Raw genomic sequence first — 576,716 nt, forward strand, 5'->3', positions numbered from 1 at the left:
TATGTTCTACACTTCGGCAATATAACGATGTATCTTATCATGTCAATAAAGTTTTTTAATTGAAATTTTAAAAAAAAAATTGAAATTGAATTGAGATTGTGTGAGAGAGAGAGAGAGAGAGAATCACGTGACATACCCCACGTGACAGGGAGGCAGCGGCTCGAGGATGAACGGCCGTTGAGTCACGTGAGAGCGGTCACACTGATCGGCCTCGTGACTGAACGGCTGTCATCCGAATTCTGATCGCCCGCGTGACCGAACTGCCCGTTATCGGGGCCACGTGACCGTTCTCACATGACCGCGCCGCGGGCGGGCGCGCGCTGAGTGCCGTCCCGCGCTCATTGACAGCCGGCGGCGATGAAGCAGCATGAGCCGGCGGCGATGCCGGCGCTCCCGCTCCTTTGCTTTCACCTCCTGCTTTCCGCCGCCCGCGGCTCCCAGCCCCACATCGTTTTCATTTTGGCCGATGATTACGGCTGGAACGACGTCGGCTACCACGGCTCGGTGATCCAGACCCCGGTGCTGGACAAGTTATCCGCCCAGGGGGTCCGTCTGGAGAACTACTATGTGCAGCCCCTGTGCACACCGTCCCGCAGCCAACTCCTGACCGGCAGGTACCAGGTAGGGCCAGTGTTCACAGTCATGGAGTCACACTGCGTGGAAACTTCCCCCCCCCCCCCCCCCCAACATGCCCACCCCCCCCCCCCCCCCCCCAACATGCCCCATCTACAATAGTCCCACCTGCCGGCGTTTGGCCCATAATCCCTCTAAACCTGTCCTATCCATGTACCTAGGCACAAGACAAGATGCAGGAGTAACTCAGCGGAACGGGCAGCATCTCTGGAGTTACTCCAGCTTAGTGCTTAGTATAAATGTAAATTGTTCCTAGTGTGTCAGTAGGATATTGTTAATGTGCGTGGATCGCTGGTCAGTGCGGAGACAGTTGGCCGCTTGTTTCCGCATTCTCTCTCAAAACTAAACAGTCTACTCTGCCGTTCAATCATGGCTGATCTATCTTTCCCTCTTAACCCCATTCTCCTGCCTTCTCCCCATAACCCCTGACACCCGTACTAATCGAGAAACTATCTATCTCTTCTTTAAATATATCCACTGACTTGGCTTCTGTGGTAATGAATGCCACAGATTTGTAACCCTGAAGTGCAGGGAATAGAGGGATATGGATCATGTACAGTTACAATCAGTTTCACTTGGCATCATGTTCAGCACAAACAATGTGGGCTGAAAGGCCTGTTCATGTGCTGTTATGTTCTATGTCAGGGAATGATGACCCAATTTGGTCTCAATTGTCTTGAAAAGGCTGAGGACTTTAACATTATGAAGGTTTTGATACAGTGGATACATACTTCTGTTTCTGGAGATCATTTGAATATAATGTATTATTAGAATATAATAGAAACATAGAAAATAGGTGCAGGAGTAGGCCATTTGGCCCTTCGAGCCTGCACCGCCATTCAATATGATCATGGCTGATCATCCAACTCAGTATCCCGTATCTGCCTTCTCTCCATACCCCCCTGATCCCTTTAGCCACAAGGGCCACATCTAACTCCCTCTTAAATATAGCCAATGAACTGGCCTCAACTACCTTCTGTGGCAGAGAATTCCACAGATTCACCACTCTCTGTGTGAAAAAAAATGTATGTATTAATATAATTGTATATTAATGATTTGGACGAGGGGTTTGAAGGCTTTGTGGCCAAGTTTGCGGATAGTACGAAAATAGGTGGAAGGGCAGGTAGTGTAGAGAAAGCAGGGACTCGGCAGAAGGACTCTGACAGGTTGGGAGAGTGGAGTGGCAGATGGAATATAGTGTGGCAAAGTGTGGAGTCGTGCATTTTGTTAGTAGGAATAAAGGCGTAGACTATTTTCTAAATGGGGAGAGAATACAGAAATCGGAGGTGCAAAGGGTCTTGGGAGTGCTGGTGCAGGATTCCCAAAAGGTTAATCTGCAAATCAAAAATGGTAGTAAAGAAAGCAAACTCAATGTTAGCATTTATTTCAAGAGGGCTTGTGTACAAAAACAGGGATGTAATGCTGAGGCTCTATCAGGCGCTGGTAAGGCTGCATGTGGAATATTATGAGCAATTTTGGGCACCATATCTGAGGAGGGATGTGCTGGCTCAGAAGAGTGTCCAGAGGAGGTTTACAAGAATGATCCCAGGAATGTCTAAGTTATCCTATGATGAGCGTTTGTCGGCACTAGGCCAGTACTCGCTGTAGTTAAGAAGAATGAAGGGGGACCTCATTGAAACATACAGAATAGTGAAAGGCTTGCATGGATGTGGAGAGGATGTTTCCACTAGTGGGAGAGTCAAGGACTAAAGGTCATAGCCTCAGAATTAAAGGACGTTCTTTTAGGAAGGCGATGAGGAGAAATTTATTTAGTCAAAATCTGTGGAATTCTTTACCATAGAAGGCTGTGGAGGCAGTCAATGGATATGTTTAAGGCAGAGATAGATATGTTTAAGGCAGAGATAGATAGATTTTTGATTAGTACAGCTGTCTGAGTTATGGGGAGAAGACAGGAGAATGGGGTTAGGAGGGAGAGATAGATGATTGAATGGCGGAGTAGAATTGATGGGCCGAATGGTCTAATTCTACATCACTTATGACCTTATGACCTTTTAAGATGGTCACCAAACAAAAAATCCTGAGATACCTCTTTATCCAAAGAAACATTGACTATCTCATCGGCAGATTCGATCAACCTGAATTGGTAGCAACAACTCCTCCTCAGAGACCTCCTTGAGACCGCACCTGGAGTACTGTGCAGTTTTGGTCTCCAAATTTGAGGAAGGATGTTCTTGTTATTGAGGGCGTGCAGTGTAGGTTTACTAGGTTAATTCCCGGAATGGCGGGACTGTCAGATATGTTGAAAGATTGGAGCGACTAGGCTTGTATACACTGGAATTTAGAAGGATGAGAGGGGATCTTATCGAAACATATAAGATTATTAAGGGGTTGGACACGTTAGAGGCAGGAAACATGTTCCCAATGTTAGGGGAGTCCAGAACCAGGGGCCACAGTTTAAGAATAAGGGGTAGGCCATTTAGAACGGAGATGAGGAAAAACTTTTTCAGTCAGAGAGTTGTAAATCTGCGGAATTCTCTGCCTCAGAAGGCAGTGGAAGCCAATTCTCTGAATGTATTCAAGAGAGAGCTAGATAGAGCTCTTAAGGATAGCGGAATCTGGGGATATGGGGAGAAGGCAGGAACGGGGTACTGATTGAGAATGATCAGCCATCAGAGGAGAGATAGATAGTTGAATGGTACTTTACCAACTCTTGATCTTCGTCAACAAAATCAAGGAACTGATGTCAGAAAGGGGAAGTTGGGAATGTACGTGCCAGTGTTCGTTGGTGGGTCGGTGGTGAAGAGAGATAGCAGCCTCAAATTAATGGGCTTTAGTATCTTGGCTGACCTGTCCTGGGCCCAATACATGGATGGAATCATAAAGAAGGTGGACCTCTACTTTCTTGGACATGTTAAAGAGATTTGACATGTCACCAAATACTCTTTAAAAATAAACGTGCAAATGGATTGTCGAATGTATCCTATTCAATGCATCATGTCCTTGTATAGCACTTCCAACCCAAGAGGCTGCAGAAAGTGGTGGATTCCGTCCGGTCCATCACAGGTAAAGCTCTTGCCACCATTAAAAATATCAACATGAGTCGCTTCCTCAAGGATGTGGCATCTTTCATCAAGGGTCCCCACCATCCACACAAGGCCATCTTCTTGCTGCTACCATCTCAGAAACCTCCACCAGGTCACATTCCACCTCGTTCAGGAACAGCTACTTTCCTACAACCTTCAGATTCTTTCACTGACCTGCACAACTCTAGTCCTACCTCAGTGGCAGAACACTGTGGACTATATCTTGCACTAACAAGGACTTGTTTTTTTCTAATTGTTTTGCACTGATGTCTTTTTATTGGACAGTTTTTATGCCCTGTTGAGGAATCTCATGTTTAAATTTATATGCCGATTGAATGGTTCTCAGAATTCCATCATTGTGCTGCTGGTAAATCCTGGTTTCAGTGCCGTGAGATACCTGTCACCTATGTGGAAACATTGGTATTGTTGCCTTTTCTAATTTAATTTAATTTTATATGTATATACTGTGTACTGTATGTGTATTCTAATGGACCATGAGTCTGCTTAATAAATTTTAATAATATAATTATTTTTACTATTTTGCAGAATGTATGTAATTTATGCTTTTTGTGTGTTGTCTGGGTCTAATGGCCTGAGAAGCTGCTGCAAGCAAGATTGTAATTGTACCTGTACCTATCTGTACTTGTTCACATGACAATAACCTTGACTTGAGATCATTATGTATTTAAGGCCCTGCTATTAATCTGCGGGGAGAGAAAAATGCAACCTGCATACACATTAGGGTAAAGTTCAAATGTTGAAAGCAAGAACATTAAAAAAAATAATGGGTTCATAAGTTCATAAATTAGAGGAGCAGAATTAGGCCGTTCAGTCCATCAAGTCTCCACCATTCAATCATGGCTGATCTATCTCTCCCTCTCAACTCCATTCTCCTGCCTTCTCCCCATAACCCTTGACATCGTACTAATCAAGAATCTGTCAATCTCCGCCTCAAAGATATCCATTGATGTGGCCTTCACAGCCGTCTGTGGCAATGAATTTCGCCGATACACCACCCTCTGGCAAAATAAATTCTTCCTCATCTTTCTAAAGGTACATCCTTACTCTGAGACTATGGCCTCTGGTCCTAGAGTCCCACTAGTGGAAACATCCTCTCCGCATCCACTTTTTCCAGGCTTATACAGGTAGCCTGGAGGTAGAAGGCAATTGAATGTTGATGACATAAAGTTGTGGTGTAGGATTTCGTTATTTTGAAATACTTTTTGTGTAGCAGTTTGAGCGATATTTTGCAGAAGTTAATGCAATGAATTTCAGATTTTGGGAACTGATCGGTTAAAGGAACATTGAGTTGGGGGAGGTAATTCTCAAAGTTGGAGTGAAGGACTGAGAATTCTGTAGCATGACATGGCAAAGCAAGCTAGAGAATGAAAGACAAGGCTTCAGCCTACAAACCGCTTACAATGGCTGGTTTCCTTTATCATCGTTACTTTTTTGCATATCTTTCATTCATTGTTCTTTATCTCTCCACATCACCGTCTATATCTCTCGTTTCCTTTATCCCTAACCAGTCTGAAGAAGGGTCTTGACCCGAAACATCACCCATTCCTTCTCTCCAGAGCTGCTGCCTTTCCGATTGAGTTACTCCAGCTTTTTGTGTCTGTCTTCGGTTTAAGCCAGCATCTGCAGTTCCTTCTTACACAAACATATTTTAACGTTGGGCTGACAAATTTTACATGTTGAGTGATTAAAGGACTGGAAGCTGCTGGGGGATGGTACAGTAGCGCAGCAGTAGAGTGTCTTACTGTGCCAGAAACCTGATAAACCTGATAAACCTGTGCCTGATAAACGGATGCTGTCTTTACAGAGATTGTGACTGCCAGGGTTTTCTCCGGGTGCTCTGGTTTCCTCCCACACTCCAAAGGACTACAGTTTAATTGGGTTAATTAACTTCGCTTAAATTGTCCCTGGTGTGTGTTGGATTGTGTTAGTTTGTAGGGATCACTGGTCAGCGCTGACTCGGTGAGCTTAAGGGCCAGTTTCTGTGTATCTCTAAAGCAAAAAACTAAAACTAAATTGTGGGTGACTGGGTCTTTAGAATGTAGACTTGCAACGAGGTGCAGTTTGTAGGGAGGAAGCAATTTATTAATTTGAAAATACAACATGGAATCATGCCGTTCGCCCATCGTGTCCATGCTGACTGTCGATCACTGTTCACACTAATTCTATGTTAGCCCATTTACTCATCCTCTCCCTACACACTAGAGTCAATTAACCTGCAAACCCGCACATCTTTAGGGTGCAAGAATGAGCGATGGGCTGCACGGCCTGAAGAGAGGAATGGCCAAGCTGGACTCTGCTCGTCTCTCGAAAACCGGAGATGTGGATGGCGGGAGCCGGTGGTGATGGACGTAACAGCCAGGGGAAGTCAGAGAATGAACTGGGGTCTTACCTTCTGCACCCTCAAGGTTGATTGCGGGGATGTGCCCCTGGGGCACAAAGCCTGAAAGTGGCCGGGTGAGGAGAAGAACGACGGTTCACTGGACCAAGCAGGCGGAAGCAGCGGCAGGCGGCCCTGCAGCAGCCTGGGGCTCGCCTAAATTGGGTGCCGCTCCAGAAGACCGAGTGTGCAGACTGCTTGGACTGAAAATGGCACCCAACCTAGTGACTTTTGCATGCGGTCTCAGTGAACTATTTCTGTGCTCTTTGTACTAATCGGGGATTGGGCTTGGAAATACTTTACTACTTCTCATGATTTTATAAACCTCTAAAGTCGCCTTCAGCCTCCTATGCTTCAGAAAAAGAGACCCTGACTATCCAGCCTCTGGCTATAATTCAAGCCCTCCAGACCTGGGAACATCCTCGTTAATCTCTTTTGGACCTTTAATTTAGATTTGGGTTTATTATTGTCACATGTACCAAGGTATAGTGAGAACCTTTGTTTTGCATACTTTCTAAACAGATTAGATAATACTATATATAAATACAATCAAGTTAAATTCGAGTACAATTGGTAGAGAAAAGTGCAAGATACAGAGTGCAGAATATAGTTCTCAGCATTGAAGCGCAGCAGTTCAATAGATAAAGTCCAATGTCCGTCATGAGTTAGAGGTGAATTAAACAGTATCCTAAATTATTTAAGGACTGTTCAGAATTTTGATAACAGAGTTTGATAAATTTGAAGTGAAAATTGTGCTGGATAAAAATATTGTCTTCAGTCTTGAGTGAGACAGGCTAACTGTCCAGAGGGCTTCACATCAGTTTCAGTTTAGTTTATTGTCACGCGTACCGAGGTACAGAGAAAAGCTTTTGTTGTGTGCCAACCTGTCAGCAGAAAGATAATACATGATTACAATTGATCAATTTACAGTGTATAGATACATAGAAAACATAGAAACATAGAAAATAGGTGCAGGAGGAGGCCATTTGGCCCTTCCAGTCAGCATCGCCATTTATTGTGATCATAGCTGATCATCCACAATCAGTAACTCGATAAGGGAATAATGTTTAGTGCAAGTTAAAGCCAGCAAAGTCCGATCAAGGATAATCCGAGGGTCATCAAAGAGGTAGATACTAGTTCAGCACTGCTCCCTGGCTATGGTAGGATGATTCAGTTGTCTGTTAACAGCCGGGAGAAACTGTCCCTGAATCTGGTAGTATGCGTTTTCACACTTCTGTACCTTTTACCTGATGGGAGAGGAGAGCGGCCAGGGTGCGACTCATCCTTGATTATGCTGCTGGCCATTCAGAGGCAATGTGAGGTATAAATGGAGTCAATAGAAGGGAGGTTTTGGTTTGTGTGATGGCCTGGGTTGCGTCCACAATTTGCTGCAATTTCCTGTGGTCTTTGAATGGAGCTGTTCCCAAATCAAACTGTGATGCATCCTGATAAAATGGTTTCTATGGTGCATCTAGTGAGAGTTGTAGGGGACTTGCTAAACTTCCTAAGCCTTTTAAGGAAGTAGAGGAGCTGGTGTGCTTTCTTGGTTGTTGTTTCAATATGGATAGTCCAGGAGAAGTTGTTGGTGAAATCGACTCCTAGGAATTTGAGGTTTTCAACCATCTCTACTTCTGCACCGTCAATGCAAACTGGGGTATGTGTACCGCTTCGCTTCCTGAAGTCGATCACTATTTCCTTTGTCTATAACATAACATAACATAACGTAACATAACAACACTTTATTGTCACTCAGCACAACACCGAGCGAAATTTCAGCAGTCACACAAAACACAGCAAAAAAGAAAAGAACACAGGACACCCGACCCCAACACAAACATCCATCACAGTGACTCCAAACACCCCCTCACTGTGATGGAGGCAACAAAACTTCCCCTCTCTTCCCCCCGCACCCACGGACAGGCAGCTCGACCCCTACCGAGGCAAACGACACGCACAGCCCCCGCAAGGGGATGGAAGGCCCCCCGGCCGAGCCGCCCCGGGCACCGAAACGTCCCACGGCCACACCGGGCGATGTTAAGTCCAGCGGCCGAGCCGCACCGGGCACTGAAACGTCCCGCGGCCGAGCCGCGCTGGCGATGTTGAGTCCAGCGGCCAAGCCGCACCGGGCACTGAAACGTCCCGCGGCCGAGCCGCACCGGGCACTGAAACGTCCCGCGGCCGCACCGGGCGATGTTAAGGCCCGCAGCCGAGCCGCGCCGGGCGATGGAAGGCCCCGCGGGTGAGCTGCGCCCCGGGGAAGAGACCCAACAAAAGAAAGGTTTCCCCCCGCCCCACCCCACACCCCCACCACACATACACAGCCAAAAACAGAAACAAAAACCATCCCAACACCGACACAAACAAAAAAAAAAGAAAAAAAGACAACAGACTGCCAGAGAGCCGCAGCCGTTAGGCGCAGCCAACTCCTCCCCCTCTCATTCTCTTTAATATCTCTATAATATCATTCGCTATAACATAGTAAAGCCAAATGCTGCAGTAAATCTGCATGTCAGGCAGCATTGCAGGAGAATATGGTAAGTGACGTTTCAGGTTTGGACTCTTCTCCAGTCTGAAGAAGGGTCTTGACCTGAAAAGTCACCTTTCCTTGTTCTCCGGGGATGCTGCCTGACCTGCTGAGAACTCCAGCATTTTGTGACATAGAGTCTGAGGTTGATACAGTGTGGAAATAGGCCATTCGGCCCAACTCGCCCACACCGGCCAACAATGTTCCAGCTATCCTAGTCCCACTTGCTTGCGCTTGGTCCATATCCCTCCAAACCTATCCTATCCATGTACCTTTCCAACTGTTTCTTAAACGATGGGTAGTCCCAGCCTCAACTGCCTCCTCTGGCAGCTTGTTCCATACACCCACCACTCTCTGTGTGAAAAAGTTACCCTTCGGATTCCTATTAAATCTTTTCCCCTTCACCTTAAACCTATGTCCTCTGGTCCTCAATTCCCCTACTCTGGGTAAAAGACACTGTGCATCTACAGGTAGTATAAGAAAATAACTGCAGATGCTGGTACAAATCGAAGGTATTTATTCACAAAATGTTGGAGTAACTCAGCAGATCAGGCAGCATCTCAGGAGAGAGGGAATGGGTGACGTTTCGGGTCGAGACCCTTCTTCAGACTGCATCTTCAGCCGCACCAGCGATGAAAAGCCCCGCAGCCGAGCTGCACCGGGATGTTAAGCCCCGTAGCCGAGCTGCACCGGGCACTGTTGAGTCCAGCGGCCAAGCCGCAGCGGGATGTAAAGTCCAGCGGCCGAGCCGCACCGGGGTGTAAAGTCCAGCGGCCGAGCCGCAGCGGGTGATGTTAGGCCCCGCAGCCGAGCCGCAGCCCGCGCCGTGAGGAAGAGAAAAGCCCCCCCCCCTCCCACACCCACCCCCACCACCCCCTCCCACACATACACAACCAAAAAAATATACAAAAACCATCCCAACACCGACACTCAACAAAAAAAAGACGGACAGACTGCTAGTCAGCCGCTGCCGTTAGGCGCCGCCACGTGCAGCTCGACTGCGGGGCTTTTCATCGCTGGACTGCGGACTTAACAGTGCCCGGTGCGGCTCGACCACGGGACTTAGCTGCGCAAGGCTTGGTCGCGGGCCTTTCATCGCCCGGTTCGGCCGCGGGACGTTTCAGCGCCCGGTGCGGGGACTGTGCGGGTTGGTCGGGGACGAGCTGTCTGTCCGTGGGCGTGGGGAAGAGAGGGGAAGTTTTGTTGCCTCCATCACAGTGAGGGGGTGTTTGGAGTCACTGTGATGGACGTTTGTGTTGGGGTTATGTGTCTTGTGTTCTTTTTTTTTTTCTGTGACTGCTATGTAGTTTCGTTCGGTACTTCGGTACCGAACGACAAATAAAGCTCTGTTATACTGTTATACTGTTATACTGTTATACAGGATCTATTCCTCTCATGATTATGTATACCTCTATAAGATCTCCCCTCATTCTCCTGCGCTCCATGGAATAGAGCCCCAGCCTAAACCTCTCCCTATAGCTCACACCCTCTAGTCATGGCAACATCCTTGTAAATCTTTTCTGAACCCTTTCAAGGTTGACAATATCTTTCATATAACATGGTGCCCAGAACCGAACACAATATTTTAAATGCGGTCTCACCAACGTCTTATACAACTACAACATGACCTCCCAACTTCTATACTCAATACTCTGACTGATGAAGGCCAAAGTGGCAAAAACCTTTTTGATCACCTTCTCTACCTGCGACTCGACCTTCAAGGAACCATGCACTTGTACTCCTAGATCCCTCTGCTCTACAACACTACCCAGAGACCTACCATTTACTGTGTAGGTCCTGCCCTTGTTTGACATCCAAAAATGCAACACCTCACACTTTTCTGAATTAAATTCCATCAACCATTCCTCCGCCCATCTGGCCAATCGATCCAGATCCTGCTGCAATCGTTCACAACCATCTTCACTATCTGCAAAACCACTAACTTTTGTATCATCAGCAAACTTGCTAATCTTGCCCTGTATGTTCTCATCCAAATCGTTGATGTAGATGACAAACAGTGACGGGCCCAGCACCGAACCCTGTGGCACACCACTCGTAAACCAGCATCTGCAGTCCCTTGGTTCTACTTCTCTATTATATTTCTGCACTATCAAACCCCATTTCTCTTTATCACATGACCAAGAAAATCCCTGTGCTACATTAATAGCACGTGGTGGTGTAATTAATTCCAGATGAGATCTAACTTTTCTTTCTGTAACAATGGCAGGATTAACAAAAAAATGCTCTCCACTAGATGGTGCTGCTACTCCACAGTTCAACAGTGCATCAGATATATTTTTGTGCGGTTTTGAGGTTGGCTGTAGCATGAAGTAAAGACCACATAAAATCTATTGTACTTCAAGTAGGCACCACGTTCTCAACTTACAGCCATAGTTCCAGGAGCTCAGACACCATGACCGAGGAACCAAATGGTGCAAACATTATTGATTTTGGATTTAGCGTGGCACAGTGGCGCAGCTGGTAGAGCTGCTCTCTCACAGCACTAGAGCCATGGGTTCAATCCTGACTTCTGCAGCCCGTATGGAGTTTGTATGTTTTCCCTATTACTTCGTTGGTTTCCTCCACATCCCAGAGACATGCAGGTTTGTAGGTTAATTGAACTCTATAAAAATGGCCCCTAATGTGTAAGGAATGACGGATAACATAGAACTAGTGTGAACGAGTGATCGATGGTTTGGACTTAGTGGGCTGAAGAGCCTGTTTCTATGCTGTAAGTTTTGGTTTATTGTTTCTATGTGTACCGAGGTACAGTGGAAAGCTTTGTTTTGCATGCTATCTAAACATAGTATTTTGAATTTAAACTAGATTGGAGTTGATGACAAATGAAAAGACAACAATGGTACCTATGTGGCAGTTGATGCCATTGCCTCACTGCTCCAGGGCTGCTCACGCTGCTCCTGGCCTCAGTGCTGTCCATGTGGAGAATGCATATAATTTCCTTGGTTTTCTTTGGGTGCTCTGGTTTCTTCCCACAACCATAAGTCATGCTGGCAGATTAATTGGTGACTAGAAATGACCCTGTCGTGAAGGTAGGTGACAAAAGAATCAGAGGAGTTGCTGGGGATGTGAGAGAGAGTAAGAGAGGGAATGGAGTTTGTGGGAATGAGAGAGAGAGAATAAGAGGAAGAAGAAAGGGTACAATAAAATTCTTCGTTCATGGGAAGTTCGCAGAGTAATCCGTATACATACCGTAATGATAAATACACCGTTAAGGATAGCAGAATGGTGCAATACTTTCATGCATTTGGAAGAATATTGCCAAGATATTAAGGTGCAATAATGGAATGGGATAAAGTTAAGAGTAAGAGTACATGGCTGCACCTGCAGGGTATGAAAAGCGGTTGGTGCAGGAGTCTGACATAACTGGGGAAACTTTGTACACTGTGGATGACTTGATTGTATTCGTGTAGTCCTTTTGACTGAATAACATGCAAACAAAAAGCTTTTCACTCTATCGTGGTACATGTAACAATAATAAACCAGACTGGAAAGGGTACCGAGAAGATTTAAGAGGATGTTGCCAGGACTTGAGGGTCTGAGCTGTAGGGAGAGGTTGAGCAGGCTGGGTTGCTATTCCTTGGAGCACAGGAAGATGAGGGGAGATCTTATAGAGCTGTATAAAGTCATGAGAAGAATAGATCAGTTAGATGCACAGTCTCTTGCCCAGAGTTGGGGAATCGAGGATCAGAAGACATAGGGTTAAGGTGAAGGGGGAAAGATTCAATAGGAATCTAAGGGGTAACTTTTTCACACAAAGGGGGGTGGGTGTTTGGAGCAAGCTGCCAGATGAGGTTGTTGAGGCAGGTATTGTTCAAATGTTTAAGAAACAGTTAGACAGGTACATGGATAAGACAGGTTTGGAGGGATATGAGCCAAACATTGGCAGGTGGGACTTGTGTAGCTGGGACATGATGGTCGTTGTGGGCAAGTTGGGTTGAAGGGCCTGTTTCCACCCTGTAGGCTGTTCATAAGTCTGGGTGTCTTGGCTTTCAAGCTCCTGCATCATCTTCCAGAAGAAAGGAGAGAAAAAGTGAATGGCCAGGGTGGCAGGCATCCTTGATGATACTTCCACTCCCAGATGCCAATCGAGTGACGATGCACTCGCTTACTTGGGTCAACAACCAACTCTTTCATCTTGCTGATGTTAAGGGCTGGGAGCACCCGGAAGCAACCCATGCTGTCACAGGGAGAACGTGCAAACTCTGCACAGACAGCACCCAGGGTCAGAATTTAACCCACTTCTCTGATGTAGTTAGGCAGCAGCGCTACCAGTTGCCATCCTGACACCATGACACGCGCAGGAGGTCATTCCATTGCGAATCTGTCTGCTCTTGGTCCCATTCTTGATCATGAGCACCTTAAAAGAAATTAATAATTTGATGCCTAGTTGCCAGTTATTTTTTTAAGTCTCAACCAATTCAAATTTCATAAAATGATTTTCTTTTGATAAGGTAAAAAGAGGTGGTGCAGTGGTAGAGTTGCTGCCTTACCGTGCCAGGGAACCGGGTTCGATCCTAACTACGGTTGGTGTCTGTACAGAGTTGTTCTCCCCGTGACCTCTGTGAGTTTTCTCCAGGTGCTCCGGTTTCCTTCTATGCTCCAAAGACGTACAGGTTTGTTGGATAATTGGCTTGGTAAAATTGTAAATTGTCCCTGGTGTGTGTAGGATAGTGTTAGTGTGTGGGGGATTGCTAGTTGGCGTAGACACAGTGGGTCGAAGGACATGTTTCCGCGCTGTTTTTCTAAACTCAACCAAGGTAAAAAGATGTTGAAGGAAAAAAAATGTAAACATAGTCTCAATTTCAAACCAGGAGAATATAATTGCTCCTATCAAAGCAAAGATAAGGATTGTTGTTAGATGCAGGCTGCCAACTGTAGAAAGCAGCATACTTTTGAAATCGACAAAAGATAGGGGGACATACTTGTAAGTTCCATGGGGGCAAGTGTGTTTGTCACGTTACTAGGCTTTTTTTATTCCAAATTCTATGGTAGAAAGAGTTTTTTAAATGATTGGGAAACAAAAGCAACATTGGGCTTTTGGGAGAATAAAATCTCAACCATGCTTATTTCCCGCAAGATCAAAAAAAGTCCTGGCTGGTGTAGGGCACGATACACTTGCTGAACTCGAACCAGGTAAACATTGCTGCTGGATTGTAATGAAGAGGCTTTATAAGGCCCTGGTGAGGCCATATTTGCAATATTGTGTGCACTTTTGGGCCCCACATCTAAGAAGGATGTGTTGGTGTTGGAAAGGCTCCAGGGTAGGTTTACGATGGTATGATGGGGTTAACAATTGAGAGGGAAGTGCCCTGTGAGAAAAGTACGAGTCTTTGGCTGCGAGTCTTTGGTGAGGAGAATACACTTGTTTTTAAGCCTGATTTGTTTTTTGACACTAAAGTAATGGCGGACAAGTTGGTGCAGTGTGTTTCCTGCAGGATGTGGGAAGGTAGGGACTCAGCTGGAGCTTCTGGGAGCTACAGCTGCAAGAACTGTGTCCAGGTACAGCTCCTGAATGGGCCATCCGGGAATGCGAGAGTTTCCTGGACAGGACCTACTGTGAGGCTGTCACGCCAAGGGTCCAGGTCGAGCGAAGGTGGGAGACTGTTTCAAAGGGGAGTGAACGTGGACTACAGGAGACCCCGGTGGCTGTGCCTATGGCAAACACTCTCTTGGGAGCTGTCGGGGCAGAAGACGCTTCCAGTCCGAGCAGCGGACAGGTCGGTGGCTCTAATCCAGGCAAGGAGACCCGACCGGGGAGACCGAAGTCGGGAAGGGCCATAGTAGTGGGTGACTCCATTATCCGAGGTACGGACAGTAGATTCTGTGGCCGCAGGCGGGACTTGAGGATGGTCTGTTGCCTCCCTGGTGCCAGGGTTCAAGACATCACGGATCAGCTTCAGAACATCCTAGCGAGGGAAGCCGATCAACCGGAGTTGTGCACTTGGGCACGAACGACATTGGGAGGAAGAGGAAGGAGGTGCTGCAACGTGAGTTTAGAGAGTTGGGAAGAAGACTGAGAAGTAGGACGTCGAGGGTGGTTATCTCTGGACTGCTACCTGTACCTCGTGCTGGTGAGGGCAGGAACAGAGAGATCAGGGATATGAATCTATGGCTGTGGGATTGGTGCAGTGATTTAGATTTCTAGACCACTGGGATCTCTTCTGGGGTAGGGGTGACCTGTACAAAAGGGATGGGTTACACCTTAATAGCAGGGAGACCAACATTCTGGCAGGCAGGTTTGCTAGTGTTACACGTGTGGCTTTAAACTAAGTAGTGGGGGGGGGTTGACAAATTGGGAATATGAAGATGGAGTTAAAGGGGAAGCGAATACAGGAGAAATTGCAAAGGACTCTAGAATAAGTGGGAAGGAAAGTTCTAGATGGGATAAGAGAGTAAGGTCAGGGCCAATGGTGACTGGTGTGAGAGGGGAGGTGAATACCGAAGTGAGTGTTGTATTTAAATGCGCGAAGTATAAAAAATAAAGTGGATGAGCTTGAGGCTCAGTTAGACATTGGCAAGTATGACGTTGTGGGAATTACAGAAACATGGCTACAAGAGGACCAGGGCTGGGAACGGAATATTCAGGGGTATACGACCTATCGAAAAGACAGACAGGTAGGCAGAGGGGGTGCTCTGTTGGTAAGGAATGATATTCACTCCCTTGCAAGGGGTGACATAGAATCGGGAGATATAGAATCAGTATGGATATAAATGAGAAATTGTAAGGGTAAAAAGACCCTAATGGGAGTTATCTACAGGCCCCCAAATAGTAGCCTCGACATAGGGTGCAAGTTGAATCAAGAGCTAATATTGGCATGTCGAAAATGTAATGCTACAGTGGTTATGGGAGATTTCAACATGCAGGTAGACTGGGAAAATCAAGTTGGTACTGGACCCCCGGAAAGGGAGTTTGTGGAGTGCCTCTGAGATGGATTCTTAGAACAGCTTGTACTGGAGCCTACCAGGGAGAAGGCAATTCTGGATTTCGTGTTGTGCTATGAACCTGATTTGATAAGGGAACTCAAGGTAAAAGAGCCATTAGGAGGCAGTGATCATAATATGATAATGCTTTCAAGAGAGAGCTAGATAGAGCTCTTAAGGATAGCGGAGTCAGGGGGTATGGGGAGATGGCAGGAACGGGGTACTGATTGAGAATGATCAGCCATGATCATAATGAATGGTGGTGCTGGCTCGACGAGCCGAATGGCCTACTCCTGCACCTATTGTCAATTGACTCTCGATCTTATCAGAAATCTCTTGCGGTGTGTTCTACAGTATTTTACCCTGCTGAGCACAGTTGAACTCTAGGTATTTGACACAGTAAACTGAGTAAATAGTTAAAATTAGGAAAAGATAGCTGCAGGGATGATATTGCCAGGAAGTAAACTACTGCTTGTAATTCTGGTCTACTTATCGGAGCGATTTATCAAGGGGCACTGTTGGATCATCCTTATCTGTCTCATGGAGCCTCTTGTATTGTTTACAGCAATTCCTTTGTGTGGTGATAGTTGACACATTTTTGCGCTTCTTCTGGGTTATGTCTAGCGAGTTTATGTTTTTACACAGGCTTTTAATAATTTAAGGGAAGTGCAAGAGGTCTGGATGGTCAAAGGATGGTCAGCCATATTGAAGTGAAAGGAGGCCTGTGGGAATGCTATACTTGTTAAGGTGACCCATGAGCAATGTTTGAAAGTGTGATGGGTCCATCACTTAATTACTGTGTGCTGCTTCCAAAGAAGTATTAAAACATTTGCAGCAGCTTCATAGAACAGAAAGAAACCAGTTTGCACCGTAGAAGGCACTCAATTGCAACCTTTCCCAACTCTTCAGAGGTTTTCAGGTTTCAGAACAGTCAATTTCAACCAGCCAGAAACTGTACCTAATTCACTACACCTTTAACACCATTTATTTACTATGCTAGCAGCACTGTTTGTTTTGTTTCCTTCACCCCTACCAGCTAATGCAGTCTCCTGTGGATTGCATGAGAGGTTACTGAAAGTACGATGTACAGAAATGCTCTCTAGGAACGCACAACATTGTAGGGTCAATACCTTCGTACTGCAAGATATGTTAGATAACAAATAAAGTAAATTGCCAGGGCACTGACTCCTTTTGTTTAATGTAGAAAAAAATCACCAAAAGGAAATAGTCTTGTGGTAGATAGGCAGGCAAAAATATTTAAATGGAATGTAAGCATCAACACTATTTGCAAAAAGGTAATATGCCAATGCTGATGCTGGTTTATGCCAAAGAAAGGCACGAAATGGAGTAACTCAATGGGTCAGGCAACATCCCTGGAGAACATGGTTAGGAGACGTTTTGCGTCTGAACCCGTCTTCAGACTCAACAAGGAAAAAATTCCTTCTAAAAAGAACTTGGTTAAAAATTAATTGTGAAAATACTGTCATTTTTAATTTCATTTGGGTGTGCCTTGTACATTTTGAGTAGCTCATTTCTGAGGCAGTTGAATAGTCTCAAAACACATTAATGCAGGCTCTTTAATGTAGATAGACCAGAATATTTGACAATAGCAGTGGGAGAGATGTTGAAGAACACTAACGATGCAGAACATTTATTCGTCGTTATGGGGAGGAGGGGGTGGTGGTGGTGGTGATGTGTGTGGGGAGAGAAACTGGCTGGGATGTAGTATTAAATCAGAGATTTTTCGACAAGCTAGAACTGTGTGCCAAATGGCACCTCTGTGCTTAGGATCACAAGTAATCTAAGTTACATTGCTTTTCTTATCTTTGGTTGTACATTTGCCCAAAACTTCAATTATTATTCTCAATTATTATCCTTCCTTTGTCCCGCCCGCCTGACATCAGTCTGAAGAAGGGTCTTGACCTGAAACGTCACCCATTCCTTCTCTCCTGAGATGCTGCCTGACCTGCTGAGTTACTCCAGCATTTTGTGAATAAATACCTCAGATTTAAGGTGTTCCATCATAGTCATACAGCGCAGAAACTAGCCCATCGGCCCAACTCGTCCATGCCTACCAAGATAGTCCGTCTGCACTGATCCCATCTGTAATGATTCCCCCTGCCTGCGTTTGGCCCATATCCCTCTCAACTTTTCCATTCCATGTAAAATTTTCCTATCCCTGCTGTTTAAATGTATGATCGAGACTATAAAACCCTTAGGCATGATATATCCATGCTGACCAAAATGTCCCATCTGAGCTACTCATTTGCCTGCATTTGGCACATATCCCTCTGAACCTGTGTAACTGTCCAAGTGTCTTTTAAATGTTGTTATTGTACCTGCCTCACCTACAATCTCTAGCAGCTCATTCCTTATCTCCATCACCATCTGTGTGGAAAAAGTTGCTCCTCGGGTTCCTATTAAATCTTTCCCCTCCCACCTTAAACCTGTGTCCTCTGGTTCTTGATTCCCCTACTCTGGATGAATCGATGAAATACGGAGCAGGAACCCCCGTGGATGCAGATCACAAGCCAACAAAAGTGTTAATAATGGTTCATTACTGTCATTTGTTGCGTAGCAACTGTTTCCGCATAAAGCCACCGACTGCTTGGTTATTTTTGGTTTCTTTTCAGATTCACACAGGTTTCCAGCATGAGATCATCTGGCCCTGTCAACCACACTGTCTCCCGCTGGATGAAAAGCTGCTGCCTCAGCTGCTCAAGGAGGCTGGTTACAGCACTCACATGGTGGGCAAATGGCACCTAGGCATGTACAAGAAAGAATGCCTCCCGACACGAAGAGGATTTGATTCCTACTTTGGTAACTACCTTCTTTTGGTTCATTGCCATTATAATTGAAGACAAATTCTTCCTTAAGTTTAATTTAGAGATATAACGTGGAAACAGCTCCATCGGCCCACCGACCAGTCATCAGCGTTACACTAGTTCTATCCGACACACCAGGGACAATTTACACAAGTCAATTAACCTTTGCAATGTGGGGGGAATCCAGAGCACCCGGAGAAAACCAACGCGGTCACAGGGAGAACGTAGAAACTGTACAGACAGGGTAGTCGGGATCCAACCCGGGTCTTTGGCGTTGTGAGGCAGCAAATCTACCATTGCTGCACTGCTGCATTCATTATTGTATGTGTGAAATTGGTTCAGTTTTATATCGTTGCAAATGCAGCCTTTGCAATGATATGACTTTCAAGAAGTGCCAAAAAACATAGAACAGTACAGCACAAGAAAAGGCCTTTCAGCCCACAATGTGCTGAGCATGATGTCCTCCGCTGCCTGCATGTGATCCAGATCCCTCCACCACGTAGGGCAGCACAGTGGCGCAGCAGTAGATTTGTTACCTTGCAGTGCCAGAGACCCGGGTTCAATCCTGACCTTGGGTTTTCTCTAGGTGCTCCGGTTTCCTCCCACATCCCAAAGGTGTGCAGGTTTGCAAGTTAATTAACCTCTGCAATTGCGTCTAGTGCGTAGGAAGCTAAATTGGGATAACATGGAACTAGTGTGAACGGGTGATCAAAGGTCGGCGTGGGCTCGGTGTTGAAAAAAGCCTGTATACATGCTATATCTCTACATATATCCATATGCTTATCCAAAAGCCTCTTAAATGCCACTATTTTGCTTGTATTATATTCCTCAAAGGCCCCATCTGATGTCATTATTTTCTAAACTTTGTGTACATTTTCCTGACAATTGTATTGGAAATGGTGTACTGCGACACCACTTAGAGTCATCGTCTGACAGTACAGAAACAGGCCCTTTGGCCCAGCTTGCCCATGCCAACCAAGAGAACCAATCTACACAAGTCCCACCTGCCCGCATTTGGCCCATATCCCTCTCTACCTTTCCTATCCATGAACCTGTCCAAATGTCTTTTAAATGTTATAGTTTCTGCCTCTACCTCCTCTGGTAGCATGTTCCATATACCCACCACCCTCTGTGCGGAAAAAGATTGCCTCTCGGGTTCCCATATCCCCTCTCACCTTAAACCTATGTCCTAAATTGTTTTTGCACATTGCACAAAATTAATGGAGTCTATGGACAATGTAGAAAGCCCATGTTAGAGATCTCATTCTCAAAATTTATCAGGAATCTTGCTTTAGTTTTTCTCAAAGAAACAGGCATTTCTGACTTGGCTAACAAGTCTCTACCCATTTACCTTTGAATAGCAGGTTCAGTGTGCTGTTGTGAGTGTTTAAACATTTTGTTTATCCAAGTCCCCTCATGCAGGTCTGAAGTAGGGTCTCAACCAAAATCATCCCCTATTCCTTTTCTCCGGAGGTGCTGCCGGACCCGCTGAGTTACTCCAGCATTTTGTGTCTATCTTCGATGCTACCCAGCATCTGTAGTTCCTACCTATACATGGAGAATCTACAGTGCCCTCCATAATGTTTGGGACAAAGACCCATCATTTATTTATTTGTCTCTGTACTCCACAATTTGAGATTTGTAATAGAAAAAATCACATGTTGTTAAAGTGCACATTGTCCGATTTTATTAAAGGTCATTTTTTATACATTTTGGATTCACCATGTAGAAATTACAGCTGTGTTTATACATAGTCCCCCATTTCAAGGCACCATAACGTTTGGGACACGTGGCTTCACAGGCGTTTGTAATTGCTCAGGTGTGTTTAATTGCCTCCTTAATGCAGGTTTCAGTGAGCTCTCAGCACCTAGTCTTTCCTCCAGTCTTTCCATCACCTTTGGAAACTTTTATTGCTGTTTATCAACATGAGGACCGAATTGTGCCAATGAAAGTCAAAGAAGTCATTATGAGACTGAGAAACAAGAATAAAACTGTTAGAGACATCAGCCAAACCTTAGGCATACAAAAATCAATTGTTTGGAACATCATTAAGAAGAAAGAGAGCACTGGTGAACTTACTAATCGCAAAGGGACTGGCAGGCCAAGGAAGACCTCCAAAGCTGTTGACAGAAGAATTCTCTCTATAATAAAGAAACATCTCTAAACATCTGTCCGACAGCTCAGAAACACTCTTCAGTAGTCAGGTGTGGATTTGTCAATGCCCACTGTCCGCAGAAGACTTCATGAACTGAAATACAGAGGTGACACTGCAAGATGCAAACAACTGATTAGCCACAAAAATAGGATGGCCAGGTTACAGTTTGCCAAGAAGTACTTAAAAGAGCAACTACAGTTCTGGAAAAAGGTCTTGTGGACAGATGAGATGAAGATTAACTTTTTTTCTGAGTGATGGCAAGAGCAAGGTATGGAGGAGAGAAGGAACTGCCCAAGATCCAAAGCATACTACCTGTGAAACACGGTGATGGGGGTGTGATGGCCTGGGCATGTATGGCTGCTGAAGGTACTGGCTCACTTATCTTCATTGATGACACGACTGCTGATGGTAGTAGCATAATGAATTCTGAAGTGTATAGACACATCCTATCTGCTCAAGTTCAAACAAATGCCTCAAAACCCATTGGCTGGCAGTTCATTCTACAGCAAGACAATGATCCCAAACATACTGCTAAAGCAACAAAGGAGTTTTTCAAAGCTAAAAAATGGTCAATTCTTAAGTGGCCAAGTCAATCACCCGATCTGAACCCAATTGAGCATGCCTTTTGTATGCTGAAGTGAAAACCGAAGGGGATTAGCCCCCAAAACAAGCGTAAGCTAAAGATGGCTGCAATACAGGCCTGGCAGAGAAGACACCCAGCATCTGGTGATGTCCTTGAATCGCAGACTTCAAGCAGTCATTGCATGCAAAGGATATACAACAAAATACTAAACATGACTACTTTCATTTACATGACATTGCTGTGTCCCAAACATTATAGTGCCCTGAAATGGGGGGACTATGTATAAATACTGCTGTAGTTTCTACATGGTGAAATCAAAATGTAAAAAAATGGCCTTTATTAAAATCTGGCAATGTGCACTTTAACCACATGTGATATTTTTCTATTACAAATCACAAATTGTGGAGCAAATAAATAAATGATGGGTCTTTGTCCCAAACATAACGGAGGGTACTGTACATGTAACATTTGGTGTAACTAAGGCAATGGTTCGGTTGCACTCAGTCTTGCTATCATCAGTTACCCACATTCATGAATTATTTAGTAGACAGTGGACAATTTGTGAATGTTATCTTTCCACACTCGTTCTTCTATCCCCCACCCCTTTCCCTCACTATCACCTCAACTTTCTGCCTTTCACCTTGCGTGTCATGGAAGTCCCTGTAGCTGAGATTAGCGGACATGACGCACAGCAGGGATTGCGGCTAATGTTTTTCCTCTTGTACTGTGGTTTATGCTACTTATTCTTTAAACCGTTGAACATTGCTGGAGGCAGCAATTTCTCTTTCTTTGTGGGCATATTGAACACTAGAAATGGGTGGTGTGTTCAGTGGACCATACAGTGCAGAATGAGGTCTTTCAGCCAGGTGAGCTTTGAAAGGGTTACCCATTTCACTGCCCCTTTCTTCTCCATAACTCAGCTATGAAACCTCTAATGATTTAATTAACTTGGATACCACCAACCCTCCACCTGGCTCTTTGCAGATTTTTACTTTTCCTAAATTTTTTGCCTGGCTAGTTACTGCAAAAACTCTAGTGTCTTTTAGAGATACAACGCGGAAACAGGCCCTTCGGACCACCAACCAATGATCTCCGTGCACGAGCACTATCCTCTCTACTAGAGACAATTTACAATTTTTACCAAAGCCAGTTAACATACAAACCTGTACATCTTTGGAGTGTGAGAGGAGACCGAAGCATCCAGAGAAAACTCACGGGGAGAACGTACGAACTCCGTTCAGACAGCACCAGTAGTCAGGATTGAAACCAGGATTCTGGCGCTGTAAGTCAGCAACTCTACCGTTGCGCCACTGTGCCACATTCGTAATCTTTCATTCTATCGATGTAAAGTCTGTTTATTTTTTAAGGAACTGTTAAACATGGTGTGTTTTAGATTTAGAGATACAGCGCGGAAACAGGCCCTTCGGCCCACCGAGTCCGTGCTGCCCAGTGATCCCCGCACATTAACACTATCCTACACACATTAGGGATAATTTTTACATTTACCCAATCAATTAACCTACATACCTGTACGTCTTTGGAGTGTGGGAGGAAACCGAAGATCTCGGAGAAAACCCACGCAGGTCACGGGGAGAACGTACAAACTCCGTACAGACGGCGCCCGTAGCCCGTAGTGTTATCTTTTTTGGATAGACATTTTGAGCAATGAAATATCAACAGAGACCCACACCACTGTGATCACGCTCTTATTTCACTCCAACCATCGGGAAGAAGGTGTAGGAGTCCCAAAACTGACCACTAGATTCATAAAGAGTTTCTTCCCAACAACCACTTGAACACGGCACAGCATTTTCCTCAACTGTGAACTTCTAAGGACCTTTTTTTGTTGCACTAGTATTGTGGTTATTAATTTATTTCATTTTGTTATATATTATCTACATGAACTGTGTTTAGAGGCCTGCTGCAAGTACGAATTTCATTGTCCTGTAGTTGGTGCATATGACAATTAAACACTCTCGACACAGGAATCTGATGTGCTGTTGTTTTCTTTATTACTTCTTTAACATTTCAGGTTACCTGTTGGGCAGTGAGAATTATTATACACACGAGCGGTGTTATCACATTAAACCATTAAACATTACTCGCTGTGCACTGGACTTGCGAGATGGTGAGGAAGTTGCCACTGGGTTCACCGGAATATATTCGGGCCATTTGTTTGCACAGAGAGCCATCGACCTTCTATCCAAGCATAACCCAGTTCAGGTAGGTATACAACATAGAAAACTAAATAAGCCTTTTTTGTTTGAAGCATAGATACAAAACACTGAAGTAACTCAGCGGGTTAGGCTGCATTTCTGGAGAATAGGAATAGGTGGCGTTTCGGGTCGAGGCCCTTCATTAGGCCCTAACATCAAACCCAGACCCTGACATCAAAACTTCATCAGCTGTCTTGCCAAAGCATAGGTAGACACAAATGCTGGAGTAACTCAGCGGGACAGGCAGCATCTCTGGAGAGAAGGAATGGGTGACGTTTCGGGTCGAGACCCTTCAGACTGATGTCAGGGGAGTGGGTGGGACAAAGATAGAATGTAGTCGGAGACAGTAAGACTGGTGGGAGAACTGGGAAGGGGGAGGGGATGGAGAGAGAGGGAAAGCAAGGGCTATTTGAAGTTAGAGGAGTCAATGTTCATACTGCTGGGTGTAAGCTACCCAAGCGAAATATGAGGTGCTGTTCCTCCAATTTGCGCTGGGCCTCACTCTGACAATGGAGGAGGCCCAGGACAAAAAGATCAGAATGGGAGGGGGAGTTAAAGTGCTGCGCAACTGGGAGATCAGGTAGGTTAAAGCGGACTGAGCGGAGGTGTTCAGCGAAACGATCGCAGAGCCTGTGCTTGGTCTCACTGATGCACAGAAGTTGGCACCTGGAACAGCGGATACAGTAGATGAGGTTGGAGGAGGTGCAAATGAACCTCTGCCTCACCTGAAAAGACTTGGGGTCCTTGGATGGAGTCGAGGGGAGAGGTAAAGGGACAGGTGATGCATCTTCTGCGGTTGCAGGGGAAACTACCTGGGGAAGGGGTGGTTTGGGTGGGAAGGGCCGAACTGACCAGGGAGTTGCAAAGGGAATGGTCTCTGCAGAAACCAGAAAGGGCTTGAGATGGGAAGATGTGCCCAGTAGTGGGATCCCGTTGGAGGATTATATGCTCTATGCGACGGCTGATGGGGTGGAAGGTGAGGACAAGGGGGACTGTCCTTGTTACGAATGGGGGAGGGGAAGCATGAGCGGGGCTGCGGGATATCGAGGAGACCCTAGTGAGAGCCTCATCTATAATGGAGGAGGGGAACCCCTGTTTCCTAAAGAAAGGACATCTCTGATGATCTAGTATGGAAAACCTCATCGTGGGCGCAGATGTGGCGAAGACAGAGGAATTGGGAGTAGGGGATAAAGTCTTTACAGGAAGTAGGGTGGGAAGAAGTGTAGTCTAGATAGCTATGGGAGTCAGTAGGTTTCTAATAGATGTCTGTCAATAGTCTATCTCCTGTGATGGAGACAGTGAGATCCAGAAACGGTAGGGAGATGTTGGAGATGGACCAAGTGAATTTGAGTGCAGGATGGAAATTAGTTGTGAAGTTGATGAAGTCAGTGTAGCGGAGATAGAGTTCGGGGTTAGGGCCAGTGTTTGATGTACCCTACAAAGCAGCAGCCATAGCTGGGGCCCATGTGAGTGCCCATAGCTACACCTTGGATTTGGAGGAAGTGGAAGGTGTCGAAGGAGATTTTTTAGAGGCGGTTGATGTCCCGCCGGCAGTTGGAAATGAAAAGGTCTAAAGAAGGTAGAGGAGTCCAAGAGGAGGGGGGCTGGTGGAGATGGGAGAAGGGGTCATCACTGGGTGGTGAGGACGACTTCCCCTAGAAAAAGGCACAGAGGTGGAGGCAACCGAAGAAGAGCTCTACATTGAGGCGGACCCGAAACTTGTTGAGGTGGGGGTGGAAGGGAACAAAGGTGAGGCCTCTGCTGAGGACAGACCGTTCCGTATCAGAAAGGGGGAGGTCAGAGGGGATATTGCCAAAGCTCATGTAGTTTTATGGTAGTCAGAAATGGTTTAGGTTTATTATTGTCACGTACAAAAGTACAGTGCAAAACTTTTGTTTCATGCTCTCCAAACAGACCAGATAATACTATACATAAATACCTGCCAAAACATATGTAGTTTTATTTTAGTGAAAAATGGTTTAGGTTTATTACTATCATCTGTACTGTACATGTACAGGGAAAAGCTTTGTTTTGCATGCTACCCAAACAGATCAGATAAATATAATCAAGCCAAGCGCAAGTACAAAAGGTAGAGCAAAGAGAGATTCAGGTTGCAGAACCTAACACTGTAGTACAGTTAGAAATGCCGATGGAGAAACTAAGAACTGCAGATGCTGGTTTACAAAAAAGACACAGAATGCTGGAGTAACTCAGTGGGCCAGGCAGCATCTCTGGAGAATGATAGGCAAAGCTTTGGGTCGCTTCTTCAGATTGAAATGTTGGCTATCATGTTTTCCAGAGATGCTGCCTGACCTGTTGTGATACTCCAGCATTTTGTATACTTTGGAAATGCTGATAGATGTTCAAGTTCAAAAGAAATTTTAAAAAATAGGGTGATTGTATTGGATGATAGTTGATCATTATCTGGGACCAGCACGCAAGGAGTTGCCATGCTAAAACACGAGTCAGACTTTCAAGTGTATTGCGTTTTCAGTTTTGTCAAATACTCATTTCCAAAGCAAGTGAAGAAAGTGGTAATCAAAGAAAATGATATGCCCAGTGACCAAAGGCTGCCATAAAGCAATTTGACAGGGGGAAGCTCTGTTACAAAAATGGAGAAGGAACGGAAATAAGTGTGGCAGGCTAGATATAAGATGATGACGGTGCAGAAAGGAATGATCCTGGTGATTAGTCCGAAGAAGGGTCTCTACCTGAAACGTCACCCATTCATTCTCTCCAGAGATGCTGCCTGTCCCACTGATTTACTCCAGCATTTTGTGTCTATCTAATGATCCTGATGAGTTGATATTGAAGTTGGGGAAACTGAATGGAACAATGAAACAGATGACTTCAGAGGTAAGCTCAACGACAACCATCAGCTGTTTGTTTTGTTTTTCTGTGGTTTTAAAAAAAAATTGTGGATTCAAAGCTGCAACATGGAAACTGGCCCTTCGGCCCACCATGTCCATGCTGACCATCGATCACCCGGTCACACTAGTTCTATGTTATACCACTTTCACATCCACTCCCAACACACTAGGGGTGATTACAGAGGCCAATTAACCTACAAACCTGCACATCTTTGGGATGTGAGAGGAAATCTGAGCACCTGGCAGAAACCCGGTGGAGCACAGGGAGAACGTGCAAACTCCAAGCAGAGACCACCCAAAGTCAGAATTGAACCCATGGTGTCTGGTGGAACAGCTCTACCATCTGCGCCACTGTGCTGCCTTCTAGATAAACCATGACACAGACAAATGTGATCTCTACAAACTCTGAAATTGTAATGGGTTCATGAGCCAAATTTCTGCAATAGGTGAACATGTACATTGTTCATTTGGGTGCATCTGTATAATATGTGCCCATTGCTGCTGTTAAAGTAATACTGAGCTAGAATGTTTTTTAATTAAAAGTGCCAAAATGACCTGATTTAATAGCCCAAGAAAGAAGCCAATTATCTGCACACTGTATACTAATTTGCATTTCTTTAAGGAACATTATTGGAAGCTAAAAAGCTGACTAATTATATTTATTATATTCTATATAATATTTTATTTCTAATATTATATATTATATGTAATATATATTATATTTATTCCTTAATGTTAAGGAATGAAAAGAAATAGTCAATTAAATTCAGTTTGCATGAAAGTATAGGTTACTTGTGGCCAATTGTCTGCTAAAGCATGTGTATTTCATGGTCTTTTGCCATCATTTTTTTAATATGTCACGGTACACTTGCAAACGATACTTGGAATTTAAAAAAATTGCCAATGTATTCATTTATCATGTGTAGGAAAGAACTGCAGATGCTGGTTTAAATTGAAGATAGACACAAAATGTTGGAGTAACTCGGCGGAACAGGCAGCACTTCTGGAGAGAAGGAATGGGTGATCATGTTTCCACGATGCTAATCCTGATGATTGAATTTGCTCGGTATTGTATTGGTCTGGGCTATGTCCACAACTCTCTGCAATTTCTTGAGATCTTTGATGGAGCTGTTTCTAAACCAGGCTGTAATGCATCCTGAAATCCAGACAGTCAAAAATAAAACAAGCTTGATAAAAGATAAAGGGTATAACATTTAGTATAAGATATAATATTGACGTCTGATTAAAGATAGTTCAAAGGTCCCCAATGAGGTAAATGGGAGGTTGGGATCATACTCAAGCTGATGAGAGGACTGGTCTGTGGCCTGATAACAGCTAGGAAGAAACTGTCCCTGAATATTGATTTCTCTATCTTCAAGTAACCCTTGCTTTCCCTCTCTCTCCACCCCCTTTCCCCAGTTCTCCAACCACTGTTCCCCTGATTGTTCCCCTGATTTTATCTCTATTTGCTTTGTTGTCACCTTCTCTTGGCTAACAATGATCTATTCTGCACTTGCCTTGAGCCCCATCTCTTTGGATGTCTCGTTTTCACACCTTACCCTTCCTTATTTCTGTGTCTCCCTCTCCCCTGACTCTCAGTCTGAAGAAGGGTCCCGACCCAAAACATCGCCGATTCCTTCCATCCAGAGATGCTGCCTGTCCTGCTGAGTTACTCCAGCATTTTGTGTTTCTCCTGAATCTGGAGTTATGTGTTTTCAAACTTTTGTACCTCTTTCCAGATGGGAGAGGGGAAAAGAGGTAGTGACAGGAGTGAGACTGGTCCTTGATTATGCTGGTGGTCTTGCCGAGGCAATGTGAAGTATAGATGGAGTCGGTGGAAGGGAGGTTGGTTTGCCTGGGCGACGTTGACAACTCTCTGCAATTTCTCGTGGTATTAGATGGAGCTGTTCCCAAACAGGTTGTGATGCATCCTGATAACCAGACATTCAAAAATAAAACAAGGTTTCCAATGTGTGCCCTCTTTGCAGCCTCTGTTTCTCTACTTGGCTCTTCAGTCAGTTCACGAGCCCCTTCAGGTGCCCGAGGAATACATGGAGCCATACAATTTTATCCATGATGTGCATCGGCGCCACTATGCGGGAATGGTGTCAGTGATGGATGAGGCTGTCGGGAACATCACTGATGCCCTACAAAGATATGGATTCTGGAACAATACTGTCCTGATCTTCTCCACAGGTAGGCCAAGAGATGAGGGTAACTCTGTATTATTTTCTGCGGAAGGCAGAAAGAGGTGGGAATGGGAAGATATGATTGGTGGTGGGATAACTTCAATAGTAGTGATGGAATGGAAGCCTTGTTTTATTTTTATGGTGGCACAGCAGTAGAGTTGCTGCCTTACAGCGGCAGAGACCCAGGCTCAACCCTGACTACGGGTGCTGTCTATATGGAGTTTGGATGTTCTCCCCGTGACCGTCTGGGTTTTCTCCAGGTGCTCCGGTTTCTTCCCAAACTCCAAAGACGTACAGGTTTGTAAGTTAATTTGGCTTCGGTAAAAATTGTGAATTGTCCCAGTGTGTAGGATAGTGTACGGGGATTGTTCAACGCCGCTGACTCAGTGAGCCGAAGCGACTGTTTCTGCGCTGTAACTCTAAACTCTAGTGGAAATGTTGGAAAATGATGTGTTGGATGCCTTGGCTGGTGGGGTGAAAGGTGAGGAGCAGGAAAACTCTATCCTTGTTCCATCTGGCGAGAAGTGGATTGAGAGCAGAACTCTAGGATGCAGAGGAGTCATGAGTGAGGGATCCATCTGTGACAGTAAGCATACCAGATATCGATGAAAAAAACACATTTGCTAAAGAAAGAGGACATCATAGATGTCTTGGAATGGAAAGCCTTATCTTGCGTCAAGATGCGGCAGAGACAGAGAAATTGAGAGTAGGGATAGTGTCTTTGCAGGATGCATGGTGGGAGGAGGTGTAGTCTAGATAACTGGGAGTCCATGAGTTCAACCAGTTACATCAGTTGGTAGTCTGTCTATGATGGAGAAATAAAGATCAAGTAATAGGTGAGAAGTGTTGGAGATAGTCTAATTCGAGAGAAGGGTGGAAGTCACTGGTAAAGATAATGAAATTAATGAGTTCTGTACAGGTGCAGAAGCATCCTCGATGCAGTCATCGATTAGCAGAGAAAGAGTTAGGGGGACGATGTCAGTGTACGTTTGGAGCAAAGAATGCTTGACATATCCACCAAAATGGCAGGCACTTTTAACTTAACATGGCTGCACTTTTAACTTGAAGAAAGTGAGAGTAGCCAAAAGAGAAGTTATTAAGGGTGAGGATAAGTTCCAGCAGACTGAGTAGAGGGATGATCCGAACAGACCCTTGGCAATGTTAATGCCAATGAACTTGTATGATTCAATGATACTTTATTGTCACATGTATCTAGGTACAGTCAAATGCTTTGTTTTGCAAACAACCCGGTAAAATCATACATCAGACCTCACCTCGGCAGTACACATGAGTTGCCACGTTTCTGGCGCCGACAAAGATTCATAAAATTAATCAGTTTTACCTTATTATCGGAGTCCTGCTGCTGCACGTGCCCCTCCTCCCCCCTCTGGGTCCCCCTTTGTTCTGGGCGGCCCTGTTCGCTCTCGGCAGCCCACTTGCTCTCAGCAGTGCTCTCGACCCTCTCAACCATTTTGTAAATGCAGCAGCCATCACTCCAGCCGTTGAGTTCTGTGGCTTGTGTGCATGAGGAAGGCCTATAGCTTCTGCACGTAACTGCAGCACCATGTACGGTCTCAGTGGTTTGTAATCTATTATGTAATCCTGGCTGCAGATAATTATCACAACAATGGTATACAGTGCTCTTAAATGGCCGGTGTAAACCACTCAAATAATTGCTATTTTCCTAACTCTGCATAATAAGTGCACAGTTGAAAGTTAATTGAAAAGAGTAAAAGCGATGGAACATTATTTTTTTTCACGGCGGTGAGCCGTTATGAAATTCACAATTGCATCTACAATTGGCAAAAAGAAAATGTTCTGGGCTGTGAGGAAATATTGGGAAATGGATCAGTGTCACATCTTTCAAGGAACTGATGCTGGTGCAGTGATCTTATTAACTACCTTCTCTGCTGTGTAAATCTATGATCAAGAGTATAAAATCTTCTCATGTAACGTCCATGCCGACCAAAATGTCCCATCTAAGTTAGTCTCATTTGGCCCATGTCCCTCTGAACCCATGTACCTGCCCAAGTGCTTTTTTAAATGGGCTGAATGACCTAATTCTGCTCCTAGAACTTATAATAATAATAAATGTTATTATTGTACTTCCCTCAACTACCTCCTCTGGCAGCTTGTCCCATATACCCACAACCTCTTAATGAAAATTGCCCTTCAGATTTCTATTAGATTTTTCCCCTCCCACCTTAAACCTATGTCCTCTGGTTCTTGATTCCTCTACTCCGGGTAAAAGACTGTACATTCACCCTATCAATTCCCCATATGATTTTATACACTTCAAGAAAATCATTTCTTAGCCTCCGAACATTAAAGTCCTGGCCTGCCCATCTCTCAGAATGCCCTTGAGTCCTGGCAACTTCCTCGTAAATCTTTTCTGCATCCTTTTCAGTTCAATAACATCCTTCCTATATAGCAGGGTGATCAAAACTGAACACAATACTCCGAATGAGGTCTCATCAATTTCTTGTACAACTGTAATATAATGTGGGAATCATGTACTCTTGTGAGCATGTCGCGTCTCCTGGCTTTAGGGATGATTACTCTCTCTCCCCTAAATATGAGACCATCTCCAACACTCAGCTCGTCCCTCACATGGAAATAGGAGATGAGCTCTGGGTCAACATCCTTCTTGTTCTCTGGCCAGCCTTGTTTGATCACCTCTTGCAGTTTCTGCATAGTCTCATCTGTTTTTGTTGCATCCCTTATGCCATTTAGCGGAGGCTGTGCTATTGGGATGTGCCTTGCCAGGTTTACAGTCTCCAGTTCTCTCATGGTCTTGTCAGTCTTGCCAGTCTGAATATATGCTCTGCTCAGCGTGTCTGCAAGCTGCATCTCCTTCCCTGGTCTGTATCTTATTGTCACATCATAGGTCTGCATCCTCACCAGCATCCTCTGCAATCTCTTTGGTGCCCGATGAAGTGGTTTTGTGGCGATTATCTCCAGTGGCTTATGGTCTGACTGCACATTCACTGGCCTTCCATATGTGTACACATGGAACCTCTCTAGACCAAACATCACTGCCAGCAATTCTTTTTCTATTTGTGCATATCTGGTCTCTGCATCCGTCAGGGCCCTACTGGCATAGGCAACTGGATGGCCCTCCTGCACCAGCGCCACACCAAGTCCAGTTTCTGACGCGTCGGCCTGTACTGTCAGCTCCTTGGATGAATCATAGTATCTGAGTACTGGCTCGGCAGTTACTAGATTCTTTATGTCCATCACCGCCCTGTCATGCACCTGTGCCCACCACCAAACGACATCCTTCTGTGTCAGCTTGCGTAGCGGTTCACATAGGTCGCTTAATCCAGGAAGAAATTTGCTCAAGTAGTTAACAAAGCCAATAAATCGCCGAACTCCTTGGACATCCTTTGGGTTAGGCATCTGTAGCACGGCTTCTACCTTCCCTGGATCTGGTTTCAGTTCTGCAGCAGAGACTCTATGTCCTATGAAAGTGACTTCCTTCACCTTCAGCTTTGCCTTCTCTATGTTCAGCTTCAGGTGACGGTCACGACATCTCTCCATCAGAGCTTTAACCTTCCTGTCATGGTCTCTTTCTACTTCCTCTGCCGTTTTTCCTTTCCCAAACACTAGGATGCCGTCAGCAACAGACCTCACTCCTTCCAGGCCCTCCAGCACTTGGTTCTGTCGTCGCTGGAACTCCTCAGGGGCCGTGGACAGACTAAACGGCATGCGTCTCCACCTATATCTACCATATGGTGTGTTAAATGTCATAAGCTGAGAACTCTCATCATCCAGTTCCACATGCCAAAACCCATTCTTGGCATCAAACGTGCTAAAGACCTTGGCATCATTCAGGTCGGTGAGGACATCTTCGATCGTCGTCATTGGGTAATTACTTCTTTTAAGCCCCTTGTTCAGATCCCTCGGGTCTAAACACACTCAACTTCCCATTGGGCTTTTCTACACACACAAGGCTGGATACCCATGGTGTATGGGTCTCTACTGGGGCAATTATTTCCGCTTCTGTCAGTCTGCCTAACTCCTCTTTCAGCTTACTCCGTAAGGCTACAGGGATTCTTCATGGTGGATGGATCACCGGCGTTATGCTGTCAGCTACCAGCAGATGGTACTTGCCCTCAAATTTACCTGTTCCTTCAAACACATCAGCATACCCGCTATCAATCTTTCCTTGTTCAGAGGGATTTCACTGCCATTCAGTGTCATTATGTTCTCTTTACACACTGAGATGAGCCCCATCTGCTGGGCTGCCCTGCTTCCCAGGATTGGAATGCAGTCTTCCTCCAGGACTACAAACTCTACTTTGTATTTCCTTCCATTCTTTGGGTTCGCCAGTCTCACCTTGCTTTTCCCAAGAGGCACCACTGTCGTATTGTTGTACATGGACAATACTTGCTTAGTTTCATCCACATCCTTTGCATACATCTTGGGAATGATGTTACATGTGCCTCCACTGCCCACCTGGAATTTTACTTCCTTCCCTTTCAGCATCATGGTCGCAAAGATTTTCTTTGGGAATTGAGTCTCCTCAACCCTGTGCACACTTTCTGCTTTTCCTGCTTCTGGTTGCAGTTCCATTGTGTGAATTTCATCAACCTCCTGACTGTCATCACACTCATCACTGGAACTCTCCACTTCCACCACTGCATGCACAGGTTTTTTCCCTTTCTTTTCTTTCTTCTGCTGCCCCTGCGTTTCCGTGCACTGTGAGGCAAAATGATCTTTCTGATGGCATTTGAAACACTCCCTGCCATATGCTGGACATTTCTCCTTCTTTCTCTCATGTTTGTATCCACAATATTTGCACTGTATGGTTGGCTGGTATCGTTTCCCCTCATGCCTTACTGCACAGACATCTTGTCGCTGGTCCCCTACCAGGACATCATCTCTGGCCTTGGCCAGCACCGAAGCCTGGCATGCCTTCACACACTTTTCTAAGTCATGTGAGGTTTCTCGGAGAAGTCTTTCCCGCAGCATGTCATCCCTTATGCCGCATATTATTCTATCACGTATCAGTGAATCCTTCAACTCTCTGAAACCGCAATGAGCAACCAAGAGCTTCAGTTCTATTAAAAAAGAATCAAAAGTCTCCCCTCTCTCTTGGCTCCTCATAAAGAATCTATACCAGTCGATGGTCTCGTTCCTCACGGGTTGACAATGCTTTTCAAAAGCATCGAGAGCCTGCGCTAGCGTAACCACTTGTACGTTGCCCTCCGACGTCCATGTCTCTAGCGTTTGGTAGAGCTCTCTCCCTTGCGGTCCAACTAGGTACATTAGCAGTTTCCTTATTGTCTTGTCCTTCTTCCCTTCCATGCTCAAATCAACATAGAGCTCAAACTCTTCCCTCCATTGTCTCCACTCCATTAGCAGGTCCCCTGCCTCAAAATTCATTTGCCTAGGGGGCTTCAGCTGCTCCATTTTCCTGATAAATCCGCCCCTCTATCAATGGAAACAATGTAGGCCGCACAGTCGTCTCTCAGCAGTAATTACTCACAAATGTCGTCTGCTATCGTCCTTTCGATTAATCCTGAAGCAGGCCCCGATCTGAAGGTTCTTCAAATTATGACATTTGGGTAATAACTTTGCAGAGGGTGTATGAGTGTATGACTTCCTTATTGTCAGTGAGGAAGAGAAAATCAGATGTGTAGGAAAATCACAAGGTATAATAATAATAAAATGACAGAAGTAGAACTTTTCAACTTTCACAAAATCAACTGGGATTACCTTGGCCTGTAGGCTTAGAGGGGGTGGAATTTTGATATTGTGTCCAGGAGACCTATTTTGAGCCAATACATAGTTGTTGGTGTTTATAAGTTGTTGGAGTAGAATTGGGCCACTCGGCCCATCAAGTCTACTCCGCCATTCAATCATGGCTGATCTATCTTTCTGTCTCAACCCCATTCTCCTGCTTTCTCTCCATCGCCCCTGACACCCTTACTAATCATACTTATCATTGATAGTGTAGATGGCTTTTCAGTCTACAGAGCCATATTGATCTGTCGGTAAAGTGGGCAGAGCAAAAGCAGACGGAATTTACACTGATAAAGTTGATCGTCTAATTTCAAAAGACTACAAGGGAAGGACATAAACCAGTGAATGGTCGAGGTCCAGGTAGTATTTACCAAAAAGAGGGTCCATGGTATAAATCCCAAGGATCCCTGAAGATGACAGCATGGATAGATAAGATAGTAATACTTGCCATCACGAGCCAGGGAATAGAATGTCAAAGTGATGGTGATAAGATGATTTAGTTGCCTGATAACAGCTGGGAAGAAACTGTCCCTGAACCTGGAGGTGTGCGTTTCCACACTTCTGTACCTCGTGCCTAATGGGAGAGGGGAGAAGAGGGAGTGACTGGGGTGAGACTCAATCTTGATTATGCTGGTAGCCTTGTTGAAGTAGCGCCAGTGTGTAGACGGAGTCAATGGACGGGCAGTTGGTTTGCGTGATTTAAGAATCATCTGAGGTGAGCATCTGAATTACCAAAGCATGGGAGGTGACAGGCTGAGCTCGGAAAATAGGATCAACATGGATGGCTGGCTGGCATGGACATAATTCTTTAAATGTTGATTCTTCTGATCCATCTGCTTGAGGTTCTTCTGTAGATAGACAAAATGCTGGAGTAACTCAGCGGGTCAGGCATCGTATCTGGAAGAAAAAAAAAGGATGGGTGACGTTTCGGGTGGGGACACTTCTTCAAACTGAAAGTAGAGGGGAGGGAACTGGAGGTAAGAAAAGGCCAGAGTCATACAGGACTGGAAACAGATGACCAAGGAGGGGTGGAGCCCGCAATAGCCTATTGTTGGCTGGGGAAGTGATGATAATGAAAGGATACAAGGATGCGAACAGTGGAACTAGTAGGCCGACTAGGGTGGGGGAGGAGGGAGGGATGGGAAGGGGTCTGTTTTCTGTGCCTGTTTGACAAAACTAAGAACCAAAGGGTTAATAATTGTGTGAGTGAAGTGAGGTAATTTGATCAGCTGAATTGCCCTAGGCTCATTCTGATTCATTCCCCACGATGTTTCCGTTTAAAGAAGCTTAAAAAGGCAAGAATAGACACATGTTAAATTAATAACTACCTATGTACAAACTGTTTGGCTGTTTTATTGTTCACAAATGTAATGCCTCAATGGATTAAAAACGTAATGAAATAAATTCCATACACAACTTGCATACCACACAGTAATGACACTAGTCGGTAAATATGATTGGTGATCTAACAAAAGCCCTTTAAACTGCATAAAAGCATGGCAATCTCCTGAGGCTTCACCTTTTATGTAGCATCAATTGTCCAGTCTCCTTCACCTTTCTTTTGCCTAGCTTGGTGCATGTAATGTTATTTTAAATTGAGCAAAAAAAAAAGTGCTGGAGGAATTCAGCGGGTCAGGCAGCATGGGACATGGAACAGACAGCACAGCAGCAGGCCCTTCAGCTCACAATGTCCATGCCGAACATGATGTCAAGTTAAACTAATCTCCTCTGCCTGCATGTGATCCGTTCCCTGTGTATCCGTGTGCTTGTCTAAAAGCTTCATTAAACCTACTATCTTACCTGCTTCTACCACAACCCCAAGTGGCCCTCTCCAGGCACCCACCCCTCTGTTTAAAAAAAATCTTACGCCACACATCTCCTTTCAACTGTCCTTCTCACCTTCAAGTTGTGTCCTCTAGTAACTCTAGTGACATATTCACCTGCGGAAAAAGGTTGTGACTGTCTACCTCTCATAATTTTATATACTTCTGTCAGGTCTCCCCACAGCGTCCAAATAAGGAGGGAGTGGACAGGCAGCAATTTGGATCAGGAGCCTTGAGTATATTTCAGATTATTTTAAATTATTTTTCTGCCATAATGCTCGATAATATAATCCCATAATAAAGTTACTTATGAAAACCGTTCTCCTTTCAGCCTTGTCTTTTTTTTTCCACGCAATTTCTTCTCAAAGATTATAAACATAGCACAAAAAGTAAGGAAATTTGTGTTTGGTAGATTATTTCTTTGTTGTAACAATGCTTCTTGGCAATAAATCTTATACCGTTGGAAAGCCTGTTTATTTCCCTTTTAAATGGTGCCACATTTGTAAGGAACATGCATTTGTGGGATGAGCAGCAGAGTTGAGTATGTGGGTTGCGCCCATGAAAAATCTGCCAAATCTTCTCTGCCAATGCCAAACAGCTTATTCTGCCATTGACTCTTGTTCGGTGTTGTTTGGTGGATTGGATGATTGAAGTCTGAAGAAACAAGACATATTGGCAATTTAACTATTTATTCATTTAATAAACAGGAGCCTCAGTAGCGTGTGGAAGAACCATACACAGCCACAACAGCCTGGCACCTCCTCCTCATGCTGGTCAACAGCCTGGTCACACACTGTTGTGGGATGGCATCCCATTCTTCAACCAGCATTTGTCGCAAGTCAGCCAACGTGGTTGTGTTGGTCACTCTGGCACGAACAGCACGCCCAAGCTGATCCCACAAGTGTTCAATGGGGTTGAGGTCAGGACTGCTGGCAGGCCATTCCATCCTCTCCACTCCCAAATTCTGGAGGTAGTCTCTGAGAAACCTTGCTCTGTGGGGCGAGCATTGTCATCTTGGAGGATAGAGTTCGGTCCCAGACTGTGGAGATATGGGATTGCCACTGGTTGCAGAATCTCATCTCGATATCTCTCTGCATTGAGATTGCCTCCAATGATGACAAGCCTTGTTTTTCCAGTGAGGAAGATGCCGCCCCACACCATCACACTGCCTCCACCAAAAGATGTTACTCTATCGGTGCAGCAATCAGCATAGCGTTCTCCACGTCTTCTCCACACTTTGACCCTATGATCCAACTGCCGTAGGCAGAATCTGGACTCATCACTGAACATAACGTTCCTCCACATGTTCAGGTTCCAGTGCACGTGTTGCCGACACCAGCGCAAACGGGCCTGACGGTGAAGGGCAGTCATGGCAGGCCTCCTGGCAGCCCTATGAGACCGGAGATCGGCTGCGTGCAGTCTGTTCCGAATTGTCTGGGCAGAGAGCCGTCGGCCATATCGTCCTGCAAACCTTGACTCCAAATCTGTAGAAGACAGCCTACGGTTCCTAAGTGCTGACAGGGTGCGGAAACGGTCTTCTTCGGGTGTCGTCTTCTTGGGATGCCCACTTCGCGGCCTGTCTCTGACATCCCCCGTTATATGAAACTTGGCCTTCACTTTGGAGATGGTACTAGGGCTCACTCCAAATAATGCCGCAACTTGGTTTTGCGGAACACCAGCTTGAAGTTGCCCTATCGCACGGGCCCTATCCAGATCAGTCAAACGTGGCAAGCCGATTCTTGGAGCAGGCACCTACTGACCACTGTAGCAGGGCCCATGCTCACAGATGCTGCCAATCAGGTGCCAATCAGGCACCTGATTGTCAGCACCTGGGGGTACCAGAAGCTCAAAACAAGAGTCAATAGCAACAGCAGAATAAGCTGTTTGGCATTGGCAGAGAAGATTTGGCAAATTTTTCATGGGTGCAACCCATATACTCAGCTCTGCTGCTCATCCCACAAATGCATGTTCCTTACAAATGTGGCACCATTTAAAAGGGAAATAAACAGGCTTTCCAACGGTATAAGATTTATTGCCAAGAAGCATTGTTACAACAAATAAATAATCTACCAAACACAAATGTCCTTACTTTTTGTGCTATGTTTATGTCTGACACCTGGGTACTCTGTTCCTCAGTGACACTAGCTGTGACTCTGTCATTTCAGATACATTGCAACTTTTGCTAGTTAGACAGTCTATTGGTCATTTAGCAGTATGTGAAGGGCACAGAACCTGCAACTGTTTTTGTTAGCTGATGGATAAAGGGTAGTGTAGAGTGTTATTATGTTTGGAGGTCTGTGTGCAGTGGTGTTGGAAACTGTTGCTTGTGTTACAGATAAACAACATCTACATAAATGCAGATGGGTTGGTTAGTAAGTTTGCAGAAGACACAAATTATTGGAATTTTAGAGAATGAGATTGTCAAAGGATACAGTGGGATATAGACCATAGCATTATAGAGGCATACAGCATGGAAACGGGCCCGTCAGCCCAAATCATCTATGGCAACCGAGATGCCCCATCTACACTAGTCCTATTTGCCTGTATTTGGCCCATACCCCTCTAAATCTTTTCCATCCATGAATCTGTCCAACAGTCTTGCAAATGCCTTTATAGTACCTGTCTTAGATACCTCTCCTGGCAAACTATGTTACTTTCACTATCCTGAGAAGAAAAAAGTGTGCATTGACCCTACCTATTCCCATCATGATTTCATATACTTCGATAAGATCACCCTTTAGCCCCTTGCACTTGATGAAAGAAGTCTCAACCTGTCCAACCTTGAGTCCTGGCAATGCCCTCAAATCATCTTTGCAATCCTTCCAATTTAACGGCATCTTTCCTATATTAGGGTGACCAAAGCTGAACACAATACCAAGTGTGGCCTCACCAGCTTATTGTTCAAATGTAACATAATATCCCCATTTTTATACACTATTCCCTGACTGATGAAAGCTGATTTTTCAAAAGTCATCTTCACCATGAACGTCCTGGCCTAGTTTGACTTCTCAAAATGCAACACCTCACTTTTCTGAACTAAACTCCATTCGTCATTCCTTGGTCTACCTGCCCAGCTGATCAAATTCCTGCTGCAATTCTTGATAACCATCTTTACTGTCCAGGAAACCATCTATTTTAGTGTCATCTGCAAACTTACTAACCATAGATAGACACAAAAAGCTGGAGTAACTCAGCGGGTCAAACAGCAGGAGGAAAGGAATAGGTGATGTTCTGGAGGAAAGGAATAGGTGATGTTTTGGGCTGAAGAAGGATTTCGACCCAAAACATCACCTTTTCCCTTTCTCCAGAGGTGCTGTCTGACCTGCGAGTTACTCCAGCTTTTTGTGTCTATCTTTTTGTGTCTATCTTTGGTTTAAGCTGGCTTCAGCAGTTGCTTCCTAAGTTATGAACTATGCCTTGTATATTCTCTTCCAAGTTCATTATATACGCTAAAATAAAGCAATGGACCCAGCACTGGTCCCTGATGCACATCATTATTCTCAGTCCTCCAGTCTGAAAAACAACTTACTTCTTCCTAGCATCAAGTCAATTATGTATCTCTATATGTGTAAGAAGGAACTGCAGATGCTGGTTTAAACCGAAGATAGACACAAAAAGCTAGAGTAATTCAGTGGGACAGGCAACATCTCTGGAGAGAAGGAATGGGTGACGTTTTGGGTCAAGACCCTTCAGTCTGAAGAAACGTCACCCATTCCTTCTCTCCAGAGATGCTGCCTGTCCCATTGAGTTACTCCAGTTCTTTGTATCTACCTTATATCTCAATGGTTAGCTCTCCTGTATCCCTGATACTCCAGGGATACACTTGATTCCAGTTGCCTATACTTGATCCATGCCTCCTTTTTTCATGCCTGCCATACAGATATGGGCAGAGAAATAGCAGATGGATTTTCATTCATGCATGTATGAGGTGTTGCATTTTGAAAGTGTGCAGTTAATGGTAATACCCTTATTAATATTGATGTAAAGATGGATTTTCAGCCCAAGTCCATAGCTGCCTGAAAGTGGCAACACTAGTAGCTTGCGTGGTAAAGAAGGCATAAGGTTTGATTGCTTTCATTGGTAGGGGCATTGAGTATAAGAGTCAGGAAGTCATATTGCAGCTTTATAAAACTTTGGTTAGACCTCCTTTAGAGTACAGATGCTCCTCAACTTACGATGCTTCGACTTACGATATTTCAACTTTACGATGGTGCAAACGCTGGGCAATGGCATCTCGCCACAGCTCGCTTCTGGTCACGTGATCAGGTGTATTCAATGCAGTTTCGACTTACGATATTTTGGGTTTACGATGAGTTTATCGGAATGTAACCCCATCGTAAGTTGAGGAGCAACTGTATTGTGTACAGTTCTGATTGTCCCATTCCAGGAAGGATGTGGGAGCTTTAGAGAAGGCACAGAAGTAGTTTACCAGAATGCTCCTTGGATCAGAGGATATTAGCTTTAGGGAAAGTTTGGACAAATTTGGATTGTTTTCTTCAGAATGCCAAACGTTGAGGGGAGACCTCCTTGGTCTACATAGACCAAGTACATGAAATAATGGTCAGAAACCTTTTTTTCCCCAGGGTGGAAATGTCGAAGACTAGGAGGGAGAGAGAAAACGGGAAATTATAGACCAGTTAGTCTGACATCAGTGGTGGGGAAGATGCTGGAGTCAATTATAAAAGACGAAAATGCGGAGCATTTGGATAGCAGTAACAGGATCGTTCCGAGTCAGCATGGATTTTCGAAGGGGAAATCATGCTTGACTAAACTTCTGGAATTTTTTGAGGATGTAACTAGGAAAATTGACAGGGGAGAGCCGGTGGATGTAGTGTACCTTGACTTTCAGAAAGCCTTCGACAAGGTCCCACGTAGGAGATTAGTGGGCAAAATTAGAGCACATGGTATTGGGGGTAGGTACTGACTTGGATAGAAAATTGGTTGGCAGACAGAAAGCAAAGAGTGGGGATAAATGGGTCCCTTTCAGAATGGCAGGCAGTGACTAGTGGGGTACCGCAAGGCTCGGTGTTGGGACCGCAGCTATTTACAATATACCTTAGTGACTTGGATGAGGGATTAAAAGTACCATTAGCAAATTTGCAGATGATACAAAGCTGGGTGGCAGTGTGAACTGTGAGGAAGATGCTATGAGGTTGCAGGGTGACTTGGACAGGTTGTGTGAGTAGGCGGATGCATGGCAGATGCAGTTTAATGTGGATAAGTGTGGGTTTATCCACTTTGGTGGTAAGAATAGGAAGGCAGATTATTATCTGAATGGTGTCAAGTTGGGAAAAGGGGACGTACAACGAGATCTGGGTGTCCTAATGCATCAGTCACTGAAAGGAAGCATACAGGTACAGCAGGCAGTGAAGATAGCCAATGGAATATTGGCCTTCATAACAAGAGGAGTTGAGTATTGGAGCAAAGAGGTCCTTCTGCAGTTGTACAAGACCCTAGTGAAATCGCACCTGGAGTACTGTGTGCAGTTTTGATCTCCAAATTTGAGGAAGGATATTCTTGCTATTGAGGGCATGCAGCGTTAATTCACTAGGTTAATTCACGGAATGGCGGGACTGTCATATGTTGAAAGACTGGAGCGACTAGGCTTGTATACACTGGAATTTAGAAGGATGAGAGGGGATCTTATCGAAACATATAAGATTATTAAGGAGTTAGAGGCAGGAAACATGTTCCCAATATTGGGGGAGCCCAGAACAAGGGGCCACAGTTTACGAATAAGGGGTAGGCCATTTAGAACGGAGATGAGGAAAAACTTTTTCAGTCAGAGAGTTGTAAATCTGTGAAATTCTCTGCCTCAGAAGGCAGTGGAGGCCAATTCTCTGAATGCATTCAAGAGAGAGCTAGATAGAGCTCTTAAGGGTAGTGGAGTCAGGGGGTATGGGGAGAAGGCAGGAACAGGGTACTGATTGAGAATGATCAGCCATGATCACATTGAATGGTGGTGCTGGCTCTAAGGGCCGAATGGCCTACTCCTGCACCTATTGTCTATTGTCTATAAAGCATATCTTGAGGGACACAGGGGGAAAGCTTAAGGAAGATGTGCAGGCAGGTTTAATTCCCGCAGAGTGATTGGTGCCTGGAACACACTGCCAGGGATGCTGGTGGAAGCAGATACAATAGTGGAGTTTAAGAGGCATTTAGATGGCACACACAGGGAATAGAGATTAAGATCAAGTGCGGGCAGAGGAGATTAATTTGGCATTGTGTTCGGCATGGACCCTGTTAGCTGAAGGACCCGTTCCTGTGCTGTACTGTTTAATGCTCTATGTAAATACAAAGTGGGATGACAATAGACTTCTAAAATACAGCAGTAGAATTTTTTTTCCAACAATCTTCCTGTTTAAGGAATCCTGAACTTTTAATCCCCTGTTTATATAGTTAGCATTCCCACATTGGCAGGAGTCCTAGACAGCAGAGGGTTTTTATTGGGTAAACACTTTGTTATTCTAGAGACCAGAAGCTGTCTGCCATTCTGTCTGTGCAGTCTTCCTGTACTCTGTGCTGTTTTTCTGCAGAAGCTATTGTTCGTATGTCCTTTCTTAAAACCTTTCCCATCTGCATCCTGATCTGAAAGTTGCTTGTTGGCTTTTTTTGTGTGTGCGTACTTTTCACTCAAGGGTTGCCTTGTCCGGTGTCTATGTTGTACCTCTTTCACTGCATAGCTACAGACGTGCACTTGGTAGACACCAAGTTTGAGTTAGATGGACAACGTTTAGCTGATGAACACTCAAGAAGTTTCACTGCACTGTGACACAGATGTGTTAAGCAGGTTCTTGCATAGCACAGGGCAGTGGGTCACAATCCTGAGTACAGTACAAGAACAGAAGGTTAAATCCACCAGAATACAAAAATAGACACAAAATGCTGGAGTAACTCAGCGGGTCAGGCAGCATCTCTGGAGAACACAGAACATTTTGGGTTAGGACCCACCATCGGTCTGAAGAAGGGCCCCGATCCAAAGTGTCACCTATTCCCGTTTTCCAGAGATGCTGCCTGACCTGCTGGATTATTCCAGCACTGTGTCTTTTTTTTGTAAGCCAGCACATGCAGTTCCTCGTTTCCACCGGAATCCAGCTTGTTTTATTGAACCTTCTCCATGTCCTCGCCATCCTTGCTGATGTATGGTGCCTAAGATTGAAAACAACACCCCAGCTGAGTCTTGACCAAACCTTGATAATGTTTTAATCCAATTTCCTTGCTTTTATGCTCTCTTCCTCCATTAATAATATCAAGGATTCAATTAAAAAAAAAAAATAACCTTGTAATCTTGCAGTGCTATTATCAAACACACACACACACACACACACACACACACACACACACACACACACACACACACCTGGTGTAGTGACTCGGTCATTGCTTCTCCTCAATCTACCTACTAATACGTATTAATTCACATTTTTATTTTATTGATAAAATGCTACCCAATTAATCAATTAATGCACTGAATATAAATTGATACATTTCACAAATAAATGCCTGATTTCTAACCATTTCTTTGGCTTAGCAAATGTCTCTATCAAGTTTTTATTAATCAACAGTGATTGTTTGTTGACGGTAACTACATTTTATAGACCATAGACAATAGGTGCAGGAGGAGGCCATTCGGCCCTTCGAGCCAGCACTGCCATTCACCGTGATCATGGCTGATGATCCACAATCAGTTCCCGTTCCTATCTTCTCCCCATATCCCTTGACTCCAGTATCATTAAGAGCTCTCTCTAACTCTCTCTTGAAAGCATCCAGGGAATTGGCCTCCCTTCTGAGGCAGAGAGTTCCACAGCTTCACAACTCTGAGTGAAAAAGTTTTTCCTCATTTTCTACTTTCAACTTTCTGCATTCATTATTTAAAATCTTAGCTATATCAAATGATTTTTTTTCTAAATGGTGGGGGGGGGGGGTGAAATGTGATATCAGATGCGTGAGAGAGATGGTTTGCAGGGCAATATGTGGGAATGGAACTGATGAGATTGCTCTGAGAGTCAGCACACTATGGGCTGAATGGCCACATGTCATGAAAAGAGATAATGCTAAGCGATTTTTATTTACCGTTTACATTTCATTTAATAGTTGCAGATAACTTCATGTACGCCAACAATGTCCAGCTCTTTCTTACTAGCAGGCATAACTTTAAGGTGAGAGAGACAAAGTTTAAAGGAAATGTGTGAGTAAGTATTTTTATACAGTAGTAGGTGCCTGGAACACACTGCCAGGGGTGGTGGTGGATGCAGATACCAGAGTGATATCTAAGAGGCTTTTAGATAGGCATGTGGATATGCAGGGAATAGAGGGATATGGATCATATGCAGTGAGGTAAGATCAGTTTAACTTAACATCATGTTTGGCACAGATATTGTAGGCCGATGGGACTGTTCCTGAGCTGTACTGTCTTTGTTCTAGGACATTTCAGAGTTGGCCACATTGCTAAGTATTTAGAATCAAAGTCAGTAGATTTCCTACCATGTGGACACTGTTGATTCAGATGGGGTTTTATGATTGTCCTGTAGTTTTGTGGTCACCATTACTAACCACAGATTTAGTTTGGTTTAGTTTAGAGATCCAGTGCGGCCCACCGAGTCCGCGCCGACCAGCGATCCTGTACATTAATACTATCCTGCACACACTCGGGACAATTTTTGATTTTACCAAGCTAGTTAACCTTTAAACCTGTAGGTCTTTGGAGTGTGGGAGGAGACCAGAGATCCCAGGGAAAACCCAGGTCACTGGGAGAATGTACAAGCTCTGTACAGACAGCAGCCATAGTCGGGATCGAACCCAGGACTCTGGCGCTCTAAGGCAGCAACTCTACTGCTGTGCTAACATGCCACCCGTACCTTGAAAGGTTTAATCATACAGATTATTCACCTTAATTTCTTTCCAGAGATGCTGCCTGTCCCGTTGAGTTACTCCAGCATTTAGTGTCTACTTTTGGTATAAACCAGCATCTGCAGTTCCTTCCAACACATTCACTCCTCTCGGGTAGTGAACTAATGCATTGCAGCATGGCTTCATCTTGCCACTGAAGTTTTCAAGGTGGAAAGTAACAACGGAAAGTATCACCGCACCAAACCCCAAAGATCTTTATCATCCTGTGCGTAAATGGCCAGAATTACACTTCAGTAAGGGTAGTTAATATCTTGAGGCTTTTTATCCAGTTCGTTATTCCTGTGCAGTAATTTTTAATTCATAAAATGGAACTTGCTTGCGTTAATCATTGTGAAATAATTTGCTGATAACTAATAACAGACCTGGTATGAATGGTGATGAAACTTGTGCTTATAGTACAAGGACTGTTCAGTAGTTAGCACACCTGAATTATGAAGCACCGTCTAGACTTTTGCCATGGAATCTAAAAGAAGTCCTTTAGCCCTGAAGAAATGAATCAAAAATATTTTTCTTCATGTTGATCTCATTTTCTTTTTGAACCTCGCCCTAGAAAATTAGTTCAAACAAAGTACCTAAAATGCCTTGATGAGTCATTTCTTCTTGTTTGCAGCATTCAAAGTATTGGGATAAATATATTTGTGAAATAGAATTGGTACTGTAGCAACATTTAAAAGGTATATAGACAGGTACATGCATAGGAAAGATTTAGAGGGATATATATGGGTCAAATCCAGGCAGGTAGGACTATTATAGCTAGGGCATCTTGGTCAGCATGGGCAAGTTCGGCTGGAAGGCATGTTTCCTTGTTGTATGACACTCTCTAATTGAATATTGGATGATTTATATGGTTTGGTCACAAGAAAATCTATTCAATAGAGAATCATAGTCATACAGCGTGGAAACAGGCCCTTCGCCCCAACTTTTGCCCATGTTGACCAACATGCACCATCTATACTGGTCCCACCTGCCTGCATTTTGCACATATCCCTCCGATCCTGTCCTAAGCATGTACCTGTTGAAATTTTTCTTAAGCATTGCAATAAAACCTGCCTCCTCTGGCATCTCATTCCTTTGCGTAAAAAAAAAAGTTAACCATCAGGTTCCTATCGATCTTTCCCGTTACCCATCAGGTTCCTATCAATCTTTCTCTCCTTAAACCCATGTCCCAGACTTCTCGATTCTCCTACTCTGGGCAAAAGACTGTATGTTTACCTGATCTATTCCACTCAGGTTTCCTCTCAATGTTTAACCATCAGCCCTTATTTCATTTTAGAATTAAGTTTCATTTTTTTAATTATAAGTAAGAAGAGGTGAATATCAATGTATTCACGGTAGCGCAGCGGTAGAGTTGCTGCTTTACAGCGAATGCAGCGCCGGAGACTCAGGTTCGATCCTGACTACGGGTGCTGCACTGTAAGGAGTTTGTACGTTCTCCCCGTGACCTGCGTGGGTTTTCTCCGAGATCTTCGGTTTCCTCCCACACTCCAAAGACGTACAGGTATGTAGGTTAATTGGCTGGGTAAATGTAAAAATTGTCCCTAGTGGGTGTAGGATAGTGTTAATGTACGGGGATCACTGGGCGGCACGGACTTGGAGGGCCGAAAAGGCCTGTTTCCGGCTGTATATATATGATGATATGATATGATATTGCTCCCATTACTTTTGACACCAATGTTAGCAAAATACAATCTTAACAATTTTAATGATACACTGCTGGCATAGTACCCATTAAATACCAGGAAATGTCCTGAGCATGCTACAAAGGTGTTTGACTGTACAAATAAGAATTTTCTGTATGCACGTGTAAGAGAGAGCTGGATAGAGCTCTTAAGGATAGCGGGGTAAGGGGAGAAGGCAGGAACTGGATACTGATTGAGAATGATCAGCCATGATCACATTGAATGGCGGTGCTGGCTCGAAGGGCCAAATGGCCTCCTCCTGCACCAATTGTCTATTGTCTATTGTAACTTCTGGTGCCATAGAATGGTATTCAGCAAACTCTACATTGTTAATCTGTGCACATACTTCAGAGAAGATGCAAGGAACTGTGGATGTTGGAAGCTTGAGTAAAACACAAAGTGCTGGAGTAACTCAACAGGTCGGGCAGCAGACGTGAAAGCAATGAAGAGCTGACGTCAGACTGAAGAGTTCCCAACCCAAAACATTGCATATCAATTCCTTCCACAGATAATGCGTGATGCACTGAGTTACTCCAGCACTTTGTAAGAAGTAAAATGCGTTGAGTTACTCCAGCACTTTGAAAATGTTGCCAGGACTTGAGGGCCTGAGCTATAAGAAGAGGTTGGACAGGCGAGGACTCTATTCCTTGGAATGCAGGAGGCTGAGGGGTGATCTTAGAGGTGTATAAAATCATGAGAGGAATTGATCAGGTGAATGCGCAGTGTCTTTTACCCAAAGGTAATCAAAAAACAGAGGACATTAGTTTAAGGTGAGGGTGGAAATATTTAATAGGAACCTGAGGGGCAACTTTTTCCATACAAAGGGTGGTGGTATATGGAACGTGCTACCCGAGGAGGTATTTGAGGCAGGTACTATAACAACATTTAAAAGACATTTGGACAGGTGCATGAATAAGAAAGGTTCAGAGGAATATTAGTATAAGAAAATAACTGCAGATGCTGGTACAAATCGATTTATTCACAAAATGCTGGAGTAACTCAGCAGGTCAGGCAGCATCTCGGGAGAGAAGGAATGGGTGACGTTTCGTTGAGGAATATTAGTTATGTGTTGGCAGGTGGGACCAGGATAGATGGGGCATCTTGGTCAGCATGGGCAAGTTGGGCAGAAGGGCCTGTTTCCTTGCTCTACAACTGTATGGCTCTGCCCCAACTGGAAAGGTCACCTCTCTATTCCCTCCACAGATGCTGCGTGACCCACTGAGTTACTCCAGCACTTTGCGTTTTGCTCAAGTCAGTTAGATCAGTGTTCCTGTTTTTGTACACCAAGGGCTTTTGCATGGGTTGCAAAATGCTCCTGGGATTTAGTTTGGCCAGCACTGATATAATTTTATGGTTACTGGCCCATTGCTAAGCTTTATGATACAACAATTATAGCCGCATCATTTTACTAACTGGCAAGTCATGATAGATCGGGGGCCTGGGGGTTTCTCTGTGGTTTCTGTGCAATTGCAGATTGTAATGCCGCTTCTACAAAAGCTGCACTGTACTTGTTCAAACTCTCTGCACCGCACTGTCTGCATCTGTTGCCAGCAGCGAGTTGGTGGCTAAACACAAATGCTTGTGTGGTGAGAGGATGGCAATGTCTTCAAAGATCCTGCAACAAAAGTCGAATATCACAAGACATCCAAGCCCCCTGCACCCATTCATACTGCTTCAATTTATAACATTTAGATTCATAGTCTTGCAGTGTGCAAACAGGCCCTTCGGCCCATTTGCCCACACGGCCCAGCATGTAAATACACTAAATGGCTCGATTGTAATCATGTAGTGTCTTTCTGCTGACTGGATAGCAAGCAAGAAAAGCTTTTCACTGTACCTCGGTTCACGTGACAATAAACAAAACTGAATTGAAGTCCCATCTACACTAATCTTGCCTGCCTGCATGAAAGCATGATATTACGTGTTTCCTTTTAGTTTCTGACTAATGGGACGGTTTTATTTTGGAAGTAAATTTGATTGGAAGATACAGTATGGAAACAATGCCCTTCAGCCCACCATCGATCATATGTTCGAACATGTTCGATGTTATCCCACTTTAGCATCTGCTCCCTGCACACTAGTTGAAATTTTTACAGAGGCCGTTAAACCTACAAACCCACACGGCTTTGGGATGTGGGAGAGAACCCATACAGTCACAGGGAGAACGTCAAACAGACAGACTCGAAGTCAGAATAAAATCGGTCTCTGTTCTTCAGGCATTTAAATATGAATATTTTATAAACCTCATGTTCCTTAAGTCCTACAAATCTTGGGTCTCCGTGTTCCTCCAACTTGGAAGTAAGAATAGAAAGGCAGATTATTATCTGAATGGTGTCAAGTTAGGAGGAGGGGGAGTTCAACGAGATCTGGGTGTCCTAGTGCATCAATCAATGAAAGGAAGCATGCAGGTACAGCAGGCAGTGAAGAAAGCCAATGGAATGTTGGCCTTCATAACAAGAGGAGTTGAGTATAGGAGCAAAGAGGTCCTTCTACAGTTGTACTGGGCCCTGGTGAGACCGCACCTGAAGTACTGTGTGCAGTTTTGGTCTCCAAATTTGAGGAAGGATATTCTTGCTATGGAGGGCGTGCAGCGTAGGTTCACTAGGTTAATTCCCGGAATGGCGGGACTGTCGTATGTTGAAAGGCTGGAGTGATTGGGCTTGTATACACTGGAATTTAGAAGGATGAGGAGGGATCTTATTGAAACATATAAGATAATTAGGGAATTGGACACATTAGAGGCAGGAAACATGTTCCCAATGTTGGGGGAGTCCAGAACAAGGGGGCCCAGTTTAAGAATAAGGGGTAGGCCATTTAGAACGGAGATGAAGAAGAACTTTTTCAGTCAGAGAGTGGTGAAGGTGTGGAATTCTCTGCCTCAGAAGGCAGTGGAGGCCAGTTCGTTGGATGCTTTCAAGAGAGAGCTGGATAGAGCTCTTAAGGATAGCGGAGTGAGGGGGTATGGGGAGAAGGCAGGAACGGGGTACTGATTGAGAGTGATCAGCCATGATCGCATTGAATGGCGGTGCTGGCTCGAAGGGCTGAATGGCCTACTCCTGCACCTATTGTCTATTGTCGAACCAGCATATGCTGCTCGTTAATATATTCATTATTGGCCAGTGTAGCCTAGGCCACATGATCAAGAATGCTTCTTTAAAACTCCCCACATTTTGTTTTCTCTTCACCCGTCAAAATCGTTCCAAATTTTCCTCTTTGTTCATCTATCCTAAATAACTACATGTGCAGTTTCATTAATTTTTTGTTAAACATTGGACACTTTACTGAAAGATTGTGAATAAAGCAGGGAAACAGGCCCTTCAGCCCAACCTGTGAATAAATAAACTGCAGTTTTTAGTTTTCTGTAAATTTGTATTGAAATAAAAACATTTTCTTAGATTGACAGACATCAGGCTTTTCTGCCTGAAAGAGATCCATTGTCTCCTTGCAGCCATTGGGTTAAGAGTGTTAATTTTTAAGGGAATTATAAGGAAGAATTGTAGTGTGAGAGATCATGAGGGGAAATAGATAGGGTGAATGCATTGTGTCTTTTACCCACACTAGGGGAATCAGGACATAGGTTTAAGGTGAGAGGGGAAAATTTTGAGTTTAGTTTTTGAGTTTGACTTGAGTTTAAGTTTAGTTTAATTTAATAGGAACCTGAGGGGCAATTTTTTGTACATTGGGTTGTGGGTATATGCAAAGTGATGCCAGATGAGGTAGTTGGGGCAAGCACTAGAACAACATTTAAAAGATATTTGGACTGGTACATGGATAGAAAAGGTTTAAGAGGATATGGGCCAATTATGGGTGGGACAAGTGTGGATGGGACATCTTGTTTGGGGGGTGCAAATTGGGCTGAAGGGCCTGTTTCCTTGCTGTATGACTAATAGTTTCAGTTAGTTTTAGTAAACTGAACTAAACTATTAGAGTCATGTCATACAGCAAAGAAATAGGCCCTTCGGCCCAACTTGCCACGCATAATCATAATATTGCAGAATTTTGTAAAGATTGAAAGTAACGTAGTTCAATCTAAAAAATAAACAAGGAAGGATGGGTTATCCACAGTGAATCGGGAAATAGCATAAATGGATAAGATAGAAAAACAAGGATTTTGAGAATTATTTAAGATTTATGGCAAATATCTATTTCTTTTAAGATATAAAACTAAGCATGACAAGTGGTCCAGCTGGACCTGAAGAGACATTAAAGATAATATTGAATCCAAGGAAAAGACTTGTAATGTTTGCAACGAGTAGTTAGGCTGAGGATATGGAAAATTTCAAATTTCACGACAAGAATAATCTAGTGAGAAAGTGAAAACAGACGGCAAATTACTGTAACAGACCGAATATTGACTTCTCCAATTTTGAGTAATCTCCCCCCCCCCCCACCTCTCTGCTGTGTTGCCACCTTAGTGTGTACACATTTCTCCCACCACCATGTCCCTCACTTTCCACTCCTCTCCCCCTCCCCTCCTCCCGATGCCTCTTCCACCTAAATCCCTCCCTCTGGTTTTACTGACATACTTTTTTTGTCCCCCTTTCACCTCTAGCCTTCGTCACTCACTCCACCCATCTGCCAATCAACCTCCTCCTCACCTGTATCCACCTATCACTCGCCAGGCTTTGACCTGCTCCACCTCTTTCCCAGCATTCCTCTTCCCTACTACAATCAGTCTGAGGAACGGTCCTGATCCGAAACGTCAACTGTCCATTCCTTCCACAGATACTGCTCACCCGCTGAGTTACTCCATCCCTTTGTGTTTTGCTCAAGATTCCAATCTCTGCAGTTGCTTGTCTCTGAACGATTCTACAAGTTTGAACAAACCTTAACAACAGATAGAGTGGACAGGAATTGTAGTGAAATTAAACAAATATTTTGTGCTCGAGGGCATGAGCTGTAGGGAGAGGTTGAGCAGTACTCTATTCCTTGGAGTGCAGGAGGATGAGGGGTGATCTTATAGAGGTGTACAAAATCATGAGAGGAATATATCGGGTAGACTGACGCACAGAGTCTCCTGCCCAGTGTAGGGGAATCAAAAGCCAGAGGACATAGATTTAAGGTGAGGGGGAAAAAGTTTTAACAGGAACCTGAGGGGTAACTTTGACACACAAAGAGTGGTGTGTGTGTGTATGGAACAAGCTGCCGGAGGAGGTCGTTGAGATAGGTACTATCGCAACGTTTATGAAACATTTAGACAGGTACATGGATAGGTTTAGAGGGATATGGCCCAAACATAGGCAGGTGGGACTAGTGTAGATGGGGCATGTTGGTCAAGTTACTTCTGCATTTTGTCTCTATCTAATTTTCTGAGTGAGTTTAGTTTTTGTTGCATGCTAACCAGTCACCGGAAAGACAATGTATGATTACAATCGAGCATCCCCACATTCCCAGTTCCGATGAAGGGCTTTTGACCTGAAGTATTAACACGTACCACAGGTGCTACCTGACTTACTGGGTGTTTCCATCATCTTCTGTTGATATTTTAAGGGATTTGACTGGGTAGGTGTAGGGATCATGCTTCCTTGGCTGCAGTTAGCCAGGGGTCAACTATTTAGGACCAAGATGAGGAAGAAGGTAGACACAAAATGCCGGAAGAATTCAGCGGGTCAGCCAGCATCTCTGGAGAGAAGGAATGGGTGATGTTTTGGGGCGAGACCCTTCTTCAGACTGAGGCCTTTCACTATTTGGTAAGTTTCAATGAGGACACCCCCCCCTAGATAATGTTCAATATCTTTAGTATTTCTCCCTGCTCATGAACAACAATGGTGCTCTTTCTGTGCTTACCTCCATCCCTCCCATACAAGAGGAACAAAACGCTTTTTAAATCATGGCCACACACTTGAACAATGAAATACTGCCTTCAAGGTCTCCGAGTCTTACATCTCTACCGGCTCTGCACTTGCCCTCTGTCTGCAATCAAGCATAATGTCCAAACGTTTCTCAAAAGAAATCCTGGAATAAAGGATATTAATACCACACATTTGTCCAACTCAGCTGCCAATCTAAACACAATCTTTTGAAAGGATCCCTTGGGATGTCAATCATGGAAGACTGTGAATTGATGGAGCGACTAGACTCATTAATCCTTCTGAGCACTCTGAGAAGTTTGTGGTTACAGGGCCATTCACCTCTCAGTTTAGTGGTGTGAGACTGTCACTTAGGCCAGAATGGAACCAAAGCCCTGCACTTAACAGGTAGTTCCATGTTAATCCTCTCTTTCCCCCAAAAGAAACCAAGTTCAATCACATTAATGCATCTGACAAATCAGACCATAAACATACTTTGACAAATCGACTCGCCGTGTTAGATAAATACTTCACTCTAACACATAGGCTGTGACCAGCGAGCAAGAAAAATCTTTTTATGGCCAAAATTGCTTCAATTTTCACTCAATTCTCATGGTGCTGACTGTAACTCAATATATTGTAACGGTGCTAGTAAGCCCAGACCTGCAATTACTCTGGCTTGGCAATTTTATGATCTGCAGTAGGTTGTAACAGAAGGTTTTGAAACCAGAGAAGGGGCACAGCATGGGAAAGCTACAGAATCTCACAAAAGGAATATAATTAGCAATTGTTTTGTTCTGCAAAATGAAGCAAGTCCTAGTTCTCGTCGCTCGGCTAAGTGTCAAATGGTATTTAGCCACACGGGCGGGCAGTTCTCTGTTTGTCTCGAGCTTCTGCTGTCAGCCAAAACCACGGGGGACACACTAGCATTGCGATTAAGTTACCGTGCCAGGCTGCTCTAGGGGCCGAGGATGATTAGCTTCCACTGAGGAGTGGAAGGTGCCTATGTGCCATTTCTATTAATGTGGGATAGCCTTTGCACACATAGTATAAGAAAATAACTGCAGATGCTGGTACAAATCGAAGGTATTTATTCACAAAATGCTGGAGTAACTCAGCAGGTCAGGCAGCATCTCGGGAGAGAAGGAATGGGCGACGTTTCGGGTCGAGACCCTTCTTCAGACTGAACCGACCCTTCTTCAGAACTGTTACCACACAGGTCTGATGGAACAAAGTACTAATCCAGTGGCAAGGAGGTCCAAATCAGTTAGACATCCGTGCACGCACATGCATGCTTGCAAATTTCACTCACCCGCCCCATGCCACTCCCTCTCCCCACCCCACTTACTCACCCTGCCCAGTCCTATCAACAACTAGAGAGCAGTCCTCATCTACCTCATTGGAGATCCTCAGACTATCTTTAATTGGACTTACTGAAGTTTATCTCGCAATAAACATTATTCACTTTATCCTGTATCTGTACACTGTGGATGACTTGACTGTAATCATGTCTGGTCTTTCTGCTAATTAGTTAGCGCGCAACAAATGCTTTCCAATGTACCTCGGTACGCTTGCCAATAAACCAAATTAAGTCTTTTCTTTCACTTTTTAGACAATGGTGGGCAGACCTTATGGGGTGGAAACAACTGGCCCCTGCGAGGAAGGAAGTGGACGCTGTGGGAGGGTGGTGTCCGAGGTGTGAGCTTTGTCACCAGCCCACTGCTCAAGCAAAAGGGCAGAGTTAATCGAGAACTCATTCACATCTCCGACTGGCTCCCTACTTTGGTGCATTTGGCCGAAGGATCCACTAAAGACACCAAACCACTGGATGGCTTTGACGTGTGGAAGACTATCAGGTACTGTGCATCTAGTATCACTGCAAAGAAACTGTTCGGTTGAAACATTTTGCACCATTTTGAAGTAATATAATAATAATAATATAATAATTCCTTTATTTGTCCCACACCGGGGAAATTTACAGTAGCAAAGTGGATAGCAAGAGATCATTCATTATAAATAAAAGTAAAGACAAGGATAAATTGTCATCAATTTACTGTGTATTCCTTAACTGTTGCTGTTGACTGGTCTGCTGGGAGCAGTGCTGGTTGTGCAGTCTCACAGCAGCGGGAACAATCTCCTATATCTCTACTTCACACACTTGGGGTGAAGGAGTCTGTCACTGAAGGAGCTACTCAGTGCAGTGACAGTGTCCTGCATGGGGTGGGAGTCGTTGTCCAGCAGCGATGTTAACTTTGCCATCATCCTCCTCTCTCCCACGGCCTGCACTGAGTCGAGGGGGCAACCCAGGACAGAGCTGGCCTTCCTGACCAGCTTGTCAAGTTTCTTCCCCTCTGCCGCTGAGATGCTGCTGCTCCAGCAGACCACTCCATAGAAAATGGCTGATGCAACCACAGTGTTGTAGAAGGTCCTTAGGAGTGTCCCCTGCATTCCAAAAGACCTGAGTCTGCTCTGGCTCTTTTTGTATAGCACATTGGTGTTTTCGGTCCAGTCCAATTTATTGTTGAGGTAGACACCCAGGTACTTATAAGAGTCCACCCTCCCGATGTCCATTCCCTGGATGTTCACCGGTGTCGAGGGGACTTGGCTGCGCCTGCGGGAATCCACCACCCTCTCCCTGGTTTTCCCAGCGTTGATCCGGAGGCGGTTCCGCTGGCACCAGTTCACAAACTCCTTGACCAGTTCTCTTTTCGCCCTGTCATCGTCGCCTGTGATGAGACCGACGATGGCAGAGTCGTCAGAGAAGTTGTGTAGATAGCAGTTTGCAGAGCTGTGCCTGAAGTCCGCAGTGCACAGGGTGAACAAGAATGGAGCTAGCACTGTAAGTAAGATTGTAGAAGCACATTCTGCACCTTGCTGGGTCAGGCAGCAGCTCTGGAGAACATGGATAGGTGACGTTCCCTATCTATGTTCTCCAGAGATGCTGTATGACCCGCCAAGGTATTCCAGCACTTTGTGTCCATCTTTGTAAGCCAGAATCTGCAGTTCCTTGTTTCTACATTCTGCACTTTGCTATTGTGCATTGAAGTACAGGTATAGCACCCTTGATAGTAGGTTTCCAGTTAAGGGGATCCTTTAGAATTGAAACCTTTCTTCTGACTCTCCTGGTTTACTCAAAGTGTTGGGATGGTATTGAGAGCCTTGACATGTATTAGCAGCACAAGAGATCTTATATAAGTGGTTGAAGGTGTGCAGCACCTCACAAATTACTGACTCTTGAGACTTTACTTTAGACTTTAGAGATACATCATGGAAACAGACCCTTCGGCTCACCAAGTCCGCGCAGACCAGCGGTCACAACACTATCCTACATTCGAGGCACAATTTACAATTTTTATCGAAGCCAATTCATCTACAAACCTGTATGTCTTTGGAGTGTGGGAGGAAACCGGAACAACCGGAGGAAACCCATGCGGTCACGAAGAGTACGTACAAATTCCATACAGACAACAGTCCAGATAGAACCCAGGTCTCTGGTGCTGTAAGGCAGCAACTCTACCGCAGCCTCACTGTCACCCATCTACCCTGCGTCAACCAGAAAATTGTTGCTGACTTTATTCTAATCTGAGCCTTTTAGGTTGAGAAATTGTCAAAAAACACTTCCGATCTAGTTTATTCAGCAAATGCCGGCCTTGGATGTGTAGAGGGATTTTAAATGTGGGTTGAAGTTGACAGGCTTCATTTTAGATACTTAGTGATGTAATCTAGAGTGATGCTGCAGTGCTGAGATGCTAACATCTGTCTTTCAGATGTGGACCACCTACAGTGTAGCAACTCACCAGGGTTCTCCAACAGCATCTCCCAAACCTACGACCTGTATAGTAAAATGGTCTAGGACATCACCCAAAGATTTCTTGTCTAAGGTCAGTAATAGGTATGTTCGCTGAATATTTGTGACGCCTCAGACAATGAAGTAGTCCACATCCATATTCAGCAATATCTGGACAATATCCAGAATTGGAGTGAAATGTGGCAAGTAACATTTGCACCACCCAAGTGCCAGACAATGATTATAACCATAGAGGAAATCCAGCTATCACCTCCTAATATTCAAAGACATTACCATCATGGGATCCCAGGGGAAGGTTCCCATTGACTAGAAATTGAGCTGGATCAGCCATTAGTGAGACCACACCTGGGACATTCTGGTCAAGGATGTGATTAAGCTGAACAGAGTCTGGTAGACAAGGACACCCAGGTCTCGTTGCAGTTCCCTTTTACCTAATCTGACACCATTGAGATAATAATGTGCCTCCTTGTTTTTGCCGCCAAAGTGGATAACCTCACATTTATCTACATTTAACTGCATCCGCCATGCATCTGCCCACTCACTCAACCTGTCCAAGTCACCCTGCAATCTAACATCCTCTTCGCAGTTCACACTGCTACCCAGCTTTGTGTCATCTGCAAACTTGCTAATGTTACTTCTAATTCCATCATCCAAATCATTAATATATATTGTAAATAGTTGCGGCCCCAGCACCGAGCCTTGCGGCACTCCACTCGCCACTGCCTGCCATTCCGATAAAGACCTGTTTATTCCTACTCTTTGCATTTTCATGTATGGAGAGAGAGGGACAAAATACATTTTGCTTGACATTTAGCCCTAGGGAAATACTAGAGTATTATTAAGGATATGACAATAGTGCACTTGGGAACATAATTAATTGGACAACGTCAGGTGAATTTTATGAAAGAAAGATTGTGTTTGACAAATCATAGTCTCTGGAGAATGCATTTGGTGTTGGATAAGGGAAAGCAGTCAATGTATTATATTTGCGTTTCCAAAGACCTTCAATGAGATTATTCTACATGGTTAGGACAAGTGAAATTGAGGGCAATAATTTGCAAGGCTTGAGGATTGATAGAAAGGCAACACCAAGGCGAAGAACAATAGGATCATTTTCAGGTCGCCATGGTAAAACTAGCAGATGGTGCAAGAAAAACTGCTTGTGCTCCTCCAACCTATGTTCATGGCTTGGATTCAGAGATGGTTTGAAGTGTATGTGATTATAAAGCTAGGAGTGAAACTATGAAGCAGGTTTCAAAAGGGAGTGGTTTCAGAGTTTGACAATAGACAATAGGTGCAGGAGTAGGCCATTCGGCCCTTTGAGCCAGCACCACCATTTAATGTAATCATGGCTGATCATTCTCAATCAGTACCCTGTTCCTGCCTTCTCCCCATATCCCTTGACTCCGCTATCTTTAAGTGCTTTATCTAGCTCTCAGTTTGGGCAAGAAGACAGCAAAGGAAGTCTGACATTTTCCATTTAAAACCAATAGAGAGTTGATTTTATAAAGAAGGGCAGGGAACTGGTAAATATTGCAATTCAAAAGGACTTTAATTTAGAGATACAGTGTGGAAAAAGGCCTTCAGCCGAACAAGTCCCCATCAATCACCCGTACGCTAGTTCTATACTATACTACTTCCACATCCTACCTACTAGGGGCAATTTACAGAAGCCAATAAACCTACACACCTTTGGAGTGTGGTAGGAAACCGGAGCACCCGTGGAAAACCCATGCGGTTACAGGAAGAACGTACAAACTCCGTACAAACATCACCCATAGTGAAGATCGGACCTGATCTCTGGCGCTGGAAGACAGCAACTCTACCATTGCGCCACCATGCCATCGCCTTCAGACGTTGCAGGGTGGATGGGAAGAGAAAGCTGGAGAGAGGAGAAGCAGGACAATGCGTGGCTGGTTACAGATGGACACTGGGGGTGGGGGGGGGGATTTTGGTAGGCAGATGGTTGGAACAAAGGCCAGTGATAAAAGCAGATGGTGTGAGCCGGACTAATTGAAGAGCTGCAAAGGACCTTTCACCGTCCGGCACAGCCTGAAATAGGCCGCGGGATTTTCTCCGCCGGCGGGGGCTTCAATGTCGGGAACTCCGACCGCCCCGACGTGGCAACTCCAACAGCCTGACCGCGGGAAAAGACGGCAGGGAAGAGAAAAATACATTCTGTCCTTCCATCACAGTGAGGAGGGACTGGAGGAGACTCACTGTGATGGATGTTTCTTTTGTTTGGTGTTAGTTTATGATTGTATGTGTTATTGCATTTTTATTGATTATTCTTATTGGTCTTATTGTTGAACTGCGGGTAATTTTTCATTTCACTACACATTTATGTGTATGTGACAAATAAATGACTATTGATATTGATTGATTGAATTGTGAAGACAGAGGAAGTAATGTGAGGAGGGGAAGGGGAGGTGAGGGGAGGAGTGAGTGAGGGGGAGGAGGGGGGGGGGAGATAGATGTGAATCCAGGTGGAGCACAGTGGAGGGGAGGGAGGAGTAAAGAGTGGTGGGGGGGTTTCGAGGTTACCAAAAAGTGGAGAATTTAGTGTTCTTACCGTTGGGTTGTGAGCTACCCATAAAGTCCAATAAAGCTGCATCATGATGTTCTGACTCTTATACTCGATATACCAAAGAAAACAAGCATACCATTGCCCTTTTTACCACTCTATCTACCCGTGTTGTGACTTTCAGGGAGCTATGGACATGCAGCTTCACAAATAGTAAGGGTTGTCTAGATCTTTAATCTCGCTTTACAAATTAAACTGCAAAATAGAGATAGGAAGCAGGAAATGTGAGACCTTCCAATTCCTGTGCTTTGGGAAACCTCCCATTGTGCTATAATTAAAATTATGGATTGGGTGAAATCTTGAGAGGAAGACCATATCTGGTCACTTGGTGCACCAAGCACAGTATAAAAAGAACAGAACAAAAAAAAAACACGATACATATCCTTCACAATATTCCACTAGCGCCTTTGTCAAGCTCAGCATTTCCCAATGTAATTTTTTCACCAAAATGAAGTATTTTTAAAAGTAGACATTAATTTGATTTAGGAGCCATTTTATACAAATTTTGCAGAGCAAGTTTTAGTTTTAGAGACACCTCATGGAAACAGGCTCTTCGGCCCATTGAGTCCACCCCAACCATCGACCATGCGTTCACACTAGTTACATGTCCCATTTTTGCATCCATTCCCTACACACGAAGGGCAATTTTACAGGGGCCAATTAATCTTCAAACCGGCTTGTCACAGGGAGAACGCAGACAGCAGCCAAGGTCAGGATCGAACTTGGATCTATGGCGCTGTGATGCAGCAGCTCTACCAGCTGCGCCACACTTATATTTAACAAACACTTGTGTGATAATAGTCAGATGACCCACAGCCTCAGTTGAAATGCTATCTCCAAAAATATAGCACTTCCTGCATTAAATACTTGATTAGCTATTTAAAAAAGTCATTGTCAATGATTTGCACAAAACAGAAAGGGTGGTGGGTGTATGGAACGAGCTGCCGGAGGAGATAGTTGAGGCAGGTACTATCACAATGTTTAAGAAACATTTAGACACGTGCAAGGATAAGACAGATTTATAGGGATATGGGCCAAATGCAGGCAGGTTGGACTAGTGTAGATGGGGCACGTTGGTAGGTGTGGGCACGTTGGGCCGAAGGGACTTTCCGTTCTGTATGACTCGATTAGTCTATGACAACGCTCCACTCAGACATCTGTCTGGCTGAGAGTAGTCAATGGCAGAACATGCTCCGAATTCACCTCAAGAAATTAAACCTCCGTTCATTTAAGCTCCAAGGACTAATTGGCGCACCTGCCTGATGTGAATTAGAAATACACATGGACAGGACAAGTTTAGAGGGATATGGGCCAAATGCAGACAGGTGAGACTAGTGTATATGGGACATTTTGGCTGGTGTGGGCACGTTGGGCCTGTTTCCAATCTGTAAGACTCTATGAAGTAAAGGAGAATTTAAATTTTCTTAGAAAGTCAATAACCACATGCTTTTACACAGTCAGCAAATTGATTTTGAAAGAATTCTGCACTTCAAACCCCAAAACCAATATTACATAGACACTTTTTAATTACTTCTGCGAACAATAAGGAAATAACTTTCACTACAAATTAACTGATGGAAAAATCGAAGCAAGCATACATATTAATCTCAGCATGAAACAAATGCAGCATTGTTCACCAAGTAAGTCATTTGTAATTTGCAACACAACAGTCAACACGCCAGTAACCAGGCTCATTCACACATTCCAAAGACGGCGTGAAACTCAGCTGTTCGGATAACGTGGGAGGGAAGGCCTTAAAAATTCGAACTTGCATGTTATCACGCTTCAATTTAGATTCTAATTTTGCAAAGGGAAGCACTTAATTGATGGATCGCAAGTTGCAAGTGTGAACATTCACTCATGTATGATGGGACAACAGCGAAACTAGTACGACGATAAGGTGGGGGAGGACGGAGAGCGAGGAAATGCAAGGGTTACTTGAAGTTAGAGAAATCAATATTCGTACCGCTGGGTTATAAGCTGCCCAAGCAAAATATGAGGTGCTATTCCTCCAATTTACATTTGGCATCACTCTCACAACGAAAAGCAAAAACAGTTACACTGTTTGTATAACTCATTATCACCTACCCTCACGGCCAACAATTGACCATTGTGGGATTCATCTTTCCTTGTTCATCGTTGCTTTTTGCATATCTTTCATTTATTTGAAATGAAATAAATGGCCTCCTCCTGCACCTATTGTCTATTGCCTATTTGATCTGTGTACCTTCTATATCTCTCATTTCACTGTCCCCTTGACTCTCAGACTGAAGAAGGGTCTCGACCCGAAATGTCACCTATTTTCTCCTGAGATGCTGCCTGACCCGCTGAGTTATTCCAGCTTTGTGTGTCTATCTTTGGTGTAAACCAGCATTTACAGTTCCTTCCTATCCATCTATCACTTGCCAGCATTGACCTGCCCGACCTCTCTTCCAGCGTTGACTCCCCCACCCTACTACAATCAGTTTGAGGAAGGACCTGAAACATCGCCAGTCCATTCCCTCCACAAAACATAACTTTCTGTTTTGCTTAAGACTTCAGCATCTACAGATCCATGTGTCTCCATGACAAGGCTGGTCTTCTACCATAACAGTGTTCCCCTTCACTATCCCTATATCCACGAATTGCCCTATTATTCAGTAATCTATCGGTATCAGCTTTGTATGAGGTGTTCACAACCCCCAGGGTCAAGAATTCCAAAGATTCACCAACCATCAAGTGATACAATTTCTCTTCACCTTGGTCCAAAATGGTTTACCGTGTAATTTTGAAACTATGGCCCCAGGTTGCAGATTCCTCCTCGGGCCTAAAATCTTCCCAGCCTATCCAGCCCTGAAAGAATTTTGCAAGTTTGAATGAGATCTTCTCTTGTTCTAAATTCTCGCGAACACAGGTCTCGTCCACTGAATCACTCCTTTCACGGTAAACCTGTCAATGATAGTGATACAGCACGGAAGCAAGCCCTTCGGCCCAACTTGCCCATGCTGACCAAGATGCTTCATCGGAACTAATCCCACCTTCCCGCATTTGGTCCATATCCCTCTAAAGCTTGAAGAAGGGTCTCGACCCGAAACGTCACCCATTCCTTCTCTCCCGAGATGCTGCCTGACCTGCTGAGTTACTCCAGCACTTTTTGAATAAATCCCTCTAAAGCTTTCCTATCCATGTACCTGTCCAAATGTCTTTTAAATGTTGTTACAGTAAACCTGGGACTGTTTTAGTGATAAATAGAGTATTGAGTACCAGTTGAAATTAGTTTATTAGTTTAGAGGAACAGCGCAGAAACATGCCCTTCAGACCACTGAGTCCCATACACTAGCACTATCCGACACACTAGGGACAATTTACAATCTTTACCAAAGCCAAGTAAACTACAAACCTTGGTTATTCCAAAAGCAGATGTTCCAGATGATCACAATCTGAATTAAAACAAAAATGCTGCATATACTCAGCCAGTCAAGCATCATCTTTGGCACGAGAAATGGTTAATATTTATTTGATGACCTGATGAAAGGTCATCGAACTGAAGAGTTTATTCTGTTGGCAGTCCATTATTTCCATTTCCTATTTTGTCTGATAATTTTTTCTCTACCTCACCACAGTTGAGAAAGAGTATAATTTTCTTCTTACTCCCAAAGCTCCTAAAATGCAGTAACATAATATCAACTGTGTGTGGTGAACAGGTAGTAACAGGCCTCACTGTTGTAGTTACCAAGCGAGACTATAAAATCTTGCACTTCATTAAGGATTGACTTGACTCTTGAAATGTGACTTGAGCTGTCCAGTGTCTGCACCAAGCACTATTGTGAAATCATTGAAAAGTACACCATAGGAACAGACCCTATGGTTCACAATGTCCATGCAGACATGATGCCAAGGTCTACTAATCTCCGCTGCCTGCACGTGATCCATATCCCTCCATTACCTTCAGATACAAGTGTTATTGCAATGCGCTGATTTTATGTAAATCTTTTATATTTTTCAATCAGGACACTTTTTTTCCAATCTTTGCTAGAAACACCTTCAGTGATTTCTAAATGATTATTATGTTTAGCCTTTTAATATTTGTTGAACTGAATCAATTGAATCTAGACTCCTTTTTCTCTTTTTCCAACCTGCTAATATTTCACAGTATCAGCAGTAAATGTAATCATATCTGTCCCAGGAAATTACCCCGTGTGTATGTGGTAGACGAGGAGAACCAAGGAGAATTGATGGGCATGTTATAGGGAACTAGACCAAGTGGACCCATTGGGCCCAAACCCTCTCCTGCATTGGTGCAGCACTCCCCCTCCCGTCCTCCACCTCCCCTTCCCCACCCCCCACTCCATCCCCCTCAACCCCCCTTATCCTTCCTCCTCCCCCCTCCCTTCCCCCCCCTCTCTCCATCCACCTCCCTCCCTCCCCCCTCCCTCCCTCGGAGATCGATTTAAACATTAAAATGCGAATAACTTTCAAAATATAACACCGATTTCAATGAAACTTCTTCCATTAGCACCAAAGAGATGACGGTGAGTAAGGTGGGCCTAAAATTGTTGAGTTATTGTGTACCGTTTTGACTGTAGTTCAGGAACAAACAAACAAACGAGAGTTTTAGTATATAGATAGCTTAGACTTCAGACTTTATAGATACAACGTGGAAACAGACTCTTCGTCCCACTGAGTCTGCGCCAACCAGCGTTATCCCCGTACACTAGCACTATCCTACACACTGGGGACAACTTGCAATTTACAGAAGTCAATTAATCTACAAATCAGGACGTCTTTGGAATGTGGGAGGAAACTGGAGAAACTATGGAGAAAACCCACGTGATCATGGGGAGAATGTAGAAACTCCATACAGAGAGTAGTCAGGATCAAACCCGGGTCTCTGGCGTTGTAAGGCAGCAACTCTACCGCTGCGCCACCGTGCCCACCCCAAATGCCGCTGATGGCTGAATAGCTGCGAACCGTGGTGCAGCTGGTAGAGCTGCTGCCTCATAGCGCCAGAGTCCTGGGTTCAATCCTGACCACAGGTGCTGTATGTGTGGAGTTTATATGCTCTCCCCTGTGATTGCTTGGGTTTCCTCCGGGTCCTCCGGTTTAATCCCACCTCCTAAATACATACGGGATTGTCGGTTAATTGGCCTGTGTAAATTGCACCTAGTGTGTAGGGAGTGGATGCGAAAGTGGGATAACTTAGAACTACTGTGATTTTGGTGGTCAATGAATACATAGTTTCCATGCTCTATCTTTCAAACAATCAATCATTCATTAAGACAGCAATAGCAATCAATCCATGAGATTAGAATATAGCTACCAGTCTCCTTTACCAGAGAATTGTGGTAGAAAGTAAAGACAGTGATTAACTTGGAAAGAACAGTGTTAGAGTACTGGCTGGTACTGTTTTCTAAAGAATTGACCTCCTTGTACAAGTCTGGTCAGGGGTCAGTTACCACATTTGTTTAAAATTTGAATTCAACATTAATGGAGTGAAATTCTCAGAAAAAATATTCCACCACCCACCCTGCCGCAACCACTTTGCTTACTTTAAATTGTGAATAAACAGTTGGAAAAGCTATTGCATTTTGAAGTATATGTCTTTGCGATATTAAGTTGTGCAGTGGGTTTTAAAAGTAAACTTCAATCCTCTTTCTTCAGTGAAGGACATTCCTCGCCCAGAAATGAACTGCTTCACAACATCGATCCGCTGTTTGTTGATAATTCTCCATGTAAGTGTGATTTTCTAAGATATTTGCTCGGTAATGTGATGAATGAGCCTGGCAGTTGTCAGCTTCCTTCGCCACAGGAGATCTTCACCCTACCCCAACCCTCTCCCTTCCTCCCTTTTCCCCCCTCGCTTCCCAATGCCCCACACGGATGCACACCCATTTTCTCCTACTATCCCGCCTCCTACCCCCTGCCCCACCCCTTCCACCTGTACCCCTTTCTCTGGCTGCACATTTTACTCCTCTTCTCTCCTTTATCTGACACACTTTTGTCTTCTTTTCAACACTGGCCTTTGTCCACTCTTCTGCCAATCAAAATCCATCCTCACCTATAACTTGCCAGGCTTTGTCCCACCTCTTTTCCAGCTTTCTCTCATGCCATCTCCCACTGCAATTAATTTGAAGAAGGGTCCAGAGATGCTGCCTGACTCCAACACCTTGAGATTTTGTGTCATCCTTCAATGGAGTTTACCTTCCTGTTGTTGGTGTTCATGCTGAATCCACCCAACTGCAAATAATGGGGCAGCCATTACAAAATATAAGAACATGAGAAACATAAACCAAAGTAGGCCATTTGTTCTCCTATTCCTGCTCTTTGAGTTTAGTTTATTGTCTCGTGTAACAAGGTTACAGTGAAAAGCTTTTGTTACTTGCTAACCAGTCAGCGGAAAGACAATATCTGATTATAATTGGGCCATCCACAGTGTACAGAAACATGATCAAGGGAATAACGTGAATAACATTTATTGCAAGATCAAGTCCATTAAAGTCTGATCAAAGATAGCCTGAGGGTCTCCAACGAGGTAGATAGTAGTGTGCAGGAAAGAACTGCAGATGCGGGTTTACACCGAAGATACAACTGTCAAGTCGAGACCCTTCTTCAGACTGAGAATCGGGGAGGGGGAGACTAGAGATATGGTAGGGTAAGGTGTCGGATCAAAGCAGACAATGAAGTGTAGAATGGTACTTTGTTAGCTGAGGGGAAGGTGACAAAGAGACATACAAACAGTCAAATATCAGTAAAATTAATCAGGAGGACAGTGAAACAAGTCGGAAAATTAGGGTGGGGGAGGGACCGAGAGAGAAGTAAATCAAGGGTTACTTGAAGTTAGAGAAATCAATATTCATACCGCAGGGTTGTAAGCTGCCCAAGCGAAATATGAGGTGGTGTTCCTCCAATTTACACTGGGCCTCACTCTGACAGTGGAGGAGACCCAGAACAGAAAGGTGAGTATGGGAATAGAAGGCAACTGGGAGATCGCACAGGCCTAGGTGGACTGAGCACAGGTGTTCAGCGAAACGATCGCAGCGCCTGCCCTTGATCTCGAAGGACGTAGCTCAGGACTGCCCTTTAGTTGTTGGTAGGATGGTTCAGTTGCCTGATAACAGCTGGGATGTAACTATCCCTGAATACGGAGGTATGCGTTTTCACACTTCTGTACCACTTGCCTGATGGGAGAGGGGAGGAGGGAGCGATTCGTCCTTGATTATGCTGGTGGCCTTGTCGAGGCAGAGTGTGATGTCAATGGAAGGGAGGTTGGTTTGTGTTTGTGCTCTATCATTCAATAAGATCATAGCTGGTCTTTTACCTCAGCCCCACTCTCCTGCATGGATCCCACATCCATTAGTTCCATTGATTTCTGTCTTGATCCACTTTGCAATTGAACCTACCTCTTGGCTACTGAATACTGACTGACTTGCTAATTGAAGCAATATTTCTTATTGTCACAGTCTCCACATTTTGAAGCTATGCCTCCTGGTTCCGACGGCCTCGGCCAGGAGAATATTCAGCCACGCCGCCATTCTTTCAACGCTCTTAAGAACTTTTAGTGTTTCATTGAGATGGCCTCTCATTCTTCTAAACTCGAGAGTGTAGCTTGGTTTCATTAATCTCTCCATGTGCGACAGTGTATGCAGGTACTATAGCAACGTTTGAGAGGTACGTGGATAGGACGGGTTCAGAGGGGTATGGGCCAAATGCAGGCAGATGGGACTAGTGTAGATGGGACAAGTTGTTCGGTGTGGGTAAGTTGGGCTGTAGGACCTGTTTCCACGTTGTATGACTCTATGACTCCATGGCTAAGCCTGCCAACCCAGGAATCAATATTCAAGGATTTCACAGTAGGTGAAAAGCATTTTTAAGCCTCTTAAAAAGCATTGTTCAGGATAATCACTTGACCATCTTTCCAATACAGCACTTTCCCAGAACTCCATATGTCACCTGCTCATGGCCCATCCTCAACACTGCATGTCTTTATTTCCCCAACAAATGCTCTCCTGCGCTCTTAGCCCTCCTCAGCTTATGAACCTTTAGAAAGGGGGTGAGAAGGAATTTCTTTAGTCAGAGATGGTGAATCTGTGGAATTCACGGCTCCTTGTAGAGGCCTTGATTCATTTTTTGAAAAGGTCATCAAGTGGATTGATGAAGGCAAGGCAGTGGACGTTATCTATATGGACTTTGGCAAGATCTCTCATGGTAGGCTGGTCTGGGCAAGACTTGCACAATAAATGGTAGAGCCCCGGAGAATGTTGTGGAACAAAGAGATCTAGAAGCACACATGAATGGTTCCCTAAAAGTGGCGAGTCAGGTGGACAGTGTGGTGAAGAAGGCGTTTGGCACACTGCCTGATAACAACTGTCCCTGAATCTTGAGGTAAGCGTAGTATGCAGAACAGTGGATATAATGCTACTCCAGTACCACTTTTAAAGTAAAATATTGTACAATTATTGCAGTAAAGGTGGCCATTTTTGGGTGAGAGCTTTCAGGAGTGTGTACATATGCTTCTTTAAATGGCACAACACCTCTAATCCTCATTTTCTTTGAAACTGAGTAAGTAATAAATTTTCCAAGTGTTTAATCGTGTTCGCGTCAGCACTAGGCAAATAGAATGTGAGACTTTGTCTTGAAGGTGTGGGAGTAAGGAAATCCTGCTGCTATAGAACTCCACTGAAATTACATCTGGAGTGCTGCAGGCAGTTTTAGTCTCCTTATCCAAGTAAAATATACTTGCCATAAAGGCTATTATAATAAAGTTAGTTGGTTCTTGAGAAAGGCAGCTTACGAACGATCGAGTAACATGGGTCCATATCTCTTCAGAAGACTGATCTCATTATAATGACTGAGGTAAGTTAACGCAGACTACAGATCGAACAAAAACCAGAATGCACATTGCTGAGAGAAATAGTCTTTGGGGAGGAAAGTAGATGCACCTGCTTGCTGTCTAGACAGCTTACAGCTGCTGTGGCAAATGGGTTGTTCTCCCAGTTCCCAGGGTAGGCATGAGTTTCCCACATCTCTGACAAGGAAGTCAAGTAAAGTCTTGGCAAATGTTAAAACTAAAAGCATCTGAAAACATTTTTCTTTTGTACCTTTATGTTGGTACTTTTCGTGTACTTGTTTATTTGTTGCATTTCCTGTTATAGTTCCACCTTTTATCTAAAGGTCACAACTTAAGTGTTGGTTGTAACAGGATTGTCACACTTTTTATTAAAAATGCCAAATAATTCAGTTTAAAAAAGATCACTCTGAAATGTTGAGTTCCTTTGTTCCTGCTTTAGATGAGTAACCTTAATAAAAGAAAATTAGGCACAATGTAAGTGAAAGTGATTGACTCTGCTGAACTTAGCTCAGGGCTCTTTTGTTTAAAATAGAACCTTTCTGTCCGATACCAAATGATGGATTTTCTTACTTAATATTTCTTCTCATTCAGTGTGATGGTATCTTCAATAGTATATTTGAAATGGCATCTTAAGCAATCTTCATTCGGTTATGGTCGCATCACTACTCCCACACAAAGTAGAAGATGATTTGGTAATCTTCCATAAATCAGACCCGGAGGCTGCACTGACTTCTGTTACTGGAATTAATTTAAAACAATGTTTTGTATCTAACCATCCTCCATTGACTGGAGAAAGTACCCTGCTTCTTTTAAGAGATGGAACAAAGCTGCTTCGGGAATGACCTTTGTTAGTTGCATTCTTTAGCTTAGTTTAGAGAGACAGCGTGGAAACAGGCCCTTCTGCCCACTGAACACTACACTAACACAATCCTATACATAGGGACAATTTACAATCTTACCAAGCCAATTAACCTACAAACCGGTGCGTCTGGAGTGTGGGAGATGGGAGCACCCGGAGAAAACCTAAGCATGTCAAGGGGAGAATGTACAAACTCCATACAGACAGCACCCATAGTCAGGATTGAACCCGGGTCTCTGGCAGGATTGACCCCGGGTAAGGCAGCAACTCTACCATTGCGCCACTGTAATCAGTTCCATTACAGAACTGATCTGTAAATGGGGACACAAGGAACAGCAAATGCTTGAGTGAATGAGGGGAAACCTAATTGAAACATACAGAATTGTGAAAGGCTTGGATAGAGTAGATGTGGAGAGGAATATTTCCACAAGTGGGAGAGTCTAGGACTAAAGGTCATAGCCTCAGAATGAAAGGACGTCCTTGTAGGAAGGAGATGAAGAAACATTTATTTAATCAGATGGTGGGGAATCTGTGGAATTCTTTACCTCAGAAGACTGTGGAGGCCAAGTCAGTGGATATTTTTAAGGCAGAGATAGATAGATTCTTGATTAGTGCGGGTGTCAGAGGTTATGGGAAGAAGGCAGGAGAATGGGGTTAGGAGAGAGAGATAGATCAGCCATGATTGAAAAGCAGAGTAGACTTGATGGGCCGAATGTCCTAATTCTACTCCTATTCCTTATGACCTAATGATCCTCCCTGTGGCCACATGGGTTTCCCCTAGGTGCTCTGGTTTCCTCCCCATCCCCAAATCGTGTTGTTATTAGTTGGTTAGTGGGATCAAGGAAAGAGCATTCATATCGCATCCCTGTTTCCACCAATCTTTCCACCACCATCCACATAAGCACAAGAAGTGCAAGATGCCTGTATGCAGATACAGAGAAGTGTGTTCAGCTCTGGCTGAACAATTTCTAATCTTGTGATGTGGACTCGATAAGAAGAAAAGTTGGATAGTGTGAATTACTCCCAATGTAGGTTAGTGGTTGGACAATCAGAGAGCTGTTAATGGGCAAGTCAGAGAAGAAGTTACAGGAAAATACAAGAGAATGGGATTCATCAAAGAACCAATTGCATTTTTTAAAAATAAATAAAATATTCAAAATAAATATTTGCATTATAATTTTCACATAGCTTTGAGTCTATCCAGCATGGACTCAAAGCTATGTGAAATATATAATGCAAATATTTAAGCAATGTTGCAGTATTAAAATGGGCAGAAATAATAGGTTTAATATGGAAATGTTATAATGAGTGATAGAGACTGTACAGAGACTAGCTGTACAGACTGGTCTTGTTTTTTCTTATGACAGAAATTGGACACTTACCATTTTATTCTCCAAACTAATGGATTATTTTAAGATGTTTGAAATATTTCCATATCATTTTTTTAAGTTGAGGTTTAATCTGTTTAATCCAAAATTACTGTGGTTGCAGAAATAGTTCCATTTATTTCTGTTGCAGTCCTCCAACACACAAGATTTACAATACATCTTTCCAGATGTTATTAAAAAAAACTTGTAAAATGTGGGGGGGGGGGGGGGGGGGGGGGGGGAATCCAGATCTTGATAGGAAACGGATAAATACAGGAAAGTCAAAATAAATGCCTATGTGTGGGAAGGAACTGCCGGTGCTGGTTTATACAGAAGATAGGCACACAATGCTGGAGTAACTCAGCTGGCCAGGTAGCATCTCTGGAGAAAAGGAATAGGTTACGTTTAGGGTCAGAATTATCTTTCTCTGAAAGGTAATGGGGGGTGGGAGGGGTCAGGTGACTGGAGGTGAAAAAAGTCCAGAACAAATCCATGTACTTAGACTTTACCATATCTCTGGGATGTCCAGAAGTTTTGTTTAGTTTATTGTCATGTGTACCGAGGCACAGTGAAAAGCTTTTGTTGCGTGCTAACCAATCAGCAGAAAGACAATACATTATTACAATCAAGCAATCCACAGTGTTGATGATAAAGGGAATATTGTGAACATTGTTTAGTGCAAGAGTCCAGTATTGTCCGATCAAAGATAGTCCGAGGGTCTCCAATGAGGTTGAGTAGCTCAGGATTTCTCTTGTTGTTCGAAGGTTGGTTCAGTTGCCTGATAACAGGTGAGAAGAAACTATCCCTGAATCTGAAGGTGTGCATTTCCACACTTCTATACCTTTTGTCCGATGGGAGAGGGGAGAAGAGGGAATGGCCGGGATGTGACGCGTCCTTGATTATGCTGCTGGACTTGCCAAGGCAGCGTGAGGTGTAGATTGAGTCAGTGGAAGGTTTGTGTGATGGTCTGGGCTGCATCCACAATTCTCTGCAATTTCATGCGGTGTTGGATGGAGCTGTTCCCAAATCAAGCTGTGATGCATCCTAATAAAATGTTTTCCTTCCTTTCAGTTGGAAAGAAAGAAGTCCTTCCTTTCAGTGAATTACTTTTGAAGAGTGGATTCCGAGTTTGTGACTTTTTATTGAATAAACCAGTGATTAAAATGTAACCTGAGTGGGAAATTCTGCTCTTCGGTTGATTGTTAATAGCGATTGTGTCGCTAAGTTCTAGTTCAATGCTATCATACACTTAAAAGGGTAGAAGTGAATGAAAAATGTACTTCAGGTGCTTTTGGCAATGTTCCACATAGTAGGCTGCTCCGGAAGGTTAGATCACATGGGATCCAAGGAGTGATAGCTGAATGGATAGAAAATTGGCTTCATGAAAGGAAGCAGAGGGTGATGATGGAAGGTTGTTTTCCAGACTGGAGGCCTTTGACTAGTGGAGTGCCTCAGGGTTCTGTGCTGGGCCCATTGCTGACAGTCATCTATATCAATGATTTGGATGAGAATGTACAAAGCATGATTAGCAAGTTTGCAGATGAAACTAAAGTGGGTGGTATTGTAGATAGTGAAGATGGTTGTCAAAAGTTGCAGCAGGATCTTGATCGATTGGCCAGGTGGGCTGAGGAATGGTTGATGGAATTTAATAGAGAAATATGAGGTGTCACATTTTATGAAGTCAAGTCAAGTCAAGTCAATTTTATTTGTATAGCACATTTAAAAACAACCCACGTTGACCAAAGTGCTGCACATCTGATTAGGAAAAAAAAAAAAGAAACATACAGTGGCAGGCAGCCAAACACAACGGCGCGGCCATCTTGAACAAAATGTTTAACTAAAGCAGAATGGTGTCCCGCGGCCGAGCTGCACCGGGCGCTGTGCAGTCCCGCGGCCGAGCCGCGCCGGGCGATGGAAGGCCCCGTGGCCGCACCGGGCGCTGTTCAGTCCCGTGGCCGAGCCGCACCGGGCGATGGAAGGCCCCGAAAAATAAGTGGAGGGAATTGTGTCATGGCCGGTCCTACACAGTGAATAGTAGGGATCTGGGGAGTGTTGTAGAGCAGAGGGATCTAGGTGTATAGGTACACAGTTCTTTGAAAGTGGCATCCCAGATAGATAGCTCTGAAGAAGGATCTCGACACGAAACGTCACCCATTCCTTCTCTCCAGAGATGCAGCCTGTCCTGCTGAGTTACTCCAGCATTTTGTGTCTATCATAGATATATAGAGTGGTCAAAAGGGCATTTGGCTCCTTGGCCTTCATCGGTCAGGGTACTGAGTATAGTTGGGAGGTCATGTTACAGGTGTATAAGACATTGGTGAGGCCACATTTAAAGTATTGTGTTCAGTTTTGGTCACCATGTTTCAGGAAACATGTTGTCAAACTTAGAAGGATGCAGAGATTTACGAGGATGTTACCAGGACTTGAGGGCCTGAGCTACAGGGAGAGGTTGAGTAGGCTAGGACTTTATTTATTGGAGTGCAAGAGGATGAGGGGCGATCGTATAGAGATGTACAAAATCTCAAGAGGAATAAATTGGGTAAAGGCACAGTCTTTTGACAGGGTAGGGGAATCGAGAACCAGAGGACATAGGTTTAATGTGAGGAGGGAAATATTTAATAGGAACCTGAGTGGTAAGTTTTTTGCACAAAGGATAGTGGGTATATGGAACGAGCTGCCGAAGGAGGTAGTTGAGGCAGATACTGTCATAACATTTAAGAGACATGTGGACAGGTACATGGGTAGGATACGTTCAGAGGGTTATGGGCCAAGCGCGAGCAGATGGGACTAATGTAGATGGGACATGTTGGTCGGCGTGGGCAAGTTGGGCCAAAGGGCCACGCTATATAATTCTAGGTAGAATTTGGGAACTTTGTTTCCAAAGTAGGAAATGATTACTTGGATATTCCCTGATAATATTGTTGAACTGCTAAACGTATCCTAATAATAAAGATTGCATTGTTCCCTCGTTATTGAGCTCCTACCTGTCATGTTGGAGATGCCATGTTCTGCAATCCACTGTCCAACCTGGCTAATATTATTTAATAGCCCATCCGTTGAAACACACAAGTGATGGTTAATACATCCAAACTGATTATTCCTGCTAACCCAATGCACACTGCTTTGTTTTTTTGGCATGTAAAACAGGGTTCCAGCTGAGATTACATTTGTCGCCAGGCTGATTTATATCACTATACTTTAAATGGAAAGAATGCTACTGTACTAAATATACGGCATTGCCATTGTATTTCTGAAACTAGTATGGCTTCACATTTTCTTTGTGAAGATCAGGGCAGTTCTTGTGAGGTGTTGAACTGAATTTGCAACTTCCTTTATCTTATGGCAATAACACTTTTGGGTTGGCACGGCGGCTCAGCGGTAGAGCTGCTGCCCTACAGCACCAGGGTTTGATCCTGACTACAGGTGCTGTCTGTATGAAGTTTGTATGTTCTCCCCTTGACAGCGTGGATTTTCCCTGGGTGTTCCAGCACTCCAAAGACGTACAGGTTTGTAGGTTAATTGGCTTCGGTAAAGATTGTAAATTGTCCCTAGTGTGTTCAATAGTGCTGGTGTGCAGGGATCGCTGATTGGCAAGGACTTGGTGGCCGAAGGGCCTGTTTCAGCGCTATATCTGAACTAAACTAAACTAAAAGCCTCCGCTCAGTGCTTCTTAACTTACCTGATCTCTCAGTCGCACAGCACTTCAACTCCCCCTCCCATTCCCAATCTGACCTGAGGAACAGCACATATTTTGCTTGGGTAACTTACACCCCAGCGGTATGAACATTGCCTTCTTTAACTTTAAATAGCCCTTCCTTTCCCTCTCTATCCCCTCCCCTTCCCAGTTCTCCCACCAGTCTTACTGATTCCGACTACATTCTATATTTGTCCCGCTCACTCCCCTGACAACAGTCAGAAGAAGGGTCTCGACCCGAAACATCACCCATTCCTTCTCTCCAGAGATGCTGCCTGACCTGTCCCGCTGAGTTACTCCAGCATTTTGTGTCTGCCTGTAAACTAAATTAAATGTGCGTCCGACTTTAGAGAAGATTCGTTTTGATTATCTATATCGTTTGGGGTTCAGAAATCTTGTCTATTTCAAAAAACTTTTAGTATTTAAAAGCAGCAACAGAATTTTGTAAGTGCTTCTTGCCCTTGGAACACTCGTCCAGTGTTACGGAACCAGATTGTTTTCCTGGAACCATTAAGCTGCAGAGCTAACCATCACATCAAGATCTGGGATATGGACTGGTATCTAGAACATCTAATCATAGGATCAGGTATCTCAAGCCCAATTCATTTTCCAGCAACCCTGGATCACAAAATGATATAACGGAGGTCAAGAGTGTTTTATTTTCATATGTCCCAAACAGACCAATGAAATTCTTAATTAACGCAGCATAATATGTAAACAATATAATAAACAAGATTTTTTTAGCATTAATATATATATATATATATATACACACACACACACACACACACACACACACACACACATATGTCTGTCTATATGTGTGTATATATATGACATTCACATAAAAGCAAACAAACAAAAATAGTGCAAAAAGACAAAGCCCCCCAAGTCTTAGTTTAGAGCTTATTTTCAGGTTGTAGTATTTAATAGCCTGCTGGCTGTAGGGAGGAAGCTGTTCCTGAACCTGGACATTACAGTTTTCAGGCTTCTGTATCTTGTTCCCGATGGCAGGAGTGAAATGAATGTGTGGCCAGGGTGGCGTGGGTCTCTGATCATGCTGGCTGCCTTTTTGAGGCAGCGACTCCTGTATATCCCATCCATGATGATGGAGAGGTCAGAACCCGTGATGGACTGGGTAGTGTTCACTACTTTTGAAATGCAACATGCTCAACTGCTACATACAACTCTTGTAACCTTTTAAATTATATCCAGCATCTACAGTAGGAAAGAGGTTCTGCTGGGCCCAATGAACCTAGCGTATCTTACAGACAATTTTAACCCAGTCCATTCAAGGGAAGGGAGCATGTTGGTTGCATAATTCAGCAGAATATGTTTTATGAATACATGTTATGGACACATGATCTCTGAGCACTTTGGCTATTTGTATCCCTTTTATGGAAATCTTGCCAGGGAAATATTGAATCATATTCCCTTATTGCATTGAACATTTTGACCTATAGAAGCATTATTTTTGTTGGATGCCACCTCCAGAACATTGGATAATAGGATGAAGTGGTGTAACTGGTAGAGCTGCTGCCAGTGACCCGGGTTGGATTCCAACCTTGGCTGCTGTCTGTGTGAAGTTTGCACATTCTGACTATGACCACGAGGGTTTACTCCAGGTGCACCGTTTTCTGCCCACATCCAAAAGACGTACAGATTTGTAGATTAATTGTCATTTAAGTTGTCCCTAATGTGTAGGGACTGGTTGAGAAAATAGGATAATGTAGAACTAGTTCGATGGTTGGAGTGGACTCGGTGGGTCAAAGAGCCTGTTTCCATGCTGTATCTCTAACCTAATCAAACTAACTTGGATTTCCAGAAGTTTCCAGCTTTAAGATCACTTGGCCATTCTGCTGTTGCATCACTCAAAATTGTGTCAACAATGATATCAAGTGGTATTTACAGCTATTGAGTTTCAGTTGGAGTTTGCGAAGCAGTTTTGGAAGTCGTTGGCCCTATTAAAATAATGTTGCTCACTACTTAACATCTCACAGCACGGTGGCGGTAGAGTTGCTGGCTTACAGCACCAGAGACCAGGGTTCGATCCTGACTATGGGTGCTGTCTGTATGGAGTTTGTACCTTCTCCCCGTGACCATGTGGATTTTCCCTGGATGCTCCGGTTTCATCCCACAATCCAATGACTTACAGGTTTTCAGGTTAATTGGCTTTAGTAAAGAATGTAAATTGTCCCTAGTGTGTAGGATTGTGTCCTACACACCAGGACATCATTGGTCGGTGCGGACTCGGTGGGCCGAAGGACCTGTTTCCACGCTGTATCTCTAAACTAAACAAAGCTAAATATGTTAGGTTGGATCAAACCTGCATCCCAGGAGTTAGAAGACACAAGCCCTAATGGCTGAGCACCATGATGCTTCCACTTCCATTCCTGTGGCCACGGGATTAGATGTGCAAGATAGGAGGTTCTTTGAGAGGGAAATGACTGGCGGTTCTTGAAGGAAAGATTGGTTAAAGTGGGCAGGTTATATGGTTTTGGGAGCTTAACAGTTAAACCTGTTTGCATTTGATACACTTCACAACCAGGATCAATGGAAAACCACTGGCAGGTATTGTCCCCTTCCTAAACCACCAGTTATACAGCTGTCCAGGGTAAGATCAGCTAACTTGGCGCAGAGCTGGGCTTTAATTTAGCCCGTGGCTGCCAGTATTCCATGTTGCAAAGAATTTAATTTAAAACAGATTTGTTGAGTTCACATGAATTTTATGGTTGTGGAGTGCTAAATAACTTGAGATGCAAATTTGAGAAAGACGTATAGCATTTTCCAGAATATATTATGTTTGCACAGTGTACACCAGAAAGAAATGTCGAGGATATTGCTTTTATTAATCATTAATCTTCCTTGCATTAATAAGGCAAGTTCTGTTTAGTGATGTACTATGTGATTGAAATCTTCATACTCCTTTTTGTGCAAGCTGCCAAAACACTTATTGTAAGATGACTCTTGCAGCAGCCACAGACTGGATAAAATGTTCCATAATGTAACTTTCCTTATCCCAAGGTAATGACCTCACAGCTTTCAACAACTAATATCTTAAACAGATCGGTTTGAAAATACCTGGGGGAGCACTACTGGTGAAGGAAAGTCCTGGGCTGTCTGAAATGTGTGGAAACAATAAAATGTAGACACGGTCAGCATTTTCTCTCAAGACCCGGTCCAGTTGTATGTGTGTGTTTGTTTCAAACAGTAAAACTTACCACATTGTATAGAAACTCAGTCACGTTTATTTTTCCATTTATCCTTTTCTAGTTATCTTTCTTATAGCACAGTGCCACAGCTTCTGCCTCACGGCACTGGGGACCCGGGTTCGATTCTCACCACTGTCCATGTGGAGTTTGCCCGTTCTCCCTGCGACCACACAGGTTTCCTCCTTTGCTCCAGTTTCTTTCCACATCCCAAGCACATGCAGGTTTGAGGGTTAATTTGCCTCTGTAAAATTGCCCCTGGGGCGTTGGTAGTGGATGTGAATGTAGGAAAAACATGGAACTAGTATGAACATGTTTGGTGGTTGCTGAAGGGCCCGGTTCCATGCTGTATCTTTCAACCAACCCACCACCCACTCACCCTTTCTATGGTTTTGTAGAAATAAAGAACTGCAGATGTTGGTTTCTACCAAAGATTGACACAAAGTGCTGGAATAACTCAGTGAGTCAGTGACAAGAAGAGTCCCAACCTGAAACGTCGCCCATCTTTTTTCTCCAGAGATGATACCTGACCTGTTAAGTTATTCCAACACTTTGTATCTATCTTTCCTGCTTTTCAAATTTCACCTCTTTTGTCTGATTTTTCCCAGAAACTACTTGCATAACTACTTCCAATGTTTTCTCAGGGTTTGCTATTTTTGGCTTGCCGTTATACGACTTGTCTAACTGAATAAATTGGCATCAAACTTCTTTTACTCTTTTCCAGGTTTACTCATGTTTCCCTAAGTTTGGTAGTAAATTTACTAGGTTAATTCCCGGAATGGCGGGACTGTCATATGTTGAAAGACTGGAGTGACTAGGCTTGTATACACTGGAATTTAGAAGGATGAGAGGAGATCTTATCGAAACATATGATTATTAAGGGGTTGGACACATTAGAGGCAGGAAACATGTTCCCAATGTTGTGGGAGCATAGAACAAGGGGCCACAGTTTAAGAATAAGGGATAGGCCATTTAGAACTGAGATGAGGAAAAACTTTTTCAGTCAGAGAGTTGTGAATCTGTGGAATTCTGTGCCTCAGAAGGCAGTGGAGGCCAATTCTCTGAATGCATTCAAGAGAGAGCTAGATAGAGCTCTTAAGGATAGCGGTCAGGGGGTATGGGGAGAAGGCAGGAACGGGGTACTGATTGAGAATGATCAGCCATGATCACATTGAATGGCGGTGCTGGCTCGAAGGGCCGAATGGCCTCCTCCTGCACCTATTGTCTATTGTCTATAAATCTGACCGTATCTATCCTCAGGAATGACCCTCGTGTAGATGGGTGGTAAGGGGATCAAGGGAGAGCCGATGGTCAAATTAAAGAGAATCATAGTCATACAGCATGGAAACAGACCCTTCCACCCAACCTGCCCATGCTAACCAACATGCCCCAGCTATACCAGTCCCACCTGCGTGCTTTTGGCCCATATCCCTCTAAACCTGCCTATCATGTACCTGTCTAAATGGATGGAATGAATTACAGGGAATTGAATGGGATCACTCTGAACCAGCATAAACTGGATGGGTCAAATTGTCATGAAAATATGAAGTACGACCTTTTCCTTTACATAGACACAAAGTGCTGGAATAACTCAAGAGACATCACCTATTCCCTTTCTCCAGAGATGCTGCCTGACCCACAGAGTTACTCCAGCATTTTGTGTCAGTCTTCAGTGTATACCAGCAGCTGCAGTTCCTTCTTACACAAATTTCCTTTACATCATCTTTTGGATCAGTCATTAATCACCATTAATATGAAATTGTCTTTGCTCTTTTCTGAATACTTTCCATCTTTATTTGTTCTTGGCTTGTGATAGACGCTCCCACAACGGCCCCTGAGACATCTTGGTTCTTCAGATCTGGCCGTCTATGGCAATTTTTTATCCAATGATTGACATTTTATTCCCATTTAGCTCCTAGTTCCTAATATTGTTTCAGTTGGATATCCTATCCTGTTCCATGATTTCCTGCATGGACCACAGCAACTGGCATCTTTCTCTCCGACCTCTCATTCCTCAACTGCCAAAGTATATCTAATGCCTGGTGGGGCTACACACCATTTGGAGCTCTTTCTCGGTTTCAGAGATGCTGTCTGTCACCATTATTGTAGACACAGCCCAGACCATCACACAAACCAACTTCCCTTCCATTGACTCCATTTACACTTCACGCTGCCTCGTCAAATGCCACCAGCATAATCAAGGACGCGTCTCACCCTGGCCACTCCCTCTTTTCCCCACTCCCATCAGGCAAGAGATACTAGTATGAACAGATTCATACACACTCCAGATTCATGCACACTTCAGATTCAGGGACAGTTTCTTCCCAACTGTTATTAGGCAACTGAACTATCCTATCAACAACTCTGGTAGATGCAGTCTCTTGCTCAGAGTATGTGAATTGAGGACTAGAGGACATAGGTTTGAGGTGAAGGGGAAAAGATTTAATAGGAATCTGAGGGGTAACTTTTTCACACAAAGGGTATGGAACAAGCAGCCAGAGGAGGTAGTTGAGGCTGGGACTATCCCAACGTTTAAGAAACAGTTAGACAGGTACATGGATATGAAAGGTTTGGTGGGATATGGGCCAAACACAAGCAGGTGGGACTAGTATAGCAGGGGAATGTTGGCCGCTGTGGGCAAGTTGGGCTGAAGGATCTGTTTCCATGCTATATCACTCTATGGCTCTATAACTAGAGAGCGATCCTGGGCTACTATCTACCTCATTGGAGACCCTTGGACTATCTTGAATTGGACTTTACTGAATTTTATCTTGCACTAAACGTTATTCCCTTTATCATATATCCGTTCACTGTGGACAGCTTGATTGTAATCATGTATTGTCTTTCCGCTGACGGTACACGTGACAATAAACGAAACTTCATGTAATGGTATGACTCGCAGCAGGGATACTTTTGACTATCAATTATCCCTCAATTCTGAAAATTGCTACACTCACAAGGAATGAAACAAAATAGAAATGTATGCCGAAAAGTATTATGAAGTCATTTATGATCCAGGCAGTATAACTCTTTGTTGTCTTTGTCATTTATGAATGAGGTGATCTACTGGCCACTTTAATTTTGGGATGTATGTCATTGCGTTATTATCGTAGATTGTGGTCGGTATTGAGCTATCAATCTAAATGTTGGTAACAGAAGTTTCAGCTTCCATTCTATCTGATCTGCGTGACCTGTCTGTTCATAACCTCTTCTCTTGCTCCTGCAGGTCCCGAATCATTCAATGACAATGCAACATCCAGTGTACAACTGAGCAAATGGCAGTATTCTCTCTTTAATGTGTCGATCCATGCAGCGATCCGTTCTGGGGACTGGAAATTATTAACTGGATATCCTGGTATGTACAAAAGACATAAGCTCACATAAGTGAACCATAGGGACATCCAGCACGGAAACAGACACTTCGGCCCAACCTATCCATGCCGACCAAGAGGCCCCATCTAAGCTAGTCCCATTTGCCCACGTTTGGCCCTTATCCCTCGAAACATTTCCTATCCATGTAACAGTCCATGTATTAGAATTTTTACTGTTCTAGTATAGAAGGTGGGAGGTCACGTTGCAATTATGTGAGACGTTGGTGAGGCCGAGTATTGTGTTCAGTTCTGGGCACCAAGTTATAGGAAAGATGTCAAGCTGGAAAGGGTGCAGAGAAGATTTACGAGGATGTTGCCAGGACTCGGGGCCTGAGCTGCAGGGAGAGGTTGAGCAGGCTGGGACTCTATTCCTTGCAGCAGGGGATGATGAGGGGTGATCTTATTAGAGGTGTAAAAAAACATGAGAGCAATAAATTGGGTAGATACACAGAGTATCTTACCCAGAGTAGGGAATCGAGAACCATAGGTTTAAGTTGAGGAGGGAAAGATTTAATAGGAACCTGAGGGATAACTTGTTCACACAAACAGTGGTGGGTGTACGGAGTAGATAGTTGAGACAGGTAGCATCGCAACGTTTAAGAAACATTTGGACAGGTGCATGGATAGGGCAGGTTTAGAGGGATATGGGCCAAATGCAGGCAGGTAGGACTAATGTAGATGGGGTATCACAAAATGCTGGAGTAACACAGCGGGTCAGGCAGCGGGTCAGGCAGCATCTCTGGAGAGACGTTTTGGGTCGAGACCCTTCTTTAGAGTGATGTCAGGGGGGGCGGGACAAGAAAGGATATAGGTGGAGACATGAAGACTGGGAGAACTGGGAAGGGGGAGGGGAAGAGAGGGACAGAGGAACTATCTAAAGTTGGAGAAGTCAATGTTCATGCTGCAGGGCTGTAAGCTGCCCAAGCGAAATGTGAGGTGCTGTTCCTCCAATTTGGGGTAGGCCTCACTATGACACTGGAGGAGGCCCATGACAGAAAGGTCAGACTGGGAGTGGGGTGACCTTTCTGTCAACTCCCCCTCCCACTCTCAGTCTGACCTTTCTGTCATGGGCCTCCTCCAGTGTCATAGTGAGGCCCACCGCAAATTGGAGGAACAGCACCTCATATTTTGGATAGGCTCATGGATATGCAGGAAATGGAGGCATATGGATCACGTGGAGGCAGAGGAGATTAGTTGAACTGGGCATTGTGTTCGGCCTGCACCTTGTGGGTGGACGGGCCTTTTCTTGTGCTGTACTGTTCTTTGTTCTAAAGTGAGTGCTACATATGCATGTATCTGCATCTTCCCCCTTTAAATATGTGCCCTGGTTCAAGTTTAGTTTAGAGATACAGCGTAGAAACAGACCCTTCGGTCTGCCGAGTTCACACCAACCAGTCAACCAACGATCACCCCTACACTAGTTCTATCCTGCATACTTGAGACAATTTACAGAAGCCATTTAACCTACAAGCCTGCACATCTTGGGAATGTGGGATGAAATTGGAGCACCCAGAGAAAATCCACACAGTCATGGTGAATGTACAGACAGCACCCTTGGTCAGGATCAAACCCGGGTCTCTGGTGCTATAACGCAGTAACTCCACCGCTGCGCCACTGTGCTGCCCACAAGCATCAGTTCATTTATACTCGGTATTATTATTGTTATTTACAGTATTTAATATAATCATTAGGCCCTTGAGACCATGAACTGTTGTGCATTTATAAGTAAATGCGTTTTATCTTGAGGCTTTCAGAGTTGAGAAAAAAATCTGCATTTGATTAGTAGAAATTCTGGGTTCAGTATACAATAGACAATAGGTGCAGGAGTAGGCCATTCAGCCCTTCGAGCCAGCACCGCCATTCAATACGATCATGGCTGATCACTCTCAATCAGTACCCCGTTCCTGCCTTCTCCCCATACCCCCTCACTCCGCTATCCTTAAGAGCTCTATCCAGCTCTCTCTTGAAAGCATCCAACGAACTGGCCTCCACTGCCTTCTGAGGCAGAGAATTCCACACCTTCACCACTCTCTGACTGAAAAAGTTCCTCCTCATCTCCGTTCTAAATGGCCTACCCCTTATTCTTAAACTGTGGCCCCTTGTTCTGGACTCCCCCAACATTGGGAACATGTTTCCTGCCTCTAATGTGTCCAATCCCCTAATTATCTTATATGTTTCAATAAGATCCCCCCTCATCCTTCTAAATTCCAGTGTATACAAGCCTAATTGCTCCAGCCTTTCAACATACGACAGTCCCGCCATTCCGGGAATTAACCTAGTGAATCTACGATGCACGCCCTCAATAGCAAGAATATCCTTCCTCAAATTTGGAGACCAAAACTGCACTTAGTACTCCAGGTGCGGTCTCAACAAATACGTTGCAACAAATTAGTTTACGCATCCTTAACATCTGGGTGACAGGTTTTCTTTTATCTGCTGCCCTTGTTTGCATAACGCATATCATCGATGCTTTGAATTGTCTTTTCATCGACAATGATTATTGGTGAATTGTCGTGGAATATATGAAAGTCTTGACAAAACTAATACGAAATGTTCTATTTACAACAGGCTGCAGTTATTGGTTCCCACCTCCAACGTTATCAAAACAATCGCAACCAGCACCACCTGGCCCGCCAAAGAAGAACCTTTGGCTTTTTAATATTGCAAATGATCCGGAGGAGACAGTTGATCTTTCTGACCGTCACCCTGTCATTGTTGAGAAGCTGCTGTCAAGACTTCAGTACTATCAGGATGGTGCAGTGCCAATTGTTTACCCAGATGATGACCCAAGGTGTGATCCTGGCAAAGCTGGAGCCTGGGGACCATGGGCGTAGAAACCAAATCATGCATTCACGCAGCATGGAAACAGGCCCCTTGGCCCAACCTACCGCAGTCATCCAGCACAGAAACAGACCTTTGGCCCAACTCGTCCATACCGCCCTAGATGCCCCAGCTAAGCTAGTGCCATTTGCCCGAAACGTCACCCATTCCTTCTCTCCCGAGATGCTGCCTGACCTGCTGAGTTACTCCAGCATTTTGTGTATATATCTCTCTAAACCTTTCCTACCCATGGACCTGTGCAAGTTTCTTTTCAATGCTGTTATAGTATCTGCCTCAACTACCTCCTCAGGCAGCTCGTTCCATATTCCATCAACTGATGAGGGTGCCAATAAGGTTTTTAACTGAGCACTCTGAAGAAGGGTCCCGACTCAAAACGTCACCTATCCATTTTCTCCAGAGATGCTGTCTCACCCGCTGGGTTACTCCAGTATTTCGTGTCTATTGTTATAACTGATCTAGTTTCATTTGCTCACGTTTGGCCCATATCCCTCTCAATCTCTCCTATCCATATACCTATGTAAATATCTTTTAAACGTTGCCTCTGTACCCACCTCTACAACTTCCTCTGGCAGCTCATTCCATCTATACGCCACACTATGCATGAAGAAATTGCCCTTCAGCTCTCTTTTAAATCTTTTCCTTCTTACCTTAAGTTCTATGCCTTCCAGTTCTGGTTATCTCTACGAGGGAAATGGACTATGACCATTCACTATATCCATGCCCCTCATGATTTTAGATACCTCTCTGCAAGGCCACCTCTCAACGGCATGCGCTCCATGGAAAAACCTCTCAGCCCAACTAGCATCTCATATCTCTCGCCCTCGAGTCCTGGTAACATCCTGGTGAATTTTCTCTCCACCTTGTGCAGCACAATGGCATAAAGGATATAATGATTAATTAATCATTCTCATGTGCCACATAATAGTAGACAGTGGTATTTGTACAGAAATGCTAGATTTCAATATCCTGATCTGAGGGTGACTTTTGATACTTGTCCCAATCCAGCCCTAAAGCTGCAAAGATGGACACAAAGTGCTGGAGTAACTTGGCGGGTCAGGCAGCATCTCTGGAGAACAATGACGTTTCAGGTTGGAACCCTGCTTCAGGCTGTGAAGAAGACTGTAGAAGGGATCGGACCCGAAACGTCACCCATCCTTTTTCTCCAGAGATGCTGTCTGACCCATACTCCAGCACTATGTGTCATTCTTTGGTATAAACCAGCATCACCAGTTCTTTTCTACACATCTTTTTGGTGTGTCTCCTTGTGTACATATTGTTTAGAATGATCATTTGCTGCAATGGTACGATAGCAGTTAGATGAAATCTGAGGTAGAAACAAATGCTGGTTAATACGCAAAAGGATTCAGAGAACGCAAAAGGGGCCACAGTTTAAGAATAAGGGGTAGGCCATTTAGAACGGAGATGAGGAAGAACTTTTTCAATCAGAGAGTGGTGAAGGTGTGGAATTCTCTGCCTCAGAAGGCAGTGGAGGCCAGTTCGTTGGATGCTTTCAAGAGAGAGCTGGATAGAGCTCTTAAGGATAGCGGAGTGAGGGGGTATGGGGAGAAGGTAGGAACGGGGTACTGATTGAGAGTGATCAGCCATGATCGCATTGAATGGCGGTGCTGGCTCGAAGGGCTGAATGGCCTACTCCTGCACCTATTGTCTATTGACACAAAGTGCTAGTCAGGTAGAATCTCTGGAAAACATGGGAAGGTGACATTTCGGGACATGATCCTTGTTCAGACTGAGTCTGGAATAGGGTCCCGTCCCAAAACGTCATCAATCCAGTTACTCCAGAGTTGATGCCTGACATGCAGGAGTTACTCCTGCACTTTGTGTCCTTTTGTAGATGAAATCTGAAATGTTAACTGTTTCTACCTGCCTAGATTTTGCCCGATGTCAGTGTTTGCAGCATTTAAAAATTTTCAATATTGATTTTTGTGCTGTTTCAAATTGCCTTCACTGGGGACTCCGCAGTGCTTAAGTACTCTCTGGTTGTGCCTGTTGTTAGATTGTCCTAAATGCTCATGGTTTTCACAACCAGTGGAAGAATACCAATTAATAATGTTATTGCTGCCTTTGAGCCATAGAGCAGCTGAATTCTAGAGAAGGGGGATGCGGTAGGATACAGTTGAGCATTCAGCTGTGACAGTGGTTGTTTGCGTTGCATTCAAACAGCTGACTCTCATTGTGAGAAGAAATGAAGCATTCTCGTGGATTCAGTGAACAATGGAGTTGTCTAATGCAATTGCCTGACTGACTCGACAACTCAAGAATCCCACAGTTTTTCTCAACTGTAAAACTTGGTTTAGATCCCAACAAAGCAGGGTATAATGTTGTTTTATTTGCTTGGTAAAGCTCTACTTGGTCACTTGTTTAGTTTCAGTTTAGTTTAGAGATGCAGCATGGAAACTGGCCCTTCAGCCCACCGAGTACGCTCCGACCAGCGATCACCCATACACCAGCTTTATCCTACACACTGGCGACCATTTGCACAAGCCAATTAAGTTACAAACCTGCACATTTTTGGAATGTGGGAGGAAACCGGAGCACCCAGAGAAAACCCACGCAGTCACAGGGAGAATGTACACACTTGCCTGACCTGTAGTCAGGATCAAACCTGGGTCTCTGACGCTTTAAGGCAGTAGCACTACCGCTGCGCCACTGTGCCACCCATCGTATAAACATGTTTTTTGTCACACATCATGTCAAAATGAGAATGGCTAGCTTCAAAGCTCTAAGAGTACAGGCTACAAGTGGGTGAAAAGTTCAGAGCTAGAAAAAGATCTTAAGAAAATAGAAAAAATTATTGGAAGCCAAGCTCCTAGATTAAAGAAATTACAGATCTTGAGATAATGGCAGTATTTAAAAAGACTGAAGGATAGAGAAACAAAATATGGGCGCAGGAGGATAATTGTTCTCCATGTACAAGATGCATTCAAACGTACAGGGCCAACAGGGTGATGTAGAATAAATATCGCTCCATTCTCTGCATATCCATGTGCCCATCCTAAAGTCTCGTAAATATCGCTATCGCTACCCCTAACACTTTCCCCACATATCACTATTAAACCTCCCCCCTTCTACCTTATAGCTATGCTCTAGTGTTGGACATTTATATCCTGGAAAAATAGGTTCTGATTGTCTGATTTTAAATACTTCCCCGAATCTCTGGCATTCCAGAGAAAGCAATCCAAGTTTCTCCTTGTAGCTAATCCAGGCATCATTTTCGTAAACTGTAGAAACAAACTGCACATGCTGGTTTACACTGAACATAGACACAAAATGCTGGAGTAACTCAGCGGGACTGGCATCTCTGGAGAGAAGGAATGGATGACATTTTGGGTCGAGACCCTTCTTCAAGCTGAGCCTGAAACTCAGCTTGAAGAAGGGTCTCAACCCGAAACGTCACCCATTCCTTCTATCCAGAGATGCTGCCTGTCCCACTGAGTTACTCCAGCATTTTTTGCTTATCATTCTGGTTAAACTCCTCTGCACCCTTTCCAAAGCCTCCACATCCTTCCTGTAATGGGGCAGCCAGAACTGCACAGAATACTACAAATGCAGACGAACCAACGTCCTAAAAAGCTGCGTCATGACTTCCCGTCTCTTGAACTCAATGGCCTCACCGATGAAGCCAAGCGTACCATATGTATTATGAAATGAAGACCAAAATTACCCACATATGATCCTTAGGAAAGGAATCTAAATTTGCTAAAGCCTTATTCTGGTCTTGTTTCCCAAGCTGACCAAGTCTGGCTCTGGTCCTGCTGTTTTTGGCAAGTTTGAAGTTTTTTGGCAAGTTAATGTTAGAAATTGGTCGTGTTGCAGCACCTCCCAGAACTATTGGCAGCATTGCATGTTACTGCTGTATTGGCCGACACTTTGGGCAAGACCAAAGCTATAGAGTGCAGGTGATGAGTACTACCTCTCAAAGGAAAATTGTTTTCTAATGAACGATGTGTAAGATTGTACATTGGCTCACACCCTTTCACGAAGCACTCTTCTAGTAATAATAACTAAACTTTCGGAGAGTTATGGAGTTGAAAGGAGAAAGGGGTGGTCCCTTTATAGCTATGCTATATCTATGCTTCTGTTTTAGCGTGACTGGCTTCACTTTACACACAATACTGGAGTAACTCAGCGGGTCAGGCAGCATCTCTGGAGAAAAGAAATAGGTGACGTTTCGGACCGAGACCCTTCAGACAGAGTCGGGGAGAGGGAAACAAGAGATATGCAAAGGTACAAAGAACAAATGAATGAAAGGTGTGCAGAAGGACAAATCAAAGCCAGCAACGATGATCAAGGAAAGGTGGAGCCCACAATGGTCTATTGTTAGCTGTGGAGAAGGTGGTAACGAGTGGATACAAACAATGAAACTAAGCAGGACGACAGTGAAACTTGTAGGACGACTAGGGTGGGGGAGGGACGGAGAGAGAATGCTTTCTCCTTTTCTTCAGAGATGCTGCCTGTCCCGCTAAGTTACTCCAGCATTTTGTGTCTATCTTCGGTGTAAACCAGCATCTGCAGTTCATTCCTACACATTGGGTCATTTTATAGCAGGCCCCACCAGGATTTGCACCACAGTCGAGGGGTTGAAGGGAGTAGTGTGGAAAGCCTCAAGTACTGCCCTGCTGATCTTACGTCTGTGGTCTCATGAAGGGTCCCGACCCAAAACGTCACCTATCCATGTTCTCCAGAGATGCTACCTGATCTGCTGAGTTACTCCAGCACTCTGTGTCCAGTTGGTTGGAGATTTGTTTCTAAGCCCTGACTTGGCCAGCATTCTCAACCGAACCATCAAGTTGAAGCTCGACAATGTTAACTCCACCTCGTTTCATCCAGATGCTGAACCTGGATGGTCCATCTTGCAACGTGTAAAGGATGTTTTCCGCTTACTTATTTTTCTAGCAATTGATGGTTTTGTAGTTGTAATAACAAAAAGTTAGCTTTTGTTGAACTAGCAACAACTTTAAGAATATTTTAGTGTGCAATTAAATGAAGAAATTGTCAGGCCTGGATAGCGTGGATGTGGAGAGGATGTTTCCACTGGTGAGGGGAGGGGGTGTCTAGGACCAGAGGCCACAGCCTCAGAATAAAAGGATGTACCTTTACAAAGAAGATGAGGAGGAATTTCTTTAGTCAGAATTCTGTGGAATTCATTGCCACAGAAGGCTGTGGAGGTCAAGTGAATAGTCAGTGGAGCTTGATTGATTCTTGATTAGTAGGGGTGTCAGGGGTTATCGGGAGAAGACTGGGGTTGAGAGGGAAAGATAGGTCAGCCATGATTGAATGGCGGAGGAGACTTGATGGTCCGAAAGGCCTAATTCTGCTCCTACAACTTATGAACTCTACATTGTTTTATCCCGATAGTAAACCTGGATGCTTGATCTTAAAGGATGTCTTACGCTTATTTATTTTCCTAATAAAACTAGCAACAACTTTAAGGAGATTAGCGTGCAATTGAAAGTTAAAATGAAGAAATTGTCAGAGATTCACCATTCCACTTGGCAGCTAAATCTTCAATGTCAGTGAACTTTTGGGAAATGAAGCAGTTTATAACATTTTTTTGTCATAACACCATGTGTTTTGCATGGAGTGCAATTGAGGTGAGTATAAAACCATTATTATGACTTGGCAAGATTGTATAGTTTGGAACTCTCAAAAGCAAAATACAACAGATTGCAAAATATATTCGTTTTCATTTTTCATCGTGTACCTCAATCTTGTCTATGTTCCAGCTGTAGTTTTATACTGTAAAATATTAATGTGAAAAACGTGCTTTTTACTTTGTCAGGGTGTTCTTCAGTGCGATTGGCTGCAAGGCAGGTTTGATGAGATCATTGATGCAGTTGCCAGAGACCTCAAATGGTGCTCAACAACACATGACTTCAGGGAAAAAAAAGTCTCTTAGATCTCCAGAACTGTGTAGACAGCTCTCATTGAGGCTTTCTAAATCCAAACTATCCAGTCACATTTGGGATGCCACATATACAAATCTCTTGACTCGCCATTTTCATTTCCTTCTGTTCAATAGGAACAGTCCTAGATTTAGTTTAGCTTAGTTTAGTTTAGCTTAGTTTTGAGATACAGCGCGTAAACAGGCCCTTCAGCCCACCGAGTCTGCACCGACCAGTGATCCCCGCACACTAACACTATCCTACACACACTCAGGACAATTTACCATTTTTACCAAGCCAATTAGCCTACAAATGTGCAGAGATACATAGTGGAAAGGCCCTTTGACGACCGCGTCCGTGCCGACCAGCGATCGGGAGTCCACTAGAACTATCTACAGACCAGGGACAATTTTACAATTTACAGACGCCAATTAACCTACAAACCTGTATGTCGTTGGAGTGTGGAAGGAAACCAGAGCACCCGGAGAAAACCCACGCATGTCACAGGGAGAGCGTACAAGCTCCAAACAGACAGCACCTGTGGTCAAGATAGAACCCGGGTCTCTGGTGCTGTAAGACAGCAAGTCTATCTGTGGGCGGCAGGGTGGCGCAGCAGTAGAGTTGCTGCCTTACAGCGAATGCAGCGCCGGAGACTCAGGTTCGATCCTGACTACGGGCGCCGTCTGTACGGAGTTTGTACGTTCTCCCCGTGACCTGCGTGGGTTTTCTCCGAGATCTTCAGTTTCCTCCCTCACTCCAAAGACGTACAGGTATGTAGGTTGATTGACTGGGTAAATGTAAAAATTGTCTCTAGTGTGTGTAGGATAGTGTTAATGTGCGGGGATCGCTGGGAGGCGCGGACTCGGTGGGCCGTAGGGCCTGTTTCTGCGCTGTATCTCTAAATCTAAAACTATTGCTGCGCCACCTTGCTGATGATGACAAGATTTTCCGAAGCGTATTTCTAATTCACTTTGGGCAGTTGCACTGAGCTGAAATGAACAGACCTTGTTACACACTCTTGTACTTTTACTTAGGGATGGGGATAACGCAGTATCACGTTGCATAATGTTCTCATTCACCGTGGACAAACGGAACAAGAAATTTTCTGGTGAATACATACGGTTGCAAGTGGGACCTCAGTTCAGGTTGGATGTAATGAATTAGAATTGGCATCTGCTGTGATGTTAGTGCTTTGATTAAAAAAATGCTGTTTATTTTCTGCCAAAGAATAAAAGATCCATGCCTCTTGCAATAAACTATGTATGTTCAATGCTTATTAAATGTATTTTGTGTTAGAACTACTCTCTCTCTCCCTCTCTTTTTCCATTCCAAGGACTTTATTCAACAAATGATATATTATAGTATTACCAAAAGTGCATAAACGCTCAATGGTCACACTACATCAAGCAATCATTATAATACAATGGTGTAATCTTTATTTACAATGCCCTCGATGACCAGAGTTCACGGAAGGCCTCCAGAGTCCCCGTGGACACCGTGTGTTCCCCGTTCAGGGATACACGAGAATGGACATAGGCCTTGAAGAGGGTAGGCAGCCCACTCTGGTGTGACATTGACCGCCACATCTCTCTCTCTCTCTCTTCCTCCCTCCCTCTCTCTCTTTCTCTCCCTACTCTACCTTTTGCGCACCAAGTCGACGCTGACCAGCGATAACCCATTCAAACGATTTCTATCCTACAGACTAGGGACAATTTACAGAAGCCAATCGGCCTACAATATGGAAGAAAACAGGAGGACCCGGAGAAAACCCACAGGGAGAATATGCAAACTTCGTAGACACAGCGCCTGTAGTCAAGATCGAACCCGGGCACTCCTCTAAAGTTTGCCCCTCTCACCATAAATCCCCTCTAGTCTTTGTCATTTCCACCCTAAGAAAAGATCCTGACTGACTATGCTGTCTATGCCTCTCATCAATTTATAATCTTTTATCAGGTCTTTCCTCAACCTCTGATACTACATAGATACATAGAAAATAGGTGCAGGAGAAGGCCATTTGGCCCTTCGAGCCAGCATCGCCATTCAATGTGATCATGGCTGATCATCCACAATCAATACCCAGTTCCTGCCTTTTCCCATATCCCTTGATGCTGCTAACCCTAAGAGCTCTATCTCTCTTTTGAATGCATCGAGTGAATCGGCCTCTACTGCCTTCTGAGGCAGAGAATTCCACAAATTAACAACCCTCTGGCTTCAGAGAAAACATCAAGTTTGCCTGATCTCTCCTTATAGGTCATCACCCCTATTCCAGGGAGAATACTCGGAGACATCTTCTGCACAGTCTCCAAAGCCTCCACATCTTTCCTATAATGGAGTTGACCAGAACTACACTGAATACTCCATATACGGCCTGACCAAAGTAGCGTAAAGCTGCAACATGACTCTTATACTCAATGCCCCAATCAATGAAGGCAAACATATTATGTTGCATTACCACTCTATCTACTTGTGTTACTATTTTCAAGGTACTATGGATTTGAGACCAAGATCCTGCTGTATATCATTGAGGTTGCCTAAGGTTTTGACTTAGAGGCATGTCAAATAAGCACTCTGAAGGAAAGTCTCAACCCGAAACGGCACCTATTCGTTTCCTCCAGAGATGCTGCCTGACCCGCTGAGTTACTCCAGCACTTTGTGTCTACCCTCGGTTTAAACCAGCACCTGCAGTTACTTCCTATACAAAATGCTTTGAACTGCCTTCTACTGGCCACTTTTTGTTTATTTAGTGCCAAACGCATCGTGGGAACAAAGACTCCTCAAAGAAAATAAGTTTCAGGAACCAGTGTGGCTCTCAAAGTTGTCGTAAAGCATGTGACGTTTAGATGTAGGTAATGTACATTATTGAAACATATAAGATAATTAGGGGATTGGACACATTAGAGGCAGGAAACATGTTCCCAATGTTGGGGGAGTCCAGAACAAGGGGCCACAGTTTAAGAATAAGGGGTAGGCCATTTAGAACGGAGATGAGGAGGAACTTTTTCAGTCAGAGAGTGGTGAAGGTGTGGAATTCTCTGCCTCAGAAGGCAGTGGAGGCCAGTTCGTTGGATGCTTTCAAGAGAGAGCTGGATAGAGCTCTTAAGGATAGCGGAGTGAGGGGGTATGGGGAGAAGGCAGGAACGGGGTACTGATTGAGAGTGATCAGCCATGATCGCATTGAATGGCGGTGCTGGCTCGAAGGGCTGAATGGCCTACTCCTGCACCTATTGTCTATTGTGTATTTAACTGCTCTAGTAGAAGAGGTAGAAATCCACCATCATATCTGGTTTGGAATAGGATTCGGGTCTATCAGTGTCTCCTTTCATCTTCTGATCAAATTTGGAATTTACGGAATGTGCTTCATCTGTGTTACGTGGATAATAATAATACTATTGATCTCTAGGAACTTCCACTAATGTCTTTAGGATCTGAGAGGAATTGTATTGCCTTAATGTCATCAGAAACAGAAGCGGGATTAAGCGATTTGCTTCCTGATACCTGTTCCACCAACCGTAAGATCACGTGTGTAGGAAGGAACTGCAGATGCTGGTTTATACAGACAGCCACTAGGAGCTAGAGTAACTGCGGGTCAGGCAGCATCTCTGGAGTAAAAGGATGGGTGACGTTTTGGGTCGAGACTCTTCTTCAAACTCAATGGGTGATGTTTTGGGTCGGGACCCTTTTTCAGACTGAAGGAGAGTCTGAAGGGTTCCAACCCGAAACGTCACCCATCTTTTTACTCCAGTGTTACTGTCTGGCCCGCTGAGTTACCCCAGCACTTTATGTCTATCCATAAGATCATGACCGATGTGTTACATCCATGCCACTTTGCCTTTCCAACTCGTCACCCTTGATTCCTTTGGAGATAAATAAGTTTTTAGATATTGTCTTAAAAGTATTCAGCGATTAAGCTCCCACCGCCCTCGTAGTTTGAGAAGTCCAAAGACTGGCCTGTCCTGATGCAGGGGCTTGTCCCGAAACATCGGCCATCTGTTCATCGCCCTTCCTTCCATGCTCCCGGATGCCATTTTTCATTCATCCCTCCCTCTGATTCCACATTTCAATCCCCACTTTCCATTTTTTATCAGAATACTCCATTTTCACCCTTTTGTCATCACTGCTTATCGACTCCAGCCTTGGTTTCTATCTCTAATTTTAAGTTTGTTATTGTCACATGTAAAGAGGTACAACGAAAAGCTTTGTTTTGCATCAGGCCATAAGTCATTGGAGCAGAATTAGGCCGTTCAGCTTATCGTGTCTACTCCACCATTCAATCATGGTTAATCTATCTTTCCCACTCAACCCCATTCTCCTGCCTTCTCCCCGTAACCTCTGACACCCTTACTGGAATCTGTCAATCTCCGCTTTGAAAATACCTATTGCCTTGGCCTCCACAGCAGTCTGTGGCAATGAATCCCACAGATTCACCACCCTCGGACTAAAGAAATTTCTCCTCATCTCCTTTCTAAAGGTACGTCCTTTTTATTGTAAGGCTGTACCCTCTGGTCTAGACTCACACACGTGGAAACATCTAAAATGCTATCCAATCAGATCAGGTAATAATGTACATACATTCCAGTCAAACTCAAGTACAAGAGCAAAGGGGAAGGTACAGGGGGCAGAATGTAGTTCTCAGCATAGTGGCACACCTGTTCTATGGACAAGGTCCAATGTCCACAATGGGGTAGAGGTGAATCTCCGTTTCTCTCACACCTGACACATCTGCCAATCAACTGCTCCTTACCTGGATCCACCTAGAAGTTACCAGTGGAAACAAGGAACTGCAGATGCGGCTTTACCAAGAAAAGACACAATATGCTGGAGTAACTCAGCAGGTCGGGCAGCACCACTGGAGAACATGGACAGGTGACGTTTCGGGTCGGGACCCTTCTTCAGACTGATTGCTGGGTGGTGAGAAAAGAAAGGTAGAAGTTCCCAGCTCCGGCCTTTCCCTTTCCTTCACCGGTTGGCGCCAGCAATGGATGCCTCGCCAACAGTCTGTCTCTTTTTTGTTGTTTTTTTAGTATGTATTAAATGTATGTTTTTAGTGTTCTTTAGCTTGTTTTATGTGTGGGGTGGGGGAGGGGAGTTGGGGGAAACCTTTTTTAATCTCTTACCTCGACGGGGATGCAATTGTTTTTCTGTGTCGTATCTCCGTCCGCACTGTGGCCTAACATCGAGGAGTTGGCGGCCTTTGCTGGAGACCGACTTCGGGAGCTCCACCGCGGACTTTAACATCACGGAGCTCGCGATCCCTTTGCCAGGGATCGACCTCTGAGCTCTACCACGGGAGCCTGCAGACATTAACATCGTGGCACTCACTGTCTCTGATTAGAAACCGACTTCGGGAACTCCAAGCCGCAGGAGCTTCGACTGTCCTGACGTGGGAGCTTCGATCGCCCGACTGCGGATGGTTCGACTGCCCGACCGCGGGAGAAAAATGAGGGAAGTAGATTAGGCTTTATTGCCTTCCATCATAGTGAGGAATGTGGGGAATCCACTGTGGTGGATGTTTGTGTTAACTTTTATGTGTGTCTTGTTGCTTTTTTAATATGGCTGTCTGGTAATTCGCATATCACTGTACCTTATTTGGTACATGTGACAAATAAAGGTCCTTTGAAACCTCTTTCTACCAGCCATCTTCCCACTACTCCACAAGTCTGAAGAAGAGTCCAGACCTGAAACGTCATCCGTCCAGTTTCCTCCACAGAAGTTGTTTAGACTTTAGAGATACAGCATAGAAACAAAGCCCTCGGTCCACCGAGTCTGCACCGACCAGCGATCACCCCATGCACTAGCACTATCCTACACACCAGGGGGAATTTACAATTTTTAACTGAAGCCAATTAACCTACAAACCTGTGTATCTTTGGAGTGTGGGAGGAAACTGGAGCATCTGGGGAAAACCCACGCGGTCTCAAGGAGAACGTACAAACTCCATACAGACAGCACCGGTAGTCAGGATCGAACCCGGGTCCCTGGCGCTGTAAGGCAGCAACTCTACCGCTGTGCCACCGTGCCTCTACCGCTGTGCCACCGTGCTGCCATTTGACCCGTTGAGTTCCTTCAGCAGTCTGTTTTTTTCACTTCATGGAAGAGTCCCAAACTCAAAATACTTTTTGTCAACTTGTTCCTCCTGATCTAATTACAACTTCAAGACAGCACTTATAATAAAATATATCCATGTTGTCTCTTCCCTGTGCCGTTATTAATTTCAAAGTGCCCCATAGCCACTGCCATAATAATAATTGCCATTTTGCATTTTCAGTACGACTGGTACTGGGTTATTAGTGTGTGGTTCTCTCTTTTCCCTTCTCTCTCCTCCCTTAAATAGTGGGCTTACGCTTGCTACCTTCTAATTAGTGGGATCTATTCTGGAACCTATGGAACTTTGGAAGATAGTAGCCCAGTGCATCTGCAGTCCCCATTGGCACCACTTCAAAACCTTGGGATACAAATTACGTGGTGTTGGGAATTTGCCAACTTTCCATGCTATTAATTTCTCCACTCTTACTCATTTTAGAAACACTCATTTCTTTCAGTTTCTCATTCATGGCACGGTAGAGTTGCTGCTAACAGTGGCGGAGACCCGGGTTTGATCTTGAACCCGGGTGTTGACCGGTACAGATATTGTACATTCCCCCAGTGACAGCGTGGGTTTTCTCCAGGTTTTCCGGTTTCCTCACACACTTCATAGATGTACAGATTTGTAGGTTAATTGGCTTCGGTAAAAACTGTAAATTGTTCATAGTGTGTAGGCTAGTGCTAGTGTATAGACAATAGACAATAGGTGCAGGAGGAGGCCATTCGGCCCTTCGAGCCAGCACCACCATTCAATGTGATCATGGCTGATCATTCTCAATCAGTACCCCATTCCTGCCTTCTCCCCATACCCCCTGACTCCGCTATCCTTAAGAGCTCTATCTCGCTCTCTCTTGAATGCATTCAGAGAATTGGCCTCCACTGCCTTCTGAGGCAGAGAATTCCACAGATTCACAACTCTCTGACTGAAAAAGTTTTTCCTCATCTCAGTTCTAAATGGCCTACCCCTTATTCTTAAACTGTGGCCCCTTGTTCTGGACTCCCCCAACATTGGGAACATGTGTCATGCCTCTAACGTGTCCAACCCCTTAATAATCTTATACGTTTCGATAAGATCTCCTCTCATCCTAAATTCCAGTATATACAAGCCTAGTCGCTCCAGTCTTTCAACATATGACAGTCCCGCCATTCCGGGAATGAACCTAGTAAACCTACGCTGCACGCCCTCAATAGCAGGGGGTGTATGGGGTGATGGCTGGTCAGCACCGACTCGGTCGGCTGAAGAGCCTGTTTCAACACTGTATCTCTAAAGTCTAAAGTCATTCTAGTTCAGTTATCTACTATTTCCAGGCAGGTGTTTTGGCTTTTATTCCATGAAGGCAGACACAAAATATTTGTTACGTTTTTCTGCCATTTTCGTTTCCCCAATACAATCTCTCCTGTCTCGATATGCAAGACCCACATTAACTTTGGCTGAAGTTTTCTATTTTATATATCTATAGTCTTTCATGAGTCAAATAGTGCAGAAGCGGGTCATTTGGCCCAATTCATCCATGCTGATCAGATTTTAAATACTGTGCGAGTCCCATTGCCTATGTTTGCCCCATATCTCTCTAAACCTTTCCAATCCATGTATCTGTCTAAATGTCCTTTAAAAGTCACCTATCCCTACAACGTCAACCACCACCCAGGGCACTCACCACCCTGTAAAAAACACGTCTCCTTTAAACTTTGCCCCTCTCACCTTAAATCTGTACCCGCTACTATTTGATTTTCTCATCCTGGGCAAAAGGTTCTGACTGCCTATCCTATCTATACCTCTCATAATGTCATATACTTCCATTGGGTCCCCCCGCAATCCCTTGTCTGACCTCTCCTTGTGGCTAATACCCCTTAATCTAGGCATCATTCTGGTAAACATCCCCTGTACCCTTTCCAAAGCCTCCAAGTCCTTCCTGCAATGGGGCGACCAGATTATGGTGACATGGTAGAGTGTGCATTTAAAGCAAGTTAGAAGCCATCTCCCGGAGAACGTGCAGTGTATGGCTTGACATGATTCACACGTGGTAGCAGCTGGCGAAAATCTACTTTGAACTGTGATAAAGTGAGATGTGGAAGTGTACGAGTCAGAAGTCAAAATCTGTGTCCTATTAGCGAAACACATGCAATGCTTATGGATAATCCAGATAAGGCACATCATCAGAGCAAACACAGAGAAACTGGAGCAAGGTTTAATTTCTGTTGAAATGGGCAATGTGGAAATGCATGTGGTTGCTTTTGATGAAAAATAAGCCTAAGCCCTAAATGCAGCAGGTTCTCATGTGGATGAATTTGTAGTTCAGGGTACAGTGTTTGGATGTGTCGTGTTGCTTGACATGTTCACTCAGCTTGTGCATTCGCTGCAGTGAACATTGAGATGATAAGTAGAGTGATGACAGAGTGGAAGCTCGTCATTTGTCGTAGCTCAGGGGCGGCACAGTGGAGCAGCTGGTGGAGCTGCTGCCTCACAACGTCAGAATCCACGGTTCAATCCTGACGTCGGGTGCTGTCTGTGCGGAGTTTGTACATTCACCCTGTGACTGTGGGTTTCCTCCTCACGCAACCGTTTCCACCAACATCCCTAAGACGTGCGGGTTTGGAGATTAATTCCTCTGCCAATGCAAAAGTTGCCCCTAGGGTGAGAAAGTGGGATAACATAGAACCAGTGCGAACGGGTGATCAATGGTCGACGTGAACTTGGTGGGCCGAATGGCCTGTTGCCACGCTGAATCACTAAACTAAACTAAACTAAATTGAACTCATAACATTATGAATGTGTTGAGAAGCTCGTACTGATTGAGAATGATCAGCCATGATCACATTGAATGGCAGTGCTGGCTCGAAGGGCCGAATGGCCTCCTCCTGCACCTATTGTCTATTGTCTATTGTCTAAATTTACCAACTCACCTGAGGGTTTGACTTGGTTGGAATGAGGAGTAACCACCCAACCTCTCACTGGAGGCATTGATGATTTAGTTAAGATTATTCAGCGTGGAAACAGGCCCTTCGGCCCACCAGGTCCATGCCGATCATCGCTCACTTGTTCACACTAGTTCTACGTTATCCCACCTGTTTGTCCACTCCCTACACACTTGGGCCAATTAACCTACAAACCCTCACCTCTTTGGGACATGGGGGGAAACCGGAGCAGCCGGAGGAAACCCACGTGGTCAAAGGGAGAACATGCAAACTCCACACAGACAGTACCCGAGGTCAGGATGGATCCCGCCCGGGTCCCTGGCACCGTGAGGTAGAAGCTCGACTAGCTGCGCCACTGGGCCACTGTGCCACCCTTTATTGGATTGTTGTGGGTGTCAAGCTTCTCGACACCAGGCAGGTCGAAAGATGTTGAAAAAAGCTTAGAGGAAAAATAATATTGCTTCCCTGTCCACTAAATCCGTCAAGAATCATACGCCTTCCTCCATCCTCTACACCTCGGCACTCATGATAACAATAAACCAAAACCTAAAACAAATGGTCGGAGAAAGTTTAATTCATTGTTTGGGAGCGAGCTAGAAAATTCCACCTGAAAAGGAAAAGGAAAATAATTTTAACAGAATACAGGAGAACTAGGGAGTTGGTGAGAAAGTGGGATAACATGGAACTGGTGTGAATGGGTGATCGATGATCAGCATGGACTCGGTGGGCCGAAGGGCCTGTTTCCATGCACTATCTGTAAACTAAAATGAAAAACTACCCTAAGGATTATAGTGTTGTGGACTAAAGGTGTGGTGTGGGATGAAGGTTGCCTTTATGTTTAAAGGCGGCACGGTGGCGTAGCGGTAGAGTTGCTGCGACTACAGGCGCCGTCTGTACGGAGTTTGTACGTTCTCCTCGTGACCTGTGTGGGTTTTCTCCGGGATCTTCGGTTTTCTCCCACACTCCAAAGACGTTCAGGTTTGCAGGTTAATTAGCTTGGTATAAATATATTTTTTAATGTCCCTGGTGTGTGCAGGATAGTGTTAATGTGCAGGGATCGCTGGTCGGTGCAGACTCGGTGGGCCGAAAGGCCAGTTTCCACGCTGTATCTCTAAACTAGAGATACATACTAAATGGCCTCCTAAGATTAAAGGGGAGGCCATTTAAAACTGAGGTGAGAATTTGTGGAATTCTCTGCACACAGAAGGCAGTGGAGGCCAATTCACTGGATGAATTTAAAAGAGAGTTAGTTAGAGCTCTAGGGGCTAGTGGAATCAAGGGACATGGGGAGAAGGCAGGCACGGGTTACTGATTGTGGATGATCAGCCATGATCACAATGAATGGCGGTGCTGGCTCGAAGGGCCAAATGGCCTCCTGCACCTATTTTCTATGTAACTAAACTAAACTAGTGCAGACATGATGGGCCAAATGGCCTCCTCCTGCACCTATTTTCTATGTAACTAAACTAAGCTAGCACAGATATGATGGGCCAAATGGCCTCCTCCTGTGTTGTTCATCCATGATCCCAATTCGAAGAACGATGCAAGAAAAATAATCTCTAATAGCTGTTCAAACAGTAAGACAGAAAAATAAATGAACCTTAGTGCCAGCACTAATTACATCCCAATTTGTGCATGAAAAGGTATGCCACACACCACAGCTGAAATATGAACTAATTTATGCAAGAGGACGTGCCTGCTGAACGAGATGTCAGCAGAGAGTAGGGATGGAGCAAGAGGGGATATAGATAGGAGCTGTTTGGGAGGAGAATTATTAAAACCTTTCTCAGAAGTCATTCAATCTTTTCCAGCTATTCGGGTGATAGATTGGTTTTGGCTGAGGTTCAGTGATGGAAATCAAGAGATTACAACATTGTGGCCAAAAGTGGATATTACCAGTGATGCGAAATTAATGTGACAACTTAATGAGATTTATAACTGCAGCGTTCAAGATGATTCCAGCGTAACTGTTTCTAAGACGTATTGGAAGATTAAAGGCGGGTACACTGAAGCAGAATAACTGACTGACCTATAGGGAAACTTTGAGCAGGCTCGGTCTCTATTCCTTGGAGCGCAGGAGGATGAGGGGGTGATCTTATAGAGGTGTATAAGATCAACAGAGGAATAGATCAGGTAGACGCACAGAGTCTCTTGCCCAGATTAGGGGAATCGAGAACCAGAGGACATTGGTTTGTGAGGGGGGGAAAGATTTAATAGGAAACTGATGGGTAACTTTATCACACAAAGGGTGGTCGGTGTATGGAACAAGCTGCCAGAGGAGGTAGTTGAGGCTGAGACTATCGCAACATTTAAGAAACATTTGGACAGGTACATGGATAGGACAGGTTTAGAGTGATATGGGCCAAATGCAGGCAGGTGGGACGAGTGTAGATGGGACATGTTGGCTGGGGTGGGCAAGTTGGGCCATAGGGCCTGTTTCCACGCTGTATCACTCTATGACTCTGTAACTGTTACTTTCGTAAAATGCAAAGTGCTGGAGAAATTAACAGGCCAGGCATCCGTGGAGGGAATGAACCAACAACTTTTCAGGACGGGGCCTTTCTTCAGACTGATGGGGGGGTGGGGGGGGGGGGGGGGGGTGGGTGGGGGGGAGGTGGAGTGGAGAAAACTGGAAAAGAGAGGTGGGGACGGAACAAAGTCTGGCAAATGATAGGTGGATAAAGGTGAATGGGGGTTGAATGGGCGCCATTCCAGAAGACCGAGAGCACAGACTGGGTTTTGGAAACGGCGCCAAAACCTGGCGACTCTTGCATGCGGTCTCCATGGATTATTTCTGTACACTTTGCTAATCGGGGATTTTGCTTATACTTTGGTGAACTGTATGCAAAAAAAAGTAATTTCACTGTAGGTTTGTACATGTGATAATCCTGGGCCTCCTCCATTGTCAGAGTGAGCCCCAGCTCAAATTGGAGGAACGGCACCTCATATTTCGCTTGGGTAGTTTACACCCCAGCGGTACGAACATTGACTTCTCCCACTTCAGGTAGTCCCTGCTTCCCCTCTCTATCCCCTCCCCCTTCCCAGTTCTCCCACTAGTCTTCTTGCCTCCGACTACATCCTATCTTTGTCCTGCCCCCTCCCCTGACATCAGTCTGAAGAAGGGTCTCGACCCGAAACGCCACCCATTCCTTCTCTCCTGAGATGCTGCCTGACTCGTTGAGTTACTCCAGCATTTTGTGTCTACCTTTGATAATAAAGCACAATTGACCATTGACCATTGAGATGGGTGGAATAAGTGACAAAGTAAAACAATAGGTAATTAAGGTATCACAAAATGCTGGAGTAACTCAGCAGGCCAGGCAGCATCTAGGAGAGAGGGAATGTGTGAAGTCTGAAGAAGGGTCTCGACCCGAAATGTTACCCATTCCCTCTCTCCTAGATGCTGCCTGACCTGCTGAGTTACTCCAGCATTTTGTGATACCTTCAATAGGTACTTAATGTTACTTCAAGTGTCAAGAATGTTTAATTGTCATATGTACCACAACAAAATAATGAAATTCTTACTTGTAGCAGTGTAACAGGCCTGTAAGTACATAGATAATATTTGGTAATAAACAATAATTCAAAACATCCATAACCACAATACTGATACAAAGAGCCTGAAGTCCTTATTGTAACAAAAAGACAGTCCATTGTTCGTTTTATTGGGATGCATCACAGGAACAGCTCCATCCAAGACCACAAGAAATTGCAGAGAATTGTGGACACAGCTCAGAACATCACACAAACCAACCTCCCTTCTATTGACTCCATCTACACTTCACGCTGCCTCGGCAAGGCCAGCAGCATAATCAAGGACCAGTCTCTCCCTGGCCACTCCCTCTTCTCTCCTCTCCCATCAGGCAAAAGGTGTAGAAGTGTGAAAATGCACACCTCCAGATTCAGGGACAGTTTCGTTCCAGCTGTTATCAGGCAACTGAACCATCCTACCACAACCAGAGAGCAGTCCTGAACGACTATCTACCTCATTGGAGACCCTTGGACTATCTTTGGTCGGACTTTACCTGCTTTATCTTGCACTAAACATTATTCAAGTTATTCCGTTTACTATGTATCTGTACACTGTGGACGGCTCGATTGTAATCATGTATTGTCTTTCGCTGACTGGTTAGCACGCAACAAAAGCTTTTCACTGTAGCTCGGTACACGTGACAATAAACTAAACTCAACTCAAAGTTCATAGGTTAGTGTTGTGTGGTGTTCAAGAACCTGATGGTTGTTGGGAAGAAGCTACCCCTGATTCTGGTGGTCACGTTCATTCAGACTCTTGAACCTTTAGACTTTAGAGATGTAGCGCAGAAATATGCCCGTTGGCCCACCGATTCCATGGCGACCAGCGATCACCCCATACACAAGCACTATCCTACACACTAGGGACAATTTACAATTGTACCAATGGTAATTCACCTACAAACCTGCACATTTTTGGAGTGTGGGAGGAAACCGAAGCATCCGGAGAAAGCCCATGCAGTCACAGGGAGAACGTACAAACTCCCTATAGAGAGAGCACCCATAGTCAGGATCGAAACCTGGGTTTCCGGCACAGTAAGGCAGCAACTGTAATGACTTAGATGAAGGGATTAAAAGTACCATTAGCAAATTTGCAGATGATACTAAGCTGGGGGGTAGTGTGAACTGTGAGGAAGATGCAATAAGGCTGCAGGGTGACTTGGACAGGTTGTGTGAGTGGGCGGATACAAGGCAGATGCAGTTTAATGTAGATAAGTGTGAGGTTATTCACTTTGGAAGTAAGAATAGAAAGGCAGATTATTATCTGAATGGTGTCAAGTTAGGAAGAGGGGATGTTCAACGAGATCTGGGTGTCCTAGTGCATCAGTCACTGAAAGGAAGCATGCAGGTACAGCAGGCAGTGAAGAAAGCCAATGGAATGTTGGCCTTCATAACAAGAGGAATTAAGTATAGGAGCAAAGAGGTCCTTCTACAGTTGTACCGGGCCCTGGTGAGACCGCACCTGGAGTACTGTGTGCAGTTTTGGTCTCCAAATTTGAGGAAGGATATTCTTGCTATTGAGGGCGTGCAGCGTAGGTTCACTAGGTTAATTCCCGGAATGGCGGGACTGTCGTATGTTGAAAGGCTGGAGCAATTAGGCTTGTATACACTGGAATTTAGAAGGATGAGGGGGGATCTTATTGAAACATATAAGATAATTAGGGGATTGGACACATTAGAGGCAGGAAACATGTTCCCAATGTTGGGGGAGTCCAGAACAAGGGGCCACAGTTTAAGAATAAGGGGTAGGCCATTTAGAACGGAGATGAGGAAGAACTTTTTCAGTCAGAGAGTGGTGAAGGTGTGGAATTCTCTGCCTCAGAAGGCAGTGGAGGCCAGTTCGTTGGATGCTTTCAAGAGAGAGCTGGATAGAGCTCTTAAGGATAGCGGAGTGAGGGGGTATGGGGAGAAGGCAGGAACGGGGTACTGATTGAGAATGATCAGCCATGATCACATTGAATGGCGGTGCTGGCTCGAAGGGCTGAATGGCCTACTCCTGCACCTATTGTCTATTGTCTATTGTAACTCTACCGCTGCTCCACCATGCCACACCTGCGGTCCAAAGGTAGGAGTGAAATGAGAGCGTGGCCAGGGTGGTGTGGGAATCATAGTGGCAGGCCACAAAGGCCAGGAGGTAATAATGAGAACTAGAATTAATGGACTCTGAACTTGAGTTATACATGAATGGCAAAGATTATGGCATTGCCTCCCAAAGGGCAGATCTGTGTAGAAGGCCGCACATGAGAAGCGGTAGGTCCATTGGATGCAATGGAAGGTTGATAAGTCACACTATCAGTTAACTGAAAGGAAGCATGCAGGTACAGCGGGCAGTGAAGAAAGCCAATGGAATGTTGGCCTTCATAACAAGAGGAGTTGAGTATAGGAGCAAAGAGGTCCTTCTGCAGTTGTACAGGGCCCTAGTGAGAATGCACCTAGAGTACTGTGTGCAGTTTTGGTCTCCAAATTTGAGGAAGGATATTCTTGCTATTGAGGGCGTGCAGCGTAGGTTTACTAGGTTAATTCCCGGAATGGCTGGACTATCATATGTTGAAAGACTGGAGCGACTAGGCTTGTATACACTGGAATTTAGAAGGATGAGAGGAGATCTTATCGAAACGTATAAGATTATTAAGGGGTTGGACACGTTAAGAGGCAGGAAACATGTTCCCAATGTTGGGGGAGTCCAGAACAAGGGGCCACAGTTTAAGAATAAGGGGTAGGCCATTTAGAACTGAGATGAGGAAGAACTTTTTCAGTCAGAGAGTTGTGAATCTGTGGAATTCTCTGCCTCAGAAGGCAGTGGAGGCTAATTCTCTGAATGCATTCAAGAGAGAGCTAGATAGAGCTCTTAAGGATAGCGGAGTCAGGGGGTATGGGGAGAAGGCAGGAACGGGATATTGATTGAGAATGATCAGCCATGATCACATTGAATGGCGGTGCTGGCTCAAATGGCTGAATGGCCTCCTCCTACAACTATTGTCTATTGTCTATTGTCTATTAACTAAGTATAGGCATTTAACATGGTTTGTTTTGTTGAGACACCATCAAAAGGAGTTGTCTGCTTGACCACTATACCCATTAGAGTGGTATGTGTACTATACACATAGATCGGCACGGTAGTGCAGCGGTAGAGTTGCTGCCTTACAGCGCCAGAGACCCGGGTACCATCCTGACTATGGGTGCTGTCTGTGTGGAGTTTGTACATTCTCTGGGTTATCTCCGGGTGCTTCGGTTTCCACCCACACTCCAAAGACGTACAGGTTTGTAGATGAATTGCCTTTGGTAAAATTATAAATTGTCCCTAAGTGTGTGTAGGATAGTGTTAGTGTGCGGGAATCGCTGGTCGGCGCGGACTCGGTGGGCCGAATGGCCTATTTCCGCACTGTATCTCTAAACTAAACTACTATAATGGGCTCTGTAATAACAGGGAATGCACTGGAGTCAACGACAGTAAGATCATCAAAGACGCAGAAATATGGTTGAGGGTTTTAGCAAATATCTGGCCTAAGATGGAGAGGGCGTAGTGTTTGACGGAGAAGATGACAAATGGCGGTGAATCATTTAGGAACTCATCCAAAAGTTTAGTAGGAGGCAAAGATTGCAAATAATCTGGTTTACTACTTACGCAGCTTTTCAGGAATAATGAATGCCTTTCAGCTTTTACAAAGACCACAAAATGAGAAGGATTACAAGCAAGCAAGAAAGGGCGGCACAGCTGTTAGACCTGAGGCCTCACAGCGCCAGAGACTCTGTTTCAATCCTGACCTCAGGTGCTGTCTATGTGGAGTTTGCACGTTCTCCCAGCGATTTTGTGGGTCTCTTCCGAGTTCTCAAGATTCCACCCACATCGCAAAGGCGTGCAGCTTTGCAGATTAATTGGCCTCTGGCATGTATACTTTTTCAGTCAGAGAGTGGTGAAGGTGTGGAATTCTCTGCCTCAGAAGGCAGTGGAGGCCAGTTCGTTGGATGCTTTCAAGAGAGAGCTGGATAGAGCTCTTAAGGATAGCGGAGTGAGGGGATATGGGGAGAAGGCAGGAACGGGGTACTGATTGAGAGTGATCAGCCATGATCGTATTGAATGGCGGTGCTGGCTCGAAGGGCTGAATGGCCTACTCCTGCACCTATTGTCTATTGTCTATTGTCTATTGTCTATTGTATAGAATGGATGTGAAAGTGGGATAACAATAGATGAGAGAAGATAGGCACAAAATACTGGAGTAACTCAGCGGGACAGGCAGCATCCCTGGAGGGAAGAAATGGGTGACGTTTAGGATCAAGACCCAACTTCAGACTAGTCAGGGGAAAGGGAAATGAGAGATATAGACAGTGATGCAGAGAGATATAGAACAAATGGATTAAAGAAATGCAAAAAACTATTTGAATAAGTTTTATTGGCCAAGTATGTATACATACAAGGAATTTGCCTTGGTGCTCCGCTCGCAAGTAACAACACGACATACAGTAAACAATTAAGAAAAAAACATAAAACATTAAAAACATGAAGAATAAAACATTATAGTTTAAACGTGTGAATGAAATAAAATACCAGAGCAAAAGGAGGCTACAGTCTTTTGGTTGTTGAGTACAGCTACTGCTCTTGGGAAAAAAGCTGTTTTTATGTCTGGCTGTGGCGGCTTTGACAGTCCAGAGTCGCCTTCCAGAGGGAAGTGCTTCAAAGAGTTTGTGGCCAGGGTGAGAGGGGTCAGAGATGTTCTTGCCCGCTCGCTTCCTGGTCCTTGCAGGGTACAGATCGTCAATGGGGGGAAGGTTGCAACCAACAACCTTCTCAGCTGATCAAACGATCCGTTGCAGCCTCCGGATGTCGTGCTTGGTGGCTGAGCCAAACCAGACCATGCTGGAGAAGGTGAGGACAGACTCTACGATGGTAGTATAGAATTGGACCATCATTGCCTGTGGCAGATCGTGTTTCCTCAGCTGCCGCAGGAAGTACATCCTTTGTTGGGTCTTTTTGACTGTGGATTCGATGATAAAAAGTAACGAAAGTAACGATGATAAAGGAAACGGGCCATTGTTAGTTGTTTGCTAGGTGAGAACGGGAACCTGGTGTGACTTGGGGGGGGGGGGGGGAGGGAGGGAGGGAGAGAGAGGGAGCGCAGGGGCTACTTGAAGTTAGAGAAATCGATATTCATACTACTAGGCTGTAAGCTGCCCAAGTAGAATATGAGATGCTGTTCCTCCATTTGCAATTAGCCTCACTCTGACAATGCCAAGGACAGAAAGGTCCTCATTTGAGGAAGGACATTCTTGCTATTGAGGGAGTGCAGTGTAGGTTCACTAGGTTAATTCCCGGGATGGCCGGACTGACAAATGATGAAAGATTGGAACGACTGGGCTTGTATGCACTGGAATTTAGAAGGATGAGAGGGGTTCATAGAAACATATAAAATTATTAAGGGATTGGGCACGCTAGATGCAGGAAACATGGCGTTGGGGGAGTCAAGAACCAGGGGCCACAGTTTAAGAATAAGGGGTAGGCCATTTAGAACTGAGATGAGGAAAAACGTTTTCACCCGGAGAGTTGAGAATTTGTGGAATTCTCTGCCACAGAAGGCAGTGAAAGCCAATTCACTGGATGCATTCAATAGAAAGTTAGATAGACCTCTTAGGGCTAGCGGAATCAAGGGATATGGGGAGAAGGCAGGAACGGGGTACTGATTGTGGGTGATCAGCCATGATCACATTGAATGGCAGTGCTGGCTCGAAGGGCCAAATGGCCTCCTTGTGCACCTATTGTCTGTCTATGTATCTATGTCAGTGTGGGAATGGGAAGGGGAATTAAAGTGTTTGGCAACTGGGAGATTGGTTAGGTCCAGGAGGACTGAGCGCAGGTGTTCAGTGGAACAATCGCCCAGTCTGCGTTTGGTCTCGCCGATGTATAAGAGTTCACATCTTGAACAACGGATACAATAGATGAGGTTGGAGGAGGTGCAAGTGAACCTCTGCCTAACCTGAAAGGACTGTTGGGGTCCCTGGACAGAATCGAGGGTGGATGTATTGGGTATAACAATAGATGAGAGAACTAGTGTGAAAAAGGACACATGGTGCTGGAGTAACTCAGCGGGACAGGCAGCATCTCTGGAGAACATGGATGGGTGACGTTTTGGGTTGGTATCCTTCTTCGGACTGGGTCTCTAGAAATGTTGCCTGAACTGCTGAGTTACTCCAGCATAGTGCGTCTTTTGTTTTGTAAGCCAGCATCCGCAGTTCATGTGTCTGCATAGAACTAGTGCAAATGGGTGATCGATGATCAGCATGGACTCAGTGGGCCGAAGAGACTGATTGTGTGCTGTATCTCTAAATTGAAAGATTGAAATGAATAGGAAATGAACACTCTGGTTCTGTGGTTAGCTGTGCTGCTGTTTGCATTCTTCCCACAAGATGGCAGTGTACGATGCCCGATAGGAAGTGGTGGCCAAGTTCAACACTGCCCATGCTACACACAAAATGCTGGAGTAACTCAGCAAGTCAGGCAGCATCTCGGGAGAGAAGGAATGGGTGACGTTTCAGGTCGAGACCCTTCCTCAGACTGATGGTACTGCCCACGGTACACACAGGAGGTGAGAATAGAGGTCGGAAAAGCAGGACCTCATGGCACTAGTTGCCAGTTGGATAACTTACGATTGAATGTCATAGTTTCACCTGCCCTCCTGCTACATGCAGAGTCATAGAGTCAAGGAGTCATACAGCACGGAAACAGGGCCTCCGTCCCAACTTTGAGGGTGGCACGGTGGAGCAGAGGTAGAGTTGCTGCCTTACAGCGCCAGAGACCTGGGTTCGATCCTGACTAGGGGTGCTGCCTGCCTGTATGGAGTTTATACGTACTCTCCGTGACCTTCGTGGGTTTTCCCGGGATCTCCAGTTTTCTCCAACACTCCACAGACGTACTGGTTAGTAGGCTAATTGGTTTGGTAAAATTGTAAATTATCCCTAGTGTGTGTCGGATAGCGTTAGTGTGTGGGGATCGCTGGTTGGCGCCGACTCAGTGGGCCGGTGGGCCTGTTTCCGCGCTGTATCTCTATATTAAACTGAAGAAGGGTCTTGACCCGAAACGTCACCCATTTCTTCTCTCCAGAGATGCTGCCTATCCCGCTGAGTTTCTCCAACATTTTGTGTCTGTCTAAACTAAACTAAACTTGCCCATGTTGACCACGATGCCCTATCTACACTAGTCCCACCTACCCGCATTTGGCCCATATCATCATCATCATCATCATCATCATCATATATACAGCCGGAAACAGGCCATTCGGCCCACCAAGTCCGTGCCGCCCAGTGATCCCCGTACATTAACACTATCCTACACCCACTAGGGACAATTTTTTTTTTTTTTTACATTTACCCAGCCAATTAACCTACATACCTGTACGTCTTTGGAGTGTGGGAGGAAACCGAAGATCTCGGAGAAAACCCACGCAGGTCACGGGGAGAACGTACAAACTCCATACAGTGCAGCACCCGTAGTCAGGATCGAACCTGAGTCTCCGCCGCTGCATTCGCTGTAAAGCAGCAACTCTACCGCTGCGCTACCGTGCCCCCCTATAACTTTCCTGTCCATGTATCTGACCAAAACACGGCAATCTCTTAGTATACTGGTAAGACCGGACCAATTTCTTAACCAACACGCTGAAGGAACTCAGCAGGTCGGGCAACGTCTGGAGAGGGAGAGGTCCAAGTTTGCCTCTGCACTCAGGAAAAAGGGAAACATAGAAACATAGAAAATAGGTGCAGGAGTAGGCCATTCGGCCCTTCGAGCCTGCACCGCCATTCAATATGATCATGGCTGATCATCCAATTCAGTATCCCGTACCTGCCTTCTCACCATACCCCCTGATCCCTTTAGCCACAAGGGCCACATCTAACTCCCTCTTAAATATAGCCAATGAACTGGCCTCAACTACCTTCTGTGGCAGAGAATTCCACAGATTCACCACTCTCTGTGTGAAAAAACTTTCTCATCTCGGTCCTAAAAGACTTCCCCCTTATCCTTAAACTGTGACCCCTTGTTCTGGACTTCCCCAACATCGGGAACAATCTTCCTGCATCTAGCCTGTCCAACCCTTTAAGAATTTTGTAAGTTTCTATAAGATCCCCCCTCAATCTTCTAAATTCCAGCGAGTACCAGGAAGGAGGGAGGTTCAGGAACTGCCGATGTAACAACGGCCTTGCGGCCGCACAAAGAGCTTATCTGGTCCTTGATGGTGATGGCTTGTCGGAGCAACCCCTCGATGTTCATGAAGGGAGACTGCACTGTTGGATTTGCTCTCGACGGTACTGTGGGTATACACAACTTCACGTTTCTCCCGAAGATAGATACAAAGTGCTGGAGTAACTCAGTGGGTTACGTTTTGGGCCGGGACCCTTCTTCAGACTGAAAGTAGGGGGAGACTTTCAGTCTGAAGAAGGGTCCCGACCCAAAACGATACACACACTTTTTCTCCAGAGATGCTGCCTGACCTGCTGAGTTACTCCAGTACTTTGTATCTATCTTTGGTATAAACCAGCATCTGCAGTCCCTTCCTACAAAACTATTCACTTTTCTCCACACCATCTTACCCATGAACTCACCTGCAGTGAATAAAAACACACAACTACAAGTTTTTCTGCAGTCAGACCTATTTAGGAATCCTAATATTTAACCACTGCAACAAAAACATGTGCATGACTAAAGTCTAAATATCTATGTATCTAAATATCTATATCTAAAAGCTCAATGACACCATGACTCTCTGTCCTGAGTTCTAACTATCTCCCAGGTTATCACTACAAATCAAAGATATAGGCACGGTGGCGCAGCGGTAGAGTTGCTGCCTTACAGCGAATGCAGTGCCGGAGACTCGGGTTCGATCCTGACTACGGGTGCTGTCTGTACGGAGTTTGTACGTTCTCCCCGTGACCTGCGTGGGTTTTCTCCGAGATCTTCCGTTTCCTCCCACACTCCAAAGACGTACAGGTATTTAGGTTAATTGACTGGGTAAAAGTAAAAATTGTCCCTAGTGTGTGTAGGATAGTGTTAATGTGCGGGGATCGCTGGGCGGCGCGGACTCGGTGGGCCGAAGGACCTGTTTCCGTGCTGTATCTCTAAAATAAAATCAAAAAATATAGAGTAGAGCAAGATAGACCACTCGACCCTAAAAACCGTAGTATGTCATGACACCATTTTAGTAGGCAGAAACTTGCAGAAACACTTAAAAAGAAAAATAACAAAAATCTGTGAATTGATAGATGAGATATAGTCTGCATTCTAATGGTATCATCACACATACGCCCCAAAACACTGATTACACTGCGAGAGGCATAGCGAACAATGGGTTTTGCCTACTAAAATGGCGGACGTTACGCTCCTTTGCATACTACACTTCAGTATAGGCGATTTCAACGGAGTGGGCCATCTTGTTCCTCTAGTATCTTTGCTACAAATGGACTTGCAGATCGACTTCCAATTAAGTCAAGTGTAGGTTTATTATTGTCACGTGTACCGAGGTATAGTTAAAAAGCTTTGTTTTGCATGCTATCCAATGAGATCACATAATACTATAAATAAATCAAGTCAAGCTCAAGAACAATAGGCAGAGCAAAGTGCAAGATACAGAGTGCAGAATATAGTTCTCAGCATTGTCGCGCATCAGTTCCATAGACAAAGTCCGATGTCCGTAAAGGGGTAGAGGTGAATCGGACAGTACCCCTGGCTTATGGAAGGACTATTCAGAAACCTGATAGCAGAGGGGAAGAAGCTGTCTCTGAGTCTGGTGGTGTGTGCTTTCAAGCTTCTGTACCTTCTGCTGGGTGGGAGCAGGGAGAAGAAGGAATGACCGGGACAGGACAAATCTTTGATTATGTTGGTTGTTTTTTGGAGGCTGGGCGAAAGTGCGGATGGAGGCAATAGTGGGTAGTCAGGTCTGCGTGATGGACTGGGCTGTGAGTACAACTAGGTTAGACTAGTAACATGGGAACGCCTCTGTGGGAAATACCAGCCCTGGTTGTTTATTAACACCTGGATAGTGGGAGGTCAGGGGGGGAGGTCAGGGTAGCTATGAAAGAGTCCTTGTATCTTACAGTGCAATGTGAGGAAAAGTCATGCTTTTCTGCAGGAAGGGGAGTTAAAGTTTAACCAGACTAAGTGAACCATAATTCATGTCAGGTCCACTTAATGCATAGCACTTACAACTGGTAGGACAAATCCCGCCAACGTGGTCCTCTTTATATTCCCCTTGAGCTTCTTCCCAACCGAGTTCAATAACAATAGTGTAATGAAAAATACAGAACATTTTGGTCATTTTAGGAGTTCCATCGCCTTGAAAGATGAAAGATGAAAACAGAGCGCAGCGGCACGGCGGCACAGCGGTAGAGTTGCTGCCTTACAGCGCCAGAGACCCGGGTCCTGACCACGGGTGCTGTCTGTACGGAGTTTGTATGTTCTCTCTGTGACCGTGTGGGTTTCCTCCAGGACCTGCAGTTTCGTCCCACATTCCAAAGACGTACAGATTTGTAGGTTAAATTGGCTTTGGTAAGAATTGTAAATTGTCCCAAGTGTGTGTAGGGTAGTGCTAGTGTATGGGGATCGCTGGTCGGCGCGGACTTGGTGGGCCTAAGGGTCTGTTTCCATGCTGGATCGTTAAGCTAAACTAAACGTGGAGGAACCCGGAGGAAACCCAGTGTGTGACAGGTCCTTGATTATGCTGGTGGCCTTGCCGAGGCAGCATGAGGTGTAGATGGAGTCAATGGAAGGGAGGTTGGTTTCTGTGATGATCTGGGCTGCGTCCACAACTCTCTGCAATATCTTGCGGTCTAGGGTAGAGCTGTTCCCAAACTAGGCTGTGATGCACCCTGATAAAATGCTTTCTACAGCCTGTCTGTGGAAGTTGGTGAGGGTTGTTGGGGACGTCTCGACCCAAAATGTCACCCATTCCATCTCTCCAGAGATGCTGCCTGCCCCGCTGAGTTACTCCAGCATTTTGTGTCTGCCTGCCGAACTTCCTAAGACTTCTAAGGAAGCGGAGGCATTGTATTTACTCCATCCATGTGCAATGGGGAGAATAGACTTCAGCAATTAAAATGCACACTAAATAACCAGGTATTATGACTGAAAGTTCTGCTGCACAGTGGCACAGCTGGTAGAGCTGCTGCCTCACAGAGCCAGACGCCCCGGTTTGATCCTGTCCTTGGGTGCTGTCTCTGAGGAGTTTGCACGTTCTCCCTGTAACTGCGTGGGTTTCCTCCGGGTTCCTCCACATCCCAAAGACGTGCAGGTTTGCAGGTTGATTGGCTTCTGTAAATTGCCCCTGGTGTGTACGGAGAGGATGAGAAAGTGGGATAACATAGAACTAGTGCGAGCAAACGCCCAGCGGTATGAACATTGACTTCTCCAACTGTAGATAGTTCCTCTGTCCATCTCTTCCCCCCCCCCCATTGCCCTTCCCAGTTCTCCCTCTAACTTCCTGTCTCCACCTATATCCTTCCTTTGTCCCGCCCCCCTGACATCAGTCTGAAGAAGGGTCTCGACCCGAAACGTCACCCATTCCTTCTGTCCTGAGATGCTGCCTGATCTGCTGAGTTACTCCAGCATTTTGTGAATAAATACCTTCGATTTGTACCAGCATCTGCAGTTATTTTCTTACACCCAATGGTTGGCATGAACTCAGTGGGCCGAAGGGCCTGGATCCATGCTGTATCTTTCCCAATCAATCAATTCAATCTTGCTTGGGGCAGCATCTGCAGTCTCTTGTGTCTATATCTTCTTCGAGTGATCATTGTACAAGCTGTGTAATAAATCGCAAGCATTGTGCTAATAGCAAATCAAAGCAATGCAGACTAAATGATTATGACAGGACCGGTGTTCTATGTGCATTTGCATTGACTGTTCTCTGCAGGCTCCAGAGCCCTGCACAACCCTCCACCCAGAAGCTGTTATATATCTCACTACTCAGACCCATTGTTTGACTCAACTCCCCTTTTGTTCTTGATATGTAGATCTCAGTCATTGTTGAAGGGTTAATTAATAATTTAACTGCAAACATGATTCTAGCAAATTTTAGCAGACAGCCAGATTAGCCACTTGACACACAGGTTTCACAGCCACAGCACTCACACTGAATGTCAATATCGTCAGCAAATTTGGTTGTCGTAAAGTGTACTGCTGCTAAGATCACAGATACATGTCACATAACACTGTGGGCCGCTTCCACTGGGAGCGGGTAGAGCTGCTGCCTTACAGCGCCAGAGACCCTGGTTTGACCCAGACTACGGGTACTATGTGTATGGAGTTTGTACGTTCTCACCGTGACCTGTGTGGGGGTTTTTTTTCCGGGAGCTCTGGTTTCCTCCCACACTCCAAAGACGTACAGATTTGGAGGTAAATTGGCTTTGGTAAAATTGTAAATTGTCCCTAGTGAGTGTGGTCCTAGTGTTAGTGTGCAAGGATTGCTGTTCGGCGTAGACTTGATGGGCCGATGGGCCTGTTTACGCACCCTATCTCTAAACTAAACTAAACTAAAGAAGAAGGAGCTATTCAAAATGGTTTCACAGCTACATACGTAGAGCTAGTTTGGATACCGTGCAAGGTAAAGCCAGTAAAATCCGATGAAGGATAGTCCGAGGGTCATCAAAGAGGAAGATAAGAGGTCAGCACTATTCCCTGGTTGTGGTAGAATGATTCAATTGCCTGATAACAGCTGGGAAGAAACTGTCCCTGAATCTGGTGGTGTGCGTTTTTACACTTCTACACCTTTTGCCTGATGGGTCAGGGGATTTGGCCTTGCGTTTGGTGCATATCCCTCTAAACCTATCCATGTACCTGACTAAATGTTTCTTAAACATTACGATAGTACCTGCCTCAACTTCCTCCTCCGGCAGCTCATTCCACACACCCACCATCCTTTTCATGAAAGAAATACCCCTCAGGTTCCGCCCCCCCTCCTTAAACCCATGTCCTCTCATTCTTCATTCCCCTACTCAGGGCAAGTTCCAAGATACAGATAAAAGCTTTTTTGTCGTGTGCTGCCTAAACAGCGGAAAGCCTGTGCATGATTACAATCAAGCCGTTCACAGTACACAGATGCAGGATAAAGGGAATAATGTTTAGTGCAAGATAATGTCCAGTAAAGTCTGATTAGAGATAATGAGGTAGGTGGTAGCTCAGGACAACTATCTAGTTGTTGATAGGATGGTTTAGTTGCCTGATAACAGCTGGGAAGCAACTGTCCCTGAATCTGGAGATGTGCATTTTCACACATCTGTGCCACTAACCTGATGGGAGAGGGGAGAAGAGGGAGTGTCCAGGGTGTGACTCGTCCTTGTTTATGCTGCTGGCCTTAAGGTCGTAGGAGTAGAATTAGGCCATTCGGTCCAGCAAGTCTATTCCGCCATTCAGTCATGGCTGATCTATCTCTCCCCATTCTAACCCCATTCTCCCGCCACCTCCCCATAACCTCTGACACCCGTACTAAGGTGGCGTGAAGTGCAGATGGAGTCAACGAAAGGGAGGTTGGGTAGTGTAGTGTGATGGTCTGTTTGTGTGCTATCCATTCAAATCAGACAATAGTATCCATGAGCACAATCAAGCCTTGCATAAGTACAATGGGTAGAGCAAAGAAAAAACTACCAGAGCTCAAAATATATATTTTCAACATTGTGGCGTAACAGTTCCAGAGAAAAAGTCCAGAAGCATTTCAAAGACTCTTGAATAGATACATGGATAGGAAAGGTTTAGTGATATGGGCCAAACGCAGGCAAATGGGACTAGCTTAGGTAGGGCACCTTGGTCAACATGGACAGGTTGAGCTGAAGGGTCTGCCTATGGCTCTCTGATTCTAAGAAACCAAGAACCTGATGTTTCACGTTGGGACTGCTCATCATAGCTTTGTGCAACTATTGTTCCTTTGCCTTTAATTTGGAAAGTTTAATTATCCAAATTATATTTAGTGTGTTACAATATATTGGGTTAATGTTCAGAACATAGATCTTATCGAAACGTATAAGATTATTAAGGGGTTGGATACGTTAGAGGCAGGAAACATGTTCCCAATGTTGGGGGAGTCCAGAACAAGAGGCCACAGTTTAAGAATAAGGGGTAGGCCATTTAGAACTGAGATGAGGAAAAACTTTTTCAGTCAGAGAGTTGTGAATCTGTGGAATTCTCTGCCTCAGAAGGCAGTGGAGGCCAATTCTCTGAATGCATCCAAGAGAGAGCTAGATAGAGCTCTTAAGGATAGCGGAGTCAGGGGGTATGGGGAGAAGGCAGGAACGGGGTACTGACTGAGAATGATCAGCCATGATCACATTGAATGGCGGTGATGGCTCGAAGGGCCGAATGGCATCCTCCTGCACCTATCGTCTACTGTCTATTGTTTACACTGTGCTGTATCAAGGCGGTTCCTGAGTTCAAAAGGAAATCACACTACATGTTCTAAAATAAATTCTACTGAGACACTGTCAACTTATCGGCTAACACCATCCACTTATGGACACCCTGGCTGGTCTTTGTGTGAAGACATGAAGACCACACACTGTTCTAGTTTCCTTAGAGCTTTATTTGATAACCCTCAAGAGTCAAGAGTGTTTAATCGTCCCATGTACTGGCAACAAAATTCCTATTTGATGCTGCTTAACAGGCCCGTAAATTCATTGCATAGAGAATGGTGAGTGCCTTGCACATGATGTGAGGGGTAGACACAAAATGCTGGAGTAACTCGGCGGGACAGGCAGCATCTCTGGAGAGAAGGAATGGGTGATGTTTTGGGTCGAGACCCTCCTTCAGGCTGAAGGTTTCTTCAGAATCTGCAGTTCTTTCTTAGGCACTATGTGTGGGGTGGTCGTAGAGGTAGTTATGATGGTGACATTTAAGATGCTTTTAGTTAGGCACATGGATATGCAGGGAGTGGATCATAAGATCATAAAAATAGTAGGCCATTGTGCCAATCGTGCCTACTCCGCCATTCAATCATGGCTGATCTCTGTATCTGTACATTGAATGGCTGGAATTGTAGTCATGTATTGTCTTTCCGCTGACTGGTTAGCACGCAACAAAAGCTTTTCATTGCGCCTTGGTACACGTGACAATAAACTAAACTAAACTATTTTTCCCTTTCAAACTCATTTTTCTGCCTTCTCTCCATTACCTTTGATGTCCTTACTAATCAAGAACCTACCAATCTCCACTTTAAAAGTATCCATTGGCAATGAACTACACGATTCACCACCCTCTGGGTAAAGAAATTCCTCCTCATCCCCATTCTAAAGGTACGTTCTTTTATTCTGAGGCTGTGTTCTCTGGTCCCAGACTCTCCCACTAGTGGAAACATCTTCTTCACATCCATTCTATCCAGGCCTGTCATGTGGTGGCAGATGAGATCAGTTTATTTTAGCATCATGTTCAGCATAGGCATTGTGGGCCGAAGGGCCTGTTCCTGTTCTGTGTTCCCATCTGTGTTCCCTTAAGGATAGCGGAGTCAGGGGGTATGGGGAGAAGGCAGGAACGGGGTACTGATTGAGAATGATCAGCCATGATCACATTGAATGGCGGTGCTGGCTCGAAGGGCTGAATGGCCTCCTCCCCTGCACCTATTGTCTATTGTCTATTGTGTCTCATAAATATAATCAGACTTCAGACATCAGACCAGAGTCCCGTGTTCGATCTCGACTATGGAGGTACGGAGATTGTACGTTCTCTCCGTGACCTGCGTGGGTTTTCTCCGGGTGCTCCGGTTTCCGCCCAGATACCAAAGACCCACAGGCTTGTAGGTTAATAATTGGCTTGGTAAAATGGTAAATTGTCCCTAATGTGTGTGGGATAGTGTTAGTGTGCGGGGATCACTGGTCATTGGTGACTGGGTGGGCAGAAGGGCCTGTTTCTGTGCTGTATCTCTAAGCGGAGTGAGATGTCCGTGGGGGAATGTTGCCGACTGGCCCGCTGCAGACTGCAGGAGTACGTATTGAGGGACGCACTGAAGCTCGGTGCAGCCAACGCCAAGGCCCTGTGGGGGAGGACCACAGTCTAGGGTTCTTCTGCTGCTGGACATGGGGGGGGGGCAGGGTGTGGTGGAGACGCCCCTCAAAATAAGGGAAGGATTTCCACGCCAGTGGGCCACATGAGTGGCAAGGGTAGGGGGTGATTTCATGTAATTTGTGTATTGTATGTATGTATTGAATGTATGTATTGAATGTCGGATGGAGTTTTGGAAGGAACATGTTTTGTTCCCAATGTTGGGGGAGTCCAGAACCAGGGGCCACAGTCTTAGAATAAAGGGGAGGCCATTTAAAACTGAGGTGAGAAGGAACCTTTTCGCCCAGAGAGTTGTGAATTTGTGGAATTCTCTGCCACAGAGGGCAGGCAGTGGAGGCCAAATCACTGGATGAATTTAAGAGGGAGTTCGATAGAGCTCTGGGGGGGGGGGGGGGGGGCTAGTGGAATCAAGGGACATGGGGAGAAGTTGGGCACAGGTTACTGATTGTGGATGATGAGCCATGATCACAATGAATGGGGGTGCTGGCTCGAGGGGCCGAATGGCCTCCTCCTGCAACTTTTTTGCTATGTTTCTATGTATTTCTTGAATAAAGTATTTTTTTGATAATAATTTTTTTTTAAATCTCTAAACTAAACTAAACAGAGATTTCTGTGGTCTTTGACAATTCCACCCAGTGAAAAAAAAGGTTCTGGTCTACCCAACCCAACCAATGCCTCTCACAATTGAAAATGTTTCTATCAGGTCTCCCTCCCCTCAGTCTCTGGCGTTCCAGAGAAAACACAATGTGAAGCGTGGATTGTTGTTCTTACTCCCTAGTCGAGTTTTGTTGTAGGATCAGCTTCACCGGGAACTCCCGGAGGGGGAGGGGGAGACGGAGGGGGTGGGTGGAGAGGCGGAGCAATGACTTCATTGGATTTCAGTTGAGCCCTGCATGTGTGTTTGAGGGGAGAGAGTGTGTAAAGAAAGGAGGTGGGAAAGAGTAGCAAAAAAAACCACCCACCCCTACTCATTGAAGCAGCACTTGGAGCAACGAGACAGGAGAGGAGAGGAGAGGAGAGGAGAGGAGAGGATCTGGGACCAGCTGGAAGAGACCTCCCCGGCGGGGCAAAAGGTAGGGGAGCTTTTGGAACTGGATACCGAGACAGGGAGATTTCTTTGAGCTCGGAAGTGTGGGAAAAGCGGGAGCTGGGACGCTCAGTGTCAGGAATCCGCTGGTCGAGTTTCTGCTGTCAGAGAAGGTTGTGAGGAATAGCAACAGTAATTTCAGCCGTGGGGTTGAAATTCCCGCAGAGAGGAGGGGAGAGGAGAGGAGAGGAGGGGAGAGGAGGGGAGAGGAGGGGAGAGGAGGGGAGAACGTGGAGGTAGCAGATCCTCCATAATCAAAGTGGAAGGCGCTGGGGTGAAAGTTTCCAGCCAGTGTTTTCCCCGGGCAGGGGCTTGGAGCTGGAGCCAGCGATTGTATCCGGGACCAGGAGGGACAATCTGACTTCTGCCCACCGGGAGAATGAATGGGGCAGCTCGGGGAGGGGAGGAGAGTGGAGAGAGGAGAGGAGGGGAGAGGGGAGAGGTGATGGGAGAGGAGAGGAGAGGGGAGAGTAGTGGAGAGAGGAGAGGGGAGGGGAGGAGAGGGAAGTGGAGAGGAGAGGAGAGGAGAGGAGAGGAGAGGAGAGGGGAGAGAGGAGTGGAGAGAGGAGGGGAGTGAAGAGGGGAGAGGAGAGGAGAGAAATGGAGAGGAGATGAGAGAGGAGAGGAGGGGAGAGGAGAGGGGAGAAGTGGAGGAGAGGGGAGAAGTGGAGGAGAGGGGAGAAGAGGCGAATGGAGAGGAGAGGAGAGGAGAGGAGAGGAGAGGAGAGGAGAGGAGAGGAGAGGAGAGGAGAGGAGAGGAGAGGAGAGGAGAGGAGAGGAGAGGGGAAAGGAGAAGAGGGGAGAGGAGAGGAGGGGAGGAGAGAGGAGAGGAGAGGGGAGAGGAGTGGAGGGAGAGTGGAGGAGGAGAGGGGAGAGAGGAGAGGAGAGGGGAGGAGAGGAGTGGAGAGGAGAGGAGATTGGAGAGGAGGGAGGGGAGGGAGGGAGGGGAGTGGGAGCCGAATTCCCTGTCCCCGGGGTTTCTCCCGGGAGCAACGGGGAGGGAGGGAGGTCAGGTCGGGACGGGGTCCGAGCGCTCCTGGGGGGCGAACAATGGGGGGAGGAGAGAGGGAGGGGAGGGGAGGAGAGGAGAGGGGGGCTTTCATTGAATCTGCAGGGGGAGATTTCCACATTCATTGGGAGAGGAGAAAATGTTTCAATCTGCTCTCTTTTTGTTGTGCCACGATCCTCTCTGGGGCGAATCAGTGCAAAGACTGTGAGCGATCGTGGAAGAGGGAGTTATTTTCTGACATCTGGTTGAATGAATATCTGGGTCTCAATGAGTTGTGCACCTTGTCTGGGGGTTGGGGTTAGTTGGGGGTGGTTTTGTTGATTATGGGACAGTACTTATGCCAACACTGCTTTGCCTCTGGGACACTTTTCTTCCAAATAAAAAGGGGGTTGGGTGCTTTGAGAGTGGAGGTTGTCAGCAATTTCTCTTCCCACTATTGATGCCGGGAAGAAGCATCGATTCTGCGTTTGGTTTAGTTTATTGCCATGTGTGTGTGTGTGTGTGTGTGTGTGTGTGTGTGTGTGTGTGCAGGAAGGGACTGCAGACACAAAATGCTGGAGTAACTCAACAGGTCAGGCAGGCATCTCTGGAGAGAAGGAATAGGTGACGTTTCGGGTCGAGACCCTTCTTATAGACAATAGACAATAGGTGCAGGAGGAAGCCATTCGGCCCTTCGAGCCAGCACCACCATTCAATGTGATCATGGCTGATCATTCTCAATCAGTACCCCATTCCTGCCTTCTCCCCATACCCCCTGACTCCACTATCCTTAAGAGCTCTATCTAGCTCTCTCTTGAATGCATTCAGAGAATTGGCCTCCACTGCCCTCTGAGGCTGAGAATTCCACAGATTCACAACTCTCTGACTGAAAAAGTTTTTCCTCATCTCCGTTCTAAATGGCCTACCCCTTATTCTTAAACTGTGGCCCCTGGTTGTGGACTGCCCCAACATTGGGAACATGTTTCCTGCCTCTAACGTGTCCAACCCCTTAATAAGTCTGTAGTCTGTAGGTATCTCCAGAAATGCTGCCTGACCCACTGAGTTACTCCAAGTTCAGTTTATTGTCACGTGTACCGAGGTACAGTGAAAAGCTTTTTGTTGCGTGCTAACCAGTCAGCGGAAAGACAATACATGATTTTAATGAAAGACCGTCCACAGTGTACAGATACAGGATAAAGGGAACAGTGTTTAGTGCAAGGTGGGAATGGTGGGACTGTCATATGTTGAAAGACTGGAGCATCTAGGCTTGTATACACTGGAATTTAGAAGGATGAGAGGAGATCTTATCGAAACGTATAAGATTATTAAGGGGTTGGACACGTTAGAGGCAGGACACATGTTCCCAATGTTGGGGGAGTCCAGAACAAGGGGCCACAGTTTAAGAATAAGGGGTAGGCCATTTAGAACTGAGATGAGGAAAAACTTTTTCAGTCAGAGAGTTGTGAATCTGTGGAATTCACTGCCTCAGAAGGCAGTGGAGGCCAATTCTCTGAATGCATTCAAGAGAGAGCTGGATAGAGCTCTTAAGGATAGCGGAGTCAGGGGGATGGGGAGAAGGCAGGAACGGGGTACTGATTGAGAATGATCAGCCATGATCACATTGAATGGCGGTGCTGGCTCGAAGGACCGAATGGCCTCCTCCTGCACCTATTGTCTATTGTCTAAGGTAAAGTCCGATTAAAGATAGTGCGAGGGTCTCTAATGTGGTAGTTGGTAGGTCAGGGGTCTCGAGTCATGTAGTGTGGAAACAGGTCCTTCAGCCCAACTTGCACACACTGACCAACATGTCCCATCTACACTCGTCCCACCTGCCTGCGTTTGGCCCATATCCCTCTAAATCTATCCCATCCATGTGCCTGTCCAATTGTTTCTTAAACATTGCGATAGTACCTGCCTCAACTACCTCCTCCAGCAGCTCATTCCATACAAGCACCACCCTTTGTGTAAAAAAAGTTACCCATCAGGTTCCTATTAAACCTTTCCCCACCTCACCTTAAACCTGTGTCCCCTGCTGGATGATAGGTTGGGGCAGATGCCTGATAATTGCTGGGAAGAAACTGGAAAAAAAGAAGAATGCCCAAGACCAAATGTGTAGGAAGGAATTGAAGAAGGGTCTCGATCCACTTTTTAAGAAAGGAGGGAGAGAGAAAACGGGAATTTATAGACCAGTTAGTCTGACATCAGTGGTGGGGAAGGTGTTGGAGTCAATTATAAAAGATGAAATTGCCGAGCATTTGGATAGCAGTAACAGCATTGTTCCGAGTCAGCATGGATTTACAAAGGGGAAATCATGCTTGACTAATCTTCTGGAATTTTTTGAGGATGTAACTAGGAAAATTGACAGGGGAGAGCCGGTGGATGTGGTGTACCTCGACTTTCAGAAAGCCTTCGACAATGTCCCACATAGGAGATTAGTGGGCAAAATTAGAGCACATGTTATTGGGAGTAGGGAACTGACATGGGTAGAAAATTGGTTGGCAGACAGAGAGCAAAGAGTGGGGATAAATGGGTCCCTTTCAGAATGGCAGGCAGTGACTATTGGGGTACCGCAAGGCTCGGTGCTGGGATTTACAATATATATTAATGACTTGGATGAAGGGATTTAAAGTACCATTAGCAAATTTGCAGATGATACAAAGCTGGGTGGTAGTGTGAACTGTGAGGAAGATACTATGAGGTTACAGGGTGACTTGGACAGGTTGTGTGAATGGGCGGATGCATGGCAGATGCAGTTTAATGTGGATAAGTGTAAGGTTATTCACTTTGGTGGTAAGAATAGGAAGGCAGATTATTATCTGAATGGTGTCAAGTTTGGAAAAGGGGACGTACAACGAGATCTGGGTGTCCTAGTGCATCAGTCACTGAAAGGAAGCATGCAGGTACAGCAGGCAGTGAAGAAAGCCAATGGAATGTTGGCCTTCGTAACAAGAGGAGTTGAGTATAGGAGCAAAGAGGTCCTTCTACAGTTGTACAGGGCCCTAGTGAGATCACACCGGGAGTACTGTGTGCAGTTTTGGTCTCCAAATTTGAGGAAGGATATTCTTGCTATTGAGGGCGTGCAGCGTAGGTTTACTAGGTTAATTCCCGGAATGGCGGGACTGTCATATCTTGAAAGACTGGAGCGACTAGGCTTGTATACACTGGAATTTAGAAGGATGAGAGGGGATCTTATCGAAACATATAAGATTATTAAGGGGTTGGACACGTTAGAGGCAGGAAACATGTTCCCAATGTTGGGAGAGTCCAGAACCAGGGGCCACAGTTTAAGAATAAGGGGTAGGCCATTTAGAACGGAGATGAGGAAAAACTTTTTCAGTCAGAGAGTTGTAAATCTGTGGAATTCTCTGCCTCAGAAGGCAGTGGAGGCTAATTCTCTGAATGCATTCAAGAGAGAGCTAGATAGAGCTCTTAAGGATAGCGGAGTCAGGGGGTATGGGGAGAAGGCAGGAACGTGGTACCGATTGAGAATGATCAGCCATGATCACATTGAATAGTGGTGTTGGCTCGAAGGGCCGAATGGCCTACTCCTGCACCTATTGTCTATTGTCAAAACGTCACCCATTGCTTCTATCCAGAGACGCTGCCACAGTTACTCCAGCTTTTTGTGTCTATCTGCAGAATACCCAAGGGTCACTTAAAGGGTTAATTTGATTACAGACCATCTGGCAACATCAAAGGGTCTTTGTGTGTGGGGAGGGGAGAAGTTGAAGAATCCAGCTTGATATAAGCTGGATTAAATCAAAGATCTGCCATCTGTTTCTGTTGGACCTGGAGTTCCCTGCAGGTTAATCTTGGATCCATTGATAAGAATTAATACTGTGGCATGGAAGTAACTAGTGATCATCGACCAGTTGCCGAGACCAGGCTGAAACACAACTGCACTGCGCTGGAAAATAAAGGCCATTTCAGAGTGGCATACACAGGCATTTCCCGCATTTTTGAAATTCAATGAAAGCTGCAATAATATCTGTGCCGTACAGTCATTGAATGAAAGTTAGTTGCCCCATTCCACCATAGCTCTTTTTTTCCAGATTCTTTAATATCCAGGTTCATAGAGCTCTCTCTTGAATGCATTCAGAGAATTGGCCTCCATTGCCTTCTGAGGCAGAGAATTCCACAGATTCACATAGAAACATAGAAACATAGAAAATAGGTGCAGGAGTAGGCCATTCGGCCCTTCGAGCCTGCACCGCCATTCAATATGATCATGGCTGATCATCCAACTCAGTATCCCGTACCTGCCTTCTCTCCATACCCCCTGATCCCTTTAGCCACAAGGGCCACATCTAACTCCCTCTTAAATATAGCCAATGAACTGGACTCAACTACCTTCTGTGGCAGAGAATTCCACAGATTCACCACTCTCTGAGTGAAAAAAAACTTTCTTATCTCGGTCTTAAAAGACTTCCCCCTTATCCTTAAACTGTGACCCCTTGTTCTGGACTTCCCCAACATCGGGAACAATCTTCCTGCATCTAGCCTGTCCAACCCCTTAAGAATTTTGTAAGTTTCTATAAGATCCTTCATAAGTGATAGGAGCAAAATTTGGCCATTCGGCCCATCTACGCCATTCAATCATGGCTGGTCTATCTCTTCCCCCCTAACCCCATTCTCCTGCCTTCTCCCCATAACCCCTGGCACAAAAATATCCGTTGATTTGGCCTCCACAGTCTTTTGTGGCAATGAATTCCACAGATTTACCACCATCTGATTAAATAAATTCCTTGTCATCTCCTTTCTAAAGGTACTTCCTTTAATTCTGTGGCTATGGCCTCTTGTCCTAGACTCTCCCACCAGTGGAAACATCTTCTCCACATCCACTCTATCCAAGCCTGCAACTAAGTGATCATAGTCATGTTCAAAGCGCTATGCAGCAGGGGAAAAAAGACCTCTTGGCCCAGCTCATGGATGCTGAGCAAGTTGCTGAACCAAGCTTGTCTTGCCAGTTGCATGGACCATATCCCTCCAAATGAAATCCCTCAGAATAAAAGGACATGCCTTTGCAAAGGAGATGAGGTGGAATTTCTTCAGTCAGAGGGTGGTGAATCTGTGGAATTCATTGCCACAGACGGCTGTGGAGGCCAAGTCAGTGGATATTTTTAAGGTGGAGATTGACAGAATCTTGATTAGTACGGGTGTCAGGGGTTATGGGGCGACGGCAGGAGAATGGGTTTGAGGAGGAGAGAGAGATCAGCCCTGATTGACTGGGGGAGTAGACTTGATTGGCCGAATGGCCTAATTCTGCTCCTAGAACATATGAACAAATTTTTCCTATCCATGTACCTGACCAAGTGTCTTTTAAATGTTGTAATTGTACCCACCCCAGCCCTTCCTCCAGCAGCCTGTTTCAATAGACAATAGACAATAGGTGCAGGAGGAGGCCATTCGGCCCTTCGAGCCAGCACCGCCATTCAATGTGATCATGGCTGATCATTCTCAGTCAGTACCCCGTTCCTTCCTTCTCCCCATACCCCCTGACTCCGCTATCCTTAAGAGCTCTATCTAGCTCTCTCTTGATTGCATTCAGAGAATTGGCCTCCACTGCCTTCTGAGGCAGAGAATTCCACAGATTCACAACTCTCTGACTGAAAAAGTTTTTCCTCATCTCAGTTCTAAATGGCCTACCCCTTATTCTTAAACTGTTTCATGTCCTGAAAGAGAATATTTCCCCTCAGATTGCCCCCTTTTAAATCATTCCCCTCTCACTTTAAACCTATGCTCTCTAATCTTAACATTCCTCTACCCTGGGGAAAATAATTCTCCTTACTTGTGCCCCTCGGAATTTTATATACCTTTTGTAAGGTCACCCTCGGCCTTTGTTTCGTGGAAAAATGACCCAGCCTGTCCAATGTCTCCTTATAACCCAATCTCTCCAGATCCGGTAGGATCCCCATAAATCTTTTTTTGCACCCATTTCAGATTAATTACATCCTTCCTCCAGCAGGCCGACCAGAACTGTCCACAGTACTTCAAACGTTGCCTCACCAACATCTTGTGCAGTTGCAACGCGATGTCCCACCTCCTGTATTCAGCCCCCTGACTGATGAAGGCAAGCATGACGAGACCGTCATACATAGGAGCAGAATTAGGCCATTCGGCCCATCCAGTCTGCTCCTCCATTCGATCGTGGCTGATCTATTTCTCCCTCTCAACCCCAGTATCCTGCATTCTCCCAGTAAACCTTTGATGCCCTGACTGATGAAGAATCTATCAATCTCCATTCTAAAAAAATGCACAATGACTTAGCCTCCATAGCTGTCTGTGGCAATGCCAACTCTGGCTAGATATTCCTCCTCATTTCCCATTCTAAAAGGTATGTCTTTTTGTTCTCTGGTCCTAGACTCTCCCACTAGTGGAAACATCTTCACATCCACTCCTTGGCCTATCATTATTTGCTAGGTTTCAATAAAATCCTCCCTCATCCTTCTAAACTCCATCGAGTACAGGCCCAGAGCCATCACTCATACGTTAACCCAACCATCCTTGGGATCATTCTCTAAATCTTCTCTGGACCCTCTCCAATGTTAGCGCATCCTTCCTCAGAAATGAGGCCTAAAAGTGCCTCACGATATTCCACATGTGGCCTGACTAGCGTCTTATAAAGCCTCGGCAATCCATTCTCATTTTTATACTCTGGTCCTGTTGAAATGAATGGTGACATTGCATTTGTCTTCCTTACTGCCAACTCAATTTAACCTTTTGGCAATCCTACACCAGAACTCCCAGAGTACCAAATATCTTTTTTATCTTCCTCTCCACCTGTGTCACCATCTTCATGGAATGATGTACCTGCACCCCTGATGATCAGTCTGAAGAAGGGCGCCTTCTGTATATGTGTGTGTATGTACATTTACACACACTGCACGTTTTGTTTCTTGTTGATATCATATTGTTTACAGTGCACTATGTTTACATATTCTGTTGTGCTGCTGTAAGTAAGAATTTCATTGTTCTATCTTGGATATATGACAGTAAACGGTCTTCTCTCTTGATCCGAAACGCCACCTGTCCATGTTCTCTACCGATGCTGCCTGACCCGCTGAGTTACTCCAGCACTTTGTGCCTTTTTTCCCCTTCAAACCAGCATCTGCAGTTCCTTGTCTCTACAATTAATTATTTGCATTTGAACAGCGATGTCATCGCTATAATGGCGTGTATTGTGAGCCAGTTGGATATTGCAATGTGGGCAGTGATATTTATTTGGCGTTTCATCACTCTGGAATGCCACGGGCAGAAGTGAATAATGAAGGCCTTTCTCCCATGCCTGAGGGAAGGTTGGTGAAACATGCAGCTGGTGCACCATTCTGCTCACTCCATAAGCTTGTTGGCTTGTGTTTGAAACTGAGCCAAGTGCAAAGTTCTACATGGAATTGGGCCAGCAGTGATGGGAACAAAACGATACTAAGCCCAAATAGGAACAGGTGACGATTCGAGTCGAGACCCTTCTTCTGTCTGAAGAAGGGTCTCGACCCGAAACGTCACCCATTCCTTCTCGCCAGGTGTGCTGCCTGTCCCGCTGAGTTACTCCAGCATTTTGTGTCTATCTTAGATTTAAACCAGCATCTGCAGTTCTTTCCTACCAAATAGGAACAGCTAGTGTTAACAAATCTTTGCCGATACAGGGTTTATGATTTGTTGTTGCTTCCACATTTTGATATATATTGATCGATACATTTATTGAAAAGCTGCCATCCATTAATGTAGCGGTCGAACGTAATGTTACTGAAGTGATTACAGAATCAAAAACAGATTATCGAAGGGAGACAATGTGATCCTACTGGGATGTTTGTGAATATGCGCAAATCTGTTTGTTATTTACTAATGCAGTACACAGTAAAAAAATCGCTATCAATTTAATTTTATAGGTCTGGAGTTTTGAAACACAGTGCCCAACTTTTATAACAGGCTTTGTGTGCGGGTGGCAATTCTGGAATCAGCCTGAGGAGTTCTTCCTATATGTTTTTGATTGATATGTATTGTACTTGTCAAATGAGTGGAGCTTGGCAGCATGAAAAGGGCCCTTCAACCCACCTAATGGTGTCAGGGGTTAAGGGGAGAAGGCATAGATCAGCATGATTCAATGGCAGAATAGACTTGATGGGCCGATTGGGCTAATTCTGCTTCTTTCAGTTATGACTTTATGTCTTATGACCTTGTCCAAGCCGACCAAGTTGGTATACTGGGCTAGTCCCATTTGCCTACATTTGGCCCTTAGCCATCGAAATCCTTCCCAACCAAATGTCTGTCCAAAAGTCCATTTAAAAGTGGTAATTGTATCCTCTTTTCTAACTTCCTCTGGCTGCTCATTTCAGAAACGGACGACCTGCTCAGTGAAAAAGTTGCCTCTCGGGTCCTTACTAAATTTCTCCCCTCTCTTCTTAAGCTTACGCCCTCTAGTTTTGGTTTGCGAAAAAGAATGTAAGCGTTCACTTTATCTGTGACCCCCATCATCTTGTATATATCAATGAGGTCACCTTGGGCCATCACTGTGGCGCAGCGGTAGAGTTGCTGCCTTACAGCGAATGCAGCGCCGGAGACCCGGGTTCGATCCTGACTACGGGTGCTGTCTGTACGGTTTGTACGTTCTCCCTGCGTGGGTTTTCTCTGAGATCTTCGGTTTCCTCCCACACTCCAAAGACGTACAGGTTTGTAGGTTAATTGACTTGGTAAATGTAAAAATTGTCCCTAGTGGGTGTAGGATGGTGTTAATGTGCGGGGATCGCTGATCGGCGCGGAAACGGTGGGCCGAAGGGCCTGTTTCCGTGCTGTATCTCTAAACTAAACTAAACATCCTCAGCATCCTACACATGAAGGAAAATAGTGCCAGGCGATCCAGTCTTTATCTCAAATCTACAAGCCCAGGTAACATCCTGGTTAATCCCTTTTGCTACCTTTCCAACTTAATGACATCCTTTCTATAGCTGTGACCACACCAGGGACTTGAGAGTATAGGTTCAAATTGAACAGGGAAAGATTTGATCGGAACCTGAGGGGCACCTTTTTCACGTAGAGGGTGGTACATATATGGAACGAGCTGCCAGATGAAGGGACAGTGGCACAGCGGTAGAGTTGCTGCCTTACATCGCCAGAGGCCCGGGTTCGATCCTGGCTACGGGTGCTGTTTGTGCGTTCTCCCTGTGACTGGGTGGTTTTTCACCGGATGCTCTGGTTTCCAAAGACGTAGAGGTTTGTAGGTTAATTGGCTGCGTTAAAATTGAGATTTGTCCCTAGTCGGTGCGGACTCGGTGGGCCGAAGGGCCTGTTTCCGCGCTTTATCTCCAAAGTCTAAGGTAAAATAAATGAAGTGATTGGGGCAGGTGCAGTAACAACATGTAAATGACATTTGCACAGGTACACCGAAGGAATAGTTTAGAGGGAAATGGGTGGAATGCGGGCAGATGGAACGAGCTATGATGGGCATTTGGTTGGCACGGACCTGTTGGGCCGAAGGGCTTTTCTCCGTCTGGTTTGACTCCATGACTTGGAGCTACCAGACTTGGAGGGCATCTACAACACACGATGCCTCAGAAAAGCCACCAGCATCCACAAAGACTCTTCACACCCCTGCAACAGTCTGTTCGAACTCCTTCCATCGGGCAAACGATACAAGGCCTTCTACACCCGCACCTCCAGACTCAGGAACAGCTTCATCCCCAGGGCCATAGCTGCTATGAACCGGTCCTGCTGAGCCGGATGGCCACAACGCATAGATCAACTTGCACTTTACCCTGTCTAAAACTGTTACAATTGTTTCGTTTCGTTGGGTTGCTGTTGTCTAAATTACTTAAATTATTGCATCGTATGGGAGGCGCATTCCCAATCTCGTTGTACCCCTGGGTACAATGACAATAAAGATATATTGTATTGTATTGTATTGTATTGTATGACCAAGTCCTTTATTATTCATTGATAGATTGTGTACAATTGCGGGCAGGCCAACATTCATGCCCATGCCAAGGTGTGATGAGCTGGCCACCTTAAACTGCTGCAGTCTTTTTCTGTGAAGGTGCTCCTTACCAAGGCTGTTCCTGGATTTAATCCCGGCGTGAGTAAAGGAATGTGGGTATATTTTTTAGTAAGGGTGGTGTATGACTTCGATAAAAGCCTGTAAGTGGTGGCAGGCTCACAGGATATCCAGCTTCCGACCTGTAATTGTAGCCATTATGCTAATGTGACTGGTGCACCAAGATTTCTTTTAGTCAAAGCTATAGTCAAGGCGCAGTGGCAGAGTTGCTACCTCACAGCGCCAGAGACCCGGGTTTGATCCTGACTACAGGTGCTGTCTGTACAGAGTTTACACGTTCTCCCTGTGACTGCCTGGGTTTTCTCCGGGCGCTCTGGTTTCCTCCCACACTTCAAAGGCGTACAAGTTTGTAAGTTAATTGGCTTTGGTAAGTTGTAAAATAGATTGTCCCTGGTGTGTGTCGGTTAGTGTAAGGACTGACGGCTAGTCGGCGCGGACTCGTTGGGCTGAAGGGCCTGTTTCCGCACTGTGTCTCTAAACTCTAAACTCCAAAAAGCCAGTCCCTAGGAGGTGGATGATCAGGGTAGTCTGGCCACTGGAGAGTTTTGTCCAGGATTCTCAAAGACTTGATCTGTATCAGTTCTTCTTGATTTCAAGAACTGTCACTCTTATCTTGATTGAAATCAGGTCTGGAGGAGAATGAAACTGCGCTGTTTGTGGTACATGTCCATTGTATAGAGCTTTAGAGATACAGCATGGGAACTGGCCCTTTGGTCCACCGAGTCCATACTGGCCATGATCACCCACATGCTAGTTCTATCCTACATACTATGGACAATTTACAGAGGGAGGATCTCTGGCGCTGTAAGGCAGCAGTTCTACTGCTGCGCCACTGTGCTGTCCTTTTGCACACCTCTCACAGCTAGGCAGTGGGGTAGCAACAGAGTTGCTGCCTTACAGCGTCACAGAGACCCAGGTTCGATCCTGAGTACGGGTGCTATCTGTATGGAGTTTGTACGCTCTCCCTGTGACTGCCTGGGTTTCCTCCGGGTGCTTCGGTTTCCACCCACATTCCAAAGGCACGCAGGTTTGTAGATGAATTGGCTTCCGTAAATTGTCCCTAGTGTGTGGGATAGAACTAGTCTAGGGGTGATCGCTAGTTGGCATTGACTCAGTGGACCTGTTACCACGCTGCATCACTAAACTAAACTAAACTAAACTAAACTCTTCCTTCGAAATGAGGTTATTTAGTGTTGACGGAGATACAAGGAGCTGTAGATGCTTGGTTGCAAAAAGAGACACAAAGTGCCGGAGAAACTCAGTAGGTCGGGCTGCATCTCTGGAGAACATGGGGAGAGGTAACGTTCTGGATTGGGTTCCGAAAGTCACTTCTCCATGTTCTCCGCAGGTGCTGCCTGACCCACTCAGTTACTCCAGCACTTGGCGTCCTTTTACTTAGTGTTGATGTTCAATTGGGAATACTAGCAGAGTGGTTAAAATTCTAGACATCTGTAGTATCACTTAAATCCCACCACAGTGGGAAGTTAAATGAATTTAGTTATTTATTTAATAATCAGTATTGTCTTTCCGCTGACTGGATGGCACGCAATAAAAGCTTTTCACTGTAACTCGGTAAACTAAACTGAACTAAATTAAAATGAAAAGATACAGTAGTTTCAGTATCAATGACAGTGAAATCACTTTATTGTAGTAAAAGCCCTAATTCCCTAGTAGAAAACTAACTGTCTTTACCTGTACGAAACGACTTTTAATTCATTCATGTGGTGAGAACGTATCAGTCAAGACCAAAGATAGACACAAAATGCTGGAGTAATTCAGCGGGACAGGCAGCATCTCTAGAGAGAAGGAATGGGTGACGTTTCGGGTCAAGACCCTTCTTCAGACTGAAGAGGGGTCTTGACCCGAAACGTCACCCATTCCTTCTCTCCAGAGATGCTGCCTGTCCCGCTGAGTTACTCCAGCATTTTGCGTCCATCTTCGGTCTAAACCAGCATCTGCAGTTCCTTCCTACACACAGCAGGCAAGACCACTCTTTAATTGCCATCAATTTCTGAGCTATTACTTACTCGGCGTGGAGTCACAAATGGACCAGAACAGGAAGGAATAACAGATTTTCTCTCCACGACGGTGTTAGTAACCAGATGTATTTTTAATGATTTAGTGGTTTCATGGAAACCATTACTGATGTCAGCAATTTATTCTGAATTTGATTTATTATGATGGCCCGGCTGGTAGAGCTGCTGCTTCACAGCACCAGAGACCCGATGTTTGATCCTGACCTCTAGTGCTGTCTGTGTGGAGTTTGCACATTCTCCCAGTGACTCCATGGGTTTCCTTGTACATCCCAAGGACGTGCGGGTTCGAAGCTTAATCGTACTCTGTAAATTGCCCCTAATGTGCACGGACTGTGTACGAAAGTGAGATAACATAGAAGTAATGTGAATGGGTGATCGATGGTCGATGTGGGCCAAAGAACCTGGTTCTATGCTCTATCTCCAAACCAAACTATTAATTAATTGAATTTAAAATTTGAAATGTAGTTGACTTAAACTAATGATCTGGGCGTGGACACAAAATGCTGGAGTAACTCAGCGGGACAGGCAGCATCACTGGAGAGAAGGAATGGGTGGCGTTTCGTGTCGAGACCCTACTTCAGATCTAAACGTCACCCGTTCTCTCCAGAGACGCTGCCTGTCCCGCTGAGTTACTCCGGCATTTTGTGTCTATCTTCGGTATAAACCAGCATCTGCAGATCCTTCCTGCACACTAATTATCTGGACAGACCTGCTCATTAACTTACCCATTAATACCTGACTTGAAACTCTCATAGAGTTCAAAGACCTACCTAAGGTGAGGGAGTGGTAGCTGCGACAAGCCTAATGACAGCTTGACACCGCTGTATTTTCAGAATGATGTTTTCATTACTGACTCACCGACGTGTTAAGGGCCTGTCCCACTTAGGCGATTTTAATGCGACTGCCGGCGACTAGGCTGTCGCTGACAGTTCGCCGGGGTGTCGCGGGCATGATCGTGAGGAGTCTTCCAAAAATCGTAGTGGATCTCGGCGCGTCACTGAGAAATCATCCGGTTTGAAATTTCGGCTTGTCGCCAGGTATCGTTGCTTATTGCGGGCGCTGTCGCATGCTGTCCCCAGGTTTGCTAGGTTCTCTTAGATAGATTTAGAAGCATGTAATATTAAAATAAGTAAAGTCATTTCAAAATACCATAAAATGCTTGTGTTTAAACAATTTATTTACCATCAGGACATTTGACAGGTAGATTGGAGGCGACAGTTTGACGGTCAGGTAAGCGTGGGAATTTTCGCGATGTTTTTGTCCATCAGCCATTACATTTAAAGTAGGCTCCCAACCCAGATATGCAACCCAGAAACCAGATATGCATCTCCCTTATATTTTCAAAAAATGCCCACACACTTTTCACAAAAATCCACTGAACCACTTTTTAAATGATTTTTTTTAATACAGCTATTAGTAAACTGGAAGTAAATCCAGTTTATGCCTTGTTGCCATGAAGCTTGGTTTTCAAGTAACCTGGGCAAAATGTTTTATTTCAAAACTCTCAAGTACTTACCGACCTGTCAGTGATTTCAGCGAAAACCAGGACGCCGGAGAAGCATTGACAGCGTGGGAATTTTCGCGATGTTTCCGAAGACGGTGTAATCTCGACCTGACTCGGCATTGTCGTGGCCATTGTCGTCGGGTAAAAGAACATTTCGGCGATCTGCTACGACTTTGACAGTCGCCGGCAGTCGCCAAAGAAATCGCCTAAGTGGGACAGGCCCTTTAGGTTAATTGGCCTCTGAAAATTGCCTCTAGTGTACAGAGAATAAGAAAGTGAGATGAATGAATGAAGGAATGGATGAATGAATGAATGAATGAATGAATGAATGAATGAATAAATTTATTGGCCAAGTATGTGCATATACAAGGAATGTGCCTTGGTGCTCCGCTCACAAATGACAACACAAACATACAGTTAACAATTAAGAATAAAGCATAAGCACGTCAAAACAATAAGGATACAACATTACGGTCTAAACATGTGGGTGAAAATAAACCAGAGCAAAAAAGAGACTACAGACTTTAGTTATTGAGTAGAACTATTACTCGTGGAAAAAAGCTGTTTTTATGTCTGGCTGTGGCTGCTTTGACAGTCCGGAGGTCGGTTTGTGTGATGGGTCCCCTGTCAGTCCCAATTCCACAAGGGCTATCTCTGAACTCGTACACTCAGTATTTCTCCTAAGAGCGTTGTGCTTTCTAGAGGACTTGCTGACAGTTGAATTATTGTTGTCATTGCTGCTTTTTGGTCGAGCTGTGAACTGCAGGCTTTCTATTTTGACTCCCCTGCAAGAGCAACATGGTTGCCTTCCAGCACAAGGAGTAACAGCAGAAGGTACAGAAGCTTGAAAGCGCGCACCACCAGAGTCAGGAACACCTTCTTCTCCTCTGTTATCAGACTTCTGAACAGTCCTTCTATAGGCTGGGATGCAGTCCGATCTGCTTCTACCCTATTGTGGACATTGGACTTTGTCTATGGAACTGGTGCACTACAATGCTGAGAACTATATTCTGCACTCTATATCTTCCCCTCTGCTCTATCATTGTACTTATGTTTGATTTGTATCGATGTACAGTATTATTGAATCTGATTAGACACCATGCAAAATAAAGCTTAACAATACTAAATCTAGACTTAAACCTGCAAAGACACAACGTGCTGGAGTAACGCAATGTGTCAGGCAGCATCTCTGGAGAACTTGAAGAGGCAACATTTCGTTTCAGGGCCCCCTTATTCAGTCTGAAGAAGAGGGCCCCAATGCAAGATGTCAACTGGCCATGTGCTCCTGACCCACTGAGTTACTCCAGCACTTTGTGTCTTTTTCAGTAAACCAGCACCTGCAGTTCCTCGTGCCTAAAGCTAAAGCTTCCTGGTCTGAAGAACGCATTTTTTTTCTTATTATTATCATGTACTGTAACACAAAGTAGGGCATGTTATTCAATAAATTAAACACGCATTGCACAAAAGGAGAGTGTTTCCAAGTAGATTGTGGTTTGATTTGAGTTGCAGGTGGAGATGAGTTGAGCATGCACAGACAACATTTGTTTCTTTTGATGGCTCGATGTTTATCAGAAGAAACTTTGAAATGCCACGTTAGGACATGCTTTGTGCTTTAGATTTCAATTTGAGATCTTCCCAGCAGCCTTGAGAAAATCTGATGATACATCTTACTTGTACATGCAGTGAGAAACTCCTCATTAGATCTGATTGCTCTTAACATCAATTTCAATCATTTAACATTGAGCTTGATGCTTCAGGAAAAAAAATTGCTTCGATTGGTGTCGTAATGATTAGCTGCACAAGCCTTCAGTGTTGTGCCTACAAAGGGAGGCACGATGGCACAGCGGTAGAGTTAGACAATAGACAATAGGTGCAGGAGTAGGCCATTCAGCCCTTCGAGCCAGCACCGCCATTCAATGCGATCATGGCTGATCACTCTCAATCAGTACCCCGTTCCTGCCTTCTCCCCATACCCCCTCACTCCGCTATCCTTAAGAGCTCTATCCAGCTCTCTCTTGAAAGCATCCAACGAACTGGCCTCCACTGCCTTCTGAGGCAGAGAATTCCACACCTTCACCACTCTCTGACTGAAAAAGTTCTTCCTCATCTCCGTTCTAAATGGCCTACCCCTTATTCTTAAACTGTGGCCCCTTGTTCTGGACTCCCCCAACATTGGGAACATGTTTCCTGCGTCTAATGTGTCCAATCCCCTAATTATCTTATATGTTTCAATAAGATCCCCCCTCATCCTTCTAAATTCCAGTGTATACAAGCCCAATCGCTCCAGCCTTTCAACATACGACAGTCCCGCCATTCCGGGAATTAACCTAGTGAACCTACGCTGCACGCCCTCCATAGCAAGAATATCCTTCCTCAAATTTGGAGACCAAAACTGCACACAGTACTCCAGGTGCGGTCTCACCAGGGCCCGGTACAACTGTAGAAGGACCTCTTTGCTCCTATACTCAACTCCTCTTGTTATGAAGGTCAACATTCCATTGGCTTTCTTCACTGCCTGCTGTACTTGCATGCTTCCTTTCATTGACTGATGCACTAGGACACCCAGATCTCGTTGAACTCCCCCTCCTCCTAACTTGGCACCATTCAGATAATAATCTGCCTTTCTATTCTTACTTCCAAAGTGAATAACCTCACACTTATCTACATTAAACTGCATCTGCCATGTATCCGCCCACTCACACAACCTGTCCAAGTCACCCTGCAGCCTTATTGCATCTTCCTCACAATTCACACTACCCCCCAGCTTAGTATCATCTGCAAATTTGCTAATGGTACTTTTAATCCCTTCGTCTAAGTCATTAATGTATATCGTAAATAGCTGGGGTCCCAGCACCGAACCTTGCGGTACCCCACTGGTCACTGCCTGCCCATTCCGAAAGGGACCCATTTATCCCCACTCTTTGCTTTCTGTCTGTCAACCAATTTTCTATCCATGTCAGTACCCTACCCCCAATACCATGTGCCCTAATTTTGCCCACTAATCTCCTATGTGGGACCTTGTCGAAGGCTTTCTGAAAGTTGCTGCCTTACAGCGCCAGAGACCCGGGTTCAATCCTGACTACGGGTGCTGTCTGTACAGAGTTTGTACGTTTAGTTTTGTTTAGTTTAGAGATACAGACATTTTCTGTTTACATAGACCTAGAAAGCGATTTCATTTGAGGAAGGATGTAAGGAGGGACTGGTAAGACTTTGTATCGACATCAAAATGGTACAACGTAGTGTTCAATATCACTGAGCCATTGAGAGGTTGGCAAAGCATTGGATGGTCAAATGCTTGGGAGGGTTATTTTCCAAGTTGATATGAAGTAGTTTGTTGATAGGGTTAGGTCATTATGTGTAGGAAGGAACTGCAGATGTTGGATTATACCGAAGACAGACACAAAATGCTGGAGTAACTCAGCGGGTCAGGCAGCATCTCCGGAGAAAAGGAATAGGTGACATTTTGGGCCGGAACCAGCTGAAGAAGTGTCTCGACATGAAACGTCACCTATTCCATTTCTCCAGAGATGCTGCCTGGCCCGCTGAGTTACTCCAGTATTTTGTGTCTATCTTAGTTTTATTATTATTGTCATATGCACTGAGGTGCAATATGCTTGCGTGCTGTCTAGTCAAATCGGATTATACTATACATGTATACAATCAAGCCAAATGCAAGTGCAAAAGGACGAGTGAAGAGAAGGGTACCAGAGTGCAGAATATTGTTTCTCAGCATTGCAGCGTAACAGTTCCAGGGAAAAAGTCCAATGCCCGCAATGAGGTAGGCTGGAGGATTGGCACTGTACCCTTGCTTATGGGAGGAGCGTTCGGGATTCTGGTGTGAATTGTTATATTTGCCTCTCTACTCATTTTGGGAATATAACATTTGAGCAAAGTACGGCAAATATTTTACATGCACTTCCAATGCTGAATGGACGACTGACAGGAAGTTTGCTGTATCTATTGGTTTATAGATTGTATAACCACCACGGTACAGGAAATGGTTTTCCATGTTTTCAGCTGATAACTGGACAGGCCAGGATATCAGTGATGGAAAAATACAAACCGATTCAAACGAATTTAACTCTTGAATTCATCCCATTGCTGAATTGTTTAAGTAACTGTTATGAGTAATATGAATCAGCTAGATAATAGACAATAGGTGCAGGAGTAGGCCATTCGGCCCTTCGAGCCATTCAATGTGATCATGGCTGATCATTCTCAATCAGTACCCCGTTCCTGCCTTCTCCCCATACCCCCTGACTCCGCTATCCTTAAGAGCTCTCTCTAGTTCTCTCTTGATAGCTATTTATTCACAAAATGCTGGAGTAACTCAGCAGGTCAGGCAGCATCTCGGGAGAGAAGGAATGGGCGACGTTTCGGGTCAAGACCCTTCTATGCTGCCTGACCTGCTGAGTTACTCCAGCATTTTGTGAATAAATACCTTCGATTTGTACCAGCATCTGCAGTTATTTTCTTATATATATATCTTGATAGCTAGATAGCTAGCTAGCTGATAGAATAGCTAGCTAGCTATTCTATCAGACAAACAATTAAATATGATGCTGAATGGCGTTACATTTAAGGGGTGTCATGGTGGCGCAGCGGTAGAGTTGCTGCCTCACAGCGCCAGTGACCCAGGTTCGCTCCTGACTACGGGTGCTGGCCGTACAAAGTTTATACGTTCTCCCTGTGACCGCATGGGTTTTCTCTGGGTACTCCCGTTTCCTCCCACACTCCAAAGACATGCAGGTTTGTAGGTTAATCGGCTTTAGTAAAATTGTAAATTGTCCCTAGTGCGTGTAGGATGATTGTTAGTGTGCGGGGATCGCTGGTTAGCATGGACTCGTTGGGCCGAAGGGCCTGTTTTTGTGCTGTGTCTCTAAGCTAAACTAAAATATAGCAGAGAAGACCAGTATAGAGTTTAACAAATCGTACAAAGAAAGATTTAAAAGATTTGGACCAAAATCATAAGCTTGGAGCAAGGTCATTTAAGATGTAATCTGGAAACACTTTCACACACAATGCAGGAATTTAGCCTCCCAAAAGTCTGTGGGTTCTGAGAGTCCATTGAAATCGTCAAGGCTGAAGTTAATAAATGTTCATTCGGATAGGGCTGTTGTGGAGGATGCATCACAGGTGGGCTAAAATGGGTTAGAAGGACAGATCAGCCGTGATCAGAATAGAAGGTAGAACAGGCTGAGCCGTTTGGCTGAAGAAGGGTCTTGACCCAAAACGTCATCTGTTCCTTTTCTTCAGAGATGTTACATGTCTCACCTTGGCCACAAAATCTCTGAAGCACTTCCCTCTGGAAGGCATCTCTGGACTGCAAAGCAGCCACAGCCAGACATAAAAACAGCTTTTTTTCCACGCCTTCTACTCAATAACCAAAGTCTGTAGTCTCTTTTTTGCTCTGGTTTATTTTCACCCACATGTTTAGACCGTAATGTTGCATCCTTATTGTTTTGACGTGTTTATGCTTTATTCTTAATTGTTAACTGTATGTTTGTGTTGTCATTTGTGTGCGGAGCACCAAGGCACATTCCTTGTATATGCACATACTTGCCCAATAAACCTATTCATTCATTCATTCATTCATGTCCCACTGAGTTACTCCAGCATTTTGTGTCTGTCTTCAATGAAAGACTTCATTCTTTTTCCTTTGGGTTCCGATGGCAGGTAAAAGCGACACAGAAACTGAGGGAGCACATTGACATCAGTGATATGCAGTGGTGTACCAAGCCAAGTAAATCATCCAGGGGCAAGTACTGATGACTGGTTACACCACTCATTACCCCCTTCAGCCTGAAAATGGAGGAACGGAGGGAAAATGTAGAGGGAAGAACTTGCAGATGCTGTTTTAAACCGAGGATAGGCACAAAATGCTGGAGTAAACGCAGCGGGACAGGCAGCATCTCTGGATAGAAGTTTGAAGAAGGGTCTCGATGCGAAACGTCACCCATTCCTTCTATTCAGATCATGGTTGATCTGTACTTCTAATCCATTTTAGCCCACCTTTGATTCATCCCCCTTCACGGCCTTATCCGAATAAACATTTATTAAGTGTTACGTAAGGATTCAACCCTTTCCCATGAACGTTTTGAGACAGCTGTTATATTTACAGTCATACTCGGCCCTTCAGCCCAACTCGTCAATGCTGGCCAAGTTGCCCCATCTAAGCTAGTCCCATTTGCCAGCTTGTGGCCCGTGTCTGTGTAAACCCTGCCCGTCCAGGCACAATCCAGCAGCGTGACGGGACCATTCCCGGGAAGTGGGGCCACGACCTCCAGCGGGGCCCAGCGCACCCGATGGGGAAGGTGGACCCGCCCAGTAAACCCCGCTCGCCCGCCGTGGACTTTCAAGTTGGGCCGGATAGCGAGGTGGGGGGGGGGTCTACTGGAGGGCGAGGGGGGCGGGGGGGGGGGGGGGTGGAGGGCGAGGGGGGGGCGCAGAGAGCGAGGGGAGGGGGGGGAGAGCGAGGAGGGGTGGAGGGCCCGCAGAAAACAATATGGGATCTGGCGGGGGGGGGGGGGGGGGGGGGGGGGCTGAAGGAGTGACAGGCAGTAACCAGGACTGTTCGGTGAACATTTGCAACTTTATCGGTGCCAGAAACATGGCGACTCTTGCATGCTGCCGAGGTGTGGTCTGCTGTGTAATTTTACCGGGTTGTACACACAACAAAGCGTTTCACTGTACACGCGACCATAAAGTATCATTGAGTGAATGAATCACCTGCCCAAGCATCTGTTGAATGCTGTTATAGCACCAACCTCAACTCTCACCTCTGACACCTCGATACAATAGACAATAGACAATAGACAATAGGTGCAGGAGGAGGCCATTCGACCCTTCGAGCCAGCACCACCATTCAATGTGATCATGGCTGATCATTCTCAATCAGTACCCCGTTCCTGCCTTCTCCCCATACCCCCTGACTCCGCTATCCTTAAGAGCTCTATCTAGCTCTCTCTTGAATGCATTCAGAGAATTGGCCTCCACTGCCCTCTGAGGCAGAGAATTCCACAGATTCACAACTCTCTGACTGAAAAAGTTTTTCCTCATCTCTGTTCTAAATGGCCTACCCCTTATTCTTAAGCTGTGGCCCCTGGTTCTGGACTCCCCCAACATTGGGAACATGTTTCCTGCCTCATCCTTCTAAATTCCAGTGTATACAAGCCTACAATCAAGTGGACAAAAACTGAGCGCAGAAATCCAGGTGTGGCCTCAGCACCTTCGCTGGAACGCCATGTTCCTACAATCTTCTGCTGATGGAGAATGCAATACCCACGTGAAAAGAAGGATATTTGATGGAGAAGCAAAATGGGATCCGAATGGTTGGAGTTTGGAAATATGGAAGTATTGTCGCAATTGGACATGGTATCGTCAGGTGTATTATGTACAATGAACAATGTTTTGCACGTTATCCAGGTAAATCATGCCATGCATGAGCACTCAATGGAGCGCAAAAGGGAAAATAAAGAATGCAGAACATGGCGTCACAGCGAAGGTGCTGAGGCCACACCTGGATTTCTATGCTCAGTTTTTGTCCACTTGATTGATTGTTCAAAAGATACAGCGTGGAAACAGGCCCTTCGACTCACTGAGTCCACGCTGACCATCGGTCACCCGTTCACACTAAATCTATGTTACCCCACTTTTGCATCCACTCCCTGTGCACCAGGGGCAATTTACAGAGGGCCAATTAACCTACAAAACCCACGCGCCTTTGGGAAGTGGGAGGAAACTGAAACACCCGGAGGAAACCCGCGTGGTCAGGTGGGATATCGAGGGGACCCTAGTGAGGGCCTCATCCATAATGGAAGAGGAGAACCCCCGTTCCCTAAAGAATGAGGACATCTCCGATGTCCTGGTATGGAACACCTCACCTTGGGCGCAAGTGCGGCGTAGACGGAGGAATTGGGAGCAGGGGATAGAGTCTTCACAGGAAGCAGGATGGGAAGAAGTGTAGTCTAGATAGTTATGCGAGTCAGTGGGTTTATAATAGATGTCAGATGATAGTTTGTCTCCTGCGATGGAGAACGTGCAAACTCCACATAGTGAGTGCCCGTGGTCAGGATCGAACCCGGGTCTCTGGCGCTGTAAGGCAGCAGCTCTACCAGCTGCTCCTCTGTGCTGCCCTTTACTTATTTAAGAAAGTATATACTGGCAAAATTGAAGGCAATTTAAAAAAAAAAAGTCACAAAGGCTAATTTCTGGAATGATAGACGCAAAATGCTGGAGTAATTCAGTGGGTCAGGCAGCATCTCTAGAGAAGAAGGATGGATGACGTTTCAGGTTGGGACCCTTCTTCAGACTCTGACCCGTGGTGTTGCTCCAGCACTGTGTCCATTTTTGGTGTTAACCGGCATCTGCAGTTTCTTGCTACACGTCATTTCTGTGATGAGATGATTGTGCTATCTATCGCAAGCAGCTAAAGAAATTAGTTCAATATTCTTTGGCTTTTAGAACATGAAAACATACATGATCCTTAGGGGGGGGGTAGATGTTTACAAGGGATATAGTTACAAAATTATGGAGGTCATTAAAAAAAATGTGTGTGAGAATTTCTTCAGATATTCACTGCCCTTTGCAAATTTATTACCCCACATGATAGTGGAGGTTAGATCTTTGAGGGTATTTGAAATGGAGATAACGTTGAAATATCAGCAAAATAAGGGCTATTTTGAGATTTAGGTTTATTATATTGTCACATAGAAACATAGAAACATAGCAAATAGGTGCAGGAGTAGGCCATTCGGCCCTTCGAGCCTGCACCGCCATTCAATATGATCATGGCTGATCATCCAGCTCAGTAACCTGTACCTGCCTTCTCTCCATACCCCCTGATCCCTTTAGCCACAAGGGCCACATCTAACTCCCTCTTAAATATAGCCAATGAACTGGCCTCAACTACCTTCTGTGGCAGAGAATTCCACAGACTCACCACTCTCTGTGTGAAGAAATGTTTTCTCATCTTGGTCCTAAAAGACTTCCCCCTTATCCTTAAGCTGTGACCCCTGGTTCTGGACTTCCCCAACATCGGGAACAATCTTCCCGCATCTAGCCTCTCCAACCCCTTAAGAATTTTATATGTTTCAATAAGATCCCCCCTCAGTCTTCTAAATTCCAGCGAGTATAAGCCCAGTCTATCCAGTCTTTCTTCATATGAAAGTCCTGCCATCCCAGGGATCAATCTAGTGAACCTTCTCTGTACTCCCTCTAAGGCTAGAATGTATTTCCTCAGATTAGGAGACCAAAACTGTACACAATACTCCAGGTGCGGTCTGAGGTACACCTCATATACAGAGAGAGGTACAGTGAAAAGTCTTGATTTACATGCTATCCAAGCAGAGCAGATCCATCAGAAATAAATACATCAAGTCAATTTCAAATACAAAAGACAGAGCAAAAGGAGAAGTTACAGAGTGCAGAATATAGTTCTCGATATTGTAGCTCATTGTAGCGCTTCAGTTCCACAGACAAAGCTCAGTGTCCTCAATGGGGTAGAGGTGAATCGGACTGTACCCTAGCTTGTGGAAGGACCTCTGTATCTTCTGCAGGACAGGTACAGGGAGAAGAAACAATGACTGGGTTGGGGTCAAGTCTTTGATCATGTTGGCTGCTTTCCCGAGGCAGCGTGAAGGCTAGATGGAGTCAATGATGGGAAGTCTGGCCTGTGGGGAACTCATAGAGGAGGCGATGAGGGCTGGAGTAGATCAGCTGTGATCGTATTGAATGGCAAGGCAGGTTTTAATGACCTTGTGGACCTACTCCTGCTCCTATTTTCTTCCGTTCAGTGAAGGGTCAGCACACGATACGATAAAACTTTATTCATCCCCGGAGGGAAATCGGTCTGCCGACAGTCACAATGCACAAGGCACACAAAAACTTGAAATTAAAAGTGAAAACTAAAAGAAACAGGCTAGCGTCTGTTGGCTGGCTGCCGTGTGCACAGCGCCTTCACCGGAACGAATGAACAAACAGACACAGGCTTATCCCCTGGGCAGAGGATTCTAAGCTAGAGTGCCCCCTCCCTCCCCCACACCGGGTCCCCCTTTGTTCTCCCACCGTCCCTCACGAAGGTCCGCCCAGGCTGGGTCCCCATTATCTTCCCCTCCCCTCTCACGCTCATCGACCGCGAGGCCCTATGGCCACTGAGGCCCACGTTGCCATCAAGGCCCCCTGCCGCCACCGCCGAGGCTCCTTCCGCCCAGGCAGGCCTCACCGCCCGGCTTCTCCGCAGTTCCCTGGGAGGCCTGTGGGGTATGATTGGTCGAATATCTTTGTCCCGTGCTATAAATCTTAGCAATTTTTGAACACGTATAGGACCGGTGATTACACATTTAAATACAGTGCTCTTTGAAAAGCGTGCCATTGTTTGCCCTTTCTCCCATTCAGCTATTTTAGCAAAGCTAAGATTAGCGTAGGATTGATCAAAAATTCAATATGATTAAAAAATGTTATTTAACTTCATGGTATAACACAGCCGTAGATCAGATTTTTAATAGACTCAGGACTGTTTTCAAACATATGAGACAAACCAAAGATAGACACAAAGTGCTGGAGCAACTCAGCGGGTCAGGCAGCATTTCTGGAGAAAAGGAACTGGTAACGCAGCGGTAGAGTTGCTGCCTTACAGCGAATGCAGCGCCAAAGATCATGGTTCGATCCCGACTACGGGCGCCGTCTGTACTGAGTTTGTACGTTCCCCCCGTGGCTTGCGTGGGTTTTCTCCGAGAACTTCGGTTTCCTCCCACACTCCGAAGACGTACAGGTTTGTAGGTTAATTGGCTGGGCAAATGTAAAAATTGTCCCTTGTGTGTGCAGGTTCGTGTTAATGTGTGGGGATCACTGGTCGGCGCGGACCCGGCGGGCCGAAGGACCTGTTTCAGCGCTGTATCTCTAAACCAAACGAAAAGGTAATGTTTCGTGTCGGAATCCTTCTTCAGACTGAAACGTGACCTGGTCCTGTTCTCCAGAGATGCTGCCTGACCTGTTGAGTTACTCCAGTACTTTGTGTCTATCTTCAGTATGAACCAGCATCTGCAGTTCCTTCCCACACATGTGAGTTAAATCATTGCATTCTCTGACACACCCTTGCCACAGCACAAGATGCAGCTTGATACACCACCAGCACCACAACCTATTTGCCTCCACCACATCACAGGCCATGCTACCCTATAACGAACGCATATCTGACGAACATGTGCTTATTCTGTCCACAGGGCATGCATTCTATCCACACCACAACCCCTACCCAATAGCACAGAAGCAGATGGGCCCTCATCTATCCTCCAGCTGCAGTAATAGCATTGACTCGGGCGGCACGGTGGCGCAGTGGTAGAGTTGCTGCCTCACGGCACCAGAGACCCAGGTTCAATCCTGACTATGGGTGCTTGTCTGTACAGGGTTTATTCGTTCTGCCCGTAACCTGCGTGGGTTTTCTCCGGCTGCTCCGGTTTTCTCCCATGCTCCAAAGACGTACAGGTTTGTAGGATAATTGGCTTGGTATAATTGTAAATTGTTCCTGGTGTGTGCAGGATAGTGTTAATGTGCAGGGATTTAGATTTTTTTTTAGATTTAGAGATACAGCGCGGAAACAGGCCCTTCGGCCCACCGGGTCCGCGCCACCCAGCGATCCCCGCACATTAACACTATCCTACACCCACTAGGGACAATTTTTACATTTGCCCAGCCAATTAACCTACAAACCTGTACGTCTTTGGAGTGTGGGAGGAAACCGAAGATCTCGGAGAAAACACACACAGGTCACGGGGAGAACGTACAAACTACGTACAGTACAGCACCCGTAGTCAGGATCAAACCTGAGTCTCTGGCGCTGCATTCGCTGTAAGGCAGCAACTCTACCGCTGCGCCACCGTGCCGCCCTTATCTCGAAACTAAACTGTTAGACTCCATTATCTCGATCGCCTGAGTCCCCGGCTGTAAACATATTCTAGTATCTCACGGATCAAAATGTCTCCCTCTAATGTTTGGTCAGGTGGAGTTATTGAATATGGTGAATGCCAGAGAAAATGTCACGTTCTGAAACTCTACGTGAATCAAACTTTAGGTTCGCTGCTTGGTCTGTACCGAATGAACATATCATGAAAGAATGGGTTCACTGGGCTTGCATTCACTGGAATGTCGAAGGATGAGAGGGGATCTTATAGAAACATACAACATTCTTAAAGGATTGGACAGGCTAGATGCAGGAAAAAATGTTCCCCATGTTGGGGGAGTCCAGAACCAGGGGTCACAGTTTAAGAATAACGGGAGGACATTTAGGACTGAGATGAGGAAAAACATTTTCACCCAGAGAGCTGTGAATCTGTGGAATTCTCTGCCACAGAAGGCAGTGGAGGCAAATTCACTGGATGTTTTCAAGAGAGAGTTAGATTTAGCTCTTTGGGATATGGGGAGAAAGCAGGAACGGGATACTGATTTTGGATGATCAGCCATGATCATATTGAATGGTGGTGCTGGCTTGAAGGGCCAAAAGGCCTACTCATGCACCTATTCTATGTTTCTATCGCAGTTGGGACTCTCTATTGTTGAATGTGGTACCGTTTTGGAGCTTGGAGAAACTAGATCTAGAAATGCTTCCAGTGATTCTTGCCCAGTTCGGTTTTGAGTTTCACCTTGAGTTTGATGTCACCCTAGGTTTTAATGTGGCCTCATCAGCTGAATGTTCAATGGTGCCTCATTGTCACCTGTGCCAAATTATTTTTGGATTGATCACTCATGCGCCAGTCGCCATATTTTGGTGCCATTTACAAAAAGTCCAAAGTCCACGCGCTCGATGTACTGGAGCGGTTCTCGATCCAGGCAAGCCCCAGGCTGCTGCAGGGCCTCCTCCGTCACCCTCGACAAGCACGGCCCACGAACCAACATCCCTCTCCTCACCCCACCGCCTCTGTTCTCTGGAGCGCGTGGATTTAGAGTAAGGCAGCTTTGGACTTTGCAACGACGATTGGCACAAAAACATGCATTTGAACATCTGGGCTCTTCCCCGATGACTATGTAGACAATAGGTGCAGGAGTAGGCCATTCGGCCCTTCGAGCCAGCACCACCATCCAATGTGATCATGGCTGATCATTCTCAATCAGTACCCCGTTCCTGCCTTCTCCCCATACCCCCTGACTCCGCTATCCTTAAGAGCTCTATCTAGCTCTCTCTTGACTGCATTCAGAGAATTGGCCTCCACTGCATTCTGAGGCAGGGAATTCCACAGATTCACAACTCTCTGACTGAAAAAGTTTTTCCTCATCTCCGTTCTAAATGGCCTACCCCTTATTCTTAAACTGTGGCCCCTGGTTCTGGACTCCCCCATGTTTCCTGCCTCTAACGTGTCCAACCCCTTAATAATCTTATACGTTTCGATAAGATCCCCTCTCATCCTTTTAGAACATTGAACAGTACAGCACAGGAACAGACCCTCGGGCCCATAGCTGGCTGTGCCAAACATGATGCCAAGACTGTGTAAGGAGGAACTGCAGATGCTGGTTTACACCGAAGATGCTGGAGGAACTCAACGGGTCAGGCAGCATCTCTGGAGAAAAGAAATGGGCGATGATTTGGGTCGAGCCCCTTCATCATGATGCCAAGACTACACCTTATCTACATGCCCAAAAATCCATACCCCTCCATTCCCTATCCCAAAATCGGTTAAGTGCCACTATTGTACCTGACTCATAATAACCATCTCCAGGAGCATGTTCCAGGCACCCACTGTGTCAAAGAACTCAATTAATAATCAGAAACATTGACTGGTATTGGATACCATCCAAACATCATTCAGTAGTGCTGTGGCTCCGCGAGATATAGCTAAGACTTTAATGCATTTTACTTCTGTCGCTTTGATCACCATAGTTTGGTCGTTAGTTTTTAATTATGTTGTACTGTGTCAATTATAAATGGCTCAAAATAGCTCTGAAAATATTTGTGGCTATTATAATTTGCCTCAATCTTTTTCCAACCACAAAATGTGTATAATTAAAATCTTCAACCAGATAACCTTTCCCTTTTCCTTTCAAGGGAATGAAATCATGAAAAAAAAGTATTAGAGTTATTAGTTGGTTGAACTTAAGTTTATTATATGTTATTGATGTGTTGTTTTTGCAGGCTTGGCGTGCTGCTGAAGAGTCAGAATTTAACCATTCCATTGTCAGATATGACAATTAACCACCCTTGACTCGGGAGGTGAAGGTTGCGTGAGGGGCTGCTTTGAACCTCGAAATGGTGGCGTGGCGCAGCGGTAGAGTTGCTGCCTTACAGCGCCAGAGACCAGGGTTCGAGCCTGACTACGGGTGCTGTCTGTGTTAAATGTTAAAAATGTTCTCCACGTTACCTGTGTGGGTTTTATCCGGGTGTTCCGGTTTCCTCCCACATTCCAAAGACGTGCAGGTTTGTAAGTTAATTGGCTTTGGTAAAAATGTAAATTGACCCTAGTGTGTGTAGGATAATGTTAGTGTGCTGGGATCGCTGATCTGTATGGACTTGGTGGACCAAAGGACCTGTTTCTGCACTGAATCTCTAATCTAAACTAAACCCCACACAACCTGATGTTGATGATTGACCTTTGAATTAAACCAGTAAAGGGTTCCGTCCTGAAATGTCATCTATCCATGTTCCCCAGGATGCTGCCTGACCCACTGAATTACTCCAGCACTTTGTGTCCTCTCATAGATTTTAATTATATGAACTGCAATAATGAATATTTCACCCAATACAGTGAAAAGACGTATGATAGAAAAAAATAGGTGCAGGAGTAGGCCATTCGGCCCTTCGAGCCAGCACCACCATTCAATATGATCATGGCTGATCATCTAAAATCAGCACCCCGTTCCTGCTTTCTCCCCATATCCCTTGATTCCCTCAGCCCTAAGAGCTTTATCGAATTCTCTCTTGAAAACATCCAGTGAATTGGCCTCCACTGCCTTCTGTGGCAGAGAATTCCACATTCTCCACGTATGATAGTTGACTTTAAAACAAAGCTGATTCGCATTCCCATTCGAATAGCAGGCAAAAAATGTCATGCAAGTCTATTGTTTGTACACTTAATATTTCACAGGCATCTATCTCCATCCCTCAGGCCATTGTGTTCCAGAGATTGATAAATTATCTCCACTTGTATTTATCCTTTTCATTTCAATCCAAATTCTAATCAGATCGGCTTCTTAAAGTTAGCTGACTGACCCCAGCATACATTGACATTTGTTAATGGCTGGGCAAAGAAATGTCTTCAGATCTCCAGTTTACTGAAACATGCTAGTTTTGCACTCCTGCCCTTTAGTTATTTGCTCCCGGCTCTGGTTAAATAGCCCCCCTTACTTCTACTTAATCTGTAAGGCATTTTAAAAATCCCAGATCGTGCCCCCATCAATTGTCCATTGTCCAGTGAAAACAAGTATTTCTCTGTGAGTCATCCTTCATAATTTGGAACATTAGTCCAGGGGTCATTCCTGTCGCTCTTTTGTGACCATACTCATGCACTTTTGAAGATAGACGTCCAAAGTTGCTGGCAGGAAAGGAAAATCTTCATTCTACATCTCCGATCCACTGGACATCTGTGTTACTAGCATCTGCTTTTTGAAGTGGAGGTCACTGCAATTACGTAGGCAAATACACGCATTTTAAACAATATCATCGTCTGTTAACCTTTTGTTTTCTTCCCCCTGGTGCTGATGAGGTAATTCATATCATATCATATATATACAGCCGGAAACAGGCCTTTTCGGCCCGCCAAGTCCATGCCGCCCAGTGATCCCCGTACATTAATACTATCCTACACCCACTAGGGACAATTTTTACATTTACCCAGCCAATTAACCTACATACCTGTACGTCTTTGGAGTGTGGGAGGAAACCGAAGATCTCGGAGAAAACCCACGCAGGTCACGGGGAGAACGTACAAACTCCTTACAGTGCAGCACCCGTAGTCAGGATCGAACCTGAGTCTCCGGCGCTGCATTCGCTGTAAAGCAGCAACTCTACCGCTGCGCTACCGTGCCGCCCTAATTGGAGTAGAGGAAGACACAGAGTGCTAGAGTAACTCAGTGGGTCAGTCAGCATCTGTGGAGAGCATGGGTAGGTGACGTTTCACAGAGTGCCGGAGTAACTCAGTGGGTCAGGCAGCATCTTTGGAGAACGTGGATAGGTGACGTTTCACAGAGTGCCGGAGTAACTCAACGGGTCAGGCAGTATCTCTGGAGAACGTGGATAGGCAACGTTTCACAGAGTGCTGGAGTAACTCAGCGGGTCAGGCAGCACCTGTGGAGAACATGGATAGGTGACGTTTCACAGAGTGCTGGAGTAACTCAGCGGGTCAGGCAGCATCTCTGGAGAACATGGATAGGTAGTATAAGAAAATAACTGCAGATGCTGGTACAAATCGAAGGTATTTATTCACAAAATGCTGGAGTAACTCAGCAGGTCAGGCAGCATCTCGGGAGAGAAGGATATGGGTGACGTTTCGGGTCGAGACCCTTCTTCAGACTGAAGAAGGGTCTCGACCCGAAACGTCACCCATTCCTTCTCTCCCGAGATGCTGCCTGACCTGCTGAGTTACTCCAGCATTGTGTGAATAAATACCTTCGAACATGGATAGGTGACGTTTCACAGAGTGCTTGGGTAACTCAATGGGTCAGGCAGCATCTGTGGAGAACATGGATAGGTGACGTTTCACAGAGTGCCGGAGTAACTCAGCAGGTCAGGCAGCATCTGTGGAGAGCATGGATAGGTGACGTTTCACAGAGTGCCGGAGTAACTCAGCAGGTCAGGCAGCATCTGTGGAGAGCATGGATAGGTGACGTTTCACAGAGTGCTGGAGTAACTCAGCAGGTCAGGCAGCATCTGTGGAGAGCATGGATAGGTGACGTTTCACAGAGTGCTGGAGTAACTCAGCGGGCCAGGCAGCATCTCTGAAGAACATGGATAGGTGACGTTTCACAGAGTGCTGGAGTAACTCAGCGGGTCAGGCAGCATCTCTGAAGAACATGGATAGGTGACGTTTCACAGAGTGCTGGAGTAACTCAGCGGGTCAGGCAGCATCTCTGAAGAACATGGATAGGTGACGTTTCACAGAGTGCTGGAGTAACTCAGCAGGTCAGGCAGCATCTCCGGACAACATTGACTCTTGGCCTTGTCCATGTCTGGAGAAGGGACCCGACCTGAAACGTCACATCTCCATGTTCTCCAAACATGCTGCCTGACCCGCTGAGTTATTCCAGCATGTTGTGTCTTTTTAGTGAACCAGCATCTGCAGTTTCTCGTGTTTGACTTGCTATATTTCAATTTTTCTTTTGATTTAGACTTACAGCATTAGCAAGTTTTTGATTCTGAATAAATGGACCATGTTTTCCATTGTTCAATACAATTTTGGATAGCTCTCTATACAATGGCTATCTTTAGATTAGAATTTATGATCCACGCGCCTTTGAAAATTGGTTACATTTAACATCCAGATGGTAACTTTTATTAGACACAAATTGCTGGAGTAATTCAGCGGGTCAGGCAGCATCTCTGGAGAAAATGGATAAGGTCATGTTTTCTCTAGATCTGCTGCCTGACCCACTGAGTTACTCCGGCATTTCACGTAGAGAGATATAGGACAAATAAATGAACGAATGAACTTGTTTTCACCTAGCCCACAGCTAACCATGGCCTGGTTCCTTTATCATTGTTACTTTTTTGCATATCTTTCATATCTCTCTACATCAGGGCCGTTCTTACAGCATTATGGGCCCCCGGGCAAAGCAGTGTACTGGGGCCCCCACCGTTACTCTCCCCCACCCCCCTTTCCCTACCAGCCCCCCCCTGTCGTGCCGGCGAAAAGCACTTACCGAAAAGCACCTAGCGATGGACTTAGGGTGGTACATTGTTGCGAAAAGCACTTACAGATCGCTGTGAGAAGCACTTAGTGACCGAAAATGTTGCGAAAAAAGCACTTATTGAACCTACATTTTTAAAGTAGTATTTATTTATTGCAAGTCACTTAACATACACAGATCAGCATGGGGCCCCTATGCTCGTGGGCCCCCGGGCAAGTGCCCATCAGGCCCATGCGTTAAGACGGCCCTGCTCTACATCACCGTCAAAATCTCTCGTTTCCCTTTCCCCTGACTCTCAGTCTGAAGAAGGGTCTCGACCCAAAACATCACCCATTCCTTCTCTCCAGAGATGCTGCCTGTCCCGCTGAGTTACTCCAGCATTTTGTGTCCATCTTTGGAGATGAGTTGAACATGCACTGACAATATTTGCACAGGCAGCACTTTGTGTTATGTAAGCCAGCATTTGCAGTTCGCCGTTGCTAGGTAATTGGAGTAACTGCGTTGCCCAAATTAGTTGAGGTCAACATTGCAAGGAGTTACAATGATCTCATGACTTTGTAATGTTACATTCTAAACTCCATTGTCCTTGCTCTTGTCCTCTGTCTCCTCAAAGATCTGAGGGTGATCCTCTAAAGTAAACGCCAATAGGCGTAAACATGTGTCGGAAGGAACAATAGACAATAGGTGCAGCAGGAGGCCATTCGGCCCTTCGAGCCAGCACCGCCATTCAATGTGATCATGGCTGATCATTCTCAATCAGTACCCCGTTCCTGCCTTCTCCCCATACCCCCTGACTCCGCTATCCTTAAGAGCTCTATCTAGCTCTCTCTTGAATGCATTCAGAGAATTGGCCTCCACTGCCTTCTGAGGCAGAGTATTCCACAGATTCACAACTCTCTGACTGAAAAAGTTTTTCCTCATCTCAGTTCTAAATGGCCTACCCCTTATTCTTAAATTGTGGCCCTTGTTCTGGACTCCCCCAATATTGGGAACATGTTTCCTGCCTCTAACGTGTCCAACCCCTTAATAATCTTATACGTTTCGATAAGATCTCCTCTCATCCTTCTAAATTCCAGTGTATACAAGCCGAGTCGCTCCAGTCTTTCAACATATGATAGTCCCGCCATTCCGGGAATTAACCTAGTAAACCTACGCTGCACGCCCTCAATAGCAAGCAGACGCTGGTTGGTTTACACTGAAGATAGACACAAAATGCTGGAGTAACTCAATGAGTCAGGCAGCATCTCTGGAGAGAAGGATTTTCTTTTCTCCAGAGATGTTGCCTGACCCGGTGAGTTACTCCAGCTTTTTGCGTCTGATAAAAGTGAACATCTGGATATTAAATGTAATGAATTTTCAAAGGGATGTGGATCATAAATCCTTAACTTTAAGTATAAAGATAGCCACGGTATTGAGAGCCATCCAAAATTGTATTGAACCATGGAAAACATAATCCATTTATGCAGAAAGGAAGGCCTGGATAGAGTGGATGTGGAGAGCATGTTTCCAGTACTGGGAGAGTCTAGAACCAGAGGTCATGAGCTCAGAATAAAAGGACGTATCTTTAGAAAGATCCTTGATTAGTATGGGTGTCAGGGGTTATGGGGAGAAGGCAGGAGAATGGGGTTGAGAGGGAAAGATAGATCAGCCATGATTAAATGGCAGAATAGACTTGATGGACCGAATGGCCTAATTCTGCTCCTATCACATGGCCTTTTGACCTTATAAAAGGAGACGAGGAGGAATTTCTTTCATCAGAGGGTGGTGAATCCGTGGAATTCTTTGCCACAGATGGCCGTGGAGGCCATGTCAATGGATATTTTTAAGGCGGAGATTGACAGATTCTTGATTAATACGGGTGTCAGGGGTTATGGGGAGAAGGCAGGAGAATGTGGTTGAGAGGGAAAGATAGATCAGCCATGATTAAATGGCAGAGTAGAATTGATGGGCCGAATGACCTAATTCTGCTCCTACGACGTTTGAACCTATGAGTCAAAAGCTTGCAGATGCTGGAAGTCTAAAGCAAAAAAAATTGAAATACATCAAGTCAGGCGGCATCTGTGGAGAAAGAAAGTGACAACATTTCATGTCGATATTCCTTCCGAGTTATGGTGAGGGGCCTGCATAATATTCCCTGCCTTTTCTGTTTTGGCTTCCACTCAAGTAACAGCTTGTGTGTAGTAAAATAGCCTCAATAGTCTTTAAAGTGATGTTTGTGGCGGAAAAGTGGCGCAACTGATAGAGTCATACAGCACCGAACAGGCCCTTCGGCCCAACTAGTCCATGCCAACCAAGATCCCCTGACTTCACAAGTCTCATTTGTCCACGTTTGGCCCATATCACTCTAAACCTTTCCACTCCATGTACCTGTCCAAATGCCTTTTTAAATGTTGTTATAGTACCCACCCCCACTACCTCCTCTGGCAGCTTGTTCCAAAGACCCACCCTGTGAAAAGATTATCCCTCAGGTTCCTATTAAGTCTTTCCCCACTCATCCTCAACCTACATCCTCTACATTCACCCTAACTATTTCCCTCGTGATTTACACACCTCTATTAGATCACCCCTCAGCCTCCTGTGCTCCAAGGAATAAAGTTCTAGCAAGCCCAATCTCTCCCTATAGCTCAGGCCCTCGAGCCGTGACAACATCCCCGTAAGGATGCAGTCTCACAGCGCAAGAGACCCGGGTTCGATCCTGACCTTGGTGCCGTCTGTGCGGAGTTTGCACGTTCTCCCTGTGAACTCATGGGGTTCCTACGGGTGCTCCGGTTTCCTCCCACATCCCAAAGACGTGCGGGTTTGTAGGTTAATTAATCTCTGTAAAAAAGAAAAATGCTCCTAGTATGCAGAAAGTGGATGATAAGATTGGGATAACATAGAACTAATCCACACAGGTGATTGATGGTCAGTATGGACTCAGTGGGCCGAAGGGTCTATTTCCATGCAGCACCTTTTGATCAATCGATCAAGTCATATAAGCTGATATTAAAGGAGGTGTCCAGAGTCTGGTCAATGACAGAGGTATCAAGAATATTTAAAGAGATTTAAAGAGGAAATCAGCCACGATTGAATGGCGGGATCTACTTGATGGGCCGAATGGCCTAATTCTGCTCCTGGAACTTATGAACATGACATTCCAGTGCTTATGGCTGTAGAAAGAAAGGCAGAATTTGTGGTTGTTCAAGAGGGTTGCAAGGTTAAGGAATGTGCAGAGCTCTAAGGAAAGTTGTCAGGGAATTGGAAAGCAAGTATGAAAAATGCCAATATAAACTGGGACTAATGTGAGATGGAGAAACAAGGAACAACACAAAATGCTGGAGTAACCCAGCAGGCCAGGGTGCTGACTTACACGTTGAGTTTAGTTTAGGTTAGAGATACAGTGCGGAAACAGGCCCTTCGGCCCACTGAGTCCGCACTGACCGGCGATCCCCGCACATCAACACTACCCAACACACACTAGGGACAATTTACATTTACACCAAGGCAATTAACCTACAAACCTGTACGTCTTTGGAGTGTGGGATGAAACCGAAGATCTCGGAGAAAACCCATGCAGTTACGGAGAGAACGTACAAACTCTGTACAGACAGCACCCGTAGTCGGGATCGAACCCGTGTCTCTGGCGCTGCAAGCGCTGTAAGGCAGCAACTCTACTGCTGCGCCACCATGGCCACCCATGCTGGAGTTACTCCAGCACTTTGTGTCCCAGTAGATGCTTTCCTTCTTTGCATGAGGTTGCCGTGACAGATTGAAATTGGCCGTAGACATTGGCAAACCCAGCATGTGGCGGACTGAATAGCATGCTGTCAGGTTGCCAACTGCCCGGGTGCCAGACACATTGACAGCCTGGTAGCCTACGGTATATACAAAGTGCTGGAGTAACTCAGCGAGTCAGGCAACATCTGTGGAGAAAAAGGATGGGTGACATTTCCCGTCGGAACCCTTCTTCAAAACTGTGTAGGAAGAAACTGCAGATGCTGGTTTTACACCAAAGATCGACACAAAATGCTAGAGTCACTCAGCGGGTCAGGCAGCATCTGTGGAGGTAAGGAATGGGCGACGTTTCGGGTCTTCAGACTGAGTAAGGAGACTATTGGGGCAACAGGTTTGGGCCACTGTAGCAAGAATCGGGCTGTTGACATGTGAGAATTGGGAGGCAATGAGACCAATTATCCCAGTGAAGGTCAGGGACGGACACACAATGCTGGAGTATAAGAAAATAACTGCAGATGCTGGTACAAATCGAAGGTATTTATTCACAAAATGTTGGAGTAACTCAGCAGGCCAGGCAGCATCTCAGGAGAGAAGGAATGGGCGACGTTTCGGGTCGAGATCCTTCTTCAGTCTGAAGAAGGGTCTCGACCCGAAACGTCGGCCACAATGCTGGAGTAACTCAGTTAGCATCTCTGGAGAGAAGGAATAGCTGACGTTTTGGGTCGAAACCCTTCCAACTTTTGCCTGCAGCCTTAGGATTGAAACTTGGCCATGAGGGAATCCAAAAAAAAAAAATTTTCATTCTTTCATTTTGTTTTCAATGATGGAATTTGTTTTTTATTTAAAGCTTTAAATTTGTGATTTATAAACTGCACAGCCAAAATAAACTGTTTTGAAAACTCATATCATTTTGACAGAATTATCCATTAATTTGGCTCCGTGACTCATAGAGTTATACAGCGTGGAAACAGGCCCTTCAGCCCAACTTGCCCACACCGGCCAACATGTCCCAGCTACACTAGGCCCACCTGTCTGCATTTGGTCCATATCCCTCCAAACCTGTCCTATCCATGTACCTGTCTAATTGTTTCTTAAACGTTGGGATAGTCCCAGCCTCAACTACCTCCTCTGGCAGCTTGATCCATGCATCCACCACGCTTTGTTTGAAAACGTTACCCCTCAGATTCCTATTAAATCTTTTCCCCTTCAACTTAAACCTATGTCCTCTGGTTCTCAATTCCCTTATTCTGGGCAAGAGCCTCTGTGCGTCTACCCGATCTGTTCCTCTCGTGGATTTATACACAGTGGGGTGTGTATGTATGGGGTACTTAATTGGGGATTGTCTTTATGTATGGCAATAATCTCAGTGCAATAAAATGTATTTCACTGTACCTAGGCAAACGTGACAATGAAAGAACCATAGAATCGTTGAACCATTTATTGTGCTGTCTTAAAATATGAGCCATAAGTCCAAATGTTTGATCAAATCTTTTGATCAGTTTTCAGCCACGGGTGAAAAAAGTTGGCAATCTTCTGGTCTTGAGTAAATTTAGACTGGGCAGCACGTTGGCACAGCGGTAGAGTTGCTGCCTTGCAGCACCAGAGACCCGGGTTCGATCCCGACTACGGGTGCTTTCTGTACATTTTGTACATTCCCCCGTGACCTGCGTGGGTTTTCTCCAGGTGCTCCGGTTTCCTCCCACGCTCCAAAGACGTACAGGTTTGTAGGCTAAATGGCTTGGTATAATTGTAAATTGTAAATTGTGTGTGTGGGATAGACTTAGTGTACACGGATTGCTTTTCGGCGTGGACTTGGTGGGCCGAAGGGCCTGTTTCCACGCTGAATCTCAAAACTGAACTAAACTTTGGAGATACAGCGTGGAAACAGGCCCTTCGGCCCACCGATTCTGCACCCGACCAGTGAGCACCCCTTTGTTGAGTGGGGACAATTTTCACAACTTACTGATGTCGATTAACCTACAAACCTGTATTTCTTTGGAGTGTGGGAGGAAACCGGAGCACCCGGAGGAAACCCACGCAGGTCACAGACCCTTCAACCCACCGAGTCCGTGCCAACCAGCGATCACCCCTGTACACTAGAACTATCCTACACACTAGGGACAATTTATCATTTTTACCGCAGCCAATTAATCTACAAACCTGTACGTCTTTGGAGTGTGGGAGGAAACCGGAGCACCCGGGGAAAACCCAGGCCGTTACAAGGAGAAGGTACAAACTCCATACAGACAGCACCCGTAGTCAGGATCGAACCTGGTTCTCTGGCGCAGTGAAGCAGCAACTCTACCGCTGCGCCACCGTGTTACCCCTAAGAGAATGATTGTCCCTTTTGCAGCCCACAAGGGAATTTGGCAACTGCTGGCTCGAGTCAGTGAGTGAGGAACCTGGCAGCCTGGGCCCGCTCCTTCATTGTTAACTTCGTCCTGGCAACAGTGCTGACAGGAGGCGAGTCTTTGGTTTGCTAATTCGGCTGCCGTCTGACTATTGTGCGAGCCTCAGCCATTTGCTGATATCTCAGTTTTAAAAGAGACCCACCTCCATGCCCTGCATCTGCTGTGGGCAAGATGCTGTGTGGGTCTGGGGGTCTGGGGGGGTGGGTGAAACAAGTTTAAAATTAGGACAAAGACTGACACAAAATGCTGGAGTAACTCAGTGGGACAGGCAGCATCTCCGGAGAGAAGGAATGGGCGACGTTTCGGGTCGAGACCCTTCTTCAAATTGGTGCCGCTGTTTTTGAGAAGTGCGTCTCTTGCATGGTGCTATCCCGCACAGTTATAAAGGTGCAGGGTGTTGTCCAGATGGTGGGAATGTTTACATTGGTGCAGAATATCCTGGAGCTCGCATGCCCGCATTGTGATGGTTGCTGCTGCCAGACACACAGCTGTAATTATTCTTTTCACATGCCAAAGCTAAACGTTTACCCTTAAACCTGGGAGAAACTTGCAAAATGGATGTAGGCAAACGGTGCGGGGAAGGTTGCATTTTAACAAAGAGCAGGGTTTTAATGCGACCCATAAATGCTCATTTGTTCAACATAATCCCAGTGAGTGTTTAGTTTAGTTTAGTTTAGAGATACGGCGCGTAAACAGGCCCTTCGGCCCACCGAGACCGCGCCAACCAGCGATCCCCACACATCAGCACTATCCGACACACTAGGGACAATTTACAATTATACCAAGCCAATGAACCTAGAGTCTTTACATCTTTAGAGTGTAGGAAGAAACTGGAGATCCTGGAGAAAACCCACGCAGGTCACAGGGAGAACGTATAAACTCCGTACTGGCAGCACCCTCAGTTGGGATCGAACCCGGGTCCCTGGCGCTGTGAGGTAGCTACTCTAACCCTGCGCCACCGTGCCACCCAGAGAGTGGTGTTCTCTGGGAGTACTCTTTTTCTTAAAGTTTACCATAATGCTAAGTAGAATATATTTTACACCTTTTTTTTAGTATTCTGACCAAGATAGACAATAGACAATATGTATGGGGTACTTAATTGGGGATTGTCTTTATGTATGGCAATAATCTCAGTGCAATAAAATGTATTTCACTGTACCTAGGCAAACGTGACAAACGTGACAATGAAAGAACCATAGAATCGTTGAACCATTTATTGTGCTGTCTTAAAATATGAGCCATAAGTCCAAATGTTTGATCAAATCTTTTGATCAGTTTTCAGCCACGGGTGAAAAAAGTTGGCAATCTTCTGGTCTTGAGTAAATTTAGACTGGGCAGCACGTTGGCACAGCGGTAGAGTTGCTGCCTTGCAGCACCAGAGACCCGGGTTCGATCCCGACTACGGGTGCTTTCTGTACATTTTGTACATTCCCCCGTGACCTGCGTGGGTTTTCTCCAGGTGCTCCGGTTTCCTCCCACGCTCCAAAGACGTACAGGTTTGTAGGCTAAATGGCTTGGTATAATTGTAAATTGTAAATTGTGTGTGTGGGATAGACTTAGTGTACACGGATTGCTTTTCGGCGTGGACTTGGTGGGCCGAAGGGCCTGTTTCCACGCTGAATCTCAAAACTGAACTAAACTTTGGAGATACAGCGTGGAAACAGGCCCTTCGGCCCACCGATTCTGCACCCGACCAGTGAGCACCCCTTTGTTGAGTGGGGACAATTTTCACAACTTACTGATGTCGATTAACCTACAAACCTGTATTTCTTTGGAGTGTGGGAGGAAACCGGAGCACCCGGAGGAAACCCACGCAGGTCACAGACCCTTCAACCCACCGAGTCCGTGCCAACCAGCGATCACCCCTGTACACTAGAACTATCCTACACACTAGGGACAATTTATCATTTTTACCGCAGCCAATTAATCTACAAACCTGTACGTCTTTGGAGTGTGGGAGGAAACCGGAGCACCCGGGGAAAACCCAGGCCGTTACAAGGAGAAGGTACAAACTCCATACAGACAGCACCCGTAGTCAGGATCGAACCTGGTTCTCTGGCGCAGTGAAGCAGCAACTCTACCGCTGCGCCACCGTGTTACCCCTAAGAGAATGATTGTCCCTTTTGCAGCCCACAAGGGAATTTGGCAACTGCTGGCTCGAGTCAGTGAGTGAGGAACCTGGCAGCCTGGGCCCGCTCCTTCATTGTTAACTTCGTCCTGGCAACAGTGCTGACAGGAGGCGAGTCTTTGGTTTGCTAATTCGGCTGCCGTCTGACTATTGTGCGAGCCTCAGCCATTTGCTGATATCTCAGTTTTAAAAGAGACCCACCTCCATGCCCTGCATCTGCTGTGGGCAAGATGCTGTGTGGGTCTGGGGGTCTGGGGGGGTGGGTGAAACAAGTTTAAAATTAGGACAAAGACTGACACAAAATGCTGGAGTAACTCAGTGGGACAGGCAGCATCTCCGGAGAGAAGGAATGGGCGACGTTTCGGGTCGAGACCCTTCTTCAAATTGGTGCCGCTGTTTTTGAGAAGTGCGTCTCTTGCATGGTGCTATCCCGCACAGTTATAAAGGTGCAGGGTGTTGTCCAGATGGTGGGAATGTTTACATTGGTGCAGAATATCCTGGAGCTCGCATGCCCGCATTGTGATGGTTGCTGCTGCCAGACACACAGCTGTAATTATTCTTTTCACATGCCAAAGCTAAACGTTTACCCTTAAACCTGGGAGAAACTTGCAAAATGGATGTAGGCAAACGGTGCGGGGAAGGTTGCATTTTAACAAAGAGCAGGGTTTTAATGCGACCCATAAATGCTCATTTGTTCAACATAATCCCAGTGAGTGTTTAGTTTAGTTTAGTTTAGAGATACGGCGCGTAAACAGGCCCTTCGGCCCACCGAGACCGCGCCAACCAGCGATCCCCACACATCAGCACTATCCGACACACTAGGGACAATTTACAATTATACCAAGCCAATGAACCTAGAGTCTTTACATCTTTAGAGTGTAGGAAGAAACTGGAGATCCTGGAGAAAACCCACGCAGGTCACAGGGAGAACGTATAAACTCCGTACTGGCAGCACCCTCAGTTGGGATCGAACCCGGGTCCCTGGCGCTGTGAGGTAGCTACTCTAACCCTGCGCCACCGTGCCACCCAGAGAGTGGTGTTCTCTGGGAGTACTCTTTTTCTTAAAGTTTACCATAATGCTAAGTAGAATATATTTTACACCTTTTTTTTAGTATTCTGACCAAGATAGACAATAGACAATAGACAATAGGTGCAGGAGGAGGCCATTCGGCCCTTCGAGCCAGCACCGCCATTCAATGTGATCATGGCTGATCATTCTCAATCAGTACCCCGTTCCTGCCTTCTCCCCATACCCCCTGACTCCGCTATCCTTAAGAGCTCTATCTAGCTCTCTCTTGAATGCATTCAGAGAATTGGCCTCCACTGCCTTCTGAGGCAGAGAATTACCACAGATACAGAATTGCATTTACTTAGCGACTTCCACAGTTAAACCAGGGCAGGACAAACACAGTGAATGGCAGGGCTCTGGGAGTTATTGTTGAACAGAAAGCCTTTTCAAAGCCATTTAGATTGATGGATGGGAAAGATTTAGTGGGATATGGGCCAAATGTTGGCAAATGGAACTTGTTTAATAGGCAATGTGATTGGAATGCACATCTTGGGTCAAAGGGCCATTAACAAGTTCCTTTATGTGGAAATAGTGAAAGGCCTGGATAGAGTGGATGTGGAGAGGATTCTATCGCTAGTGGGAGAGTCTAGGACTAGAGGTCAAAGCCTCAGAATTAAAAGACGTTCCTTTAGAAAGAAGATGAGAATGAATTTCTTTAATCAGAGAGTGGAGAATCTGTGGAATTCTTTGCCACAGAAGGCTGTGGAGGCCAAGTCAGTGGATATATTTAAGGCAGAGATAGATAGATTCTGCAACAGCCTCCTCTATGGTTCACCCTCAAAAATCATCAACAAACTCCAACACATCCAGAACTCCGCTGCCCGTCTACTCACCCACTCCCCGATCCGTGACCATATCACCCCCGTCCTTTACAAGCTCCACTGGCTCCCCATCCCCCAGAGAATCCAGTACAAAATCCTCCTCATGACATACAAAGCCCTCCATAACCTGGCCCCATCCTACCTGACTGACCTCCTCCACAGACACACTCCCACCCGTACCCTCCACTCCGCTGCTGCTAACCTCCTGTCCCCCCCCATCCGGACCAAACTCAGATCCTGGGGGGACAGGGCTTTCTCCATCGCTGCTCCCACCCTCTGCAACTCACTACCCCAAACCGTCAGAGACTCCTCCTCACTCACCACATTCAAAACATCACTGAAGTCTCATCTGTTCAGCACTGCCTTCAACCACTGACCTCTCCTTCTTTTTCCTTTTCTCTTCGTTAACTCATTTATCTACTTATTTTCTTTTATGTCTTAGTAAACCTTGTAAAGCGTCTTTGAGTGTTAGAAAAGCGCTATATAAATGTAATGTATTATTATTATTATTATTATTCTTGTTTTATACAGGTGTCAGAGGTTATGCGGAGAAGGCAGGAGAATGGGGTTAGGAGGGAGAGATAAGTCAGCCATGATTGAATGGCGGAGTAGACTTGATGGGCCGAATGGCCTAATTCTACTCCTATCACTTATGATCTTATGAATTCATGTTCCACCTGGCTACAGTATCTAGAACAATAAGTCAGTTTTGAAATAAGGGTTTAGCTTTTCAGAGTAGTGAGGAGAAGGAAACATCTTAACCCAGAAGCCTTTAAGGAGCTAATGTAGTTTAGTTTAGAGATATAGCATGGAAACAGCCAAGTCTATGCCGGCCATCGATCCCCTTACACAAACACTATCCTACACACACACACACTACGGATAATTTCCAATTTTTACCGAAGCCGATTAACCTACAAACCTGTGCGTCTTTGGAGGGTGGGAGTAAACCGGAGCACCCGGAGAAAACCCACACAGGTCACATGGAGAACGTACAAACTCCACACAGACAGCACCCGTAGTCGGGATTGAACCCGGGTCTCTGGTGCTGCTAGGCAGCAACCCTACCGCTGTGCCTCCCATGCGGCCTAACCCTACCTCTTTTTATAGTGTTCTTGAACTCGGGCATAGGTAGGGTAGACAGAACCTTTACCCCAGGGTGGAAACGTCAAAGACTAAAGGGCACTCCTTAAATGTGAGTGGGGCCAAGGTTAAAGGAGACTAGACCAAGTGGACCCATTGGGCCCAAACCTCTCCTGCATTGGTGCAGGTGGGGCTCGGGGCGGTGCTTCACCCTTTGTCCCTTATTTGGGAGTAAGGAAGTTGGCAACCCTAGTGGAGGCTGATATGATAGTGACGTTTAAGAGGCTATTAGATAGTCACGTGTATATTGCAGAGAATGGAGGGATATGGATCATGTGCAAGCAAACAAGATTAGGATATCTTCATATCATATTCGCCACAAACATTGTAGGCCAAAGGGCCCGTTTCTGTGCTGTACTTTTCTATCAAAAAAGACATAGTTTGGAATAACTCAGCAAGTCAGGCAGTACCTCTGGAGAACATGGATGGGCAACATTTTGGGTCATGGCCTTTCATCAGACTTTTTTGTTTGCATTTCCTCGTGTATACATTTGTACTTTTTTTTATGTTCAATGTTCATGCACGTCATCTTTAGACAGCACTGGTGGGGTAGCTGCTGTGACCCGCGTGGGTTTTCCGCGGGTGCTCCGGTTTCCTCCCACACTCCAAAGACGTACAGGTTTGTAGGTTAATTGGCTTCGGTAAAATTGTAAATTGTCCCTCGTGTGTGTAGGATAGTGTTAATGTGTGGGGATCGCTGGGCGACATGGATTTAGTGGGCCAAAGGGCCTGTTTCCATGCTGTATCTGTACTAAACTAAACTAAACTAAAGTAAACTGCAGGAGAGTGTCCAGATAATTTTTAATGTGTAATGTTCTGGAGCAGAGGTTGAGGAATGGTCTTGGATTTTGTTTCCCTTCAGTGATGGGGATTTGGGTGAGTGTTAGCCGGTTCTTTTTGACGAGGAAGCCAATAGACAATAGACAATAGGTGCAGGAGTAGGCCATTCGGCCCTTCGAGCGAGCACCACCATTCAATGTGATCATTCTCAATCAGTACCCCGTTCCTGCCTTCTCCCCATAACCCCTTGACTCCGCTATCCTTAAGAGCTCTATCTAGCTCTCTCTTGAATGCATTCAGATAATCGGCCCCCACTGCCTTCTGAGGCAGAGAATTCCACAGATTCACAACTCTCTGACTGAAAAAGGGTTTTCCTCATCTCCGTTCTAAATGGCCTACCCCTTATTCTTAAACTGTGGCCCCTGGTTCTGGACTCCCCCAACATTGGGAACATGTTTCCTGCCTCTAACGTGTCCAACCCCTTAATAATCTTATATGTTTCGATAAGATCCCCTCTCATCCTTCTAAATTCCAGTGTATACTAAGCCTTCTCCTAGCTTCTCGTAACTCATGGGACTTAAACGTTCAACTTCCAACTCTGACCGATACTCAGCCGAATGGGCAAAAGGGTTAGAAGGTAGACACAAAGCGCTGGAGTAACTCAGCGGGTCAGGCAGCATCTCTGGAGAGAAGGAATAGGTGACATTTCAGGTCAGAACCCTTCTTCATATTCCTTCCTTGACTTCTTCAGAGAAAAGGGTTAGAAGTCTTAAGTCAAAACATTCACTGCAAACCACAAAATATACCTTGCCCATGGTGTAAAAATAATTTCAAGTAATAATAATAATAATAATAATAATATTCATTTATTGTCATTGCAACGAGTACAACGGAATTAAAAAATAGCCAATCCTGACGGTGCGTACAAACATATATGCAATAAATGCAAAAACAAATAAATACATAAATACAATTAAATACAATTATATTAAGTACAAGATTTTTTAACGGTGTTGCCTAGTGCAAAGGTAGTGTTCAGTTCTCGTATGGCCCTGGGGTAAAAACTGTTCTTAAGTCTGTTTGTTCGGGATTTGATCGACCTGAAACGTCGACCAGAGGGCAGATGAACAAACAGACGGTGGCCGGGGTGGGATGGATCTTTTATTATTTTGCCTGCTCTACTGAGGCAGCGTAGGCTGAACAGGTGCTCCAGGGAGGGCAGTGAGCAGCCGATGATCTTCTGGGCCGTCGTGATGACCCTCTGAAGGGCCTTCCTGTCCTTTTCTGAGCAGCTGGCATACCATGTGGTTATACAGTATGCCAGCACACTCTCGATGGAGCAGCGATAGAAAGACAACATGAGCTTCTCCTGCAGGTTGGTTTTCCTGAGGATCCTCAGGAAGTGGAGTCTCTGCTGTGCCTTCTTTACTGTGGTGATGGTGTTGGTAGACCAGGTAAGATCCTCTGCGATGTGCGTACCCAGGAACCTGAAAGCTGGTACCCTTTCCACACAGACCCCATTGATGTAGAGTGGGTCGTAATCTACACTGGTTTTTCTAAAGTCAATTATAAGTTCCTTTGTTTTGGAGGAGTTCAGGACCAGATTGTTCACTGAACACCATGCTGCCAGCCTTTGGATTTCATCCCTATAGGCTGTCTCATCTCCTTCTGAGATGAGTCCAACCACAGTCGTGTCATCCGCGAACTTGATGATGGTGTTGGTGGGATGGGTGGGGGCGCAGTCGTGAGTGTAGAGGGAGTAAAGGATGGGGCTCAACACACAGCCCTGTGGTGAGCCGGTGCTCAGTGTAATGGTGGAGGAGAGGTGAGGGCCTATTTTGACGGTCTGGGGGCGGTTGGTCAGGAAGTCCTTGATCCATTGGCAGATGGTTTGGGAAAATCCAAGGTCGGAAAGTTTGGTGACCAGTCTGCTCGGGATGACCGTGTTAAAGGCAGAGCTGAAGTCGAGGAAGAGCATCCTCACATAGCTCCCCTGGTGTTCAAGGTGGGTCAGTGCAGTGTGAAGAGCAGTGTCGATGGCATCCCCTGTAGACCTATTTGCTCTGTAGGCAAACTGGTGTGGGTCGAAGGTGGGTGGGAGGCTGGCTTTGATGTGCTGCAGGACCAGTCTCTCGAAGCACTTTGTGATGACCGGTGTGAGTGCTACCGGACGGTAGTCGTTAAGACCGCTGATGACAGACTTTTTCGGCAGTGGGATGATTGTGGCGCACTTCAGGCAGGGAGGGATGGTGGATTTTAAAAGGGACAGGTTGAAGATTTTTGTGAAGACCTCAGATAATTGGTCTGCACATTCCCTCAGCACTCTGCCCGTCACACCATCGGGGCCTGCAGCTTTCCTGGGATTCACTGCTCTGAGCACGCGCTTAACATCATACTCCTGCACAGTGAAGGTGTTGCTGTCAGGTGCTGGAGAGGGTGTTATGTCTGCCACTGTAGCTTTCACCTCGAAACGAGCAAAGAAACAGTTAAGTTCCTCTGCCAGCGAGGCGTCGCCGTCGGCAGTCGTGCGGTTGCTGGTCTTGTAGTTGGTGATGTGCTGGATGCCTTGCCATACCCGCCGTGGGTCATTGTTGGAAAAGTGGTCCTCAATCTTCCTCTTGTAGGACGCTTTGGCATCCTTGATGCCTCTCTTCAGGTTGGTTCTAGCAGCACTGTATAGAGCTCTATCACTAGACCTGAAGGCGGTGTTACGGTCCATGAGGAGAGACCTGACATCCTTTGTCATCCAGGGTTTTTGATTGGGATACAACCGGATGCGTTTGTCGACGGTGACATTGTCAACACAGTTTTGGATGTAGCAAAGTACAGTTGATGTGTACTCCTCCAAGTCCTGATCCTCAAAAATATCCCAGTTGGTCCTTTCGAAGCAATCCTGCAGCTGCGAGGAAGCTCCTTCAGGCCATGTCTTAACAGTCTTTATGGTGACTGGAGCTTTCCTCCTGAGTGGGGTGTATGCTGGAGTTAGGAATATGGACAGGTGATCTGACTGCCCCAGGTGTGGTAGTGGTGCTGACCTGAAACCCTTCTTAATATTTGAGTAAACCTTGTCTAGTGTGTTTTTCCCCCTGGTAGCACATCTTATGTGTTGTTCAAGTTTCGGGAGAACTGACTTTAGGTCTGCATGGTTGAAGTCCCCGGCTATGATGTGGGCTGCTTCTGGATATGTGCTCTGTTGTGAGTTTATTGCACCGAGCAGGTAGCCTAAAGCTGTGCTAGCGTTAGCATTCGGTGGGATGTAGACTGCTGTTACTATAACCCCTGTAAATTCGCGAGGAAGGTAAAAAGGCCTGCATTTAACTGTTAGGGACTCCAGATCAGGAGAACAGTGGCTATCTATGATTTGGATGTTAGTGCACCAGCTGTTGTGCACGTAAATGCATAACCCCCCCCCCTTGCTCTTACCGGAGTCGATGTTTCTGTCCCAACGAAACGCTGTACGCCCGGCTAGCTCAATGGCTCCGTCTGGGATAAGTGGATGAAGCCATGTCTCTGTTACTAAGAGAATGCAACAGTCCTCCACGAGTTTGTTTGCTGATATCTGTAGTTTTAGTTCGTCCATTTTGTTGATGATGGATCTGGCGTTGGTGAGAAACATGCTGGGTAGCGGTGGTTTGTGTGGCTGTCTCTTTAGCTTGGCAAGTATACCGGACCGGCATCCTCGCTTTTGCTTCCTGTTTCTCCTCCGCCTGCGACGCCTGTTCGCGCCGACAACTATCCACGGAGCGCCCGGTGTCCTGGCTATCTATTCCGGTATATTTCGCGGGTGTGGAAATTCGCGCACAAGGTCCCGATTGCACTGGAATCCTATGATCAGAAGATCCTTTCGGTTGTAGGTAGGATTTGCCTGATTTGCCTGGTTTGCATGACTAAAATTGACTAACAGACATAACACAGATAACACACATAAAACGCACCGAAAGGGAGAGCTGTGAGCCGCTGCGTCCGTGCGCGCCGCCATCAGCCATAGTGTACTAACAACCATAATTTCTGGTTGTGAAAAACTTAGATAAACGTTTTCATGCAGCCTCACCCAAGAAGATTTGAGAAGATTCATAAGTCATAAGGTCATAGGAGTGATAGGAGTAGAATTAGGCCATTCGGCCCATCAAGTCTACCACACCATTCAGCCATGGCTGATCTGTCCCTCTCTCCGAACCCCATTCTCCTGGCTTCTCCTCGTAACCTCTGACACCCGTACTAATCAAGAACCGATCTATCTCTGCCTTAAGTGTGTGTGTGTGTGTGCGTGTCACTGTTTTGTTTCAGAATGCTATGGGCAGCGTTGTTGTCACTGCTGTGGAGTGTAGCACTTTCCTAGCTGCAGTTTGCACTCTTCAGGGTATTTCTCCAGCTCTGCTTTGGATCTGTGACAGTGCAGCGTGTGGTGTGCGGTGGGAAACTGTACGCCTGGCACATCACAACCGAGCTGCCGAGAGGTCTGGAGAAGTGAATTATTCAGCATTTTCCAGCCGTCTGTTTCCTGCAATTCCATGAAAAGAGAGTCCGTTAAAGGAAAGCTACAGCTTCTGCAACTGCGCAAATTATTGAGTAGAGTGTGCACCAGATCTTTTTCGCTAACTGTGCATTTCCCTGAAGGTTTAAAGGGGTATGAGCCAAGTGTGGGCAAATGGCCCAAGTGTGGGCAAAACTAGCTTAGATAGGGCATCTTGTCGGCATGGACAAGGTGGATGGAAGGACCTGTATCCCCACTGTCTGACCCTATGACTTGTAGGAGAACCTTGATGCCATGTAAGGTATACATCATAAGGTCATAAGATCATAAGTGATAGGAGTAGAATTAGGCCGTTCGGCCCATCAAGTCTACTGTCACTATTCAATCATGGCTGATCTATCTCTCCCTCCTAACCCCATTCTCCTGCCTTCTCCCCATAACGCCTGACACCCATGCTAATCAAAAATCTATCTATCACTGCCCTAAATATATCCACTATATATGACTTGGCCTCACAGCCTTCTGTGGCAAAGAATTCCTCAGATTCACCACCCTCTGACTAAAGAAATTTCTCCTCATCTCCTTCCTGAAAGAACGTCCTTTAATTCTGAGGCTATGGTCCTAGACTCTCCCACTAGTGGAAATGCTCCCCACATCCACTCGATCCAAACCTTTCACTATTTTGTATGTTTCATTGAGACATGGCATGATTAACAAGTTTGGAGATGACACAAGTTAGTGTTAATGTGCAGGGATCGCAGGCCGACGAGGACACGGTGGGCCGAAGGGCCTGTTTCCGCGCTGTATCTCTAAACTAAACTAAACTGAACATTGGCCTTGTCACTCATCTGTAGAGCTCACAGAACTAAAGTGAGAGTAGTTCAGTTTGGTTTATTGTCACGTGTACAGTGCAAACACCTCCGCTGTCACGATGTGAAAACGGAGAGGATGAGACGGAGTTTCTTCCCACAGGCCATCAGGACTGTCAACTTTTATAACTCCAGAGACTACATTTTTGTCTACACTATAGTAACTTATTAACTTTATTTATATGCTGTAACTGTAATTCTTTTTTGTGCACAATCCGCAGGCATTGCCACTTTCATTTCACTGCACATCGTGTATGTGTATGTGACAAATAAACTTGACTTGACTTGAAAAGCGTTTGTTGTGTGTTATCCAGTCAACAGAAAGACAATGCATGATTACAATCGAGCCATCTACAGTGTATAGATACATGATAAGGGAATAACGTTTAGTGCAAGGTAGAGCCAGCAAAATCCGATCAAGGATAGTCCAAGGGACATCAGAGAGATAGCAAGACACAAAGTGCTGGAGTAACTCCAGAAGCATGTTCCGACCCAAAACGTCATCCATTCACGTTCTCCAGAGATGCTGCCTGACCCACTGAGTTACTCCAGCACTCGACGGGGCAAACTGTCTGTTTCCTCTCTCAATTAATCAATCGATTAATGTTTTTTAAAAGAGTCTTTTCCCACCCTACTTCATTCCAAATGATTGGTATCTCTTTCTGGAGACAGTCTGAAGAAGGATCCTGTTACGATCGATCTATTTACAATGCATAGTTACATGATAGTAGAATAACGTTTAGTGCAAGGTAAAGCCAGTAAGTCCAATCAAGGATAGTCTGAGGGTCATCAAAGAGGTAGATAGTAGTTCAGCACTGCTCTCTGCTTGGGGTGGGATGATTCAGTTGCCTGATGACAGCTGGGAAGAAACTGTCCCTGAATCTGTCCCTGAATCTATGTTGAAAGACTGGAGCGACTAGGCTTGTATACACTGGAATTTAGAAGGATGAGAGGGGATCTTATCGAAACGTATAAGATTATTAAAGGTTTGGACACGTTAGAGGCAGGAAACATGTTCCCAATGTTGGGGGAGTCCAGAACAAGGGGCCACGGTTTAAGAATAAGGGGCAGGCCATTTAGAACGGAGATGAGGAAAAACTTTTTTCAGTCAGAGAGTTGTGAATCTGTGGAATTCTCTGCCTCAGAAGGCAGTGGAGGCCAATTCTCTGAATGCATTCAAGAGAGAGCTAGATAGAGCTCTTAAGGATAGCGGAGTCAGGGGGAATGAGGAGAAGGCAGGAACGGGGTACTGATTGAGAATGATCAGCCATGATCACATTGAATGGCGGTGCTAGCTCGAAGGGCCGAATGGCCTACTCCTGCACCTATCGTCTATTGTCTATTGTCTATCTGGAGGTGTGCATTTTCACACTTCTAAATCTTTTGCCTGATGGGGGAGGGGAGATGAGGGAGTGGCCAGGTTGCGACTTGTTTTTTGTCAGAACATTGTCTGAACAGTACCCTCCGTGGATGCTGCCTGACCAGCTGAGTTCTTCCAGCACCCTGTTGTTTTGCTGGTGCGCCTTTCTCTTATTTAACTCCTGCGTATTGAGCTTTAAACGCATCTGCACTGTTTGCCCATGTGGTAACAAGTTCCACATTTTAATGACTCTTGTGGGAGAAATAAAAGTTTGACTCGAAACTGAGTTAATTACAGAATTTTACATTGAAATGTTGCCTTGTGTTTTTTGACTTCCCTATAATTTTACAGCTGTTCCACTCTCTGAACTAAGGCATGACTTCACTGTTGGCTAAGTGTTGAAACAAAAGCCAGCTCATCACTACAGCAGTGCCAGATTTCTTAACTCTTCTACACGGTAAAGATGTTGGAAAAATTAGTTTACTATTAAAAGGACTGCTAAAAATAAATTACTAATGAGGTGGCGCAGGGATAGATTTGCTGCCTTACAGCGCCGGAGACCCGGGTTCGATCCTGACTATGGGTGCCTGTCTGTAGGGAGTTTGCACGTTCTCCCAGTGACCTACGTGGGTTTTCTCCGGGTGCTCCAGGTTCCTCCCACACTCCAAAGACGTACAGGTTTGTAGATTAAATGGCTTCGGTAAAGGTTGTAAATTGTCCCTAGTGGGTAGGATGGTGCTAGTGTACGGGGATCGCTGGTCGGCGCGGACTCGTTGGGTCGAAGGGCCATGTTTCCGTGCTGTATCACAACGAAACTGAACCAAACTAAACAGGCTACTTAATTTAAAGTGTAGGAAGGAACTGCAGATGCTGGTTTAAACCGAAGATAGACAGAAAAAGCTGGAGTAACTCAGCGGGACAGGCAGCATCTCTGGAGAGAAGGAATGGGCGACGTTTCGTGTCGAGACCCTTCTTCAGACTGGTAGGGATAAGGGAAACGAAAGGTAATTAAAGCATAGGCTGAGTTTTATCTGGCAAGAAGAGGCTGTAATGCTTAGATTACACAGGCTATGTCAGCTTCTGTGCTGTGTGTGTCCTTGCACCTCCCCTCCCCCACTGGCACACGCTCCAGAGCTGGGAAAACTGCCTGCTATGTAGAGATGCCCGCAGAGCTCCAGTGTTGTGTGTGTGTGTGTGTGAGTCCATACATTGCCTTAGCCAAGCTTGTGTGGGGACAGATGGGGACAGACACCAAAAAGATCCCTGTTCAAATCTGAAGCTCTGGTCACTTTATTTAAACACTTTTGGCCATTCATGCATGATAATAAGATTATAATCTGCTCAAATGTTGTCTCCTGTTACACAGCGGTTTTCTGACGCTGGCTGGTGCACCTCATCTATATACTAAAACGCGTTTGTTATCTTGTTTGTGACTGAACTTCAGCCAAAACGGTACACGATAGTGCGACAATTTTAGGCCCACCTTACTCACCATTGTCACTTTAGTGATAATGCAAGTAGTTTTATTGAAATCGGTCTTATATTTTTAAAGTTATTCACATTTTAAAGTTTAAAAGGAGGGGAGGGGGGAGGGGAGGAGGGGGGAAATGGGGAGTGAGGGAGAAGGGGAGGGGGGGGTTGAGGAGAGAGGGGAGGGGGGGAGGACAGGGTGCTGCACCAATGCAGGAGAGGTTTGGGCCCAACGGGGTCCACTTGGTCTAGTTTTTCTTAAAAAATCTAACAATCTTTCTGCCATTAGTTACAACTGGCTCCGATACAAAGCATTAAAAAAAAAATCTGTGGTTCTTGATAAACAGGACTGTTCATTTATAAACACAAAATGCTGGAGTAACTCAGGAGAGTTGTTGGAGTAACTCAGGACAGCATCTCTGGAGAAAAGAAATCGGGGGCTGCACGGTGGCACAGCAGTAGAGTTGCTGCCTTACAGCACTTGCAGCAACAGAGATCCGGGTTCGATCCCGACTACAGGTGCCGTCTGTACGGTGTTAGTAGTCCGCGCTATATCTCCAAACTAAACTAAACTAAATAGGTGACGTTTCGGGTCAAGCCCCTGCTTCAGACTGTGAGTCAGAGGAGAGGGGAATGTCACTTATTCTTTCTCTCCAGAAATGCTGCCTGACCCGCTGGTTTTTTGTGTCTATCTTCTGTGTAAACCAGCACCTGCAGTTCCACCCTACACTGTTACCTTATGACCAGCGATCCCCACACACTAGCACTATCCCACACACCAGGAACAATTTACAATTTTACCGGTGCCAAATTAACCGACAAACCTGTACAAACCTTTTGAGTGTGGGAGACAATAGACAATAGACAATAGAAAATAGGTGCAGGAGAAGGCCATTCGGCCCTTCGAGCCAGCACCGCCATTCAATGTGATCATGGCTGATCATTCTCAATCAGTACCCTGTTCCTGCCTTCTCCCCATATCCCCTGACTCCGCTATCCTTAAGAGCTCTATCTAGCTCTCTCTTGAATGTATTCAGAGAATTGGCCTCCATTGCCCTCTGAGGCAAAGAATTCCACAGATTCACAACTCTCTGACTAAAAAAGTTTTTCCTCATCTCTGTTCTAAATGGCCGACCCCTTATTCTTAAACTGTGGCCCCTGGTTCTGGACTCCCCCAACATTGGGAACATGTTTCCTGCCTCTAACGTGTCCAACCCCTTAATCATTTTATATGTTTCGATAAGATCCCCTCTCATCCTTCTAAATTCCAGTGTATACAAGCCTAGTCGCTCCAGTCTTTCAACATATGACAGTCCCGCCATTCCGGGAATTAACCTAGTAAACCTACGCTGCACGCCCTCAATAGCAAGAATATCCTTCCTCAAATTTGGAGACCAAAACTGCACACAGTACTCCAGTTGCGGTCTCACTAGGGCCCTCACTAGGGCTCACTAGAAGCCGGTGATCCTGGAGAAAACCCACGGAGGTCACAGGGAGAATGTACAAATTCCGTTAGCCCAGCACCCATGGTCTGGATCGAACCCGGGTCTCTGGTGCTGTAAGGCAGCAACTCTACCGCTGCACCACCATTTGATTTGAAAGACAGAGGGACACAAGGAAGAGCAGATGCTGGTTTATAAAAGCTGAAATGTCGCTTTGGAATTTCCTGCTCCTCTTGTGTTTTGATGTTGAATATTGATGTATCCTGACACATTTAATAATCAGCACATCTCTCGTCTCTTCCACCCAGGCCACCGTCTCACGAATGTTTTCACGGACGGTCTCACTGACTTGCAAATTCCGTGTTAGACGCACTAAAGTCTTGAAAGTGAACACCGCGTTCGATTGAGACGAGGAAGGAGGTGAGTGGAGGGTGTAGCATAATCTGTATTACCTGCAGATTCTATCCTTATCGGCCGCTGACAACATGGTTGAGTTTCCCTCCCTGCTTCACTGTGGACCCTCACTCCACTTAACTGGCGATGGGATGCACTGCACCTCCTGCAGGACCACCGTAAGGACAGGTCTGAGTGGAGTAGTGGCGGCACGGTAGCGCAGCGGTAGAGTTGCTGCTTTACAGCGAATGCAGCGCCGGAGACTCAGGTTCAATCCTGACTACGGGTGCTGCACTGTAAGGAGTTTGTACGTTCTCCCCGTGACCTGCGTGGGTTTTCTCCGAGATCTTCGGATTCCTCCCACACTCCAAAGACGTACAGGTATGTAGGTTAATTGGCTGGGTAAAATGTAAAAAATTGTCCCTAGTGGGTGTAGGATAGTGTTAATGTACGGGGATCGCTGGGCGGCACGGACTTGGAGGGCCGAAAAGGCCTGTTTCTGGCTGTATATATATGATATGATATGATATGATTACTCCAGAGGGAAGGCAGGAGAATGGGGTTAGGAGGGAGAGATAGACCAGCCATGATTGAATGGCGAAGTAGACTTGATGGGGCGAATGGCCTAATTCTATCTTTATGATAAAAAGCGAATGGTATGTTAGCATTCAAAGAAAGCGAATGGTATGTTATCATTCATAGGATTTGAGTATAGGAGCAGGGAGGTTTCGCTGCAGTTGTACATGGCCTTGGTGAGACCGCACCTGGAGTATTGTGTACAGTTTTGGTCTCCTAATCTGAGGAAAGACATTCTAGCCTTAGAGGGAGTACAGGGAAGGTTCACCAGATTGATCCCTGGGATGGCAGGACTTTCATATGAAGAAAGACTGGATAGACTAGGCTTATACTCGCTGGAATTTAGAAGACTGAGGGGAGTAACTGAGTCAAAGAATTTTGATGTATTTAATGGACATTATTGTGAAGGGAAATGGAATCAATATTCTGACAGGGGCCTCAATAAAACACAGTCGGAAAAAGGCCCTTGTCGAAGAAAGCAAAAAGCTATTGTGTTTAGTTTAGTTTAGAGAAAGTGCGCGGAAACAGGCCCTTCGACCCACTGAGTCCAAGCTGACCAGCGATCCCCGCACATTAACACTGCCCTGCACACACTAGGGACGATTTACAATTATACCAAGCCAAATCGCCTACAAACCTGTACGTCTTTGGAGTGTGGGAGGAAACCGGAGAAAAGCTACTCAGTCACGAGGAGAATGTACAAACTCCGTACAGACAGCACCCGTAATCAGGATCGAACCCGGGTCTCTGGCGCTGTAAGGCAACAACTCTACCGCTGCACCACATTCATTGGCTTGATTGGCCTGTTCCTGTGCTTTGGCTGCATATTGTTCCATCCATCTTAATACTTGTTGACATTTTTGTGGGCACCCTAATTATATAACTGAGAAAAAGTAACAGTCGTAAGTTCTTATTGCTCTCTGATTTGGCTGGCTGTATTGTCTTGCGACGGTCACGTTGGGTGACAAGGCACAGTCAGTGGAGCTGGAGTTGGTTATGAAGAACATAGTGTCCTCTCAGAACAATAAACCATCACTAAATGAGTTGTTGACGGAGCCCAATAAGCTCCACTGGCACTGACCCTGACACATCCTATCAATTTGAGTGATACAGTGTGGAAACAACCCCTTCAGTCCAACTTGCCCACACCCACCAATATGCCCCATCTACACTAGTCCCCCACCTGCCTGTGTTTGGCCCATATCCTTCTAAACCTATCCTATTCATGCACCTGTCCAAATGTTTTTTAAACATTGTGATAGCTTTTAAAATTCAAAACAGGAGCAATGGCAGCAGATGTTTATGGCTATCTCCCTCTCCCCTGATTCTCAGTCACTCCAAGACCCGAAACATCACCCATTCCTTCTCTCCAGAGAGGCTCCCTGTCCCGCTGAGTTACTCCAGCATTTTGTGTCTATTGTCAGGTTTGTAGGTTAATTGGCTTTGGTAACATTGTAAATGATCTCTCGTGTGCACGATGGCATTAGTGTGTGGGGATCGCGGGTCACTGCGGTCTCGGTGGGCCGAAGGGCCTGTTTCTGTGCTGTATCTCTAAACTACCGTTGACAGCTTCATTTCACCCAACATTTCATTGCCCTTCTTACAAATCTGTAGAATTCATTGAAGTCTTTCTACTTTTAGAAAAATACACAAGTTCGTTCAGGGTATTTTTGTGGCTTAGGAGTGAATCCAAAATCAATAGTTATAAACTACTGAGTGGTCAGGACAATTTCTAGAGGCTGTTTTGGCTCCATCTGTCCAGATATTAAGTCTAATGTAATTCTGCTGACATATTATGATGCTAATGGTTTATAACAAGCAGTGAATCTGCAAAACAATGGGGGTGACTTGGAGCGACAAAGAAAACTCAGAACCTGTTAAATATAATATAACCTATGACCTTGTAGGACCTGGCTTGGGGGGAATGCCGTGAGGGAGGGGGAGGGGATGGGGAGTGGGGGGGAGGAACAAAGGAGGACCCAGCGTGGGATACTTTGTATACTTTGTTGGCGCCCTTTATATGGCGACTATTTGCATACCTTGTGAATGCAAAACAAAGAATTTCACTGTGACTCGTCACATGTGACAATGAAACATTCATTCATTCATTCAATCAAAATATAATATAATAAATGGCTTTGCATTATTCAGCAAACAAATGTCACAAGCTGGAAGACTTTAGCAAAGTAGCAATTTGAGGAAATGCAAGATTCCCAAGTTTCCATTGATCCAACTGATTAGACAATAGACAATAGGTGCAGGAGGAGGCCATTCGGCCCTTCGAGCCAGCACCACCATTCAACGTGATCATGGCTGATCATTCTCAATCAGTACCCCGTTCCTGCCTTCTCCCCATACCCCCTGACTCCGCTATCCTTAAGAGCTCTTTCTAGCTCTCTCTTGAATGCATTCAGAGAATTGGCCTCCACTGCCTTCTGAGGCAGAGAATTCCACAGATTCACAACTCTCTTTGGGGAAATACAACCGCACGACCCTTTTGAACCCGGAACTTGTTTGTAAAAAGGAACATAATTGTTTTACAGACCATCCACATCTCCACCCTTATCCCACTCTTATCAATGTAGACACAAGGAACTGCAGATGCTGGCATTTTGTGTAAAACACAACGTGCTGGATTCAGGCAGCATCTCCGGTGAACATGGACAGACAATGTTTCAGGTCGGGACTCTTTTCTTCAGACCAATTGTAGTAGGGGAGAAAAGCTGGAAAAGACATGTGGGGAGGGGCAGGACAATGCCTGGCAAGTGATAGGTGGATACAGGTGAGGGGGGGGCATAATAAATATGGCATACTGTGTCATAAAATACTTGGTATTTTTAAAGGGGAGATTGATAGGTTCTTGATTAGTAAGGGCGTCAAAGGCTACAAAGAGATGGCAGGAGAATGGGATTGAGAGGGAAAGATAGATCAGCCATGATTGAATGGTGGAGGAGACTCAATGGGCCGAATGGCCTAATTCTGCACCTGTGCCTTACGAACATGAATTATAGAGCCAGATAGCGTGGATAGCCCTTCGGCCCAACTTGCCCACGCCGACCAACATGCCCCATCTACATGGTGGCGCAGCAGTAGAATTGCTGCCTTACAGCGAATGCAGCGCCGGAGACTCAGGTTCGATCTTGACTACGGGTGCTGTCTGTACGGAGTTTGTACGTTCTTCCCGTGACCTGCGTGGGTTTTCTCCGAGATCTTCGGTTTCCTCCCACATTCCAAAGACGTACAGGTATGTGGGTTAATTGGCTGGGTAAATGTAAAAATTGTCCCTAGTGTGTGTAGGATAGTGTTAATGTGCGGGGATCGCTGGGCGGCGCGGACTCGGTGGGCCGAAGGGCCTGTTTCCGCGCTGTATCTCTAAATCTAAAATCTCTCTCTCTACACTAGTCCGACCCGCTTGCGTTTGGCCCATATCCCTCTAAAATCATGGAAAATGTGAATATTGTGGCACATCTGCGTACTCTTTAAATATAAAGTGTCATCAGAAAAGACAAATTCACTGACGGGCTTAAAGGATCAGCATCCCTTCTTTACATAGACCCTACCATCTTCAGCTGCTTCATCAATGTCCTTTCTTCAGTCATCAGGTGAGAAGTAGGGCTGTTTACTGATGACTGAACAGTGTTTAACCCAAAGATACTAGAGGAACAAAATGGACCACTCCCTTGAAATCGCCTATACTGGTGTAGTACGCAAAGGAGCCATTTTAGTAGGCAAACCCTGCCGTTCGCTATGCCTCTCGCAGTGTAATCAGTGTTTTGGGGGGACAGTATGTGTGATGATACCATTAAATGCAGAATATATCTCATCAGCCATGATCACATTGAATGGCGGTGCTGGCTCGAAGGGCCAAATGGCCTCCTCCTGCACCTATTGTCTATTGTCTATTATCTATCAATTCACAGATTTTTGTTATTGTTCTTTTTAAATGTTTCTGCAAGTTTCTGCTTACTAAAATGGCGTCGTTACGTACTACGGTTTTTAGGGTCGAGTGGTCTATCTTGCTCCTCTAGTATCTTTGGTTTAACCCCAGTCACCACACCTCAGATAATGAAGCAATTGACATTCCTGCACAGCAAGACCTGGACAGTAAGCCTGAGCTGATCGGTAGCAAATAATGTTCGTGCCACACAAGTGTAAGGCAACGATGGATACAAAGTGCTGGACTAACTCAGCGGGCCAGGCAGCATCTCCGGAGAACATGGATACTAGTCCTTTCAAATCAGGACACTGCTCCAGAGTGGATTCGTCAGTTTGTGAAGTCTGGGGCAAGGTCCTGACCTGAAATGTCACCTATCCATGTTCTCCAGAGATGCTGCCTGACCCGCTGAGTTACTCCAGCACTTTATGTCCTTTTTTTTGTAAACCAGCATCTGCAGTTCTGCGTTTCTACATTTTGCCAGGTAATGTTTTTAGACGTTAGACTTCAGAGATACAGAGGTGAAACAGGCCCTTTGGCCCACCGAGTCCGTGCTGACCAGCGATCGCCTCATACACCAACAACATCCTACACACCAGGGACAATTTACAATATTTCACCGAGGCCAATCGACCTACAAACCAGTATGTCTTTGGAGTGAGGGAGGAAACCGGCACGCCCGGAGAAAACCCACACGGTCACGTGGAGAACGTACAATCACTGGCTTCGGTAAAAAATATCCGTAGTGTGTGTAGGATAGTGCAAGTGTACGGGGATCGCAGGTCGGCGCGGACTCGGTGGGCCAAAGGAACCTTTCCCGCACTGTGTCTCTAAACTAAATTAAACTAAACAGTCGCAGTTCCATGGGACTTTATCTGAAAGCCATTAGCCGGTGTTATGTGGAGATTCGTAGCAAGCCCTTTTCCTGCCGCAACCAGTGTGGGGATTTTAATACTATAATTAGTCCCGTAAAGGTTTTGCTCGGAACAAAAACATCAGGGGCCAAGGATGTTTTCAGTTATTTACGGACAGAATTTCCCATTGTGACCTTTCTAAAACAAGTACAATAGCCTGTCACTGTAAATATTTTGATATACCAGGTATTGTTCCTGGCCTTCACATTCACAGACTAACACAATGCATTATTGGTGAAAACACTCCACGTTGCTTTATCTAATTCCTCCTTTTTTTTTTTGTCTTTTCCTGGTTCTGCCTTAATCTCCAGAGTTACTTATCACAGGCAAGACAATTTAGTTCACACACATGTCTATGGGTGTTCTTGGTGAATAAACCGGTCACACCCAGTGTGCTACTATGCAGTTCAGTCCACTCCGAGCGAGTTTGAGGAAGAAGGGTCTCGACCCGAAACGTCACCCTTTCCTTCTCTCCAGAGATGCTGCCTGTCCCGCTGAGTTACTCCAGCTTTTTGTGTCTGTCTTCAGTAGTGAGTTTGGGTTTGCCTTACTATCCCTCGAAACTCTCTTTCCTGTTGGGTGCTAGAACGTAGTTGCAGTGTTGACAGGACGCATTGTCCACGTAGCAGTCTTTCATCTGCAAGACTCCAAGTGCCACCCATTCCATTTTCGTTCTACCGTTGAAGACGTGAATTGGACAACTGTGCCGTTTAGTCATAAGTTGTAGGAGCAGAATTAGGCCATTCGGCCCATCATGTCTACTCCGCCATTCAATCATGGCTCATCTATCTTTCCCTCTCAACCCCATTCTCCTGCCTTCTCCCCATAACCCCTCACATCTGAAGACAGGGTCTCGACCCGAAACGTCACCCATTCCTATCTCCAGAGATGCTGCCTGTCCCGCTGAGTTACTCCAGCATTTTGTGTCTACCCCTGACACCTGCACTGATCAAGAATCTGCCAATTTCCACCTTAAAAATGTCCACTGACTTGGCCTTCACAGCCGTTTGTGGCAAGGAATTCCACAGATTCACCACCCTCTGAATAAAGAAATTCCTCCTCATCTCCTTTCTAAAGGTACGTCCTTTTATTCTGAGGCTGTGGCCTCTGGTCCTAGACTCTCCCACTAGTGGAAACATACTCTCCGCATCCACGCTATCCAGCTATTTACTATTGAGGGCATGCAGCGTAGTTTTACTAGGTTAATTCCCGGAATGGCGGAACTGTCATATGTTGAAAGACTGGAGCGACTAGGCTTGTATACACTGGAATTTAGAAGGATAAGAGGAGATCTTATCGAAACGTATAAGATTATTAAGGGGTTGGACACGTTAGAGGCAGGAAACATGTTCCCAATGTTGGGGGAGTCCAGAACAAGGGGCCACAGTTTAAGAATAACGGGTAGGCCATTTAGAACTGAGATGAGAAAAAACTTTTTCAGTCAGAGAGTTGTGAATCTGTGGAATTCTCTGCCTCAGAAGGCAGTGGAGGCCAATTCTCTGAATGCATTCAAGAGAGAGCTAGATAGAGCTCTTAAGGATAGCGGAGTCAGGGGGTATGGGGAGAAGGCAGGAACGGGGTACTGATTGAGAATGATCAGCCATGATCACATTGAATGGCGGTGCTGGCTCGAAGGGCCGAATGGCATCCTCCTGCACCTATTGTCTATTGTCTATCCAGGCCTTTCACTATTCTGTATGTTTCAATGAGGTCCCCCCCTCATCCTTCTAAACTCTAGCGAGTACAGGCCCAGTGCCGTCAAACGTTCACCCACTAATTCCTGGGATCATTCTTCAGCTCAGGAGGTGAAATTTTGCACTTATCTAACTTGTACCTTGTGGTTATCAGTGTTCAGGCATTCTTTGATCTGTCCTGATGGCATGCAGTGTTGGGTTGTTCTGACAGATTGCATTCTTTCTTCATTCAAGCAGCTGGCAAATTATCTTTCAAGACTGATAGCTTCCAGCCGAGCCCACTGCTGACAACTTCCAGGCATTCCACGTGCTTGCTTGCATCTGTGTCAGCAACGTGCAATCGAACCTCAATCCACAGAGACGCTTGGACTTATAACACCCTATAGATTGTATAAAGTTAAGATATAAAGGATTCATTGAGGCATTTCAGGGTGTGAGAAAGCTAATGTTTAGGAAGGTACTGCAGACACTGGCTTACAGCAAAGATAGACACAAAATGTTCAAGTAACTCAGCGGGACAGGCAGCATCTCTGGAGAGAAGGAATGGGTGACGTTTCGGATCGAGACCCTTCTTCAATGTCATGCATTCCTTCTCTCCAGAGATGCTGCCTGTCTTGCTGAGTTACTCCAGCATTTTGTGTCTATCTTCTGTGAGAAAGCTAAATTGGCCAATTAAAATGGTACAATTTCCTGCTGTTATAATGTCACACTTAATGTTGTGGTGTGAACTGCTCCTAGTTCACCAGAAGGAACTAATGTCAGTTGCCTTTCCCAGGCTAAGATCCTCAAAATTGAAGTTGGGCAGACCACAACCAGACCTAGACTCACGAGGTGAACACTGTATTCCATAGAACATAGAACAGTACAGCACAGAAATATTCATAAGCGATATGGGCGGCACGGTAGCGCAGCGGTAGAGTTGCTGCTTTACAGCGAATGCAGCGCCGGAGACTCAGGTTCGATCCTGACTACGGGTGCTGCACTGTAAGGAGTTTGTACGTCCTCCCCGTGACCTGCGTGGGTTTTCTCCGAGATCTTCGGTTTCCTCCCACACTCCAAAGACGTACAGGTATGTAGGTTAATTGACTGGGTAAATGTAAAAAATTGTCCCTAGTGGGTGTAGGATAGTGTTAATGTGCGGGGATCGCTGGGCGGCGCGGACTTGGTGGGCCGAAAAGGCCTGTTTCCGCGCTGTATATATATGATATGATATGATAAGAGCAGAATTAGGCCATTTGGCCCATCGTCTACTCATGTCTGATTTATCTCTTCCTCCTAACCCCATTCTCCTGCCTTCTCCCCGTAACCCCTGACATCCGTACTAATCAAGAATCTATCTATCTCTGCCTTAAAAATATCCCCTGACAGCCTCCTGAGACATGCCTGATCCACAGAGAATTTTCAATATCTTCTATTGATAAATAAAGCTTTGTTTTCTTTCGTTGTAAAAAAAAAGTAAGTCTGGAGAGAGGATTAAGGTGTGGGAAATAAAATTGCACTGCGTTAAGATGTCCAATTTGTACTAAAAACAGGATTTTTGGATTTTTATTTTAGAGATACAGCGCGGAAACAGGCCCTTCGGCCCACCGGGTCTGCGCCGCCCAGCGATCCCTGCACACTAACACTATCCTACACACACTAGGGACAATTTTTACATTTGCCCAGCCAATTAACCTACATACCTGTACGTCTTTGGAGTGTGGGAGGAAACCGAAGATCTCGGAGAAAACCCACGCAGGTCACGGGGAGAACGTACAAACTCCGTACAGACGGCGCTCGTAGTTAGGATCGAACCTGAGTCTCGGGGCTGCATTCATTGTAAGGCAGCAACTCTACCGCTGTGCCACCGTTACGCCTAACTAATTTGGGAACTTGTGAAATGCAAAGAAGGTGGTTTGCTGATTTTTTGTATGACATGCAATATATATATATAAACGTGGCGCAGAGTTGCTGCCTTACAGCGCTTGCAGCGCCGGAAGCCCGGGTTCGATCCCGACTGCGAGTGCCGTCTGTACGGGGTCTGTACGTTCTCCCCGTGATCTGCGTGGGTTTTCTCCGAGATCTTCGTTTTTCTCCCACACTCCAAAGACGTACAGGTACGTAGGTTAATTGGCTTGGTGTGAGTGTAAATTGTCCCTAGTGTGTGTAGGATTGTGTTAATGTGTGGGGATCGCTGGTCAATGCGAACTCGGTGGGCCAAAGGGCCTGTTTCCACGCAGTATCTCTAAAACTAAAACTAAAACTAAGATATGTACACACACATATATATATATATATATATATATATATATATATATATATATGTATAGATATACAATATAGATGTACATTACAAAACACACACACACACACACACACACATATATATATATATATATATATATATATATATATATATATGTATGTGTGTGTGTTTTGTAATATACATCTATTTTGGGTGTGATGTTTAGTGCCAATGTCTGACTTGATTGCTGTCTTCACTCCCCTATGCATTGAAATCTTCAAATTTGCCCGACTCATCACTCAGTCACATTATTGAAAGAATCCTTGTGCTCTCTTCACGAGGGAGATTGTACAAGCTTTACTGGCTGGGGTTATCTTGGAATCTTATTCTGGAGAACAGCTGCATTGCTGAATGTGGATTAGTTTTATTATCGTGCGGCTAGCAGTCATGATTATTGACAGGATCTTTAATCTTTCAGTTTGAGGATGCCATAGATCAAGATAAATGCAGAACTTTTAACATCATCTTCTGTACCATACACCAACAGTGTAAAAGTACTGACAAAAATCAGCGCACAATGGTAAATCATCACTGCACTCCACCAGGAAGCAGACGTATGGAAATAAAACCATCATTTATTGAGCGGTTTGCCCAATAATAAGACATGCACAATCTCGGAGCCAATCTCATTGCCTCTCTGAGAATGGAAAGATGCCTTATTTCTGAGGACTATTTTCTTTCCCTTCAATCTACCAATTGTACTTGAGTTTGGCTTGATTGTATTTAGTTTAGTTTTCAGTTTAGTTTGGAGATACAGCGTGGAAACAGGCCCTTCGGCCCACCAAATCCCTGCACATTAACACTATCATACACACACTTGGGACAATTTACAAGCCAATTAGCCTACAGACCTGTATGCCGTTCGAGGGTGGGAGGAAACTGGAGATCTTGGAGAAAACCCACGCGGTCACGGGGAGAACGTACAAACCCCGTACAGACATCACCCGTAGTCGGGACCAAACTCCGGGTGTTCCGGTTTCCTCCCACTCTCCAAAGACGGACAGGTTTGTAGACTAATTGGCTTTGGTAAAAAAATTTGTAAATTGTCCCTCGTGTGGAGAATAGTGCCAGTGCATGAGGTGATTGTCATCGGTGTGGATTCGTTGGAACGAAGAGCCTGTTTCTGCGTTGTATATCTAAAGTCTAAAGTCTTACCAGGAGGCATAGGCTTGAGGCCAGGGGATACAAGGGGGGGAAGATTTAATAGGAACCTGGGGGGTAACTTTTTCACACAAAGAGTGGTGGACGTATGGAACGAGCTGCCGGAGGAGATAGTTGAGGCAGGGACTATCGCAACGTTTAAGAAACATTTAGACAGGTACATGGATAGTTTAGGTTTAGAGGGATGTGGGCCAAATGCAGGCAGGTGAGACTAGTGTAGATGGGACATGTTGGTCGGCGTGGGCAAGTTGGGCCGAAGGGCCTGTTTCCACGCTGTATGACTCTATGTCTCTTCGACCATGATTATGAATGTATCTCAGCAAGACTATCATGAGCTCTGGGATGAAGTGGCTCTAGTAAACCCAGACTGGACATGGGTGAGTAAATCCAAGTCGGTATCTCAGTCACATGCTGTCTGAGACTGCAGATCGAGACTGTGTGTTAATTAATTGGATTGGATGTGTCCTTTTAGTGAACAGGATGCACCTGGGCTATTTTCTACAATGCTGGCTGGATGCCAAAGTTAAAGCTATACCAGGGTAACTTGGCTTGAGGTGAGTTCTGGAATTCAGGTCTTCCCTATGACAGCTGAGGCTGATTCCTCGGCCTCTGCAACCTTCACAGCTCCCAGCTATTTATTGACACGATAAAGAGGGAATTAGATTGACAGAAGACTGGCTTCAGTGATGGCGGGGGGGGGGGGGGGGGGGGGCTGGTGGTTTAGGAAGGAGCTGAAGTGGATCATCTACTTGGCACCTCTGTTTGAACATAGTTGTGAAAGCTTCAGACTATTCTCCAGCGCTCTTGTGGGCCCCACCGTCATAGAACACAGAGTGGCACAGTGGCGCAGCGGTAGAGTTGCTGCCTCATGGCACCAGAGACCCGTGTTCGATCCCAACTACGGGTGCTGTCTGTGCAGAGTTTGTATCTTGTCCCCCTGACCAGCATTGATTTTCTCCAGGAAGCTCTGGATTCCCACACTCCAAAGACTGACAGGTTTGTGGTCGAATTGGCTTGGTGTAATTGGAAGTTGTCTCTAGAGTTTAGGATAGTGTTAGCGTGCGGGAATCACTGGTTGGCGCGGACCGGTGGGCCAAAGGGCCTGTTTCCACGCTGTATCTCTAAACTACACTGTATCTCTAAACTGAATGACACATGGCAGCAATTGGCCCTTCGGCCCAAAATATCTGTGCTGGACATGATGCCATGGTCGACTCTTATCTGCCTGCACGTGATCCATATCATTCCATTCCCTGCATCTCCATGTGCCAAAGATGTTGATGGCCGGGAGACTTTTTTCGCCTGTTAGCTGTCTATTTTTCCACCCCATTCTCAACGCTTCAAAGAAATTGTTTGATCACAAAAGGAGGCCATTCACCTCATTAGACAAGTCCCTGTTCTTTGAATAAGAAAATAACTGCAGATGCTGGTACAAATCGAAGGTATTTATTCACAAATTGCTGGAGTAACTCAGCAGGTCAGGCAGCATCTCAGGAGAGAAGGAATGGGTGACGTTTCGGGTCGAGACCCTTCTTCAGACCCTGTTCTTTGAATGATCACTTTGGTTTGTCTCAACCCTCTTGCCTTTTCCCCCAATAAAGGAAAAACTTTTTTTTCCCCGATTTAACTAAGTTTACAATTTCTCGATACCTACACCTCACGCTGCTTTGGAAAGCCTGCCAGCATAATCAAGGACGAATCTCATCCCAGACGTTCTCCCCTCTCCCATCGGGCAAGAGGTACAGAAGTGTGAAAACGCTCACTTACAGATTCCCAGCAGTTATCAGGCAACTGAACCATCCTATCAACAACTCCAGGGCAGCCCTGACCTACCATCGACCTCATTGGAAACCCTCGGACTATCTTTAATCTAACTTCACTGGACTTTATCTTGCATTAAACATTATTCCCTTTATTCTGTATTTGTAAACTGTGGACGGCTTGATTTTAATCATGTATAGTCTTTCCGCTGACTGGATTGCACGCAACAAAAAGCTTTTCGCTAGTCCCCAGTACACGTGACAATAATAAATTAAACTAAACAAAACTAGGCAAGTCCCTGTTCTTTGAGTGATGAGTTTTTGCTTGTCTCACACCCTTGCTTTTTTTCCCCCCAAAAATAAAAACTTTTTCTCTTTTCACTGATGTTTTAAATTTCTTGACATTAAATAACATTCCACCATCTGCTCAGAACTGGAGAAAGATATTGTGCTGAGTTTAAACCGTAATTGAAATTGGATGACATTTACCTAGCTTTTAGCTCTATTTGGGAAGCCCAATAACTCCGTGCAGTAATTTTTCTCTCAACCTTATCAACTTGTCTTAATTGCTTCCAGTATTTGTACATGTGAAATCTCAGTTGTCTTCTGTTCAAACGTTTCTAATTCCTTCAAACACAGTGAGTGGCTTCACAAACTGCTCTGGATACTGTTTAATGATTTTGGTGGTGCCTCAAATCCAAAGACGTACACGTTTGTAGCTTAATTGACTGGTGGAATTGTAAAATATTTTTAGCTTAGAGTGCAGAAACGAGTCCACTGGCCCACCGAGACCGCGCCGACCAGCGGTCCCTGTACATTAACACTATCCTACTCACCAGGGACTATTTATATATATTTTTAAACTGAAGCCAATTAACCTACGAACCTATACAGGTACATCTTTGGAGTGTGGGAGGAAACCGGAGCACCCTAAGAAAAGCCGCACAGTCACAGGGAAAATGCATAAACTCCATACAGACAGCACCCGTAGTCAGGATCGAACCTGGGACACTGCTGCTGTAAGACGGCAACTCTACCGCTGCGCCACCGTGCCACTCTAATTGTCCCTAGTGTTTAGGGTACTGGTAGTACACGGGGTGATCGCTGGTCAGAGTGGACTCGGCGGGACGAAGGGCCTGTTTCCGTGCTGTATCTCTAAAGTCTAAATCATAGAAACATAGGAAATAGGTGCAGGAGGAGGCCATTCGGCCCTTCGAGCAAGCACCGCCATTCATTGTGATCATGGCTGATCGTCCCCAATCAATACCCCGTGCCTGCCTTCTCCCCATATCCCTTGATTCTACTAGCCCCTAGAGCTCTATCTAACTCTCTCTTAAATCCATCCAGTGACTTGGCCTCCACTGCCCTCTGTGGCAGAGAATTCCACAAATTCTCAACTCTCTGGGTGAAAAAGTTCCTTCTCACCTCAGTTTTTTAAATGGCCTCCTCTTTATTCTAAGACTGTGTCCCCTGGTTCTGGACTCGCACAACATTGGGAACATTTTTCCTGCATCTAGTTTGTCCGGTCCTTTTATAATTTTATATGTTTCTATAAGATCCCCTCTCATCCTTTTAAACTCCAGTGAATACAATCACTTTCCTTTTACACTTGTACGCTTGGTGGCAAATATTGCCTCACCTTTCTGTGCAAATAATCTGCTGTTCGAATATTGAACTTTGACGGAATTGGGAAAGGAAACGTAATCTACTCTGGCAAAACAAGCTGGATGGGAAAGTGATCTGTGTGAGGAAGACACAGGAATGCAGACAGATTCAGTGGGAGGACAAGCAGGTTGCAGATAATGTAAAGGACGTGGGGAAAAGACAATTATTCACTTTGATAGGAAGAACAGAAAAGCAGGATTTTTAACTATCTATCTAACTATCCTGCTACACTACACAGAGAAAATAAACTTGAAGGAACAGTAGAAAAACGCACAACGTGCTGGAGTAACTCAACGGATCAGGCAGGATCTCAGGAGAACGTGGACCGACGAAGTTTCGGGTCAGGACCTTTCTTCAGACTGATTGGAGTAGGCGGGGAGAAAGCTGGAAAAGAGTTTGAGACAGGACAAAGCCTGGGAAGTGATAGGTGGACAAAACTTGTCAGAAGGAACTGCAGGTGTCAGTTTACACCGAAGATGGACACAAAATGCTGGAGTAACTCAGCGGGTCTATCGAAGTGACATGTAGATGATACAGGTGAGGGGGAGGGGGGGGGGGGAGTGGGATTGATTGACATGGGTGGACACAGACTAGAGATAAAAAATAAACAAGAGGGTGTCGGATGAGGAGTGTAATTTGAAGCCAAAGGATGGGATATAGATGGAGAATAATGGGGAATGGGGGGGGGGGGGGGGTAGTAGGAACACCTTAGTGGGACATAGGGAAGAGAAAGGGGGGGGGGGAATTGCAGAATTCAATGTTCATTCCATTGGGTTGTGAACTATCCCAGCAGATACATTAAGTAAACCATTAAGACCACAGAGCTATGTAGTGACATGTAGTGGTCTCCTAATCTGAGGAAAGACATTCTTGCCATAGAGGGAGTGCAGAGAAGGTTCACCGGATTGATTCCTGGGATGGCAGGACTTTCATATGAAGAAAGACTGGACAGACTCGGCTTGTACTCGCTAGAATTTAGAAGACTGAGGGGGGATCTTATAGAAACGTACAAACTTCTTAAAGGGTTGGACAGGCTAGGTGCAGGAAGATTGTTCCCGATGTTGGGGAAGTCCAGAACAAGGGGTCACAGTTTAAGGATGAGGGGGAAGTCTTTTAGGACCGAGATGAGAACGTTTTTTTTCACACAGAGAGTGGTGAATCTGTGGAATTCTCTGCCACAGAAGGTAGTTGAGGCCTGGTCATTGGTTATATTTAAGAGGGAGTTAGATGTGGCCCTTGTGGCTAAAGGGATCAGGGGGTATGGAGAGAAGGCAGGTACGGGATACTGAATTGGATGATCAGCCATGATCATATTAAATGGCGGTGCAGGCTCAAAGGGCCGAATGGCCTACTCCTGCACCTATTTTCTATGTTTCTATGTTTAATAGATCAGAATCACAGAATTCAGGCACAGTTTCATCCCAGCCTTTATCAGGCAACTGAGTCATCCTATCACAACCAGAGAGCAGCGTGTACAATCTACATCATTGGAGACCCATGGACTGTCTTTGATCAGACCTTATTGGCTTCACCTTGGACTAAACGTTATTCCCTTATCATGCAGCTGTAAACTGTAGATGGCTCGATTGTAATCATGTGTTGTCTTTCTGCTGGCTGCTTAGCACGCGACAAAAGCTTTTCACTGTACCTTGGTACACGTGACAATAAAGTAAACTCAACTGAATTGTAACTTCGTGGAAGGGCATGAGTTGGCCCATCAAGTCTATGCAAGTTCTTTGTTCTCATTCATCCCATCTCTTTGGTCTCTCTCCATGTCCCTGAAAGTTATTCTCATACATATCTTCGCTAACAAGAACACCTTCCATCTATTAAACAGGTCGTGCGTGATATTGTACCCCATTAAGTCTCCACTCACCACCCCTGCTTAGTCCCATGCATGTTGATTGTATCGCATTGTTTTAGCTGAGCAAGCATGGTTCAGGGTGCAGAGAATATGATTTAACTCCCACTGGAGTTAAATGGGACTGCTATGGATAGGGTGAGCAGCTTTAAATACCTGGGGATCCACATCACAGAGGATCTGACATGGACGACACACATTGCCGTACTGGTGAATAAGGCAAGGCAGTGCCTTTACCACCTCAGACAGTTGAGGAAATTCAGAGTCTCTCTGAGGATCCTTCAGTGCTTCTACTCTGGGGCTGTAGAAAGCATCTTGTCCGGGAACATCACAATCTGGTTTGGAAACAGCTCTGCCCAGGACAGGAAGGATCTGCGGAGAGTAGCGCGTTCGGCTGAGCGCACCATGGGAACTACACTCGTCCCCCTGCAGGACCTATACATCAGGAGGTGCAGATCCAGAGCCAGCAACATTATGGGGGACCCCTACCACCCCAGCAACGGACTATTCCAGCTGCTACGGTCAGGCAAACGCCTCCGCTGGCACGCTGTGAAAACGGAGAGGATGAGACGGAGTTTCTTCCCACAGGCCATCAGGACTGTTAACTCTCATATCACCAGGGACTAATTTAATTTACTGTATTAATTTTTTTTTTCTATTCTGTTTTGTAGTTTAGCACAATCCGCAGGCATTGCCACTTTCATTTCACTGCACATCTTGTATGTGTATGGGACAAATAAACCTGACTTGACTTGACTAAGATTTGCAGGATCTAAACCAGTGGATCATAGGACATACGAGCAGAATTAGGCCCTTTGGCTCAGCAAGTCTTCTCCACCATTCGATCATGGGCAATTTATTTTTCCCTCTCAACTTCATTTTCCTGCCCCTTTCTCTCTCAACTCCATTCGTAGTAGGTACAGATATAAAACTAAATGAAGCAGATTGAGAAGAAGGAGCTGCAGAAAGATTTCTACAAGTCGTTCCGATGTGGACCACTGGAGTTGGTGTCTGAAGTGGAAAAGAAGTTTAGAAAGTGGTTTAGATTGCTCAGATTAAAAGTAGTTTATATTGGTTGCAAGTTGAGGGTGCACAGTGGCGCAGAGGTAGAGTTGCTGCTTTACTGCGCTCGGTTTCATTTTGACCTCTGGTGCTGTCTGTGTGGAGTTTGCACGTTCTACCTGTGACCGCGTGGGTTTTCTCCGGGCGCTCCAGTTTCCTCCCACACTCCAAAGACGTGCAGGTTAATTAGCTTCTGTAAATTGCCCCCTCGTTGGGCTGCGGCACCTGTTTCCATGCTGTATGTCTAAGCTGAATTAATAAACGAAACTAAACATGGGGGGGAAATGAGGAGCTGTGGAAAGAAGGGAGACACATGGGGTAGCAAGATGGCGCAGGGGTAGAGTTGCTGCCTTACAACACTTGAGACCCAGGTTCAATCCTTACTACCGCCGTTGTCTGTACGGGGTTTGTACGTTCTCCCCGTGACCGTGTGGGTTTTCCCCAGGTGCTCCGGGCTCCCTCCCACTCTCCAAAGGCACATAGGTTTGTAGGTTAATTGGCTTATGTAAAAAAAAAAATTGTAAATTGTCCCTAGTGTGTAGGATAGAACTAGTGTACGGGGTGAGCACTGGTAGGCGAGGACTCGATGGGCCGAAGGGCACATTCCCACGCTGCATCTCTAAACTCAACTAATAAACGAAACTAAACCTAGGCAGGGGGAAGTGAAGAGATGTGGGAAGAAGGCAGACACATGGGATTTGGCTCTCTGCTTTGTGAAGAGGATTAACACAGCACAGTCTGGCTGGGCCAAGCGAGTGACGTCTTTCTGCATTATGAATTGTGGTCTACTTTGCTTTGCGTGTGCTGACAACTGTTGGGATAGTGCTTGTGCGTGTGTGTGTGTGTGTGTGCGTGTGTGCGTGTGCGCGCACGGTGTCGAGGGAGAGTGCTGTTTGACATTTTGTTGGAGTTTTTAGTGGCTTTTCTCCAGATGCAACCTGGTTTTGTAATCATCTTGGATGAATGAGGATACGGCTATTTAGCGAAACCACAGAGGCATTTCTGGTTGCAGACTTGTAGGCTCCGTTCCTTCTGTAGGGCTCTGTTTCAAAGGTTTATCATCCACCCCGTAACCTAGTCAGTATTTACCGATGAATTGCACAATGTACCTACTGGAAATAGTTGCACTCTTCATTGTCAGCATGTACATGCACTTCTTATGAAGGGTATTTAAGGTGTATTTACATCTTATCACATTGTTTAATTTAGATACACTGCGTGGAAACACGCCCTTCCGTCCCACCGAGTCCGCACCGACCAGTGATCACCCCGTACATGAGCACTGTCCTGCACACACTAGGGACAATTTACAGTTTTACAGAAGCTAATTAAACGACAAACCTGTACGTCTTTGGAGTGCAGGAGGAAACTGGAGCACAGGGAGAAAACCCACGCAGTCATGGGGAGAACGTACAAACTCCGAACAGACAGCGCCCGTAGTCGGGTTTGAACCCAAGTCTCTGGCGTTGTAAGGCAGCAACTCTACCGCTGCACCACTGTGCCACCCTATGTACATGTACTTCTGATAAAGAATATTTAAGATGGATTTACAACTTATCAGTTTTTTTAGTTTAGTTTAGAGATACAACGTGGAAACATGTACTTCGGCCCACCGAGTCCACTCCGATCAGCAATCGCCCATTCACACTAGTTCAATGCTACACACTGGAGACGATTTAACAAAGCCAATTAGATAGAGCTCTTAAGGATAGCGGAGTCAGGGGGCATGGGGAGAAGGCAGGGACGGTGTACTGATTGAGAATGATCAGGCTCGAAGGGCCGAATGCCTTCCTCCTGCACCTATTGTCTATTGTCTAAGGGAGGAAACTGGAGGACACGGAGAAAACCCACGTGGTCACAGGGAGAACGAACAAACTCCACACAGTCAGCGCCCATAGTCAGGATCAAACCCAGGTCTCCACCAGGCTACTGTGCCACCCTCTAATTGCTTTGGTCATTTGTTGATTTCCTTTTTGACGGAAGTGGCAGATGACAGATTAGGGACCAAACGGTAAGGATCAGAGGGCAGAATCTGAGTGGGCACTTTGGTGCAGTGCTGTGGAACTACTACATTGTTAGAGCTGCTATCTTTTAGATGCATTATTCCACTCAAGCTGTGGGCTAATTCTGTCAATGATCGGCTTGAGTAAACAATGATAAGAATACTGCTAATTTTAGTTAATTTTCAGCACCCACAATCATTTCAAGGAGTAGAGAGTGAGAACACTACTTGCAATCAACCGGGGTTCAATTCTGATCTCGGGATGCTGTCTGTGTGGAGTTTGTACGTTCTCCCTGTGACCACGTGGGTTTTCTCCGGGTGCTCCGGTTTCCTCCCACACTCCAAAGAGGTGCAGGTTTGTAGGTTAATTGTTTTCTATTAATTGTCTCTAATATGTAGGATAGAACTAGTATTGGTCATAGAAACATAGACATAGAAAATAGGTGCAGGAGGAGGCCATTCGGCCCTTCGAGCCCACACCGCCATTCATTGTGATCATGGCTGATCATTCTCAATCAATAACCCGTGCCTGCCTTCTCCCCATATCCCTTGATTCCACTAGCCCCTAGAACTCTATCTAAATCTCTCTTAAATCCATCCAGTGATTTGGCCTCCACTGCCCTCTGTGGCAGAGAATTCCACAAATTCACAACTCTCTGGGTGAAAAAGTTCCTTCTCACCTCAGTTTTAAATGGCCACACCCCTTTGTTCTAAGACTGTGGCCCCTGGTTCTGGACTCCCCCAACATTGGGAACATTTTTCCTGCATCTAGCTTGTCCGGTCCTTTTATAATTTAATATGTCTCTACAAGATCCTCTCTCATCCTTCTAAACTCCAGTGAATACAAGCCTAGTCTTTTCAATCTTTCCTCATATGACAGTCCCGCCATCCCAGGGATCAATCTCGTGAACCTACGCTGCACTGCCTCAATTACAAGGATGTCCTTCCTCAAATTAGGAGACCAAAACTGTACACAATACTCCAGATGTGGTCATACCAGGGCCCTACACAACCTCAGAAGAACCTCTTTATTCCTATACTGAAATCCTCTCGTTATGAAGGCCAACATGCCATTAGCTTTCTTCACTGCCTGCTGTACCTGCATGCCAACTTTCAGTGACTGGTGTTGAAGGACACCCAGGTATCGCTGCACTTCCCCCTTACCTAACCTGACACCATTGAGATAATAATCTGCCTCCTTGCTTTTGCCGCCAAAGTGGATAACCTCACTTTGTCGGCGCGGACTCGGTGGGCCGAAGGGCATTTTGGATGCATGAGGGAACAGGTGGGTTTCCTCCGGGTGTTCCGGTTTCCTCCCACATCCCAAGGCATGCAGGTTTGTCGGTTTGCAGTTAATTGGCCTCTGTAAATCACCCCTGGTGTGCAGAGAGTGAGCAGGTGGTCAACTCGGTGGGCCGAAGGATCTGTTTCCACGCTGAATCTCTAAATTTTAAAAAAACACCAGATAACGGAAATACAAGAAACATCCATTTTTGCTGTGGTGGAAGAGACGTCTAAGGGCGGCACAGCAGTAGAGTTGTTACCTTACAGCGCCAGGGACCCAGGTTCAATCCTGGCCTTTGGTGCTGTCTGTATGGATTTTGTACATTCTCTGTGACCGCGTGGGTTTTCCCCGGGTGCTCCGGTTTCCTCCCACGCTCCAAAGAGGGTTTGTGGGCTAATTGACTTTGGTATAATTGTAAATTGTCCCTAGTTTAGTTTAGTTTCGAGATATATCATGGAATCAGGCCCTTCCGCACCGACCAGCGATCCCCGAGCCTTTCAATTAACACTATCCTTCACACACTCAGGACAGTTTTTACATTTTTACATTTACCAAGCCAATTAACCTACATACCTGTGCGTCTTTGGAGTGCGGGAGGAAACCGAAGATCTCGGAGAAAACCCACGCAGGTCACGGGGAGAACGTACAAACTCCTTGCAGGCAGCGCCCGTGGTCGGGATCGAACCCGGGTCTCCGGCGCTGCATTCGCTGTAAGGCGGCAACTCTACCGCTGCGCCACCGTGTAGGATAGTGCTAGCGTACGGGGTGATCGCTGGGTGGGCCGGAGAGGCATTTTTCTGCGCTGTGTCTCTAACCTAAAGTAAACTAGCTGGGGTCGGTGGATGAAGGGAGAGGGATTGAAGGGAACAAGGTGACAGTTTGCTGCTTGGGACAACAGACTGGCGATGTGGATGAATGGGCTGCCTGTGCAGCTTCCAAGTCCTTCTGTGCGGGAAAATAAATGACTATATACTGATTTCCATCTATTATCAGTCCAATCCATCATTTAAACAATTGAATATTTGGACAAAAGCAGTGAGGCGGATTCTTTCCGAGATTCTTGGTGGGGTGGGGGAGGGGGAGTGGCAGGTGGACTGGGGATTGAACGGGTAAGTGGAGTTGAGGCAGAGATCATCTCAGCCCAGCTTTTCTTCAGTAGTATTGTTCGATTCACCTCTACCCCACTGAGGACATTGGGCTTCGTGTTGAGGAACTGATGTGCTTCGATGCTGACAACTGTATTCTGCATGGAGATAGACACAAAGTGCTGGAGTAACTCAGCGGGTCAGGCAGCGTCTCTGGAGAGAAAAATAACTCTGCAGTGATGCTGCCTGACCTGCTGAATCGAACCAGCACATTGTGCCTATCTTCGGTATATGTCAGGATCAGCAGTTCCTTTCTACTCTGCATTCGGCAGTCGAGGGTCGGCACGGTGGCGCAGAGGTAGAGTTGCTGCCTTGCAGTACCAGAGACCTGGGTTCGATCCTGTCCAATGATGTTATCTGTACAGAGTTTGTGCGTTCTCCCCGTGACCATGTGGGCTTTCTCTGTGATCTACTGTGCCCTCCCACACTCCAAGAACGTACAGGTTTGTAGGATAATTGGCTTTGGTAAAGATTATAAATTGTCCCTCGTGGGTGCATGATAGCAGCGCTAGTGTGCGGGGATCGCTGGTCGGTGTGGGTTTGGTGGGCCCAATGGCCTGTTTCCACGCTGTATCTCTAAACTAAACTAAAACTAAGCTGTATCTTCCCCTTTCCTCTATCTATTGTACATGTGTTTGAACTGATTGTACCCGTGTGCAGTATAAGACAATAACTGCAGATGCTGGTACAAATCGAAGGTGTTTATTCACAAAATTCTGGAGTAACTCAGCAGGTCAGGCAGCATCTCGGGAGAGAGGGAATGGGTGACGTTTCAGGTCGAGACCCTTCTTCAGACTGATGTCAGGGGGCGGGACAAAGGAAGGATATAGGTGGAGACAGGAAGATAGAGGGAGATCTGGGAAGAGGGAGGGGAAGAGAGGGACAGAGGAACTATCTAAAGTGGGGGAAGTCGATGTTCATACCACTGGGCGATATCTGATCTGTTGGATAGCATACAAAACAAAGCTTTTCACTGTACCTCGGTACATGCGACAATAATAAGCCTAAACATAAAGCTGTCCAAGGGGCTGCATGCCCTGCTTCTGTAGCCATGCCTTGCACTCTTATGTTAATAAGAGGTGAACAGTGTTAGACTGAACACAAAAGGACGCAAAGTGCTGGAGTAACTTAGCAGGTCAGGCAGAATCTTCACGTGATAGGAGCAGAATTAGGCCATTCGGTCCATTAAGTCTACTCCGTCATTTAATCATGGCTGATCTATCTTTCCCTCTTAACCCCATTCTCCTGCTTTCTCTGAATAACCCCTGACACCAGTACTAATCAAGAATCTCTATTTCTGCTTTAAAAATATCCATTGATGTGGCCTCCACAGCCTTCTGTGGCAAAGATTTCCACAGATTCACAATCCTCTGACTAAAGAAATTCCTCCTCATCTCCTTCCTAAATGAAGCCATGGCCTCTGGTCCTAGACTCTCCCACAAGTGGAAACATCCTCTCCTTCCACATCCACTCTATCCTAGCCTTTCACTGTTCAAGCATCCAGCAACTCTGGAGAACGTGGATAGGAAACATTTTGGGTCAGGGACGTTGTTGTTTTAAATTGTAAACCAGCATCTGTAGTTCCTTGTGTCTCCAATATCTATATACTAAAACTCTCGTTTGTTTGTTTGTTTGGACCTGAACTACAGCCGAAACGGTACACGATAGTGCGCCCCTTTGGTGCTAATGGAAGAAGATTCAATGAGACCGGTGTTACATTTTAAAAGTTATTCACATATAATATTTAAATCTATCTCCGAGGGAGGGAGGGGGTGGAGAGAGGGACGGGGGAAGGAGGGAGGATAAGGGGGATGGTGGGGGGGGGAGGAGATGGGGGGATGGGGAGGAGGTGAGGGGAGAAGGGAGGGGGAGGGGTGTGGGATTGTAGGGCGTGAGGGAGGAGGGGGGATGGGGAGGAGGTGAGGGGAGAAGGGAGGGGGAGGGGTGTGGGAGGGGGGGTGAGGGAGATGGGGGGATGGGGAGGAGGTGAGGGGAGAAGGGAGGGGGAGGGGTGTGGGAGGGTGGGGGAGGGAGATGGGGGGGATGGGGGTGAGGGGAGAAGGGAGGGGAAGGGGTGTGGGAGGAGGGTTGTAGGGGGTGAGGGAGGAGGGGGGATGGGGAGGAGGTGAGGGGAGAAGGGAGGGGGAGGGGAGGGGTGTGGGAGGGGGGTGAGGGAGATGGGGGGGATGGGGAGGAGGTGAGGGGAGAAGGGAGGGGGAGGGGGAGGGGTGTGGGGGGGGGAGGGAGATGGGGGGGATGGGGAGGAGGTGAGGGGAGAAGGGAGGGGGGGAGGCAGGGCCGTCTTAACGCATGGGCCTGATGGGCACTTGCCCGGAGCCCCACGAGCATAGGGGCCCCATTTTATCGACCATTTACATTTTTATTCCTGTGAGTAGTTGTCGTAGGGGCCCCACCCAGTACACTGCTTTGCCCGGGGCCCATAATGCTGTAAAGACGGCCCTGGGGGGAGGGGGAGGGGTGTGGGAGGGGGGGTGAGGGAGACGGGGGGGATGGGGAGGAGGTGAGGGGAGAAGGGAGGGGGAGGGGTGTGGGAGGGAGGAGGGGGGAGGGGAGGGGAGGAGGAGAGGGTGTAGCACCAATACAGGAGAGGTTTGGGCCCAATGGGTCCACTTGGTCCAGTTGGATTATAAATTCAATGTAATCCAGCAAGGGAATAGTTACGTGCTGGTTGGCAATCTCACTGGCAAAGTACAGAGAGCAGCTGTGAAGAATGGTAACTCCCACACTAAAGCGTGAGAATGCCGCAGCGGGGAATCTGTAGGTGTGCACAGTTTGTGTGCATGCTTAGCACCTCAATGGGTCCTTTCAAGAACTGACAGAAGCCGAGGCCACAAAGGAATGCCGAGCTGTTTGGCTTCACCGCTCCAGCCTTGACCCACACCACTGGATTCTCCTCTCTCTAACAATAGGAAGTTTTGTTCTCATCGCACAGCAGAATCGGTCAAGCCGTAGCAACAGAATCGGCTGCGCTGGTGTTATCTGGAGCCTCCCCTTGTCATAGTCCTTGGTGGGACTGATGAAGGAGCCACTGTGGGCGGCACGGTGGCGCAGCGGTCGAGCTGCTGCCTCGCAGCGCTAGTGACCCGGGTTCGATCCGGACCACTGGCGCTGTCTGTGCGGAGTTTGTACGTTTCACCCGTGACCTGCGTGGGTTTTCCCCGGGTGCTCCAGTTTCCTCCCACACTCCAAAGACGTACAGCTTTGTCGATTAATTGACTTCTGCAAATTATAACTTGTCCCTGGCGTGTAGGATTGTGCTAACGTACGGGGATCGCCTGTGAACCGAAGGACCTGTTTCCGCGCTGTATCTCTAAACTAATCTAAACTAAACAAAGCTTCTGTGAGGGTAAAACACTTATTTCTGTAAAGAACTGTACTAAAGGATCAAACGCAGAGTCTCCTGTTTACGTTCAATTTGTTTCCTCTAACACGGGTAAAATTAACACAGCTTTTCCTTTTGTGTCTAGGACAGATGAAAAAGACAAAACTACCTTTGTTTGTAATTTCCGCCTTTGAACCGCACTAATCCCATCCCTTTCCCTGCACTTTTCCAGGTAAACAAATGTGTATCAGGGTTTCTCCAGCGTTTAGGTTAGTTTAGAAATACAGTGCAAAGGAAAATACCCTTCGGCCCACCGAGTCAGTACCGACCGGCGATCTTCCCATAGTGCACCACCCACTAGGGACAATTTGCGGTCTTGACCAAAACCAATTAACCCTCAAACCTGCACGTCTTTGGAGTGTGGGAAGAAACCAGAGATTCAGGAGAAAACCCACGCACAAAGGGAGAACGTGCAAACTCTGTAAAGACAGCACCCGAGCTCAGGATCGAACCCGGATCTTTCACGCTGTAAGGCAGCAACTCTACCGGCACTGTGCGAAGCTGTGATCAATTTGCAGGCAGCAAGCCTCATAGCTCGCCGGTTTGGGTTGGACGGGTGGGAGGGGTGTTGAATGGGTGAGGGCAGTTGCCAGAGATGCCTCTGGAAGGGAATTCCTTGTCGATATAAGATCCGACAGGGACCTGGCAAAGCTCGTTTAAAACCATCGTGTTGAGATCAGACTTGCTGTTTCCTGGTGTATGAAGCTAAGAATGGTTGGGACATACAACAGAAATGCAGCAGATAATCTGCCTCTGGAGAGGGTCCAGAGGAGGTTTACAAGAATGATCCCAGGAATGAGTGGGTTAACATACAATGAGCATTTGACGGCACTGGGCCTGTACTCGCTGGAGTTTAGAAGGATGAGGAGGGGACCACATTGAAATGTACCGAATAGTGAAATGCTTGGATAGATTTTTTAGATTTTTTTTTTTTTTTTTTTTTTAGAGATAAAAATCTAGATTTAAATAATTTAGATTTAGATTTAGAGATACAGCGCGGAAACAGGCCCTTCAGCCCACCGAGTCCGCGCCGCCCAGCGATCCCCGCACATTAACACTACCCTATACACACTAGGGACAATTTTTTTTAACATTTACCCAGTCAATTAACCCACAAACCTGCACGTCTTAGGAGTGTGGGAGGAAACCGAAGATCTCGGAGAAAACCCATGCAGGTCACGGGGAGAACGTACAAACTCCGTACAGACGGCGCCCGTAGTCAGGATCGAACCTGAGTCTCCGGCGCTGCATTCGCTGTAAGGCAGCAACTCTACCGCTGCGCCACCGTGCCGCCCTGGTTGAGAGTGGATGTGGAGAGGATGTTTCCACTAGTGGGACTAGGACTACAGGTCATTGCCTCAGAATTAAAGGACTTTCATTTAGGAAGGAGATGAGCTGGAATTTCTTTAGTCAGAGGGTGGTGAATCGGTGATGAGTAGACTTGATGGGCCAAATTGCCTAATCCTACTCCTATCACTTATGATGTTATGATAATCGGCTCAATAACCTCTCATGGTTGGGATCTGTTTGTTCAACATTATTGGGGGTTTTTTGTTGCCTATTGCAGGGCAGCGTCTGATTTGAGACGCACCTCATCTGTTGCTTGGCGATGAGGCTAGAGAAAGTTCCAGAACAACAATATCTGCTCTGGATGTTTGAATATAAATTCATAAAAGATAGACAGAAAATTCCGGAGTGATTCAGCGGGTCAGGCAGCACCTCTGGAGAAAAGGAATAGGCGACGTTTCAGGTTAAAACCCTTCTTCAGGCTGTTTCCACCCAAAGCATCACCTATACATTCTCTCCAGAGATGCTGCCTGTCCCGCTGAGTTACTCCAGCATTTCTGGCTATCTTCAGTGTAAACCAGCATCTGCATTTCCTTCCTCATATCATCATATCATATCATATATATATCGCCAGAAACAGGCATTTTCAGCCCACCAAGTCCGTGCCGCCCAGCGATCCCCGTACATTAACACTATCCTACACCCACTAGGGACAATTTTTACATTTACCCAGCCAATTAACCTACATACCTGTACGTCTTCCTGTGCATAAATTCGTAAAATCGCTTTTGGAAGAGAATGGGGTCATTAGAGCCGGTCAACATTTCTTTGTCCAGGGCAGGTCAAGTCTTAAAAAAAACATAGAAACAGAGAAACATAGAAAATAGGTGCAGGAGGAGGCTATTCGGCCCTTCGAGCCAGCACCGCCATTCATTGTGATCATGGCTGATCGTCCACAATCAATAACCCATGCCTGCCTTCTCCCCATGTCCCTTGATTCCACTAGCCCCTAGAGCTCTATCAAACTCTCTCTTAAATCCATCCAGTGATTCGGCTTCCACTGCCCTCTGTGGCAGAGAATTCCGCAAATTCACAACTCTCTGGGTGAAAAAGTTTCTTCTTACCTCAGTTTTAAATGGCCTCCCCTTTATTCTAAGACTGTGGCCCCTGGTTCTGGACTCGCCCAACATTGGGAACATTTTTCCTGCATCTAGCTTGTCCAGTCCTTTTATAATTTTATATGTTTCTATAAGATCCCCTCTCGTCCTTCTAAACTCCAGTGGATACAAGCCCAGTCTTTTCAAAAAGTGAAGGCGTTTTTGACGAGGTGACGAAGATGACTGTTGAGGGTAGGGCAGTGTATCTTGAACGCGTGGGCCAGTAAAGTATTTAACAAGTACCCTCATGTTGGGCTAGTCTAGAAGATTGGGAAACGTGTGATCCATGGTAACGTGACAAGACACATTTCACAACCCTCACACTAGTGGCAACTTACAGAAGCCTATTAACCTACAAACCTGCCCGTCTTTGGAATGTGGGGGGAAACCGGAGCACCCGGAGAAAACCCACACAGGTCACGGGGAGAGCGTAAAAAATTCCGTACAAACAGCACCCGTAGTCAGGATTGAACCCGGGTCTCAATAGACAATAGGTGCAGGAGGAGGCCATTCGGCCCTTCGAGCCAGCACCGCCATTCAATGTGATCGTGGCTGATCATTCTCAATCAGTACCCCGTTCCTGCCTTCTCCCCATACCCCCTGACTCCGCTATCCTTAAGAGCTCTATGTAGCTCTCCCTTGAATGCGGTAAGGCAGCAACTCTACTGCTACACAACAGGAAATGGACCACAGGAAGGAAAATGCTTCAAGCTTGTTATCATTCCTCCTTGAAATGAAGATAACTTTAATTAAATTCTTCTCAGTTGAGTGATAAGTTCATAACTTTTTAATTTCTAGGAGCAGAACTTTGGCCATTCGGCCCATCAATTCTACTCCACCATTCAATCATGACTGATCTATCTTTCCCTCCCAACCCCATTCTCCTGCCTTCTCCCCATAACCCCTGACACCCGTGCTAATCAAATGAGATGGAACACAATTGCTACCTGCCCTCGACTGACTGCAGCATTGACTGAAACTAGAATTGGGCAGTTGTTTGGAATTGGGAAATTGTTTTTTTCACACCATTTTGAGTATTTCCTGCCCGGCAGTTATATTAATCCTACCTACAATAGCGTGTGTTGCCTGAGGTTTGTAGGAAGACTGCAAAAGTGTGGTTTCAGTTACCTTGCAGGAACTTCCAGCCTGGGTCTGGGCTGGAAGATTAGTCTTATTAATGAGTGAAAGTGATAATCCACAGCTGTGACATTGAGACCTCAAACACTCAGCGGATGTGGGCCCACGTACATTCCTTCTCCGAAACGCAAGTGTTCAGTTGTTTTGAAACGAATACCTGGCTGGGAGTTTAGAGTGTGTCGCGTGGTCCATTTGACTGTCATGGAACTGGGAATGTTCTTAACAAGGCGTGCAATGCGATAATGACCATTTCCCTTCAAGAGTCACGCTTGCATGTTCTACATCAAACGCTCATTTAGTGATGGACTCGTCTGCATGTTGCTCCCTATGGAGCCTTGTGGTAGAAGCAGGAATCACATTGTGCCGCGCTCAGCGATTTTCAGCGCTCCCAGGACAACCGTGGTCTGCACAATGTGTAGAGAATCTCCTCACCACTCTCCATGGGGACTTTATCTTTTCATTGTTTACATCAACCCTTTATCACACCAACCTCACCGACTGCCTGAACCCAAGGCTTCTAATTAGACACTGTGCAAGTCTTTAACGGCTGATCTTAGAAACATAAAAAATAGGTGCAGGACTAGGCCATTCGGCCCTTCGAGCCAGCAACGCGATTCAATATGATCATGGCTGATCATAGAAACATAGAAAATAGGTGCAGGACTAGGCCATTCGGCCCTTCGAGCCAGCAACGCGATTCAATATGATCATGGCTGATCATCCAGAATCAGTACCCCACACTGCTTTCTCCCCATATCCCTTGATTCCGTTAGCTCTAAGAGCTAAATCTAACTCTTTCTCTTGAAAACATCGAATGAAGTGACCTCCACTGCCTTCTGTGGCAGAGAATTCCACAGATTCATAACTCTCTGGGTGAAAAACTTTTTCCTCATCACAGTCCTAAATGGCCTACTCTTTATTCTTAAACTGTGACCCCTGCTTCTGGACTCCGCCAACATTGGGAATATATTTCCCTAGCCTGTCCAATCCCTTAAGAATTTTATATGTTTCTATACAGTGCGGAAACAGGCCCTTCGGCCCACCAAGTCTGTGCCGACCAGCGATCCCTGCATATTAACGCTGCCCTATACACACTAGGTACAATTTACAATTTTACCGAAGCCAATTAACCTACAAACCTGTACGTCTTTGGAGTGTGGGAGGAAAGGGGAGCACCCAGATCTGATCGAGGAATATAAAATCATGAGGGGAATAGATAGGGTGAATGCACAGTCTTTTCCCAAAGGTAGGGGAATCGAAACAAGAGGATTTAAACAATAGATTGAAGGTGAGAGGGCCAAGATTTAATACAAACCTGATGGGGAACTTTCTCTCTCAGAGGACCAGTGGGTACATGGAATGAGCTTGAGGTACTACAATAGCCTTTAAAAGACACTTGGACAGAAACATGGGTAGGAAAGGTTTAGAAGGATATTGGCCAAATGCAGGCAGATGGGACCTGCTTCGATGTAGCATCTTGGTTAAAAAGTTGGGCCGAAGGGCCTGTTTCCATGTGGTGTGACTCCATGACTCTATAAGACAATAGACAATAGGTGCAGGAGGAGGCCATTCGGCCCTTCGAGCCAGCACCGCCATTCAATGTGATCATGGCTGATCATTCTCAATCGGTACCCCGTTCCTGCCTTCTCCCCATACCCCCTGACTCCGCTATCCTTAAGAGCTCTATCTAGCTCTCTCTCTTGAATGCATTCAGAGAATTGACCTCCACTGCCTTCTGAGGCAGAGAATTCCACAGATTCACAACTCTCTGACTGAAAACGTTTTTCCTCATCTCAGTTCTAAATGGCCTATGCCTTATTCTTAAACTGTGGCCCCTTGTTCTGGACTCCCCCAACATTGGGAACATGTTTCCTGCCTCTAACGTGTCCAACCCCTTAATAATCTTATACGTTTCGATAAGATCTCCTCTCATCCTTCTAAATTCCAGTGTATACAAGCTTAGTCGCTCCAGTCTTTCAACATATGACAGTCCCGCCATTCCGGGAATTAACCTAGCTTAGCAATCCACCAATTCCTTGCCGACTTTTCAACTGATTAGCGATCACCTTGCACACTAACACTATCCTACATGCAGGGGTCAATTTACATTTTTTGCATAGAAACCAATTACCTTATAAACCTGTACGTCTTCGGTGCGTGGAAGGAAACCGGAGCACCCGGAGTAAAACCATACAGTTACAGGAAGAAAGTACAAACTCCATCCAGACAGCACCCGTAGTCAGGATCGAACCTGGTTCTCTGGCGCTGTGAGGCAGCAACTCTACCGCTGCACCACCCCAGGCCCCATAAATGCTTAAGTCCCTGAAATGAAACTTCTGATGGTCTTGGATGGGACAAGTGAGTGAGGGTCGGAGAAGTATCTCTCCCCGATGATGAAGAAATCGGAAGACAGGGAACTGGATATAGTAATGCACGCAGTGTTCGAGGTGCAATCTGAGCATGGTGTAGCAAACTCTGGGAGCTGTGCCAGTTTGGAATGGATCTGGGAAAATGTGAATCTTGCCTAAAGAGTAAGTTCACAACAAAAATAATTGGAAACAGTAGTGTGTTTGAATATGAAAGTGTGCTGGCGTTACCATTTTACCTTCCAATTTCACTCACGTGGAAGTTACTATGCAAATTGTGTTGTCATCGAGATCCTTCGTTGCAAGACCACGACATGACACTTTGGCAAGAATTAGTGCAATGTTGGTGGATATTCATCTCTTCAGTTACCAACTTCAAAGACATGGCCTCAAAGACTGCGGCGCGGTGGCGTGGCAGTAGAGTTGCTGCCTTACAGCGAATGCAGCGCCGGGTTTGATCCCGACTGCGGGTGCCGTCTGTACGGAGTTTGTACGTTCTCCCCGTGACCTGCGTGGGTTTTCTCCGAGATCTTCGGTTTCCTCCCACGCTCCAAAGACGTACAGGTATGTAGGTTAATTGGCTTGGTAAATGTTTTTAAAAAATTGTCCCTAGTGGGTGTGGGATAGTGTTAATGTGCGGGGATCGCTGGTCGGTGCGGACCCGGTGGGCCGAAAGGGCCTGTTTCCGCGCTGTAATCCGAAACTAAACTAAACTAAACTAAACGTTCACCCATTGAAATTCCAACCTAGGGACAGTCTAACAACATCAACTGCGCCATCAGGAGAAGCCATGGACATGAGGACACAAAGTGCTGGAGCAATTCAGCGGGTCGCGATGCAGCAGTATAGGACATTGGCTCGGCCGCATTTGGAGCTTTGCGTGCAGTTCTGGTCGCCCATTACAGGAAAGATGTGGAGGCTTTGGAGAGGGGGCAGAGGATGTTGACCAGAGTACTGCCCGGATTAAAGGGTTTCAGCTACAGGGAACGCTCGGATAGATTTGGGTTGGTTTCTCTGGAATGTTGGAGGTTGACAGGAGACTTGATAGAAGCATAAAACACGACGTGGTAGCTGGCCACAGCCTTTTTCCCCAGGGTGGAACTGTCCAGCACTAGAGGGCACAGTTATAAGGTGAGAGGTGGAAAGTTTAACAGAGATGTGCAGGGCAAGTTTTTTACCCAGATAGTTATAGAAGCCTGGAAAGCATTGCCAGGGGTAGTGGTATAGGCAGATACAATAGTGGCATTTAAGAGGCCTTGGATAGGTGCATAGATGTGCCTGGAATAGAGGGGCATGGATTATGTACAGACAGATGAGATCAGTTTAACTTGCACCAAGTTCAGCACAAACAATTCGGGCTGAAGGGCCTGTTCCTGTAGTATGTTCAATGTCCTGTGTTCTATGTTTTATGTTATCTCTGGAGAACATGGATAGGTGACATTTTGGGTGAGGACCCATGAGGATTTTTGCTTCTGCTTTTCTCAAGGAGATATATGGACATTTGAAACATTATATTTTAAATGATCTGTTTTTGAAATTCAGTTTCAAGGAGGTCAAATGCCTGATTCCCTGGTGATATTAATAAGGCGAGGGGGGAAAGATTTAATAGGGAACAGGGGGCTAACTTTTTAACACAAAGGGTGGTGGGTGTATGGAACGAGCTGCCAGAGGAGGTAGTTGTGGCAGGGACGATGGCAACATTTAAGAAACAATTAGACAGGTACATGGGCAAGACAGGTTCAGAGGGTTATGGGCCAAACGCAGGCAGATGGGACTAGTGTAGAAGTAGGGTTGCCAACTTTCTAACTCCTAAATACGGGACAAGGTGACGTCCCCGCCCTTGCCCCACGTGACCTCACCAGCCAGCGGCCACGTGCTCCCGCTCCACCAATGGCGGCTGCCCGGGCCGGGAGGCAGGTTGCTATGCAACCTCCGTTAGGCAAACACACTCGGCCCCGCTCCCCGAACACACTCCGTTAGCCTGCACTGTCCGGGCCTACAGCGGCCCCCAGGCCTACAGTGTCCGGGCCTACAGCGCCCCCCGGGCCTAATACCGGACAAGGGCGGTCCCATGCAGGACAAACAAATTTAGCCCAAAATACGGGATGTCCCGGCTAATACGGGACAGTTGGCAACCCTATGTAGATGGGACATGTTGGTCGGTGTGGGCAAGTTGTGCCGGAGGGCTTTTTTCCACGCTCTATGACTCTATGACTCTAATACTGCCCAGAGTTGTGAATATTTTCATGGTAAATGCTAAGAGTCAAGAGTGTTCAATTGTCATATGTTCTGAGAGTGGCACAAAAAACAATCTTTCTTGCAGCAGCCGAACAGGCCCATAAAGGCAATACACACAGCTAAATATAATAATTTAAAAAATCAATAAATCAATGACCGTAGAAAATTGCTTCATTAATGGATAAGCGTTGGAACACTCAGAGTATTTAGTAGCAGAAACAATGTACGTGTAGAAATTAATAAGTAAGGTTTTTTAAATTCATGGTTGGCCCTTTTTAATCCAAGGCTCTGTGGTCTATTAGATAAAACAGTTGGATACCACAGCCTAACAGAATTTATGAAGACTACCCTTATTGTATATTCAGTGAAGGATGTTATATTTGACACCCTTACGAGAAGAAAAAATATAATCCGAAACACATTTTTGTACAGAATTATAATGATGTAGTGTGAACTAGGGTAGTGTGAACTAGGGAACATAGGGTTTCTTTATTTAAGAAAGTGGTCTGTTGTATTGGGGTCGATTGGCTGGCTTTGATGGAAGCCAGTGGCACTAGGAAGGCCGGCAGGCACAAACCCCCCCCCCCCCCCCACTAGAAATGGCACCACCAATAACACAAAACAGATGGCTTATTCAAATGTTAGAAATCGCAATTTAGGTCGTCACTTCCATGACATGCTGTCGATCGGTGCTCATTAGTCACCAGGCATCAAAAGAACAGCATGGGGTCATGTGCAGCATGGTTAGTTAAGCGAATGGTCATGGTCAAATTAGAGGAGGCAGTCGGCATTGAACCGGCGTAGTAATCTTGTGTGGCTGGACATCTGCACGGTGGCATTTGCCAGCAGCAGGGCCCCGGGGCAATCATCTCAGCTGAGCGTCATGTGCCGTTGCAGAAACCATCAGAGTGGGGGCGTGCGATTGAAAACTGAAAGGCAAGCCCGTTGCCAATCAAACCGGGGATTGATTGCTGCCTCTGGCACTGCGTAAAGCTTAGGGTTGCCAACTATCTCACTCCCAAATACGGGACAAGGTGGCGTCACCGCCCCGCGCCCCACCTGACCCCGCCCAGCCAGCGGCCACGTGGCCCCGCTCCACCAATGGCAGCCGCCCGGGCCGGGAGGTGGGTTGCCACGCAACCACTGTTAGGCGAACACACTCGGCCCCGCTCTCCGAACGCACTCCGTTAGCCTACATTGTCCCAGCCGACAGCAGCCCGCGTGCCTAATACGGGACAAGGACGGTCCCGTACGGGACAAACCAATTTAGGCCAAAAGACGGATGTCCCGGCTAATACGTGACAGTTGGCAACCGTATTAAAGCTGTAGAGTTTAGAGATACAGCGTGGAAACAGGCCCTTCGGCCCAACCGAGTCCACGCTGACCATCAAACATCGATCACCCGTTCACACACGTTGGCGCAGTGGTAGAGTTGCTGCCTTACAGCGCCAGGGGCTCGTGTTTGATCCCTGCTGGGTGCTGTCTGTACGGAGTTTGTACATTCTCTCTGTGACCAGGTGGGTTTTCTCCGGGAGCGCCGGTTTCCTCCCATACCCCGAAGACGTACAGGTTTGCCAGTTAATTGGCTACGGTGAAAATTGCAAATTGTCCCTAATGTGTGGGATAGTGCTCGTGTATGGAGGGATCGCCGGTCGGCCCGGACTTGGTGGGCCAAAGGGCCTGTTTCTATGCTGTATCTCTAAACTAAACTATGTTATCCCACTCTCACATCCACTCCTCACATCCTTAAGGCAGTATACAAAGGGGCAATTATGCATCAAACCCGCATGCATATGAGTTTTCTTTCTGTTTATCCTTCTGGGTTTCAGAAAGATAAGGCAGAAATTGAGAAGTGGTACTTTGAATCGGAAGGACAAGGCTTAGAATTAGGTTAAAAAATAGCAAGGATAAGTAGACATTTATGGAGGATATTTTGTCATTCTCAATGAAGATGTATTTCATTAATTGATTCTGGAGTTTCAATTCGGTATGTTTTGTAGAAAAAAGACATTCAATGTTGCAGAAATTGTCAAAGTTTGTAAACTTTTTAGAAAACAGCATACATTGACTCAAGAAGATAAAGAGGGAAGTAGATTGATTGATTGTACGATGCAGTGTGGAAACTGGCCCTTCAGCCCACTGAGTCGATGCTGACCATCGATCACCTGTTCACACTAGTTCTATGTTATCCCCCTTTTGCATCCACTCCCTGCACACTAGGGGCAATTTTACAGAGGCCAATTAACCAACAATTCCCGCACATCCTTGGGATGTGGGGGAGAAACTGGAGCACCTGGGGAAAGCCCACACAGTCACAGGGAGAACGTACAAACTCGACACAGATAGCACCTGTGGTTAGGGTCGAACCCGGATCTCTGGCGCTGTGAGGCAGCAGTTCAGCCAGCTTAGAGTAAACGGACAAAAACTGATGGTAGGCATTTCTTTTTTTTTTTCTTTTTTTTTTTTTAAATTTATTTTATTTTTTTTTATTTTTTTTGAAAAGCATATGTACAAATCGAAATTTTTTAAAAAAACACATTTGTTACAAAGTTCTTACATAGCTTCAATTTTTAAATTTTTGAAGAGAGAAAGTAAAAATAAAAATATAAAACTATAAACTTGGGGAGAGAGAGTAAGAGGGTTAAAAAAAAAAAAAGATCTAACAATAAAAATTAACGGGAGTAGATCCGGGAGACAAAAACCACAGCTGTACATCCAACCCCCAACTCAAGTTTCAACTTTTTATTTAAATTTTTTTTATTTTTTTTTATTTTAGTCCTGTGCCAAACCCATTTACTTTTCTAAAAATTCAATAAATGGAGACCATATTTTTAAGAATAACTCAGGTTTGTCGATTAAGGCAAACCTTATTTTTTCCAAATGCAGGGTCTCTGTCATTTCCATAGTCCACATTTTAATTGTGGGGGTTATTGGTTTTTTCCAAAATTTTAGCATTTCTATAATAGGAATAAATACTGAATAAAACATTAGTCCTTTGGAGGGCATGACTGGGGAGTTAATAAGAAGGAAATGAAGGGACGGCAGAGATTTTGAATAACGTTTCTATCCAAAATAAAATAAAAGCACTAATAAAAATTTAGAGGGCAAAAGAAGAGAGGAATTTAAACTGATCATAATCAGTGGGGAAGAAAATATACTTATGTGCTTAAAGATTGGGAGTTCTGCTGAATCTAATGGTGTATAACCTAGGGTCTTAAAAGGTATAATCTTTGAAGTTCATACCCTCTCCAAATGCTGCCTGACCCACTGAGTTCATCCTGCACTTTGAGTTTTGCTCACGATTTCAACTCCTCAGATCGTATATCTTTGAAGATAGTGGATGCATTTAGTAATTTTCCATTGTAGCCTAAATTCTTGAACATCCTAGCAGATTAGAGTCAATATCAGGTGAGAGAGGCAGCAGGAAACTATTGGTCAGTTGGCCTAACCTCTGTCAATGAGAAAACGCTGAAGTCCAAAATAGTAGCAGAACATTCAAAAAGTCTAAATGTAGAAACAAGGAATGTTTGATGCTGGTTCATACCAAAGATAGACTCAGTTGGAGTAACTCAGCAGGCCAGGCAGCATTTTTGGAGGAAAAGGATGGGGTGAGGTTTTGGGTCGGGACCTTTCTTCAGGCTGAAGGGAGTTGGGAAGAACCGAAGGCGAGAGCAGATCAGGACCAGCAGCAAATGTCCTCAGACAGGCAGGTGCCCTGGTGGCCTCATTGTTGGCTTGGGAAGGTGCGATCTCAAGAGGGATACAATATGGTGAACTGGAGAATGGATCGACTGGGCTTGTATTCACGGGCATTTAGAAGGATGAGAGGGGATCTTATAAAAACATATAAAATTCTAGACGCTGGAAAAATGTTCCCCATGTTGGCACAGACTTGGTGGGCCGAAGGGCCTGTTTCCGCACTGTATAGAAACATATAAAATTCTTAAGGGATTGGACAGGCTAGGGAAATATATTCCCAATGTTGGCGGAGTCCAGAAGCAGGGGTCACAGTTTAAGAATAAGGGGTAGGCCATTTAGGACTCAGATGAGGAAAAACGTTTTCACCCAGAGAGTTATGAATCTGTGGAATTCTCTGCCACAGAGGGCAGTGGAGGCAAATTCACTGGATGTTTTCAAGAGAGAGTTAGATTTAGCTCTTAGGGCTAAGGGAATCGAGGGATATGGGGAAAAAAGCCGGAACGGGGTACTGATTTGAGATGATCTGCCATGATCATATTGAATGGTGGTGCTGGCTTGAAGGGCCGAATGGCCTACTCCTGCACCTATTTTCTATGTTTCTATGTTAAACAACTTGGGTGGAGGAAGGGGAGAGGGCAGTGTTAGTAGAATAATTCAGTAGAGTCAGGGTGTTCTACATAAAGGGAATGTTTTTTAATCCAAGTTGCAGTCTTTAGATAATCCTACATGACAAAGATAACCATACATATTTTGTGGCGTAATATATTTGTTTATATTTTGATTAACTAACCAATGGGATGAGTGGGCAAGTTGTAATTAGTAGAGACAAAAGAAACCAGGTGCTGGAATATTGTCTATTTAAGAAACAGTTAGACAGGTGCATGGATAGGACAGGTTTAGAGGGATATGGGCCAAACACAGGCAGGTGGGACTAGTGTAGATGGGACATGTTGGTCGGTGTGGGCAAGTTGGGCAGAAGGGCCTGTTTCCACGCTGTAAATCTCTATGACTCTAACATCACAGTAAAATATCACTCTCAGAAGATAGTCTGAAGAAGGGTCTCGACCCAAAACGGCACCCATTCATTCTCTCCAGAGATTCATGTTCACAAGTTATAGGGGTGGAATTAAGCCATTCAGCCCATCGAGTCCACTCTGCCATTCAATCATGCCTGATCTCTGCCTCCTAATCCCATTTTCCTGCCTTCTCCCCATAACCCTTGACACCTGTTCTTTTTTTTCTCTATCTTTATTAAGCCATCACAACATGGGTACAGATTATGCTGCCATATCCAAGCTCAATTTTTCCAAATGTACATATCAAAACAGAACATTTGAGCAGTGTACAAACAATATGGACAGGCGTGTTTATAAAAACAACATCAGAAAAATAAACAACGGGGAAAAAAAACTCAGCCACTCTGGCACTCAATCATGGCTGATCTCTGCTCCTAAGCTTGAATCTTGAATCTTGAATCTAATCCCACTTTCCTGCCTTCCCCCCATAACACTTGACACCTGTTCTAATCAAGAATTTGTCTATCTCTGCGTTAAAAATATCTAGTGACTTGGCCTCCACAGCACTCTGTGGCAATGAGTTCCACAGATTAACTACCCTTTGACTAAAGAAGTTCCTTCTAACCACTTTTCTAAAGGGGCGCCCTTTAATTTTGAGGCCATGACCTCTGGTCTTAGACTCTCCCACCAGTGGAAACGTCCTTTCCACATCCACTCTAATGAGGTCCCCCCTCAACATTCAATGAGGTCCCCCCTCAACCTTCTAAACTCCAGCGAGTGGAGGCCTAGTGCTGTCAAGTGCTCATCATATCGAGATTCTTCCTGTCCCGCTGAGTTACTCCAGCATTTGGTGTCCATCTTCGGTGTAAACCAGCATCTGCAGTTACGATACGATACGATAGAACTTTATTTATCCCAGGAGGGAAATTGATCTGCCAATAGTAGTAAAAACACAAAAGTACATGAAACATGAAATTAAAGTGACAAGTAGAAAGGATTGGGGATGTGCAAAGATGGGGGGGGGGGGGGGGGGGTCTGTCTCAGTCTACCCCATGACAGAAGGGGGAAGAGTTGTACATTTTGATAGCCACAGGGAAGAAGGATCTCCTGTGGCGTTCTATAGACGATAGACAATAGACAATAGGTGCAGGAGTAGGCCATTCAGCCCTTCGAGCCAGCACCGCCATTCAATGCGATCATGGCTGATCACTCTCAATCAGTACCCCGTTCCCGCCTTCTCCCCATACCCCCTCACTCCGCTATCCGTTCTGTCCTGCATCCTGGAGTTCCTTCCTACACATTACTCTCGGAAGGCTGATTACAGTGTGGGTAGCCCAAGATATTCTCACTGTTACTATTTCCAACTTCAGCAATGACTGTACAGTATTTAGAGATATTGACTTTTCTGATATCGGGTACATCCGCATTTTAAAGAGACTTCCTACATTTTTCCGAATGTCATTTAAAAAGGGAAACAAAATGCTGGGTTCTAAGTGTGGCTATCTTGACAGCCCTCGCTAGTTTGGAACAGTTCTGACTTCGACAGAACAAGTAATCTATTGTTTGCTCTGTTGGCAAGGAACTCTGTGGATAAAGAAAGCTATTCAGCACATCCAAGATCATTTGACCAGAAAGACCCGAAGACATCTGTCATGGAATTATCTCATTAGTTTCAAATAATACATGGTTTTTCCATCCATTACTTTATCTGAAAATGTATTTAGCTTTGGTTCAGTTTATTATTGTCACGTGAGATACAATGGAAAAACTTGTGTAAAGAATTTCTGCCTGCAAGCTCTGGATTCAAGGCCTTTTGTGCTTCTCAAAATTCTACGTGAATTTCTTTGCTTGGTACTTAAAATCTTTAAATCCTTGAAAGACTGTTCCCCAAATTCTTCTTCAAGACGGAAATGTACCACGTTCCTCCGGTTTTCACGAACTCCTTCACCAATGCTGGAGATGAGGGAAACTTTCCCGGTTTACTAAATTCTTTCAGGTGAAGAAATCTGGCATTCCTAGGACTCTGTGGAGGAAAGAACTGCAGGTGCTGGTTTACACCGAAGATAAATGTCAAAATGCTGGAGTAACTCAGCGGGACAGGCAGCGTCTCTGGAGAGAAGGAATGGGCACGAAACGCTGGAGTAACTCAGCGGGACAGGCAGCGTCTCTGGAGAGAAGGAATGGGCACGAAACGCTGGAGTAACTCAGCCTCGATCTGAAGAAGGGTCTCGACCGGAAACGTCACCTGTTCCTTCTCTCCAGTGATGCTGCCTGACCCGCTGAGTTACTCTGGCATTTTGTGTCTATCCTTGAACTGTGCATGATGCCAGAACGCAGACCATCAACATGACCGACTCTTTACTGTATTTGGGCCAACCATCTTCAGGTGCATCATCAATGTACTTGAGGAATTGTAAGGCCAGAAGACATGACCATCACTGAAACCTCTAAACCAAACTAATTTCTCTGTATATCTCTAAACCAAACTAATTTATCCTTGTCTTTACTTTTATTTATAATGAATGATCTCTTGCCATCCACTTTGCTGCTGTAACACTGTAAATTTCCCCGGTGTGGGACGGATAAAGGAATATATTATTATTATTATTACTAAACCATTTGACCTTGTGCAGGCTGATGGGATGAGTTCAGATTGACATCAAGGTTGCAGCAGACAGTGAATCGATGAGCCTGTTCCTGATCTGTGTGGTTCTGTTCTGTTTTATGTAATACAAGCCAGACTGAAGAGAGAGTGGTAAAAAAATCGGACAATCAGGAAATTTATTTATAATCTGAGGTTGACCGAATGTGCTGAACAGAGAATGAAATACCTTTGAAGTGCAATGACTGTTTATGTGAAAGGAAACAAGGGAATCAATGTGTGGAGATTCTTGTGTAGGCAGGAACTGCAGATAGACAATATGTGCTGGAGTAGGCCATTCGGCCCTTCGAGCCAGTACCGCCATTCAATGTGATCATGGCTGATCATTCACAATCAGTACCCCGTTCCTGCCTTCTCCCCATACCCCCTGACTCCGCTATCTTTAATAGCTCTATCTAGCTCTCTCTTGAAAGCATCCAGAGAATTGGCCTCCACTGCCTTCTGAGGCAGAGAATTCCACAGATTTACAACTCTGACTGAAAAAGTTTTTCCTCATCTCCGTTCTAGTATAGCCTACCCTTTATTCTTAAACTGTGGCCCCTGGTTCCGGATTCCCCCAACATTGGGAACATGTTTCCCGCCTCTAACGTGTCCAATCCCTTAATAATCTTATATGCTTCAATAAGATCCCCTCTCATCCTTCTAAATTCCAGTGTATACAAGCCCAGTCTAGTTTAAACCGAAAATATACATAAAAAGCTGGAGTAACTCAGCGGGTCAGACAGCATCTCTGAAGAAAAAGACCATCGCCTATTCCTTTTCTCCAGAGATGCTGCCTGACCCGCTGAGTTACTCCAGTTTTTTGTGTCTATTTCCGTGTAGAAATCCTTCTTCCCAGCTGTTATCAGGCCACTGAACCATCCTATCATCAACCGGAGACCATCTAACTCATTGGAGACTCTCGGACTATCTTTCACCTGACTTTACTGGAATTATCTTGCACTAAACTTTATTCCTTTTAAACTGTATCTGTACACATGTGGACAGCTGGATTGTAATCATGTATAGTCTTTCTGTGACTGGTTAGCACGCAACGAAAAAGTTTTTCACTGTACCTCGGTACACGTGACAATAAATTAAACTATACTAAACTAAAGTGGACACCAGGTTCCCATAAATGGCGGCATGACGGTGATCTACTCAATCGCGCATGTTGGTTGAGAATCGAATATTGGCCAGAATATTGGACGTAAACTGCTCAGCCCATTTTATGTAATAGCAAGACCATGCTTCTGTTTCAATTAAGAGTCACAATTGTAGCACTTACTGAACAGGGATGTTAGCCTAGAGGAGTTGGAAGCACCAGCATGCTTTTCTGAACCTGCATGTTGGAGGAAGAGAAGAACTGAGGGACAAAGCATTTTTGAACCTTCGCTTAAAAGAGTCAGTTTATGGTTATTTTTCTAATGCAACCCTCTATTGAGAAAATAACAGTTCACATATTTAAAAATAGAACAAAAACCAGTTCCTAAGTTATCGGAGCAGAATTTAAGCCATTCGGCCCATCAAGTCTAGTCCGTCATTCAATCATGCCATGTACGTTCTGATCCAAATCACTGATTTGGATCAGAACGTACGTCATAAGGTCATAAGATCATAAGTGATAGAAGTAGAATTAGGCCATTTGGCCCATCAAGTCTACTGCTGCTATTCAATCATGGCTGATCTATCTCTCCCTCTCAACCCCATTCTCCTGCCTTCTCCCCATAATCCCTGACGCCCGTACTAATCAAGAATCTGCCAAATTCCAGTGTGAAGCTGGATAGAAACATAGAAACATAGAAAATAGGTGCAGGAGTAGGCCATTCGGCCCTTCGAGCCTGCACCGCCATTCAATATGATCATGGCTGATCATCCAGCTCAGTAGCCTGTACCTGCCTTCTCTCCATACCCCCTGATCCCTTTAGCAAAAAGGGCCACATCTAACTCCCTCTTAAATATAGCCAATGAACTGGCCTCAACTACCTTCTGTGGCAGAGAATTCCACAGACTCACCACTCTCTGTGTGAAGAAATGTTTTCTCATCTCGGTCCTAAAAGACTTCCCCCTTATCCTTAAGCTGTGACCCCTGGTTCTGGACTCCCCCAACATCGGGAACAATCTTCCCACATCTAGCCTCTCCAACCCCTTAAGAATTTTATATGTTTCTATAAGATCCCCCCTCAGTCTTCTAAATTCCAGCCCAGTCTATCCAGTCTTTCCTCATATGCAAGTCCCGCCATCCCAGGGATTAATCTGGTGAACCTTCTCTGTACTCCCTCTAAGGCAAGAACGTCTTTCCTCAGGTTAGGAGACCAAAACTGATGAGTTAGACAGTATAGTCTACTCTACTGTTTTCAAGAGAGAGATTTAGCTCTTAGGGCTAAAGGAATCAAGGGATAGTAATGAATGAATGAATGAGTTTATTGACATATACAAGGAATGTGCCTTGGTGCTCCGCTCACAATGACAACACAAACATACAGTTAACAATTAAGAATAAAGCATAAACACATCAAAACAATAAGGATACACCATTACGGTCTAAACATGTGGGTGAAAATAAACCAGAGCAAAAAAGAGACTACAGACTTTGGTTATTGAGTAGAACTATCACTTGTGGAAAAAAGCTGTTTTTATGTCTGGCTGTGGCTGCTTTGACAGTCCGGAGTCGCCTTCCAGAGGGAAGTGCTTTGGAGAGTTTGTGGCCAGGGTGAGAGGGGTCAGAGATGATCTTGCCCGCTCACTTCCTGGCCCTTGCAGTGTACAGTTCGTCAATGGGGGGAAGGTTGCAGCCAACAACCTTCTCAGCTGTGCGAACGATCCGTTGCAGCCTCCGGATGTCGTGCTTGGTGGCTGAGCCAAACCAGACCATGATGGAGAAGGTGAGGACGGACTCAATGAGAGCAGTATAGAATTGGACCATCATTGCCTGTGGCAGATTGTGTTTCCTCAGTTGCCGCAGGAAGTACATCCTCTGTTGGGCCTTTTTGACTGTGGAGGCGATGGTGGCCCCCCATTTAAGGTCCCTGGAGATGATGGTTCCAAGGAACTTAAATGGCTGCACAGATGTGACTATGGTGTTGTTGATGGTGAGTGGGGGGAGGGGAGGGGGATCTCTTCTAAAGTCTGTAGGCAGATTCCTCCCCATCCTGGATCAGTCCAATCAGGGTAGTGTCATCCGCAAACTTTAGGAGCTTGACAGAGGAGTCTGTGGAGGTGAGTCGTTGGTGTAGAGAGAGTAAAGGAGAGGGGAGAGTACGCAGCCTTGCGGTGCTCCTATGCTGAGGGTCTACGGGTCCGAGATGTGCTTTCCCAGCCTCACATGCTGCTTCCTGTCCGTCAGGAAGTTGACGATCCACTGACAGAGGGGTTCAGGCACAGTCAGCTGGGAGAGTTTGTAGTGTAGTAGCTCTGGCACAATGGTGTTAAAAGCAGAGCTAAAGTCCACAAACAGAATCCTGGCATAGGTCCCCTTGTGGTCTAGGTGCTGGAGGATGAAGTGCAGGCCTAGGTTGACTGCGTCATCCACCAATCTATTGGCCCGGTATGCAAACTGCAGGGGGTCCAGCAGGGGGTTTGTGATGTTTTTCAGCTGGGCCAGCACAAATCTTTCAAAGGTCTTCATGACTACAGAGGTCAGTGCGACAGGCCTGTAGTCATTAAGGCCAGTGATCCTTGTCTTTTTGGATATGGGGGAAAAAGCATAAACGGAGTACTGATTTTGGATGATCAGCCATGATCATATTGAATGGCGTTGCTGGCTCGAAGGGTCGAATGGCCTACTCCTGCACCTATTTTTCTGTTTTTATGTTTCTAGTGTTTAGTCAGAGGGTGGTGAATCTGTGGAATGCATTGCACCAGAAGGCTGTGGAAGCCAAGTCGATGAATTAGCAGAATTAGGCCATTCGCCCCATCAAGTCTACTCCGCCATTCAATCATGGCTGATCTATCTCTCCCTCCTAAACCCATTCTCCTGCCTTCTCCCCATAACCTCTGACACCTTTACTAATCAAGAATCCATCCATCTCTGCCTTAAATATATCAATTGACTTGGCCCCCACAGCCTTCTGTGGCAAATAATTCCACAGATTCACCACCCTCTGACTAAAGAAATTCTTTCTCATCTCCTTCCTAAAGGAATGCCCTTTAAATCCTGAGGCTATGTCCTCTAGTCCTAGACTCTCCCGCTAGTGGAAACATCTTCTCCACATCCACTCTCAACCAGGCCTTTCACTATTCGGTACGTCTCAATGAGGTCCCCCACCTCATTCTTCTGAACTCCAGCGAGTACAGGCCCAGTGCCGTCAAACGCTCATCATCAGTTAATGTTTTGACGCCATTTACAAGAGAAACAGCCTGAAGAAACAGCCGGGCCCACCTGCTGTAAGTACTGGAGTGCCCCTGATCCAGTTAAACCCAGGTAGGCCCCAGGCTGCTGCAGGCCCATGACCCAACGCCGCTCTCCTCGCCCGAATGCCGCCTCTATGTCCCTGGGTGCAGGTGCTGGTTACAATACCCCAGTCCCTCTCCCACCAGCCCACTCCTCACGTCCGTCGTCACCAGCAGCTCCCTCCTCCTCAACGGTCTTCAGGGATTCCGAGCTTCCCCTCGTAGACAGCGGCCTACTGGTGTTGCAACAATCTTTTCTCTCTGTGGGGGCAGCACGGTGGTGCAGCGGTAGATTTGCTGCCTTATAGCGCCGGAGACCCGGGTTCGATCCCGACTACAGGTGCTGTCCGTACGGAGTTTGTACGTTCTCCCCGGGACCGCGTGGGTTTACTCCGAGATCTTCGGTTTCCTCCCACGCTCCAAAGACGTACAGGTTTGTAGGTTAATTGGCTAGGTATAAATGTAAATTGTCCCGAGTTAGTGTAGGATAGTGTCAATGTGCAGGGATCGGCTGGTCAGTGCGGACTCGGTGGACCAAAGGGCCTGTAATCTGCGCAGTATCGCTAAACTAAACTAAAAACTATTACATAAGATAAAAGACACAAAAGGCTGGAGTAACTCAGCAGGACAGGCAGCATCTCTGGAGAGAAGAAATGGGTGACGTTTCGGGTCGAGACCCTTGTTCAGATTGGTTTGGGATAAGGGAAACGAGAGATATAGACGGTGATGTGGAGAGATAAAGAACAATGAATGAAAGATAAGCAAAAAAGTTACGATGATAAAGGAAACTGGCCATTTGTCGGGTGAAAATGAGAAACGACTTGGGTGGGAGAGAGATAGAGAGAGAGAGAATGCCGGGGCTACCTGAAGCGAGTGAAGTCAATATTCATACCACGGGCCGTAAGTTATTGCAACAAGCCTAAACTTGATAAACCGTTTTGTGCAGGACGCCATGGTGATATTATCCACAATTACCGCTGAGAATGTTATTTTATGTTGAAAGGTCAGTTCACATCAGCTACTTATAGTCCGTGACTTCCGTTCTTTTGTCCAGGTGGTGTAAACTACACCTGTCGTTTTGTATCACCATAAACCAGCAGTTAGTTGCAGCTGATCCTCAATGTTTCCTTGAAGAAAGTCGGGAGTTCAGCAAGGCCAGCAGCATAATCACGGACGAGTCTCACCCTGGCCACTCCCTCTTCCCCCCCTCTCCCATCGGCCTAAAAGTATGGAAGTCTAGATTCAGGGACAATTTCTTCCCAGCTGTTATCAGGCAACTGAATCATCCTACCACAACCAGAGAGCAGTGCTGAACTGTGTAGGAAGGAACTGCAGATGTTGGTTTAAACCGAAGATAGACACAAAGAAGCTGGAGTAACTCAGCGGGACAGGCAGCATCTCTGGAGAGAAGGAATGGGTGACGTTTCGGGTCAAGACCCTTCTTCAGTGCTGAACTACTATCTACCTTATTGCATTGGTGACCCTCGGACTATCTTTGATTGGATTAACTTCTCTGTATTAACTTTATTTATATGCTGTAACTAATTCTTTTTTGTGCACAATCCGCAGGCATTGCTACTTTCATTTCACTGCACATCGTGTATGCGCATGTGACAAATAAACTTGACTTGACTTGACTTTGCTGTCTTTACCTTGCACTAAACATTATTCCCTTATCATGTATCTGCACACTGTAAGCGACTCGATTGTGATCATGTAGTGTCTTTCCACTGACTGGTTAGCATGCAACGAAAGCTTTCCACTGTACCTCGGTACACGTGACAATAAACTAAACTCAACTGACGTGGGACAATTTTAATGTTTTGGTCCTCTTGCCTCCATCTCCCCACCGCTGCCAGTGAACCGGCTGAAACTCTATTTGCCATCGTTCCCCTTCCTTTTCTGCCACATCCACATTTCCTGCAGAGGGTTTCCACACAAATGATACAATCACTTGGCCACCCTTTCCTAGACAAACAGCCAATTATTTTCATCACCCCGAAAGGAGGCTCTCAAGACGGATTTGACAAATCCGTTCAAGTGCTGAAACATAATACAGCGTGCAAATTAAATGAGTTAACTGCATGACCTGCAAACTTCAGCTTGAAGCTGCCAGGGTTGTTTTGAAAGTTTTTTGAATTTGGGTATCTTTGGAAGGTCAGATTGAGTAAAGCACAAAGTGCTGGAGAAACTGGGGTGGCACAACGACTCAGCAGTGCTGAACTACTATCTACCTCATTGTTGACCCTCGGACTATCTTTAATTGGACTTTACTGGCTTGATCTTGCACTAAATATTATTCCCTTATCATGTATCTTTAGATTTAGATATATTTTTTTTAGATTTAGAGATACAGCGCGGAAACAGGCCCTTCGGCCCACCGGGTCCGCGCCGCCCAGCGATCCCCGCACATTAACACTATCCTACACACACTAGGGACAATTTTTACATTTACCCAGTCAATTAACCTGCATACATGTACGTCTTTGGAGTGTGGGAGGAAACTGAAGATCTCGGAGAAAACCCACGCAGGTCACGGGGAGAACGTACAAACTCCGTACAGACGGCGCCCGTAGTCAGGATCGAACCCGAGTCTCCGGCGCTGCATTCGCTGTAAGGCAGCAACTCTACCGCTGCGCCACCGTGCCGCCCACTGTGAATGGCTCGATTGTAATCATGTATTGTCTTTCTGCTGACTGGTTAGAAAGCAGCAAATGCTTTTCACTGTAGCTGACACGTGACAATAAACGTAACTGAACTAGAGCTGCTGCCTCACAGCGCCAGAGACATGGGTTCGATCTTAACCACAAGTGCTGTCTGTGCAGAGTTTACACGTTTTCTTTGCGACCTTGTGGGTTTTCATCAGGTGCTCCGGTTTCCTCCCACATCCAAGTCTGTAGGTTTAATTGGCCTTTGTAGTTTGCGCCCCCTAGTGTGTGGGGAGTAGATAAGTAAATGGGATAACATAGAACTTGTGTGAATGGCTGATCGATGGTCAGCGTGAACTCAGAGGGCTGAAGGGCCTGCTTCCTCACTGAATCTCTAAATCAAACTGAACTCAGCGGGTCAGGCAGCATCGGAGAAGGGAATGGACAGGAATATTCTGCATCCTGTTCTTCCACTTTGCTCTACCTATTGTACGGATTTAACTTGACATGATTGTCTGTATGTATAATGTTACCTGATCTGAGAGGATCGTAAGCAAACAGAAAGCTTTTCACTGTATCTGGTATATGTGACAATAATAAACTTAAACCTTAACCTAAGTCGACATTACGGGTCGGGACCTTTTTTACAGAATGATTGTAGGAATAGGTGACGATTTGGGCCGAGACCCTTCTTCAGGGTCAATCTGAAGAACTTCAGACAGTCTGAAGAAAAGTCTTGACCCGAAACGTCACCCATTCCTTTTCTCCAGAGATGCTGCCTGACCCGCAGAGTTACTCCAGGTCTTTATAAGAAAATAACTGCAGATGCTGGTACAATATATCGATTTATTCACAAAATGCTGGAGTAACTCAGCAGGTCAGGCAGCATCTCAGGAGAGAAGGAATGGGTGACGTTTCGGGTCGAGACCCTTCTTCAGTCTGAAGGGTCTCGACCCGAAACGTCACCCATTCCTTCTCTCCCGAGATGCTGCCTGACCTGCTGAGTTACTCCAGCATTTTGTGAATAAACCGATATACTCCAGGTCTTTGGTGTCTATCTCCGGTTTAAACCGGCATCTGCAGTTCCTTCCTATTCACAGGGTCAGTATGGGAATGGAGAGGGGTGTTAAAATAGTAAGCAACCGGGATTTCCAGCAGGCCTCGACGGACCGAACGCAAGCGTTTGGTGAAACGGTCACCTCGTCTACGCTCGGTCTCGCCGATGTAAAGGAGGCCGCATCGGGAGCACGGGATGCGGTCGATGAGGTTCGCGGAGATGCATGTGAACCCGTGTCTCAGCTGGGAGGAGTGCTGTGGTCCCTGGATGGAGAGGAAGGAGCAGGTGTAGGGAACAGGTGCTGCATCTCCTGTGGTTGCAGGGGAAAGTACCTGGGCAGGGTGCGGCGTTTGTTTGGAAACAGATGAATGAGGCCAGGAGTTGCAGAGACTAGTCTGTGATTGCTTGGTTTCGGTCCTATTTGAGATTTTAAAATGAAGCATGAGCACCAAATTAAGTTGATCAGATCACCTTTTTTTTTACTCGTTTGCCACCAAAGTATTTATGCAGAATCCAGACTCGTGTTATAAATGTCATCCCAGGGAACAAAACTCCAATGCCTCGCTCAACACCTGCGCTCGGTCCGCATTGACCAAACTGATCTCCCGGAGGCCGAGCACTTCAACTCCACCTCCCATTCCCAGTCTGACCTTTCTGTCATGGGCCTCCTCCAGTGCCATAGTGAGGCCCACCGGAAATTGGAGGAACAGCACCTCATATTTCGCCTGGGCACTTTGCAGCCCAGTGGTATGAACATCGACTTCTCCAACTTTAGATAGTTCCTCTGTCCCTCTCTTCCCCTCCCCCTTCCCAGTTCTCCCTCTATCTTCCTGTCTCCACCTATATCCTTCCTTTGTCCCGCCCCCCTGACATCAGTCTGAAGAAGGGTCTCGACCCGAAACGTCACCCATTCCTTCTCTCCCGAGATGCTGCCTGACCTGCTGAGTTACTCCAGGATTTTGTGAATAAATACCTTCGATTTGTACCAGCATCTGCAGTTATTTTCTTATAAAACTCCAATGGAGAGCTGCAACGATCATTCTCTCTCTAACTTCCATTTCCCGTACCAATATAATCCATACCAGACATACTTAAACATTCCACTGCTATTAAAAATTAACACTTCCAATAAGCACCACTGCCAAGAGGATTTACGAGGATGTTGCCGGGGCCAGAGGGGCTGAGCTGCAGGGGGAGGTTGGGCAGGCGAGGACTTTCTTCCTTAGAGCGCAGGAGGCTGAGGGGCGATCTTATAGTGATGTATAAATTCGTGGGAGGAATAGATAGGGTGAATGCACAGATTCTTTTACCCAGAGTAGGGGAATCACAAACTAGAGGGCAGAGGTTTAAGGCAAGAGTGGAAATGTTTAGTAGGAACCTGAGGGGCAACTTTTTCACACAGAGGGTGGTGAGTGTATGGAACGAGTTGCCAGAGGAAATGGTTGCGGCAGGTACTAGAACAGCATTTAAAAGACATTTGGGCAGGTACATGGGCAGGAAAGGTATATGGGCCAAATGCAGGCAAAAGGAATTAGTTTAGTTGGGGCATCTTGGTCAGCATGGATGAGTTGGGCCAAAGGGCCTGTTTCTGACTCTTAAAATTACGAAATTAAAAAATCAGATTGAACCATAACCAATAAAATGTTTAAATTGAATGACAATTTAAATGCAATATAATTTAACTGAAATAGTATTTCCTTCTTGCAGCTATTGCTCTCTCTTAAAATCCACCTAGTCCCTGGATGTGTCAGGCAGGCACCTGATTTCAATGCGTAGGAAGGAACTGCAGATGCTGGCTTAAATCAAAGATAGCCACAAAATGCTGGAGTAACTCAGCGGGACAGGCATTCCTTCTCTCCAGAGTTCCACCAGCATTTTGTGTCTCACTGATTTCAATGGTTCAATTGAAGACAGACACAAAATGCTGGAAGCTGGAGTAACTCAGTGGGTCAGGCAGCATCTCAGGAGGGAAGGAATGGGTGACGGTTCGGGTCGAGACCCTTCTTCGGACTGATGTGAGGGGAGGGTGGCGGGACAAAGATGACGGAGTCAGGGGGCATGGGGAGAAGGCAGGAACGGGGTAATGATTGAGAATGATCAGCCATGATCACATTGAATGGTGGTGCTGGCTCGAAGGGCCGAATGGCCTACTCCTGCACCTATTGTCTATTGTCTATTGATTGTCACATGTATCTGGGTACAGTGAATTTATTTTTGTAGTTCAGTCAAAATCTTACTATACATGAGCACGATCATATTTAAGTACAAGAGTGTAAGCATAGTAGATTACACTGAGTTAGTGCACAATTCCTATTGTGGCTGCTGGAAAATGGTGGAGGATGTGCCTTAATGCTGGCCTTATGAACATACCAGGACTCGAGTACAATGGGCTTCACGGTGCCATCTTCCCCTCACCAACTCAAAAGCAGTCCTGACCTCCCATCTGCTTCATCGGAGACCCTCGGTCTAACTTTAATCAGTCTTTACTGGCCTTTATCTTGCACTAAACGTTATACCTCTTTATCCTGTCTATGTACACTGTGGACGGCTCGATTGTAATCATGTATTGTCTTTCCGCTGACTGGTTGGCACGCAACAAAAGCTTTTCACTGTACCTCGGTACACGTGACAATAATAAACTAAACTAGACTAGACTTGTGCAGAAACGTTTGTATTTTTGATGACTTAATATAAAACATGACTCCGGATTTCGACAAAACTCAGGGAGTCCAAATATGTTTTTTTAAATCAGTGTTTAGTTTAGATTAGAGATACAGGCCCTTTAGCCTACTGAGTCCGCACTGACCAGTGATCACTAACATTATCCTACACACTAGAGACAATTTACAATTTTATAAAGCCAATTAATCTACAAACCTGCTTGTCTTTGGAAAGAGGGAGCACCCGGAGAAAACCCACGAGGTCACAGGGAGAACGTACAAACTGTGTACAGACAGCACCCGTGGTCAGGATGGAACCCAGACCTCTGGCGCTGTAAGGCAGTAACTCTACCACTGTGCTACCGTGCTCCCCCCCCCCCCCCCCCCCCCCCCCAGTGAATGGTTAATAATATCCAGGCTGTAGACTGACATTTGAAGCATTTAGAACAAGGCATTGAAAGAGAGGGAAACATGATGCTTCCAAGATGGCGCCCAACCCAGGCGACTATTTGCGATGCTTGCTAGCAGCCACAGAGGCAGATCTACAATCACATATTACAATCACTCCACACTTTGAAATCTCTACTCCTGCAGCAACATTTCATACTTTAACCCTGATATTCCCTTATCCTGTATCTGCACACTGTGAATGACTCGATTGTAATCATGTATTGTCTTTCCGCTGGCTGGTTGGCACGCAACAAAAGCTTTTCACTGTACCTCGGTACGCGTGACAATAAACTGAATTGAACTGAACAGAACATTGAGAATTTAACATGCGATGAAAGAGCTGCATCAGTGGTTGGCTGGTCTGAGTTCTGATATTAAATAGGTTGCTAAAAGGTGGCCAGGTGGAGGTGATATCTATTTTGGTTTAAACAGGAAAGAGTGATACCTGTTTGTTCGTTCAGTGTGGTTGTGTGTAAGGTTTTCTCATTAGCTGATACATTCACATTGGAAACTGTTGTGCTATTAAAAACAAAATCAACTCTCCGGATGTTCAATCTAATGACTCACAGAAAGGTTCCCCTTCATTGTAAAGAAACTTAACATCTCAAGGGACCACAGGCGCAGAGTTGAGTTGAGTTTGAGTTTATTGTCTTGTGAAAAGCTATTTCTTCACAGACAGCACCTGTGGTTAGGATCGAACCCAGGTCTCCGGCGCTGTGAGGCAGCAACCCTAGCTTGGTTTTGTTTATTGCCACGTGTAACGAGGTACAGTGAAAAGCTTTTTGTTGCGTGCTATCCAGTCAGTGGAAAACCAACACATGATTACAATCGAGCCATTCGCAATGTACAGATACATGATAAAGGAATAACGTGAATTACGTTCAGTGCAAGATAAAGTCTGATCAAAGATAGTCCAAGGGTCTCCAATGACTGACAGACTGGCGTGTTTACTGCCTACATAATGCACTGCACCAACTTACCAAGGATACTTCAACATCTCCTAAACCCCATGATAGCTATTGTCTACAAAAGGTAATGGTAGCATGTACCTAAGAACATCATAGACAATAGACAATAGGTGCAGGAGGAGGCCATTCGGCCCTTCAAGCCAGCACCGCCATTCAATGTGATCATGGTTGATCATTCTCAATCAGTACCCCGTTCCTGCCTTCTCCCCATACCCCCTGACTCTGCTATCCTTAAGAGCTCTATCCAGCTCTCTCTTGAATGCATTCAGAGAATTGGCCTCCACTGCCTTCTGAGACAGAGAATTCCACAGATTCACAACTCTCTGACTGAAAAAGTTTTTCCTCATCTCCGTTCTAAATGGCCTACCCCTTATTCTTAAGCCCCTTGTGGCCCCTTGTTCTGGACTCCCCCAACATTGGGAACATGTTTCCTGTCTCTAACGTGTCCAACCCCTTAATAATCTTATTCGTTTCGATAAGATCTCCTCTCATCCTTCTAAATTCCAGTGTATACAAGCCATCCTCCCAACAAGTCCCATCGGGCGGAACGATGGCACAGGGGTAGAGTTGCTGCGTTACATCCCTTGCAGTGTCGGAGACCCGGGTTCCATCACGACTATGGGTACCGTGAAGGGAGTTTGCACATTCTCCACGTGACAGCATGGGTTTTTCCTCAGAGATCTTCGGTTCCTTCCCACACTCCAAAGACGTGCAGATTTGTAGGTTAATTGGCTTAGTATGAGCGTAAATTGCCCCTAGTGTGTGTAGGATAGTGTTAATGTGTGGACTCGGTGGGCCGAAGGGCCAGTTTCCGCGCTGTAACTCTAAACTAAATTATCATCCTTCACCTCTCCTCCGTTCTCACTGGGGTCTCAACTGGGGATGTAATGCTGAGGCTCTATAAGACACTGGTCAGACCACATTTGGGGTATTGTGAGCAGTTTTTGGGCCCCATTTCTGAGGAAGGATGTGCTGGTGTTGGACAGGGTCCAGAGAAGGTTTACGAGAATGATCCCAGGAATGAGTGGGTTAACATATGATGAGCGTTTGTCGGCACTGGGCCTGTACTTCCTGGAGTTTCGAAGGATGAGGGGGGACCTCACTGAAACTTACCGAATAATGAAAGGTCTGGATAGAGTGGATGTGGAGAGGATGTTTCCACTAGTGGGAGACTCTAGGACCAGAGGCCACAGCATCAGGATAAAAAGACGTACCTTTAGAAAAGAGATGAGGAGAAATTTCTTTAGTTAGAGAGTGGTGAATGGAATGATATTGTGTGGAAACAGGCCCTTTGGCCCAACTTGCCCACACCGGCCAACATGTCCCAGCTACACTAGTCCCACCTGCCTGCGCTTGGTCCATATCCCTCCAAACCTGTCCTCTCCATGTACCTGTCTAACTGTTTCTTAAACGATGGAATAGTCCCAGCCTCAACTACCTCCTCTGGCAGCTTGTTCCAAACACCCACCACCCTCTGCGTGAAAAAGTTACCCCTCAGATTTCTATTAAATCTTTCCCCTTCACCATGAACCTGTGGCCTCTGGTCCTCGATTCCCCTACTCTGGGCAAGAGACTCTGTGCATCTACCCGATCTATTCCTCTCATGAATTTGTGGACTTCATTGTCACAGCCGGCTGTGGAGGCCAAGTCAATAGACAATAGATAATAGACAATAGGTGCAGGAGGAGGCCATTTGGCCCTTCGAGCCAGCACCGCCATTCAATGTGATCATGGCTGATCATTCTCAATCAGTACCCCGTTCCTGCCTTCTCCCCATAACCCCTGACTCCGCTATCCATAAGAGCTATATCTAGCTCTCTCTTGAATGCATTCAGAGAATAGGCCTCCACTGCCTTCTGAGGCAGAGAATTCCACAGATTCACAACTCTCTGACTGAAAAAGTTTTTCCTCATCTCCGTTCTAAATGGCCTACCCCTTATTCTACACAACTGTGGCCTAAATGGATTGTTTTAAGGTGGAGATTGACTGATACTTGATTAGTACAAATGTCAGAGGTTATGGGGAGAATGGGGTTGAGAGGGAAAGATAGATCAACCATGACTGAATGGCGGAGTAGACTTGATGGGCTGAATGGCCTGATTCTGCTCCTGGAACTTATGAACTTATGAATCCTGGAACTTTGTGCCCTGTTGTGGGTATTTTCATCGCAACGATTACAGTAATTCATAGGTCAATCTGTGGGTGTGCCTGCATTTGTATATAATGTGCCACTATTGTGAGGGTTACACAGAGGCACTTCATCAGACTGATCTATCTGATCACTATCTGATGAAGGGTCTTGACCTGAAACGTCACCTATTCCTTTTCTCCAGAGATGCTACCTGACCCGCTGAGTTACTCCAGCATTTAGTGTCCATCACTGGAGTCCCCCAACGGGCCAGGCAGCATCTCTGGAGAACAGATCATGCCAAGGTTTCAGGTCGGGACACTTCTTAAGACTCGTTTCATGAAAATGGATGCCCAGTACTCGTCTAGTACCTCTGCCTCCACAACAAAATGTCCTATTTTGATTCGTAATTGCCTACACCCTTCTCGTGACTATCCTTCACTAAGACCTTTTTTGGCTTCTCTTTCATGTTTGTAGGAAAATATAGGCCAGTTAACCAGCACCTGTCATTTTGGAAAATGCTGGGTTCCATTATTAAGGAAGGAATGGTGGGACATTTGGAAAATTATAATCTAATTAAACAAAGTCAAAAGACACGATGAAAGGGAGATTGTTTCTGACAAATTTATTAGAGTTTTTCGAGGATGGACAACAGGGAAACAATAAATGGATTTGGATTTTCAATAGATAGTCATTTGGGTGCAAAGTTAGAGATCACACCATAAAGTGGCATTGGAGGCAACGTGTTAGCATTGGAGCAGCGGTAGAGCACAGTGGCGCAGCGGTAGAGTTGCTGCCTTACAGCGAATGCAGCGCCGGAGACTCAGGTTCGATCCTGACTACGGGCGCCGTCTGTACGGAGTTTGTACGTTCTCCCCGTGACCTGCGTGGGTTTTCTCCGAGATCTGTCAGAGAGTTGTGAATCTGTGGAATTCTCTGTCTCAGCAGGCAGTGGAGGACAATTCTCTGAATGCATTCAAGAGAGAGCTGGATAGAGCTCTTAAGGATAGCGGAGTCAGGGGGTATGGGGAGAAGGCAGGAATGGGGTACTGATTGAGAATGATCAGCCATGATCACATTGAATGGCAGTGCTGGCTCGAAGGGCCGAATGGCCTCCTCCTGCACCTATTGTCTATTGTCTATCTTCGGTTTCCTCCCACACTCCAAAGACGTACAGGTATGTAGGTTAAGTGGCTGGGTTAATTAAATGTAAAAATTGGCCCTAGTGTATGTAGGATAGTGTTAATGTGCGGGGATCGTTGGGCGGCGCGGACCCGGTGGGCCGAAGGGCCTGTTTCCACGCTGTATCTCTAAAATCTAAAAAAAAAGCATGTATGAAGGATTGGTTAAATCACATAAGACAAAGTTAGGAGAAATGGAGCATTTATAAGACTTAACTCAAGATGCCACAAGATGAGTTTCATTCCTTTCTATCTATAGTAATGACAAGGATGAAGGGACTGAGCGTTCTGGCTAATAATGTCAAGGAAGGTAGGGAGGCAAGTTTAAATTAGTTTATTATTGTGGTCAAGTGTACCGAGGTACTCCAGCATATCAAAGGACAACAGAAGGTAGCAAAAAGGGCAATACAGGCTGAAAAGATGAGGTACGAAGCGAAGCTGGCCAAGAATATAAAGAAGGACAGTAAAAGCTTCTTTAGGTATGTTGAGAAAAAGATTAGTAAAGACAAATGTGGGTCCCTTGAAGGCAGAAACGGGTGAAATTATTATGGGTAACAAGGAAATGGCAGAAGAGTTCAACAGGTACTTCGGATCTGACTTCACTAAGGAAGACACAAACAATCTCCCAGATGTACTAGTGGACAGATGATCTAGGGAGACAGAGGAACTGAAAGAAATTTGTATTAGGCGATAAATAGTATTGGGTAGACAGATGGGACTGAAGGCTGATAAGTCCCCAGGGCCTGATGGTCTGCATCCCAGAGTATTGAAGGAGGTGGCTGAAGAAATCGTGGACACATTGGTGATCATTTTCCAATGTTCAATAGATTCCGGATCAGTTCCTGTGGATTGGAGGGTAGCTAATGTTATCCCACTTTTCAAGAAAGGAGCGAGAGAGAAAACGGGGAATTATAGACCAGTTAGCCTGACATCGGTAGTGGGGAAGATGCTGGAGTCAATTATTAAAGAGGTAATAACGGCACATTTGGATAGCAGTAAAAGGATTGGTCCAAGTCAGCATGGATTTATGAAGGGGAAATCATGCTTGAGTAATCTTCTGGAATTTTTTGAGGATGTGACAAGTAAACTGGATGAAAGAGAGCCAGTGGATGTAGCGTATCTAGACTTTTAGAAAGCCTTTAATAAGGTACCACACGAGAAGTTGGTGAGAAAAATTAGAGCACATGGTATTGGGGGGTAGTGTATTGACATGGATAGAGAATTGGTTGGCAGACAGGAAGCAAAGAGTAGAAATAAACGTGTCCTTTTCAGAATGGCAGGCAGTGGCGAGTGGAGTGCCGCAAGGCTCGGTGCTGGGGCCGCAACTGTTACAATATATATTAATGATTTGGATGATGGAATTGGAAGTAACACTAGCAAGTTTGCAGATGACACAAAGCTGGGTGGCAGTGTGAACTGCGAAGAGGATGTTAGGAGGCTGCAGGATGACTTGGACAAGTTGAGTGAGTGGGCAGATGCATGGCAGATGCAGTATAATGTAGATAAATGTGAGGTTATCCACTTTGGCGGCAAAAATGAGGAAGCAGATTATTATCTCAATGGTGTCAGATTAGGTAAAGGGGAAGTCCAACGAGACCTTGGTGTTCTTGTATACCAGTCACTCAAAGTAAGCATGCAGGTACAGCAGGCAGTGAAGAAAGCTAATGGCATGTTGGCCTTCATAACGAGAGAAATTGAGTACAGGAGCAAAGAAGTCTTTCTATAGTTGTATAGGACCCTAGTGAGACCACAACTGGAGTATTGTGTGCAGTTTTGGTCTCCTAATTTGAGGAAGGACGTCTTTGCTATTGAGGTAGTGCAGCGTAGGTTCACGAGGTTAATCCCTGGGATGGAGGGACTGTCATATGAGGAAAGATTGGAAAGACTAGGCTTGTATTCACTGGAGTTTAGAAGGATAAGAGGGGATCTTTTTGAGGCGTATAAAATCATATAAGGACTAGACAAGCTAGATGCAGAAAAAATGTTCCCAATGTTGGGGGAAGTCCAGAACCAGGGAGGACAGTCTAAGAATAAAGGGAAGGCCATTTAAAACTGAGGTGAGAAGAAACTTTTTCACCCAGAGAGTTGTGAATTTGTGGAATTCTCTGCCACAGAAGGCAGTGGAGGCAAAATCACTGGATGAATTTAAAAGAGAGTTAGATAGAGCTCTAGGGGCTAGTGGAATCAAGGGATATGGGGAGAAGGCAGGCACGGGTTACTGATTGTAGATGATCAGCCATGATCACAATGAATGGTGGTGCTGGCTTGAAGGGCCAAATGGCCTCCTCCTGCACCTATTTTCTATGAGGTACTGTCAAAACCTTTTTTGTTGCGTGCTATCCAGTCTGGGAAAAGACTATACATGATTACAATCAAGCCGTCCACAGTGTACAGATACAGAGAGATATGAAAACCTTGCACAGGGAACTTCTTCAGAAGAAGGGTTCCAACCCAAAACATCACCTATACTTTTTCTCCAGAGATGTTGCCTGACCCGCCCTGTTACTCCAGCAATTTGTTCTGTCTTCGGTATAAACCAGCATCTGCAGTTCCTTCCTACACAGGATGCTAATGTGCAGGTGCGGCCAGTAACTAAGAAGCCAAATGAAATGTTGACTTGGGAGGGTTTGTAGATGTAACATTGGGAAGGGTTTATAGAAATCTATTAAAGCGTACCAACTTTGGCAGAAGGAATAGCAAGCAGACTTTCTCTCTCCCAGCATGTGATTTGAGTGACTTCTCTGACGCAGTAGACGTCAGCAAACTATGAGATGGGACCAAAACCAGCAACACATTGGAAAGATCCTAGGTCAGGAAGCAGAAAGTGGCCACCTTGGCCAAAGCAGTCAATGTCCACATATCAGGCTGTATTTGAGAACAGTGAAACCCTTTACAATATCATGTTTTTGAGAAACAAAGTTAATAAAAATAAAACCTAGTTATTCCCTTGAGTAAATCACACTGCTGCTTTTCAGACATAGAGTCTGAAAATTTTACTTGCTTGCTTTCATAACGTAACTGGTAATTTATTGTATTGTTCATTGTATGTTCACTTGTCGTGTCTTTGAATCAATGTGATCATGGCTGATCATTCTCAATCAGTAGCCCGTTCCTGCCTTCTCCCCGTACCCCCTGACTCTGCTATCCTTAAGAGCTCTATCCAGCTCTCTCTTGAATGCATTCAGAGAATTGGCCTCCACTGCCTTCTGAGGCAGAGAATTCCACAGATTCACAACTCTCTGACTGAAAAAGTTTTTCCTCATCTCCGTTCTAAATGGCCTACCCCTTATTCTTAAAGCTGGGGCATGTTGGCTGGTGTGGGCAAGTTGGGCCAAAGAGCCTGTTTCCACACTGTATCTGTGTGACTCTGTAACACAATGGGTTAAATAAGCATGTCAGCCCATTGCAGTGGAAGGCATCTGCTCCGCTATAAGTACTCAGCCACATTTCACCGTTGCTGTTGAAAGCTGTAGAATCTACTGTAATTGTAACCATAATGTTCCCAGCAGTCTTTCCTGAAATGTAGCCCCATGTGATGTGGTTTCAACTATATAATAAAAAAATTCTGTTTTATGACTGGAATTGCTTATGCAGCACATCGATATGAAGCCAGCGATGATCTCAGTACTGCTGGTAATTCTATACTTCCTGCCTTATAACTCTCTGGTTATTCAGTGTGACAGTTGGTAGATTGCTCTCCCCAGAGTGTGTTTCTAACGGGATTCTGCGTTCTGCTGCTCAACAATGAACATACAGCGGAAAATGGCAATTTAGTTACAAAGTATAAATCAGTGAGAATTGATTGGGGACTCACACAGCACATGAATGGGGAGTCAAGAGTCAAGAGCCTTTTATTGTCATATGTCTCAGATGGAACAATGATATTCTTGCCTGCAGCAGCACAACAGAATGTGTAAACCTAGTGCACTGCAAACTAGATGATAAACGAGGAAAAAAAAAGGTCAGTGTTTGGATATGTACACACACTCACATATACATACATGTACACAATAGATATGTGTCGGAAGGAACTGCAGGTGCTGGGTTAAACCGAAGATAGACAAAAAAAGTGCTGGAGTAACTCGGCAGGACAGGCAGCATCTCTGGATAGAAAGAATGGGTGACGTTTCGGGTCGAGACCCTTCTTCAGCACACGTATACATATACACATACACCACACACGCACATATACATATGCACACACATGTAGATATGTACACATAAAAAGCAGAAAAACAATATTAGTATAAAAAGACAAAATCAATGCCCCCAAGTCTATGTAGCTCAGAGCTTATTGGAGGTTGTAAACATAGAAACATAGAAAATAGGTGCAGGAGTAGGCCATTCGACCTTTCGAGCCTGCACCGCCATTCAATATGATCATGGCTGATCATCCAGCTTAGTAACCTGTACCTGCCTTCTCTCCATACCCCCTGATCCTTTTAGCCACAAGGGCCACATCTAACTCCCTCTTAAATATAGCCAATGAACTGGCCTCAACTACCTTCTGTGGCAGAGAATTCCACAGACTCGCCACTCTCTGTGTGAAGAAATGTTTTCTCATCTCGTAGTGTTTAATAGCCTTGTGGTTGTTGGGAAGAAGCTGCTCCTGAACCTGGACGTTACATTTTTCAGGCTCCTGTATCTTCTTCCCGATGGCAGGAGTGAAATGAGGGCGTTGCCAGGGTGGTGTGGGTCTCTGATGAGGCAGCGACTCCTGCAAATCCCTTCGATGCTCTGACATTCGGAGCACATACTGCTGTGGCAACATGGTGTATGTGGCCAACGAAAGGAAAAACAGCAGGAACATAACATTTCTGGAAGCAGTCCCCTCTACCCACTGAAACATTGGACTTTGTCTTTGGATCTGGTGCACTGTCACGCTGAGAACTATATCCTCCACTCTGTATCTTCTTCCCTTGCTCTCTCCATTGTAGTTGAGTTTGCCTTGATTGTATTTCTGCATGATATAGCTGATCTTTTTTGGATAGCATGCAAACCAAAGCTTTGCACTGTAGCACAGTACACATAACAACAATACAATACAATACAATATATCTTTATTGTCATTGTACCCAGGGGTACAACGAGATTGGGAATGCGCCTCCCATACGATGCAATAATTTAAGTAATTAACAGCAACCCAACGAAACGAAACAATTGTAACAGTTTTTAGACAGGGTAAAGTGCAAGTTGATCTATGCGTTGTGGCCATCCGGCTCAGCAGGACCGATTCATAGCAGCTATGGCCCTGGGGATGAAGCTGTTCCTGAGTCTGGAGGTGCGGGCGTAGAAGGCCTTGTATCGTCTGCCCGATAGAAGGAGTTCGAACAGACTGTTGCAGGGGTGTGAAGAGTCTTTGTGGATGCTGGTGGCTTTTCTGAGGCATCGTGTGTTGTAGATAAACTTAAACCTACACAACTACCATGGAATTGCTTTCGAAATGCGTATTTTTGCACTACTGACAATAAACTGTTAACTACATCTGACAATATACTCGACTTGACGCTTCCCCTCGTCTGAAGTGGGTGTAAATGGGTCTTTGGGAGAGTCGGCCTTGGTCAGGATGCCTGTCAGTAATCTCTCTTGTGTTTGTCATGCTGTCTTTCACTGTAGCTGGCGGGTGCTAAATCATCATCAGTCTCTGAAATTTGGGTCTAAATGTTATTTTCTTGATTGCCTAGGCCTTGAAATGAAAATAATGTTGCTGACTATTAAATGACTTCCCCTTCAAATGAGTCTTAATGATGCTAGCTTTGTGATCAGTGACCAACAGGGAGATGTAGAGAAACATACATTTTTAAATAGGAGGCCATTAGTGATTGATGCACCACTTTTAACATCATGTTGAAATTTAGGCTTGTTCATGTTTGAGGGTGAATTACAGTAATTATTCTCGAAATAAACTTTTTAAAATTGCATAAAAAGCCATTTGTTGCATTTTGGTCATTTAGTTTTAGCTTAGTTTAGAGATACAGCGTGGAAACAGGCCCTTCGACCCATCAAGTCCTCGCCGACCAGCGATCCCCGCACACTAATACTATCCTACACACACTGGGGACTGGTCAGTGTGGACTCGGTGGGCTGAAGGACCCATTTCCATGCTGTATCTCTAAAGTCTACAGGTTAAGTAAAGTAATAACTAACAGTGAACTGAAGGCCAGACAACTTCTTAAAGAGAAAAGAATGGTTAACGTTTAAGGCTGATGCTCTTTCATCATGCTTACCTAACTTAGAGTCAAACAGTGTGGAAACAGGCCCATCGGCCCACCGTGCCCACAGCGACCAGCATCTGTCTGAAGAAGGGTCTCGACCCGATACGTCACCCATTCCTTCTCTCCAGAGATGCTGCCTGACCCGCTGAGTTACTCCAGCATTTTGTGATACCTTCGATTTGTACCAGCATCTGCAGTTAATTTCCTATACAACATGTCCCAACTTGTTGCGAATGTTCAGCACCTTCTATTTTTTATTCTAGTTTCCAGCGCCCTTCAATATTTTGCCTTTGGTTTGTAAAATATGTAATGCTCCCTTCCCGATCAAAAGACAGAATAATGGGGCGGCACGGTGGCGCAGCGGTAGAGTTACTGCCTTACAGTGAATGCAGCGCCGGAGATCCCGGTTCGATCCCGACTACGGGTGCTGTCTGTACGGAGTTTGTACGTTCTCCCCGTGACCTGCGTGGGTTTTCCCCGAGATCTTCGGTTTCCTCCCACACTCCAAAGACATACAGGTATGTAGGTTAATTGGCTTGGTAAATGTAATAATTGACCCTTGTGGGTATAGGACAGTATTAATGTGCGGGTATCGCTGGTTGGCGAGGACCCAGTGGGCCGAAAGGGCCTGTTTCCGCGCTGTATCTCTAAACTAAAAAAATAATCTTCTAGTTTAAAATGTTTACAGGTGGTAAAAATTATGTGAAGCATTAGCACTCTATAATACATAGAACAGTAGACCAGCTAAATGAGAACCAGAATTAGAACTCCAATGAGTATATAAACTTTTCAGACAAACATATTTCCTACAAATGTTTGGAAGTATGCAATCTCTCTCAGGCTCTTTCAGAGTCTTTTGCCAGAAACATGAGCAAATGCAGCACTGTACGACAGACTATTAATGAATGATATTGTCTTTTGATGTGAAGGTAGACATTTTGAAGATTTGACCTCAACATGCATGCATCATAGATATATACAAAATGCTGGTGTAACTCAGCAGGTCAGGCAGCATCTGTGGAGAAAAGGAATAGGTGACTATTTGGGTCGCAACCATACGTGTTGCGACTCGATACGTCACCTACTCAGAGTCAAACAGCGTAGATACAGGCAGGGCCGTCTTAACGCATGGGCCTGATGGGCACTTGCCCGGGGGCCCACGAGCATAGGGGCCCCATGCTGATCTGTGTATGTTAAGTGACTTGCAATAAATAAATACTACTTTAAAAATGTAGGTTCAATAAGTGCTTTTTTCACAACATTTTCGGTCACTAAATGCTTCTCACAGCGATCTGTAAGTGCTTTTCGCAACAATGTAGCACCCTAAGTCCATCGCTAAGTGCTTTTCGGTAAGTGCTTTTCGCCGGCATGAGGGGGGGGGGGGCTGGTGGGGAAAGGGGGGTGGGGGAGAGTAACGGTAGGGGCCCTAGTACACTGCTTTGCCCGGGGGCCTGTAATGCTGTAAAAACGGCCCTGGATACAGGCCCTTTGGCCCAATGTGCCCACACTGACCAACATGTCCCATCCACCCTCGTCACACCTGCCCACATTTGCCCATATCCTTCTAAACCTGTCCTATCATGTATCTGTCTGAATGTTTCTTAAACGTTGTGATCGTACCTGCCTCAACTGCGTCCTCCAGCAGCTCATTCCATACACCTACCACCCTTTGTGTACTCCAGAGATGCTGCCTGAGCTCAGTTACTCCAGCATTTTGGGCCTTTCTTTGGTGTAAACAAGCATCTGCAGTTCCTTCCTACACACGCACATCAGACGTTGTTAATGTTTTATGAAGCAAGGTTCATCTCAGTAATCTTTCTAACTATAATTTTCCTTGATGTATGACTACTGTTTAGACACTAGGCTTGTTTTATCGTCAACTTTTAAACATTAACATTACAAATAAAACTCTTCCTGCCATACATTAAAAAAATATATCCATTTGCCTGTTCCTCTTAAACCCACCATTGATCATAGAACATTACAACACAGGAATAGGCCCCTTGGCCCACAATGTCCATGCTGAACATGATGCCAAGACATGTTAATCTCTTCTGCCTGCACATGGTCCACATCCCTCCATTCCCAGCATATTTATTTGCTTATCTAAAAGCTTACATGCCACTATCGTATCTGCCTCAACTACCTCCCCTCCAGGCACCCACTACTTTCTGTGTAAAAAAACAACTTACCCCACACATCTATATCTATATACTAAAACTCTTGTTTGTTTGTTTGTTTGTTCCTGAACTACAGCCAAAATGGTACACGACAGCGCGACAATTTTAGGCCCACCTTACTCACCGTCGTCCCTGTGGTGCTCATGGAAGAAGTTTCATTGAAATCGGTGTTATATTTTTTAAGTTATTCACATTTTAAAGTTTAAATCTATCTCCTAGAGTGCAGCGTAGGTTTACTAGGTTAATTCCCGGAATGGCGGGACTGTCATATGTTGAAAGACTGGAGCGACTAGGCTTGTATACACTGGAATTTAGAAGGATGAGAGGGGATCTTATCGAAACGTATAAGATTATTAAGGGGTTGGACACATTAGAGGCAGGAAACATGTTCCCAATGTTGGGGGAGTCCAGAACCAAGGGCCACAGTTTAAGAATAAGGGGTAGGCCATTTAGAACAGAGATGAGGAACAACTTTTTCAGTCAGAGAGTTGTGAATCTGTGGAATTCTCTGCCTCAGAGGGCAGTGGAGGCCAATTCTCTGAATACATTCAAGAGAGAGCTAGATAGAGCTCTTAAGGATAGCGGAGTCAGGGGGTATGGGGAGAAAGCAGGAACGGGGTACTGATTGAGAATGATCAGCCATGATCACATTGAATGGCGGTGCTGGCTCGAAGGGCCGAATGGCCTTCTCCTGCACCTATTGTCTATTGTCTATTGTCCTAGGGAGGGAGGGAGGGAGGGAGGGAGGGAGGTGGAGGGAGGGGGGGGGTGAGGGAGGGAGGGGGAGGAGGGAGGATAAGGGGGGTTGAGGAGGATGGAATGGGGGGGAGGGGAAGGAGGGGAGGGGAAGGGGAGGGGGGTGAAGGGAGGGGGGAGGTGGAGGGGAGGAGGGAGGGGGGGAGGGGGGGGAGTAGAGGGTGCTGCACCAATGCAGGAGAGGTTTGGGCCCAAAGGGTCCACTTGGTCTAGTCTCCTTTAAACTTGGCCTCTCTCACCTTAAAGCCAGCTATGACACACCAGGCATGATTGAATAGTGCAGTAAACCCGATGGGCCAAATGGCCTAATTCTGCTCCCCACGACTTTAGAGCTTATGAATTTATGGCACTCAATCCCTTGCTGATCCATTTTTCCCGTCAACCCCAATCTCCTGCCTTCCCCCCCTTAACTTTTGCCATCCTTACTTAACAAGAACCTATCAATCTCCACTTTAAAAATGGCCAAAATGTGCAACGGATTCCACAGATTCGCCACCCTCTGGCTAAAGAAATGACAAAACAAACAAACAAAAGCTTTCCACTGTACCTGTGACAATAAACTAGACTGAACTGAACTGACTCCTCGTTTCAATAGACAATAGGTGCAGGAGGAGGCCATTCGGCCCTTCGAGCCAGCACCACCATTCAATGTGATCATGGCTGATCATTCTCAATCAGTACCCCGTTCCTGCCTTCTCCCCTTACCCCCTGACTCCGCTATCCTTAAGAGTTTCAGTTCTAAAGGTCCACCCTTTTATTCTGAGGCTGTGCCGTTTGGTCCCAGACTATCCCATTACTGGAGTCTTCCTTTCCACGTCCACTCTCTGGAGGCCATTCATTATCCAATATACGCTTTGAACCCATAGTTATCACTTTAATCTCTCAGATGATTGTTAAAAAAAACAACATATTTTTTGAATTATCGACGAATGATATATTAGAGGTTCACGAGAAAAGGGAAATAAACCAGGAGTACCTATGAGTTTCTGTCAGAAGGAACTGCAGGCGCTGGTTTAAACTGAAGAGAGACACAAAAAGCTGGAGTAACTCAGCGGGACAGGCAGTTTCGCTGGAGAGAAGGAATGGGTGACGTTTCGGGTTGAGACCCTTCTCGAGACCCTAACCAGGGTTAAGCACATTACATGGTGCAGTGACTGTGGATTCAGTCAGAGTTGAAATTGAGTAAATTCAATCTCAAAGTTAGTGCAGCAATTATAGAAGACGCTGAGACCTAAAAATCTATTTACATTTTATTTCAAAGGATGCAATTTTGGCCACAGATCTTCAATTGGATCTTCTACTGTTGTACGCTTCATGTCTCATAATGTTCTCTAACTTCAAGTAACCCTTGCCTTCCCTCTCTCTCCATCCCTCCCCCATGTGGGCGGCACGGTGGCGCAGCGGTAGAGTTGCTGCCTTACAGCGAATGCAGCGCCGGAGACTCAGGTTCGATCCTGACTACGGGCGCTGTCTGTACGGAGTTTGTACGTTGTCCCCGTGACCTGCGTGGGGTTTTTCCGAGATCTTCGGTTTCCTCCCACACTCCAAAGACGTACAGGTATGTAGGTTAATTGCCTGGGTAACATGTAAAAATTGTCCCTGGTGTGCGTAGGATAGTGTTAATGTGCGGGGATCGCTGGGCGGCGCGGACTCAGTGGGCCGAAGGGCCTGTTTCCGCGTTGTATCTCTAAATCTAAATCTAAAAAAATCCTAGTTCTCCGACTAGTTCTACTGTCCTCCTGGTTAAAAGTTACTGAGTGTATGCCTCGTACTCACCTTGCCCTTTGCCAACAATGAACTATTTTATAGTTTAACTTCGTTTAGTTTAGAGATACTGCTTTGAAACGGTCCCTTCGGCCCACCGGGTCCGTGTTGACCATCGATCACCTGTTCACACTGTTCTACCAGTTGCGTCACCGTGCCGCGAGAGGGCCGGAGAATGGAGGGTACATGAAATGAGCCGCCAGAAGGAGTGGTAGCATCGGATGCCATTACAACATTTGAAAGACATTTGGACGGACTCATGGGTCAGAAAGATTCAGAGGTATTCGGGCCAAATGCAGGCAATTTGGTCTAATTGACTAGTGTCGCTGGTGTGGAGGCCAAGTCAATGGATATTTTTAAGGCAGAGACAGATAGATTTTTGATTAGTACGGGTGTCAGGCATTATGGGGAGAAGGCAGGAGAATGGGGTGAGGAGGAAGAGATAGATCAGCCATGGTTGAATGGCGGAGTAGACTTGATGGGCCGAATGGTCTAATTCTGCTCCTATCACTTATGAACTTTTGAACCTGCGTGGGTTATCTCCAGGATCTCCGGTTTCCTCCCACACTCTAAAGACGTACGGGTTTCTTGGCTTGGTTTAATTGTAAATTGTTCCCAGCGTGTTCGATAGTGTTAGCGTGCGGGGATCACTTGTCGGCACGGACTCAGTGAGCCGAAGGGCCTGAGTCCATACTATATCTGTAAACTGAACTAATCCAAACAAGCCTTTTCTTGTCAAACCATTAATTCCAGTGACATTTCCAGTCATTAATTCCAGTCACAGCGGCACGGTGGCGCAGCGGTAGAGTTGCTGCCTTACAGCGAATGCAGCGCCTGAGACTCAGGTTCGATCCTGACGATGGGCGCCGTCTGTACGGAGTTTGTACGTTCTCCCCGTGACCTGCGTGGGTTTTCTCCGAGATCTTCGGTTTCCTCCCACGCTCCAAAGACGTACAGGTATGTAGGTTAATTGACTGGGTAAAATGTAAAAATTGTCCCTAGTTTGTGTAGGATAGTGTTAATGCGCGGGGATCGCTGGGCGGCGCGGACTCGGTGGGCCAAAGGGCCTGTTTCCGCGCTGTATCTCTACATCTAAAAAAAAAAAATCCTCACCTTCAGTATAAGTCCTATGCCTTCGTGAAGCTCTGGGACATTTGGGTAAGACAAAATGATTGTTGTCATTCATATTTCACAAATACTAATGACAAGATGCATAATGGAACAGATTTTATCTGTGTTTCCCATCATGGTTAGACAGCAGTCTCTGTAGGACAATTAATACAAGTATCATTGTGAAAATCTAAATGCTTGGGTCTGAACAATAATATTGGTCGGAGCTGCAGACTTAATAAAATCAGTGGTTAGTTCAGGATAAATGAAAGGATTAATGCTGAGGACAGAGAATGGTTTAGTGGATGCACAGACTAATTTACTTTGGAAATGCCTTACTTGCTGTTTGGTGTTCTGCTCAGATTACTTTTCAGAATGTTTAACCCTTATCATCCTAATCAAGTCCGATTCTCTCCCCACCATTATTTTGCTGTAAGACTCTGAAATACTTGATTGTTTGAAAGATACAGCTTGGAAACAGGCCATTCAGCCCACTTAGTCCATCAATAGCGCTCTTAATGAATTAGATAGAGCTCTTAATGAGTTAGATAGAGCTCTTAATGTTAACGGAGTCAGGGGGTATGGGGAGAGTGCAGGAACGAGGTACTGATTGTAAATGATCAGTCACGATCACATTGAATGGCAGTGCTGGCTCAAAGGGCCGAATGGCCTACTCCTGCACCTATTGTCTATTGTCTAATCACCCGTTCACACTAATTGGGCCCGTTCTTGTTCCTTGGCAAACGTAATGCTAGCATTTGTTTCAAGAGGGCTAGAATGCAAAAACAGGGATGTAATACTGAGGCTATATGAGGCGCTGGTCAGGCTGCATTTGGAGTATAGTAAGCAATTTTTTGGGCACCATATCTGAGTAAGGTTGTGCTGGCTCTGGAGAGGGTCCAGAGGAGGTTTACAAGAATGATCCCAGGAATGAGTGGGTTAACATATGATGAGTGTTTGACAGCACTGGGCCTGTACTCGCTGGGGTTTAGCAGGACGAGGGGGGACCTCGATGAAAGTTACTGAATAGTGAAAGACCTGGATAGAGTGGATGTGGAGAGGATGTTTCCAATAGTGGGAGAGTTTAGGACTAGAGGTCATAGCCTCAGAATTAAAGGATGTTCCTTTAGGAAGGAGATGAGGAGGAAATTCTTTCGCCAGAGGGTGGTGAATCTGTGGGATTCATTGCCACAGAAGGCTTGAGGCCAGGTCAATGGATATTTTTAAGGCAGAGATAGCTAAGTTCTTGATTAGTACAGGTGTCAGGGGTTGTGGGGAGAAGGCAGGAGAACGGGGTTAGGAGGGAGAGATAGATCAGCCATGATTGAATGGCGGAGTAGACTTGGTGGGCAGAATGTCCTAATTCTGCTCCTATCACATGACCTTATGACCTTGTTCTGAGCGGCCACTTTGGTTGCCGGGCTCATGCTTGTTCGTGCTGGCTGCCGGCCGACCCAGTCTTGATTGGCTCCTGACCAGCGGCCTGGTCCACTCCAGCACGGCCACAACTCTCGCCGGGAGCTGCCCTAATTTATACATTTATACATTTAGAACTGAGATGAGGAAAAACTTTTTCACTCAGAGAGCTGTGAATCTGTGGAATTCTCTGCCTCAGAAGGCAGTGGAGGCCAATTCTCTGAATGCATTCAAGAGAGAGCTAGATAGAGCTCTTAAGGATAGCGGAGTCAGGGGGTATGGGGAGAAGGCAGGAACGGGGTACTGATTGAGAATGGTCAGCCATGATCACATTGAATGGCGGTGCTGGCTCGAAGGGCCGAATGGCCTCCTCCTGCACCTATTGTCTATTGTCTATTGAATTAGATCTTTCCTTATTCTTCCATATCTTTAGAGAATTCAGACCTCGTCTAATCAATCTTTCCTTTTGGACCAAATCCACCAGCCCCCAATAAACTTCTGCTTGCTCTCTCGATGGCTAGGATATCTTTCTTTGGTAAGGGGACCAAAACGGCACACAGTAAGGTCATAAGGTCATAAGGAATTGGAGTAGAATTAGGCCATTCGGCCCATCAAGTCTACCCTGCCATTCAATCATGAGTGATATATCTTTCCCTCATTCTCCTGCCTTCTCCCCATAACATGCGTGTTCTTACACCCGTACTAATCAAGAATCTATCTATCTCTGCCTTAAATATATCCACTGACTTGGCCTCCACAGCCTTCTGTGGCAAAAAATTCCACCGATTCACCACCCTCTGACTAACGAAATTTCTCCTCGACTCCTTCCTAAATGTGCTTTGGGTGTAGTCTCAGAAAGGCCAATATACCATTGATCTAATGCTGTAGTCTCAGAAGGGCCAATATACCATACTATCTAATTACAGAGAACCACGTACTCCCACCCACCAAGCCTCCTGTGATAAAGGCCAATATACCATTTGCCTTTCTCATCATGTGCTGCACCTGTACTTTGACTCTTTATAAGGGGTTCCTCTCGTGAGAGGGAGGGGATTTATGAGGGACCTCAGGAGCAGCTTTTCCCACTCAGAGGGTGGTCTGTATCTGGGATGAGCTGCCATAGGAAGCCATGAAAGCGAATACAACTATTAAAAGAAGTATAGACGGATGTACAGGATGGGGTTAGAGGGCTGTGGGCCAAATGCCTCCAGATTCAGGGACAGTTTCTTCCCAGCTGTTATCAGGCAACTGAACCGTCCTACCCCAGGCAGAGAGCAGTGCTGAGCTACGATCCACCTCATTGGTGACCCTCGGACTATCCTTGATCGGACTTTGCTGGCTTTGCCTTGCACTAAACTTTATTCCCTTATCATGTAATTTCGTTCGGTATCTCGGTACCGAATGACAATAAAGCTCTGTATTCTGTATGTATCTGTACACTGTAAATGACTCGACTGTAATCATGGGTTGCCTTTCCGATGACTGGTTAGCACGCGACAAAAGCTTTTCACTGTACCTCGGTACACGTAACAATAACCTAAACTGAAATGCAGGCAAACGAATGCGGATTTGGTCGGCGTGGGCAAGATGGGCCAAAGAGCCTGTACCCCAAGGCTCTATGACCAATGTAAAATCTACTTTTAGTGGACCAGCCAAAAATTTGGGTGGCAACATTTTAAGTAACAAAGGAGGACAATGAATATTTTATCTGTAGAAAATCAATTGTAAGAACATACAGCATGAAAATGAGTCCTTCTGCCTTAGTGGTGCAGCATTAGCGTTGCTGTAATCAATGCTGTAAGGCAGCATTAGAGTTGCTGCCTCACAGTGCCAGAGACCCGGGTTTGATCCTGAGCACGGATACCTTCTCCCTGTGATCAGTGGGTTTTCTACGGGTGCTCTGGTTTCCTCTCACACTCCAAAGACTTGCAGGTTTGTAGGTTATTGACTTTGGTAAAATTGTAAATGGTCCCTCGTGTTCAGGATGGAACCGATGCATGGGTGATCGCTGATCGGCACGGACCCGGTGGGCCGAAGGGCCTGTTTTCATGCTGCATCTCTAAACTAAACTAAACTAAACTCACCCATGCCAAACACGGTTGCCCCATCTCAGCTAGTCCCACTTACCGGCATTTGGCCCATATCCTTCCAAACCTTTCCTACCCTTGCTCCTGCCCAAATGTCGTTGAAAGAGGTCCTTCTGCAGTTGTACAGGGCCCTAGTGAGACCGCACCTGGAGTACTGTGTGCAGTTTTGGTCTCCAAATTTGAGGAAGGATATTCTTGCTATTGAGGGCGTGCAGCGTAGGTTTACTAGGTTAATTCCCGGAATGGCGGGACTGTCATATGTTGAAAGACTGGAGCGACTAGGCTTGTATACACTGGAATTTAGAAGGATGAGAGGAGATCTTATCGAAACGTATAAGATTATTAAGGGGTTGGACACGTTAGAGGCAGGAAACATGTTCCCAATGTTGGGGGAGTCCAGAACCAGCGGCCACAGTTTAAGAATAAGGGGTAGGCCATTTAGAACAGAGATGAGGAAAAACTTTTTCAGTCAGAGAGTTGTAAATCTGTGGAATTCTCTGCCTCAGAAGGCAGTGGAGGCCAATTCTCTGAATGCATTCAAGAGAGAGCTAGATAGAGCTCTTAAGGATAGCGGAGTCAGGGGGTATGGGGAGAAGGCAGGAACGGGGTACTGATTGAGTATGATCAGCCTTGATCACATTGAATGGCGGTGCTGGCTCGAAGGGCCGAATGGCCTCCTCCTGCACTTATTGTCTATTGTCTATTGTCTATTGAAATGTTGTTGTTGTCATTATATAGTGTACATCTTTGTTTTTCCGTTTGATTTTAGCTTAGTCTAGCTCTTATAATGGAAGACAAAAAGCTGCAGATGCTGGAAATGTGCAACTAAATCAGAAAATGCTGGAAACACTCGGCAGGTCAGACAGCATCCGTGGCAAGAGTGGCACATAATTGCCATTTCAGACCAAAGATGTGAGCTCTGTTTTACTTCCCGCATCCTGACTTGCAGGGTGTTTCCAGCGTGGTCTATTTTGATTTCTAATAATAGTAGTCATGTGATACCCTTCTCATCCCAGCTTGGTTCAGCAGACTGGTCTGCCACTGTGCACTTGAACAATACAGAATCCAAACAAGTTTGAAGTTTCAGCAAAGAAGCAATCATATCCTATTATATCTGTTCATTCTGCTGTTAAACTTCTATACGGATTCTGACACCATTTTTTGTCTTCCTTCTGCTAAGACCCGGCCAAATGTTAAATGGTCATTGAGTCGTAAAGCACAGAAACAGACTCTTTGGCTCAACTTGTCCATAACGACCACAATGCCCCATCTAAGCTACTCCCATTTAGATTTTCTTTTAAAAGATTTAGAGATACAGCGCAGAAACAGGCCCTTCGGCCCACCGAGTCCGCGCCGCCCAGCGATCCCCGCACATTAACACTATCCTACACACACTAGGGACAATTTTTACATTTACCCAGTCAATTAACCTACATACCTGTACGCCTTTGGAGTGTGGGAGGAAACCGAAGATCTCGGAGAAAACCCACGCAGGTCACGGGGAGAACGTACAAACTCCGTACAGACGGCGCCCGTAGTCAGGATCGAACCTGAGTCTCCGGCGCTGCATTCGCTGTAAGGCAGCAACTCTACCGCTGCGCCACCGTGCCGCCCATGTTTGGCCCATATCCCTTTCCTATCCATGAATCTGTCCAAGTGTCCTAGTCATAGAGTCATACAGCATGGAAATACGCCCTTCCACCCAACTTGCCCACGCCGACCAACATGTCCCATCTACACTATTCCCATTTGCCTATGACTCAGACCCTTGAGTTCTGGCAACAACCTTCTAAATCTTCTCTTCATCTTTTCCAACTTGCACCCTCTCACCAGCGTCTGATGTAACCACCACATGACCTTCCAACTTCTCTACGTCTTTTAAAAGCTGTTACAGTGCCTGCCTCAACCACCTCAGCCAATCATCCCTGTCCAGCCTACAATTGGTCCAAAACGCCGCAGCGAGACTCCTGACAGGCGCCCGTAAAAGGGACCACATCACCCCGATTCTGGCCTCTCTCCACTGGCTCCCAGTACGGTACAGAATCAACTTCAAGCTCCTCCTATTCACATACAAAGCCCTAAACGGGCTTGCCCCCCTATATCAAAAATCTTCTAACCCACCACTCTATCTCCAGGTCCCTCAGGTCGGCCGACTTGGGGCTGGTCACTATCCCGCGGTCTAGGCTTAAGCTCAGGGGTGACCGCGCTTTTGCAGTTGCAGCTCCTAGACTGTGGAGCAGCATCCCTCTCCCCATCAGAACTGCCCCCTCCATCGACTCCTTTAAGTCCAGGCTCAAAACCTATTTCTACTCCCTAACGTTTGAGGCCCTCTGAGGGGGCGCTGTGAACTGTTTATGTATGGGCTGTTATGTTTGTATGCCATTGTATGTTCGTTTCTTAGTACCTGAACTGATGTACAGCACTTTGGTCAACGTGGGTTGTTTTTAAATGTGCTGTACAAATAAAATGGACTTGACTTGACTTGACCTCCTCTGGCAGCTCGTTCTATATACTCACCACTCCCCGAATGGAAAAATTAACTCTTAGTTTCCTGATAAATCTTTCCCCTCTCACCTTAAACCTGTGTCCTCTTGATTCTCCTAACCTGGGTAAAAGACTCTGTGCAATCTATTCCCCTTGTGGTGATTTTCAAAATTTGTACCATTGCAAAACTGATGGATAGGTTTTGGCAAGTCATCTTGTTTGGGTTATTTTTAAGGAAGAAATTCTGGAATATGCTCCATAAACTGCTACGATGTTATTAGTTGAAGAATAAACCATGTTAGTCGAATTGCTGTGGGATTATAAGGTCTTGGCAGCAGAAGTCTTGGCTGCTGGCTTCTGAATCATTTCCCTGCTCATTGACCTTGCATGATTTGGATTGGGATTTTGCAGGAGCCATTTTGCTTGAAAAATGCTGGAAGGTACAAGTGGACAGGTTGGGAGAGTGGGCAGAGAAGTGGCAGATGGAATATCGTGTATGAAAGTGTGGCTCATCCATTTTGGTAGCAGGAATAAAGGCGTCGACTATTTTCTAAATGGGGAGAGAACCCAGAAATCGGAGGTGCAAAGGGACTTGGGAATGCTGGGACAGGATTCCCAAAAAGTTAATCTGCAAGTCGAATCGGTAGTAAAGAATGCAAACTCGATGCTAGCATTTATTTCAAGAGGGCTTGTATACAAAAGTAGGGATGTAATGCTGAGGCTCTATAAGGCGCTGGTAAGCCTGCATTTGGAATATTGTGAGCAATTTTGGGCACCATATCTGAGGAGGGATGTGCTGGCTCTGGAGAGGGTCCAGAGGACGTTCACAAGAATTACCCCAGGAATGAGTAGGTTAACCTATAATGAGCTTTTGTCGGCATTGGGCCTGAACTCGCTGGAGTTTTGAAGAACGAGGGGGGGGCCTCATGGAAACGTACAAAATAGTGAAAGGCTTGGATAGAGTGCATGTGGAGAGGATGTTTCCACTAGTGGGAGAGTCTAGGACCAGAGGTCTCAGAATTAAAGGACGTATGTTTAGGAAGGAGATGAGGAGACATTTCTTTAGTCAGAGGGTGGTGAATCTGTGGAATTCTTTGCCACAGAAGGCTGTGGAGGCCAAGTCAGTGGATACTTTTAAGGCTGAGATAGATAGATTTTTATTAGTACAGGTGTCAGAGGTTATATCCCTTATGGCCTAAGTGAATTTGACGCTGTATCAGACGTCAGAGGTGGCACGGTAGCACAGCGGTAGAGTTGCTGCCTTACAACGCCAGGGACTTGGGTTCCATCCTGACCCACGCCAGGGACAATTTGCACTTACACCGAGCCAATTTACCTACAAACCTGTACGTCTTTGGAGTGTGGGAGGAAACCGAAGATCTTGGAGAAAACCCACGCGGTCACGGGTAGAACGTACAAACTCCATACAGACAGCACCCTAGTCAGGATGAACCCGGGTCTCCAGTGCTGCAAGTGCTGTAAGGTGAAGTCCAGGGCAGGTATTTTATACAGAGGGGGGTCGGTGCCTGGAACGCGCTGCCAAGGGTAGTGGTGGAGGCAGATAGGACAGTGTCCTCCATCCTCCTATCTGGTTCTCCGGTCCGCGGGGAGGAACAGGGGCCGGGCTCGGCGGCATCCCTCTCCCAGGCAGGTTTCCCGGTTCCACAGTGGACGAGCCACGCCTGCTGCCGGAGGATAGCCGCGGCCTGACAGTCCCTCTGCCCCGTGGCACAATGTCCTCATAAGGCCATAAGTGATCGGAGCTGAATTAGGCCATTCGGCCCATCCAGTCTACTCCGCCATTCAATCATGGCTGATCTATATCTCCCTCCTGACCCCATTCTCCCCATAACCCCTGACACCCGTACCTGTCCTCTACCTCGACGGTTTCCAACAGAAACTCTGGAGCTGCTGCCTCACGGCGCCAGAGACCCCAGGTTCAATCCTGACTACGAGTCCTGACTGAGTGGATTTTGTACGTTCTGCCCGTGAACACGCGGGTTTTCTCCAGGTGTTCTGGTTTCCTCCCACACTCCAAAGACGTGCAGGTTTGTAGGCTGATTGGCTTCAGTAAATTGCCCCCAGTGTGTAGGATGCGAAAGTGGAATAACATAGAACTAGTGTACAGGTGATCGATGCTTGGCACGGGCCGAAAGACCTGTTTCCACGCTGTATCTCTACGTCTAAATCTCTAAGGAGAGAAGAGGAGTGAAATGCAAAGCTAGACGGAGGGACATAGGTTAATATTCCTCTCTGTCCATTAAAATTCCTCGTCCTGATTTAGGAATTTATCTTGTGGAACGGTCCTATCCTATTCTATACTTATTTTAAAGTTAATGGAATTATGCACACTAGTGCCAAAGTCCTCCCCTCCAAAATTTCCCTGCCCCATTCCTAGTTTCCTTGAATGTTCGGAAAATTATAACAGAGTCATAGAATCACACAGCGTGAAAACAAGCCCTTCAGCCCGACTTGCCCACATCGACCATCGCGCGTCATCTACACTAGTCCCACCTGCCTGCGTTTGGCCCATATTCCTCTAAACCTGTCCTATCCATGTTCCTGTCCTATCCATGTTCCTGTCCATGTTCCTGTCCATGTTCCTGTCCAAATGCTTCCTAAGCATTGCGATACTACCTGCCAGGTACTATCTCCTCCAGCAGCTCGTTCTATACACCCACCACCCTATGTTTGTATAAAGGTGACCCCTCAGATACCAATTAAAACAATCCCCCTCACCTTAAACCTATGTCCTCATGAGGGTATCTATGTACCTGTCGAAATATTTCTTACGCGTTGTGAGAGTGCCTGCATATGGATTATGTGCGGTATGTGCAGGCAGGTAGGATTTTGTCTTGGCATCATGTTCGGCACAGACATTGTGGGCTGAAGGGCCTGTTCCTGTGCTGTTCTGTTCTATGTTTTTTAAAACTATCTATTATAGACAATAGACAATAGACAATAGGTGCAGGAGTAGGCCATTCGGACCTTCGAGCCAGCACCGCCATTCAATGTGATCATGGCTGATCATTCTCAATCAGTACCCCGTTCCCGCCTTCTCCCCTGACTCCGCTATCCTTAAGAGCTCTATCTAGCTCTCTCTTGAATGCATTCTGAGAATTGGCCTCCACTGCCTTCTGAGGCAGAGAATTCCACAGATTTACAACTCTCTGACTGAAAAAGTTTTTCCTCATCTCAGTTCTAAATGGCCTACCCCTTATTCTTAAACTGTGGCCCTCGGTTCTGGACTCCCCCAACATTGGGAACATGTTTCCTGCCTCTAACGTGCCCAACCCCTTAATAATCTTATACGTTTATTTGTTTGTTTATCCGGTCAATACAATACGACAGATTTGACCATACAGTTGTGAAAGTTAAATAGTACAAAATCATTATATCAAAAATCAAAAATATATAATCACACATGATATTCTCTGACCGAAAAAAAAGTGTAGGCAGAAGCCAGAGCTTATTGTACTTACCCTTAATATCATATCATATCATATCATATATATACAGCCGGAAACAGGCCTTTTCGGCCCACCAAGTCCGTGCCGCCCAGCGATCCCCGTACATTAACACTATCCTACACCCACTAGGGACAATTTTTACATTTACCCAGCCAATTAACCTACATACCTGTACGTCTTTGGAGTGTGGGAGGAAACCGAAGATCTCGGAGAAAACCCACGCAGGTCACGGGGAGAATGTACAAACTCCGTACAGTGCAGCACCCGTAGTCAGGATCGAACCTGAGTCTCCGGCGCTGCATTCGCTGTAAAGCAGCAACTCTACCGCTGCGCTACCGTGTGCCGCACTTAACAAAGCATTACCCTAACTAGGCAAAATAGCAGTGAAACAAAACAATAAAACAAAATATAATTGTAAAAACACAGCATCATAGGTCAGAAGCAGATAAACAAAACATAGAAAGAAACACAAATATAATCAAGAAACATCATTTCTGTCATGTCGAAGGTATTTATTCACAAAATGCTGGAGTAACTCAGCAGGTCAGGCAGCATCTCAGGAGAGAAGGAATGGGTGACGTTTCGGGTCGAGACACTTCTTCAGTCCGAATGTGGGTCTCGACCCGAAACGTCACCCATTCCTTCTCTCCTGAGATGCTGCCTGACCTGCTGAGTTACTATAGCATTTTGTGAATAAATACCTTCCATTTGTACCAGCATCTGCAGTTATTGTCTTATATTTCTGTCATGTCCGTCATTTCTCAGTGCTGATCACATATTTTGTATCTTTCAAATATAATATTTTGGAACATTTTCTTGAATTTACACATATTGCTACACTATTTTAATTCATTGTTGCAACTATTCCATAAATTGACCCCTTTAACAGTCACACATCTATTTTTCAAACTTGTCCTTACCCTCTTTTTTTTCAAACATATAATTTCCCCTGAGTGGATATCTGCTCTCCCTCACTGAAAACAAACCTTGGGTACAGTCAGGAAGTGTTCTTTCTTTTGCTCTAAACATTATTTGTAGAGTATTAAAGTCTACTAGGTCCATCAATTTTAGGGCATATGATTTCATAAATAATGGGCTGGTTATGGAATATGTTCTAATCTATGTCCGAATGGTGCTCAGGTCTTGTTGCATTGTAAACAAGGGCTCCGTAATTTGCTGAGGAGTTGTGCATGGAATTAAATTATGCCATCGCCATTTAATGCCCTTTGATGGAGCAGCTGAAGATAGATATATTCACAAAATGCTGGAGTAACTCAGCAGGTCAGGCAGCATCTCGGGAGAGAAGGAATGGGTGACGTTTCGGGTCGAGACCCTTCTTCAGACTGATGTCGGGGGTGGGACAAAGGAAGGATATAGGTGGAGACAGGAAGATAGAGGGAGATCTGGGAAGGAGGAGGGGAAGGGAGGGACAGAGGAGCTATCTGAAGTTGGAGAAGTCGACGTTCATACCACCAGGCCGCAAACTGCCCAGGCGAAATATGAGGTGCTGCTCCTCCAATTTCCGGCGGGCCTCACTATGGCACTGGAGGAGGCCCATGACAGAGAGGTCAGACTGGGAATGGGAGGGGGAGTTAAAGTGCTGGGCCACCGGGAGATCAGTTGCGTTAATGCGGACCGAGCGAGGTATGCCAGCTGAAGATAGATAGTTGGGCTGGGACAAAGAAGCCCTAAGGAAGTCCTGCATGAGCATTCAAGGGAGGGGGTGATTAATTTTCAAACACCACAATCATCTTCCATTGTGTGCGGTAACATTCTGAACGTTGGAGTATTTTCCCCTTGGCTATTAACCTTTTTACCCCATCTCGTGATAATTTGACAATATAATTGCAGTATAACAGCAATTAGAAGGATGCAGTCATGTTAATTGTGTACATTGTTATGTATTAAAAACACTCCACAGAAAATCACTTTTAAGTCTTTAGTGCCTAATGTTTTGCAGTAATTGGAGAAAGTCAGACCATTAACCACTTGATAGACACAAAAAGCTGGAGTAAAAGCTGGCAGCTGCCTTACTGCGCTTGCAGTGCCAGAGACCCTGGTTCGATCCCGACCATGGGCGTTGTCTGTACGGAGTTTGTACGTTCTCACCGTGACGTGCGTGGATTTTCTCCAAGATCTTCGGTTTCCTCCCACATTCAAAAGACGTACAGGTTTGTAGGTTAATTGGTGTGGTATAAGTGTCAATTGTCCCTAGTGTAGGATAGTGTTAGTGTGCAGGGATTGACTTGGTATAAGTGTAAATTGTCCCCAGTGCGTGTAGGATAATGTTAATGTGCGGGGATCGTTGGTCGTTGCGGACTCGGTGAGCCAAAGAGTCTGTTTCTATGTCTCTAAAAAAACTCAGTGGGTCAGACACCATCTCTGGAGAAAAGGAATAGGTGATGTATCAGGTCGAGACCATTCTTCAGTCCCCATTAACCACTTGTTTGTGTGGCCAGTAACCCCACACAGGGCCGGGGCAATGGTGAAAGGTAAGAGTTGAGTTTAATGTATTGTCACGTGTACCGAGGTCCAGTGAAATCTTTTTTGTTGCGCATTAACCAGTCAGCGGAAAGACAATGCATGATTACATTCGAGCCATCCACAGTGTGCAGCAGCTGTTGGAGTGGAGATTTCTAATGGTGGAGCGATCGTAATGCGTGTTTGCAGATCCACTTCCGTGACCAGCTCACAAAGAGTCGCCTGGCTTGGGCGCAATCTTGGATCAGTTCTAGTTGCATTACTGAGCAAAGCTGCCCATAAATGGGTAGACAAAAATTGCAGAAGTAACTCGTCGAGACAGGCAGCATCTCTGGAGGGCAGAAATGGGTGACGTTTCAGGTCGAGACCCTTCTTCAGACTCCACTGAGTTACTCCGGCCAGTCTGAAGAAGGGTCTCGACCAGAAACATCACCCATTCCTTTTCTCCGGAGATGCTGCCTGTCCCGCCGAGTTATTCCAGCATTTTGTGTCGGACTTGTGTAGGAAAAAAACTGCAGATGCTGGTTTGAAATCGAAGGTAGACACCAAATGCTGGAGTAACTCAGCGGGTCAGGCAGCATCTCGGGAGAGAAGGAATGGGTGACGTTTTGGGTTGACCGCAAACATCGCCTGTTCCTTCTCTCCCGAGATGCTGCCTGACCTGTTGAGTTACTCCAGCATTTTGTGTCTATCTGCAGTTCCTTCCTACACATAAACAGGGTAAGAGCCTTAAGCGTTTGGCACTGCACCTAAACAGGTTTAATTCTTGCAATGGGGCTTAAAAAGCGATCTGATTAACAGATGTGGATAAGAAACGTTCAGCTGCCTGGATTGCCGTGATGAGGGTAACCCGAGAGGCAGAGAACTTGTGCTGTTTGTTGGCTGGAGACTAATTAATGGGCACTGGATAACAGTTCCTGGCAGTGAGGTAATCACGTCAGCTTCACTAGCGTGATGACATTTACAGACATCAAATGAAGGGTACTGTGGACACACTAATAGCTGACAGTTACTAGTCAGTAAACTGCACATAACTGTATTGTGGAGGCCGGATAGAAGTCAGCTCTAAAAGTAAAAGCCATGTGGATTTATTGTAACGCAGCCAATTCCAATGAGCATTTACTTCAGCAAACACTAAGTTTTTTCTCCCTTTTCTTTTCCCTTCTATAAGGGTTCAATTTCTTCGCTTCAGGCTTTTAGACTAGAGATGCAGCTCGGAAACAGGCCCTTCGGCCCACCGAACCCGTGCCGACCGGCGATCACCCCACACACTTACACTATCCTACACACCAGGGGGACAATTTACAAATCTTTTATAAGCAAAGCCAATTAACCTACAAACCTACAAGTCTTTGGAGTGTAGGGGGAAGCCAGAGCACCCGGAGAAAACCCACGCAGGTCACGGGGAGAACGTACAAACTCCGTACAGACGGCACTCGTAGTCAGGATCGAACCTGGGTCTCTTGCGCTGTAAGGCAGCAACTCTACCGCTGTGCCACCGTGCCGTATTGTGGAGACCTGATAGAAGACAGCTCTAAACATAAAAGCTGGATTTATTGCAATGCTGCCAATACCATTGATAATTAGCTTCAGCAAACACTACTTTTTTTTCCTCTCTCTCTTTTTACTCCTGCAAATGCAAAAGGCTCCCCTTTCTTCACTTTAGACCAATGGTTCCCAACCTGAGGTAAATTTACCCTCAGGGGGTAAATTTCACCGACCCAGGGGGTAAATTTGTTGATTCTGGATTTGTACATATTGACTGACTGTGTTTGCTTCTGATATACCTGTATCTGTTCATCATTAGTTGTTCATAAATAAGCAAAATAACATTGTTATGAGCTATTATTCGAACTTAAAATACTAATGTTAAAAACAGTATGTTAAAATTTCCCCTTTGTCGGTTGCTTTATTATGGTAGAAGTGTAAACTCAAATTACTGAACAAAACAGGATGGGGGTAAATTTACTTACGAAATGTTGCAAAGGGGTAAACGGGACAAAAAAGATTGGGAACTTTAGACTTTTTGACTTTGTGCATTTAACCTGTCTATTCCTCACATGATTTTATACACCTCTGTAAGATCGCCCTCAGTCTCCTGTGCTCCAAGGAATAAAATAATAGAGGTGCAGCGCAGAAACAGGCCCTTCGGCCCATCGTGTCCGTGCTGACCAGCGATCCCCGTACACTAGCACTATCCTGTGTAAGAAAATAACTGCAGATGCCGGTACAAATCGAAGGTATTTATTCCCAAAATGCTGGAGTAACTCAGCAGGTCGGGCAGCATCTCGGGAGAGAAGGAATGGGTGACGTTTCGGGTCGAGTCCCTTCTTCAGACTGACTATCCTACAATCTACCAAAGCGGCATGGTGGCGCAGCGGTAGAGTTGCTGCCTTACAGCGAATGCAGCGCCGGAGACTCAGGTTCGATCCTGACTACGGGCGCCGTCTGTACGGAGTTTGTACGTTCTCCCGTGACCTGCGTGGGTTTTCTCCGAGATCTTCGGTTTCCTCCCACACTCCAAAGACGTACAGGTATGTAGGTTAATTGGCTGGGCAAATGTAAAAAAAATTGTCCCTAGTGTGTGTAGGATAGTGTTAATGTGCGGGGATCGCTGGGCGGCGCGGACCCGGTGGGCGGGAAGGGCCTGTATCTCTAAATCTAAAAAAATCTAAAAAAAGCTGATGTCAAGCTGAGAAAGGCACATTTAGGGGCGGCACAGTGGCCCAGCGGTAGAACTGCAGCTTCACAGCACCAGAGATCCTGACGACGGGTGCTGTGTGTACAGAGTTTGTACGTTCTCCCTGCGACCGTGTGGGTTTTCTCCAGGGTGCTCCGGTTTCCTCCCACACTCCAAAGACGTACAGGTTTGTAGGTTAATTGGCTTCGGTAAAATTGTAAATTGTCCCGAGCGTGTGTGGGATAGTACTAGTGTACCGGGGGATAGTTGGTCGGCGTGGACTCAGTGGGCCGAAGGGCCTGTTTCCACTCTTGTACCTCTAAAGTCCAAAAATGAATAGGCTTTCTTTAAAGACGTCACCATTTAATATTACTGGATTACATTTGACATTCCAAACCTTGAGCGTGTTCGCCGGTGATTTTCTACAGAGTAAATAATTGCAGCTTTATATCATCCAGCCCATCTGGGTAAATAAACTTACGCTCGCCCAATGTTAGAAAGTACAATAATTTATCACGAGCCTTTCATGAGCCATGATGTAGTTTGTGTGAAAATGTGCTTTGAATTTTACTAAATTTCCCATGAGCTCCGAATCTCCATTACAAAGGTCTCACTGCGTCAAAAGCATCGAAGTAAACGTGTCTGTGATTTACTTTTTTTTATTGCAAAACTCAAGCACCCCCCCTCGACAGCCCACCCATATTTTCCGGATCAGGGCTTGTGATGTAACTCCCTGCAATACCCGCAAGACCCGAGAGTCAAGAGTGTTTAATTGTCACATATAGAAACATAGAACATAGAAAAAGCAGTAGGCCATTCGGCCCTTCGAGCCAGTACTGCCATTCAATACGATCATAGCTGATCATCTAAAATCAGTACCCCGTTCCTGCTTTTCCCCCCCATATCCCTTGATTCTGTTAGCCCTAAGAGCTAAATCTAACTCTCTCTTGAAAACATCCAGTGAATTGCCCCAGCAACAGGGCAATGAAACACTTACTGGTGTAGGGAGGAATTGCATTTGTTTCTCCTACTGGACAGCACAGCGGTAGAGTTGCTGCCTTACAGCGCCGGAGACCTGGGTTTGATCCTGACTAAGGATGCTGTATGTAAGGGGTTTGCACGTTCTCCCCGTGACCTGCGTGGGTTTTCTCCGGGAGCTCCGGTTTCCTCCCACACTCCAAAGACGTACAGGTTTGTAGGTTAATTAGCTTCGGTAAAATTGTAACGTGATCACCCCTTACACTAGCACTATCCTAGACAATAGAGACAATTTACAATTGATAACAGAGGGGACGAAGCTGTTCCCGAGTCAAAGAACAAGTCGAAGTGATTTAATATAATAAAAAGGAACTGCAGATGCTGGTTTACACCAAAGATAGACACAAAATGCTGGAGTAACTCAACGGGTCCGGCAGCATCTCTGGAGAAAATGGATAGGTGACGTTTCGGGTCAGGACCCTTCTTCAGCGTCCAGAGATGCTGCCTGATCTGCTGAGTCACTCCAGCATTCTGTGCCTATCTTAAGTCTAAGTGATTCCTGAGCCACAGTCATACTGTCATAAGGAATAGGCCATTCAGCCCATCAAGTCTACTCCGCCATTCATCATGGTTGATCTATCTCTCCATCCTAACCCCATTCTCCTGCCTTCTCTCCATAACCTCTGACACCTGTGGAACGTGGAAGTCCACCAAGAGATTGGCCTCATTGGGAAACAAGTGGCAGATGATGCCATCAATCCAGCCATACTCTCACCTGAAGAGTAGGTTAGATGTTCAAGCTCATTGAGTTTCCATCCAAGCTTTCTTACAATTAATTTTGATATTGAGACGAATTTCCCCCTTTCAAAAATACTTTCTGTCTCGGCCGACCAAAGGGGAATGGAAAGGGCAACAAATGTATCCCGTGTAGGAAGGAACTGCTGGTTTAAACCGAAGATAGACACAAAATGCTGAAGTAACTCAGCGGGCCAGGCAGCATCTCTGGAGAGAGGGAATGGGTGACGTTTCAGGTCGAGACCCTTCTTCAGAACGTGCCCTGGTTACTCGGATATCCAGTGGGTGTGAGCTACATCATCGGATAGAAAGACATTGAAACCTTTGGGCATAAACAGACCACCGCTTGTTGGTCTTTGGTGGTCTTTCAGCTACATCTGGTGAAGCTTAACATTAAGCAGGTTTTAGATGAGATATTTCCTCTAAGTGGGTGGTGGTCTCCAAGGGCTGATTAATACGCAGATAGTTCCGACTCGGGCAAGTCAAGTTTGTACGATGATTATTTCCACGAAGAGATGTTTGATAAATATTATACAATTTTGCTGTTTGCAAAGTCGTTATTCTTATATTTTTCCTTTCTCAACGGCATGTTTTGTTTACTCTAGTCTGGGTTTTATGCACCCGTTTCCTTGAATTATAAATCTTTAGTATTTATAATTCTCAGACAACTGGGATTAGAACGTGGCAGTTCATTGGAGCGGGGTTTACAAGTACAATTTCGTTGTCGTTTTAAGCCATGCATTCTGTCTACAGTTCTGCTGAAAAGTTTGTTAAAATCTCGGGGAGATGTTAACTGCAGTGGCTGGACTTTCGGAGTTGCAAACCATGAGTGGATGGTCATCGACTGAGATGTCAGGGTGGCACGGTGGCGTAGCAGTAGAGACCATGGTTCAATCCTGACTGTGGGTGCTTGTCTGTTCAGAGTTTGTACGTTCGCCCCGTAACCTGCGTGGGGTTTTTCTCTGGGAGCTCCAGTTTGTAGGCTAATTGTAAATTGTCCCTAGTGTGTGTAGGATAGTGGAAGTGAGCGGGGATCGCTGGTCGGTGCGGACTCGGTGGGCCGAAGAACCACTTTCCGTGCTACATCTCTGAACTAAACTAAACTAAATCATACCTTATCACCAATAGTGGGAAGATTGCTTGTGTCGACGGTTTCCATTACAAAAGTTCATAAAGGCATAAGTTATAGGAGCAGAATTAGGCCACTCGGCCCATCAAGTCTACTCCGTCATCCAATTATTGCTGATCTATCTCTCCCTCTTAACCCCATTCTCCTACCTTCCCTCCATAACCCCTGACATCCATACCAATCAAGAATCTATCTATCTCCCCCTTAAAATTATCCATTGACTTGCCATCCACAGCCTTCTGTAGCAATGAATTCCACAGATTCACCACCCTCTCACATAAGAAATTCCTCCTCATTTCCTTTGTAAAGGTACATCCTTTTATTCTGATGCTATGGCCTCTAGTCCTAGATTTTCCCACTAGTGGAAACATCCTCACCACATCCATTCGATCCAGACCTTTCACTATTCGGTAAGTTTTAATGAGTTCCCCCCTCATTCCTCTAAACTCCAGTGAGTACATGACCAGTGCTGTCAAACGCTCATCATATGTTAACCGACTCATACCTGGAATCATTCTTGTAAACCTCCTCTGGACCCTCTCCAAAGCCAACACATCCTTCCTCAGATATGGGACCCTAAACTGCTCACAATACTCCACCATAGGAAGCATGTGGAATAATCTAAATGTATATTTAAATTTAAATGGAAGCTTGCTGCTTTGTTGGTTGGTGCAAAAGTTACAATAGTTTGAGGGACTACAGCTAACTTGGTCACAGAGTTTATTTACACTTCACCATCTGTGCTAAGTCTCATTGAGTTGAATGGTCACCAACTCTGTGGACTGACGATTCAGTCTAGACGCCAGTGTCATAGGAGTGCAGAGGTCTGAAGGTTATTTGGTGACTCAAGGAACTGCAGATGCTGGATTCTTGAGCAATACCTCAATGAATCTTACAGAATAATGAAAGGCATCGATAGAGTGGATGTGTTAAAGGATGTTTCCACTGGTGGGAAAGTCGAGGACCAGAGGTCATAGCCTCAGAATTAAAGTGCACTCTTTTAGAAAGGAGGTGAGGAGGAACTTCTTTAGTCAGAGGGTAGTTAATCTGTGGAACTCATTGCCACAGAGGGCTGTGGAGGCCAAGTCAGTGGATAATTTTAAGGCAGAGTTCTTGATTAGGACGGGTGTCAAGGGTTATGGGGAGAAGGCATGAAAATGGCATTAGGAAGCAGAGATCAGGCACGATTGAACTGCGGTGTAGACTCAATGGGCCAAATGGCCTAATTCTATTCCTACATCTAGTGAACTTGTGAAAACAGAAAATCCTAGGCGGAGTAACTCAGCCGGTCAGGCAGCATCTGTGGAAGGCATGGATAGGTGACATCTTACCATCTTCCCAGCTGTTATCAGGCAACTAAACCATTCTATCATCAACTTAGAGAGTGATCCTGAGCTGCTATTTAGCTACTGGAATTTAGAAGGATGAGAGGGGATCTTATCGAAACATATAAGATTATTAAGGGGTTGGACACGTTAGAGGCAGGAAACATGTTCCCAATGTTGGGGGAGTCCAGAACCAGGGGCCACAGTTTAAGAATAAGGGGTAGGCCATTTAGAACGGAGATGAGAAAAAACATTTTCAGTCAGAGAGTTGTAAATCTGTGGAATTCTCTGCCTCAGAAGGCCAATTCTCTGAATTAATTCAAGAGGAGCTAGATAGAGCTCTTAAGGATAGCGGAGTCAGGGGGTATGAGAAGAAGGCAGGAACGGGACACTGATTGAGAATGATCAGCCATGATCACATTGAATGGTGGTGCTGGCTCGAAGGGCAAATGGCCTCCTCCTGCACCTATTGTCTATTGACTATCTACCTCATTGGAGACTGTCTTAAATCTTTAATATCTTTAATCGGAACTTACTGGACTTTATCTTGCACTAATCATTATTCTCTTTATCCTTTATCTGTACACTGTGAATAGCTCGATTGTAATTATATATAGTCTTTCCATTGACTGGTTAGCATGCAACAAAAGCTGTTCACTGTACCTCGGTACACGTGACTATAAACTAAACTGAACTAAAAGTTAGGGCACTCAGAGCATAAAATATAATTCATTTTAAACTTTAGCTTTGGTTCGATGTGACAAAATGTAAATTCCTATGTTCCCAAAATTAAATGTACCATAACATATTAAACATAATTAGGATAATTGATATAATTCCCTTCAAAATTTCATGTAAAGAACTGCTATGAATTCAGAAACATTGGTGTCTTTGTGAAAAGGTTTGCCGTCCAATGCCATGGTTTTGCTGTTAGCAGTCAGCATGTTACCTGAATCTGAAGAAAGGCCTCGACCCGAAACGTCACCTATCCCTTTTCTCCAGAGATGCTGCCTGTCCCGCTGAGTTACTCCAGCTTTTTGTGTCTATTTTTGGTTTAAACCAGCATCTGCAGTTCCTTCCTACACGCTACCTGTTCCTCGTGATGAAGAGCAAGAGCAGATTTGAGGTTGGACGTGCATCGCAGTTTTTCTTCAATTCATAAGTTCTGGGAGCAGAATTAGGCCATTCGGCCCATCAAATCTACCCCGCCATTCAATCATGGTTTACTCAACCATGGTCCCTGCCAACCCCATTTTTCTGCCTTCTCCCCATTACGCCTGATACCCGTACTAATCAAGTATCTGTCAAACTCTGCCTTAAAAATATCCATTGATTTCGCCCCAACAGCAATTCCACAGATTCACTACCCTCTGACTTTTTCATTGAATCCTAACGGCAAACACATTGTGGGGGAGAGGGGGGGGGGGGAGAGAAAGAAAGCTGGGGGAGAGGAGAGGAGAGGCAGGGCAAAGTGCGGCAGACAATAGGCAGACACAGGCGAGGAGAGGGGGGGCTGATAGGCAGATGGTTGGAACAAAGGCCAGAGATTAAAACTGAAGGTGTGAGACAAAAGGATGGAAGAGTAGCAAATTGTGAAGCCGGAGGAAGGAACGTGGATGGAAGGGGATGGGGAGGGGAGAAATGGGCGTGAGCAACTCCAGGGCTATGTGTTTAGTTTAGGTTAGTACACGCGAGGGACAATTTACACTTATACCAAGCCAATTAGCCTACAAACCTGTACGTCTTTGAAGTGTGGGAGCTCCCGGAGAAAACCCACGCAGGTCACGGGGAGAACATACAAACTCCATACAGACAGCGCCCGTAGTCAGGATGGAACCCGGGTCTCTGGCGCTGAGAGGCAGCAACTCTACCGCGCCCTTCTGTCTTCTGTGCCGCCCTTTGTAAACCGGCATCTGCAGTTCCTTGTTCCTGCTCATTAATGTATTGGGCTGCCTTGCCCTTGATCAATGGATGTGTTAAAGGGCGCGGGTTGATTGTCCATTAGTGAATAATAAACATGCCGTGCATGCTTCCTATATCACACAATGAACCCTGTGTCATTGAATGTGACTCTCCAGTGCACTCATTGACAGGCAACCAAGCACAAGCTATTTATGAAGCTTATTATGAACAGCATCGTAGAAACATGTAGAGTATAATTAACTCATTGTGATTGGGGAAATATGCTGGAAATATTGTTACATTATGTGAAGTTATTCGCACTGACCAGAGTACATCAAAATGCATGAAAATTCTTTTGGATAGAATACGGGGAATAATTTGTTCAGCATGACCACTGTGGGCCGAAAGGCCTGTTCCTGTGCTGCACTGTTCTATGTTCTGGGCTCTAAACACATGGTTATCTTTCCTGTAATTTGTAAATTTTTACTTTAATTTTTTCTGCCAAAAGAAAATCAGTGTGTACATGGAGAATAACCAGCATGGTGACATGGTGTGTATATGTGAACATTACATGTTGCTATGTTAAACCCATCTGATTTTGTGTGAAGTAATGGCTGTAGGCAAGCATCACAGTGAACTTTTTTAGACCAACAAGGGTTTACCTACACTCCATGTTAGCCGTTGTTACTAGCCATACACCTTTTCCCTTTCACCAAATTTTATTTTCCTTAACATAATCCCGTACTTGATCAGTACGGGTGTCAGAGGCTATGGGAGGAAGGCAGGAGAATGGGGTTAGGAGGGAGAGATAGGTCAGCCGTGATTGAATGGTGGAGTAGACTTGATGGGCCGAATGGCCTAATTCTTCACCCATCACATGATCTTATGATCTTATGGTAACATGAAAGCCAGTTGGTAACATTGGCACGACTTAAATATAGCACTGTATCTCATAAGTCATGCCATAAGTGATGGGAGCAGAATTAGGCAACTGGCTTATAGCAGGCTGTCCGAGTAGCAGCATTGGGATGGATAATTACGGTCTTGTCTTTTCCCTGACCTTTCATTCTATAATAACATGACATGCTCCCGGTGCACTGACTTGAGTGCCCCCTGGTGTTGTATTATTTTAAATGCTTACTGGTTGAGGGAATGTAAGAAAATAACTGCAGATGCTGGTACAAATCGAAGGTATTTATTTCACGAAATGCTGGAGTAACTCAGCGGGTCAGGCAGCATCTCAGGAGAGAAGGAATGGGTGACGTTTCGGGTCGAGACCCTTCTTCAGACTGACAGACTGGTTGAGGGAAGATCAAGTGTCTAGTCAAGAGTGTTGGGTTTAGTTTGGAGATACAGCACGGAAACAGACCCTTCAGTCCACCGAGTCCACACCGACCGACGATCCCCGCACATTAACACTACTCCACACACACTAGGGACAAATTTTTACATTTACACCAAGCCAATTAACCTGCAAACCTGTACGTCTTTGGAGCGTAGGAGGAAACCAAGGATCACGGAGAAAACCCACACAGGTCACGGGGAGGAGAAAAACTGCAGATGCTGGTTTAAATCGAAGGTAGACACAAAATGCTGGAGCAACTCAGCGGGTCAGGCAGCATCTCGGGAGAGAAGGAATGGGTGACATTTCGGGTCGAGACCCTTCTTCAAACTGAAGAAGGGTCTCGACCTGAAACGTCACCCATTCCTTCTCTCACGAGTTGCTGCCTGACCCGCTGAGTTACTGCAGCATTTTGTGTCTACCAGGTCACGGGGTGAACGTACAAATTCTGTACAGACAGCACCCGTAGTCAGGATCGAACCCGGGTCTTTAGCGCTGTAAGGCAGTAGCTCTACCGTTATGCCACCGTGCCACCTCATTAATTGTCAGAGGCACAAGGAACTGCAAATGTGGTCATTGTCAAACAGACTGACAATGGAACAATGAAATTCTTACTTAACAGGTCTGTAATTCTTACTTAACACACAGATAAATATAATAATTAGCTCAGTTTATTGTCACGTGTACCGAACGAGGTACAGTAAAATGCTTTTTGTAGCGTGCTATTCAGTCAGCAGAAAGACTATACATGATGACGATCGAGCCATCCACAGTGAACAGATACAGGATAAAGGGAATAACGAAAAGTGAAAAGAGTGAAGTGATTGTAATGCGTGATTGCAGATCCACTTCCGGGACCAGCACGCAGAGAATCTCTTGGCTTGGGTGTCATCTTGTTGGATAGGTTAATAAACAAATATTCAATAAATTAATAACCGTAATATTAGTGCATAAAGAAAAAAAATGAAGTCCTTTGTGCAGCCAAAGACACGGTGTATAGAAGTTCATAGTTGAGGTTCGTGTTTAAGAGCCCAATAGTTGCTGGGAAGAAGCTGTTCTTGAACCTGGTGGTCAGCGGTCTTCATTCATTTGTACCTTCTTCTCAATTGTACCGAATGGCCTCCTCCTGCACCTATTGTACCTTCTTCTCTTGCTGTTGAGGGCGTGCAGCGTAGGTTTACTAGGTTAATTCCCGGAATGGCGGGACTGTCATATGTTGAAAGACTGGAGCGACTAGGCTTGTATACGCTGGAATTTAGAAGGATGAGAGGAGGTCTTATCGAAACGTATAAGATTATTAAGGGGTTGGACACGTTAGAGGCAGGAAACATGTTCCCAATGTTGGGGGAGTCCAGAACAAGGGGCCACAGTTTACGAATAAGGGGTAGGCCATTTAGAACTGAGGTGGGGAAAAACTTTTTCAGTCAGAGAGTTGTGAATCTGTGGAATTCTCTGCCTCAGAAGGTAGTGGAAGGCAATTCTCTGAATGCATTCAAGAGAGAGCTAGATAGAGCTCTTAAGGACAGCGGAGTCAGGGGGTATGGGGAGAAGGCAGGAACGGGGTACTGATTGAGAATGATCAGCCATGATCACAGTGAATGACGGTGCTGGCTCGAAGGGCCGAATGGCCTCCTCCTGCACCTATTGTCTATTGTCTATTGTCAAAGGTTGGAGCGAATTCTGAGTGTGGCCAAGGTGGTATTTGTCTTTGATAATGTTGGCTGCCTTTTTGAGGTAGCACCATTTGTAGATCCCTTCGATGGTGGGGAGGACACTACCTGTGATGGACTGGGAAGTGTCCACCACTCTCTGTGGGCATTTGAGGTGCCAAACTAGGCTGTGAAACAACCGGTCAGTACATTCCCCACCGTACACTTGTTGAAGGTTCATACGTTCTTGGAGGAGAATTAGGCCATTCGGCTCATCGTGCCAATCCACGCCAAAGGGTGGTGGGTGTACGGAACGAGCTGCCGGAGGAAGTAGTTGAGGCAGGGACTATCGCAACATTTAAGAAACAATCAGACAGGTCCGCGGAAAGGACAGGTTTAGAGGGATATGGGCCAAGCGCAGGCAGGTGGGACTAGCGTAGATGGGACATGTTGATCGGTGTGGGCAAGTTGGGCCAAGGGGCCCATTTCCACACTATGACCCTCTATGACTCTAAGTCTACTCTGCCATTCAATCATGGCTGATCGATCTTTCCCTCTCAACCCCATTCTCCTGCCTTCTCCCCATAACTCCTCATCCCAGAAGGTATGAGTGACGTTAAATTAATCCATCGCCACAAATGTGATTAGGGGCATTTTCTTTGCTCGCATTGTACATCTGCAATATAATAGTCAAAAAATGAGTTCAGAGTGTTAAGTTCAGACCTGTAATGTTTAGTTTAGAACTTAGAACTGCTTGGAACTTAGGCGGCACGGTGGCGCAGCGGTAGTGTTGCTGCCTTACAGCGCCAGAGACTCGGGTTCGATCCTGACTATGGGAGCTGTCTGTATGGAGTTTGTACGTTCTCCCCGTGACCTGCGTGGGTTTTCCCCGGGTGCTCCGGGTTTCTCCCACACTCCAAAGAGGTACAGTTTTGTAGGGTTAATTGGCTTGGTATAAATGTAAATAATTATCCCTAGTGTGTGTAGGGCAGTGTTAGTGTGCAGGGATCGCTGGGCTGTGTGGTGTCGATGGGCCGAAAGGCCTGTTTCTGCACTGCATCTAAACTAAATGAAACAAAACTCTTTGTTATGTCCATATTTGGATGATATCCACCACAACGATGCCTACGATCTGGTCAAATGCTCAATGCATAAACACGTACAAAATATTGCACTGCGCAACATTTCTGTGCTGTGATTTTCTTTAGAAATTTATTGAAAGGAAATGCAAGTGTATAAAGCATTCGTATTCACTCCAAGCCTGAAAGGATTTATTGCCTAACTGTTCCTGTCTGCTAGCAATTTTCAATCATTTTGATTCCATTTTTTTTTGTCAATCTCCTTGTGCAGAAAAGTTGCTGATCTTAATCTGGCAGGTGTCCTTAGTAATGAAGGTACCATGGAGTGTAAAAGCTGAACAGAACAATTATCCCGTAATGGCGAGGATCAGGCAGCTGGTGTGATGCCTCAATAGCCTCTGTGTTCATAAGCCCACCTCGAGTTTCTCACACATATATTTTAGGTCACCGTGATCGTGGCTGATCATCCACAATCAGCACCCCGTTCCTGCCTTCTCCCCATAACCCTTGACTCCGCTATCATTAAGAGCTCTACGTAACTCCCTCTTGAAAGCATCCAGGGAATTGGCCTCCACTGCCTTCTGAGGCAGAGAGTTCTAGAGCTTCACAACTCTCTGAGTGAAAACGTTTTTCCTCATCTCCGTTCTAAATGGCCTACCCCTAATTCTTAAACTGTGGCCCCTGGTTCGGGACTCCCCCAACATCGGGAACATGTTTCCTGCCTCTAGCGTGTCCAATCCCTTAATAATCTTATATGTTTCAAATTCTTGGTTTTATATGGGTGTCAGGGGTTATGGGGAGAAGGCAGGAGAATGGGGTTGAGAGGGAAATATCGATCCCCCATGGTTCAATGGCGGAGTTGACTTGATGGGCCGAATGGCCTAATTCTGCTCGTAGAACTTAGGAATGTCTCTTCACAGGATGCCTGCCAACATCCACTCTGTTAAATATGGAGCTTTAAAAGCCTTAAGGAACAATGCATGTGGGTGTACGGTATGAATTGGCTGGTTTCCCGTGTATCAGTATTCCGTTAGGGGTTAGCGGAGAGAAAACAAGGAACTCTCAACGGCCAGAGGGGAAAACTCTACAGCTGGTTACTTCCCTCTTGGTAACCAGCGGAGACTGGAATCGATGGTGGTCTGGCTGGCTGCCCAATCCTGTTCTCATCCAGTTTACCCTCTGCAACCAGAACTGCTGAATAGCAACCAGGAACTCAAGACGGTTTTTTCTCTCCTCATTGCACCACAGTGACCCTTTAGACTTCAAGTCAAGTCAAGTCAAGTTTATTTGTCACATACACATACACGATGTGCAGTGAAATGAAAGTGGCAATGCCTGCGGATTGTGCACAAAAAAATGACAGTTTCAGCATATAAATAAAGTTAATAAGTTACTATAGTGTAGGGAGCTAGATGGGTGTTCCCCCATCCTGACCACTTGGGGCCTGGCGGTGAGAAAGACCAGGACCCAGGCACACAGAGGGGTGCTAAGCCCCAGTTCCAGCAGCTTCTCAACCAGTCTGCTGGGGACTATTGTGTTGAATGCTGAACTAAAGTCAATGAACAGCATCCTCACATAGCCCCCCTGGCTGTCCAGATGAGAGAGAGCGGTGTGCAGAACCTGGGAGACCACCGCATCATCCGTGGACCTGTTCGGACGGTATGCGAACTGTAGCTACAACGTGAGCAACAATGACGTTATAGTACCCCCCTCAACAGCCTCCTCTGCCAGCTCATTCCGGACATCCTCCACCAATTGAATGAAACATTTGCCCCTCAGGTTCCTATTAAATCTGTACCCTCCCACCTTAAACCTATGTTGTCTGTTTCTTGATTCCCTTACTCTGGATAAGGGACTATGTGCATTCACCCGTTCTATTCCCCCTCATGATTTGATACAACTCTCTATGATCACCCCACAGCCTCCTGTGCTCCAAGGAATAAAGTCCCAGCCTGCCCAACCTTTCAACCTTTCCGTCTCGCTCAGCCCCTCGATACTTCACTTTAGACTTTACTTTAGACTTTACTTTAGAAATACAATTACAAAATACTTTGGCTCACCTAGCTAGCCCTCACCGACCAACGATCACCCCCACACACTAGCACCACCCTACACACTAGGGACAATTTACCATCTTTACCAAACACCATTAACCTACAAGCCTGTGCGTCGTAAGAGTGTGGGAGGAAACTGGAGCGCCCGGAGAAAACCCACGCAGGTCACAGGGAGAACGTACGATCTCCGTACAGACAGCACCCGTGGTCAGGATTGAACCCAGGTCTCTGGCGCTGTAAGGCAGCAAATCTACCGCTGCGCCACCGTGCCACATTATTGCCACCACATCATTGCCACCACATACAGCAGACACCGTGAGGTCATCTACTTGTAATGCGATCAGAAAGGGAGGCGGTGAAGGATTGAAAGCTTAGCTTAGTTTCGTTTATCATTGTCACGTGTGCAGTGCAGTGAAACGCTTTTTTGTTGCGTGCTTATCCAGTCAGCGGAAAGGCTGCACATTATTACAATCAAGCCCTTCCGTAGTCTACAGATGCGGGATAAAGAGAATAACATAAAGTGCAAGATAAATTCCTTTAAAGTCCGATTAAAGATAGTCTGAGGGTTTCCAATGTGGTAGATGGTAGCTCAGGACCGCTCTCTAGTTGTTGAGAGGATGGTTCAGTTGCCTGATAACAGCTGGGAAGAAACTGTCTCTGAATCTGGAGGTGTGCGTTTTCAAACTTCTGCACCGCTTGCCGGATGGGAGAGGGGAGAAGAGGGTGAGACTGGTCATTGATGATGCTGCTGGCCTTGCCGAAGCAGCGTGAAGTGTAGATGGAGTCAATGGAAGGGAGGTTGTGATGGTCTGGGCTGCGTCCACAATCCCCTTCAATTTCTTGCGGTCTTGGATTGGAGCCGTTCCTAAACCAAACTGTGATGCGTCATGATAAAATGCTTTCTATGGTGCATCTGTAGAAGATGGTAAGAGTTGTTGGGGACAGGCTGAACATCCTAAGCCTTCTAAGGAAGTAGAGGGTGTTGGTGTGCTTTCTTGGCCAATGCTTTGATATGGCTGGTCCAGGACACGTTGTGGGTGATATTTACTCCTAGGAACTTGAGGCTTCCAACCATCTCTACTTCGGCGCTGTCAATGTATACCGGGGTATGTGTACCTCTTCACTTCCTGAAGTCGATCCCTACCTCCCTTGTCTTGCTGATATTGAGAGAAAGGTTGTGTAGGAAAATAACTGCAGATGCTGGTACAAATTGAAGGTATCACAAAATGCCGGAGTAACTCAGCAGGTCAGGCAGCATCTAGGAGAGAGGGAATGGGTGACATTTCGGGTCAAGACCCTTCTTCAGACTGAAGAAGTCTGAAGAAGGGTCTCGACCCGAAACGTCACCCATTCCCTCTCTCCTAGATGCTGCCTGACCTGCTGAGTTACTCTGGCATTTTGTGATACCTTTGAGGGAAAGGTTGTTGCCTTGGCACCAGGACAGGAGGCTCTCAATCTCCTTCGTCTCATCATTATAAATCTCCTTCCTGTACTCCATCTCATCATCATTGGATATCTGGCTCGCTACGGTGGTATCCGTCAGGAGGTCAGGCAGCTTCCGAGAGAAGAGAAACAGTTCATGTCTTTGTGTTTGGGATCTTCGATCAAAACCGGGGCGAAATGATTTGGTTGTCAGTAGGTGATGGAAGAATTGGCAAAATTGACCAGGACCTGAAATGTTCACTGTTTCTCCTTCCACGGATACTGACTGACTTGCTGAATGTTTCCAGCATTTTCTGTTTAAATTTCCAATTTCCAGCTCATACTGATTTTTTTAATGTCAAAGGGCGTTATGAAGTGGTATTCAAGGTGGATTGAATATCAATGTGGATAAGTGTGAGGTTATCCACTTTGGTGGTAAGAATAAGAAGGCAGATTATTATCTGAATGGTGTCAAGCTAGGAAAAGGGGACATACAACGAGATCTGGGTGTCCTAGTGCATCAGTCACTGAAAGTAAGCACGCAGGTACAGCAGGCAGTGAAGAAAGCCAATGGAATGTTGGTCTTCATAACAAGAGGAGTTGAGTATAGGAGCAAAGAGGTCCTTCTGCAGTTGTACGGGGCCCTAGTGAGACCGCACCTGGAGTACTGTGTGCAGTTTTGGTCTCCAAATTTGAGGAAGGATATCCTTGCTATTGAGGGAGTGCAGCATAGATTTACTAGGTTAATTCCCGGAATGGCAGGACTGTCATATGTTGAAAGACTGGAGCGGCTAGGCTTGTATACACTGGAGCTCTATCTAGCTCTCTCTTGAATGCATTCAGAGAATTGGCCTCCACTGCCTTCTGAGGCAGAGAATTCCACGGATTCACAACTCTCTGACTGAAAAAGTTTTTCCTCATCTCCGTTCTAAATGGCCTACCCCTTATTCTTAAACTGTGGCCCCTTGTTCTGGACTCCCCCAAAATTGGGAACATGTTTCCCGCCTCTAACGTGTCCAACCCCTTAATAATCTTATACGTTTCGATAAGATCCCCTCTCATCCTTCTAAACCAAGGGCGGCAATTGAATACATCAATGTATTTAAGGGGAAATTAGCAGGAAATCAGCAGAAGGGTAGAATGACTCAGGGAGGGGGAGGGAGGGAGGGAGGGAGAGGGAGAGGGAGGGAGGGAGGGGGGAGGGAGATGTGCACAAATGCAGATTAGGATCATTGTGTGAGGTGATTCAGTGGAGGGTACTGCCTGACCTGCTGAGTTACTCCCAACACTTTGTGTCCCTTTTTTCTCTGCCTGACCCGCTGAGTTACTCCAGCATTTTGTGATACCTTGTCTATGGAACTGATGTACTGCAATGCTGAGAACTATATTCTGCACTCTGTTGCAGACAGAGCTCAACTATATTGCTCATACAGAGCAATCTCCTTTGCTCTATTGTGCTTGAGTTTGACGATTATATTTATGTAAGGTACTACCTGGTCTGATTGAATAGCATGTCAAACAAACCTTTTCAATGCACTTCGGTACATGTGTTAATAATAATAAATCTAAACTTAAACATAGGTTTAAGGAGAGGGAGGAAAGACTTAACAGCCACCTGAGGGGCATGTTTTTCAATCAAGAGGGTGGTGGGACATTGAACGAGTTGCCAGAGGAGGCTTATTGAAGCAGGTAGATTCTGGAGTAGTTCCTGAGGACTGGAGGGTAGCTAATGTAACCCCACTTTTTAAAAAGGGAGGGAGAGAGAAAACGGGGAATTATAGACCAGTTAGCCTAACATCGGTAGTGGGGAAAATGCTCGAGTCAGTTATTAAAGATGTGATAGCATTACATTTGGAAAGTGGTGATATCATCGGACAAAGTCAGCATGGATTTACCAAAGGCAAATCATGTCTGACGAATCTTATAGAATTTTTCGAGGATGTAACTAGTAGAGTGGATAAGGGAGAACCAGTCGATGTGTTATATCTGGACTTTCAGAAGGCCTTCGACAAGGTCCCACATAGGAGATTGGTGTACAAACTTAAAGCACACGGTATTGAGGGTTCAGTGTTGAGGTGGATAGAAAATTGGTTGGCGGACAGGAAGCAAAGAGTAGGAATAAACGGGTCCTTTTCGGAATGGCAGGCAGTGACTAGTGGGGTACCGCAAGGCTCAGTGCTGGGACCCCAGTTATTTACAGTGTCTATTAATGATTTGGACGAGGGGATTGAATACAACATCTCTAAGTTTGCGGATGACACGAAGCTGGGTGGCAGTGTTAGCTGCGAGGAGGATGCTAGGAGGCTGCAGAGTGACTTGGATAGATTAGGAGAGTGGGCAAATGCATGGCAGATGCAATATAATGTGGATAAATGTGAGGTTATCCACTTTGGCGGCAAGAACAGGAAAGCAGAGTATTACCTGAATGGTGACCGATTGGGAGAAGGGGAGATGCAACGTGACCTGGGTGTCGTGGTACACCAGTCATTGAAAGCAAGCATGCAGGTGCAGCAGGCAGTGAAGAAAGCGAATGGTATGTTGGCATTCAAAGCAAGAGGATTTGAGTTTAGGAGCAGGGAGGTTCTGCTGCAGTTGTACAGGGCCTTGGTGAGACCGCACCTGGAGTATTGTGTGCAGTTTTGGTCTCCTAACCTGAGGAAAGACGTTCTTGCCTTAGAGGGAGTACAGAGAAGGTTCACCAGATTGATCCCTGGGATGGCGGGACTTACATATGAGGAAAGACTGGATAGACTGGGCTTGTACTCGCTGGAATTTAGAAGACTGAGGGGGGATCTTATAGAAAGATATAAAATTCTTAAGGGGTTGGAAAGGCTAGATGCGGGAAGATTGTTCCCGATGTTGGGGGAGTCCAGAACCAGGGGTCACAGCTTAAGGATAAGGGGGAAGTCTTTTAGGACCGAGATGAGAAAACATTTCTTCACACAGAGAGTGGTGAGTCTGTGGAATTCTCTGCCACAGAAGGTAGTTGAGGCCAGTTCATTGGCTATATTTAAGAGGGAGTTAGATGTGGCCCTTTTTGCTAAAGGGATCAGGGGGTATGGAGAGAAGGCAGGTACAGGCTAATGAGCTGAATGATCAGCCATGATCATATTGAATGGCGGTGCAGGCTCGAAGGGCCGAATGGCCTACTCCTGCACCTATTTTCTATGTTTCTATGTTTCTATGTAACAGCATTGACAGAAACATAGAAAATAGGTGCAGGAGGAGGCCATTTGGCCCTTCGAGCCAGCATTGTGATCATGGCTGATCATCCACAATCAGTAACCCGTGCCTGCCTTCTCCCCATATCCCTTGATTCTGCTAGCCCCTAGAGCTCTGTCCAAGTGTCTTTTAAAAGTGTTTAAAAGACACTTGGACAGTTGCATAGATAGGAAAGGTTCTGAGGGATATGGGCCAAATACGGGCAAATGGGACTGTTTTAGATGGGCCATATTGGTCGACATGGAAGAGGCATAGATTGATACAGTGTGGAAACAGGCCCTTAGGCCCAACTTGCCCACACTGGCCAACAATGCCCCATCTATACTAGTTCCACCTGCCCACGTTTGGCACATACCCCTCTAAACCTGTCCTGCCCATGTACCTGTCTAACTGTTTCTTAAACGTTGGGACTGTCCCAGCCCAGCCTCACCACCTCCTCTGGCAGCTCGTTCCATACACCCACCACCCTTTGTGTGAAAACGTTATCCCTCAGATTCCTATTAAATCTTTCCCCCTTCACCTTAAACCCATGTCCTCTTGTCCTCAATTCCCACTACACTGGGCAAAAGACTCTATACCTCTACCTGATCTATTCCTCTCATGATTTTTTAAACTTCAGTATGATCACCCCTCATCCTCCTGCGCTCCAAGGAATAGAGTCCCAGCCGGCTCAACCTCCCCCTAGAGTTGGGCCGAAGGGCCTGTTCCCATGCTACATGACTGACTCGATGGAAGTGCAACTTATTTGTTCTACATGACTTAAGCACACTTTGCTGGTCATTTATTTCAATGGAATCATTTTGAGAAGGGAGACTGAATTGTCCTCTCCATAACACGTTCGGTGATTTGAAAGTTAATGCTGTCTGCAGGTGCTGCAGGGTATTATGGAAACTTCTCAAACCTATTTCCTCTAGCTGTGTTTAATAACATATCCTGTACTTTTACAGTGCTGACCACTCAAATATGTTTCCACTTGCTTCCGAGCGCCAAGAAATATATATTTTGTTTTACCATGGCTCTCACTGACAATCTATCACTTTTACGTCTAAGTTCATGAGAAATTCTCCTTTAGACAATAGACAATAGACAATAGACAATAGGTGCAGGAGTAGGCCATTCAGCCCTTCGAGCCAGCACTGCCATTCAATGCGATCATGGCTGATCACTCTCAATCAGTACCCCGTTCCTGCCTTCTCCCCATACCCCCTCACTCCGCTATCCTTAAGAGCTCTATCCAGCTCTCTCTTGAAAGCATCCAACGAACTGGCCTCCACTGCCTTCTGAGGCAGAGAATTCCACACCTTCACCACTCTCTGACTGAAAAAGTTCTTCCTCATCTCCGTTCTAAATGGCCTACCCCTTATTCTTAAACTGTGGCCCCTTGTTCTGGACTCCCCCAACATTGGGAACATGTTTCCTGCCTCTAATGTGTCCAATCCCCTAATTATCTTATATGTTTCAATAAGATCCCCCCTCATCCTTTGTCATGTCCTTGTATAAACCCCCCCCCATAGAACATAGAACAGTAAAGCACAGGTACAGGTCGCTCGGCCCACAATGTCTCTGCCGATCATGATGTCGAGCTAAACTGAACTCATGGTCCGGCGTGGTGGCGCAGCGGTAGAGTTGCTGCCTTACAACGCCAGGCACCCGGGTTCAATCCGGACTACTGGTGCTGACTGTACGGAGGTTATACGTTCTCCCCGTGGGTGACTTGTGCGGGCTTTCTCCGGGTACTCCGGTTTCCTTGCACACTCCAAAGACGCACAGGTTTGTAAGTTAATTTGGCTTCGGTGAAGATTGTAAATGATCCCAAATGCACAGGATGGTGCTCGTGTGCGGGGATCGCTGGTCGGCGCGGACTCGTTTCTGCGGCGTATCTCTAAAACTCTAAAAATCTCGAAAAACCTAAACAAAATGTACGGTCGATCATTAAAATGATTTAGGCACAAAATTCTGGAGTAACTCAGCGGGTCAGGCAGCATCTCTGGAGAAAAAGAATAGGTGACGTTTCAGGTTGAGACCCTTCATCAGACAGTGATCAGACTCCAGAGATGCTGCCTGTCCCGCTGAGTTACTCCAGCATTTTGTGTCTTATCTTCGGTGTAAACCAGCATCTGCAGTTCCTTCCTGCACATTAAAATGATTTATTATTTTACTCTTTATACTTGTTATTTAAACCACTGGAAGATTAACTTTGGGACTATTGCTCTACATCATATGACTCTGACAGGGAACAATACAACAGGCTGGGAAGATTCCAGAAGCTATAATTAACCGCAATGTGCAATCTTTTTAGTAAGGAAGTAATCCCATTGCTTTCCATGAAGTCTCAATTCCTAATTAAGTAACAATGGTATTGAATCCCATTGTGGTGATGCTATAATGAGACGTGTATCTTCTTTTATGGGTTCAGCCAACTTAAATGTGTTCCACTCACTAATGTATTTAGAATATGTGTCTCTTGTCATTAAAAGGAATGCACCGCTTGAAAGGTGCTTAAACCAAACGCAACTTGCAAAGGGAATTGGATAAATCCGTGAAAGGGAAAGTTTTGCGGGACTTTGGAGAGAGGGGAAAGGTGGGGCAGTGACAGCGGAACAGAGCAAATCAATTGTAGGAACAAGGAACTGCAGATCATAAGGTCATAAGGAATAGGAGCAGAATATACTTCCCTCAGCTACTGATGTTCCAGAGAAAGTAATCCAGGTTTTTCCAACCTCTCTTTAAACCTCGTACCCTCCAATACAGGCAGCAAGTTGGTAAACCTTTTCTGCACCCTCCCCAAGTCAGTGGATGTTTTTAGGGCAGAGATAGACAAGTTCTTGATTAGAACGGGTGTCAAGGGTTATGGGGAGAAGGCAGGGGAATGGGATTAGGAGGCAGAGATCAGCCACGATTGAACGGCGGAGTGGACTCGATGGGCCGAATGGCCTGATTCTACTCCTGTAACCTGTGAACTTGCGAAGCCCCGCACATCTTGCTTGTAATGGGGCGACCGGAACACATATCTCGTAACGTATGTTGCAGGAATAACGGCGTAGATTTTGTGTTTCCTCATCTCTCTGCCACCTTTAGACCACTAGCCACTGCATGGGAAAGTTGGGATTGGAGGGATCACAGACACAGGCTAAGTCAATAGTCAATAATATTTTGTGTAGGAAGGAACTTCAGATGCTGGTTTATATCGAAGGTAAACACAAAATGCTGGAGTAACTCAGCGGGACAGGCAGCATCTCCAGAGAGAAGGAATGGGTGACGTTTCAGGTCGAGACCCTTCTTCAGACTGATTTATTGTCACATATACTCTGATCCAGAGAAATTCTTTGCATGCAATTCAGTAAAATCGTGCTCCACAAGCAATCGCACAACACTGTAGATCTCTTCTGAGTCATGTTCATAGGTTCTAGGAGTAGAATTATGCCATTCGGCCCATCATGTCTATTCCGCCATTCAATCATGGCTGATCTATCTCTCCCTCTCAACCCCATTCTCCTGCCTTCTCCCCATAACCTCTGACACCCGTACTAATCAGAAAATCTGTCAATCTCCGAGGTGAGTGGGGCAAGATTTAATAGGAATCTGAGAGGTAACTTATTCACACAAAGGGCGGCGGGTGTATGGAACGAGCTGCCAGAGGAGGTAGTTGAGGCAGTTTGACTTCTCAACATTTAAGAAACATTTAGACAGGTACATAGAGAGGACAGGTTTAGATGGGCCAAACGTAGGCAGGTGGGACTGGTGTAGCTGGGACATGTAGGCCGGTGTGGGCTAGTTGAGCCGAAGGGCCTGTTTCCACACTGCATCGCCCTATGACTCTATGACGACTACAGTGGATGTTTCAGGTTTGTTCCTTGATCTCTTTCTTATTGCCACAAAAATTGACAAATTCAGTAAATCTACAACCAACTTTGCTGTGTGAATGCTCATTTGCTGTTTCTGATTCATCTACCCTCTCTGAACTCGCCCGACTGATGGTTTGATGTGACTCCAAGGCAGTTTTTGCACCGCGCTGCACATAATGGATTAAAGAAGCTTCTGTCCTTGATGGTATTTCAAGTTGTTTCAAATTTACATCAATTACCTCAGTGTAAATTGGAGCAGCGCTGTAATGCAATGCACATGTTCTCTGGGCATGTGGCTCCCTCTTGCACAGTAAAGCTCCAAAATTGGACTAGCTTCTTCGAGCTGTGTTAGCTGGAGACATGTACTGACACGCGACAGCGCTGTAAGTCAACCCTGTTCCAGATTCAGTAGCAATTGCGTTTAGTCTAGCTAAGTTTAGTTTAGTTTGAAGATACCGTGCATATGCGGCCTGCCGATTCCGCACCGACCAGCGATCCCCGCACATTAACACTATCCTACACACACAAGGGACGATTTTTACATTTACACCAAGCCAATTAACCTACACGTCTTTGCACGTCTTTGGAGTGTGGGAGGGAACCGAAGATCTCGGAGAAAACCCAAGCAAGTCACGGGGAGAACGTACAAACTCCGTTTAGACAGCACCCATAGTCGGGATCGAGCCCGGGTCTCTGACACTGTACGGCAGCAACTCTACCGCTGGGCTACCGCGCCACCCAACTATGCACTATCTCCGGCCAACTGAGTTCCACTATGTTGCCGAGATCAGCATCCCTGCCCAACCTCTGCCCTCTAAGCTCCCTGACACCAAAGGCTCAGTGGTGTTGTGAGACTGTGTGGGCTAATACTGAATTAGTATCACTTGGCGTCAATAGACAATAGACAATACGTGCAGGAGGAGGCCATTCGGCCCTTCGAGCCAGCACCACCATTCCATGTGAGCATGGCTGATCATTCTCAATCAGTACCCCGTTCCTGCCTTCTCCCCATACCCCCTGACTCCGCTATCTTTAAGAGCTCTATCCAGCTCTCTCTTGAATGCATTCAGAGAATTGGCCTCCGCTGCCTTCTGAGGCAGAGAATTCCACAGATTCACAACTCTCTGACTGAAAAAGTTTTTCCTCATCTCCGTTCTAAATGGCCTACCTATTATTCTTAAACTCTGGCCCCTTGTTCTGGCCTCCCCCAACATTGGAAACATGTTTCCTGCCTCTAACGTGTCCAACCCCTTAATAATCTTATATGTTTCGATAAGATCCCCTCTCATCCTTCTAAATTCCAGTGTATACAAGATGGTCCCAAATGGTCAAGCTCTAGTTGTGTTTAGATGCTGTCAATAGTATCGTGGGTGGCACAGTGGCACAGTGGCGCAGCGGTAGAGTTACTGCCTCACAGAGATTGCCAGAGACTCGGGTTCGATCCTGACTACGGGTGCCGTCTGTAAGGAGTTTGTACTTTCTTCCCGTGACCGCGTGGGTTTTCTCCGGGTGCTCCGGTTTCCTCCCACACTCCAAAGGCGTGCAGGTTTGTAGGTTAATTGGCTTTGGTAAAATTGTAAATTGTCCCTTGTGTGTGTGCAGGATAGCTGTATCTCTAAACTAAACTAAACTGAACTAAAGATTGGTTATTTCAGTATTTAAGATGCCTTAAAAATCCACCTTGTAAACAACAGAGAATGCCAGCCAATTCCATGCAATACCCTCATAAGTTAATACTTTAAACCCTGTCATCTTACGTGAAAAACTTAGTGTGGTGGTGTAACTTAGCAGGTCAGGCAGCATCTATGGAGGACATGGATAGGTGACATTTCGGGTTGGGACCTAATCCAAAACTTTGCCTATTTATGTCCTCCAGAGATGCTGCCAGACTCACTAAGTTACTCCAACTCTTTGCGTTCTACACAACATTCCAGCATCTGCAGTTCCTTGTGTCTACAACCTACTTGTGAATGTGCATTGACCTATAGTTTAGAGATACAGCATGGAAACAGGCCCTTTGGCCCACCGAGCCCGCGCTGACCAGTGATCCCCGCACACTAACACTATCCTACACACACTAGGGACAATTTACCATTTTTACCAATTATCCTATAAACCTGTACATCGTTGGAGTGTGCGAGGAAACCGGAGCAATAGACAATAGACAATAGACAATAGGTGCAGGAGGAGGCCATTCGGCCCTTTGAGCCAGCACCGCCATTCAATGTGATCATGGCTGATCATTCTCAATCAGTACCCCGTTCCTGCCTTCTCCCCATACCCCCTGACTCCGTTATCCTTAAGAGCTCTATCTAGCTCTCTCTTGAATGCATTCAGAGAATTGGCCTCCACTGCCTTCTGAGGCAGAGAATTCCACAGAGAAAACCACGCAGGTCACGGGGAGAACATACAAACTCCATCAGGATCGAACCCGGGTCTCCGGTGCTGGAAGGCAGCCATTCTACTGCTGTGCCACCGTGCTGCCCCAAGGTGCAGATTCACTATCAAAACTCGAATGCAATGCTCTCTACAAAATTACATCATTGCTTTCAAATTGAATGATTCTTTCTTCATGATGTGGGCATTGCAATGTCAGCATTTTTTTGCCCATCCCTAATTGCCTTTAGTAAGCTGCCATCTTGAACTAATGCGGAACTGGCGGTGAAGGTGGTCCTACCAGGCTTGATGGTGAGGTGGACTGGGGAAGGATTGTGTTCCAAGATATAGACCCAGTGACAAGGACTGTCCAGTAGGGTTGCCAACTGTCCCGTATTAGCCGGGACATCCCGTATTTTGGGCTAAATTTATTTGTTCCGTACGGGACTGCCCTTGTCCCATATTAGGCCTGGGGGGGGGCGCTGTAGGTCCGGACACTGTAGGCCCGGACACTGTAGACCCAGGGGCTGCTGTAGGCCCGGACAGTGTAGGCTAACGGAGTGTGTTCGGGGTGCAAGGCCTAACGGAGGTTGCGTAGCAACCCACCTCCTGGCCTGGGCGGAGTTGTAGCGGGAGCACGTGGCCGCTGGCTGGGTGAGGTCACGTGGGGCGCGGGCAGTGACATCACCTTTTATCCCTTATTTGGGAGTTAGAAAGTTGGCAACCTTACTGTCCAATGATATATTTCCCAGCCATTGTCTCTTCCCCAGCCAACATTATGGGTCCCGCTGACTTATTCCAGCATTTTATGTCTATCTTCGATTTAAACCAGCATCCTCAGTTTTACCTTCACATTGTGGGTTCCACCCTTGGTCATTTGTCTGTCCACCCCTGCTTTGTTCTGGCCTTTTCCTACCTCCAGTTCCCTCCCGTCCACTTTCAGTCTAAAGAAGAGTCCAGACCCGAAACGTCACCCATCCCTTTTTCTCCAGAGATGCTGCCTGACCCACTGTGTTACTCCAGCACTTTGTATCTAACTTTGATATATTTCTGACTTTAGTTTAGTTTGGTTCGGAGATTAGCTCGGAAACAGGCCCTTCGGCCCACCGTCCACTCCGACCAATCATCCCCTTAATCGTAGAATCTCTTTGGATGAAGCCATCTTTTTGCCCCCTTGATGTCCCTCTCAAGTGTACTCATACACGCCCCGGAACGTCACCACATGTTGGGATCAAAATCCTTAATGTTTTCACTTCTACAATTCCTGACAGCTCATCTTTTTAGAAAATAAACAGAGTAAACCCACCCACCACCTACTCTCCTCCCTCTTTCCCTTCACCTCCTCTCCCCCCTCCCTCCCCCCACTCACCTCCACTCACCCCTCTCTCCCCCACCTCCTCTCCCCCACTTCCACTCCCCCATCTCCTCTCCCCCACCTCTTCCCACCCCCTCCCTTCACCTCCTCTCCCCTCACCACGTCTCCCCCACCTCCTTTCCTCCCTCTCTCTCCCCCATCTCCTCTCCCCTCCTCTCTTCCCCCCACCGCTCCTCCACCTCCTCACCCCATCTCTCCCCCCACCTTCTCTCCCCCACCCTGCCTTCCCCCGCCTCCTCTCCCCCCCACCTCCTTTCCCACCACCTCCTCTCCCACATCCTCTCCCCCACCCCTGTTCCCCCCTCTCTCCCCCCAACCATCCTCGCCCCCTCTCTCTCCCGCACCCCTCCTCTCCCCCACTCTCTCTCCCCCCACCCCTCCTCTTCCCCCCTCTCTCCTCCCACCCCTCCCCCCACTCTCTCTCCCCCTCTCTCTCTCACTACCCCTCCTCTCCCCCTCTTTCTCCCACTACCCCTCCTCCCCCTTTCTCTCCCCCTACCCCAACTCTCCCCTTACCCCTCCTCTCCCCCACTCTCTCTCCCCCACCCTCCTCCCCCCCCCCACCTCCTCTCTCCTCCCTTCCCTCTCTGCCGTCCATTTGGTGGGCTACTCCAGCGTCTTGTGTCAACCTAGGTTTTGTTGGTCCTGGCTGATTTATTGATGCTGCAAGCTGTAATTTCATTGATTTAATGTCACTGTGTGTTCTATCTTCAATCAGGAGGCTGCGTGTTTGAAGTCCTGTGTTGTGCTTGTTCTTGCTGAGTGAGTTCCTTTAGTCTCTCTCCAGGGCAGCCTGACCAGGTGCATTGGAGTGAAGGGCAGTGTGATTAGATTCAGACCGACAGACCTGTGCACACCAGCACTGGGCCTGTGATTTACACAACAAACCAACATCACACAAACCAACCTCCCTTCCTTTGACTCCATTTATACCTCACGCTGCCTCGGCCAGGCCAGCAGCATAACCTAAGGACGAGTCGCACCCTGGCCACTCCCTCTTCTCCCCTCTCCCATCAGGCAAAAAGTGTGAAAACGCACACCTCCAGATTCAAGGACAGTTTCTTCCCAGCTGTTATCAGGCAACTGAGTCAGCCTACCACAACCAGAGAGCAGTCCTGAACGACTACCTACCTCATTAGAGACCCTCGGACTACCCTTGATCGGACTTTGCTGGCTTTATCTTGCACTAAACGCTATTCCCTTAGCACGTATCTATACACTGTAGATGGCTCGATTGTAATCATTTATTGTCTTTCCGCTGACTGGTTTGCACGCAACAAAAGCATTTCACTGCACCTCGGTACACGTGACAATAAACTCAACTGAACTGATTTACTGTAAGGCTGTTGACAGAGTTTTACTGACAGTCACCTGCTGGTGGGCTGTTCTTTGTCGGCGGTCTCGGAATTGGGAGCAGACAAAACTGAGCACTTGAAAATATTACTGATTGCAAAATAGCACTCCTTGTTACGCTGGAGTACATATCTCAGTTTAGAAAATCATGGAAACAGGCCCTTCGGCCCACCGTGTCCACACGGACCATCGATCACCCATTCACACTAGTTCTGTGCTATCCCACTTTCTCATCCACTCCCCACACACTAGGGGCAATTTATACAGGCCAATTAGCCTACAAATCTGCACGTTTTTGGGCATGTGGGAGGAAACCGGAGCACCTGGAGAAAACCCACACGGTCACGGGGAGAACGTACATGCGCAACACAGACAACACCCAAGGTCAGGATCGAACCCAGATCTCCGGCGCTGTGAGGTAACGGCTCTACCAGTTGCTGCCTACCGTGCCACTCTAACTTTGGCCGAGGAATAGGGTGGCACGGTGGCGCAGCGGTAGAGTTGCTGCCTTACAGCGCCAGAGACCCAGGTTCGGACCTGACCACGAGTGCTGTCCGTGCAGAGTTTGTACGTTGTCCCTGTGACAGGGTGGGTTTTCTCCGGGCGCTCCGGTTTCCTCCCGCACTCCAAAGAAATACAGGTTTGTGTCCAACCACAACAACCTGACTGCGGGCGAGGACAGCAGGAGAAAGGAAAGACATTGTGGCCTTCCATCACAGTGAGGAGAGGACTGGAGGAGACTCACTGTGATGGATGTTTCTTTGATGGATGTTTCTTTTTTTGTGTGTTTTTGGGGTTGGGTAATTTTAATGCCTATTTAATGCTTTTATTGTTGGACTGTGTTTTGGGGGTTTTGGGGTTGTGTAATTTGAATGCCTATTTAATGCTTTTATTGTTGGACTGTGGGTGACCGAATTTCGTCCAATATTGGATGACAAATAAAGCTATCTTGACCTTCGGGGTTGTAGGTTAATTGGCCTGTATTTTGTCTTCCTTTTTTTTTAGCACGAACGGGGAGAAACCAGGCGAGACTTTTCTTTTTTATTAACTCCACCCTCTTCCAATGAATCTGATCACAGTAAAAGCAGCTGAGCCTGACTCATAGAGTCAAAGAGTGATACAGTGTGGAAACAGGAGCTTCAGCCCAACTTGCCCACGCCGGCCAACAATGTCCCAGCTAAACCAGTCCCAGCATATCCCTCCAAACCTGCCCTATTCATGTACCTGTCTAAATGTGTTTTTAATGTAGTGATAGTACCCTGCCTCAACTCCCCTCCTCTGGCAGCTGGTTCTGGACACAGGGCACAGATCCAGTGCCACTGGACTCACGCTCGTTCATTTTCTTGATTATGTGCAACAATTTACCACAAAGAAAAAGCTGCAGTTCTGAGAATAGTAAGAGGAAACCTGTTTATTGAATCAAGTTTCCAAAACGCGGCAATCGGTGAAAGAGCAGAGAGCTGTTTGTTGCCAGGCAACGAAGGAGCACAGGACAAGGAGGAGTGTTCGGAGTTTCGAGCCAGATTGTGGGTTGCTTGCCAACCTCTTTGCTACCACGTTTCTGAGTATTGCTTCAGAGGTTACGTGTAAGCCGGATCGCTTTCCCCGCTCACGGGTGGGGTTCCTGCTAATCTGACGCTTGTTCTCTCTCTCCCCCCTCCTAGGTGCGTTTACGACGGGCAATTAAAACAGAATTTGCGGGCAGGCCTTGGAATGCCCTCTCGTGTGAAGTGACGTCACGGGCTGGCCTGCACGCCGAGAGAGGGACGCAAGACGTACTCAAATACAGGAGTCGCCGGACGAGAGCCAGGAAGGGAATCATCTGGACACCAGCAACTCCTAGGATGACCCAGTCAGTCAATGAGCAGATCTGAAGGGGCATTTGGTTTCTCTTTGGCGGATTAGGGATTTACCGCGCAGTGTGGAAAGTATTGAGGGGCGTTCAGTACCACGTTAGCTCACGCATACGGTACTTGCTGGGAGAGTGTCCTGGGGTCAGGCAGCTGGGGAAGGGCGTGCCACCCACCCCCTCCCAGCCTGGGATTGAACCATGTGCCACGTGATTGTGACCTGCCGCTCCATGCTGTGGACACTGCTGAGTATCGTGGTGGCCTTCGCCGAACTCATCGCCTTCATGCGCGCCGACTGGCTGGTGGGCAGGCCCCGGGCGAGCGGCACCCCTCCCCCGGCAAACCGCTCGGGCGCACTGACCGACCCCCTCCGCCCGACCCTGGGCATCTACAACCGCTGCCTCAAGCTGCCGCAGCTGGTCAACACCAGGCGCGGCAGCCTGTGCGGCCCCTACGCCGAGAGCTTCAGCGAGATCGCCAGCGGATTCTGGCAGGCCACCGCCATTTTCCTGGTGACGGGGATCCTCATCCTCTGCGCCGTGGCGTTCGTGTCCGTCTTCACCATGTGCGTGCAGAGCTTCCTGAAGAAGAGCATTTTTAACATTTGTGGATTACTACAGGGAATAGCAGGTAAGTGCAGGAAGGGGGCCGCGGGAGCTACTTAACACCGAAGACAGACCGGCGCGGTGGCGCCGCGGTAGAGTTGCTGCCTGACAGCGCCAGAGACCCGGGTTCCATCCTGACCACGGGTGCCGTCTGTACGGAGTTTGCACGTTCTCTCCGTGACCCGTGTGGGTTTTCCCCAGGAGCTCTGCAGTTTCCTCCCACACTCCATACCAGATTGATTCCTGGGATGGCAGGACTTTCATATGAAGAAAGACTGGATAGACTCGGCTTGTACTCGCTGGAATTTAGAAGATTGAGGGGGGATCTTATAGAAACTTACAAAATTCTTAAGGGGTTGGAGAGGCTAGATGCAGGAAGATTGTTCCCGATGTTGGGGAAGTCCAGAACAAGGGGTCACAGTTTAAGGATAAGGGGGAAGTCTTTTAGGACCGAGATGAGAAAGTTTTTTTTCACACAGAGAGTGATGAGTCTGTGGAATTCTCTGCCACAGAAGGTAGTTGAGGCCAGTTCATTGGCTATATTTAAGAGGGTGTTAGATGTGGCCCTTGTGGCTAAAGGGATCAGGGGGTATGGAGAGAAGGCAGGTACGGGATACTGAGTTGGATGATCAGCCATGATCATATTGAATGGCGGTGCAGGCTCGAAGGGCCGAATGGCCTACTCCTGCACCTATTTTCTATGTTTCTATGTTTCCAAAGACATACTGGTTTGTAGGTTAACTGGCTTGGTATCATTGTAAATTGTCCCTTGTGTGTGTAGGATAGTGTTAATATGCAGGGATCGCTGGTCGGCACGGACCCGGTGGGCCGAAGGGCCTGTTTCTACGCAGTATCTCTAAACTCTAAAGTAAACTGACAAAAAATGCTGGAGTAACTCAGTATCTCGACCTGAAACGTCACCTTTTGCTTTTCTCCAGAGATGCTGTCTGACGCGCTGAATTACTCCTGCATTTTGTGCCCGTCTGCAGGTACGTTTAACTCCATAGGGATTGGTCACGAAACCATCACAGACATCTCAGGAGTTTAGTTTAGTTTAGTTTAGAGATACAGCTCGGAAACAGACCACCAAATCTGTGTGGACCAGCGATCCCTGCAATCTAACGCTAACCTACACACACTAGGGACACTTTACAATTATACCAAGCCAATTAATCTACAAACCTGTACGTCTTTGGAGTGTGGGAGAAAACCGAAGATCTCGGAGAAAACCTACGCAGGTCACGGGGAGAACGTACAAACTCCGTACAGACAGCGCCCACAGTCAGGTTCGAACCTGAGTCTCCGGCGCTGCATTCGCTGTAAGGCAGCAACTCTACCGCTGTGCCACCGTGCCGCCCTAAATTATTTGTTTTTCAGGAAGGTTACACTTGGAAATATATCTTTAAATTCCATCTTGACACTAACAGTTGACATTCACTTATAGGGTGGTTTCACCAGTGTGTGTGTGTGTGTAAACCAACTCCGAAGTGAATGACGACCAGATTTCTTGTATCCGGGACTATTTTTGGATTATTTGTAGGTCTTGCTGAAATTGCTGTATTACTACACAGATGGTCAAGATTTAGACTTTTGAGATACAGCCTGGAAACGGGCCCTTCGGCCCACCGAATCCGCACCGAGCATACTAGCGCTATCCTACATACTGGGGATCATTTACAATTTAACCGAAGCCAATTAACTTACAAACCTGCACACCTTTATTGTGGGAGGAAACCGGAGCACCCGGAGGAAACCCAAGCAGGTCACGGGGAAAACGTACAAACTCCGTACACACAGCGCCCGCAATCAGGATCGAACCTGGTCTCTGGCGCTGTAAGGCAGCAACTTCACTGCTGTGCCACCATTGTACAGGGCATTGGTGAGACCACACCTGGAGTATTGTGTACAGTTTCGGTCTCCTAATCTGAGGAAAGACATTCTTGCCATAGAGGGAGTACAGAGAAGGTTCACCAGATTGATTCCTGGGATGGCAGGACTTTCATATGAAGAAAGATTGGATAGACTCGGCTTGTACTCGCTGGAATTTAGAAGATTGAGGGGGGATCTTATAGAAACGTACAAAATTCTTAAGGGATTGGACACGCTAGATGCAGGAAGATAGTTCCCGAAGTTGGGGAAGTCCAGAACAAGGGGTCACAGTTTAAGGATAAGGGGGAAGGCTTTTAAGACCGAGATGAGAAGAAAAAAAATTCACACAGAGAGTGGTGAATCTGTGGAATTCTCTGCCACAGAAGGTAGTTGAGGCCAGTTCATTGGCTATATTTAAGAGGGAGTTAGATGTGGCCCTTGTGGCTAAAGGGATCAGGGGGTATGGAGAGAAGGCAGGTACGGGATACTGAGTTGGATGATCAGCCATGATCATATTGAATGCAGGCTCGAAGGGCCGAATGGCCTACTCCTGCACCTATTTTCTATGTTTCTATGTGCCGCCCCTAAACACATGCTATTTTGTCCAAGAGCAGCACTCCTCTGATAACCTGACCTCTCATACAATGTGCATTGTTCACGGTTCCTTCCTTGAGAGATAAAACAACCTTAAAACACAATGTCTCCAAAGTATTTCCAGCACATTGTCCGCTCTGCTGGGCGGTTCAATAGAGAATCAGAGATGGCAGTGCATGATGCAGTTTCTTTTCCTTCACCACTCCAAGGAAGCTTAGCTCAGTTTAGTCCTAGCTTAGTTTAGTCTTGGTTCACTTTAGTTTATTGTCACATGTACCGAGGTACAGTGGAAAGCTTTGGTTTCGTGCTCACCAATCAGCGGAAAGACAACACAGGATTAGACAATAGACAATAGACAATAGACAATAGACAATAGACAATAGGTGCAGGAGGGGGCCATTCGGCCCTTCGAGCCAGCACCGCCATTCAATGTGATCATGGCTGATCATTCTCAATCAGTACCCCATTCCTGCCTTCTCCCCATACCCCCTGTGCTTCCACAGTGTACAGATACACGATAAAGGGAATTATGTGAATAACGTTTAGTGCAAGATACAGCCAGTAAACTTAAGAACTATGATGTAGATTTGATCATGAGATCACAAGTGATAGGAGCACAATTAGGCCATTCGGCCCATCAAGTCTACACCGCCATTCAATCATGGCTGATCCACCTCTCCCTCCTAACCCCATTCTCCTGCCTTCTCCCCGTAACTCCTGACACCCGCACAAATCACGAATCTATCTAGACGATCATAATTGGTTTGATTTAATCTTTAATTTTTTGCTGAGTCTCACTGTACCTACCCAGCAAATAAATTCCATGCACATGTTTGGAGAGGGTGTAGAAGTGGTTTGCCTAAATGCCGCCAGGATTAGAGAGTATCAGATACTATCAGTAGAAGCTGAGAGGACTGGACAGGAGTGGAATTCTCTGCCTCAGAAGGCAGTGGAGGCCAATTCTCTGAATGCATTCAAGAGAGAGCTAGATAGAGCTCTTAAGGATAGTGGAGTCAGGGGGTATGGGGAGAAGGCAGGAACGGGGTACTGATTGAGAATGATCAGCCATGATCACATTGAAAGGCGGTGCTGACTCGAAGGGCCGAATGGCCTCCTCCTGCACCTATTGTCTATTGTCTATTGGACATGGTAGACAGTCAGAACCTTTTTCCTGGACAGAAATGTGAAATAGCTTTGTGAGAGGGGCAATGTTTAAAGGGGGTTGGTGATGGGTGCCTGGAACCAGTGGAGCAGATGTAATAGTGGGATGGTTCGGCTGAACGCACCATGGGAACTACACTCGCCCCCCTGCAGGACCTATACATCAGGAGGTGCAGATCCAGAGCAAGCAACATTATGGGGGACCCCTGCCACCCCAGCAACGGACTGTTCTAGCTGCTACGGTCAGGCAAACGCCTCCGCTGTCACGCTGTGAAAACAGAGAGGATGAGACGGAGTTTCTTCCCACAGGCCATCAGGACTGTTAACTCTCATATCACCAGGGACTAATTTAATTTACCGTATTAATTTATTTTTTGTGTTAAAAAAAAATATATTTTTAAATCTATCCAGTTTTGTAGTTTAGCACAATCCGCAGGGTTTGCCACTTTCATTTCACTGCGCATCTTGTATATGTATGTGACACATAAACCTGACTTGACTTGACTTGATTCAAGGCCTTTAATTAGGCAGGGGATGAATCACGCGTAGGAAGATGAGATTAGTTTACGTTGGCGTTAAGTTCTGTGCAAACATTGTGGGCTGAAGGACGTGTTTGCTGTGGTGACCTGTTTAATATTAGTTTAGTTTAGACACACAACATGGAAGCAGGCCCTTCGGCCCACCAAGTCCACGCCGACCAACGGTCAACCGCACACTAGTTACATGTCATCCCAGTTTCTCATCCTGCACACTAGGGGCAATTTGCGGAAGACAATGAACCTAGAAATGCTGCCAGGATTAGAGTATCTCTAATCTCCACATTCTCCAGGTTCACTCTATCCAGACCTTTCACCCTTTCCTCTTCCCTGAGCCAGAGGCACTGAGAACAGTTGTGGCTGCGCCTAACGGCTGCGGCTCTCTGGCAGTCTGTTTGTCTTTTTTTTGTGTGTGTCGGTGTTGGGATGGTTTTTGTTTCTGTTTTTGGCTGTGTATGTGTGGGGGGTGTGTGGGGGGGGGTGGGGTGGGGGAAACCTTTCTTTTATTGGGTCTCTTCCCCATGGCGCAGCTCGGCCGCAGGGCCTTCCATCGCCCGCGGGGCCTTCCAGCTCGGCCGCTGGACTTAACATCGCCGGCGCGGCTCGGCCGCGGGACCTAACAGTGCCCGGCGCGGCTCGGCCGCGGGGCCTTCCATCGCCCGGTACGGCCGCGGGACGGTTCAGTGCTTGGTGCGGCTCGGCCCCGGGGCCTTCCATCGCCCGGTGCGGCTCGGCCGCTGGACTTAACATCGTCGGCGCGGCTCGGCTGCGGGACGTTTCAGTGCCCGGTGCGGCTCGGCCGCTGGACTTAACATCGCCGGCGCGGCTCGGCTGCGGGACGTTTCAGTGCCCGGTGCGGCTCGGCCGCTGGACTTAACATCGCCGGCGCGGCTCGGCTGCGGGACGTTTCAGTGCCCGGTGCGGCTCAGCCGCTGGACTTAACATCGCCGGCGCGGCTCGGCCGCGGGACGTTTCAGTGTCCGGTGTGGCTCGGCCGCGGGGCCTTCCATCCCCTTGCGGGGGCTGTGCGTGTCGGTTGCCTCGGTAGGGGTCGAGCTGCCTGTCCGTGGGCGCGGGGGGGAAGAGAGTGGAAGTTTTGTTGCCTTCCATCACAGTGAGGGGGTGTTTGGAGTCAGTGTGATGGATGTTTGTGTTGGGGTCGTGTGTCCTGTGTTCTTTTCTTTTTTTGCTGTGTCTTGTGACTGCTGAAATTTCGTTCGGTATTTATACCGAATGACAATAAAGTTCTGTTATACTGTTATACTGTTATGATAGAGGAGTCAGGGGGTATGGGGAGAGGGCAGGAACGGGGTACTGATTGTGGATAATCAGCCATGATCACATTGAATGGCGGTGCTGGCTCGAAGGGCCGATTTGCCCACTCCTGCACCTATTGTCTATTGTATATCAGCGCCGGAGACTCAGGTTCGATCCTGACTACGGGCGCCGTCTGTACGGAGTTTGTACGTTCTCCCCGTGACCTGCGTGGGTTTTCTCCGAGATCTTCGGTTTCCTCCCACAATCCAAAGACGTACAGGTATGTAGGTTAATTGGCTGGGCAAATGTAAAAATTCTCCCTAGTGGGTGTAGGATAGTGTTAGTGTGCGGGGATCGCTGGGCGGCACGGACCCGGTGGGCCGAAGGGCCTGTTTCTGCGCTGTATCTCTAAATCTAAATCTAAATCCTCACCTTCCCAGTTTCGGCGCCACCCTGTGCCAGCTGGGACCCAACCTGCCACCCACCCCACTTGTTTGGACTTTGTGTTTCAGTTCTAAGCAATAGATTATCAGACCACAGGTGGGTGTGGTAGGGCCAAAGTTGTCAATAGAGTGTTCTAACAGAAGAAAATAAATTAGCGCAGGGAAGGTAGTGTTGCAACCAGCTACCCGGAAGTGATATTCGAGAATACCGAATGGTTTTATGCAGAACACAGCCAATTATTTTATACTGTGAATGGATTAACTCTACCACTGCCAGAACAGCAAATTATCTATAATACATAATATAATTAAATTATGAAATGAATCTTTAGACTTTTAGACTTTAGAGATACAGCACAGAAACAGGCCCTTCGGCCCACCAAGTCAGGGCTGACCAATGATCACTTTGCTCCTATACTCAACTCCTCTTGTCATAAAGGCCAACATGCCATTAGCTTTCTTCACTGCCTGCTGTACCTGCATGCTAACTTTAAGTGACTGATGAATGAACAAGGACACCCAGATCTCTTTGTACTTCCCCATTTCCTAACTTGACACCATTCAGATAATAATCTGCCTTCCTGTTCTTTCCACCAAAGTGGATAACCTCACATTTATCCACATTAAACTGCATCTGCCATGCATCCGCCCACTCACACAACCTGCCCAAGTCACCCTGCATCCTCATAGCATCCTCCTCACAGTTCACACTGCCGCCCAGCTTTGTGTCATCTGCAAATGGTGGTGTCGTCTGTGAATTTCCAGAATGCATACAGATCTTGGCCATTGTGGTTTCTTCTCTGCTGTTATCAGACCACTGAATGTTCCTCCCATAATCTAGGACGTTATCCTAATCTTCTGACATATTTCATGGTGGACCTTGCACTTTTTTTTATCTGTACTTTCTCTGTAACCGTAACTGTGCAGTGCAGTAACACGATATCCTGCCCTCTGGTATTTGTGCCCTTTGCACTACCTATTGCAATTATGTACGACTTATTTGTACTCCTGTATAATATAATTTGATTAGCTAGCACGCAAAGCTTCACATGTGACAAAAATAAACTAATACCAATGCCAATGTTAATATAACCCCTTTTTGTTTCTTAGTGATCTTAGGCAGTTTCATAGTTGGTGCTAATATGTACTGATTTATAAATGGGCAGCACGGTGGCACAGCGGTGGAGTTGCTGCCTTACAGACCTGGCTTCAATCCTGAATACGGGTGCTGTCTGCACAGAGTCTGTACGTTCTCCCAGAGACCGCGTGGGTGTCTCTGGCCGCTCCGGTTTCCAGTTTCCTCCCGCATTCCAAGGATGTACGGGTCTGTCGGTTAATTGGCTTCTGTAAATTGTTCCTAGAGTGTAGGATGGAACCTGTTAACGGGGTTCGTTGGTCGGCACAGACGCGGTGGGCTGAAGGGCCTGTTTCCACGCTGCATCTCTATAACTGAAACTAAACTGAAAACCAAAATACATGTGTGCGAAAGAATATTTCTTTTGTATTTTAATCCCCAGAGCAGAATGGACTTTCCATGTCAAATTACCTGGGACTAATTATGAAACTTATAATAACTGACTGATCAATGAAGTACATGTATTTCTCCAATTTATCCTTCTGATACTCTAATTACATCAACAGGGTCTGTTTAATCTGTCTACTCAAAGCTATTTAATGGCTCCTATTTTGGCCCTTCTAATTGCCCGGGAGTTCTTTCCTCCTCTCTTTATATACTCCTCAAAGGCTCCGTCTGATTCCATCTTCTTAAACTTTGCAAGTTCTTCCTTTTTAGTCACAACATTTCCAACCTCTCTGATATCCAAGGTTCCCCTACCTTGCCATGCTCACTAGAGATGAGGAAAAACTTTTTCAGTCAGAGAGTTGTGAATCTGTGGAATTCTCTGCCTCAGAAGGCAGTGGAGGCCAATTCTCTGAATGCATTCAAGAGAGAGCTGGATAGAGCTCTTAAGGGTAGTGGAGTCAGGGGGTATGGGGAGAAGGCAGGAACGGGGTACTGATTGAGAATGATCAGCCATGATCACATTGAATGGCGGTGCTGGCTCGAAGGGCCGAATGGCCTCCTCCTGCACCTATTGTCTATTGTCTATAATATGCAGGTTTGCAGGTTAAATGCGCAGGAAGGAACTGCAGGTGCTGGTTTAAACCAAAGATAGACACAAAAAGCTGGAGTAACTCAGCGGGTCAGGCAACTTCTCTGGAGAAAAGGAATAGATTACATTTAGGGGTTGAGATCCTTCTTCAGACTGAGAGTCAGGGGAAAGGGAAGTGTATCTCTAACTTCAAGTAACCCTTGCATCCCCTTTCCCTCCATCCCTTCCCCACCCTAGTCGTTGTACTCGTTTCACCATCATCCTCCTGAGTTTCATTGTCTGTGCAACTCGTTATCAACGGCCCCACAGCCAACAATGGACCATTGTGGGCTCCACCTTTCCTTGATCATCGTTACTTTTTTGCGAATCTCCCATTCATTTGTTCCATATCTCTCTTTATCGCCGTCTATATATCTCTCGTTTCCCCTTCCCCTGACTCTCAGTCTGAAGAAGGGTCTCGACCCCAAGCATCACCTATTCCTTTTCTCCAGAGATGCTGCCTGACCCGCTGAGTTACTCCAGCTTTTTGTGTCTACCTTGGATTTGCAGGTTAATTGGCCTCTGTAAATTGTTTCTAATGTGTAGGGAGTGGATGGGAAAGTGGGATAACATGGAACTCATGTGAATGCGTGATCGATGGTCGGTGTGGGCTGAAGGGCCCTTTTTCCATGCTGTACCTTTCAGTCAATCAAATGAAAAGCTTGCTTAAAGTTTCTTAAAATAAAACCTTCCCTTAGACCACAATCGTACAATGCCACATAAGCAACTGCAGAAAGGAAGTGACCAAGTAAAGGTCAACATTCAACACTCACATCTCACCATGGATCGTGCAGTTTCCACACATGAACTGTCTCCATGGCAACCTAAGTCCCGCACTTGGTTCTATGACTCATTGTATAAATATCGACTAGGTCCATAGGTTTGTTCCATTTTTTTAATCTTTAATGAACTAAACTTTAAAACATTTGCTTTTGAACACACGCCACATGCCCATCTTGCAGAATGTTTCAGGGAGGAGATGACCTTTTATAGTTTTAGTTTAGCTTAGAGATTCAGCCATCGATTGCCCGTTCACACTAGTTCCATGTTAGGGCAGCGTTAGAGCTGCTGCCTCATGGCGCCAGAGACCCGGGTTTCAATACACAATAGGTGCAGGAGGAGGCCATTCGGCCCTTCGTGCCAGCACCACCATTCAATGTGATCATGGCTGATCATTCCCAATCAGTACCCCGTTCCTGCCTTCTCCCCATACCCCCTGACTCCACTATCCTTAAGAGCTCTATCTAGCTCTCTCTTGAATGCATTCAGAGAATTGGCCTCCACTGATTTACAACTCTCTGACCGAAAAGGTTTTTCCTCATCTCCGTTCTAAATGGCCTACCCCTTATTCTTAAACTGTGGCCCCTGGTTCTGGACTCCCCCAACATTGGGAACATGTTTCCTGCCTCTAACGTGTCCAACCCCTTGATAATCTTATATGTTTCGATAAGATCCCCTCTCAGCCTTCTAAATTCCAGTGTATACAAGCGTAGTCACTCCAGTCTTTCAACATACGATGGTCCCGCCATTCCGGGAATTAACCTAGTAAACCTACGCTGCACGCCCTCAATAGCGAGAATATCCTTCCTCAAATTTGGAGACCAAAACGGCACACAGTACTCCAGGTGCGGTCTCACTAGGGCCCTGTACAACTGCAGAATTGTGAATTGCTCCTAGTGTGTAGGATAGTGCTAGTGTCCGGGGTGATCACTGGTCAGCGTAGACTCGGTGCTGTCTCCATACTGTATCTCTAGAGTCTAAAGTCTAGACTAAAGTCTAAAGTCTAAAGTTTCTTATAAACCACCTGCACGCTAGGGGCAATTTACAGGACAAACTCGCACGTCGTTCAGATGTTGGAGGAAACTGGAACACCCAGAGGAAACACATGGCGTCAGAGAGTAGGGGTGCTAACTATCTCACTCCCAAATACGGGACAAGGTGACGTCACCGCCCCGCACCCCACGTCCCACGGCACGGTGGCGCAGCGGTAGAGTTGCTGCTTTACAGCGAATGCAGCGCCGGAGACTCAGGTTCGATCCTGACTACGGGTGCTGCACTGTAAGGAGTTTGTACGTTCTCCCCGTGACCTGCGTGGGTTTTCTCCGAGTTCTTCGGTTTCCTCCCACACTCCAAAGACGTACAGGTATGTAGGTTAATTGGCTGGGTAAATGTAAAAATTGTCCCTAGTGGGTGTAGGATAGTGTTAATGTGCGGGGATCACTGGGCGGCACGGACTTGGAGGGCCGAAAAGGCCTGTTTCCGGCTGTATATATATGATATGATATCTCACCCAGCTAGCGGCCACGTGCTCCGGCTGCACCAATGGCGGCCGCCCGGGCCGGGAGGCGGGTTGCTAAGCAACCTCCATTAGGCGAACACACTCGGCCCCACTTCCCGAACACATTCCGTTAGCCTACAGTGTCCGGGCCTACATCAGCCCACGGGCCGAATACGGGACAAGGGCGGTCCCGTATGGGACAAACCAATTTAGCCCAAAATACGGGATGTCCTGGCTAATACGAGACAGTTGGCAACCCCATCACAGAGAGAACTTGCAAACTCCAAATAGACAGCACCTGAGGTCAGAATCGAACCTGGGTCTCTGACATCGTAAGGCAGCAGCTCTACCAGCTGCAGCACTGTGCCATTCTGAGATAGAGTCTATCGATGTATAACTTCTATCAATGTCACATCCAGAACTGTTGTAAACTCCAAGAAGGAAAAAAGCTCATCAGGTCAGAAGTGATATGAGCCATTAGGCCATTCAGCCCATCAACTTTACTCCGCCATTCAATCATGGGTGATCTATTTCTCCCTCCTGACCCCATTCTCCTGCCTTCTTCCCATAACCCCTGAAACCTGTACCAATCAATAAATTATCTATCTCTGCCTTAAAAATATCCAATGATTTGGCCTCCAAAACCTTCTGTTGCAATGAATTCCACAGATTCATCACCCTCTGACTAAAGAAATTCCTTCTCATCTCCTTCTTAAAGGAACATCCTTTAATTCTGAGGCTATGACCTCTAGTCCTAGACTCTCCCACTGGTGGAAATATCTTCTCAACATCCACTCTATCCCGGCCTTTCACTATTCGGTAAGTTTCAAAGAGGTCCCCGCTCATTCTGAACTCCAGCGAGTACAGGCCCAGCGCTGACATACACAGAGTGAGCAAATACATCCTGGGGTTTTAGAACAAAACACAAAGTGCTGGAGGAACTCGGTGAATTTACAACCTCCAGGAGGCATCATCTGCACAAGGAATGGACAGACGAAAGTTTGGATCGGGACTAGGGTTGCCAACTGTCCCGTATTAGCCGGGACATCCCGTATTTTGGGCTAAATTGGCTTGTCCCGTACAGGACCGCTTTTGTCCAGCATTAGGCCCGGGGGGGCGCTGTAAGCCCGGACGCTATAGCCCCGGACAGTCTAGTAGGAAGAAAACTGCAGATGCCTGTTACAGTCTGTACATACCTTCCCGACATTGTAGGTGCTGAGGCCCCAGCACCGCCTGACGGAGGTTGCGTAGCAACCAGCCTCCCGGCCCGGGCGGCCACCATTGGTGGAGCGGGAGCACATGGCCACCGGCTGGGTGAGGTCACGTGGGGCACCTTGTCCCGTATTTGGGAGTGCTATAGTTGGCATCCCTAATCAGGGCCCTTCTTAACTCAAGAAACTGCGGATGCTGATAAAGGGTCCCAAACCGAAATGTCATCTGCCCATTCCTTCCATAGATGCTGCCTGACCCGTTGAGTTCCTCCAGCACTTTATGTTTTACTCAATAATTCCAGCATCTGCAGTTTCTTTTGTCTCTGGGCCTTTAAAAGAGTGAGAGGTGTTCAGAGTGATAGGGCTGACTTGGAAAGTGTTAAACAAAGGGCCTTGCCATGGTTATTTACGACTGGACAGATTGTAGATTGTAAATTTTCACAATTCCAAACACATGATTTAGTTTAGTTTATTTTGGAAATACAGTGCAGAAACAGGCCCTTCGGCCCACAGATTCCATGCCGACTAGCGATCCCCACACATTAACACTATCCTACACACACTAGGGACAATTTACAATTATACCAAGCCAATTAACCTAAAAACTGGAGCGTGGGAGAAAACCGGAGAGAACGTACAAACTCCATACAGACAGCACCTGTCGTCAGTATCGAACCCGGGACCCTGGCGCTGTGAGGCAGCAACTCTACCGCTGCGCCACTGGATACTGAGTTTGCTGGGATAATGGAGAATCTGATAAGAAAATCAGCCATGACCGCACTGACTGACAGAACAGGCATGGATGGGGCTTGCTCCTAGTCCATGTCTTCACATTTTGTGCATTTTGAGCTCTGTTTCAATGCCTTAATGTCCCCTCGGGATTTCGTTTTCGTCTGATCGTGACACTTGAATGTTGTCAGCAACGGCAGGATTTATTTTTTCGTCTCTAACTGGCGTCAGGTGCAGCAGGTAGCTTCCTAAATCACCTGAGGATGCAGCTAAAAGTCAACCACACTGGTGTTTCGGAAGTCGTACCAAGGCCAGGATGGGTCAGGAGGGCAGATTGCCTTCACTGACCTTTAGTGAACCAGCAGTTTCCATCAATGGGTCAATTGATTCACTATTGCGGATTTATTTAATGACTCCCAGCTATTGCGGAAGTGTTCGAACGTATCAGAGCAACAGAACAACAGTCAGTGGCAATCTGTCCTGGTGGCGTTGCAGCAGGATTGGCCTGGCCAAGCAAAGTTGCAAGCATCTTCCAATGCTGCTCCATGCTGCTGTATCCGGCCGCATCCGGGCTGCGTGCTCGGCCTCCTGGAGCAGTGCCCGATCCTGGCGAGCCCCAGGCTGCCGCAAGGCCTCCAGCCATCACCTCAACCCAGATCGGCCAGCAAAGTGGTCCATCTCCTCACCGGGCCAGTGGTCAGCCCAGGGGCTCCACCCACAGCCGACTGTGAGGGCACTTAAACTCAGTGTGTTCCAAGATGCTATGGAGGGCGTGCAGCGTAGGTTCACTAGGTTAATTCCCGGAATGGCGGGACTGTCGTATGTTGAAAGGCTGGAGCAATTAGGCTTGTATACACTGGAATTTAGAAGGATGAGGGGGGATCTTATTGAAACATATAAGATAATTAGGGGATTGGACACATTAGAGGCAGGAAACATGTTCCCAATGTTGGGGGAGTCCAGAACAAGGGGACACAGTTTAAGAATAAGGGGTAGGCCATTTAGAACGGAGATGAGGAAGAACTTTTTCAGTCAGAGAGTGGTGAAGGTGTGGAATTCTCTGCCTCAGAAGGCAGTGGAGGCCAGTTCGTTGGATGCTTTCAAGAGAGAGCTGGATAGAGCTCTTAAGGATAGCGGAGTGAGGGGGTATGGGGAGAAGGCAGGAACGGGGTACTGATTGAGAGTGATCAGCCATGATCGCATTGAATGGCGGTGCTGGCTCGAAGGGCTGAATGGCCTACTCCTGCACCTATTGTCTATTGTCTATTGTCTATTGATGTTGCATTAGTCCTCGAACAAACAGGCTTCTAAAAATATTTCTTGTTATTTTACTGTACTCAACTGCCCTTGATCTTATACTACCACCCGAAAGAAAGAAAGATTTTGGATTTTAAAGGTCACATTGTACAGAACTCTGACAATGGGCATCCCTTAGTGCTGCGGTAATATCCCTGTTGTTTCAAGGTCCTGGAGTCTCTGCAGTTAACTCAGGGCAATGACCTCCTCGGCAGAGACGAGGGTGTGACATCGAACCCAGGTTTTCTCCCAGCATGTAAAGAGTCAGTTGAAATAGTCACCAGTGTTTAATTGTTAGAAGTACCCACAAGGAACAATAAAATGATTACTTGCTGCAGTTTAACAGCCCAGTAAATGCAATGACACAGAGATAATATATCATAATCGAAAGTACAATAAAGTAATATTAAGATAACCATAATGGCGCAAAAACCAAAGTCCATACTGCAATCAAAGACACAGTCCAGAGAAGACCAGTCATGCTGAGGTTAGTTGCTGGGCAGTATTCAAGAGCCGATGGTTGTTGGGAAGAAGCTGTTCCTGAACCAGGTGGTCAAGGTTTTCAGGCTCCTGTACTTTTCTCTCCCGTTGGCAGTAGCGAAATGAGTGTGTGGCCAGGATGGTGTGGGTCTTTGATGATATTGGCTGCCTTTCCGAGGATGTGCCTCTCATGTAGGGTTGCCAACTGTCCCGTATTAGCCGGGACATCCCGTATTTTGGGCTAAGTTGGTGTGTCGCGTACGGGACCGCCCTTGTCCCATATTAGGCCCGGGGGGGCGCCATAGGCCCGGATGATGTAGGTCCACACAAGGACAGTGTAGGTCCGGACAGTGTAGGCCCGGAGGCCCAGGCGCCGCCTAACGCAGGTTGCTTAGCAACCCGCCTCCCGGCCTGGGCGGCCACCATTGGCGAAAGGGGAGCACGTGGCCGCTGGCTGGGTGAGGTCACGTGGGGCGCGGGGCGGGGACATCACCTTGTCCCTCATTTGGGAGTGAGATAGTTGGGACCCCTACTCCCATGGATCCCTGTGATGGTGGGGAGGTCAGTACCCCATGGTGGACCAGGCAGTGTTCACCACTCTCTAGTCAGTACGCTCTCTCCTGTTCACCTGTAGAGTATTAATTCACACACGGAATCTTCTCAGATCTCTAGGGAAGTAGAAGGGTTGCTGAGGTTACTTTTTGCTTAGAGTCAGAGAGATACAGCGTGGAGACAGGCCCTTCAGCCCAACCTGCCCACATCGGCCAATATGTCCCATCAAAATAGTCCCCCCTGCCTGCGTTTGGCACATATCCCACCAATTCTGTCCTATCCATGTACCTATCTATCTTAAACGTTGTGATAGTCCCATCCTCATCTGCCTCCTCTGGCAGCTCGTTCCATACACCCACCACCCTCTGTGTGGAGTAGCTAAGGCAATAGTGTCAATGGTGCTTTATATGTCACGTATGCAACTGCACAGTGAAATTCCTTTTGCAAAGATTACACATGCAGACGCCGCTATCTTTGGCGCCATTACTCAAAGGTCCAAAGTCCGGTCGATGTACTGGAGCAGTTCCCGCGAACAAACGTCCCTCTCCTCTCCCCTCTTCGCCCGGCCATCTTTGTATCCTGGGGGGCGCCTCCTGCTGCCGACCTTGAAGGCCGATGGAGGCATTACCCCGGTTCACCCTCCTACAGCCCCTTGCTCCTCACGTCCCATGTCTCCAGCTCCCTCCCGGTTACGCCCGTCCGCCGAGACTACGGGTGGGTTCCCATCGGCCGATGAGACTCCGGGCGGCATTCCGGTCCCGCCAGTGGGAGACGGTGGGTCCATCGAAGGCTGAGGAAGGCGCAAACTCAAGAGGGATACAATGCAGAGAGCTCAGGAGCTGGTTATATGACAAGGGGGGAGGAAACATAGAAACATAGAAAATAGGTGCAGGAGTAGGCCATTCGGCCCTTCGAGCCTGCACCGCCATTCAATATGATCATGGCTGATCATCCAACTCAGTATCCTGTACCTGCCTTCTCTACCTACCCCCTGATCCCTTTAGCCACAAGGGCCACATCTAACTCCCTCTTAAATATAGCCAATGAACCGGCCTCAACTACCTTCTGTGGCAGAGAATTCCACAGATTCACCACTCTCTGTGTGAAAAAAAACTTTCTCATCTCGGTCCTAAAAGACATCCCCCTTATCCTTAAACTGTGACCCCTCGTTCTGGACTTCCCCAACATCGGGAACAATCTTCCTGCATCTAGCCTGTCCAACCACTTAAGAATTTTGTAAGTCTCTATAAGATCCCCCCTCAATCTTCTAAATTCCAGCGAGTACAAGCCGAGTCTATCCAGTCTTTCTTCATATGAAAAGGGGGCAAGGGGAGAGGGGAGTGAAGGTGGAAAGTCAGTTAAAACTGGAGAATTCAAGAATTCAGTATATGGATATAAGTGATCCCCAGCGATGCTTCCTGAGCCGTTGAGTTACGCCAGCACTTTGTGTCTTTTGTTGCAGCGGAATCAATCAATAGTTTGTCACCATCCATCACGCTGGTTCACACATGTGGGCCAGCCCTTGGCAGAGACGGTGGAATGCAGCTTTTCTTGCTGTCATTTTGCCAGAACCTTCCGTCAAAACGTTCCTTGGAGTTTCTCCCACTACAGCACTGGAGATGGATGGAACCTCTATTGAAACGTGTTTCCACTGAAGCTGTGGTGGCAAAATAGAAACTCGCACAAAAAGCCGGAGTAACTCAGCGGGACAGGCAGCATCTCTGGAGAGAAGGGATGGGTGACGTTTCGTGTCGAGACCCATTCTTTCTCTCCAGAGATGCTGCCTGTCCCGCTGAGTTACTCCAGCTTTTTGTGTCTATCTCCGGTTTAAACCAGCATCTGCAGTTCCTTCCTACACATAGAAACTTACACCTTTCTCTCAGTAATGCCCAATGCCTACAGGAGGGGAGATGGAAGGATCACGTGAAGAACACAGGAGTCCACTGCACATTAGAAGCCCTTTGTCCCGTCTCTGTTATAAGGTCATAAATGATAGGGGCAGAATTAGGCCATTTGGCCCATGATCTACTCCGCTATCCAATCATGGCTGATCTCGCTCTCCCTCCTAACCCCATTCTCCTGCATTCTCCCCATAACTCCTGACACCCGTACTAATCAAGAATCTATCTATCTCTGACTTAAAAATACCCATTCACTTTGCCTCCACAACCCTCTGTGGCAAAGAATTCCACAGATTCACTGCCCTCTGATGAAATAAATTCCTCTTCATCACCGTCCTAAAGGAACATCTGTGGCTATGGCCTCTGGTCCTAGACTCTCCCACTAGTGGAAACATCCTCTCTACATCCACTCTATCCAAGCCTTTCACCATTCGGTTAGTTTCAATGAGGTCCCCCCTCCTTCTTCTAAACTCCAGCGAGTACAGGCCCAGTGCCGACAAACGCTCATCATATGTCAACCCACTCATCCTGGGATCATTCATGTAAACCTCCTCTGGCCCTCTCCAGAGCCAGCACAACCTTCCTCAGATATGGGGCCCAAAATTGTTCACAATGCTCCAAATGCGGTCTGAGCAGCATCTTATAAAGCCTCAGCATTACATCCCTGGTTTTGTATTCTAGTCCTGTCAAAATAAACGCTAGCATTGCGTTTGCCTTCCTTACTACTTACTGCACTGTGTTATGATGCAGTACCAGTGTGTTAATACGTGCTCCAATAAGCCCAGATTATGCAATCATTTCGCTCTTTGCTGTTGGGCATCCTCAGGAATGATTGGGAAATGTGTCCCACACCCTTTACAGTAAATCTAAAGTTGCAGAGGTACAATTCAGCCAGGATCGCTTGAGTTTAGAGACACTGCACAGAAACAGGCCCTTTGGCCCATCGATTTCTGCGTACACTAGGGAGAGTTTAGCCTACAGACCTGTTCGTCTTTGGAGTGTGGGAGGAAACCGGAGCACCCGGAGAAAACCTACAGAGAGAATGGACAAACTCCATCTAGACAGCACCTGTGGTCAGGATTGAACATGGGTCTCTGGCACTGCAAGGCGACAACTCTACCACTGCACCACCGTGCCGCCCCTGAATGGAGGAACCATTTAGTGCAATTACAACTGGTATCAGAATGCCAGGTAGTTTAAGATTGATGGAGATTTATTTTGTCGCCCTGGTCTATGATCCAGACATTTATCCATTACTCCTGTCTTTACCTGCGACATGTCCCAACCCCATGATGTTCTTCAGGTGAAGATTGATTGAGCGGTTTGAGTCACTGGCCCAGAACGTCGGGAAATTAAATGTGTGCCTGTGCATTTTCCTATCAATGGTTACCAAGGTCACCCGCCTCAACTACTTCCTCTGGCAGTTCCTTCCATAACACCACCATCCTCTGTGTAAACAAATTTGCCTCTCGGGTTCCGATTAAACCTATGGGCAAAAGACTCTTTTCATCTACCCTATTTAGCCGGCACAGTGGCGCAGCGGCAGAGTTGCTGCCTCACGGCGCCAGAGAACCTGAGTTCATTCCTGACCTTAGGTGCTGTCTGTGTGCGGAGTTTGCACCTTCTCCATGTGACCGCGTGGGTTCCTTCCTGGTGCTCTGGTTTTCACCCACGTCCCAAAGACAGCGGGTTTGCCGGTCAATTGGCCTCTGTGAAAGGCCTCTCGTGTGCGGATGCGAAAGTGGGTTAACATAGAACGAGTGTGAATGGGTGATTGATGGGTCAGCATGGACCAGGCGGGCCGAACGGCCTGTTTCCATGCTGAATCTCTAAAATAAACTAAGGTCCATTATTATTTCCACATTTATACAAGAAATGACTCACAAAACCTGTCGCACAGTAAAGGTAATTGTCGAGTGTTTGAGAATATTATGTGAGAACCATGAAGATTATTCGTATAAATAAGTTTGTATGATACATAGAATGTGGAGCAGTACAACCAAGGAATAGGCCTTTGGCCCACATTATCTGTGCTGAACATGATATGAAATTTAACTCTGTCCTCACGTGACCCATATCCCTCCATTCCCTGCATGCCTATGCACCGACTAAAGGCTTCCAAAATGCTGCTATAGTAACTGCCTCCACCACCACCCCTGGCAGCATGTTCCAGGCATCCACCAATGGCGGGCCCATGTTTAACAAGAGAATTGGGTACGGTTTTGAGAAGGGCCATCAGAATAATTTGTTGACTTGGCCGCCAAACTACTGGGTTTCCCTAAGTTCATAAGTGATAGGACCAGAATTAGGCCATTCGGCCCATCAAGTCTACTGCGCCATTCCATTACGGCTGATTTATCTCTCTCTCCTAACACCATTCTCCTGCCCTTCTCCCCATAACCCCTGAAACCCACACTAATCAAGAATCAATCTATCTCTGCCTTAAAAATATCCACTGACTTGGCCTCCACGGCCTTCTGTGGCAATGAATTCCACAGATTCACCACCATGTGGCTAAAGAAATTCCTCCTCATCTCCTTCCTAAAGGAACGTCCTTTTATTCTGAGGCTGTGATCTCTGGTCCTAGGCTCTCACACTAGTGGAAACATCCTCTCCACATCCACGTTTCCCCGAGAGATCGTGGTTCAAGTTTCCCCTCAATACTCCCAAGGGAATGGCATCATTCCGTGTGGATCAGTGATGTGGCAATCTCGTCAGGAGCGTGAGACACGACTCGTGTCTGGTCAAATGTCTGGAATGACACAACATGGCTGGAAATGGTTCTTATCTGATTCACTGCTTTTTCGTTCCCATGTAGCTGAAAATGAGAGTATTGTGCGATTGAATAGCTAGCCAGTTTTCTTTCCTTTGGTTGACGAGGTGATGTATTCGGAGGGATTAGTTTTATTTTACATATGAACCGCCCAAATTCCATCTGGAGTAACTCAACCCTCATCTACACGTTACTGCACCTGGACACACAATGACCGTTTCCTGTGCATTTATTTTGGGGGTGGGTTTCCGCTGTGGGTCCAGCTGGATTTAATAGTTGAAGGGCCCCACTATTAACCATTAAAATAGGGTCAGGGTACCCACCAGATGACATAACCCTGCTCATGATGAGCATGATTAAGGGTGGCACGGTGGCACAGCGGTAGAGTTGGTGCCTTGCAGCGCTTGCAGCACCAGAGACCCATTCTCCCCGAGGCCCCATGGGTTTTCTCCGAGATCTTCGGTTTCTTCCCACACTCCATAGACGTACAGGCATGTAGGTCATTTAGCTTGGTATAAGTTTAAATTGACCTTAGTGTGTGTCGGATAGTATTAATGTGCGGGGATCGTTAGTCAGCATGGACTCTGTGGGCCGAAAGGCCTGTTTCTGCGCTGAATCTCCAAACTATAATATGAAGGCACTGGGCCTGTACTCGCTGGAGTTTAGAAGGATGAGGGGGGCCTCATTCAAACGTACCGAACAGTGACAGACCTGGATAGAGTGGATGTGGAGAGGATGTTTCCACTAGTGGGAGAGTCCAGGACCAGAGGCCACAGCCTCAGAATAGAAGGACGTACCTTTGGAAAGGAGATGAGGAGGAATTTCGTTAATCAGAATTCTGTGGAATTAATTGCCACAGAAGGCTGGGGAGGCCAAGTCAATGGATATTTCAAAGGTGGAGATTGATAGATTCTTGATTAGTATGGGTGCCTGGGATTATGGGGAGAAGGCAGGAGAATGGGTGTGGGAGGGAAAGATAGATCAGCCATGATTGAATGGTGAGTAGACTTGAAGGGCCAAATGGCCTAATTCTGCTCCGATAACTTATGAAGTTCATAAGAACATAAAGAATCTGCCTAGCAAATGCTTCAGATGCCCAATATTAAAGTGTAGGTCAATTCTGGAGCAGAGGCAGAAACGTTTTAACCCTTGTTCCAGTAGGTTCCCACCTCCATCGTAAAATAATAATTTGACCTGCAGCTGAGTGTTTGATTAATATCAGCATATTTGCTTGACTAAATATGCTTCGAACATTAGTTTAGATTCTATATAGAACAGTACAGCCCACAAACAGGCCCTTCAGCCCACAATGTCTTTATCGAACATGATGATAAGTTAAACTAATCAACCCAGCCTGCACGTGTTTCAAATCCCTCCATGTTCTGGATATCCACATGCCGAGCTAAGAGCCTCTTACTTGCCACATTTAGACAATTTGTCACATCGCCATTCCCGGCAGTGAGTTCCAGGAGCCCACTCCCTCCCCTCTGTGTCAAGAAACGTGCCCAGTGCATCTCATAGAGTCATAGAGTCATACAGAGTGCAAACAGGCTCTTCGGCCCAACTTGCCCACACCGACCAACATGTCTCAATCAAATATCCCTCTAAACCTGTCCTATCCATGTTCCTGTCTAATTGTTTCTTAAACGTTGTGATGGTCCCTGCCTCAACCAGCTCCTCCGGAAGCTCGTTCCATACACCCACCACCCTTTGCATCAAAAAGTTACCCTTGAGATTCCTATAAAATAGACAATAGACAATAGGTGCAGGAGGAGGCCATTCAGCCTTTCGAGCCAGCACCGCCATTCAATGTGATCATGGCTGATCATTCTCAATCAGTACCCCGTTCCTGCCTTCTCCCCATACCCCCTGACTCCACTATCCTTAAGAGCTCTATCTAGCTCTCTCTTGAATGCATTCAGAGACTTGGCCTCCACCGCCTTCTGAGGCAGTGAATTCCACAGATTTACAACTCTCTGACTGAAAAAGTTTTTCCTCATCTCCGTTCTAAATGGCTGCACGCCCTCAATAGCAAGAATATCCTTCCTCAAATTTGGAGACCAAAACTGCACACAGTACTCCAGGTGCGGTCTCACTAGAGCCCTATACAACTGCAGAAGGACTTCTTTGCTCCTATACTCAACACCTCTTGTTATGAAGGCCAACATTCCATTGGCTTTCCTCACTGCCTGCTGTACCTGCATGCTTCCTTTCAGTGACTGATGCACTAGGACACCAAGATCTCTTTGTACGTCCCATTTTCCTAACTTGACACCATTCAGATAATAATCTGCCTTCTTATTCTTACCACCAAAGTGGATAACCTCACACTCATCCACACTAAACTACATCTGCCATGCATCCGCCCACTCACACAACCTGCCCAAGTCACCCTGCAACCTCATAGCATCTTCCTCGCAGCTCACACTACCACCCAGCTTTGTATCATCTGCAAATTTGCTAATGTTACTTTTAATCCCTTCATCCAAGTCATTAATGTATAATAATGTATAAAATCTTTGCCCCTTCACCTTAAACCTATGTCCTCTGTTTCCCCCCCCCCCACCTCCTTCAAACTTTGCCCATCCCTCCATAAAGCTATGCCTTCTAGTCCTTGTCATTTCCACCCTGGGGAAAAAGATTCTGTTAGTCTACCCTCCATGTGCCCCTCATAATTATATATACATCTACTCAGCCTCCGACACTCCAGAGAAAATAAACCAAGTTTGTTCAACGTCTCCTGAGAGGAATGCTGTCTCTAATCCAGGTGGCATTGTGGTAAACCTCATCTGCACCCACATCAAAGCCTCTGCATCTTTCCTTTGAGGCCACTGCTGCACAGTGGCACAGCAGCAAAGGTGTTGCCTTACATCGCTTACAGCGCCAGAGACCAAGGTTCGATCCCGACCACGGGCGCTGTCTGTACGGAGATTGTACGTTCTCCCCGTGACCGCATGTGTTTTTTTCCCGAGATCTTTGGTTTCCTCCAAAGACAGAGAGGTTTGTAGGTTAATTGGCTTGGTATCACAAATGTAAACATGTCTCTAGTGTGTGTAGGACAGTGTTAATGTGCAGAGACCGCTGGTCGGTGCGGACGCTAGTGTGTGTAGGACAGTGTTAATGTGCAGAGACCGCTGGTCGGTGCGGACGCTAGTGTGTGTAGGATAGTGTTAATGTGCAGGGACCGCTGGTCGGTGTGGACTCTAGTGGGTGTAGGATAGTGTTAATGTACAGGGACCACTGGTCGGTGCGGACTCAGTGGGCTGGAGGGCCTGTTTCCGCGCTGTATCTCTAAACTAAACTAAACTAACTAATGGGGTGACCAGAACTGCACACAATAATGACGATATCTGCTGCTTTGAGACAGTAGCTTCTCAATTTGTGTTTGCTGGATGAGTAATATTGTTCCTTCCACAATATTTGGACAAGCTGCTGCGTTTTCGATTAATATCACCACATTTGGTCAACGAACGATGTCTAGAACATTAGCTGAGGTTCTAACTAAACATTCTTTCATAAACATTTTGGTTAAAGACGGCTCCTTCAGGATACGTGATCATGTGGAAAGGTTTTTTTCCCTCTGGAAAAGGATGATGTAAGCACGAGTACATTGTTCTTGTAGAGCTATAGTCATTCACTGAATGCTTCGGTGTCAAGTGTTTCATAATTTATGCTGCACGAAATGCTTTTCATTCAGTGTACAACAGCTTTACACTTTAGAGATATAGCGCAGAAACAGGCCCTTCGACCCACCGAGACCGCGGCGACCAGCAATCCTCGTTCACTAACACTATCCTACACATCCTAGGGACAATTTAACCGAAGCCAATTAACCTACAAACCTGCATGTCTTTGGAATGTGAGAGGAAACCGGAGATCCCGGAGAAAACCCACGAGGTCACGGGGAGAACATACAAACTCCGTACAGACGGCACCCATAGTCAGTATATGGGTGATCGTTGGTTGGCCTGGGCTTGGATGGCCGAAGGGCCTGTTTCCACACTGTATCTCCAAACTAAACTAAATTTTACTGTACAAGAAACATGAAGTCGAAAGCTAGTGCTTAATTATTTATCTTGTGTAAGAAAATAACTGCAGATGCTGGTACAAATCGAAGGTATTTATTCACAAAATGCTGGAGTAACTCAGCAGGTCAGGCAGCATCTCGGGAGAAAAGGAATGGGTGACGTTTCGGGTCGAGATCCTTCTTCAGACCCTTATTCACCCATAGTCAGGATTGAACCCAGATCTCTGGCGCTGTAAGGCAGCAACTTTTGGTATCGTTTATATCCAGTATTCAACAAGACAAAGTTCTTGATTTTAGCTCGATTAGTAAGGAGATGTCATGTTATTTCCACTGTGTAGGGTTCCTATTTGTTAGTCAGAATTTACTAATCAATTGGTCTGTGCGTACGAACTGTACAGGCAGCACCCGTAGTCAGGATCGAACCCGGGTCTCTGGCGCTGTGAGGCAGCAACTCTACCGCTGCGCCACCGTGCTGCAAGTTTATCCCCCGCAAAAGAACCAAGTGTTTCTACTTTGACTGGCTAAGAACCAGATGAGTCTGATGACTCCTAGTTGCGGGGTTTTTTTTCAGAAGGTCAATCTTTCTGCTTTAAACACTCAACAATTGAGGGGATGAAATCCATTTCATGAAACGTTTTCTATTTTACCATTTTAAGTTTACGGCATTCAAAGTTCTCAGATATGTGTTTATACTTTAAATGCCTAAGGAAGCAAATCAAAGACCTGGAAGTCCACATCTAGTATCTGAACACAGTTTGATACAATATTTTGACGTTAAGGATCTCATGATAAAATATTTCAGCTGTGAAGTCTCTAACGCATTCTTGGCATTCAGTTGAAAGGTTTACGCAAGGACGACAGCTTTTTGGGTGAGTGTACTATTCCAGGCTTAGTCACTACCTTTGGAAATTTTCAGATAAATTCTCGTAATGCGGCAACAAGCAGTGTCTTCCAGCATTATGCAGAGTACTCTAGCCTCCTTTACATCCAGTATTCTTCAAGGCAAAGTCATAGAGTCATACAGTGTGGAAACAGGGCCTTCCGCCCAACTTGCCCACTCCGACCAACATGTCCCAGCTACACAAGTCCCACCTGCCTGCGTTTGCCCCATATCCCTCTAGACCTGTCCTATCCATGTACCTGTCCAACAGTTTCTCAAACGTTGCGATAGTACCTGCCTCAACTACCACCTCCAGCAGCTCGTTCCATACATCCACCACCCTTTGTGTGAAAAAGTTACCCCTCAGGTTCCTATAATATCTTACCCCCCCCACCCCCCTTGCCTTAAACCTATGTCCTCTAGTTCTCGATTCCCCAACTCTGGGCAAAAGACTCCGTGCGTCTGCCTGATTTATTCCTCTTATGGTCTTGATTTTAGCTGGATTAATAAGGAGATGTAATCATGTTACTTCCACTGGTGATGGGCTCCTTTTTGTTGGCCAGAACTTCTAAATCATTTGGTCTGTACGTACTCTTCTCTTTGTGTTCAGGAATGATCTGCAGAACCAAGGAAAACAAACCATTTCCCATCAGATGAAGTAATGATCTTACCTCCTGCTTGTATGTCAGTGGTGGAATGAACTCCATTAAACTGAGGCCAACAGCAAACCTTGATGCGGCACGGTGGCGCAGCGGTAGAGTTACTGCCTTACAGCACCAGAGACCCGGGTTCAATCCTGACTACGGGTGCTGTCTGAACGGAGTTTGTATGTTCTCCCGTGACCTGCGTGGGTTTTCTCCGAGATCTTCGGTTTCCTCCCACACTCCAAAGACGTACAGTTTTGTAGGTTAATTGGCTTCGATAAAGACTGTAAATTGTCCCTAGTGTGTAGGATAATGCTAGTGCATGAGGATCGCTGGACGATGCAGACGCGATGGGCCGAAGGGCCTGTTTCCGCGCTGTATCTCTAAACTAAACTAAATCAAAGGGCAACTGGAAGGAAATTGCTGAGGAAGCCTCCGTAGCACAGCATCAGAAATCAATTGAGATCTTTAAAAACGGTCATGTCAATTCTTGTGGACATGCAGTCAGCTTAATCAAGTTCTTTAGACTTTTAATACGTTTTAATTTTATACATTTCATTTTCATGCGCATACATTGATATCTCACGGACCATTCAAGGGCCTCTTCTATATATTCACAAAATGCTGGAGTAACTCAGCAGGTCAGGCAGCATCTCGGGAGAGAAGGAATGGGTGACGTTTCGGGTCGAGACCCTTCTTTAAACGTCACCCATTCCTTCTCTCCCGAGATGCTGCCTGACCTGCTGAGTTACTCCAGCATTTTGTGAATAAATCGATTTGTACCAGCATCTGCAGTTATTTTCTTATTATACTTATTGGCCTCTTCTATATCCCGCAGCTCCGCTCTTGCTCCCCCTCCCCCCCTTCGTAACAAGGACAGAATCCCCCTCGTTCTCACCTTCCACCCCACCAGCCAGCGTATCCAACAAATCATCCTCCACCATTTCCGTCACCTCCAACGGGACCCCACTACTGGCCACATCTTCCCGTCTCCTCCCCTTTCTGCTTTCCGCAGAGACCGTTCGCTCCGTAACTCCCTGGTCCACTCGTCCCTTCCTACCCAAACCACCCCACCCCCGGGCACTTTCCCCTGCAACCGCAGGAGATGCAACACCTGTCTTTTTACCTCCCCCCTCGACTCCATCCAATGACCCAAATAGTCCTTCCAGGTGAGACAGAGGTTCACCTGCACCTCCTCCAACCTCATCTATTGTATCCGCTGTTCCAGATGTCAACGTCTGTACATCGGCGAGACCAAACGCAGGCTCGGCGATCGTTTCGCTCAACACCTTCGCTGAGTCCGCCTTAACCAACCTGATCTCCCGGTGGCTGAGCACTTCAACTCCCCCTCCCACTCCCAGTCTGACCTTTCTGTCCTGGGCCTCTTCCAGTGTCATAGTGAGGCCCACCGCAAATTGGAGGAACAGCATCTCATATTTCGCTTGGGCAGCTTGCAGCCCAGCGGTATGAATCAATGACTTGATTATTAATCCTCATTTTTTTAATATATATTGTTATTGTCATTGGTAGTGTTTCTGCTGTTTAAATGCACACTGACACTAGCCATTTGCCACAATTTTACCAGAGTCGGCCTGTTCATAAGGTCATAAGGTGATAAGTGATTGGAGCAGAATTAGGCCATTCAGCTCATCGCGTCTACTCCACCATTCAATCACGGCTGATCTATTTCTCCCTCCTAACCCCACTCTCCTGCCTTCTCCCCTTGACCCCTGACACCCGTACCCGTACTAAAGACTGGAGCGGCTAGGCTTGTATACGCTGCAATTTAGAAGGATGAGAGGGGATCTGATTGAAACATTTAAGATTATTAAGGGATTGGACACGTTAGAGGCAGGAAACATGTTCCCGATGTTGGGGGAGTCCAGAATCAGGGGCCACAGTTTAAGAATAAGGGGTAGGCCATTTAGAACGGAGATGAGGAAAAACGTTTTCAGTCAGAGTTGTAAATCTGAATTGGCCTCCATGGCCTCCTGAGGCTTTCAAGAGAGAGTTAGATAGAGCTCTTAACGATAGCGGAGTCAGGGGGTATGGGGAGAAGGCAGGAACGGGGTACTGATTGTGAATGATCAGCCATGTTCACATTGAATGGCAGCGCTGGCTCGAAGGGCCGAATGGCCTATTCCTGCACCTATTGTCTTTTGTCTATTGTATCTAAATCAAGAATCTATCGATCCCTGCCATTAAAAAAAAATCCCTTGGCTTGGCCTCCAAAGCCTTCGGTGGCAAAGAATTCCACAGATTCACCACCCTCTGACGAAATAAATTCCTCCTCATCTCCTTCCTAAAGGAACGTCCTTTAATTCTGAGGCTATGACCTCTAGTTCTAACCTCTCCCACTAATGGAAACATCCTCTCCACATCCACTGTGTCCAGGTGTTTGCCTATTCGGTCCCCCCTCGTCCTTCTAAGCTCCAGCGAGTACAGGCCCAGTGTCGGCAATATCAGTTGCTAAAAATCTCTCCCGTCCCCTAACAGTGGAATGCAATCTGTTACCACACCACAGTCCCCGACGCTGCTGGGTTGAATTTGTTTTCTACTGCATTGCTCTTTTAGCAATGCAATCAAGCATTCGATTCTGCATAAATAAATGATCATCTTTCCACTAACAGGTTACCTTTCCATGTTGTGTGCAGCCTAATTCCTATCATTTTCATCCTAGCATTCCAAGTAACAACATCCACTGAGATTTTTAAAAAACATCTCCATCCAGAATAAATTTGCCAGGTCCACCTCTTTGTCTTAACCATCAAGTTTTCCAACACAACCTTTGTGCGGCTGGGCTGCTTTCTTTCAACGTTTGGGATTATTATTGTCACGTGTACCAAGTTAGTTTAGTTCAGTCTATTATTGTCAAGTGTACCGAGATACAGTGAAACGCTTTCCTTTGCGTGCTAACCAGGAAAGAAAAACTGTACAATCAAGCAATGAAAAATGTATGTTAGCATACATCGGATCTTATCGAAACATATAAGATTATTAAGGGGTTGGACACGTTAGAGGCAGGAAACATGTTCCCAATTTTGGGGGAGTCCAGAACAAGGGGCCACAGTTTAAGAATAAGGGGTAGGCCATTTAGAACTAAGATGAGGAAAAACATTTTCAGTCAGAGAGTTGTGAATCTGTGTAATTCTCTGCCTCAGAAGGCAGTGGAGGCCAATTCTCTGAATGTATTCAAGAGAGAGCTAGATAGAACTCTTAAGGATAGCGGAGTCAGGGGGTATGGGGAGAAGACAGGAACGGGGTACTGATTGAGAATGATCAGCCATGATCACATTGAATGGCAGTGCTGGCTCGAAGGGCCAAATGGCCTCCTCCTGCACCTATTGTCTATTGTCATGCTATCCAATCAAATTGGATAATACTATATACATGAATAGAATCAAGCTAAACACGAGTATAAAGGTAGAGAGGAGAGAAAGGAACAAGAGTGCAGAATACATTTTCTCAGTATTGTAGCTTAACAGTTCCAGAGAAAAGGTCCAATGTCCGCGATGGGTTAGGTTGGGAAATCGGGACTGCACCCCAGCTGATGTCTTCCACTGCAACAATTACAATGATTAACTTTCATCCAGAACAAGTTTTGTTTCGAGATACAGCGCAGAAACAGGCCGTTCGGCCCACTGAGTCCACGATGTTCCCAGTGACTAACACTATCCTACACACACAAGGACAATTTATATTTTTACCAAGCCAATTAGCCTTCAAACCTGTACGTCTTTGGAGTGTGGGAGGAAACCAGAGCACCCGAAGAAACCCCACGCAGGTCACGGGGAGAACGTACAAACTCTGTGCAGACAGCACCCATAGTCAGGATCAAACTTGTGTCTCTGGTGCTGTAAGGCAGCAACTCTACCGCTAGGTCATTATACCTTCCTAGTGTGAAGTTTCTACCTTTCTTGAATGCACGAGTTTCCACATCAGTCCTGTCCCACCATTCTAGTCATGCGTTCAATCAATGTACTCTATGACATCGACTTTGATGGCTGTAAATCTTTGATATTTTATAAAGTTTGTCCGCACTAGCCCTGTACTTGCTGGCGTTCAGAAGAATGAGGGGGGACCTCATTGAAACATACAGAATAGTGAAAGCCTTGGATAGAGTGGATGTGGAGAGGATGTTTCCACTAGTGGGAGAGTCTAGGACTAGAGGTCACAGCCTCAGAATTATAGGACGTTCCTTTAGGAAGGAGATGAGGAGAAATTTCTTTAGTCAGAGGGTGGTGAATCTGTGCTATTCTGTGCCATAGAAGGCTGTGGAGGTCAAGACAGTGAATATTTTTAAGGCAGAGATAGATTCTTGATTAGTACAGGTGTCAGAGATCATGGGGAGAATGGGGTTAGGAGGGAGAGATAGATCAGCCATGATTGAATGGTGGAGTAGACTTGATAGGCTGAATGGCCTAATTCTACTCCTATCACCAATGCCCTCATGAGCCATAGAGTCATACAGGATGGTACAGGCTCTTCGGCCCAATTTCCCCACACTAACCAAGATGCCCCATCTACAATAGTCCCACCTGCCCGCGTTTGGCCCATATCCTTCTAAACCTTTGCTATCCATGTACCTGTCCAAATATATTTTGGTATCTTATCCTCATTGTCAGTGGAAGGTATGTGTACTCAGTGAGTTCATAGCATTCAGTAAAGCCCATTGTGAATATTATTATAGGTTTATTATTATCATGTGTACCGAAGTGCAGTGAAAAGCTTTGTCTTGCATGTTATTCATTTAGATCAGATAATAAGTACTATACAGAAATATAATCAGGTCAAACTCAAGTACAACAAAGGCAAAGATACTGAGTACAGAATATAGTTCTCAGCATTGTAGAGCATCAGTTCTATAGACAATGCCTGCATTGAGTTAGTGGTGAATCAGACACTCCCCTAGCTTATGGGAGGACCGTTCTGAAGCTTGATAACAGAAGCTGTTCCTGTTCCTGTGGAGCGCGCTTTCAAGCTTCTGTACCTTTTGCCTGATGGGAGCAGGGAGAAGGAATGACCAGGGTGGAACGAATCCTTGATTATGCTGGCAGCTTTCCCGAGGCAGCAGGTAGTGTAGCTGGAATTTGTGGCGGGGAGTCTGATGTTGAGTTTAGTTTAGTTTATAACATAAGAAAATAACTGCAGATGCTGGTACAAATCGAAGGTATTTATTCACAAAATGCTGGAGTAACTCAGCAAGTCAGACAGCATCTCAGGAGAGAAGGAATGGGGGACGTTTCAGGTCGAGACCCTTCTTCAGACTGATGCCAGGGGGGCAGGACAAAGGAAGGATATAGGTGGAGACAGGAAGATAGAGGGAGATCTGGGAAGGTGGAGGGGAAGGGAGGGACAGAGGAACTATCTAAAGTGGGAGAAGTCGATGTTCATACCACTGGGCTGCAAGCTGCCCAGGCGAAATATGAGGTGCTGTTCCTCCAATTTCCGGTGGGCCTCACTATGGCACTGGAGGAGGCCCATGACAGAAAGGTCAGACTGGGAATGGGAGGGGGAGTTTAGTTTATTGTCACGTGTTTATTGTACAGTGAAAAGCTTTTGTTGCGTGCAATCCAGTCAGCGAAATACCATACGTGATTGCAATCGAGCCATCCAATGTACAGATACATGACAAGGGAATAACTAGTGTGTGATGGACTGACCAATGTACATGAACCTCAGAGATCAGACAAGACATACATTTTTCTCTAACTGCCCAAATGCCTATGCACTCTATTACATACATGGCATTATGTTTAGATAAACTACAGGAATTAAAAATATCAAGTCATCATCTGTGTTATTATTTGCAAGAAACAGTGTGGAAACACAAAGCGTATGTTATGAACTTAATTCTATTTTACATAGATTAAAAATTTAATACACTTTTAACATGCACAATTGCAATGCCATTTTCTACTTAGCCAGTTTTTTCTATGTTCAGAGGGCACAAAGTTAGTTCTCCCATCCCTGACTTTCCATGTAACTTTAATCTTCAATCACTCTGCATCGGATTAAATTCCCATTTAAAGAAAGAGGGAAAATCGCAGAGCTGTGGGTGAATTACAGGAAGGTGGTTTTACTGTGACTGATTTTTCAGCAGGGGTTTCTAAAGGCATCTTTGCTGCAAGATTTTATAATTTTATGAAACCCTTGAATAGTCTTAAGTTCTTTGTCATATCGCACCAGAATCTCGGTCTTCTTGATCATTCAACCCACTGAAACTAATTGAAGGTTAACCACTAAAAAGTGGTTAAGTCCTTTCTCTCTGACAAAGAATTGAAGAGGAAAGCAAGCTTAGAAAATAAACATTACATTTTTTGGTCCTTTAGTGGGCGGCATTGTGGCACAGCGGTAGAGCTGCTGCCTTACAGCACCAGAGATGTCAGTTCGATCCCGACCTCGGATGCTGCCTGTACGGAGTTTGTATGTTCTCCCTGTGACTGCGTGGGTTTTCTCCGGGTGCTCTGGTTTCCCTGACACTCCAAGGATGTGCAGGTTTGTAGGTTAATTGGCATCTGTAAACTGTCCCTAGTGTGTAGGCTAGTGTTAATGTATGGGTGATCGTTGGTTGGCCTGGGCTCGGATGACCGAAGGGCCTGTTTCCACACTGTATCTCCAAACGAAACTAAATTTTACTGTACAAGAAACATGAAGTTGAAAGCTAATGCTTAATTATTTATCTTGTGTAAGAAAATAACTGCAGATGCTGGTACAAATCGAAGGTATTTATTCACAAAATGCTGGAGTAACTCAGCAGGTCAGGCAGCATCTCAGGAGAGAAGGAATGGGTGACGTTTCGGGTCGAGACCCTTCTTCAGTCTGAAGAAGGGTCTCGACCCGAAATGTCAACCATTCCTTCTCTCCTGAGATGCTGCCTGACCTGCTGAGTTACTCCAGCATTTTGCGAATAAATACCTCTAAGTATTTATCTTTGTAGCTGATAAATTACTAGATGTGGGAACTGTGTAGACAACAGTTTGGTTTTAGTGAAAGTGAACAATTGACTTGTCTTGTGATAAACATAGTCACCGCATTTTCTGTTAATGTGTCTTTACGATGTGTAAATTTTCCATTCAGTTACAATTCTGTTATCAAGGAAACTATATCATAATTACATCAATTATCTGCAATTGAAAGATGAGGCCCAATCTAAATTACTACTAAGGGGTGACCTCATTGAAACTTACCGAATAGTGAAAGGCTTGGATAGAGTGGATGTGGAGAGGATGTTTCCACTAGTGGGAGAGTCTAGGACTAGAGGTCATAGCCTCAGAATTAAAGGAAGGAAGGAAACGAGGAGGAATTTCTTTAGTCAGAGGGTGGTGAATCTGTGGAATTCTTTGCCACAGAAGGCTGGGGAGGCCAAGTCAATAGATATTTTTAAGGCAGAGATAGATTCTTGATTAGTACAGGTGCCAGGGGTTACGGGGAGGAGAATGGGGTTAGGAGGGAGAGATAGATCAGCCATGATTGAATGGAAGAGTAGACATGATGGGCCAAATGGCCTAATTCTGCTCCTTCCACCTATAATAAAAAGCTGATGGATTTTTTAAATCATCATGAATTCTGTCCATCACCAGCAAGATCAATTTCATTTGGAGCAGAATTTAAGACGGCAGCAATAATATTAACTGAGACTGGAATTATATGTGGGTGGAGTGTGTCCGAAAAAGTCTCCATCCCAAAGAACATTACTGCTCCAGTATGGTTTTACAGACAATCTGAGAGTTTTGTGGGCACTTTAATTATGTCAGTTTATAATTCCAGATTTTTGTTTTTTTAAATGAAATTCAAATTCTGTTTTCCTTGCTAAAACTTCAACTTACATTCTCTGATTTATTAGTCCAAGTCCCTGGTTACTAATCTGCTAACATAACCACTTACACTCATAGGTTTCTGGGCCAGCTCAGACCACCGTTATGCTGTCTCAAGATTAATCTCCACTTGTTAATTTCTGCTAATTACATGCTCTTGAACTTCAATGGCAAATATTTCTAATGCTTCTGGTGTTCTCTGTTAGTTGATAAAAATACAAATTCTCTTAAGTAAATTGCTTCAAGCAGAGCTTGCTGTTGGGAATAGAAGTTCCAGATTTCTTGATTTAGCTGATGATGTAGTAGTCACAGAGTGATACAGTGTGGAAACAGGCCCTTCAGCCCAACTTGCCCACACCGGCCAACATGTCCCATCTACACGTGTTCCACCTGCCTGCATATGACCCACATCCATTCTTTTAGGAAGGAGATGAGGGGAAATTTCTTTAGCCAGACTGTAGTGAATCTGTGGAATTCTTTGCCAAGTCAGTGGATATCTTTAAGGCAGAGATAGATAGATTCTTGATTTGTACGGGTGTCAGGGGTTATGGGACGAAGGCAGGAGAATGAGGTTAGGAGGGAGAGATAGATCAGCCATGATTGAATGGCAGAGTAGACTTGATGGGCCCAATGGCCTAATTCTAGTCCTATTCCTTATGACATTATCCCTATAAACCCATTCTATCCATCTACCTGCCTAAATGTTTCTTAAATGGCGCGATAGTCCCTGCCTCAACTACCTCCTCCCACAGCTTGTTCCATACACCCACCACCCTTTGTGTAAAAAAGGTTACCCCTCAGGTTCCTATTAAATCTCCCCCTCCCCTCATCTTAAACCTATGTCTTCTGGTTATCGATTCCCCCACTCTGGGCAAGAGACTCGGTGCATTTACCCAATCTATTCCTCTCATGATTTTGTACAGCTCTATAAGATCACCCTTTATTTGCCTGTGCTACAAGGAATATAATCCTAGCGTGCTCAACCTCTGCTTTTTGCTCAGGCCCTCGAGTCATGGCAATATCCTCGTAAATCTTTTCACCCTTTCCAGCTACCCTAGTGGCAAATGTGTTTGAGTTTTTTGTATGGGCACTGAGGGACGACATTGTACACATGATTCCCTGTGGACATTCATGGTTCTTTTAAATGTGTCATATTATGTAGTGAGACCCATTATGAATTAGGGGCGGCACTGCGGTGGAGTTGCTGCCCCAGTTTAAGAATAAGGGGTAGGCCATTTAGAACGGAGATGAGGTAAAACTTTTTCAGTCAGAGAGTTGTGAATCTGTGGAATTCTCTGCCTCAGAAGGCAGTGGGGGCCAATTCTCTGAATGCATTCAAGAGAGAGCTAGATAGAGCTCTTGAGGATAGCGGAGTCAGGGGGTATGGGGAGAAGGCAGGAACGGGGTACTGATTGAGAATGATCAGCCATGATCACATTGAATGGCGGTGCTGGCTCGAAGGGCCGAATGGCCTCCTCCTGCACCTATTGTCTATTGTCTGCCTTACCACACTGGACACCTGGGTTCGATCCTGACAATGCGTGCTGTCCGGAGTTTGTACGTTATCCCTGTGACTGTGTGGGTTTTCTCTGGGTGCTCCAGTTTCCTCCCACACTCCAAACACTCACAGGTCTGTAGGTTAATTGACTTCGGTAAAATTCTCAATTGTCCCTAGAGTGTGTAGGATAGTGCTAGTGTACGTACGGGGATGATCGCTAGTCCACGCGCTCGGTGGGCTGACGTGTCTGATTCCGTGCTGTATCTCTATAAACTAAACTGGTCTAGGGAGATTTTGTCCTGCAGTAGATTTTTGTCATGTGACCAATTAAAACTGAATCTTGCATGACATATTTTAAACAAGAATTTCAGTTATGATTACTTCAATTACAATTGTGGTACAATGATTTTAATGCATGTCTGGAAACTTATTCCAGATAGAATTTTGTCCACATTCTGAAAATAATTTAGACAAAAGACAACAAAAAATAAGCAAACACGCTTCCAAAAATTGGAAAATTACCATGTACGGTCATGTTCCATATGAATCCATGTCCACGATTTATTAAAGCTGCAGTAAATGTACCTAATCTGTTTGAGCATTCTTGTGATGAACCTTATTTGGATTTACAATTTTGTTTGAAATAGAGTGAGGATATCTTCCTATTAATTGCCCTTAAAGTAGAATATTTCTCATAGTTCCTTTTCCATATCAGAGAATTTAAAAAAACAATGGAAGTATTGCTGAAACGATATCTTGGTGAATTGTAAACAAAGCAAGTTATTGAAGGCTGGGTGGAAAGAATGAAGGAGATTCTATCAAATACAAGCAAGGAACACTCAAAATCAAAGTAGCCCCATAATTCCTCCAAAATATGTTTTAAGATGCATTTTCACACATGACGCAGCCAAATGAATTACCGTTTCTGACAATCCTCAGCTTTTAACCTTTTAGAATATTCCTATGCACCCATGGTTGTTCAACTTTAGCAATCTAACAGTATGAAAAATGGTGTGTATAAATGTGGCAGGGCTGTTCTCAGGTAGATAAATGAGAGCTGCTTGCACTAACCCATCACAGAGGACAGTCGAAACAAGGAACTGCTGACAAAAGGACATAAGGTGCTGGAGTAACTCAGCCGGTCAAGTAGCATCTCAGAAGAACATGGATAGGTGACGTTTTGGGTCAGGGCATTTCTTCAAACTCTATCTACACAATGCTGTCTCTGCAAGGTCAGGGGCATAATCTAGGATGACTCAACCCCTCTTCTCCCCACTCCCGTTGGGCAAGAAGTGTGAAAAAGTACACCTCCAGATTCAGGAACAGTTTCTTCCCACTTTTATCAGGCAACTGAATCATCCTATCAACAACTAGAGAGCAATCCCGACCTACCATCTACCTCATCTACTCTTGAGCTATCTTTAATTGACCTTTACTGGACAATAATAAACTAAATTAAACTAAAAAAAGAAGAGTTCTGACTGGAAACATCACCTATCCATGTTCTCCAAAGATGCTTCCTGACCCGCTGAGTTACTCCAGCACTTTATGTCCTAGGAGTACATTAATTGTACTAGTATTGAGCTGGATGTACAGTCTGGCATCTTATCTCAGTCTCTGTGGAACAATTTGATGGGTTCCAGATCCAGGTAGCTATCGAATGAAGACTTTGTCGAAAGTAAGGGTGGACTTTGGACAAGTTCAGGATAGTGTTTAATTATGAGGATCCCACAGTCAATAAACATAGAAACATAGAAAATAGGTGCAGGAGTAGGCCATTCGGCCCTTCGAGCCTGCACCGCCATTCAATATGATCATGGCTGATCATCCAACTCAGTATCCCGTACCTGCCTTCTCTCCATACCCCCTGATCCCTTTAGCCACAAGGGCCATGTCTAACTCCCTCTTAAATATAGCCAATGAACTGGCCTCAACTTGGCCAGATACAGTAGTATTCACTATTTGGCTTGATACACTCTAAATATGGCATGGTGACACAGCAGTAGAGTTGCTATTTTACAGCGCCAGAGACCCTGGTTTGATACTGACGATGGGTGCCATCTGTATGGAGTTTGTACGTTCTCCCTGTGACCGCGTGGGTTTTCTCCGGGTGCTTGATCCCAAAAGATCTGCAGGTTTGTACTTTGATCGGCTTCTGTAAATTTCCCCTAGTGCGTAGGATGCGAAAATGGAATAACATAGAATTAGTGTACAGGTGATTGATGGTTGGCGTGGACTCCGTGTTCCCTCGCTGTATCTCTAAACAAGACTAAACTAAACTAGATTAAAAGTAGTCATTTAGGTTTCCAATGACTTCTGCCAAGCACCTACAGGAAAGCAAGCCTCAGAAGGCAGTGGAGGCCAATTCTCTGAATGCATTCAAGAGAGAGCTGGATAGAGCTCTTAAGGATAGCGGAGTCAGGGGGTATGGGGAGAAGGCAGGAACGGGGTACTGATTGAGAATGATCAGCCATGATCACATTGAATGGCGGTGTTGGCTAGAAGGGCCAAATGGCCTCCTCCTGCACCTATTGTCTATTGAACAAATCTTGGAAAAATATATCATGTAGTTAGATTTGATTGATTGATTGATTGATTGATTGAAAAAATGCAGCATGGAAACAGTCCCTTCAGGCCCTCACTGAGTCCACATCAACCATTGGTCACCCGTTGACACTAGTTCTACGTTATCCCACTTACCCATCCACTCCCTGCGCACTAGGGACAATTTACAGAGGACAATTAACCTACAAACTCGCACATCTTTGGGATGTGGGAGAAAACCGGAGCAACAGGAGGACACCCACGCGGCGATAGGAAGAATGTGCAAATTCCATATAGGCAGCCACCAGAGGTCAGGACCAGACCTGGGTCTCTGACGCTGTGAGGTAGCAGCTTCACTGCAGTGCCACTGTGCAGCCCTTCAATTGTTATGAGTTTTTCCCCATTAAAAACTATCCACAATGCTTGAACAGCCATACCGTGCAAATCTGTTGTGTGCTTATGCATTTCATTTGTTGTTTCTTCCAGGCCTCTTCCTAATTCTTGGCCTCATCCTGCATCCTGCCGGCTGGGGTTCTCAGAAGGTGGTGGACTACTGTGGACCGGACGTTTCACCTTATCAGTTAGGTGCCTGTTCTCTGGGCTGGGCCTTTTACACAGCGGTTGGTGGAACAGTCCTCACATTCCTTTGTGCGGTGTTATCAGCCCAAGCAGAAATTGCAACATCGAGTGATAAAGTACAGGAAGAAATTGAAGAAGGGAAGAATCTCATCTGCTTGCTGTGAGAAAACACCTTTGCATCTCAGCGATTCTCTATTTGTTTTTGAAATGGGGCACCGGAAATTATGGCCACTTGCTATCTTCCTATTGAATTTAAAATTCATGCGTTTGGCAGTGATTTGGACCTGACTTCCATCCAAATGTCTCACAAAAACCCGGAGCTTTCATGGAGAAACGTTTGAACTTGCTTTTTCATTCTATCTGCAACAATGCTCCACAGTCTTGGACACATAAAGAGTTAATACGTTAAAGCCACTTCACATGACAGAGGTGATTGAAGCTCTTCTGTATGCATTCAAAACGCTGATGGATAATTCAGAAAAATGTTCTAAATTGTCAAAGGAAAACAATTTCCAGTCTAAACTTTCATTTGCAGTGGAATGCAGACTGCATCTTCCAACATTACAACCAAGAACCTTTATAAAATTTGTGCAGCATCTTATTTCCAATTTCACCAGCATGTTTATGAATCAAGACCAGAAAAAGTGCTGTTCATTCCTTAATCGAATGGTCTCGCACATTAGTAAGAAAATCACCCAAACTATTAAAATAAAAGTGCATGAAATTGGTGCACATTAACCCTCTTGAAGAGTACAGTAGACTGCTTCAAGTTATTTTCTCTGGCATATAGACTTTGAGCATGCTTAAGATAATTGGTTGAATGAAAGTAAAGGGGAGATCAAAGTATGACCTTGGTATAAATCTCTTAAGTTGAAAGGATGTTGTTGTAAACTTTTTTATGAGGTCAACTGAAATAAAATGGCATGAGTTTTATCTTTCAGATAAAGCTGGTTTTAATGCACAGTTACTTGCCGAGATAGTCACAAGTCTAAGGTCAGCATGAAGCTAACATTTGAATAATGTGAATAAACAACTTGTAATACAGTAGTTGGTCCCAGCAATATTAAACTTTTTTAATTGCTGAAATGTTGATGCTATTTCTGATCCTGGCATTTGCCAAAGAAAATGCTTAAAACCACTGTGAGTGACTTGTGAGAATCATCACACCTTAATATTAGTGAGTATTGGCCGTCCTTGGCTATTCTGAGAAACATTTACCATTATGTGAGCAATTTTCAATGCAAATTATCACTGGGTGCATACCATTTGCTGTCAAACTTATCCCTCCGGCATCACGTAATCATGATCCACTGCCAGTTAGATACGACACGGAGAGTAAGAGTTTCAGGAGTTGAATTTGATTTTTTTTAAAGTCTACCGTATATCATTTCAAGTAAGGAAAATTCCAGGCACTTGAGAATTAGAACTCAAGATTGCCAAAATAATTGATTTTTCTGGAAGGGCAGGAATGGGGAGAATTGAGTTTGGGAAGAAAAAGCACAAGTTGTGCATTCTTTGAAACTGCCCAGATTTGTTAGCTGTGACATGTATGCACGTACTGATGGCAAAGATGCGCCCAAAACACAGTGATGCAACGTCAGGACTGAACTGTTGTGGAAGTAAATAGAAGGGAAGTCTTTCCGAAGACTCGCAGGCTGTTTGTGAATAAGGAAAGTGAATGGGCTGCAGAAATTGGCTTGCCAAATATTATCTGTGCCGATAAACCTGTGGTTTTTTTTTAGCTCTGCGATTATATATTGACCACCTTTAAATAAATAAAAGTCCTGGCTGATGTTCATTAAGTCAATATGTTTAATGTTAGGTGCCATAGTCTTTTAAGATTTTAGCCATTATTTAAAATTTACACCATGTGTGAAAAATGTGCAATAATGAATAAAGAAATTGAAATTGTTTATAGAGCATTCGTACATGGTAGAAGGGGAGTGGATTTTGATTAGGAGCTGCGGTGAACATTTTAGTTCCTGGAGCCACTTTATAAAAACAAAATATCCCTTGATCCAGCAATATTTTAAGATTCCTTAACAGTATTAACGGTGTCAGGGCTTAAGGGGATGAGGCAGGAGAATGGGGTTAAGAGGGAATGATAGATCAGCCATGATTGAATGGCGGAGTAGACTGAATGGGCCAGATGGTCTAATTCTGCTCCTATAACTTATGAGTGTTATTGAAGTTGTGATCTCAGGTGTTCACTTTGTTACATCAATTCTCAAATAATATTCAGATTTCTAAATTCCAGCCAAACCCCCAGCCTCACGCTTTGTTTTTTTTTCTAAAGCTACTGCTGGATTGAACAGAGCTGCCAAAGAAACCACTAGTTAGTGAGTAAAGGGAGGCAGATGTGACTCGTACCCGAGTTCCCCTTGCCAACTCAAGTGCAGACCCAGGACCTTTCTTCAGAGAGAGCAAAGATAGAAGTGCAAGTGGGGAGCATCTATGATGGCGTGGTGTAGGATTTGTAGGGACCAATTTAGTAATACACGAGTAACAATTCAGATGCTGGTGATTCTTTTCTTTTACTGCCAATGTTCCCTTTGACAAATGTATGTGGTTTTCATCATTTCCTATGTCGTTTTATTATACCGAATTTAATATGTACATAAAGAATGATTGATAAAGGATGTAACATTCAACCACTAATCATGAACAATCAATATTGTTTTTAAATGACATTTCTGCTATATTAACCTCAATACACTATTCAGGCTCTGCTTTGTTGGACAATGAGGTACGAATTGGGGGGGAAAAATATCGGTGTAATCAATTTTACAGAAAAACAGTTTTGTTCAGCTCTTTCAAAGTTACTTTGCATGCTATTTTCACTGTGATGATAGTGTTCTGCCATCATGATGGAATACTGTGATAGTTGATTGTTAAATGGTCAGCTGGATATCATGCTTTTTCGTTGGGGCTCAATTACCACTGTTTCTTTCTATAGTTCAACTGAGTTTTCTGCCTGTTGATGGAGATTTACTAAACACAAATTCCAAAGCAAAATATAATCACAGCTCTCCATTAATAACAATTCAAATTGATTGTGACACCAGTAACCACTATTACTATACAGCTACGGTGTTTGTAACTATAAACCAAGCTGTCATTTCTGCTGCAAAAGACACAAAGTGCTGGAGCAACTCAGCTGGTCAGACAGCATCTCTGGAGAACATGTATAGGTGACGTTTCATTCGAGACCGTTCTTCGTGTCTCACTGTTGTTTCTGCTAACCTAGTTTAGTGATTCCGCTGAGCATTCCAGGAAATGTCCAAGCTGGCCATTTACCGTATTGCTTTCGTAACAAGAAAATTCAGCTGTGCTGTTTGTATTTCTATGTTTCCAAAATGCTGAAATTTGTGGGCAAATTTGGAGTATTAAAGCTGTGTGCATTTCATAACTACAACATGGCTCTATGTGTTGTATGACTGTTTTCTTCACAATTGAGTTTTGAAACTTTTCTATGAAAAGAAATAGCATAAGGCACAATGGGTTGAAGTAACTCAGCAGGTCAGGCGGCATCTCCCGAGGACATGGAAAGGTGACGTTTCAGACTTCACCTTGTAGTAGTGGGGAGAAAGCCAGATGAGAGGTAGTGAAGGGATAAAGGCTGACAAGTGATAAATGAGTGGGGTTTGATCTGCAGATGGGTGGATGAAGACAAGACCAGACCAGACATGGGAGGAAGATAAACGGTTGCGAGATGAGAGGATAAGAAGTGCAAACTGTGAAGCCAGAGATTGTTGTGGTTGGATACCCAAAATTGAGATATAAGCTACCCAAGCAGGATGTGAGGTGCTCCAGTTAACATGTGGCCTCACTCCGACATTGGACGCGGCTCAGGGCAGCAAGGTCAGTATGGGAATGGGAAGCAGAGTTGAAATGGTTAGCTACGAGGAATTAGAAACCGGGAACATAAAATATTATGCCAGTTAACATTGTAAGAGACAGATTAAAACATTTTTTTCTCACGCCTCCATCCTTCATCACATATTATTTATATACTCAAAGAAGTTGCCATGATAGGCAATGCAATGCCCTAGATTTGAACAAGTAAAAGTGAAATGTTGCTTCACCTGGAAGAATAGGGTCCATGGATGGTGGGAATGGAAGAGGTAATGGGAGAGGTGTTACATGGAACTTGGAAGGAGTTGTTGAAGGCTAAAGGGCGTACAATAGCACCCATCCTCGGATTTTGTTCCAGTCATTGACAGGGGTTTCAAGAGTGTCTGTCCCATTCACTGGTCTTTTGTTCTCAGCCTATTCCTTCCTCTTTTTGCCTTTCAATTCACTAGCCTCCAGTTATGGTTCATCCTCCATTATTTCTCAATGTGATGACACCAACAAACATCATCTTCTTCCCTTTGGATGCTTTGATGTGATTGTACCCTCCACGATAATGGTTTATTCGTCAGTCTCAATCCACACCTCGGGTAACTTCCTAAACCAGCAGTTTTACCTGCTGTCTCCTATCCAGGTACCTAATTTGGGCAGCACAGTGGCACAGTTGCTGCCTCACAACGCCAGGGATCTGGGTTTGATCCTGACCTCGGGTGCAGTCTGCGGAGTTTGCATGTTCTCCCTGTGATGGCGTGGGTTTCCCCCAGATACTCTGGTTTCCTCTCACGTCCCAAAGACGTGCGAGTTTGTAGGTAAACTGGCCCCTGCAAATTGGCGCTAGTGTGCAGGGAGTGGATGAGAAAATAAAATTAAAAATAACTAGTGTGAACGGGTGATCGATGGTTGGCGTGGACTCAGTGGGCTAAAGGGCACAGTTTCCATGCTGAATGTCTGAACTACAAATACATGCCTGCGGCCTCCTGCACTGATATAACAAAGCCCAACACCAGCTCGAGAAACACCATTCAGCGTGTTTCAGCAAGTTCCAGCTTTGCCAATTCTGACATCAAATTCAACAACTTCAGGTAACTTACTTCTGTTATTATCACAACTGGTCATTTCTACTGTATGTCATCCATATGTAATGCGGGCAAATTGTTCCCTCTGCACTAGCAAAGCTGGACCTGTCAAGCATTTCCAACAGCTCTACATTTTGCCGTGTTTTTTAAAAACATTTTTCTTGTTCTCCTTCTGCTAAATAGAAAGAGGGGGTTTCATAAATACAATCCTTCAAATTAGATACCGCAATTTAGAAATATCTCCACCCTAAATCATGAATCCCTGAATTTGTAATGTTTATACAAAATTGCAACAAAATGAAGCATTTTTGTCAAATGTTCTTTTACACCATTTTCTAGAATTAGGTGCCATATCCTTCAACATAGCAAGACCAAAGTGAACACAAACAATAACATTGGAACTGCTCTTCAGTCGTTTGTATTTTTATTTTAGGGTGAAAGCGCATTTGTACATTATAATACAACTCCAAACAATGGCAAATGCAATTTACAAAATATACAAATTAATAGGGTGAAGTTAATAATTCCAGATCTTTAATGCAAGATGATTATGAACTTAAAATATTCACGGTAGCATTTCAAGACCATGAAATAAAACTATGCTTGACAGACTATTGTAGAAGGGTGAACAACATGTTACTTTTTTTTTGAAAAAAAAATCCTGTTGATGCAGAACTTTACAAATCATAATGCTATGATCGGTTGATTGAAATGAGATAAAACACTGCATTTTGAAAAGTTAGAGACTGTGCAAAATTTATACATTCTGCCAAATTAGATTATAAATACATCACACAGCAAACTTCCTTGGACAAATATTGCTTAATTTCATTGCACAAGTTTACTGTTTCTAAAACCAATGTTACTTGTGTTGTGGTAACATCAATTTGGAAAGAATTTCACAAGATAGGCTTCAATGAAAACATCCTCTTGGTCCATTTGTATTTTAACCCTTTAGAAAACCATACCATCTTGCTTCCCATTACATCATCCAGTTTCTTCAAAGAGCCCTATATCCTGGGGGGGGGGGGGAAACCCTTCTGGGAGAAGAAAAAAACCTTTGCCTGCACATGTACCAGTTTGTAAATTCCCAGTAAACCTTTAACTTTCAAATCCCAACTTTGGACTAATCGCGTTTCTCAAAGGCCAGCATTCACATCAGAATCTAAAAATGATCACCAAACTGGCTGTTTATATCACTGTTAGAACTTCACAAAACAAAATCAACAATAAAATGCCAACAAGGTATCCAGCCATAAAATCATCTAATTGAAGGGTGCTAAAAATATTTACTATACTCAAAAGAATGAATAAGGTGACACATTTTCACCAAACATGATTGTGGAAAGATTATTAAACTGCTCATTACAGAAGTCACATCAAAAGAATTCAGGGAGAAATGAGGTGGCTTATTATTTCAACAAAATATGGCAAGAAAAATAAACATATAGCAGTGAGTTGATGAGTTAAGGGAATGACAAATAATCCTCCTGACTAAAGCCCACATTTTAAAATACTTAATTCTGAAATTCAAGCCAGGCTTATGAATACTTTTTAGTTTCAAGTCTTCCTTTATTTTTCTTGTACAAGTTCTCAGAAGGCTTAATGAGCTCCCATTACGATTGGGGTAAATCAAAATGGATCTAATTATAAAATGACTATTTAAAACCAAATAGCAGTCAGGGGGTATGGGGAGAGGGCAGGAACGGGGTACTGATTGTGAATGATCAGCCATGATCACATTGAATGGCGGTGCTGGCTCGAAGGGCCGAATGGCCTCCTCCTGCACCTATTGTCTATTGCCCAATGATCTTTAATACAATCTTTAACATTTTTATAATTTTCTCAATAACCCAGATTTGAGAATTCCAACATCATCAAATAAAATGTGTAAAATAAATGTTGTCAGTGTAACACTTCAATTGGAAGGCTTGTCAACCAGCTTCCATTTTTCCTCACTAGTTAATTTTTTTAGTCATAGTGATACAGTGTGGAAACAGGTCCTTCGGCACAACTCGCCCACACCGGCCAACAATGTCCCAGCTTGGTCCTGCGCTTGGTCCATATCCCTCAAACCTGTCCTATCCATGTACCCGTCTAACTGTTTCTTAAACGATGGGATAGTCCCAGCCTCAACTATCTCTGGCAGCTTGTTCCATACACCCACCACCCTTTGTGTGAAAGTTACCCCCTCGGATTTCTATGAAATCTTTTCCTCTTCTCCTTAAACCTAGGTCCTCTGGTCCTCGATTCGACTACTCTGGGCAAGAGACTCTGTGCATCATAATGTTTGGCCCATCATTTATTTATTTGCCTCTGTACTCCACAATTTGAGATTTGTAATAGAAAAAATCAGTGTCAGATTTTATTAAAGGCCATTTTTATACATATTAGTTTCACCATGTAGAAATTATAGCAATGTTTATACATAGTTCCCCCATTTCAGGGCACCATAATGTTTGGGACACTTGGCCTCACAGGCGTTTATAATTGCTCAGGTGTTTTCAATTGCTTCCTTCATGCAGGTACAAGAGAGATTTTAGCACCCAGTTTTTCCTCCAGTCTGTCCATCACCTTTGGAAACTTTTATTGCTGTTATCAACATGAGGACCAAAGTTGTGCCAATGAAAGTCAAAGCAGCAATTATGAGACTGAGAAACAAGAATAAAACTGTTAAGAGACACCAGCCAACCTTAGGCTTACCAAAATCAACTGTTTGGAACATCATTGAGAGCACTGGTGAGCTTATTAATCGCAAAGGGACAGGCAGGCCAAGGAAGACCTCTACAGCTGATGACAGAAGAATCATAATCATAATTTATTAGCCAAGTATGTTTAGCAACTTACGAGGAATCCGATTTGCCATACAGTAATACCAATAAAAAGCAACAAAACACACAAAATACATTTTAACATAAACATCCACCACAGCGACTCCTCAACATTCCTCACTGTGATGGGACGATCTTGGCTCCTATAGCCGGCGGCATTTGGGCGATCAAGCTCCTGCATCCGAGGGGGGGGGGGGGGGGGGGTGTGGAACCTCAGCTCCCCTGGGCCAGGCGATCTGACCCGGCTCGAGGCTGGACGAACCTTCTGCGACTTGAAGCTTTCCGACATCGCTCTCTACCCTGAGACTGCAAGCTCCTCGTGGCGAAATCCGCAGCCCGCAGTTGGAGCGTCGATCCCAGGCAAGGGATCGCAGGCTCCGAAGGTAAGTCCACGGCCCCGTGATGGGGCTCAAAGTCAGTCTCGAGCAAGGCCACCAGCTCCATGATGTTAGGCCGCAGAGTGAGCGGAGATACGATCCAGAAAACAACCGCATCTCCGGCAAGGTAAGAGATTGAAAAAAAAGTTTCCCCCTCCCCCCTCCCCCACATAACGCAAACTAGAGAACATTAACACATACTTTTAAAACACACTAAAAATAACAGAAAAGGCGAAAAGTCAGTCAGACCGTTGGCGAGGCTGCCATCGTTGATGGCGCCACCCGCCACCCCGAATTCTCTCTATAACAAAGTAAAATCCCCAAACACCTGTCCAACAGATCAGAAACACTCTTCAGGAGTCAGGTGTGGGTTTGTGACTTCATGAACAGAAATACAGAGACTATACTGCAAGATGCAAACCACTGATTCGCCGCAAAAATAGGATGGCCAGGTTACAGTTTGCCAAGAAGTACTTAAAAGAGCAACCACAGTTCTGGAAAAAGGTCTTGTGCGCAGGTGAGATGAAGATTAACTTATATCAGAGTGATGGCAAGAGCAAAGTATGGAGGAGAGAAGGAACTGCCCAAGATCCAAAGCATACCACCTCATCTGTGAAACAGTGGTGGGGGTGTTATGGCCTGGGCATGTATGGCTGCTGAAGGTACTGGCTCATTTATCTTCATTGATGATGCAACTGCTGATGGTAGTAGCATAATGAATTCTGAAGTGTATAGACACATCCTATCTGCTCAAGTTCAAACAAATGCCTCAAAACTCATTGGCCAGCGGTTCATTCTACAGCAAGACAACGATGATCCAAACATACTGCTGAAGCAACAAAGGAGTTTTTCAAAGCTACAAAATGGTCAATTCTTGAGTGGCTAAGTCAATCACCCGATCCGAACACAATTGAGCATGCCTTTTATATGCTGAAGAGAAAACTGAAGCCCCCAAAACAAGCATAAGCTAAAGAAGGTTGCAATACAGTCCTGACAGAGCATCACCAGAGAAGGCACCCAGCAACTGGTGATGTCCATGAATCAGATATTGCATCCAAAGGATATGCAACAAAATACTAAACATGACTACTTTCATTTACATGACATTGCTGTGTCCCAAACATTATGGTGCCCTGAAATGGGGGGACTATGTATAAACACTGCTGTAATTTCTACATGGCGAAACCAAAATGTATAAAAATGGCCTTTATTAAAATCTGACAATGTGCACTTTAACCACATGTGATTTTTTCTATTACAAATCTCAAATTGTGGAATACAGAAGCAAATAAATAAATGGCGGGTCTTTGTCCCAAACATTATGGAGGGCACTGGTACTCTAAATCATTCAGTGGCTTCCACCATTTGAATTTATTTAAGTGTCAGCTCGTTACTTATCCCTTGACAAAGTATGGGAAATGCTCCCTTTGGAGTGATTTTAAAGCCTGAAGGGAACATTTAGCCACTCTTTGAAAGAAATTTCCATGTGCATAGTTCTCTTTCTTCCCCATCTATCAAACGGAAACATATGTCTGAAACCTTGATTAATAGTGTTGCTGCAGTTTCTCAGTATTATCAATTTTTTGATCCATGTGCTCCCAGCTATAATTTACTTTGGATAGCTGTATGCCACATCAGATGGCTCAACTGCAGCTCAGAGCTGCTGACATACTGCTCGGGCTCATTAAAAGGGTTCGCAAATTCAATTAAGCCTCTCTTCTGATTGACTTAAGCCCATTTTGAAGAAGCAAAATGGATAAACAGAACTCGTAGGTTTCTCAATTTCGTATTAAGTGAAATTGAATTTATATTTACTCCATAATCACATAAAATAAATCACCTCAACTTTCAAAACAGAAATTCTTCACCGTCTGTCACCAATCACGTTTTTTCATACGATTCAAGTTTTGCACTTATTTTATATAAAAGGCAAGACTACAAATATGTCACCAAAATCCCTCACAGTACACAAATCAATATGCCACATTTAACACTGAGAATCGATTTTCAGACTTTTCAAATCAATAACTTAATTCATAAACAAGACTGTCATATAAGACAGTGACACCCCAGAGGATACATAAACCTCAATCTTCACCACCAAGATAACTTCAGAGTCTATATCTACATTTAGCATGTATTTCACAATCATCTGTGGCAGTGTGGGATAAGGCTTGCTCCAGTTACTCTGTTTACTCCAGAGAAAGAATTTACCATTGAAAATTGAGTCTTGAATACCCAAAGGTTTTGTTCGACAAAAATTGCCATTTCTGCACCATTTCACAATTTAGTTAAGATTTATCACAGTACTGCACAACAAAAGTTTTTAAAAGTAGAAAATACACCAATATCACTAATTATATAAATTAACAAAGGATGACATTTCCTTCAGTGCCTCTTGTAATATTAAAATATTTAGTATAACATTAACAGAAGTACCAATAACAGAACAATTTGTTACTTACCATTGATTCCATTCAAAACAAGATGTTTGGTTATCATGATAATTCTACTAAAAAGCACTCCATTCACATTTTCATAACTAACCTTTCAAATATGTATAAATCAAGATTTCATTCACTTTTATTTAAAAAATATATTTTAATTGCAATTTTGTTTAAAATATGCAAGCGAGGAAATGCTCTTATTACAAGCTCATTTGTTCAAAGCTTGGGGGTTATTAAAGTTTGCATTATTAACTTTGCCTGCCATCCTATTTTCTTTCATCCCATTCACTGGTGAATGGGTGATGTATATATTCTGTCTGTGCCTGCTACTTACAGGTAAATGGGTGGTGCTGTGACCAAGAGTATAGAGTTCACCTGATTGCATTAAATGTCATGCTCCAATTGTGGGATTAAACTAAATTCTCTGCTTTCTCTTGACCGGTTCAAAAGTGTTAATTAATAGTCATGGGTGATGGAACCGCAGTGGTAAGTTTATGGTACTTGTGCATACAAACTCGAGGCATTACAAACTGAAACTATCTAGTCCAACACTAAGTCATAACATTATAAACAATGTACATTTCAATGCATATTATGCCTTGAATATCTTTAAAATGTTACAACTGCTTTGAAAGTCAAGTGTGTACATTATCCCTCAAAATACAATTTATACAATGAACTCAGAAAAAAAATGATGTTTAAGTAAAATAAATAAAACAACACTTCAATGATGCCTGGTCAGCTTACGTAACCAACAACTGTAACTAAAAGTCAAGCTAACAGACACACACACACACAGAAAATGAACCTAAACTGCACACTTCAATAGGTCTTCAGTCAAATAAAGTGGAAAACAAAGTTCCAGCATTGCAAGGAAATTTGTAACAGGTAAGTGGACCTGGCAAGAACTGCATTATGCTGTACTAACCAGAACTGCAATAGACACTAGGTGCAGGAGTAGGCCATTCGGCCCTTCGAGCCAGCACCGCCATTCAATGTAATCATGGCTGATCATTCTCAATCAGTACCCCGTTCCTGCTTTCTCTCCATACCCCCTGACTCCGCTATCCTTAAGATAATTACCAAACATTACCAAAGCGGTTGTGATCTATATATGAATACTTGTGCAATTATAGATTGGCTAACTGAATCCAGCTTCTGCTTCTGAAATATCTGCACTCAATGGGTACTTCAGATTAAAACTTAAATCAGTGTTGAAGAATTCTCTATACACAAGGTAACCGTATACAGTTCAATGTTCACTATATCCGGCCACATAATACGGTATCCATTTTGGCAAAATGGAAAGTTCTTTCTGCTTCAGGCCCATCATAGAAGCAAGATTTTCTTCAGTGGCATTGCTGATTTTAGGAAGGAGCAGCGTGGATATAAAAAAGACCAACAGTAAGAAGAAAAATGATATCACCGCTTCTAGATTAGACTTGCAATTGGGTTAGACACGTAACCAACATCCAATCGTAAGAACTATCTCCGCAAATGCAAGAGATGATCTCATTGATCAACAAGACTGAAACACTTCACTGTAGTACAGTCAAGTTGCTTTACTTATCGATGTCACATTTTAAAGAGCAAGCTGTCAATTCAATAATTTTTAACTCTTCTATTCAAACAGCCTTCAGAAATCTAATTAAAGCAATATTTTAACTGGAAAGAAAAAAATTATTATTTCCAAAACATGATCCAATGAACTGAGATGCCCGGCAAGAGCCCAAAATGCTATTGAACATGTCAATGGTTGATTTTTAAAAAAAAATCCAATTGCAATGGGCAGGTACAACCCTTTACAAGCAGAGTTCATATTTCTCAAAGACGCTTACGGCAGGAATTTGTTTTGTACCGTCAATTTGTAATAGTTGATGGCACAACATACTTAATTATTGTAGTTCAATTTCCAAAAGACATTTCAAACAATTCACTCCACTTGTAATTGACAACATCAAATTATACAGTGCCACACAGTTTACACTAAAACAATTTAGGATTCTTGGGTTGGATCATGTACTCAATTATGATAGAAATAGCAAATCAACCATGTGATAACACCACTAAAATGTATAAGAGTGATAGATGGCATTTTGAATTAAAAGACAAAGAGCAAAGAGGAAAAACTACAAACAAATAAAGATGGTTAAAGGTACTTGAGCATTGACTTGGAAGTGGGGTTTTTCGGGGCAGTTACAGATGATGCATCAGACACACAGAAGAAAAAAAATCCAATCCAATGTACACTGGTAGTACAAACAATTTTTCAATATCACAAATATGCGTGCAAATTAGACAGCAATCCAGTGTAACACAGAAGATGCAAGATTCTCCAGTAATTCAGAAATACAATATTAAAGAGACAGTGAAACATGCTATTTACAGCTTTAACAACAAAAAAAAGAACAAAGGTCAGTATGATTGATCCAAAATATCTAGGGAAAATAAAAAGCGATTAAAAAAGAATGTTTCAGTCAAGCAAGTATAAGAGTACCGTTTGTCAATTTTTAGCCCATGCGAAAACCTAATTCAAGGGCTACGTAAAGATTTTAATTTTTTTCCCCCTTATAAAGGTTCATGCTGAAGTTATGATGAGACCATGTTCATAGATATCAGTATGGTTGTGATGACAGATGAGACGCGAGTAGAGAGGTGGTGTGCTTCCCCATCTCCCTTAAATTTGGTTGCCTTTGAAAGCACCACGGGCAGCAGTAGAGGCTGCATTTGCTGCAGCGGTTTGTACAGTTTTGTTCGACATTACTCCCGACGCAAACTCCTGCTGAGCTTTTTCAAAGCTAGCTCCTGTAGTGCGATACATTCCATGCACCTAAGGAGGAAATAGTTCTCAATGAATAATCCAAATGGAAATATACTGAACTCTAATGCCAAACAAGCTGGTTTAAGTTTATTATTAACACGTGTACCGAGGTACAGTGAAATTATTTGTTTTGCATGCTAATCAATTAGATCAGATAACCTTACATAAATACAATCAAGTCAAAGTTTAGTACAATAGACAGAGCAATGGGGAAGATGCAGAGTGGAGCATATAGTTCTCAGCATTATAGTACAGCAGTTCCCTACACAAAGTCCAGTGTCCGCAATGGGGTGGAGGTGAATCAGACTAGAACCCTAGGTTATGGAAGGACTGTTCAGAAGCCTGATAGAAACAGAAAAATAGGTGCAGGAGTAGGCCATTCGAGCCAGCACCGCCATTCAATATGATCATGGCTGATCATCTAAAATCAGTACCCCATTCCTGCTTTTTCCCCATATCCCTTGATTCCTTTAACCCTAAGAGCTAAATCTAACTCTCCCTTAATAGTGGGAAAGAAGCTGTTCCTGAATCTGGGAGTGCGCACTGTCAAGCTTCTGTACCTTCGGCTGGACGGGTGCAGGGAAAAGAAATGACCAGAGTTGGACTAGGTCTTGCATTATATTGGCTGCTTTCCCGAGGCAGTGTAAAGTGCAGATGGAGTCAATGGTGGGAAGTCTGGTCTATGTGATGGACTGGGCTACATCTACTGTATTAGAAATAAACTTCTGGTCAGGTGTTCACGACAATAATAAACAGAAAATTGACAGGATACAAAATTATTTCAACTTCAAAAATATCATGCAGGATATTTTAAGTAACAAAACTTGGGCCACTGATTATATTAGTGAGCAGACTGCCATCTAGAGATCTAGTTTGTAGCTGCAAACGTACACTTCCTCAAAATTGCAATTCCAACTGAATCACCCCGTTTGAACACAAAAGTGATCATATTAGCCATGTTAAAAAGCTATTTTTTAAAGCAATTTATTGCACACATTTCTTGATTTGGGGTAAAAAATATTGCCAAAACAAACGTGCATTTTGTCATTGATCAGAAAATATTGATTTCCAATCACCTCATTCTGGAAAGGGTCTTAGAAATTAACGCCCATTAGAACTATTGCCGAGAGCTTTTCCACTAGATATTCACAGATTATTGAATATGGATCCGATGGCTACTACATGCACTAACCATAGTCTCTCTGGACAGTAAATGGAAGCAAGAAAATTAGGCAACGTCTCCTCCAGAGAGAATGACTATGATCTAAAGATACAATTATGATTTTTAGAAGATAGGGTTGTAAAGGTGGCTTTTGCACATTGGGCTTCATCAGTCACGAAATCGAGTATAAAGTTGGGATGTTCGGTTACAGTTGTAGAACATGTTGGTGAGGCTGCATTTGGAGTATGGTGTTCAATTATGGTAATCCTGCTAAAGAAGGATGTAATTAAGCTGGAAAGAGCCCAGGGAAGATTTACGAGAATATTGACAGAATTCAAGGATCTGAGCCATAGGGAAAGATTGGGCATGCTAGAGAGTGTATAAAATCATGTGTGGAATTCATAGGGAGAATTAACAAAGAGTTTTTTTTTACCCAGGGTAGGGGAATCAAGAATCAAACAATATAGGTTTACGGTGAGCAGGGAAAGTTAGGATCCTGAGGGGCAGGTTTTTCGGAGGGTGGTGGGTATATGGAACGAGCTACCAAAAGAGGTAGTTGAGGCAGGTACTACAACACAAAAGACACTTGGGGCAGGTACATGGATAGGAAAGGATTTGGGAGATACAGACCAAATGCGGGCAAATGGGACTAGCTTAGATGGGACATTTTGATCAGCGTGGCGAGTTGGGCCAAACAGCCCGTTTCCGTGCTGTATGACTATGATTCTATAGAACATAGAACAGTATAATACAGGAAAACAGGTGAACAGATCTGCACGCAATACTCTAAATTCGACTTGACCAAAGTTGTATAAAGCTTAAAAGATGAATGGAAAATGATATGGATAGGAAGGATTTGGAGGGATATGGGCCAAGTGCAGGCAAATAGGATTAGCCGAGTAAGCCAATGTAGTCGGCATGGACAAGGTGTGCTGAAGGGCCTATTTCAGTGCTGTATAGCTCTATGACTCTAAGAAAACCTCCTGCTGATTACCACCCATTATCTTCAGCTGATGAATCAGTAGTTCTTTATGATGTGCAACAATTGGAAGATCAGGGAGAAGCAATGGCACAAAATACATGCTGGTGGCAGATTTCAACACTTACCTCCAGGAATAGCCAAGCTTCATTTCCATTAACAAAGCTGGCAAATTCCAGAAGGACACTGCTGCAAAAGTGGATTTTTTGCAGCTGGTGACTAAACTATAGGCACCGATAAATCTTCTGGAATTCACCCTCACCAACCTACCTCACCAAGATATTTAGAGGATTGATTGGCACACAGGTTTTGTGAAGACAAAGTCCCAAATACACAAACGACACCATCCACAATAGACGCAGGAGTAGGCCATTCGGCCCTTCGAGCCAGCACCGTCATTCACTGTGATCATGGCTGATCATCCACAATCAGTACCCCAGACCTCCCAACACTTGATTTTACAAATTCATAATTATGATGACCAAAATTCAGAATTTTACATCAAAATATGACGCGTAATGCAACTTTTCAGCAAAACAAAAGTATGCATGCCAAATGTGCATACGCGTTGTGCTACATTCATGTGTGGAAAACGACTATTATTTCTAACAGTCTGTAGTTCTTGGAATACATGTACAATGTCAAGCTATCATGAGTATATTCTGCTATTTTTAGAAAGGTTTTTGAACAGAGATACTTTTTACAACACAAAAAAAATAAGTTTTGTTTTGTTTGTTCTATTTTGCTTTTTCCTTACACATCCCAATTCTCTTGGTATTGAATAAAAGAACAATGGTCATAAAATGTATGACTAAGTTATGAAGAAAGAGTTGATATATGCGACTCGACTAAGCATACTAAGCATACTCGACTAGCACTTGAAGTAAATTCGCACATTAATTGATGATCAGCCCAAAAGGGTGGGTAATTGGCTTTTCTGCTGTGTTGTATATTTTAACCCAGTCTTAATTAATTAATATAGTCATATAATCTTGCTCTTAAATTTAATATTTACTCATTACTGTCCCACCACTGATTTTCTGGCACTCTTGGTTCCAGAGCTTTGCTGGTTTATCCAGCTGGCCAAGGAAGTCAGCTATGGGGATAGATGTGCTGGCTCCAGCTGGGCTGGAGTTCCAGAGCCCCGGCCGCAGGTTGTAAATTCAACCCACCAATCGGCCATAGAAGTCCCGATGAGGTCGAGATTGGCAGCCTTGCCCAGCCGAGGTGCCACATTTTCCAGGAGACTTCCAGGGAGGGTGGATTTCTCACGGAACCTCTAGCGACCTCTAGCAGCCGAATTGACAAATTGCAATTACAGACTGTTTTGTGGAAAAATGTGAGGCGAAATCGGAACGGCGGAAATTAAATAAAAATGCGGAAACTTTCCGCCAAATTCGGAAGGGTTGGGAGGGGTGGTGTCCCGTTCCTGCCTTCTCCCCATATCCCTTGACTATACTATCTCTTGAAAGCATCCGGAGAATTGGCCTCCACTGCCTTCTGAGGCAGAGAATTCCACAGATTCACAACTCTCTGGGTGAAAACGTTTTTCCTCATCTCCATTCTAAATGGTCTACCCCTTATTCTTAAACTGTGCCCCCAACTTTGGGAACATGTTTCCTGCCTCTAGCATGTCCAATCCCTTAATAATCTTACATGTTTCAATAAGATCCCCGCTCATCCTAAATTCCAGTGGAAACAAGCCTAGTCACTCCATTCTTTCAAAATATGACAGTCCCGAATACCGGGAATTAACCTACGCTTCACTCCCTCAATAGCAAGAATGTCCTTCCCCAAATTTGGAGATCAAAACTGCACACAATACTCCAGGTGTGGTCTCACCATGTCCCTGTAAAACTGCAGAAGGACCTCTTTGCTCCTATAATCAACTCCTCTTGTTATGAAGGCCAAGATGCCATCTAGACAAGAGGAGCAAAGAGGTCCTTCCGATGATGTGGCAGCTGAAAGGTGGACACTCAGGAGGCACCGAGACACACCAGCAGTGGCAGATTTAGATTCCACAAGTAACCACTTCAGGGCCCCGCATCTCCCTCAAGTTATTGAGCTAAAGTACCAACGAAGAGTCCATGTAGCTGAGTATTTGACAGCATTTAGCTTTTCTGGAAGAGAAATCAACTTGGCTACTTTCAGCACAAATTATTAACACCTGCACAGGGATATTGTCCAGCCCGTATCAACAAACTATCAAAGGAAGTTGCAATCTTGTTTAAGGTCAAACAGTGGCTTGAGTAACAGAAAACTGTTCCGTCATCACCCCAAGAATTAAAAAAAACTTTTACAAGGAGATAATTTGGGACTCAGTGGAATGGCTAACTGCATGATGGGTGATTCCTGTCAATTCTTTGCATTCTTGGTCATTTTGCAAAATGATCTCTTATTCTTAAATCACATTGGGCCAATTTAATTCATTAAAAAAACATGCAATTTAATGTTAATTATTTATCAGCATGTTACAAATTAATTTTCTGAAAAGTTAGGAATTAGTAAAATAAAACTGTAAAATAGGTAGTTTTTCCTGAATCCTGAATTTAGAAGTAGCACATTGATATTGATAAATATGAGTTTTATAACAATTCCTGAAGAACTTTGGAAAACATCCACATTCAAATATTTTGTTTTCAAACACGAAGAAATAAAAGACGAAATAAGAGTGATTTTTTTCCCTGAAAAAATGCTTTCAATCTTAATAATTGGTTAAGTGAATGAAGTTGATAAAGCAAAGTACTACTGTATGATGGACAGGTAAAAATTGCTTACCCTTTTAAACATGATTAGTGAGACAACGGACGAACCAGTAAAAGCTGCCGCAGTAATCATCATCAGAACACCGACAGGAATACTTATATTAAGAGCTGTTAGTGCTGAAATCCAACCACTGAAAAAACATAACGTTAAATGTAATCTTTTAAAATGCACACTAAGGCAAGCAACACTTGTACACAAGAGATCTAGGTTTCAAATATTTCTTCAAATTATACCACGAAACAGCTTCCCCTCATTTAGATGGGCAAGGGCTGATTAGAGATAGTCAGCATGGTTTTCTACGTGGGAGGTCAATAGGTGCAGGAGTAGGCCATTCGGCCCTTCGAGCCAGCATCGCCATTCAATGTGATCATGGCTGATCATTCACAATCAGTACCCCGTTCCTGCCCTCTCCCCATACCCCCTGACTCCGCTATCATTAAGAGCTCTATCTAACTCTCTCTTGAAAGCACCAAGAGAATTGGCCTCCACTGCTTTCTGAGGCAGAGAATTCCACAGATTTACAACTCTCCGAGTGAAAACGTTTTTCCTCATCTCCATTCTAAATGGCCTACCCCTTATTCTTAAACTGTGGCCCCTGAATCTGATTTAGAGCTTTTTGAAGACGTGACCAAAAAGGTGGATGAGGGTAGAGCTGTAGATGTTGAATATATGGACTTCAGTAAAGTATTCAACAAGGTTCCTCATGGTAGGCTGCTCTGGAAGGTTAGATTGCATGGGATCCAAGGAGAGATCCTCCTTGGGCGGCATGGTGGCACAGCGGTAGAGTTGCTGCCTCACAGCGCTTGCAGTGCCGGAGCGACCCAGGTTCGATCCCAACTACTGGTGTTATCTGTATGGAGTTTGTACGTTCTCCCCGTGACCTGCGCGGATTTTCTCAGAGATCTTTAATTTTCTCCCACACTCCAAAGATGTACAGTAATGTAGGTTAATTGGCTTGGTGTATGTGTAAATTGTCCCTAGTGTGTGTAGGATAGTGTTAATGTGTGGGGATCACTGGTCGGAGCGGACTCTGTGGGCCAAAGGGCGTTTCTGTGCTGTATCTCTAAACTAAACTATACTAAAGATAGCTGAATGGTTAGAAAATTGGCTTCATGGAAGGAAGCAGAGGGTTATGGTGGAAGGTTGCTTCTCGGACTGGAGGCCTGTGACTAGTGGTGTGCCTCAGGGTTCGGTGCTGGGCCCGTTACTGTTTGTCATCTATATCAATGATTTGGATGAGAACATACACAAGGTTAGCAAGTTTGCAGATGATAGAAAGGTAGGTGGTTTTGCAGACAGTGAAGATGGTTGTGAAAAATTGCAGCAGGATCTTGATCAATTGGCCAGGTGGACTGAGGAATGGTTGATAGAATTTAATGCAGAAAAATGTGAGGTGTTGTATTTTGGGAAATCTAACATGGGCAGTACCTACACAGTGAATGGTAGCGCTCTGGAAAGAGCAAAGAGATCTAGGAGTGCAGGTGCATAGCTTCCTGAAGGTGGAGTCGCAGGTAGATTGGGTGGTCAAAAAGACCTTTGGCACATTGGCCTTCATCAACCAGAGTATTGAGTATAGATGTTGGGAGGTCATGTTGCAGTTGTACAAGACATTGGTGAAGCCACATTTAGAGTATTGTGTTCAGTTCTGGGCACCGTGTTATAGGAAAAATGTTGTCAAGCTGAAAAGGGTGCAGAGATTTATGAGGATGTTGCCAGTAGAGGGTCTGAGCTATAGGCAGAGGTTGAGTAGGCTGGGACTCTATTCCTTGGAGCGCAGGCAGATGAGGGGTGATTTTATAGAGGTCTATAAGATTATGAGAGGAATAAACCGGGTAGATGCACAGAGTCTCTTGCCCAGAGTAGGCGAATCGAGGACCAGAGGACATAGGTTTAAGGTGAAGGGAAAAGATTTAATAGGAATCTGAGGGGTAACTTTCTCAAGCAAAGAGTGGTGGGTGTATGGCACAAGCTGCCAGAGGAGACAGCTGAAGCAGAGACTCTCCCAACATTTAAGAAACAGTTAGACAGGTACATGGATAGGATAGGTTTGGAGGGATATGGACCAAATGCAGGCAGGTGGGACTAGAGTATCTAGGACATGTTGGCCGGTGTGGGCAAGTTGGGCTGAAGGGCCTGTTTCCACACTGTATCATTCTCTGACTCATTATATAATGGACTTTAGAAAATGTAATTCTTTCCTGATATTATAAAACATTTGTGAAATTCCAACAATCTACATAAGTAAAATAAGCTGTGACTGCACTGCCAATCCAGACGAAGAAGGTCTCTCTCCATCCTTCTCCCACCCAAGTTGTCCTGTTAGTTTCACTGATCGTATCCCCTCATTATCCCCTCATTATCACCTACTCCACAGCTAACAAAGGACCACAATGGCTCCTTGGCCATTGGTGCAGGCCCTGATTTGTTCTGTATGTTTTCATATCTCTATGTTTCCCTCTCCCCAGACTCAGTCTGAAGAAAGGGTCTCGAAAAAAGAGGAAGGAGATTGGACCTTATTGCCTTCCATCACAGTGAGGAGCGTGGGGAATCCGTTGTGGTGGATGTTTATGTTAACTTTTATGTAGTTGTGTGTCTTGTTGCGTTTTTTTAGTATGGCTCTATGGTAATTCGAATTTCACTATACCTTAATTGGTACATAGAGTCATAGAGTCCTACAGCACAGAAAGAGGCCCTTCGGCCCATCGTGTCCATGCCACCCGTTACCAAACAGTCTAATTTTAATCCCATTTTCCCGCATTTGGACCATAGCCCTGAATGTTGTAGCATTTCAAGTGCCCATCCAAATGCCTCTTAAACGTTGTGAGTGTTCCCGCCTCCACCACCACCCCAGGCAGTGAGTTCCAGACTCCAACCACCCTCTGGGTGAAAAAGTTCTTTCTCACATCCCCCCGAAACCTCCCTACCCTTACCCTGTATCTATGTCCCCTCGTTGTTGAACCTTCCACCAGTGGAAGAAGTTCCCCGCCATCTACCTTATCTATGCCTCTCATGATCTTGTACACCTCAATCATGTCCCCTCTCAGCCTTCTCTGCTCCAGGGAAAACAACCCCAGTCTGCTCATGTGGCAATAAACTGACCTTGACCCAGAATGTGACCTGACCCAGAATGTGACCTATTCCTTTTCTCCAGCGATGCTGCCTGAACCTTTGAGCAATTCCAGCATTTTGTGTCTATTCTGTTTTGATTTCTGAGCCAAGATCAATGAAGACAGTATAACATAATAATAGGAACTTATATAGCCTTGAAATAATGAGGGTATGAAAATCCCAAGTTCAGTGACATCTTGTACAAAATATGCAAAACCCTGGCTGAAAAAAAAAAATCAACCTTGCCTATAAATGGTTCAAAGAAGGAAAGGATAAGGCACAGTTGGCATGGGCGCATTTGTGCTGCACAAATCAATGGGTCTATGAAATCACACAATCAAGTGAATAATTCTGTATGCATGCAGGTTTCCTCTGAAGTGAATTAACTTTCTTTATAACCATAATTTAATTCATCTGGCATATCATCCAGCCAAGAACACAAAGCTTTTCTAATTATTGAACACTTAGATGGTAATGCTCTTCAGATGGTAATGCTATTAAAAGACAGTAAGTAATACTTACCAGTTCCCCCACTGTGGAATTCCTACTGATTGTAGAACATGGACAGCAAACTGACATATGAATACGAAGAAGAATAGAAAGAAGCTGAAGGAACTGTCACTCCTGCAAATATAAGTTTTATGCAACATATTAAACCATGATCTCTGCAAACCTTGAATTTCTATATTTCTTGAAGTAGGGAAAGGAAAAGTAGCAAGATAAACCGGACAGAGGCAAAGAATAAAACGGGGTGTGTTTATTTCATATCAATAGACAATAGGTGCAGGAGTAGGCCATTCGGCCCCTCGAGCCAGCACCGCCATTCAATGTGATCATGGCTGATCATTCTCAATCAGTATCTCAATCAAGTCAACATAAATATAAGGGGAAAAAATCTACATGAGCAATTAAAGACTAAATGCCAGGACCCTTATATAACAAATGACTTTAATGGGGAAAACAACAAAATAATATAGAAGTGCAATTTGTAACATCTACGAGCCATGAAAAGTCATATCAAATGTCAAAGATCCGAGCAAGTGAATTCAAGTAATTGACAGGCTGTATTCATGCAAGGCCAAATAGCGTAACATGCAATAAAAAGGTTGCAATTAAGCACAGGCAGGCAGTCCCTGGGTTACACAAGGGTTCCATTGCTGAGAATTGTCCGCAATTTTTACTTGTCAGAAATGAACGATTTCAATAAGTTAATTAATACGAATATTTATTGTCTTCCCCAGTGTAGTTAAAATGGTACAGAATCACAATGTTCCTTGAAGTATCAATGGATGTTACTTTGCTTGATAAAGTATTTTCTAAGTATCAATAAAAGAGATTGCCTTGTGAATTTCCAAAGCAAATCTCTTTTTTGACCTTGTACTGTGAACCAGCAGCTAGCAGTCTTAAAGACAATGATATGTCTGATTGGTGACACAAGGAACTGGAGATGCTGGTTTACAAAAAAAGCCACAAAGTGCTGGAGTAACTCATTGGGTCAGGCAGCATCTCTGAAGAACATGGATAGGTGATTTGGGTTGGGACCTTCGTCAGACTAAATGTGGTGGGGGAGGGAGAGAAAGTTGAAGTTTAGTTTAGTAGAAATTTAAGAAAAGCTGTCTTGATAGTGATAACTCAGGAATCAGCATTGAAATAAAGGTGGTAAAAAGACAAATTTAAACGGTCAATATCAAATATGAAATATCTAATCAAAAATCAACAGCACTAATAGGGATTTAACACATATGAACTCATACATGGTTACAAGATGATCAAAGCTGGGAACTAAATTCTCAGAAATATTTAACTTTAAGGAAGACAGGTCAGAAAGAGCAGGCAATGGAGTAACTCTGCTAATAAGCATTGATGTATAATTGTGAAAGAGTATTTAGGTTTAAATGTAATTTGCATAATGGTTAAAAAAAGAGAACAAAGACAGAGGTAGTAATAGTGTGTAGACCCCCCCCCCCCCCCCCACACAGTAGCCATGCTGGAGGATGGTATGTAAATCAGGAAATAACATGGGCCTATTAAAAAAAAAAGTGCAATCAACTGAATTGCAAATTTACACGATTTATGAAATCTTTCAACGTCAATGTGCTTTAAACAGTATTTGAAGAAAATAATCAGATTAGCATTATTTCAGAAGACTTACTGGAGAAAAAATAATCTCCAGAAAATGTATTTGTGGGGTGCTGGGTTCTCTTGCAAACAATGTATAGAGTTCAACATTGGGCCCTTTAAATTGCTGTGGATAAGTACCTGCGAATTTCATATTATAAATGCAGCAATGTTAAAAATATAAATTCACTAACCTGAAAGCCTTGTAGAGTGGTCTGTACCAACAAACAAACGAACAGGGGGTAAAAAGCAAGAACCAGAGAATGGACAGGCCAAAGTCCACGCCTCGATAGCTATCAACACAGAACCAGGCAAGGCAACCAAAAATATTTACCAGAAGAGTTACAGAATGAACTGCAGGATGAAAAGAAAAATGACTTAAAACAGAACTGTTTAAAAAGTACATAAAATAATGTCACTATAGCAGAAATTAAACTTTGGTATGATTTCTGATAATTGTTTTGCAAAGATGAAAAGACCTCATATTTATCATGTTGTAAACAAAACCAAATTACTTGCACTTCAGCATGCAACTTCTACCAGAATTCCATGGTATTCAATGCAAAATTAAAAGCATTATTCAAAGGTCAATGTTCCAAGATCTGGCAAATGGAGTTAAATAAGAAAATATGAAAATGTACACTTTGGCAGGAAAAATGAAAAATCAGCACATTATCTAAATGCTGGGAGAGTACAGAACACAGAGACATGGGGTTCTGGATGTCCTAGCACTTGATATACAAAATACTGGCTCACAGGTACAGCAAGTAATCAAGAGAGCTAGCACAAATGCAGCCTCTACATAGATTTAAATCATTCAATTGAAAGATTGGGAAGTCCGTCCAAAAGTTGATAGGAGGAGGAAGATGCGGTCCTTGAAAATGGTGGTATATACTTTAAAGCTTTTTTATCTTGTGCTCGACAAGAGAGGAGGGAAGATAAGGTTGGAGAAGGGACGGCTCTTTTGTGCGATGGACTGGGCAGCGTTCTTAACTTGCCATACTAGTTGGATGCATCTGGATGCTTTCTGTGGTGCATCTGTAGAAATTAGTACGGCTAATTGGAGACACGACGAATTTCCTCAAATTACTGGAGGTTGAGGCATTGGTGTGTTTTCTTTGCCTTAGTGTCAATGTGGTTGGACCAGGCCAAATTGTTGATGACGTTTACACCAAGGAACTTGAAGTACTGGAGCACCATGAACGCAGACTCAGCACCCAACTTCAGGATGTGGCTAGAAATACATGCCCCAGTAGTTTGTTCATTTTGCCGACTTTGAGGGAGAGGTTGATGTCTAGATACCATGCTACTATGCTGTCTATCTCATTCCTGCACTCCATCTTATCATAGTTTGAGATGCAGCCCACTAAGCTGGTGTCATCTGCAAATTTGCATATGGAGTTACAGCAGAATTTGGGTGCACCGTTGTGAGTGTATAAAGACGATATAGTAAGGGTCTGAAATCAGTCTTGTTGAGAATTGTCATGATTAAGGTCTATAGGTCAGCAAAAATTTTGTCACAGAGGGTTTGCCAATTCCTTAATCGAGGAGTTTGGAGATGAATTTGGAAAGGATTATCGTGTTTAACGCAGAGCTATAGTCAATAAATAGAAGTCCAACGTAGGTGTCCTCTAGATGTTCTAAAGTTAAATGTTGGCCCATGGAGATGGTGTCTCCCACAGACCTATTCGGCAGACCTATTTCAAGGACTGGAGAGCTGGAGTTGATATGTGCCATGGCCAGCCTCTCGAAATACTTGACGACAATGAGTGCCCAGTAATCGTTAAGGCACGCTACTTTGGGTTTTTTTCTCAACACACTGGTAGCAGTTCTGAGGTGTTTTGCTAGGCTCATATCTGACATGCCTCCTATTATGAGGAAAGGTTGGGGAGCTAGACTAGATTTAGAAAAGTTAACAGCGACTTGGAAACATTCAAGAGCCTGAGAAGTATAAACAGGGTGTAAGCAGAGAGGATTATTCAACTTGTGGGAAAATGTAACACAAAGGGATCACTCTTTAAAATAAAGATCCTTTTAAGACATAGGGAGGTGGAAACAGAGTCTGAATATTTTTAGAGGAAAAGTGGATTCTCCAGGGGGTGAAAGTTATTATGAGTATTCTGAAATGTGATTTAAAAATCAGGTCAGTCATGATCTTATTGAACGGCAGAGGAGGCTTGAGGGGTTAAATGGCGTTCGTCTGATTCTAATGTGCATGTTCACCAACAATTTCTAATGAATAGCACAGAGTCTATTTAATATTCCTCTTCAATTTAATTATCTTGATGCATGACAACTGACAAGATCCAATTAGAAGGCATATTTGAAGCTAACCCTGTCATGATTTTATTAATATTTTTAGAGATATTGCAGTCATAAGGGGAGATTGGTTGAAAAGAGAGAAAAATCAACATTATCTTTTTAACGGCTATCTAAATACTAATATATATAGTAGATTTTTTTTATTCGGCCTTTATCGTGCAATTTTGAGAACGTTTTGCAGTTGATCTGCAAATGCTTTAATGTTGTAAATATTCAGTGGATTATAATCACAGTAAATTTACTGAGAACATACCCACACTGATAACAATGAGGCAAGCAGTTAATTCAGAGCACTTCATGAAAATATCTATAGTATTTTAAACACTGCAAACCATGATATTATAAATATTAAACATTAATGAAGTAGACTGCAGAATTTACATACACATCCATAAGTAGTAGAGCATCTTGACTGTCTTTTGAAATTCAACAGGGATATCTACCGAGAGGTCTTGATAGAAACATGGCCCCACCGGACATCGTTCAGGAAGTGGAGGCCAATTGTTCTTCCGAGCTGAAAAGAAAGTAATTACTTCTTATGTCTACTTCTGTAGACTAACTGTAATCAGAAAAAATAAAACACAACCATTTCCATCTTGCTCAGCAATGAACATTTTCCGTAGTGGAGGGAAAAATATTTCTGCCAACTCTAATGGAATCACAGAAAGCAAAAGTAATCTATTTGCCCAGTGGGGATCATTCTACATTCATTTATATGGCAAAACTTAACCGTCTCAAAATAAATTCAGATTTACTAAAGCCGGTAATATCCTACAATTTACTAAATCTGTAACCACTGCTTTGGCCACCTTTATGAATATGATTGCTTTAACTTTAAACCTGAGAGCATTCAGATATTTTGTAGGTACAATTATGATTCTTGGGATGCTACCTTTGATTCATAATTGGACAATAATTGGACGAGAAAACCACCAAAACTAAATGTTAATTATTATATTAATTATTATATTAATCTTTCATGGATATTTAAATTCATTTTAACTGTGATAAAAGGGAATGTTTGTAGCTTTAGCACAAAAGAGAATGAAATTAAATTGCAGCTCATTTAAACAATGCTTTTGTAACTAACAATCCAAAAATAAATATTGCAAGATCTGATGATTCCTACCCTAATTTGTTAACTATGTTAGAGTCATAAGAGGATGGACGTAGGCTAGTCGGCCCAATTTGCCCATGCCGACCAAGATGCCTCATCTACGTTAATCGCATCTAGCCGCGTTTGGCCCACATCCCTCCAAACATTTCCTATCCTTGTACCTGTCCAAATGTCCTTTGTGTAGCTGGCACAACTACCTCCTATGGCAGTTCGTTCCGTATACCCACCACTCTGAGTGAAAATATTGCCCCTAAGGTTCCTATTAAATCTTTCCCCTCTCACCCAAGAAACCCAAGTCCTCTGGTTCTTGATTCCTCTGCTCTGGGGAAAAGACTCTGTCCATTCCCCTCATGACTTTATGCAGCTAACAAAGTTAAATCAAGTAAGGCAAAAAAAACTCATGCTTAAATGCAATGGAAAATGTGACAACATACGATCATAGCTGAGATTTTTCATCTCACGCTCCCGCCGATCAAGTTCTGCTGCTTTTTGCTCTAGTTCTTCCTGGCGTCTCAACAATTCCGCCTGGGCTGCGGCGGTTTCCTAAATAAAAGAACATGCAAGCTCACTTTGCCAGTTTTATAAAGTAAAAACTAGTAAGATTAAAAACCATTCAACAATTTAATAGGTTGCACTTGAATTTTGTGACAGTCTTATGAAAATATATGGCATATCTGATTTATGGATCAAAAAGCGATAAAATAAGGAAGCCTATTGCAGGTACAGCAACAATATTCCCAAAATATCACCACAAAGGGGAACATTTTAAAGTGCAACCCTAAAAAGAGGGAAAGAGAGGCAGGTGGGTTTGGAAAAAAAATTAGATGGAAGACATTCATCAGATAAATGAATGGCCATCATGTGGACATATATATATTGATGTTTCCGTAAATAAGGGTACCAACCTGTGACATGGGTGGCCAAAGTTGAAAGTTATTACCTCATAATGAAATACCACAGCATTAAAAATGGGCCTACCTATGATCCTTTGGAGCTAATTTGTGATCAAAATCGGCCAAATCTTTCAAAATTTGAAGAAACAAAACGAGAAAAAAAATATTTATAAGACATACAAGGCAAATGGGACACTTACTGATTTCTAAGCTCCCTTACAAAATGTCGGCACCTAGCCCACCACGAGGCGCGTAGTTCACGCCGGGGGCATTATAATCTCGTTGTTTGCATTTTTTTAAAATAGTGACGAGTGTCAAAAACACCCGTTATAGCACTATAACTAGCATTCATGACGTTACTCAACGGGGAGGACAACAGAATGAGACATCGCTAAAATAGGTGAGCAAACTAGATTTTTATTTCATTATTAAGTATTTCAATGGAAAGCTTAAACACAAAATATAAACAATAAAGAAAGAAACAATATAAAAACGATTACTCTGCTTTTAATTCACACATTTAACTTAAATGGACTCAAGTTCTGCTGCAAAAACTTGGGGCATCAGAAAACCATCTTATCGGGTGTCACACAAGCATAATCAGAATTTGGCTTATATAGAGTTATTTAATTCAATCTTTCTGGTATACATTAGCCTAAGGATTTGATGAAATCCTGCTTGAAAAATATCAGGAAAAATATCAAGAAAACACAGGGACATTTTTCTTTGTAAAAACAGATTTAATTATTTTTGCTTCATCTCATTATTTTGGCTATACACCTTGATCTATACTACTTAAAATACAGGATATGAAACAATGGGAATATTACATAAAAAACAGGAACATAACCTGGAAGTTTAGAGACCTTCAGTTTCACTACCGAGTGCTGTATTTACGGAAGCACCCATATAGAAATGATCGGAAGGCAATAAATTAAAGGAGCATAGATATCTAAACATAGAAAATAGGTGCAGGAGGAGGAGGCCATTCAGCCCTTCAAGCCAGCACCGCCATTCATTGTGATCATGGCTGATCATCCACAATCAATAACCTGTGCCTGCCTTCTCCCCATATCCCTTGATTCCATTAGCCCCTAGAGCTCTAACTCTCTCTTAAATCCATCCAGTGATTTGGCCTCCACTGCCCTCTGTGGCAGAGAATTCCACAAATTCACAACTCTCTGGATGAAAAAGTTCCTTCTCGCCTCAGTGAATAAATGTCCTCCCCTTTATTCTAAGACTGTGGCCCCTGGTTCTGGACTCGCCCCACATTGGGAACATTTTTCCTGCATCTAGCTTGTTCAGTCCTTTTCTAATTTTGTATGTCTATCAGATCCCCTCTCATCCTTCTAAACTCCAGTGAATACAAGCTTAGTCTTTTCAATCAAGGTTAGGGACCACAAGACTTTAAAAAGTTAAAAATCAAACTATGGCTTAAATTCGATCCAATACAGGTAAGCATGTTAGAGCTGGTGGGTACGTGAGACTCAGTTCAAATTAGGATGTAGCTAATAAAGATTTTGTTCAAGAAAGGGCCTAAAGGGGCTAGATTGTAACGTGTGTCTGAAGCGACCAGGAGAAGTTACTTTTTAATTTTCTTTTCATCCAGAACGACAGAAAGAACTCAAAGTTTTCTACGTTATTGAAAAAGGAGATATGCATCAATTACACAAGATACTAACGATGGCATACTGGCTTTTGTATCAAATGTCATACATTAGAAATTACTGAGAATTTATCATTTATGCTGAATTCATGTTGAATGTTTTACAAAACAAATGGTAGGATAGAGTAACATTAAAACAAAAGAAACATTTCCACTCCCACTGCTTCAAAAAGCACTGAATATTCAGGATTCTTTCTTGAGAAAGCATTCAAACCACAAATTCCCATGAAAATTTGAAAACACTAATGACTTTCAACTTGCCTGTGTATGTGGAGCATATGTGGGAGGCTCCTCTGTAGGTTTCATAATGGCTGGCTGTGTACTGGGCATTGGAGGCTTTTCAACATCTCCTGGTGGTGCCTGTAAAAGAAAATAATAGATCAGACAAGAATTTAATTTGATAGAATGAGCAGCTAAATCCAGTTGCATGGTCATGGTATAAATATCATTAATGTTGCCATCTGAAGGCCTTCAAATCTTGATGGGAGTAGAGGGGGCACTGGAGAATGGGCATCTGAAGAATGTAGAAACAAGGAACTGCAGATGTTGGTTTACAAAATAGTCACAATGTGCAAGAGTAACTCAGCGAGTCAGGCAGCATGTTTGGAGGATGTGGATAGGTGATGTTTTAGGTCGGGTCTTTGTCTTTTATTAGTAAATAAGTGTAATCATAAAGGCCTAGCGAGAACCGAACTAGGGTACCATCCATGGTGGTGCAGCAAGTAGTGCTGCTGCCTCACAGTTGCAAGTTTGAGCCTGACTTGGGATGACATATGCATGTGGTCTGCATTGATGTGTTTGGGATGTCGGGTGCACTGGTTCCCTCCCAATTTAATTTTTTTAAATGTGGTTTACACATTTGAGTTGCTTTCTTAGCCTTTTCAGAAAGCAAACACATTGCCATACGTATGAAATTAAAGATAGCAGATCAGGTAAATAGCACAACCGATTTCTAAACAACAATAACATAAGTAATTCAAGTATACATGAATAAAGATGCTCTTAGGTACATCTATACTTGCATTTGAAAGCAGGATAAATTTTGGACGTCATTTAAAAACTGGACTAAATGATTTATGTTTGAAAGTTAATAAATGAATGGTTAAGAACACAGTTATAAAGGTTATGCTAAATGAGTAAAAAAATTCAACCTTCAGTCCTCAGGTGGTGCATGATGTCTAATTCCAGGCACAACAATCAACATGTGTCCAGCGAGTATTCCCAGAAAAGTATAAGAAATGTAAATTTAATAGAAGTTAGGTTATTCTCCTTATGGTGGTAAATATTATGGGGAGATTTAATGAGTGTTTGGATTTAGAAACTAAGTGATGAGAAAAAGGTATCCAGTGGCAGGGCTTGGATACAGATTGCAGCAATTTGCAGGTTTTGACATTGTGGTATCTATTACCCTAAGAGTGGTAGAAGCAGTAAAACGGAGAGGATGAGACGGAATTTCTTCCCACAGGCCATCAGGACTGTCAACTTTTATAACCCCAGAGACTAAATTTTTGTCTGCACTATAGTAACTTATTAACTTTATTTATATGCTGTAACTGTAATTCTTTTATGTGCACAATCCGCAGGCATTGCCACTTTCATTTCACTGCACATCGTGTATGTGTAGGTAACAAATAAATTTGACTTGACTTGACTTGAGAATAATTATACAACAGAAATACTGCAGGACCACTGGAAAGGGAATGGAGTGGAAACAAGCGCAAAGGTATGTTTTTTTTAAAAAGTGTATCACATGCTTTGGCTTTTGATACATTATTGTACTAGAATGTGGCATGGTTGAGAGATTAGTCTAACAAAAAGGAAATGATATTGATAGCTCGCCATCCATTATTTGCTTTAGTAAGTAACAACATTCAAGAGCCAAAATGGATTAAAGTTGGCAAAAGCTCAAAGGGCTTACAGCCCTACTTTTGGTGAGGAAAACAAATCAATCATGAATTACTGATCTACATTGGATCCGACTGCTGAATTTAAACTAATGGAAAAAAAACACAAAGGATTTGAATGTAATTACTTTTTATCTTAACTCCAACTCTAATACACCCTGATTGTAGTTGGTGTGTTGTTCAGATTAACCACACCACCTGGTGGGTGCCTGGAACACACTGTCAGGGGTGGTGGTGGAAGGAGATAGGAAAGTAGCATTTAAGCTTTTGGATAGGCAAATGGATATGCAGGGAATGGAGAGATATGGATTATGTGGAGGCAGTTAAGTGTTAGTCTTGGCATCATGATCTATGTAGGAATGTGGGTTTAATCTGCCTTTTACAGAAAAAGTCAACCTGATAAACACATATGGTAAAATTGGAGCATTTGACAAGTATCCTCAAATGCCCCAATCTAAGTCGTGTCAAGGTATATAGATATTCCGACTAGCCATTTACATTGAACCCAATGAACCCACGATATACAATGCAAATTGATTAGCCTTTAGAATTACACACTCAGATAGTTCTATGATGATTAGGCCTGATCTCTGCAATGTAATTTGTCTTCAATTTAATTCCTCTCATGTAGGATCATGTTTAATAGTCGTGCTATCATCCTTACAGAGGCATATTAAAACAATTTGAAGTTTTCATACTTTTCGACCATCTGTGAAAGGATTGTATTCCTCCAATGCTGGTGGTGGATTTCTTGTCACTTGTGTAACAGATGGATCCTAGGGTAGAAAGCAACAATAATTAACAGCACTTTAATTTTTTTTTGAATATTTAAGTACAAAATCACTGACACAACTCTGCCCAAATTATAGGATACCTTCCTTCAAATTCCATCCATTCTTTATACACAACTGGATTTGAATGACTACATACCTAATACTAGAAATTTGCGAGAATATAAACTAAAATATTTGAGTGGTCTGCCTGTTGTTTAAGGAACTGGAATGTCAATCATGCGAATACGGAATGGTGTGCAAGAACTAACAAGAAGCTGGGGTAGTGGATTTTTAGGAAGAAAGGAAAGAGGTGGAAAGGGAATGCAAAGCATTTGTATAGGAGGAGAAATTAAAAGAGGTAAATGGAGAGAATGGACTTTCTATTTAGTTTGACCATTTCAGATAACCAATTAAAAAATAATTCAGCATGACTGGAACCCAGTCCAACAGTAAAGTAATGCACACGTCTGGTGTGAATGTCAGCCATGGTTGAGTGATCAGAAGCCAGAGGTTTAGGATACACTCCAGAGATCCAAATAAATAATGTAGAATAAATGTTCATAGGTTTTACACAAACTTTTCCAGAGATGTACACAAATAAAAATGAGTTTGTTTCAATGCACAAGGTTTAGCATTTGGCTGCACGACCCCTTTCAACAAGTTTGGTCTTCCAATCTTTGCTACCTTTGGCATCCCACCCTCTTAATTGCTCAAGCTTCAACTATAACCCATTCTCTTCCATCCAGTGGTTTTGGATGATTTTGTGGAGACATCTTTCCAAAATTTGGGATGTCTGCTGTAGGTACCCAGGTCTTGGTAGCATGTAGAAGGGTGGGTGGTCACTGTTGCCAGCAGGCTACAGGTTTAGTACCCGATACGAGGTCTTCAAGCATCCTTGACCTCATTCGTCCAAAGGCTATGCTAGTGCGTCGATGAGAAATTCTTCATCGATGTCTGCCTTTGCTGACTGTTGCGCTATTATGACCAGCCTACTCTTCATCACTGACAGAGTGGGGACATAATGAGACTGTTTGTGTTTCAATGCAGCTTGGTTAGAAAATAAATTCAGGATTAGCCTCACAAGTACAAAACAAAATTCATGTCATGTTGTGGGAAGTGATTTCTCCAATATAATGGTTACATGGGGTCTTGATCTTCAGCGTGGTTTTAGGTAGCATTGGTGGGGATGAAGGAACCGTTTCTGTATCCTACGACTCCACGATAATTCAACTTAACACATTTCCCGTCAACATCACCATGCCAAAAAATGTAACAGGAGCAGCCACGAAAAATCTCCAAAACCTTTTTGCCATCCATAAGGCATAAACCAGGAATTAAGTGGAATCTTGCATAGACAAGTGAAACTCCAACAAGATCCAAGCAGTTTGACACCAAGCTAGGCGAATGAGTTTGACTAGGACCCCAATCAGCACTCAAAGTACTTGTTCCCTTTGCCACCTGCGCATTAATGCTGCAACATGCAGTCCAGCGCCTTGTAGGAACAGTACCTTGTATCTCTCTGGTAGCTTTTCTGTTCAATTGGTACCACATGCAAGTTTTCTTTAAAGCCACATATCATTCTAACTGAAAAACCTACTGAAGTGCCTTCATGGACACTGGGCAGATGCCAGCTGCAATTAAGTGAAAAAAGTAGGCAAGGTAAAGGATTAAGTTGTAGAAATGAAAACATGGATCAGCTAGAGTTTCAGTAGCAGAATCCTTACACTGATACTTTTTTTTCCATAAGGTCATGTGATAGGAACAGAATTAGGCTATTCGGCCCATCGTCTACTCCGCCATTCATTCATGGCTGATCTATCTCTCCCTCCTAACCCCATTCTCCTGCCTTCTCCCCATAACCCCTGACACCAGTACTAATCAAGAATCTCTATTTCTTGCCTTGAAAATATCCTTTGAAGGCCTCCACATCCTTCAGTGGCAAAGAATTCCACAAATTCACCATATTCTGACTAAAGAAATTCCTCCTCATCTCCTTCCAAAAGGAACATCCTTTAATTCTGAGGATATGACCTCTAGCCCGAGACTCTCCCAATAGTGAAAACATCCTCTCCACATCCACTCTATCCAAGCCTTTCAGTACGTTTCATTGAGGCCCCCCCCCCCCCATTCTTTTAAACTCCAGCGAGTACAGGCCCAGTGCCGTCAATCATCATATGTTAACCTACTAATTTCTGGGATCATTCTTGTCAACCTCCTCTGGACCCTCTCCAGTGTCAGCACGTCCTTTCTCAGATGTGGTGCTCAAAATTGCTCACAATACTCCAAATGCAGCTTGACCAGCGCTTCATAGAGCCTGAGCATTACATACCTGTTTTTGTATTCTAGTCCATTTGAAATAAATGCTAGCATTGCGTTTGTCTTCTTTACTACCGATTCGACTTGCAGATTAACTTTTTGGGAATCCTGCACCAGCACTCCCAGGTCCCTTTGCACCTCCGATTCCTGGATTCTTTCCCCATTTAGAAAATAGTCTACGCCTTTATTCCTACTACCAAAATGCATGACTCCACAGTTTATTAATAGAATCAGAACTCAGGAGAGGTCCTTTCCTGACAGTAGGAAATACGTACAACCCTGCCCTCTGTTGCACTCACATTGACACAAGTTCATAAGTCAGAGGAGCAAAATTAGGCCATTCACCCCAAAGTTTACTCGTCTTTCAAACGTGGCTGATCTATCTATCCCTCTCAACCCATTCTCCTGCCTTCTCCCCATAACCTTTGACACCCTTACTAACCAAGAATCTGTCAATTTCTTCAAAATATTCTATGATAACTGCCCCACAGCTCAGAGCAGAGGGGAAGAGACCACTGCTGCACTTGTTACTATAGAGAAATCTTAAGGCTAGGAAAGCTTTGCAACTCAATATAAAAATGATGACACCAGTAGCTTCCTTTACACCCAACACAAGATGATAGGAGGAACATAGAATTTAGGGGTATGAAAGAGCATGATTAATTCTCCGTATTGGCCAGCATCCATCTTATCAGCGCAGACAGCTTCTCCCCGTTGGATTGCAGGCGAGTCTTTGCTGTGCACTTCAGGCAGAGTTGTGCTAGGTTCCCAGCATGGTGATGCACATCTGTCAAGGGTGTTTTTTTTTACCAGGTTCTTGGAACAACAGAACACAGTCTGGGTGGATATATGTCTTCCTCTCCCCCCACCACTACCCACAAAAGAAATTTATGGAGAGTGGGGGTACATACCTTTGAGTGGTTGGACTGGAGGACCAAGAACATTTCAACACTCCTCAGATTTGTGGTAAATGGTGCACCATTGTATCCAACAATGCTGAATTCAAATGGAGTATAGAAGGCCGTAAAATCCATTTTCAGGACAAAGAAGGTGAAGCTTAACAATTGCGCATCAGGGAGAAATCAGTATGTGTTTTGGAACTATGACACTGGAGGAGGCCCATGACAGAAAGGTCAGACTGGGAGCGGGAGGGGGAGTTGAAGTGCTCAGGAGATCAGGTTGGTTAAGGCGGACTGAGCGAAGGTGTTGAGCGAAATGATCGCCGAGCCTGCGTTTGGTCACGCCGATGTAGAGAAGTTGACATCTGGAACAGCGCTCTTTTAGAAGCAGACAGTTAAACATAGCAAACTTTACCCTTACAAATCAAGTAAGCTTGAATAACAGACAATGGAGTAGGGAGGCAAGATAGATTTTTAAAAATGCCAATTTAAAAAAAATTAATAGGTAAGGTTCAAAAAAGCAGAAGTTGTGGCCAAAATTATCACACAGCTGTGATGAGGGATACACAACAGAATGTTGAATATATTTCAGGCTTTGTACAACAGTACATGTATCGTAGTTCTGCAAGTAAATTTGAAACCTTGAACCTTGAATACAAAGATGCAATTATTATATTCTCGTCCATCTAGTTGAAGTGATAACTTGTCTTATTTTACGGCAAATACTCAACAATAAAAAAACTGTAAATGATCCTTGAAGAAAAAAAGCTTTAACAAGGGCATGTATTCAAAGGAGCCACTAACATATGGGTAAACCTTATCGTGCTCTTCTTTGAAATAATTTGTAAATAGGACAACATTAAAGTACAAGTGAATGAAATGTAGAACCAGAGGGAGTGGTGGGGTGCAAAACAAAAATGGCAGCAGGGTGGGGGAAGTAGTAAAATGGGGACTTGGAGTAGGGAGAGGAGCGTGATAAATGGATGGAGGGGGCATGGGGACAGAAATTGGGTGACAGGGCCTTGGGATTGGAATGAAAAGATATGTGTGGGGAGGGATGGGGTATTTATGTAAATTGGAGAATTCTACGCACATTACAAAACAAGAGATTGCAGGTACTGGAATTTTAAACAAAAAAACTAAATGGTGGAAAAACTCAGTGGGTTAGGCAGCATCTGTTTTGGGAATGAACAGATTATGTTATAATTAGGGCCTTCAGAATCAATGATCAGTTTGAAGAAGTCCCAACCTGAAACGTCCCTCTGCAGATGCAGCCTGACCTGGAGAGTTCTTCCAATACCTTGTTTTACTCAAAGTTCATGCTGGTGGGTTGTAGGCTACCCAAACAGAATACAAGATGTTGTTCTTCCAGTTTGCACATGGACTCACTCTGGCAGTGGAGGAGGCCAAAGATACATGAGGAGCAAGATGGACCACTCCGTCGAAATCGCGTATACTAGTGTAGTATGCAAATGAGCCATTTTAGTAGGCAAAACCCACCGTTTGTTCTGCCTCTTGCAGTGTAATCAGTGTTGTGGGGGAACAGTATGTGTGATACCATTAAAATGCAGAAAACATCTCATCTATCAACTCTCATTTTTTTGTTATTTTTACTTTTAAATGTTTTCCCCCTGCTCATTTTCTGATTTTATTATTTCTTACTGTTTCTGCCCACTTCCCTTCCAAGGCCCCTCTTTTGTGTGTGTGCGTGTGTCAAGATAGCGATAAATAGATCTCAAAGTTCCTTCTCGTGGATCAGAAGCAACTTTGATTTAAAGCAACGCTCTATTTCTCTCTTCATCTTATTTTTCACATGTACATAAACTAACCCATACACATTCGCAATCAGTGACATCAAACTTATTTCGAGAAATCCTAATATTGTGAATAAAATAACACATGTCAGGATATTTTTTCATTCTTTTCATTCTATATTAGTGTAATAAAATGTAATTCATACATACCTATGTATACAGATATGTATACAGAAGTGCTAGCTTTAGACATGAATAATGTACATTGCTACCATAATTTAGTTTTGAATTTAACATATAATTGAGGGGATCAGTGCAATATAGTGCTAACCCAATATAGTGTATTAGTGTTGTGTAATGAACCTGAATTGATAAGGGAACTCAAGGTAAAAGAGCCATTAGGAGGCAGTGATCATAATATGATAAGTTTTAATCTACAAATTGAGAGGGAGAAGGGAAAATCGGAAGTGACAGTATTACAGTATAGCAAAGGGGATTATAGAGGCATGAGGAGGAGCTGGCCAAATTTGGCTAGGAGACCCTATCAGGGAAGACGGTGGAACTAGTGACAGATATTCCTGGGAATAATGCAGAAGGTGCAGGATCAATTCATCCCAAAGAGGAGGAAAGATTCTAAGGGGAGTAAGAGGCACATGTGGCTGACAAGGGAAGTCAAGGACAGCATAAAAATAAAGGAGAAGTATAACATAGCAAAGAAGAACAGCCTGATACAGAGTGGATCTCTAGTGCAAATACTCAATCAGGTACATCCAATGTTTAAAGATCACGAAGCAGCAACTCTTCAAGAATAGTTATAAATGTCAACTATCAACTTATCCAAGAAGTTGAACAAAAATAATTGTTTGCAAACATTTTATATACGAAGAAATCACAGAGTTGTGAACACTGCCCAGTCTAGCACACAGAATCTGCTTACTAAAATGGCGCTGAAATTTACCCATTACCTGCTATGGTTTTTAGAGTCGAATGGTCTATCTTGCTTATCTAGTATCTTTGGGGGAGGCAGTGGTAGAGGCAGGAAGCTGATATGGAAATGGGAAGTGAAATCAAAGTGTTCGCAAGCAGGAGGTCCAGCTGGCCTTGACAGTCTTGACAGTTTGCAAGTGTTCAGCAAACGCTAAAGGATAATAATTAGCAGAGCTATTGGAAAATAGAGACAGAGATAAAGGGAAATATACAAAATGAAGAAGAAAGCACAAATCAATAGTTTAGGTTGCTCAGTGCATAATGCTCACTAGAATCTATTAGGAAGGGGTAGTGTATACAAACAAAAGCATAGACTTTCAAATTAGAGCCAGGGCAGGGAGAATTAGTGAAAGCTGAAGTGAAATTGAAAGTATGAAGCAATCATAACAAGACAAGTGAATTAATGGCACAAATAAAAGCGTGTGTGATGTAATAGCTATTCGGGAAATGTGTTTGCAGAGTGTCCAGGGCTGGAAATTAAATCTTCCACGATACTTTACTTTCAGAAGGGATAAGCAAAAAAAAAACTGGTAAGGTAGCCCTGATACTTAAGAATCCGAATAAGACGGGGAAGGATTCAAGTTAAGAAAGACAAAATAGAATTTGTTTAGACTGGATAAAAGTCAACTGAACAGTAATGGTGCAGAGGATGACCTTTTTAGATCATTACCTTGGAAGAATCAAGGAAACAGGCCCATTTGGACCCAATGTTAATTGTATCGAGTTATTTAATGATCAGTCAATTGAAGGCCAAAGTAAATGATAACAAAATAATTGAAAGTGATTTAGTTTAATTCGAAACTACCATCTTAAATCAGAATAAATAAACTTAAGGCATGAGATGTAGAATAGAATAGGAAACTATATTTTCAAAAATATGACAGCAAATAAGGATTAGCTATTAGGATTTAATAAATGGCAAGGGATGCCTCTCACCTGGACTGCACCCTCCGAGTGCTTCTGCTATATCAATTGTTAAATATTTGTCAGACTTGCAACACTGCATGAATAGATATATCCATCAACTGAAACACTGCAGCTATTGGCATCAGTCCCTATCACAACCTCAAGTTTCCAGCCATACAGTCAACTGATACCATCCTTCTCAGCAGCTATTTGAAACAGAACGTTACTAGAAACTGTGTTGCAATATGGTATTAATTTTGGACATCACCTCACCCAGCTTTTGCTTCAGCTCAGCTGCTGCTGAAAACCATGTCTTTTTGTTATCTCAAGACATGACCTTTCAATACAGTCAACTGCAGAACGCAGTCAATTCAGAGCTTTGCTGCCAGTGTCTGGAGAATAACAGAGAGTTGAGAAATCATAGCTGCTGCATTGAGAGTAGACAATAGACAATAGGTGCAGGAGTAGGCCATTCAGCCCTTCGAGCCAGCACCGCCATTCAATGCGATCATGGCTGATCACTCTCAATCAGTACCCCGTTCCTGCCTTCTCCCCATACCCCCTCACTCCGCTATCCTTAAGAGCTCTATCCAGCTCTCTCTTGAAAGCATCCAACGAACTGGCCTCCACTGCCTTCTGAGGCAGAGAATTCCACACCTTCACCACTCTCTGACTGAAAAAGTTCTTCATCATCTCCGTTCTAAATGGCCTACCCCTTATTCTTAAACTGTGGCCCCTTGTTCTGGACTCCCCCAACATTGGGAACATGTTTCCTGCCTCTAATGTGTCCAATCCCCTAATTATCTTATATGTTTCAATAAGATCCCCCCTCATCCTTCTAAACTAGACTAACCTGGCAGAAGTTATCACAAAATGCTGGAGTAACTCAGCAGGTCAGGCAGCATCTCAGGAGAGAAGGAATGGGTGACGTTTCGGGTCGAGACCCTTCTTCAGACCTAGCAGAAGTAGTGTATGGTGGCAGACAAGATCAGTGGGTGAAGAGCAATACATTTAATGGTGTGCAATTGTTCCAATGCTCATGGGAGCAACAAAGCCATATCAGATATACTGAGAATAAAGATGAGTGAGTTCGAAGTTAGACAACAAGGCAAAACTTAAAGGATAGTTAAATTTAGCAATAATTACATTTAAATAGTAGAGCCTTCTAACTTCAATGGATGGATTGTCTCATAAGGAACAACTGAGTTTATATCTGCTTGGGAGTGCTGTTGCAGGATTCACAAAATGTTAATCTGCCAGTCAAATCGGTAGTAAAGGCAAACGTGCTGTTAGCATTTAGCTCAAGAGGGCTAAAATACAAAAACAGGGATGGAGAACTGAGGCTCTATAAGGAATTTAAAAAAGTTCCTTTAGGAAGGAGATGAGAAGGAATTTATTTTGCAAGAGGGTGGTGAATATGTGAATTATTTGCCACAGAAGGCTGAGGAGGCCAAGTCAATGGATATTTTTAAAGCAGAGATAGATTCTTGAATAGTACAGGTGTCAGGGGTTATGGGGAGAAGGCAGGAGAATGGGGTTGGGGAGAGATGGAACAGCCATGATTGAATGATGGAGTAGACTTGATGGGCCGAACGGCCTAATTCTGCTCCTTTCACTTATGACCTTGTGTAAGAAGGAACTGCAGATGCTGGTTTAAACCGAAGATAAGACACAAAAAGCTGGACTAACTCAGCAGGACATGCAGCATCTCTGGAGAGAAGGAATGGGTGACATTTCGGGTCGAGACCCTTCTTCAGACCTCATGATGATCATCCATTACAGGTGCAGACTGAGAGTCCTTTGAACTCTTCCAAAATAAGTCAGAAGTTAATGACTACCAAACTGAATCAGAAAAGAAAGTTGAGGTTTCAATCAGATCATAAAAGTATATTATTTTTTGTTCAGGCCAAAGGCACCTGATGGCTTACTCCTACTCCAAATTCATATTTACACATGTAAAGATTTCAGAGCAGTTCCAAAAGAACACAGATAGTGTTTGATTCTGCACCTAGCATTTCTCTAGAAGTTGTTGCACAGTGAAGATTACACTGACTGTTCTTTTAGATGGATAAACAGAGAAACATAGAAAAATAGGTGCAGGAGTAGGCAATACGGCCCTTCGAGCCAGTACCGCCATTTAATATGATTATGGCTGATCATCTAAAATCAGTACCCCGTTCCTGCTTTTTCCCCATATCCCTTGATTCCTTTCACCCAAGAGCTAAATCTAACTCTCTTGAAAACATCCAGTGAATTGGCCTCCACTGCCTTCCATGGCAGAGAATTCCACAGATTCACAACTTTCTGGGTGAAAACGTTTTTTTCTCATCTCAGTCCTAAATGGCCACCCCTTATTCTTAAGGCCCTGTCCCAGTTCGGCGATTTTTAAGGCGACTACAGGCGATTAGGCTGTCGCCACACGGTCGCCGGGGTGTCGTGGGCATGGTCGTGAGTAGTCTCCAAAGAGTCGTAGCATTTTTCTGGTCGTCGCTGGATTTTGTGAAGGCATTACTTTTTTCGGCGACTGTTGGTTTGATGCCAATGAGCTTAGCTTGACGTCTGCTGACGTGGGCGCTGTCGTAGGTTGTCGTCAGGTGATTAAGGTTGTCGCCGGTGCTGACTTCGGCGAATTCCAAGTGTGGACTTGATCTGATCATCCACCAGTGTAATGTGTCCATAAATTATGTTAGGTTTTGTATGTTTTTGCACTTATATTCTGTTTAAAGTTTGAAGTTTATTGACATTTATTGAAGTTTATCACAGTATTTTTGTATGCACTGTTGTATGTTCTTATCAAACTTTAAAAAAAAATTGTTTGTATATCAATAAAGGAAATTCTTGACATTTTGATGGAAAATTGATGTATGAAGTTATTGTATTTCAGAGTAGTTTCTCATGGCATCACTTTCAAATAATCATGATGCAGAATACTATTGTACACCCCCATTAAATAGGGAAAGTGGGTGAAACGTGAATTCTCTTCAGTTGTCTTCAGTCTTCAGGGTCATAGCTTATCGCGGGGTGGACGTAGGTTTTCTTCGGTTGTCGCCTCTGTGGTGGTAGGTTGTCATGGGTGCGGTCATAGGTGGACGTTCTACTTGCGACGATTGGGTCGCCGGTTTTCCATAGCTTGCCGTAGCTTGACGTCGACTAGGTAGTAGGTTGTTGTAGCTTGTCGTAGACATTGTCGTGGGGGGGTCCAGTCGCCGGTTTACGTAGCAGCGACCTGCTACGACTATGAAAGTTGCCGGCAGTCGCCTTAAAAAACGCCTAACTGGGACAGGGCCTTTAAACTGTGACTTCTGGTTCCGGACTCCCCCAACATCAGAAACAATTTCCTGCATCTAGCCTGTCCAATCCTTTAAGAATTTGATATGTTTCGAGAAGATCCCCTTTCATCCTCCTAAATTCCAGTGAATACAAGCCAAGTCGACCCATTCTTTCATATGTCTTTCCCGCCATCCTGGGATTTAACCTGATGAACCTACGCTACACTCCCTCAATAGCAATAATGTCCTTACTCAAATTAGGAGACCAAAATTGCACACAATACTCCAGGTGCGGTCTTATCAGGGCCCTGTACAACTGCAGTAGAACCTCCTTGCTCCGAAACTCAAATCCTGTCGCAATGAAGGCCAACATGCCATTAGCTTTCCTCACTGCCTTACTTTCAGTGACTTATGTACAAGCACACCCAGGTCTCGTTGCACCTCCCCTTCTCCTAATCTGGCAATAATTCTCTTAATTCGGATAATAATCTGCCTTCCTGTTCTTGCCACCAAAGTGGATAACCTCACATTTATCCACATTGTATTGTATCTGCCATGCATCTGCCCACTCACCCAACCAATCCAAGTCACCCTGCAGCCTCATAGCATCCTCCTCGCAGCTCACACTGCCACCCAGCTTTGTGTCACCCACAAACTTGGAGATGTTACAACGGGGTACTGATTGTGAATGATCAGCCATGATCACATTGAATGGCGGTGCTGGCTCAAAGGGCCGAATGGCCTACTCCTGCACCCATTGTCTATTGTTTAATTCCCTCGATTAAATTGTTAATAAAAATTGTAAATAAATGTGGTCCCAGCACCAAGCATTGCTGCACCCCATTAGTCTCTGCCTGTCATTCTGAAAAGTACCTGTTAATTCCTACTCTTCCTGTCTGCCAACCAGTTCTCTATGCATGTCAATACCCTACCCCCAATACCATGTGCTCTAATTTTGCACACTAATCTCTTGTGTGGGAACTTGTCAAAGACTTTTTGAAAGTTCAGATACACCATATCCACTGGCTCTCCCTTATCCATTCTACTTGTTACATCCTCAAAAAATACCAGAAGATTAAGTCAAGCATGATTTTCCTTTCATAAATCCATGCTGACTTTGACCGATCCTGTCACTGCTTTCCTATTATAACAGTATAACAGTATAACAGAGCTTTATTTGTCATTCGGTACCGAAGTACTGAACGAAACTACATAGCAGTCATAGAAAAAAAAGAACACAAGACACATAGCCCCAACACAAACGTCCATCACAGTGACTCCAAACACCCCCTCACTGTGATGGAGGCAACAAAACTTCCACTCTCTTCCCCACGCCCACGGACAGACAGCTCGTCCCCGACCGACCCGCACAGTCCCCGCAAGGGGATGGAAGTCCCCCCGGCCGAATCGCACCGGGCGCTGAAGCGTCTCACGGCCGAGCCGCACCAGCGATGAAAGGCCCCGCGACCAAGCCTTGCGCAACTAAGTCCCGTGGTCGAGCCGCACCAGCGATGTAAAGTCCCGCAGCCGAGCCGCACCGGGCGATGTTAAGTCCCGCATCCGAGCCGCACCGGGCGATGTAAAGTCCCGTGGTCGAGCCGCACCAGCGATGTAAAGTCCCGCAGCCGAGCCGCACCGGGCGATGTTAAGTCCCGCGGCCGAGCTGCACCGGGCACTGTTAAGTCCAGCAGCCAAGCCGAACTGGGCGATGTTAGGCCCAGCAGCCGAGCCGCACCTCGCGCCGTGAGGAAGAGAAGAGAAAAGTTTCCCCCACCCCCCCCCCCCACCCATTGCACTGCTATAACATCTGTAGTAATCGAACCAAGCATCTGCCCCGCTATCGATGCAAGGCTAACTGGTCTATAATTCCCCGTTTTCTCTTTCCCTCCTTTCTTAAGTGGAGTTACACAGGAACTGATCCAGAATCCATCTTAATGGACTGAAGTAGTCCTTCTGCCAAGATGGCCCTAACAATGAATAATCCACATGTTATGGATATTAGCAAGTTGCTAAATCTCATGCACCCACCGTCTGTTCTTTACATCATGGGTTTTTTTGTTGGACCTCAGCCTTCAAACATTTATAGGGTGGTTTCTTTTCCCTCAAGGCATGGTGGAGCTACCAATAAAAAAAACCCGCTAGAAAATAATTTGTTCTGGGAAGAGATTTTTAAAACCAGTAGTTTTGAGAATTCTTATCAAATTATCATACTTATCAAAGCTGCATAGATGCTTTCTGGCGACAAGAGCCAAGAACACCTCTTTGTATGGTCTAATTAAGATGGACTTAATGGCAGTTATAAAACAAATCCTGTTGACTTGGAGTTGTCAGGCATAATCAGGAGCTGCCATCTACAGGTATCATTGTGGAGTTTCAATATTCATCATCTTGCGGCAGTGCTTTTGCTGTCGTTATTGAAGCCAGATTGAAGAAAAGATATGATCAGTCCAAACGTAATTGGTACCTGCTTAGGACAGTACTTTTTAATAAAAATCATTTCCTGGGATCTGGCATTTGTTGCTCACTCTCAACTGTTCTTGACGGTGATGTAGACATCCTTGCAATATCCCACTCGGATGATGTTTCAATCCAAAAAAGGTACGAAGCATGTATTCAGGGTGTTGCTAGGAGAATATGCACTTGTCTCTCTGGTGAAATAAGTGTTTTAACTATAACAAGATAGTTCACCCTGCATTTTGTCAATGGGATAACCAATTGGAATTTGCATTCCCTCCTCCTTGCTCTTCACCATGTTAGAAAGATATCCTTTTTTTTAAATCTTGGGATATTGTGCAGTTGCCCAAGTGTATCAGTTTGTCAGCTGGATTGTGGGCCAGAATATGTGAAAGGATGATATTATAATCATAATTATTGCTTGAAAAGCAGAAATGGCAACGAGGTACTGATTGCAGGGGTTTTAGTGAAACACAGAAAAATCAAAAGGAGAAAGGTGGTAACATTGGCTTTTGAACCAATATTGCAGTGAGAAGGAGAATACATTCCTTTCAAATGAGCCCACTTGGGTCCAATCATACTACTGGACATGTTCAATAGTTTGCCAAACAGTCCAAGAGATTTTGAAGAGATTGTTCTTTAGTATACAAAGGCAGTAGTAAAGGGAGATTTTAATTAGCCAAATATTATCAGAAAAATTAATGTAAAAGATATGAACAGCACAGATTTCCTAACATGCAGTCAGAACTTATTTTAGCCTGTTTGTTGCAGGCCCATATTTAGTTGGCCGTAACAAAACTGTTATCATGTGTACCAGGATACAGTGAAAAACTGTTTTGCTTGCACACTGCAAGTGTACATCAGGTAGTGCAAAGGAAAAAGTAAACAGAGCTCAGAATATAGTGTTATGGCTACAGAGAAAGTGCAGATAAAAAGACAGTGCAAAGAGATAAGATTGGAAGATCAGGAATTTATCCCTCGCATATTAAAGAGCCTGATTGAAAGTGGGCTGGAACTAATTCCGTTGGCAGAATCACCAAATTAATAGCCATCCAAATGAAAAGGCTCACAAAGAAAATGGCAGTTGAATTTATAGCCACTTCTCTTCCAGGAATGCAATTCTTAAAGAAGTCTCTGCTCTCGGACAGGATTTCCATCTACCCCTTTAGTCGGTAACCAAAACTCAAACATCTGTCTCAAAATCATTCCAGTTGGGTTTCAAATTAAGGAAAGAAAATTGGAAGCTTACATCTGATAAGGGGCTAGTGTCAGAGGATTAAAGGAGTACCAACATTGAATCAAAAACTCCAGTTGCTGAAAATGAAGAGTAAGAATTTGCTGAAAATACCGAGCAAAAATACCAGTTGGATCTCACATTGTAACCGTTTCTCACGGAGCAGTTACAGATTAATCACGGGCATACAGGAGATTACTTCGGAATAATAAAATTTAAGCTGTGGTGACAGCAAGGAGGGCTGATGAAGGCCGTGCATTTGATGTAGTCTGCAAGACAAAAACAGATCCCATGTGACTAGGTGGTCAAAAATGTTAAAGTGAGATGAAAGGGAAAGTGGGGAATTGGATCAATTGTCTCAGCAGTAGGACGCAGAAGTTAATGATACATGGGTGCTCTTGAATGGATGGATGTTATTTGCAAAGTAGTAAATTGAATTTAATCCAGAGAATGGTGGTAAGAGGAGATGCAACACAACAGAATTGTAATATGTGGAGGAATGAAATGCACATTTAAAAAGGTAGCATGATAGATAGAAGAGATGTTTTAAATAAAGCATATAGTGCATTCCTTCAGTAGCCAGGTTATAAAGCAAAGCAGTTACATTGAAAATTTGGGCTCATATATAGTTAAGGTTATGCGGTATAGTATAGGTCATTGAACGACAACACTTTTAGATGATTTATCATAGGATGATTTATCGGATACAGAGGGAGACAGGGTGTAGAAATGTGAACCACAAGCAAGGTTGTTTGCTGATGGCTGCGCAATGTTCAAATCCATTTACAAATGCTCCCCAAATGAAATGCTCCACTCGCTGTTCATTTGCAACATAGGCTAGATATTATTCAGACAGGCCCGAGAAGTAACAAATAATTGTGCCAAAGTGCCAGTCAATGACCATTGCTAAGAGGTTTCTCCCCGCCTTCTGCAATAATTTTGAAGGAGGGTCCCGACCCAAAACATCACCCATCTATATCCTTCAGAGATGCTGCCTGACCTGCCGAGTTCCTCCAGCACACTGTCCCACGCAAGATTCCAGCATCGATAGTTCCTTGTACTTCCAAAGATAATAAGAATAGGCAACAAATATTGGCTCACCCAGATCACTAAAATATTTTTTTTTCTCAGCTGAGGAGGCATAGACTTGAAATAACTAACAGAACTTTTTTTCCAGGGTAGATCAGTAAAAGTTCTTTCACACAGATGATAGTCACCTAACCTTAACAACGGTGATGTCACTGAATGTCAAATCCTACTTCTTCGGTATTCAATGGAGAGGGATTGATCAGAAGCTCAAGTAGACTATCCACAAAAAATAATGTGAATACAAGAATGAGACAAGGGCTGGATTGTCACGAGGCAAGATACCCAAAGTCCCTCCACCATTTACATGTCAAGATTATGCTCAACTTGCCTAAATGAACGCTGCTTCAAGAATGTAAGATTTCCACCACTCTGGACAAATCAGCTCACTTGTTGGGCACCTAGTTCACTGTTCCTTCCACCATTGCGGCAGAGTAGCTGCAGAACATGCTGCCTACAAAATGGTTCAACATTCCTCGAATCCACAACCTCCACCATCATACAAGGCAATGGTAACTGACATGGGAATACCACCACTTCTATGTCCTCCTCAAAGTTGTACATTATCCTAACATGGAAATACATAACTGTTCCTCTATCCAAGTCTAAATCCTAGAACTCTCCCCATCAACACAGTGGAACACACTAGCAATGAAAAGCAACTGCTCTCCACAAACTTCAAGGGCAATAAGGACAACAAGGATAGGTAACAAATAAGCAATAAGGACAACAAGGATAGGTCTTCCAGTGATGCCAGGATCACCAAAATATATTTTCCTTAGCCGAGGGAGATAGGCTTGAAATAACTAGCAGGGGAATTTCAAGGAAATTAATTTCATGCAAAAGATGATAGGAGACTAGAATTCACTGTCAGCAACTGTTTAGAGGCAGAAACCCTCACTTTATACGTGTTTGTCGCATAATTGAAGAGCAAAGACCTGCAGAGCTATGGACCAAGTATTGAAGGTAGGTATATATATTTAAAAGCTTTCTCAACTGCTGCCAACACAATGGGCTGAATCATCTCCTTCAAAACTGCAAGTTTTCCACAATTGTATGAAATTTTAGGGGCGCACGGTGAACATTAAAAAATGTGACCATTGGCCTTGGCACTCTTCAATTTTTGTGATCTGACTCTACAAAAATAAAAGAGGTGGGGGGAAGATTATTCAAAACAACATCAGCCTCAAGGTCACTTTCAAAACATTTAGCCAACTTTCTGGCTGCATGGTACACAAAGATGAAATATTATACATTTCAAAAATAAACTAGTTCAGTCGTCACACAACCCTTTTCTGATCTCCCCAACAGATGTTTCCTTGATCTCCCATTTCACATCCACCTGCTGTCTAGCCAGAGGGAAACAAAATCTTTCAAATGCCCATCATGGTGAATAACACTCTTGACCCACCCATTTTCAGAATTGTCACCTTCTCATTGACACTTCATTCTGAATGAGCAGAAAAATTATTTCAAACATTGGGAAGACAGAACATCCATAATTTAATTGAAAGTTGAACAAGACACAAGTAGTAAATTAGCTCAATCGTGCTTTTTTTTCTCCTTTTTATGTTCTCAGAAGTGCTGACTAGAACAGTGGGTCCAAACTTTTGAATGAAAGCTTTTGAATGTTCCCCTTGCAGAAAAAGCTGAATAAAGGAGCACTGAAGGAGCTGGAGCTAATATGTAGATTTGTAAGGACAGCTGGGAACTGTCCTTACAAAGTCCAGCACAGCTCACATGTCCAGTGCAGTTCACATGTCAAGAGTGCTAATTTCTTACCGCTTTGACAAACTTTTTTAACAATTGTATGCTTCTTATTATAGCTTGAGAGCTCCTGGAATGCATGGTGCCCCCTCCCAACCCATGTTGTAAACCATTGGTCCAGAAATCCTGTCTATTCTCAACTTGACAAAGATCACCCTCCCACCATTTAAAATCAACACTTCCATAACAGATTGTCTGGCCATTACCAAGCCATTATATATGGGGGGAAATCCTGTCCACAAACTAGCTACAAAGCTTTACACAATACAATAGTGATGACAAGAATTACAGAAAAAGGGATATGCCATTCAGCCATTCAGCCCTTCAAAACTGCTACTCAATTCAACAAGATCCTGTTTGATCATCTACATCAAAATATAATCCCAATACTAAGACACCCATTTTGAATGCAATCAATAACAAACCCCAAACAGCCATTCTGGATAAAGAATGTCATCGGTTTACAATCAACCAAAAATAAACTTGCGTCATTCCTACTTGTTTTGAGACAGAGACTAGGCCAAATGTTAAGGAAAAACATTCTCTGCATTTCTTCATCTCCCATTCTTCTAAACTAAATACAGTAGAAGACATAACCTACTAAGACTATCTGCACTTGGCAGATCTGGCATAGTAGAAACAATCTGGGAAATCTTTGCTACAATCTCCTGGTTGAAATTAATTCTGCAAGTACTGTTGAGCAACATTCAACATTGGGGCTTGGAGACCATACATAATTATTGTACGATTTGGCAAAACATTGGCACATTTAGAAGAAACACTGCTGCCTTAGTTCCTGTAACAAAGTACTTACGTACGCTAAGATACAACGCATAATTTTATTGAAGCACTTACAGCATAGGACCTGCAGTACATTACAGCTCCGAGCTGCTAATCTACTGCCTGACGTAGGCGAGTTCTTAATATTATAAAGCACGTACTAGGCAGGACTACTACTAACAAGTACTACGATTGGCTAACATGCAATAGCCCATCTACATCTCTTCTTGTAGCAATAAAGGAACAATGGTAGCTTAAGCAATGAAAAAAAAATGTGAAGAATATACGAGCAAAGTTACACAAAATCGCCATATCTAACGGGTGGCCTACAAACCCGTCCGGCCCTCGTGCCCACTTCTGACACCATGTAACAAAGTACTTAAGTACACGCTAAGATACAACGCATCATTTTATTGAAGCACTTACAGCATAGGACCTGCAGAACATTACAGCTCCGAGCTGCTAATCTACTGCCTGATGTAGGCGAGTTCTTAATATTATAAAGCACATACTAGGCGGGACTACTACTAACAAGCACTACGATTGGCTAGCATGCAATAGCCCATCAACGGTTCCAGTGATCCTTATTCAATCCTGACCTCCGGTGCCATGTTTCACATATTATTTGCAATAGCTTTATTTCCTCTGCATCCTTTTAAGCTGTAAAAGCTGTTGGTGAGACCACACTTAGAGGACCATGCAGACTTCTCGTTGCCCAACTGCAGGAAGGATGCCAGTAAATTGAAGAGTGCAAGAGATGGACCAGGATATTATCCGGGCTTAAGTTACATGGAGGGGTTGGATAGGCTGGGACTTTTCTTTCAAGAGAGGGTTAGATTTAGTTCTTAGGGCTAATGGAATCAAGGGATATATGGAAAAAGCAGGAACGGGGTACTGATTTTGGATGATCAGCCATGATCATATTGAATGATAGTGCTGGCTCGAAGGCCCAAATGGCCTACTCCTGCACCTATTCTCTATGTTTATATAAAATATAAGAGGCTGAGGGGCGGCCTCATTGAGGTGTACATGGATAAAGTGAATCCTCACAGTTTTTTTTCCCCATAGGCTAGAGGATTCCAAAACTCTTAAGATGAGAAGGGAGAAAATTAAGAGGGACCTCAGACGCAATATTTTCCACACATAGGGAAGTCTGTATCTGGAATGTGCTGCCAGAAACAGCTATAAAAGCAGATACAATTATGACTTTTACTAGACATTTGGACAGATATACAGCGAGGAGTTCAGCCCGACATGGGCCAAATGCAAGCTAATGAATTTAGCCCAATATGCCAACTTGGTCAGCATAGTCACCATGGACCAAAGAGTCTATTTCCATGCTGTACAGCTTTATGGCACCAAGATTGCCAACAAGTTAATTGTCCACTGTAAATTGCTCCTGGTGTAGAATTAAAAGTGGTAGAATCCTGGGGCAAAGTGTTTATGAGAATTTGGAGAAAATAGAAAGGGGCTCGTGTAAATTGGTATTTAAATGGGCTCAGTGGGCTGGAGGACCTGCTTCCATCTTTACTCATACATTCAAATTTTCTTGCGACAAAGGTCCAATATATTATTTTCCTTCCGAACCTAGATATTAGCTTTCATTAACTTATACACAAGGGCATCCAGATCTCTTTGCCCAAGGTTTCCCAAAATTCACACCATTTAACATACTCATACCCGTTTCCCCTTTCCTGAAATGGATAACTTCACAATTCTCAACAAGGTACTCCACCCGCCATGTATTTTGTATGTTATCAAAACTTAACTTTCTTCAGCAACTGTAAAACCCTTTGGAATATTCTGAAAGAGGCAAGGAAAGCCTTCAACAAATGCGAGTATTTTTTTCTTTTAAAAATAACTTACATTTCATCCCTGGTTGGCAGTGAAAAGGACTATCTTATCTGGTCTGGTCATATTGCAATCATGGAGTCAGCGACTTTAGCGGTACGCCCTACCGCTGCCAAATGACTTGGTGTCAAATTTTGTTTGACAGCGCTCCTCTTTGGAGTCTCGTGACGTCTCACTACGTTAAAAGCGCATTATAAACACACGTTGTTGTTCGTCGTCTCAACATTTTACCGGTGAGGTTTCAGCGAACTGGGAGGACCCGCAGAAAACAAACAGGGAAGACCCCCGCATCGGGTGTGACATTTAAACAACGCCACCCGCCAAATAAAAACACAAGATGACAATGCGAACAGGCGGAAGACAGCGAGATCATAATTCGTTCACTAACAGCATCCCCCCCACCACTCAAACCACCATCTCTCAAAGTGCGCTACCTTCCCGACAAACACAGTCGGATGTCTCCGACTTTTACACCTCCCCCTTTCATTCCACATCTGATCCAACACTCAAAAGCCCCACACATTCTCCACTCACCCCTCCTCGTCTCGGACAACCTCCCCCCCTCCTCCAACCCCCCGCCTTCATCTACCTCCGACCCCTTCTCTCCCCCCACCCCATCTGACGCCACCTTCTCTCGCCCTTCTGACCGCCCCGACTCCCCTCCTCTCCCTGTACCCCCCCTCCTCTTCCCCCCAATCCTCTTCCCCCCAATCTGACCCACTTCCACTGACCATCCCCCCTCCAACTCCCCTGACCCACCCCCTCGTCTCCCCATCAGACCACTCTTAATCTCATCTTCTCCTCCTGTTCCCCATCTCTGACTTCTCCCTCCTCTGTTTGCGACCCCCCCCCCCCCTCCCCCTCCTCCTCCTCCAGACCCCTCCCATCCTCTCCCTTTAACTGACCCCCATCCCCACTCCGGGGCGCAGCCCCTTTTATTTTGTCTGTTCAAGGGCGCCGGCCCGTCCCCCATCTCTGCCCTCCAGTCCCCACTTTCCCCTCCTGTCCCTCCCCCCTCTCGTCCTTCGCCCCCCCCCTCCCTTCCAGTCCCTCCCCTCTCCTCCCCAGTTCCCTCTCTCCTGTCCCCAGTTCCCTCTCCCCTCCAGACCCTTAACTCTCTCCCCTCCCGTCCCCTCTCCCCTCCAGTCCCTCCCTTCCCCAATCTCGTCCCTCCCCCCTCCCACCCCGCGTCCGCCCCTCCCGTTCACCCTCCCCTCCCGTCCCCCACTAACTCCCCTTCCCGTCCCCCCTCCCCGTCTCGCCCTGACCCTCCCGTCTCGCCCTCTCCCCCCCCCCTTCTCGGTCTCGCCCTCCCCCCCTCCCCTCTACCCCTTCCCCCCCTCCCTCTCCTCTACCCCCTCCCCCCTCTCCTCTACCCCCTCTCCCCCCCCCCCCCCTCCTCCCGTCTTCCCGAGGCCGCGGGGCCGCTGATCAACAACACCTCCCCGCGCAACAGCCGCCAGCAGCTCCTTCCCCTCCTCCTTTTACCTTAAAAGGATTGTTGAACTCGGGATCGGCGAAGGGGTTGCTGTCGAAGTCGGACATGTCGGCTGTTCTCTTGTGTGTGAGCCTGCCTGCCCCGTTGCGCGGTCTCTGTGTCGGTGGTGCGGGCACCGGGCGGGCGGACGCACTTCCTTCGCCCTCGGCTTGCATCAGACGGCGAGAAAATGGCGGCGCCGGAAGCGTTCGAGAGCTCTCAGCCCGCTGCATTACGTCATCCCCGGTGGTCGTGGCTCCCAGAGTGGGGCGGGACCGCACGACTGATTGACAGACATAGGTGTCAGCTCAGGGCAAAGTCAAGTCAATTTTATTTGTATAGCACATTTATAGACAATAGTTGCAGGAGGAGGCCATTCGGCCCTTCGAGCCAGCACCGCCATTCAATGTGATCATGGCTGATCATTCTCAATCAGTACCCCATTCCTGCCTTCTCCCCATACCCCCTGACTCCGCTATCCTTAAGAGCTCTATCTAGCTCTCTCTTGAATGCATTCAGAGAATTGACCTCCACTGCCTTCTGAGGCAGAGAATTCCACAGATTCACGACTCTCTGACTGAAAAAGTTTTTCCTCATCCCCGTTCTAAATGGCCTACCCCTTATTCTTAAACTGTGGCCCCTGGTTCGGGACTCCCCCAACATTGGGAACATGTTTCCTGCCTCTAACGTGTCCAACCCCTTAATAATCTTATACGTTTCGATAAGATCCCTTCTCATCTTTCTAAATTCCAGTGTATACAAGCCTAGTTGCTCCAGTCTTTCAACATATGACAGTGTCGCCATTCCGGGAATTAACCTGGTAAGCCTACGCTGCACGCCCTCAATAGCAAGAATATCCTTCCTCAAATTTGGAGACCAAAAATTTAAAAACAACCCACGTTGACCAAAGTGATGTACATCAGTTCAGGTACTAAGAACGAACATACAATGGCACACAAACATAACAGCACATACATAAACAGTTCACAGCGCCCCCTCAGAGGGCAAAGATACTAAAGGAGCCTACTTCCACTTACTAGAGGAGCCTAGTTCTTCTGGTATCTTTGGTTCAGGGTGGAGGAATCACAGTCACAGAAACATGGAGACGTGGAGAATAGCTGCAGGAGGAGGCCATTCGGCCCTTCGAGCCTGCAGCGCCATTCAATATGATCATAGCTGATCATCCAAAATCAGTATTCCGTTTCGGAAGGGTCTCGACCCAAAACATCACCCATTCCTTCTCTCCAGAGATGCTGCCTGTCCCGCTGAGTTACTCCAGCATTTTGTGTCTATCCATATACCCGTCTAACTATTTCTTAAACGTTGCAATAGTCCGTGCCTCAACTATCTCCTCTGGTACCACGTTCTATACACCCACCACCCTTTGTGTGAAAAAAATTGTATGGTATGGTATTGTACTTTGAGGAATGGTATGCTATTTTATGGTATGGTACTTTATATGTCATGTGTTCCATAGTACAGTGAAATTCATTTTTTGTATAGAGTATCATATGTATCAATATACATAAGCACGTGGATACATGTGTAGGGAGGAGCTGCAGATGCTGGTTTAAACCAAAGATAGACACAAAATGCTGGAGTAACTCGGCAGGGCAGGCAGCATCTCTGGAGAGAAGGAGACGTCACCCACCTGCGTTACTCCAGCATTTTGTGTCAATACATATTAGATAAACATCCCAGATACAGTACACAATGCTGGAGTAACTCAGCGGGACAGGCAGCATCTCTGGAGAGAAGGAATGGGTGACGTTTTGGGTTGAGACCCTTCTTCAGACTGAAGAAAAGTCTGAAGCAGAGTCTTGACCCGAAACATCAGCCATTCCTTCTCTCCAGAGATGCTGCCTGTTTCGCTGAGTTACTCCAGCATTTTGTGTCTACAATTGGTGCAACTAGCAACTGCAGTTCCTTCTTACAAACCAGATACAGTACAAGTGTACAGCAGTAGTACATTCAGAGAGTATACACTGTCGCCAGTTTGGCGCCATTCTCAAGTCCCAGCTGTTGTACATGCAGGGTTCCTGACCTGACCACGAAAGCCTGTTGTCCTGGCCGAGTTTGAGGAGCGGCCTGGCCAAGCTTGGCCCTTGGAACTGTAGATGCTGGTTGAAACCGAAGATAGACACAAAATGATTGATTGATTCTTTCTTGATTGATTGATACTTTATTATCACATGTGACATGTCACAGTGAAATTCATTGTTTCGCAAACCCTTCTCAAGGTATGCAAAGATTTGCCACCTAAAGGGTAACTCAGCAGGTCAGGCAGTTAAGACTTATTGTTGTCACCTACCAAGGTGCAGTGAAAAGTTTTATTTTGCATGCTATCCAAACAGATCAGATTATACCAAACATAAATACAATGTAAGTCAAACTCAAGCACAATAGATAGAGTAAAGGGGGAGATGCAGAGTGCAGAATATCGTTCTCAGCATTGTGGTGCATCAAAGTGTCAATGGTCAGCATAGATTCGGTGGGCTGAAGGACCTATTTCCAAGCTGTATCTTTCAGTTCATTTCAATTGAATTCAATTCCACAGACAAAGTCCAAATTCATCAATGAGGTAGTGGTGAATTGGACAGTACCCAAGCTTACGGAAGGAACGTTCAGATGCCTGATAACAGGGGAAGAGGCTTTTCCTGAGTCTGGTGTTGTGTGCTATCAAGCTTCTATACAGAGTCATAGAATCTACAATGGACTCTTATAAGTACCTGGGTGTTTACCTCAACAATAAATTGGACTGGACCAAAAACACCAATGCGCTATACAAAAAGGGCCAGAGCAGACTTTATCTGCTGAGGAGACTCAGGTCCTTTGGCGTGCAGGGGGCACTCCTAAGGATCTTCTACAACACTGTGGTTGCATCAGCCACTATCTATGGAGTGGTCTGCTGGAGCAGCAGCATCTCAGCGGCAGAGGGGAAGAGATTTGACAAACTGATTAGTGAATCGAATGTAGGTCCCTTACGGCCAGAGACAGGTGAATTTATAATGGGAAACAAGGAAATGGCAGAACAGTTAAACGAGTACTTTGGTTCTGTCTTCGCTAAGGGGGACCCAAAACAATCTCCCAGAAATACAAGGGGACCAAGGATCTAGTGGGAGGGAGGAATTGTAGGGAATCCACATTAGTCAGAAAATGGTGTTAGGTAAACTGTTGGGACTGAAGACAGATAAATCCCCAGGGCCTGATGGTCTGCATCCTAAAGTACTCAAAGATGTGGCCCTAGAAATCATGGATGCATTGGTGTTCATTTTCCAATGAAATTTCGACTCTGGATCAGATCTTGTGGACTGGAGGATAGCCAATGTAACTCCACTTTTTAAGAAAGGAGGGAGAGAGAAAACAGAGAATTATAGAGCAGTTGGCCTTACATCGGTAATGGGGAAGATGCTTGAGTTGATTATTGAAGATGTTATAGCATTTGGAAAGCAGTGACGGGATCGGTCAAAGTCAGCATGGATTTATGAAGGGGAAATCATGCTTGACTAATCTTCTGGAATTTTTTGAGGATGTAACAAGTAGAATGGATAAGGGAGAGCCAGTGGATGTGGTGTATCTGGACTTTCAAAAAGCCTTTAACAAGGTCCCACACAAGAGATTAGTGTGCAAAATTAGAGCACATGGTATTGGGGGTAGGGTATTGGTATGGATAGAGAACTGGTTGGCAGACAGAAGCAAAGAGTAGGAATTAATGGGTCCTGTTCAGAATTGCAGGGAGTGACGAGTGGGGTGCCGCAAGGCTCGGTGCTGGGACCCCATTGTTTACAATATATATTAACGATTTAGACGAGGGAATTAAATGTAACATCTCTAAGTTTGAAGGAGACACAAAGCTGGGTGGCAGTGTGAGCTGCGAGGAGGATGCTATGAGGCTGCAGGGTGACTTGAATAGGTCGGGTGAGTGGGCAGAAGCATGGCAGATGCAGTATAATGTGGATACATGTGAGGTTATCCACTTTGGTGGCAAGAACAAGTAGGCAGATTATTATCTGAATGGTGTCAGATTAGGAAAAGGCGAGGTGCAACGAGACCTGGGTGTGCTTGTACATGAGTCATTGAAAGTAAGCATTCAGGTGCAGCAGGCAGTGAAGAAAGCTAATGGCATGCTGGCTTTCATTACGAGAGGATTTGAGTTTAGGAACAAGGAGATCCTACTGCAGTTGTACAGGGCCCTGGTGTGACCGCACCTGGAGTATTGTGTGCAATTTTGGTCTCCTAATTTGAGGAAGAACAGTATTGCTATCGAGGGAGTGCAGCGTAGGTTCACCAGGTTAATTCCCAGGATGGCGGGACTGACAAATGAAGGAATTGGACAGGGTAGATACAGAAAAAATGTTCCGGATGTTGAGGGAGTCCAGAACCAGGGGGTTACAGTTTAAGAATAAGGGGTAGGCCATTTAGGACTGAGATGAGGAAAAACCTTTTCACCCAGAGAATTGTGAATCGGTGGAATTCTCTGCCACAGAAGGCAGTGGAGGCCAATTCACTGGATGTTTTCAAGAGAGAGTTAGGTTTAGCTCCTTGGGCTAATGGAATCAAGGGATATGTGGAAAAAGCAGGACCAGAATACTGATTTTAGATGATCAGCCATGATCATATTGAATGACAGTGCTGGCTCGAAGGGCCGAATGGCCTACACCTGCACCTATTTTCTATGTTTCTATAAGGGTCTCACATTTTCACAAGTTCACAAGTTATAGGAGTAGAATTAGGCCATTCGGCCCATCGAGTCTACTCCACCATTCAATCATGGCTGATCTCTGCCTCCCAATCCCATTTTCCTGCCATCTCCCCATAACCATTGACACCCGTTCTAATCAAGAAAATGTCTATCTCTGCCATGAAAATATCCACTGAACAGAAATTTTAACAGGAATGCAAGTATTTTATTTTAATTTATTTATTTTATTTATTTATTTTTAAACTATTATATTTGAATTTCTGTCATTCTTTCGATCTAATAGTGTTTTTTTTTATTGCAAAATAAAGTTTTAAGGACTTTCCTATGAAATGATTGTGCATGCGGAGTTTGCATTGAGGTTGTAAATGTTGAGCCATTGCCTTAGTTGAGATGAAGTGTCTTCGCCATCCTCTTTTTATAGATTTTTTTAAATGTGTTTAATTATTTGAGGAGTGAGCCCAGGGTTGCCATGGGGATGTATTGTGGAGCTCATCTGCTTGATGGGTTAATGAGGACAGTCGAGAAAAAATAGAATAACGAAGGCATTTGGCGAATGAGTAGAGACAAAGGAACATATAAAGCTGCAGATTACAGGGTGAGAGAATGCTCCCAGCTGTGTTAGACTGGAGACTGGAAAACAGAGTCAATATCACATATTAGAGTCATAAAATTATAGTCACACGCCATGGAAACTGGCCCTTCGGCCCAACTTACCCTTGTCCACCAAGATGCCACATCTATGCTAGTCCCACCTGCCCTCGTTTGGCCCCTATCCCTCTAAATCTTTCCTATGCATGTACCTATCCAAATGTCTTTTCAGTGTTGTTGTGGTACCTGGCTCAGCTACCTCCTCTGGCAGCTCTTTCCATGTACCTTCCATACTTCGTGTGAAAAAGGTGCCCCTTAAATCTTTCCATTCTCACCTTAAACCTATGTCCTCTGGTTCTTGATTCCCTTCCTCAGGATAAAAGCCTCTGTGGGTTCACCCGATCTACACCCTTCATGATTTTATACACATCCATAAGATCACCCCACAGCCTTCTGTGCTCCAATGCATAAAGTCCTAGCCTGTCCAACCTCTCTCTATAGTTCAGGCGCTCAAGTCCTGGCAACATCCCCATAAATCTTCTTTGCACTCTTTCCAGCTTAAACACATCCTTGCTGCAGCTTTTGATCAAAACTGAACACAATGATTGATGATTTGCAGCAGAAATGCCTAGTTCTGATGTAGATATTGAAACCGAATGTCCTAAAGTACAATTCAACATTGGACGACTGCAACATGCTCAGATGAAAGATGGGGTGTTGTGTCACAAGTTGTGTGAAGACCAGAGTGAGAATGAGAAGGCGAATTAAACTGGTAGATAATAGTCACTTCTTGAGAGTTAACATGGGCATTCCACAAAGAAGTCAAACAATCTACATTTGGTTTCTCAAATGTACAGACCACACTGGAATACCTAATGCAATACTGGATCACAATTACTCCTTTTTTGGGATTGGGGCATTACAGCAAAGCCAGCCTTAATTGACCATATCTTATTGTTCCAGAGAAGATGTTGCTAATGGTGCTCCCATCCATCTGTTGCCTTGGTCCTTCTTGGTGGTAATGGTTGTGGGGCTGTCAGAGTAATGTGGGTAAGTAACTGTCTTAAGGTTTAGGCTTATTATTGTCACGTGTAGTGAGGTACAGTGAAAAGTTTTGGTTTGCATGCTATCCTTACATAAATTCAATCATCTAAGTGCAATAAGTAGAGCAAAAGGGGAGATACAGAGTGCAGAATATAGATCTCAGCATTGTAGCACATCAGTTCCAGAGACAAAGTCCAATGCCACAATGGGGTAGAGATGAATCAGTACTCTAGCTTATGGAAAGACCGTTCAGATAACAGAGGGGAAGAAGCTGTTACTGAGTCCGATGGTGTGTGTTTTCAAGCTTCTATATCTACTGCCCAACGGGAGCAGAGAGAAGGAATGACCGGGTTGGGACAAGTCTTTGGCTGCTTTTCCGAGGCAGCATGAATGTAGATAGAGTTAATGGTGAGGAGTTTGGACTGTGTGGGACTGGGCTACATCCACAAGACTCGGCAATTTCTTTTAGTCTTGGAAAAGCTGTTCCCAAACCAAGCTGAGGTGCAACCTGACAGTTTGCTCTCAATGGTGCATCTGTATGCTTCTGATGGTGCATAGAAACATAAAAACATAGAAACATAGAAAATAGGTGCAGGGGTAGGCCATTCGGCCCTTTGAGCCTGCACCGCCATTCAATATGATCATGGCTGATCATCCAGCTCAGTAACCTGTACCTGCCTTCTCTCAATACCCCCTGATCCCTTTAGCCATAAGGGCCACATCTAACTCCCTCTTAAATATAGCCAATGAACTGGCCTCAACTACCTTCTGCGGCAGAGAATTCCACAGACTCACCACTCTCTGTGTGAAGAAATGTTTTCTCATCTCGGTCCTAAAAGAATTCCCCCTTATCCTTAAGCTGTGACCCCTGGTTCTGGACTTCCCCCAACATCGGGAACAATCTTCCCGCATCTAGCCTCTCCAACCCCTTAAGAATTTTATATGTTTCAATAAGATCCCCCCTCAGTCTTCTAAATTCCAGCGAGTATAAGCCCAGTCTATCCAATCTTTCTTCATATGAAAGTCCTGCCATCCCAGGAATCAATCTGGCGAACCTTCTCTGTACTCCCTCTAAGGCTAGAATGTCTTTCCTCAGATTAGGAGACCAAAACTGTACACAATACTCCAGGTGCGGTCTCACCAAGGCCCTGTACAACTGCAGCAGAACCTCCCTGCTCCTATACTCAAATCCTCTTGCTCTGAATGCTAACATACCATTCGCTTTCTTCACTGCCTGCTGCACCTGCACGCTTGCTTTCAATGACTGGTGCACCATGACACCCAGGTCACGTTGCATCTCCCCTTTTCCTAATTGGCCACCATTCAGGTAATACTCTGCTTTCCTGTTCTTGCCGCCAAAGTGGATAACCTCACATTTATCCACATTATATTGCATCTGCCATGCATTTGCCCACTCTCCTAATCTATCCAAGTCACTCTGCAGCCTCCTAGCATCCTCCTCGCAGCTAACACTGCCACCCAGCTTCGTGTCATCCGCAAACTTTTTTTTTTTTCTCTCCCACTTCTCTCTCTCTCTCCCTCCTTTTCTCCCTTTCCTTTTTTCCCCCTCTCCTTCTCTCTCTCCCTCCTTTTCTCCCTTTCCTTTTTTCCCCCTCTCCTTCTCTCTCTCTCTCTCTCTCTCTCTCTCTCTCTCTCTCTCTCTCTCTCTCTCTCTCTCTCTCTCTCTCTCTCTCTCTCTCTCTCTCTCTCTCTCTCTCTCTCTCTCTCTCTCTCTCTCTCTCTCTCTCTCTCTCTCTCTCTCTCTATCTATCTAATTGTAAGAATCATTGGCGATTTGCTGAAAATCCTCAGTCTTCTGAGGAAGTACAGGCATTAAGTGAGCCATCTTGGCTGATACTTCGATGTGGTTGGTCCACGTTATCCACACAGACCAACAGTGGTCCACAACAGATTGTTGGTAAAATTAACGCCACAGAATTTCATTTCCATGTCAGCACCATTGATGTTGATTGGGGAATGTACTTCACCATGCTTCCTGAAGTCAATAACTGGCCTCTTCATCTTGCTGACATTAGAAGTAGAGATTACACACAAAATGCTGGAGTAACTCTCAGCGGGTGAGGCAGCATCTCTGGCGAAAAGGAATAGGTGAAGTTTCAGGTCAAAACTCCATGGTTCCGATCCAAGCGTCACCTATTCCTTTTCTCCAGAGATGCTGCCTCACCCGCTGAGTTACTCCAGCATTTTGTGTCTATCTTCTGTATAAACCAGCATCTGCAGTTTCTTCCTACACATGAAAGAGAGGTTGTTGTCCTGACACCATGTCACCAAGTTAGCTATTTCCTTCCTATCCTGGACAACTTCACTGACTCAGGATCACACCACTGAACAAACCTTAGTTTTGCCTAATTCAATATTGTTAGACCTGCAGTATCTTTAGCTTGAAGATAGACACAAAATGCTGTAACAACTCAGCAGGACAGACAGCATCTCAGGAGAGAACAAATGGGTGACGTTTCGGGTTTGCCATGTAATCAGAATTCAGGTTTGAAGATCCTGGGCAATATTGTAATATCTTTGTCCTGCATTATATCCACTGCAAAAGACCATAAAGCATGTTTTCTCAGTAGCCATTGGAAAGTTATATGGGAGCTTGAATATTGCCTTGTGTTTATTTAAATGTCACAAAATTCCTTCAATGATCCCTCCAGAAATTGACCTGCAAAACCATCTCTGATACAGTTCATAAGTTCATCCTCCATAATAATGCTTCCCATTCCACACGCCATAGAATGCCATAGAGGTACACAGCAAGGCCATCTGCACAAGAAAGAGTTTGATACTCCGAAATCTATCCAGCATCTACACACAAGTTAGGAGCACGATGGGATCTTTTCTTCTTTGCTCAACACTGGGTGGTGCCAGCAAAGGCTGCCTCGCCAACAGTCTGTCTGTCCCTTTCTTCTTCGCTGTTTTTTTTAGTATGTATTAAATGTATGTTTTTTGTGTTCTTTAGCTTGTTTTATGTGGGGGGTGGGGGAGGGGGTTGGGGGAAACTTTTTCTAATCTCTTCCCTCTTTTTTCCGTATCGTATCTCCGTCCGCCCTGGGGCCTAACATCGAGGAGTTGGCGGCCTTTGCTGGAGACCATCGAGAACTCCACCGTGGGTGCCTGTGGGACTTTAACATTGCGGAGCCCGCGATCCCTTTGCCAGGGATCGACCTCTGAGCACTACCGCGGATGCCTGCGAACTTTAACATCACCGACGCGGGAGAAAAATGAGGGAAGAAGATTAGACTTATTGCCTTCCATCACAGTGAGGAATGTGGAATCCGCTGTGCTCGATGTTTATGTTAACATTTATGTAGTTGTGTGTCTTGTTGCTCTTTTAGTATGGCTGTGTGGTTATTTGCATATCACTGTGCCTTAATTGGTATATGTGACACCTGATTTACATCCCATTCATTACTAGGGATATTCACTCCCTCCACCTTTATGGGCATCATATCTGTAGTCTGTGACATCTTCAACTGCATGTATAAAATGCTGGTTCTGAGCTCCCCATCATCTAAGGGATTTACAGGAGTCTCTGCCTCAAAAAGGCAGCCAGCATCATCAGAGAGCCACACCTCCTTGGCTACACTTTCATTTTAACCCTGCCATCAGGAAGAAGATTTTGGAGCCTGAAAGCGGTAAAATCCAGATTCAGGGACAGCTTCTTCCCTGCAGGCAGCAGGTTATTAAACACTACAAACCACCGAATAAGCTATGAACTACATAAACTTTGGGGCATTGGTTTTGTCTTTTTGCACTATTATTGTTACAGAGTATTATGTTTACACATTCTGTTGTGCTGCTGCAAGGAAGAATTTCATTGTTCTGTCTGGGACATATGACAATCAAACACTCGTGACTTGACTCTTGACCCACCTCCAGTTTAAATTCCATTTGGAATATTTTGGAGGACCAAGAACCAAGACCAAGACTCTTGACTTATTTGCATCAGCCACACCAGTAACGCTTCCCCAACCAACAACATTTAGCACCAAGGCGGATAATGGTTGTGCTGTAAGGGCCTGGTGCATGGGAGCTTCTCTGCTTGTTGCAGTTCTTCTATTCAAAATATTCCCTGTGTGAAGTTGGGGAAGATGATCAAAAACTTAGACACGGTACCAATGAAATCAAAATACTGTGCAGCTTGGCTGGGAACCCGCTGATGGGCATATTCCCATGTGTCTGAACTTTTTGTACTTCATAGACAAAAGCTGGAGTAACTCAGTGGGACAGGCAGCATCTCTGGAGGGAAGGAATGGGTGACGTTCGGGGTCAAGACCGTTCTTCAGATGGAGCCTGAACGACAGAGCTTTTTATGTCTATCCTCGGTTTAAACCAGCATCTGCAGTTCCTTCCTACACTCTTTGTCCTTCTTGGTGGGAGAGGTTGTGGGTTTAATTTAGAGATACAGCATGGAAACAGGCCCATTGGCCCACCGAGTCCGCGCTGACCAGCGATCCCCGCACATCGACACTATCCCACACACTAGGTCCAATTTACAACATTACCAAAGCCAATTAACCTACAAACCTGTATGTCTTTGGAGTGTGGGAGGAAACCGGTGCACCCGAATGCAAGTCACGGGGAGAATGTACAAACTCTGTACAGACAGCACCAGTAGTCAGTATTCAACCCGGGTCTCTGATGTGTAAGGCAGTAACTACCGCTGTGCCATCGTGCCGCCCTCCAAATAATTTGAGATCTTTTGTTTTTTGAGGAGGGGAGAAGAGTATGGCCTACATTTCTGTTTCTGCTATTCATTCACTGCACCCACTGAATGACCAGATTTAGCGACATTCTCTATGCTGAGCCCATTGTTCTTAACATGATTCTCATGCTACACAGAACAATAAAGGGTGAAGGTAGGACTTTGTCTCCACAATGACTGAAGACTGGTCAGTTGTATCATTCAAATGGACAGATGAATTTGTCACAGGTAGTTTGATGGTCAGGTTGCTTTATCCCTCTTTGGTGCTCTTACTAATTGTGCAATAAATCTGGCTTTTATTGTAATGCCTGAAACCTGGAAAAGACTTGGTGTTAAAATTGTACTCCTGACACGAGCACAAAATCTGGATTGACACTCGAGTGCAGTACTGTGGTGCATTTTGAATGACGCATTCAAAGGCTCTGACTTCCCTCTTAAATCGTTGTGAATAATCTAATCTCACTGTTTTGAAGAAGTATGAGTCCAATATATTTTAGTCCATGCACATCACATCAGGTGAATGGCAGAATGAAAATGGTAATTCCTAAAAAAATTCAGTGGACATAAAGCATTGTGGAAGGTCTTTAACTAGTCTGTTCAACCATCTAGCCAGACTCCTATATTCTACCATGCGGTCATCTAAATCTCTGCTGGAAGTACTTTAACGAGCGGTCATGGTGGCGCAGCGGTAGAGTTGCTGCCTTACAGTGAATGCAGCGCCGGAGACTCGAGTTCGATCCTGACTGTGGGTGCTGTCTGTATGGAGTTTGTACGTTCTCCCCGTGATCTGCGTGGGTTTTCTCTGAGATCTTTGGTTTCCTCCCACACTCCAAAGACGTACATGTTTGCAGGTTTATTGGCTTGGTAAATGTAAAAAAATGTTCCTAGTGGGTGTAGGATGGTGTTAATGTGTGGGGATCGCTGGTCGGTGCAGAGCCGGTGGGTCGAAGGGCTATATCTCTAAACTAAACTAAACTAAACTCCCAATATGTTCCCCCCATCAATGTGCCCCCCGTATTACATTGAATGTAGTTAATAGTGCATTTATTTTCAAATTAGCATCATTGATTTCAAATGTCCCTGAGATCTTGCTCTTCCTTAGCACTGCAATCTCCAACTGCGATACCTCTCCGAGGCATCTGGATTCCTCCAGTTGTGGCTTGTTGATCAGCCATTGCTGATTATCAGCCATTCATCAGACATGAATTTAATTAATCAAACACAGATAGTATTTGGCTGTGATTACCCTATTCGCTGGAATTTCCTCTTTAAATATATTTCTGCATCTTAATGTCTAAAATTAATTCCTTAAAAGCTACCTCCCTGATGAAAATTTAGGTCATCTGCTCATAAATCTTATGTGACTTGGAGTCAAATGTTATTTGATAATGCAGTTGTTAAATCCCCCGGGATGTTTTCCAAAGTCCAGGGTGTGTTATTAGCACTAGTTGCTGTTTCATGCTGTAAAGGGTATTAAAAAGTCTGTCTTTTTTTTTTGTGTAATTAAATGATGGAATTCTGCTTGACCAATACTGTGGGCTGCATGGGGAATGATCCCAACATTACCATTGAATCGCTGCTTGGGGATTTTTACCCCTGTATTCTTTCCAGCAATGAAAATTTGATCACCTGCAAGAGCTGGGAATATAGTGCCACCTTGTGTCAATTGCAGTTGACATACTCTGAAGAAAATAGAAACACAAATTTGTCTAAAGTACCACAGTTCTGCAATTTCTATTACTTTTATTCTGTTGTTATATATACCTGCATTTTTGTATTTAATAAATTATTATTTTTTAAGAGGTTAGACAAATTTAGATTGTTTTTTAGAGGGTGATAGCTCTCAGGGGAGATTGGACAAACTTGGATTATTTTACTTAGGGGTATTAGCTACTGCATAAGGAGAGCTACGAGGAGAGATTGGACAAACTTTGATGGTTTTCTAGCAGGTATTAGTTATAAGGAGGAATTGGAAAACTTACATTGTTTTCTCTGGAGAGTCAGAGGTTGAAAGACGACCTAACAGAAATATATTAAATTATGAGAGGCGTAGATAGGGCAGAGAACCTTTTTCCCAATGAATAAGGTATCAAAGATTATAGAGCATTGCTTAAAGGTGGGGAGAGGAACATTTTAAAGAGTCAAGAATCTTTCATTGCCATATGTCCCAAACAGAACAATGAAATTCTTACTTGCAGAAGCGCAACAGAATATGTAAAGATAGTATTCTGCAAACAACATAATAAACAAATAAAAAAGTTCAGTATATATATATATATATATAGACACACATACATACACATAAAAACCATCAAATAATAAAGTGCAAAAAGACTAAAGTAATACTCCCAAGTCTGTGCAGTTCAGCGGTTATTTGGAGGTTGTACTGTTTAATAGCCTGATAGCTGTAGGGAAGAAGCTATTCCTGAACCGTGACGTCACAGTTTTCTGGCTTCTATATCTTCTTCTGATGGCAGGAGTGCAATGAATGTATGGCCAGGGTGGTGTAGCATCTGGTGATGCTAGCTGCCTTTTTGAGGCAGTGACTCCTGTAAATCCCTTTGATGGTGGGGAGGTTAGTACCTGTGATAGACTGGGCAGTGCTCACCACTTCTTGCAGTCTTCTTCGCTCCTGGACGTTCAAGTTGCCAAAGCATCTTGATGCAACCAGTCAATATGCTCTCTACTGTACATCTGTGGAAGTTCAAGAGATGTTCGGGGCAAGTTCGAAGTAGCAGGCCGGGATGCTCCCAGCAAGCAGGCGCGACTCGCACGCCACGGACCGACTTTGGAGGAGGACTCTCCAGGAGGACCCGCCTGGTAGGTCCAGCTCGCCCGACACAGTGTCTGGCGGGACTGGTAATCTGCCCAAAGGGCCGTTGGTCGGTGGATCCGGTAACCTACCTGAAGGCATATCTGATGGCATAACCGGGAGGGAGATGGAGAGGTCAGATACAAGAAGCAAGGACCAGTACCAGGGTGAACAGTGATTTTTAAGAAAGGAGGGAGAGAGAAAACGGGTAATTATAGACCAGTTAGTCTGACATCAGTGGTGGGGAAGATGCTGGAGTCAATTATAAAAGACGAAATTGCTGAGCATTTGGATAGCAGTAACGGGATCATTCCGAGTCAGCATGGATTTACGAAGGGGAAATCATGCTTGACAAATCTACTGGAATTTTTTGAGGATGTAACTAGGAAAATTGACAAGGGAGAGTCAGTGGATGTGGTGTACCTCGACTTTCAGAAAGCCTTCGACAAGGTCCCACATAGGAGATTAGTGGGCAAAATTAGGGCACATGGTATTGGGGGTAGGGTACTGACATGGATAGAAAATTGGTTGACAGACAGAAAGCAAAGAGTGGGGATAAATGGGTCCCTTTCGGAATGGCAGGCAGTGACCAGTGGGGTACCGCAAGGTTCGGTGCTGGGACCCCAGCTATTTACGATATACATTAATGACTTAGACGAAGGGATTAAAAGTACCATTAGCAAATTTGCAGATGATACTAAGTTGGGGGGTAGTGTGAATTGTGAGGAAGATGCAATAAGGCTGCAGGGTGACTTGGACAGGTTGTGTGAGTGGGCGGATACATGGCAGATGCAGTTTAATGTAGATAAGTGTGAGGTTATTCACTTTGGAAGTAAGAATAGAAAGGCAGATTATTATCTGAATGGTGTCAAGTTAGGAGGAGGGGGAGTTCAACGAGATCTGGGTGTCCTAGTGCATCAGTCAATGAAAGGAAGCATGCAGGTACAGCAGGCAATGAAGAAAGCCAATGGAATGTTGGCCTTCAGAACAAGAGGAGTTGAGTATAGGAGCAAAGAGGTCCTTCTACAGTTGTACCGGGCCCTGGTGAGACCGCACCTGGAGTACTGTGTGCAATTTTGGTCTCCAAATTTGAGGAAGGATATTCTTGCTATGGAGGGCGTGCAGCGTAGGTTCACTAGGTTAATTCCCGGAATGGCGGGGCTGTCGTATGTTGAAAGGCTGGAGCGATTGGGCTTGTATACACTGGAATTTAGAAGGATGAGGGGGGATCTTATTGAAACATATAAGATAATTAGGGGATTGGACACATTAGAGGCAGATAACATGTTCCCAATGTTGGGGGAGTCCCGAACAAGGGGCCACAGTTTAAGAATAAGGGGTAGGCCATTTAGAACGGAGATGAGGAAGAACTTTTTCAGTCAGAGGGTGGTGAAGGTGTGGAATTCTCTGCCTCAGAAGGCAGTGGAGGCCAGTTCATTGGATGCTTTCAAGAGAGAGCTGGATAGAGCTCTTAAGGATAGCGGAGTGAGGGGGTATGGGGAGAAGGCAGGAACGGGGTACTGATTGAGAGTGATCAGCCATGATCGCATTGAATGGCGGTGCTGGCTCGAAGGGCTGAATGGCCTACTCCTGCACCTATTGTCTATTGTCTATAATGCCTCCAGCGCCTTCAGGCAGACTGCAGGAGGCGGCCCAGGATGCAAAGATGGCCAGGCCAGGAGAAGAATGGGACTTTGGTTTACGGGAATTGGTCCAGTACGTCGAGTGCGTGGGGTAGACTTTGGACTTTGCGTAATGGCTCAAAAAATGGCGGCGCCCACATGTGTAATATACGTACAAGGATTACACTGTACAATTGCGCATGCGACAAATAAAGCACCATTGACTAAGTTTTTTACACAGAGTGGTGAATGAGCGTTCATTCATTCATTGCCATGGCCACACACTCATTTCACCCCTGCCATCGGGAAGAAAGTACAGGAGCCTGAAAACGGCAACATCCAGGTTCAGGAACTGCTTCTTCCCTGCAGCCATTAGGCAATTAAACACGACAAACTCAAATAAGCTCTGAACTACGTAGACTGTTATTGTTATTATTATTGCAATATTATTGTTTGTTTGTTTTTATGTGTACATATTCGTGCATGTGTGTGCGTGTGTCTATATATATATGTATGTATGTAGGAAGGAACTGCAGATGCTGGTTTAAACTGAAGAAAGATGCAAAATACTGAAGTAACTCAGTAAGACAGGCAGCATCTCTGGATAGAAGGAATGGGTGACATTTCAGGACGAGACCCTTCTTCAGACATATATTTACATAATCTGTATATATGTGTAAATGTATGTGTATATATACATATACTGAACTTTTTTATCTCGTTTATTATATTGTTTACAGTGTACTATGTTTACATATCCTGTCGTGCTGCTGCAAGTAAGAATTTGATACGATACAATAGAACTTTATTTATCCCAGGAGGGAAATTGATTTGCCATCAGTCATAAAAAACACAAAATACATAAAATTAATACATGAACACTCCCATTATTCTATCTGGGACATATGACAATAAAAGACTCTTGAACACTTTGACTCTTGACTCTTGGACTTTGGGCTCTTGACCTCTGGGCTCTTGGACTCTTGGACTGTTGACTTGTGGACTTTGGGCTCTCGGACTCTTAGCTCTTGGACTTTGGGCTCCCGGACTCTTGGCTCGGGTTCTTGGGCTCTTGGGCTCTTGGGCTCTTGGGCCCTTGGGTTCTTGGGCTCTTGTGCTCTTGGGTTCTTGGGCCCTTGGGTTGGGTTCTTGGGCTCTTGGGTTGGGCCCTTGGGTTCTTGGGTTGGGCTCTTGGGCCCTTGGGTTCTTGGGCTCCCGGGCTCTTGGACTATTGACTCTTGGGTTGGGTTCATGGCTCTGGGGCTCTGGGGCTCTTGGGCTCTTGCTGCCCAAGGCCAGAGCATCATGGTACTGAGAGGGAGATCCGAGTGGGTGTTTGACGGCGCGCGTGACGTCAGGACGGCCGTTTCCATGGCAGCGGCTGCATCATGTGACCAGGGGGCCTCGTGACCTCTCACCCTGTCGGCTGTTTCCGGTCTCTGCGGATTGAGGAGAGGAGGGAGAAGAGTAAATCCCCAGCCAACTTAAACTTGAAAGCTAAAGAGTCAAGTTCAACGTGTCGCAGTTGGAGTCGCGGCGCAGTGTGAAGAGAGCTGCTGCGGCCGGATTATGGCGAGTAACAACGTGTCCTACAACGACCAGGGCGACCGAGGCCCGGGAGGGGAGTCGACAGAGTTGGGCCAAGAAGCCACGGCGATGACTTCAGGAGCTGCTGGCGGCTCGGCGTTTCGCCTCTTCAGCACAGACTACAAGAAGTAAGTCACCCACCTCCTCCTCTTCGCCGCACCCGCCAACCAAAAAGGCTGGTTTGAAGTTTCTCGGAAACAAAAACTTTACTCACGTTAATTCAAGTTCAGGCGCACACGCTGTCAAGTGACTGCAACGCAGGGTTTTGGAGAAATAGACAAAAAATGTTCAGTCGATGTTGAAGAGTCCAGGGTGTGTTATTAGCACTAGTTGCTGTTTCATGCTGTAAGTCTGTCTTTTGCTTAGTTTTCTTTTCCCGTGAAATGGAGCAAAAGCAATAGATGATGTACTCTGAAGAAGGGTCTCGCCCGAAACGTCGCCCATTCCTTCTCTCCTGAGATGCTGCCTGACCTGCTGAGTTACTCCAGCATTTTGTGAATAAATACCTTCGATTTGTACCAACATCTGCAGTTATTTTCTTACACTAGATGATGTATCTGACCACTTGCAATATTTCGAAAGCTTTCAGTCTTGCTACTTACATTCTTTCCATAGGAGACATAAATTGATGTTGTGTAAGAAACTTGCTTGGATTTGAGGGTATTGGCTTTGAGCTGAGTTCGGAATGAGGGTCCTGACCTGAAATGTCACTTATAATAATAATAATAATAATAATACATTTTATTTATATAGCGCTTTTCATATACTCAAAGACGCTTTACAGAGATTTTGAGATTTTACAGAGATTTTATCCATGTTCTCCAGGGATGTTGCCTGACCTGCTGAGTTACTTGGATTTTTCTTCTGGAATGTTGGAGGCTTTGGTTGACCTGATAGAGGTTTACAGCCTGAAGCCTGAAGAAGGGGTTTGACCCGAAAAGTCACCCATTCCTTCTATCCAGAGATGCTGCCCGTCCCGCTGAGTTACTCCAGCATTTTGTGTCTATTTTCAGAGGTTTACAAAATTGAGTGGTGTAGATAGGGTAGATGGCCAGAACCCTTTCTCCCAGGTTGCAAGTGCCAAAGACTCGAGACTAGAACGATATGGTCAGAGGGGGAAAGTTTACAAGTTATGTGTGTGGTAAGCTTTTTATACTGAGAATGATGGGTGGCTGGAATGTGCTTCCAGAGAGTTGGCTGAAGCAGATACAACAGTAGCGTTTAAGAAACTTTGATATAAGCACATGGATATGCAGGAAAATGAGGGATGTGGATCACGAGCAGGCAGAGGAGATTAATGTCATAACATAATGTCATCCTGTTGGCACAGACATTAATAATAATAATAATGCATTACATTTATATAGCGCTTTTCAAACACTCAAAGACGCTTTACAGGGATTACTAGAACATAGAGAAGAAAATAAATAGATACATAAGTAAACGAACAGAAAAAGGAGACAGAAGGTGAGGTGACGGTCAGTAGTTGAAGGCAGTGCTGAACAGGTGAGACTTCAGTGATGTTTTGAATGTGGTGAGTGAGGAGGAGTCTCTGACGGTTTGGGGTAGTGAGTTCCAGAGGGTGGGAGCAGCGATGGAGAAAGCCCTGTCCCCCCAGGATCTGAGTTTGGTCCGGATGGGTGGGGACAGGAGGTTGGCAGCAGCAGAGCGGAGGGTGCAGGTGGGAGTGTGTCTGTGGAGGAGGTCAGTCAGGTAGGATGGGGCCAGGTTATGGAGGGCTTTGTAGGTCATGAGGAGGATTTTGTACTGGATTCTCTGGGGGATGGGGAGCCAGTGGAGCTTGTAAAGGACGGGGGTGATATGGTCACGGATCGGGGAGTGGGTGAGTAGACGGGCAGCGGAGTTTTGAATGTATTGAAGTTTACTGATGATTTTTGAGGGTGAGCCATAGAGGAGGCTGTTGCAGTAGTCCAGACGGGAGGTGATGAAGGCGTGGATGAGGGTTTCTGCAGCTGTGGAGGAGAGGGATGGACGGAGACGGGCGATGTTTTTGAGGTGGAAGAAGGCTGTCTTGGTGATGTGTTTGATGTGTTTGTCGAAGGAGAGGGTTTGATCAAAGATGATTCCAAGATTCCGGATGTGAGGGGAGGTGGATACTGGGAGACCATCAATATTGAGGATGAAGTTTTGGGTGGATTTGGTGAGCGTTTTTGGACCAATGATGATGATTTCGGATTTGTTGCAGTTGAGTTTGAGGAAATTTGATTGAAGCCAAGATTTTATTTCAGTGATGCAGTTTGTCAGTGTAGAGTGTGTGGTGGTGGAGATTGACTTGGTGGAGATGAGGAGCTGGATATCATCGGCGAAGCAGTGGAAGTTGAGACCATGACGGTGGATTAATTGACCAAGGGGGAACAGGTAGAGGATGAAGAGGAGGGGGCCAAGGACTGAGCCTTGGGGGACACCTTGGGGGAGGGGAGCGGTGGGGGATTTACAGTTGTTAATGGAGATGAACTGGTGCCTGTCGGAGAGGTAAGATTTGATCCAGGATAGGGCTGTGCCGGTGATGTTAAAGGAGGTTTCAAGTCGGGTGAGGAGAATGGAGTGAATTATGGTGTCAAAGGCGGCGCTGAGGTCAAGTAGGATGAGGATGTTGAGGTTGCCAGCGTCAGACATTGTGGTCCAAAGGCCTGTTCCTTTTCTGTACTGTTCCTGTAATATATGTTCTATATCTTTATATGCAGTATATTCTTTGGTAAACTTAATTTGAATTTGAATTTATTTTTTATTAGCCAAGTATGTATACATACAAGGAATTTGCCTTGCTGCTTTGCTCGCAAGTAACAACATGACATACAGTAAACAATTAAGAATAAAATATTATAATTTAAACATGTGAAGAATGAAATAAAATACCAGAGCGAAAGGACACTCTGGTATTTTAATTCATTACTTAAGAACTTAAGAAAAATGTAATGATTTGCTTAAGGGTAATGGTATAGTAAAGCATCATAATGAGATTTCCCAGAAACAGTTTAATCTATTGATTAAAATTGGTATATAATTTGTTTGATGTTTAGTCAAAAATCTAATTTTGGAAAGTTTTTAATTGCTTGCATGTGTACAAATACTGCAATATTGAGATTCTTCTCTGTAAGATATTGGGGGAAAGTTTAAAACCAACTACATTTTTCAGCATTGTTTCCTTCAATCTTCGCCTGTGGTTTAAGAAAAGCACTTCACTTTGAAATTTAGCTGTGTTGGTTGCTCAAAAGAAAATTATTCATAAACTTTATGATTGTATCCTGGTCAGAATTATTGATTGTTCAACTTGCATTCAACTTAGTACCTCAATGGATGGAGCATTTAGGAGTGGATACCGCCCTTGCCAGTGATACTTGCAACCTGAAAAATAAATTAGAAATCGAGATAAATGGGTAACATAACCACATGAATATTGCTGAATATCCAGAGCTTATTTTGATTAGAAAGGCAGATTTTTGCCTTGGCAATGTTCAAGGTATCTCATCATTATACAGCAAATTGTACATCAAGGCAAAAGAGAGAAAGTACTGTTAAAGTATTATGTTGTGGTCAGTCAACAAGTTTTTCTTTTCTTGGCTAAGGCTAACATTCAAAGCCAAGTAGGATAATCTGCAATGGGTTTGCATTATATTGAAAGTAAATGCATTCAAGTTTTGATTTGAAGGGTAATATGAAATCTTGCTGGAGAAATTTATATATTTTTTTGATTTGCGTACCTTGAGGTAGTCTTCCTCTGAAGTTTATGGCTTTTAAGCTGGCATTGACTGTGGTTTCATTTCTCTGGATTGAAGGTGGAGTGCAGAGAGCAAAAATAACTTTCATTCCTTCTCACCCTGAAAGTTTGTGGAATTCTCCCCACCACATTCAGAATTATTGATTCAAGTTACAATGTCCTGGCTTTTCGAGTCAGGACTCAAAAATAATTTGAATTGAGATTCTTGTGTTGCTACTTCAGTGGGACAGCTTTCTCCATGTATGTGATTCGTATTCCATTAACGTGCATGAAATAATTTTGTGGCAGTTTCTAACCATCTGTCTACCCAAAGCTCTGCAGAGTAGATTTGGTAAAAAGTGTTGGAACAATGCTACAGGCTTGAATATGATTCTATTGCGATACATTGGTTTGTATCATGGGTCGTATGCACAATCAAGGACAAGTCCAGTCTGATTGATAGATTCATGCTTTAGACCCATGTTCATGTTAGGCTGAAAAAGCTTGTGCACATTGGCTGATATTGTTCCTTGCGTTTCACCTGGAGTTATTGAACAAAGAAGAACATGTCAACTATATATGAGCAGTTATTTAGGGCGTAGCTATGTGGCCAGTTGGAAACATTTCAGAAGGATCCTGACAGTGACTTGACCCATGGACAGAAGGAGACTCCTCTGCAGTTGGACATGTCTCTTTTGCTGAAGATATTTGAGGGAGCCTTTGTAGTCCTGAAAACCTTTAGGCTTTACATGAGGAGCACATAGAAACCCTTCGTAATAGGTGGAGACAGCAGACCATCTCACAAAATACCCACACACCTGTCCTGTAGACGAGTTTGCAGTTTCTATGTTTATGTCATTATGCACCTTGGAAGCCACAAAACTGGAGTGGAAGTAGGTCATTTTTAATCCTGAGGAAGTATTTAAGAAGTGGATATTTATGAAGGCTTCCTTGCCAGATGCTTCCAAACTGTTTTGAAGGAAAACTGAAGGATGAATGTGCTTCCATCAAGAGGCACTCTGTTGCAGGGTCTCGACCTGAAATGACAACTATTCATGACAACCATTCATCTGTTTGCCTCCAGCTTGATGCACTGAGTTCCAGCAGTTCTTTTTTTTGCTTGAGATTCTGTCATTGAGCAGTCTCTTGTCTCGAAGAGACATTCTAGTTATTCAGTGGATGCTTTCGCTGCCAAGGTTGGATAAAGGTTTTGTGATTAAAATTGATTTAAGCCATTATGAAGTTATAAGGTATTAATGATTTGATGTTTTGCAATTTTCTGCCACTTGTCACTTAAGGATTTCTTCAGTGATCAACACGAATCAGTTTCCGGCTGTGACTGCAATGAATGAAGTGACACTTTCAGACCAGTTTGAAAATCGTTTTGAATGCTTGTCAAATGAATGGCAGTCATGCAATTGCAGGAGAGGCAACACCTGTCCTTGTTCCCTTGCTTTCAGGGATCCCACAATCTATTTGCATTTCTTCCATTCAGTGTCCATAATGTGGTCTCCTCCACACAGAAGAAACAAAAAAAAGGTTGGTTTTGTGAAGCACCTGCCTTCAATTTATAAGCACTTCCAGTTATCTGCTACATTGATTCCCCAACCAACTCCTACTCTGAACTCTGTCTCCAGCACTAACAACAAGGCCCATTATAAGCTTGAGGAACAGGAGCTGCTTTTCTTTCCAGAGTCATGTAGCAGCCATCTGGACAATATCTACTTCCACACCTTTGGGCTATATGCTTTCTCTGTTTATCAGAATTGTTCAGCACCAGCACTCGCAATCTACTTTTTACTCTTTTTTTTCCCCCAATTAGAAAGGTTCCGCATGGTAGGCTGCTCTGGAAGGTTAGGTCACATGGGATCCAGGGAGAGATAACTGAATGGATAGAAAAGTAGCTTTGTGGAAGGAAGCAGAGGGTGATGGTGGAAGTTTGCTTCTCGGACTGGGCCCGTTACTGTTTGCATTTATTTCAATGTTTTGGATGAGAAAATACACAGCAAGATTAGCAAGTTTGCAGAAGATACCAAAGTGGGTGGTTTTGCAGAAAGCAAAGATGGTTGGCAGCAGGATCAATTGGCCAGGTGGGCTGAGGAATGGTTGATAAAATTTAATGCAGAAAAATGTGAGGTGTTGCATTTTGGAAAGTCTAACATGGGCAGGACCTACACAGTGAATGGTAGGGCTCAGGGAAGTGTTGTCGAGCAGTGGGATCTAGGTGTGCAGGTTCATGGTTCCTTGAAGGTGGAGTCGCAGGTGCATAAGGTGTTCAAAAAGGCATTTGGCACATTGGCCTTCAGAGTATTGAGTATCGAAGTTGGGAGGTTATGTTGCAGTTGTATAAGACGTTGGTGAGGCCGCATTTAGAGTATTGTGTTCAGTTCTGGGCACCATGTTATAGAAAAGATGTTGTCATGTTTGAAAAGGATTGGAGAACATTTACGAGGATGTTGCCAGGACTAGAGGGTGTGATCCAAAGGGATAGGTTGAGTAGGCTGGGTCTCTATTTTTTGGAGCGCAGGAGGATGATGGGATGATCCTAGAGGTGTATAAAATCACGAGAGGAATAGATTGGGTAGAGGCATAGTCTCTTGCCCAGAGTAGGTGAATAGAGGACTACCGGACATTGGTTTAAGGTGAAGGGGAAAATATTTAATAGGGATATGAGGGGTAACTTTTTCACACAAACGGTGGTGGGTGCATGGAACAAACTGTCAGAGGAGGTAGTTGAGGCAGGGACTATGCCATCATTTAAGAAACAGTTAGACAGGTACATGGATATGATAGGTTTGGAGGGATATTGACCAAACGCGGGCTGGTGGGACGAGTGTAGCTTGGGCATGTTGGCTGGTGTGGGCAACTTGGGCCAAGGGGCCTGTTTCCACGCTGTATCACTGTCTATGACTCTATCCATTTCCCCATCATCCGTTTTGGGACTTTAAACTAATTTAGTTTGACTTTCCCATTTCTGACATGGGGGCCTTTGACATTAACTCTGTTTATCTTGGTCAGTTGCTGCCTGACTCATTGAATGTTTCAGCATTATTTTTTTATTTTTAAGATAATGGTGGTCTTTATTTTCTTTGCAGAAGTATTTGTGGTTTCACTTATGGTAAAGTAAGCTTTTTTGGGATAAAGAAATCTAAACCTCTCCAAATTTAGTTTGCTATTGTCTGTTTTGTGGGATTGATTGAGTTTGAGTTAATCACTGATTACGGAGACGTTCCCTGGCTTGTGTTTATGACAATTAGTGAAGGGTCAGCACTCGCAGTTAACCTTCAATTCTGCTTGAAGATTTGTGATGGGGATCTGTGAGGTGGATTATTCTGATGTATTACTTGGATCATTTGTAAGGAATCTGTATTGTCCAGCAGAGTGAAAACAACAAGCTGATAGAGCCGCCAATCAAATTATTGACTTTTGATAGTGAACCAGCGAGTTTAAAAGTTCTTATTTTTGAAACTTAAACATTTGCAAAGAAAAGATGGAGATAAATGCACAGGTTAAGTTAGAAATGTAATTGCTCTTCAAGAGTGTTTAAACCATTTTGACATGTGTGCACAGCTTCAGAAGGGGCAACTGCAAAACTGAAAACAGAAGGCAGAAATTAACTTGAAAGACAAACAAATGGTTAGAACAAATCTTCACCTACTCCATCTGCTGAGCTACTCCAGCATTTTGTTACTTATAATAGTCTTATTTTTGTAAATATTCCAGCACACTTTGCTTTTGCTTTTTTTTTTGTGTTGCACATCATTGCAATTGTCAAACACATCTGATGCATTTAAAAGGTGTAGAAGATAGAATGTAGAGAAACGAGGCTCCAGAAGCTGGAATCTGGAACAATGTCAGCTTGTAAATTTCAATTTGTTAAAACCAGCTCAAATATAAACACTCTGGACCCAGGCCCTGTGCAGGCACCTAGCCATCGCCCCTGGCTCACGTCTGGATTAACGAATGACCCAACTACCGAACCATTGGGATTTCTCAACAACTGATTGTGGATTATTGGAATTTAAATGCATATCCCTTTGCAGTCTCTTTATATCTTTCTTGCAATTTGATAACCTATCTTTTTTGCTTTGGTATTGGTTAATTATTGTCCCAGATAGTGTGGAAAAAACATTGTTTTGTGTACTATCCAGGCGTTTCATGCCGTAGATGAGTATTTGAGAGACCTCACGAGAAAAACGTGCAAGGGCCATATCAAGGTAGATTGGAAGATCAGGGATGCATCTGGAGGAGGCGAGAAGTCCATTCAAGAGACGAAGAACAAAGGGGAAGATGGTGTTCTTGAAGTTTCAACTTTTGTATCTTCTGCCCAATGGGAGAGGGTAGAAGAGGAAATGCCCTTCTTCTGTGTTCCTTGATTCTATTGGCTGATTAGCCCAATGTGGCTTGAAGTGTATATGGACTCCGTGGCAGTAGGGTGAGGGGGGTGGGGGTGGCTGTGATGGGGATAGAGGCTGGTTTGCTTGATGGACTCTGTAATTTTTTGCAGTCTTGGCGGAAGAGTTGCCATACCAAGCTGTGCATCAGGATCAGATGATTTGTAAAATTCGTTGATGGTCATTGGGAGCGTATCTTTTTAATGTTGTAATTTCATCAAATGTGGCTCACAATAGACTATTTTCATTCAAGATCTGTAGGAAGGAACTGCAGGTGCGGGTTTAAACCAAAAGTAGACACAAAATGCTGGAGTAACTCAGCGGGGCAGACAGCATCTGTAGAGAGGAGGAATGGGTGACATTTTGGGTTGAGACCCTTCATCCGAAACGTTACCCATTCCTTCTCCAGAGATGTCCCGCTGAGTTACTCCAGCATTTTGTGTCTATCGTTACTTTCATTCAAGATGTTGAATAAAAAAATTGTAAATCGTTGAGGCCCCCATGTCAGAATCCCATAAATGTTGCATGTCTAGCCTTCCATCACAGTGAGGAGGGGACTGGAGGAGACTCACTGTGATGGATGTTTCTTTTTGGGGGGTTTTGTGTTGGTTGGGGTTTTGTGTTGGTTGTGTAATTTGCTTATTTTATTGCTCTTATTGTTGGACTGTGGGTGACGAAATTTCGTCCAAAAAACTTGTTTTTTGGATGACAAATAAAGATATCTTGAATCTTGAATCTTGAATGTCCTTTTGAGTGGACCACATCCATATTTGCCCAATCCAATCATACCTGCTTCTGGGGAAGTTTCTCATCATATTTACTGCTACTACTGTACATCCTTCATACTCCATATCCCAGCCCCATGTTATATGGAGTCAGATGTGCATGTGAGAAACACTCAGTTGGCCTTTCTTCACTATATTTGGTGCCGGCTGTCTTGTATGACATCCAGTAAAAATGAATTTTAGTTTCTTGCAGTTTTCCAATTTAAATTACACTTCAGCGCTGCCTCAGATTGTTTCCTTGCCAATGATTACATCACTAAACCTAACTATTACATGTGTTCAGAAGGACACAAAGTGCTGGAGTAACTCAGCAAGTCAGGCAGTGTCTCTAGAGACATTCATAAAAAGCTGGTAGAGAGCATATTTAATGGTTGCATCACAAACCGGTTTGGCAAGTCGAATGTCTTGGAACGAAGGAGATTACAAATAATGGTGGACACTGCCTAGTCTTTCATGGGTACTAATCTCCCCACCAATAAAGGGGTCTTTTGGAGGTGCTGCATCAAAAAGGCAGCCAGCGTCATTAAATGTACACATCAGCTTGGCCATGCTCTCGCTTCCTACCATAGGGAAGAAGGTCTGGGATGCACTATAAAAAGCGTACTGTTGGGTTGAGTCACAGCTTGGTTTGGGAACAGCTTTGCCCAAAACTGCAAGAAATTGTAGAGTTGCGCAAGTAGCCCAGTTCATCGCACAGATCCACTGTTGACTTGATCTACATTTCATGCTGCCTCGGCAAAGCAACCAACATCATAAAAGACCGTTCTCAGGCCAGCTGTTTCTCCTCCCTGCTCCCAATCAAGCAGAAGATTCTGAAGCTTGAAAGTGCACTGTACCAGACTCGGGAATAGCTTCTCTCTCTCTCTCTCTCTGTTATCAGGTTTTTCAATGGTCCTTCCATAAGCTAGAATCCAGTCTGATTCACCTCTACCCCATTGTGGACATTGGACTCTGTCTATGGAACTGTTATGGTGTAATTCTGCTTGGTATTTTTTCTTTCACTCTACCTATTGTACTAGAGATTGATGTGATTGTATTTATATGTAGTATTATCTGATCTGATTGGATAACATGCAAAACAAAGCTATTCATTGTACCTCAGTACACGTGACAATAACAAACCTAAAGGAGTCTGAAAACCATGACCACCAGGTTTCAAAATAATGCTTCCCATCGACTATCAGGCTTTTGAACACAACACAACACTAACCTCAACTATGACCTTTGGCACTAATGACCTTGGTTTTTTTTTGTTGCATTGGTACATGTTTTGATTAATTTATAGAATTTTTGTTTATTATATATTGTCTGTATTTTATACAGGCCTGTAATGCTGCTGCAACTAAGAATTTCATTGTTCTTTTGTCAGTATATATGACAATTGACTCTCGCAAGGGGTCCCGACCCGAAACGCCACCTGTCCTTTCCCTCCCCGAAACGCCACCTGTCCTTTCCCTCCCCAGATGCCGCCTGACCCACTGAGTTCCTCTGGCACTGTTTTGCATCAGGTGCCCATTTTGACTTATCTGATCCTATCCTATCCTATTTTATTTTCCCCATATCTCATCAAGTTGCTCCAGATTCTGTGTCTCTAGACACTTGGGTCACTTCAGTATATCCTTCCTTAAATATGGAATCTCAAACTATTTGCAGTATTCTAGTTCCAGTCTCAAGCATCCAGCAAAGTTGCATTGAATTCCCATACTTCTATATTTCATACTCCTTGCAATCAAGGCCAATGTTCCTATCAACCTTCCTATTGTTATGCAGGTACCTACATGCCATTCTATGTATTTGATGTACTAAGACCTCTGGATATCCCCATTTTCCAGTCTACTTCCATTTAAATATTAATTTGCTCTTTAATTCGTGCTTTGAATGTGGATAATTTCATGATTCCTATTTTATATTCCATCTGCCAACTTCCTACCCACTTGTCTACCTTTATCACTTTTCGGGCCTTTTGTGACCTCCCCATGCCTTGCCAATCCACCTATCTTGGTATCATCGGGAAATTTGGGTACAGTACTTTCAGCTGCTTTACCCAAGGCATTTAATATTTTATAGGGAATAGGAAAGTTTTAATGCTTTAGGTTCAGAGGGATGTGGGTCAAACATGAGTAAATGGGTCTAGCTTAGATGGGGCATCTTGGTGGAGCTGGGGGCCCTGCTTCTGTGTTGCATGACTCGATGACTGAGCTATGCAGCGAATAGTTGAGGCTTCATACAGATCCCCATGGCACCACACTAGTTGTTAAATGCCAATTGAAAAATGACCCATTTATCCTGACTATTTCTGTTAGCTAGACCCTTGCACATGCCTGTACATGGACTCAATTTATGCTTCTACATTACCCCACCCTTTGAACTTTTTTCTCTTCAATTCACATGTAGATTTAGATTTTAGATTTAGAGATACAGTGCAGAAACAGGCTCTTCGGCCCACCGGGTCCCCGCCGCCCAGCGATCCCCGCACACTAACACTATCCTACACCCACTAGGGACAATTTTTACATTTGCCCAGCCAATTAACCTACACACCTGTACGTCTTTGGAGTGTGGGAGGAAACCAAAGATCTTGGAGAAAACCCATGCAGGTCACGGGGAGAACGTACAAACTCCGGACAGACGGCGCCCGTAGTCAGGATCGAACCTGAGTCTCCGGCGCTGCATTCGCTGTAAGGCAGCAACTCTACCGCTGCGCCACCTAAGACAACCAAGTTTATTGAAATCTTCTCATAAAATATGACGTGACAATTTCGTATATCATCTATTTGGCCTGCTAACACCTGGACAACCTTCAACCTTTGAATTTGTGGGTTAAATGGTGTGCTGCTTAAAACTGTAAATTTAATTTGAACCACAAGATGGTGCTAGTTCATTACAGAACTCGAGAAAAGCCCAATTTCAAAGTAAGGTCTAAGTTGTTGCTTTGTACGGGCAGTTCAAGCAGCCAGCAAATTGCTTTTTTTTAAATTGCCATATGTTAGTGTGGCCTCTTGATAATGGAGAGTAGCTAAAATTGATACTTAATTATCACATGTCACAGTGAAATTCTTTATTTTGCATACCATACACCAAGTATGCAAAGAGTTGCCACATATAGGGCGTTGACAAAGTTATCAATTTAGAGAGTGGCAGTGTTGCGTTAATGCGGAAGTGGCACAGTAAAAAGTTTCCAAATCTTGTCAAGATGTTGGAATGAGTTTTGTAGGATGAGAAACTTCAAGAACAACAAAAATCTCAGTGTTTGTGTATCACCTTAAATGCTCATCTGTTAAACTTGGATAGCATCAGTTGCATTCATGATATTAAATAAGATGTGTTCAGAAATCCATGTGGGCTGGCAATGATTGGTTGCCCTGGTGAATTAAGAGTGGAAAAACATCAACCAATGTGTTGGGATTATGGAATAGTGGATCATGGGTTGTCAGAGTTTTGCTGTATTTCTTGCATTATGAATTGTATTGTTGAGAGTAACAGGATAGGGGGAAGCAACAAACCAAACTTGGCTTGCAGCAGAAGAGTTTTCTTTATTCCCGATTAAGGAGCAAAGGTGAAAAGCTGCAAGTTAAACATTTTCTGGGCACCAATTTTTGTCCTGCTATGCTCAAATGTATATTAGAAAAAAGGGAATCTTGCTGGAGCTAAAATTACTGATGAAAATTTGAAACATGCAAAGAACAACCCATTCACAATAAAACATAGAAACATAGAAAAATAGGTGCAGGAGTAGGCCATTCCTCCCTTCGAGTCAGCACCATCATTCAATATGATCACGGCTGATCATCTAAAATCAGTATTCCGTTCCTCCTTTTTCCCCATATCCCTTGATTCTAGCCCTAAGAGCTAAATCTAACCCACTCTTGAAAACATCCCGTGAATTGGCCTCCACTGCCTTCTTGTGGAACATGTTTCCTGCCTCTAACGTGTCCAACCCCTGAATCTTGTATGTTTCAATAAGATCCCCTATCATCCTTCAAAATTCCAGTGTATACAAGCCAAGTCGCTCCAGTCTTTCAACATACGACAGTCCCGCCATTCCGGGAATTAACCTAGTGAATCTACGCTGCATGCCCTCAATAGCATGAATATCCTTCCTCAAATTTGGAGACCAAAACTGCACACAGTACTCCAGGTGCGGTCTCACTAGGGCCCTGTACAACTGCAGAAGGACCTCTTTGCTCCTATACTCAACTCCTCTTGATATGAAAGCCAACATTCCATTGGCTTTCTTCACTGCCTGCTGTACCTGCATGCTTCCTTTCAGTGACTGATGCACTAGGACACCCAGATCTCGTTGTATGTCCCCTTTACCTAACTTGACACCATTCAGATAATAATCTGCCTTCCTATTCATAGAAACATAGAAAATAGGTGCAGGAGTAGGCCATTCGGCCCTTCGAGCCTGCACTGCCACTCAATATGATCATGGCTGATCATCCAGCTTAGTAACCCGTATCTGCCTTCTCTCCATACCCCCTGATCCCTTTAGCCACAAGGGCCACATCTAACTCCCTCTTAAATATAGCCAATGAACTGGCCTCAACTACCTTCTGCGGCAGAGAATTCCACAGACTCACCACTCTCTGTGTGAAGAAATGTTTTCTTATCTCGGTCCTAAAAGACTTCCCCCTTATCCTTAAGCTGTGACCCCTGGTTCTGGACTTCCCCAACATCGGGAACAATCTTCCCGCATCTAGCCTCTCCAACCCCTTAAGAATTCTATATGTTTCTATAAGATCCCCCCTCAGTCTTCTAAATTCCAGCGAGTATAAGCCTAGTCTATCCAGTCTTTCTTCATATGAAAGTCCTGCCATCCCAGGGATCAATCTGGTGAACCTTCTCTTTACTCCCTCTAAGGCTAGAGTTCTTACCACCAAAGTGGATAACCTCACACTTAAACACATTAAACGACATCTGCCATGCATCCGCCCACTCACACAACCTGTCCAAGTCACCCTGCAACCTCATAGCATCTTCCTCACAGTTCACACTGCCACCCACAACTCTGGGTGAAGAAGTTTTTCCTTATCTCAGTCCTAAATGGCCTGCCCCTTATTCTTAAACTGTGACCCCTGGTTCTGGACTCCCCCAACATTGGGAATTCTTTTCCTGCATCTAACCTGTCTAATCTTTAAGAATTTAATATGTTTCTATAAGATCCTCTCTCATCCTTCTAAATTCCAGTGAATACAAGCCCAGTCGACCCATTCTTTCATCGTATGTCAGTCCCGCCATCCCGGGAATTACCCTGGTGAACCTACGCTGCATGCTCTCAATAGCAATAATGTCCTGCTTCCAATTAGGTGACCACAATTGCACTCAATACTCCAGGTGCAGTCTCACCAGGGCCCTGTGCAACTGCAGTAGGGCCCCCATGCTCCTAAACTCAAATCCTCTTGTAATGAAGACCAACATGCTATTAGCTTTCTTCACTGCTTGCTGTATCTGCATGCTTGCATTCAGTGAATTATGTACAAGCACACCCAGATCTTGTTGCACTTCCCCTTTTCCTAATCTGACACCATTCAGATAATAATCTGCCTCCATGTTCTTGCCACCAAAGTGGATAACCTCACATTTATCCACATTATCTGCCATGCATCTGCCCACTCATCCAACGTATCCAAGTCACCCTGCAGCCCCATAGCATCCTCATCGCAGCTCACACTTCCACCCAGCTTTGTGTCAAAAGTTTAATCGATTGGGTGGCAACCATAAGGTTAAAGCACATGCAACCCTATTGCGGTTGCAATTTGGATGAAGTGTAACATGGATTTTATCTTCCTTCTGAGGTTGGTGCCAACACAGAAGCTGGTCTTCATATCATATTTTCATTTCTGCCTTACTCGATGTCAGTAAACGTTGAAGGCCTCAGGATGAAGCACGTGCTCTGGGCAAGGCAACAGTACTGACTTGCACTCCAGTGATAGGCATGCCTTTAATCAAGCTGTTGCAGTAAGGTTAGAACACCCGTATCTCTTAAAATGGGAAAATGTCCAAGAACATACCGTTCAAAAACAAAAATAAAATGAACTTAATCTGGCTGACAGTCATCCAATTCTTGGCAGTCCTTTGGGGCAGTTGATGACTGATGTGTGTGTGAAAGTGAGGCCACGGGCTGGGATATCTGAATATTATGAAAAGCTACTTTTTGTTTAGACTTATCAGGGAAATATTACTCCCAATTGCTGTAACGTGGGATGTGACTGAGGTACTCCAGTAAAATCAAGGTACTCCAGTAAAAGCAAATTTATGGAATTGGGGGAATATTATCCACTTGTAGAAGTATCTTGCCCATTGGAAAATGGTTTTGATTACTGGAGGTTGGTGTTGTTGGCCTGAGGCCATTACTGACTCTGGGCAGTGTCCTCGTCCCAACCTTCAACTTTTTTGAAGTCCAAAGTGAGGATTTCTGCCGCTGAATGCATTCATCAAATGAAACAGTCCTGGCTTGCATAACAGCTAGACTTGAACAATATTTAGACATGGGATGATACATGGCGAGTAACATTTGGGCCATGTAGGTACCAAATGATGATCATCCCCATTGTAAGAGTGACCAAACACCCAACCTGGACATTGACCAATGTTACCTTCAAATCCTCTGCACATACCCAGTTATTTCATTGATGGGGAGAGTTAATCAGAGGATGAATATCCATAAGACGCAACTGCAGAATTAGGTTTTTCATCTCATTCCCATGTGAATGATCAGCTTTCTAATTCTCCAAAGCCTATCCACAATCTAAGATATGGATAAAGAGTGTGAAAGAGAAATCTTCACTTGCTTGGAACTATGCAACTTTAGCTCAGCACCATCCAGGATGAAGCTGCCTGTTTGATTGGCACCCATCTAAACATTCAACCCTTCCTCTACCAGACCAATGTGCACGAGGGAGATTAATTCAAGCAACAAAGCTACTCTATCACCACTTCGCCACGAAGGAAGAGAGATATGTTGTCGTGCCTCCAATTGTAGGGTTTTTTTTCTGTGCATCCTGAAACTACCAGTATGTTTGAATCGGAACAGTACACAGCATTTCAAGTGAAGTTTGCATGTTCTCCCTGTGATTGTGTGGGTTTCCACCAGGGGCTTTGGTTTCCTCCCACATGCTAAAGCTTGCAGGTTAATTGGTCCCTGTAAATTACCGCTTTGTGCAGGAAAGCTGATGGCATTATTCTGCTTGATGCTTTTGAATGCATTTGTTTCAAAATTGTTAGATATTTTTACTGTACCCATGATGGACACAAAAAGTGGGTGTAACTCAGCGGGCTTGACTGTCCCTATGGTTCTGTAATAAATAACTCTGGATTTATTTCGGACGGTCCAGTTTCAAGAGTCAAGAGAGTTTAATTGTCATATCTACTGTCAATAGGACAACAAAATGCTTCTACTAGAGAAAGAGGAATGGGCCAGCACTTTTGGAGTTTCTTTGCCAGAATGACACTGGCATTCACGACGACAATGCCCATCCCAAATTAAGCCACAATGGCAACAAATGCTGACTTTGTCAGAGATGTTCATGTCTTTGAATATAAAGGATAACATTGGTGTTTTATTGCTGTTCATTTTAACTCTGGAAGTGCTCACAAGACTCAAAGCTGCCATACTTCAGTCTCGTATTAGCTTCTTGAATCAGTAGGTTTATTGTGCTGTGACTGAGCACACCTCAAAGTTCGAATTGCTTCACTCCGCCGTCACACCCTGTTGATTGAATGAAACCAAAAGATTCATCTAAATATATTCAACCTAAAACATTACGTTTCCCTTTTCGCAATGTTGGCCGAATGTTTCCAACATGTTTTGTTTTAAACTTTTCATTTATTGTCGACCTGAGACCCTTTGCTGGGCAGAGTGGTGAATATCTGCCAAATTTCCTATCCTGCCATTTTTGGAAAGCCATTGTTGTGTGCATAATTTTCAGGAAGGCGTTTGGCGCTGGATATGACTAAGTAGTCTGTAAATGTTTGCGGTTCACACCTACATATACTCAATTTATTGTGTTCGTGGGTGGAGCTTTATCAAAAAAATTAATTGAAATGACCCAGGCTTGGATTATTCCTTCAACCTTGTATTTCAGAAGTTGAAAGCATCGTCATTATATTGACTTATTCCACTGCCCATGCATTGAAGTTATAGATAACTCTGTTTTCTTTGTCGATTGAAGCCTGTATCAACATCATTTGGATTTTGCCTCGGGTAAGAGTCAATCTGGCATAATTGCTAACCCAAAGTACAGCTGAGAAAGGACAAATTCTACTTCAATTGGACTGGGATCAAAATTGCTCCTTTGGAATGTCTTTGACAGGGTCTGTAGAAGAATTCCTCGGACTTTGATCAACAATAATAAAATTCATTTCAGGAATTTATTATTGATGCTCAAAGATCTTTTGATATTTATTTAATAACTAGTTTTTAATCAGCTAATTGAATAAATAGTGCACAAAAGGTTAGTAATTTACTTTTACATTTTATTTATAATTATCCATCGTCTGCACACCCATGCTTCTATTGGATTAGCTGTTTGATTAGCAACTAAAGTGATAGCCTTATGAAGTATTTCTTTCCTAGCTATTGTTCGTTCAGAAAGCATACGACTGAATTGTGTTAGTTTTACAAATGCAGCTCGGCAATTAAAGTATAACTCCTGGTTTTTCTAAGACAGACACCTACGAATGCATGGAAAATAATTGTCTCCTTCATCTGTTAACTTAAAGGTTTTATAAGGAATTGTTTTAAACTGGCAAGGAAAGGAAACGGTAGATAATCGGGAATTACATCTAAATCACTGGGTATTTTTGAAAACACTCAAGATTGGGTTATAAACCAAATTGAGTTTGTAACTCTATACTTCCGCAGAAAATCCTATTGAGTGATTTGCGAGTCTCCACCCTATGTGTATTAGTTTTTAAATATCCTTGTCCATTAGTTATTTCAAACTCTTAGAATAGGACTGGAAGAGATGTTTGTGACTCGGGTCATAAACTTGAGTGTGGGAGTGAATGTTGTAATAAAGTTTGAGTGAAGTCATCCATTCGGAATGTTTATTGGTGGCTTGTCTGTCAGGTGACTTTTAAGAATGCCATAGTACTGTACAAACCTGTCGTAAACCCAGCAGAAACTGGCATTTGATTAAAAACCTAGAGGTTACTCTAACTTGGAAACCAATTTGATGGCTGCAGTGAAAAATGTATTGGTGGTCGCAGATAGTCTACAGCTAACATTGAGAACAGAGGAGACTGTAGAAGAAAGGGGGCTGACTGATAGTACCAACGGAAGTGAACGACAATTGATTGGGTATGTATCCACAGTTGCTACTACTGTGATTGCATTACTGTTAATGACTTAGGGTTTCCTATAGGTTGCTGTTTTGTTTTCGGTGAAATGTGTCCACAATTTGCACAGCATTTCAAGGAGTTTTGAGTGCAAATCTATGATCGGTATGTATCAAATTCCAATAACATTGTGGTAATTTGTTCTAGAAGCCAGCTGGTCATGCCTCAACAATACAATGAATTAACTCCTCATGGTGATTTCATCACTTGAACTTGTTTGGAGAATTATGAGGGAGCTCAAAAGTTTGATTCTTTTGGGTACATGGAAACCAATGGTTCAATAGTGTTTAATCACGTATGCAACTGCACAGTGAAATTCTTTTTGCATATTTACACAAGCAGATGCTGCCATGTTTTGGCGCCATTTCCAAAGTCTGGTCTGCCCGCTGCTCTGCTAATGGAGCGGTTTCCGATCCTGGCAAGCCCCAGGCTGCTGCAGGGCCTTCCTCAATCGCCCTCGACCGATTCGGCCTGCAAACTGATATCCCTCTCCTTGCCCAGCCATCTTTGTCCCATGGCTGCCTCCTGCTGCCGACCTTGAAGGCATTACCCTGGTTCACCCTCCTAATGGCTCACTCCTCGTGTCTGACATCTCCAGTGACTCCCTCCTGGTCCCATCATCTTTCACGCCTTTGGCAGGGTTACAGGTTCCGCTGTCCGCTGAGCCTTTCTGCCGAGCAACAAACCTTCGGGTCTTCCCATCTGGAAATACCTTTAAAAGTATGTGGGTGCAAAGATTGTAATACAATCTGAAGTGGTAAAAAAAATAAAAATTATCTTAACAGAATAATAAAGTGAGGTAGAGCTGAGAAGAACAAGTGGCAGCACCTCTGGTAAGATGCTGTGAATAGAGTGATCGGTTTATTACATTAACCAGTGGAAGATATAAAACAGGTATTAAATGTGAACCGGTGCAGGTGGTTACAGTTGCAAGCCATGTCAATTTTGAAGGCTATTTGCCTGGTTGACAAATTTTGCATCTCCATTTTTTTATCATGTCAGTTACTTGAAAGCATAATTTATTGCAAAGTTTCATTTAATGTGCACTTACTGTGTAGTTTTCATTGCTATGCCTCCGAATGTGTTTGAATATTTTGTCTATAAAACATGGCAAACTATGGAAAAGTGCTGGATTTGCTCCTTTTCCTGATTTTATTTATTTTTCTTTTCAGGAATGAAGATCTGCATCAGATGCTGGAGAGCAACAAGGATTCACTTAAACTGGAGGCCATGAAGAGGATTGTTGCGGTATATAATATTTAAACTCTAGACCAAGTGGACCCGTTGGGCCCAAACCTCTCCTCCATTAGCGTAGCACCCTCCCTTCCCCCCCCCCCCTTCCCCCTCCCCCCTCCTCTTAAATTGTTGCTCTATCACATACTGTTTTGGCTGTAGTTCAGGAACAAACAAACAAGAGTTTTAGTATAATGTAGATTAGTAACAAGTAACCAAAATCTATCGGGGTGGAGGCGAATGGACATGTTAAATGTGTTGAGTGTAGTCAACATATGAATTGAAGATTAGTATTTTTACTGCACCATGCAGTAATTGATAATACAAGAGACAAGAAATAGGCCTTTCCAGAATTTTGTCTGTTTAATGTTGCTCTAATTCAATGGGCTCCAAACTGTTGGATACAAGACCTCTGAAAGGAATGTGTAATGGCGGATTCGCAACATTGTGGGTATTGTTGGGAGGTGGTTGGAGAGAGGATTGTGGAGAAGAGGGGAATGGCAGGACATACTGCAGCAGATAATACTGTGTTTAAATGGTAAGAAAAGTTATATTATGATATAAGTTAAAAATGCTGGTAAAGGGAAAAGTAAGATAAAATTGTTGCCTCATAAAAACTTTCAGTCAGCAGCAATTTCGAAATCAGATTATTTAATTGTGAAGGAATTATGAAGACAGAATTTGGAAATATTCTGATGATGTTTTTCCAGGTTCGGAGAGGTTGCTGTACAGCAGTAATAATTCATTCAATGTTTTTTCAGCACTGTCAGTACATGTTCACTTTCACGTGAAATAACTGATTCTCTGACTACACTTCAAAATATTGCAGCGTATCAATTATCGCAAACCCCTTTGGATTTCTCAGGGTAACAATGCAAGTCTGCATGCCAAGATTTGTCGTCAGTTTTACAGAATTATGGCATCTAACCTTGATAGCTTTATTATAACAAATGTAGACTGGGTCATATTGAAAAAAGAAAAGCTGTGTCGGGTCTATAATTCAAAATTTGATGAAAGTTGTGTGAACTCAATGATGAATCATGTATTGTAATTATGTTTAATGCTTTAGCAATGAAAATGCTGTTATGAAAATAACAGCAATGAAAATGCTGTTACACCAACCCCAAGTCTCAACATGAGATGTGAAAGGAATATCATAATTTGTAGATGCAGGAAGGAAGTGCAGATGCTGGTATAAACCGAAGATAAACACACAGCAGCTGGAGTGACTCAGCGGGTCAGGCAACATCTTTGGAGAAAAGAAATGGGTGACGTTTCAGGTCGAGACCCTTCAACCTGTTCAGACTACTTCAGTCTGAAGAAGGGTCTCAACCCGCAATGTTACATTCCTTTTCTTCATAATTTGTAGGATTTAATTAGACATTGGATATCATAAAATTGGAGAAATGGTTGCTATATTTAAATTTGCTTCAAACATACAGCAAGCAAACAGGTACTGTTTCAGCTAAGCTTTCTGTAAATAGAATATAATTTATATAACTTGAACATGCTAATCTTGAATAATGAGATTGAGATTAGGTGAGTGGTTCGGACATTAATTCACCCATCTAATTGTTTTAATCTGTGGTGTTCCCAAGTTCTTTTAATATGTCTGATGATAATCATGCGTTTTCTTGACACTAGAATTTGTGTGAGGACATATAAAACTTTAAGATTATTGTTAATTTCTCCATTATCAAAAGCTTCAGTAATTTGTTCTAAAAATTTCATACATAATCGACCTATCCAAACTTGGTAGTCTTTTATTAATTTTGGATAAAAAGTTAACATATCTGAGAGCACGGACATTCATATTGTTAGTAACCTGATCCCAAATTAAAGATGAAGTCTGAAGAAGGGTCTCGACCCGAAACGTCACCCATTCCTTCTCTCCAGTAATGCTGCCTGTCTCGCTGAGTTACTCCCAACATTTTGTGTCTACCCTATAGATGAAGGCAGGCAAAAGATGTAGATGAAAAAGAGAGCATGTTGGGCTTGATAGTGAGTGCACAGTAAAATAAAGTGAAGTTTGAAGGAAATGGGCAGCCCTTATTAAAATAATTAGAAACCTTCCATTCATAATAGCAAAGGAATCTTCACTCCCCTCTTCCTGTTCTGGATCTTTTAACTAGAAGCAGAATCATGTGGGCCCACAAAGATGAAAAAATAAGATGTGGATAAAGGAGGATTTTCAGGAAAAGTAGACATTGAGAGGTGTAGCATTTCAAATGTATAAGCTGCCATTTGAGTTTCCTCAAGCAAATGATTATAGCTTAATTGAGAAGTTCACACAGGTGGGAAATTAGAGTATGATGAAAGATCTGGGATGGGAAGGGGGGAGGAGATTCATTTGCTGTTATGGATGGAAAGTTAACGATTTTTAAGAAGGGTTGAAGGCTGTGGATTTGCAGCCAAACATTGGGTGGTGGAAACGAACTGAAGGACACGTACAAAGGGATAAATAATATTGGAGAGATTGAGGGTAAACAGGTGATAATGGAGATAGGCCATTGAGAGGCTGGCACTTCATAGTCATACAGCTTGGATACAGGCCCTTTGGCCCTACTTGCCCACACCGTTGAGTGGCTCTTGGGAAGTTGTATTGTGCAAGGGAAAAGGTGAATCTGCTGTGCCACTTTCCTTTATAAAAGGATAAAGGATTTGAAGAAATTTCCACCCTCCTTGGCATGATAAAACTGAGATGCTTCCCTGTTCTGCAAAACAAATCACTGGGATTTAAAAACCATGATGATGTTGAGGTGCAGACAAGCATCAACTTAGTTTTTGCTTGTCGTTCTTAATTTTGCTTTACTATTTGCAGGCTTCCAGTTTTCACGTCTGGTTGAATTTGGTACCCATGGTACTATCCCCCCCCCCAGCCAGGCAATGCAGGCAATAAAGGGTACTCTGGAAGCAAGTACTCCAGCCTAACATTTAAGATGAAATGCAATGGGGAGTTAAAGGTGGAATTATCTTTTATTTAACCATGTATTTATAAATTGAGTCTCAGCATTATTGTCCTTCCATCTCCTTTTTAAATCACCGGGAATCAGCTACGGCCAAAAGGTTGTTTAAAGCTTGCATGGTTTTCTGTTAACTTAAACCAAAGCCATTTACATATTTAAATGGATTAGCGTGCCTTTTAGACATTGTGTAATTAATGCAGAAGAGTACATCTTGCTTTGAAATGCAGACTATTCTTCATGTTGCAGATGATTGCGAAAGGAAAAAATACTTCCGAATTGTTTCCCGCTGTGGTAAAGAATGTGGCCAGTAAAAACATCGAGGTATGTTCCATTGACTATGTACAAAAGCCTTTCTCTTTCCTCATGATATTATAAAATAGACGGTCGAACACAACACATGTAAATGGATGTAATGCCAGTGCCTTGTTGTGAACTTTTAATACAAAGAAAATGACCTTTATTAAAAATTGTTCCATCAAAGGTCAGACCGTATGGTTTATTTCTATTTAAATAATACATTCTGGGATCAATCTCTTTTTATCCTCAGTTGGGTTAGTAATAGAATTCTCATTTTGTTGAATCAAATCTGATTTTCTGCAACGTGTGATTGTGGTTGAAATTATGTAGATTTTTTTATTTGAGGATGTGGTATTCAGTCATAAGATGAGAATAGAAGATGATGCAAAAATAACGCATTAATGAATCATCAGCATACAGTTTTTTAAAAAATCGAAGATTTGAGCAGAATGTCACGGAGTTTGATGCACTAGAATTGATGGATTAATTAAATTGCTTGCTTAGGACGGTCTCCCCGAGTTCTTAAAGCCGAACACAATGGTGTTATGATTAACATCACATCAGGAAGCGTAACAGCATGGAGCGAAATAACACTTAGTCTCGGAGTATAGTCACGTCATCCAGCATGTTCGTGTTTCTGGTCACACATTGTTTTTTTGGAGCAAGACGGCTAGTGCTGTGGACTTGCAGTCAGATTATGTGGGTCTCTCATGGCTAACATTGATTTTATCTAATCTAAACCTGGGCGAGAGCAAATTTACTATTTTACAACCTTCAATGATTTAATATTGGCAGTTGTATAAAAAAACATTGCAAACATTTTTGTATTTTGAAAATCCTTTTTGTTCAAAAATCATAAATCTAGATATCGGTATTTTAATTACTGAATTTAATATTCTCATGTTGGACTGGAGACTACTATCAAATTCTTTTAGATTGAAACAGTAAAACCAAAACTTCAGGTTTCGATATGACTGATTTCAGTTTGATTACCACCAAAATCAATTTTACCTCCACTGCATTTTTCAATATTTTTCTTTCTAAGATTTGTTCTATTCTCCCTGCACACTGTTGTCTTTTATCATATCATATATCATCATATATATACAGCCGGAAACAGGCCTTTTCGGCCCACCAAGTCCGTGCCGCCCAGCGATCCCCGTACATTAACACTATCCTACACCCACTAGGGACAATTTTTACATTTACCCAGCCAATTAACCTACATACCTGTACGTCTTTGGAGTGTGGGAGGAAACCGAAGATCTCGGAGAAAACCCACGCAGGTCACGGGGAGAACGTACAAACTCCTTACAGTGCAGCACCCGTAGTCAGGATCGAACCTGAGTCTCCGGCGCTGCATTCGCTGTAAAGCAGCAACTCTACCGCTGCGCTACCGTGCCGCCCAAGATGGCATTTTATTGATAAGATGGCAGTTGCTCAACTGTGAACCTCTGCCAATGCATTGGCTTACCAGGTGGCAAGTGGAAGTGACAAAAGTTTGTGTGATTTGACCTCTTCAGCTTGGTGTTGTTTCTCCAGAGAGGAGCAAGACCTGAGCCACAGTTTTATTTATTTTTCTTTAAAAAGAAGGCAGTCCTGGTAGTTCGGCAGTTCAGGCAGCAACTCTCGAGTACATGGATAGGTGACGTTTTGGGTCACGGCCCTTCTTCAGACTTTAGTTTTATCGATTTTGAATTTCGATGAATATTGCGCTACCTGGGCTTGCTCACCCACTCATCCATGTAATGAAGAGCTGGATGGGGGAACTGATCCATCACATTAAACAGACATTTGGAGAGGCAGAGTTGGCTTCGAGCAGCGAATAGGGTCTGGTTATATGAAATCCCCTGACTTTTTTTAAACAGATTTAAATGTTACAAATATTCAGTACTCCTAAAATGGTTTGAAGAGAGAGGTATTTATCCACTTTTTCTCTGAATTGGTAACCCCATCAACGTGTTCTAATTATCATGAACGGGTTAGCTGTTCAATGCCAGTCCTTCCTAGTGAAGGTGAGAGCAGTTTTCGTTATGCATCTGGACCATCTTTGCAGCTTAGTATGTGTGTTCTGGGGTAGAAAGTGGAACAAGTGGGAAGCAAAACCAGTGACCTTAGCGTTTCCAGCGTTGGACCATAAGAAATGGCTGCTATTGCAGATTGGATGCTGGAATGCAGCTTTAACAATGGAAGAGAATTGAACTGAGCTCATGACTTTGAAAATAATTGCCATGGGAACGAAGGAGAGCAATCTCCAGAGTTCAGAAAATCATGAGGGTAGAACATGAGGTGGGGTGACCGCAGATTACATCAGTTCAGTTGAGCTGGTAATGGAGAAACATGGCATAGTAAGCAGCTGTATGATTATTTTTTTAAATAAAAACAAAAAATTATGGAAACTCTAATTAGGACAGAAAGCTTCCATAAAAAGGAACAATTAACATTTCAGGTTGGTGAACATCAGATGAATTCATCCTCCTTTGATGCCTTGTTGATCATCAAAGCATCAACACTCTCTTCTTGCAGATGCAGCCTCACCTGTGGAATGGTGCCTTTTTTTCCCTGTATTTATTTTGGATTTCAAGCATCTCAAAATTTTGATTTCCAAATATTGTTTTTATTTGGCAGTGAATTTCAATATGATTGTCGTTAATTTGATCTTTCGTGAAATCCACTTCATTTGGAATCTGTCAAGTTGCTCTTGATGGATCAATTCACTCAAACAAGTGTTCTCTTTTAATCTTTTGCAGCTAAAGAAATTGGTATATGTTTTCCTTGTACGTTATGCAGAGGAGCAACAAGATCTGGCCTTGTTGTCAATCAGCACCTTTCAGCGTGCATTGAAGGTCAGTGTTGCCAAAGGCCTGGGAGTAGTGTTCATGAAACATTGATTCAAATTAAACTTGCCAAGTAATTTGAATTTTGAAAATAACTTTCCTTTTCTAATTGCATTTATGACATCATTAGTTTTTTCTGAATTTAGCTTTGTTTTCTTTTGTATAATAATATCTTTCCTCTTCAATTTCACACAAACTACCCTTCTGTGGCGGCTCCCAAGGGTCGGGCCATACCACTACCGACCCCTCGGCACGGGAATGGACCAGTCCAGGGGGGCGGTCCGGTACTAGAGATATAAGGACAAGGTTTTGGGCGCGAAGCCATTCCGGCAGACTCGACCCGTCTGATAACCGACTATTAAAACCTTAACGCCCCCAAAATACCTGGCTCCTTGCCTTTATTTCGGGCCTCTACCGACGCGCCACACTTCGAGTAAAAAGGTTGCCTCTCAGGTCCCTCTTAAATCTATTGCCTCTCATCTTGAGACTATGACCTCTACGTTGTGAGGGAGGTGGGGGGGGGTAAAAGAGGAATTACAATTTGCCATTCCTCAGCTCTTAGCTGATCAGGACTCCTGACACCTTCTTTATTCTTCAGCATCCCTGGAGAACATGGATAGGTGACGTTTTGGGTCAGGACCTTTCTTCTACTGATTTTTGCAGTAGAGTAGTTAAAATGTAGAAATACCGAACTGCATGTGCCGATTTACCAAGGAAAGACGCAAAATGCTGAAGTAACTCTGCGGGTTGTGCAACGTCCCTGAAGTAGAGTCGATGAAGAAGGGTCCTGACCCAAAATGTCACCTATCCGTGTTCTCCAGGGACGCTGACTGACCCAGCATTTTGTGTATTTTCTTGGTAAACCAGCATTTGCAGTTCCTTGTTTCTACATCTATGGCATGTGGCAAAGCTTGTGATGCGATTTGCAGAATCTAAGCAGTGAGTGAGCCTGATCTAGGTCATCGGCATGTGTCTCTCCAATGCTTACGGGCTGACATAAAAATACCAATCGGTGGTGAAAGGTTGTTGTCATCAATCTACAAGGAAGCCCTGTAGATATGGGAGTAGAAAATATTCTTCAGCTAACCGTTTATTCTTTATCCTAGGACCCTAACCAGTTGATTCGGGCAAGTGCTTTGCGAGTTCTGTCCAGTATCAGAGTATCGATCATTGTTCCAATAATGATGCTGTCCATTAAGGAAGCTGCTAGTGACCTTTCTCCATATGTCCGGAAAACTGCTGCCCATGCTATTCAGAAACTCTACAGGTAGGTATAGTTTTTAATGAATTGTATTTGAATTTGATCAGATTGTACTTTCTTTGTTTGTTATTGGTCATTTCAAGATTCTGGTGATGGAATATTCCAGTTGCTTGGCGGGATATGGAAAAAATCGCACTGCCTTTTCCGAGACATACCGTTCAAAGTTGCCTAGAACTACAAAATTTGCACTCAGTCTGCCAAGCCCTGTTGGATCTCCCTGCATTTTAACTCCCCTTCCCACTCCCAAATCGACCTTTCTGTACTAGGCCGCCTACATTACTAGTGCGAGGCCACACACAGACTGGAGGAACAGCACCTCGTGTTTCATTTGGGTAGCTTACAACCCAATGGTATCAACATTGAATTCTTCAATTTTAGCTAAAGCCCCTGTCCCAGTTTGGCGATTTTTTTTTTGTAGGCGACTACAGGCGACTAGGCTGTCGTCGCCGGGGTGTCGCGGGCATGGTGATGAGTAGTCTCCAAAGAGTCGTAACGTTTTTCTGGTCGCCGCTGGATTTTGTGAAGGCTTGCAAATTTTCGGCGACTGTTGGTTTGATGCCAATGAGCGTAGCTTGACGTCTCCTGATGTGGGCGCTGTCGTAGGTTGTCGCCAGGTGACGTAGGTTGTCGCCGGTGCTGACTTCGGCGAATTCCAAGTGTGGACTTGATCTGATCATCCATCAGTGTAATGTGTCCATAAATGATGTTAGGTTTTGTATATTTTTGCACATATTCTGCTTAAAGTTTGAATTTTAAAGTTTGAAGTTTATTGAAAATTATTGAAGTTCATTACAATATTTTTGTACGTACTGTTGTATGTTCTTATTAACCTTTAAAAAAAATTGTTTGAATATCAATAAAGAAATTCTTGACATTTTGATGGAAAATTGACGTATGAAATTATTGTATTTCAGAGTAGTTTCTCATGGCATCACTTTCAAATAGTCATGATGCAGAATGATTGGAAACCCTACCATACACCGCCTTTTATAGGGAAAGTGGGTGAAACGTGAATTGTCTTCTGTCGTCAGGGTCATAGCTTGTCGTAGCTTGTCGCGGGTGAACGTAGGTTGACTTTGGTTGTTGTAGGTTGTTGCCTCTGTGGTGGTAAGTTGTCGTAGGTTGGTGTAGGTGCGGTCGTAGGTGGACGTTCTACTTGCGACGATTGGGTCGCCGGTTTTCGGTAGCTTGATGTCGACTAGGTGGTAGGTTGTTGTAGGTCGCCGGTTTTTAGGCGACCTGCTTCGACTGCATCGAAGTCACGTGTGGCTGCGCCTAACGGCTGCGGCTCTCTGGCAGTATGTTTGTCTTTTTTCCCTTTTTTTTTTGTTTGTGTCGGTGTTGGGATGGTTTTTGTTTCTGTTTTTGGCTGTGTATGTGGGGGGGGGGGGGGGGTGGGGGAAACCTTTCTTTTATTAGGTCTCTTCCCCGGGGCGCAGCTCGGCCGCTGGGCCTTCCATCGCCCGTGGGGCCTTCCATCGCCCAGCGCGGCTCGGCCGCTGGACTTAACATCGACGGCGCGGCTCGGCCGCGGGACCTAACAGTGCCTGGCGCGGCTCGGCCGCGGGGCCTTCCATCGCCCGGGACGGTTCAGCGCTCGGTGCGGCTCGGCCGCGGGGCCTTCCATCGCCCGGCGCTGCTTGGCCGCTGGACTTGACATCGCCGGCTCGTCCGCGGGACTTAACATCGCCGGCGTGGCTCGGCCGCGGGACGTTTCAGTGCCCGGTGCGGCTCGGCCACGGGACTTAGCAGCGCCCGGTGCGGCTCGGCCGCGGGGCCTTCCATCCCCTTGCGGGGGCTGTGCGTGTCGGTCGCCTCGGTAGGGGTCGAGCTGCCTGTCTGTGGGTGCGGGGGGATGAGAGTGGAAGTTTTGTTGCCTTCCATCACAGTGAGGGGGTGTTTGGAGTCACTGTGATGGATGTTTGTGTTGGGATTATGCTGTGTTTTGTGACTGCTGAAATTTCGTTCGGTATTTATACCGAATGACAATAAAGCTCTGTTATTCCTGTTATTATTCCTGTTATGACAGTCGCCGGCAGTCGCCTTAAAAGCCTAACTGGGACAGGGCCTTTACTAACCGACAACACCCATCTCTTCTCTGTGGCCCACTTGGATGGCTCCTTTCCCTTTTTCCCTGACCCCATCCCTTTCGATACGATACAATTGAACTTTATTTATCCCAGTAGGGAAATCTTTCTCCAACAGTTATAAAACACAAGATACATGAAACATGAAATGAATGTGAAGAGTGGAAAGTCCAGGATTGGCGATGTGCAAAAATTAGGGAGGGAGAGGGGGGGAAAAGGGGAGTCGGTCTACCCCACGACAGAAGGGGGAGGAGTTGTACAGTTTGATAGCCACAGGGGGAAAAAGGATCTCCTGTGGTGTTCTGTGCTGGATCTTGGTGAAACCAGTCTGTTGCTGAAGGTGCTCCTCAGGTTGACCTGTGTGTCTTGGAGGGGGTGAGCTGAACGCTAGTTGACACCGTCAGAACAACAAGTCATGGCCTTGCATATTCTTGCTCACAGAATTAAATTTAGTGCTTTGGTTCACCTGCAGTAATCAAAGTTAAAATTCGAAGATTTACTGTTAATGCGTATTTTTACTTTTGTTCATACCTGCAGTCTGGATCCAGAGCAGAAAGAACCTTTAGTGGAGGTAATTGAAAAACTACTGAAAGACAAAAGTACGGTGAGTGCTCATTTACTTTGCCGGATTGTTTTAGTGTTGGATGATGTTGAGGAATATTCAAGCCAAGACATGTGACCTATTTTGAAAACAATAACGTAAGGAAAAAAAGCATGTCCAGACCATGTCCTTTACAATACAATACAATACAATACAATACAATACAATATATCTTTATTGTCATTGTACCCAGGGGTACAACGAGATTGGGAATGCGCCTCCCATACGATGCCTACAGCTATGCAGGAAGGAACCGCAGATGCTGGATACACCGAAGATAAACAAAATGCTGGAGTAACTCAGCCGGTCAGGCAGCATCTCTGGGGGAAAAAGGAATAGGTGATGTTTAGACTGTGAGGGTTGCCTGGCCTGCTGAGTTGCTCCAGCATATTGTGTCTTATCTTTGGTCCATTTTGGCTGCCCCACTGTTGGTTGATCTGATCTTCGGCCTCAATTCCAATTTCTTCTGATATCGCCTAACATTTTATAACCCCAAATAATTATCCATATTAATCTTAAATATGACAACTTAATATTAAGAGAATGCAAAGATTTGCAGTCCCCTGAGAGGAAAGAATTATACTCATTTCAGTTTTAAGTGGTTGCCTCTGTTGGTAAGATTGTACCCGTAGCTCTTGATTGTCTGACCAGGACACCATCTCCACAGCACCTACTTTGCAAAAGCTCCCTTGGAATCTTGTTGTCAGCTTGTTCTGTCTACATCTGATCTAAATACACTGAAAATTACGTGGCTTTTGGGATTTACTTTAGTATTATAAAAGATATTTTACAGCTCAACTGCATCCAAAAAGGTTTGGTTATAAATATGTAGGTTAATTGACTGGGTAAATGTAAAAATTGTCCCTAGTGTGTGTAGGATAGTGTTAGTGTGCGGGGATCACTGGGCGGTGTGGACTTGGTGGGCCGAAGGGCCTGTTTCCGCGCTGTATCTGAAATATGAAAAAAATAAAATAAAATAAAGGCTAAGATGTTTAAGTCTTTACTTTTAGACTATAGGCATACAGCATGGAAGCAGTCCCCACAACCCACAGCGTTCGCACCGACCTGTGATTATTAGCACTACCCTATTCAATCCTATTGATGATTGACAATTTTACCGAAACCAATTAAACTCCAAAGCTGTACATCTTTGGAATGTGAGAGATAACCGGAGCACCCAGAAAAATCCACATGGTCACAGGGAGAACGTACGAACACCGTACAGACAGCACTCGTAGTCTGTGAACTGTGAGGAAGATGGTATGAGGTTGCAGGGTGACTTGGACAGGTTGTGTGAGTGGGCGGATGCATGGCAGATGCAGTTTAATGTGGATAAATGTGAGGTTATCCACTTTGGTGGTAAGAATAGGAAGACAGATTATTATCAGAATAGTGTCAAGTTAGGAAAATTGGATGTACAACTAGATCTGGGTGACTTGTGTATCAGTCACTGAAAGGAAGCATGCTGTTACAGCAGGCAGTGAAGAAAGCCAATGGAATGTTGGCCTTCATAACAAGAGGAGTTGATTATAGGAGCAAAGAGGTCCTTCTGCAGTTGTACAGGGCCCTAGTGAGACCGCACCTGAAGTGCTGTGTGCAGTTTTGGTCTACAAATTTGAGGAAGGATATTCATGCTATTGAGGGCGTGCAGCGTAGGTTCACTAGGTTAATTCCCGGATTGGCGGGACTGTCGTATGTTGAAAGACTGGAGAGACTAGGCTTGTATACACTGGAATTTAGAAGGTTGAGAGGGGATCTTTTTGAAACATAGAAGATTATTAAGAGATTGGACACGTTAGCGGCAGGAAACATGTTCCCAATGTTGTCCAGAACTAGGGGCCACACCTGGAGTATTGTGTGCAGTTTTGGTCTCCTAACCTGAGGAAAGACGTTCTTGCCTTAGAGGGAGTACAGAGAAGGTTCACCAGATTGATCCCTGGGATGGCGGGACTTACATATGAGGAAAGACTAGATAGACTGGGCTTGTACTCGCTGGAATTTAGAAGACTGAGGGGGGATCTTATAGAAACATATAAAATTCTTAAGGGGTTGGAGAGGCTAGATGCGGGAAGATTGTTCCCGATGTTGGGGGAGTCCAGAACTAGGGGTCACAGCTTAAGGATAAGGGGGAAGTCTTTTAGGACCGAGATGAGAAAACATTTCTTCACACAGAGAGTGGTGAGTCTGTGGAATTCTCTGCCACAGAAGGTAGTTGAGGCCAGTTCATTGGCTATATTTAAGAGGGAGTTAGATGTGGCCCTTTTTGCTAGAGGGATCAGGGGGTATGGAGAGAAGGCAGGTACAGGCTACTGAGCTGAATGATCAGCCATGATCATATTGAATGGCGGTGCAGGCTCAAAGGGCCGAATGGCCTACTCCTGCACCTATTTTCTATGTTTCTATGTTAAGAATAAGGGGTAGGCCATATAGAACGGAGATGAGGAAAAACTTTTTCACTCAGAGAGTTGTAAATCAGTGGAATTCTCTGCCTCTGAAGGCAGTGGAGGCCAATTCTCTGGATGCTTTCAAGAGAGAGCTAGATAGAGCTCTTAAAGATAGCGGAGTCTGGGGAGAAGGCAGGAACGGGGTACTGATTGTGAATGATCAGCCATGATCGCATTGAATGGTGGTGCTGTCTCAAAGGGCCGAATGGCCTACTCCTGCACCTATTGTCTATTGTCTACTGTTTATTGTAGTCAGGATCGCACCTGGGTCTCTGATGCTGTAAGGCAGCAACTCTACCACTGTGCCGCCCAAGTCTTTAGACATTTGATATCCATGAGTGAATAAAGACTACTTTGATGCAGCAAAGTGACTTTATTTTGCTCAAGACATATTTTTCAAATTATTTCAATTAATGATGTCCTTTTTAAAGGATGCATAGACAATTTTTAAGCAAAAGATGTAGTCTTTGTATCTCAATAATGAGATGACTGTCCACATATTATCCATCAGCCTCCTGCAGGTATTTGTGGGGTACAGCTTCTGTGGGTATCCTTGATTATCAATACAATTGATTTCAAAGTGAAACAATGGCAAGTGGCTAATAAAATAACTAATTGGCAAAACAGGCAAAAATATACAAATAAATCATTAACTTATGCTGTTTAGATGGTAGCTCCAAACTATTTCACACCCAGTAGTGTTCAAGGTCTTGCATCTGTACCTGTTGCAGTCCTGATTCATTATATCCATGTGAATTGTGATCATAGGGTAGTAATAGTCACAATTACCCTGAGTGATTTCTGTCAGTTCTACAGATACTGGACATCAATTGCAGTGATCATGGTTGGCTGAGAAGATACGGCTCGAGTATAAGGCCTGCCTTGGTCACTAAAATTGTTTAATTAATTCAATTAAGGGAATACCAAATAACTAATAAAATTACATTTTCTAACCAGTCTTTGGAGTTTCAGTTCAACAAGCAATCCATGGGGTAATTTATTTAGCTATATTAAGAATTCAGAATATGCACAACTGCATAGATTTTTGCTGAAGTCTTTCCTAATTTGAATTTTAATTCCTGCTCTATTATGCATAGCTGTCATAATTAACAGAATTGAACGGGTATATTGTGAACTATGGTTGAAATGTTGATCGTTCCATTGTCAAAGCAAAACGGGAAGGAAGGTATTAGATTAGTTTCTAATCGTTATCTCCCAGTAGTAACCTGAGCACACCTCTAGGAGGAGACATTATTCTACACTTGCAGCTTTTATTCTTTTATGTTTTTCCTTGATCTACTTTGTCGGAAGCAGGAGATATCTGAACTTCTGTGTTCTTCCCTAAAATAAATTACTTGTTGGTTTTATTGCCTTTTATTCCATCATGCTCTGCCTATTTTGTCTCCCTACCCAGTTTGCTTGGTAGGACATGGGTAATTTGCTTCCATTTCCATTGTGACACTGGTATAGTTGGAAGAAAGTGATTTATTTTGTTACTTTTTCATGTTCCCTGCCTCCTTATGGACAAGGGATTGAGAGGAAAAGTCGGATATCCTTCCCCTTTCAGTGGCTGTGGCAAGGGAGCTGATAATGTTTTGGTCTCTTATCCAACCCTGATTTTATTTCATGGAACACAAAGTCCTGGAGGAACTCAACGGGGCAGGCACCATCTGTGGAGGACATGGATAGGCGATGTTTCACGTCGGGACTCTTAGACTGATTGTAGATAGGGAGAGAAAGCTGGAAAAGAGGTGGGAACGGAGCAAAGTCTGGTATGTGATAGGTGAATAGACACAAAATACTGGAGTAATTCAGCGGGACAGGCAGCATCTCTGGGGAGAAGGAATGGGCGACGTTTCAGGTCGGGACCCTTCAGATTGAGGGTCAAGGGAGAGGGAGACTAGAGATATGGAAAGGTAAGGTGTGAAAATGACTGCCGAGGTGCCAAAAACAAGCATAGAATTCGAGGTCGTTTTTAGTTTGATTTAAGTTTTTGTATGAGCTTGGTTACCCAAACAGATAATTTCTAAAATATGTGAATTTTCGTGGAACAAATAGATTTTATAGATGAAGTTGGGTATTTACTTTGTCTGAAATACTTGGTTAATTGCAAGAGTAATATTGACTAGCCTTGAATTCTCTCTTTGCATGGAAGCAACTAAAGGTTTATTGACTGTCGTAATCCAAGGAGATGCATCTGTCCCCTACCTTTTGGGTATAATTCAATTAAATGATTTGAAATTGCAATTTCTCAATATTGAGCTCTAGTGAATGTCCGTAACATGAAAGTTGTAAATTCAAATTGTTAAAAATCTTTGTATAGTTCTGTTTGATTCAGAGTTGCTAGTTGGCAATTCTGTTGCAAAATTGATTAGCAAAGCCAACGTTTAGACTGCTGTGCTGCTATAGGCAACTTTTATTGTTAAAAAAAATGATTCAAGTTTAAAAAATAATGCTCATGCATGATTTTTATCTCTTCAATTTTCTGATGCTATATTTCTTCTGAATCTTGGAGGGCAAACAGGCAATTAATGGCTAGGTGAACCTTGGCAACATTTCCCATCATTTACTAGAATGATTGTCTAAGTTTGGAGGAACTTTGTACTTGAGTTGAATTCTCTAATTTAAGTAACTTCTACCTAGACTCTCCTACCACCCTTCTTCTGCCCACAGTCTGCCACATTGTATCCCTCTTGAGATCACACTTTCCTTAGCCGACAATAAGTTCATAGGTGATAGGAGCAGAATTAGGCCATTCGCCCCATCTAGTCTACTCCGCCATTCAATCATGGCTGATCTATCTCTCCCTCCTAACCCTATTGTCTTGCCTGCTCCCCGTAATCCCTGTCACAATGGGCCTCCCAGGGCACGGCCCTGCCTGAGCTCATTTGTTGGCTGTCCCTGACTGTTCCTGGTCTTTTCTTGCCTCCAGTTCTTCAACCCCATCCCCTACTTTCAGTCGGAAATAGGGTCCCGACCCAAAATGTCACCCATCATTTTTCTTCAGAGATGCTGCCTGACCTGCTGAGTTACGCCAGCACTTTGTGTCTATCTTTTCTATACTTTATAATAGTTTGATTTCGTAGCTCACTAGGTAAATCTGACCTTTTTTGTTCATTTTTATGCTCTGCAGCAATGGAAACAGAATAGTCCCTTCTTCTTTAACTCATTTCACAACTTTTTTTGTGTGTTTACGGTTCTCTTCTTCACTCATCCCCATTCTGTGAGGTACTTGGTTGGCTTTGACTTTTGAATGGCAATGCCTGAGGAAGCACACTTGTGTGCTACTTGAAATATATATAATTGTCAAAGCATTTGTCGTGTCTTGAAGATGGATATCTATTGCGTCTATCTTCAGATGACTGTTGGAGAGTGTTACAAGAGGTTTCTGTCCTTTTAACTAGCAGACAGATGCTATTAATATAGTGTAAAAAAACTGGAGAGGGACAAAAGCTGTTGGGTCCACTGGGTTTGTCCCTCAAGAAATTCAACTTGTTCAGCCTTGCATTCAACTGCAACTTGAAGCTCCTTTTTATATCACGGTCTTGCTTGGTAAATCATTGGAAATGCCTGTCACCTTAGTCAGTATTTCATCTCTCAAATCTGTTTTAAATATACACTTTGAAGTTAAATCCATTTTTTCTCTATGTACCATGTAGGAAATCGTTAAAATTACTTTTTTTTCCTGTAGACTTTTGAATGCAAGTTGCAAAAATCTTTACTTCGTTCTCTCGCTTTCTCTTACTTGTGGATGTAAGTGGATTATTTTGGACACTGCTCTGTATCAAACTATTACCATTTTTTCAATGCTCCATGAATCATTTTATAGGAAAATAACTGCAGATGCTGGTACAAATCGAAGGTATTTATTCACAAAATGCTGGAGTAACTCAGCGAGTCAGGCAGCATCTCAGGAGAGAAGGAATGGGTGACGTTTCGGGTCGAGACCCTTCTTCAGACTGATTTTATTGTTTTCTTCAATACTAAATTGATGACAAGTGCAGAGTTTTGTCTTTGTCCTTAAGTATCCGCCCATCCACGTTTACTGGTCTCCAGTAAATATCACAGATGCAGAACAGACCTCACAAATGAATTATGAGGAAATCATTTGAAGAAATCTTAAATATGCAAAAAAAAACTCTTGAATAAATAAAAATGTTCTTCTATGTGACAAAGTCACAAATAGTCGAATGATGTGCAGCGCCATTTAATGTTGGGTAATGATTCTTCAGCAGCCTGGGGAAGAGGAACAAAACTTCAGTCCAGATCCCGTTGCACATAGCTTTTATTTTGTAAGGTTCCTTCGTGGTTTGAATCAGTGAATTGTCTGTTTTGTTCGAAGGTTTCCACAAATAATAATGTTTCATTAAATTGTAAGTTATTTGACATGCAGTTAAAATTCTCATTTACCTTGTTGGTAATTTGATCAATCTGTGTCATTCAATTACTGATGATCGTCCATTGGTTGAAGAAGTTCTGAAGCTAAACCAGTGAAATAAACTTAAATCTTTAATTATTAGAAGGTTGTGTTTTTTTTCCAACCCTGGCAGAGCAGACAAAGCCATTTAACAGTGCTGCTGTTATTCTTGTATTAATGGGCTTTGACAGTGAAAGTCCAAACTAACCTGACATTTTAAAGTAGTTTAATGTAACCTATTTTCTTTAGTTTGAGCTACCTGACAGTGTAATTTTCATCTGTCTTTGTAAACTGTTGTTTCAACACTAAATGTGTGCCTGTTGAACAACACATCAGTTACTATGCAAATCTACAGGCTATTGAAGAGTACAAGTTTATTTTGGGTCTAGAAATAAAATCAGTCTTTGCATCCTTTGTGTCCAAAGTAAATCAGATGCTCAAAGAAGGATGGAGTGGTTATTGCAGATTCTTTTTTGAAATTTCATTTATTTTATTTTCTCCCTTCTACTAATGTCATTTCTGAAATGAGGATAAGTGCAGTGATTCTCATCCCATGCTTTGGATAGCATTGCATGGACAATGTTCAATTGCCTTGTATGATGGACCAGTATGTTCCAAGCTCTGTTGTTCCCACACTTCTGTAATAGGTCATGTTACTAAATAGCACTGACTAATGCTAATTTTAACACCTTGGTATTCATGTTAAGAAAGAGCTAGCAGTTGTTCTTATTCTTTTACCAGACTCTTCATCTAGGTTTTGCAATCTATCTATCTAAAACTCAGATCTTGTATATATATTTTATATATACATATATATTTTATTTTTATATATATATATATATATATATATCTGAGATTTAGAAATTCTGTTGTGGACATGTGGACCTGCAGCCAAAACGGTAAACCATAGCGCCACAATTTTAGCGCCACTTTAATCACCACTCTCCTGGCGACTGCTTATTTAAATTGGTCTTGTATTTTTTAAGTTAGAGAGATTTTAAAGTTTAAAACTTTCATTTCTAAACACATTTCTCAAAGTGCTGTGCGTATGACGTCACCATAGGGCACGCACGGCCTCTCTCTTCACTCGCACAAACAAGATGGACGCCGTTAGCGGTGCCATCCGCCCGCAATCACGGGCTCCCCACTCCCCTCTCCTCTCTCTTCTCCTCTCTCCCCACACTCTCCCCACTCTCCCACACCCGGGGGACATTCCGAGCAGGAGGGAGATGGTCGGACTGATGGTCCACTCATCCTTCCCTTCCATCCCTTTAACCCACGGCGTCCTCGGGTCCCCGCTATCGCCTGGGCTCAGCATGCTGCACCATTACCGCACACACGCTGCAGCGGGCAGCTTCTTCTCCTCCTCCTTCAGCGGCCACTTCCACCGATGGTGGCGTCGACGAGGGCCGCTGCCACCGACGGCCCCGTTGTGACTTCAGAAAGATGGCGGCCGCTCTCCTCCTCCTCCTCCTCCTCCTCCTCACGCTCCGCCATGTTGTGCGCGCCTCCCGCCGCGCCACCGGCCTCGCGTAGTCCCAGCCCACAGCCGCGCTATCCGCCTCGAGTAGTCCCAGCCCCCGCTGCCCTGCCACGCTAACCGTCTCCCCCCTTCTGCGGGTCTACACTCAAATCTTGTAACAAGGAAATGCAGATACTAGTTTACAATTAAAAGACGCAGTGCTGGAGTAACTCAGGGTCAGGTAGTGGTCAGGCAGTGAGTCAAATATAGTCCTTTCCATGTAGAAACAAAGAACTGTAGATGCTGGCAGCAGATGCGGCAGAGAGGGAGAAATTGAGAATAGGGAATGGCATCTTTGCAAGAAACAGAGTGGGAAGAAGTGTATCCAAATAACTTTGGGAGTCGGTAGGTTTTTAAAGACATCTGTCGATAGTCTGTCTGCTGTGATGGAGGAAAAATTCTGCTTTCCTGCCAATCTTCACCGAATCCAAGTTACCCAATGCTCTGGTTAACCTGCACCTATTATGATTTTTAAAAAATAAGCTTCATAAATCTTTTTTAAACTTTTCCCCTCTGATTTTATAGCAATGTCCTCTAGTTCTTGACAAAGGCTATCTACCTTATGTATACTCCTCATACTTTTATGCGCTTCTATCAGGTCTTTCCCCAGCCTTCAATGCTTCAGAGAAAACAATCCAAGTTTGTCCACATAGCTAATATGCTGCAAAATCCAGGCCACGTGATGCTGAACCTATTCTGCGCCTTCTAAAGCCTCTGTATCCTCCTGGTCATGTGGTGACCAGAACTCCACCAACGCTCCAAAGGTGGCTCAACCAACATTTAATATTGCTGCAATATGACTTCCCCATTCTTGTAATCAACGCCCGACCGATGAAAGCAAGTGTGCTCTCCGCTGTTTTTCCACCCTTTCTAGTTGTGTTGCCACTTTCAAGGAGCTATGGAAGTGTACCACAACATCCCTGTGCATGTTTCATGCTCTGAAGGGCCCTGCCGTTTACTGTATAGTTTATTCTTACATTTGACTTCCCAAAGTGCAATATCTCACACTTACCTGGATTAAATTCTGTCTGCCACTTCTCTGCCCATGTTTCCAACTGGTCTATATCCTGCTGAATCCTTCAACAACCTTTCAACAACCTTATTTGACAACTGAGGTCCCAACACTTACTCTTGTGGAACAGACCTCTGGTTAGAATAATATTCCTCCACCACTACCTCCCTTCTATGACCAAACTAATTTTGAATACTAGCTACCAAATTTCCATGGGTCCCATTTGACGTAATCTTCTGATCTAAACATTACGCCACACTACAATATATAGTGACTTAATCTTCTCCCATGAGGTACCTTCTGAAGATCCGTGGACCTGTTGAATACTCTCCTGCGGGCACGGCAGCACTCCATGCAAACCTATCCTGCAGGCGCGGCAACCCCCGTTGGGTGCATGCTTCCCGCGGGCCCAGCAATCCTCCCCCAACTGACTATCCGTGGACCCGTTGCTGGCCGGGGAGTGTTCCCTGGGGCCATGGGTGGACGTGGGGGAGAGGAAAGGCGAGGCAGCCACTCACCTCGGCCCCGTGGTACCCTCGCTGCAGCCAGAGCGAGCCGTGGACCCAAAGCCTCTCCTGTATTGGTCTAGCACCCTCACCCCCCCCCCCACTCAATCCCCCTTATCCCCCCCTCCTCCTTACCCACTCCCCCCCCACCCCTACTCCCCCCACCCCTACTCCCCCCCACCCCTACTCCCCCCCACCCCTACTCCCCCCCACCCCTACTCCCCCCCACCCCTACTCCCCCCCACCCCTACTCCCCCCCTCCCCTACTCCCCCCCTCCCCTACCCCCACTTTCCCTCGCCTCCCCCACTCCCCTCGCCTCCCCCCACCACCCCATCCCGCAACACCCACTCTCCCACACCCCCACTCGCCCCCCACGCCCCCACCCCCACCCCCACTCGCCCCCTACCGATCCGTAGACCCGTTGGCGGCGTTAGCCACTTACCTGTGCCTTGTGAGTGAAGCACTGACCGCCGGCCAGCGATGGGGAACGTAGTGCTGCGGCAGGAGATGCGCACAAGATGGTGGAGCGGGAGGAGGTGGAGAAGGAGAGCGGCCGCCATTTTTGTGGAGTCGTCGATGACGCCGTCGTTTGAACCGGACGCTGGAGGAGACGCGGGGGAGGAGGAGAAGAAACTGTCTGCTCGTGGTTGTATTCCAGTGATGGTGTGGGGCGCAGGGGGCCCTGGCAGGAGTCGAGACTCGACAACACCGTCGGTTGAAGCGGGCGCTGGAGGAGACGGAGGGGAAGGATGAGACGACGGGGTTGGCGACCATCTTCCTCCTGCTCGGAATCTTCCCCGGTGCGGGCGAGGGGGGAGAGGAAAGGGGAGAGGGAGCCACTGATCCTGGCCCCGCTCCTCCGGTGGGTGGGGGGGGGGGGGGGGGGGGGGGGGGAGCGCCATTAAAGTCGTGCGGGTCCCATTGTGACGTCACAAGCTGAAGACCTTTAAGAAATTAGTTTGAAAGGTAATTTTTAAACTTTAAAATCTCTCTAACCTTAAAAGCTTAAGACCAATTTAAATTTAACTTTTCATGAATAGTTGCCAGGATAATGGTGATTAAGGTGGTGCTAAAATTGTGGCGCTAAAATTGTGGCGCTATCGTTTACCATTTTGGCTGTAGTCCTACAACCAAATCTCAGATATATATACACAAAATCAGAGTTTTAGTAACATAGATATAGATAGATCTATAGATTTAGTATGTGGGGCTTGTTCTGCTCAATATTTTGCTCGCAGCGGGAGCATTTGACTTGTGAATTATCTCAACCAGCAATTCCTCAAATTTGACAATCTATGTTCAACGACAAATTTGGGTGGTGGGCTACTCGGCATAATCCTAGATACTGTTTGCAATACTTTGTATCTCAGCCAATCCAAAATAGGTACCTCCCTTACATCTTACATGCCACACAGCAAACATTTGGATTCCACCTGAAATATGAATACATTTCCACCTTGCGAGTCCACGGCTGCCTTTTAACCATTGAACATGACATTATTAAAAATTAAAATGAAAATGTTTGAAAAATGCATGTGTGAAGAACAGCTACTCAGTAGCTTGATACAAACATTTAGAAATGCATTGTCATTTTACAGCCATCTGTAAACCTTTCCAATCTTTTGGTATATTGAAGGCAAATTTATTGCTGTTCATAAAATATGTCTCGATTACATTTTAAACCTTTTTATTCAGATTGTATTAAATGAGGGACCAAAATAAATTGATTTATATTTTGTTTCAATTGGAAATTAATCTTGCATTAATCTTCTTATTGATTAAAAGCCTGCCACGGATAAAAAAAAATATCATTTTGAAGTAATACAAAATAAACAAAGTGACAATTGCAAATGTGAAAAGCAAATGGAAGTTTCAGATTTTAGTACTCCCTCTAAAGTGTCCACATGCATGTTTGTGTGTAGTGTGTTAGTTTAACATTTGCTGATTCAGTCCGATATTTGTTAAGCCATAGTTCATGAACATTGATTTGGTTGTAACACTACACTGTTGTGAAAAAAAATACGGTGAGTTTGTGCAGATGTTTCATTGTGATAGATCTATTATCCAGCTATTACAAGATAAATGACTGATCTTTCCAGTTTTCCATGCCTGCAGAAAATTGAAATAAGAAGGGAATATCATTTGGGCTGTATGATTAGGGCAGGTGGGATGGCCATTAATTTAGGAGAAGGGAACGTTGGCAGAAAGGGCTGACTTGTACTCTATTATCAATCACATCACACCACTCTTCTCCTGATGACCTAGCACACTCAGGTTTGTGAAGCGCTAATTAGAATTCATGACAAAATAGATGCAAGGAAACGTTTTGTACCCTTCATAATTTTATAGGAAATTTATTGTTATTAGAGGAACCATTTGCTTCGTGTGATTTTTCCATTACCAGCTTGTCAACTAGCATAGATAATCTGGAGAAAATATGAACTCCATAGATTGGGTGTCACTTTTGTTGATGGTGCATGTAGTTTACCTAGGAGCCCAGCTAATGGCTGAAGTTCTTCGCAACAGCACAGAAAATCAGCTGTCCCCGGGAGAAGAAAAATGAACCATGTTTATTGGGTTAATGCCAAAAAGCTAGAAATGAAAAATTGCAATTTCAATTTGATAAGCATACTGCTGATTTCGTTAGGAGTGAAATTTGTTCCTTCTAAAAAGCCATTGTGTTCCCAGTGAGAGAGAAATTAAAATTCTTTTTATCTGTGCATCCATGTGATGCTTGTGGTTTCCACAGTATGAATGATTGCTGCCTGAGGAAAAGTTGACAGGTTAAAATTGCACGATATCAGATTTTTTTTTAAAGAAAAAGTCACTCCCTTGGCCAAGATAGGCTGGCTTTCAAATCTGCCAACAATTAACTGCTCTATATATCGTAGTGTGGTGTAATGTTAAAGATCAGTAATGTAGATATGCATTTAAAATTCAACCACCTCCTCAGGACTATCCCAATTTCACAATATTAAAGTTGGGATAGTACAATTTGGCAATGCTCTTCCTCTACAAGCCTACCCATTCAACATGTGCTTTGTTGTAGTGGAAGCACTGTGTTTAGAAAACTAAGGGATGGAGTGTGTTTACATGCGATAAGAGCGTGCAGCCAGTGTAAATAACTCTTTCCTGCACTTCTGCGTTGGTCAAAGAATATATTTGAAAATTTCAAGGTGTGTAACATTTATTAGTATTTGTTGAATTCCACTCAAAAGAAAATCCTGCAGCCACAATTTTACATTTGTACCATTTAGACATAGTTAATGCAAAAATCCTCTCTTAAAACATATATAACATTGTCTTATTAACCTAGCAAAATGCGATGCAACAATATATCTTGCAAGACTTGGGTAATTTAAAAATGGATGCAAGACTTCCCGAGGTTACAGCAGGTCTGAGTTCCTGTGAACTGTTTGTAACTAGGACAATTCGCAAATCAGAAATGTGGCAGCAAACTGGGTTCCCGGGTGGCAGAAGAGGTCAAGGAAAGAGCGTTCACATTGTTTCCGGATCTGTTTCCACCGATCTTTCCACCACCAGACACAAGAAGTGCAAGGCGCCATTGTCTGCAGAAGTGTGTTCAGCTCTGGCTGAACAATTTCTAATCTTGTAACATAACATAACATAACATAACATAACAAAACTTTATTGTCACTCGGCACAACACCGAACGAAATTTCAGCAGTCACAGCAAAAAAAGAAAAGAACACAAGACACACGACCCCAACACAAACATCCATCACAGTGACTCCAAACACCCCCTCACTGTGATGGAGGCAACAAAACTTCCCCTCTCCTCCCCCTGCACCCACGGACAGACAGCTCGACCCCTACCGAGGCAACCGACACGCACAGCCCCCGCAAGGGGATGGAAGGCCACCCGGCCGAGCCGCCCCGGGCACTGAAACGTCCCGCGGCCGCACCGGGCGATGTTAAGTCCAGCGGCCGAGCCGCACCGGGCACCGAAACGTCCCGCGGCCGAGCCGCACCAGGCACTGAAACGTCCCGCAGCCGAGCCGCGCCGGCGATGTTAAGTCCCGCGGCCGAGCCGCACCGGGCACTGAAACGTCCCGCAGCCGAGCCGCGCTGGCGATGTTAAGTCCCGCAGCCGAGCCGCGCCGGGCACTGAAACGTCCCGCAGCCGAGCCGCACCGGGCACTGAAACGTCCCGCAGCCGAGCCGCGCCGGCGATGTTAAGTCCCGCAGCCGAGCCGCGCCGGGCACTGAAACGTCCCGCAGCCGAGCCGCACCGGGCACTGAAACGTCCCGCAGCCGAGCCGCGCTGGCGATGTTAAGTGCCGAGCCGCGCCGGCGATGTTAAGTCCCGCAGCCGAGCCGCGCCGGCGATGTTAAGTCCCGCAGCCGAGCCGCACCGGGCACTGAAACGTCCCGCGGGCGAGCTGCGCTCCGGGGAAGAGACCTAATAAAAGAAAGGTTTCCCCCGCCCCACCCCCACCCCCCCCCCCCCACACACATACACAGCCAAAAACAGAAACAAAAAACATCCAAACACCGACATCCAAAAAAAAAAAAAGACAAACACACTGCCAGAGAGCCGCAGCCGTTAGGCGCAGCCAACTCCTCCCAAGGTGGCAGAAGATTCCTGTAGCACTGCAGCAGACAGCAAATCCATTCGGCTGGAACCCCAAATGTTCGATTGTATGGGCAGGCTAGACATAACTCTGGTGTTCATAACCTGCGATGGACCTGAATATGGCCAAAAGGTTTTAACACTTACAGAGCATTCTTGTTAAGTCAGCTTGAGAAACATGTTGTAGTCTTACACCGTGGAAACAGGCCCATCAGGCCATCTTGCCCATTCTGGCTAGCAAGTCCCATCTACACGAGTCCCTTCGCCCAGCATTTAGCCCATATCCCTCTAAACTTATCCTATCCATGTACCTATCTAAATGTTTCTTAAACATTGCAATTGTACCTGCCTCGACTACCTCCTCCATCAGCTCGTTCCATACACCCACTGTGCTTTGTGTGAAAAAGTTACCCTTTGGTTTCCTATTAAATCTTTCTCCCTTCATCTTAAACCTCTGGTTCTCTTCCTCTACTCTGGGCAAGAGATTCTGTGTGCATCTACTTGATCTATTCCACTCATGATTTTGTACATCTCTACAAGATCACTGCTCATCCTCCTGCGCTCCATGGAATAGTCCTAGCCTGTTCAACGTCTCCCTATAGCTCAGGCCCTCGTGTCCTGCCAACATCCTCGTAAATCTTCTCTGCACCCTTTCCAGCTTGACAACATCTTTCTTATAACATGATGCCAAAAACTGAACACAATACTTTGAATGTGGCCTCACCAATGTCTTATGCAGCCACAACATGACCTCCGAACTTCAATAATCAATGCTCTGACTGCTGAAGGCCCATTTGCCAAAAGCCTTTTTGACCACACTATCTACCTGTGATGCCACTTTCAACAAACTGTGTACCTGTACTCCTAGCTCCCTCTGCCCCACAGTTCACTCTAAGTTCTACCCTTGTTCGTGCTCCCAAAATGAAACCTAAAATTTAGGATGAACCTAAAATTGCACTTCACATTTTTCATTTGTAAATTTAAATGTGCAACAAAAAGGTTAAGGTTGTAAACCTCTGCCTAATTACCTACTTATGGTGCTGAGTTTGAAGGATGATGCGCAAATTGTTTATTCTCAAATTTATAGCATGGTTACAGCAGTCGGAGGCCATTGGTCTTGAGTCTGCCAAGCTCAAGCCCAATGCAAGAGTAATTCATCTTGTCCCAGTCCTCTGCCCTTTTTCTAAAGCTCTGCAATTTTTTTCCTTTTGAATATTTTTCTTTTTGAATGCTGTAACTAAATCTGCTTTCACCCTAGTTTGATCATGACTATGGGTGCTGTCTCTATGGAGTTTGTACGTTCTCCCTCTGTCCATGTGGGTTTTCTCCTGGTGTTCTGGTTTCCCTCCACACTCCAAAGATGTACAAGTTTGTCGGCTACTTGGCTTTGGTAAAATTCTCCCCAGTGTGTAGTATAAGTGTTAGTGTACGGGATGATCACTGGTCAGCGTGGACACGGTGGGCTGAAAGGCCTGTTTCCATGCTGTAGCTCGTCTAAAGAATGGTTCTGAACATGATAAGATTATTAAATCTACCTGGCTGGACTATGGGGAGGATTGGGAAAGCAACCGTGTGAAGATTTATTTTTATGGATAGTCATTGTCTTCTGCGTTGAGCACAAGTGTGACTTGCCACTGCAAACTGAGTTTTGAAGTTGGGCATGGTTGAGGTTAAACTGGTTTATAAGGTCATAAGTCGTAGCAGTAGAATTAGGCTATCCGGCCCATCAGGTCTACTTCGCCTTCTAATGATGGCTGATCTCTCTCTTTCTCTCCTAACCCCATTCTCCTGCCTTCTCCCTATAACCTCTGCCACCCGAACTAATCAAGAATCTATGCCTTAAAAATATCCACTGACTTGGCCTTCACAGCCTTCTGTGGCAAAGAATTCCACAGATTCACCACCCTCTGACGAAATAAAAATTTCCTCACCTCCTTCCTAAAAGAACGTCCTTTAATTCTGAGGCTCTGACCTCTAGTCCTAGACTCTCCCACTAGTGGAAACATCACAAAGTTTATCACCAAGCTGTCTCTATCCTTCCTTCCTTTTCACATGTAGAAATTGAAAACCATGAGCTTGGAGTAATTAGATTTAAATGGGGAAAAGTGAATATGGTGGAGGGTAAGTGTGTTCAGTGTCCTTACTTTTCACTACGTCACGAGCAGAAAATCCAATAATTAGAATAAGTGTGCTGTGATGTATTAGACGGTAGGCTAATTCATCTTGTAGAGTTTGGTAATTGGATAACTGAGATGAAGAACTTTCCTCACCCAAAGGTGAGTGAACCTTTGGGATCCATCAACGTGAACAGACGTGGAAGTTTTGTTTATTCAAAATAGAGGTCAATAGATTTAATTTAGTTTATTATTGTCAAGTGTACCTCTTTTGCTTGCGTGCAGTCCAGTCAAAGAAAGGACTGTCCATGAATGCAATCAAGCCATCCACAGTGCACAATTAAATGACACAGCATTTAGCGAATAGGTATAACATTGAAGTACAATTAAAGATAGTTCAAAGGTCTACAATGAGGTTGATGGTGGTTCAGGGCTGCATTCTAGCTGATGAGAGGACCATTCAGTTGCCAGATAACAGCTGGGAAGAAACTCTTCCTGAATCTGGAGGTATGTGTTCAGAAAATTGAGGTTAAAATGCAGGAGACTAATGCTGAGATGGAAAATCAGCCATGATCTTGATGAACTGTGGAGCAGGCTTGAAAGATTAGAAAGAGAACACAGGTTAGATAGAGAACCGAGTGGGTCAGACGGCATCTCTGGAGGACATGGATGAGTGGATAAGCGGCAATTTGGATCGGAACCCTTCAGTCTGAAGAAAGGCTCCAACCTGAAGCATCAACATGATTGTCCTCCAGAGGTGCTATTTGATCAACTCAATTACTCCAGTACTTTGTGTTCTATGAAAGATTCCAGCATCTGCATTTCCTTGCCTCAGAAGGGCCAGGTGGCCGACAGTTTCTTGTGCTGTTACTTCTCATGCACTTGTATTCAGGGCCTCGCCGAGGCAGTAAAGTGCCGCCATGTTTTGGTGTTGACAGAGTTACTGATATTCTGCAAGAGCCGCCATGTTGGGTTGAGTATAGAAAAAGTAGCTCTGCAGGTTTGATTGTATTCAGATTTTGATTAGGTTTTTAATTTAAGCCAAGCAGACTTCCACTTATCTGTAAACTGCCATTTAATTTTGTTATTCCCTAGTTTCGATCCCATTCCGAAATAAATTCTCCTACACTTGTCTGAATAAATTAGATTTGCCACTTTTTTCTTTTGCACTTGGTGATATTTTCCAGCAGCCTGGAACATCCTTCTGCTTGTGTCAGTTTCATCTGCATTCCATTGATAGATATCACAAAGGGGCCGATTCTGGAGCAGGGTTTCACTTGCTGTCAGGGCGTTTCCTTACGTTAGACTTTAGCAATACAGCACGGAAATAGGCCCTTCGGCCTACAGAGTCCGCGCCGACCAGTGATCACCCCGTACAATATACAATTTTACTGAAACCAATTAACCTACTTAGAGAAAACTCTCATGGTCACAAGGAGAACATACAAACTCCGTGCAGACGGCAACTGTGGTCAGGATCAAACTTGGGTCTCTGGCGTTGTAAGGCAGCAACTCTACTGCTGCACCACCGTGACTGATAATGGAGCCTGACGGTTAGACTCGGGGGAAGTCTTGTGCTGCACTGGGTTTCACAAATTAGCAGACAATGACAGATCCAAGTAAAATACAATTTCAAAGGTTTGAGAGAACTTTGAAGATCTGGCCTCATGTTTTATATTCTCCCTGACTAATGTTTATGTGTCACTCTTCCACCAAGACAGATGTAAATCATTCATTTTGAATCATACCCATGCCATTGCATCCTCATAGGGGTAGCTTTTTTGATGTTTCTTACTCTCTCTTTTATTATCTGCTTTCTTGTTACATCTATCTATCTATCTTATCTTATCTTATATAATACTAAAACTCAGATCTTGTGAATATATATATATATATTTTTTGGGTTTGACCTGTATCGTATGTATATTTATTCGTAACAGCGATTGCAGCAAAACGGCGGACCGTAGCACGACGGTTTTCGCACCGCCTCAATCGCCAATCTCGCGCTCGCTCAGCCGTGATATTTTCATTTAATTTGGTCGCGTGTTTTTTAAGTTACAGAGGTTTTAAAGCGCTGCCCCCCCCCCCCTTTTTATGGGGGGCGCTGCGGTGCAGATTTAGTTTTCAGCTTGTGGCTTGTGATGGCTACATTTGTTTCGAAAAGTTTCCAGAAAAGGATTTAGTTTTCAGCTTGTGACGGCTACATTGTTTCGAAAAGTTTCCAGAAAAGCACTGATTGTTTTGTTATTGCAAGTCAAGTCAAGTCAATTATATTTGTATAGCACATTTAAAAACAACCCATGTTGACCAAAGTGCTGCACATCTGATTAGGAAAAAAAAAAAAAAAGAAGGTTATAGTGGTCACTTGACATACACAGATCAGGAGGACGGGCCCAACGGGCACACTTGGAGAGTAAGAGTGGGGCTGGGGGAGGAGAGAATGGGGGGTGTGGGGACGGGCCCAACGGGCCCGCTTTGAACGGGCACACTTGTTCTAGTATAATACTAAAACTCAGATCTTGTGTATATTTTTTTTTGTGGTTTGGCCTGATATATTCGTAACAGCGATTGCAGCAAAACGGCGGACCGTAGCACGACGGTTTTCGCACCGCCTCAATCGCCAATCTCGCGCTCGCTCGGCCGTGATATTTTCATTTAATTTGGTCGCGTGTTTTTTAAGTTACAGAGGTTTTAAAGCGCTGCCCCCCTCTTTTTCAGGGGGGCGCTGCGGTGCAGATTTAGTTTTCAGCTTGTGACGGATACATTGTTTCGAAAAGTTTCCAGAAAAGCACTGATTGTTTTAAAGTGGTTTTTTTTGTTATTGCAAGTCAAGTCAAGTCAATTTTATTTGTATAGCACATTTAAAAAAAACCCACGTTGACCAAAGTGCTGCACATCTGATTAGGAAAAAAAAAAAAGACAAAGTTATAGTGGTCACTTGACATACACAGATCAGGAGGTTTCCAGAAAAGCACTGATTGTTTTGTTATTGCAAGTCAAGTCAAGTCAATTATATTTGTGTAGCACATTTAAAAACAACCCATGTTGACCAAAGTGCTGCACATCTGATTAGGAAAAAAAAAAAGAAGTGTGGTCACTTGACATACACAGATCAGGAGGACGGGCCCAACGGGCACACTTGGAGAGTAAGAGTGGGGCTGGGGGAGGAGAGAATGGGGGGTGTGGGGACGGGCCCAACGGGCCCACTTTGAACGGGCACACTTGTTCTAGTATATTACTAAAACTCAGATCTTGTGAATATATCTGTTTCTATATACGTAACAGTGATTACGGCAAAACGGTGAACCGTCGCGCCACAATTTTTGCGCCGCCTTAACCGACAATCTCGCGCTCGCTCGGCCGTGATATTTTCATTTAATTTGGTCGCATATTTTTTAAGTTACGGAGGTTTAAAGCGGATTTATTGAAAAAAACGGTGAACCGTAGCGCCACGATTTTTGCACCGCCTTCATCACCGCGCTGAACTCTGCTGGAAAATGGTTTTTTTATTTGATTCGGTCGCGTATTTTTTAAGTTACAGAGGTTTTAGTAAAAAAAAATTAAAAAACAGTCAAGTCAAGTCAATTATATTTGTATAGCACATTTAAAAACAACCCACGTTGACCAAAGTGCTGCACATCTGATTAGGAAAAAAAAAAAAAGGAAGTTATAGTGGTCACTTGACATACACAGATCAGGAGGACGGGCCCAACGGGCACACTTGGAGAGTAAGAGTGGGGCTGGGGGAGGAGAGAATGGGGGGTGTGGGGATGGGCACAACGGGGTCTGAGAATGGGGAATGGGACAACAGGGGTCGTGCGGAGGGGACTTGGTGGTGGGGGAAAGAGGGGTACTGGGAAAAGGGGAGGTCCATATCCCTCCCCTCTCACCCATCCCTCCCTCCCCCCTTCTCTCCCCCTCTCCCTCCCTCCACAAATACCACCCCATCTTTCATCACCCTCCCCCCTCCCTCCCCCCTCCATCCTCAACACATAATTCCCTCCACTACTCCCTCCCCCTCGATCACTCCACACCTCCCTCCCCCAAACCTCCCTCTCCCTCCCTCCCCCCTCCCGGATACAATGGAAACCCTAAGAGGACGGGCCAAAGGGGAGAGTGTGGGGAGAGTAAGAGTGGGGATGGGGGAGGAGAGAATGGGGGAGTGGGGAATGGGCCCAACGGGCCCACTTTGTCTAGTATTCATTAAATATCTTGAGCTTTTATGACTGCATGAACAATACCAGAAGACACTTTTCTATTTTCTTAAACTTTTGCCCTTGGACTTTCTAAAACTTCCATAGATTTTATGCAGTATTGAGCTCAAGTAATATCTCATAAGCTTCCCTTTATCTCTTCCGATCCTGGGTACTTGAACAGCGAGAGTTACGTAATAGATTTTTGCAAGGCTATATTAGATTTAAAAGACACTTTCTTTATTTTTATTGTTAGGAATGGTTCAGAAGGATTTGGGACAAATGGGACAAGCTCAGGTGGGCAACTTAGTCACCATTGAAGAGTTGGGCTAAAGGACCTGTTTCAGTGCTGTTCCACTCTTTGATTGAAATCTCTCACTTTACCAGGAATTACTTCCACTGTGGTGATGCAACCAGCTGCATCCAGTCCAGTTGCTAAAACATAGCATTTCCTTGCATTGTTTTGTATTCCTCTGATCAGGAGCAGCTGAAGTTTTGTTCCTAAATAGTTTTGATTCCAATTGGTACTTAATGTTGGGAGTCGCCACAAAATGGTGACATATTAACATATAATTTACTTGAAATTGGCATTGTTCAATGATATGCCCTCATTTATAATTGATTGGAATCTTGCACAGCTTCTCTGTTCAGTTGTCAAGTCATGAGTCTGTTTTTATATTGCCTTTTGGCCGTTTTTCTTATTCATCAGTCCAGTTAAGCAAGAGCTATAATATAAACAAAATATTCTGCAAACACTCAGCGGGTCAGGCGGTATCGTAGAAAGAAAAATAGTTAACGTTTTGAATTGAAACCCTTTTTCCAAAACTTTGACAAAGGATCGTCATTGTGCATTTTTCTCTGTGGTGAAACTGTAAAATGGGGCTGAGCACACTCCAACCCAATTGAATTTGAAACGTGGCGACCCTATGTGTACTGGTTAGGTGAGATCTGCTGTATAATTTTGCAGGGTTGTATGTAAAACAAATGTCATTGTACCTCGGTACATGTGACAATAAAGTATAATTGAATCATTGAATTTCTTGAGGGATAATTCACCAACCAAGGAAAATATATCATGTCGTATCTGTATCTAACCACAGATGCACCTGTGTCTGTGGTTAACCTTGCAAGGCAGTAAATGTCCTAGCTGATCAATAGAGTGTGAAATCAAAGAATAAAAAGATAAGCGCTGTTTGTAATTGGAGTTAATTTTGTTTGCAAAGGAAAATGCATTTATGCCTTGCTCAATTTGTAGGATGCTATCAACAACAAGTATGTCAATGGAAATGTATCTATATGTAGTTTAGGATTTTGTACTCCTTCATAGAATGTGAAAACAAAACCAATAATTGCTTTGCATTTGTGGTAGAAATAAAACCCCTTGCTTTTGGTTTGATGAGAAAATGTGCCTGGGAAGAATTTAAACTAGAATTTTAAGAGCGAAAGATCACCATAGTCAATAAATGCAGCTCCACGTCTATTCTCAACAGGCAATGCATAAAATCCCAGCATGATCAAAACAATGTCTGGAATAATGACTAAAACTGTATTCAGAGATGTTTTCCTCCTGATAATGTCCAGTGTTGTGAATAACATTAAAGTTAATGACCTTTTAAGTACAAAGTCAAAATTGAAAACATTTTAAAAATTATTAATGCTAATAGTTCTGCTGAATCTACCGAAATGTCATCTAAGTGCATGTATCTACTCAAGGTATTATTCAGATTTTTATTTCCATGTATGGTGCCTTGCAAGACCCAAAGTGTTTAATCGGTGTAATTAACTCTGCAAACTTGATACAAGTGTGATTTGAGGTCATTATATAAAATTACAAGTTCTGAATACTCAAGTAAAAATATAGAGTCATAGATTCTTAGAGCTTGGAAACAGGCCCTTCGACCCAACTTGTTCACACCGGCCGACATGTCTGATCTACGCTAGTCCCATCTGCTTGCATTTGGCCGAAATACCTCAACCTCTCTTGTCCATGTACCTGTCAAAATGTTTCTTAAACATTGGGATAGTACCTCCACAAATACCTACTCCAGCAGCTCGTTGCATACCCCCACCACTGTTTGTGCGAAGAAGTTACCCCTCAGGTTCATATTAAATCTTTCCCCCCTCACCTTAAATCTCTGTCCTCTGGTCCTTGATTCACCAACACTGGGCAAGAGACTGTGTGTCTACCCGATCTATTCCTCTCAAGATTTTGTACACCTCCACAAGATCCAAGGAATAGAGTCCTTGACTGCTCAACCTCTCCCTACAGCTCAGGCCCTTGAGTCCCGGCAACATCCTCGTAAATCTTCTCTGCACTCTCCCCAGCTTGACAACACCTTTCCTGTAACATAGTGCCCAAAACTAGACAAAAAGCTCTAAATGCAGCACCAACATCTCGTGAAACTGCAACAGAACCTCTCAACTTCTACACTCAATACTCTGACTGATGTACTTGTACTCCTAGATCCCTCTGCTCTACAGCCCTCTTCAGAGTCCTACCATTCACTGTGCCAGTTCTGCCCATGTTAGTCCAAGGCAAATGTGGGTCCCTTGAAGACAGAAGCAGGGGAATTTATTATGGGGAACAAAGAAATGCAGACGAGTTAAACCGTTACTTTGGATCTGTCTTCACTGAGGAAGATACACACAATCTCCCAAATGTTCTAGGGGCCGGAGAACCTAGGGTGATGGAGGAACTGAAGGAAATCCACATTAGGCAGGAAATGGTTTTGGGTAGACTGATGGGACTGAAGGCTGATAAATCCCCAGGGCCTGATGGTCTGCATCCCAGGGTACTTAAGGAGGTGGCTCTAGAAATAATGGAAGCATTGGAGATCATTTTTCAATGTTCTATAGATTCAGGATCAGTTCCTGTGGATTGGAGGATAGCAAATGTTATCCCACTTTTTAAGAAAGGAGGGAGAGAGAAAACGGGTAATTATAGACCAGTTAGTCTGACATCAGTGGTGGGGAAGATGCTGGAGTCAATTATAAAAGACGAAATTGCTGAGCATTTGGATAGCAGTAACAGGATCATTCCGAGTCAGCATGGATTTACGAAGGGGAAATCATGCTTGACAAATCTACTGGAATTTTTTGAGGATGTAACTAGGAAAATTGACAGGGGAGAGTCAGTGGATGTGGTGTACCTCGACTTTCAGAAAGCCTTCGACAAGGTCCCACATAGGAGATTAGTGGGCAAAATTAGGGCACATGGTATTCGGGGTAGGGTACTGACATGGATAGAAAATTGGTTGACAGACAGAAAGCAAAGAGTGGGGATAAATGGGTCCCTTTCGGAATGGCAGGCAGTGACCAGTGGGGTACCGCAAGGTTCGGTGCTGGGACCCCAGCTATTTACGATATACATTAATGACTTAGACGAAGGGATTAAAAGTACCATTAGCAAATTTGCAGATGATACTAAGCTGGGGGGTAGTGTGAATTGTGAGGAAGATGCAATAAGGCTGCAGGGTGACTTGGACAGGTTGTGTGAGTGGGCGGATACATGGCAGATGTAGTTTAATGTAGATAAGTGTGAGGTTATTCACTTTGGAAGTAAGAATAGAAAGGCAGATTATTATCTGAATGGTGTCAAGTTAGGAGGAGGGGGAGTTCAACGAGATCTGGGTGTCCTAGTGCATCAGTCAATGAAAGGAAGCATGCAGGTACAGCAGGCAGTGAAGAAAGCCAATGGAATATTGGCCTTCATAACAAGAGGAGTTGAGTATAGGAGCAAAGAGGTCCTTCTACAGTTGTACCGGGCCTTGGTGAGACCGCACCTAGAGTACTGTGTGCAGTTTTGGTCTCCAAATTTGAGGAAGGATATTCTTGCTATGGAGGGCGTGCAGCGTAGGTTCACTAGGTTAATTCCCAGAATGGCGGGACTGTCGTATGTTGAAAGGCTGGAGCGATTGGGCTTGTATACACTGGCATTTAGAAGGATGAGGGGGGATCTTATTGAAACATATAAGATAATTAGGGGATTGGACACATTAGAGGCAGGAAACATGTTCCCAATGTTGGGGGAGTCCAGAACAAGGGGCCACAGTTTAAGAATAATGGTTAGGCCATTTAGAACGGAGATGAGGAAGAACTTTTTCAGTCAGAGAGTGGTGAAGGTGTGGAATTCTCTGCCTCAGAAGGCAGTGGAGGCCAGTTTGTTGGATGCTTTCAAGAGAGAGCTGGATAGAGCTCTTAAGGATAGCGGAGTGAGGGGGTATGGGGAGGAGACAGGAACGGGGTACTGATTGAGAGTGATCAGCCATGATCGCATTGAATGGCGGTGCTGGCTCGAAGGGCTGAATGGCCTACTCCTGCACCTATTGTCTATTGTCTATTGTCCTCCCAAAATGCAAAACCCTTCTGTGAACGCTGGAGGTCGCGCGGGAGGTCGAATATTATTGACAAAGTTGGCGGAATTTTAATCTGATAACTGTTTTGTTTGTAAACTGCCAATGCAGGCAGCTTTTGATTTGATCGCGTTACTACTTTGTATGTTTGTTTTTGGAATATTTTTTTAAAATTTAAAAGCAACACCTTACATTCCTCTATTAAATTCCATCAACCATTCCTCAGACCATTCCCAACCAATCAAGGTCCTGCTGCAATTTTTGGCAACCATCTTTACTATCTACCGTACCACCCACTTTTGTATCACCTGCAAATTTGCCGACCATGCCATGCCCGTTCTTATCCAAATCATTGATATAGATGATAAACAGCAATGGGCTCAGCACCGAACCCTGAGGCATGCCACCAGTCACAACATGTAGCAGAAATGTCTAAAATACCAATTTCACGAGGCTCGGAGTGCACAGTTATCGGCACTGGTCTATTGCTGCATGTTCTATTGTATCTAAACTAATGTGGTGTACTCTGCATCACAGGGAGGGCAGAATTTATGCTTGGTGTCACGAAACTAAGATCAGCGTATGAAAGCCACAGGATTGTCGCAGCGTGACTTTAAGTTCTCCAATATTGACTGATACATCCTTAGTACAAGAATCTTTAGATGAAGCAGAATGTGTCAGTTACATCCAAGATGATTTCATGAAACAGTATGTGTACAGTCCAACGAGAGGAGGAACCATTTTATTTGGGGACGAGCCTGGCCAGGTGACTGATGTTTGTGAAAGAGTATTTTGGGAACAGTGATCCCTGCTCCTTATGTTTTAAGATAGTTATGAATAAGGATAACTATAGATCTTGGGGTGGGGGAGTACTATATTGGGATGGGGCAAACTACAATATTATTACACAGGAACGTCAGACTTTAGTCTTTGGACTTTATAGATACAGCGCGGAAACGGGTCCTTCGGCCCACTGCGTCTGTACGGACCAGCGATCACACCATACACTAGAAGGCATCACAAAATGCTGGAGTAACTCAGCAGGCCAGGCAGCATCTAGGAGTGAGGGAATGGGTGACGTTTCGGGTCGAGACCCTTCTTCAGTCTGAAGAAGGGTCTCGACCCAAAACATCACCCATTCCCTCTCTCCTAGATGCTGCCTGGCCTGCTGAGTTACTCCAGCATTTTGTGATGCCTTCAGTCTGAAGAAGGGTCTCGACCCGAAACGTCACCCATTCCCTCTCTCCTAGATGCTGCCTGACCCGCTGAGTTACTCCAGCATTTTGTGATACCTTTGATTTGTACCAGCATCTGCAGTTATGTTCCTACACATCATACACTAGCACTATCCTACACACTAGGGACAATTTACAATTGTACCAAGCCAATTAGCCAATAATCTTGTATGTCTCTACGGTGTGGGGGGAAACCGGAGCACCCGGAAAAACCCCACGCGGTCACAGGGAGAGTGTACAAACGGCACCCGTAGTCAGGATCGAACCCGGGTCTCTGGCGCTGTGAGGCAACAGATATGCCGCTGGTGTGAGTAAATTGGGAACAGCTGTTGTTGGATAAGTACACGGTTGGCTTGGAAGCCATTGAAAGACCAGCTGATCAGATTTCGCGACTGACATGTTCTTATTGATCGGAGTTTGGAGCCGACATGTTCCAGTAAGGAGGAGGGGCAAGGAAAGGGTGACAAGGCTAGGGAATCTTTCCTGTATAAATGTTAGATGACAAAAGGTTGTAAATTTGGTCAGAAGGAAAAATAAAATTGTGTAAGGTTTAGGAAGATGAAATCGCCCCCTTGAATATTAAGAAAATATGAAAGATCTCAAGCAGGAAATTTGCAGGGCCAAAAGCAGACATTAAATGCAATTGGCAAGTGGGTTTAAAGAGAATTGCAAGGCATTTTATACTTGCCCTTTCGGCTCTTGCTTAGTTGACAATTATATTTCAAGGAAGACTATATTTTCCTTTTCCAACTGTCTTCCCCCCCTCCCCCCACACCACATAATCAACCTGAAGAACCAAAATGTTCCTATTACTTTTCTCCGGAGACGGCTGAAATGGAATACTTTACTGTCACATGTGACAAGGCACAGTGAAATTCTTTGCTTGCATTACCCAGGCTATGCACATAGCCGCCACATATGACGCTTCGAGATGCTGCCTCACCTGCTGAGTTACTTCAGCACTTTGTCCTTTTTAAACTTTTCTGTAACTTATTTTCTGCACGTCTGAATGTTTTTGTGTTACCACTTGTGCTGTTCACAAAATTAGTCAAGAATCCCTGGTGAGAAGCTCAGGAAACATCTTCATGCTGTTGATAATAATGCCGCTTCGGACAATGATAACTTTCTACAAATTGATTGCAATTTCTCTTCACTCACGTTGTTTTGTGTTGTCTGTTCACAGTTAGTGGCTGGAAGTGTTGTAATGTCATTTGAGGACGTCTGCCCAGAGCGAATTGACCTGATTCACAAGAATTACCGCAAGCTATGTAACTTATTGGTGGATGTGGAGGAGTGGGGGCAAGTGGTCATTATCAACATGCTCACTCGCTATGCCCGGACCCAGTTCCTCAGCCCTTGGAAAGAGGTAGGTAAAGTATTGAGGTTTATCTTCTTGATTGCCTCTCCTGCTTATCTGTTCACAAAATAATTGGGTGCATGGATATGCTATTGAGAGTTACAGGGCGTGCATCCTAATGCATAGGTATTGAAATAATAAATTATGTATTGATTTGTTTTTGAATATTAAAATGATTAGATTGAATTGCAGTCAACTGATAATTAATTATTGGTGTCTAATAAGTTTTAGCGTAAACAAATTATTTTAAAATCAAATTTTCATTACTTGACGCTACATAATACGGTCATCTCAGAAGTCTGCTTTTGTAGATTATTTCCAAACTGCTTTGGAAATTCAGAAAACTGAATTATCCAATGTTGTCATCAATTATGTCTGAAGCAATAAAGTACTTTTTGATTAACTGCTTGCAAAGCAATGTGAAATGGTTGATCTATAGCAATGTTTCAGAAGAAACGACATAATAAATAGTGATTGTGCAGTCTGTTTCCCCCTCACACATCCACACTTTATTCCAGTTATCTTGGATCTTTTGTTCTGAGCTCACATTTTGTATCCAGCATTTTGAATGTGAACATCACATTTATTTTAAATGGTGAAGGTCTCAATCCTATCACTTTCTTTAGATTTCTGACTGGATATTGGACCCGCTTCGCAGTGTGATGTCTCCACTGCCTGGAGTATGTTGCAGGCACCAGAAAGGCAAACAGTATGGCAGTTTTGGTGTAATCTGTGCACCGTACAGTTTACAGTCATAGTTACGCAGCACAATAATGTGCTCACCATGTCTAGCCCTACCTCAGAATCAGAATTCAGAATCAGAATGACCTTTATTGTCATCCAAAAAAAACAAGTCTTTTGGACGAGATTTCGTCACCCACAATTCAACAGTAAGAGCAATAAAATAACCAATTACACACACAACCACAAACCAACACAAAACAAAAAAAAAGAAACATCCATCACAGTGAGTCTCCTCCAGTCACCTCCTCACTGTGATGGAAGGCCAGAATGTCTTTTCTCTTCCCCTGCCGTCTTCCCCCGCGGTCAGGCTGTTGAAGTTGCCACGTTCCAGGCCGCACCGGACGGTGAAAGGTACCTTTGTACCCATCCACCCTGATCCATTTGTCTGTATTTGGACCGTACCTTTCTCTGCCATAATGTAGAAACAAGGGACTGCCGATGCTGGTTTGCACAAAAGGACACAAAGTAACTCAGTGGGTCAGGCAGTATTGCTGAAGAACATGGATAGGTGACGTTTCAGGCTGAGACAGTCTGAAGAAGGGTGGCGACCCAAAATGTCACCTATCCATGTTCTCCAGAGAAGCTGCCCGACCTGCTGAGTTACACCAGCACATTGTGTCCTTCTATGCCTTCTATTTAAGTGAAATACATGAAATCAGGGTGTTTAAAATCAATTTGCTGTACTGTCAGATTTTTACCTTGGTGTTACTAATCCAATATCATTAGAGCTTGATGTCTCTGCTCTTGTCCTCAACACCTTGCAATAATGACCGGCATATTATTTGTCTTGCTAATTACTTGTTGCACCTGTATGTTTGACTCTTTTACAAGGACAACTGATTACCCAACAGCAATATAGTTTACTTTTTTTGCCATTTAAAATGTCCATCTTTCTCTTTCGACCAAAGTGAATGTCCTTGCTTTTTACCCCCAGAAATATTTCTCACTTGCTACGTTCTTGCCCATTCATGTAATCTGTCTGTATCCCTCTGAAGACTCCGTGCATCTTCCTCACAGCTTACACTGCCGCCCGACATTATATTGTTAGTAAAAGCCATATGTTATACTTGATTCCCTCATCCAAATAACTGACAAAGATCATCAGCATCTAGAGCCCAAGTGTTGATTTCTGTGGCACCCCAATCATCATCAAATGTCTGAAAATGCCCTCTTCCTGATTTATCCCCATTAACAAATTCTCAATCCATTATGCCTAATATTGTGCACTCAAATTTTGTTCATGATTCTTTAATGGAGTACCTTCTTCAAGACCTTCTAAGAGCTGGTTCCTCCTTGTCCATTGACAGAACATGATCTTCCTTCCATGTTGACTCTTTCTTGTTATTTTATAATTAACTTGGAACCATTAGAAATTATTGTAATGAAATGAGAGAATTATATGTAGTGCATGCAGTGATACAATTTGGGTAGCTATCGAAAATGGATGTTACAGAAAAATCGGTTCACAGATCATTGACATGAATGAAACCCTTCCATAACACAGGGACGGCCTGCACTAGAACTAAAATGGTCTATTCCTTCTCCACATCGAATAATGGAAGCATCTCTTGGATGATTGTGAATCTTTCTTCCACGCTATCACTACTCAATTGGTTTGCTCAATTGGACTTATTCCCATTATGAATACAACCTTTGCTTAAGATTTAAACTTGTGTATATTTTTTCAAATACTGTTTCTGCACATATAGTCCGCTCTACTACTAGTTTATTACTTTTTGGTCTGCTGTTACCACTATTTATTCCCTGTTCCTATTATCATTTACAGGCTATCTACTGACAGTTTCAGTCTTATTGTGGCTTTTTCACCCTCTGTATTCAGTCAATCATGTTTTATTTTGGTGTTTTTAACTTCTACTTCCAATTCCTGTACCCAGTAAAATCATGTAGGAATTCTGGCTATTGGTAAAGGCTTGATTTATCCCTTCTCTCAGCTCAAAGAACAAGTATCACAAAATACGAAAAGAATGGAGGGGGGAATTTTGTGCTATACCCGTGCCCTATATCTGGCTTTACTCAAATATGCACAGACACAAAATCTACTTTGTTCTTTTAATACTGCAACATACGGCTACCTGACAACAATACGGAATCTGCTCCTCTATGGGTGGTAAATTATACATACTCACCCGATTATGAGCCACATTGTTGACGATTGTCCTGTGTAGTCTCCTGCTGACTAGGCCAATTGTAGGAAGGAATTTTGTGCTATACGTACCCTGTATCTGGCTTTACTCAGATGTTTCCTCTTACAAAGAACATCATATTTTTCTGAATAAATTATGCTCAGTGTCTTACTAACAAATAATTAATGGACTTATTCCCATTATGAATACAATCTTTATTACAAGATTTTATTTTGCATGCTTAATATATGTATTTCATAATTAGTGTAAGTTAATACTGCTCAGTTTTGTTTGATGGTCGTAAGAATCTTACCTTGTATTCAAAGATGATTGGGGCAGTTTGTAGATGGTGGGGGGGAGGGATATGGGGGTTGGGATGATGGGGCAAGGATATGCGATGGTATTGAGATGAAACCTAGATCCTTGAGGACTTAATATCATGGCGCAAGGTTAGACCATAGTTGGCCATGGATGTAAGGAGTGGAATCAAACTTATTCCATATTTCTAAACACCTTTCTGTGTAGAATTTATATCTAATCAAGAAAATAGAACATAATTGCCATTATGTTTATGACCTTTTGGTTTTGGATTCTCCCACAATTAGAAATATTCTCTCTATATTTACTACATGCAATCCTACCATAATTTTAAAGAACCCTATTGTATCTTTTTCATAGAGTCATAGAGTGAAACAGGCCCTTCGGCCCAACTTGCGCGCACACTGGCCAACATGTCCCAGATACACTAGTCCCACCTGCCTGCGCTTCGTCGATATCCCTCCAAACCTGTTCTATCCATGTACCTGTCTATCTGTTCCTTAAACGTTGGGATAGTCCCAGCCTCAACTACCTCCTTTGGCAGCTTGGTCCATACACTTTCCTTTGCATTTTAAAACAAAAAAGTCCCAAACTAAACAAGATTTGCATGGTTCCTTTGTAAAATCTATATTTGAGCTCTTTTGAGTTTTTGGTAAATAGTGGAGGCAAATAATAAGTAGGCAAAGAAAAAAATATTACATTAAAAATTGTGCAGTTGCATTTTTCATATTTAACATTTCTTTTGCATAAATATTGCATTATAGATTTGACTTGCCAAAATTAAATCCAGTGGTATGTGTATTTTGTGACAATTAAAGGGCTATTAACTAGATAGCAGTCAGATCAATTATGGTATATTTTGTGCAATTTTTCTTAAATGACAACTTTTTATGATGAATATTCTAGCTTAAGTAAAGCCGATTACACAGTGCACTACTCAGAATTCATAGTGCTGTCAAAGAGAAGACTGATTGACTTTAGATTTACATATTAATGAGGAGGTTTGTTAATGGGGTCCTTGACTATAAGAAAATAAAAACATATTTATAGAGTTTGACAATTATAAATGGAGCTAATGTAGGAAAACAGAGATTAAATCTTTTTAAGTTAATACATTTGCAAGACTGAAAATGAATGTTTGGGTTTCTAAATGTTTTAAAATACTGTTGTTAAAGTGAAGTACTTATGGTTGAAAGGTAAATAAATTTCAAATGGCAGATAAAGTTTGTTTAATAATTACTGTTTAAAAATGTATCTTGAGTATAAACAACATTATTGAAAGTTATTTATTACTTAGAGTAGCATCTGAAACTTTGGCAAGAGTAAGAAAACTATGATTGCGTGGCAATAGTCTCAGAGGCAGGGTAAAGATTTTTTTCTCTTTACAGAATATGCAATTACAATTGACCTGTGGTTAAGTTGAAATGCTTCCCGACATCTATATAATAATTATTAAAAAGAGAGTATTAATATGTGCTAAAATTATGAAAAGCTCCTTGAATTCTTTATGTTTTTGCTATGACTATTTCTTTCTTGCAATGGTCTTTGGTCATCTCTTGTCCAATAAGTTTTAAAGAAAACATTTTTTGTGGACGTTAAGATTAGGTATTTACTTTAAGCACCAGTTGCTAAATTGTCAGTATTGGTCACAAAATAAGGAAACAGAAATTCATCGAAAAAAATGGTAAGCATTCATTTCCAATGTTTAAAAGATATGTTATCTTGGAAGGTAATTTTGAACCTAAATGAATTGTCCTTTTTATAGCCTCTCATTTGGTACAGCTCTGGCAACTGGTTTAAAAAATAAACTTTGGTATGTCAGAAATAGATTCTTAGGGTACGGAACAGGCCCAGTGATCCACCTTGTCCATGTTGACTAAGTTGGCATTCTGAGCTAATCCTATTTGCCTGCATTTGACCCATATCCCTCTAAACCCTCACTATCCATATCTATTCAACTGCTTTTTGAAAGTCATAATTGTATCCGCCTCTGTGGCTTCATGTAGCATCGCATTCCGGATGAGGACTACCCTTGGAGTGAAAATATTACGCCTGAAATCCCTCTTAAATCTCTCCCCTCTCACCTCTCTCCCTCCATTTTTTTGGAATCTTTCAGCTGGGAAGAAGACTGATATTGTATAAATAATTAAATTTATCCATCTCGCTCATGATCTTGTACAGCTCAACAAGGTTACCCCTTAGTCTTCTAAACTTCAGAGAAAAAAATCTCAGCCTACCTAAACTTCTGTAACTCAAGCTCTAAGGTCCTGGTGAATCTCATGTGCAGCACCCGTTCCAAATAACAGCTATGGGGACCAATGTTCCTGAAAAATAACAGTGATACAAGTTGGGAGTTGTTCAAAGCCTTTTGCTGAGCCTTTTATAGCAGAGGTCGAAAGGAAGTTTCACTTGCCATTGTTTCATCAATAATGATCTGCCATTGAAATATGTTTGATTTGATGCACAAGATTTTATCAGTGGTGGTTACTTCAAAATTCTAGATTTTTTTTTGTTCAATGGATATAAAAGTATGCTTTTATTATCATATTAAAAGTATGCTTTTATTATTATCATTATAATAAAAGTATGCGTTTATTATTATTTAAACTGGTGCTTAAAGTGAATACCGAATCTTAACATCCACAAAAATGTTTTCTTTAAAATTTATTGGACAAGAGATGACCGAAGACCATTGCAAGAAATAAATAGTCATAGCAAAAACATAAAGAATTCAAGGAGCTTTTCATAATTTTAGCACATATTAATAAACTCTCATTTAATAATTATTATATATATGTCGGGAAGCATTTCAACTTAACCACAGGCTAATTGTAATTGCATATTCTGTAGAGAGAAAAAAATCTTTACCCTGCCTCTGAGACTATTGCCACGCAATCATAGTTTTACTTTGCACTAAATGGCTTGATTTCACTTTGCACTAAATGGCTTGCTGTTTATATTAGATGCCAGTTAACAATAAGCCATGTTGCTGTTTGTCAGATGTGTAAAGGCAGCCAATCGAAAAGTTTTGTGACCACCCTTGATGACACTAGCTTTTCAGCTTTAGTGTATTTAAGTTCCCCGCCTGTTCATGTGGGATTCAAAATGATGTCTCCAAATCAGCAGTTGATCACATTATTACTGTACTCTCAGCAGGAAAATATTTGCATTTTCCAGTGGAAATGTAATTTTGTTAAGGCTAATTTGGATTGGAGATTTTGTCGGGTAGAAAATTATCATTTGATTTGACCCAAGTCCTTTTTTGATACTTGACCCGTCCCAAATTGAACGCAAGTGGTCAGTGACCTGCAGACTTGGTCAGGAAGGCAGCTCCAATTTGGATACCGATCTTTGAGTCCTCCTTGCATACCGCTGCACATTTTATGCTCCGCGTTGCCAAATGATCAAAATACAAAGTGCTGGGGGAACTGAGCGGGATGGCAGAATCTGTGGAGGGAATAGACAGACAACATTTTGGGTTAGCTCCCTTCAATCATTTAATAATGATTAAAACTAATTATTCCCAACCACAATCACTATCAATGTTATTTTCCCCATGTATTTTGTACCTATGCCTGATCCATCCCAGTTTCACGTGATAAAATCACTTCTCATTGTCTTGTGTGACCTCCAGCCATGGCTATTGGATTATTCTTTAGAATTGATGGTGGGGATGGACTCAGTGGGCCGATTTCTGTCCTGCATGAGTCAATGAATTGCTTCCTGTCATCGGTCCTTCATCCAAAACTCTGGTGCCCTTTTCTTGTCCTAACCCAACCTTCCTGAGGTAACTGGCACATATCAGACCATGGTATCCTAAATCTCCTTGTTAACATCTTAATTCTCCATCTTTCTACTGCCGCTTACCATGAAATATTGATTTGTATTGTGTTATTTATTTTGCTTATTTTTTTGACACTTAAACTGCAAATCATCCCTGGCAGTATTGCTACGGCTGGGCATTCTTTATTTTTGTCTGTGAAAGGCTGTTGCATATTTTTCTCCACATTAATTCCTCAATATAAACATTAGTTGTTCAGGGTAAAGAAGCTGCTGCTGGCTTCAGCAATGTAAATTCATGAAGTAGACATGGATGGCTGAATAGCCCTTGGTAGATTAAATTCACAGTGTGTAGGTATGTACTTGCACAGTGGGAAAAAAAGCTAGCATGTTTGTTGAATTAGCCAAGGGTGAAGCTGAAAAAGATTTAGGGATGGTAATACACTTGGCACTTAAGATGTCCAGTTATTGTGGCGCAACAATCAATGAAGGAAATAGAATGATGAATTATACAGGCAGAGCAGCAGAAAGCAAGTCAAGGTGTCATGCTGAAACTGTGCACTGCTTTGGTCATAGTGCAATTTGAGTGCTGTTTGCTTTTGGTCACTGAGGCAAAAAGTAGATATTGAATGCTTAGACTTTGACGAAAAGCCACATGCACGATTGCAAGTATGCAATAATTTAGATATAAGGGAAGATTAGTTAAAACTTGGACTCCTAAGCCTCACAAGTGGTCACCTGAGCCCCACTCCTATGAGTCATCTAGGGTGTACAAATTATACTGTATTTAAACACTGAATTTTGAATTAAAATTAGCTGAAAGATAAATTCAGGATTGACCCGCAGGACACACGGAAATTTTGGGGTAATAGATTGAAATATATTAGGGATTCTGAAATTCTATTTATGATTAATGAAGCAGATGGGAAGAGAGTTTGCCTAGATTGCATGTTCTTGATGGAAAGAATGGCCTTTTTCATGTACTTTTTATAATTTTTGTGAAGGAAACCAAATTTAGTCTGGTCTACTTGATTGGCTCTGGAAATCTATGGCAATGTAAAATCTTATGTATCTGTGGTAATGTAAAATACCTTGCTGGCATTTAATTAAAACTAACAACATTTTGGACATTATCGTACAAAACATCAAAGTGACTTTTTCAAACAAAATATGTTTAGAAGAAGAAAATATTTCTTCTGTTGGAGCAGATTCTGGCTGTGAATTCCGTTTCAGGGTAGTATTAATGCCCTAATGCAAAATATCCAATTGGTAATCAACACTATCAAATAGATAAGTAATTCAATACCTCCTATTGTATTAAAACACTCCAGGGAAACCCTTTATAAACACCCTGAGCGATCACGTTGTTTGTCATTGATCTAAACTGAATCCAATATTACATGGTTAATGCTATAAATGGGATTTTATATAGTTATTCCATGAACTACATTTTGAGTTTGTATTCCACTAACGTGGCTATCCATGTTGTGAACCAAGAAATCTAATTTGCATTGTCTGAAGATCATACTGCAAAACGTTAGCAGAATATAACAATGCATTATTTGACACGACATAAGTGAAGTCCACACTTACGAACAAGTCACTGAATGTTTTTCAGTTATAAGTGCATTATAGAGAAGACCGTTTACAATTTGACTAAAGCATCTTGATTAGATTTCAGCATTTTTGTTTACTGCTTGCCATAATCACTTTTCCCCAGAGTCCAAATGTCAAGGGCTAGAGGACAGAGCTTTCAGGTGAGAAAGGGCAAAGTTTAAACAAGATGTGTACGGCAAGTTTTTTACACAGAATGGTGGCGTCTGGAACACACAGCCGGGGGTTGTAGTGGCACTAGTTAGAATAGTGGCATTTAAGAGGCTTTGGGTAGGCACATGGATATGCAGAGCATGGATGGATATGGATTATGTGTGGGCAGAAGAGATTAGTTTAACTTGCCATCATGTTTGGCACAGGCAAAGTGAGCTGAATGGTCTGTTCCTGAGGTGTAATGCTCTTTGCGTATTCTATGTTCTGCAAATGATGCACATTTCTGGTTTGCCACATTTTTATTCATTTTTGTACATGGGCATAGCCATGTTTTATTGTACAGACCTTAATTCCTCCAAGAAGATGATGAGTTGCACAGCTGCAATCTGAAGTTTTTGTTTTAGAGATACGGCCTAAAACAGGCCCTTTGGCCCACCTAGTCCATCCCGAGTCCGCACCGATCCCCGTACACTAGCACTATCCCACACGCTACGGATAATTTGTAATTTGCAGAGGGCAATTATTCTGCAAACCTGGATGTCTTTGGAATGTGGGAGGAAACCGAAGCACTCGGAGAAAACCCAAGTGGTCACAGGGAGAACATGGCGCTGTAAGGCAGTGACTCTACCGTTGCACTACTGTGCCACCCTCATAGAGTCATAGAGTCCTACAGCACAGAAAGAGGCCCTTCGGCCCATCGTGTCCGCGCCGCCCGTTATCAAACACAGTCTAATTTTAATCCCATTTTCCCGCATTTGGACCGTAGCCCTGAATGTTGTAGCATTTAACATATAACATATAACATATAACAACTACAGCATGGAAACAGGCCTGTCCGGCCCTACCAGTCCACGCCGACCATTCTCCCTGACCTAGTCTCATCTACCTGCACTCAGACCATAACCCTCCAATCCCCTCCTATCCATATACCTATCCAATTTACTCTTAAATAATAAAATCGAGCCAGCCTCCACCACTTCCACCGGAAGCCCATTCCATACAGCCACAACCCTCTGAGTAAAGAAGTTCCCCCTCATGTTACCCCTAAACCTTTGTCCCTCAATTCTGAAGCTATGTCCCCTTGTTGGAATCTTCCCCACTCTCAAAGGGAAAAGCCTACCCACGTCAACTCTGTCCGTCCCTCTCAAAATTTTAAAAACCTCTATCAAGTCCCCCCTCAACCTTCTACGCTCCAAAGAATAAAGACCCAACCTGTTCAACCTCTCTCTGTAGCCTAAGTGCTGAAACCCAGGCAACATTCTAGTAAATCTCCTCTGTACCCTCTCCATTTTGTCGACATCCTTCCTATAATTTGGCGACCAGAACTGCACACCATACTCCAGATTTGGCCTCACCAATGCCCTGTACAATTTCAACATTACATCCCAACTTCTATACTCGATGCTCTGATTTATAAGGCAAGCATACCAAACGCCTTCTTCACCACCCTATCCACATGAGATTCCACCTTCAGGGAACAATGCACAGTTATTCCCAGATCCCTCTGTTCCACTGCATTCCTCAATTCCCTACCATTTACCCTGTACGTCCTATTTTGATTTGTCCTACCAAAATGCAGCACCTCACACTTATCAGCATTAAACTCCATCTGCCATCTTTCAGCCCACCCTTCCAAAAGGCCCAAGTCTCTCTGTAGACTTTGAAAATCTACCTCACTATCAACTACTCCACCTATCTTAGTATCATCTGCATATTTACTAATCCAATTTGCCACACCATCATCCAGATCATTAATGTAAATGACAAACAACAGTGGACCCAACACAGATCCTTGGGGCACTCCACTAGACACTGGCCTCCAACCTGACATACAATTGTCAACCGTTACCCTCTGGTATCTCCCATTCAGCCATTGTTGAATCCATCTTGCAACCTCACTATTAATACCCAACGATTTAACCTTCTTAATCAACCTTCCATGTGGAACCTTGTCAAATGCCTTACTGAAGTCCATATAGACAACATCCACAGCCTTGCCCTTATCAATTTCCCTGGTAACCTCTTCAAAAAATTCAAGAAGATTAGTCAAACATGACCTTCCAGGCACAAATCCATGTTGACTGTTTCTAATCAGGCCTTGATTATCCAAATAATTATATATATTGTCCCTAAGTATCTTTTCCATTAATTTTCCCACCACAGACGTCAAACTAATAGGTCTATAATTGCTAGGTTTACTTTTAGAACCTTTTTTAAACAAAGGCCAACATGCGCAATGCGCCAATCTTCCGGCACCATCCCTGTTTCTAATGACGTTTGAAATATTTCCGTCATAGCCCCTGCTATTTCTGCACTAACTTCCCTCAATGTCCTAGGGAATATCCTATCAGGACCTGGAGACTTATCCACTTTTATATTCTTCAAAAGTGTCCGTACCTCCTCTTCTTTAATCCTCCTAATTTCCATCACTACTCTACTTGTTTCGCTTACCTCACATAATTCAATATCCTCCTCGGTAAATACCGAAGAAAAGAAATTGTTTAATATCTCCCCCATTTCTTCCGGCTCAGCACATAGCTGTCCACTCTGACTCTCTAATGGACCAATTTTTTTAAAATTTTTTTTTTCAAGTGCCCATCCAAATGCCTCTTAAACGTTGTGAGTGTTTCCGCCTCCACCACCACCCCAGGCAGTGAGTTCCAGACTCCAACCACCCTCTGGGTGAAAAAGTTCTTTCTCACATCCCCCCGAAACCTCCCTCCCCATACCCTGTATCTATGTCCCCTCGTTGTTGAACCTTCCACCAGTGGAAGAAGTTCCCCGCCATCTACCTTATCTATGCCCCTCATGATCTTGTACACCTCGATCATGTCCCCTCTCAGCCTTCTCTGCTCCAGGGAAAACAACCCCAGTCTCCCCAGTCTCTCCTCATAGCCGAGGCCCTTCATCCCTGGCAGCATCCTGGTGAATCTCCTCTGCACCCTCTGCAAAGCTATCACATCCTTTCTATAATGTGGTGACCAGAACTGTACACAATACTCCAGCTGTGGCCTCACCAGTGATCTGTACAATTCCATCATTACCCCCCTACTTTTATATTCGATGCCCCGGCTAATGAAGGCCAGTAACCCATATGCCTTTTTGACCACCCTGTCAACCTGTCCTGCTGCCTTCAAGGAATTGTGTACCTGTACTCCAAGGTCCCTCTGTACCCCTGTCTTCCCTACGGTCCTTCCATTCATGGTGTACTCCCTCTAAGTTATTTCTGCCAAAGTGCACCACCTCGCACTTTTCAGGATTAAATTCCATCTGCCACTGCTCCGCCCATCTGACCATCTCATCTATATCTTCCTGCAGCTTGCAGATCCCTTCCTCGCTATTCACCACCCCCCCTACCTTTGTGTCATCTGCAAACTTGCTGACCATGCCCTGTACGTTAACATCCAGATCATTTATGTAGATTACAAACAGTAAGGGACCCAACACCGATCCCTGCGGCACCCCACTGGACACCGACCTCCAGTCACAGAAGCACCCTTCTACCATCACCCTCTGCCTTCTGTCATTAAGCCAGTTTTTTATCCATTTTGCCAAGGTGCCCTGGATCCCATGGGCTCTTACCTTCTTGACTAGTCTCCTGTGTGGGACCTTGTCAAAAGCCTTACTGAAATCCATGTATACCACATCCACTACCCCCATCTACCTCCTTGGTCACCCCTTCAAAAAATTCAATCAAGTTAGTCAGACACGACCTTCCAAGGTGTGCCAACCTGCCGTTCTGGGATATCCAAGTTGGGATGATGTGCTGCTTCGAGAGACATTACAGGTGGTGGTGTTCCACACACCCTTGTGTTCAAATGGCTTGCATGTTTAAAACTTATAGTTAAACCAAGATTTATCTGTAACAAATAATAAAACAACATGCGCGTTGAGCATTTATGAGCAGAGCTATGATTAGTCTATCAAACTCTTATCATGATTCTCATCTGTATGGATAAAGAGCTGCGATTGTGCTTGATTTTTAAGCTAGTCTAACAATTTGAGTTTTCCCCACACTATAGATACTTATTTCTCTAAAATAATTACTTGTTTTTATGTTCGCTTGCAAAAGGTAATTAATATATGCTTCACAGTGCATGTGCTGCTATCAGAAGAGATTGGTTTTTTTTGCCCTTGGTTGCTGGTTGCAGCTGTCTGACTGATGGATACTACAATAGTGCAGTCATGGTAAAGCACATTACAGCACCAGTACAGTATTTTGGGATAATCAGCAACTGCAGTTGAGGGGGGATCTCATTTAAACTTACCGAATAATGAAAGGCCTGGATAGAGTGGATGGGGAGAGCACGTCTCCAGCAGTGGGAGAGTCGGACCAGAGGGCACAACGTCAGAATAAAAGGACGTACCTTTAGAATGGAGATGAGCAGGATTTTTTTTTAACCAAGTTTTATTCCATGGAATTCATTGCCACAGGGCTGTGGAGGCCAAGACATTGGGAAAAATAAATCACCCATGATCAAATGGTGGAGCAAACTCAATGGGCTGACTGGCCTAATTCTACTCCTATGTCTTATGATATATTTAAACGGCCCTTCTTGGCTTTATTTTTGCAAAATAACTTTTCACAAACTGTTTTGAACCTTCAGCTTTTATAGCTACCCTTATCATAACGTGGGTGAAATTAAGAATGGAAGTACAGTTTTAGGTTTATGCTGCCAAATGGGAAACTAAGCGCCTTTTCAATCATTTAACGGATATATTACAGTTACAGTTTTTGCATGGTTACAATTTATACTTTTCCATTAATTTTGAGATTTGAAATTTAAAAACAGTGTCCATCAGCCTCATCGTGCAGCAGCAGAGTAGTTCATTCTTTGTCGCTTTCTCCTACCACCCTCAAACCTAAAACAAAATCAGATTGAAGGGTTGTTCCACTTCAGGCAAAAATTAATTTGCAGAAGTATTAGTAGAAGCAGAAAGGAACATGTCATTATATCAGTTTAGATGAGTAAATTTGCGTTCCAGACTGTAAATCACGAGGCATATCAGTATAATAATATGTTATATAAGAAAATAACTGCAGATGCTGGTACAAATCAAAGGTATTTATTCACAAAATGCTGGAGTAACTCAGCAAGTCAGGCAGCATCTCGGGAGAGAAGGAATGGGTGACGTTTCGGGTCGGGTCTGAAGAAGGGTCTCGACCCGAAACGTCGCCCATTCCTTCTCTCCCGAGATGCTGTCTGACCTGCTAAGTTACTCCAGCATTTTGTGAATAAATAATGATATGTTATCTACTTTTGTTTAGTAGAATTTAGCGTTGTTGAGTTAAGGCAGTTGTATCTGTGTTGTGGAACCTGCGATTGAAGGTGCATTTTCCTTGATAAGATTTAAAGTTAAATCTTGCCAGCGAACAAAGTCTGGCCATCGGAATAGAATCACAGCCGCTGCTGTTGTTTTGTTCGGAGACTACGATTGCTTTGTTATTTTGTTCATTTGCCCAATTGAATCTTTGCTGGTGTTCTTTCCTCCTTTGACAGAGCACTTGGCTTTTATTGCACTTTCTCACTGAAATGAGGTTAACATTAGCAACCCAGCAGCCTGTACAATTCTGGTCACAAACATTGTGCTTTTGTGGCACAGCATGTCAGTGTTCTGTGCTAGATTAAGCCGAATGATTTGTTTGCAGAGGTTTTTGGAAAAATTGTAAGTCTTAATGTATAATTATTTTTTTAAATGGAGTACTGTTTCTCTGAGAACTTGATTTGCAAGCTCTAGTTAATACGCTAAGCAGTGTAACAGTTATAGAAAGGATCTCTAAAATGCATTTATTTGTTTTCAAATTAAGCTTGGTGCACTGTGTAGGCTCCTAGTTTACAGAGCACTTTTTTATGATGGCCATTTTAAAAAAAGAAATGATGTCTTTTTGTTCGCATTGGCTTCTTGGTTCTAGTTTTGTAAACAAAAGGATTGTGTGGATGCTGGATTAATATATGGAAATATTATGCTGAAGGTTAGATCATGATGAGGATAAATTGAAAAAGGCTTGTACTTTCCCAGTTTTTGAAAGTGTTTTCGAAAAAATACTAGTTGATAAGCATGCTGAAGAATTTCCGCTCTCAGTAAGTTAATATTTCTACCAATTCACATCTAACTCCTAATTCGAGGTTATTTACGTTTATGTACAGCAGTAAAGTGCAGCTTATTGTTGCTCAGTGGAGTTGATGGCTTGCTGTCATCTCCATGGACATCTAATGCACTTAACAGCCGCGCCAAAGCTTGTTGTCGTGAAAATAGAGTAATTTTAGGTTGTGTACTATATGGGTTCATGAAGCGACTGATTTAGGTCTGCTTTTTCTTCACTTAAGGGTAGTCAATTCATTTATTGTGCTTTTGACAGGAAAGGCAATTGGTTCTGTGAGTGGAGTGGATTTTTAAAAAAGAACATCCTTGATAATGTTTCAAATGAGTGCATTTGCTTTCGTATTTGCCTGAACACTTTAATGTATTTTCGAAGAATAATTTAGTTATGAGTAGTCCTATACCTGCAACATGGGCAAAAATCAGCTCTAAGCAGTTAGAAATGGAAAAATAAACTTGTAGGATAACCTGGCTTTTTGGCCAAGGTTTTTGTGATTAGTTGATGAATAATCTTGAAATAGCTTCATTACTGTTGCAGAAAGTATGTACTTATTAGTAGTGCATTATGGACTGAAACTTTTGAGAATTGTGTAGATTGCACACAATTGTAGATTGTAATTCATCCTTTTAAGGGACAATGGTTGGAATGAATATGGTATTGAATTATACCAATTTTTTTCAGATGAATGTTCTGTAAGTAGAGTTGTGTACTGGACATATAAATTATAGCCATAGATATTTACAGCAGGGAAATAAATTCTTCAGCCATTGTCTGTTGGAGTAAAATGTGAGCTGGTTTCAGACAAATTGTTAATACTGCTTGTAGATGGAATGAAAATACACAACCTTTCTCAGTGGCTCTAACAAAAGCATATACTTGCAAGACTTTGTTTAAACTCATCTATTTTTGGATTTTATACTTTCAATTTATGAACATTAAGAAATATTGAAGACCTGTAAAGCTTATGGAAACGTGATGTTTTTGTTGCAATTAATGATATTTTTACTTTCAGGAAGATTTTCATGAAGCAGACAATGAGAAAGATTTCTATGACTCTGGTGAGGAAAAGAACAACAATGATGGCATTGCTGCAAAAACACCTTATATAATGGACCCAGATCACCGACTGCTCCTCCGTAACACCAAGCCTTTATTACAAAGCAGAAATGGAGCTGTACGTATTATGTTGTACTATATTAATTGTTGTGAATTAGTACATTTATGCCAATTTTGGTGGGTAAAGTTAACAAGGAAAGAAAAATTGCACATACAGTGTAATGCTCCTCCATACAGATCATCTCTAGACTGATGTCAGGGGAGGGGGCGGGACAAAGATAGAATGCAGTTGGAGACAGGAAGACAAGAGGGAGAACTGGGAAGGGGGAGGGGATAGAGAGGGAAAGCAGGGACTATCTGAAGTTAGAGATGTCAATGTTCAGGGGTGAAAGGATTCGGCTGCTGGAAGTTGCTGAGCGGAAACACATGAGATTTAATCATTGGCGGTTTTTAAGAAAGGAAGGTGATAATGAGAACCACTAGAGGAGAGGTGAAGGACAGGTGGAACCAGATAGGGTAGGGGTATGAGGTGTTTCTTTAGTGTTTGTTGGGTCCCGCTCTGGCAGTGGAGAAGGGCGAGGATGGACACACCAAAACTTGGAGAGATGCTGGACTCTTGACCAGAAAAGGTGCTGGAGGAGCTCGGCAGGTTCAGGCATTATTTGTGGAGGGAAAAGTCTGAAGAAGGTTCCGACCCGAAACGTCATCCATCCATTCCATCCACAGATGCTGCCTGACTTGCCAGGTTCATCCAGCACTTTGTTTTTAGCTTGAGGATACACAGATAGGTCTGGGAAGGAGAATTGAAATAGCAAGCAATTGATAATGGTTCAGTGTTGCATAATATGGAAGGGATGCAGACAGATTTGGTTTATGGTGAATGGGAGGCAAGTTGAGAACATTTTAGTAGTTGAATCTGAAGGACACAAGCACAGATAAGAGGATTAATAGCAAGTGAACAAAGAAATTGGGCCGAGCCCCTTGATAACTCCTGGCCAAATCTTTTCACCCTGGTTTCTGTGCTGATCTAATAAATGAGAGTGACCTGGTCCTATTATCTAATTTGATTTGTAGCACATTGTCCTTTTTTTCCTGCATGATGTTCAGCACAATTAACGACTTCACCCTATTAAATATGAACCCCTTTCTGGCCCACCATGGTTGTGTTTGTAGTTATCTTATCAGGAGACATTGTTCGATTTTCATAGCAAAGATGATTTACTTCTGCGGCCACCACACACAATTCATTTAACACTGCATTGTCTGATTGTGCCATACCAGTTATTAATGAAATATAATTAGCTCTAATTTAACATCTAGAAGATTGAATAACATTTATTTGGCTCATATCATAATTAAAAATCTTCAACTTTAATCCTGTGTTCTCTGTTCCTTTTGGAATTGATTTTGACCAAAGTTTGTAACCCTTTATCGCTGCCGTTAACTTTCGTCTTGATATTGTGGCCAAATGCTTTGTGAGTCTTGCCTGCGTCTTGTTATCTCCAGACATAACTGCTTTGGTAATCCGCTCATCGATTTCCAGAGTTTCAACATTTTTTCGTTTTGGGCTCATCCAAAAACTGGGAGCATCCATCTTTAATAGCCCTCCCCAAGCTTTGTTTGCTTTCCTTCACTCGTTCCTCACCATTGCATTGAATGCAGAATACTTTGTCACAAATTCATTCTAAATTCCATCCTTAGTTTTGCAGCCTTTAGATCTTTGTCGAGTCTGCAACACTCCTCCAACTCCTTTTGCCTATCTCCCGCCTTGAAAGTTCATAGGTATTTCTTTGGTGTGACTAGCATTGGTCTTTTTTATTACTTTAGTTTGAGCGCTGTAGGACATTTATTTCATAAGATACGCGAGGCAATTCCTTTCCTCACCCGATGACCTCACATGCTCACTATAAATTGCTGGTGATGTTTAATAATTGGGCTTTAAAAGTTCCCTGCTGAGGTCTGCTTTTTTATCTTCAGGTTGTAATGGGGGTTGCTCAGCTTTACTGGCATCTTGCACCAAAGTCAGAGGTCAGCATTGTTGCAAAGTCTTTGGTTCGATTACTTCGAAGTTATAGGTGAGTTGCTTGCTTAAATCTATTTGCAAGAATGTGGCACTAGTCCAATCCCTCCACTTTTCATGTGTTGAAGGTTTCATTCATTTGAAGCTATCAAATAAAGATTGATGACAAACTTAAATTGTGAAAATAGGTTGTTGGCTTCAGTGAATATCTGCAGCTTTAAAAATCTACCTTTTGGTTTGGGTTTTCTGTAGATCTGTGCAGGTGATTTAACACTGCCCCATCTGGTTAAGAGTGTGTTGTTGAGCCATTCAGCTCGGAAGGTTCCCAGGTTTCAGTGCCTGTTCTGTACTGTGTTAACAGATCTCAATTGATGAGGGAAGATGACTGATTAGAATGGGTTATTGAATGGATTAATGCAACTCATAGAATCCTAAAAATCTCCACGAGTAAATATTGGACAAATAAGATTACAAAATATCATTTCATTAGTTGAGAAGTCTCCAGGATGTAGCACGGTACATATTTACTGTTTCTGTTCCTGTGCAATATCATTAATTTTAATTGTGTCTTGCACTTGGACTCATCCCAAATTGAGTTGGAACACCCTGAGGTGGGAAGTTCTATTCTAGCAGATTACCTTGCATTCTCAACTGTTACTCGTCCTTCTGGGGTTAAGAGGCTCAACATTGACTCTAGGCCAGTCTGAAGTGGCAACACTCCATTAAAATGAATGGGGCCCAGCTGTAATCTGTCACGAGCAGCTGTGAAAGGAAATGAAGGTGTAAATCTCTTTCTGAAAACATTCAAAGATGATGCTATTTATTGTTCGGGTTAAAGTTAAATAAACTGGGTGTGTCTCTTGTGTCCAACAGAAAATATGTACATTTTCCACTTGCCAGGTTTTCCCAATTCGTGCTCCTTAGATTTAGGTTTAGGTTAATTATCATCGCCTGTACCAAGGTACAGTGAAAAGCTTTAAAAATAAAGAAACAAGGAACTGCAGATGCTGGTTTGCCAAGGAAAGACGCAAATTGCTGAAAGGTCTGAAGAAGGGTCCCGGCCTGAAACGTCACCTATCCATTTTCTCCAGGGATGCTGCCTGACCCACTTAGTTACTCAAGCAATGTGTGTCTTTCCAGTGGAAAGCTTTGTTTTGTATACTACTCAATCAGATTAGATAATACTATACATTAATACAATCAAATCAGTTACAAGTATGATAGGTAGAGCAAAACAGGAAGATACAGAGTGTAGAATATAATTTTCAGCATTGTAGCCATAGACTATTACCTAAAAGTTATATTGAATGGAAAATGTTATGTTTTCTAACTCTGATCTTTCTTTATATAGAGAGGTGCAGTACATTGTTTTACAGAACATTGCCACAATGTCTATACAAAAAAAGGTATGATTGTGTTAGTTTTTAACGAGAAAGAAACGATCTTTTAAATTTTTGAATCTTTGCAAAAACTCTTAAGGAAATTTTTTTTTTCTTAGGGTATGTTTCAGCCATATTTGAAAAGTTTTTATGTTCGGTCAACTGATCCAACACAGATAAAAGTTTTGAAGGTATAGTATTTTATTTTGTTATTTTTGTCTGCATTTTGATGAAAGCATATGTTGGATTGGAGGTCCAATATCTCCATCCTGAAAGTGCATTTGTTATTTTAAGAGATAAACATATTTTGTTGTTATGTACAGCTCGAGATTCTGACAAACTTGGCCAGTGAAACTAACATCTCGATCGTCCTACGAGAGTTTCAGGTGAGTACAGTAGTGGTTAATGTCTAATGTGGTGGATACCTTTGAATCTTTCAATATTCTAGTGAATATTTTGTCAGGAATAAAATAGAACAGTACAGTATAGAAGTGGGCCTTTTGGCCACCTGTCTGTGCTGAACAATGCCAACATTAAACTAATCTCATCTGCCTTCACATAATCCATATCCCTCCATCCTGCATATCCATGTAGCTATCTATAAACCTATTTAATGCCACTATTGTATCTGTTCATAATATAGCTCATAAACAAGAATTTTACAGTGTATTTAGGTAACTTCCTTGAATTTTTAGTATAATTTTTCAGGAAAATTTCAAGTTGCATATAAAATTTATGAAATTTGCCAGTAACATCTTCCAGTTAAGTCAAGGCGAGTTTATTGCCATCTGCATGAGTATGGTGAGGTACACGTACAATGAAAATCTTGCAGCAACTTTACAGGCACCTTGACTCAAGTTGGTGTCAAGTTAGGAAATGGGGAAGTACAACAAGATCTGGGTGTCCTAGTTCATCAGTCACTGAAAGGAAGCATGCAGGTGCAGCAGGCAGTGAAGAAAGCCAATGGAATGTTGGCCTTCATAATGAGGGGAGTTGAGTATAGGAGCAAAGAGGTCCTTCTGCAGTTGTACGGGGCCCTAGTGAGACCAAACCTGGAGTATTGTGTGCAGTTTTGGTCTCCAAACTTGAGGAAGAACATTCTTCCTATTGAGCGAGTGCAGCGTTTGTTCACCAGGTTAATTCCCGGAATGGCGGGACTGTCGTATGTTGAAAGACTGGAGTGACTGGGCTTGTATACTCTGGAATTTAGAAGGATGAGAGGGGATCTTATTGAAACATATAAGATTATTAAGGGATTGGACACGCTAGAGGCAGGAAACATGTTCCCGATGTTGGGGGAGTCCAGAACCAGGGACCACAGTTTAAGAATAAGGGGTAGGCCATTTACAACGGAAATGAGGAAAAACTTTTTCACTCAGAATGTTGTGAAGCTGTGGAATTCTCTGCCTCAGAAGGCAGTGGAGGCCAATTCTGTAGATGCTTTCAAGAAAGAGTTAGATAAAGCTCTTAATGATAGCAGAATCAAGGGATATGGGGAGAAGGCAAGAACGGGGTACTGATTGTGCACGATCAGCCATGATCATGGTGAATGGCGGTGCTGGCTCCAAGGGCCGTATAGCCTACTCCTGCACCTTTTGTCTATTGACTCGTACAACATCAATCGTAAATTATACAAGACTCTGCAAAAAAAAGGACGTCAATGCAAAAATACACAATGAGAAAACATTGGTAGTGCAAGAGGTGGTCCGTGATGTTCTGTTCCTGAGGTAGGATTAATGTTGTGCAGATTGGTTCAAGAACCTGATGTTTGCAGCTATTCCTGGACCTGGTGGTGTGGTACTTCCGGCTTCTGTACCTCTTATCCAATGGATGGGACATTCAGATCCTTGAAAATGGATGCCCTCTTCTTGAGACATCGCCTCGTGTAGATGCTTTGGTGATGGGGAGAGTTGTGCCTGTGACGGATGGGGCTGACATACCAGGCCACGATGCCGTCTACAGTGCGTCTGTAGAAGTTTGTTAGCATATCAATGACATGCAAAATCTTTAGTTTTTTCGTTGTGGAGATACAGCGCGGAAACGGGCCCTTCGGCCCACCGAATCCGCACTGACCAGTGACACACTTGGGACAATTTAAGATAGACACAAAATGCTGGAGTAACTCAGCGGGTCAGGCAGGAGTGTGGGGTTGAGAGGGGAAAAATTGATCAGCCATGATTGAATGGTGTAGACTTGATGGGCTGAATGGCCTAATTCTGCTCGGGTCTTATGGTCTTGCTTTACATTCCCCAATAGAAGTAGAAGTGATCTGTCCTCAGAACTTTGCAGATATTGCAGTTGAAGGGGCTATAAAATGGGGTTTTAAAATGGATCCACGGCATAAATCTTTGACAGGTTGAGTTAACCAAGAATAAGTTAACCAATAATCATTGTCTTAGATGACCGAAGAACAAAAAAATGTTGGTGAGAGACTACATATTGCCACTTGGTGGCACAGTGTGTCAATGTATTCTATTCTTGCTCAATCGTGTACCTTTTGGCTATCTTTCTTACTACCATAGTTTAGTTTAGTTTACAGGTACAGCGCGGACACAGGCTCTTTGGCCCACTGGGTCCTCACCCGCGATACCCGCACATTAACACGAGCCTAAACTCAAGGGACAATTTACACTTATACCAAGCCAATTAACCGACAAACCTGTATGACTTTGGAGTGTGGAGGAAACCAAAGATCTTGGAGGAAACCCGGGTGGTCATGGGGAGAACATACAAACTCCGTACAGACAATACCCGTAGTTGGGATGGAACCCGGGTCTTCGGCCATGCAAGCGCTGTGAGGCAGCAACTCTGCCGCTGCACCACCTTGCCGCTCTGTATTTTACCAAAATATAGCATTTAAATTAATGTTTAGAAGTTAATACTTGACCAGTATTTTAAGTAATAATTTCCGAACGTCATTTATATTTGTTATGGCATTTCGGTGATGCAGTGTTTGTAACGATAAAGTTGATCTGATTAATGTTCTCCTTATTTCTTTTCATACTCAGACTTATGTGAAAAGCCAGGACAAACAATTTGCTGCAGCCACAATTCAGGCAATTGGAAGATGTGCTACCAATATTTCGGAGGTTACCGATACATGTCTCACTGGGTTGGTGTATCTGCTGTCCAATAGAGATGGTAAAACATTACTTTACCCATTACTAGCTGCACACTTAGAATCTGTTTTGAAAGCAGAACCTTGTTCTTTTTGATCAAACCAGTAACTAGGCACTTGGAGAGGGGTCTCTTTCACCACAGTTAATGAGTTTTACGATTTCTATTAATGTGATGAGGTCCAACACCGAGGTTTCATTAAAATGCTTAAAGGTTGCAAATGTGAAAGGGTAAATGGACTCAACCAGTCCAAATTTGAGTTCATCCTTGATGCGGTCTAGGCTCTATCGTGAGAGATTGGTACTTCTGTCTCACTCTGTCATTCTCTCTCTGTCATTTACTTGTGCTTTCATGTGCTCTCTCACAGAAGCTGTTAGGTTTAAGTTGCTCTCTTGAGACGAGAGGCTTATAGAGGTGCCATCATTCAGATGAGATATCAAACTGAGGCTCAATTAGTCCTCCTAGGTGAATGTCAAACAACTCATGGCAGTGCTTGGAGCTTATAAACCTCGGTGTCCTGGCCAGGATTTATCATTCCATCAATGCTACTTCAGCTGATTATCTTGTCACTCACCCAGTTGCTCTTTGCTGAACATTATAGCTGTTGTTTTCTTTACTAAATGTCTGTGCTCACAATTGCTGGCATGAAGCCTATTCTTCCTTTGGACTTTCTAAGACCATATAAATACTTCCACCATATTTGGGTGTCGTCTAAAACCAGCCTATTTAAGGGCCTACCTCACTGGACCAGGAAATCAGCCTCTGTGACTGGTAGACACAAAAAGATGGAGCAACTGAATAGGTCAGACAGAATCTCTAGAAAGAAGGAATAGGTGATGTTTTGGGTCAAGACTCTTCTTCAGACTGAGTGTCACCTAATCCTTTTCTCACAGAGGTCTCACAGCTAAAACCATGCTGTGGGCTTAGGTTAGTGTTGGTTAGTTTCATTTAATGTTTTTTTTTTAAAAAAGGGCACAAAGTGCTGAAGTAACTCAGTGGGTCAGGTAGCATCCCTGGAGAACATGGATAGATGACGTTTCGAATCAGGACCCCTTGTGAGACTCTGAAGGTCTTGACCTGGAATGTCACCTATTCATATTCTCCAAGGATGCTGCCTGACCCACTGAGTTACTCCAGCACTTTGAGTCCTTTTTTGTAAAGTAGCATCTGCAGTTCCTTGTTCATTTAATGTTAAATTGCCATATGGCATTTAATGCGGGAAAATCTTTCAGCATCATGGAAGAATCACAATTCTTAGAACAAATCTATATGCACAGATTGTACAATATCTGACCCCAAAAATGACTTTTACTTTATTTATACCACATGTATTGTTTTAAATGCAGGTCTGATGGAGCAGAAAATTACACACCATTCAATCCTGCTGCAAAATAACAAAACTAAGATGGTTTTGTCATTTGCTCCTTGGACTGCATCAGAGAAGAAAGTCCTGGGGATTAATCTAAATCTTAATTAAACCATTAAACCATTCCTTAATATATCGGTCTTTTCTATGCTTTATACCGATACTTGGTTGTATGATGTTTTAGTTTATGAAGGTCAAAAAGAAAATCTAATGGTTTGAATTGACAATATTCTACTAAAATAAAAAGTGATTTGTGATTCTTCATTGTAGGTTACCTCTAAGCTTTGCTACATTTCAACCTTTTTGTCCATTGGGAATTATATGGGTATATTGTGCAAACGTAATGCATTTTGTTAGTGTTTGTGAGCTTTGCAGGTTACCTTTCAGATACAGGTATTCCTCACATTACAACGGATAAGATTATGATAAAACATTATATTAGGTGTAAATGTGTAAATTGAAGAGTTTCCCATTAGTTTCAATTTTAAAAATCTCTGTGTATTCCACAGCCCAAGACTGAAAGAAATCTAGTCATTAAAAACACCCCCACAATAGTGTTTGAAATAATGTACTAATACATTAACAATGAAATCTTAATTTAAGATGATAAAACTAAGCATTGTACAGACTTTTCAAGGTATTCAACAATTAAAGCATTTAAGAACCTTGGAGATCACCACACAAAGTGTTGGAAGAACTCAGCGAGTCAGGCAGTATCTGTGGAGGAATTGGACAGAAGGAGGTCTGAAGAAGGGTCCCAGCCCAAAACTTCAACTATGCATTACCTCCACAGAGGCTGCATGACCCACTGTGGTCCTCCGGCACTTTGTGTTTTGCTTAAGATTCCATCATCTGCAATTTCTTGTGTCCCCTTGAAGGACATGGCAGGCTGGACATATCATCTTGTGCTCGAATATAGAAATCAGTCATTTTGCGGTGCAGTAAAACAAATGTGACAACATTATTTCTGAGAATTATTTGTAAAAATCCAGGTGAAAACAGTCTTGGAGATAGATTCTTGGAAAGCAAGTAGACAAAATATAACTATAAGTAGAGGGGATTGCAGACTTGAGATTGCAGTCAAATCATCCTGATGCACTTGAACAAACCCAACCCATTTGCCAACTTGACATTGTCTTCTCGGAGACATTGGAGTCGTTTTGAATATTCATTTGGAATCTTCCGAGTGATTGATCAGAATATGCTTAAATTTACAGTCCAAAAATAGATAATAAAAATCAGAGTAAGGAGTAGACCTTCTGGGTCTTCGAGCCTCTTGTAGCAATCATTACAATCATGGCAACATCTTTTACGTCACTTATTTTGCACTATCCTGTTAATAAGCAGACATCTTTCACAATCTGCACTTTGAACACAGAAATAGATTCTCCACAGCCCTCCAGGGTAGAGAATTACAAATATTCACTGGTCTGACTTCTTTTCCCAGTATGAGTAATTGTTTTATAAGAAGATAACTGCAGATGCTGGTACAAATCGAAGGTTTTTATTCACAAAATGCTGGAGTAACTCAGCAGGTCAGGCAGCATCTCGGGAGAGAAGGAATGGGTGACGTTTCGGGTCGAGACCCTTCTTCAGACATGAAGAAGGGTCTCGACCCGAAACGTCACCCATTCCTTCTCTCCCGAGATGCTGCCTGACCTGCTGAGTTACTCCAGCATTTTGTGAGTAATTGTTTTATTCTTTATACTAAAAAATGTGCCCTGAATCTAGATCCCATGGTCACGGAAGGCATCTCTGCATTTAGCCTATCAAGCAGGTATAATGACCTTTAAGATATTTTGACAGGTATCTGGTAAGAAATGTTTAGAGGGATATGGGCCAAACATGTCAACGGGACCAGCTTAAATGGGGGTATTTTGGTTGGTTAGAACGCTATTGGCAACTAGAGAACCACTGAAACGATACTTAGGAAATTGACCAAAAATGTACAGCGTGACTAAGTTTCATCAAAACTCTGCCCAAGTACTGTAAAACATCTTTATTCCTGTATTCAAATCTTCTCAAAGTAACCTTAACCAAAGAAATCGTCTCAAAATAACCTCTGCCCACTTCGAACCAACTGAGATTTGCCAGTCAGGAAATCATACGGTCATAGGTGATTGGCGTAGAATTAAGCCATTCGGCCCATTAAGTCTACTCTGCCATTCAATCATGACTGATCTATCTCTCCCTCCTAACCTCATTCTCCAGTCTTCTCCCCATAATCTCTGACACCCGTACTGATCAAGAATCTATCTATCTCTACCTTAAAAATATCCACTGACTTGGCCTCCACAGCCTTCTGTGGCAAATAATTCCACAGATTCACCACCCTCTGACTAAAGAAATTTCTCCTCATCTCTTTCCGAAAAGAATGTCCTTTAATTCTGAGTCTGTAACCTCTGGTCCTAGACTCTCTCACTAGTGGAAACATCCTCTCCACACCCACTCTATCCAGGCCTTTCACTATTCTGTATGTGTCAATGAGGTCCCACCCTAATTTTTCTAAACTCCAGGGAGTACAGGCCCAGTGCCGACAAACGCTCATCATAGGTTAACCTACGCATTCCTGGAAGCCAATTGCGGATGGAGGCCCAAGGTCAAAGTCCAGGAATTTAGACATGAGTTTATTTGTATTATGGTTGAAGGCTGAACTGTGGTCAAGGAATACATCCTGACATAGATTTTCTTTATTGTCAAGGTGATCCGGGGAAGAATGTAGTGCTTGGGAAATAGTTTACTCCATAGCCCTACGTTTCCTGTCTTCAAATTGCAAGGGGTCTAGATTGTCGGGAGACTGGAGGAGATGTGGGCATTACCAAACACTTCATTATGGTCAATGTTAGAACTTCTGGGTGGTCGCCATTGACTCGCGTCACTTTACTTATTTTGGGGACTTGAATGATGGATGCTTCCTTGAAGCATATGGGAATAATAGACTGAAATGAGAGGATGAAGACATTGGCAAAAATTGTGGTCAGTTGTTTGGCGTATGATTTCAGAACCTGTGCAGGGACTGAAGTTAAGCCTCGAGCCCAACGGCACCTCATTAGTCTGCCATCCGGAGATGGTTCCCTCTTGCTTTCTGCCCAATAACCAATTTCCCTCCACTCCATGCAATACATTGGTGATCGGTTTCCTGTACTGAACCATACAGAAAGCCTTTCAGAAATCTGTATCCCTTCGTTATCACCTCTTCCCCAGCCAACAATGGGCCATAATGGGCTCCACCCTTCCTTGGTCATCTATTTCAGTCTGAAGAAGAGTTCCTACCTGAAAGTCACCCATCCTTTTCCTTCAGAGATGCTGCCTCACCTGCTGAGTTACTCTGGCACTTGGTGTCTATTTCCAGAAATCCAAATGTACTCCGGCCACTTGTTCACCTTATCTGTTCTACTAGTCTCATATTCAAAGGGTGCCTTTTATAAGTTAAGTTGTGCCCATTCCTAATATTCTTTTCCAGATGCTGTCATTGCATCCCTCGTTATAGTTTCCAATATTTTTCTTACCATCTGTGTTTGGTTATGGGTTGGTAGTTCAATTTTCTCTCTTCATTCTCGCACTTTCACCGTTGCTATTCTCCAATCCACAGCAACAATTCCAGGATCGATAGAACTTTGGAAGTTGATAATCAGAGCATTCATTGGGATATAAATCATTGGGTACTTGGGAGTTATTAACTTCCACGCTCATCACATTTTCCAGTACTTTGACGAATAGTTAATAGTCTTTTCTCATTTTAGTTCCTTGATTCACTAATATATCTGGCTGGTTTTTGGATGTCTTTGAAGGCAGGTGAAAAAAGGTTATTTAATACATCAGTCATTTCCTTATTCGTCAGCGTAAATTCTTCTATAAGCGGCCCATATTCGCTTTCACAACTCTTCCTTTTTAACATAACTGTAAATTATTCTCACCCATCTACTCTGATTCTTTTTTGACTTTCTTCAATATTTCCCAGGTCCTTTCAGGCGAGAGTCTTTTTTTAAGTCTTTTTCTTAAGTTAACATAATTAATTTAGGTTCCATCATATTCTGGTACGCTCTTCCCCAACTAACCCTTCTCGACGGGGTCCACTGATGGCCTTTTCTGTAGTTGCTTCCACATCTAGAAAAACAGCTTGTGCACATTCCGTGAATTCATCTTGCTCGTAATTACAGCAAAATTTGATTTGTACTATCAATGTGCAAGTAGAAATCTCTCGTTACTGTGTTACTCCTATTACATGCACAACTAATTTCCTGATTTATGCCATGCCCAAAATTATAATTATTCTTTGGAGGCCCAATATAACTCCTGCCTTTTACTATTTCTTGGGTAGACACAAAATGCTGGAGTAACTCAGCGGGACAGGCAGCATCATTGGAGAGAAGGAATGGGTAAGGGTTTCAGGTCGAGACCCTTCTTCAGACTATTTCTTATCTTGTGTCAAGTTGATTCAAATCTGTCAAGCCAAGATCCTTTCCCACCATTGCACTGATCTCCTTTATTATTGCTACTATAACCCTCCCTTTGGTTTTCTGACAATGAAATAGTACCCATTTACTTCTGTGTGTCATTAATATACTGTATCTATCTTATTGTGCACATTTGTGGGCATTCTGGTATAGTGCCTTTAATTTTGTCATTTTAATATTTTCCTGTACTTTGACCACGTTTGCTGCTTCACTGTGTTCTTGCTGTGCACTTATTTCATTTATTCAGTTTCTAACTTTTCTAACTTCCCTTTTTGCACGATTTGTCTTTTGATTTTTTTTGTGGTTCCCAGCTCGCTATCAAGCTCGTTTAAATCTTCAATCGCACTAGCAATGATATTAGTCCATGCTGTATGAAACTGCAACCTGTCTGATGTGTACAGTTCCGACGTGCCCCAGAAATACTTCCAATGCTTCAGAAATTTGAAGTCCATCCTCCTGCATCATCTCTAGCCTCATTTATCGGCTCCACACTTCTATTTCTCTACCAGTAAGTGCATGGAACATGGGTTAATCGACCTACCTTTTAAAGTTCTGCTTTTTCACCTCTTTCTTAATTTTGTATGGAACCTGTAGGACTTCATTGCTTTTTCTATGTCACTGATACTGATTATGAACATGGATGCCTGTCAATTTCATGATGTTCTGCAGCTATTTATTCGCATCACTGAGGAACTATCATCCCCGACAATTTCCCAAAAAGTACATTCTGTGAGTGAGATTGACTCAGGGGCCCTATTTTAGCTGCCTGCTCCTCTGAATTATTCTGATGGTCACCCATGCCTCTTCCCTCATCTGTTAATCTTCAGTATGACCTTCTCCCTAAATGTGCAATTTACAAAGTGTTCATCCTTGTTGATGCACCACAATGACTCCAGCCACTGTTCACCCTCAGTATGACTTCCAACAAAAATGGTGGCGCAGCGGTAGAGTTGCTGCCTTGCAGCACCAGAGACCCGGGTTCGATCCTGACCACAGGTGCTGTCTGTACGGAGTTTGTACTTTCCGTGACCTGCGTCAGTTTTCTCCGATATTTCCGGTTTTCTCCACACTCCAAAGACGTACAGGTTTGTAGGTTAATTGGCTTGGTGTAAAAGTGAAAATGGCCCTAGTGTGTCTAGGGTAGTGTTAATGTGCAGGGACATTTAATGTGTCGGTGCGGAATCGGTGGGCTGAAGGGCCTGTTTCCACGCTGTATCTAAACTAAACTAAAAAGGTGAACATAATCTTTGATGCTGGAAGTATAGAGCAGGGTTAAGTCAGGGCATCCCACATTATTGGTTTGTCCTGCTCACCCCTCTTCCAGCTTTCTCTTTGTCTCTTCTCACACCCTCCAATCGGTCTGAAGAATGGTCCCGATCCAAAACATCACTTATCCATGTTCCCCCGAGATGTTGACTGACCTGCTGAGTTACTCCAGGACTTTGTCTTTTTTTTGTGTAGACCTGCATCTGCATTGCATTGCATTGTTATGTTGTGGGGTTGAGAGGGAACGATAGAGCAGCCATGATGGAATGGCAGAGCAAACTTGATGGACCGAATAGCCTAATTCTGCTCCTACGTTATGAATTTATGAACTTAGCAATTTTAGTGCAAAAGTGGGTGCTTAATTTCAGCACCGACTTGGTGCAAGGAATGGCCTGTTTCTGTACAACACAGAAGTTAATAACTCCATTTACTCCACCCTTCAGGGAGCGATTTCCATTGTTGTGTTCTGTGCAAATACTGTGGTTGGTTTCAAGGACTGATTATGTCAAGTGGAACCCATTATGTCAAGTGGCTGCAGTTTGTTCAAGGCATCTTTGTCAACCTAGCACAGCTGCCAAACTGCTGATAGCATTCTTGTTGACACAGCTGCACCTATGATTTTTCAGTTGTTGGGTGTATTCCTTATAATATCATGAATGACTCAACAGTAGCTTTCACACTGTCAATATGAAGTACAATAGAAATGGGTTAAGGGCTGGTACTCTATTAATCTTTGCTATTAATTAAAATTAATAACTATATATCTCCACCTCGAAGGTTAAGTCTTGTACATTATACTGAAAAAGCTTCAGAAATCGAAAGAGTGTAAATTGAGGTGTATCTGTACATAAAGAACTAGAGAACCAGAGGACATAAGTTTAAAGTGGGAGGTAAGATTTAATAAGAACCCGAGGGGTAACTTTTTCACACAATGAGTATATGGAACGAGCTGCGGGAGGAGATAGTTGAGGAAGGTACTATCGCAATGTTTAAGAAACATTTGGACAGGTACACGATAGGAAAGGTTTAGAGGGATTTGGGCAAATATCCGCAAACGCAGGCGGGTAGGACTGGTGTAGATGGGACATGTTGGCCGGTGCAGTCAAGTTGGGCTGAAGGGCCTGTTTCCATGCTATATGACTCTAAGGAACTTATACCATTTGTACAATGTGAATGATATACCTTGATAATTTGAGAGAATTGGAGGCGAGTTTATCAAATTCCAGGTATCACAAAAAGCTGTAGTAACTCAGCGGGTCAGGCAGCATCTCAGGAGAGAAGGAATGGGTGACGTTTCGGGTCGAGACCCTTCTTCAGACTGATGTCAGGGGAGGGGGCGGGACAAAGAAAGGATGTAGTTGGAGACAGGAAGACAGTGGGAGAACTGGGAAGGGGGAGGGGAAAGAGAGGAGGCCCTAGTGAGAGCCTCATCTATAATGGAAAAGGGGAAGCCCCATTTCCTGAAGAATGAGGACATCTTTTTACAGGGGACAGGGTGAGAAGAAGTGTAGTCAAATTCCATGTTAATTTGAAAAATCAGATGTCCCAGAGAACACTTCTATCTATGTAGCCTCACTGGACATTTCCCAGAAATATCCTAAGTACTGCTGTGATGTTCTTCCAGATCAAAAACACAATGGTGCCTCCTCTTTTCCTGTTCATTGATTCATGTACAAGGAACATGCAGGTCCCCCTGAAAACCTGTTAATTTTCCTAATAACTAACTGTACCCGCATTCTATCCCTTTGCAAATCATACACTCGGGGCACCCTCTCTGCATCTGACATCTGCAATATCTCTGCCATTTAGAAAATGTTTTAATTAGCAGTTTCAAATTTTTGAGATAACAACTCATAGCTCTGCCTGCTCTCACTTTATCGGTATTTCTCCTATTACCTCCTTCCTCAACTCTACACAACTTACTTTCCCATCTATCGTTGTGTCCTCAGCATATTTAGCATTCATTTCCTTGGGTGCCTTAATCCAAGTCATTAATATAAATTGTATCAAGTGCGCAGCACTGATCCCAAAACATCCACAGTCAAAACCAGCCAACTTTCTATCCAACCAAAAATTGCTTCCATTCCCCACCTGTGAAACGTTATTTTCACAACAGCATTTTATGCAGAACTTTCTAAAATTCCTTCTGGAAATCTTAGAAAAGTATGTCTGTCAATTCCCATTTATCCATAGCAGATGTCACATTCTCCAGCAGTTCTGGCACATTGTTCAGATGTGCTTGTTCCCTTTAAAAACTCACTTTTAAATTTTATCCAGTGCTAAAAAAATTATTAACTGCTTCTAGAATTTGCCCAATGATGGATGTTAAGATGATTGGACTATAGTTTCCTGCGCTTCTCCTCTTGAAGAGTAATTATATTTGTGTAGGAAGAAACTGCAGATGCTGAAGAAAAGTTCAGACCCGAAACATCACCATCCTATTTCTCCAAAGAAGCTGCCTGCCCCCTGCCCCACTGAGTTACTCCAGCACATTTTTTTAATCAAGAATTATATTTGTTATCTTTCATTCTGATGGAAAATTAAAACCAATGCATCAAAAATCATGGAAACCTCTCTCAATGTACTGGGATGCAGTCTGTCTGGACTTGGAGCCTTGCCAACCTACAGTTCCAATCATTTTGCTCAATACCAGTTCTTTAATGATTGTAATTTTCCCAAGTTCCTTCCCTCCTTCAATTTTCCAATTTACAGGTACTTCTGGGATGTAATGGAGACTGATGCAAAATATTGTTGAATGCCATTTCCTTGTTTACTTCAATTCCCAGACACGCTGTATAACCAGTGCCCAATTTGTTAACTTTTCTTATTAATATCTGAGAGAAACGGTGGTAAATTGACCACTGCTTTTGTTGAAGCCTGGTTCAAGTATTGCTGGCATAAGGTTTTTTTTTTAACATTCTACAGAAAATGTTGTCGCAGAAAGTGTCGTGGTTATTAAGAATCTGCTCCAGACTCAGCCATCACAGCACTGTGAAATCATCAAACATATGGCCAAGCTTCTTGATAAAATTACAGTAAGTGTACTTTAAATTCTAACTATTCAAGGAGAATGGGTGTTCATATTTACTAGTTAACTACCAAATGCAGTAATATCCGCATTTTATTACCCATTTTCTGTCGCTATGCATTGGCCCATATGCATGTTTGGTTGTACGACATATCGTCTGAAATGCTTCTTTGATCACAAACTCAACTGATTTCAATTTATCACAATATTTGTTGTTAATTTGGCTGTGTGATATCCTACTGTTCCAGCGCTTGTGATTTTATTCATGGCTTATTGATTTTTGTATTTTTGTTTTAATGCACGGAGGTGTCTTGGAGAGAATTTCCTCATTGCCATTTCCTCTCATCCAAGTCATTCGCGTAACTTTAATACGGTAGAGCAAAATCAATAAATTATATATTTTAAATTGTGAGTGTTGGCAGTTCTACATTCCTTTTACTATTTAGAGTGTTCTAATATCAAAATTTGATATATGCCAGATTGAAGAGCAGGATCAATACTTTCTGTGCAAGCTGAGAAAATAAATGTATTTGGTGCCATTAAAGTTGCTTCTCAGCCCCCCCCCACCCCAATCTCCCAACACTGTGAATGGTCTAACTTGTATTATGCCATGCTGATTAAAAGTAATGTTTATGACATAATCGTAGATCATTTAAATCTTCTAAGCTTAACCCTCCAGACCTTAACTCAATTATAACATCCAGGAACATTTTGAAATGTCTTTATTGCTCCACATGGCAGATTTTTTTCACTCCCTTAGCTGAAGCAGTAGTATTTGTTAAAAAAATGTGTTTCCCAACTGATAATTTTAACAGTTATCTTTCTGGGAGATTTTATTTTGCTGTCTGGTTTCACGTTTTCGGCTTAATTGGATATATGTTTTACCCACACAATTTAATGGTCCAGATTTTACTTTCATCAGCATGTAACTAATTCAACTTGAACAATACTGTTCACATGGATTTGGCAGTCTCACTGGTATGGATTTTATTTCCCCCATTGTCAGTTGTTAGGGACTTTTGAGCACGTAGCAATAAGTAATATCACCATGCCAGCTGAGCAGCTGGTCACATTGAATAATTCTCTGGCAGCAAACCAGAAAGTGAAAGCTGTTAATTTTATACTAACTTTTCAACATTGTTTTTGTAGTGTTTTTAAAAATAAAGGAGTATGAGATTAAGATAGAGGATGAAATATCATCAACTGAAATAAATTATTAATTTAGTTTAGCTCAGAGATGCGGCGTAGAATCAGGTCCTTTGGCCCACCGAGTCCTCGCCGACCAGCAATCCGCAAACGCTGTCACTATCCTACACACCAGGGACAATTTTGCAATTTTTACCGAAGCCAATTAAACCTACAACCTGTACGTCTTTGGAGTGTGGGAGGAAATCGGAGCACACGAGGAAAACCCACAGGTCGCGGGGGGAATGTACAAACTCCGTACCGACGGCACCTGTAGTCAGGATCGAACCTGGATCTCTGGTGCTGTAAGGCAGCAACTGTACTGTTGCGCCACTGTGCCACCTTTACATCCTTGGAATATAGAATTTATATTTAGTGAGAAAGCTGATTACTTGTAATTTTGAAATTTTACTCTATTTAAATACATGTTTAGGTTTATTATTGTCATGTGTCAGCTTTGATTTGGGTGATATCCAAATTGATTAGATATGCTATACATAAATTCATTCAAATTAAGATACAGAGTGAACCTTGCGTGCAAAGTTTAACATTTTCAGTCATTTTTATGGCGAAAATGGTTGTAAACCATTGCATTTCTTGTAATTTTACTGATTTCCGATGATTAAACTCAGAAGGTTGCAAAACATGGGCTTGTTCCAATGGCTGCTGTTAGATTTATTTCATTTAAATAGGAAAGGGTCATTATCCCCTTCCATTTATCTCATTGGAAATTCAAGACGACATGGTGGCACAGCGGTAGAGTTGCTGCCTTACAGCGCCAGAGACCCGGGTTCGATCCTGTCTACGGTTGCTGTCTGTACGGAGTTTGTATGTTCTCCCCATGATCTGCATGGGTTTTCTCTGGGAGCTCCGGTTTCCTCCCACTCTCCAAAGACGTACAGGTATGTAGGTGAATTGGCGTGGTAAAATTGTAAATTATCCCTAGTGTGTGTGGAATAGTGTTAGAGTATGGGGATCGCTGTTCGGCATGGACTCGGTGAGCTGAAGGGCCTGTTTCCACACTGTATCTCTAAACTAAACTAAAGACAAACTACATTTGTGACTGCATTTACAACTGTACTTTTGCATGTTAGTGTGTTGGGACTTTATTTACTTTTGTCCATTTACTTTTTCATGCCTCTTGATAAAACAAGTAAGTGCTGTAGAGTGTTTTTTTTAACATATCAATTTCTTTTAGATTTAGATTTAGATTTAGAGACACACCTATTTTACCTATAATATTTTCATTTCAGAATATTTATGAATGAGTCCTATCAAAAAAATTTAATTGATCTTTTACAAATTGGTTGTATTTCAGATTTTAATTGTTCATTCCTTCAGAACTGTTATTGATCTGTTGTACTATTAAATTTGAGTACGTTTAAAAAGGAGACGAGGAGAAAATATCTTTAATCAGGGTGGTGAATCTATGGAATTCATTGCCACAGACGGCTGTGGAGGCCAAGTCAGTGGATATTTTTGAGGAGGCCATTGACAGATTCTTCATTAGTAAGGGTGTTGGGGGTTATGGGGAGAAGGCAGGAGAAAGGAGCTGAGAGGGAAAGATAGATCAGCCATGATTGAATGGCGTTGTAGACGTGATGGGCCAAATAGCCTAAATCTGCTCATGAACTTTTTCTATTCTTATTTTATCCTCTTCTTGCTTATTTTCCCTGTTACTTTACATTTTCTATTTCCTTCCATGCTCCCTCTGTTTCCCAAGGTATCCATGGCACGCGCAAGCATCCTGTGGTTGATCGGTGAATACTGCGAGCATGTACCAAAGATTGCACCGGATGTCCTGAGGAAAATGGCAAAGGGTTTTATGAATGAAGAGGAGATAGTGAAACTGCAAATTCTAAATCTGGGAGCTAAGCTTTATCTAACCAATCCCAAGCAGGTAAGAACTCCACGGAAGTAAAATTGCTTTCTGCCCCCCCCCCCCCCCCTCCATTTTCTCCCCACTGTGAATCATTCAGAGTTACGAGTTGGCCTTTACAATCTTGATGATATATTTGAAACAGTTGCGTGTGCTTTATTACTTTGGAATTTTCTGGCAAGTTATATATAACTATGAAAGGAACAGACGCCAAACATTGAATGTCAAATTTTGACATTTAGGTTTCTGCATTGATTTCCTTCACTGTTAATTGTTTGACCAAGCCAGGTTGTCTTGACAATTCATTCCCTGTTATTTTCGGTGTGGAATATAGTTGTTGCATAATCTCTCCATGATAGATGATTTATAAAAATACAAGAATTGTAAAATACTTGAAATATTTGAGAATCGCTGTTACAACCAGTAGAAAGAGTGTGCAGGGCTGTCTTTTCTGCTTTTGTTTTTCGATTTATTGCATTTGTGACAATATGATCAAAACTAATATGAACAAGAAACACTAATAAATGAACGGGCAAAAAATGGTGTCCTGCATAATTGTGGTAAAGTTAATCTGCGCTCCCACATTTTCCTCAACTTGCCTGCTGCCTTCGATATTGCTAATCAAGCCCATTTGATGCTTCTGCACAGTTGTCCAATTAGATGGCACTGTGCCTGTCCGCTTTCATTCTTATTAATCCAACTGGCACATAGAAACATAGGAAATAGGTGCAGGAATAGACCATTCGGCCCTTCGATGGCTGATCATCTAAAATCAGTTCCATTCCTGCTTTTTCCCCATATCCCTTGATTCCTTTAGCCCTACGAGCTGAATCTAACTCTCTTGAAAATATCCAGTGAATTGGCCTCCACTGACTTCTGTGCCAGAGAATTCCACAGATTCACAACTCTCTGGGTGAAAAAAAAAATCCTCATCTCAGTCCTAAATGGCCTACCCCTTATTCTTAAACTGTGACCCCTGGTTCTGGACTCCCCAATATCGGAAACATTTTTCCTGCATCTAGCCTGTCCAATCCCTTAAGAATTTTATATGTTTCTATAAGATCCCCTCTCATCCTAAATTCCAGTGAATATAAGCCCAGTCGATCCATTCTTTCATCATATGTCAGTCCCGTCAATAGTAAGAATGTCCTTCCTCAAATTAGGAGACCAAAACTGCATACAATACTCCAGGTCTCACCAGACCAAGAGAATTGACTGCAATGAGGGCTCATGCCATCAATGTTAGATGTGGTGTCCAGCAAGCATCTGTTCTTAAAGATAGACACAAAATGTTGGAGTAACTTGATGGGTCAGGCAGCATCTCTGGAGAAAAAGGATGGGTGACTTTTCGGGTTGTACTCTGCTTCAAGAGCAGACAAAATGTAGATAAAAGGAACTGCCGTTGCTGGTTTGTACCAAAGATAGACCCAAAGTGCTGGAGTAACTAAGCAGGCCAGGCAGCATCGCTGGAGAAAAAGGATGGTTGATTCTTCAGGCTGAAAAGGGGTCCCAGACTGAAACGTCACCCATCCTTTTTCTCCAGGGATGCAGCCTGACCCGCTTGCCCATGCTGAAAGACTAACCTCCTGTTAATGCCAATTGCTTGCATTTAGCCCTATCTTTCCAAACCTTTTCTTGCCATGCAGCTGTCCAAATGCCTTTTAGACATTTTAATTGGGCTCATCTCTACCAATTCCTCTGTCAGCTCTTTCCACACACCCACCACCCTCTGTGTGCAAAGGTTGCCCCTTGGGCCCCCTTTAAATATCACTTTAAACCTACGTCTTCTCAGTTTAGACTTCCCAACACTAAGATAGAGACTGTGACCATTCACTTTATCCATGACCTCATTCTTTCATAAACCTCAGGTCATCTTTCAACCTCCTTGCTCCAGGGAAAGTGATCTCAGTCAATCCAGTCTCTCCTCGTATCTCAATCCCTCCAGTCCTGGAAACATCCTTCCAAATCTTTTCCGCTCCCTTCCCAGCTTAATGACATTCTTCGTGGAGCTCGGTGACCAGAACTAGTGACGGACATTTACTATAAACCCACTGACTCGCACAGCTATCTGGACTACACTTCTTCCCACCCGGTCCCCTCTAAAAAGTCTATCCCCTACTCCCAATTCCTCCGTCTACGCCGCATCTGCGCCCGGGATGAGGTGTTTCACACTAGGGCGTCAGAGATGTCCTCATTCTTCAGGAAACGGGGCTTCCCCTCTTCCATTATAGATGAGGCTCTCACTAGGGTCTCTTCTACATCCCGCAGCTCCGCTCTTGCTCCCCCTCCCCCCACTCGCAACAAGGACAGAATCCCCCTCGTTCTCACCTTCCACCCCACCAGCCAGCGGATCCAACAAATCATCCGCCAACATTTCCGTAACCTACAACGGGACCCCACCACTGGCCATATCTTCCCATCCCCTCCCCTCTCTGCGTTCTGCAGAGACCGTTCCCTCCGTAACTCCCTGGTCCACTCGTCCCTTCCTACCCAAACCACCCCATCCCCGGGCACTTTCCCCTGCAACCGCATGAGATGCAACACCCGTCCCTTTACCTCCCCCCTCAACTCCATCCAAGGACCCAAACAGTCTTTCCAGGTGACAAAGGTTCACCTGCACCTCCTCCAACCTCATCTACTGCATCCGTTGCTCTAGATGTCAACTTATTTACTTCGGTAAAACCAAGCGCAGGCTCGGCGATCGCTTCGCTCAACACCTGCGCTCGGTCCGCGTTGGCTAAACTGATCTCCCGGTGGCCGAGCACTTCAATTCCCCCTCCCATTACCAGTCTGACCTTTCTGTCATTTCCTCCAGTGCCATAGTGAGGCCCACCGGAAATTGGAGGAACAGCACCTCATATTTCGCCTGGGCAGCTTGCAGCCCAGTGGTATGAACATCGACTTCTCCAACTTTAGATAGTTCCTCTGTCCCTCTCTTCCCCTCCTCCTTCCCAGATCTCCCTCTATCTTCCTGTCTCCACCAATATCCTTCCTTTGTCCCGCCCCCCTGACATCAGTCTGAAGAAGGGTCTCGACCCGAAACGTCACCCATTCCTTCTCTCCTGAGATGCTGCCTGACCTGCTGAGTTACTCCAGCATTTTGTGAATAAATACCTTCGATTTGTACCAGCATCTGCAGTTATTTTCTTATAGAACTCTACACAATGGAAGCCCAGATTTAAGATGTGCTGCGGAAATATTCAATTTGTCACCGTGATATTACGACACAGCATGAGTTCAGAGAATAAGATTTAATCAGGGCAATCAGGTTGTGGGACCATTGAATAAAAATCTGCACTTTGTGTCAGATCATTCATTTTTAAACTCAAACTGCGATAAGCAAAGAACTTGTTACTCTGGAACTCTTTTCCTCACAGTCAGAGACACATGACTGAAGCTCGATTGTGAACAATACTATGTTCCGCTTTTTCTGGGATTGTTTAATTGCAACTAAACAGAAGAATATTGCATTGGGGGACCATGAACCCCCCCCAAAAAAAAAAAAAATTTGCAATTTTGTTCCATGTTTTTCTGGAAGTGCACATTTCTGAATTTTATTTCATTTGCTACAAGTAAACAGAAATGTTTTCACTTTGGAAAATTTAGTTTAAAATCTGGAAATGTATGTTGTGTTTATTGCTTGGAATAGTGACAACGTTTAAGGGAGTAAAGTCTCATAGCATCGCAAAGCCAAATTTTTTAAGTAGAAGTTTGCGCACTTGTTTGTGATTACATGGAATGGACCAGTAGCTCTCAACAGATGAAATTCAAATGGATTGACAGCAGGGCTGTTTTCTTTCAGAAATACTGGTAATGATTGACGAAGCCCATGACACTGAGTCACTTAGCTTGGTTGTAAAGGACATCAGCAGAGATAGAAATGGCTAAATACATTGCAAATAATTTGCAATAATACAGTTCACTGATTCATATGGCTTAGTTAATGGTTCATAATTCAGTGAGTAGCAGCTAAGTGCATTCAGGCTCCAGGCACTGTGCATGCTTTGGGGCGGTGTTGTTTCATAAAGCTTACCTCTTTCATAGAAATGTGCCTAGCCTAATATCATCTGATATGTTGATGTCCTGCATATTTTTTAGATTAACTTTTGAGTGCTATGTTTTTAGTTATATTTCTAGATTCATTATCCTCATGTAGACTCTTCACCAGCTTTGCCATATATGATTATTTTTTAATGATGCCTTTCTTTCCACTTCAGCAGTTTAATAATCTAGCGCCTGGCTTCTTCTCAGAATTCAGCATTCACCTACTCAGCACAGATGAGGACATGTGCCTTAGCTAAAATTTCATTTGCTACCTCGGAATGTGTATTCCCAATGGAGCCACATTTGTCGGCCATGACCATTCATTCTTATTACAGCTCTGAATATGTTTATTCAGTGTTATCAATAATCGTAAATAACATATATTATTTTCTTGTTTTGTTTTGCCAACAGACAAAATTGCTTATGCAGTACATATTAAATGTAGCCAAGTATGATCAGAACTATGACATTAGAGATCGTACAAGATTTATCAAGCAGCTGATAGTTCCAAATGAGAAGAGTGGAGCTTTAAGCAAATATGCCAAGAAAATATTCCTTGTCCAAAAGCCAGCACCAGTCCTCGAATCTCCATTTAAAGGTACTTTAAAAAAAAAAGTCATTGCATTTCAAACTCTGGCTTTGTCCATGAGGATTGACGAGTATAATTGCTATCCCAGCATTAGGGGATAGTATGCCTACGATTGTATATTCCAACTGTGAATGCTACGAAATCCAAAACAGTTGATGTTTTTCACTCGAGTGCATGTTGGCAGGCTATTTGACTTCCTCTAATGTCTAGATGATCGTAGGAGCTATTTTGTTGTAGTTATAGCTTATTTTGTACTTAGCAGCAGTTACAATGTCACGTATATTGGAATTATTAGTATAAAGATCAGACAACACTGTAATTGATTTGAGATGCTTGACAAAATCACATCCTATATTCAAAAAAAGATATTTTTATAGTATCATAAAATTATATTTATCAACTGACTACATTATAAACAAATTTATTAATGGACGTTTGCAATGTTGTTATAAACTTCCTTGATGGTATATTTAACTAAAAACATTGTGCAATGTAAATTTCTAATGATCTTTAATCTCTTGTATGCGTTCAGAACATTTTTCCATCTTATCCTTCTGTCGACATCCATGGAAAATGTTGTCCTGGGCTTGCTTGCGTTCCATTAAGGTCCCCTGTGAGGCAAAAAGTAGGAGTTAATTAAATCATTGCTTTTCCTTTTGTCACGAAGGCACATCGTTACTTTCCTCCGCAATCCTTCTGTAATCTGAAAGAATTATTTTAAACTGTCCAACGAGGCCTGATAATCACGGAGGAGCTAATTAGTCTTTCTCAATGAAGCAGAAGGACACTGCTATATTGTGAATCTGGGTGTCTGCAGTCAGAATGAAAAAGTCATATTAGGATGGCAGTCAAATGTTAGGATCCAGACATGTGTTTCTATCGATTTCTGTTGCACTTTGCCCCCACCCCTCTCTATCAAAGCTCTCTAATTAACAACAATTTCCAGAGCGCCACAGATATACTTCCATTGAGATGGTTATAATTTCTGACTCCAACAGAGTTGCAAGACAGGCATACATGTGGCAGCGAACAGTGTTAATTTACCATACAACATTTCCTCCTTTCGAATCAATGGTAGAAACTAAGATTTATAGTTCTGGAATATTTTCATTGAAAACCACAACAAAATAATTCCAGAAAATAAGCACAAAAAACAGTGCTAACAAGTGTCTCTTGTTTTAATTTCTAATGATTTCACTAGAAATCATCCAGACCAATGATTTCAACCAAAGATGGCAGGAAAGCTGCAACACATTCCATGCCATTATTTGCTACATTTAAAAATGAGAGATATTAACTCCAAGGTATTTATTTAATTCTTTATTTAACACACAGTTTTCACATATTTGAGAAGCTGTTGGTGATTGTGCTCTCACTGCTATTGCCCCGATCCGAAATATCACCTATCCATGTTCTCTAGGGATGCTGCCTGACCCGCTGAGTTACTCCAGCGCATTGTCTTTTTTTCCCCAGGACAATGACTACTGTCTCGATGAACTCGTGTTCCGATTCAATATGTTGGACAGGCACATTTTTGTCAAGATAGTCAAAACTGTATTTCTAAGCCTTCAAATTCACCTGTCTAGTTTTGAGACAGACATCAGTATTGCATGCACTTGCTTCTGGTATAAGAAACACCCCTGGGAGCACTGGATGGTGAAGACTTATAAAGGTGTAGAAAATCATGAGGGGAATAGGGTGAATGCAGAGTGCATTTTTACCATGGTACAGCAATCAAGAAATAGAGGACATAGCTTTAAGATGAGAAGGGAATGAGTCAATAGAAATCTAAGGGGCAACTTTTTCCACACAGAGGGTGGTGGGTAATTGGAACGAGCTACCAGATTAAGTAATTCATTCAGATACAAAAACAACCTCTCCAAGACATTTGGACAGTTACATGGGTTGGAAAGGCTTATAGAGGTATGGGCCAGGCGGCAGGCAAATTGTACCGGCTTGGAGGGAACATCTTGGTCGCATGAACAAATTGGGCAGAAGGGCCTGTTTCCGTCCTGCATGACCCTGACTAGAGTCAGACCACATCCCAGCTGGTGTACTGAAGACTTGTGCTTAAGGGCTAGTTGTACGTCTGGTTCATCACAGTCACAATGCTGTGTATGTTCTGCTCACAAGGGCAAATCCAATTCTAGTTACTGCCCTATCAGTCTACACTCATTCAAGAGCAAAGTGGCATAAGGTGTCTTCGACAGTGCTTTCAAGCAGCACTTCTTCATCGATATCTTGCTTACTGATGGACCAGAATCACTCTGCTCCAGAAATGTCATAATCCTAGTCTAAACCGCTAAATTCCTGAGGTGAGGTGGGAGTAACTGCCTTTGGCGGGCGGCAGGGCAGCATCGTCCCAAGTATGAAGCCTGGTAAAATTAAAGGCATTGGGTGTCAAGTGGGAAACACTCTAATGGTTCTGATCATGTGTTGCAAAAAGAAAGATGTTGTTTGTTGGAAATCAATCATCCTACCCCGAAATATCACCACATGAATTCGTCAGGGCAATGTCCTCGGCCAATCTTTAACTGTTTCATCAAATACCTTCCTTCCATCCATCTTCGGAGGTGGGAATATTTGCTGATGATTGCAGGATATTCAATTCCATTTGCAACTTGTCAGCAAATGAAGCAGCCCATTTGTGTAAGCTGCAAGATGTAGATAACATTAATAATGTTAACACTTTAAGATTACAAAGTTACCCCTGTTGTGTACTGAAGCCTACTTTTTGTTTTAAATATTAACTTTAGGTTCTTGAATTTTACATGTGTACTTTTATAGTTTAGTTTATTATAACGGAGCATATTGCTATTAATAAATGTGTTTATTTTGCAGTTAACTTTTAAGCTTACTAGGAAAGCGATAAGCAGTTTGGTTGGCAGCAAAATAGTATTAACATTCTGCGCGAGTTTTGTACCAAGACATGTATGCGGATTGTTTAACTGCGCTGTCATTCTTAATATTCACAGTAAAGTAATTTTTAGAGGAGCTGCATTTCACAGCAACACCTCCAAACACACTGAATGATTAGCTTTTTTATTGACCATTATAGGTGAGATTATTGTAATCTATGGTCTGAAATCATTTTTCTGACCTATGAAGAATCATCTCCCCTTTTTATTTATACTATGACATTTGAGATAATGCAGTACCAATTATCACTAGTGCTGATTATGGCTCTGACATAAAGCCCATGTTATTATTTTTCTCTTTTTATTCTTATTCAACAGATAGAGATCGTTTCCAATTGAGCACGTTATCTCACTCGCTGAATACGAAAGCAAATGGGTATCTGGAGCTTCCAGATTGGCCACAGACAGCCCCGGACCCTTCTGTCCGAAATGTGGAAGTTATTCAGCAGGTATGACATTTTTATTTTACTGATTGTTAATGTCCTGGCTAAGTTATGTAAATAGGAGAACATAGGACAGTACAGTGTAGGAAGGAACTGCAGATGCTGGTTTATACCGAAGACGGACACAAAGTGCTGGAGTACCACAGTGGGTCAAGCAGCATCTCTGGAGAAAAAGGATGGGTGACGTTTTGGGTCGGAATCCTTCTTCAGACTGAAAGCGGATGGGGGGAGGGAACTGGAAGTAGGGAAAAGTCAGAACAAATCGGGGCCAGCAATAGATGACCAAGAAAGGGTGGAGCCCATAATGGCCCATTGCTGGAGAAGAGGTGGTAACGAAGGGTCACAGGGATGCGAACAGTGGAACTAGTAGGACGACTAGGGTGGGGAGGGGGGAGGGAATGCAAGGGTTACTTGAAATTAGTGGAAACAACATTCATACTGCTGGGGTGTAAGCTGCCTAAGCGAAATATGAGGTGCTCTTCCTTCAATTTGCATGTGGCTTCACTTTGACAGTGGAGCACAGGCCCACAATGTTTGTGTCGAGCATGATGCCAAGTTAATCTGATCATCTGCCTGTACATGATCCGTATCTCTCTATACCCTGCACTTCCATGTGCCTATCTAAATGCCGCCATCGTATCTGCCATCCATCAGGGCATTACATTCCAGGCCCCCAGCACCCTCTGTTTAAAAAAAAAACCTCCCCTGCACATCTCCTTTAAACTTTCCCCTTCTCGCCTTATAGCTATGCCAATAGTGTTGGTCATTTCCACCCTGGGGAATAAGGTTCTGACTGTCTGAAGGCAGGAAACATGTTCCCAATGTTGGAGGAGTCCAGAACCAGGGGCCACAGTTTAAGAATAAGGGGTAGGCCATTTAGAACAGAGATGAGGAAAAACTTTTTTAGTCAGAGAGTTGTGAATCTGTGGAATTCTCTGCCTCAGAGGGCAGTGGAGGCCAATTGAATACATTCAAGAGAGCTAGATAGAGCTCTTAAGGATAGCGGAGTCAGGGGGTATGGGGAGAAAGCAGGAACGGGGTACTGATTGAGAATGATCAGCCATGATCACATTGAATGGCGGTGCTGGCTCGAAGGGCCGAATGGCCTACTCCTGCACCTATTGTCTATTGTCTACCCTATCTATGCCTCTCATAATTTTATATACTTCTATCAAGTCATCCCTCAACCTCCGACATTCCAGAGAAAACAATACATCTAAACTGTCCCTGTGGCTGAAAGCCTCTAATTCAGGCAGCATTCTGGTAAACCTTCTCAACACCCATCTAAAAGCCGACAGAACAGAGAACTGATGCAGAAGAAACAGCAAATTCTAACGGTTACTTGAGATGGAAAAGTTACCAAACTAAAATGTCTTTATACGTAGTACTATTTGAAAAAACCTAAAAATTATTGTTATATCCATAAATATTAAAACATTAATGTTAACAGGATTACATTTCTGGGTATATTTTCTAATATTAAATATTTTGCAATAGTTTTATCTTTGTTTTTAATTTCTTAGGGATTATGAATGAAATTATTTCTGTGTAACTGTTCATAAACACTGCTGCTAAACGTCAAAAATACAAATGACGAATGATTTCCAAGCCATACCCTTCAGTAGTCTGGAGGAAACCCATTTGATCCGTATATTTTCCATCCTGGCCACAATCTTTGTGGACTATCTTTGGACTACCCTCGGACTATCTTTGATCGGACTTTACTGCTGTTACCTTGCACTAAACGTTATTCCCTTATCATGTATCTATACACTGTAAATGGCTCGATTGTAATCATGCATTGTCTTTCTGCTGACTCGTTGGCGTGCAACAAAAGCTTTTCACTGTACCTCGGTACACGTGACAAGAAACGAAAAAATCTTGTTCTCCCAACACTTCTTAAATAAAGTCAGGCAGCCATCATTTAAATGTAGGCTATTTACTTTTAAAATTCCATTCACTGAAACACTGAAAGATAGAGGGAGAACTGGGAAGGGGGAGGGGAAGAGAGGGACAGAGGAACTATCTAAAGTTGGAGAAGTCAATGTTCAGACCGCTGGGCTGCAAGTGCCCAAGCGAAATATGAGGTGCTGTTGGAGAAGTCAATGTCCCCCTTCCCAGTTCTCCCTCTATATTCCTGTCTCCACCTATATCCTTCCTTTGTCCCGCCCCCCTGACATCAGTCTGAAGAAGGGTCTCGACCCGAAACATCACCCATTCCTTGTCTCCTGAGATGCTGCCTGACCTGCTGAGTTACTCCAGCATTTTGTGAATAAATACCTTTGATTTGTACCAGCATCTGCAGTTATTTTCTTACTTTACGATAAAACAGTTCAGTTCTAAATGTAGACATTTTTGAGTTTCTCATTTGTTCCGATACTTACTGGACAAAGTATCTGATCTACGTTTATGTTCATTCACAGATTACGGAAGTGGTAATACCAGTAGGTAAACTAAAAGCAAAGAAAGCCACTTCAGCTGAGAAGTTTTACTCTGATTCTGAGGAGCAGGAAGAATCCAGCGAGGGTGAGTGATTGCTGGGAGAGATTGTCATGAGCTTACTCTACCTGACATGTTATTTGGCGTTTGATATGTGTCTTATGTCTTGTTCATGGAACATGAACATTGTCATTCCAACGTTGAAATCGTCTGTTTGTAAATGGTTTCATTTACATTTCTGATTTTGTTTTAGAAATCAAGTGAGATCTGTGTTTGGTGTTGAACAGCTTTCATTATACTTTTTTTTTATTAGTGCTTGAGTTACACAGTCATAACGCAGAGAAACAGGCCTGCCAATCCATCATGTCTATGCTGACTAAGATGCCACATCTAAACGAGTCCCATTTGCCTCTGTTTTGCCCATATCCCTCTAATTTTTACGTGCCTGTCTGTGTCTTTTAAATGATGTTATTGTACCTGCCTCAACTACCTCTGTCAGCTCGTTCCATATACCCACCACCACCTGAGTGGAAAAAGGCACTTCCTCAGGCACCTCTCACCTTAAACCTATGTCTTCTGTTTCTTGATTCCAGAGTAGATCTAAACATATAACAAATACATAAAAGCAGCATGTAAATTAAAAAATAAACCTTGAGATTGAAATGATGTATTATCTTAGTCCAATAAACTACGTATCATGTTAGGAGGTGCATATTGACTTATTATTCCTTACTACAATTATGAGGTAAGCCTTTTTGTAAGTAAGTTGTTCTGTTTCAGCTATTCTACACAAAAGGAGTTCAAATGCAAACAATTGTACACTAGTGATCCTATTCATATTTGTTCCAATATTGCAACAGGATCTAATGCTTATTTTTAATCTTCATTAGTATTTATGTTCGAGTGGTTTTGGAATATCTGAGCTATTAATAGATCTAAAAAAAAACCTTAAGTATAAGAAAATAACTGCAGATGCTGGTTTACAAATCGAAGGTATTTATTCACAAAATGCTGGAGTAACTCAGCGGGTCAGGCAGCATCTCGGGAGAGATGGAATGGGCGACGTTTCGAGTCGAGACCCTTCTTCAGACTGAAGAAGGGTCTCGACCCGAAACGTCGCCCATTCCTTCTCTCCCGAGATGCTGCCTGACCTGCTGAGTTACTCCAGCATTTTGTGAATAAAAAAAAAACCTTACCTCATTTGTGTCTGGATGGATAAGAAGTGGTTTAGTATTACTGGTGAACTTGGCCTGAATTTTGAAGTGTCAGAAATAAAACGGTCTTAAACTTCTTTAACATTCAATTTCCAGCAAGTGCATCTGGTAACGAGAGTGAATCTGGCAGCAAGAGTGAAGAGAGCAGTGAAAGTTCAAGTGAAGATTCAAGTGACAGTGAATCAGAAAAAGAGAAGAAGTGTGAAGGAAGGTAAAATCCAGCATCCCAGAATTGTTTAGTTTAGAGATATAGTGCGGAAACAGGCCCTTCGGCCCAACGAGTCCCCACCTTGACCTTTGATCACTCCATACACTGACACTATCCTACGCACAACGACAATTTACAATTATACCAAGCCAATTAGCTTACAAACTTGCACGTCTTTGGATTGTAGGAGAAAACTAGAGCTCCTGGAGAAAACCCACGCAAGTCATAGGGAGAACGTACAAACTTGATTGCCGTATTTAGGGGTATTTACCCAGCACCTATCGTGCCACTATGTTGTTATTGCGATAATGTGTCAGGATGTAATGCTAATTAAATTGATATCTCTAATAACTTCCCCAGAGGGAGGGCAGATTAAACTGGTAACTGAGGAGCCAGATTTGGTTTAGTTTAGGGATATAGCGCGGATACAGGCCCTTCGGCCCACTGAGTCCGCACTGACCAGCAATCCAAGTACAGTAACATTATTCTACACATTTGCGATAATTTAGAATTTGCAGAAGCCAAATTAATCTACGTCTTTCGTGTGTGGGAGGAAACCGGAGAACCTGAGCAAAGCACACGTGGTCCGAGGGAGAACGTACAAACTCCGTACAGGCAGCATCCATTGTCGGAATCGAACCTGGGTCTCTGGCCTGTAAGGCAGCAACTCTACCTCTGCACCTTCAATTTTTGAAAGCTTTGCATTCTTCTTCCAGCTTGTTTCAAATCTCCACTAAATTTGAAGAGTGTGCCCAGTCTGATGCAGAATACTTTGCGTTGTGACATGACTAAAATATGTCAAATACAGTCAAATGAGTACAGTCAAATACAGTAAGAGTCTGAAAAGGGATCCAGACCCAAAATGTAATCTATCCATTCCCTCCACAGATGCTGCCTGACACGCTGAGTTACTCAGCATTGTGTTTTACTTTCCTGAAACAGGGACCGGGGTTCAGCTCATTGCAAGGTTGTGTGCTTTAAGTGCAAGACAATTTGGCAGACTTAACTAATGAAATTTGTTTCATTGGGTTATCTAAATTTATACTGATTAGCTCATTAATTTATTGCATCATGTGGAAGTCGCATTCCCAGTCTCGTTGTACCCCTGTACAATGGCAATAAAGATATATTGTATTGTATTGTACTATTGCTTTAATCATGTAACTAGCAGAGTTTTTTTTCCTGAAGGCATTTATTATGTCAGTTTCAGATATTAAGTGGTACATGCGTACTACTAATTTGAAAATCAAGAACCTTACTTGACAGGCTGCATTCTTGCTTGTCGGAAATTGCAGAGATCATTGGCCTTTCATTCATTGATTGCCGCTGATGCTGGTGATGTGCTGCCTTGGTTTTTTCTTTGTAGCTGACAGCACTGATTGGGGTATAGCACGCACTCTGTTCCATCTATTATAGACAGTAATTAAGGCAGCTTGCCCTGCCACCTCGTAGCAAATACAACATAATGCCCTAATTATAACTTTATTAATTTAAGTCAGGTCTTAATGATTTTAAAAAATGATTTATATTGTTTTTCTTGTCGGGAACAAATGATATCTGCAGTTTAAATTAATTCTGGCTTTTCATTTCTGTAAAACTTTGCAAACACTGTTACCAATAAAGTCCACTCTTTAGATTATCTCTGGAAATTATCTGTGATAAGATCCACACTATTAATCATCAGGAGAGATGGTGGAAATGTGCCAATTTTCCACTTAGTTGAATTTGAAAAGTTATACTTTTTTTTTAAATTCGGGAGGGGGGGGGGGGGGGCTTCTAACTGAAGTTAATGGGATTCACAGTGGTTTGTATGTAATGGATATTTTCACATTGGTGTGTAATTTTGGTCCACTATCAGTCAAGATGTGCTTCCATGTACTCTGATATCTAAATGACAATGCTGCTTCTGGCCCCCCATACCCATTAAAGGTCCTTCAACACAACACTAAACAGTGCCCTCCATAATGTTTGGGACAAAGACCCATCATTTATTTATTTTTGCCCCTGTATTCCACAATTTGCGATTTGTAATAGAAAAAATCACATGTGGTTAAAGTGCACATTGTCAGATTTTAATAAAGGCTGTTTTTATACATTTTGGTTTCACCATGTAGAAATTACAGCGGTGGTTATGTTTGCGACACCATAATGTATGAGACACGTGGCTTCACGGGTGTTTGTAATTGCTCAGGTGTGTTTAATTGCCTCCTTAATGCAGGTATAAGAGAGCTCTTAGCACCTAGTCTTTCCTCCAGTCTTTCCATCACCTTCGAAAACTTTGATTGTTCTTTATCAACGTGAGGACCAAACTTGTGCCAATGATAGTCAAAAGAGCCATTATGAGACTGAGAAACAAGAATAAAACTGTTAGAGATATCAGCTAAACCTTAGGCTTACCAAAATCAACTTTTTGGAACATCATTAAGAAGAAAGAGAGCACTGGTGAGCTTACTAATCGCAAAGGGACTGGCAGGCCAAGGAAGACCTCCACAGCAGAAGACCGAAGAATTCTCTCTATAATAAAGAAAAATCCCCAAACACCTGTCCGACAGATCAGAAACACTCTTCAAGATTCAGGTGTGGATTTGCCATTGACCACTGTCCACAGAAGACTTCATGAAGTTCCTCGTATGTTGCAAAACATACTTGGCTAATAAAGTTTTTATTGTGAACAGAAAATACAGAGGCTACACTGCAAGATGCAAACCACTGGTTAGCCGCAAAAATAGGATGGCCAGGATACAGTTTGCCAAGAAGTACTTAAAAGGGCAACCACATTCCTGGAATAAGGTCTTGTGGACAGATGAGATGAAGATTAACTTCAAAGTATGGAGGAGAGAAGGAACTGCCCAAGATCCAAAGCATACCACCTCTTCTGTGAAACACTGTGGTGGGGGTGTTATGGCTTGGGCATGTATGGCTGCTAAAGGTACTGGCTCACTTATCTTCATTGATGATACAACTGCTGATGGTAGTAGCATAATGAATTCTGAAGTGTATAGACACATCCTATCTGCTCAAGTTCAAACAAATGCCTCAAAACTCATTGGCCTGCGGTTCATTCTACAGCAAGACAATGATCCCAAACATACTGCTAAAGCAACAAAGGAGTTTTCAAAGCTAAAAAATTGTCAATTCTTGAGTGGCCAAGTCAATCATCCGATCTGAACCCAATTGAGCATGCCTTTTGTATGCTGAAGAGAAAACTGAAGGGGACTAGCCCCCAAAAAAGCATAAGCTGCAATACAGGCCTGGCAGAGCATCATCAGAGAAGACACCCAGCAACTGTTGATGTCCATGAATCACAGACTTCAAGCAATCATTGCATGCAAAGGATATGCAACAAAATACTAAACATGACTACTTTCACTTTCATGACGTTGCTGTATCCCAAATATTATGGTGCCCTGAAATGGGGGGACTATATATAAACACTGCGTTAATTTCTACATGGTGAAACCAAAATGTATAAAAATGGCCTTTATTAAATTCTGACAATGTGCACTTTAACCACATGTGATTTTTTTTTTATATAGCAAATCTCAAATTGTTGAGTACAGAGGCAAATAAATAAATGATGGGTTTTTGTCCCAAACATTATGGAGGGCACTGTAGATATTGAATGTGACTGATACGATAGATAAGGCATCATGGAATTACTCTCACATTTGTTTGGTTTCAGGGTGGAAAAATTTGGTTTTTAGAGAGGTTTTGTACCTGAAATGATATTCACACACATTTTGCAACAAGGCATTCTCCTGTTCTTTTCTGTAACCTCCACTCAATTAAATTTCTTGAAATTTTCCCCATCCTCCATTTGTGTGGCACAGTGGCGCAGCGGTAGAGTTGTTGTCTTACAGCGCCAGAGTCCCGGGTTCAATCCTGACTATGGGTGATGTCTGTAGGGAATTTGTATGTTGTCCTTGTGACCGCGGGGGTTTTCCCCGGGTGTCCTGGTTTTTTTTCCTACATTCCAAAGATGTACAGGTTTGTAGGTTAATTAACTTTGTTAAAAGTATAAATTGTCCCTGGCGTGTAGAATAGTGCTAGTGTACGGGGTGATCGCTGGTCTGCGCGGACTCAGTAGGCCAAAGGGCCTGCTTCCACACTCTATCTCTAAAGTAAAGTCTAAAGAATATTTCCTAATTTCCCGTTCCGAATACCTTTGTCTTATACTTGCCATGATATTACTATTTTGCAACAACTGGTAGTAATCAAGTACTCATGCCTCTCAGAACAATTCATAATCTTGGAAGCTGGTAACAGGTTGCTGGTTAAAGTCTTGAACTTTTACCAGCTAGTCTTGTGCAAGCGTTTAAAAAGGATAGATACAAAATGCTGGAGTAACTCAGCGGGACAGGCAACATCTCTGGGTAGAAGGAATGCGTGACGTTGTGGGTCAAGACCCTTATTCGGACTGAGTCAGGGGAGAGGGAGACACAGAGATAAGGAAGGGTAAGGTGCGAAAACGAGACATCAAAAGAGATTAGAGAAGTCAATATTCATATCGCTGGGGTGTAGCCTGTCCAAGCAAAATATGAGATGCTGATATTCTGATTCTCATTCTGATCAGCAAATTGTTTTTCGAATACAGTAGGGTTTCATCATGTGAGTACCGTGTGGAATAGTTTATTACTTTTCTTTACAATTACTGCATGTTAATGTATATTCTGGACAAAAAAATATAGTGCCAGAATTAGTTTGTTTCAGAAGCCTAGATATTTGTTCCCAGCAATTGAAATAAAATTGAATATTTAGTTTGAAAAAGATAACGTGTTAACAATATTAACTGATTTTGTTTTTGCAATGTTTTCATCATTAGTGAAAGTAGCCGCACAGAAAATGGACAAACCAAGTCGAAAAGCATACAATCTGCGACTACTAGTGAGTCTGAGGAAAGTTCATCGCAAGATAGTTCCGAATCTGAGAGCGATTCTGAAGTGGCCAGCACCACGAAGCGAAAGGTAACAACCATTGGTTAATTGAGAAGACAATTATTCTTCCTCTTTGGTGGGAAATTTTCTTCTTGTATGGTGGAAGCAGTTGGTACCAATGTAGGAGAATATGTTTTAATTTCATTGACGATGAAGGCCAGAATGACAAACAATTACCACGTCAGGGTGAAAGGAGAATTGGAGGAAGGCCTGTGGTTAGTGGAGTTCCATGTGCCTGGGTCTTCCTGTCCTTCATGGTTCCATTTTGTAGCGTTTATAGAGGCACAGCATGGAAACAGCCCCGTTGGTCCACCGAGTCCATGCCGACTATCCATCACCCGTTCACACTAGTTCCATGTTATCCCACTTTTAGCAAGTGTGGGGGGAAAACAAGCAAATATTTCAGGCCATTTCTGTTTCTCTTAGAATCCGATTCAGTATAATTTTACTAAGTTATCTGCTGATCCACATAGGAGGGAATGCTGGCCGTGTAACAAAATTACAGTGTCTGCAACAAAAATACTATTACCCATCGAAGGTATTTATTCACAAAATGCTGGAGTAACTCAGCAGGTCAGGCAGCATCTCGGGTGACTTTCCAGAAGAATATTGAATTCAACTAAAACACAGTGCTGTAATGACTCAGCAGGTCAGGCAGCATCTGTGGACAAAATGGATAGGTGATGTTTCAGGTCGGGAACATTCTCATAGAGTTCAGTTCAGTTTAATTTGTTGTCATGTGCACTGAGGTACAATAAAAAGCTTTTGTTGTTATACAGTGTGAAACCAGGCCCTTCAGCCCAGCTTGCCCACACCGACTAACATGTCCCATTCACACTTGTCCCATCTGCCTGTATTGGGACCATATCCCAGTAAACTGTCCTATCCATGTACATGTCTAAATGTTTCTTAAACGTTGTGACAGTAACTGCCTCAACTACTTCTTCTGGCAACTTGTTCCATGCACCCACCACTCTTTCTGTGAATAATTTGCCCCTCAGGTTCCTATTAATATTCTAATTTATTTGCTGGCTGCACACTTGCATTTTAAATACCTGATGACATTTTATAATTGCAATGTTTTCTTTTGTAAATTACATTGATTAAAACTTGTTAAATTTTAATTTTCTCAAGAGTGAGATTAAAATTAACTTCTGATTTTTTTCGGTAAACAAGAAAACTTTTGTACGGAAACTTTCAGCAGGTCAGGAAACATCTGTGGAAAGAGAAACAGAGTTAACACTTAGGATCTGATTAAGGGCCTCCAGCCTAAAATATTAATTTTCCTTTACTTTCTGCAAATGCTGCCTGACCCGAGTGTTTCCAATATTTTCTGTTTTTTTATGTAAGAAATAGAAACGGAAGTAAGCCTGTAGAACCTGTGCTGCCATTTAATAAGGTGGCAGAACTGATCTAGTTTAGTTTAGAGATACAGCGCGGAAACAGGCCCTTCAGCCCACCGAGTCCGCGCCGATCCCACACACTAACACTTTCTTACACACACTAGGGACAATTTACAATTATACAAAGCCAATTAACCTATAAACCTGTACTACTTTGGAGTGTGGGAGAGAACCGGAGAAAACCCACGCAGGTCACGGGGCGAACGTACAAACTCCGCACAGACATGCACAAGTAGTCAGGATCGAACCTTGGTCTCTATTGTTGTAAGGCAGCAACTCTACTGCTGCGCCACTGTGCTGCCCAAATGGTCTATGACCCCTTGGCTCTATATTTTAACAAAACCTCAATAAACCTTGCTTCCCTATAATTTCAAATTCTTTTTGAGCCTTGAGTCTAATTATTTGACCTGCTGCAACGGAGGACTTCTAAAATTCATACCTTCTGTGATATTTCTCTCCTCTCAGTCCTGTTGACCCTTGTCATTAGAATGCAGTCCCTACTACTTCACTTCCACCAGGGGAAACATTCATGCAACATCTGTCAAGTGAAACATGTCTACACATTTACACTAAGACTACGTTTACACCATGTCTTTATCATTAATGCAAAGAAGTTTTAATTTAAACTTTCATTATAGTTATATAAAATATATATAATATGTGCACAAAAAAAATGAGCCATAGATATTGAAGACTGTTAGAACCGTTATCCCAGGGTGGAAGTGCCCAACATTAGCGGGCATAGCTAAAAGGTGAGAGGAGGAAAGTTTATGGAGCTGTCTTGGACAAGTTGTTTTGCACAAGGATGGGGGCCTGGAATGCATTGCCAGGGGTGTTAATGGAGGTGGATACAACAGTGATGTTTAAGGGGCATTTTGATAGGCACATAGAAGTGCAGGGAATAGAGCGATATGGATTATGTACAGGCAGATGAGATCCTTTTAACTTGGCATCATGATCGACAGAAACATTGTAGACCAAAGGACCTGTTCCTGTGCTGTACTGGTCCATGTTCCTGTGCTGTACTGGTTCATGTTCCTGTGCTGTACTGGTCCATGTTCCTGTGCTGTACTGGTCCATGTTCCTGTGCTGTACTGGTCCATGTTCCTGTGCTGTGGGTTCCTGTGCTGTACTGGTCCATGTTCCTGTGCTGTACTGGTCCATGTTCCTGTGCTGTACTGGTCCATGTTCCTGTGCTGTACTGGTCCATGTTCCTGCGCTGTACTGGTCCATGTTCCTGTGCTGTGGGTTCCTGTGCTGTACTGGTCCATGTTCCTGTGCTGTACTGGTCCATGTTCCTGTGCTGTACTGGTTCATGTTCCTGTGCTGTACTGGTCCATGTTCCTGTTCTTTGGATATGTTCCAAACATGTCCTGAATTTGTTGCTGTGGCCAATCTGACATTCTGCCAGATCGAAGGAGCATCTCTCGTTTGGGAAGTCTCAATCTAGATCTTCGGATCCAATGTGCACTTGGAGATAAATGTCAATGCAGGGTGATCCCCAAGTTCTTAGATTTTCACTGCTGAAATATTTGTATGCAAAAGTTAAACTTTATTGTGTGGGAAAGTGCTTTGGTTGTATTTGATCTCGTGCAATTATATAATGTATTGCAATTTGGCAGAGGCTAAATAAGATGTGTTGCTCAAACAGTGTAAGAGAAATGGGTTCTGATTCATGGGGCACTGGGACTGGCACTGGGATGGAGTTATTTGAACCGCAATGGGACCTGTGTTCTGATGAATCACGTCACTGGGATTTACAGACAGGCCTTTGAACTAATTTTGGGGGGGAGGGGTTGCTTTTTCAAGAGTGGGGACGTTTAATAAATCAAAAAGAAACGAGAGGGCAATAGCACAGAGAAGTTGAGGGGTGAATGAAAATCAAAGCTGACAGGAAGGGCAGAAAATATAAGCAGAAATGCGCAGCAGAAATTGGAAGCAGAGAAAGTAACAATTGTAAAAAGTCAAAGCTTAAGGCTCCTTATCTGAATGCACAAGGCATTTGTAACAAGATAGATGAGTTGACAGCACAAATAGAAATAAATGAGCATGATTTAATAGCTATTACAGTGATGTGGTTGCTGGGTGACTGGGATTGGGAACTCCATATTCCAAATTAATTGTTGTTCCATAAGAATAGGCAAAAAGGAGGAGGAGGAGGAGGCGGCTTGTTAATCAAAGACGGTATCTGTGGACCGATCAATGTAACGGATGCAATCTGTTTAGGTAGGAATTTTGTATAGTAGGGAGAACAAAGATGTGGTTGAGAGTGGTCTATGGGGCCTGTTTAGTTTAGAGATACAGCGTGGGAACAGGTCCTTCAGCCCACCAAGTCCACGCTGACCATTGGTTCACGCTAGTCTGTTATCCCTCTTTCACATCCACTCCCTGCACATCAGAACAATTTACAGAGTCCAATTAACCTACAAACCTGCACGTCTTTGGGATGTGGGAGGAAACCAGAGCACCCGGAGAAACCCCATGCATCGCAAGGAGAATGTGCAAAATCCACAAAGAGTCGCTTAAGTTGTTTCGACATACAGAGAGTTAGATAGAGCTCTAGGGGCTAGTGGAATGAAGGGATATGGGGAGAAGGCAGGCACAGGTTACTGATTGTGGATGATCAACCATGATCACAATGAATGGCAGTGCTGGCTCGAAGGGCCAAATGGCCTCCTCCTGCACCTATTTTCTATGTTTCTCTAATAAGGCAACTAGTAAGTAGAGAAATATCAAAAGTATGTAAGAAAGGAATTACAATTATTATGTATGGTTTTATTCTGCAAAATGTGTCGGGAAACATTTCTCAGAGTAATATGTTATAGAACCTATCCAGGAGTAGACTATTTTAGAGACATGTGTATTGTGACAGAATGATTAAGGGATCTTCTTGTTAAGGATGCCCTTAAAAATAAATTATTACATTGTGAAAATCCAAATACAGTTCAAGAGGACATGTTGGATACAGAACCAATGTCCTCAACTTTAATGAGGCCATTGCCCTTATTGAAAGAGTTGTCCAGATTAGGAAAACTCAGTTGATGAACACTGCAATTCCTTAAGCAAATATTTCATAAAACTCAGCCGAAATGTGTCCTAATCAGAACAAAATGGATTTAATGAGAAAAATGGGCCATTCATGATTAATAATTCATGTTGCGACTCTTGTGTATTGCCTATTCGTACACTCATATACTTGAGTATTGTTGTGTACTATGTATAATAAGGTTTTTACTAAATTGAATGCAAAAAAAAAATTCACTGTACAATACATGTACATACAATACAATACAATACAATACAATTCACTGTACAATACATGTGACAAAGTACCATTGAAAACAAAATGAATGGACTAACAGTCAAATGCATAATTTAGGTAAACATGGTTGCCATGATGATTGTGTGATCATACAAAGGGAAATAAACAGGCGTATGTGCCTTCATGAATGAATCTAGCGCAGGTACTGTGCATTGAAAAAAAAATTCTGATCCTTATTTTTAAATATAAAGAAACAAATTGTCTATATCTTTCTGCCCGATCTGTTTATAAGTGTGAACAAAGTGGTATCAGTGGGAGGAGACCTGTCAATGCATTTCGTTTGTCAATGATTGTGTATAAATGTGGGCAGAGTAAGAAATAAAATTTGCACAGTAAAATACGATTTCATTTGCCTTCTCAGCAGCTCCATTGCTCGTGCTGTGGTGTGAAATTTTCATTTTACACAGTTTGCAAGCAGAGGCTATGAATTATGCATTGAGCTGGAGAAATCCTCACTCTCCTGCTTTGTGCCACAAATGCACTTATCTTGGTTCCATCTCTATTACTGCAATGAATCTCTGATTCAGGAATATTTGATCGGATATGGTTTTAACTTCATTATTTGTTTCTGTTATTAAGCCTTTTCGGCGACCGTTACTTTGTCTATCTGTCACAGGGAAATTGAGGTAGCTGGTGACTGGATTGTCATGCATTTTTCTTCTTTAATAGAATTTCTATTATTGAAATAGTTGCATCTGACATTTTAGACAAATGCATTGAAAAATATAAACCTGAGGTATTTAACATCCCCCGACAGTTGAGATTGTCACTCTTGTTAAATAATCTGCTTCTTTTTACTTCAGACTTTTTTTATTGAACTACACATCCATTTCTTTGTGTAGAGCAGACTAATGATACATTAAATAAAATAAATAGTTAAAAGTTCATCTGTATGAACTGATTGCGTGAGTTGCTCAATTACAAGTGAGTGGCGTTGCGTTTTGGGAGGTCGAATGTAAGGGGAAAGTATACAGTTAACGGCAAGACTCTTGACAGCATTGATGTACAAGAAGGTTCTTGAGGTCCAAGTTCATGGCTCCCCTGAAAGTGGCAACGCAAGTAGGTAGTGGTAAAGAAGGCGTATGTTATGCTTGCCTTCATCTGTCGGGGCATTGAGTATAAGAGTCGGGAAGTCATGTTGCGGTTTTATAAAATTTGATGATTAGGCTACATTTGGAGTATTGTGTGTAGAGTCTTTCCAGGTGAGACAGAGGTTCACCTGCACGTCCTCCAACCTCATCTATTGCATCCGCTGCTCCAGATGTCAACTTATTTACATCGGCGAAACCAAGCGCAGGCTCGGCGATCGCTTCGCTCAACACCTGCGCTCGGACCACGTTGGCCAAACTGGTCTCCCGGTGGCCGAGCACTTCAACTCCCCCTCCCATTCCCATTCTGACCTTTCTGTCATGGGCCTCCTCCAGTGCCATAGTGAGGCCCACCGGAAATTGGAGGAACAGCACCTCATATTTCGCCTGGGCAGCTTGCAGCCCAGTGGTATGAACATCGACTTCTCCCACTTTAGATAGTTCCTCTGTCCCTCCCGTCCCCTCCTCCTTCCCTGATCTCCCTCTATCTTCCTGTCTCCACCTATATCCTTCCTTTGTCCCGCCCCCCTGACATCAGTCTGAAGAAGGGTCTCGACCCGAAACGTCACCCATTCCTTCTCTCCTGAGATGCTGCCTGACCTGCTGAGTTACTGCAGCATTTTGTGAATAAATACCTTTGATTTGTACCAGCATCTGCAGTTATTGTCTTATACTACATTGTGTGTAGAGTAGTGGATGCCTGGAACTCACTGTCGGGGGTGGTTATGGAAGCATATACAATAACTTTGAAGAGATGTTTAGATAGGCATGTTGATATTCAGGGAATGGTGGGATATGGACCATGTGCGGGCAAAGGAGAATAGTTTGACTTGGCATCATGTACGGCACAGACATTGACGGCCGAAATGGGGGGACTATGTATAAATACAGCTGTAATTTCTACATGGTGAAACCAAAGTGTGAAAAAATGGCCTTTATTAAAATCTTGACAAGTGCACTTCAACCAAATGTGATTTTTTTTTCTATTACAAATCTCATATTGTGGAGTATAGAGGGAAATAAATGAATGATGAATCTTTGTCCCAAACATTATGGAGAGCACTGTACTTCTCTTTTATTTTTATACTGTCCTTGACTTCCCTTGTCAGCCACGGTCATCTCTTACTCCCCTTAGAATCTTTCTTCCTCTTTGGAATGAACAGATCCTGCACCCTCTGTATTATTCCCACGAATACCTGCCATTGTTGTTCCACTGTCATCCCTGCTAGGGTCTCTTCCCAGTCAACTTACGCCAGCTCCTCCCTCATGCCTCCATAGTTCCCTTTGTTCAACTGTAATACTGACACTTCCGATTTTCCCTTCTCCCTCTCAAATTGTAGATTAAAAATTATCATATTATGGTCACTTTACCTCCTATTGGCTCCTTTACCTTGAGTTCCCTTATCAAATTGAGGTCATCACACAACACTAAATCCAGAATTGCTTTCTCCCCGGTAGGCTCCAGTACAAGCTGTTCTAAGAATCCATCTCGGAGGCACTCCACAAACACTCTTTCTTGGCGTCCAGTACCAACCTGATTTTCCCAGTCTACCTGCATGTTGAAATCTCCCATAACCACCATAGCATTACCTTTGCTACAGGCCAATTTTAACTCTTTGATTCAACTTGCACCCTATATCCAGGCTACTGTTTGAAGGCCTGTTGATAACTCCCATTAGGGTCTTTTAGCGTAACATTTCCTCAGTTCTATCCATACTGACTACATCTCCTGATTCTATGTCACCCCTCGCAAGGGAGTGAATATAATTCCTTACCAACAGAGCTACCCTACCCCCTCTGCCCAACTGTCTGTCTTTCCGATACGACATATACCCCTGAATATTCAGTTCCCAGCCCTGGTCCTTTTGAAGCCATGTCTCTGTAATTCCCACGACATCAAACTTGCCAATCTCTGAGCCTCAAGCTCAGCCACTTTATTTCTTATACTTTGCATATACAACACTTTAACCGGTATTCACCTCCCCTCTCACTATTGCCCCTGACGTTACTCTCTTATCCCTTCTCAAACTTTCCTTCCCATTAATTCGGGAGTTTTTTGTCACTTTTCCTGTACTCCCCCTTTAACTCCATCTTCATATTCCCAATTTGTCAACCCCTCCCCCCCACTACTTAGTTTAAACCCACACATGTAACACTAGCAAACCTAGTCCCCCTGCTGTTAAGGTGTAACCCGTCCCTTTTGTACAAGTCACCCCTACCCCAGAAGAGATCCCAGTGGTCTATAAAATGGAAATCCCTGCACCAGTGCCCCAGTCACACATTCAGATCCCCAATCTCCCCTTCCTGCCCTCATCAGCACGAGGTACATGAAGCAATCCAGAGATAACTACCCTAAAGTCCTGCTTTTCAGTGTTCTTCCTAACTCTCTAAACTCACGTTGCAGAACCTCCTTCCTTTTCTTCCTGACGTCGTTTGTGCCCACATGCACAACCACTTCCAGCTGCACACAATACTCCAGATGTGGTCTCATCAGGGCCCTATACATCTGCAGAAGGACCTCCTTGCTCCTGTACTCAAATCCTCTCGTTATGAAGGCCAACATGTTATTAGCTTTCTTCACTGCCTGCTGTACCTGCACGCCTATTTTCAGTCACTGATGTACAAGGACACCAAGGTCTCATTGCACTTCCCCTTCACCTAATCTGACACCATTGAGATAATAATCTGCCTCCTTGTTTATGCCGCCAAAGTGGATAACCTCACATTTATCTACATTATATATTATACTACATCTGCCCACTCACTCAACCTGTCCAAGTCACCCTGCAACCTCCTAACATCCTCTTCGCAGTTCACATTGCCACCCAGCTTTGTGTCATCTGCAAACTTGCTAGTGTTGCTTCTAATTCCATCATCCAAATCATTAATATATATTGTAAATAGTTGTGGCCCCAACACCGAGCCTTGCGGCACTCCACTCGCCACTGCCTGCCATTCCGAAAAGGACCCGTTTATTCCTACTCTTTGCTTCCTGTCTGCCAACCAATTCTCTCTCCATGTCAATACCCTACCCCCAATACCAGTGCTCTAATTTTGCTCACCAACCTCCCGTGTGGGTCCTTATCAAAGGCTTTCTGAAAGTCTAGATACACTACATCCTCTGGCTCTCCTTCATCCATTTTACTTGTCACATCCTCAAAAAATTCCAAAAGATTAGTCAAGCTGGATTTCCCCTTCATAAATCCATGCTGACTTGGACCAATCCTTTTACTGCGATCCAAATGCGCTGTTATTACCTCTTTAATAATTGACTCCAGCATCTTCCCACCACTGATGTCAGGCTAACTGGTCTATAATTCCCTGTTTTCTCTCTCGCTCCTTTCTTGAAAAGTGGGATAACATTAGCTACCCGCCGATCCACAGGAGCTGATCCTGAATCTATCGAACATTGGAAAATGATCACCAATGCACCACGATTTCTTGAGCCACCTCCTTGAGTACCTTGGGATGCAGACCATCAGGCCTTCAGTCCCATCAGTCTACCCAATACTATTTCTTTCCTAATGTAAATTTCTTTCAGTTCCTCTGTCTCCCTAGATCCTCTGTCCTCTAGTACATCTGGGAGATTGTTTGTGTCTTCCTTAGTGAGGACAGATCCGAAGTACCTGTTCAACTCTTCTGCCATTTCCTTGTTCCCCATAATAATTTCACCTGTTTCTGCCTTCAAGGGACCCACATTTGTCTTTACTAATCTTTTTCTCTTAACATACCTAAAGAAGCTTTTACTGTCCTTCTTTATATTCTTGGCCAGCTTCGCTTCATACCTCATCTTTTCAGCCTGTATTGCCCTTTTTGCTATCTTCTGTTGTCCTTTGAAAGTTGCCCAATCCTCTGGCTTCCCGCTACTCTTTGCTATGTTATACATCTTTTCTTTTAATTTTATTCCATCTCTAACTTCCCTTGTCAGTCACGGTTGCCTCTTACTCCCCTTAGCATCTTTCTTCCTCTTTGTAATGAAATGATCCAGCATCTTCTGGATTATGCCCAGAAATTCCTGCCATTGCTGTTCCACCGTCATTCCTGCTGGGATCCTTTTCCATTCGACCTTGTCCAGCTCCTCTTTCATGCCTTCATAGTCCCTTTGTTCAACTGCAACACTGACATCATGGTTTATCCTTCTCCCTCTCAAATTGCAGATTAAAACTAACCATATTATGGTCACTACCTCCAAGCGGTTCCTTTACCTTGAGTTCCCTTATTAAATCTAGTTCATTGGACAACACTAAATCCAGAATTGCCTTCTCTCTGGTAGGCTCCAGTAAAAGCTGCTCTAACAATCCATCTCAGAGGCACTCTACAAACTCCCTTTCCTGGGGTCCAGAACCAAATCTGATTTTCCCAGTCTACCTGCATATTGAAATCCCCTATAATTACCTTCATTACATGCCAATTTTAACTCCTGCTGCAACTTACACCCTATGTCCAGGCTACTGTTTGGGGGTTTGTAGATAACTCCCATTGGTGTCTTCTTACCTTTACAATTCCTCAACTCTATTTACAGTGACTTTACATCGTCAGTCCCTATGTCACCCCTCGCAAGGGAATGAATTCCATCCCTCACCAACAGAGCTACCCCACCTCCACTGCCCACCTGCCTGACCTCTCTGTAGGACGTATAACCCTGAATATTCAGTTCCCAGTCCTGATCCTTCTGCAGCCACGTCTCTGCAATCCCCACGTCATATCTACTAATCTCTAACTGAGGCTCAAGTTCATCCACTTTACTTCTTATACTTTGCGCATTCATATATATTACTTTTAATCCTTTGCTCATCTCACCTTTCACATCGATTCCTATTAAACTTTGCCATTCTCTCCTATTTCTTTGTGAGCTTTCTGTCCCGTTAATTCTGGGGTCTTTCTTAACTTTTCCTATACTCTCTTTCCCTTTAACTCCATCCTTGACTATCCCATTTGAAACACCCCGCCCACCATTTAGTTTAAAACCACCCGTGTAGCAGTGGCAAACCAGCCTGCCAGAATGTTGGTCCCCCGCCTGTTGAGGTGCAATCCTTTGTACAATTCACCCTTACCCCAAAACAGATCCCAGTGGTCTAAGAATCTAAATCCCTGCTCCCTGCACCAGCTCCTCAGCCACACATTCAGATCCCGTATCTCCTTGTTCCTGCCTTCACCAGCACGATGAACTGGAAGTAACCCGGAGATAACCACCCTGGAGGTCCTGCTTTTTAGCCTTTTCCGAGCTCTCCAAAGACACGCTGCAGAATATCTTTACTCTTATTCCTGACATCGTTTGTGCCAACATGCACTACCACTTACCTTCACCCTTGAGGATGCTCTGCACTTGACGTCCTTGATCCTGGCACCAGGGAGGCAACACACCATCCCTGAATCCCGCTTGTTGCTGCAGAAACCCCTGTCCGTACCTCTCACAATGGAGTCCCCTACTACCACGGCTCTGCCTGACGTCTGTCTCTTCGGCTTTGCCTCAGCACCACGTTTTGCCTCGCAGACTTGTTCGCTGCTCAGACTTGCAGTTTCTTCTGTCCCGGCAGCTTCCAAGCAGGTGAACCTGTTTTCAAGAGGTACAACCCCCGGGGTCTCTTGCACTCCAAGCTTCCTTCCTTTCCTCACTGTCACCCACCTTCTCTCTTCCGTTGCCTTCGGTGTAACGATCTCGCTGAAGGTCTTGTCCAGGAATGTCTAATTTTCTCGGATGATCCTGAGGTCATTTAGTTGGTTCTCCAGTTCCCCAATATGGTCCTTCAGGAGCTGAAGCTGGACACTGACCACATTTATAACAGCAGAGGCACCATCGGTGTCCCCGACCTATATCCTGCAAACATCACACTCAATCAGCTTACCTGTCATTTCCTTGTATCGTCTCACCATCTCCAACTTTTGGCGTGGCCTCAGCCTCAGTCTCCTCGCCGAAGCCTCGCACTTTTCTCGACAAGGCACTTCCCTCAACAAGGCTGCTCCCCGACAGGCCGTTCCCCTGCTCAGCCAATGCCCACACTCCTTCAGGTGCCGCTCCTCCGACCAACTTGAAGGTATGTGTTTCAGGCTGGCCGCAACTGTTTTTTTAAAACCCCCGCTCAAAGCGAATCATTGTTGGCCGGTGTGGGCAAGTTGGGCCAAAGGGCCTGTTTCCACACTGTTTCACTCTATGACTAATTTATTAAAATACCTTTCAAGTTGGTACCATTATGAGTTCTACTTTAAACAACAAACAAAACTGCTCAAAATCGGCTGATCACATCCTATTGTTGCCAACAAATGCCATATTGCTTGAATTTTAGTGTTGGATTGAAGCATATTCAAGATGTTGTCTCAAAGATTTAATTGCTTGAATGCTGCATTCTTGTTGTCCTAAACTTGCATTTGAACAATCTGAAAGTTGAATATCAGATACAGTTTTTGCATGGTTCTGCAGATATGTCTCAATTGACCATTTTTCATTTTATTTAAAGCTTGCATTTTTACAGAAGAACCAGAGAACTGCAGATGCTGGTTATCAAAAAAAAACCAACACAAAGTGCTGGAGTAACTCGCTAACTTAAGAAAGGTCCCAGCCCAAAATGCCACCTATCCACTTTCTCCAATGATGCTGCCTGACCCCTGTCTGAAGAAGGGTCTCGACCTGAAACGTCACCCATTCCCTCTCTCCAAGATGCTGTCTGACCTGCTGAGTTACTCCAGCATTTTGTGATACCTTCGATTTGTACCAGCATCTGCAGTTATTTTCCTACACTGCCTGACCCCTGAGTTACTTCAGATTTTGTCTTTGCATGCAGAGAAAGATGATACTTAAATTAGCTAAGTGTTCTTTCCTTAGTGAAAAATGATCACATGCAAACAACTAGTGAGAATTTTTAAGAAGGTTGAGATTCAAAACTTTCTTTTGTAAGCAGCCATAATTGTACAACGTAGTTGGAATGCTGTGACCTGGTTTTACCATCTTGATTTCTCCCCATTTCTCCATTTCTAATTAAATAATTAAGTCCATATTTATTTTTGCCATTTCTAATTAATTGACTCCCTATTCATTTTTTCGTGAGTTGCCAGTGTTTCTTTAGCTGAAAGGCCTGAATGAACACCACGCAAGGATCTGAAGAAAGATCCCGACACGAAACATCACCTATCCTTTTTCTCCAATGATGCTGCTTGACCCGCTGCGTTGCTCCTGCACTTTGTGTCTATCTTTGGTATAAATCAACATGTGCAGTTCTTTGTTTCTTCAATCTGTTGCATCTGCTTGTGACTTGCGGTGTCGACAGATTACTCAGTTCTGATTTTTGATCTAATTGGTGCATGGTGTACAGGCATCCATTTTGCTGTGCAAAAGAGAAATGTAGCTCTTAATCTCCATGGGTGTAGAATCGTTGAATAGGTCTGCCCAGGAGTCCATTTGGCCGATTAAGTCATTTTGTCCTGTTTCCCTACCCTTTCTCCATATCCAAGGATTATTTTTTTCGAAAGGAGAATTGAACAAATGCTTCAAGGCTACTTTCTGGTTGCAATTTTACCCACTATTCTAATCGGTTTGCCCCACCCCTTACCTTTTTAACCACCTATAAAAAGAAGTTTTTCCTCCTCTCACCTCTTTTAGCCAGTCATCCCCAAATCTGTGCTTTGTTTAGCAAACCTTTAACACATGCAAACCTTGTCTTAATGTATTATAACTAAACCATCATTGCTCATTGGATTGGAGGTAAATTTGTGGTAGTTCAGTCAAATTGGTGTGAATTGGCATGTCTTTGGGAATATGGTGGTCAAATTCTCTGTAGGTAACATTTTCTGACCAAAGGCAATGTTTGCAAACATGGACGGCTAGAGTATTGCTGTTAATTAGAACAAGAAGGGACAATGGTGGAGTATGGAAATAAAATTAAACATGCCAATGATAATTCTCATGCAAGAGCTGAGCTGGGTAACAGCTGTTTAACATTATACTACACAATGGTGGGAGCTGCTGCACAGAATGTTTTTTTTTAATGTCTGATCCCCTTGTGAATCCACTGAGCTGGATTTTCTATTCTTTGGACAAAGATACTTTTCATTTCTGCCCAGATTAGCTGTTCAGATATTCTGACATGGTGACCTCTAACTTTTTCATCACATACATCTTTGCTGAAATTCTTGCCAATTCTGTATCGTGTTTTCATTGACCTATATTGACATATTTGAGGATATGGAGTCAAATTTTAAATTTTCATCCTCTGTTTCATTTTCTTCATGGATTTGGTATTTACATATTTCTTTAAATCCTGAAGATGATTCAATTGGCCTTGTATGCATTACCCTTGCTCTTACGTCTGATGTCTAACGTCTCCTGAGAAACGCACGTTCCATGATTTGCAATTTCCTTATGTTTTACTATCCCTACTCCTCCCTGTCCTCAATAAGACTTTTATGAAACTGCTACTTGACCAGACTTTTAGCTGTCCTTTCCAATATTATGTTCTTTGTTTGATGTCTTTTGAAACTCTTTAGAATATTTGATTTGAAAGGCAAGGGCCACACATTAATGGCACACAACCTTTTTTAGCCTGTTGGGAAAGATTGGTTCCATTCCATCAAGCCTGTTCTCATTGAATCTCTTCTCCTCCTCTCTATTCTAGATCTTACATTTTCAGTGCCATTAATACACTTCTTGCTTTGCCTTTATAAAATCAGACTTGCCTCCAACTTTTTCTAGTTTGAGGCAATCAATAGTTGATTGCAAGTTGAGTACTTCCTAGTTGATCTAGTTTACTACAAATTCTCGTCAAATAGGACTGGTCATGTGTGTGTCTGACCCTAAACAAACATTGTCAGCATAACATATAAAAATTTAACTTGATAAACTCCGACATATATAAGTCATATATACAGTACAAAACAATATACCTGTAATGCTTTCAGAATTAGAAGAGATGTATTCCACATTTTATCTCATTACTGGTCACACACGTGACTAAGAATGGCCCTATTTACAAACACCATTGGGATGGCACGGTGGCGCAGCAGTTGAGCCACTGCCTTACAGCGCCCGAGACCCGGGTTTGATCATGACTACAGGTGCAGTCTGTACAGAGCTTGTACATTCTCCCTGTGACCACGTGGGTTTTCCCCAGGTGCTCCAGTTTCCTCCCACACTCGAAAGAACAACAGGTTTGTCGGTTAATTGGCTTTGGTAAAGATTATCCCCAGCGTGTAGGATAACGCTAGTGTACAGGGATCACTGGTCGGCGCGGACTCGGTGAGCCGGTGTCTTTATCTGCACTGTATCTCTAAACTATACGGTATTGTAGCTTTTGGCATCAGCATCCTCAAGCTGGAGAGAGAAAGTTCAGCTTGGATTCATGCTAATATCCAGCTAGTCCCTCTGATGGAAAGTCCACAGATGTAGGCGTTGAATGAGAACAAAAATGACTGAGCTATCAATTTGGCTATAATTGAACATTTTGTCAGCTCTCGCTGTCCATCCCTGTGTGCAGAATATTCACCCGTGGGATAAGTTTGAAATCTATAGATCCCTATGTTTAAAAGGTATCATGTTTTCAGTAAAGGTGAGAAAAATGTGCTCAAGGATGGGTGCTTTCTGTCATTGGCTGACTGATGCATTGTTTGACTCGCAATAACAAGTATAACCAGGAATCAGAGCTGCATTCGCTGCTGTGAGTTAGATCGAGCTGAGCTAAATTTCTGAGCAATTTTTAATAAATGTAATTGCCTTATGTTCTGAAAATTTGTAACATTTATTAAAAGAAAGTAATAAATATGTTCTGAAATTTTGTAACATTTATTAAAAGAAAGTAATTTTATTGCTCTCGATGAAGCTCTTCACACTTACGATGCAGCTGTATTTTATGTTCTTGATGTCAAATACTTTCGGATTAGCTATATCTGAAATTGGAAGCAAATTATAATTTCACTCAGTCCAGCGTTGTGTTTTATCTTGGATTTAAGAACTTTCCTGACACACCAGTGTGACATTTCAATTTCTCACATCTACTAACCTGGGACTCCTAAATGACAGGCAGTTTCTTTTTGCTGTGTACCTCTGCCCTGCTCGAAACTGCATTAAGACTGTCCAAACTCATTTTTCTTTGGATCCTTTGTGGCATCACAGAGAGACTGTCATCTCATCCAAACCCTGGAGCGATTAAACTGTAGACTCTAACCAAGTCTGCCATGACATGCATAGTGGCGACCAACAAAAATGTTGAGTTTGTTGCATTAAAATGCTCGTACATTTGATATAAAACCGTACATCTTTGGTTGAAGGATTTTTGGAGTAAAATTTGTATAATCTAATACTTTGAACCATAGCCCTTAATTTTTATATATTTTTGAAGATACCCTGAGAAATAAATGCTATTGAATCTGTCCAGCCATATTAAATGTAATTCATAATCCTCTTAAGAATGTTTTCAAAATGCTGCAAAATTAAAACAATAAACAACTACTCAACAATATCTCGTCTATAAATTCAGTACTTCTGCTACAATGCATTTCCGTAACAGTGATGTTTTAGGGAACACTATTTGCATTGTGTGGCAGAATTGGTTATAGCTTAATTTCAATTGGGACGTGGAGAAGAACTTAAAAGTTACTTTGGAAATTAATAAGCTGAAAAAAAGCTGACTTGGGGTAAGAAAAGTTCCGAAGAAAAAATTGTTTCCTTGTCACCTCCCCGCAGTAATCGCAACACATTTGTCTTATACTACAAGTGACCATTGAATTTAACAATGATTTCTATTGAAATACTCTGTTTAACAATATAACATACAGCCTTTAGCTTCAGTGGCGCAGTGGTAGTGTTGCTGCCTTGCAGCGCCAGAGACCTAGGTTAATTGGCGTCCGTAAATTGCCGCGCGTGTGTAAGATGCGATACCTGAATAGCGTGGAACTAGTGTACGGATGATTGTTGGTTGTTGCGGACTCGATGGGCTGAAGGCTGTGTTTCCGCTCTGTATCTCTAAACTAAACTAGTAAAAAATAAACTGGTTGGTATTGAAACGGTCTTTACTTATTTTTAAATCCTGCAGGAAAAATAAGTTTGTTTTGCTAATCTGTAACTCTCTCGCCCCATTCTCAAACATATTATATTTTGGCATATCTATTTCACCGTAAATCTTCTTGAATTTAAGTATGATTTTCTCCGACTATCTGGTAGCAATGACTATTTACAAAGAAATGTTTTTGCTTGACAGAAAGAGGAGAGTAAATCAGAACCACAGGCCATGGGCACCGTCAAGCAGGAAGTTTCGCTGCTCGATCTGGTTGACCGTAAGTATTTATGCTGAAACATGAAAAGTAATGTGTTGGAACTGGGCACTTAAATAGCTGAATACCATTTAATTCATCATGAACATTTGTGGCTATCACAAAAAGCTGGAGTAACTCAGCAGGTCAGGCAGCATCTCAGGAGACAAGGAATGGGTGACGTTTCGGGTCGAGACCCTTCTTCAGACTGAAGAAGGGTCTCGACTCGAAACGTCACCCATTCCTTCTCTCCTGAGATGCTGCCTGAGCCGCTGAGTTACTCCAGCTTTTTGTGATACCTTCGATTTGTACCAGCATCTGCAGTTATTTTCCTAGATGAACATTTGTGGCAGTAGACTCTTCAGGCAACTGCAGTCAATGCTTTGTCAATCACAGAAAATACTTAGTGGTTCAACTAATTTTACGATTTATCTTTGATTTGGTAAAATTATGACTCCATTTTTTATTTGCATTTTTTTCATTTAAAAAACCAATGTCAGCAACACCAAGAATTTCTATCAGTCAACTGTTTTCATTATGTTATTTAGCAAATATTTCTAATTTGGATTTGTTCCTGATTTAGTTTCTGATGTGTCAACACCAGTAGCGGTCCCAAAGCCAGCAAAGACGTCAAGATTAGCTGCGGATTTGGCAGGATTATCACTTTCCAGTAATTCTTCGACCATAAATGTAAGTTTAAGGGTTATTCAAGGCTATGTAGTTAAGTGGAATTGTTGGACGAGGAAAGGCCAGCGTATCATCGGCCTGTTTCCATCTTGGCCTCCATGATAGAGCGGAGTGCTGGTGACAAAAATAACAATTAGTCCTCCAGCACTAACATGAATCAGGCTCTGACTCGCAATGAGCAAAACACACATGGGAAGATGGCTGATTAATATGTCTGCTGCCATATGTCAATTTGTGAATATAACATATCCCAAAATGTTTCCCAAGGTACATTAAGATGAAACTAAGCATTCGTGAAATGTAATTTTGAACATGCCTCACTTTTATACAGTCAAAGTGTAATCATTTCCAATACAGTATGTATAGGTTTCTTCTTCTGCTGCTGTGTTAAACCTCTCATGGACTTTGATCATTGATGCATGTGAATGCTTTGTGACAGGAAGTCTCTCGAAAAAACGTAATTTTCCTATGAAGTAGAGGTGGCTGGAGGAAGATTTTATTGATGTGTAAATGTCCTTCCTAATCATGCTATTTCCCGAAGCAAGGTGAAAGGGTGACTGGTGGTTTCGAAATATTCATGGGTATTTCACAAAAAGCTATTTTTTTCATGCAAGGATTGGTATTTTGGAGCTGAAGGACTAGGCAATGTAAATTGGTTCTGGAGCTCACAACATGAAAAGGTGATTAAGGCTAAAACTCTGATCACACGTAAAAGTTACTTGAATGAGCGTATGATTAGCCCTTCTCCATGCAGCTAAGAACAGTGAGCTGGGCGGTGCTATTGGGCAGAACAGAACAGTGTTAAGTTGATGGCTGAACAACTCAGACTATGCTGTACAGTTTGATTGTGAGGTTGAATGGTTTGCTTGAAAAGCCAGAGGGGAATGCATCTTAATATCTGTGTATTTGCTTGACACTGACTGTGTTTAGATTGGAGATACAACATGCAAACAGGCCCTATGGCCCACCAAGTCCACACGGATCACCCGTTCACACTAGTTCAATGTCATCCCACTTTCACATCCACTCCCTACACATTAGGGTCAATTTTACAGAAGCCAATTAAGAAACAAACCTGAACGTCTTCAGGATGTGGGAGGAAACCGGAGCACGGAGGAAACCCACGCTGTTACAGGGAGAACTTGCAAATTCCACATAGACAACACTCAAGGTCAGGATCGATTCTGGGTCTCGGGCGCTGTAAGGCACCAGCTGTGCCGCCCAATTGTTGTGTTTCTGACCTTGTGGGCGTGCAGCTGAAACTTAAGGTGTCGGGTTTTTGTCTGAAACACATACAAATGTGATTAAAGTCAAATGAAAAATGGGACTGAGGTACAATTCCATTTATGTGCATTTATAATGGCACTTTTTAAGCAAATTATTTCTATATTTCCTTTTTTTTTAAAGATGTAGAAGGAAACCATTTGACCCATCTAATTTCAGACTGCTCACAACTCTATCACATCCCCCCCCCCCCCCCACTAATTATTCCATGCTAACTATTTTCCCCACATTCCCATCCTCTCATTCCCTGATAACTCAGCAGCAAGATCCAGTACCAGTAACAGTGCTGAATGACCATGACAGTTTGTAAATGTGTCTGCATGTCACCAAAATCACTAAAATGATTTGTGGGATTCATAGCTGGCAAAGCTCCATCCCCAGCTTTACCACGTAGACAAGCATGCCAGAGCCTTCGTACTTTGCGACCAGCTACCGAGTTCCCATTCAAACCATGCCTTTGGATTCTAGAGTGCAGAGGGTCATTGAGATAGGTGTTCTGTTTGCCCCAGGTACATGCTAGCATCCAGGGACTGCAAACCATGATTTTAAGCATCAGGCATTGTTCAGCACTGCCTGGCCAATGAGAGGGAAAGTTAGCTCATCTGCCATTTTTAAGGGCTCATGGAAAATGTTGAGTAGGATAATTGGTTGGAGAGAGATGTTGTCTTGATTTGTGGTGACGAGGAAAAGGTTAGTACCTTGCTCCGGCTCTCCCAATCAAGCCCTGTGCATTGTTATTAAGATTATTAAGGGGTTGGACACGTTAGAGGCAGGAAACATGTTCCCAATGTTGGGGGAGTCCAGAACAAGGGGCCACAGTTTAAGAATAAGGGGTAGGCCATTTAGAACTGAGATGAGGAAAAACTTTTTCAGTCAGAGAGTTGTGAATCTGTGGAATTCTCTGCCTCAGAAGGCAGTGGAGGCCAATTCTCTGAATGCATTCAAGAGAGAGCTAGATAGAGCTCTTAAGGATAGCGGAGTCAGGGGGTATGGGGAGAAGGCAGGAACGGGGTATTGATTGAGAATGATCAGCCATGATCACATTGAATGGCGGTGCTGGCTCGAAGGGCCGAATGGCCTCCTCCTGCACCTATTGTCTATTGTCTATTGTTTCATTGTGCACTTGATCCTCCAGTCCAAATGCTCCTTAATAGTGCAGTAAAGAATTAGAGATGCTGGTTTACAATTTTACAATTTTATTAAGCCAATTAATCTACAAACCTGTACTTTGGAGTGTGGGAGGAAACCGGAGCATCCTGAGACCATCCACACAGGTCACGAGGACAACGTACAAACTCAGTACAGACAGCACCCGTAGTCAGGATCAAAGCCGAGTCTCTGGTGCCGCAAGGCAGCAGCTCTACTGCTGCGCCACCGATCTGCTGTACGTCTGACTGTTTCATTGTGAGAGAATCTGCACCACCAGACATTCTCGGCAACTGTTGCTGCCTGGCACAGGGTGGGTCCTGGGAGACAAGGCACAATATTCCCGGAGATGCAAGGAACTACAGATGCTGGTTTACAAAAAAAGACACAAAGTTATGGAGAAACTTGGGGGGTCAGACAGAACCTCTGGAGAACAGGTGATGTTTCGGGTCGGAACCTGGTGTCTGTAAAAGAGTTCTGACCCGAATGTCACCTGTTCTCTTTTTCCAGAGATGCTGTGTAACCCGCTGAGTTAGTCCAGCATCTTGTGTCAGCCTTCTCGCACTACAAGTTACACTGTTTATCCTGTATCTGTACACTGTGGACAGCTTGATTAGAATCATGTATGGTCGTTACTTTGACTGGATTGCACCCAAACAAAAAGCTTTTCACTGTACCTTGGTACGCATGACAATAGTAAAGTAAACTACAGTGCCCTCCATAATGTTTGGGACAAAGACCCATTTATTTATTTGCCCCTACTCCACAATTTGAGGTTTGAAATAGAACAAAAATCATATGTGGTTAAAGTGCACATTGTCAGATTTTATTACAGGCCTTTTTTATACATTTTGGTTACACCTTGTAGAAATTACAGCTGTGTTTAGACATAGTCCCCCCATTTCAGTGCACCATAATGTCTGGAACACATGGCTTCACAGGCGTTTGTAATTGTTCAGGTGTGTTTAATTGCCTCCTTAATGCAGGTGTCAGAGAGCTCTTAGAACCTAGTCTTTCCTCCAGTCTTTCCGTCACCTTCGGAAACTTTTTCCCCTGCTTATCAATATGAGGACCAAAGTTGTGCCAATGAAAGTCAAAGAAGCCATTATGAGACTGAGAAACAAGGATAAAACTGTTAGACATCAGCCAAACCTTAGGCATACCAAAATCAACTGTTTGGAACATCATTAAGAAGAGAGCACTGGTGAGCTTACTAATCGCAAAGGGACTGGCAGGCCAAGGAAGACCTCCACAGCTGATGACAGAAGAATTCTCTCTATAATAAAGAAAAATCCCCAAACACTTGTCCGACAGATCAGAAACACTCTTCAGGAGTCAGGTGTGGATTTGTCAATGACCACAATCTGCAGGAAGACTTCATGAACAGAAATACAGAAGCTAAACTGCAAGATGCAAACCACTGGTTAGCCACAGAAATAGGATGGCCAGGTTACAGTGTGCGAAGAAGTACTTAAAAGAGCAACCACAGTTCTGAAAAAAGGTCTTGTGGACAGATGAGATGAAGATTAACTTGTATCAGAGTGATGGCAAGAGCAAAGTATGGAGGAGAGAAGGAACTGCCCAAGATCCGAAGCATACCACCTCATCTGGGAAACACGGTGGTGGGGGTGTTATGGCCTGGGCATATATGGCTGCTGAAGGTACTGGCTCACTTATCTTCATTGATGATACAACTGCTGATGGTATCACAAAATGCTGGAGTAACTCAGCGGGTCAGGCAGCATCTCTGGAGAGAAGGAATGGGTGACGTTTCGAGTCGAGGCTCTTCTTCAGACAGACTGACAAAGAAAGGATATAGGTGGAGACAGGAAGTCAATGGGAGTGGGGGGGGAAGAGAGGGACAGAGGAACTATCTAAAGTTAGAGAAGTCAATGTTCATAGAGAAGTCAATGTCCGTGACATCAGTCTGAAGAAGAGCCTCGACCCGAAAGGTCACCCATTCCTTCTCTCCAGAGATGCTGCCTGACCCGCTGAGTTACTCCAGCATTTTGTGATACCTTCGATTTGTACCAGCATCTGCAGTTATTTTCCTACACTACTGCTGATGGTAGTAGCATAATGAATTCTGAAGTGTATAGACACATCCATTCTGCTCAAGTTCAAACAAATGCCTCAAAACTCATTGGCCTGCGGTTCATGCACTGGAATTTAGAAGGATGAGGGGGGATCTTATTGAAACATATAAGATAATTAGGGGATTGGACACATTAGAGGCAGGAAACATGTTCCCAATGTTGGGGGAGTCCAGAACAAGGGGCCACAGTTTAAGAATAAGGGGTAGGCCATTTAGAACGGAGATGAGGAAGAACTTTTTCAGTCAGAGAGTGGTGAAGATGTGGAATTCTCTGCCTCAGAAGGCAGTGGAGGCCAGTTCGTTGGATGCTTTCAAGAGAGAGCTGGATAGAGCTCTTAAGGATAGCGGAGTGAGGGGGTATGGGGAGAAGGCAGGAACGGGGTACTGATTGAGAGTGATCAGCCATGATCGCATTGAATGGCGGTGCTGGCTCGAAGGGCTGAATGGCCTACTCCTGCACCTATTGTCTATTGTCATTCTACAGCAAGACAATGATCCCAAACATACTGCTTATAGGAGCCATTTTGCATTTATTAGTTATTTTAGTATATTACTATATTATTTTGTATCCTGCTGTATTAGTTTTGGACACCGAGGTTAATACTATGTGGACTGGGAGGATCCATGGGAGGATTCTGATCATGAGTATAACCTGCCCAACACTGACGTAATGCTTCAGAGTGACACGCCAAGAACCTGCTGACATAAGGTTAGCAAGTCATACAGTAACTACAGGAGCCTTCGTCAAATGGTAAGCTTTGGGGATTTATAAGGAAGCTTAAAGCAACAAAGGAGTTTTTCAAAGCAAAATAATTGAATTCTTGAGTAGCCAAGTCAATCACCTGATCTGAACCCAATTGAGCATGACTTTTATATGCTGAATAGAAAACTGAAATGGACTAGCCCCCAAAACAAGCATAAGCTAAAGATGGCTATAGTACAGGCCTGGCAGAGCATCACCAGAGAAGACACCCAGCAACTGGTGATGTCCATGAATCGCAGACTTCAAGCAGTCATTGCATGCAAAGGATAGGCAACAGAATACTAAACTTGACTACTTTCATTTACATGACATTGCTGTGTCCCAAACATTATGGTGTCCTGAAATGGGGGGGACTCTGTATAAACCCTGTTGTAATTTCCACATGGTGATACCAAAATGTATAAAAATGGCCTTTATTAAAATCTGACAATATGCACTTTAACCACATGTGATTTTTCTTTTTCTCTTACAATTCTCAAATTGTGGAGTACAGAGGCAAATAAATAAATGATGTCCCAAACATTATGGAGGGCACTGTAATTCAATTTTCCAAACACTCATTGAAATGACAGCATTTGGACTGTCCGGGGTTTGTTGTGATAACAAACCCATGACAACAAACTGAGCCTGACTAGTCTCCTCTTAACTAAAACACTCCTTCCCAGGCAACATTCTGATGAACTACCCCATCCCGTGTAATTACATGCTTCCTCTAGTATGTTTTATATTGTTGTGCCATAATATCCCTGCTGCTCTTGTGTGTGCCAAAGCAACTTTCCCATTCATCTTAATCGCCTAATCAATCTGTTGCTGTTACTTTGGACTGCCTGCCAAGATCCCTCTTCTGTATTTCCCTGGGCCCTGTTGTTCATTGTATATATATTAGCCTTCTCTGCCATCTCAAAGTGCATCCTTTTTCATTTTTATGGATAACTTTCCATTTTACCTATATTGTCTTATGAGTGAAGACTACCTCTCTACCTACAATACGACTAATCTTTACATTCAAAGCAAGCAGCAATCATATCATATCATATCATATATATACAGCCGGAAACAGGCCTTTTCGGCCCACCAAGTCCGTGCCGCCCAGCGATCCCCGTACATTAACACTATCCTACACCCACTAGGGACAATTTTTTTTATTTTTTTTAATAACATTTTTACCCAGCCAATTAGCCTACATACCTGTACGTCTTTGGAGTGTGGGAGGAAACCGAAGATCTCGGAGAAAACCACTTAAATTCATCTCTAATCTAAAAAAGGGTCCTGACGCAAAATGTCGCCTATCCATGTCCTGCAGAGATGGTGCCTGTCCGGATGAGTGACTCCAGCACTTTGTTTTTTTCCTTGTAAACCAGCACCTGTGGTCCCTTGTGTCTTCACATCCAGATTGTTCATGTTTTTTAAAAAAAAGATAGCTGAATTTGATCCTAACCTCAGGTGCTGTTTGTGTGATCCCTTTGTGACCTGAAAGGTTTCCTCCGGGTTCTCTTGTTTAATTTAATTTTGGGATTCAGTGTGCAAACAGGCCCTTTGGCCCACCGAGTCCATGCCATCCAGCAAAAACCTGTACACTAGATTTTAGATTTTTTTAGATTTAGAGATACAGCGCGGAAACGCCCTTCGGCCCACCGAGTCCGTGCCGCCCAGCGATCCCCGCACATTAACACTATCCTACACACACTAGGACCAAATTTTTACATTTACCCAGTCAATTAACCTACATACCTGTACGTCTTTGGAGTGTGGGAGGAAACCGAAAATCTCGGAGAAAACCCACGCAGGTCACGGGGAGAACGTACAAACTCCGTACAGACAGCGCCCGTAGTCAGGATCGAACCCGAGTCTCCGGCGCTGCATTCGCTGTAAGGCAGCAACTCTACCGCTGTGCCACCGTGCCGCCCTAGTTCTATCCTACACGCTAGGGCCAATTTACAGTAGCCAATTAATTTACAAACCCGCAAGTCTTTGGAATGTGGGAGCACCTGGAGAAAATGCACGCGGTCACAGGGAGAACGTACAAACTCCGTACAGACGGCACCAGGATCGAAGCTGGGTCTCTGTCGCTGTAAGGCAGCAGCTGCGCCACTGTGCCACCCTGGTTTCCACCCACATCCCAAAGACATATTGGTAGTTTTATCGGCTGCTTTAAATTGTCTCACATGTCAGGGGATGGCAGTGGAATTAGGAGGTTGTTGATAATGATGTGAGAGGGAATGGGTTAGAGGAAAATAAATTGTGTGGGGGGGAGGGGAAGGATTGGACTGGTTGCTCTGGAAACAGACTCAGATTCAATGAATGGCAGACTCCTAAGTCATAAGGAAATATGAGAAATAACCAAAAGCAAGGGTCCCAGCACTGAGCTCTGCGATACACCACTGTTCATCGGCTTCCAATTGCAAAAACAACCCTGGCCCATTACCTTCTGCCTCCTCAGATTGGCTGCAGATTATACATAACCGAATAATGCTGTTGTGCTGAGGAGAAAATTGATTTCTATTCTCAAAAACATTACTCCAGAAAACAGCATTTATTTCATGACCTAGGTTGCCTCTCCCTTTCACAGCAGAGATGTCGTAGAATATTTAATGGTGAAAGATATCATAGCCGAGTTCTCACTTGCCCTCTCCTAAAGTCCATCGGTATTTTTCCTTGGACAGCAATGTATTCACTCATTTCCTTTGTATTTTGCCGTTTAGCCAGTAAGGTGAGGTCAGCTTAGATGCTCCCATTGCTGCTCCTGAGTATTACTCAGGACCAACCTTTCATATTTTTCAACACTGAAGGAGCCACTTGGACCCTTCACATTGCAATAGGCTGTGTATTGAAGAGATAATCATCTGTTTTTTTGTGCGCGTAGCCTTCAAACTTCCTGACTTTTGACTACTTATTCCCTCAAACCCTGTACTGGATTATGCTGCCGCCATTCTTTCTGCATGATCAACATTTCTTTTCAGAGTTCTTTATTTGAGTCTGGAGAAGGGTCTTGACCCAAAATGTCATTCATTCCTTTTCTCCAGAGATGCTGCCTGACCCGCTGAGGTACTCCAACATTTTGTGTCCATCTTCGGTGTAAACCAGCATCTGCAGTTCTTTCCTGCACGTCTTTTTTTTTAAATTGGCTAACATTATACTTTTGCTGATGATTTAGATTTGTTTTCCTGATACTAAACCATGGAGTGTAAACAGTTTGCCCAGTCATGAAAGCCCTTCATAATTTTGTGATGGATTTTTTTTTTGTTACCCTGTTTCACACTGAGCTCAAGCCCCAAAGATGGACCGGAGGTGGTGATGTGCAATTGGCCTCTGTCCATTGACTGCATCCAGCATGCCAGCTTCATCCACTTGCACACAGCTGTGCACAAAGCATGGTTCCAGCACCAAAGATGCTGCTTGTTGGCTGAGTGATGGGCTGATACCAGTTCAGTGGCTCTGGTTCATAGAGTTACAGAGATAGATCGGAGAGTCTGGAACAGGTTTAGTCAGAGTTTGGGAGGGGTGGCGTGCAGATGGAGTAGAAGGAAATTTAATATCTGTATATAAAATGAGGGGACTGGACAGAGTGGATAATGGGAGCAATTCACTTGGTTGTAAGGGTCATGGAAAAGAGGTCACAAATATAAAGAAGTGTGTAAGAAGGAACTGCAGATGCTGGTTCATACCGAAGACAGACACAAAAAGCTGGAGTAACTCAGCAGGACAGGCAGCATCTCTGGAGAGAAGGAATGGGTGAGGTTTTGGGTCGACTCCCTTCTTCGGAAAGGAGAAGTGAATTAGTAGTGTCACAATGATTGTTTTTACACGGTGTGTCGTTGGCATCTGGAAAGCGTTGCCTTCAGATGTGATGGAAAGGACCTGGAGGCCTTCAAGAGGGATCTGGATAAATGTATGGTGAAGAAAAGTATGCAGAAGAGACCAGGGTTTGGAAATGGCGAAAAACAATGTACAGGAGGAACTCGGCAGTTCACGCAGTATCGTGTGAGGCAAAGGGATATTTTGGTGCTTCGGGTTGAGACCCTGCATCAGGACAGTGCTGAGAGAGGAGGCTGGTATAAAGATGTGAGAGGGAGGGGCGAGCATGAGATAGGGACAACCAGAAGAGAAGGGAGATGATGGGTAGATCATGGAACCACGTGAGTTGAGGGGTAGAGTTAGACTACTGTTGGTGTTGGGTGATAGGTAGAGACGGGAAAGGAACAGAAAGGGGTAGATAGAGCCTGGGGGAGGGGAGGATGGTGACAGAGATAGAGATAGATTGGTGAAAAGGGGGATGTGGGTAAGAGGCGGCAGAGATGTAATCTGATAAAGTGATTAGTGGAATGGAGGATGGAGATAGAGACATGGAGACTGAAAGGTGAAAAGAGGGGATGGCGGGGGGGGGGGGGGGGGGGGTTGTGATGGCTGCAGAGATGGAATCTGATAGATAAATAAGTAGAACCTGCTAGGGAGGGATGGTGGCAAATGGAGCCAGTTGGGGGAGGAGTGAGAAAACCCAGAAGGTTTAGTATGTCGGTGATAGGCGACATGGAACCAGGTGGGTGACAAAGGGGAAGAGGAAACCCAGAAGAAGCACGAAACGACAAAGGGCTCAATTAGTGGATCATTATACATTGGTGGTTTTTGCTGATTGGTTAATTTATTTACTATACTTGCATTAAATTGGTTATTGGACGTTTTTGGAGGTATTTTTTAGTTTAGTGATACAGCGTGGAAACAGGCCCTTCGGCCCACTGAGTCCGTGCCGACCAGCGATCCCCGCACCTTAACAGCATAGTACACACACTAGGGACAATTTACATTGATACCAAGCCAATTAATTACAAACCTGTACCACTTTGGAGTGTGGGAGGAAATCGAAGATCTCAGAGGAAACCCACATGGTCATAGGGAGAGCGTACAAACTCCATACAGACAGCACCCGTTGTCAGGATCGAACCCGGGTCTCTGGCGCTGTAAGGCATCAAATCTACTGCTGCGCCACCATGCCATCCAAATAGGATGATGACTATAATTTCAGTTGTAATTTTGTGATTATAATCCTACAAAATGAAAGGCCAACTGCATGTCTTTCAGTAGTTATTCTTCTTGTTAATCCCGAGGCAGTGAATTAACCTTTAATTACATCTGTAGAAAGTGAAACAAGCATTGAAACTACCACATTTTGCTGCAAGATTCCTGTGAAAACCTTGCAAGCTGCTTAATATTTTCACAGAAAGTCTCTTGATTTAGACCACAATTTAATTCTTAATTGTAAATTATCTTTGCTGTGACCACAAATCAACTTTATAATTCAAGTCTCAAAGACAATGATGGCGGTGGAGATAATATAAAGGGGAAGATTGAATATTTTAACCAGAGGTTACACTGAGGTGGCAAGTAGGAAACTTGCATTGCAATATGCTTTGGAAATTGGACACGAATTAAGCGTTTTGACCTAGTTTCTGAATCACTGTGCAAATGGACTTGAGCCTGGCATGACTAAAGCCAGGAAACACTGTCTCAAAATAAGGTGTTAGACATTCAGAACAGAACTAAGACTTTTTTTCTTGACCCTGAAGTTTATAAATCTTCTTAATTCTCTGCCTAAGCAGGCTGTGGTGGTTATGTGCTGTGCACGCTCAATACAGCTGAAGAGATTTTTAGATTTTAAAAGAATCAAGGGACATGGGCTCAATGCTGGAAAGGAAGATGCGGCCACAACATGATAAGTTTTAATCTGCAATTTGAGGGAGAAAAGGTGATTTTGGATGTGTCGGTATTGCAGGTGGGCATAGGGGACGGAGGCACGAGGGAGGAGCTGGCCAAAGTTGACTGGAAAGGGACCCTAGCAGGGGTGACGGTGAAACAGCAATGGCAAGAATTTCTGGGAATAATCCGGAGGATGCAGGATCTTTTCATTCCAAAGAAGAAGAAAGATTTTCGGGCGAGAAAGAGGCAACTGTGGCTGACAAGGGAAGTCAAGGACAATATAAAACTACAAGTGAAGGCATAGAACATAGCAAAGATTAGTGGGAAGCCAGAGGATTGGGAAGCTTTTAAAGAACAACAGAAGGTAGCTAAAAAGGCAATACGGGGAGAAAAGATGAAATACGAAGGTAAGCTGGCCAATAATATAAAAGAGGATAGCAAGAGTTTCTTCAGCTATATAAAGAGTAAGAAAGAGGCAAGATTGGAAGTTGGACCGCTGGAGAATGATGCAGAAGTGATAATGGGGAATAAAGAAATGGCAGAGGAATTAAATAACTTTTTTGCAACAATCTTCACAGTGGAAGACACCAGCAATGTGCCTGAAATTCAAGAGAGTCAGGGGGTGGACGTTAGTGGAGTGGCTATTACTTGGGAGTAGGTTGCTGGGGAAGCTGAAGGCGGATTAGTCACCTGGACCAGATGGACTGCACCCCAGACTGATATTTCAAGAATCACGAGAGACCGGAGAGGTCCCAGATGATTGGCAAATTGCCAATATTACTCCGCTGCGCAAGAAGGGAGCAAAACAGAATAGTGGGAATTATAGTCTGACTTCGATGGTTGGTGAGATTTTCGAGTCCATTATAAAGGATGAGGTTGCGGAGTGCGATAAAATAGGCATGGCCTATTCAGCATGGCCTTGTGAAGGGGAGGTTTTGCTTGACAAATTTGCGGGAATTCTTTGAATAAGTAAATAGCAGGACAGACAAAGGAGAGTCGGTAGATGTTGTTTACTTAGATTTTCAGAAAGCTTTTGATAAGGTGCCACACGTGAGGCTGCTTTGGAAGATGAGAGCCCACGGTATCAAAGGGCAGATGCCAGCATGGATAGCAGGTTGGCTGGATGGCAGAAGACAGAGTGGCAATAAAGGGGGCCCTTTCTGGTTGGCTGCCAGTGACTAGTGGAGTTCCGCAGGGGGTCGGTGCTGTGATCGCTACTCTTCGTTGTATATTAATGATGTGGACGAGGAGATTGAAAGCTTTGGGGCAAAGTTTGCGGATGATACGAAAATAGGTGGAGGGGAAGGTAGTGTAGAGAAAGGAGGGACTCTGCAGAAGGACAGGTTGAGAAAGTGTGCAAAGAAGTGGCAGATGGAATAGCGTGTAGCAAAATGTGGAGTCATGCATTTTGGTAGTCGGAATAAAGGCATAGACTATATTCTAAATGGGGAGAGTATCCAGAAATCATGAGGAGCTTGGCAGCTTCCTGTTGGAAATGGCAAAAGAATGAAAGGCTTCTAGATAGGGGACTGCACTGGATTAAGAGTGACCAGCGTGAGGAATTAGCCTACTTGATTTCATCTATACCAGCCCCTCCATGTCCACGACAGCATCAAGAAAGTAATTAAATGCACAATTCTTGTAAAGTCACTCCTTGTGTTTTTTTCAAGGACACCATCCATCATCTTAATTTAGTTTAGAGATACAGCGCGGAAAGTGGCCCTTAGGCCCACCGAGTACAGACCGACCAGTGATCCTCGTACATTAACCACACACTCACACTCACTCACTCACACTCTCTCTCTCTCTCTCTCTCTCTCTCACACACACTCTCTCTCTCACACACACTTTCTCTCTCACACATACTCTCTCTCACACACACTCTCTCTCTCACACACTCTCTCACACACTCACACACACACTCTCTTGCACAAACTTTCTCACACACACACACACTCGCGCACACACACTCTCACATACACACTCACTCACACACACTCTCACACATACACTCACACACACACACACACACTCACACACTTACACTCTCTCACACACACACTCACTCACACACACACACACTCTCACATACACACACTCTCTCACATACACACACACACACTCTCACATACACACACACACTCTCACATACACACACACTCTCACACACACACACACACTTTTTACCAAAGCCAATTAACCAGCAAAGCTGTAGGTGTTTGGAGGGTGTGGGGGAAACCGGAGCACCCGGGGAAAACTCACGTGGAGAACATACAAACTCTGTACAGATAGCACCCATAGTCAGGATCGAATCCGAGTCTCTGGCGCTGCTCCGACGTGCTGCCCCATGTGACATTACTATCCTACAAAATGGAACAGGCGCACAACAGCAGCAGAGACCCGGGTTCGATCCTGACTATGGGTGCTGCTTGTATGGAGTTGGTACGTTCTTCCCGTGACCTGCGTGGGTGCTCTGATTTCCTCTAACTCCAAAGATGTACAGGTTTATAGGCTAATTGGCTTGGTAAAATTGTAAATTGTCCCTAGTGTGTGTAGGATGGTGCTAGTGAACGGGAATCACTGGACGGCACAGACTTGGTGGGCCAAAGGACCCGTTTCCGCGCCGTATCTCTAAACTAAGAAGGACCATATCAGTTCAAATTGGCAGCTCATTATCAGCTGCTTTAGGACTGTTAGAAATAGGGAATAAAGGCTGGTTTTGCTATTGACCCAAGATCCTAAAAAATAACCAAATAGAAGGTGTTACTGATGTATAATATAAATCTTGTTCCTATTGAAATTGGGCAAGCATGAAGAGAATATAATCTACTTTGCAATTTCTTATATCCTTATTTGCAGCCCTGTTTAAAAAAAAAATCTCAATCTTTGCCACTTAAAATATAGCTGAATATATCTCTCCTGTACATAAGAGTCCTGTTCCCCTGTCCTCTGCATTGATCAGATCCACGAAAAAAAGAGGAGTTCTTAGACTAAGGTTTAGGTACCGGTAACAGAAATGATGGAAGAAGATCAGCCTACAAAATCCACATAACTGCTACTGATTTCACAAAATGCTGGAGTAACTCAGCAGGTCAGGCAGCATCTCAGGAGAGAAGGAATGGGTGACGTTTTGGGTCGAGACCCTCCTGCTTAACTGCTGCTGATATTTGCCATGGATAGAGAGCGAATCACATCCTAGCTCTTCATGTATTATATCATATCATATCAAATATATACAGCGCGGAAACAGGCCTTTTCGGCCCACCAAGTCCGCGCCGCCCAGCGATCCCCGCACACTAACACTATTAACACTATCCTACACACTAGGGACAATTTTTACATTTTACCCAGCCAATTTACCTACATACCTGTATACTGGAGGGAATGTGGAATTCAAATATTAAAGTATGTAAGAAGGAACTGCAGATGCTGGTATAAACTGAAGATGGACACAAAAATTTGGAGTAACTCAGCTGGATAGGCAGCATCTCTGGAGAGAAGGAATGTGTGACATTTCTTGTCTGAAGAAGGGTCTCGACCCGAAATGTCACCCATTCCTTCCCTCCAGAGATGCTGCCTGTCCCACTGAGTTACTCCAGCTTTTTGTGTCTATCTTCAAATATTAAAGTATTTGGACTGTTAATAAAAGGCAACAATGTGTGCTCTTACAGTGAAATAAAGGTTTGGGAGAAGGTGAGATTGAGACATGTTAAGAAAGTTTAGTTTTAGGTTTGGGCTCATTGTTATCACATGTACCGAGGTACAGTGAAAAACTTTATTTTGCATGCTGTCCAAACGGATCAGATATGCCATAAATAGACACAATAGTTCAAACTCAAGTATAATAGATAGAGCAAAGAGAGAGAAACAGAGGGAAGCATGTCCAAGGAAGGCAACAGCTGAAGCCTGGGGCTTGCCTGGAACTGGCACCACTCATAAGAACTAGAGCGTAGGCTGGACTTTGGAAATTGTGCCAAATCATGGCACCTCTTGCACGCAGTCTCAGTGGACTATTTCTGTACATTTTACTCATTGGGATGTGCTTGGGTATGGCAATACTCTACTGGACTGTTTAGATTTTTAGATTTAGAGATACAGCGCGGAAACACCTTCGGCCCACCGAGTCCGCGCCGCCCAGCGATCCCCGCACATTAACACTATCCTACACACACGAGAAACAATTTTTACATTTACCCAGTCAATTAACCTACAAACCTGTACGTCTTTGAAGTGTGGGAGGAATCCGAAGATCTCGGAGAAAACCCACGCAGGTCAGGGGGAGAACGTACAAACTCCGTACAGACGGCGCCCGTAGTTGGGATCGAACATGAGTCTCTGACGGCGCTGCATTCGCTGTAAGGCAGCAACACTACCACTGCGCCCATTGAATGTAGAATACAGTTCAAATGATGGAATCAAAATGCTGGAGTAACAGCGGGTCAGGCAGCATCTCTGGTGAAAAGAAGTAGGTGACGTTGTGGATCGACACCCTTCAGACCGAGAGGTAAAATATAGTTCACTATATTATGACTTAAACACAGTTTCTGCTCTTGCCTTGGTTAAAGCCATATTGCTTTGCCAAATATTGATGCCCTTTCAGATGTAAACCACCTTTTGCAGGCATGTGGGTGAAGTGCACAGACCACTAAACTCTCCCAGCTGGCAAACAAAAGATATGATCTTGCTGCTTGCAGAACACCCCATGTGCATATGGAGCATGTGCAAGTCACAGCAATCTGCTGTATGATAAACCTTTAATTGAGAAGATATTAAGTAGTCTTGCCATCTTTCCAGTCGGTTATTTGTACTTGAGTCTGTCCAAAACCACACTACCCCTGCAGAGGGATTTAAAGGCTGAGAACAGGTTTCTTGAACAGGAAGGATGTACATGGGTATACAAATATTATTCATTTTAGCCTTGACATCATAAAGTCAAAGCCATCCTGTCCTGAGGATGTACATTCATTCTCTGTAGGCTGTAAAACAAGTGTAAAACTTAACATTTAAAATTAAACATTTATTTATATTCAATTATTGCATGTTGGCCAGTTTTCGAGTTTCATTGTATAAATTAACAGTCATATTTAGATTCATGTACGGGGAGGGGAAAAAACACTTGGGTATGTGAAGTAAATTAGTTCAAAAGGATATTGAACCAATAGGTTGTAGATCTCTTGGATACTTTTGTCACAGTGGTCTGGATGATTAATTCAGCTTTGTGGGTGATTAATTATAATGTGCTCTTTCTTATGCAGAAAATAATTGAATGTGTTATTTGTTAAGCAACCATAGTCAAATAATGAATCTGCACAAAATGAGAAAAAGCAAGTGCAGATCTTTTTTAAAAAATCATTTCAACCTTGCTTTAAAATAATGCTCATTTTTAAGCTGGGTACAGTTCCTTTCTTGGATTTGCGTAATTTTATTTTAATTGTAATCCATCATTTTGATGGCAGATGATAAATTAAATGCAATAAAGACTTTTTAAGATTAACTTCATTTTGTTATTAATAAGAAAAATTAGTCTCGAGGGTTGAATCTTATCTGGAATGAAATAGTACTTAAAGTGTGTGGCACGCTGGGGAATCTTTTATATGAAGCAAGAAAAGTTTAACTATTTAATGTTAATCAGCTCCACATATAAATGTTTTATAACCAAATAGAGTAAAATGGTGGAAAAACTGAAAAATGTATTAGTGAAAACATATTTTATAGGGAATTTAAATGTTGCAAATTATACATTGTTTTCCTTGACTTAATCAAATCAAATATTTCTGGGTGTACAACACACCCTCCTAGAAATTATTACATGGCAATCACTCCTGTTTTAGATTAACCCACAATGTTTGGGAAATCTTCAGGCCAACATGCAGTTTCTCATAACATTTTGACATTAGGAGCTCTAGCAAAATAGTACTTAAGATCTTAGTGTGGGCAGTTGATAACTTTTCATTCATAATTAGGTCATAGTGAATCAAGAGACATTTCAGGGAAATTGAACTGTCAGTGGGTAGAAACAAGCATTTGACCTCATCACATTGAGTGGGGCCCATCATAATTTGTTCATTTGGTGCCCATCAGCCCAGCCTCATCTCTCATACGCCACCTTGCTGACCTTCCCTCTCCAATTCCGCTTGGTTCAGCTTTAATTATGACTCAGCAGACCCGAAGAAATATTGCAGCCTGCTCTCAAAAACCCTGAACTGCCACTCACCAAAAGATTGTTTTTTAACAGGTAATAAATGCCCTGAGGAAATGGTGCTGTGCGTTGCACACATAAGCATAAACAACGTGTTTTCTTGTTCTAATGTGATGTTGACAATAGCAAAACCCCTTTTAAAATCAAATATTCTCACTTTTTTTCCCTATATATATTACCCAATGGTTTCTATGATAATTTATAGGTCAATACTATGATAATCACATTTCTTTGCTAAATCTCAAATCCCATGCAGTGCTCCTTTTGCAGTCAGCTGTTCTCTGCCTGATTTTATTTGCGTCCTTTAACCAAACAAGAGTAACACCACCCCCCCCCCCCCACCACCCACAACGTGTTATGACATTTCCATTTTCCACATCAGCTGTTTTTATGGTTTATCTGCCTGAAATTGTGTAATTAGTGCTGAAGTTTTAGCAATTTTATGCTCATTCTTTGTGTGATGACTGAGTTCTGTCTGACCAAACTCTGTTCATTTAGCACATTTTTCTTTAAATAACATGGGGTTTTTCTTCAAAACTCTATCAGTGCATCCTTTAATGGCTAATATTGAGTCTTCTTTTTTTGTCATTATTATAATTTTTCCCCTTTTTGTCCAGCCTTTTCCATTCCAATGTTTGACGCTTTCCACCATGAATAAAATCCAAGCACAATTTGTTCATAAATGTCATTTGTGTTGTGATTAGAGAGGGATGGTCATATTCTTGTTTGGGTAAAGTCAGGCAGTAAAAGCAAGCAAGGAATAGTTGAGCCAAAACCGAACACTGAACAAGCCAGCTCCAGCAATTGGTTGTTGACTGCATGTAATTAAGGTTCTTCATTCAATGTTTCCAACCTTTGTTTGAATCTAACTGAGTTACAATATAAAAACAGGCCACTCGTCCCAGTGAGCCTTTGTCATTGTTTAATTCTCCAGATAAATCTCTCACGTTGACACAATCGGTCCAATTTTCCCCTGCCATTTTTAGATTTTTTTTTTCTCTATGCATTAGCTCTCTCATCCTGAATTAGTTAAATGCAGCCAGTTAAATGCAGCCACTTCCACTGTAACCCAACATACATGGTTAATTTGTGCATACCACACTTTCCCTGGGCAGTGGCCTATGAAGGCAAAGTACCTAAATAGTTAGGTTAGTTCACAATTATAAATCTTTGGGACCTCCATCCAATCTGTGGGATTCACGTTTTATCAACTTTAAGATGATGCAACGACCTTGGTTTGGATACAATGACCCAGATGTCCACTAAGCCACAGTGTGCTCCACTCTCCAAATGGAGTCAGCATCGTGTCAAGCCACATTTATGATTTTAAAAACGAATTCTTTAAACTGCTGGAAAGGCTTAAACCCAGGGATTAATTATGAGGAATAACAGGGACACAAAAAGTATAACAATAACTAGAGGTGGCCAAGGAGCAAAGGAACACTTAAGATAGAACATAAAACAGTGCACCCAGGAATGGGCCCTACGCCCCAGAATGTTTGTGCTGAACATGATGCCTGATCTCATCTGCCTGTACACGACCCATATCCAACCATTCCCTGTGCTTCCATGTGCCTATCTAAAATTGTTTCTGTTATGAAAATGTCATTAGAAGGATGAGTAACTGGTTGCCAGTGGACAGTGCATTGGGATTTTTGAAAACAATTTTTAAAGATGCCACATTAAAAACATACTGTGGAGAATAAATCCTTTTGGTTTTGAGAGGAAATAAGTTTACATGGGTAGAGGATTGGATTAAGGACAAAGCATGGAATAGGAAAAAACTAGACATTTTCAGGTTGGGAAGCTTGACCATAGAGCTGCTTCAAAAATTAGTCTTGGACCCTTGGCTATTTGTGGTCCAAGTTAACCACAGATCTGTTACCTTTTGATCTCCGTTTAAGTCTGAAGAAGGGTCTCAATCCAAAATGTTGTGGCGAGCTCCTAGCTCTGTACCTGGCCGTGCGCCACTTCCGCTATTTCCTGGAGGGCCGCCCGTTCACCACATACACGGACCACAAGCCGCTCACGTTCATCCTGGCAAAGGTCTCCGACCCGTGGTCCGCCCGACAGCAGCGCCATTTGGCGTACATCTCGGAGTTCACCACCTCCATCCGCTTCATCAAGAGGAAGGAAAACCGGGTGGCCGACGCGTTGTCTCGCCCCGCCATCAATGCCGTTTTAGAAGTGGCGCCCGGCATTGATTATTCTGCCCTGGCGGAGGCCCAGCTAACGGACGGGGAGATGCCCGCCTACCGGACTGCCATCTCTGACCTCCGCCTTGAGGATGTCCCCCTCGGCCCCGGAGGAGCGACGATACTGTGCGATGTGTCGGCAGGTCAGCCGCGCCCTATCGTTCCGGCCACGTGGCGCCGGAGGGTGTTCGACGTGGTCCACGGGCTGGCTCACCCATCCATCCAGGCAACGACCGCTCTGGTAGCTGCGCGGTTCATGTGGCACGGTCTGCGCAAGCAGGTTGGCCACTGGGCCCGCACCTGCATTCCGTGCCAGACGGCGAAGATCCAACGCCACGTCCGGGCGCCACTCCAAGAGATCGGTCTACCCTGCCGACGTTTCGACCACCTGCACGTGGACATTGTGGGCCCTCTCCCGCCGTCCCGGGGCATCACACACCTCCTCACGGTGGTGGACCGCTTCACACGGTGGCCAACACAGCCACAGCTACATGCGCTCGTGCGTTGGCCGCGCACTGGATTGCTCGCTTTGGGGTGCCGGTGGTCATCTCATCGGACCGGGGGCCACAGTTCACCTCTGAGCTGTGGTCGGCCATGGCCCACCTGTTGGGCGTGCGGCTACACCACACCACGGCCTATCACCCGCAGGCAAACGGCCTGGTGGAGAGGTTCCACCGGCAGCTGAAGACAGCGCTGAAGGCACGACTCTCCGGCCCCGACTGGATGGACGAGTTACCATGGGTCTTGCTGGGCATCCGGACTGCGCCCAAGGGGGACCTGGCTTCATCATCAGCGGAGCTCGTATACGGGTCCCCGCTCACGGTGCCCGGGGAGTTCGTGCCCTTGTTGCCGGGGCGAGAGGAACCGCCCTCATCCACCTTACAGTGCCTCCGAGAGCGAGTTGGCAAGGTCGCACCTGTGCCGACGTCCCGCCATGGGACATTCCGCCCTTACGTGCCATCGGCCCTCCGGGACTGCGCCTTTGTGTTCCTGCGCCGTGACGCCCACCGGACGCCACTCCAGAGGCCGTATGAGGGCCCATACTGGGTGCTGGAGCACGGACAGACAACCTTTGTTTTGGACATGCGGGGCCGGCCGGAGGCCGTGTCAATTGACCGCCTGAAGCCGGCCCACTTAGACATTGACCCAGCCTCGGCCACGAGGTCGCCCACCTTTGTGGGTCCCACCACCTCACCCTCCAACTGTGCCTCCGCCGGCCCCTCTGTCGACCGATTACCGTACGTGGTCCGGTCGGGTTGTGCGACCACCAGTGTGCTTCGTGCCTCCGGTTCTGGGGGGGGGTCCTGTGGCGGCTCCCAAGGGTCGGGCCATACCACTACCGACCCCTCGGCACGGGAATGGACCAGTCCAGGGGGGCGGTCCGGTACTACGTATATAAGGGCAAGGTTTTGGGCGCGAAGCCATTCCAGCAGACTTGACCGGTCCGATAACTGAGGAATAATAAAACAGAACGTCCCGAAATTCCCGGCTTCTCGCCTTTATTTCGGGCCTCTTCCGACGCGCCATAATGTCGCCCATTCCTTCTCTCCAGAGATGCTGCCTGTTCTGCTGCGTTACTCCAGCATTTTGTGTCTACTGGGATTGATGTAATCCCTCTATTCAGAGACTCCCGATTGATTTCTGCTCAATATTCATTTAAAAACTTAAGACTATCTTGGGGTGATGCCAATCGGAAGCTGCACCATTCAGAGAACAGTGGATAAACTCGTAAATATTTTTGGTATTTGTAGAATTCATGGCTGATAATGTCTCGCTATTTGCACATTTTTGAACATTTCCCTCAATGTAGCAGAATGAGACACACTAATTCTGCCATGCCATTTTGGCTATAATGGAGGAGTAGAGCAAGCTCCCAGAGGCATTGAAGGCTCAAACTTGGGAGGAATCCACAAACTCAACAACCTGCACATTTCTACACGTACGGACAGCAGCACAGTCAACGACTGGATTTGATGCCAATTGAATTATTGATGAAAAGCAGGCTTTCAAACAAGACACAAATCTAACGACTCTCATTCATCAGAAGCATTGTATCCATCGTGAAAACTCTGAAGAAAAAGAGGAGGCATGGACCGAGGGATCCATATACAGCAGCAAGGGAGAAAGAGACATGTCGTAGTCTGAGGGAGGGTCCCAGCCCAAAATATCATCTATCCATGTTCTCCAGAGATGATCCATGATTTTGCGTGACTACATTTAAAACTGAGGTGAGAAGGAACTTTTTCACCCAGAGAGTTGTGAATTTGTGGAATTCTCTGCCACAGAGGGCAATGGAGGCCAAATCACTGGATGGATTTAAGAGAGAGTTAGATAGAGCTCGAGTGGCTAGTGGAATCAAAGGATATGGGGGGAAGTTGGGCACAGGTTACTGATTGTGGATGATCAGCCATGATCACAATGAATGGCGGTGCTGGCTCGAAGGGCCAAATGGCCTCCTCCTGCACCTATTTTCTATGTTCACATACCAAAATAGTAAAAGGCCTGAATAGAGTGGATGTGGAGAGGATGTTTCCACTGCTGGGAGTGTCTGTGACCAGAGGTCAGCATCAGAATTAAAGGACGTTCCGTTAGGAAGGAGATGAGGGGAAATTTCTTTATTCAGAGGGTGGTGAGTCTGTACAATTCATTGCCACAGATGGCTTTGGAGGCCAAGTCAATGGATGTCTTTACGGCGGAGATAGATAGATTCTTGATTAGTACGGGTGTCGGGGGTTGTTGGGAGAAGGCAGACTGGGGTTAGGAGGGTGAGATGGATCAGGCATGATTGAAATGCTGAGTAGACATGATGGGCTGAATGGCCAAATTCTGCCCCTATCACTTATGAACCTATGACCCGCTGAGTCACTTCAGCACTTTGTGGCTAACTTTGTAAACCAGCACCTGCAGTTCCTTGAGTGTCTTTAACAGGACATATCAGATGTCCCAGAGCGGAAAGCCTCATCTTGGGGTCAGATGTGGTGGCGGTGGAGAAACAGAGCAAGGGATGACATCCTTGCAAAAGGCAGGGTGAAAGGAGGGGTAGTCAAGTTCGCCTTGGGAGTCTGAAGAAGGGTCTCGACCCAAAATGTCACCCATTCCTTCTCTCCAGAGATACTGCCTGTCCCGCTGTGTTACTCCAGCTTTTTGTGTCTATCTTCACGTTGGGAGTCAGTGGGTTTAAGGTAGACGCAAGATTGTATGGTTAATATGTACAAGAAATGGTGATTGTCAAATTTTAACATCCCTAATCCTGAAGTATTAAAACGGAATAGGAACATCGCTGGTTCACGTTAACAATAATGTACTTTATTTTGATGTAGTCATGGTCTTAACTAGTGCAATGTTTTGTGGCAATTTTGCTTCCTTAGGAATCTGAAAGCAGTTGAGTGGGATGTGCAGCTGTCTTTTGAATCTTAAGCAGAATTTTTCATTCCATCAAAGAAATGTAATGATTTTACACATTGTGGAAATTGTGATGTTATCACTCAAGACTGTCTCGGCAAGAATTAATTTAAATCATTCTAATTCTCCATTCTACGGTGTGAATTTATCTTAAATGAGTTGAGCTGGTTTTAAGTGAGCCTCGCTGTACCACTTGCATTCCTTTGAATTGCTAACAATACAAAAGGGCACCAAACACTGTTCATTAATATTGTTTGTCAGATCATTGGAAGTGCTCCATACTTAATCGCGAATCCAGTAATTGGATTTTGTCATTTGCATTATTTTCCATACAACCTTTATTTCATTATTTAAAATACTTCTGCAGAGTCCTACAAAAATAAAGCACTAGCCTTTTTTTTTTGTTCTTGCAATACTGTAATACTGTTTTCCTAAATTGCTCAGGAACTTACCGAATAGTGAAAGGCCTGGGTAGAATGAATATTGAGAGATTTATTCACAAAATGCTGGAGTAACTCAGCAGGTCAGGCAGCATCTCAGGAGAGAAGGAATGGGTGACGTTTCGGGTCGAGACCCTTCTTCAGACCCGAAACGTCACCCATTCCTTCTCTCCTGAGATGCTGCCTGACCTGCTGAGTTACTCCAGCATTTTGTGAATAAATACCTTCGATTTGTACCAGCATCTGCAGTTATTTTCTAATATGAATATTGAGAGGATGTTTCCACTAGTGGGAGAGTCTAAGTCTAGAGGCCATAGCCACAGAATAAAAGACGTACCTTTACAAAGGAGATGAGAAAGTATTTCTTTAGTCAGAGGGTGGTGAATCTGTGGAATTTATGGCCACCGAAGCCTGTGGAGGCCGTCAATTGATATTTTTAAGGCGCAGATAGATACTTGATTAGTAAGGGTGTCAGTGGTTATGGGGTGAAGACAGAAGAATGGGGTTGCAAGGGAAAGATAGATCAGCCATGATTGAATGGCAGAGTAGACTTGATAAGCTGAATGGCCTAATTCTGCTCCGAGGACTTATGAACATGAGTAGTATAAACAGGTTTGCTTCTCAGTCCAGTGCTCAGATGACTACCCCTTTCTGAGGCAACGATCAGTTGCTTGGTTTTGTTGATGTTGAGTGAGAAGTTGTTGCAGCACCACCCAACCAGGTGTCCGATCTCCCTCCTGTGCACTGACTCATCAACTCCTGTAAATCAGCCAACAGTTGTGGTGTCTCCATATTTGTAGATGATATTGGAGTTGTGATTTGTGTGAAGATGATGGTACTAATTTGTCCCGATTGATGACGAAGTCAGGGATAGAGTTGCAAAGGGTGGTACAGAGGCTCAGGACTAAGGAACTTGGTGATAGAAACATAGAAACATAGAAAATAGGTGCAGTAGTAGGCCATTCGGCCCTTCGAGCCTGCACCGCCATTCAATATGATCATGGCTGATCATCCAGCTCAGTAACCTGTACCTGCCTTCTCTCCATACCCCCTGATCCCTTTAGCCACAAGGGCCACATCTAACTCCCTCTTAAATATAGCCAATGAACTGGCCTCAACTACCTTCTGTGGCAGAGAATTCCACAGACTCACCACTCTCTGTGTGAAGAAATGTTTTCTCATCTCGGTCCTAAAAGACTTCCCCCTTATCCTTAAGCTGTGACCCCTAGTTCTGGACTTCCCCAACATCAGGAACAATCTTCCCGCATCTAGTCTCTCCAACCCCTTGAGAATTTTATATGTTTCTATAAGATCCCCCCTCAGTCTTCTAAATTCCAGCGAGTATAAGCCCAGTCTATCCAATCTTTCTTCATATGAAAGTCCTGCCATCCCAGGGATCAATCTGGTGAACCTTCTCTGTACTCCCTCTAAGGCTAGAATGTCTTTCCTCAGATTAGGAGACCAAAACTGTACACAATACTCCAGGTGCGGTCTCACCAAGGCCCTGTACAACTGCAGCAGAACCTCCCTGCTCCTATACTCAAATCCTCTTGCTATGAATGCCAACATACCATTCGCTTTCTTCACTGCCTGCTGCACCTGCACGCTTGCTTTCAATGACTGGTGCACCATGACACCCAGGTCACGTTGCATCTCCCCTTTTCCTAATTGGCCACCATTCAGGTAATACTCTGCTTTCCTGTTCTTGCCGCCAAAGTGGATAACCTCACATTTATCCACATTATATTGCATCTGCCATGCATTTGCCCACTCGCCTAATCTATCCAAGTCACTCTGCAGCCTCCTAGCACCCTCCTCGCAGCTAACACTGCCACCCAGCTTCGTGTCATCCGCAAACTTAGAGATGTTGCATTCAATTCCCTCGTCCAAATCATTAATATATATTGTAAATAACTGGGGTCCCAGCACTGAGCCTTGTGGTACCTCATTAGTCACTGCCTGCCATTCCGAAAAGGACCCGTTTATTCCTACTCTTTGCTTCTTGTCCGCCAACCAATTCTCTATCCACCTCAACACTGAACCCCCAATACCGTGTGCTTTAAGTTTGATGAGTTGGAAGGGGATGGGTTTGTTGAATGCTGATATATATACATATCTATACATGTACATACACTGTGCATATGTACATACAATATATATAACATATATAATATAACATTATATTATACAATGATGTATATTGTAACTCATTTTTCGTTACAATTGAGTACAGGTGCTCCTCAACTTATGATGGGGTTACCTTCTGAGAAACCTATCGGAAACCGAAAATATCGTAAGTCGAAATGCGTTGAATACGCGTCATCACGTGACCGGAAGCGAGCTGCGGCTCGCTACGGTCGCTGCTGTTTGCACCATCGCAAAGTCGAGATATTGTAAGTCGAACCATCGTAAGTTGAGGAGCACCTGTATACATACTTGTTAGACACTTTTTAGGCACAAAAGCTGGAGTAACTCAGTGGAACAGGCAAATTCTCTGGAGCAAAAGAATGGGTGATGTTTTGGGTCGAGACCCTTCTTCAGACTAGTTAGGGATAAGGGAAATGAGAGATATAGACGATGTTCAGACATAAAGATCAGTGAATGAAAGATATGCAAAAATGTAACGATTAAAAAGAAACAGACCATTGTTAGCTGTTGGGTGAAAATGAGAAGCTGGTGTGACTTTGGTGGGGGAGGGATGGAGGGAGAGGGAAGTCAATATTCATACCACTGGGCTGCAAGCTGCCCAAGCAAAATATGAGATTCTGTTTCTCCAATTTGTATTTAGCCTCACTCTGATAATGGAGGAGACCGAAGACAGAAAGGTGTGGGATTAGGGGGGGGGATGAAAGTGTTTAGCAACCGGAATGTTGGGCATTCAGTTTTGAATGGGATCTGTTGATGGTAGCTTGGCATATACTGTTCCAAGCTGGCCTGGTTGAAGTCCCCAACAATCACAAAGCTCCAGGATAAGCTGTGTAGTTCTAGTTGTTGTGGCACTTTAAGTCCTCAAGTCCTTAATGTCTGCCTGAGTTACCATATTAACTGTAGTCAGGATGATGGCAGATAAATTCTTCAGTAATTAGAAAGGCGAACAATTAAGATGTTCAGGGACAGGGAAGCAGGAATGGGGCAAGACCAAGCACCATGGCACATTTATCATGAGGCAGACAAAGCCGTCTAATCTCTTTTTCTGACCCTGACATCAAAGCGTGCAGTAGATGGGAAACACTCAGGCTGGAGATCTGTGCCCAAAGAGTTGGGGGTGAGCCATGTCTCTGAAACAGAATACACAACAGTCCCTCGTATCCCTCTGATACAGCAGTCTTCCTCTTTGGTCTTCTGTCTTATTCTCCAAATAGATGCTAGGGAGGAAGGGTAATGTGCTTTGACGGTTGAATCTTACCTGAAGGCCTCTCTGGTGACCATGATTTTGAGCTTATCGGAGGTTTACCAGACACTTGCAAGTGCTGTGTAAGAAGGAATTGCAGATGCTGGTTTAAACCGAAGATGGACACAAAAAGCTGGAGTAACAGGCAGCATTTCTGGAGAGAAGGAATGGGTTTGCTTTTGGGTCTTGACCCTTCTTCAGACTGTCCCGCTGAGTTACTCCAGCTTTTTGTGTCTCATCTTGCAAGTGCTGTGCTTGTGTTCCAGGGGTGGGGGCCGTCTGAGCGATCGGAAGATTGTCAGTGCGTTTAAATGGCTTAAACTGTTTCCCACTTCTGTAGTCTGGCTGCAATGTCGGCTCTAAAAAGTCAGAACTTGAGCAGGCAAGTGAAGACACAAACTGCTGGAGTAACTCAGTGATCAGGCAGCATATCTGGAGAACAAAGGCGGCACAGTGGCGCAGCGATAGAGTTGCTGCCTTACAGCGCCAGAAACCTGGGTTTGATCCTGACAATAGGTGCTATCTGTACGGTGTTTGTACCTTCACCTCGTGACTGCGTGGGTTTTTCCCCGGCTGCTCCAGTTTTCTCCCACACTCCAAAGATGTTTAGGTTTGTAAGCTAATTTGGCTTCTGTAAATTGTAAATTGCCCCTCGGGTGTAGGATAGTGTTAGTGTATGGGGATTGCTGGTCAGCATAGTCTCGGTGGGCCGAAGAGCCTGTTTCTACGCTGTGTCTCTAAACTAAACTAAAAGTGGATAGATGACGTTTTTGGGTTGGGACCCTTCTACAGAGAGTAGCAAGCGTTCTGCATGCTACCCACAAAATGCCACCTCTTGTGCCATCATTGTATTTTTTTACAGATTATGTAAAATACAAATGGTTGCCTTCTTGCAAGATGTCAGTGGTAATGTATTGGAAGAAATTATACTGTTCTGTTAATTGGTTTCTACAATTTAAAGAACTTAAAATAGTATCAAATCTGTCATTTGATTTATTGGTAAAGATGTTAACTGGATACGTTTGGTTGCAAGCATATGGGTCTAAATGTTTTCACCAACATAATAGCAATCGCAAGTATGATAGAAGTGATTTAGTGATTGCTGCGTTTTATCTGTGCAGACAAAATACCTGAAAGCCTTACAATTCTAATATTATCCCTCGCTGACTCAGGCCAAATGCCAGTTATCTCCTTCATCTTCTCTGTTGCACAACTTTCACCAAGTACTCATTCAAACTTGTTCCTCCCGAAACAACCTTGGATGGTGCATTCATACAGATTCTAAAATACCTGTATTAATTCCCGTGTAGATTTATTCAAATCATTTTTGCAAACGTCCGATTCGAACATTTCTCAAAATTGGGAATATAGTTCAGTTTAGTTTATTGTCATGTGTACCGAAAAGCTTTTGGTGCGTGCTATCCAGTGAGCGGAAAGACGATACATGATTGCAATCGAGCCACTAACAGTGTACAGATACGTGATAAGGGAGTGACGTTTAGTGCAAGGTATAGCCAGTAAAGTCCGATCAAAGATAGTCCGAGGGTCACCAATGAGTAGTTCAGCACTGCTCTCTGGTTGTGGTAGGATAGTTCATTTGCCTGATAGCAGCTGGTACTGTGCAGTAACACGAGAATAGTTGTGTCTCATACTTGTGAGCTAGCTGAATGCGAAGCCAACTTAGTTTGTTTCTCTCTCCCAGCGGCCCTCACCATCACCATATAAAAAAATAAAAAAAATAACTGGGATCACAAAAAAAGAGAAGCACTGACATTAATTGTTATGCAGGTCACCTTTGCCAATGCAATAAATGGCATCTTCAATCATGTTTGTCGTCTATTTTAGAGTCTGTGCTTTTTTTTTTCTTCTGGAGATTGGTTGATACAGTGGGTTAGATTTGAGTTTTCAACTTGGAACCTGATGTGATGAAAGCAGACCACTATTTATTGACCAGACAGTTCCAGACCAAGACTTGCCCTTCAGATCTTTTATACAGCTGTTCCCCAACTTCAGACCAATGACATTCGGCTGTGGGTTAATAAGTGGGAAGAAATATTAATGCCGTTATTTTGGCCATCTTCGGCAATAGAGTCTAACCACCTACATTTGACTTTACCATGGCCAAGACCCTACCATCGACTTTCTGGGATTCAGTGTTGGCAGAAACACAACTGGATCAGCCACGCTCACGGTAGCTAAAAGATGAGGTGCAAGGCTAGGTATCCTGTAGTGAGTGACTTGGCTAACTCTGTAGAAATGTTACAGCACCTACAAGGCACAAGGAATGTGATAATATACACTCCACTTCCCTGCATGCGTACAGCACCAACTGCATTCAGAGTATTGAGTATTGAAATTGTGAGGTCATGTTGCAGTTATATAAGACATTGGTGAGGTTTAGAGTGTTGTGTTCCGTTCTGGGCACCATGTCATAGGAAAGATGTTGCCAAGCTGAAAAGGGTGCAGGGATGATTTACGAGGATGCTGCTAGGACTCGAAGGCCTGAGCTATAGGGAGAGATTGAGCAGACTAGGACTCTATTCCTTGGAGCACAGGGAGATGAGGGTGATATTATAGAGGTGTATAAAATTGTGATAGATGGACCGGGTTGATGCAGAGTCCCTTGCCCAGCGTAGGGGAATCGAGAACCAGAGGACACAGGTGTAAGGTGAGGGGGTGGGGGAAAGATTTGATAGGAAACTGAGGGGTAACTTTTTCATGCAAATGGTGGTGGATGTGTGGAACAGGCTGCAGGAGGAGGTAGTTGAGGCAGGCACTGTTGCAACGTTTAAGAAATATTTAGACAGGTGCATCGATTGATCAAAAGATGCTCCATTTACAACTAGTTCATACTAGTTCTATGTTATTGAATTGAATTGAATCAATTTTATTAGCCAAGTATGTATATATGCAAGGAATTTGCCTTGGTGCTTTGCTCGCAAGTAACAACACGACATACAGTAAACAATTAAGAATAAAACATAAAACATTAAAACATTAAGAATAAAACGGTAGGGCGGCACGGTAGCGCAGCGGTAGAGTTGCTGCTTTACAGCGAATGCAGCGCCGGAGACTCAGGTTCGATCCTGACTACGGGTGCTGTACTGTAACGAGTTTGTACGTTCTCCCCGTGACCTGCGTGGGTTTTCTCCGAGATCTTCGGTTTCCTCCCACACTCCAAAGACGTACGGGTATGTAGGTTAATTTGACTGGGTAAATGTAAAAAATTGTCCCTAGTGTGTGTAGGATAGTGTTAATGTGCGGGGATCGCTGGGCGGCGCGGACTTGGTGGGCCGAAAAGGCCTGTTTCCGCGCTGTATATATATGATATATGATATATGATATAAAACATTATAATTTAAACGTGAAGAATGAAATAAAATACCAGAGCAAAAGGAGGTTACAGACCTTTAGTTGTTGAGTAGAGTTACTGCTCGAGGAAAAAAGCTGTTTTTATGTCTGGCTGTGGCGGCTTTGACCGTCCGGAGTCGCCTTCCAGAGGGAAGTGCTTCAAAGAGTTTGTGGCCAGGGTGAGAGGGGTCAGAGATGATCTTACCCGCTCACTTCTCCTGGCCCTTGCAGTGTTTTAGTTCATCAATGGGGGGAAGGTTGCAGCCAACAACCTTCTCAGCTGATCGAACGATCCGTTGCAGCCTCCGGATGTCATGCTTAGTGGCTGAGCGAAACCAGACCATGATGGAGAAGGTGAGGACAGACTCTATGATGGCAGTATAAAACTGGACCATCATTGCCTGTGGCAGATTGTGTTTTCTCGGCAGCCACAGGAAGTACATCCTCTGTTGGGCCTTTTTGACTGTGGAGTCGATGGTGGCCCCCCATTTAAGGTCCCTGGAGATGATGGTTCCAAGGAACTTAAATGACTCCACAGATGTGACTGTGGTGTTGTTGATGGTGAGTGGGGGGGAGGGGACGGGAGGGGGAGCACTCTTTCCCACTTTCTCATCCATTCCCGATACACAAGGGGGCAATTTTACCAAGGCCAATTAACCTATAAACTCACATGTCTTTAGGATGTGGGAGGAAACTGGAGCACCTGGAGTTGTTATATTACCTGCCTCAACTACCTCCTCTGGCAGCTTGTTCCATACACCCACCACCCACTATATTGAAAAGTTGCCCTTCCGGTTCCTATTATGTCTTTCCTCTCTCACCTTAAACTCGTGTCTTCTGGTTCTTGATTCCCGTACTCTGGGTAAAAGACTCTTACTCAGAGGGTCTTACACGCCTCCATAAGTTCACTTCTCATCCTCCTACCGTTCAAAGAATAAGCCTAGCCTGCCCGACCTCTCCCTATAGCTGAAGCCCTCGGGTCCTGGCAACATCCTCGTAAATCTTTTCTGCACTCTTTCCAGCTTAAGTGACTTGGAAAGTGGTTTTGTCAACATCTCGTCCCCCTTAAAATAGTGAAAATTATTCCTCAGTTAAAACTGTCGTCAGAAACATTCCATGATTATTTAGCTCTACACTAAACTAATGTTGCAACAGTAGGTGAAAGTTGTGCCTCAGGGCTGAAATGATTACTGTTTAATTCCTTGATTTTAGTTTTTACATAATTCGAAATGAATGTCACAGAAAGGTTATTGGAGCAAAAGCAGCTCCTACATCAGGGCATTTTGTGTATAATATGAAAGTGACTCTTACCTGGTATCCTTGAGGGTTCTTTTAGAACGTCAGCAGAATTTTCAGGTCATTTGACAAAAAGGATATCTGCCTTGTAGCATGCTCAGAAGGTGACTACTTTGTGCATCAATCACCTCAGCTTTAAGTTGAAGCATAATAGACCCCCTCAATCAACATTTCCGAATGCTTTATCACTTGTTCATAAAGAAGGGGTGAAAAATCAAAGATAGACTGCTAAGTCAAGGCTAGGTAATTTGTTCTGAATTATAGTTACATTACAGGGGGGGGGGGGGGGGGGGAGAAGAGAGTTTGTGAAATAAGGGCTCGCAGGATGTCCATTTTGTCAACTGGTGATGATATGCAGTTGAAGCTAAATTCAGACCTTGAAAAATGACAGCATTGTTGAGCTGTAATTCTGGACAAGCTAAAGCAAAGATTAAGATGTTACTTATTGACAGCCAAAATGAGTTAGTCAAACTGCAGTGATGAATATCCACCTTGTATCCGCAAGGTCAGTTTAAATAGCATTACCTTTAAGAAACTATAAGTTGACCATATGTAAACACAGCTCTAAATTACAGCAGCTTTTACATCTTATTTCTTCAATATTTCATTTTTATAACCCTGCCTTTTCAAATGGCTATGTACTGCTTATTGTATGTGACATCTATTAAAGCACAAATATAATGATTCAAATATTGGCATTGCTGTACAGTTTCAAGTAAGATTTATTTTCTAGCAATTGATTGTATATGGAAGGCAGTGATCTGATTTAGCAAGGCATATATATTCTTGCAGAATTTTGCTTTTCAAGATCGTAGACTCTGCAACAAATTGTCCTCGTGTTGACTCTTCTGCCCAAAATACCACTGGCTTTTTGAAAGAAGTATTTATTTGGCTTGACTCCCTTGCACTTTTCTCAAAGCTCTATATTTCCTTTTTTTCCAATCAATAACCAGATTTGTTTTGAAATTACATTTTAATCTGTTTCTGCCAATGTTTTTCAGGCAGCTTATTTCAGATTATCATAATTACCTGATGTAAAATCAAACTACTGGTGGAACTTAGTTAGAGAATTTAACATTGGCATATTCCTTGTGAAGGGATGTCTTCCTGGTTATGTTTTATATTTTTATTTGCGTTGTCTTGAGGTTGTAAAATAAGGTGGTAAAATAAGGTTGATATTGGTTTATTATTGTCACAAATACAGAAATACATGAGTCCATCAGGTCATGCAAAGAGAAAACCGAGTGCAGAATATAGTGTTACAACTGCAGAGAAACTTCAGATAAAAAAGTGTAATTGCCACAACTAGTTAGATCGGCAATTCATCCAAGCACATAAGAGATCTAGTTAAGAGTCTGATAACAGCATTCAAGAGCTGTTTTTAAGTCGGGTGGTACATGGTTTCAAGCTTTTGTATCTTCTGCACTCTGGGAGGAAGTAGAATAAGAAATGACCCGGGTGCCAATCGTCCTTGATTGCGTGGACTGCTTTTCTGAGGCGGCGTGAAGTATAGACTGGATGGTGGGTGGAGGTTGGTATTTGTGCGATGAACTGGGCTGTATTCACCACTATTTGCCATTTGTTTTGTGGTCTTTGGTGGAGCATTTAATGGTGTGCATCTGGATAGGATGCTTTCTTTTTTTAAATTTATTTTTTTAAATAAATTTTTGAAAAGCATATGTACAAATAGAAATAAAAGACACATTTGTTACAGAGTTCTTACATAGCTTCAATTTTTAAATTTTTAAAGAGAGAAAATAAAAAATAAAGAAGAAAGGAAAAAAACCCCAAAAAAACAACAACAAAAAACTATAAACTATTGGGAAGAGAGAATAAGAGGATTAAAAAAAAGATATAACTATAAAAATTAAAGGGAGTAGATCCGGGAGACAATAACCACAGTTGAACATCCAACCCTTAACTCAAGTTTCAACTTTTAATTTAAAAATTTTATTTTAGTCCTGTGCCAAACCCATTTACTTTTCTAAAAATTCAATAAATGGAGACCATATGTGCATCTGTAGAAATTAGTCATCTGTAGAGATCAGGAGGAGACATGCTGTAATTCCTTAGTCTTTTGAAGAAATACAAGCATTTGTGTGTTGTTTCTGTGAGTTTAATTTGCTCTCTGATTTATGCACCTTTCAAAAATGGTAGAATAGTATATTCAGGTCGTACCTTGGTCCTTGGCCTTTTAATAAGCTTATCTGCTCTTGATCACTGATGACTAGTTCTCCACTGCACAGTGGAATGGAATATGTTCTTGTCATATGTGACAAGTCACAGTGAAATTCTTTGCTTGCCTACTCAAGGTATGCAAATAGTCTGAACACCGTGTCTGAAGAAGGGTCTCGACCCGAAACGTCGCCCATTCCTTCTCGCCTGAGATGCTGCCTGACCTGCTGAGTTACTCCAGCATTTTGTGAATAAATACCTTCGATTTGTACCAGCATCTGCAGTTATTTTCTTACACAAGGTATGCAAATAGTCGCCGCATAAACGGCGCTGACAAAGTACCCCCACCGGCTCCTCCTTTGTTCCCCCCCTCACGGTGGTCTCCCCATGCCTGGTCCTCCATTGTTCTTCCCCCTCCCCCTCACAGCACTGTCTCAAGTGCTGGCTTTTCCCTCCCTCGTTCTTGATTTCCCTCCACAGCGGGACAGTAGTAGAGTTACAGTTAATAGTGTCACATTATTTTAGCTGCTTTTCGGACGATGGGGCATTGCTCTGGGATTGTACCTGCAAAAGAAAATCTGATACGATTAGTTGCATAATAATTCTGTTAAAAAATTGAAAGAATTAATTCAGTAATGAATGCATATTTTATTCCAGATCTCTGATTTTAGACTGATCTCCTGCTTGCTCAAGCATTAATATTTATTATGATTTTATTGCAGTTGCTTTAGTGATCTCTAATGATATAATGGCTGAAATTGCAGCTATATTTGAGCGGATTTTTTCATAGTTTATTATTGTCACATGTACCAAGCAAGGTACAGTGAAAAGCTTTTTGTTGCATGCTATCCAGTCAGCGAAAAGGCTATAGAAACATAGAAACATAGAAACATGGAAAATAGGTGCAGGAGTAGGCCATTCGGCCCTTCGAGCCTGCACCGCCATTCAATATGATCATGGCTGATCATCCAGCTCAGTAGCCTGTACCTGCCTTCTCTCCATACCCCCTGATCCCTTTAGCAAAAAGGGCCACATCTAACTCCCTCTTAAATATAGCCAATGAACTGGCCTCAACTACCTTCTGTGGCAGAGAATTCCACAGACTCACCACTCTCTGTGTGAAGAAATGTTTTCTCATCTCGGTCCTAAAAGACTTCCCCCTTATCCTTAAGCTGTGACCCCTGGTTCTGGACTCCCCCAACATCGGGAACAATCTTCCCGCATCTAGCCTCTCCAACCCCTTAAGAATTTTATATGTTTCTATAAGATCCCCCCTCAGTCTTCTAAATTCCAGCGAGTACAAGCCCAGTCTATCCAGTCTTTCTTCATATGAAAGTCCCGCCATCCCATGGATCAATCTGGTGAACCTTCTCTGTACTCCCTCTAAGGCAAGAACATCTTTCCTCAGGTTAGGAGACCAAAACTGCACACAATACTCCAGGTGCGGTCTCACCAAGGCCCTGTACAACTGCAGCAGAACCTCCCTGCTCCTAAACTCAAATCCTCTTGCTATGAATGCCAACATACCATTCGCTTTCTTCACTGCCTGCTGCACCTGCATGCTTACTTTCAATGACTGGTGCACCATGACACCCAGGTCACGTTGCATCTCCCCTTCTCCTAATCGGTCACCATTCAGGTAATACTCTGCTTTCCTGTTCTTGCCGCCAAAGTGGATAACCTCACATTTATCCACATTATATTGCATCTGCCATGCATTTGCCCACTCGCCTAATCTATCCAAGTCACTCTGCAGCCTCCTAGCATCCTCCTCGCAGCTAACACTGCCACCCAGCTTCGTGTCATCCGCAAACTTAGAGATGTTGCATTCAATTCCCTCGTCCAAATCATTAATATACACTGTAAATAACTGGGGTCCCAGCACTGAGCCTTGCGGTACCCCACTAGTCACTGCCTGCCATTCCGAAAAGGACCCGTTTATTCCTACTCTTTGCTTCCTGTCCGCCAACCAATTTTCTATCCACCTCAACACTGAACCCTCAATACCGTGTGCTTTAAGTTTGTACACCAATCTCCTATGTGGGACCTTGTCGAAGGCCTTCTGAAAGTCCAGATATAACACATCGACTGGTTCTCCCTTATCCACTCTACTAGTTACATCCTCGAAAAATTCTATAAGATTCGTCGGACATGATTTGCCTTTTGTAAATCCATGCTGACTTTGTCCGATGATTTCACCACTTTCCAAATGTGATGCTATCACATCTTTAATAACTGACTCTAGCATTTTCCCCACTACCGATGTTAGGCTAACTGGTCTATAATTCCCCGTTTTCTCTCTCCCTCCCTTTTTAAAAAGTGGGGTTACATTAGCTACCCTCCAGTCCTCAGGAACTACTCCAGAATCTAAAGAGTTTTGAAAAATTATCACTAATGCATCCACTATTTCTGAGGCTACTTCCTTAAGCACTCTGGGATGCAGCCTATCTGGCCCTGGGGATTTATCTGCCTTTAATCCATTTAATTTACCTAACACCACTTCCCGACTAACCTGGATTTCCCTCAGTTCCTCCATCTCATTAGACCCTCGGTCCCCCGCTATTTCCGGCAGACGGTTTATGTCTTCCTTAGTGAAGACAGAACCAAAGTATTTGTTCAATTGGTCTGCCATCTCCTTGTTCCCTATGATCAATTCACCTGTTTCCAACTGCAAGGGACCTACATTTGTCTTAACTAATCTTTTTCTCTTCACATATCTATAAAAGCTTTTGCAGTCAGTTTTTATGTTCCTTGCCAGTTTTTCCTCATAATCTATTTTCCCTTTCCTAATTAAGCCCTTTGTCCTCCTCTGCTGGACTCTGAATTTCTCCCAGTCCTCTGGTATGCTACTTTTTCTGGCTAATCTGTATGCTTCATCTTTTGTTTTAATACTATCCTTGATTTCCCTTGTTAGCCACGGATGCACTACCTTTCCTGGTTTGTTCTTTTGCCAAACTGGGATGAACACTTGTTGTAGTTCATCCATGCGACCTTTAAATGCCTTCCATTGCATGTCCACCGTCAACCCTTTCAGCATCAATCGCCAGTCTATCTTGGACAATTCACGCCTCATACCCTCAAAGTTACCTTTCTTTAAGTTCAGAACACTTGTTTCAGTATTGACTTTGTCACTCTCCATCCTAATGAAGAACTCTACCATATTATGATCACTCTTGCCCAAGGGGCCTCGCATAACAAGACTGCTAACTAACCCTTCCTCATTACTCAATACCCAGTCTAGAATGGCCTGTTCTCTCGTTGGTTCCTCGACATGTTGGTTTAGAAAACCATCTCTCAAACATTCCAAGAAATCCTCTTCCTCAGCACCCCTGCCAGTTTGGTTCACCCAATCTATATGTAGATTGAAGTCACCCATTATAACTGCTGCACCTTTGGTGCATGCATTTCTAATTTTCTGCTTGATGCCATCCCCAACCTCACTACTGCTGTTAGGTGGCCTGTACACGACTCCCACTAGCGTTTTCTGCCCCTTAGTGTTTCGCAGCTCTACCCATATCGATTCCACAACCTCCGAGCTAATGTCCTTCCTTTCCATTGCATTAATCTCCTCTCTAACCAGCAACGCTACCCCACCTCCTTTTCCTTCCTGTCTATCCCGCCTGAATATAGAATATCCCTGGATGTTGAGCTCCCAGCCTTGGTCACCCTGGAGCCATGTCTCCGTAATCCCAACTATATCATAATCATTAATAACTATCTCCACATTTAATTCATCCACCTTATTCCGAATACTCCTTGCATTGAGACACAAAGCCTTCAGGGGTATGGGGAGAAGGCAGCGATGGGGTACTGATTGAGAATGATCAGCCATGATCACATTAAATGGTGGTGCTGGCTCGAAGGGCCGAATGGCCTACTCCTGCACTTATTGTCTATTGTCAGTCTGATTGGACTTCACTAAGGCATTTGACAAGATTCTGCATGGTGCCAGGATCCAAAAGATTAACGCTCATGGGATGCAAGGTGAGTTAGTAAATTGGATCCAAAATTGGCCTGATCATGGGAAGCAGAGGGTAGTGGTGTTGGGATGCTATTCTGGGTTTGTTTTCCCTGTTACGAAGGATGCTGAGAAGTAATTTGATAGAGGAATATAAAATAATGAACAGTTAGGGTTGATAGAATCATTTTCCCATAGTATCAAAAGCAAGGGTTTAAGGTGAGAGGAAGAGATTTTAAAGAGGATTTGAGGAGAATGGTTTTTACGCCATTCGTGAGTGATATCTGTCACGAGCAATTAATTTATGAGATAACTGCTCCCAGAATCTTTCAAATCTATCTTTATGGAATTTAGACGGATGAGAGGAGATCTTATCGAAACGTATAAGATTATTAAGGGGTTGGACATGTTAGAGGCAGGAAACATGTTCCAAATGTTGGGGGAGTCCAGAACAAGGGGCCACAGTTTAAGAATAAGGGATAGGCCATTTAGAACTGAGATGAGGAAAAACTTTTTCAGTCAGAGAGTTGTGAATCTGTGGAATTCTCTGCCTCAGAAGGCAGTGGAGGCCAATTCTCTGAATGCATTCAAGAGAGAGCTGGATAGAGCTCTTAAGGATAGCGGAGTCAGGGGGTATGGGGAGAAGGCAGGAAAGGGGTACTGATTGAGAATGCTCAGCCATGATCACATTGAATGGCGGTGCTGGCTCGAAGGGCCGAATGGCCTCCTCCTGCACCTATTGTCTATTGTCTATTGAATCTGTTAAGATATACCTTCAAAAACTGGGCGGTGATGTAACAGATGAAATTTAATCCCAGCAAGTGTGAGAAATGTTGCGTTTTGGGGAGGTTGAATGTAAGGGGAATATACATTTAATGGCATGACCCTTAAAAATATTGATGTGCAGGGGGAGCTTGGGGTCCAAGCTGAAAGTGGCAACCTGAGTAGGTAGAGTGGTAAAGAAGGGGTACGGTATAGTTGCCTTCATAGGACGGAGTATAAGAGTCAGATGCAGCATTATAGGACTTTGGTGAACCGCATTTGGAGTATTGCGTACAATTTTGCTCGCCCCTTTATAGAAAATACATGGAGACATTGGAGAAGGTATAGAAGAGGTTTACCGGAATGACGCCTGAATTGGTGGGTATTAGCTACAAGGAGACGTTAAATAGACTTGGAGTGGTGTAGGTTGCAGGGAGACCTCATAGAAGTATATAGAACTATGAGAGTTATCAATAGAGTGGACAGTTAGAACCTTTTTCACAGGATGGAAAAACCCAAATACTAGAGGGCATAACCTTAAGGTGAGCGCAGCAATATTTGAAGGAGGGCCAGGCAAATCTTTTTACACAGAGGGTGGTGAGTGCAGGGAATGCTCTGTCAGGGGTGATGGTTGAGGCAAATATGATAAAGACACTTAAGATATTTCTGATAGGCATATGGATAGGAATAGCGGGATATGGATTACGTGCAGGTAGATTTTTAAATATATTTTTTAGATTTAGAGATACAGCGCGGAAACAGGCCCTTTGGCCCACCGAGTCCGCGCCGCCCAGCGATCCCCGCACATTAACACTGCCCTACACACACTAGGGACAATTTTTACATTTACCCAGTCAATTAACCTACGTACCTGTACGTCTTTGGAGTGTGGGAGGAAACCGAAGATCTCGGTGAAAACCCACGCAGGTCACGGGGAGAACGTACAAACTCCGTACAGACGCCGCCCGTAGTCAGGATCGACCCTGAGTCTCCGGCACTGCATTCGCTGTAAGGCAGCAACTCTACCGCTGCGCCACCGTGCCGCTCAATCTTGGTATCATGTTCAACACAGACATTGTGGGCCGAAGGGTCTGTTCTCATTCCATACCGTTGACTGTTTTAACGGGAGGAGGTGGTGGAATCGGACACAATCATCATGTTTAAAGTACATTCAGACCGGTTACATAAATTGGCAATGTGTAGAATGATATAGGCTAAGTCTGAATGATTATGGGCTAAGTCTGAAGAAGGGTCTCGACCCGAAACGTCACCCATTCCTTCTCTCCAGAGATGCTGCTTGTCCCACTGAGTTACTCTAGCATTTTGTGTCTGCCTTCGGTTTAAACCAGCATCTGCAGTGCTTTCCTACACATGATATAGACTAATTCCGGAAGATATCATTAGTGCTTTGCATTAGTTCAAAGATATTTGTCTGCACTTTTTCTGTAGTTGCGACACTATCTTCTGCACTCTGTTTATTGTTTCATATGACTTGATGTGCTCGTGTATCTCAGTGGAAATACTAATAATAAACCAATACCAACATTGGAATTACCAATACCAAATTCACTGGAGTTTAGTAGGATGAGAGGGGATCTTATAGAAACGTGTAAAATTATAAAAGGGCTGGCTGGACAAGCTAGATGCAGGAAAAATATTCCCAATGTTGGGGGAGTCCAGAACCAGGGCCCACAGTCGAAGAATAAAGGGGAGGCCATTTAAAACTGGGATGAGAAAAAGCTTTTTCACCCAGAGAGTTGTGAATTTGTGGAATTCTCTGCCACAGAAGTTAGTAGAGGCCAATTCACTGGATGAATTTAATAGAGAGTTAGATAGAGGTCTAGGGGCTAGTGGAATCAAGGGTTATGGGGAGAAGGCAGGCACGGGTTACTGATTGTGGATTTAAGCAATAGGCAACTTACACAAACTTGAACTTACATAAAGAGTTCTGTACACAGCCCCTAGTGCAATCAAGGCTGTTTATAATTTCTAGAACACTATACAATCAGGGAACTGTACATCGGAAACAAGCCGGCCACAGAAGGCCGCGTGCCCAGAAGGCCGCGTGCCACAGAAAGTGCTCTAGCGGTGAGACTGAACCTAAGCCAGCAAACACACTTACCCAGAAGTCCGCATGTCACAGGAAGTGCCTCAACGGCGAGAGTCAGTGATTCCAACTTACGTAAAATCTGACTTGCATCATAAGGTCATTAGTGATATAGAATTAGGACATTCGGCCCATCAAGTCTACTCCCCCATTCAATCATGGCTGATCTATCTCTCCCTCCTAACCCCATTCTCCTGCCTTCTCCCCATAACCCCTGACACCAGTACTAATCAAAACCCTATCAATCTCTGCCTTGAATATATCCACTGACTTTGCCTCCGCAGCTGGCTGTGGCAAAGAATTCCACATTTCACCACCCTCTGACTAAAGAAATTCCTCCTCATCTCCTTCCTAAAAGAACGTCCTTTAATTCTGAGGCTGTGACCTCTAGTCCTAGACTCTCCCACTGGTGGAAGCAACCTCTCCACATCCACTCTATCCAAGCCTTTTACTATTCTGTACGTTTCAATGAGATCCTCCCTCATTCTTCAAAACGCCAGTGCTGACAAGCGCTCATCATATGTTAACCCACTCATTCCTGGGATCATTCTTGTTCATGAAGCGTAAACCCTAAAGTAAGCCAGGGAGTGCCTGTATTTGTATAATCTCAGTAGAGCGCATGCCTTTAAAGGCCTGTGTCAGTGCACCGACCGACCGGTTCTCATCGCGAGTGCTTTACTCACACTTGTTGAGCTCCTTGGATATCTCGGGTAAAGCTGGGAACTGGCCGCTTGGAAATCAACTTAAGCAAACCACTGGTTCGGCACTTAAAGTGGAACGTATTATGTTAACAATATGACATGCCGTGCACCGCTTTTTTAAAGGAAAAAAAAAAGTGGATTCAAAAATAAAACTTGTCTCTGCTGCTTTGGGTGCAATTCCTGTGAAAAATGACTGGAACGGTGAACTGTTGATTATTAATGAAGCAAAGGCATCACCTCATAAAACTCAGCAACTTGCAAATAGATTTTTATTTCATACAAAATAGACAAATTGTGTGAACTATTGCTTGCACTAACTATAAGTGACACTAAGTGCTTTACAAACAGAGCCACAGTAAGTTACCATTACCAAAAAGCATATGTGGAGACAGAACAGTGCCTTTAATTTTCAGAGGTGCTTAGTTGTGCATTCAGTAATATTATTTCCTGTTAACCTAATTTAGTTCATTGTGCTACCTGTTGTTTTTAAGATTTTACTTTGCTTTTAGATTATTAGAGATCTGTCTATTTATTTAAAAGATTGCTTTGAAACCTCCTCCAGTTTTTGAAGGTATAGCTTAAGAGCTTTCATAACGATAGACTTGGAAGATTCTGGGAACAGCTGTCTCATAAATTAATTATTAGTGACAAGTTTATATTGCATAAATCTAAATGAGTTGAGAGTATGGTCCATTACCAGCTAACTGCACACGGTATTTGTCATTTTACACTCTTCAGTTATTTTTTAGTGAAGTGTTAAAAATGTACGACTTTTCTTTCAGATGACATTGAGAGATGCTGTCTGTTTTTAAGAGAGGTAAAGGCCCATATAAATGTTTCACTAAACCTAAGTGTTACTCATTTGACAGTTATGTGTGCTGTCATTCCATGGGCTATTTGCTTATCGCAATAAACAGATGAAATATGTGAATAGTCTGTGGTGTCCTTTCAGTGCATTAGGCCTAGAAGGCCCTGTGATTTTCCTCATTTGAAATGTTCTGTTCAGATTTTTACATTCTTTATGCTTCCTAGTGCAAAATACTCCAGGAATAATCGCAGTGTGATCAGCAGTTGCATAAAAAGAGCATTTCCAAAACTGAACTAGTGATGTAACAATTTTAAAGATTTTAGATGAACATAGTCATTTGAAGATCCCTTAAATAAATTTGCAAGTATTGACTGCTGTGGAAATAATGGATCATAAAATGGCCAATTTATGCCCAGTTTGTTTATGAATTGTGAAAGGGGAACAGTAGAATGTTTATTGTAATCCATAAATTTTTCAGGCACCTATTTTTATTAGTAAGCATTTAAGGAATATGTGATAGATTACAACGTGTTCAAAAATATTATTAGATTGTATATTTTGCTCTTGAATAGGTTTATGGGGATCAGACCACTGGCCATTTTCATGTTCATGTCTGGATTTTGTAAAAAAGTGACAAGGGATAAAAAGTACATTATACAGCGGCTTTCAGTTCTGTTTCAGTTTAGTTTCGTTTATTGTCACGTGTACCGAGGTACAATGAAAAGCTTTTGTTGCCTGCTATCCAGTCAGCAGAAAGACGACACGTGATTACAATCGAGCCATTCACAGATGCATAATAAGGGAATAACGTTTAGTGCAAGATAAAGCCAGTAAAGTCCATTAAAAGATAGTCCGAGGATCAACAATGAGGTAGATAGTAGTTCAGGACTGCTCTCTTGTTGCGCAAGGATGGTTCGGTTGCCTGATAACAGCTGGGAGAAACTGTCCCTGAATCTTTTGCTTAGTTATTTGCTTCGAGTTAGATAAAATGCATCCTCAAAATATTGACTCCATCAGCACCGAGTGAAAGACCCATCCAGTTAGTCTCAGTCACCTGTCCCCACCCCCCTACATTCCTGTAGATTTCTTGCATTCACATGTAAACTCAATTGCCTTTCGGCAGTTACTATTGAAATTGCATCTTTTTCATCCAGGTCATTATAACTCGAAACAAATTACACTCCTTCCCAACATTCCACACTTCAGGATATCTTTGCCAGTTACTGTCGCCAGGTGGCACGATGGCACAGAGGGAGAGTTGCTGCCTTACAGCATCAGAGACACGGGTTTAATCCTGACCAAAGGTGCTGTCAGTATGGAGTTTGTGCGTTCTACCCGTGACTTGCATGGGTTTTCTATAGAAGTCTGCTAATCTCTCCAGCACTGCAAGCTCTAACTTACGCTGCTTATTAGCTTAGTATAAGACAATAACTGCAGATGCTGGTACAAATCGAAGGTATTTATTCACAAAATGCTGGAGTAACTCAGCAGGTCAGGCAGCATCTCAGGAGAGAAGGAATGGGTGACGTTTCGGGTCGAGACCCTTCTTCAGACTGATGTCAGGGGGGCGGGACAAAGGAAGGATATAGGTGGAGACAGGAAGATAGAGGGAGATCTGGGGAGGGGAAGAGAGGGACAGAGGAACTATCTAAAGTGGGAGAAGTCGATGTTCATACCACTGGGCTGCAAGCTGCCCAGGCGAAATATGAGGTGCTGTTCCTCCAATTTCCGGTGGGCCTCACTATGGCACTGGAGGAGGCCCATGACAGAAAGGTCAGACTGGGAATGACCTCCAAAGACGTACAGGTATGTAGGTTAATTGGCTGGGTAAATGTAAAAATTGTCCCTAGTGGGTGTAGGATAGTGTTAATGTACGGGGATCGCTGGGCGGCATGGACTTGGTGGGCCGAAAAGGCCTGTTTCCGGCTGTATATATATGATATGATATGATATGATATGGAGGGGGAGTTGAAGTGCTCGGCCATCGGGAGACCAGTTTGGCCAACGCGGACCGAGCGCAGGTGTTGATCGAATTCTGTATGAAATAAGGAAATTGAACTCTAAAAGGAATGCGGAATTTGACTTTGGGAATCGGCCGAAAGGAAACGCTCCATGTTGTATGAACTTTTAACCACTTCGAAATTTGATTGCCAAAAAACAAGTGTGGTTTGTGTTGATATTTTCTCTGTTTAAGTTGTTGTTTTTTTTTAAATGTTTAGGTTATCACTCCTGTATTTGTCCCAGAGACGTCATTTGAACTGCTTCACCGTATGTCTGGCAAGGGTCTTGGCGCACGTTATCACTTTCCACGTCAGCCGTGCATTTACAACCCCAAAATGGTGTCCGTTCATATCACATTCACGAACAACTCTGACCAAGAAATTCGGAACATCCAAATCGGAGAGCGGAAGCTTGCATCGGGAATGAAAATGCACGATTTTCATGAACTAGGTACTGAAATGCCGTTTTAATGAGCATGTCCAGTTTTACACTGCGTAAGCTTGCATATTTCTGGATTCCTTTTGTAACATATGTTTTCTAACAATAAGACAGCAAATACATTTTCAGCCGTATTCACTACTAAAATTGAAGAATGAATCTGCATATATGTATGCACAGGTATTTCTACCTTTCCCTCCCTCAAGTCTTTTTCCATCTGTGATGACAGAATATAAGTTCATAAGTTTTCAGAACAGAATTAGTCTTTTCGGCCCATTGCCTGTCACTATATTCCTGATCCAGGCTGGGTCTTCAGACTGACATCCTGTGGAATGTGTCTTACACATGCGTGGACGTAGCTTTATTGATAAGATATTAGAACAATCGAGATGGTTGGGAGCGTGCAACTCTTTCTCTGCAGGCTCCAATGCTTATGGCTAATAAAGAACTTTATATGAAGTTAAACGACTTGTCGTCATTACAACTTCTTACAGTCTATTCCACCTTTCAATCATGGCTGATCTATCTTTCCCTCACAACCCCATTCTCCTACCTTCACCCCTGAGACCGCACCTGGAGTATTGTGTGCAGTTTTGGTCTCCTAATCTGAGGAAAGACGTTCTTGCCTTAGAGGGAGTACAGAGAAGGTTCACCAGATTGATCCCTGGGATGGCGGGACTTTCATATGAAGAAAGACTGGATAGACTAGGCTTGTACTCGCTGGAATTTAGAAGACTGAGGGGGGATCTTATAGAAACATATAAAATTCTTAAGGGGTTGGAGAGGCTAGATGCGGGAAGATTGTTCCCGATGTTGGGGGAGTCCAGAACCAGGGGTCACAGCTTAAGGATAAGGGGGAAGTCTTTTAGGACCGAGATGAGAAAACATTTCTTCACACAGAGAGTGGTGAGTCTGTGGAATTCTCTGCCACAGAAGGTAGTTGAGGCCAGTTCATTGGCTATATTTAAGAGGGAGTTAGATGTGGCCCTTGTGGCTAAAGGGATCAGGGGGTATGGAGAGAAGGCAGGTACAGGTTACTGAGCTGGATGATCAGCCATGATCATATTGAATGGCGGTGCAGGCTCGAAGGGCCGAATGGCCTACATCTGCACCTATTTTCTATGTTTCGATAACCCCTGACACCTTCTCTGCCTTAAAAATATCCATTAACTTCTGTGGCAATTAATCCCACAATTCACCACCCTCTGACTAAGGAAATTCCTCCTTTATAAAGAAACATCCTATTATTCTGAGGCTATGGCCCATGGTCCTAGACTCTCCCACTAGTGGGAACATCTGGACCCTTTCCATATCTGGAATCTACTTGTACTTTCCCTTTAGTGTGTAGTTGATCAAGATCACCTTTCTGGTTGGAGTTGCAGAGTATCAGAATTTATTGAAAATAAAATGTTCTAACATTGATGAAACAAATGGAAAAGGAAATCTAGGTTGTGAAAGTATTGAGTTTTTCTAGAAATCGCAAATTAAGTTTAAGGGAATTCAAATACATTTTTCATGAGGGTTTGCTGATTAAGGCAGTCTTTGTAGAGTCGTAACATATGAAAAAGTCACCAATCCCCTCTGTGCATTTAGATAATTTAGTGTTACTGAACAGTGGTAGGTAATTTATGATTTTAGCATCTTAGTGTAGAAAGGGCTTGGTGTCTTGGCTAAATCCCTGTTTACCTAATCCTGAAGGAAATATATTTGTAAATCTCAGTCGAGGCCAAAATTGGGCTGGACTGTACGATATCCAATGGTTCAATATGGTTACGATGGAAGCTAACACAAGTGGCGCAGCGGTAGCGTTGCTGCCTTACAGTGCCAGAGACCTGGGTTTGATCCTGATGACGGATGCTGTCTGTATAATGTTTGTACATTCTCCCTGTGACTGCATAGGTTTTCGCCGGGTGCTCTGGTTTCCTCCCACACTCCAAAGAAGTATAGGTTTGTAAGTTTATTGGCTACTGTAAATGATAAATTGTCCCTAGTGTGTAGAACAGTGCCAGTGTACGGGGATCGCTGGTCAGCGCAGACTCAGTGGGCCGAAGGGCACGTTTCCGCACTGTATCTCTAAAACTAAACTAAAGCTAAGAAGAATGATCACCTGAGCTGGTTAACATATATATAAGAAAATAACTGCAGATGCTGGTACAAATCGATTTATTCACAAAATGCTGGAGTAACTCAGCAGGTCAGGCAGCATCTCGGGAGAGAAGGAATGGGTGACGTTTCGGGTCGAGACCCTTCTTCAGTCTGAAGAAGGGTCTCGACCCGAAACGTCACCCATTCCTTCTCTCCCGAGATGCTGCCTGACCTGCTGAGTTACTCCAGCATTTTGTGAATAAACTGGTTAACATATATGTTTGTTTGAAATGGCCAAAAGTGGAAAATTTTGACACTGAAAGATGGACGAAAGAAAGTGAATATTTGTTATATAGAAAAGTTTAAGTCAGAGGCATTAACGTAATGTCTTGGCTGCATGGCATGAAAGCATTATGTGCCATGTTGTAAACTGATCTTGTGTTGCCATCTATTCAAATACATATATTTTTCTCTTTGCAGACAACCTCGAGCCTGCGACATCAAAAACCGTTTCCATGGGTATCGACTTCTGTGACTCCACACAGGCTGCTAACTTTCAACTATGGTAGGTTGCTGAAAGCAGCAGAAATATTTTAGATTTGTAATCTGTCTCCTTTCTGAATTCATAAACAGAAAGAGTGAAAATCCCCCTAATCTACATAAAACGGAAGCAGCGTGCATTTGCAAGACAAATGTCAGTCTCTGTAAAATTAGGTGGCTTGTTTTAGTGTTATTTATTTCAATAGTGATAATGCACATTTAAAAATCACCAGTGCTGCATTTGTTGAGTGGCTGTCCCTCGGGTATTTAATGTTTTTTTAAAACCATGGATCTAGGCACTGGCATTGTAATCTAATTTGTTTTTTCACATTTTTATCTTGGATGTCAGCATCTCTTAACAAAGAAACCTTAGGTCCATACGTTTCAAATACCATAAAAGTTACAAATGGTATTCATCTTCTCAGCCTTCTTTGCTTAATTTAAATATATACAGTGATTATAGTTTGTACCTGTTTTTGTCTATTCGCACGAATGAATCTAGCCATTTCTAAAGTTGGTATTCCATCATTTTTTATGGTTCATGCCGTTATTTACTACTCAAGTAATTTGGAAAAGACCTTGTGTTCAGGTTGCCAACCCTACTGAGTATCTCGGAGTTTTCTAAGTACTGCTGTCAGCAAGCCAGGGTATAGAAGTGGAGTTGATTGACAACAATAAGAGTAGGCAAAACATTTGTACGTGAATGGAATAACACAGATGCATGGCGGTGCGATCAGATTTCAGAAGGCTAGGCTGCACTAGCACACCGCGGCAGATAAAAGTTCCAAATAATAGATCATTACTGGTGGCACCTTTGCTCTTCCAATGCCACAATGCCTCACCATATCCCCATTGTAGCATGTGCAATGCAGGTTAATTTGGGAAGTGGCTCAATATAGTAGAAGCGCTATTAACCTCCCTCTCAGCTGTATCTACCAGTCACTTGCCAGGCTTTGGCTTGGGATCTGTTTTGGGGTAAGGGTGGATTGTACAAAAGGGACTGGTTGCACCTCAACAGGCGAGGGACCAGCATTCTGGCAGGCAGATTTGTCACTGCTACACGGGTGGTTTTAAACTAAATAGTGGGGGGGGGGTGTTTCAAATGGGATAGACAAGGATGGAGTTACAGGGAAAGAGAATATAGGAATAATTAACCAGACCACCCTAGAATTAACAGGACAGAAAGCTCACGAAGCAATAGGAGAGAATGGCCAAGTGTAATAGGAATCGATGTGGAAGCTGAGAGGAGCAAAGGATTAAAAGTACTATATATGAATGCGCGAAGTATAAGAAGTGAAGTATAAGAAGATGAGCTTGAGGCTCAGTTAGAGATTGGTAGGTATGACATTGTGGCGATTAAAGAGACGTGGCTGCAGAAGGATCAGGACTGGGAACTGAATATTCAGGGTTATACGTCCTATAGAAAGGACAGGCAGGTGGGCAGAGGAGGTGGGGTAGCTCTGTTGGTGAGGGATGGAATTCAGTCCCTTGCGAGGGGTGACATTGGGACTGACGATATAGAGTCACTGTGGATAGAGTTGAGGAATTGAAAAGGTAAGAAGACATTAATGGGAGTTATCTACGTACCCCCAAACAGTAGCCTGGATATAGGGTGTAAGTTGCAGCAGAAGTTAAAATTGGCATGTAATGAATGTAATTATAGCGGATTTCAATATGCAGGTAGACTGGGAAAATCAGGTTGGTTCTGGACCCCAAGAAAGGGAGTTTGTAGAGTGCCTCCGAGATGGATTCTTAGAGCAGCTTGTACTAGAGCCTACCAAAGAGAAGGCAATTCTGGATTTAGTGTTGTCCAACGAACCAGATTTAATAGGGGAACTCAAGGTAAAGGAACCGCTTGGAGGTAGTGACCATAATATGATTAGTTTTAATCTGCAATTTGAGAGGGAGAAGGTTAAACCAGGAATGTCAGTGTTGCAGTTGAACAAAGGGGACTATTAAGGCATGAGAGAGGAGCTGGCCAAGGTCGAATGGAAACGGATCATAGCAGGAATGACGGTGGAACAGCAATGGCAGGAATTTCTGGACATAATCCAGAAAATGCTGGATCATTTCATTCCAGAGGAAGAAAGATTCTAAGGGGAGTAAGATGCAACCTTGGCAGACAAGGAAAGTTAGGGATGGAATAAAACTAAAAGAAAAGATGTATAACATAGCAAAGAGTAGCAGGAAGCCAGAGGAGTGGGCAACTTTCAAAGGACAACAGAAGATAGCAAAAAGGGCAATACAGGCTGAAAAGATGAGGTACAAAGCGAAGCTGGCCAAGAATATAAAGAAGGATAGTAAAAGCTTCTTTAGGTATGTTAAGAGAAAAAGATTAAAGACAAATGTGGGTCCCTTGAAGGCAGAAATGGGTGAAATTATGGGTAACAAGGAAATGGCAGAAGAGTTGAACAGGTACTTCGGATCTGTCTTTACTGAGGAAAACAAACAATCTCCCAGATGTACTAGTGTACAGAGGATTAAGGGAGACAGAGGAACTGAAAGAAATTTGCATTAGGCGAGAAATAGTATTGGGTAGACTGCTGGGACTGAAGGCTGATAAATCTCCAGGGCCTGGTGGTCTGCATCCCAGGGTACTCATGGAGGTGGTTCAAGAAATCGTGGACTCATTGGTGATCATTTTCCAATGTTCAATAGATTCAGGATCAGTTCCTGTGGATTGGAGGGTAGCTAATATCCCACTTTTCAAGAAAGGAGCGAGAGAGAAAACGGGGAATTATAGACCAGTTAGCCTGACATCGGTGGTGGAGAAGATGCTGGAGTCAATTATTAAAGAGGTAATAACGGTGCACTTTTTCACCCAGAGAGATGTGAATTTGTGGAATTCTCTGCCACAGAAGGCAGTGGAAGCCAATTCACTGGATGAATTTAAAAGAGAGTTAGATAGAGCTCTTGGGGCTAGTGGAATCAAGGGATATGGGGAGAAGGCAGGCACAGGTTACCGATTGTAGATGATCAGCCATGATCACAATGAATGACGGTGCTGGCTCAGGGCCAAATGGCCTCCTCCTGCACCTAATTTCTATGTTGCCCCCTCCCCTCTTCCAGCTTTCTTCTCCCTACCCACTCCTCCTCACCAAAATCTGTCCGAAGAAAGGTCCTGACCCAAAATATCGCCTATCCATGTTCTCCAGAAATGCTGCCTGACGCTGAGTTACTCCAGCATTTTGTGTCTATTTCTGTAAATCAGCATCTGCAGTTCCTTGTTTCTCCAGTAGAACAGCTTGTCTTTTCCCCCCCAAGTCTGGGACAAGTGCCAAAGGAATGTAAAGTGGCAAATGCAGCAGCATTGTTAAAGAAAGGATACAAGGACATTGCTGGTAATTACTGGCTGTCAGTTTAACTTAAGTAGCAGGTAAAGTTTGGAAACGATTATCAAGGAGAAAGTTTGCAATCAGTCTGAACAATGGTCCGAACCCGAAATGTCACCTATCCATGTTCTCCAGGGATGTGTTACTCCAGCACTTTGTAAATTCTTTGCGTGAATTTGCAAACGGTGATTTACTTCCGGGCAAAGAGAAGGTGGATGAAGAATATGGCGGTGAGGTGATGTTTTCGAACAGAAACCCGGGTAATTATAAACTGAGAGGGAAAGTATTTGTATATTTCAAAGAAACATTTGCCATAAAAATCTTATGAAGAAAATTGAGGCTTATGGAATAGGAGAATTAGTGTCAGTTTGGTATTTTTATTAAAGTTGCCTACGAACAGGGAAAAGGCGAGTTGTGGTAACTGTCTGTATTTTAGACTGGAAGATGATGGACAAGAGTGTTCTACACAAGTCACTGCTGAAACCATTGCTTTTTTGATGTGTGTGAATGACTGTAACAGGATATGGGCTAGTCGAATGGACAGGCAGGTGGAATTTAATGCAGATAAGTGTGGGATGATGCATTTTAGCAGAAGGGTTGGGAGAGCCATTATAGATTTAATGCCACACTTGATGGAAATAAACTTGCAGGACTAAGGGATAGAATAGGGGGAATGTAGCTAACTGAATTTCTCTACTTTAATGGACTAACTGCCCAACCTCTGTAGTAATTACACAATTCCAACTACTCCATGGGGTTCTTTTAATGCTGAGTCCAAGCGTCTACAGTGTCCTCTATAATGTTTGGGACAAAGACCCATCATTTATTTATTTGCCTCTGTGCTCCACAATTTGAGATTTGTAATAGAAAAAAAATCACACGTGGTTGTCAGATTTTATTCAAGGGTATTTTTATACATTTTGGTTTCACCATGTGGAAATTACAGCTGTGTTTATACATAGTCCCCCCATTTCAATGTTTGGGACACATGGCATCACAGGCGTTTGTAATTGTTCAGGTGTGTTTAATTGCCTCCTTAATGCAGGTATAAGAGAGCTCTCAGCACCTAGTCTTTCCTCCAGTCTTTCCATCACCTTTGGAAACTTTTATTGCTGTTTATCAACATGAGGACCAAAGTTGTGCCAATGAAAGTCAAAGAAGCCATTATGAGACTGAGAAACAAGAATAAAACTGTTAGAGACATCAGCCAATCATTAGGCTTACCAAAATCAACTGTTTGGAACAAGATTAAGAAGAAAGAGAGCATTGGTGAGCTTACTAATTGCAAAGGGACTGGCAGGCCAAGGAAGACCTCCACAGCTGATGACAGAATTCTCTCTATAATAAAGAAAAATCACCAAACACCTGTCCGACAGATCAGAAACATTCTTCAGGAGTCGGGTGTGAATTTGTCAATGACCACTGTCTGCAAAAGACTCATGAACAGAAATACAGAGATTACACTGCAAAATGCAAACCACTGGTTAGCTGCAAAAATAGGATGGCCAGGTTACAGTTTGCAAAGAAGTACTCAAAAGAGCAACCACAGTTCTGGAAAAAAAGGTCGTGGGCAGATGAGACAAAGATCAACTTATATCAGAGTGATGACAAGAGCAAAGTATGGAGGAGAGAAGGAACTGCCCAAGATCCAAAGCATACCACCTCATCTATGAAACATGGTGGTGGGGGTGTTATGGCCTGGGCATGTATGGCTGCTGAATGTACTGGCTCACTTATCTTCATTGATGATACAACTGCTGAAGGTAGTAGCATAATGAATTCTGAAGTGTATAGACACATCCTATCTGGTCAAGTTCAAAACAAATGGCTCAAAACTCTTGGCCGGTGGTTCATTCTACAGTAAGACAATGATCCCAAACATACTGCTAAAGCAACAAAGGAGGTTTTCAAAGCTAAAAAATGGTCAATTCTTGAGTGACCAAGTCAATCAAGTCGATCTGAACCCAATTAAGCATGCCTTTTATATGGTGAAGAGAAAACTGAAGGGGACTACCCTCCAAAACAAGCATAAGCTAAAGATGGCTGCTGTACAGGCCTGGCAGAGCATCACCAGAGAAGACACCCAGCAACTAGTGATGTCCATGAATCACAGACTTCAAGCAGTCATTGCATGCAAAGGATATGCAACAAAATACGAAACATGACCTTTTTCATTTGATGTGTCCCAAACATTATGGTGCCCTGAAATGGGGGACCATGTATAAACACTGCTGTAATTTCTACATGGTGAGACCAAAATGTATAAAAATGGCCTTTATTAAAACCTGACAAGGTGCACTTTAACCATATGTGATTTTTTTTCTATTACAAATCTCAAATTGTGGAGTACAGAAACAAATAAATAAATGATGGGTCTTTGTCCCAAACATTATGGAGGGCTCGGTATGATTTATCAGGCATACAATGTACGCCTGATAATGTGATGCTTACTCGTATACCTAAAACACAATACCCTCCCAACTAGACCTGATAATTGAGGAGCCAGATGCATAACAGTTCAGAGCTGTGTTCCCAATTGATCAAGCACTCGAATCAAATAGTGTTATAATTGAGAAACAAGGAAGTACAGATGTTGGTTTACAAAAAATGGATACAAAGTTCTGGAGTAACTCAGCGGGTCAAGCAGCATCTCTGGAGAACATGAAGAGGTGACTTTTCAAGTCGGGATCCTCAATTAGATTGATTGTGGAAGATGGGGGGGTGGGAGAAAGAAAGCGGGGTGAGAGGAGAGGCAGGACAAAGCGTAGCAGTGATAGGTAGACACAGGCGAGGGTTGGAATAATTTTTTATAGTTTGCCATTTTTATTCCTTTCTCTTTTTGTGACCACCCCAATGTGGGGAAAAAAGACATGGTGGAGATGGACTGTGTGTAGGGAGGGGTTTTAACGTGTCCTGATATGTTTTGGGCATGTTTAGTGCATGGGGGAGGGACGTGAGCTAGCTGATCTTTCCATCATTGTCATGATTTGATCTATGGTGGGCATGTTTGTTGCCTTGATCCCTTTTCATCATCTTTTCTATGTAACAGAATATGAAAATCGGTTTTGATTTAACAGAGCAAGTTGAGAGTTGTGATGATCAGGGCATCGTTTGTGGCATTAATGAAGACGTTTTATTTTAATGGAAAGTTCCTTTTGTGCGACTGTTCACAAAATAAAGGAATTATTTAATGCTGACAGCATCCTAATATCCAGAAAAGCTGGCAACAGATTTCAGTTTCAAGATAAATTATTTCAATGGTTTAATCAAAGTGATTGTTTAGGTATTAATCATTGATAGATTAATCTTTAGTTTAGTTTAGAGATGCAGCATGGAAACAAGCACTTCGGCCCACCGAGTCCGCGCCGGCCAGCAATCCCCAGACACAAGCATCGTCCTACACAACACTAGGGACAATTTTACCAAAGCCTGTATGTCTTTAGAGTGTGAGAGGAAACCGGAACACCCGAAGAAAACCTACACGGCCACGGGGAGAATGTACAAACTTCGTACAGACAGCACCCATAGTTGGGATCGAACCCGGGTCTCTGGCACTGTAAGGCAACTCCACCACTGTACCACCGCTGAGCCTTCTATGTGAAAGCCCTTTTGTATTAGATTGACATTTTGGAATCAACAATTGGTTTAAAAGGAGGTGTTTTAATAGGATGAACCCGGTGGGAAATGGATTGCTTGTGGCTGGGAGGTATCGAGTGTCTCTGGTCAACAAAGAGTTACAGAGCAAGTCCTCATGGGTTATCCAAGTTATTTTAGGAGTGGAGCCTGCTGCTCAGGGACATGGCAGAGAGCTGGGAACCACTCCACCGGAGAACATGTTAGAACAAACAACCTGGATAGGACGGGGGCTGGTGATATATCGGGGGAAGGAGGGGGAGGGGGGGGGAGGGAGAAGACCTGCAACAAGTTTTCAGATTGATCTTTTATTCCATGAATCCGGTGATCCAGTGTGCTATTTGTCCAGTGTAAAGGGAAGCCAAATTGTTTATACATCGAAACTCGACAGATTTCTAGTATAATTGTAATGACAATGGAAGGGGCCGGGGGTTGGCTTGCTGGATGTCTGTTGTGGGAACTGATGGTGAAGGACAAGGAAGAGGAGAAGAAGGATGGCCATGCTCCATGGTGGAGGGTTGTCTATTGTCAGCTCAATATCCAAAAATTTGGCATTGTCCACTCCATTCTTCTGTCCTTGTATCGAGGTCCATGTGCCCTGGTTCTTCTGTGTCATAGAGTGATAGTGTGGAAACAAGCCCTTCGGCCCAACTTGCCCACACTGGCCAACATGTCCCACCTACACTAGTCCCACCTGCCTGCATTTGGCCCATATCCCTCTAATCCGATCCTACCCGTCTAAATGTGTCCTCAGGTAGTTCCATACACCCACCATTCTTTGTGTAAAAATAAAAGTTACCCCTCGGGATCTTATTAAATCTTTCCCCTCTCACCTTAAAACTATGTCCTATGGTTCTCGATTCCCCGACTCTGCACAAAAGACTCTGTGCATTTACCCGATCTGTTCCTCTCATGATTTTGTGCACTGTAAGATCACCCCTCATCCACCTGCGTAAAGACTATCAATTGGCAGTTTTCACTCTTTTTTAAAAAATCCAGCATTGACTGCCTTTCACGCTGCCTGGTATCATAAATCTCTCCGTAATGTGACAGGCTGTTCTTTTACACACCATGCTACTTTGGCAGAGCTATTTGCCAGATGATCGTGACACTTAGGAATGCTCAAAGCCTCATCAATACACCTGAAAACCTTTTGCAGACCTTTTGTTGTCATACTCTTGTCATCTTCTAGCAGCAGGTTGTCATTGTAATTCTCTTTGTTGAATGCTCTCATGTGAAGCTCTGTCAGGATCTTGTTAGTGAGAGGCTTGGCATGGGACGCAAGTAATTGTGAAACATCATCATCTACAGTCTCCTCAAATCCCACCTGCCATGACGGAGTCACCGACTTATTGTGAATGATTTTTGGTTCAAAGTCAACCAAGTCAGTCACTGCACTGGGAATCAACATATTCCACCCATTGTTTGTACAATTAACTAAAACGTCATCCGCTGCAGCTTCCGTGAGGTTAATGTGAAATTTCTTCTAGAACTCTTGGATAGAAGAAATGTGCAGGAAGGAACTGCAGCTGCTGGTTTACACCGAAGATAAATACAAAATGCTGGAGTAATGCAGCGGGACAGGCAGCATCTCTGGAGAGAAGGAATGGGTGACGTTCTGGGTCGAGACAGACTGGAGAACGGTCTCGAACCAAAACGTCACCTACTCATTCTCTCCAGAGATGCTGCCTGCCTCGCTGAGTTACTCCAGAATTTTGTGTCTATCTTGGATAGAAGTTATTGGAAGGAACATAACTTTGATATTTGGACCAAGGTTCTGAGAATCCAAATAATGAGTACAGGTGTCCCCAAAATAAGAAATAATTAAAGAAGCAAGGAACTGCAGATGCTGGTTTACAAAAAAAGACAAAGTGCTGGAGAAACTCGGCGGGTCAGACAGCAGCTCTGGAGAACCTGGAGAGATGACATTTCTGGATCGGGACCCTTCTTCATACAGAGGAGGAGAGCTTCCTTGAAGCAGGCATACCTTGATGAGATTTTACAGTAGAGCAGTAAAATGAAGAAACTAGGAACTGCAGATGCTGGCTTACACAAAGAAGACACAGTGCTGGAGTAACTCAGTGGGTCAGGCTGCATCTCTGAAGAACATGGATGGATGGCATTTAGGGTCGGGGGCCTTCTTCAGACTCCATGTTCTCCAGAGATGCTGCCTGACCCGCTGAGTTACTCCAGTACTTTGTGTCTTTATTTGAGTGAAAGATCTAGATGGCCAAATGGTCTTTTGGATATCTTCATCTTGGGCACCAGGTACTCTACAAACCACCTACTGAAGCTCTGAGTGAGTTATCCACTGCCTATTGTGTGATTTTCTGGTGACAGAGAAGAAATTTCATGCAATTCTTCATTGCTCATTTGCCACTATAAGAACACATGGGCAAAGTTTCAATTTATTGCTGCCTTTTACATTGCCCCCTAATAAAAGAGTTGAGTGGTCTTTCAAAACCTTTAAAGCTAGAAGCATTTTCTCATTGGTAAAGATGTGGGTTCTTGAAAGCATCTATTTCCAACAGAACCCTTCGCCCACCGTCCATACTGACTGTCAGTCACCTTTTTACACTAATCCTATATTAATCTAACCAAATTTTATTCCCTCCATGTTGAATTCCCTACAAGATTCCACACACAAAAGGCAATTTACAACAGCCAATTAACTTACCAGCCTGCACATCTTTAGGAAATGCGGGGAAATCCACAAGATCACAAGATCTATCCCTCTCAACCCTATTCTACTGCCTGCACCCCATATCCCCTGACACCCTCATTAATCAAGAATCTGTCAATCTCTGCCTTAAAAATATCCATTGAGTTGGCCTCCTCAACAGTCTAGAAAAGCATATAATATTTCCATCATTGCTAACTCACTGGGCAGCATGGTGGCGCAGTGGTGGAGTTTATGCCTTGCAGCGCCAGAGTCCCGGGTTCGATCCTGACTATGGGTACTGTCTGTACGGAGTTTGTACTTTTTCTCCCCATGACTTGTGGGTTTTCCCCCAGGAGCTCCGGTTTCATCCCACGTTCCAAAAATGTACAGGTTTATAGGTTAATTGGCTTGGCATAATTGTAAATTGTCCCTAGTGTGTGTAGTCGAATGGTGTTAATGTGCAGGGACCGCTGGTCAGCGCGGACTCAGTGGGCCAAAGGAACTGCATCTCTAAACTAAACGAAAAATTGTGATCAGTGACTCTTGCAAAATAAAGAACCAGTTATTAAGAATTTACTTTGGCTTATATATTTCCAATTTCCAATATTATACCTGGAAAACAAAAAAACAAATTAAAATAGCATATGCAATGGATCAGAACTACATTCACAATTGACTAATTGACAGAATTATGTAAATATGGGGCATCATCTATCCAAATAGCAGGACTCCAATTCTTGGTTTCAGTTCCAAGCAGATTTGTAGCTGATTAAAGCCATAAATTGGCCAATCCAGAGTAAAGTAACTGCTTTTAACTAGCCGAATTTGGTGAGATAAATGGTTACCAATTACTCAAAAACTGCTGGGTCTGTTTGGATAATATGAATTAAACTAGAACAGAGAAAGGTACAGCACAGAAACGTGCTCTTCAGTCCTTAGTATTCTTTTTGTAAATTAAGGTATGTTGTTCCATATTTGTAATATCATGGGTGATTTTCAACCAACCAGCCAGGCAGCTTGAAAATCGTGTGCGTGTTTTCACGAAACATTATAGTCTAAATATTTAAACCTGCAAAATAAATTGGGACTTTGTTGGGAAAAAATTGAATAGAATGAAATGGTTGTACAGAAAGAGACTTCAACTGAAGTTTCTTTTGAAGGGTTTCCACTGTGGGGAATGTGGATGACGAGAGACCTGAGCACAAAATACATTGAGCTTCTGGTGCAGTAATAAAAATCATTGCACTGCAGTTTTAAAATTATAGCTATCACATAAAATCAAGTGTTCATCTCATTTAGTGGGAGTGCAATAACACTGCTGCATGCTTCAGAGAACTAATTAGAACAAATATTTTGTAGTATATATACTAACCCATCAAGCGATAAATTTACTCTGCATTATGAGGCATGCATACATTTTTCAACGACTGTAACAACCCTGTTTTGATTAGCTATGTTAACAGCTTGAACTCCGAAAATTTGAATGTCAAGCAAAATTGTGTTTCAATTTTCCCATGTTGGGGACATTAATTCTGCAGTTGCTCAAACTCTGCGTGTTGACATTTTGATCCTGTAAGGCACAGTGAAAGGCTTTGACAGAGTGAATGTGGAGAGGATCTTTCCACTAGTGGGAGAGTCTGGGATTAGAGGCCATAGCCTCAGAATAAAAGGACGTACCTTTAGGAAGAAGATGAGGAGGAATTCCTTCAGGGTGGCGAATCTGTGGAATTCATTGTCCAGAAGGCTGTGGAGGCCAATTCAATGGATATTTTTAAGGTGGAGATTGACAGATTCTTGATTAATAAGGGGGTCAGGGCGTTATGAGGTGAAGGCAGGAGAATGTGGTTGAGAGGGAAAGTTAGATCAGCCATGATTGAATGAAGGAGTAGACCTGATGGGCCAAATGGCCTAATTCTATTCCTAGTACCCATGAAACTTATGATTTCCTCTTAAATT

At 44.1% G+C, this 576,716-nt stretch overlaps 4 protein-coding genes across 8 annotated transcripts in view; 3 read left to right on the plus strand and 1 right to left on the minus strand.

Moving 5' to 3' along the window:
• The first annotated feature begins 220 nt into the window (after positions 1-220).
• Positions 221-86,237, plus strand: arsb (arylsulfatase B). Its single transcript, XM_078396745.1, has 8 exons — positions 221-621; positions 18,175-18,361; positions 23,137-23,327; positions 28,179-28,386; positions 53,941-54,184; positions 64,361-64,431; positions 79,903-80,031; positions 82,616-86,237. Exons 1-8 carry the CDS (start codon positions 358-360, stop codon positions 82,879-82,881), a joined length of 1,560 nt encoding a protein of 519 aa, XP_078252871.1. The 5' UTR covers positions 221-357; the 3' UTR covers positions 82,882-86,237.
• Positions 86,238-118,248: 32,011 nt separating this feature from the next.
• Positions 118,249-324,227, plus strand: lhfpl2a (LHFPL tetraspan subfamily member 2a). 4 transcript variants are annotated; one of them, XM_078396747.1, is made up of 5 exons: positions 118,249-118,410; positions 172,816-172,927; positions 244,969-245,111; positions 282,825-283,640; positions 320,742-324,227. In XM_078396747.1, exons 4-5 carry the CDS (start codon positions 283,211-283,213, stop codon positions 320,996-320,998), a joined length of 687 nt encoding a protein of 228 aa, XP_078252873.1. In that variant the 5' UTR covers positions 118,249-118,410; positions 172,816-172,927; positions 244,969-245,111; positions 282,825-283,210; the 3' UTR covers positions 320,999-324,227. The 4 variants fall into 4 exon arrangements, with proteins under 4 accessions (XP_078252873.1, XP_078252872.1, XP_078252874.1 ...); XM_078396746.1 differs by lacking the exon at positions 244,969-245,111; XM_078396748.1 differs by lacking the exons at positions 172,816-172,927; positions 244,969-245,111 and having other exon boundaries at positions 118,387-118,410.
• Positions 324,228-333,186: 8,959 nt separating this feature from the next.
• Positions 333,187-374,016, minus strand: scamp1 (secretory carrier membrane protein 1). Of its 2 annotated transcripts, XM_078396751.1 has the most exons (10): positions 373,838-374,016; positions 372,365-372,524; positions 352,972-353,049; positions 350,631-350,729; positions 348,245-348,353; positions 347,079-347,207; positions 344,566-344,725; positions 342,776-342,877; positions 339,158-339,275; positions 333,187-334,247 (listed from the first exon to the last, which is right to left on the minus strand). In XM_078396751.1, the coding sequence occupies exons 4-10, from the start codon at positions 350,697-350,699 to the stop codon at positions 334,095-334,097; spliced, it is 840 nt and encodes a 279-aa protein (XP_078252877.1). In that variant the 5' UTR covers positions 350,700-350,729; positions 352,972-353,049; positions 372,365-372,524; positions 373,838-374,016; the 3' UTR covers positions 333,187-334,094. The 2 variants fall into 2 exon arrangements, with proteins under 2 accessions (XP_078252877.1, XP_078252876.1); XM_078396750.1 differs by lacking the exon at positions 372,365-372,524.
• Positions 374,017-390,776: 16,760 nt separating this feature from the next.
• ap3b1a (adaptor related protein complex 3 subunit beta 1a) overlaps positions 390,777-576,716 on the plus strand; it is a 229,608-nt gene continuing 43,668 nt past the window's right edge. The window contains exons 1-24 of the mRNA XM_078396753.1: positions 390,777-391,032; positions 410,316-410,391; positions 413,589-413,663; positions 416,390-416,485; positions 417,583-417,743; positions 420,362-420,428; positions 447,999-448,181; positions 464,041-464,202; positions 466,062-466,159; positions 467,456-467,510; positions 467,603-467,674; positions 467,807-467,869; positions 470,492-470,624; positions 480,615-480,724; positions 483,626-483,802; positions 488,237-488,423; positions 491,651-491,781; positions 494,199-494,301; positions 495,525-495,639; positions 500,459-500,600; positions 517,567-517,642; positions 518,202-518,308; positions 562,289-562,520; positions 565,074-565,158. Of these exons, the coding sequence (XP_078252879.1) occupies positions 390,887-391,032; positions 410,316-410,391; positions 413,589-413,663; positions 416,390-416,485; positions 417,583-417,743; positions 420,362-420,428; positions 447,999-448,181; positions 464,041-464,202; positions 466,062-466,159; positions 467,456-467,510; positions 467,603-467,674; positions 467,807-467,869; positions 470,492-470,624; positions 480,615-480,724; positions 483,626-483,802; positions 488,237-488,423; positions 491,651-491,781; positions 494,199-494,301; positions 495,525-495,639; positions 500,459-500,600; positions 517,567-517,642; positions 518,202-518,308; positions 562,289-562,520; positions 565,074-565,158 (2,852 nt within the window). The 5' untranslated portion in view covers positions 390,777-390,886. The remainder of the gene's footprint in view (positions 391,033-410,315; positions 410,392-413,588; positions 413,664-416,389; positions 416,486-417,582; positions 417,744-420,361; positions 420,429-447,998; positions 448,182-464,040; positions 464,203-466,061; positions 466,160-467,455; positions 467,511-467,602; positions 467,675-467,806; positions 467,870-470,491; positions 470,625-480,614; positions 480,725-483,625; positions 483,803-488,236; positions 488,424-491,650; positions 491,782-494,198; positions 494,302-495,524; positions 495,640-500,458; positions 500,601-517,566; positions 517,643-518,201; positions 518,309-562,288; positions 562,521-565,073; positions 565,159-576,716) is intronic.

This window comes from Rhinoraja longicauda, chromosome 3 (assembly GCF_053455715.1).
Source record: "Rhinoraja longicauda isolate Sanriku21f chromosome 3, sRhiLon1.1, whole genome shotgun sequence".
NCBI classification, from domain to species: domain Eukaryota; kingdom Metazoa; phylum Chordata; class Chondrichthyes; order Rajiformes; family Arhynchobatidae; genus Rhinoraja; species Rhinoraja longicauda.

Bases quoted from the DNA above. Each gene is read 5' to 3' on its own strand.
- arsb (XM_078396745.1), top strand. From the start codon at position 358: ATGAAGCAGCATGAGCCGGCGGCGATGCCGGCGCTCCCGCTCCTTTGC. The intron at 18,362-23,136 runs GTAACTACCTTC...TTAACATTTCAG, and splicing joins AGGATTTGATTCCTACTTTG to GTTACCTGTTGGGCAGTGAG. The intron at 80,032-82,615 runs GTATGTACAAAA...TATTTACAACAG, and splicing joins ATTATTAACTGGATATCCTG to GCTGCAGTTATTGGTTCCCA.
- lhfpl2a (XM_078396747.1), top strand. From the start codon at position 283,211: ATGTGCCACGTGATTGTGACCTGCCGCTCCATGCTGTGGACACTGCTG. The intron at 283,641-320,741 runs GTAAGTGCAGGA...TGTTTCTTCCAG, and splicing joins ATTACTACAGGGAATAGCAG to GCCTCTTCCTAATTCTTGGC.
- scamp1 (XM_078396750.1), bottom strand. From the start codon at position 374,002: ATGCAAGCCGAGGGCGAAGGAAGTGCGTCCGCCCGCCCGGTGCCCGCA. The intron at 353,050-373,837 runs GTAAAAGGAGGA...TTTCTACCCTAG, and splicing joins AGTTCAACAATCCTTTTAAG to GATCCATCTGTTACACAAGT. The intron at 339,276-342,775 runs GTAAGTATTACT...ATGTTTTTTCAG, and splicing joins ATTCCACAGTGGGGGAACTG to TGGTTGGATTTCAGCACTAA.